The 445167-nt window shown below is 51.7% G+C and overlaps 142 protein-coding genes across 160 annotated transcripts; 77 read left to right on the top strand and 65 right to left on the bottom strand.

Moving 5' to 3' along the window:
• Positions 1-793: 793 nt before the first annotated feature.
• On the top strand, positions 794-7390 carry AAFC00_001172 (uncharacterized protein; the record flags this gene model as incomplete). Its single annotated transcript, XM_069340331.1, has 1 exon — positions 794-7390. The coding sequence occupies one exon, from the start codon at positions 794-796 to the stop codon at positions 7388-7390; it is 6597 nt and encodes a 2198-aa protein (XP_069203798.1).
• Positions 7391-14916: 7526 nt separating this feature from the next.
• Positions 14917-16509, top strand: AAFC00_001173 (uncharacterized protein; the record flags this gene model as incomplete). The annotated part of the gene is made up of 2 exons (XM_069340332.1): positions 14917-15444; positions 15502-16509. The coding sequence occupies 2 exons, from the start codon at positions 14917-14919 to the stop codon at positions 16507-16509; spliced, it is 1536 nt and encodes a 511-aa protein (XP_069203799.1).
• A 406-nt stretch (positions 16510-16915) lies between these two features.
• On the top strand, positions 16916-18603 carry AAFC00_001174 (uncharacterized protein; the record flags this gene model as incomplete). Its single annotated transcript, XM_069340334.1, has 2 exons — positions 16916-17223; positions 17277-18603. The coding sequence occupies 2 exons, from the start codon at positions 16916-16918 to the stop codon at positions 18601-18603; spliced, it is 1635 nt and encodes a 544-aa protein (XP_069203800.1).
• A 453-nt stretch (positions 18604-19056) lies between these two features.
• Positions 19057-19931, top strand: AAFC00_001175 (uncharacterized protein; the record flags this gene model as incomplete). The annotated part of the gene is made up of 2 exons (XM_069340335.1): positions 19057-19602; positions 19653-19931. The coding sequence occupies 2 exons, from the start codon at positions 19057-19059 to the stop codon at positions 19929-19931; spliced, it is 825 nt and encodes a 274-aa protein (XP_069203801.1).
• Positions 19932-23097: 3166 nt separating this feature from the next.
• On the top strand, positions 23098-25084 carry AAFC00_001176 (uncharacterized protein; the record flags this gene model as incomplete). Of its 2 annotated transcripts, XM_069347899.1 has the most annotated exons (7): positions 23098-23518; positions 23571-23623; positions 23840-23872; positions 23951-24115; positions 24170-24221; positions 24280-24740; positions 24794-25084. In XM_069347899.1, 7 exons carry the CDS (start codon positions 23098-23100, stop codon positions 25082-25084), a joined length of 1476 nt encoding a protein of 491 aa, XP_069203802.1. The 2 variants fall into 2 exon arrangements, with proteins under 2 accessions (XP_069203802.1, XP_069203803.1); XM_069347900.1 differs by lacking the exons at positions 23098-23518; positions 23571-23623 and having other exon boundaries at positions 23846-23872.
• Positions 25085-25646: 562 nt separating this feature from the next.
• Positions 25647-26939, bottom strand: AAFC00_001177 (uncharacterized protein; the record flags this gene model as incomplete). The annotated part of the gene is made up of 3 exons (XM_069340336.1): positions 25647-25927; positions 25996-26156; positions 26320-26939. The coding sequence occupies 3 exons, from the start codon at positions 26937-26939 to the stop codon at positions 25647-25649; spliced, it is 1062 nt and encodes a 353-aa protein (XP_069203804.1).
• Positions 26940-27430: 491 nt separating this feature from the next.
• On the top strand, positions 27431-29422 carry AAFC00_001178 (uncharacterized protein; the record flags this gene model as incomplete). Its single annotated transcript, XM_069340337.1, has 1 exon — positions 27431-29422. One exon carries the CDS (start codon positions 27431-27433, stop codon positions 29420-29422), a length of 1992 nt encoding a protein of 663 aa, XP_069203805.1.
• A 1003-nt stretch (positions 29423-30425) lies between these two features.
• On the top strand, positions 30426-31934 carry AAFC00_001179 (uncharacterized protein; the record flags this gene model as incomplete). Of its 2 annotated transcripts, none has more annotated exons than XM_069340338.1 (2): positions 30426-30729; positions 30811-31934. In XM_069340338.1, 2 exons carry the CDS (start codon positions 30426-30428, stop codon positions 31932-31934), a joined length of 1428 nt encoding a protein of 475 aa, XP_069203806.1. The 2 variants fall into 2 exon arrangements, with proteins under 2 accessions (XP_069203806.1, XP_069203807.1); XM_069340339.1 differs by having other exon boundaries at positions 30444-30729.
• Positions 31935-32438: 504 nt separating this feature from the next.
• Positions 32439-33859, bottom strand: AAFC00_001180 (uncharacterized protein; the record flags this gene model as incomplete). The annotated part of the gene is made up of 3 exons (XM_069340340.1): positions 32439-33076; positions 33415-33655; positions 33761-33859. 3 exons carry the CDS (start codon positions 33857-33859, stop codon positions 32439-32441), a joined length of 978 nt encoding a protein of 325 aa, XP_069203808.1.
• Positions 33860-34861: 1002 nt separating this feature from the next.
• Positions 34862-38615, top strand: AAFC00_001181 (uncharacterized protein; the record flags this gene model as incomplete). 2 transcript variants are annotated; one of them, XM_069340341.1, is made up of 3 exons in its annotated part: positions 34862-35120; positions 35191-35232; positions 35287-38615. In XM_069340341.1, the coding sequence occupies 3 exons, from the start codon at positions 34862-34864 to the stop codon at positions 38613-38615; spliced, it is 3630 nt and encodes a 1209-aa protein (XP_069203809.1). The 2 variants fall into 2 exon arrangements, with proteins under 2 accessions (XP_069203809.1, XP_069203810.1); XM_069347901.1 differs by having other exon boundaries at positions 35191-38615.
• Positions 38616-38987: 372 nt separating this feature from the next.
• AAFC00_001182 (uncharacterized protein) lies at positions 38988-41867 on the top strand (the record flags this gene model as incomplete). Its single annotated transcript, XM_069340342.1, has 1 exon — positions 38988-41867. The coding sequence occupies one exon, from the start codon at positions 38988-38990 to the stop codon at positions 41865-41867; it is 2880 nt and encodes a 959-aa protein (XP_069203811.1).
• Positions 41868-43636: 1769 nt separating this feature from the next.
• On the bottom strand, positions 43637-44979 carry AAFC00_001183 (uncharacterized protein; the record flags this gene model as incomplete). Its single annotated transcript, XM_069340343.1, has 2 exons — positions 43637-44066; positions 44126-44979. The coding sequence occupies 2 exons, from the start codon at positions 44977-44979 to the stop codon at positions 43637-43639; spliced, it is 1284 nt and encodes a 427-aa protein (XP_069203812.1).
• A 1460-nt stretch (positions 44980-46439) lies between these two features.
• AAFC00_001184 (uncharacterized protein) lies at positions 46440-48267 on the top strand (the record flags this gene model as incomplete). The annotated part of the gene is made up of 5 exons (XM_069340344.1): positions 46440-46574; positions 46636-46692; positions 46758-46851; positions 46917-47054; positions 47120-48267. The coding sequence occupies 5 exons, from the start codon at positions 46440-46442 to the stop codon at positions 48265-48267; spliced, it is 1572 nt and encodes a 523-aa protein (XP_069203813.1).
• Positions 48268-50108: 1841 nt separating this feature from the next.
• AAFC00_001185 (uncharacterized protein) lies at positions 50109-51107 on the bottom strand (the record flags this gene model as incomplete). Its single annotated transcript, XM_069340346.1, has 1 exon — positions 50109-51107. One exon carries the CDS (start codon positions 51105-51107, stop codon positions 50109-50111), a length of 999 nt encoding a protein of 332 aa, XP_069203814.1.
• Positions 51108-51766: 659 nt separating this feature from the next.
• On the top strand, positions 51767-54238 carry AAFC00_001186 (uncharacterized protein; the record flags this gene model as incomplete). Its single annotated transcript, XM_069340347.1, has 3 exons — positions 51767-51788; positions 52382-53925; positions 53987-54238. 3 exons carry the CDS (start codon positions 51767-51769, stop codon positions 54236-54238), a joined length of 1818 nt encoding a protein of 605 aa, XP_069203815.1.
• A 405-nt stretch (positions 54239-54643) lies between these two features.
• AAFC00_001187 (uncharacterized protein) lies at positions 54644-55945 on the bottom strand (the record flags this gene model as incomplete). The annotated part of the gene is made up of 1 exon (XM_069340348.1): positions 54644-55945. One exon carries the CDS (start codon positions 55943-55945, stop codon positions 54644-54646), a length of 1302 nt encoding a protein of 433 aa, XP_069203816.1.
• Positions 55946-57990: 2045 nt separating this feature from the next.
• Positions 57991-62031, top strand: AAFC00_001188 (uncharacterized protein; the record flags this gene model as incomplete). Its single annotated transcript, XM_069340349.1, has 2 exons — positions 57991-61096; positions 61154-62031. The coding sequence occupies 2 exons, from the start codon at positions 57991-57993 to the stop codon at positions 62029-62031; spliced, it is 3984 nt and encodes a 1327-aa protein (XP_069203817.1).
• Positions 62032-69722: 7691 nt separating this feature from the next.
• Positions 69723-70385, bottom strand: AAFC00_001189 (uncharacterized protein; the record flags this gene model as incomplete). Its single annotated transcript, XM_069340350.1, has 4 exons — positions 69723-69823; positions 69906-70033; positions 70128-70208; positions 70345-70385. 4 exons carry the CDS (start codon positions 70383-70385, stop codon positions 69723-69725), a joined length of 351 nt encoding a protein of 116 aa, XP_069203818.1.
• Positions 70386-71493: 1108 nt separating this feature from the next.
• AAFC00_001190 (uncharacterized protein) lies at positions 71494-76793 on the top strand (the record flags this gene model as incomplete). The annotated part of the gene is made up of 2 exons (XM_069340351.1): positions 71494-75411; positions 75468-76793. The coding sequence occupies 2 exons, from the start codon at positions 71494-71496 to the stop codon at positions 76791-76793; spliced, it is 5244 nt and encodes a 1747-aa protein (XP_069203819.1).
• A 4456-nt stretch (positions 76794-81249) lies between these two features.
• On the bottom strand, positions 81250-84276 carry AAFC00_001191 (uncharacterized protein; the record flags this gene model as incomplete). The annotated part of the gene is made up of 2 exons (XM_069340352.1): positions 81250-83707; positions 83915-84276. 2 exons carry the CDS (start codon positions 84274-84276, stop codon positions 81250-81252), a joined length of 2820 nt encoding a protein of 939 aa, XP_069203820.1.
• A 3451-nt stretch (positions 84277-87727) lies between these two features.
• Positions 87728-88506, bottom strand: AAFC00_001192 (uncharacterized protein; the record flags this gene model as incomplete). Its single annotated transcript, XM_069340353.1, has 2 exons — positions 87728-87971; positions 88079-88506. 2 exons carry the CDS (start codon positions 88504-88506, stop codon positions 87728-87730), a joined length of 672 nt encoding a protein of 223 aa, XP_069203821.1.
• A 1143-nt stretch (positions 88507-89649) lies between these two features.
• On the bottom strand, positions 89650-90210 carry AAFC00_001193 (uncharacterized protein; the record flags this gene model as incomplete). The annotated part of the gene is made up of 2 exons (XM_069340355.1): positions 89650-90026; positions 90087-90210. 2 exons carry the CDS (start codon positions 90208-90210, stop codon positions 89650-89652), a joined length of 501 nt encoding a protein of 166 aa, XP_069203822.1.
• Positions 90211-90606: 396 nt separating this feature from the next.
• AAFC00_001194 (uncharacterized protein) lies at positions 90607-92334 on the bottom strand (the record flags this gene model as incomplete). Its single annotated transcript, XM_069340356.1, has 1 exon — positions 90607-92334. The coding sequence occupies one exon, from the start codon at positions 92332-92334 to the stop codon at positions 90607-90609; it is 1728 nt and encodes a 575-aa protein (XP_069203823.1).
• Positions 92335-93127: 793 nt separating this feature from the next.
• AAFC00_001195 (uncharacterized protein) lies at positions 93128-94931 on the top strand (the record flags this gene model as incomplete). The annotated part of the gene is made up of 5 exons (XM_069340357.1): positions 93128-93335; positions 93394-93537; positions 93594-94268; positions 94323-94622; positions 94687-94931. The coding sequence occupies 5 exons, from the start codon at positions 93128-93130 to the stop codon at positions 94929-94931; spliced, it is 1572 nt and encodes a 523-aa protein (XP_069203824.1).
• Positions 94932-95259: 328 nt separating this feature from the next.
• Positions 95260-96141, bottom strand: AAFC00_001196 (uncharacterized protein; the record flags this gene model as incomplete). Its single annotated transcript, XM_069340358.1, has 1 exon — positions 95260-96141. The coding sequence occupies one exon, from the start codon at positions 96139-96141 to the stop codon at positions 95260-95262; it is 882 nt and encodes a 293-aa protein (XP_069203825.1).
• An 883-nt stretch (positions 96142-97024) lies between these two features.
• Positions 97025-100090, bottom strand: AAFC00_001197 (uncharacterized protein; the record flags this gene model as incomplete). The annotated part of the gene is made up of 2 exons (XM_069340359.1): positions 97025-99839; positions 99945-100090. The coding sequence occupies 2 exons, from the start codon at positions 100088-100090 to the stop codon at positions 97025-97027; spliced, it is 2961 nt and encodes a 986-aa protein (XP_069203826.1).
• Positions 100091-100508: 418 nt separating this feature from the next.
• On the top strand, positions 100509-103772 carry AAFC00_001198 (uncharacterized protein; the record flags this gene model as incomplete). Its single annotated transcript, XM_069340360.1, has 1 exon — positions 100509-103772. One exon carries the CDS (start codon positions 100509-100511, stop codon positions 103770-103772), a length of 3264 nt encoding a protein of 1087 aa, XP_069203827.1.
• Positions 103773-104078: 306 nt separating this feature from the next.
• On the top strand, positions 104079-106088 carry AAFC00_001199 (uncharacterized protein; the record flags this gene model as incomplete). Its single annotated transcript, XM_069348540.1, has 3 exons — positions 104079-104098; positions 104211-104476; positions 104530-106088. 3 exons carry the CDS (start codon positions 104079-104081, stop codon positions 106086-106088), a joined length of 1845 nt encoding a protein of 614 aa, XP_069203828.1.
• Positions 106089-106896: 808 nt separating this feature from the next.
• AAFC00_001200 (uncharacterized protein) lies at positions 106897-109042 on the top strand (the record flags this gene model as incomplete). The annotated part of the gene is made up of 2 exons (XM_069340361.1): positions 106897-108784; positions 108840-109042. 2 exons carry the CDS (start codon positions 106897-106899, stop codon positions 109040-109042), a joined length of 2091 nt encoding a protein of 696 aa, XP_069203829.1.
• A 2133-nt stretch (positions 109043-111175) lies between these two features.
• On the top strand, positions 111176-113248 carry AAFC00_001201 (uncharacterized protein; the record flags this gene model as incomplete). The annotated part of the gene is made up of 3 exons (XM_069340362.1): positions 111176-111407; positions 111585-111671; positions 111723-113248. The coding sequence occupies 3 exons, from the start codon at positions 111176-111178 to the stop codon at positions 113246-113248; spliced, it is 1845 nt and encodes a 614-aa protein (XP_069203830.1).
• Positions 113249-115035: 1787 nt separating this feature from the next.
• AAFC00_001202 (uncharacterized protein) lies at positions 115036-116546 on the bottom strand (the record flags this gene model as incomplete). Its single annotated transcript, XM_069340364.1, has 3 exons — positions 115036-116067; positions 116124-116474; positions 116535-116546. The coding sequence occupies 3 exons, from the start codon at positions 116544-116546 to the stop codon at positions 115036-115038; spliced, it is 1395 nt and encodes a 464-aa protein (XP_069203831.1).
• A 1572-nt stretch (positions 116547-118118) lies between these two features.
• AAFC00_001203 (uncharacterized protein) lies at positions 118119-121112 on the bottom strand (the record flags this gene model as incomplete). Its single annotated transcript, XM_069340365.1, has 5 exons — positions 118119-119675; positions 119724-120048; positions 120100-120382; positions 120431-120617; positions 120669-121112. The coding sequence occupies 5 exons, from the start codon at positions 121110-121112 to the stop codon at positions 118119-118121; spliced, it is 2796 nt and encodes a 931-aa protein (XP_069203832.1).
• Positions 121113-122037: 925 nt separating this feature from the next.
• Positions 122038-122916, top strand: AAFC00_001204 (uncharacterized protein; the record flags this gene model as incomplete). Its single annotated transcript, XM_069340366.1, has 2 exons — positions 122038-122185; positions 122234-122916. 2 exons carry the CDS (start codon positions 122038-122040, stop codon positions 122914-122916), a joined length of 831 nt encoding a protein of 276 aa, XP_069203833.1.
• Positions 122917-124830: 1914 nt separating this feature from the next.
• AAFC00_001205 (uncharacterized protein) lies at positions 124831-125895 on the bottom strand (the record flags this gene model as incomplete). Its single annotated transcript, XM_069340367.1, has 1 exon — positions 124831-125895. The coding sequence occupies one exon, from the start codon at positions 125893-125895 to the stop codon at positions 124831-124833; it is 1065 nt and encodes a 354-aa protein (XP_069203834.1).
• Positions 125896-129331: 3436 nt separating this feature from the next.
• AAFC00_001206 (uncharacterized protein) lies at positions 129332-130435 on the top strand (the record flags this gene model as incomplete). The annotated part of the gene is made up of 1 exon (XM_069340368.1): positions 129332-130435. The coding sequence occupies one exon, from the start codon at positions 129332-129334 to the stop codon at positions 130433-130435; it is 1104 nt and encodes a 367-aa protein (XP_069203835.1).
• Positions 130436-131512: 1077 nt separating this feature from the next.
• Positions 131513-133376, bottom strand: AAFC00_001207 (uncharacterized protein; the record flags this gene model as incomplete). Its single annotated transcript, XM_069340369.1, has 2 exons — positions 131513-133060; positions 133113-133376. 2 exons carry the CDS (start codon positions 133374-133376, stop codon positions 131513-131515), a joined length of 1812 nt encoding a protein of 603 aa, XP_069203836.1.
• A 1853-nt stretch (positions 133377-135229) lies between these two features.
• On the top strand, positions 135230-138081 carry AAFC00_001208 (uncharacterized protein; the record flags this gene model as incomplete). The annotated part of the gene is made up of 2 exons (XM_069348541.1): positions 135230-137459; positions 137516-138081. The coding sequence occupies 2 exons, from the start codon at positions 135230-135232 to the stop codon at positions 138079-138081; spliced, it is 2796 nt and encodes a 931-aa protein (XP_069203837.1).
• Positions 138082-139245: 1164 nt separating this feature from the next.
• On the top strand, positions 139246-146394 carry AAFC00_001209 (uncharacterized protein; the record flags this gene model as incomplete). The annotated part of the gene is made up of 3 exons (XM_069340370.1): positions 139246-139368; positions 139505-146133; positions 146187-146394. The coding sequence occupies 3 exons, from the start codon at positions 139246-139248 to the stop codon at positions 146392-146394; spliced, it is 6960 nt and encodes a 2319-aa protein (XP_069203838.1).
• Positions 146395-149626: 3232 nt separating this feature from the next.
• On the top strand, positions 149627-150719 carry AAFC00_001210 (uncharacterized protein; the record flags this gene model as incomplete). The annotated part of the gene is made up of 4 exons (XM_069347902.1): positions 149627-149818; positions 149882-149969; positions 150101-150301; positions 150376-150719. The coding sequence occupies 4 exons, from the start codon at positions 149627-149629 to the stop codon at positions 150717-150719; spliced, it is 825 nt and encodes a 274-aa protein (XP_069203839.1).
• A 232-nt stretch (positions 150720-150951) lies between these two features.
• AAFC00_001211 (uncharacterized protein) lies at positions 150952-152556 on the bottom strand (the record flags this gene model as incomplete). Its single annotated transcript, XM_069340371.1, has 1 exon — positions 150952-152556. One exon carries the CDS (start codon positions 152554-152556, stop codon positions 150952-150954), a length of 1605 nt encoding a protein of 534 aa, XP_069203840.1.
• A 328-nt stretch (positions 152557-152884) lies between these two features.
• On the top strand, positions 152885-154085 carry AAFC00_001212 (uncharacterized protein; the record flags this gene model as incomplete). The annotated part of the gene is made up of 2 exons (XM_069340372.1): positions 152885-153076; positions 153135-154085. 2 exons carry the CDS (start codon positions 152885-152887, stop codon positions 154083-154085), a joined length of 1143 nt encoding a protein of 380 aa, XP_069203841.1.
• Positions 154086-154910: 825 nt separating this feature from the next.
• On the top strand, positions 154911-155579 carry AAFC00_001213 (uncharacterized protein; the record flags this gene model as incomplete). The annotated part of the gene is made up of 2 exons (XM_069340373.1): positions 154911-155380; positions 155483-155579. The coding sequence occupies 2 exons, from the start codon at positions 154911-154913 to the stop codon at positions 155577-155579; spliced, it is 567 nt and encodes a 188-aa protein (XP_069203842.1).
• A 555-nt stretch (positions 155580-156134) lies between these two features.
• On the bottom strand, positions 156135-157205 carry AAFC00_001214 (uncharacterized protein; the record flags this gene model as incomplete). The annotated part of the gene is made up of 3 exons (XM_069340374.1): positions 156135-156611; positions 156673-156963; positions 157083-157205. 3 exons carry the CDS (start codon positions 157203-157205, stop codon positions 156135-156137), a joined length of 891 nt encoding a protein of 296 aa, XP_069203843.1.
• Positions 157206-157744: 539 nt separating this feature from the next.
• Positions 157745-158568, bottom strand: AAFC00_001215 (mitochondrial 37S ribosomal protein bS18m; the record flags this gene model as incomplete). The annotated part of the gene is made up of 3 exons (XM_069340375.1): positions 157745-157924; positions 157996-158378; positions 158445-158568. The coding sequence occupies 3 exons, from the start codon at positions 158566-158568 to the stop codon at positions 157745-157747; spliced, it is 687 nt and encodes a 228-aa protein (XP_069203844.1).
• Positions 158569-159033: 465 nt separating this feature from the next.
• AAFC00_001216 (uncharacterized protein) lies at positions 159034-161492 on the top strand (the record flags this gene model as incomplete). The annotated part of the gene is made up of 2 exons (XM_069340376.1): positions 159034-161270; positions 161324-161492. The coding sequence occupies 2 exons, from the start codon at positions 159034-159036 to the stop codon at positions 161490-161492; spliced, it is 2406 nt and encodes an 801-aa protein (XP_069203845.1).
• A 1217-nt stretch (positions 161493-162709) lies between these two features.
• AAFC00_001217 (uncharacterized protein) lies at positions 162710-165809 on the top strand (the record flags this gene model as incomplete). Of its 2 annotated transcripts, none has more annotated exons than XM_069340377.1 (5): positions 162710-164528; positions 164583-164700; positions 164754-164820; positions 164873-165089; positions 165163-165809. In XM_069340377.1, 5 exons carry the CDS (start codon positions 162710-162712, stop codon positions 165807-165809), a joined length of 2868 nt encoding a protein of 955 aa, XP_069203846.1. The 2 variants fall into 2 exon arrangements, with proteins under 2 accessions (XP_069203846.1, XP_069203847.1); XM_069340378.1 differs by having other exon boundaries at positions 164873-165025; positions 165163-165171.
• Positions 165810-166240: 431 nt separating this feature from the next.
• Positions 166241-168749, bottom strand: AAFC00_001218 (uncharacterized protein; the record flags this gene model as incomplete). 2 transcript variants are annotated; one of them, XM_069340379.1, is made up of 4 exons in its annotated part: positions 166241-166960; positions 167017-167193; positions 167247-167815; positions 167882-168749. In XM_069340379.1, 4 exons carry the CDS (start codon positions 168747-168749, stop codon positions 166241-166243), a joined length of 2334 nt encoding a protein of 777 aa, XP_069203848.1. The 2 variants fall into 2 exon arrangements, with proteins under 2 accessions (XP_069203848.1, XP_069203849.1); XM_069340380.1 differs by having other exon boundaries at positions 167882-168716.
• A 485-nt stretch (positions 168750-169234) lies between these two features.
• AAFC00_001219 (uncharacterized protein) lies at positions 169235-169469 on the top strand (the record flags this gene model as incomplete). The annotated part of the gene is made up of 2 exons (XM_069348542.1): positions 169235-169321; positions 169377-169469. 2 exons carry the CDS (start codon positions 169235-169237, stop codon positions 169467-169469), a joined length of 180 nt encoding a protein of 59 aa, XP_069203850.1.
• Positions 169470-169643: 174 nt separating this feature from the next.
• AAFC00_001220 (uncharacterized protein) lies at positions 169644-170865 on the bottom strand (the record flags this gene model as incomplete). The annotated part of the gene is made up of 2 exons (XM_069340381.1): positions 169644-170618; positions 170680-170865. The coding sequence occupies 2 exons, from the start codon at positions 170863-170865 to the stop codon at positions 169644-169646; spliced, it is 1161 nt and encodes a 386-aa protein (XP_069203851.1).
• A 1166-nt stretch (positions 170866-172031) lies between these two features.
• Positions 172032-173736, top strand: AAFC00_001221 (uncharacterized protein; the record flags this gene model as incomplete). Its single annotated transcript, XM_069340382.1, has 3 exons — positions 172032-173082; positions 173140-173479; positions 173538-173736. 3 exons carry the CDS (start codon positions 172032-172034, stop codon positions 173734-173736), a joined length of 1590 nt encoding a protein of 529 aa, XP_069203852.1.
• A 626-nt stretch (positions 173737-174362) lies between these two features.
• Positions 174363-175296, top strand: AAFC00_001222 (mitochondrial 37S ribosomal protein uS17m; the record flags this gene model as incomplete). Its single annotated transcript, XM_069340383.1, has 2 exons — positions 174363-174701; positions 174793-175296. The coding sequence occupies 2 exons, from the start codon at positions 174363-174365 to the stop codon at positions 175294-175296; spliced, it is 843 nt and encodes a 280-aa protein (XP_069203853.1).
• A 542-nt stretch (positions 175297-175838) lies between these two features.
• Positions 175839-176836, top strand: AAFC00_001223 (uncharacterized protein; the record flags this gene model as incomplete). Its single annotated transcript, XM_069340385.1, has 2 exons — positions 175839-175890; positions 175944-176836. 2 exons carry the CDS (start codon positions 175839-175841, stop codon positions 176834-176836), a joined length of 945 nt encoding a protein of 314 aa, XP_069203854.1.
• Positions 176837-178081: 1245 nt separating this feature from the next.
• Positions 178082-198189, top strand: AAFC00_001224 (uncharacterized protein; the record flags this gene model as incomplete). Its single annotated transcript, XM_069340386.1, has 3 exons — positions 178082-185815; positions 185873-196543; positions 196612-198189. 3 exons carry the CDS (start codon positions 178082-178084, stop codon positions 198187-198189), a joined length of 19983 nt encoding a protein of 6660 aa, XP_069203855.1.
• A 480-nt stretch (positions 198190-198669) lies between these two features.
• AAFC00_001225 (uncharacterized protein) lies at positions 198670-200573 on the top strand (the record flags this gene model as incomplete). The annotated part of the gene is made up of 3 exons (XM_069340387.1): positions 198670-198926; positions 199398-200171; positions 200285-200573. 3 exons carry the CDS (start codon positions 198670-198672, stop codon positions 200571-200573), a joined length of 1320 nt encoding a protein of 439 aa, XP_069203856.1.
• Positions 200574-200896: 323 nt separating this feature from the next.
• AAFC00_001226 (uncharacterized protein) lies at positions 200897-202080 on the bottom strand (the record flags this gene model as incomplete). Its single annotated transcript, XM_069340388.1, has 3 exons — positions 200897-201541; positions 201598-202000; positions 202079-202080. Coding segments are annotated over 3 exons (1050 nt in total).
• Positions 202081-207949: 5869 nt separating this feature from the next.
• On the bottom strand, positions 207950-209645 carry AAFC00_001227 (uncharacterized protein; the record flags this gene model as incomplete). Its single annotated transcript, XM_069340389.1, has 5 exons — positions 207950-208287; positions 208377-209044; positions 209100-209309; positions 209361-209464; positions 209517-209645. 5 exons carry the CDS (start codon positions 209643-209645, stop codon positions 207950-207952), a joined length of 1449 nt encoding a protein of 482 aa, XP_069203858.1.
• A 547-nt stretch (positions 209646-210192) lies between these two features.
• AAFC00_001228 (uncharacterized protein) lies at positions 210193-212156 on the top strand (the record flags this gene model as incomplete). Its single annotated transcript, XM_069340390.1, has 8 exons — positions 210193-210480; positions 210536-210947; positions 210999-211287; positions 211340-211454; positions 211501-211705; positions 211757-211815; positions 211868-211997; positions 212047-212156. 8 exons carry the CDS (start codon positions 210193-210195, stop codon positions 212154-212156), a joined length of 1608 nt encoding a protein of 535 aa, XP_069203859.1.
• Positions 212157-212749: 593 nt separating this feature from the next.
• Positions 212750-215331, top strand: AAFC00_001229 (uncharacterized protein; the record flags this gene model as incomplete). Its single annotated transcript, XM_069340391.1, has 2 exons — positions 212750-212768; positions 212906-215331. 2 exons carry the CDS (start codon positions 212750-212752, stop codon positions 215329-215331), a joined length of 2445 nt encoding a protein of 814 aa, XP_069203860.1.
• A 1322-nt stretch (positions 215332-216653) lies between these two features.
• AAFC00_001230 (uncharacterized protein) lies at positions 216654-217847 on the top strand (the record flags this gene model as incomplete). The annotated part of the gene is made up of 1 exon (XM_069340392.1): positions 216654-217847. One exon carries the CDS (start codon positions 216654-216656, stop codon positions 217845-217847), a length of 1194 nt encoding a protein of 397 aa, XP_069203861.1.
• Positions 217848-219766: 1919 nt separating this feature from the next.
• AAFC00_001231 (uncharacterized protein) lies at positions 219767-223775 on the bottom strand (the record flags this gene model as incomplete). The annotated part of the gene is made up of 6 exons (XM_069340393.1): positions 219767-220009; positions 220070-220363; positions 220421-223146; positions 223207-223526; positions 223582-223631; positions 223743-223775. 6 exons carry the CDS (start codon positions 223773-223775, stop codon positions 219767-219769), a joined length of 3666 nt encoding a protein of 1221 aa, XP_069203862.1.
• Positions 223776-227143: 3368 nt separating this feature from the next.
• AAFC00_001232 (uncharacterized protein) lies at positions 227144-229520 on the bottom strand (the record flags this gene model as incomplete). The annotated part of the gene is made up of 2 exons (XM_069340395.1): positions 227144-228851; positions 228919-229520. The coding sequence occupies 2 exons, from the start codon at positions 229518-229520 to the stop codon at positions 227144-227146; spliced, it is 2310 nt and encodes a 769-aa protein (XP_069203863.1).
• Positions 229521-232353: 2833 nt separating this feature from the next.
• Positions 232354-235334, bottom strand: AAFC00_001233 (uncharacterized protein; the record flags this gene model as incomplete). Its single annotated transcript, XM_069340396.1, has 3 exons — positions 232354-232935; positions 232995-234641; positions 234702-235334. The coding sequence occupies 3 exons, from the start codon at positions 235332-235334 to the stop codon at positions 232354-232356; spliced, it is 2862 nt and encodes a 953-aa protein (XP_069203864.1).
• Positions 235335-236148: 814 nt separating this feature from the next.
• On the bottom strand, positions 236149-238480 carry AAFC00_001234 (uncharacterized protein; the record flags this gene model as incomplete). Its single annotated transcript, XM_069340397.1, has 2 exons — positions 236149-238133; positions 238192-238480. The coding sequence occupies 2 exons, from the start codon at positions 238478-238480 to the stop codon at positions 236149-236151; spliced, it is 2274 nt and encodes a 757-aa protein (XP_069203865.1).
• Positions 238481-239423: 943 nt separating this feature from the next.
• On the bottom strand, positions 239424-241558 carry AAFC00_001235 (uncharacterized protein; the record flags this gene model as incomplete). The annotated part of the gene is made up of 4 exons (XM_069340398.1): positions 239424-240546; positions 240606-241021; positions 241076-241319; positions 241395-241558. 4 exons carry the CDS (start codon positions 241556-241558, stop codon positions 239424-239426), a joined length of 1947 nt encoding a protein of 648 aa, XP_069203866.1.
• Positions 241559-242083: 525 nt separating this feature from the next.
• On the top strand, positions 242084-242714 carry AAFC00_001236 (uncharacterized protein; the record flags this gene model as incomplete). Its single annotated transcript, XM_069340399.1, has 2 exons — positions 242084-242358; positions 242417-242714. 2 exons carry the CDS (start codon positions 242084-242086, stop codon positions 242712-242714), a joined length of 573 nt encoding a protein of 190 aa, XP_069203867.1.
• A 704-nt stretch (positions 242715-243418) lies between these two features.
• AAFC00_001237 (uncharacterized protein) lies at positions 243419-244287 on the top strand (the record flags this gene model as incomplete). Its single annotated transcript, XM_069340400.1, has 3 exons — positions 243419-243503; positions 243554-243613; positions 243674-244287. 3 exons carry the CDS (start codon positions 243419-243421, stop codon positions 244285-244287), a joined length of 759 nt encoding a protein of 252 aa, XP_069203868.1.
• A 598-nt stretch (positions 244288-244885) lies between these two features.
• Positions 244886-247453, top strand: AAFC00_001238 (uncharacterized protein; the record flags this gene model as incomplete). The annotated part of the gene is made up of 3 exons (XM_069340401.1): positions 244886-244908; positions 244965-246677; positions 246733-247453. The coding sequence occupies 3 exons, from the start codon at positions 244886-244888 to the stop codon at positions 247451-247453; spliced, it is 2457 nt and encodes an 818-aa protein (XP_069203869.1).
• A 494-nt stretch (positions 247454-247947) lies between these two features.
• On the top strand, positions 247948-250458 carry AAFC00_001239 (uncharacterized protein; the record flags this gene model as incomplete). The annotated part of the gene is made up of 2 exons (XM_069340402.1): positions 247948-248047; positions 248105-250458. The coding sequence occupies 2 exons, from the start codon at positions 247948-247950 to the stop codon at positions 250456-250458; spliced, it is 2454 nt and encodes an 817-aa protein (XP_069203870.1).
• A 902-nt stretch (positions 250459-251360) lies between these two features.
• AAFC00_001240 (uncharacterized protein) lies at positions 251361-253298 on the bottom strand (the record flags this gene model as incomplete). The annotated part of the gene is made up of 5 exons (XM_069340403.1): positions 251361-252366; positions 252420-252765; positions 252816-253007; positions 253060-253166; positions 253219-253298. 5 exons carry the CDS (start codon positions 253296-253298, stop codon positions 251361-251363), a joined length of 1731 nt encoding a protein of 576 aa, XP_069203871.1.
• Positions 253299-254296: 998 nt separating this feature from the next.
• AAFC00_001241 (uncharacterized protein) lies at positions 254297-256577 on the top strand (the record flags this gene model as incomplete). The annotated part of the gene is made up of 2 exons (XM_069340404.1): positions 254297-254720; positions 254776-256577. The coding sequence occupies 2 exons, from the start codon at positions 254297-254299 to the stop codon at positions 256575-256577; spliced, it is 2226 nt and encodes a 741-aa protein (XP_069203872.1).
• Positions 256578-257025: 448 nt separating this feature from the next.
• On the top strand, positions 257026-259020 carry AAFC00_001242 (uncharacterized protein; the record flags this gene model as incomplete). Its single annotated transcript, XM_069340408.1, has 2 exons — positions 257026-257081; positions 257382-259020. The coding sequence occupies 2 exons, from the start codon at positions 257026-257028 to the stop codon at positions 259018-259020; spliced, it is 1695 nt and encodes a 564-aa protein (XP_069203873.1).
• A 250-nt stretch (positions 259021-259270) lies between these two features.
• On the bottom strand, positions 259271-260215 carry AAFC00_001243 (uncharacterized protein; the record flags this gene model as incomplete). The annotated part of the gene is made up of 1 exon (XM_069340409.1): positions 259271-260215. One exon carries the CDS (start codon positions 260213-260215, stop codon positions 259271-259273), a length of 945 nt encoding a protein of 314 aa, XP_069203874.1.
• A 314-nt stretch (positions 260216-260529) lies between these two features.
• AAFC00_001244 (uncharacterized protein) lies at positions 260530-262203 on the bottom strand (the record flags this gene model as incomplete). The annotated part of the gene is made up of 3 exons (XM_069340410.1): positions 260530-260922; positions 260974-262004; positions 262065-262203. 3 exons carry the CDS (start codon positions 262201-262203, stop codon positions 260530-260532), a joined length of 1563 nt encoding a protein of 520 aa, XP_069203875.1.
• A 924-nt stretch (positions 262204-263127) lies between these two features.
• On the top strand, positions 263128-264324 carry AAFC00_001245 (uncharacterized protein; the record flags this gene model as incomplete). Its single annotated transcript, XM_069340411.1, has 5 exons — positions 263128-263198; positions 263259-263365; positions 263447-263480; positions 263538-263928; positions 263992-264324. 5 exons carry the CDS (start codon positions 263128-263130, stop codon positions 264322-264324), a joined length of 936 nt encoding a protein of 311 aa, XP_069203876.1.
• A 637-nt stretch (positions 264325-264961) lies between these two features.
• AAFC00_001246 (uncharacterized protein) lies at positions 264962-267680 on the bottom strand (the record flags this gene model as incomplete). Of its 2 annotated transcripts, XM_069340412.1 has the most annotated exons (12): positions 264962-265153; positions 265247-265329; positions 265400-265861; positions 265918-266221; positions 266276-266306; positions 266371-266438; positions 266503-267226; positions 267285-267320; positions 267377-267408; positions 267469-267494; positions 267542-267563; positions 267621-267680. In XM_069340412.1, the coding sequence occupies 12 exons, from the start codon at positions 267678-267680 to the stop codon at positions 264962-264964; spliced, it is 2040 nt and encodes a 679-aa protein (XP_069203878.1). The 2 variants fall into 2 exon arrangements, with proteins under 2 accessions (XP_069203878.1, XP_069203877.1); XM_069347695.1 differs by lacking the exons at positions 267542-267563; positions 267621-267680 and having other exon boundaries at positions 267469-267489.
• A 538-nt stretch (positions 267681-268218) lies between these two features.
• On the top strand, positions 268219-270450 carry AAFC00_001247 (uncharacterized protein; the record flags this gene model as incomplete). 2 transcript variants are annotated; one of them, XM_069340413.1, is made up of 2 exons in its annotated part: positions 268219-269856; positions 269920-270450. In XM_069340413.1, the coding sequence occupies 2 exons, from the start codon at positions 268219-268221 to the stop codon at positions 270448-270450; spliced, it is 2169 nt and encodes a 722-aa protein (XP_069203879.1). The 2 variants fall into 2 exon arrangements, with proteins under 2 accessions (XP_069203879.1, XP_069203880.1); XM_069340414.1 differs by having other exon boundaries at positions 268219-270450.
• Positions 270451-270952: 502 nt separating this feature from the next.
• On the bottom strand, positions 270953-271964 carry AAFC00_001248 (uncharacterized protein; the record flags this gene model as incomplete). Its single annotated transcript, XM_069340415.1, has 5 exons — positions 270953-271092; positions 271260-271443; positions 271590-271619; positions 271761-271806; positions 271921-271964. 5 exons carry the CDS (start codon positions 271962-271964, stop codon positions 270953-270955), a joined length of 444 nt encoding a protein of 147 aa, XP_069203881.1.
• An 853-nt stretch (positions 271965-272817) lies between these two features.
• On the bottom strand, positions 272818-274262 carry AAFC00_001249 (uncharacterized protein; the record flags this gene model as incomplete). The annotated part of the gene is made up of 4 exons (XM_069340416.1): positions 272818-272864; positions 272919-273028; positions 273088-274003; positions 274055-274262. The coding sequence occupies 4 exons, from the start codon at positions 274260-274262 to the stop codon at positions 272818-272820; spliced, it is 1281 nt and encodes a 426-aa protein (XP_069203882.1).
• A 931-nt stretch (positions 274263-275193) lies between these two features.
• On the top strand, positions 275194-276267 carry AAFC00_001250 (uncharacterized protein; the record flags this gene model as incomplete). Its single annotated transcript, XM_069340417.1, has 1 exon — positions 275194-276267. The coding sequence occupies one exon, from the start codon at positions 275194-275196 to the stop codon at positions 276265-276267; it is 1074 nt and encodes a 357-aa protein (XP_069203883.1).
• Positions 276268-276611: 344 nt separating this feature from the next.
• Positions 276612-278068, bottom strand: AAFC00_001251 (uncharacterized protein; the record flags this gene model as incomplete). The annotated part of the gene is made up of 2 exons (XM_069340418.1): positions 276612-276739; positions 276853-278068. The coding sequence occupies 2 exons, from the start codon at positions 278066-278068 to the stop codon at positions 276612-276614; spliced, it is 1344 nt and encodes a 447-aa protein (XP_069203884.1).
• Positions 278069-278892: 824 nt separating this feature from the next.
• AAFC00_001252 (uncharacterized protein) lies at positions 278893-280571 on the top strand (the record flags this gene model as incomplete). The annotated part of the gene is made up of 3 exons (XM_069340420.1): positions 278893-278910; positions 278976-279059; positions 279111-280571. 3 exons carry the CDS (start codon positions 278893-278895, stop codon positions 280569-280571), a joined length of 1563 nt encoding a protein of 520 aa, XP_069203885.1.
• A 1371-nt stretch (positions 280572-281942) lies between these two features.
• AAFC00_001253 (uncharacterized protein) lies at positions 281943-282751 on the bottom strand (the record flags this gene model as incomplete). Its single annotated transcript, XM_069340421.1, has 3 exons — positions 281943-282115; positions 282171-282322; positions 282393-282751. The coding sequence occupies 3 exons, from the start codon at positions 282749-282751 to the stop codon at positions 281943-281945; spliced, it is 684 nt and encodes a 227-aa protein (XP_069203886.1).
• A 477-nt stretch (positions 282752-283228) lies between these two features.
• AAFC00_001254 (uncharacterized protein) lies at positions 283229-283893 on the top strand (the record flags this gene model as incomplete). Its single annotated transcript, XM_069340422.1, has 5 exons — positions 283229-283468; positions 283522-283602; positions 283667-283715; positions 283785-283823; positions 283886-283893. 5 exons carry the CDS (start codon positions 283229-283231, stop codon positions 283891-283893), a joined length of 417 nt encoding a protein of 138 aa, XP_069203887.1.
• Positions 283894-284679: 786 nt separating this feature from the next.
• On the top strand, positions 284680-285928 carry AAFC00_001255 (uncharacterized protein; the record flags this gene model as incomplete). Its single annotated transcript, XM_069340423.1, has 4 exons — positions 284680-284946; positions 285006-285252; positions 285319-285812; positions 285878-285928. The coding sequence occupies 4 exons, from the start codon at positions 284680-284682 to the stop codon at positions 285926-285928; spliced, it is 1059 nt and encodes a 352-aa protein (XP_069203888.1).
• A 1785-nt stretch (positions 285929-287713) lies between these two features.
• On the top strand, positions 287714-290333 carry AAFC00_001256 (uncharacterized protein; the record flags this gene model as incomplete). 2 transcript variants are annotated; one of them, XM_069340424.1, is made up of 3 exons in its annotated part: positions 287714-287989; positions 288062-289903; positions 289974-290333. In XM_069340424.1, 3 exons carry the CDS (start codon positions 287714-287716, stop codon positions 290331-290333), a joined length of 2478 nt encoding a protein of 825 aa, XP_069203889.1. The 2 variants fall into 2 exon arrangements, with proteins under 2 accessions (XP_069203889.1, XP_069203890.1); XM_069340425.1 differs by having other exon boundaries at positions 287714-289903.
• A 1570-nt stretch (positions 290334-291903) lies between these two features.
• On the bottom strand, positions 291904-295350 carry AAFC00_001257 (uncharacterized protein; the record flags this gene model as incomplete). The annotated part of the gene is made up of 6 exons (XM_069340426.1): positions 291904-292044; positions 292102-292300; positions 292358-292855; positions 292914-293245; positions 293401-293491; positions 293666-295350. The coding sequence occupies 6 exons, from the start codon at positions 295348-295350 to the stop codon at positions 291904-291906; spliced, it is 2946 nt and encodes a 981-aa protein (XP_069203891.1).
• Positions 295351-296207: 857 nt separating this feature from the next.
• On the bottom strand, positions 296208-297632 carry AAFC00_001258 (uncharacterized protein; the record flags this gene model as incomplete). The annotated part of the gene is made up of 5 exons (XM_069340427.1): positions 296208-296383; positions 296452-297363; positions 297417-297475; positions 297531-297555; positions 297608-297632. 5 exons carry the CDS (start codon positions 297630-297632, stop codon positions 296208-296210), a joined length of 1197 nt encoding a protein of 398 aa, XP_069203892.1.
• Positions 297633-299280: 1648 nt separating this feature from the next.
• On the top strand, positions 299281-302243 carry AAFC00_001259 (uncharacterized protein; the record flags this gene model as incomplete). 2 transcript variants are annotated; one of them, XM_069340428.1, is made up of 4 exons in its annotated part: positions 299281-299446; positions 299495-299697; positions 299749-301960; positions 302029-302243. In XM_069340428.1, the coding sequence occupies 4 exons, from the start codon at positions 299281-299283 to the stop codon at positions 302241-302243; spliced, it is 2796 nt and encodes a 931-aa protein (XP_069203893.1). The 2 variants fall into 2 exon arrangements, with proteins under 2 accessions (XP_069203893.1, XP_069203894.1); XM_069347903.1 differs by having other exon boundaries at positions 299281-299697.
• A 1170-nt stretch (positions 302244-303413) lies between these two features.
• Positions 303414-303686, top strand: AAFC00_001260 (uncharacterized protein; the record flags this gene model as incomplete). The annotated part of the gene is made up of 1 exon (XM_069340429.1): positions 303414-303686. One exon carries the CDS (start codon positions 303414-303416, stop codon positions 303684-303686), a length of 273 nt encoding a protein of 90 aa, XP_069203895.1.
• A 632-nt stretch (positions 303687-304318) lies between these two features.
• Positions 304319-305983, bottom strand: AAFC00_001261 (uncharacterized protein; the record flags this gene model as incomplete). The annotated part of the gene is made up of 1 exon (XM_069340430.1): positions 304319-305983. The coding sequence occupies one exon, from the start codon at positions 305981-305983 to the stop codon at positions 304319-304321; it is 1665 nt and encodes a 554-aa protein (XP_069203896.1).
• A 645-nt stretch (positions 305984-306628) lies between these two features.
• On the top strand, positions 306629-308492 carry AAFC00_001262 (uncharacterized protein; the record flags this gene model as incomplete). Its single annotated transcript, XM_069347904.1, has 5 exons — positions 306629-306656; positions 306707-306738; positions 306797-306960; positions 307029-307491; positions 307566-308492. 5 exons carry the CDS (start codon positions 306629-306631, stop codon positions 308490-308492), a joined length of 1614 nt encoding a protein of 537 aa, XP_069203897.1.
• Positions 308493-309123: 631 nt separating this feature from the next.
• Positions 309124-309766, top strand: AAFC00_001263 (uncharacterized protein; the record flags this gene model as incomplete). Its single annotated transcript, XM_069340432.1, has 4 exons — positions 309124-309201; positions 309293-309429; positions 309485-309586; positions 309646-309766. 4 exons carry the CDS (start codon positions 309124-309126, stop codon positions 309764-309766), a joined length of 438 nt encoding a protein of 145 aa, XP_069203898.1.
• A 3036-nt stretch (positions 309767-312802) lies between these two features.
• AAFC00_001264 (uncharacterized protein) lies at positions 312803-314254 on the top strand (the record flags this gene model as incomplete). The annotated part of the gene is made up of 1 exon (XM_069340433.1): positions 312803-314254. One exon carries the CDS (start codon positions 312803-312805, stop codon positions 314252-314254), a length of 1452 nt encoding a protein of 483 aa, XP_069203899.1.
• A 2879-nt stretch (positions 314255-317133) lies between these two features.
• Positions 317134-317565, top strand: AAFC00_001265 (uncharacterized protein; the record flags this gene model as incomplete). The annotated part of the gene is made up of 3 exons (XM_069340434.1): positions 317134-317226; positions 317336-317396; positions 317465-317565. The coding sequence occupies 3 exons, from the start codon at positions 317134-317136 to the stop codon at positions 317563-317565; spliced, it is 255 nt and encodes an 84-aa protein (XP_069203900.1).
• Positions 317566-317753: 188 nt separating this feature from the next.
• AAFC00_001266 (uncharacterized protein) lies at positions 317754-319105 on the bottom strand (the record flags this gene model as incomplete). The annotated part of the gene is made up of 3 exons (XM_069340435.1): positions 317754-318807; positions 318879-318967; positions 319031-319105. The coding sequence occupies 3 exons, from the start codon at positions 319103-319105 to the stop codon at positions 317754-317756; spliced, it is 1218 nt and encodes a 405-aa protein (XP_069203901.1).
• Positions 319106-319915: 810 nt separating this feature from the next.
• Positions 319916-322561, bottom strand: AAFC00_001267 (uncharacterized protein; the record flags this gene model as incomplete). Of its 3 annotated transcripts, none has more annotated exons than XM_069347905.1 (4): positions 319916-320167; positions 320220-321818; positions 321884-322177; positions 322235-322561. In XM_069347905.1, the coding sequence occupies 4 exons, from the start codon at positions 322559-322561 to the stop codon at positions 319916-319918; spliced, it is 2472 nt and encodes an 823-aa protein (XP_069203903.1). The 3 variants fall into 3 exon arrangements, with proteins under 3 accessions (XP_069203903.1, XP_069203902.1, XP_069203904.1); XM_069340436.1 differs by having other exon boundaries at positions 322235-322501; XM_069340437.1 differs by having other exon boundaries at positions 321884-322501.
• Positions 322562-326441: 3880 nt separating this feature from the next.
• On the top strand, positions 326442-328940 carry AAFC00_001268 (uncharacterized protein; the record flags this gene model as incomplete). Of its 3 annotated transcripts, none has more annotated exons than XM_069347906.1 (1): positions 326442-328940. In XM_069347906.1, one exon carries the CDS (start codon positions 326442-326444, stop codon positions 328938-328940), a length of 2499 nt encoding a protein of 832 aa, XP_069203905.1. The 3 variants fall into 3 exon arrangements, with proteins under 3 accessions (XP_069203905.1, XP_069203906.1, XP_069203907.1); XM_069340438.1 differs by having other exon boundaries at positions 327222-328940; XM_069347696.1 differs by having other exon boundaries at positions 328110-328940.
• A 684-nt stretch (positions 328941-329624) lies between these two features.
• AAFC00_001269 (uncharacterized protein) lies at positions 329625-332821 on the top strand (the record flags this gene model as incomplete). Of its 2 annotated transcripts, XM_069340439.1 has the most annotated exons (4): positions 329625-329772; positions 329827-331440; positions 331492-332672; positions 332729-332821. In XM_069340439.1, the coding sequence occupies 4 exons, from the start codon at positions 329625-329627 to the stop codon at positions 332819-332821; spliced, it is 3036 nt and encodes a 1011-aa protein (XP_069203908.1). The 2 variants fall into 2 exon arrangements, with proteins under 2 accessions (XP_069203908.1, XP_069203909.1); XM_069340440.1 differs by having other exon boundaries at positions 329625-331440.
• A 434-nt stretch (positions 332822-333255) lies between these two features.
• On the top strand, positions 333256-333923 carry AAFC00_001270 (60S ribosomal protein uL15; the record flags this gene model as incomplete). The annotated part of the gene is made up of 3 exons (XM_069340441.1): positions 333256-333287; positions 333438-333636; positions 333702-333923. The coding sequence occupies 3 exons, from the start codon at positions 333256-333258 to the stop codon at positions 333921-333923; spliced, it is 453 nt and encodes a 150-aa protein (XP_069203910.1).
• A 1787-nt stretch (positions 333924-335710) lies between these two features.
• Positions 335711-340479, bottom strand: AAFC00_001271 (uncharacterized protein; the record flags this gene model as incomplete). Its single annotated transcript, XM_069340442.1, has 5 exons — positions 335711-338683; positions 338740-339000; positions 339053-339887; positions 339942-340295; positions 340352-340479. 5 exons carry the CDS (start codon positions 340477-340479, stop codon positions 335711-335713), a joined length of 4551 nt encoding a protein of 1516 aa, XP_069203911.1.
• Positions 340480-340870: 391 nt separating this feature from the next.
• Positions 340871-343007, bottom strand: AAFC00_001272 (uncharacterized protein; the record flags this gene model as incomplete). Its single annotated transcript, XM_069340443.1, has 4 exons — positions 340871-341013; positions 341074-341709; positions 341763-342543; positions 342645-343007. The coding sequence occupies 4 exons, from the start codon at positions 343005-343007 to the stop codon at positions 340871-340873; spliced, it is 1923 nt and encodes a 640-aa protein (XP_069203912.1).
• A 424-nt stretch (positions 343008-343431) lies between these two features.
• AAFC00_001273 (uncharacterized protein) lies at positions 343432-344120 on the top strand (the record flags this gene model as incomplete). Its single annotated transcript, XM_069340445.1, has 3 exons — positions 343432-343635; positions 343708-343890; positions 343947-344120. The coding sequence occupies 3 exons, from the start codon at positions 343432-343434 to the stop codon at positions 344118-344120; spliced, it is 561 nt and encodes a 186-aa protein (XP_069203913.1).
• Positions 344121-344218: 98 nt separating this feature from the next.
• On the bottom strand, positions 344219-346118 carry AAFC00_001274 (uncharacterized protein; the record flags this gene model as incomplete). Its single annotated transcript, XM_069340446.1, has 2 exons — positions 344219-345507; positions 345563-346118. The coding sequence occupies 2 exons, from the start codon at positions 346116-346118 to the stop codon at positions 344219-344221; spliced, it is 1845 nt and encodes a 614-aa protein (XP_069203914.1).
• A 397-nt stretch (positions 346119-346515) lies between these two features.
• On the bottom strand, positions 346516-347573 carry AAFC00_001275 (60S ribosomal protein uL16; the record flags this gene model as incomplete). Its single annotated transcript, XM_069340447.1, has 4 exons — positions 346516-346751; positions 346811-347019; positions 347076-347258; positions 347545-347573. The coding sequence occupies 4 exons, from the start codon at positions 347571-347573 to the stop codon at positions 346516-346518; spliced, it is 657 nt and encodes a 218-aa protein (XP_069203915.1).
• Positions 347574-348104: 531 nt separating this feature from the next.
• Positions 348105-348620, bottom strand: AAFC00_001276 (60S ribosomal protein eL30; the record flags this gene model as incomplete). Its single annotated transcript, XM_069340448.1, has 3 exons — positions 348105-348203; positions 348332-348486; positions 348548-348620. The coding sequence occupies 3 exons, from the start codon at positions 348618-348620 to the stop codon at positions 348105-348107; spliced, it is 327 nt and encodes a 108-aa protein (XP_069203916.1).
• Positions 348621-349778: 1158 nt separating this feature from the next.
• AAFC00_001277 (uncharacterized protein) lies at positions 349779-351953 on the top strand (the record flags this gene model as incomplete). The annotated part of the gene is made up of 2 exons (XM_069340449.1): positions 349779-350460; positions 350545-351953. 2 exons carry the CDS (start codon positions 349779-349781, stop codon positions 351951-351953), a joined length of 2091 nt encoding a protein of 696 aa, XP_069203917.1.
• A 2085-nt stretch (positions 351954-354038) lies between these two features.
• Positions 354039-357025, bottom strand: AAFC00_001278 (uncharacterized protein; the record flags this gene model as incomplete). Its single annotated transcript, XM_069340450.1, has 6 exons — positions 354039-355603; positions 355656-355719; positions 355772-355901; positions 355958-355998; positions 356120-356942; positions 356997-357025. 6 exons carry the CDS (start codon positions 357023-357025, stop codon positions 354039-354041), a joined length of 2652 nt encoding a protein of 883 aa, XP_069203918.1.
• A 2703-nt stretch (positions 357026-359728) lies between these two features.
• On the bottom strand, positions 359729-360650 carry AAFC00_001279 (uncharacterized protein; the record flags this gene model as incomplete). The annotated part of the gene is made up of 4 exons (XM_069340451.1): positions 359729-359865; positions 359935-360015; positions 360087-360476; positions 360626-360650. The coding sequence occupies 4 exons, from the start codon at positions 360648-360650 to the stop codon at positions 359729-359731; spliced, it is 633 nt and encodes a 210-aa protein (XP_069203919.1).
• Positions 360651-361546: 896 nt separating this feature from the next.
• On the top strand, positions 361547-365568 carry AAFC00_001280 (uncharacterized protein; the record flags this gene model as incomplete). The annotated part of the gene is made up of 6 exons (XM_069347907.1): positions 361547-361751; positions 361807-361851; positions 361941-363677; positions 363734-364200; positions 364260-365310; positions 365366-365568. The coding sequence occupies 6 exons, from the start codon at positions 361547-361549 to the stop codon at positions 365566-365568; spliced, it is 3708 nt and encodes a 1235-aa protein (XP_069203920.1).
• Positions 365569-366472: 904 nt separating this feature from the next.
• AAFC00_001281 (uncharacterized protein) lies at positions 366473-368096 on the bottom strand (the record flags this gene model as incomplete). Its single annotated transcript, XM_069340452.1, has 4 exons — positions 366473-366522; positions 366608-367394; positions 367451-367753; positions 367824-368096. 4 exons carry the CDS (start codon positions 368094-368096, stop codon positions 366473-366475), a joined length of 1413 nt encoding a protein of 470 aa, XP_069203921.1.
• Positions 368097-368724: 628 nt separating this feature from the next.
• AAFC00_001282 (uncharacterized protein) lies at positions 368725-369387 on the top strand (the record flags this gene model as incomplete). Its single annotated transcript, XM_069340453.1, has 1 exon — positions 368725-369387. The coding sequence occupies one exon, from the start codon at positions 368725-368727 to the stop codon at positions 369385-369387; it is 663 nt and encodes a 220-aa protein (XP_069203922.1).
• Positions 369388-369770: 383 nt separating this feature from the next.
• On the bottom strand, positions 369771-373831 carry AAFC00_001283 (uncharacterized protein; the record flags this gene model as incomplete). Its single annotated transcript, XM_069340454.1, has 8 exons — positions 369771-370462; positions 370528-370572; positions 372653-372845; positions 372903-373219; positions 373289-373331; positions 373391-373476; positions 373583-373749; positions 373821-373831. The coding sequence occupies 8 exons, from the start codon at positions 373829-373831 to the stop codon at positions 369771-369773; spliced, it is 1554 nt and encodes a 517-aa protein (XP_069203923.1).
• Positions 373832-376282: 2451 nt separating this feature from the next.
• Positions 376283-376928, bottom strand: AAFC00_001284 (uncharacterized protein; the record flags this gene model as incomplete). The annotated part of the gene is made up of 2 exons (XM_069340457.1): positions 376283-376358; positions 376447-376928. The coding sequence occupies 2 exons, from the start codon at positions 376926-376928 to the stop codon at positions 376283-376285; spliced, it is 558 nt and encodes a 185-aa protein (XP_069203924.1).
• A 1176-nt stretch (positions 376929-378104) lies between these two features.
• Positions 378105-378793, top strand: AAFC00_001285 (uncharacterized protein; the record flags this gene model as incomplete). The annotated part of the gene is made up of 2 exons (XM_069348543.1): positions 378105-378347; positions 378416-378793. The coding sequence occupies 2 exons, from the start codon at positions 378105-378107 to the stop codon at positions 378791-378793; spliced, it is 621 nt and encodes a 206-aa protein (XP_069203925.1).
• A 2583-nt stretch (positions 378794-381376) lies between these two features.
• On the top strand, positions 381377-382169 carry AAFC00_001286 (uncharacterized protein; the record flags this gene model as incomplete). Its single annotated transcript, XM_069340458.1, has 2 exons — positions 381377-381929; positions 381994-382169. The coding sequence occupies 2 exons, from the start codon at positions 381377-381379 to the stop codon at positions 382167-382169; spliced, it is 729 nt and encodes a 242-aa protein (XP_069203926.1).
• A 6900-nt stretch (positions 382170-389069) lies between these two features.
• AAFC00_001287 (uncharacterized protein) lies at positions 389070-390479 on the top strand (the record flags this gene model as incomplete). The annotated part of the gene is made up of 1 exon (XM_069340459.1): positions 389070-390479. One exon carries the CDS (start codon positions 389070-389072, stop codon positions 390477-390479), a length of 1410 nt encoding a protein of 469 aa, XP_069203927.1.
• A 539-nt stretch (positions 390480-391018) lies between these two features.
• On the bottom strand, positions 391019-391694 carry AAFC00_001288 (uncharacterized protein; the record flags this gene model as incomplete). Its single annotated transcript, XM_069340460.1, has 3 exons — positions 391019-391082; positions 391143-391501; positions 391602-391694. The coding sequence occupies 3 exons, from the start codon at positions 391692-391694 to the stop codon at positions 391019-391021; spliced, it is 516 nt and encodes a 171-aa protein (XP_069203928.1).
• A 349-nt stretch (positions 391695-392043) lies between these two features.
• Positions 392044-392695, top strand: AAFC00_001289 (uncharacterized protein; the record flags this gene model as incomplete). The annotated part of the gene is made up of 2 exons (XM_069340461.1): positions 392044-392508; positions 392573-392695. The coding sequence occupies 2 exons, from the start codon at positions 392044-392046 to the stop codon at positions 392693-392695; spliced, it is 588 nt and encodes a 195-aa protein (XP_069203929.1).
• Positions 392696-392763: 68 nt separating this feature from the next.
• On the bottom strand, positions 392764-394411 carry AAFC00_001290 (uncharacterized protein; the record flags this gene model as incomplete). Its single annotated transcript, XM_069340462.1, has 5 exons — positions 392764-392964; positions 393018-393146; positions 393213-393417; positions 393488-393648; positions 393761-394411. The coding sequence occupies 5 exons, from the start codon at positions 394409-394411 to the stop codon at positions 392764-392766; spliced, it is 1347 nt and encodes a 448-aa protein (XP_069203930.1).
• A 546-nt stretch (positions 394412-394957) lies between these two features.
• Positions 394958-397752, top strand: AAFC00_001291 (uncharacterized protein; the record flags this gene model as incomplete). 2 transcript variants are annotated; one of them, XM_069340463.1, is made up of 2 exons in its annotated part: positions 394958-396809; positions 396872-397752. In XM_069340463.1, the coding sequence occupies 2 exons, from the start codon at positions 394958-394960 to the stop codon at positions 397750-397752; spliced, it is 2733 nt and encodes a 910-aa protein (XP_069203931.1). The 2 variants fall into 2 exon arrangements, with proteins under 2 accessions (XP_069203931.1, XP_069203932.1); XM_069348544.1 differs by having other exon boundaries at positions 395003-396809.
• Positions 397753-398417: 665 nt separating this feature from the next.
• On the bottom strand, positions 398418-399347 carry AAFC00_001292 (uncharacterized protein; the record flags this gene model as incomplete). Its single annotated transcript, XM_069340465.1, has 3 exons — positions 398418-399077; positions 399144-399255; positions 399310-399347. The coding sequence occupies 3 exons, from the start codon at positions 399345-399347 to the stop codon at positions 398418-398420; spliced, it is 810 nt and encodes a 269-aa protein (XP_069203933.1).
• Positions 399348-399872: 525 nt separating this feature from the next.
• AAFC00_001293 (uncharacterized protein) lies at positions 399873-400332 on the top strand (the record flags this gene model as incomplete). The annotated part of the gene is made up of 2 exons (XM_069340466.1): positions 399873-400122; positions 400199-400332. 2 exons carry the CDS (start codon positions 399873-399875, stop codon positions 400330-400332), a joined length of 384 nt encoding a protein of 127 aa, XP_069203934.1.
• Positions 400333-400735: 403 nt separating this feature from the next.
• AAFC00_001294 (uncharacterized protein) lies at positions 400736-402611 on the bottom strand (the record flags this gene model as incomplete). The annotated part of the gene is made up of 2 exons (XM_069340467.1): positions 400736-402163; positions 402240-402611. The coding sequence occupies 2 exons, from the start codon at positions 402609-402611 to the stop codon at positions 400736-400738; spliced, it is 1800 nt and encodes a 599-aa protein (XP_069203935.1).
• Positions 402612-403066: 455 nt separating this feature from the next.
• On the top strand, positions 403067-404229 carry AAFC00_001295 (uncharacterized protein; the record flags this gene model as incomplete). Its single annotated transcript, XM_069340468.1, has 3 exons — positions 403067-403146; positions 403205-403948; positions 404007-404229. The coding sequence occupies 3 exons, from the start codon at positions 403067-403069 to the stop codon at positions 404227-404229; spliced, it is 1047 nt and encodes a 348-aa protein (XP_069203936.1).
• A 341-nt stretch (positions 404230-404570) lies between these two features.
• On the bottom strand, positions 404571-405654 carry AAFC00_001296 (uncharacterized protein; the record flags this gene model as incomplete). The annotated part of the gene is made up of 3 exons (XM_069340469.1): positions 404571-404908; positions 405057-405235; positions 405440-405654. The coding sequence occupies 3 exons, from the start codon at positions 405652-405654 to the stop codon at positions 404571-404573; spliced, it is 732 nt and encodes a 243-aa protein (XP_069203937.1).
• A 1289-nt stretch (positions 405655-406943) lies between these two features.
• Positions 406944-408986, bottom strand: AAFC00_001297 (uncharacterized protein; the record flags this gene model as incomplete). 2 transcript variants are annotated; one of them, XM_069340470.1, is made up of 2 exons in its annotated part: positions 406944-407144; positions 407196-408986. In XM_069340470.1, the coding sequence occupies 2 exons, from the start codon at positions 408984-408986 to the stop codon at positions 406944-406946; spliced, it is 1992 nt and encodes a 663-aa protein (XP_069203938.1). The 2 variants fall into 2 exon arrangements, with proteins under 2 accessions (XP_069203938.1, XP_069203939.1); XM_069347908.1 differs by having other exon boundaries at positions 407196-408929.
• Positions 408987-412569: 3583 nt separating this feature from the next.
• AAFC00_001298 (uncharacterized protein) lies at positions 412570-413543 on the top strand (the record flags this gene model as incomplete). The annotated part of the gene is made up of 3 exons (XM_069340471.1): positions 412570-412596; positions 412705-412928; positions 412988-413543. The coding sequence occupies 3 exons, from the start codon at positions 412570-412572 to the stop codon at positions 413541-413543; spliced, it is 807 nt and encodes a 268-aa protein (XP_069203940.1).
• A 455-nt stretch (positions 413544-413998) lies between these two features.
• Positions 413999-415302, bottom strand: AAFC00_001299 (uncharacterized protein; the record flags this gene model as incomplete). Its single annotated transcript, XM_069340472.1, has 2 exons — positions 413999-415115; positions 415190-415302. The coding sequence occupies 2 exons, from the start codon at positions 415300-415302 to the stop codon at positions 413999-414001; spliced, it is 1230 nt and encodes a 409-aa protein (XP_069203941.1).
• A 450-nt stretch (positions 415303-415752) lies between these two features.
• Positions 415753-416888, top strand: AAFC00_001300 (uncharacterized protein; the record flags this gene model as incomplete). The annotated part of the gene is made up of 2 exons (XM_069340473.1): positions 415753-415970; positions 416075-416888. 2 exons carry the CDS (start codon positions 415753-415755, stop codon positions 416886-416888), a joined length of 1032 nt encoding a protein of 343 aa, XP_069203942.1.
• Positions 416889-418110: 1222 nt separating this feature from the next.
• On the top strand, positions 418111-419571 carry AAFC00_001301 (uncharacterized protein; the record flags this gene model as incomplete). Its single annotated transcript, XM_069340475.1, has 1 exon — positions 418111-419571. One exon carries the CDS (start codon positions 418111-418113, stop codon positions 419569-419571), a length of 1461 nt encoding a protein of 486 aa, XP_069203943.1.
• A 1261-nt stretch (positions 419572-420832) lies between these two features.
• AAFC00_001302 (uncharacterized protein) lies at positions 420833-421701 on the bottom strand (the record flags this gene model as incomplete). The annotated part of the gene is made up of 2 exons (XM_069340476.1): positions 420833-421512; positions 421569-421701. The coding sequence occupies 2 exons, from the start codon at positions 421699-421701 to the stop codon at positions 420833-420835; spliced, it is 813 nt and encodes a 270-aa protein (XP_069203944.1).
• Positions 421702-422593: 892 nt separating this feature from the next.
• Positions 422594-424762, bottom strand: AAFC00_001303 (uncharacterized protein; the record flags this gene model as incomplete). The annotated part of the gene is made up of 1 exon (XM_069340477.1): positions 422594-424762. One exon carries the CDS (start codon positions 424760-424762, stop codon positions 422594-422596), a length of 2169 nt encoding a protein of 722 aa, XP_069203945.1.
• Positions 424763-425600: 838 nt separating this feature from the next.
• AAFC00_001304 (uncharacterized protein) lies at positions 425601-426044 on the bottom strand (the record flags this gene model as incomplete). The annotated part of the gene is made up of 2 exons (XM_069347909.1): positions 425601-425902; positions 425954-426044. 2 exons carry the CDS (start codon positions 426042-426044, stop codon positions 425601-425603), a joined length of 393 nt encoding a protein of 130 aa, XP_069203946.1.
• Positions 426045-426148: 104 nt separating this feature from the next.
• On the bottom strand, positions 426149-426951 carry AAFC00_001305 (uncharacterized protein; the record flags this gene model as incomplete). The annotated part of the gene is made up of 3 exons (XM_069340478.1): positions 426149-426300; positions 426350-426599; positions 426661-426951. 3 exons carry the CDS (start codon positions 426949-426951, stop codon positions 426149-426151), a joined length of 693 nt encoding a protein of 230 aa, XP_069203947.1.
• A 681-nt stretch (positions 426952-427632) lies between these two features.
• AAFC00_001306 (uncharacterized protein) lies at positions 427633-429475 on the top strand (the record flags this gene model as incomplete). The annotated part of the gene is made up of 7 exons (XM_069340479.1): positions 427633-427657; positions 427776-427816; positions 427918-427944; positions 428009-428084; positions 428170-428700; positions 428765-429188; positions 429247-429475. The coding sequence occupies 7 exons, from the start codon at positions 427633-427635 to the stop codon at positions 429473-429475; spliced, it is 1353 nt and encodes a 450-aa protein (XP_069203948.1).
• Positions 429476-430615: 1140 nt separating this feature from the next.
• AAFC00_001307 (uncharacterized protein) lies at positions 430616-432083 on the top strand (the record flags this gene model as incomplete). Of its 2 annotated transcripts, none has more annotated exons than XM_069340480.1 (5): positions 430616-430668; positions 430740-430760; positions 430832-431039; positions 431102-431410; positions 431478-432083. In XM_069340480.1, the coding sequence occupies 5 exons, from the start codon at positions 430616-430618 to the stop codon at positions 432081-432083; spliced, it is 1197 nt and encodes a 398-aa protein (XP_069203949.1). The 2 variants fall into 2 exon arrangements, with proteins under 2 accessions (XP_069203949.1, XP_069203950.1); XM_069340481.1 differs by having other exon boundaries at positions 431481-432083.
• Positions 432084-432706: 623 nt separating this feature from the next.
• On the top strand, positions 432707-433664 carry AAFC00_001308 (uncharacterized protein; the record flags this gene model as incomplete). Of its 2 annotated transcripts, XM_069340482.1 has the most annotated exons (5): positions 432707-432717; positions 432886-433009; positions 433075-433122; positions 433192-433419; positions 433470-433664. In XM_069340482.1, 5 exons carry the CDS (start codon positions 432707-432709, stop codon positions 433662-433664), a joined length of 606 nt encoding a protein of 201 aa, XP_069203951.1. The 2 variants fall into 2 exon arrangements, with proteins under 2 accessions (XP_069203951.1, XP_069203952.1); XM_069347910.1 differs by lacking the exon at positions 432707-432717 and having other exon boundaries at positions 432800-433009.
• A 1262-nt stretch (positions 433665-434926) lies between these two features.
• On the bottom strand, positions 434927-436344 carry AAFC00_001309 (uncharacterized protein; the record flags this gene model as incomplete). The annotated part of the gene is made up of 2 exons (XM_069340483.1): positions 434927-436079; positions 436229-436344. The coding sequence occupies 2 exons, from the start codon at positions 436342-436344 to the stop codon at positions 434927-434929; spliced, it is 1269 nt and encodes a 422-aa protein (XP_069203953.1).
• A 356-nt stretch (positions 436345-436700) lies between these two features.
• Positions 436701-438164, top strand: AAFC00_001310 (uncharacterized protein; the record flags this gene model as incomplete). The annotated part of the gene is made up of 3 exons (XM_069340484.1): positions 436701-436799; positions 436851-437673; positions 437725-438164. The coding sequence occupies 3 exons, from the start codon at positions 436701-436703 to the stop codon at positions 438162-438164; spliced, it is 1362 nt and encodes a 453-aa protein (XP_069203954.1).
• A 633-nt stretch (positions 438165-438797) lies between these two features.
• On the top strand, positions 438798-440048 carry AAFC00_001311 (uncharacterized protein; the record flags this gene model as incomplete). Its single annotated transcript, XM_069340486.1, has 5 exons — positions 438798-438860; positions 438958-439118; positions 439187-439306; positions 439414-439648; positions 439737-440048. The coding sequence occupies 5 exons, from the start codon at positions 438798-438800 to the stop codon at positions 440046-440048; spliced, it is 891 nt and encodes a 296-aa protein (XP_069203955.1).
• A 446-nt stretch (positions 440049-440494) lies between these two features.
• Positions 440495-441867, bottom strand: AAFC00_001312 (uncharacterized protein; the record flags this gene model as incomplete). The annotated part of the gene is made up of 4 exons (XM_069340487.1): positions 440495-441222; positions 441323-441419; positions 441489-441532; positions 441777-441867. 4 exons carry the CDS (start codon positions 441865-441867, stop codon positions 440495-440497), a joined length of 960 nt encoding a protein of 319 aa, XP_069203956.1.
• Positions 441868-443028: 1161 nt separating this feature from the next.
• AAFC00_001313 (uncharacterized protein) lies at positions 443029-444812 on the bottom strand (the record flags this gene model as incomplete). The annotated part of the gene is made up of 7 exons (XM_069340488.1): positions 443029-443217; positions 443280-444136; positions 444208-444268; positions 444330-444377; positions 444430-444514; positions 444579-444643; positions 444711-444812. The coding sequence occupies 7 exons, from the start codon at positions 444810-444812 to the stop codon at positions 443029-443031; spliced, it is 1407 nt and encodes a 468-aa protein (XP_069203957.1).
• Positions 444813-445167: the final 355 nt, after the last annotated feature.

The following is a 445167-nucleotide window of genomic DNA, read 5'->3' on the forward strand; positions in this document are numbered from 1 at the left end:
CTCGAGGGCAAGAGGCTTACGAGTTGGAGCTCAACATATGGTCTCAAGGCACGACAGATGACAAAACATCACATGAACCGAAGCTCGATCATTACAAAGCAGTGTGTGACATTGTCAAGACCGAAGACTTTGTGACTTCGTACCATTCGTTTTCCTGCACCTTGAGCGTGAACGCGTGAGGCAGTACAGTACTGTACCTTGAGGTATCCAATTCAGTGTAGAAGGTATACGTCACCGCCTGCCTATAACAGACTCCGGCGGAGGTTGAGGCCCGAGCATTTGCAAGAAGCATGTGGCGTGCTTGTGATTTGTGGTCGAGTAGAACGCACGAGTCGCACGAGCAGAGAAGCGATCAGAAATCACCATCGTAAGCAGGGCGTGCAGCATCGAGTTTCGAAAAGAGTCAAGCGGATCAAGTCTACTACTGTACCGTATGTGGCACGACAGCCGGTGCCCATTCCCCGCCATCTGATCATTCGTCGTCAGCGCTTTCGTACACAGCTGCCTGTACTTCAGCGTACTATAATGACTAGGTATATCTTGAGGGTGTATATAGCACATGTGATATAGTCCCGATAACTGCACCTTCCGTACACTCCAGATCGTGTCGCCTTTGACTGCTACCTCCGACAAAAGCAGCAGCGGCGAGCACGTCCTGATGTCATTCGCATAGGATTCTCGATCCTCAATTCTCACATCCACATCAATCATACCTTACCCTAGCTAGGTCTGGGACAACCCCCGGACAAGCAGGTCACACACACCTACACTTTCTCCAAACCACACCTGCAGCATGCCCGTCTCACCAGCAGAGAGGGAGCTGGGCATTTTCCTGCGCGATCTGCCCCGCGAATATAACCACAGATACACAGAGGAGGCCGAGAATAAAGTACGGGAAACCCTCTTCCGCTCCCTGGCCGGCAACGACAATCACACCCTCCGCCTTCTTTTCCCCTCTGGTCCACCACCGACGGGACAGCCCTGGAGGCTACGTGATGCTCAGGGAGCAGTGGATGGGGCAGAATACACAGCGGCGGCAAAAGGTCATCCTTGCGGACACATCTTCAAGGCGGGCGAATCGACATACCACTGCAAGACATGCGCGGCAGACGACACTTGTGTGCTGTGCGCAAAGTGCTTCACCGAGAGCGACCATGAAGGCCACATGGTGTACATAAGCGTCAGTCCCGGAAATAGTGGATGCTGCGACTGCGCCGACGACGAGGCTTGGGTCAGACCCGTCCACTGCTCCATCCATTCCGCCGACACCGACCCCGCCACGCAAGACAAGGGCAAGACGAGTCAACCCTCTGCTCTGCCGGACGAGCTGCTCGAACTCGTTCGTATGACCATCGGCAAGGCTTTCGACTATCTCTGCGATGTCTTCTCCTGCTCGCCCGAACAATTGCGTTTATCCAAGACGGAAGAAAGTGTAAAGTCCGATGAGCTGCTGTCGAGGCTCACCTCCGACCGCTACGGTGGCCCCGAGGTCATGGAGTCGGATGAAGAGTATGCCTTGATTCTGTGGAATGACGAGAAGCACACGGTCACAGATGTGCGGGACCAGGTTGCAAAAGCGTGCAAGCAGAGGAAAACATTCGGCTTCGAGAAAGCCATGGAGGTCAACGACACAGGACGCAGCATCATACACTACTCGAAAGACATCAAAGAGCTGCTGGCCATGGCTGCAATCATAGAACAACTCAAGGTGTCGGTGACGGTGAGATCTGCCAGGGACACCTTCCGGGAGCAAATGTGTGGGACTGTGGTAGACTGGATATCAGACATCTCTGGCTGCAGCTACGCTTCCGATCCTCATATCCTGCGCAACACTGTGTGCCAGCAGCTTCTCCAGCCTTGGCGCATGGGAAGCGAGGCCACGAACGAGAGTGTTGGCCAGAAGGGCATCGACGATCACGAACACGAAGATAACGTACGAGAGCGACGTGCGAACGCTAGATGGTTTAGACCCATGGCTGGCATCAACATCGTGAGGGTCGATATCGAGCCCGACGACGACGGCGCCGATGATGATGAGGATGATGACGATGACGAGGGCGATGACGAGGACGGCGAAGAAGCCTTTATATTGGAGGAAGAGCTGGACGAAGCAATGGACGACGGTGACGAGCAAGAAGCCATGGAAGTCGACGACGACCAAGGTCATTTCGTTGTTCTTCCCGAGAACGATCTGGATCTGGAGATGGACACCGAGGGGCCTGGCGAGATATTTGAAGCCACTCATGCTGGCTATCCGCCTCCGCCCGCGCCGCCTGGTGGAAGAACCCGACGGACAAGAGCGGCCACAAATGAGGAATCCGACGAGAGCGAAGCCCAACAATCCACTCAATCCGTCGCTCCTTTCTCCAACCTACCCAAGACGCCCAAACACAAGGTGAGGCCTCCGAGGCCGCCCAGACCTGCCAAATACTGGCTCGAAGTTCCGGACGAGTACAAATCGCGATCTGCGAACTCACCAGAGGAGGACCTGTGGCAAAGGGTCCGCCTTGACTATCTAATTCTCTACGATCTCAGGCTATGGAAGACTCTGCGTATAGACTTGCGCCATCTCTACATTAGCACTGTCGTTACTGTGCCACAGTTCAAGCGGATATTGGGTCTGCGCTTTGCCGGCTTGTACACGATGCTTGCCCAGCTCTACCTTATTGCGGACCGTGAGCCGGACCACTCGATTATCAATCTGTCCGTTCAGATGCTCACAACGCCCTCCATCACCGCCGAGGTTGTCGAGCGCGGCAACTTTCTGACCAACCTAATGGCAATCCTATACACTTTCCTGACGACTCGCCAGGTTGGCTTCCCGTCCGACGTCAACCCCACCGCGACCCTTGCATTTGACCAAGGAGCTGTCACCAACAGGCGCATGTTTCATTTCTTCATTGACACACGATACATGTTCCAGTCCGCATTTGTGCAGGAGAAGGTACGCACCGAACAACGCTATCTTCTACAATTCTTGGATCTCGTCAAGCTTCACCAAGGCATATGTCCCAACGTCCGTGCTGTTGGTGAGCATGTGGAGTATGAAGCAGATGCTTGGATAAGTGCATCTATGATCATCAAGGAGGTGAACAGGCTCTGCCGACAAGTTGCCGAATCTTTCAAGACTGTCGAGCATTCCGACTTTGCACCGATCCAACGCGCTATCCGTCACACTGCCCAAGCAACATTCATCAACGCCATCGGCACCGAACGAAGTAGATTCACCGGGGCGGAAACCAAACATGCCGAGAAATTCCATTGCTTCCATCACGCCAGGACGCTGAAGGTGGATCCAGAGGTAGACCGAAGTCAGTTTGCACACGTCTATCCGACGTCGGACGCCATCCAGGGCGGTCGCGACTACAGCATACCATCCTTTGAAGTAGCGAACGGAGCTATGAGCTTCCATCACCCATTACATTATCTGCTGTCATGGCTGCTCGAAGCAGGGAAGAGTATGACAAGAACAGAAATGCTCCGAGTCCTTCACTTCGATCAAGCCGATCAAAGGGATCCATGGACGCCTAATTGGAAGCCCGCCCCTTCGAACGGTCCTTTCAAACCCGATGAGGTCGTGTCCATGCTTTTCGAACATCCTCTACGCGTGTGTACGTGGCTAGCTCAGATGCGTGCTGGAATGTGGGTTCGCAACGGTATTACCTTGCGCCATCAGATGCACACTTACCGCGGTACGTCCCAGCGCGACGTATCCTTTCAGCGAGACATCTTGCTGCTGCAAGCTGGTCTTGTTCTCTGCGGTAGTGAGGAGGAACCTCTGGGCGTGCGATTTCTTGCGCAGATCATCGACCGCTTCAACCTCAATGACTGGGTGTGCGGCGTATACGATCCACCAGAGGAGTACGATGAGCAACAGCGTCTTGACGTCGTGGAAGAGTTCTATCATCTGCTCATCGTGCTGTTGAGTGAGAGACAGAACCTGATCCCAGGTGCAGACAATGCCGACTCGCATGTCAAGGCTATTCAGCGGGATATTGCTCACGTCTTGTGCTTCAAGCCGCTGTCATTCTCTGACATTTCTGCACGACTGACCGACAGGGTTGCGGACTCGGAAGAGTTTGACAGCATCCTAGAAGACATGACCACATTCCGCTCTCCTGAAGGCCTTAACGATTCCGGCACCTTCGAGCTACATCCCGAGTTCATCGAACTGGTGGATCCTTACTACGCGTATTATAACCGCAATCAGCGCGAAGAATCCGAGAGTATTCACAGGCAACATATTGCTAAGCTGACCGGCAAGGCTGCTGCGGATGTTGTCTACGAGCCCAGGCTTCCTGCGATAACCTCTGGCCTTTTCCGAGACTTGAGTGCTTTTACCCAGTCTCCACTCTTCGAAGATGTCGTCTTTTTCGGACTCGCATTCCCGTTGAAGATTCTCGAGAAAGACCCCCAGTGCTCGTTCTTCACGAAACTCGAGGGGTTGACGCACGTGATTCTACATCTCACACTGATAGCAGTCATGGAAGACAAGGGTCCAATTGACAGTGCCGAAACGCAAGAAAGCTTCATAAGGCTTGCGATTGGCACGTCTGCCTTGACACCATCACCAGGCACCATCTTCGAACTATTGTACAAATACCTAGCTACGCAAGAGTTCGCTTCGTGCGCGCCAAAGATCCGTCTTATTCTAGACAAGATGTCACAGAAGTGGCCTGAGGCGTTCGCTGATGCGGTAGCTGTAGTGAGACCGAGCGGCAGACCTGTCGCCGATCCGGCTTCTAGTGGAAATGAAGATGCCAAAGCACTCAAGAAAAAACAGGCACTCGAGCGACAAGCCAAGGTCATGGCTTCATTCAAGGCCCAGCAGAATTCATTCATGGCAAACCAGGGTCTGGATATCGAAGATGAGGATTTCAGTGACATGGATGAAGACGCAGAGCAATCCACACATACAGCACCAGAGGAAAGAGCCTGGGAGTTCCCCACTGGCTCATGTATGCTCTGTCAGGAAGAGACCGACGACAAGCGATTATATGGAACTTTCGCCTTCATCGGGCCTAGCAGGATACTTCGACAGACGCCAGTCAATGATGAGGACTTTGTCAAAGAAGTACTCGAAACACCTCCGAGTCTGGATCGCTCCGCAGAAGATATCAGACCTTTCGGAGTCGCTAAAGGCGCGGAAGAGACATTTCAGAAGATCAATGCAGACGGCTCTGTGTCGGTGCAGAAGCGACAAGGTCTTTCCAAGGGTTTCCCAAAAAGTGAGAACATCGAAGGGCCGGTTGTAACAAGCTGTGGACATTTGATGCACTACAACTGTTTCGAGACCTACATGGTTGCTACCGAAAGAAGACACGCGACCCAGATTGCTCGTAATCATCCAGAGCGGGCTGATTCGAAAGAATTTCTCTGCCCGCTCTGCAAAGCTCTGGGCAACACTTTCCTACCGATTTTATGGAAGGACAAGCGTTTTGGTTTTCCAGGAGCATTGGCTAAAGTGGATCAGACGATCGATTATGACAACTGGTTGAAGCATACAGGTCCTCACGAGCTGCTGGAAACAGCGCAGCTTCCTCTTGTCTTCAACTCATGGCGACAAGGACACCTTGACTACTTGCAGACAGCTCTGAACCCTACTCTGGCTACCACACTGCCGCAGCTAAGACAGTCGTCTCCTGCACCTGCTGAGGCGTCTGGGACCGACTACATGTCAGACGACTTTCCTCCTCCGGAGCCTACTCCACTGGAGCGCTCTCGTTCTGCTCTACCTGAGCTCGTTCAAAGAGCAGCAATCGAGCTTGGTCTAGTATCTCGTCCTACAAACTCCGAGCCACAGAGCCCTCCTCCGGCCGAAGAGCTCCGACACGCCTTCACTCGTATTGAGACGAGCATGCGTCCGAATAAAGTCATCAGCTCGGAGAGTACCTATCTAGAACCAGGAACCCAAAGCTCCAGTGTGCAGACCTCGGAAGCGCTTGCCAACGCACTTGCATTCACGATTTCGAGTGTTGAGATTGCTCATCGTGGCGTAGCTCCAGCCGACGGTATTGTGAATACCACAGTACTAGACGCTGTGCCTGAGCAGACAATGACCACATTGAAGATTCTCTCGGAAACCCTCACATCTATCACAGCGCAGGCAGCAACCAGACCGTTGCCTATTGCCGGTGCCGATTCAAGGGTGCACCGGTCCTGGTATAGCCAACTTGGACATTTACTCGGCCAGAGTGTCCTTGATAGTACATTGTTTTCGAGTCATTCTCTTCTCGAAAATGATCTGTTCATCTTCTTTGCCACGTGCACTGTAAACGAACTCCCGATGGGCGACGATATGCACCACGTTCTTCGCCTCTGTTTTTCTGCAGAAGTGATCAAAGTCCTTCTCGTCTTTTTTGGCAGGCAGTCTTTGGGCGGACAGAAGTTGGACCCGGCTACCAAGCGATGGGAGCACCCCATCGACGAGCCTGTTTCTTATTTCCAACAGTGGATCACTTCCAACCACGAGTGGCTGACCAGCCACAAGGAAGATGGGTCGGGCTTTCCATGCGCAACAGCACTCCGTCTAGCGACTCGGAACGACTATCATGACGAAATCGACATCGCCGACGGGACTCCATGGCCCGAGCTGCTTCTGCAAGGCGACATGGCGGCTGCGTTGGAGACTTTGATAGACAGATACGCCCTCGTCTTTCTGCGGAAAGTTCTCATCCTTCTACACGTACGTTTTGGTATCGACTTCTCCCTCTCGGATGAGTTCATCGACCCCAACACTACCGAACTCGCACGGCTCGCACGTCTCCTCCGTCTACCTCAGCCCTCGGAGATCTTCCAACAACTAGGCTCCGCCACAGCCTCAGGAGAAGCCTTGCGCAGACTCGCATGCAAATGGGCACTGGCAGCGTCATCGAGCCTTCCATTCCACGTGCTCCGCCCGAAAGCCCAATCCCTCTCCCACCCATCCATCTTCGAACTAGTAGGCCTGCCCAAGAACTACGACACGCTGACCGAAGAAGCAATCAAACGGCGATGCCCAACAACAGGCAAGGAAATCACCGACCCAGCAATATGTCTTTTCTGCAGCGAGATCTTCTGCTCGCAAGCCGGCTGCTGCATGCGCGACCGCAGCAAAGGCGGCTGCTACCAGCACCGAGCCAAATGCGGCGGCGCCATCGGCGTGTTCATCTCTATCCGCAAATGCATGGTGCTGTTCTTGCATAATAGCCACGGCAGCTGGTTCCACGCCCCGTATCTGGACAGGCACGGTGAAGTGGATCCGACGCTCAGGAGACACCACCAGTTGTTTCTGAATCAGAAGAGGTACGATCGCTTGATCAGGGAGGCGTGGCTCAGCGGGGGCGTGCAGAGCGTCATCAGTAGACGGTTGGAGGGCGATATGAATACTGGGGGCTGGGAGACGCTGTAGTTGGTCAGAAAGTCTGTTGCTTCTTGGATATTTTTCGTCCCGTCCTGATGGCAGATTTTCACCAGCTCCCCCTTTATTGCAGCAGATGAACAAGGAGTCGCGAGGAAAGGACTAGATGGCAAAAGGCGCCTGCGAAGGACAGAAATGCACAACTAGGCAGAAAAGATGATTAAGTTCAAATAGCTATACATACATATTACATATTCACATATTGCATGAAACCCCCCTTCTCAACCCTTTCTTTCCACGAACCCTGGTCTTGAGTGCTTCCTTCTTCGTCAATTGTATTCGACGACTTTCCTCCCGGCCCCTCAAGGCTGTTTACTGTCCTGAATTTACTTGCCTGTCTTGAACGGGAAAATGCTACAAGATGTGTGTGGGCCATTTGACTACAGGAGATATTTCGTTGGGAGACAAATGGATCGAGTAGTGATATAAGGAGAGAAGAGGAGACTGGAGCACGAGGTAGAGCAGTGCCAGTAAGCATGTCAGATGTCTGAATGCCGCTGATCGAGAGTGATAAGTGGAGACGGCGGTGCTTGCGGTGAATAATCCTACTCTCGGAGGAAAACACAGTCAGGCCAACGTCATATATCATCCTTCGTGGTCACTCTGTGGTTTCATGGCCGAGGACATTAGATGACAAGTATCACCAGAGCCAAGAGGTCATCCCAAGGACGCCTGACGTGAACACTGCCATCCTTCAGAACGCCTAGGGGCAAGACAGGCAACAATCATTGAACCTTGCGCTCGTTTACCTTTGCCTCTGCTGAGGTGAAGTAGGACTATTTCGCTCCAGTGTGCTACAGTTGCTCGTACAGTACATCACAATGTCGCTCGGGAACAGAAATCGACCGAGACGGTAGAGCCCTGTCGTCGAGTGCGAGCTTTTGGGTGACGCCGCAAGACACCAAGGGAGAAGCTCGAGATTTCCGTCCGCAGGATTTCTTTGACCGTGGATATGCGAGAAAGAATCTCGATGGAGCGTAAACGAGATGCTCGTATCGGCGGCGATCGATGATCTCCCAATACACCAGAAGCCTATTCCGGTACATTACACGACGTATCTGATCCATGCGTTGGAAGCATGAACCCAAAGGCGCGAGAACAATGCGATCAGATTGAAATGGAACGATGTTGATAGCATGGAGCCTGCAGGATGGATGAGCATAAGGGGGGCTTGCATGAATGTTCGTGGTAAAAACCTGGTGTACATACTCCGGAGTAGTCGCCGCGAGGAGAAGGTTGAGATAGTCACGGTTTTGTAGGCTCGCTAAAACCCGGCAAATGACGAAATGTGAAGTAGCGTGTAGCAATGGCAAGGACCCTTTGACTCGTAACTTAAGGGTAGATTAATCTTTGGCTCCTGCGATAGGAAAATGCTCCGATGCCAATATTGTGATCCGAGAAGGCGATGCTCCACGTTCCAAACTCATATCGAGATGTCCGACAATCTCGTGTCCAAGGGCAAGGGTCCTCGCTACCTTGGCTGACGTCCTTTCTTTTGTTCATCCTTCTTTGTGTTCGGACCTGGCCCCGGTCTCTGAGTAAGTATAGGTATGGAAAGTGTTCGTTTCGAACGACATGCAGCAACTGGAGGTCAAGCTGAATTTCGACGAGCGAATCAGGTGCGCCTTGCATGATTAGACGTCGTCTGAACAATCCTGCTGTGCATCAGGATAGTGTCAGTGCTGCGTCATGATGCCGGAGACGAGCAGGCTTGGAAGCGTTCCGCCGACTGTTCGACCTAGAGGAAGGCCCACTGGCCTGTACAGTAAAGTAATCGGCTGCCTTCGGTACGGAGGCGGCTCCAGGATACAAGGCTGCAGCAACATGTACAGAGGCCGTTTTGACCTCAGCTTCCTTGATCACGCTCGCCAGTTGCAGTGGTACTTGCTTACCTTAACTTTACCGGTGTACTGTACGGTATGTAAGCTGCCTTCATTGCTTCACACAAGCGACACCCGTTGCGGTGTACAAAGGTACGGAGTACAGTCCGGGCGGAACCGGTCCGTTAAACTTAGAAACGAGGCGGAAACCCCGGATCTATGAATAAGGTACTATACTTCGCTACTTGTATCTATCCGTAAATCCTTCTATGCCTTCAAGGTGTCCAGCCTCTTTATGCGGGCGATTAGTACCGAAATACCAGCACTGATCACCGCATAGCAGCCAGCGTGACGGCTCACAGGCTCGTACAACATTCAAATAAGCTCCGGCTACGGGTAATTGTACAAATGTCGTGACTAGAACACATGTTCGTTGTGTGTTTAGGTTCCTTCATTCATGCGCTCTAGGAGACGGTTCTCTTACTAACACAAAATTGACGGCTCATGGTCCTGTCTACAGTTCTGACAAGCTTGTGTGGAAAAATACTACTCAAAATTGCCTTTCGTACTTCGCATTCAGCAGCCGTGCAGTGATGCAACTATGAGTCCACTTGCTAAGTGGGACTGACATGATAGACGCGAAGGTGTTTATTAATATTGTGACAGTGCCTAGCTCACAGTGGCATATAGTGAGCAGAAGCAGGTATTCCTCACGAGTGTCGCGACCAACAAAGTATTCTTATCTCCGTAGTAGCTTCGCCTCACCCTACGCGCATTAGAGACAGAAAAGTCGTGGTACAACTCCTATACGCGCGGAGGAGCGGGCTACAATATTCTCGGAGCCATTTGCTTGGCGATCCTATAAAGACTTTCTGACTTCAACTTTGTGAAATCCATACAGCAACGGAAACCGTGAGTTCCGAGATTTCATGTTCGATAGAAAGCGTGTGCGCCAGCCGCAATGGCGTATAGGGCCGTGTGGAACACTCTTCCTGAACGGGACAATAACTGACACATTAATCATATTCGAAGAAAGTGCCGGCTCCTCTAGTGTCCCGGTAGCTGAATGGACCGACAGGTTTCGGGAGATCACTCGTAAATGGCTTGACTGTGTTACAGGATAATACCATTTCGGTGCCGGTTCGCCATAGCAGGTGTCATAATGATCAGCAAACATCAGACAGGATTGCTTCGGAATTCATCTCCGAGATAATGAGCATGAATCAGGTATGCATAACCCGACTTGAACCAATAGGTACATGGAAGATCCCTGAATTGTATGGTGGCTACATGCCGTAGCACCTCGATTTGATATACGCACAGATATGGTGCGGTAGTACAAAGATGCCACGCGCGCGCCGCAGGTCGTGATATCTCAAGAGCCTTATTTATCATGTTTCAAGTAGTTCAACACAGCTGCACGGCAACGTGCAGAGTTCGGTTCTCGCACCATGGACAGCGCTGACTCAACAAGTGCAGTTGTCGTGTATCAATCACCAGCTTAAATTCACATGGAATCGGAATGCTTTCCATCATAGGGCAAGTCGAACCCGCTTCCTGTCGGCGATGTGCAGGGAGTGTAGCACTCTATTCCCTTCCTCGATGCATGTTCACCTCTGAAGACGGATTCCATTACTGACACATGATCAGTGCAATGCAAGTGTCAGTATCAGGAGGCGTCGGAGCTCGAGTCCCTCGGTGACCTTATCTTTCAATAAAATCGACGTTACAGCACCAATAATACAGCACTGAGGTCTGGACTTCCAGCAAGTCTTGTCCAAGCGGAATCAAACTCCGAAACAAAAGCCCTTGCACACGAATAAGTCGACGCGAACTGAGGTACCGTACAGAAAGTACTGCAAAGCGAGCCAAGCTAGGCGCTTTGCCGCACTTAGCATAAGAGCAGACATAAGCGATAACGTGTCAGTCGCCAAGCACGTTGTGTACACTATGCTCTATGCGGGTTCATCTTTCACAAACACATGATACCAATGGTCCAGATCGCATACTACCGTAGTTTTCTCCGCTCCATCGACGATGACAGTAAAGCGTTGCCCTAATCCTGTCGCGACCCATGCTAAACGCAATATTTGTTCATTTGCTCTGGTATTGCACGACTCATCATCTCGATGATCGCGAGAGGTGCTCCTTACTTCCCGGAGCATTTCACTCACGGTATCGAAAGCCCTCTTACGAACCTAGCTGCTACATCAGGACTATGCCGTACTAAAGTTCCAAGACTTCTCCATTGGCATTTGGTAGCCATTGGGCGAGGTTTCCGCGTTAGAATAGGAGAGCGCGATGTGATTCTGCCAGTCCATGTATCTGAGGTCCTCGACACAGAATGTAATGCCAAGCCACACAAGCTATGGTGAAGTCAATGTCTCTCGTCTCAGTTCTCCTGTACCAAAACTTGGAGGCTGAGGCCAGACCCTCATCGAGGCAGCTGTTCACACTAACCCGGCCCCCAATTGCATCCTAGTCAAAACATCCGTGTTGCCATGTTGAGATTCGGGCACCCGCCTCGATCAAAGGAGGTGACAGTTCGCCACGCCTAGCCATTGTACCGCTTAGCCGCTTGCGTACACCCCTCGCCCTTTTAGTAAGTATGATACAGTACCTTAGAGTCGATCATGAACGAAAGGGCCTACCTTACTTGTGTTGCTGTTTCTTCTCGGACACTTGCATCATTGAATGCTAGAGGCGGCCCATCATTGTGCGTGGAAGGCAATTGGCGAATTTTATCACTATATGTTGCTTTGCATGCTCCTGTCGATTGAGAAGCCATTCTCTAGTGCTGCACAGAAATCTTAAAAGATGGAGCGCAACTACCGGCCAATATTACCCACGAAGACATCGTCTGGTTCCGACACCCACTCGACGCCGCCCAACCATGACACTGGTATCGAAACTCGAAGGAAGCGACAGCAGATCATCGTTGCTTGTAATGCCTGCCGCAAGAGAAAAACAAAGGTATTTAGCTATGCTTGTCTCTCCTCTCGCTCCTTCATTTTCTTGTCCTCACCTTTCGCTCGTCTGCGGCCTTTTCGAACTCAAAGGCATTCCTGATTCGCTCCAGTGCGATGGACATAGGCCAGTGTGTTTATCATGCAGTCACAAGAAGACGACATGCTCCTGGACTGCAGATCCAGATGCTCCACCGATCGTTGCCTTGAAACGCAAATACGATGTATTGAAAGAGCAATCGCAACTTTCGCGTGATCTCATAGAGATGTTGAGGACCCGACCAGAAGGCGAAGCCTTGGAGATCTTGCGATGGCTCAGGCAAGAGCATAGCCTTAATTCAGCATTGGACTCGATCAGGGTCGGCAGAATGACCGAGGATACCGAGTCGTCAACAAATGATGATGACCATGGCGAGATGGAGCAGACTTATGTCTTGCCAACGATCAGTGCTTCTTCAACGTCTACTACGCTCAATACAGCCAATGTGTATGGATCCGGAGCCACACAGGATGGAGTATTGTCAAGAAAATTCACGAGTGTAGTTCTCACTTCTACTCTGCCAAGGAGGGTCTCGATCCAGGATCTCCTAAATGGAGCCTGAGTGGTTGCGATCGCACTCAACAGCGCAAGCCTACGAGCAGTCTCGTCGACTATCTGGGATAGGCATAATCCATCTTTTCTCCATACAACCCATTGCAGGAGGGACAAAAGTCGTGCTTTGCTATTTGGAGCTAAGCGGCGGAACGACTATGATCGGTCTTCCGCAAGAAGACCATGATACCAAGCTGTCAACAACGTGTTGGTCCCTCGGAATACTTCATCGCACCTAGGGAAACCAACAGCTTGGTATTCGGACTTGTCAGAGACACTTTCAGCATTGCGCAGTCTAAGTAGGCTCCCTTCATTACCGCCGATCGTCATCGTGACATTGACAAGCCATGGGTGCACTGTGTGAGTTCTCCAGGAAGTCATTCCATTTCCAGGCAACTGATGATCTAGACTCATAGCTTGCAAATCCGAAACTGCACCATCCTTCCGCTAGGAATGTCACCACCAGCGGTATCAGCCAGGAATGCATGTTGTCTCACTATTCAACCGTTTTCGGATGACAGAGTAGCTTCGATAGCTTGCACTGCAAGGTCTGGAGAAGATACCGGAATAGAGCGTACTTGGTCCCGAATGGCCTGTATCCCCGGAACAATTCTGACTGGCTTGATCGACCAGTCCTGCATCATCATCGCAACTCATTGGAATGGTTCTGCCCTGGTTCGTCCTGGCCCTATGCAATGCGATGGAGCCTGTAGAGCTCTGAAAGAGGGCGATACAAGCAAGGTCCCAACCGTAGATTTTGTCCCTGGGGATATGTACCTTTCTCGACATGACTGGTCTGCAGAAGTTGTGGTGTCGCGATGCCGCAAACACACCAAAAGTCCACAACTACTTACATCGCGCGTATTGTCACAAGCAGTATACCTGCATTCTTGTCGTGCAGAGAAGTCATATTCGGATCATACAGAGGACCATGCAATGCAATCATGGGTCACTTCAGACACAGTGAGTCGCGCACAGTTCCCTGGGTTTACTAGAATACTTTCGATAGTCACACATAAACATTGTACAGGAGAACTACCTAGCGTACCTACATAATCCATGATACAGACGTGGCGCACCGGTCATTTGCATCCTGTATCCTCGGTTAACTCCAGCCGATGCGCCCCCCCCTTTTATGCGCAGAGATGTGCTGAATGCTTCCGAATCTCTTACTCGATGATTACTCGATAAATATCGAGTAATTCTAATGCTAACGATGTGAACGCCGTACAAGGTTCAGGGTCTGCGTAAGTTTTCCTCGAAACACCGGAAACAGCCGGTGAGTGTTTGTAGAGCAAGAAGGAGCACGAAGACCTTCCCTTTCGGTGAACTATGTAGTGCTCTAATCGCTGTATAAGAGAGGTGATGCATACCTATCAAAATCAAGCCACAGCAGATCCCAGGCTACAACAATGACAGCAACTACCTAAGTTATACACAGTAGCATCAACACAACCGACCAAGGAGCTAATCTTATCAGGACTCGGCTGCAGACGACCGCCAAGAAGTGGATAAACCCTCTCTCCGGACCCGGCCGACCTCATCCCATCGTTTTCCTTATCAGTGGCCCCAATGATTCGTCCGCCTCGACACGTGTTGAACTCTCCGTGGTTTTGATCGAGTAATAAGTTCACCCTGGTCGTCAATTGACTGTGCAAGAGGAGCAATGTTCAGCTGGTCACGGCAAAGAGAGTGCTTGATGACGGCTACTTTCAACGACGCACAATGTCACTTCAGGACGTAGCAGTTATGTTGAGAAGGCTCTAGCAGCGTCAGGTATTGTTTCATTCTGTGCACCACTATGATCCCGGTGGATCTTCCGCGCTCAGATAAGGTAAGGACGGATACCCGATACCCCACGTTGTCAAGTGATGTCTGAGCGGTCTAGTGGGAATAATAATAGGGTGTTTTCTAAAGCCACTCATACCATAAGTCATTTCTCTTCCTTTTCCTCTTCTTCCTCACCTACACTATCCCTCCATAGTAGAGAACGACTCAGCTCTGGCTCCACAAGTATTTTATCCCCTGAAGATTTACCGCTGACAGAGAACATCCTCTGTGATCTCCTCATAACAGCATTACTTGACATCCGCAAGAGTGCCGGTTTTGTGTTTCTGGGATAAACAGTAAACGCACAATATGGTTCCTCATGCTACGGAGGGGTCGAGAGTTTCCTCGTCTACCGGGAACGACATCACCGTTCTTGCTTCATCTAGAGCCGTCGTCGGAAACAGGGAAAGCGCTGCAACCATTGTAATCTCTACCGTCACTGGCAAAATACAGTCCATATATCACTCGGTTTTGGACCCTTCGTTCTTCCCACCAGGCACACCATATGTCGACCATTCACCGCATATTCTCATCCCCGGACTTGTAGACGCACATGTTCACCTTAACGAGCCGGGAAGGACGGAATGGGAAGGATTTTGGACTGGAACAAGAGCTGCTGCATTTGGAGGTGTGACTACCGTTGTGGACATGCCCTTGAACGCCATTCCTCCAACCACCACACTGGCTGGCTTCGAGGAGAAAATCGCAGCTGCGCAAGGGAAGTGTTGGGTCGATGTGGGATTCTATGGTGGGATAGTGCCAGGGAACGCGGCAGAACTGAAGCCGTTGGTGAAGAAAGGTGTTAGAGGCTTCAAGGGGTTCCTTATCGACAGTGGTGTAAGTGTTTTTGTTAACAGGCCATGCTGGTTGCAACCTTGCTAATCCGGCCTCTAGGTCGATGAATTTCCCGCAGTTTCAGCAGACGATATCACAAAAGTCTTCGAAGAGCTAGCCGATGAGCCAACGACAGTCATGTTTCATGCAGAGATGATCCCTCCTGTCACACAATCCGTTGGCGACGATGTACAGTGGTCTTTACCGCCTCTTGAACCGACCGGACCTTTGGATGTCTATCAGACCTTCCTCGATTCCCGGCCCTCATCATTCGAGCTGTACGCGATCCTGGAAATTCTTAGCCTCGCACACCTAGCGCCGAACCTACCTCTTCACATTGTGCATCTGTCAGCCGTAGAAGCCATTCCCCTGCTACGAGAAGCTCGAGCCAAGGGTGTGCAAATCACGGCTGAGACGTGTTTCCATTACCTCTCACTCGCCGCTGAAGCGATCGAGAAAGGTGACACCAGGCACAAGTGCTGTCCACCTATCCGCAGCCAAAGCAACCAAGACGGTCTGTGGAAAGAGATGTGTCGTTCAGACAACAGTTGCATCAAGACCATCGTTTCAGACCACTCTCCTTGCACACCAAACCTGAAACTGCTACCAGCGCACGTTGCAGGTGCGGTGCCAGCGGCGGAGGCTAGCAAGGATGTGGACGGCGATTTCTTTGCTGCTTGGGGCGGCATCAGCAGTGTCGGACTAGGTCTCAGCATTCTTTGGACCGAAGCACAGTCGCAGTCACGGAACATTACGATAGAAGAGATCGTGCAGTGGTGCTGCAAGAACACCGCGATACAAGTTGGCCTCGAGGACCGGAAAGGAGAGCTCGGTGTAGGCTTTGATGCCGACATTGCCGTATTTGATGATACAGCCGAGTTTGTTGTTCAGCCTAGCACAATGCTCTTCCGCAACAAATGTAGTCCTTATCAAGGCAAGACCATGAAGGGCGTGGTCAAGGAGACCTGGCTTAGAGGCAGAAAGATACACACAAGGGCAGAGGGTTTCGTTGAAAAGACGGGTCCTCAAGGAGAACTGCTACTCGAACCTAGGGTGAAGATCCAATGATTCGGACCTGTATAACGCACATATTCACGTAGTACCCAAAAGACTGCGGTACGAACAGGCAGCAGCTTCGAAAGACCAAAAATAAAACGAGAGCATGATTACACGTCGTCAAGACTTTTGCCTTCTTCATATTATGTCGCCGTAATTTTGCTATGTTGCTTTGACCCCACCTTGTGAGCGCGGAATGGCTCCGTTCCTACCTTGTGCATCGAGCTCTCCCGTATCGTGATAAGCAAGAGTACCCCGGAATGGTGAATCCTACGGGACGAGGAGTCAAACTATAAAGATGCAGAGCAGCTTCGTGGGTCGCCCTTGGTATGTGATATTTCTGCCTCCTTTACTTCATGATAAGACAGCTCATCAGTATCCTTTCTTATTGTCATCTGATTGTGGTACGTGAGAAGCCATGTCGCGCACATCAATTGAGCTACATTCTATGCCCACGAAGGTTGACTCGGCACCCAAAAGCGTAGGAAGTCTGACATCTTTGGCGCCAATTGATCGGGAATCGCAGGCGCGGGATGGCGATGATGAGCAAGGAGCGGCAGCAGAGGCCTCGTTGCCAGCACCGGTGACTTCGAAGAGTGGAACTCTGATCATCATTCTCTCGACTACTCTTGTCACGGGTATCGGGTCCATGCTTAATGGCATGGTCACTGTGTCACTTCCTCAATTGACCATTGATCTAGAGATACCCGGAGCTTTGCAACTATGGTGAGCTTTTCTCGAAGCGCAGCAGTAATGCGATTAGTAATGACATAAGCCAGGCCTTCTTCCATCCAAGCATTGACATGTGGTTGCACGCTTCTGCTGTCTGGAAGTCTCGCAGATACACTTGGTAGCAGGTTGATGTACTTGACTGGCTGTGTCCTGCAAGCTGGCTTTGTGTTGGGCTGTGGCCTTTCGAAGACCGCGACGGACTTAATACTCTTCCGGGCTCTGTCTGGTGTATCGCTGTCGTTCTGTCTACCAAGCGCTGTGAGCATCATTACTGGATCATTCAGCGGAAGCAGGAGAAATGTAGCCTTTGCTACTATGGGAGGGGGTCAGCCTGTTGGCTTCGCGATTGGACTGACCCTTGGTGGTGTGCTGACAGAAACCATCGGTTGGAGGGTCGGATTCTATATTGCTGCAGCTATCAATGCAGTCATCTTCGCTATCGGTTTCTTTGGCTTGCCTAAAAACACTACACGACCTGACGGGCTGGCGCTCACATGGCACCAGAAGTGGGAGCGAGTGGCCCACGAGATTGATTGGGTGGGTGCTATTATCGCTAGCACCTCGCTCGCCATGCTTTCCTACGTCTTTGCCAGCATCACGGGAAGTACGAGCAATATACGAGAGCCGTCCAGTATCGCCTTGCTCAGTACGGCATTTGCACTCATACCTTGCTTCATCGTGTGGGTTGGTAGACAAGAACGCCTTGGCCGACCAGCTATCATTCCGAACTCACTCTGGCGCACGCGAACGTTTACAACCATCTGCCTCGCTGTGTTCATGACGTGGGGCGCGTTCAATGCTCAGGAGACCATTACGACATTCTTCTTCCAGCACGCACAGCATCTGACCCCAATCCAGGCGTCGATACGCTTCTTGCCAGCGCCTGTGACAGGAGTGGCTGCCAATGTGTTGATAGGCCTGCTGGTGTCGCGCGTAAGAGCAGACGTACTGGTTGCGGGAGCATGTTTCATCGCCTGTTTCTCTGCCGTTCCGTTGATCACTGCCAGCCCTGGGTCGAGCTATTGGAGTTCGGCTTTCATTGCCAACATACTCTTGCCAATAGCTCCGGATTCACTGTTCACAATTTCTAATCTTGTCATCACGTCTTCCTTCCCACCCAAGACTCAAGGATTGGCAGGGGGTGTCTTTAACACTATCAGCCAGATTGGTAAGAGCGTGGGCTTGGCATTGGTTGCTGTTATTGCCAGCTCGGTCACAAGGAAGTCGGACTATGCCGACAAGAAGGACGCAGAGGCGTTGATGGTAGGTTACAGGGCAGCGTACTGGTATTGCTTTGCCAGCAGTGTTGTGACATTACTTCTGGTATCATGGGGTCTTCGCCGGATAGGCAAGGTTGGACACAAGAGAGACTGAGGTGAGTCTTGCTGCTGCATCTATGGATTGGAAGAAGGGGTCAATCCTCTGCACGAGTCGAGAAGTCTGACCAGACATAGAAAAGTTGTATCAACAATTCAATGTAACACAAAGTGAGGCTCGAAGACTGAAGCAATTATAATTGTAGAGATTAAGAGATTAGATTGTGCAGTAAGCAAGAACATGCGGGTAGATCCGCCAGCAGCGAGGTCAGAGCGCGGATGGGGTTGGCTGCAGCGAGTACCTTCCGTAAGTAAGTCGTAGCTGCCCTGTGAGCCTGTGTCTGTCCGTACCTGAACTTGAACCGTCATCACACGCCTCCCAAACTTCATCAACACCACGCCTGCACCTTCACCACCGCATCTGATCCCACCCCATCAAATCTGCAGAACCACATCGACAGCAAGAACGTAACTAGATACACGACATATCCCACCCTCGACTGTAGATAAAATGGCGGAGAAGGAGGTTCAGCAGACGATCCAGCAGTTACACACTCTCTCACCACACAACCTCAGCAATGCATCATCACTGCTATCGCGTGCAAAATTGTCTCTCCTGAAGCTGAATGCGCTCGTGCCTTCTCCTGAGAATTCCACTCACCACCTCCAACTTGCACGCGAAGTGCTTGAGCTCGGTGCTCTCATCTCTATTCGACAGAAGGACCCTCAGGCATTCACCAGATACTTCCAGCAGCTCCAACCCTTCTACTCATTACCTGCCGAGCGATGGGGGAGCCATGACAAGGGTGGCAACAAGAGCAAGGTTACCGGTCTCCATCTCCTCTTGTTGCTCAGTCAAGGCGACTATGCAGGCTTTCACACTGTCATCGAGAGCTTGGATACGGCATACGGCGGCAAGAAGAAGCTGGATGAAGATGCATTCATTCAATACCCCATGAGACTCGAACAGGCTCTGATGGAGGGAAGCTACGATAGAGTGTGGGGTGAGACCAAGGGCGAGAGAGTACCCAGCGAAGAGTTCGCTGTTTTTTCGGAGGTGAGTGTCTGCACGCAGACCACGGCGGATCGCTTTCTAATCATCAACAGGTCCTTGTCAACACCATTCGCTCCGAGATTGCTTCGTGCAGCGAGCGCGCATACCCTTCGCTGCCAATCGCCAACGCCAAGAACCTGTTGTTCCTAGATTCAGAGGGCGCTGTCATTCAGTTCGCCCAATCGCGCGGCTGGGTGGCAAAGGAGGGCCGCATATACTTCCCCCAGCAAGCAGAGGAGATGGCCGAGGGCCAGAAAGACATCCTTGCTGCCAGTGGCCAGGTCATCGAAAACACCTTGGAGTACGCTAGAAAGCTAGAGACTATTGTCTAAGGGCAATGTTGCATTGCACAATACATGAGGAATTTTGCGTATGAGACGATCAGCATTACATCAGGGAGAAGGCGGCGACGTCTGCGTTCGAACAAGGACTGTGCCCCCCCAATTACATACCACAGGCCTGATCTCCGACGTGCTGATGAAGTGAAAGTAGCATGCTAAACTTTCACTCTTCCGCCCATGTACTTCTTTTCTCATACGTAATCCACGATATTCTTCTTGCAAAGAAGAAGAAGCTCTCTCATTGACCCTGTCTGGCAACAGAGACAAGTGGAGAGCTTACACAGGCTCACGAGGACCCCCAGCATATAATATTACAGAGGGCTACCTGATATGCGATAGCAACCACGCTTAGATAGCTTCTTCATATATATTACGTCTTCCGGGCTGCGTCCGATGGTGCCGAACGAATCATGCGACGTGTTTACCTAAGGTAGTTACAGTGCCGGGGCGCTCCCCTTCTATCACCCTAGATCGCAGTGCCTCAAGTATACTTGTAGTCTTTCTACACGGCTCTGCGCTCAAATCAATGTGAGCTCGCTTGCCTGCTGGCCGAGGTAGGTTCTGCCGTTCTTGCTTAATCAGGTAGCTTGGAAGGTCACGTCTGGAAGCTCATATCGAAGCACTTGGACGACCACTTCGTATACGTCTCGGACACAGATCAGCTACCACACTGCAGTCACGGCACTCTCGGAAGTGATTTACAGTGATTGCCGTAAGGGACAAGGTACCATGCAGCACATTCCGCATCTGCATGTAACTACGACTTGATCGTTGGGGGTATCATTACTGTAGAGTGATCATACTTGTTTGTACGAAGTGATGCGACAAGCCAAGGTAGCTAAAGTACACATATATCTCCACCGTGCATAGCCCCCAAGTGGCATGCTACTGCAACCACTTGCCGTCTTCACATTGGCAGGTGCCGACCTAGCCACAATAGCCCGAGCAGAGCAGTGGAATATTCTCACACCTTCACAGATCCGAGGAGGCATAAAGCACCAGAGCAAAGCGTATTTTTAAGCATCCTCTCGCGAAAAACGGCTTCTGATACACAGACACGAGATACCATGCTGGATCGACAGGAGCCCTTGAGAATGTCACGAAGAGGCATATAGTATAGACCTTCGTGATCGACATATTAGTCCTGTGTTATATAGCTTCGATCAAGCGCGAGTCGACGGCGGCTAAGGTGATTCAAGAACATCCTCATACTTGATTGACACTTGCTTGCGGTCGCGTCCACCAAGGTACCTTATCCACATGGGTGCTTTAGGTATTGCGTTGGGTAAGGTATTCGATGATCACAGTGGAATCATGTAGGTAGGTTCAGTTAAAGGAAGACTTGGCCAAAGCGTGTAGATTGTTGATGACGGGATCGGCGTCGATTGATTGGCCGGCCCCTCAGATTGCCAAGGCAGCTTCTCCTCCCACAGGCTTCAACCTCCGCAAAGGGACAGCTTCATCACAGTTCGATCACTAACCGTCCTTCTTTGGTCGATCCGATAATCGACCGCCTTACTCATCGTCTCGTTCACGCGAGGCAGATTGCTACTGTACCTTGCTTCTCAGACACCAAAGCTTCTACATAGCGCATACTTTGACACTAGGGTGATTGGAGCTTGTTGTGATTCTACAACGCCACATACTCACGATCAACAACTTGCGCGTCCAGCTGTCCCAAGCCAGCTATCCGAACGCGCGTGGATACTCGAGGTTAGTCTTCCATCACAGTCCCACTTCGAGCCATATATGCGCTTTGCGCATGTGCGCATATACGAATGCAGAGAGTGGGCAATTCGGGGGCCTCTGGATCAGATCGGCCATGGTCAGGAGAGCGCGAGAGACACAGAGAGAGATAAAGTGGGCAAATGGGCTGTACGGGATCTATGCGCCATGAATCAGTGGGCTCGAGGCATGCGCCGCAATCGGTCTTTGCAGTACCGCCACAAGTCATGGCGAGGATGAGAGCATGAAAGCACGAGGGCCGGTTCTGAGAGCGAGAACGAGACACTGTGATCATCGGCGATACTATTGCTGCAAGGCGTCCATCCGCGGCCCGCTCGAGGTGCGAGCTTGACTTTGGCCTCGAGGTCTCCTCTCGATGAGCCCGCAGACCCTGTGCAGCCGCGTTTCCCCCCTCAATACTCGAGTAGCGTCGTAGACAGCCCCTCAATTGCCCATACCTCAATTCACAAGCCCAGTTCTCTGCTCGTGACTGGCTGAAACTAGCTGCTCACGCGTGGATTAGGACGAGCCCACACCCTGGTCAATCTGAGCCTTCCCTCAGCTGTGGTGTTCGTGCACACGACGACCGCGCCTGCTTCTTCCGGCGACCTATTGCCGTTAAACAACCTCAACACCCCGATCTCACACTATGGGTATGATTCCAATTCTGCAGTTCCCTTTTCTTATCACGACCTGTCTTTTTGTTTGTGGTCGACTCTTGCCTTGATTTTGCCTCTGATAGCTCGACTGCTTGGAGACGTTTCCGCTTACTCTCGCCCGTCAATAGCAGATTCGGATTCCTATCGTCCGCGCGACAGCGTAAGTCACATAGAACCTTTCTTAATCTCCATCACTCCCCTATCGCACACAATTTTTCAAGCTCTGCGTGGGCAGAGCATTACGGGCCTGGATTGGAACGACCACCCTGGAACAAGAGCGAGGTATGGCTTCGCCGAACCACTACGGATCGCTGCAAGGACCTGGACTGGCTGGCAACACCGATCAAGAGAAATTGCTTTGACCTTGATATGTGGATCATACCGACATTGCTCAGGCAGTGCGTTGGTTGGCATTGACACGTGGGTCTGGGGGCTGAAGGATGGGTGACGGGACTTGCATTCGCGACCGAGGCGGATGTCAGTCCGCGCGAAGGACGCCCCAGAAATAGTTGCCAACAGCACCGCGACCCACTGTTTAGTCACACTGCAGTGATTGCGAGGCGCAGGACAGACGGTCACTTGTTGCGCTGCATCTCACTTCACTCGCGCGCAGCCCCGCATCCGAATTGATACGTCTATTGTTCTCTTAATTCACACCTCAGCTGCCATCATTGCGATTCCCAGGCAACCACTCGGCGCAAAGGAGTTGCGCATCACACTCGACCCTCGCTGCTTCATCACACTCTGGAAGCCACCTCACCTGCTCAACCCAGATGGAACTAGTCGAGCCTAGCGAAACGTGGAGCTTCACTGATATCTGGTTTGCTAACTCTTTCTTCCAGCGCGACAGATCCCACTCACGTCGCCGTTCTAGATCACCCGCACGCCGCGACCGCCGCCGCTCGTTTGACTCCAGATCCCGATCCCGCTCTCGCGGCGGTGACTACAGACACGAACGCAGGTCTCGCTCACCCATCAACGGTGCATCTGGTGGACCGAGTTACAATTCCTCTGCTTATCCAGAACGTGGCGGCGCAGGAGCAGCCCCTGCGAGAAATTTCGAGGATCGTGGAGCCAACAAAGATCAGATGATGCAGAACGTGCGTGAGCAGTCTCAACAGGACCGCCGTGTCTACGTCGGCAACCTATCCTACGATGTCAAGTGGCATCATCTCAAGGACTTCATGCGTCAAGGTAAGATTGCGGCTTCGTGACTTTGGTGTGACGACACTGACCTGTTCCACAGCTGGTGATGTGCTTTACGCAGATGTGTTGCTTCTTCCGAATGGAATGTCGAAGGTGGGCTCTTGATATTGGCTGGTTTCCCTGGCTTTCTTTTTGGTTTATGGATAATGGATTGACGGATTGGACTTTCGTCCGGGTGATTGTAGGGATGCGGGTAAGCTTGACCAAAGAAGATATTTGTTTGGTTCAATGACTAATGCACATCCTAGAATTGTGGAATATGCGACAAGAGATCAAGCACAGAATGCTGTCAACACACTATCCAACCAGAACTTGATGGGTAGACTTGTCTACGTGCGCGAGGTAAGTTGATTTCCAATATGTCCAGCTTCTTTCCGTGTTCTTGAGCAGGCAATGACTGACATGATGAAAATCTTCCAGGATCGCGAGTCAGAGCCTCGATTTTCCGGTGGCCCTACGGGTGGCATGGGTCGCGGTGGCTTTGACGGCGGAGCTCCTCGTGGTGGCTTCGGCGGCGGGTTCGGTGGAGGCATGGGAGGCGGCATGGGAGGTGGCATGCCCAGCTCTCAGATCTATGTCTCAAACGTTTGTTACCTGATGCTTAGCGATCATGTCGTACCTCGCTGACCCGGATCTTAGCTGCCATACACCGTCGGCTGGCAAGACCTGAAGGATCTATTCCGTCAAGCTGGTGAGGGTTCCACATCCGATGATGATACTTTCAGGAGTTGCTGACGTTATCATAATAGCTCATACTGGAACCGTCGTCCGCGCCGACGTTCACGTCACTCCTGATGGACGCATGAAGGGCTCTGGTATCGTAGCCTTCGATAACCCCGAGGATGCACAGAATGCGATTTCGCAGTTCAATGGGTACGAGTGGAACGGCCGTGCCCTCGAGGTCAGAGAGGATCGTTTTGCTGGCGCTCCCCGTGGTGGATTCGGTGGCCGTGGTGGCTTTGGCGCCATGGGAGGCCGCGGCGGATTCGGCGGTGGTCGTGGCGCTTTCATGGGAGGCCGCGGAGGTTACGGCGCTCCAGGTTTCGGAGGCGGCTTCGGCGGAGGCCGTGGCGGAATTGCTGGAGGTTATGGTGGGGGTGCACCCGGTGGTTTCAACGCCCCTGCACCCGCTGTTGCTTCCGCTCCTAACCCCTTTACCGATTTCGCTACGTCTGGAGGCGAGCCAGGCCCTCTTATCTACGTCCGCAACGTAAGTCATTTAGACGTGAATTACCGGGTTACAGCTTGCTAACCCATCAACAGTTGCCATGGTCTACCAGCAACGAGGATCTTGTTGAGCTCTTCACCACCATCGGAAAGGTCGAGCGCGCCGAGATTCAGTACGAGCCAAATGGCCGCTCTCGCGGTACCGGTGTTGTCGAGTTCGACAACCAAGACAACGCGGCTACTGCAATCGCCAAGTTTTCTGGCTACCAGTATGGCGGACGTCCTCTGGGTCTTACTTATGTCAAGTACGCCAACCAGCAAGCGCCCGCCGACCCTATGCAAGGTCAGGAAGCCACTGCCGGCCTCACTCAAGACCAGATCATGTAAATGGACGAAGGCAGGATGGACCTCTGAGGAGTCACGGTGCAGTGAATGCTGCCCTTCACTTTGCTGGAACATTTTTAAAGAAGCTCTGGGTTAGAGAACCAAGATGGTGCGGGAAAGAGGGAGGGGATCAGACAAGACTGTGTCGTAAAAGCTGCGAGACCACCAAAAAGAGGCATGGCTGGCGTAAAAGCCGTGCGTGTTACTTGTTTTTATCTGATCACAACGAATGCAAGAGGAAGTACATGTCTATTCTCTACGCCTTTGATTTCTTCCGTCTTCTTCGACAGGGAAAAGTGATGGTCCACGAGAGTCAAACATCTATATTTGAGGGTTAGATCCTTTTTTTGTTTCTTCTTCGTACCAAGAGTGACATATATACAGAAACCAAGTAATTGGCATGTCCTGTCCCTGTCGACAGGGCAGATGATCGTCTACATACTTGTCTATTTGCCAGGTTGTTTTCCGAGCCTCTAACCCCACTGCTTAATTGCATCGGTCACTGTTGCTACTGCTGCTGCTGCTGCCGCCACTACGGGTTGTACCATTGATATTGTCAGTGCCATTACTGCCGCACAGCAAACCAATGCATAACCCACTCATACACAGCCCACTGAACAGCATTGACGAAGAAAGCGCGCACGCTGCAGACGCCCAGACCTCGGAAAAACACTTTTGGGCCTTCTGTCTGGTAGGCTTGTTTGGCGATTTGATACGAGGAAAGCTTGGTCTGTTGTTGGGGGCTATTGTTGAGTAGTCGTGAGGTTTCCGAGGCGGCAGGATGTTGTGATTGTACTTGCTGGGCCGGGGTGATATCTTGGGTTTGCAGTCGGGTTTTGATCACGTCTGTTATTGGCGTCAGTCCCTCATGTACACGGTCGTGATATGGAGACGTAAGTAGGACTAGATCTTACCGAGAGGGAAAATCGAGGCCCACGTCACCACGCCTGCTATTCCTCCGCACAAGAGGACGGACATCCATTCTGGGGCTTCTTTTGTTGTTGGTGTTAATTTCGTGGGCTCGGAGAAGTGGTTGGTGATCAGGACGCGTTTGCTCAACTCGTAGGACCAGAAACTGTTTTTTTCCATGGACGATTGGTTGGTTTGTGGTCTTTGGATTTTATTTTCTTTGGGATTTATGTATAGTTTTCACTTGATGGAGAGGAGATGATGGAAAAGGAATGGAGAATGGGTAGACACATTGTTGCTTATGATGGAAAGAAGAAGTGGAGACGTACTAGAACCCATAGCCTACGCTATCCCTCACACTCGTGATTGCACCACCCCAATAGAGGCCCCTGATACCACCTTCTCTCCACAATTGCTTTGCGATGGCCCACGACGAAGAAGAAGAAGAAGAAGAAGAAGAAGAAGAAGAAGAAGATGCAGACGACAAAGATGAAGACAACGAAGACGATGGCAAGGAAGAAGAAGGAGGAGGGGCACTGTTGCTGACTTGAGCACGGCATTTGATCAGCTCCGTAGGCGCAGAAACAACAAACGTAGCTAGACCCGCAGCGGCGCCAGATATCCATGTCTTAGACAAAGAAGACGGGTGAGACGGATCTTGTGAGAGTGCGGCCATGCTGCGGTTGTAAGTCATGAACATCAGGGCGTTGAGAGCGCCATAGCCCAAGACAGGAGCTGCTGTGCCTTTGAGCAGGTTACGGATGGATGTGGGTAAATCATTGAATGTGAATGTCGGCTGGACAGTATTGACATCTCGGAGGACCGGTGCTAATGATGATGACAATGGTGGTGATTGTCGTTGCAATTGAACCTTGACTATGTCGAGGGGATTCCCTATTATGATTCCTGCTGCTCCGGAAACATAGCCAGCCCAGAAGTCGGCGGACATTTTACTGCTATGACTCTGCGGTCCTCATCGGTGTTACACAATACCATCGATGTATCTGTACAGTACAGTATGTGGCGACTAAGGTACCTGCAGCATGTACCTTCGAGTCACGCACGGGCCAGTGTGGAGAATGCAGTCGGCGTCATGAGTCATGCATATGTGCCTCTCACTCGCAAGGCATTCACCATCAAGACACTTTTGCCTCCCACCTTCCTGTCCGAAACAACCAACATTATCCTTCCACTTCTTATACATAGCATGATTGGCATTGTGGATCATTTGATTCTCGTATCCTTCCGCAAGAAAGCTCTATAATTCCGTTGATTTCTCGTTAATCACCGTCTTTGGATTGTTGCAGCGTACATTCAGTGCCCCTCCACCGCCACTTCCCCACTCACAGACCAAACAACAGCTACCTTGCTTTCCATCACTTGCATCCTGTACAACCCCTCCAAGTATTCAACCCCCGCTCGTGGTGTCATCGACTCTAGATGACTACAACTACAACCGAGAAAGCCTGGGATTTTTCTCAGGTGCTCAAGCTCATCAACACCCTTGATGCCAATCCACCGTCGTCCAGTCCGGCCCAATCAATACCCGCCCATTCCGCTGCTGTGGCGGCTGCCGCTGCCGTCAATGACTTTGACTTCGGCGTCTCCCAGTCACTACCCAATCACTCTCCCTTTGGCGCTTTCGAAAGCACCTCGAACGGTGGTGTGCGTCTAGGAGACTTCGACAAGGTGTGGGAGTATCTGGGAGCACCACTCCAAGCTCCTATCCCCAAGTTCACCAATCCCACTTCGACCGCCTCTGAGAAAATCTCTCCAACACTCAGAGAGCGAGTTCCTGTCAAGACAGACTACACCAGTGACGGTGCAGTCTATCTGACTCCGAGCAAGAAGAGCATTCAATGGAGGGATGAGGCGAGCGCCGGTGGTCTTTTCGACGTCGCTCCATCGTCCTCACAAGAGCCGGTGAGGCTTACCAAGACGCAGAGGAAGAAGAAGAACAGGCAAGAGCGGAAGAAATTGGGCGCCGAGGCTCTTGTTTCTGCCAGCGACTTCGAATCGGAAGCCGATGATCACCCAAACCGCTTCACTCCAGCTCGCAAGGCTAGTGTTCACACTGTTGTTTCTGAGTCACCGACTCCGAGATACAACCTCAGATCATGTTCGGCCACTGCCGCTGCTGCTTCTGCCGCTGCTAAGAATGCAACGCCATCGAAATCAGAAAGTTCGCTCATCACTCCTGTGAAGAAGTCACCAGAGTCATTCTTCGAGAAGAGGGAGCGCTCTCGCTCTCCAACAAAACAACCTCATCGCTCCAAGAGTACTCAGGCCTCTGATGCCGCTCCTTCGACACCAGCACCGAAGACTCCCCTTGCAGCCAGTCGGAAACACTCTCAGCCTATCACCACCACACACAAGACACCAGCTACTGATGGCAAGAATAATCAACGCAAAGAGTGGCCGGTCGTCAATCTTCAGGACAAGCTTGCACAAATCAACAGGTCGCCTTCTTTCTTGCCTGCTTCTGTCAAGCCAACTCGTCATACGAACCTGACTCAGCCTACTCTTACGTCTGACGGTACCATCGAGAAACTCAGTGAATCACCGTCCAAGCACAGCAACAACCGCAACATCATCAAGCCCAAGATCGTTCGCACCGGCGAAGACCGCGACTTGGCTCTTCTTTTGAAACTTGTCTCCGATTTTTACGAAGATCGAGGTCACCTCGTCAAGCCAGCAAACTTGGCCAATCATTCAAACAATCCCAAAGGTATTCATGTCTTTGTGGATGCTTCTAACATTTTTATCGGTTTCCACGATCAACTCAAACGATCAAGAGATATTCCGCAACACTTTCATGTCCCACGTGTCAATTTGTCCTTTGGCGCATTAGCTCTTCTTATGGAACGTCGACGCCCTATTGCCAAGCGAGTCTTGGTGGGCTCGAAACCCAACCTACTTGCATTCGATACTGCCCGAGAGATCGGATACGAATGCAGTCTTCTGGACAAAGTATTAAAGGCTCGGGAGCTGACCGACCGCCAAAAATACTTCCAGGAGATGGAGCGCAAGAAGCGGGAGAAAGGGGGCCGATTTCGCTCTGGTAGCAACAGCGGAGGCGAAAGCGGTGGCAGTGGCTTGGAAACAACCTCGGGCCCCGTGTACGCACCCGAAGCATTCGTCGAGCAAGGTGTCGATGAAATCCTCCACCTGAAAATGATGGAGAGTATCGTCGATACTGAGGAGCCCTCCACGATGGTTCTAGCGACCGGAGACGCTGCTCAAGCCGAGTATTCGCAAGGATTTATGAAGATGACACAGAGAGCGCTCAAGGCCGGTTGGCGCGTCGAGCTGGTCAGTTGGAGTAAGAACATCAGTCAGGCCTACAAGAAGTCTGCATTCAGAAAGGAATGGGGTGACAAGTTCAAGATTGTCGAGCTGGATGACTATGCAGAAGAGCTGCTCGATATGTGATGCGAGAAACATGGACGATTCGGCGGTCTGAGTGCCGACGCACTACCTTTTTTTCCAGTCCTGTGTCTTGAGGGACTGGACCAGATGGTGAATGACTTTTTTTTCGATAGATCTTACATTCACTAAAGCAGCTCAAGCTGTTTCTACCAACCACATCAATCATTCTCACTCTTTTGCCAAACACTGTGCTAATATGGATGTTCCACTATCATGGATCACACAAGATCTCTACGTTGTGATATACTACTCGGACTCTATTCACTATGGCTGCTGCAAGGCTGAAGTCGATCTACCCTTGGCAAGACGATCCGGATCTGTAGTGAACCTATATTCTTCACAAATACTGCGAAAGGAGCCACAATTGGTAGATCCACGTTGCATGCGGTAAGGCTGATCGCATTTCATGTCAAGCAGACAGGCCGCAAATCATGAAGTGAATTGACCTTCGAAACTCTGTGTGGATGAAGGACATGAGGAAGGGAGAAAAACATCTCGGCCGAAGCAGCTCGGATGAAGCTCTCCCCAGATCCACTAGCGCCGCCCTGCAACGGGGTCCAAGTTTGGAGCAAGCCCGATTGTCTGTCCCCCCGTCGCCTCTACCATTCTCTCTGTGAATGACCGAACGGCCGAGCCGTTTCAGGCGACATGCAGTACTGCTGGAATGGTAGTTATCGCCAATATGTCGACAACGCCACAAGTAGTACCCTGTATAGCTAAGGTAGGTGGCTTCTCTGAGTAGTCTTGTATAAGATAAGTGTATGTCCTTTGTTTCTCGTTCTGCTCTTCTTCCATCGGCTTTTTCGTCCGTCGGATCCAGAAAGATATAAAAAGATCCCTTCATCGGAAGCTATACCTATCACGAGCCCCTTGCACTGTTTCAGCTGCACGTTAGAGGTAGCTAGTACGTAGCAAACCTCACTCTTGGGTCACTGCAAGAGACACATCACAGGTCGTCGCGATTTTTCTGTCTTTTTGTCTCCAAGTCAGCTCTGCAAACGCGGTGATGGCAGGACCTCAGAGCATGTCTTCGTCGACGGTCGCTACAGATTATTTTCGCAAGACAAGCGACGAACTCGAAAAGGACGATGGTCACCATGCGACCGAAGCGAAGTCTCTACCCTTGGTAGGTACTTCGTCAGGACGCGCCTCGTCCGCAAATGAACGAGGCGATGTCGAGAAAGGTGGTGTGAAGCTAGGAGGACCTCCAGCGTTCGACCCGAGACATAACCCCGATGGAGGACTCGAGGCTTGGTTGGTGTTGGTGGGAGGGTTTTGCTGTCTATTCTGTTCTTTTGGGTGGATCAACTGTATGTGTTTACCCCTTTACGCAGCCATTTCGTCGCTGTATCTTGTTATTTGCCGAGCACGCTGACACCGACGAACGATAGGTATAGGAGTTTTCCAGGAATACTATCAGACCCACCAGCTCAGATCCTACACATCGAGCACGATCGCCTGGATCCCCTCGTGCGAAGTGTTCTTCATGTTCGCGCTTGGCCCACTGATAGGCTACTTCTTCGACTCGTATGGACCGCGCTACATCCTCCTCCTCGGCACATTCTTGCATGTCTTTGGACTGATGATGACGAGTCTCTCGACCGAATACTACCAATTCCTGCTCGCGCAAGGCTTCTGCTCCGCCGCAGGAGCGAGCATGTGTTTCTATCCAGCGATATCAGTAATGCCCACATGGTTCTTCCGCCGACGCGCAGCAGCTTTCGGGGCCATGGCTGCAGGGTCCAGCATCGCAGGCGTCATCTTCCCCATCATGGTAGCGCAACTGATCCCCAAAGTCGGCTTCGCATGGACAATGCGCATCTGCGCGTTCCTGATCTTGTTCATGATGACCATCGCCAACATGACCATCAAAAGCCGGCTGACGCACCGGCGCAAGAAATTCGACATCCTGGACTTCCTCCGCCCCCTAAGAGAACCCCCTTTCGTCCTCATGACCCTCGCATCCCTTTTCTTCTGTTTCGGGCTTTTCCTACCCATCAACTACCTGCCCCTAGAAGCGATCTCCTTCGGCATGTCCCAGCGGCTATCAAGCTACCTGATCTCGATCCTCAACGCAGCCTCGCTGTTCGGGCGCGTGCTCCCAGGCATCATCGCCGACAAAATCGGCCGCTTCAACGCCATGGTCGTGCTCTCCTACTTCACAGGCATCATCGTCTTGGCGCTCTGGCTGCCCGCAACAGCCAACACACCTATCATTATCTTCGCGGCTCTGTATGGCTTCGGCAGCGGCGCATTCGTCAGTCTCGCGCCTGCGCTCACGGCCCAGATCACGCCTGATGTGCGACAGATTGGTGTTAGGACGGGAACGGTGTTTGCATTCATGGCGATCGCAGCGCTTTGTGGCAATCCGATCGGGGGTGCGATCATTGACGCTGATCAAGGCAGCTGGGTCGGGTTGCAGATTTGGTGTGGCGTCATGTGTATTGTGGGTGCGTCGGGGTTTTTGGCGGCCAGGGTGAAACTCGAGGGGTGGAGGGTGGGCGTCAAGGTTTGAGATTGAGAGTCGTGCGGCGTCACTGGGGGCTTCGTTTATATGGCTCAACTGGGCCGGTTTGGGGGCCGGATGGGGATGGACCTCTCCAGGGGTTTGTGGTTCATCAATTAATATAGGGTTTGGGGTGGGATACCAGACTCAAAAGATTGGGCCTTTCGTGCATGCGATGCATGGATGGGACTTTGGTTGTGGGCTTGACGACTGGTTTACGATGCGCGCTTATCTGGCCTTAATGTATTGTAGTGTATTACCTTGCTCATGAGTGTTAACGAGAATAAATCTGTGATGAATTATTTATGGGATTGAGCATTAATGATATATCAAATCATTCTGTATGTGTGATATTTTCGCCATGGAATTGTCATGGATGGAGAATGGATAATACATAGTCATTCCGTATATGTAATCCATGTATCAGATATCTAGTCTGCGAAATACGTTATCCTTCTTCGGACCATGCTCTATGACACTAGCCAACGCCCTCTATAAGAACAAATAAAGAATTCAAAACCCCTTTCCCAACCTGACAGTCTCTCCACCACTACCATACCACAACGCGCCCTGCCTGGAATCGAACCCCTTTTCCTCGCCCACAACCCAAGCCAGGCCCTTTTTCTTCCCTTCCTCGCCATCAACAGGCCAAAACTCCTCCTTCAACCACTGGTTGATACCTTCGATGACCTCGACCAACTCAGCTACTTTGCCACCGTCCACTTCCCCATCTGCCGTCTCAAAGTCTTTGCTCTCGATGAATCGCGCCACTGTCAAGTGAGCCGAGGGGACGACGTATCTACTTGCTACTTTGACGCCCGTGGCTGATGCCATGGAGAACAGGTCTCTGCGCAAGTGGTGGTAGGTGTACGTATCTGCCTCTGCTGTCCTCCGGCCCTCGCTAGCAGAAGCAGAAGGAAGATCTTCGCCCGCAGCAGGCAAAAACGACAGAGCAAGTGCCTGAGCGTCAAAGGACAGAGAAGGCTTGACCAGACGCGCTCGACACTGCGGATTCTCGTAGCTGTAGTCTGTTATCGCGGCCATGTGCGGTTCGATCTGGGACACTAGAGCGTTGATCTCGGGCGCGGTCAGGGAGTGGGTTATTTCTAGAGCTGTCATGTGGAGGGATGATTGTGGCATTGTCCAGAGATCTTTTTTGGGTGATAGTAGTGTTAGTGTTGCTTCGGCTAGGGGTCTTTGTGGCGACTTGAGTCAGGAAAGGTGTTGTAAGGGGGGGAGGTGGTCCGTGATCATGTCAAATGTGAGGATGGAAAAGCGATAGAAGCAATTATTGCCATATCCAGAAATGGACGCGTTCTTTGGCGTTCTCCTGGCGATACTTCGGCTTCGGCGCGTACCTGCCTGCCGGCTGTGGGACTTTGTACATTCCGTACTTGATTCTTGCCCAGCCAGTCGTCGCGCCTTTTTAATGCAAAGTAATGAGAGAGAAAGGAGACTCTGGAATTAAGAAAAGCTCAACACGACTTACTGGGAGCTACTGTTTTCAACCTCCGCTGGACCTCAGCTATCACTTCTTTGACCTCCTGAGGCGGACGAGCCCAGAAGACCAGGCAATGTCTCGGGTCTTTATAGTCAGGCTCCAGAGGGTCCTCGAGACGTTTGAGTATCTGATCGATGACTACGCCCTCGAATTCAGCAGACAGCAGCTTTTTCTTCTGCTGTTCCGTCCGCGCAGTTCGATGAGTATCATATCGTGACTGGATCTCTTTCTGGGGACTATCAGTCACTTTTCGCTCGTTCAGATGGTCGTTTCTACATGGCTTCTCTTCATTCTATGTGTGTTTCTGACTTGATCTTACTGGAAATTAACTTACGGGATCATTGTGGCAGGTTTCAATCAGCCCATCATAGGGATTATCCGAGAGCGAAGTCGCGGCGCCCGAATAGTCCTCGAAGGTATACGAGGCCGCCATGTTCCTTCTTGCTGGTTTGCCTGATTGATCTGGCCTGGTCGCAGAACACTCTACACTGATTGGTAAGATTCAAGATGAGACCTATGCTACTTTCACTTCTACTAATTGATCGCTGGCCTGAACGACTGGTCGGTACCCCTACTGAATCGACGGTGATGCGAGAAAGGTGATCAGTCGACTGACTCTGCTCGGTAAGTCACAATTCTTGGTTGATCGATCACGAATCGCACGAGTATGCGAAAGATGTTGTCAACATGAGATGAACCCCTGACGGGCGGTGGGTGGTCTTGTTGATATGCCCCAGAAGATGGGGGCCTTACTCAGGCCTCGGCCGATGACTCACAACACATGAGTCGTGGAAGCTACTTTCCTCGCCAATCTCCTCGGGGGAGCTCCTTCCGCCAAGGTGGTGATCACAAACACGAAGATATTCTCGAGGAGCAAGCAAGCAAGCCATCGTCTTGAAGATCTGTAACGAAGCCTGAATCTCTCCTCGATGATGGTCGCCGCTCTGGGTCCCAGACATGATCAACGGAACTCAGCCGGTGACACGGCCGGGTAGAATGTCAGATCCATATCCACCGAGGGATTCATCGCCGCGCCTCTACCGGAATGATGTCCAGATATATTCCTGTATATCAGAGGTATCGATTCAACTCACAGCGAATGAGGATTCCGTGGCTCATGTACAACGACATGTTCTCGAGGCCAACGGTATGGAGCAACTGCTCTCTACATCGCCGGTACCTGTGCAGTATGGTCAGTGATGCGGACTTTGCAGCACCACTAACGCCGCATCCCGCATGAAACGCGCCAAAACTCCACAGAAAATAAATACAGGGTCTGGGGTTTGCAACGCGGCGCGTCATCCCAAGCGCGTTTTCCCCAGCTGCTCCATGTTCACATAAACATCCAAAGTCTACTCAATTGACTCATGGTTGGACAAACATCAGTCTTCCCACAAGAGCTGGTTCAGTCTGGTAGAGCGGTTTCCTCGCTGCAATGGCCCGGAAACAGGCTCCGAAGAAGGCTGCTCCTCAGCAACGTGGACAACTGAGCATCACATCATGGACGACAGGCAGAACACTGCCTACACCTGCACAAAGCGTGTCAGACCCAGAATCAGATACAATCAGTGTCCTTCCCGCAGACCATGTCAATGTGGGACTCAGAGATAGAGACTCCGAGTCCCCTCAGATCGGTGTGCAAAGCGACGATCTTGACCAGCCAGATCCCTATATGAGAGTCATCTCTAGCGAAGGTCAGTTCAAACGAGGGCGCAGATGTACCTGGAGCGTATTCACAGATTGCTAACATGACTCCCTTCTTAGAATACCCATTCAAGAAGAGACGTCTCCTTGTGGCTGTAGAGAGTGAGCCGCCTTCCCTCGATCACAAATCCCCCAATCATCTTACCCATAAGGCAGTTCCCTCGCCCGCGCCTAGTCATCAATCCTCCGAGGTTGCGCCTGAAAGCCACCATACCGTTCCTCACATCGATCAAGACATCACACCAAGAGCGGAGCAACCATCCGCCGGTCGAGCACGGCGCGGAAAGCGTATGAGTTATGCAGCAATGTTCAAACAAGATTCCGTTGCCGGCGACGGTGGTGAACAGGCATCGCCAGATTCCGAGGATGACAACTTTGCCCTCCCGGACGAGCCAGAGATGCCTTCGGAAGAAGAGGAGGAAGAAGAGGAGGAAGAAGAAGAAGAGCCAGATTCCGAGACCAATGATTCGTCTGTGGAAGAGGAGCAAGAGGCTAAACCTCGTCGCGACACAGCTTCGAAAAATGCAAACCGCAAGGGCAAAGCTCCGAGAAACGCTATCCCTCCACCTTTACTCAGTAGCATAGACAAGACAAACGACAAAGCCAAAGATCATATGAAGAGGCTGATCAAGCGTGCGAAAGATGGTGTAGACTTGAGCCTCCCTCCACTCTTCAACATCCGCGATATCTTCATACACATGACGGAAAAGGGTCTAAGGCTTAAGAATGGCTTTGCAGATACTCTCAAGGCGATAGAGTCGCGCCCGCTACGTGTGGCAACCATGTGCTCTGGTACAGAGAGCCCACTGCTTGCGCTCGAGAGTTTTAGAGAGTCATTGTCCGCTCTCAATCTTCCTGGCTTCAATATTGAGCATGTTTTCAGCGCCGAGATCGAGCCTTATAAACAAGCATACATCGAGAGGAATTTTCACCCACCGACAATATTCAGGGACATTGTCGAAATCACACATTCCGAAGATGGCTTCGCCACTACCGCGTATGGTGCTAGAGTCGCCATACCAACGGATGTGGATATTGTCATCGCTGGAACCGCTTGTGTTGATTTTTCGGGCCTCAATCGCAGGAAAAAGGGCCTTGACGACGGTGGTGAGTCTGGAGACACATTCACTGCAGTCTTGACATACGCGAAAAAGTACCGCCCCCGTCTGCTCATCCTTGAGAATGTTTTCAACGCGCCCTGGAATTCAATGCTTGCTCGCTATGAGGCCGCGGGCTACGCCGCGACCGGCGTTTTGGTTGACACTAAAGAATACTACCTGCCTCAAACCAGGCATCGCGGTTACATGATCTGTGTCGACAAGGAGAGTGCGACTCTAGCAGGAGCAAATGCTAGCCGTATAGTCGAGGCATGGTCTGAGCTGATGGAAAAGTTCAAGCGACCCGCAAGCTCGCCCGTGTCAGCCTTCTTGATGCCACACGACGATGGCAGTGTGATACTCTCCCGCGATCGTGTCAACCGACAGTCAGTCCTTGATTCTGTGCTGCGAGATGTCGACTGGTCCAGATGTGAAGAGCGCCACAAAGTCTATCGCTTGACCGCGAAACTCGGCAACGCCAAGCCTTATACCTCGTGGGAACCTAGTGGAGCCATAAAGCTCTACGACTATTGTGATCGCGCCTGGCATAACGCCCAGGTCGAACGTATCTGGGACTATGAAGACTGCTCTATGCTGCGCAAAGCTCGCGACTATGACATCCAATTCAAGACACGAGTCTGGGATACTTCGCAGAACATTGACAGATATATTGATACCTCTCCGTTCGGAGTGTCGTCCTGCCTGACACCATCTGGCAATTTCTACGTCACGGACCGTGGTGGCCCTTTGACATTTGCTGAAAGCCTAGGTTTGCAGGGCTTACCTGCCGAGAAGTTGATCTTCACCTCGGAGACCGAGAGGCAAATCCAAGATCTTGCTGGGAATGCGATGAGTTCGACCGTGGTAGGCGCTGCTCTGCTGTCGGCGATGATAGCCGCGAAGGACGTTCTGCATTTGGCTGCCGAGAAGAGAGAGCCTGTACGCTTACAAACCCAAGATCATTCAGCAAGCTCTCCACCGACCTTGCAGGGTAGCTTGGTCGCTAAGGAGCTAGGGTCTCGCGATCTCGCAATTGACTTCCAGCGATTGATAGAGCATGCTTCTTCGTCAGCCAGCAGGTGCTATTGCGAAGGTCAAATTTCCACCGCGGCAAAACCAATCCAGAGTTGCACGCTTTGCGGACATACCACTTGTCTCAGCTGTGGCGGCAAACCTACTCATGACTATGGGGTTCCAAGCCGCGAGGAGCGCAGAAGTCCTCAGAGTTTCGTTCAAGAGTGGCGACCCGGTTTCCCAATATGTCTAAGCTTTGATGATCCGCAACGTGTGGAAGACTTCATCTTGCAGATTATGGGCAAGAGAAGCGAACAGCCAGGACATAAAATCAACCAAGTCTTGAAAAAGTCCTACCCCTCGATCGTGAGGAACGCTGTCGCTGGTGAATTCAGACTCAGTCACTTCCGAAGAGCTTCTGTCTGGAAGGTCGTATACGAAGCCGCTGACGCTCGTCTGGTATTGACAATTGATCCGAAAGGCTTATATTGGGAACTATTCTGCTTACCTGCAGCGAACCTAGCTGGCAACGACGTTCATCGTCACTTTCTCGAAAAACCCGTCGCTAAGGCCATGGTAGGCGATTCCGGTTTACTGGGTGTTGCTTGGCAATGGCGCATTCCCGAAGATATCAAGTTTGGTCTCAAAGTAGCCACAGGGGGCGAAATGGTACCTTCCTGGACTGCGAGATTGAAATTACCTGGCGAGGAGAACATGAGACTCTCACAGCTGCTCAAGATAACGTATGCCACGGGTCAGAACAGTGACTTGCAAGAAGACATCTCCGGCACTTATGAACATCTGAGATACTGTGGAACTGCTTCTGAAGCGTTGTATCGCAGGACCAAACCCGACGACGATCAATTATACCTTTTCCTTGATCCCGCACGTCTAGGTGATGGTAAAGGGGACAAGTTCGTCTTCTCGGATAATCCTGAGCGCTTGCAATACGATGAGACTCGGAACGTCATCGCTTCTATCGGCTGCGACTGGAGACCATGGAACAGCGACGTATCGTCAGCTATTGGCATGACTGACAGTTACTGGGTTACCGAAGCTAAGACCTCACTGCTTGCTACAGAACCGAAGCTCGAGGTATACGCTCATTCAGATCTGAATCACTTCTCTGGGCAACATACTTGTTCATATGCTCATTGCATCGTCCGCTGCGATTTCCAGGTCGATGAAGCCCTGCCCACCTTATACCAGGGTTCAAAGCAGATCAAGCCAGATGACAAGGCGTTCTTCCGAGCGTTTGCTTGGGCGCTCACTCCAGTCCAACAACACCTTAAATATGGCGAAGAGTTCACTATAACCTCAGATCACTTCGCCTCCTGTCCGACCTGCGCGCCCGCGTTACCCCAGATAAACTAGACTCTCAGCCAAAATAATGGAAAGTCATTTATGCGACCATTCGAGGAGCCAAAGTCTGCAACAGACTACGAGGTTTTATTGAAGACCCGCCCTGACATCTTCACGACCAGAAGCTCAATAGATGGCAATCGTGGTACAATTGACATAGGATTCAATAGCCTCGCACTTGCCCACCGGGCGCTTTCCAGATTACACAGATTGACTGCCAAGGGGTATATTTCCACCAGCTGGAAATTCGACGCAAGTTTCTCCGATATGCCTCTGTCACTTCCTGACTTCCATCTTAGAAGCAATGACCCAAACTGTCCTTTGCATATTGCCCTGCCCGCATCTGTAAAACTTTGGGAGAAACAAGAACAATCTCTAGCTTGGATGAGAAGCCAGGAAGCCGGTAATGGCAGGGAGGTCATACTCGAGGCAGCCGAGGAAGCCATCTTGCCTCATCTTGGCTGGCGTGCAGAGGCTAGATCGAAGGCTTCATTATGCATCAAAGGTGGTATACTGGCCGATCATCCTGGCTTTGGAAAGACCATAACCTCGCTTAGCTTGATCTATGCAGATTTCGTTGACCACGCAAATGCACCAGATCTGCACAAGGCTATTACAGAACGAATGAGCCCTCTTTCCGTCGATGCAAGCCAAAGCCCCATCAAGATTGCTGCAACGCTCGTTATCTTGCCCAAGACGATTACAAAGCAGTGGTACGAAGAAGTGGGACACGTACTCGGCCGAGAATATCAGAAGAAGACTCTTTTGATCGAAGACATGAAGGACCTGAACAAGTACAGCGTCCAACACTTCCGCGATGCACGAATCATCCTCCTGAATCGTGGAATCATTGGCCGAGAGAGCTATTTGCAACGTGTCGCTAAGTTTGCAGGTCTCCCTGAGTATGGACCAGCGACCAAAAAGCGAGACTTCAAAACCTGGCTTGAACTCGCTGTACCAAAGGTCGCCGAGCATGCCAATATCCTGACGAGCAAGGGATCTAGTGTTCTGTCGAAGACCATCAAGGAAGAGACAAAGGAGAGACTTTGCAATAGGACAGTCCGTACCTTTGCCAGTAAGCGTCTGAAGGGCCAAGCCTATGTAGAGAAAGGACAAAACAAATCTCGCCATGCTGAGAAGGAGGCGGACCTCGAGCGCACTATCTCGACGCCTAGTGCCAGGGAGTTGAGCGGCTGCGTTCTTTTCGAGATGTTCCATTACAATCGAATCATCGTAGATGAGTTCTCATATTTGCTCGACAATGAAGGAGGATCCATGACCTCGATGACCACATTGAGCGCAGACAAGCGTTGGGCGTTGTCTGCTACACCGCCCTTGAAAGATGCGTATGATGTCGCGCAGCTCGCCCGGGTGATAGGAATACCGCTCTCACGGGGGTTCTCTATGCCTGGGCTTCTTTCAGCAAAGAACTTAGCCGCGCTCCAAGAAGACATGACCAACGTGGAATTGTTCGAGATGTTCTCTGAGGCTCCTTCGTACATCATGTTAGGTCGCATCCACGAGTTGGCGCAGAAGTTTCTTGACGCCTTTGTTCGTCAGAATATACTGCAATTCGCCGACTTCCGATATGATGATCACATCGTTCCGGTGCACCTGAACTTGGATCATAGAATTGTATACAACGAGCTGTCTCAGCAACTCAACTCACAGGATATGAGGATCAAGCGCTCGAGCAAGAAGTCCGTCGAAGGTCAAGATCGTGAAGAACATATTCATGACTCTGTACGTGGACTCAAGCTTGCTGAACAGGCTCTATCTAATCGCGCGACTTTCTTTTCTTCTATCGAGCTCGGCCACAAACATGGTGGCATCCATGCGCTGCTCGAGAAACGTAGAGAACAATGTGATATCCACAAGAGCGAGATCAGACACGCAATCGATGTGAACCGCTTGTTGAGTTCCAAGTTGAGGGGTGAGGAACGCCCGTTCGAGGAGTGGCAGAAGACAAATTTGGACAGTGACGAGATCGGAGATCAGGGAGTCTCCGACACAATCAAGACCATGATCGCCGCAGCCCGGCCTGTCACCAAAGCGCTAGAGGTATCAGATGAAGAGCGCTCCGAAGACGAGACATCTGACGACGGTGGCAAGTCAAAGAAAAAGAAGAAGTCGAAGGAATCGAGACCTGTTCTGGACCAGGCTAGGGCAAAGCGTGCGAAGTTGAACTTCCTTGTCAAGAAGCTATTGGCGGTCACGCGATCCATCCGTTTTGTCGAAAATGCGCGGCGCTTGCATGGTGCACAGGAAGAAGGCAAAGAAGTCGACCGTTGTGATTTTCAGGATTGTGCTGGCAATAGAGCCTTTTCTCAGCTCTCGGCGGCCTCTGTGTGTGGTCACATAGTCTGTGATGCATGTTATCAGAAGTCGCAGTTGCTAGTCGGCAACTGCGGTGCTCCAGGCTGCAGAAATACCCTCCAAGAGTTCCAACTTCTGAAAGCCAAAAAGCTGGTCTCGGTCAACGAGGCATCGGCGAATCCTCAGGATCAGAGCCAAAAGATCGCTGCCGTGATTGAGATCCTTCGGCGAATCCAGGAAGTCCGCCAGCAAGCGATTCTTTTTGTGCGTCAACACGAGCACATCGAGACTGTACAGGCGGCACTCGAAACAAATGGCATCAGAAGCGAAGCCATCAACAAAGAAACCGCCAAACGCATCGAAGACTTTCAGAGAACTCAGGCCGTCGACAAGAAGACAGTCATCATAATAAATGCCGACGACGAGTCCGCAGCAGGCACTAACCTCACCAACGCCAATCATGTGATCTTCCTTTCGCCACTGCTAAAACTTGATCAATACGGGTACGAGTCTCAAATGGCGCAGGCAATCGGTCGTGTGCGTCGACCAGGCCAGAAGAACGACATCTTCGTCTACCGCATGGCTTCACTATACACAATCGACATCGACGTCCTCGAGCACCGCGAACGCCGCGACAGGATCCTCATGGAGAAGAAACCAAACGAAGTCTGTGGCAGCAAAGACCCAGCATCACGCGAGGACATCGACATGGACGCCGTTGATACTATCACCGCACCCTTCACTGCAGAAGAGACCTCGCAGACCGCCGAGCGCACTCAGTTGATCAAAGACTGCGATGGCCGTTTCAAGCTCGTCCCCAAGAGTCTTCTTTTGCGCAGACCCGAGAGCGAGGGAACCGTGGACATCCAAGGTCGCGCGCGAGTCAAAGGTTTCGAAGAATATATCGCCTTGATCAAGTTCTCGAAGGCTTACAACGCCGACGACTAGAGGGGAGATGAGGGTGTATGTGAAAGAGTGACAGTGAAGGGTTTCTTGTTCATTCTGGATCGATCAACCATCGAAAGGAAACTGTTACCTACTCGCTTCACCACTTTCTAACTTTCTTCGAAGTTTCTCGCATTTGTACCCAACCGATTAGCCAGGCACTTGCACTCGAATTGCATTACCAAGGCAGACATTGTATAGAGTAATAAACTACTGCAAATCTTATCTTACTATACTGTACATTCGAAGCCCTTCGCGCTCGAACAGAAACAGATAGAGAAGGAGAAAAGGAAATGTGGACAGATCCTAAATCGAGGTGTCGTCCTGCTTTGTATAGAGTATATAGCTTAGAAAAGCAAACCAGAATAATAACCAAAAAAGTTGTACAAGTAAATGGAGAGCTCAGCGTCATCTTACCTGTGCGCGAGGTATGTGAAGATGTGAAGATACACAGATATGAAGACACAAAGATTCGAAAACATGATATCTTGCAGCCGTGATCATGTCAAGATATGGAAATGTGGATGAGGGCGTGGCATTTCGGATCTTTTTGTGTCCCGTACTTGTCCCGTATTGTGTTGTCTTGTCGTTGCGTGCCGTGTCTCTGCTTGATTTCTGCTTGGGTCTTGTGTCGTGAGACTCGCCTGTAATGGATCCATTGATGGATGCAAAGCAGTATTTATCTCTAGTGGTTTTCCAGCGACGATGGCCAAACAGCAGCACCAGCAAAGAAGCATCCATCACTAGCACCAGCACCAGCAGAGCAGCAACAGCACAGTATCGAGTGGCCTCTGCATTTGCCACAGACAGCTCTATGAGAGCAAGCAAGGTACATTAAGTAAGCAGTCACGTTCTAACCGCGCTCACACTCCTGATGGTCAGTCCTGCAACACAGCAAAGGCACGATGATGATTTGCATTCCGGATCATAGACGGCTAGTTGATCTTGAATTCAGAATAAGATCTGTAATCAAAAGTTTTCTTTAAAATGATATAGCATGACTAGGTAGAGTAAGGTAAGTAAGTACCGAGAGGCCCCATGTAGGCCCGTAGGGTACTGAAGTGCAGAGGAAAGAAGAAAAAAAGCCGAAAAGAATCTTGTCTGTGTCTTTGTCTGGAGAAGAAGAAAAAAGACACCCAGTTGCATTGGTGGGAGTACCATGCACGTAATGAAGATCCGAAAAAGAGAAGGGGGAAAAGTGTATGGTGAAATGTAACCGGCTCTTATTCCGCCTGCGGTCGTAGTGAGAAGTGAAGTAAAGAAGAAAGAAAAAGAAAAGAAAAGGCATTACGCATTCGAGCAGCCTGGGACTGCTGATTGCTTCCGCGTTGCTTGTGGTTGTAGAAAATGCTCATTGTGCCCCCCCGCCCCTTGGTTCGAAGTCTGTCATTATTTGAATAATTCTGTGGCGAAGTACGGGTAAGGATACTTGCATAAGATCCTAGGCGCCCGCTGATCCTTTATACTCGTCGCGAGCGCCAGTGCTGTAGGTTGTCGTGAAGATCGACTGAAAGCATGGTGTATACCCATTTGCTAATCGATCATGCTTGAGGGTGGTGAAGACTGTAAAATGCTTGATGAGGTCGGACTTCTGAGCCGCCGTTTAGAGATATATCGATGCTTGATGATCTTGTCGGCTAGCATAATGCTGGAGATCGCTCTTTCATCATAATAGTCAAGTGCGAAACTGTTTCGATTTGCGCTTTTGTGGGACGCGAGGTGGCGTGAGCCCATCTACGAGTGGATGTATAGGTGGCAAGTTCGACGGGTTTTCAGACCTTGCCTTTCTGAGAGGATTTGCCTTCAGAAGTGTACATTGGGACGGCTCGGACCATCTGTTCGGTAAGCTCCTTCTCTGCAAGCTTTGGAGTTCTGGATTCTGCGTTGTAGTAGTGATCAGGCCAGTCGATGAAGGCAACGCTGTCCGCTTTGATGCGGACAAGGTAGGACGAGAAGCGGTCTTCATCGGCCATGAAGAACCAACGCCTACCTTGGAACGAGAGTTTCAGAGTCTGTAGGCGAGCACTATCTCCCAGTAGACGTAGCGCTGCATATAGATCTTCGTTACTTGTGAAGCGACGATCGTCAATGCTCTTCAGACGAGGATTCAGCGATGGAACGAGATCCTCGAAGATGAAGATTATGTGACGTATCAAGCCAACGTTAGTAGGCCCGAGAGCAGAGAGGAAGTAGCGGATGTCCCTACATGTATGTTAGCACAGCAGACACAAGCGTTCGATCGAGAGCAGCAGTGCACTGACTTGTACGCAATCTGGTAAGCTCCAGATTCGAAGCGACGAGTGCGTGTCTCTCTTGAAGCTTGGAAATAGAACGTATTCTCGGAGTACAGAATGCTCTTTCCTTCCTCATGGACCTGTTTGCAGGTCCTGAGAAAGTGTGATGAGCGGCCAAAATTACGAGGATGACCAAAGTCGAGCTTGTCAGGAGTGACGAAGAGGAGACGATAGACCTGGTTCCTCAACTCGGGGGGAAGACTCAAGAAACCCGCCTTTCCTGTGCGTTTCGGACTGCTGTGAGTGAACAACTTGCGAGATGAATTCGATTCAGACGAAGATCTGGATTTGCTGGCATAACCTGAATCGGCCAACGAAGGCGTGTGCGGAGCACTCTGCAAGGATGACTTCGTCGACATGGCGTTTGGTAAATTGGCCAGAAGGTTGGCATCAAGATTCACCACAAATGGTCCAGAGTAGCCGGGAGGTATGTGGAAGGTAAACGAGACCGGATGAGTCGAATCGTGAAGGCTGTTGGATTCGCGAGAAGCAACGACCTCATCAAGAGGTTCCGTGTCGTCGATCAGCCGACGGGGAGTCATTGGAGGAGTCGGTGAGCGCTTCCGCTTTTTCGCCACACGGACATTGTCGTCGAAATCATCAACGAAGACGTCCTCGTCTTCGTCACTCATGGCATCGTCTGGGTTAACGTAACTGGGCTGCAGTGACTTGCGACCTGCACTCCTGCGGATTGGTCGGCCAGTACGAGGGTTGTAGTCCGTAGGCAATTTGACATCGTCAATAATTTGTTTGCTACTGATCGGATCTACCAGATTTGCAGTTTTCGTCTTTCGCTTGTTGCTCTTCCTGGTGGGCGCCATTGTGGAAGAGATGTCGAGGAAGGCTTGAATTTGCAGAATGTCCTTTCCGGAAATTCAATTCACTTGGTGTTACAGCCTTCTCAGCGCGCGACCAAGAGCGACGGCGTTCTGACGGACAATCCGAGAGAGATTCCTGATAGGCTGCGATTGGCCTCGACGACGCCGGTCAGGAGTGGCTTTAGGCAGATGAGATGAGTTGATGACTTTGTTTGTCTGCGATGATGAAGAGGAGAAGGCACGCTTTGAAAGGAATGTGAGGTTGTGTTTCTGGACCCCGCGCTAATTGTTGGCAAGATGCACGGCCTTCGGACGCTAAAAGGAGACAATTGATGCCAAGATGAGTGTTATAGGTGTGGAATCTGGAGTTTTTGGTGTAATAAAGCTCGCGGCGCGTATGAGCATCGCCCATTTTACACGCTCAACAACATAACATGGAGCTGCAATTACAGACGCACATGTTGCACGTATTGTCGCTGCAGAGATGGGCTGACGACAGCCGAGGGCCTAGAGCCTGAGCGCAGTACCTCTGCGCTCACGACTCAGGGTTCGTCGGTATATCGGTCATAGGGTGTTCGCATGCCGGTTGGGCCTTCTTGGTCCTGGGTTTTTGTTGTCTCGGCACAGGCTGAGCTTTAGCAATGTGCATCACAGCTGCAATGAAGTAGTAGTAGTGGTAATAACAATTGGACAAAAAGAGACGTGTATACCTGACCTACTGTACCTGTCCGAAAATACTATCTTCTGTGCAGCAAATACTCATGCTCTATTCTCAGAGGTTCAGCATAGAGACCCGAAGAGATACCGATGAGCGGGAATTGACTTGGTTCGTGGGACAAACTCAGCTTGTATTGTGTTATGGCTAGGCTATATATAAAAACTCGAGTAACAGTCCCCCTGCAACACATGTGTCTTTCGCCATAGCTGCAATGTGACCAGATGTGGTTGCTGCATGATGCCGCTTCGCGGTGTAGGACACAACACTTCCAGTCAGGAGGTTCAATCGCCTGTCAAAATGGTGGTTGGGAACCCCAGGCGTGTCAGATCAGCTACCACGTCGACCAGCGTGAGCCGGACGAGTGAAAGGTCTGCCGTGGAATAGAGGTCATCTCATCATCCTGGAATTAGTTGTGTACTGGGAGGAAGAGGTTCGAGGCGCGACGCGTTTTTGACATTCGCGCCAAGACATGGAAAGATGGTGTTCGGCGAGCTTGGCAGACTAATCCGCAAAGAGCCGCATACCGATGACGGCTGCCGATGGGCGAAGAATGAAGTCCGGCGGCCGAGTTCGCGCGAGAGAGAGAGAGAGTGGGCCAGAGTTGTTAGAGGTGCTCGAGGTGATAAGCGTGAGGTGCTCTGGCTCCCGCTTTGAGAATCTGGAGAGGATGTTTGTGGGAGGCGACCCGGCAGCTATATAATCACTAGAGTGGCGCAACTTCTCTCCTCTGTCCATACACGCAAACATGTCTTCTGTCAGGACAGCATTGAGGGCTTCGAGCCTTGTGAATGCTCGTATTTCGAGCAGGCCCGTCCTTGGAGGTCAGCAGTCAATTCGCGCCTCAGCATGGCGGGGCATGTCGACAGAGGCACAGCACAAAGTATGAATTGCTCGTTCTGCATGAAGGAAGGGAGAATCGCACTCATGCTGACTCTGTATAGCTGCTCTCTGCAAACCTTGAACAGGCAGATCCGACTGTGTACGACATCATCCAGAAGGTAAATATTCGAAGAATGAAGTTAGAAACCGGCCCTGGAAGTCCAACAAAATTAACTTGTTGTAGGAAAAAAGACGACAGAAGCATTTCATCAACCTCATTCCTTCCGAGAACTTCACATCTCAGGCAGTGTTGGATGCGCTTGGAAGCCCCATGCAAAGTGAGCAACGCCACCAGAAGCGGAATCGCATTTGGCATTGGAGCGGTGCATCTGACGTGACGCAGACAAATACTCAGAGGGATACCCTGGCGCACGCTACTACGGAGGCAACGAGCACATTGATGAGGCCGAGACGCTATGTCAGCAAAGAGCACTCCAGGCCTTTGGTCTGAACCCAGAGGACTGGGGAGTCAACGTGCAGCGTAAGAATTGTCGCATCAAGCATCAACCATCGTCCGCTCTAATTATGCTGACACCAATCGTCCAGCTCTCTCTGGATCCCCCGCCAACCTCCAGGCCTACTCTGCCCTCCTCAACACTCACGACCGCATCATGGGTCTCGATCTGCCCCACGGCGGTCATCTCTCGCATGGTTACCAGACCCCCACAAGAAAGATTTCGGCCATCTCCAAATACTTTGAGACACTTCCATACAGACTGAACGAGAAGACCGGTTTGATCGACTACGACAAGCTGCAGGATCTCGCCACTCTTTACCGACCAAAGATCATCATTGCAGGCACATCTGCGTACAGCAGGCTGATCGAGTACGAGCGCATGCGTGCCATCGCTGACGATGTCGGTGCCTACCTTCTCTCCGACATGGCCCATATCTCGGGTCTCGTCGCCGCTGGCGTCATCCCCTCGCCGTTCCAATACTCCGACGTGGTCACCACGACGACACACAAGTCCCTTCGTGGACCTCGCGGTGCCATGATTTTCTTCCGCAAGGGTGTCAGGCGGACGGATAAGAAGGGCGTTGAGGTCATGTACGACCTAGAGAACCCCATCAACGCCTCGGTGTTCCCTGGACATCAAGGTGGACCCCACAACCACACCATTACTGCCTTGGCTGTAGCTCTGCAACAGGCTCAGACCCCCGAGTTCAAGGACTACCAGCAAACCGTGCTAGAAAATGCCAAGGCTTTTGCAGCACGCCTGGGCGATTCCAAGGAGAAGGGCGGCCTCGGATACTCCATTGTGTCTGGAGGTACTGACAATCACCTTGTGCTGATTGACCTCAAGGACAAGGGTATCGATGGTGCACGTGTCGAGCGCATCTTGGAGCTCGTCGGCGTTGCTGCCAACAAGAACACTGTCCCTGGAGATTTGTCCGCTATGAAGCCCGGCGGTCTCCGCATGGGTACACCAGCCATGACTTCGCGCGGTTTCCAACCCGACGACTTCGAGAGAGTCGCAGATGTTGTTCACCGAGCAGTCGAGATCACCAGAAGACTGGCCGGCACGGCAAAGGAGGCCATGACGAAAGCTGGTCGCAAGAACCCAGGCAGCGTCAACGCTTTCAAGGAGCACGTTGGCGAGGGCGAGGAGATTACCGAGATCGTGCAGCTGAGGAAGGAGGTCGAGGATTGGGTTGGTACCTTTTCACTTCCCTGGGAGAAGAACGGATCATAGGCAGAGTGTCTATAGCCTGTGGCTCGTGATCCCTTCCTCAGTGTCTCGTCCGTATCGCGATGTAGACATTCATAGCATATGCCTGAGCGAGGATCAGCACTGTGATTCTGGCGTAACACAGTTCTGGCCCAACACGACGGGCTCGGCGTAAATCGGCGTCGTTGAGCTTTGAAAGGTTTGATGTATCATCAAGACAGTGGTTGGTATCAATTTCCTCAAGAAAAGAACAATCACAAATTCCAAAGGTTTAATAAGGTATCAAAAATGCATCACATTGTGCCTGCAATCCACTTGCGGTACAACTCTCTGCAACGTGTCCGATAATGGCAGGGGCCTAGGTATATCCAATGGTTGTCATGTCTGAGAGGATCATATTGTTCTCGCGCATGTATATAGATGTGGCGGATCTGGCAGTTGCGTCAGACCTTGCACCTTCTTCGTCTACGCACCCTTCGATATTCAAGGCCTATTCCTTCTTCGCTGTCCTAGAGTTGCACGTCGTACAGAAAGACAAGTCTCTGCTGAGCTCGCCTCACATGCGTGTACCTTGTCCCAATTCCTGTGGACCACAAGGCTTGCCAGATCTGCTTCTTCACCTGACCTTCGCCTGCTTCGTTCATTCAACCAACCACCCGTCTCCGTCGGAATTGCCAAACCTATACGGAAGAACATCGTCAATAACCTCTCAATAAGAAGATCACTTGTCTGATACCACCATATCTCACCTATTGAGTACCCAATCGAGCGCAAAGGAGACAGTCGACAAATCACCACTAGCAGGATGTATATACCTCTAGTGGCCAACCCTCCTTCATCGCCCTCTTCTTCACTACCAAAGGCCGCATCAGCATTGCTCAGCAACAGCAGCCATCTTCTCGCCAGAGAGCATTATCTTCCTCCTTCCACTGCACCAGTGCTCAATGGCCAGCCCTTCAATCCAGCCCCTTCTCCAAGTCCCAATGCTCCTTCTCAAACCGGCCCTCAGCAACCCTTTTGGTCCGGGAACAGCACTTGGATGGGACCTGTTTGTTGGGCTCTCGTTTTCTACTGTGTTCTGAGTCTCTTGCTGCTGGCGACGATGTACGGACAGGGGCTTTTGGATTCGAAGCTGAATGTAAGTTGATGCTTTTCTCGCTATTCATCCATTGAATACTCTATTCTTCTCTTTCTTGTGAGCTTCGCGCTGATGAGAAGTCCGAGAGTAGTATGTCCGCTCTCCGCGACACGATCCCAGCGCCAGTCATGCCCATTCCCAAAGTCTCGATGACGTTACTTATGCTCATTGGCGTCGAAGCGACGATGAGTCTCGTAGTCATGAATCTCCTGACGGTCCACAAGACACAAACGATCGTAGTGCCGGCGACATTGAACACGGCACAAATCAGATCGACGAAGACGGCACGGCTCAGCTGGAATTGATGCAGGAGCTGCGGTTGGACATGAGACTGGTATTGTTGTTGCATCGGCAAGATGAGGAGGAGCGAATGCGAGGGCAGACGGCGCATGGAAATAGCGCAACGGATAGGCAGGCATTGGCTGACGGCGTCGGGACCGAGCTGACGCAGAATGTGTCTGATCGTTTGGAAGCCGTGAAGGTGGAGAGAGCACTGCTTGCTGCTGGAGTCATATAGGCCAGGCGAGGGGCACGGTGCCTCGTACTACCTGTATAAAGACAGTGCTTGCACCATTGATCGAGAATCAGCTGGCAGGAGACGAGTATCTTGGGTCTGGAACCCTGCACCTCTCACTTTTGGTCGTATGAATTTGAATCTGAATTTTTCGACTTCTCTATCTGCTATCTTCTTCGCTATGAACATAGTTTTTGTGCTCCTCTTTCTGTCCTACTTTTTCTCGGCCTTGTAGACAATACTGTTCTGCTTCCTCAGATCGGTGGTGACGGCAATGATGTCCCTGCTCAACTGCTCCAACTTCTGCGCAGCCTGCTGATCGTTGTCGTTGATGATACGGGCGAACTCCTCAGCCTCCTCCTGCAAGTTCAATTCCACCTTGGGTCCAGCGAGCTCTTGCGTCTGCTTGGTCTTGCGATTCGTGAACTTGATGCTGTCGATGTCCGTCGTGGCGTTCAGCGCAATCGTTCCGTTCTCGCCATAGATCTCCGAGGGCGCCGACGAAGAATAGCACTTGCTCTGGTTGATCTGGACTCCGAAGTCACCGTAGTTGAGCGTCACGAAGCCGCCTGCGTCGACGCCCGTGGCGCAGATGTAGGGAGCGTAGGTCTGGCTCTTGGGCTTGCCGAAGAGCGCGACGGCGAAAGCGATGGGGTAGACTCCAATGTCGACGAGGCAGCCGCCCGAGAAGTCGAGGCTGAAGACGTTGGGCACTTCGCCTGCCAGCACGTTGTTGTAGCGTGACGAGTACGAGGCGTAGGTGAAGCTTGCGCCGAAAATGGTGCCGAGTTTCTTCTCCTTCAGAAGCACGTCGCGCAGCAGGTGGAAGTTACATTCTTGGATGTGGCGGAATGCTTCGATTAGGTAGACTTTGTTCTCCTTCGCTAGGGAGAAGAGGTGGTCTAGTTCTGCCACCGTCGATGTTGCTGGCTTCTCGATGATGACGTGCTTCTTGGCCTTGAGCAGGCTGACGGCGTGCTCATAGTGGTGCGAGTTGGGAGAGGCGATGTAGACGGCTTGGATGTTGGAGTCACTTGTTAGACTCTCGATCGTCGTGTGTAACGTCTTGACCGAGTATTTGTCTGCGAAGGTGCGGGCGGCCTCTTCAGTGCGGGAGTAGACTGCGGCGAGCTTCCACTTTCCACTTGCCTGAGCGGACTGGATGAATGAATCCGTGATCCAGTTGGTGCCGATAATACCGAAGTTGAGCATGATGGAGGAGGAATGAGATTCGATGACTGGTAAGAAGTTAAGATTTCCGAGCTCTGCTGACGAAGGTGACAAAAGTGAATATATGTTTATCAAAAGTGGCAGTTGCGCCTACGTTATAGGTCGAGGAAAGACTAAACAAGAAGGAAGCCACACCACCACCCCACCTGCCTCCCGCGAAGCTAATTCCGCGCTTCCACCATCCCACCTCGTCATCCCACCTCAGAGCGTCGCTCCATCCCACTTCCCGCAGGCCCAAATCCCCTCCCGAAGATCCACCGACAGCCGTATTGGCGGGCCGTGACTGCTGGACCTTCCCTTTTTCGACGCCTCGTTCGGCTTCGTCACTGCTGCCAAGCCCCGGTTTTCTTGAATCCTCGAGAAAGTCATAGTTGTGTCCGAGGCAAAAAGCAGAGGCCGATTGCAGATTCGTCTCAAGTCACAGTCTGAGTCCTGTCTCAAAGCGGAGCACAATCTATCCCAACCTCCAAGTGTGTGCGAAACCCCCTCGCAAAAGGCGATAGTCGGTAAGAAGGCCATCTAGCCTTTCTTGTCTTTCTCTTATCGCTTCTTCTCATCCGCCACTTCCCTTCCTGCCCTCTATTACTGCTATATACGGTATACGGTGATATTTGGATCCTGACTTCGCTTCTTGGACGGATATGTTCACGGGCATTGGTGCTGGTAGGTCGCAACATCTCATCTACGCCTCTCTCTCTCGCACTTCCTCTCGACCATGCTGTTTCGTAACTCTTCTGTGTGGTTGTTCATGCGTTGCACCTCGAGTATCTTGTGTGGCTTTGGGATCGAGGCACGTCATTGGCCTTTGTGATGTCTGCTCGCTAGAGACTTACATTCACATTGCTCTGGCCTTGACGCAATCGCACAGGAGACTACCTCAAACCACACTGCGTGGCGCATACGCATGACATGATTACTTGGAAAATCCGCAAGATTCTGTGGTATAGGGTCATAAACTGGCTTTGTGACGCAGACTTCAGAAGAGGCTGCGGGGCGTCAGTCGTCTTGAGACTGCTCAAACCATGCCTGCTCTCTCGGGTTAGCAACTTCCTTGCGAACCTTGCCACCTCAGTTGCGTAGAGTATGTCGACACATGCCCGTTCCAGGCTACTGCAATTGTCAAGACCGATGACACTTCGGCGCACTATGAGTCTCCTTTCGCTGTCTCCGCGGTTATCGTAACACAGATAGACTTACATTGCACTTCTTCGTTCAGCCTTGGCTGCTGCCGAAGTATGTACTAATATCGAACCCAGTTTCCCTTGCCAGCTACGTTGATCCAACGAAACCAAGACTACGACCTGAGCCACCTACAAGTGTTGATTTGCCCAACTACTCTCTTGTTGCAGGCAATGGCACCAAAGAATGGAACTCTGAGACTGCAAGGCCTGACTTCAGGCGCAGATACGTTCAGCTGAAGAAACCCTCGGACATCAATGGCCAACTTCTACAAGACTTCAACTTCCAGATCCAAAAGCCTGCTCCGGTCAACGATCTAGTACCGCGGGATCGTGATGGCCGGAATTATCTTCCCTACTCTCAGGACTCGACGACCGCGCCGCTTGCCGAGTCTGCCCAGAAGCACCTTGCCGCATGGGAGGCCCGTGATCAGGAGCTCAAGCTCGACAACGACATAGCCTACCGAATAGTATGCCGAGCGAAGCTTCCCGAGGGACTCGAACGCGTACGTCTGGCCAGCTTCAGAAACTTCTTCAGTGCTCTGGAGGGCATGAGCGAACATTGGGAGACGGATCTGGATCACTACTTTATTGCAGGTGAAGACAATTACCAGGAAGCCTCCTTCCCGCCTGGTAGCCCGGGTCTCGATTCCATTTCCGAGAACGAAGAACCGAAGAGCCCGTCTGTGCGTAGCGATGGCTCTGGAGACGCCATTATGACGAATGGTGGTGCTCCCAAGACTATGCTCAATGGATTCAGATCAGACGGTTCGCAGTTCATCTTCTCCTCCTCGGACAAGGATACTATGGCAAATGCGCAGAATTCAGAAGAGCTTCCCATCTCACCCACTTCTCTCACGGGAGCTCTGAACTCGAATGGGGATTTCCCGTTCCGCCCGCCTCCGGTACGCTCGTCCTCGATGGACTCGAATTCGTCGTCCGAGGCAGATATCCCAATGCCCATGTACAAAGGGCGACGCATATCTTCTGGTATCAAGATGCCCGGCCTCTATCGCACGGAAACAGTCAAAGGTTTCCTCGAAGCTGCCATTTTCAACTTCAACTGCAAACTCATTCCTCCTCGTGCGCCTGCTATCCTGACCGTCTCTGGCGTTCGAGTGCCCATAAGGCATCAGACTTTCCTTGTCCAACGTATCCCCGCGGATCGCACCGTTGCCAAACAGGGCATTGCCGAGGGACCTGTGATGGGCGCCTTTGTACGCCAGGACATCGAAGCCTATAGTGCAGGCGGAGTCGCTCAGCGTACCGAACGTCTGCGTTTGGACCTCCTGAAGGAGATGGGATGTCTTTTACATCTGGCTCAGGAGCGCCGTCGCGAGGGTCGTGAGGAGCGAACATGGGATAAGCCTAGTCCGACGAAAGGCGGACATTGGTTCAGCGAAATGGCAAGCGACAACAGCAGGCCCGAAGACTCTCCGTCGGAACTGCAGACGGAGGAAGAGAGAGTGGCAGCTATAGAAGCTGCGGCAGAGAGACGTCGGAATAAGAAGGTCAAGACCAAGTACGACGTGTGGAAGGAGATGTTGCCGCAACGCCGGCTGTGGGATCCCAGGATCAAGTATACGGCTATAGGCAAGGAGCCAGGTAGTGATTGGGACGAGGTATGGAGGCCCCTGCACACTGTTCGTTTCTCACTCTTGGACTAACTATGGATTTCACTAGGTCTACATGCTTTCCAGTATGTATCACCACGTTTCAGTGGTGAAGTTGAGAGTCCATGGCGCATACATTGACTACATCACGGACGGCAGGATGCCAGAGTCATTACCGGAGGACCCCGAGTGGTGTCGTCCGGTCATGCAGCGATCGGAGTGGTTCGATCTGTTCAACAGAACGCAGCGTGTCGAGGCATTCAGATGTCTGTGGGGTGCTCTGTGTTATCTGAACAGACAACCACCTACCACGACAGCGTAGATTCCGATTGCGATAGCAGTCTGCAAGAGACGTATGGCGGTTGACGACGGCGTCGATGAGATAGATAGATGAGAATTGCATAGAATCCTGTTCGTGCCCGAATCGAAAAAAATCAACCTTTTGGCGAAGCAGTCATGCAGGAAGTTAAGTTTCGTGAGAGCGGACAAATATCCCGAGGTCCAATGCTGTCAGTGTTCTACCGAACACAGCTGAGGTCGGATACTTTGGAGGTGCTGAATGTCAGATGGCATGAATGACTGTTTGTCCTTCTCATACGGACATCGGCCTTTTCGCCGCACGTGCATGATGGAAGATGGCTTTTTTTCATTGTCTCGTCACTTCCTTTTTTCCCCCTCTTCTATCGACAAAGCAGTCCTCTTGAGCGAGAATCACCCTTTCCATTCCTCACCTCGTCGAGGGAGCGATCCTTTTATAATCCTGGATCCACTTCTCCGCCTTGTTCTTAGGCAGCACATGAATCCTCAGCAAGCCATCTACAACCTCGACTTTCCCGCTAGCCAGGACCCTTAAGAGGGCCATCTTCTTACCGACCTTGACCAGACCTCCAGAAATACTCTCGACGTAACACTCGACGCCCTCGGGACTATACTCGTGCTCGACGTCCCACGGCAGAGGGAAAATATACGTCAAATGCTGGCCAACAGACTCGTCCTCTCGGAAGGCCTTGATCAGGTCCGTCTGGTGCTGTAGGGGATACAGCAGCATGGCAGGCACAGACAGCGTCGACGCTGCGTTCATCGGGTCCTCGAGCGAGATGACGGCGTCTTCCATGTCGGGGATCTTGTCCGTGTTCCGCGTGCGTATGTTTCGCGCCTTGAGCGCGTGTGCGATGGTGGCGTTTTCCCGGCGTAGACGTTCTTCGCGTTTACGGCGCGCGGCTTCGAGGACTGCGAGGTGGGTCTGTCGTGCTTCGATGCGGGTTTTGAGGGAGAGGAGGGGGGCGTTGGTCGGGTCGATGCTCAGGCCCATGGTGCTGCTGTCTAAGGCTTCGGGGATCTTGTCGAGGGCCAGACAGGCGGCGCTGCTGCGGTAGTAGGCTTTGATGTTTTTGGGGTTCAGACGCAGCGAGGCGGCGCAGTCACGGTTGCAAGAGCCGTAGTTCTTCAGCTCCAAATTGCAGAGCGCGCGGTTCGTCAAACACGCCTCTTCGATTTCTTTTTCTTTGCGCGCCTCTTCCTCCTGGTCCAGCTCGACAAGTTCCATGTCCGGCGCGCCCTCCTCTGCATCCTGAGGCTTCTGAGGCAGCTTCAAGGCAGCGAGAGCCTTGTCGTAGAACTCGCGCGCGTCCTTCCATTTCTTCATCTTGGCCAGCTCGTTTCCTTGTTCTCGGAAGTTGCCTGCGTTCTCCGCCCGAGTGCCTTCGTAGGCCAACGCCTTGATGGCCTCGAGCGCAATGTTCTCGCCGCCGTCCTCGCCCGTCTCGTCCAGCGTCGTCATGAACAGAGGCATCTTGTTCATCATGGCTAGGATCTCGTCGGCGCTTTGCTGCTTCACCGACTCCATCGCCGGTGGCATTGCCGGGCCCGTTCCGTGGTCTTGTCTTGAGGCTTTCTTCATGGGGAAGGCTGCGCCCGCGGCATTCAGCATGCTGTCTAGGGATGCGCCTTTTGCGGCCTCGGGCGGGTTGTTCAGGTCGAGCTTCTCGTCGAAGTCGTCGGGGAGCTCTTCGACCCGCGAGGAAGACATCTTGGTGCTGTTGTTGGTTGTGTAGTCGTTACGGGAAGATATGCCTGATAGGCCGATGTGTATGCTCGAAGTGATCCGGTATCCCTTGGGGATATGGTGGCTTTTGTCTGAAATGATCAACGAATCTAATTGTTTGTATCATGATTTCTTCGTCATCGGGCAAAAAATCCCCCAGTCTTGGCACGACATTTTGTTGTGTAGACGCGATAAGATAAAGGAAACAGAGCTTCTATCATCTACGGTTACTTGTATAGTGACTGTATCATTCTCCCTGTCTCTCATCTCCGAACCCTTGTCCCGTGCTCTCTCTCTCTCTCTCTCTCTCTCTCTCTCTCTCGTAGTTGCGCTGCAAGGGCAGTGTACAACCAAGTCACAGTAGCGATCAGAACCTGTACTGTACTGTACCTGAAGCAGTCCCGGGTCTTCATCACATCGGTTCACCTGCCGAGAAAGCATAAGGTACCTTAATACAGACAGCTGCAGGGCTAAAAGCCGTAAACGCCACCAAATGAAAGTCTAAAAAGCCCGTCACATCGTGAGCCATCTATACCTACTTTAGGTAGTCTCCAGACGACCCTTGCGCAGTGCAATCTCCCTCAAGCGTCTCGTGCCGAGTGTCACACTCTCCTAGACAGCCTGTCAGATTCTGTCAAATGTCATTCTATCACACGGCTGTCAGGTGCGATAGCCGATTGGCGCTACAGTGCTAGCTGGTGGTCGCGACAGAACACCCAATATCGGGTCAATCTGAGCATCGTTGACCCGTGTCAAGCGCTCTCTCTTTCCTCTCCTCTCTCTGATGAGCTTAGCTGCCATGTCATTGTCTACCAACCAGAACCTCGAGAACGATAAGTGATTCCCAAGCACAAAGCCACATCACACACTTGGCGCCTCGATACATCTCGTGATATTTAGCCGAGTCATGAGAGTGCGTCGTCTGCAATCCTTCAGTGTCATTGGCCCAGCATTCGCGACTCCCCATGTCGTTTCACACTTCTTGCCAAACCAATGCTCATCAACTACCCGTGTTGGAGCTTTATAGCACCCTTGCCTTTCCTCTGCTCATTCCACCCCACATGACACCAGGTCTCAGCTTTGAAGCACATCGGTCGGGAGATGGACAATCGCGCTTTGCTGACGACTTCTAAATCTGTGCTCTAGACTTTTCTCACACTGATTGTCCACAGAGTAGGGAACGACTTGCAGTATGAGCGTTTCGCAATGGCGGACACTGGTGCTCTCTTTCTTGGTCAAGATCGTCCGCGGGCTCGAGCGCAAAGGACGCCTACCGCCACTGGCGAACCGTGCTTGTCAATCCTCCTCAAAAGCAGCAATGTGCAATTCGAAACACCTCAGCCCGTGTGCTGTAGATGGGTTCCGTTCTGTCGGTTCACCTCTCCGTCCAGCTCATTTTTGTCGAAATGCCTCCGACCAATACACCTCGCATTCGCCTCGCATCTGCCTGTTTCCTACATTACTCATAGTTCAAGAGGTAAGCTACCTCGCTGTCTTACATTAGCGGGCCTCAGCTTGTTTCAAAGGCGACTCAGTCTTCTCCAGCAGGAGGAGTGCCGGTCGTCCCTTCTCTTGACCTGAAGTCAAATACACAATAAGTATCTTATGTAGATTAATTCTCTCTCACCCTATCACATTTCATCGATCATGATCACCGGAGCTTGCACACTTTATTTTCTCCTGATCGACGGGCTAGATTAATTGCTCGAATTGCTTCACCTGCGCCTCTCTATACAGGGTAACAACCACACTCGTGTCTGTCTAACTCTACCGAGTGCGCACCCTCCCTTGTTCGGCCCTGCATCAACCTCTTCCTAATCCATGGGCACGCCGTGTCGGCGCATGGCCAATATCATTCCCTGAACTTACTCCCTGTATCCTGACTCTGATACCTTGCCGCAAGGTTATGCCCCCAATTGTCTCAGCACACAACTAACGCATGCGACCCACATCTTCCCAAATTGCACAACATACACGCATCCGCCTGCTTGATAGATGGTTCACGGGGCCATCCCCATCATCATCCCAAAATGACCACCGACTACTTCAGCGACTACCGGTCGGTCACATCCTCCAGATCATTGACCTCCTCTGCCGACACCCCGTATGAGACCTCACCTTTACCTCGATCACGACGATCCATGCGTAGATCCGTGTCTCGCGAGAGCTCGAGCTCACCTCCTCCTTTGCCGTCTGACGCGCGCGGCAGTGATGCAGGCGTCTTTAAGATGGACCCTAAGAGATTCACGCCCACCCTTCATGCCTCCCTCGTGTCGGAAATCCTGACTCTTCGCCGAGAGCTCGAGTCGAAGCACCGCTTCATTGACAACCTGGAGGTCAACCTCGACTCGGTGAAGACGGAGAATGAGTCGCTCTCCGAGAAATTGGCCCAGAGTGCCAAAGATGCGCGGTTGGCTGATCAGAGATTCAAGACGCTGGAGGACGGGACTCTGGACGCCGTTGAAGACCTAGCAAGAGAAAGAGATGCTGCGAAGCAGATGAACCGCGATCTCAAGTCGAGGATTGAAACCCTGAACCGGACGATCAAATCGCAAGAAGAGCAATCGGTCAAGTCCCAACAGTCATGGCAGAAAGAAAAGCAGAGTTGGGAGAACGAGAGGCGCCAATTGGAAACGAGGATACATGTCACAGAAGGCAGACTGCGTACTGTTGTCGAGGAAATGACCTCTCAGCGAACCGCCGCTGAAGAGGATCTTTCGGATCGCGCAAGCGAGCGAGGATCGAGCACCTTCAAAGATAGCGGACTGGGCAACGACAGCGACACTGGCAGCGTGAGCTCACACAAAACAATCAGACACGGAAGAAACCCTAGCAATTTCAGTATCGCGAGTGTCGCGCCCTCTCTTGATAGTCCCAAGAAGAGCATCGTGTCAACGAGTCTTGCGGATGAGCTGGGTTTCGACGAAGAAGACGATGATTACGACTTGGATGAGTCTGACCATGATGACGATGAGCTGCTTTCTGACATTCGGCTCGGCGCTTCTCCTGGACATCGATCAATGGTGATGGCTGGGTCGAAAGCCAAGAAGATTCTTGGTCTCACGAACGAGTCGCGAGATAAACGCACAAGCGGCGAATTCAAACGTAGAACCATAGCGGATGTGTTTCGATCGTCTACCACAAGCTTATCCTCCTTGTCTGGATCAACGTCGGGGTCAACGATCTACAGGGACCGCAGAAGCAGTCCTAGCCCTACGCGCTACGTCGACAGTGCCGTGCAGTCCTCGAGACCATCAAGTCTGTTGGATTTCCCAGTGCAGACCGATCATAGCACTTCTTCCATGCCAAAATCGCAGAATCAATCTCCTGCAAAGCGTACCCTCACCGAAATTGAGTCCACCGACAGCTTGCGCTATGATGCTCCGGATGTCGAGAAGCGTGCATCTCTATCAGATAAAATGTTTCGGCAGAACATTGCCCCTCTCAGCCCTCCAGAGACCCCGATCTTGCAACGAGATCCTGCACACGATGATAACGACACACCTCGAGGGACCACAGTCTCGCAGCGAGATCCTGCACACGATTCAAAGGACACTCCTCGAAGCACTCCGACTTACACATGCACTTCGACTCAAACGGACTATGTCATACCAACGCCCTTCGCGAATCCCTTAGCACTACGACGCAACGCCCCAGTGGAAGATTTACCTATCCCTTCCATCTCCATCCATCCCCCGTTGTCTACACCGACCTCCCCCAGTCAGCCTGTCTTACCGCCTGGTATGGTCAATGCATCGGCACAGACTGAGCCAGCTGCCGTCGCTAGCACCTCTGATGCTGCAGTGCAGACAGAAGGAATAAGGATCGATACGAGACCTGTCAAACTCGCGCCCCATCTTCTGCCCAGCACTCTAGACACTGCAATGCAGATCGTTGCAGAGGAGATTGCAGCCAGCAAGAGACCCGAGATCAGAGGACCGCCAAGTCTCGCCGAAGGTACTCCTCGTCGGAACATGGAGAAGCTGCGTCTCAAAGCGCTCGATCTGCCTCGACCTGTCTTGCTACCTGTTGAGATAGATGATCAGAAGTTCCGCGAAGATCCTACAGCTTACAGCGACGGCTCCGTCTTTACAAAGTACAAGCACTCACGCGAGTCGTCGGACGGGAACTTCACCTCGTGGCGCGATTCTCTTCCTGCGCCGGAGCGCAATGCGAGTGATGTCGAAGCAGAAGACGACGCAGCAATGCCTCCAGTGCTGGCCCGATACTCATCTCGCACCGGCTTGAATAGCCTCCCGAAGACTGTGCCGGAAGATCGGGAGATCTCCCCTAATCACGCCCAATTCGCTTCGGTCACAACAGGCCGTTCGAACAATCATCCAAGAAGGGGATCGGATGGCAGCTCTTACGGTTCACGCCCAATGAGTTCCAGAGGTCGATCCAGCTCAACGCTGTCCTCTCGTAGCAAGTTTGGTTTACCGTCACGTAGTCCAAGCCCTACTCGAGGCTCGACTAGCAATGGCGCGAGTACTCATTCCGGCGGGACCCAGCCGCCACCGTTTCCGATCCCATCGAGGTCCAGCTCGCGTGCCAGAGCGAGCACAAGCCCTAACAGTCCTACACCTCACGAAACGCGTGCTTCAAGTTTGCGGCAATCAGATCATGAAGGATCTCTTGTGAGGAGTAAGTCATTGCGAAAAGCGCACTCTTCAAACACCTTGAGGTCAAGCGTGAGGGTATCGCCGATACGAAGAAGGCGCAGAAATCCCCAGCTTACTCCTATTCAATCCATGGCATTCGATAGCACCCCAGATTTCAATATTCCAGATAATCACACCGCACCATCAGAGACCATGATCTATTCTCCAGTGACGGAAGAAGAGAGGACAGAGGCAATGGATGGTCCAGACCGTGAATCTGTATCCGATGAGAACGATCAGGAAGGTGCTATCGTGGATGCCATTGCCGCCACAATGGTGGGTGAATGGCTGTGGAAATATGTGCGAAGACGAAAGTCGTTTGTCCTTGGCGACACAACTCCTGGTGATGATGGTACACATGGAGTCACAAGGCACAAGAGATGGGTGTGGCTTTCACCGTATGAACGCACGATCATGTGGAGCACGAAGCAGCCCAACTCGGGAAGTGCTCTGATGGGTAAGAACGGACGCAAATGTAAGACACCATATTCAAGTTTTTTTTGAATATCAATCTCTCTGACCTGTGCGACAGTAACGATCAAGTCTGTGCTTGATGTGAAGGACGAAAAGCCACTTTCAAAGACGTCCGCCTCAGACGTTGTCTTTGATCGATCGATACTGATTCTCACGCCGGAACGAGCACTGAAGTTCACTGCGCCCAACAGTGACCGACATTACTTATGGCTCACAGCATTGTCTTTCCTGGCCCAGTCTGGTCGTGGACCTCCTGGAGTGCCTCGATTACCACCGCCAGAGCTTGCAGAGAGTCTACCCCCAAAGCCGCGACGGCCGACGATGGCCCCTAGCAAGAGACGAGATTCTGAAGCGCGAAACGCGCAAGCGGCGGACCCTACTGCTGCCACACTACAGATTACACCCGTCCTCGGGGAGCCTTTCCAACCACGTCCCAGCCACCATGCTATACCGCCGCCGACGCCGAAAGATGCGGCAGAAGCGCCAGTGATTCCTCGTATGGAAATTCATCGACTACAACATCAACGCAAGCGCAGCAATTCTAATCCGATCCAAACTGCCCCTTTCGTCCAGCCCAGCATGAGAAGTTTCTCTTCGAACCATATCATGTCTCCGACGGGTTCGGACTTGGCTCGTGTATCGACAACAACATCAAGCATTAACCAATTATCATCTGGGCGCTCAGGTAGTCGACGTCCGTCCGCCAGCCCTGAGGGGCCGAATTTCTTCGAAGCGGTAGATACAGTACGCATGGATGCCTTTGTCGATGCAAACTATCACGAAGGGGTGCTGTATTTGCCTACACCACCTGCACCGGTTCTGGCACGAGCAAAACGCAGAGGCGGTAGTGTCGCCAGCACCTCTGTCTCGCCGGAAGAAAGTGCCTCGCATGATGGTTCGAATGGAGCCGGCAAGGATCCCTTCCTTGGGTTCTAGAGCATTGTTTTGGTGTAAGTTTACCGTTCGTGCTCACGGCTGCACGACATGTGTACCGCATCTGCAAGGGTGAATTGAGTGCGTCAAAGAGCACGATGTCACCTGTTGTTGAAAGCCTAGACGGAGCCAGACGATGATAGCTGGGAATTGGATGCTGGCCATGACTTTGGCACCCTCTACTATCCCACAAACATGCGTACGAGATAAAGAAGAGAGGTCAACAGAAATCGAGGCGGTGAAGACTTGTGGCCAAGGTCTAGCTATACCTCGTTTCCAGGAAAGTATGCCTTCGTATACAATATATATATATATAGTGTGTAACATGGATAATCAGGAAATAATCGAGAACATCGATTGCTTGACGAGAAACGTGCAATCTGAGAGCTTGCGTATTACTTGTACGAAGGTGTTCGTTCTTGGTCGCATCCATCTGCTTCGAACATTCAAAGTGCCTTTTCCTTGACTGCCTGTCGAGAGACCGACCCTGTCCGTCTTCGCGACGAACTTGAGGACTTACTATTCCAGCCGTTCCCTTCTTGCGATGGGGATGTTGTGCCAGACCACTTGTAAAGTAGGGTTTGTATTATATACAATACAGATAACAATACTATGAATCGCATATATCTAACACCAATTACCCACACGCTCGTCTCCTGCGCTGCGTACGACGCTATAGATCCCCAATCATCACTCCTAACAGAAAAAGACGACGACGGCGACGGCGACGAGAAAAGATAACCAAACGCACCCGAAGTAACGAATATACTCACCAAGGACCCAGAGCAAGGACTGGAAAACCCAAGACCTGGAAGGCAGAAAGATACATGAAATGTGTGAGAGGACATTTGCAGCCATGTTTAGTATACTGGATTTGGCAATTCAATATTCATTTCCAAAGGAGTGGAATTTAGAGAGGTTAGAGAGGTTGGAGAGAGGTTGGAGAGGTCCTTTGTGCAGCTTGTGGTCTACTTCTTCTCTTTTCGCTGAGGCATGGGAGACGTTTAGGGTTTCTGATCTGCTTTTTTTTTATCTTGGTGGGAGAGGGGGCGCTTGTGGTCCTTTCTATCGTTATCTCCTTCCTTTACTTGTTCTGTCTTTCGTGCCATCGAGGCTCAGGTCGAGGTCGGGAGGAAGTGGTGTGCACGTTGACGTATCCACGCTCGTAACAGAGACGCTCATAAAGGAGGTATGGGAGTGTTTCCAGTCCGTCTGTCGAGGATCGAAAGTCTCTTGCTCCTCTTTCTCCTCCTCCTCCTCCTCCTCCTCCTCCTCCTCTAATGGCTTGGAAACAAGTAGCGTAATTGAATATTGCATTCGCGTACGACTTACATGGAGACAGGGAGAGTTTTAGTCCATTTATTTGTTTTCACAGAACCAGCAGAGGAACTACGACATGTGCACAGAGAGATGAAAAGGACTATTCATCTCTCCTATCTTCATAAGCCTAGTCAGCGGGACATGAGAAGAGTGTGACAAGGCCAAAAGGTGATATCGCAGAGATAATCGTGTAATGGACTCATATTTACCCCTGCGCTGACTCACCCATTCACTCACGCTCTCGAGCGTATGAATTGTAGTAGCGACAGCGACTCCCTAGAGTCGAGTCGAGTCGAGTGGATACACACGCAGCTAGACAGCATCGTGCTCTACATTACCCCCGGCATGGGGTAGACCGCTCTCTGACCTACCTGATATTGAACCGCCTCTGCATCACGTTCTAGAAACAAAAAACTTCAAAGACGGGAACAGTACATGAAACAGACAGAGTTCGATGGAAGGGACATTACCTACGTGACGTACATACTTACCTACGCCTAACTTCTCTCGGCTCCACACAGCAACAGGCGTCAAAAATAATGATCCTGAAGCGAGTAAGACAAGCAAAGAGAGGATATGGACAAGGATTCTCCCTTCAGAACCGCAAAGAACCCAGAATAAGAGAAGAAGGAAAGGTAAGGAAGAAAGAATTGTTGAGTGTAGATCAACGGCTGCTTGTTTGAGATAGATATACACGATACAGGTACGGTACAAAGGAGAAGAAGAAGAAGAAGAAGAAGAAGATGGATGTTATTTCTCGGCCATATTCATCATCGGCTCACGTGGTCGATGTCTGCGTCATCATCCTTGTGCGAGGTCCTTTTCCCAGGTATTGATTTTGCGCGAAGTAGAAGGCGAATTGGGATTGTCAAGATGAAAAAGAGATGAGGAGTGTGGAGTGAGCCTCCCATCTACTTGTTCGTGCACAGGGTTTCAGGCGAGCATCTCGCGTTTCATGGTCGACGAATCGTCGTTACAGACATGACTCGAAGCTTTCCTCTCCTCTACTCACACTAATACATAGAACGTCAAGAATGAAGTATAAGAAGAAGTATGGCAATGTTCAGCTCAATAAACACAAAGCTGGTCGTCGAGAGAGGGAGACAAACAAAACCTACTATCTTCCGGCCCCTCCATCTCCATCTACCATTTCCCGGACCTGCATGCATGCATATACAGTAAAGCCAAAATTCAAATAAGCCGACGCCTGCGGCCCTACCTAAAGTCAGGTAGGTACTGTAGTACAATAGTACCTCTTTCCTGCAGTCGATCGCATACAGCAACATCCATGTACCTGTAACTATCTTACAAGCATCATTGCCCCCCAACACACACGGCACTATTATTTCGCCTTTCACCATGGTTTTTACTGAGTCACCCCACCCCGCGTGGCTGCTAGGCTTCTCACCAACATGGGCACATTTGTGAAGAGAAAACAGGGATGATCCTTTACTACATCCTCGCGAAAAGAGCCATCCAGACGTCCAGACTAGAGCACGAGGTAAAAGTATGGTAGTCCGTCACTCCATCCCAGTTCGGGTATTCATTGCCATATTCACATTAGCTGGGCTGCTGCTGTTCTCTGCAGCCCAAGGCAGGAGTGTCTAGTGCGCCCGGCACTTGTTTTTCGCACAGAAAGAAAGGTACACCATAAAGCAGAACAGTAAATACGGTGGGGATCTGCTACCGCTTGTACATCTTTGGGAAAATCATTGATTGTGGGCATTACGCGGCTGTTTTGCTACATGGACGAGAAGATCATGAGAGCCTGAAATTGGATTATGGTTTCTTATCTCGCGCTGCGTGTTTTACTGTCTAGTGAAAATGCAGATATGCGTGTGTGCGATCGAAAGAAACACGACTGCTGTACTATGATATGTGACTGAAGGAGAGCAGTAAGCAGAACTAAGCTAGGCAGTTGCTCGGGTTCGCCGATGGAACTGATGTTTTGGACCCTTGTCCCCTCAAGTCCTCCGGGCTGTTCCCAACCAACGTCATGTCGTGGCTGCGCTGCTGCTGCTGCTGCTGCTGCTGCACGCACAGTAAGCTCCGTCCGAGATGCTGTGCAACAGACTATATTGTCCGAGATATTGCATTGTCTGCGCTCCTTCTTCCATCGCGAAAGTCTGGAAGGAAATCATGGACTCGTTCAGGATATATTGCTTTGTACTTACACAGCTTTCGGTAACGTGAGTGCTCCATTTATAGAGTCATTCGGCTGTACACTGTACTTCGACGTATCGCATCCCATTCCTCTTCGATATCCAGCTGCTTTAGTTTACACTGTTCAGTGGCTAAGTGAAATGTCTTCGTTGCCTTCTCCGAGTCCGAATAGACCATGTGTGTAGCAAGTCTGTTCACCATGTGCGACATTTGCCCCCATATTCACCATTGCGAAATGCACGACCGCAGTCATCCGCCGTCTGTTAGACCAGGCCAAGAACCGATGTCGAAAGAAGCAAGGATTTGCCTTTTCGACCGTCACACGTTCCAGTCGAACCTGAAGAAACGTGTTTGGTGTTTCAGAACAGTAGCAGATCATGCCACTGCCGATCAGCAAGCAAAGAGAAATAAAAAGATAACAACGCCGACGTTTTGAGTCCATCTTCGCGTAAATCCATCTTGCGTATCATTGTGCTTGCTGTCGACTGTTTCAAACGAGCCCTCGCGCATCGGGCGAGTGAAATGCAACGCAAGACAAGGCACAGCAGAGACAGGACCATTTGACAAGGGCGGGATTACCCCGTATCACTGACGTCTTGTCTTACCCTTGCTGATTGGACGGTCCATATTGTGCATGCCTTGTCTGAGCCACAGAAAATGCGGCGAAATTGCGCGGTAGGAATTGTGAGAACTCAAACGCGACAGATAGAGCTGGCAGCCTTTGGTGTCCTCGCTCGGCATATTATGCAGCCACCCCATTCATGTGATTCAGCTTACTACGTGGTACTATAGAGTCGACTAATCGCATGATTTCCCTGACCGGGACCCCTGCGTCCATGTGTCCGTTTTAGACAACTTCTGGCTGTGTCAGAGTGATAGATACCTACCTTACCCTTACATGTGATATGATGCCGATAGCGGCACACCTCTTTCGCGTGTGTCTGGTCTGGGGTTCATTCATCTGTCGCATACTACTAGAAGATCGACACCAAACGTGAAGAAAAAGATGCAGTCGTAACGCGAAAGGCAATCTAGAAATTACACGTCTGGAGCAAAGGACCGGGTACCATGTCTAGTGTGTGGGGATAGAAGGGAGAAGAAAAGACAGGCCATTGCGAGTGGTTGAACTCGACGGTCAAGGATGGGCCACACAGTGGGTCATGGCAACGAGAAAGAAGCTCAAGGGTCCACAAAACAGCCTGCTTCGATCGTACCCGCTTTTTCTTTCCCTTGTGCTATCAGTTCGAGTAATACATGCATGCCTGGATTGTTTATACTACTCCCGTAGATGATTGCACTATCAGCTTTTTTTTTCTCGATCTGATCCCTGCTCAACACAGCAGATGGGAGGCCGCGACAGCGCCTCTTGGCTCTTCGAACACCTTCTTCCCGTCCCGCCTGATGTCGTCGTCTTGTCGCCGCCGAGTTCGATTGGTGGTTTTAGACTTCCGCTCATCAACATGGTTTGGACAACGATGGGCGAAGAGGCCCCGGCCATCTTGGGAAGTGCGACATCTCTTTCCTTCGTCATCTATGAGAGACTATGGCTTGTGTGATCTGATCATGGGAAGTGTAACCTTTTCTCATCCCGCCTATCCCTGTATACGCGTTTGTGGAGTGCTTTATGGAACATGTGGTAATAAAGTGGACGAGACGAGCAAACGGGTGGGAAATAGATCAAGGGCTAGAGGTGACGACGAAGCTCGCCTCGAAAGACGATCATCTCAAGGCAAGGGAGTCCGATATCGATGCTAGTAGGTTGAGATGGTGCCGAGCCACATGAGAGTTGGGTTGGGGCTGCTGCGGCGGTGGTGGAGGTGGTGGCCACCTCATACAGGTAGTATTGAAAAGGCAGGCCTTATCTCTCCCTTCGCCTCTTGGTTTTCCGAACCGTTTCTATTTCCATTCTTTTACTTTCGTCACGACAATCCTCACACAGGCTGTGCTGGTTTCTTTCTGCCCATCGGCTCCATTGCTTTCCACATTCACTTATCAAAGACAACTTCAACGTCTCTCCCCCCCAATCCCGCTGCCGACGCTACTCATCCACTCTCACCTCTCACTGTCTTGCCGTACTCCACATTTATCTTCGTTGAAAAAACACTCCTGCCATCTTCCCGCCTTTCTACTTGCTTAAGTCTGATCGTTGTATCCTTGCATCATCGGTCTTGTAAGCTGAATACGGTCGTTTCTCGTCCCCTCAAAGTCCGATAGACAAAAACAGCCGCACTACCCACACACGGCCAGGAGCCTCTTCATCCTTCATCTCAACTTTCATCTCTCTCACGGGAAATCATCTTATCAAATAACAATCATATCAACCCGATAAGATTCTTCACAACATGTCTTCAACCATGACTCTCAAGACTCTCCTCACGACTCTTCTCCTCATCAACACTGCCTTCGCCTTGCCGTTCGGCTCGTGGTTCAAGAAGCCCTACGGCTTCAACAACGACACCCTCCCCGCTGTCCCTACCGGAGGCTTCCCTACCGCCTCGGGAGGATTCTGGCCCTTTCCTACCGGCACTGGTTTCCCTCACCACGACCGCCACGCCGGCCACCCTCCCTTCCCCACTGGAGGTTTCCCGATGCCCACCGGTGGCTTCCCTGCTCCGACTGGTTTCTTCCCTGCTCCCACCGGCTTCGTCAAGCGTGCCGAGAACGTACAGGAGGCCGCTCTTGTCGAGAAGCGTGAAGCTGCCGTCGAGCACAAGCGCTTTGAGGGTGCCCGCCGCGCAGTCGTTCAGAATGAGAAGAGAGGCTGGATCCCCTGGGCCCACGGCAAGGAGCCTTTCCCTACCGGCTTCCCCACTGGCACCGGTTTCGCTACCGGAACCGGCACCGGTGGTGTTGGCCCTACTGCTTACCCTACTGGCTGGTAAAGGGAGCTGTGTTCGAAGGGGATCTTGAGAACAGGCAGGGCACTGTGCAACAGCAGCAGCGATGCTGAGATCTGAACAAGGCTGGTTTGCTTTTGTCTCCAGTCCTCATGTTTCCTCATTTGTTTTGCTTTTCTTCGCGCAACCAATAGACCACTTGGAGGAAGGAATTTCATGTATACGAAGGAGATCAGAGAAATTGACGGAACGCAGAGAACGGAAGAGGAAAAGGTAGAGATATGATGGTGCGTTGTTTTGTTTGACTGCTTTTAGATCGCAAGGCTCACCTACCTTCATACTCAATCTTACCCTTTTGTTTCTGTTTTCCGTAGACTCCGAGCAAGAAAGACGAGGAACGAGGATCGTAGACGTAGATGTATCATTTGTGTTATTGCTGGCAATTTCACCTCATCTGGAAAGCTCCTTGTTGTCCTGTATGTTTCTTGCCTTGGTGAAAATTGCGTACCTTACTTGGAACAGGTAGTGTGAAGTGAAGTGGCGCGTGTTCGGGTTGACATGTCTTTTCCGACAAGAATTGATGGATATCAGATCAGTGCTTGCGTAAGGTAAGTGAGGCACGGTAAGGTGAGGTAGGTCAAGGTGCCGTACTTCAAGTCTCTTGTCTGTACCTTGCTCTGCCAACCTGAGTCATGCTGGTGATGGCGTGACAAGAAGCTCTGCGTACTTACCTCAGCTTACCTAGGTAGCTGAGCAGCTGGTCGTGCCTGCCAGATTGGGCAAGAACGTGAAAGTCTCGATACAGGATAATACGAAGGTCGAAGAGAATTTCAGTCACAGAGTACGTCGACGCTTGATCACTCTACCGAAAGAATGGGGAAAATTGGACAAGGAAAACTGCAATCTGCATTTCCTGGCAGAGCACAAACGGATGGTTGTCCGCCATGCTCGATGCCGATGATTATAGAAGTCGTCGTGGAAAAAACCCGATAGTCCCCCTGCAAGCTCTTCCGAGATAGAAAAGCAAATAAATCAACAGAGAGGAGAAAACCAAAATAAAAGGGAGCAGCACCTCAAATAGTATATGTGGTGGATGATTCAACCTTCCATACGCCATAACCCCTTGATCTTCCCAATAAAGCTCGTTTCTTTCGTCTGAGGGTGTGGAGACATCTTCTCCAGATGAGTGTGCCGGGTCGAGGAGGGGTTGTTAACGGGCACGTAGCGCACGCCGCGCTTGGGAGACACAACAGGTGACACATGGCCAGCAGCGGAGGTTGTGGCATCAGGACCAGCACTTGGCCTGATTGGAGTCGGGAGTGAAGTGGAGGGTTTTGCTGGATCGTGTCGGCCTTGCTGGGCTCCCGCGTGGCGCTATTCGATGCCGTGCTCGCGCTTGAGCTTTTCTAATTGTTCTTGACGCTCGGCCAGGTTCTGTTGTTGCTTGGCCATCTTCTCAGGCTGGTGGTAGAGGACTGTGATGAGACGGAACATGGTCAGATGAGATGAGAGAGAGAGAGAGAGAGAGAGAGAGAGAGATGACTGAAGTTGTCGTACCGACTAAGTAGCGGTTCTGGAAGTTGTAACCATTTAGCTTCTCACAAGCTTGCTTCGCATCCATGACATCTTCGTAGACGACGAAGGCGGTACCCTTGGTGTTGTTTGCAATTCCCTGACGAATTTGACTACAGCGCGTGTCAGTAGAGCGGACACTTGGATGGCTTGATGATGCGGAAGCAGCGGAGTGCGCCCGCGGCAAGTCAGATGGTGGAAACATACCGGACAGGACCGTATTTGCCAAAGAGGTCGAAGAGGTCCTCGGGGGTGACGTTGTAGCTCAAGTTCTTGACGAAAAGCGCGCTACACAAGAAGATGCGTCAGTGGATGTTACACTATGAGCGGCGCGGGCGCGGGCGCAGCGCATGAAGACAGGACTGCTGGAAGGAGGGACAGAGAGGGAGGGCGACAGCAAACGACGCATGAGGAAGAGAGATACCGATTAATGTCAGGTGCGAGTTTACCACCGCTACGACTCATAGCTTGGCTAGGATTGACTGCTGTGTGTAAAAGCGGAGGTTGATATTGGTTTGATGGAAACGACGGGATGGGTATATCTGATGGATGGAAGGATAAGGTATACAGCAGTAGTACCGAAGAACATACCAAGACTGCTCCTTCCAGTTTACCGCAGAGTTACAGGCGAGCGAGACTCAGGCTCGGGGCAAGCAACCGCACCTCGCAAGGCAGCCACGGCCCGTGCGCTTCTATACTCGTACGCTGATAGCGAACACCCCCTCGACCCCCTACCACTTGCGCTATGCTGTGCTGTGCTGTGCTGTGCTGTGCTGTGCTGTGCTGTGCTGTGCCGTGCTGTGCTGTGATATACGGCTGGCTATACTCATTTATGCAGAGTAGAGCAAAGGAAGACACCGGCTGCACGGTTCGTCTTGTGAGCAAACATGCTCTGCGCAGCTAACCTAACTCGGTCGGAGGTTCACGTCCAATTGGTGCCGAGGAATGCGTAGGGAATCTGGACGAGGCAGCAGCTACTCAGTCACTCCATCGATTATCGCAGTGCATTCGGTGTTTCCTCGACTGTATATCGATGGCCGTTTACATATGACGTCTACTGAATGCGCCAGTGTGTCGTACCTAATCATACCATACTGCTTTCGCTGATCTCGCATTCTCTGTGTGTCTATACTGTACATGGAACCGGCTGATCGGTCTCTCTGCCTGAATGCCCTCGAGCGTGCTCCTTCTCCACAACCCTTGGCTCTTTCCTGTTTGATTCACATTCACCCCCACCACGGCCCTGAGCCCGCAGGAGCCTGAGCCTGAACCTGAGCGGAGCGTACCACCAACTGCCAACTGCCGCCGCTCTTCCCCTTCCACAATCAGTCACTAATCACCGCGCAACTCCTCCTTCTGCTGTCTTCTCATCGTCAATCGAATTAGCCTTCATTCCTGGAATGCATGATACGCCATCTCCTATTTGTTTTCCGTCTCTGAAGACAAGGCCTGTCGAGGAGTGACGAGGGCGCTGCTGCGCGTCACCGCCCATCTCCGCACCACTCCCGTGTCTCTTCCGCAACCGCAACCGCAACCGCAACCGCAGTCGCAACATTACAATTGTCAATCCACAATGCCACCACTCACACCGCCGCCGCCGTCGCAAGCGTCGTCGACGTCTTCGCAATTCATCCCCTCGTCCACTTTCAAGAGGCCTGCCCTCCACCTCTCCGCTCGCTTCAGACCTTCCTCGCCCGTCGCTCCTTCCTTTGAGCCCTTGTCACCCCCTCCCCTGGCTGGTCGGAGCCTCGACTACACCACCGCTGTGCCATCGCAGCAATCTCCACAGCATGGCTCGCTGCCGCTCGCTCAGACCGACGGTCCTGCCGATGTCCGGCCACCACCGTCCAGCAATGCTCCTCGCGGTCGCAAGCATCAGCGCACACCCTCAACCATCCAAGATCTCGCTGACGCCGCCCTATTGACGAACAAACCGCAATCTTCCCCTGAGCCTCAACCACGTCCACAACCACAAGTGAGGAAGTCGTCTTCGGTCAGCTACCATGTCCAGCACTCGCCGCCTCGGTATGCTGTGCAGCCCGCCTGCTATTCCCCACACGCCTACAGAGAGCCCGCCGTCAAGAGAGCTCGCTCAGAAGTCGGACCCTCTCCTCACGCCTACGCTTTCACAGCCCGCCCCTCGACAAGTCATATGCCTCCCAATGGCGTCGCCTGTGCGCACAATGTCGAGCAAAACATAGATCGCGCTGTGAGGCGCCAGTCCGTCAACGCCATCCCTTCGGAAGATGCTGAGCTGCTCCTCAACTTCGCCAGTCGCGTGCAGCCAAGGCCCGTCAAGATGCCGAGTCCGGTCCGCGAGTCTTCTGCTCGACCACCTCCTTCACTTGCGCCGTCAGTACCCTCCCCACCTACTCTACCTGCGCTACCTGCTCCTGTGACGACTACCTCGGCAACTGAACTTGTCCAAGGCCCCAGCCAGCACGACCCTTCGGCTTCGCTGCCTTCTCCACAAGACACCAACGCGAATGAGGAAGAGCAAGGGAATGCATCCGATAAAGTGGTTGTCCAAGTCCCGGTGCAGTCAGACTCGCGCCGACCTTCTCCGGAAGATGTCATGGTGCTCGACCGAGGACAAGAGCCCTCTCTACCTCTCGCGCCGCAACAAACCCGGACCCCACCAGAGGAAGATCTGCAGGCGCCAGACGCCGATGCATCGTCACTGCTGGTCCCGCTACCTGACACCACACCTCAAGACGTGGCGGCGGCAGCGGCCAGGCAACCGAGCCAGGTCGAGTCTCTTTCTGCTGACACCGCTGGCGAGACGGATTCACCAAAGTCCAGACCGCGCAGAGGATGGCCCAAGGGAAAGCCGAGAGGACCTCGCAACAAGGCCAGCAGCACGACCAAACCACGCTCCTCTGTACGCAGATCACGAGCATCGGCCAAAACAAACGGTGAAAATGGCAGTACGAGCTCTGGGGATGATGTGCCATACTCTAATCGAATGAGACGGAAATCCGAGACCGACTTAGCCACATCGACTGCCTTCGATGCATTCACTTCGGCCCACCCGGTCCATCGGCAATCATCAGTACCGCCCCACTTCAAGTACGAGAAGATACCCGTACGCCCGAGATCTGGTGCGGGACGCAGAGCGTCGAAAAAGGTGGCAGAGGACATCATCTGTAGCGGGTGTGCCCAGACGCGCGAGTCCAGTCACGGCGAGCTGGACCAGTGGATCGGCTGCAATGGCTGCAAGGGTTGGTTCCACTACGACTGCGCCGGATTCAAGAACGAGCGCGACGTCAGAGACGTGGACAAGTTCTTCTGCGAGCCGTGCGAAGCGCAGCACGGAGCCACGACCTATGTCCGCAAGTCTTCTCGCACTCATACAAACGTCGACTATGCTGGTCTGAATCAGGGCATCCTCAAGACATCTGACGAGGACCCTGAACATCACTATATTCAGCCCATAAAGGATGGTACCTTCACTTTCGACCCCGAGACATTCCTTCGCGTACGCCCCGAGCTCGTCACGGCCGAATATTTCGAAACGTGCGCCTCCTTCAACGAGCCCATCCTGATACCCGCCGAATGGAATCCTAAGCGAAAGGCTGATCTTCGACCATCTGCCGATGTGGACATGCCTGATGCCGACGAGGCTGTTGTGGATGCTGCTACTTTCCAGTCTGCCGAAGAGGAGGATGTCATGACAAAAGAAATGGAATACGAGACCATTTTCGACGACGGCCAGGACAAGCTGGGCATGGTCATACCTCAAGGGCTCACTGTTAGACATGTCGCCAACATCATCGGTCCGGACGAGCCGCTCGATGTCATCGATGTCAAGACTCAGGGCACCCACGGTCGATGGAACATTGCCAGATTCGCGGATTATTACGAATCAGAGGGCGACAAGCCAGTGCGTAATGTCATTAGTCTGGAAGTCTCTCACACCAAGCTGGGAAAGCTGCTCCAGCGACCGAAGCTTGTCCGCCAGCTCGACCTGCAGGATTCGGTCTGGCCTGCCGAGGAGTCGGCCAAGGGGAACTATCCCAAGGTTCAGTATTACTGCTTGATGTCTGTGGCAGACAGCTTCACCGACTTTCACATAGATTTCGGTGGGTCTTCTGTCTACTACCACATCCTCCGCGGCAGGAAGACCTTCTTCTTCATTCCCCCCAAGCCGAGTCATCTCAAGGCCTACGAGGACTGGAACAACTCACCTGAGCAGAACTTCACCTGGCTCCCCACCAAGACCAAGGAATGCTATCGTGTTGATCTGTACGAGGGTGACACCATGCTTATTCCTTCTGGCTGGATTCACGCTGTGTGGACCCCGACTAACAGTCTAGTCATCGGCGGAAACTTCCTCACACGTCTGCACTACTCTACTCAATTCAAGGTTGTAGACATAGAGAAAGCCAACAAGACGCCAATGAAGTTCAGGTATCCTCAATTCCAAAGAGTCATGTGGTACACTGTCATCAAATATCTCGATGCGGATCCTCTACCGGCAGCTGTTGCACAAGCCTTCAATGATGGCTCCCAGTATCCTCGGGAGCATCCCATCTGGCAGGACTTCTCTGATGATGTTTCCGCCCCGAGTGGTGTGCCTAACACGCCTGAGTACAACGCACGGTACTATTCACAGGCCGAGCTTGACGGCCTTCCGGAGCTTGTCAACTTCATCTTCCGCACCGTCATGATCTCGCTCGGCCGGATCGAGGGCGTGTCAGAAGACACTCGCAAGAAGGTGGTCCGGTCCATCCCCAAGGGCCACGGCGATCCGCTCGATGTAGCAAGAGCTTTCGCTCTGTGGGTTGCTTGGAAGCGTGGCGATGAAGATCCTCCAGCATGGGCGCATCCTGAAGCTGATCTGCCCGACAAGGAATCCGCTGAGCCGAAGAAGCTCAGTGCTCGTGCTCTGAAGCAATTGCAAAGGCAGGAAGCCATCAACGCTTACCGTATCGCCGGTCCTGACAGACAGTCCTCACGCATCCAAGCTCCGAAGGGGTCGGTCTCAGTGTCCGCTACCTCACCTGCTCCCAGCGCCCCGAGTGTGCAGCACCAGGTTGTAGAGGGACCTGTATCGCTCGCTCAATTCACAAGCACCCCAAAGACCTCGGTCCTGGGGCCAAAACGAGTCGCCTGCGATGCTTGCAGAAAACGAAGGATCAGATGCAAGCACAAAGAGCACGTTACCCAGACGACCCCAGCATCTATGCCGTCCATGCCATCCATGCCTTCCCTGACCTCTACTAGCAACCCTTTCGACGGCATGGTCCTCGGCCAGCAGTCCTTTCAACAAACGCCCGAGCAGCATCAATTCATCGGTTACATGGATGATACTCCGCCTGCTGTGGCTAAAGTGGAGCCGATGCAGTCTCTGGGAGGTGTCGCTCCTCAGGCGCCCATGACTGCTCCTGACGCCGCAGGTCCTGCGCTTGTGCCAGGTAATGCCCTCTTGGCCGATCCAAACAGCAAGCGTGGGAGAAGCAAAGCTTGTTTTGACTGTCGTAAGAGCAAGGTAAGTCGTAGCTAACAATCATCTGCTGTGCTGGCTTTGCTGACCGGTCATGATAGCGGAGATGCGTACACGACGAAAATGGAAAACTGGATCCTGTCAAGGCAGAACAGATCCCCGTGCCCCGTGGCTCGGGCGGGAAGAAGCGCAAGGCGAGCACGAATGGTGGAAGCCCATCGGGGAGAAAGTCGTCGCAACCATTGGCCTTTGCCAACAACTCTGCTTCGTCCAGCCATGTCGCCCCGACTATGCCTTACCCAATGGGTAATGGATACCAGTCTGGCACGCCTTCGCAGCAATTCCAACAGCCCTCGCCATACCCAGAGCAGTCTGTTCAACCCCAGTGGCAGCATTCGACATATGTGTACCCCGATCCTATCAATGGGGACCCTGTTGGTTCCAGCAATGGCCCCTATCATCAAACACAAGACAGCCACATTCCGTACAACCAGCAGTCTCTAGAACAACTCGCCAATGATGTGTTGGACTCAAGATATGTCAACAATGATGAAGACGGCGGATACACTGTGCCTCAACACAGCGGTGCAGTACAGCCGTCCGCTTACCCAATGCAGCAAGCTGTCCAGTCTCACCACACAGTGCAGACACACCACAGCAGTGACAGCGGCGTGGTTTTGCCAGAAGGACAGCCTACCATGGGAGGTCCCGTGCAGGATGTCAGGCCTGCCACAGAAGCCACCAAGTCGAAACCGCTCACGGAGCACACTGATGGTATCGCGCCGGAAGTCCCCTATCCGATTGAGGTAAATGGCACCGGTGTCAGCAAGACCAGCCCCCAGAAGTCTGATGTACAGCCGAACACATTGGCTATACAGCAACCTATCGTTGGCACTGCAAGCCAAAGTGTCCAATCTGTACCGGAAACGTCTAGAAAATCTGAAGCCCCGGAGGCCAACGAAGCTGTGAAGAGCCCGGATACGACACACAGCGTCACGCACAGCAATGACACTACTAGTGACCAATCATCAGTGAAGCCGGCAGCTACTATAGTCTCGCCTCAGCTTGCGAGACCCGGGCTCAGCAATATACCTTTGTACGAACCACCAAGCTCGCTAAAAGAGCGTCGATTGTCGAAAGCATCACAGCCTTTGGAGGACATAATGGCTCTCATCGAAGGACCTGAACCTTTGCAGCGCGACAATCGTCCCAGAAGTGCTAGCAAGACCCCGGCTCCGATGGGACCACCTAAGTCGCAAGGTTCTCCCAGCAGTGTCAGGAAAAGAAAGGTTGATCACATTTTCGCCAGTCCCACCGGGACGAAGAAGGCGAAGTTCGAGGAAGAGGACGAAGAGAGTGTAAGACTTGCTAAAGAACTGCAAGGTCAAGATTGGGGCTTGCGAAGGCGTAGTCGTGAAGCTATATAGATATGACTACTACGTGATACGGAGTTTTTGCTTACATGGTATGGTTTTTCAGGGCAGACCATTGGTCACAGGATATTGGCGTTATGATTAGGAAGCTTGATCGGCTGCTGTGGGACGGTTTACTTGATAGGGGGGGGGGGGGAAAGCATGTGTGCAAACATGCAGCGAGGCGCAATAGGATTATCGGGGATTGACTATCATATCTGTAATTCGTTCTTGATCAGTTATCAGATGGCAGGACGAAGTGTGCCACTGCAATAAAATCAAATATATATCTGCATACAAGCATCGTAGTTTTTGTTCTGGTGAAGGTGCAGCAAGCGCTGGTCCGGGAAGATTTGCTCCTTCATTGGCTTGCTTACTGTACTCATCTTTCTACCGTACTGTGACCTTGTTTATCGTGCAGAACCTTCAGTCCTTTGTCATCTTGCGTCTAGATCAGCTCAGGTTTGCCGCCACACTCTCGACCATCGCATCTTCGTATGAATTCAGTGATGTGACTCAGGTCGGAGTCGCTCTCGACCAGCGCTTTTGACATAGCGCGCTGTTGTAGAGGAAGCATAGGGACCCCAGCACTTCACCACCTTCACCCGAGTATACGAGTATACGTGTGAGACTTTCCTGTCCACGATCACAATGGTTTCGTAGTGGTATGCGATCCGAGGCGATGGACACAAAGAAAACTGTAAAATAACTTTCATCTATCTTCCTGCTGGTCGTATCAACCCACGTTGCTAGATCTCACTGGGCGGCAATCTGAAACATTGGGACAGAGTCGTGTACCGAATAGTTTTACTCGACATTACCAAGTCAAGAAGTCCCAAACATAAGCGCCGCAGATTTGGATCAAACACTGGGAGACACAAAAACATGCTTCGGGCCTCGTGGCGTGCATGTGCATGTAGGTCAATGACAGACGGGTCGTGAATGTCACAAGTCTTGTTCGCTGTCCTACCATGTGCATTCTGGCTACAGAGTTCGCGCTTCTGATCCTGTGCTGAAACTCTGCTCTTGTCCTTTTCCTTGATCTCTGTCGCAGTATGCGCTTGCTCTTTTCTTCGTAAGTATGAAGTGTAAGGATGTGACGATGAAGTAGAGCTTCGACGACACTTCTATCACTTCTATCACTTCTATCACTTTGCCACACCGGCCAACAACGCTGCATCTTGTAAACAGGTAGTTCAGGCTGGTCCTGAAAAGATGCACTTATGGTATTATATGCTTATATGGCATGACTTACCGAAGCTTAAACTGACACTGATAGACGCGGGATATACAAATGCACAGCCTGGATGCTGTGACATCGTATGAATACATAACTGTTTGTTACTCGACCAGCACTGTCTATACTACGGTACCTTATAAGACACATGCGACTTTGAATGTCTTGCCTGGAAGTGTCTCATCGGACTCTCTCTCTTTGAGCGCCACATCTTCGAGCAAGAACGCATCGTATATCTGGGGTGGCCCGAGTAGAATAGGATCTACCGACACGTCTTCTTTATCCTTGCCAACCATGGTCACTTCACACACGACCTCAACCACGACCATCAAACGCACTGTATTCACGACTTCGACAACCACGATCACGCCCCTCACTTCGAGCAGGCTCGAAACAGCAGAGACAATCTCCGCGTCTGTGACGTCCTCTACTATAGCATTCTCTACGTCCTTTTCAGCAGGGCTGCTAGGCGGTCTCCCTACTGAGCCAAGCTACCACGAACCGGTCCAACAACAGCAGCCTAGTCAAGAAATTGGACGAGGTCCTGTATCGCGACGTAGAGCAGGTGCAGTTGCAGGAGGTGTTACTGGTGCTGTAGCAGGTCTCGCTGTCATTTTCCTTTTGTTTCTATTTCTTCTTCGCCGTCGAAGAAGCCGTGAGAATGAAGCAGGTACAGATGAGAAAGGCGGTCGCTCCTTGCAAGCTCAGCGAGGCTCGACAAATGCTCGCACAGTCTCTCAAAGACTAGCTTTGCCCTGGCCGCAGAGGGACTCGGAAGCTCAGCAAAACCAGCAGCACGTTGATGGTCTTGGGATATCAGATGAAGCGTCAAGGAGAAGCACACCTCAGATACCATCGATACGTTCAGTCTCGTCTATGCCGGTCATAGAAGACGGACTGATACGTATGAGTCTGAATCACTGGGATAGACCGTACTCGTTATATAATCAGGACCCCCGATCCCTGCACCCGAGTCTGCTTCCCATGCCTCTAAGGGTCATGAATCCCGATGCTGCTCGCACTTCTACTTCGCGACCCCGGACGCCGATTGCAAGACTCGATAGTGCGAACTTGGTGATAGCAGCCGCTGCTGCTCACGATGATACAGCAAGATCACCGCCATTGGGTCAAGGCAAACGCAAGAAACCTTTTGGTGCTGCGATCGCAAAGATGAAGAGGACGTTTTCTGGTGACGTTGTACCACGCAGCAGGGTTGTAGCGACTGATGCAAAGCGCGATGAAGCTGCTGTTCAGATCAATGTGAATGACGATCATTTACAACCTCCTGCGCGAGCAGCACTAATGGAACACCCGCTTTACATGCGCTCGTCGGTGATCTTGGCTGGAGGAACGACAATGTTCAAGACACCGCGGCCTGCTCCTTCACCGCTACGAGGTGTATACACGCCTTCGACACAATCAGGAGACGAAGGAGAAAGGGGTAACGCTGCTTCTGCGACTCGTTCTTCTGCAGACACATCTTGGGATCTCGTCACGCAACAGGCTCCTGAAGACCCATTTGTCACACCATCTCCACCTCGGGTATCACCTCTTTCTCACAGCTCGCCTCAGGAGGAGCAGCGCTCTGTGTCGCCACTGACCGCAGACGAAAGTATGTACTTTGGAAATAGTTCCATCATGCCGACCCCGGAGGACAAACAGCGTCCCCTGCAAGGATGGAAAAGCTATTCGGAAAAGCAATTACCACCTGCTCCGATCTCTTCACGGATAGGCGAGTGCGCGAATAACAAAGTCAAAGGGAGGGAGCCCCCGCCGATACCGCCTCTGCCGTATCCTGCTGCTGCTGCTGCTGCTGTAGTACCTTCGTCGTCTCGAAACAAGCAATCATTCTCTCGACCGTTCCCACTTCCTTTGCCTCTGCCTTTGACTAGACCCCCGGCATTGACATCGTACCCAGAAGGCTATACCACGATCAAGACTCCAAACAGCAGCCACCACAAGGAAGATTACGATGGCGACAAGTCGACGCCGAATTATGTTACCTATGACAACGACAGCTCTTCGTATCACCAACCGAAGCAGCGCTATTCCCCTCTTTCACGATCCACCTCACCTCGCACTAACAGCACTAGAGATGGCCCTGCTTCGTCACCACCAGTACAGCCATATTCGACAACGAGACAAAGACATCCCTCTTCAAACGAACGCACATATCTGACTCCGGAGCCCTGGCACATTCACACCCGACGTGGCCCCAACCAAGGAGACGAAGACAGCTCGGAAGGAGAAACACCGACGACAATAAATTCCCCATCCGCATCATCATCATCATCATCATCATCCCCTCATTCTCTCTCCTCAGCGCACGAAGACAAAAACCACATGCCTCCCTCCCCCCCGCGCCAACCCCCAAGCCCGACTCAAACCCAATCCTCAGACCAGCTCCACCTCCCGCGCCACAGAGCCCGACGACCCAACAACCCCATCCCCATCCCTCCCAGCAACAGCAGCGACACAACCTCTACAAAATCAGGCAAAAGCGGCCCATTCGATCTCGCGACGGCTAGTTTTCTGAGGATCTCGAGCTCGTCGTGCGCAGAGCGAGACGCGAGCGACGCAGACGCAGCCCGAAGGAAAGGTGATGGCGGGAATAGTGGCGACGATACCGTCATCATCAGGAGATCGAAACGCAGAAGAGAAGAAAGAGAAGAAGCAGAAGAAGGCGGGCGGCATAATTGCTGGAGCACCAACGCCAGCGCCAGCAGTGATTGTATATACGATCAAGATAGCAGCAGCGATGACAGCACTATCAGCCACGAGCGAGCTCGACGGGGCAGAAGGCAGAGGGAAGAACAGAGCGAAGCAAGGAGGAGAGGCGAAACCGACGCTTTTGCATCTCCGAATTGGAGGGCGGTGTTGGGCGTGTATGAAGGGACTTGAGAGCATGGAGACTTGTACTACTATATTTGAAGAATATCATCACTTTTGTTTGCCTGTCAAGAATGAACACGAGGGGAGTGTTTTGTTCTGACTGCGCTATTGGACGTTGTGAGACGGAATATTGTAAGAAGAAAAAGGATTTATTACGGTATCGTTTTTCGTATAGTATCTCTATACTCTGTCCCTTCCGAGACTCTCTCGAGAAAGATGGAGAATGAAGAAGTCCGTGTGAAGAAGAAAAGGGCTATTGAACACAGGCTTCCAGGTACGATGATCCCTGATGAGAAGAAGAAGAAGAAGAAGAAGAAGAAGCAGTGATCAGAAGATAGAAAACTACTCCAACTTCTTCGCCACAATCTTCAACACCTCCTCGACGCTCTTGCCCGCATTCTCCGGCGCCTTGGCGACCCCCTGCCAGACCTCTCCGTGCTTGGGCTCGTTGAGCACACACTTACTCACGACGTCGTCCTGTTTCTCCGGCGTGCCGTGCTGCAGTAAGAACTTATACCACCAGGCCCACGTGTCGCCCTGATCGGGGTCCAGCACGGCGGCTTTGGCGAACCAAGTCGCGGCCTTGTCGAGGCGGCGCTCGCCCCAGAAGATGCGCGCTACTGTCACAAACAGAATAGGGTCGTTGTCGACTTTTCGGATCGCCTCGAGACTGCGTGGTTTGCGCTGTGTGCGCGTCTCCAGGTGCCAGATCTTCTCCGACCAGAGCAGACCGCTGGTGGGGCATTCTTGGAGGGCTTGCGCCATTTTCTGCTGGGCTGCGGAGGGGTTGTTGGGCGAGGCGCGCAGTTCGAGACGGACGGATTCGCACCATAGCTGGGGGTTCTTGGGCACGGCGAGGCGGGCGCGGTCGAGGATACTACGTGCTTTGACGAGGATGCCGGCTTTTTCCTCGAGGCGAGATGCGAGAAGCCATAGCGGGACTGAGGTCGGTACGGCGCGTGTGCCGCTGTTGTAGGACTCTCGCGCTTGCGGCAGCATGCCTTTTGATTCGTAGATTTGTCCTTTTTGCATGTATAATTTGGGGCATTTCGGGAACAGAGAAAGTCCTTGGGTTGCGAGATCTAGTGCTGCTTCTCGGTCTCCTTGGGTTCGCTCGAATGCGACAGACTTGATCCACACGCGGTCGGTTCCCGCTTCTTCTCGTGCTGTCGTCAGAAGTTCGCGCGCTTGTTGTGTCTGGCCGTTGTCGGCTTCGAGTTTCACGGCTGCTAGCCAGATATCTTCGTTGTTGGGGTTCTGCTGGAATGCGGTACCTAGCACGCGACGGGCCTCGTCAATGTCGCCTGCTGACCATTTCTCTCGTGCAAGTTGCATCCAGAGGACTTCGTTGGTCGGGCAGGCTTGTACAGATCGGGCGAGGAGTTCGGAAAGTGATTCTTTGGTGCCGTGATTGCGTTCCATGTCTGCCGCTGCTAGCCAGAGTGCACTACTGTTGGTGAACACCCGGATTGCATATGCATATATTGAACGAGCGGTCTGGTAACGGCCACGTGCTATTGATGATTTGGCGTCGTCTTGCCAGATCTTCTTGCGGTCATCGTCTTCGTCCAGGCCCCATCCCAGCGTCTGCTCAATGATGGCTTGACAAGTGAGGTTGGCGCCTTCTTCTTCGCACAGTTCGGCCTCGGAGATCCACTGCTCGCGAGAAAGCATGGCAGACTCGCGAGCCAACATCTTGACCGCACGTTCCATGATCTTGGGGATGAGCTTGGTGTTGTTTGTTTGTTCTTGCAGGCGTGCGGCGGCGATCCAGATCTCGTGTGACGTGGGGATAGCTTTGCCAGCTTTGTTCAGGACGACCTTTGCGTTCTCTGGCGTCTCGAGCCTGGCCAAGGCAAGCCATAATTCCACGGACAAAGGGATGATTTCGGTAGCCTTGGCCAGCAATAGACGAGCATCGGCGGCATCTTCTTCCAGGTTGACGGCTTCCTTCCACAGCGCCACCGACTGAGGCACGTGGTCCAAAGCCTGTCGCAACACTCTCTTGCGCGCTGAAGGGAGATGCTCGAGCTTCATGGCCTCGACCCAGATGCGCACGGAGCGACTGTTCTCCTTGATGGCTTTGGCGGCGATGATCTTGGCATTGGCGCTGTCGTGAAGGCGGATGGCCTCCAGCCACACATCTTCACTCTTGGGACAGTACTCGCAGCCTCGCATTATGACATTCCGAGCAGCGACAGTTTTGCCGGCGAATTCCTCCAGTCTTGCAGCAGCGATCCATCCAGGGCCGTGGCGCATGTTGGTTTTGATGACGGATTCCAGCAGTGTCCTCGCTCGCGCAATGTCCGCCACAGGGATCTCTCCTGCTTTCATCTCGGTTTTTGACAATGAAGTCAGATAGCCCTTGGGGTCGATGCTGGTCGAGGTGCCTGACACGGAAGCCTCACCCCCGGCCGAGCCTTCAGCTGCCTGATCCAGGCGCACCTGCAGGACCTTGTCTCTGGCAGCTCCAATGTCGGCGAAATTCGTCATGGTCCCTTCTGCAGCATCCGCTCTCCCTCCAGCAGGTCCGTCCGTGCTTCCGTCATCGTTGATTGTCGTGTCCAGCTGTCCAGCATCTCTTGCGCCGGCTAGAACACTGTCGGGTACAGCATAGAAGCGTTGTCGTAGATTCTGCTTGTTCCTCCTGTTCTTGCCCGTCAAGTCGCCAACCTCGGGGATGCTGGCCCACTCGTCGTCCGTCACACTTCCCAGTGCTCGTTTCAGATCGGCGAATTGCTGCTGGATCTTGGGGTTGTTCCGTTCGTATTCTTCTCGCTCTTGCTTTTCACGGGCTTCCCTGTTGGTGACGAGGACTCACGTCGGTAATCTGTGCAGCCAAGATCTTTGAAGATGATGAACATGTGCTTGCTTTGTACGGAATAGAGGTGGTGTTGCGAGAGGCTTGGGGGGGGGGGGGGGGGCTTGGAGGGAAGGAAGGGCGAGGGTCGAATATGGTCAAGGGAAGGAAAAAAAAAAAAGAAAAAAGAAACAAGAGAAAACTAACCTCCGTATCTTGCGTCGCCTATCCATTTTGGCATCAACCTCATCATAAATCCTGTCTGCCTCATCGTCGTCGCGATCATAGTTGCCGCCGGCGAACAGCCCACTCTCATTATCGGGATCCTGGAATCGTTCGTCGTCATCGTCGTCCTCCTTCTCTTTGCCACTGACACCATAGGCGGTCGGAGGAGCGTTTCCCAACTGTGCAGCTCGCTTGGCGAGAGCTTCCTTGATTTGTTCCTCGCTGGGTCCTTCTCTCGCCGGGCCCAGATCTGATCGCGTCGTGAATCCTGTCGCGCCTCGGCCCAGACCTGCCACGTAATTTTCTGGCGCCGGTTGGCTCAAGAAGTCCTTGCGCCCGGACATAGTGTCGCGGGTTGTGTTATCAGTTGGTTAGTGATGAAACACAGATTAATCAATAAAGATGTCTACTGCATGTGATTGACATGATGGTATATGCCAAGCCCGAGAGGCAAACCAAGCAAACTTCACATAAATGTCTCGCAAATAGTCTTGTAGCCTGACATGCAGAGAGACTCGTTCAGGAACAAAATCTACAGTTGCATTCCATTCATTGCAACTGGTTGACCGCGACAGAGCATCGCTTGACTCACCACTGCTTTGCTCGTTTGCCTGCAACATCTTTTTGGGCCTGGGGACGGCGGCACAGGATAAACAAATCAGAATAGAAAGAAGAAAAATCGATAATTGCCCCCGTCGCTCAGTAGATGGCGACGGATAAAGGGCACGACGTCAAAGGGCGTTTTGATTCTTCCTTCTCTTCTCCTGTCTCTAATCTTGAACACAATAATAAAAACAAACATGATCTCCCATCGCTTTGTTGGATGCCGGAGTCTGGGATATTGTTGAATCATCACCAAACGCCGACGCTAGATGCAACCCGTATTCTTTTCCCGGCCACCCGAGTCTATGTTTGTTGAATACACTGCAAGCTCCACACATTGTCTCAGGCGTGGCCGCCCTTTTTATAATCTAAAGGGGTATTTTGTATCTTGTTCCTCATTCATCTTTTTTTCCCATGTATCAACGCCGAAAACTGAAAACACCCTGAGCCAAGGGCTTAAATGGCATGCGTCATGATATCCTCTTTAAAACTTGAGGGTCTTGGGCTTCTCCCAGGTGAAGTCAGGGTTGGAGAAGTGGCCGTTCTTGGCCGTCTGGCAGTAGATGGGCTTGATGAGGTCAAGTTCCTTGACAATGACACCAGGGCGGAGATCGAAGTTGTTGAGGATGATCTCCACGAGCTCGTCAGAAGACTTGTCCGAAGTACCGTAGGTCTCGACGAAAATCGAGAGGGGCTCGGCGACACCGATGGCGTACGAGAACTGCACAAGAGCACGGCGAGCGAGGCCAGCAGTGACAAGGGACTTGGCGACCCAACGGGCGAGGTAGGCAGCGGAACGGTCGACCTTGGAGTAGTCCTTTCCGGAGAAAGCACCACCACCGTGGGCACCCCAACCACCGTAGGTATCGACGATGATCTTGCGGCCAGTGAGACCAGCGTCACCTTGGGGACCACCGATGATGAAGAGGCCGGAAGGTTGAATCTGCAATCACGCGTTAGTGGAAGACAAACCAGATGCACAAGCAGCAAAACTTACGTGGTAGACGGTCTTCTCGTCAAGGTACTTGGCGGGGATGACCTTCTTGATGATCTTCTCGAGAATCTCCTTGCGGAGCTCCTCGGTGGTGATGTCAGGAGAGTGCTGGGCAGAGACGACAACGGTGTCGACACGCTTGGGGATGACGGCACCGCCATCGTGCTCGTACTCGACGGTGACCTGGGTCTTGGTGTCGGGCCTCAACCAGGGAGAGAGCCGTCGTTTCTGGCGGCCTTCATGGCAGCGTTGAGTCTGTGAGAGAGCTGGATGGTGAGAGGGAGGAGCTCGGGGGTCTCGTCGGTGGCATAACCGAACATGATCCCCTGGTCACCGGCGCCGAGCTTCTCGAGAGCCTCCTCGTAGTGGAGACCCTGAGCAATGTCGGGGGACTGCTCCTCAATGGCGACGAGTACGTTGCAGGTCTTGTAGTCGAAGCCCTTGCTGGAGTCGTCGTAGCCAATGTCCTTGATGGTCTGACGGATGATCTTCTGGTAGTCGAGACGAGCCTTGGTGGTGATCTCGCCGAAAACCATGATCATACCGGTCTTGGTGGCAGTCTCACAGGCGACCTTGGAGAGGGGGTCCTCCTTAAGGCAGGCATCGAGGATTGCATCAGAGACCTGATCGGCGATCTTGTCGGGGTGACCCTGTAGCACAGTGTGAGTCTTGCTGTGTGCACAACACAAGCAGAGTGATGAGTTCACGTACCTCACCGACAGACTCGGAGGTGAAAAGGAAGGAGTTGGAGCTCTTGCCAGCGATGCCGTTTGCGGAGACCATCTTTGCTGATGTGGTGGTTTTTTTCGCGTGGGGGCGGGGTATCTAAGATGAAAAAGAGAAGGAAAAAAGTCCGCGATGAGACTCAGTGGTCAATTAAATTCAAGAGGGCGACGAGAGCACACAAGGACCAATAGATCGAAGGAGAGATAGATGGGAGAGTGTCTGAGAAAGAAAAGAGAGAGAGAGGGACGAAGGTGGAGAGTTTAAAGTGAAGAAAAGCGGATGAATGACTGGGGTGGGGAACGGACGCCTGGAGAGGGAATGTTTGATTGATTGGATTGCACGCGGCGTCGACTTTGTTCCTTAATTCTGCTCTGGTCTTTTTGATCTCGTCAGACCCGTCTGCCTCTTTTCTCGCTTTGCAGGGCACCTCTTACTGTAGCTAAATGCCGAAAAACGAAACTTTTTGCTTGTCGACGCGATGTCGCAATACCGGCTAATTTCCGGAAAGTGGAGCTTCACCTCGAAGGTTGCCCTCCACTTTATCTCAAGATGCACATTCAATGATCGTATCATATTTCATCAGCATCAGCACTAATAAAGATGCCTACTTGTATCAGATCAGTTGAAAACCCCGAGCCGTCCTCCGTCCTCCGATCTGGACTTAACCTCCGGTGGGGCAAGGCGTATGATCTTGGAATCAATTGAATAACTCCGAGGGACGAAATGTTTCCAGTATCGTTGAATTAGGTAGGTTTGACCACAAGAACAATAGCAGTGATACACCTCTCTCTGTCTTTGTAGTTATCTTTGATTATGTATGAGTATGCGCAAAGAATAAACCCCCAAATAGAAAAAGAAAAAAAACCTCCGTAGCTATGTTTTAAGTTCGGTGTCCTTACCAGCTGTCCTGTTGGCGCAGACAAAATAAGAGTTGGCCCGGCATTAATCAAACACTAATGATTACAAGAACAACTGGTGGGGTGGACATGCTTCAAGTCAGCCTGGACCCTGTCGCCGTCAAGTTCGTCTACGAGTCAGATCTACCTTAGACAACAACAACCTTATTTTTTGCCGAACATGTCATGTAAGAGATGACCATACAGCATACTTGCACTTCAATTGGTTCAAAATGCTATTGGAAGGTCATGAGTGTGTGAGCAGCGTGCATGTACGCCGATTAGCTTCAGATACTTCAGAAGGGCCATGAGAAAACAGACAAGCATGCTTGTACGCCGGTTAGCTTGACAAGCTTTGACTGGGCCATGAGTAGATAGTGAACAACAAGAGCAGTCCTAGAGAAGGACTTCAGGAGTCAAGGATTTTCAGACAAGCTCAAGATGTGCCAGATGCGCGTTGCTGCAACGCGTGTCGTCATGGCGAAACCACACTTCACTCTCCAATGGGTTGGAGAAACGAGTTGCTCTCATGGGTCGTCTATATTCCAGAACAGGCCCCTTCCACCACTCAGCCTCTCAAGTCTCCTTGTGTGCTCTTCTAGCAACACTCTCCTCCGTCTCCAACAGCGACGCCGATGCTGCCCCTTCCTTCTCGTCGTCCTCGGGAGCAAAGACAAAAGTGCGGAACTCGTCGTTGATCCACCATGGAGTCGTTTGCTCGCCCTTTTCGTCGACGTCGCCTGTCAGGTAGTGGGCAAAATTGCCGTGGCTGACCAGTACAACTTCCTTTTCCGGACGATCTTTTACCCAGTTCCGCAGACTATTTTTTTTTTGGCTGAGTTAGTATCTTGCAGTGGGATAGGGGATAGAAGTGATGACGACGAGCGTTCATTGAGAGCCATCACTGTGGACTTGCACAAGACTTACCGTCTAGCTCTCTCCATAGTGACAGCGACCTCGACACCATACAAACTTCCCCTCTTGCCATTCCACCCATCCTTGACCAACCCCACATCGACTTTATCACCGAACCACCCCTCAATCACTTCCTTCTCGCTTCCTGTATCGCACGCTTCGGCGGTCGCTTCCTGGGCGTCAGGCACACAAACAACCTTGAGGTTCTTAGGCGCCAATGTGGCTGGCTCAAACGCCACCAATGCAGTCTCGATGGCCCGACGCAGAGGCGAGGCAAGCAATAAATCAACACTGTGATGCGAAGGGAATTGGCTACGCAAGAGCAGTGAGTTCTCGATTCCGAGAGGTGTGATCTGAGGATCGTGGATCGAGTGGCCATTGGGCGTTATTTCATGGTAACCCTGCGCGTGCCGGACTATGTGCAGCTTCTTTTGTGTCATTTTCGCTCTTGAGTCTAGATTTTGTTCAACTCCTGGCAATACTTTCATAGATTGTTAGCTCTGAATGGCGTGTTATATACGAACAGCGAAGACCATCTCGTTGGTCACGAAGGAGATATATGCACGAGTTCGCAAACTAGTCTGGAACCAAACAAGGCGCGACTCCGGAGCCCTCGTCTTCTTGAGACGTCGACACATGGAATTGCATATGCAACGCAATGCATTGGGGAGACCACAAGTCAATGCTCGTTCTGCGTTCATCATTGGTCTCACTCCCCAAATTACAAGCAAGACCAAGTTGAGAAGAGTACGTATGCATACGACTGTGATACACACCGCTTGAGACGCCGTAACGAGAACAGGGTCCCCGTCTAGACCGCAAGAGTGAATCCAGCTTTCCATCTCTTTTTGTGTTCACAACCGACGAGAGAAGACAATTCGAAGGTAATACTAACCTGCTATAGACCAAAGAAATAGCTGACCCCTCCTCGATATAAATACTAGGAAAAAGCGACAGATAATCGACCGTGTTTATATCAGGAATTGCGAAAAGAGCATGAAACGTGGTTAGAAATCGCAGAGAGATCGACCTCAGATCTTGGGGAATTTCTCTTGTGAGATAAACGAGGGCGGGCGGCTTAGGGAGGCAACAAAGGAAGTGGGTTGATAGGTCGCTTTAGATCGAGGGACAAAGGCGCTTTAAACGTGGAAGCGTCCGCACTTGAGATGCTTCTAACGTTCTAGTGTTTAGGTATCACTGGAAGCTGCTTGAGAGTTCCCCGCGGAAAGCCGCGCGCTTTGGTTTAGATCTAATTAGCATATGTACTATGGCATAAAGCATAAAGAGCGATTTTGCTTATTCTTCATGCGCAGCTTTGCTTGAGTCCAATGAAGCTAGATTGTGTGCTCAGAATGCTAACCAATTCGACACGTTCGTGGTCAATACCCGCGGATATATCTTATGATACGCTTAACATATAACCTCGCAGACATACTTTGTGGTTCAGCTGAAGATGCTTGGATACGCATAGCGTTTGCATCAATATACAGCGCAGCTACGGACAGAAAGGACAGCCATTAAGATTTCGACTCCATCCATTCCCTTGCGCCTATTTTTAAGAAAACAGTACCATGTTTGCACACTCATAGTTTCGGACCCTCTCTCCCCTTCGATCGTCCAACCCACTCCTCCAGAGCATTCACTCCAGCCTTAGCGACCTCCTCATCCTGCGCCGGCGTTCCCGTACTGACTCCAATAGCACCCACCACCGCCCCATCAAGCGCAATAGGCAGACCTCCTCCGATCAACGTGAATCGCCCACCATTGGTATTGTGAATACCGTAAGCGGGACCACCTGGCAAGAAGACTTTGTTGCCTGCATAATTCGATGTGGGCGCGCGGTGGCCGGCTGCTGTGAAGGCTTTGTCGATGGATGTTTGGATACTGGTGAGTTTGGCGTTGGGCATGCGGGTGAAGTGCACTAAATGCAGGGTGCTGTCTACCAAGGCGATGTTGAAGTCTTTTGTGTCACAGAGTTTAGCTACGTCTTCCTCTTCATCTTCTTCAGTGAGTTACTCACCTATGCCCATCTCTCTCGCCTTCTGTTGTGCAGCGGCAGACACAATCTCTGCTGCTCGCAATGAGAGGACAGGAAGTGCGCGCGTTGCTGCAGCATCCGCGTTCGAGGAATTCGAGGATGCCATGGTTTTCGTAGTATTGGGGTGAGTAAGATCTGGAAGTAAACCAGAAGTCTTCCTTGCTATATCCTAGACAAGTGAAATTGTCTTGGGACAATGTACTGATGTTTACAAGCTCTGAAGAGCGACGGGAGTTTGTATATTATCTATGACTACCTTACCTTATCGTGGACGAGAGGAAGCTCGGTACAAAGAACAAAATGAAGTCATCGGGAACACTCGGTTTCGGCATTACCCCACAACATACGACTTATCCCCGGTCTATCGAATATCGCGAAAGCATATCGATCCATCATGGCTTCGTAACCGCGTAATATGATACGAAGGGTGCCCGATCATCTGAGTACACAGAGGGTGGCATGTCTGTACTTCAGTATGTAGGATGAGTCAAGAGTCGGCGGTCTACTTGTTGCTTTCCTTTCTTCTCTCTAGCACTCCAAGGACGTCCGCAGCACTGTTCTTGTCGCCCTTCCTCTTCCTTGATCTCTTCTTCTTACCACCGCCTCCGCCCTCGTGTCCCCCGTCATCATCGTCGTCGTCACCAGTGGCCCCAGATCCTTTCCACTGTGACAGCTTGATCTTGCTGCCCCCTTCTGCGGCATCTTCATCGTCACCACCCCTCGACGAGCCGAATCCGAGATCCATATCCTCGAAATCCCGGTCATTATTTGCGAGCATGGCAGCGCGTTTCTTGAGCCTGGCTTCCTTTGCAGCTTCATCCTCTTCACCGTCCTCGTCCTTTGAATCACCTCCGAGAGAGAAAGCGACGTTGGAAAGGGCACTGGCCTTCTTGATCGCAGCAAGAAAGTTGGAGTCATTGAAGGGATTCTGAGGCGCCTCTTCCGTTGGCTCAGGTGCTGCTGATCTGAAATAGTTGCGTGTCGTGGCTGCGATTGGTTTTTTTTGTATCTGTACTGGCAATGGAGGAGGGGGCATTGACTTTGTTTCCGAGTCTGCTTCAACAGACGACGAGACAGATCGTGGTGACCTTGAAGTCCTGACCTCCTCTTTGCTTGCATTCGTTCGTCGAGCTGCAATCTCTCCTTCTTCGCCCGAGTCAGAAGAGTCGTCATCATCATCGTCGCTATCGTCAGCCTCGCCAAGTGGATTATAGTCGGTTCCCACGTCGCCAAAGATATCACCTTCATCTTCAGATTCCTCTTTGGGCACTTCCTTCTTCTGCTCCTTAAGCGTTGGTATTGTAATGCCCTCATCAAGGAACTTGATAGGCTTCTCTGCAGCTTGCTCGGGATCATTGATTTCGTTCCCGGGTTGCACTTTGCGCACTTTCTTCTTGACGTTTCCGTGCTCGTCGACTGTGATCATCACCTCCCTGCCCTTGTCATCCCGCTCGATGCGGGTGCCCGAGTGCTGCTTGGAAGCAATATCCCGAAATGCTGCGCCGAGTTCTGGTCGCGCAGCATTCCTGGCTTCTGCTGCTGCCTTTCTCTGTGCTTTCAGATCTGCCAAGATCTGATCTCGAGTACGTTTGGCTCCAGCAACAGAGCGCGGTTGCTTAGCAACTTCTCCTTTCTTTTGTGTCTTTTCCCGCTCCAGTCGCGCAACCTCTTTTTCTTCTAGTCGATCGAGTTCCTCATCAATGTCTTCCTCGGCCTCCTTTGTGCCGCCTCCAATAACATCTTCACCCCTCCTCACGCGCTCCAACAGTTTGCGGTCAAGACCTTTCACCAAGTGAGTAGTAGAAACGTTGCCACCGGTGATCTGATCTCGCAATGCTTCAAAAGTGGCCTGGTCTAGCTGACCGAGTTTCATCTGTTCTTCAAGGGCCTTGATTCTTGCACCCTTCTCGTCGTCTTCGTAGTCTTTCCGTTCCAGAGTACGATCCTGGTATCCAGCGGCCAGCTTCGATCCCTTTGGAGCAGCAGAAGACTTCCACCTCTTTCCCTGCTGGCCAGAGGCCGCTGCATTTCTTTCCTGAACCTGGCGCGCAAAGTCGACGCCAGCTGCGCCCTTGACTGTGCGCGGAGTCATGGGCATGAAGGAGGCCTTTCTGGTGCCCAGCGCTGCTGTGCGCGGTTTCGCGCTGGGGCCTGGAGGACTTGCGCTTGATCCATTCTTGCTCGCAGCCTCCTTCTCCAGGAGCAGCCGGCGGAACTGCTCGTTATTCATCGCAAAAGTTTATGGTGTTTCTGTTGTCATGTGAAGACAACGAGAGGAAAGTTGCTTGAGAAGCCCCATCGGTCGTAGTTGAACCGAGGTCACACTTATCGATAAGGGCAGATTGCCAAGTCCGACAAGCCTTATGCTTAGCCCTCTTGATTGGACCACCGGCATACCTTATACGGCAAATGGACATCTGAGCCGTTCATACAGCACCAGCAAATGTGGCAAACGTCAGTCTACTATATCGTGCAGTGGACTAAACAGCGACTAAACACAAATAAGCATTCTCCACATCCTGTTGGTCGCCATAGCCCGGGGTTGTTCACATGTTCAACCAAGAACAAAGACGGCTTGTTGCTAGACCTCACTCCCTCTACATGCAGTACCTCCGAGGAATCATTCTCCAGAGTACTAGTATCATGAAGGGGGCCAACCACCCCACTCGAATATGCAGCGGACCCACTGATCATCAGATCGTTTCCAGTTTCGCAGCCCCTGCTACTGCACTCAAAGCTTGTGCCCGATATTTTGTGCGGAGAAGATCAGCGTGGAGACGAAAGCATCTCGCATGACGACTCCGTGATCGCACGCCGATGAATGGTCTTGGGTTTTGGTATTTAATCGTTGCATTTGATGGCTCTGAACTTCTTGAAATGTAAACCACTCACGCTTGATTGTGTCCTGTCCCCTCGTTGCGCCGTTCAATAGGACTCACGAAGATCTACTTGCAGTTGTTCGACTTTACCTATGACCACTGTCTTGGCGTCGCTCACACGAAAAGATAAAGGTCGCAAACACGATGGGCATCTTCACAAAGAGTGGTAGCGATGAGAAGCCTGCGGCGGCTTGTCTCGAAAACAAGGATCTGGAAAGCAACGAAAAGACCGCCACATCTCAATACGGCGATGCGACAGAAGACCTCCCATTTGACAGCATTGATCCTGTCATTGAAGCTAGGTTGAAGCGAAAGCTGGACTTTAACCTTTTGCCGCTCGTCTTCTTCTTGTGTTCGTATCTAAATGACCATCGTGATTCACTCCCTTGACTTGGCTGACTTTATCAAAGACCTACTGGCATCACTCGACCGATCAAATATCGGAAATGCTAGAATTGCTGGCATGGAAGATGATTTAGACCTGGTAGGCGACCGTTACAGCTGGCTGTTGAACATCTTCTACATCAGCTATATCTTGTTCGAGTTCCAGATCTGTAAGTACATACCTTACGAGCCGCACATGCACCATCGGACGCTCATACTATACCAGTGGCTTGGAAGTGCTTCAAGCCTCACCAATGGGCTGCGTTTGTAGTCTTTGGATGGGGAGTGGTGTCCACTTGTCAGGCGGCGGTCCAGAGCTGGGCAGGAGAGATGGTGTTGCGCTTCTTCTTGGGAGTGTGCGAAGCTGGCTATGGCACAGGCATTCCGTTCTTTCTCTCCTTTTTCTATCTCCGACATGAAGTTGGTTTCAGACAAGGCATGTTTGTCTCCGCAGCACCTCTCGCAACATGCTTTGCGGGTGCATTGGCTTATGGGATCACGTCTGGACCCGCCGCCATTGCGAGTTGGAGAGTCCTGTTTCTTGCAGAGGGACTACCGACCATTGCCATGGCACCCGTCGTCTGGTTCTGCATGCCCGACAGCCCACAAAAGGCTCGATTCCTTGACGAGGACGAGAAACGCGTCGCCCTCGTACGGACTATCCGTCAAGTAGGACCTCAATCGATCGAACGAAAAGGGGCCATCTCTCTCCGCAACGTGTTGGCTGGGCTGGCTGACTTCAAACCGTGGGTCACTTCGCTCATGTACTTTAGCTGCAATGTCTCCTTTGCGAGCCTGCCTGTCTTCCTACCTACGATTCTGGAAGAGATGGGGTTCGAGTCGGTGACTGCGCAGGGCTTGACAGCACCGCCATACTTTCTTGCCTTTCTGGTGACTGTCGGTAAGCTTACTTTGACATGACCCGGACAAGAACAAGAACTGACGAGAAATGCAGGGACAACGTGGTTGGCAGACAGGACACAACAGCGAGGTCTCATGATCGTATGCCTTTCGTTGATAGGGGGTGTCGGCTACATCATGCTCGCGACGACCAAATCCACAGGTCCACGCTACGCAGGAGTCTTCCTTGCCGCGTCAGGTGTTTTCCCTTGTATCGGCAACATTTTGCCCTGGGTATCCAACAATCAGGGCAACGATGACAGAAGAGGCGTCGCATATGTCATGCTGAATGTCATCGGACAATGCGGTTCTGTCTTGGCCTCGAACATTTACCCCAAGTCAGAAGGACCCTATTGTAAGTGTTTTTCTTCTACATATGCCTCGTCGTGAAGGCTATTGAGACTGATTGTTGCCCGCAGATACCAAAGGCGTCTCCATATGCGCGGCATTCATGTTCTTCACCACTTTTCTGGCCATCACTCTGCGCACGCTGTTGGCGCGGGAAAATCGCAAGCTGGACAGGGAGTATGGGACTGTCGCCGAGCAGGAAGCTCGCGATGAGGCAGCCATTGCAGCGGCGGGCGCGGCGGGCGATAAGAACGCCGTGATCCAAGCGGCGTCTGGGGTCGAGAATTACGGTCCGCGGTATCGTTATGTGTTATGAGTGCTGAATATACCCCGGGGGTTTTCCTTGTAGGATTTTTGCTTGTTTGTGATCCGTTTCAAGGGATCTTTGATTATGATTATTTGTCATGTAAGCATAGACAGTTGCAGTAGTACCAATCCCGAAGCCGAGTCAGCTGTGTGAATGCCGAGTTATATCCCCCGTCCTCACTCTCATCCCTTTTCACGATCAGAACAGAAGAAATACTCCCTATTTACTCTACTCCGCCACCCCTCCCCCCGAACAACCACCCATTATCTCCACTAACAATCACTCAAATCCCAAATCTGCTTGGCCCGTCGAGTCCCCAGAAGATGAAAATGAATCACTAGAGCCGATGCAAAACAACCCAAACAGGCGGCCTACTTCCTCCCCTAGAAGCATCCCACCCGACCTCACCCAACGTCTTCATCCCCTGCCCCTGCTCCTGCCCATCCTCAGACTCTACAGAGAAGCAAACAGCATCTCTGCCCCACCTCCCATCCCCAAGTTCAATAACCTCCGTCAAGCACCACTTGTGCACTTCCGCGGCGGGCTTATGCAGTTCGTCGACGATCAGGTACGTCAGGAGGTCCCTGAGGGCAAGAGAGGTCGGGGCGCGGAAGACGCGGAGAGATAGCGTTGGGGAATCATTTTTCGTGGATGATGACGACGAGGTCGAAGGATTAGATGCTGGGGATGAAGATGACGATGCAGAGGTTGATGCAGAGGACGCAGAACACGCAGGAGGTAGTTCCCAGACTTTCGTCCCTTTGACGACGTGCAGGATCGTGTGCTGCGGCGGCGGGATGTATTTTATGCCTTTCCTGGCGCTCAGGTCTTTGCTGTGAGTCGGTGGTGTGTCTTTCTTCCCGTCGCTTTTGGCTGCCTTGTCGTCGTTATCGGCGGCGGCTGCCTTACACGTGCCCTTGGTCTTGGAGTCTTTCTCTTTCGTCTCGGATTTGGCCTTTTCCTTCCTTTCTCTGCTCTCTTTGGTTTCTTTAGTCTTGCACTCTTTGACGTCTTTTGCCTCGTTGGTTTCTTTCGTCTTGGCTCTCGCTGACGTGTGAGAGCTACTGCTGCAGGAGGCTTTGACGAGTGCACTCTGGGGACAGGAACGAGCAGGGCTGATGGCCACGAGAGGAAAGAGCGGGTAGCTGATGTATGCGACTGCTGGGCAGGCAGATGGTGGGATTAGAGAGGTTGGTTGTATCGCTGTTTGGCATATCATTGTGGGTGGCGATAATAGGATTGGTTGTGCTTGTGGTTGTAGTTGTAGGTCTTGCACTGTAGGCTGGGAACGGAAATGAAGTAGCATTCTTTTCGTTCTGCTGCTTGAAAGACTAAATGGAGATCAACTCGTTGGCCAAGTCTTCGTCTTCAGGATGACCTACGTGCTCGGGTTTTGTAAAGGTGGTTCGTAAGAAGTTTGGAAGTGTTACTTCCCAAGCAGCGACGATACCGACTTGCAGTGCGAAGTAGAGAAAAAATTGCAAAAAAGGAAAAGGTGGACTACACATGCATCTACTTATACTCTTTTCTCTCGCTCAGCTCACGGATCATGACTGTAGATTGCCATGATCAAGTGTAATGCTAACAATTCATTGTCCCCCAAGTTACAGAACATGTGATTTCATGGGTGTGGGAATGGGCATATATGACTGTATTTCGTGTTTACATGGTAGTGTATTAGATACCGCAGACAGGGTGTGCTGGACAGGACAGCAGGGAAGAATGCAGACGAGCGAAGGAGGGTAAGCAGTATTTGGCATGAGGATGTCTACATGAGTGTGGGCAGAGGGACCCTCCGGACTGAGCACGTTAGGTCGTCGGACATACAGTAGGAGTCGTGCAGGTAAATCGGGCTCGAAACATGTTCTGTACCATGTCATGGTCATGTGGCAAGTAGAAGGTCAGGTGACAAGAAACGAGGAACGAAGAGTAATGAGGGATGTGTTTGTTCATGGCGTCGATGTGGAGAATTGTACACAGCCACAGAGCCTTTTGCTACCTGTGCGAAGAGAAAAGAGGCTAGGAACTGGCTAGCTGGGGTTATCGTTGATGAACGATCATCATTCGAACGTGAGTACAGAAGGCTTGTGAAGCAAAGAGACTCAACTTCCTGCAATGACCGCCAATCCCTCATAAATCTTCCTCTTGACGGCAAAGAAGGAACTTTCCTGCGCCCTCGCACCATAACCTCCAGCTCCGAATCCACCACCACTACCGCTGCCTTCGACCTCGATTCTGCCAGTGGCGGCTTTGCGCACCACGACAGTCCCGTCAACAAGCAGAGTGCCTTCGCCTCTGAACTCGGCTCGGTGGCCGGATGCTTGCATCAGTCTGCGTAGATCGGCGAGACGCAAGTCGCCTACGTGCAGGGGTTGAGTGGTAATTTGTGCGTTTGAGGCTGCCGACATCAAGGGATTCGTGGGCAAGATGTCCAGAACAGGTTCCGAGTCTTGTTCTTCTGTTACGCTCGTCTTTGTTTTGGAGTCCGATGACTGGTCCTCCTCTATAAGCTTCTGCTTCTTCGCGGCGCTTTCTTCGCTGCTGTCGCCATTCATGGCATGGTGGATGGTCTCTATGCGGCCTGTGATGGTCACGATGCCCAGTCCCTTGACATTCTGCCATGTCAATTTCTTGACCAAAGCGCGACTGAGCTTCAGTGTCCAAGCATTGGTCTCCACGCTTGCGTCGACCGTTTCCCCAATCACTGGAGTCAAGATGTCTAGGTTGCTCTCATCGCCTGAGCCGAGGAAGCCTTTGCAGTCTGCTGCTAGAGAAAGGGTCTCTGCTTGTTCTCCGGCAACCAGGATCAGCTTCCTAGGTCTGATGAGCGGGATCAGCATCTGTAGATCGCGCTTCTCGTGCAAGCCGGAGAAATCAATGTATGCAATCTTGAGTTGAAGATGGAGTGTGTGCGTGCTGAACACTGCTTTCTGGGGTCCTTCTTGGGCGGACTCTCCGGGCTCGTAATCCGATTCCTCTGACTCCGAAGTTTCCGAGTCATTGTTGTTGCCATCCATCTGAGTATCGCCGTTTGTTTCGTCCCTGGGATCTCCATTCTCCATCTTTGATCGCTTCGATGCGCCTCCTCGTTGGTGGGAATGATGCTTTTGTCCAGACTTGTTTCCGGGAACTGCTTCATCCCATTTACGTTTCTGACCAACCGCGGTCTCGGCTTTCGTTTTTGTGGGATCAGTGGTAAGTTCGTTTGTGTCTAGATCATCGCGTTCTTCGGCGCGCAAGTACTCCTCGGGTCGGATTATGTCTCCAAACTCATCGTTGCGGGTTCGCTTGGCAACGAAGGGAAAGACCTTCTCCCGACCACGTTTGCCTCGCACGTCGTAATCGTATACATTCTTCTTCCGTAAGAGCACGTTGACGCCCAATTCCTCGTCGGTGAGGCCGATTTTTCGTCGAGAATGTGTCAGAGTAGCAGAAATATTGAGGGTTCTGCCCTGGTGTTCGTGTTCAGACTCTTCCGAACTTTCCGAGGAAGTCGAAGAGTTGTCATCAGCTATGGCTTGGTCGGTTTCTTTTGTCAGGGCGTTGTCGCCTTGTAGTGTGCTGTGCATCTGGCGTCGTCGAGCAAGGTATTGCTGGTATGTCAGGCTCTCTTCACCTTCCAGTCGGGCGATTTCAGTGCTCTTGACTTCGACTTCTGCACCAGCGGACTCGATGACGTTTCCGTTCTCGCCTTCTTCGCCAGCTTGGTTCTGCTGTTTCCAGAGGTCCCACATGAAGCGCCCGATGCCGCTTTCGTCGGGCCGCGGTTTTGCGACGCGTTCTGTCAGGACAACAACATTGCGCGAATCACCGAATATCTTCTGCAAGGTGTGTCGGGAGAATCCCCACTCTAATGACTTGTCGCTGGCCAAAATGACAGCGGGTTTCCCCGAATTCAGCACGCGATCGAGCTTCGACTTGCGCTCTAGAAGTTTCATATGGCGAAAATCGAAGGGGGTTTGATCTTGACCGCTCTTGTCTCCATTGGTATTCGAGCGGTTCTGGGCTTTTTCGCGACCGATGGAAGCTTCCATCTCGCGGACTATGCCTTCGTCCATCCATTCAATCATACTGCGAGCATATCGGAGAGTGGCATTTGCGGATTTGCCGGCCAGTCCTAGCCTCGTCTTCCTGTATAATTGCGCAGCGGCACCCGTAGACTCGGTGCGCCAGTGATGCTCAAGAATGTACGCCAGCTCCAACATGCGCGCGCTCGAGTCAGTCGGGATCAAAACGGTGCCTCCTTGGGAAATAGTCTGCTTGACGAGATGCAGCAGAGCGTCGTCTCGTTTCCGTCTTCCTCCAGCGAGATGTGATCTTTCGGCTCCTTTACTGCTGCAGATCAAGGCAGTGGGTCTGCGCAACTGCTCGATGACTTCGGCACCTCCTCCACCAGCTCCAAGCCAAGCAGCTCCCGACAGAACATTCTCCTTTGCCTGGTTCCAGTCGACAGCGTAGACGATGGATTCGAGACCGTGCTGTATGTGCCAAATGGTTCCTCCGAGCGTGTGTCCGGCATTGTAAGCGGTGATTGTGAGTCCATTAAGCGGCGGCGAGAAGGGCGAAGGACTCGGCTGATGTGGCTGCGAATATTTCAGAGGATTGATCAACGAGAAGTAGCCAGCAATTTCTTCGACGGTGGGAGGTTGGAGAAGAATGTTCGGATGGGCGCCTGGTTTGGAGAAAGTGGCAGAATACAGAGACTCGGCGAGGGCTGTCGCCGGGATAATGGAAGCAGCAAGGGGAGAAGAAGCATAAAGATCGTGAATGAGAGTCCTTCCCAGAGAGATGACGGGGGTTGTCGCGTAGACGGGGATCTTGGTGAAGAGAGGGAAATGCTTGCAGCAGTGGGCGTAAGCACCCAGATGATCGAGAGTAGGATGAGTCAAGAGAGTGAGAGAGATTGTAGAGACATGCCTGTGTATGCAGAAATGTAAGATGTCAATTCATGTTGCTTCATATAGAGAGAGGTTGTATAGCAGATATACAGATGGACAATGGACTGGACCCAGATTGACGCACTTTTCTAGAGCAAGTAACTTTTCGGCATCAAAAACTTCATCCCAGCCAACATCAATCAGGATCTTGATACCACCGTCGAGTTCCAACAACGACTGAGATGCAGGCGAGTCCGACTGCGCTCCCAGAAGGGGAGTGAACGAGAACATGTCAAGCTAATGTCAAGCTACCGCGACGACGTTGTACCACACAGCAGCAAGCCTCTTCCTGTCCTGCACAATCTATACGCCGTAGCGAGGTTTGTCAGTGATGGCGATGGGGAGAGCAGGGCATCGTGTGAGCACTAGCAGGTGCTGTTATTGCGGAATCATATAGTTGTGTATGGGTCATGATAATGATGATGATAATAAATGAATACAGTAGTTGATACCTGCACCTGTGCACGCGAGTCGTGAAACGCGGAGTCTCGGCGATGGATTGAGTCTGTTGCTAGTCATGCAGATGGACATACGATGCATCCATGATTCATGTAGCCACTTCCACAGAGCAGCAGCCCTACATCATCCTCAGTCCTCAAGTAATTACCTCATGCTGTATACAATTCCACGAGGCAGCACAGTCGCCAACATGGACCTGCGAACATTCATCTCGGACAAGCTGATCGAGCTGGTCGGCGGGTCCGACCGCATGATGGTCGACTTTGTGCAGCAGACGGCGAGCTCGGTGAAGACATCCTCGCAGCTTCACGACAAGCTGTCCACCATGATCGATGCCTCCGAGGCTGACCTCAAGCACTTTAGCGATGATCTGTACGGCCGCCTGCCCCGATCTGCGAATCCTGCAAAGTCGTCCTCCAAGAAAGATGCTCCTGCCAAAGAGAGCAAGAAGAAGTACGCCCTGCTGGACATGGCCGAGGATCTCGCTCCACCTGCGCCACCGCCTCCTTCATCACGTCCCGAAAAGAAGAGCAGCAGACGTGCAAGAGACGGCGAAAGATCACCGAGTAGAGAGCGCCGCCACAGAAAGGACCGCGATGACCGGAAGAGAATACGACGTCGGGACCAAGGCGACTTCGAAGACCGCTGGGGCGACGACTATGAAGCCGAGGAAGAGGAAGAGCCCGAGATGTCTGCGCCAAAACGCGCTCGCATGCAAGATGGCTCCGCCAGTCCACGATCCGCCAACGGCACCGATGCGCCCTCCGAGGACGAAGAAGAGAGGGACAGGAAAGAGCGTCAGGCTTTCGAAAAGAGACTGAAAGAGAAGGACGATCGCTCCTCGAAAAAAAACACAGAGTCATTCAAAGACACGCAGGATCTGGAACGAAGGCGCGCCCTGGCCGATGATCCCAAGAAACGTGAAGCCGAACTCAAGGACATCAGACTGCGGTCGCGCCAGGACTACCTCAAGAAGCGAGAGGCCCAAGAGTTGGCTCTGCTGCGGAAGCAGGTCGCCGAGGAGCAACAAGAAGTGCGGGAGAATCCTCTGTTGACCGAGGAAGAGAAGGCTGAGTTTGCGAGGAATCTCGAGACTTTGCGCATCGCCGAGGAGAGACTGCGCATCGATGACCACCTGGAGGGATACGCCTTGCCGGACGACTATATTACCGAGAAGGGCAAAATCAGCAGGAAAGCAAAGCAGGATGCTCTCTACAGCCGCCATGTCGACAGGGATGAATTTGGACGAGAGCGCTTTGTGACCGAGCACGAAGAATGGGAGAGGGAACAACTTGCCAAAACAAATGCCCAGATCACCGTCGCCGAAAGAGTCAACGAGGGCGACTATGGCTATGTTTTCGATGAAGCACAACAGATCCAGTGGGTCACGGATAACGCCATGACTGGCGGCCTTAACAAGATGCAGTCGCAGGAAGAACGTCAGATGGCCCAAGCACTCATGGCGGCAGAGCGAAAAGCCATCACCATGGAAGAGAAGAGAAAGTCTCTACCGGTCTATCAATACCGAGACCAATTCCTGCAGGCTATCGATCAGTACCAGATTCTCATCGTGGTTGGAGAGACCGGTTCTGGAAAGACCACCCAACTACCGCAATACCTCCACGAGCACGGATACACGAAAGATGGCAAGATTGTCGGCTGCACCCAACCGCGAAGAGTCGCTGCCATGTCAGTCGCCGCCAGAGTTGCTGAAGAGACGGGCACCAAGCTAGGCAACGAGGTTGGCTATGCCATTCGATTCGAGGACTGCACAAGCGACAAAACTGTGCTGAAGTACATGACTGATGGTATGCTGTTGAGAGAATTCCTTACCGAACCGGATCTCGGGAATTACTCTGCCCTTATGATTGACGAGGCCCACGAACGTACTTTACACACCGATATCTTGTTTGGATTGGTCAAGGACATTGCAAGAGGAAGACCGGACCTCAAGCTTTTGATTTCCTCGGCCACCCTCGACGCACAAAAGTTCTCCGCTTTCTTCGACGATGCCCCTATCCTGAATATTCCCGGCCGTACTTTCGACGTCGAGATGAATTACTCGATGCAACCAGAAGCCAACTATCTGTCCGCTGCCATCACCACTGTCTTCCAGATCCATTTATCTCAGCCTATGCCGGGTGACATCTTGGTCTTCTTGACCGGCCAAGACGAGATCGAGCAAGCGGAAGCGTCTTTGCAAGAGACCGCGCGCAAACTCGGTGCAGCGGCGCCAGAACTAATGATATGTCCCATCTATGCCAGCTTGCCTACTGATCTGCAGAACCGCATTTTCGAACCCACGCCTCCCAAGGTCCGCAAGGTGGTCTTGGCTACCAACATTGCGGAAACGAGTCTGACAATCGACAACATTGTTTACGTTATTGATCCAGGTTACGTCAAGGAGAATCGATATACGCCAGCCACAAACATGGAGAGTCTGGTAGCTGTGCCTATCTCTCGTGCGTCCGCCAACCAACGTGCGGGACGAGCTGGTCGTACGCAGCCAGGAAAGTGTTTCCGCTTGTACACGAAATGGGCTTTCTACAACGATCTTCCGGAGAGTACTACCCCCGAGATCCAAAGGACTAACCTCACTAGCGTCGTGTTATTGCTCAAGTCACTAGGGATCAACGACTTGATCGGCTTTGATTTCATGGACCCGCCCTCGCCGGACATGCTTATTCGATCGCTCGAACAACTGTATGCACTAGGTGCGCTGAACGACAAGGGAGAGCTTACCAAAATTGGACGACAAATGGCAGAATTCCCGACGGACCCCATGTTGGCCAAGGCGGTCCTTGCAGCGGACCAAGAAGGCTGCGTCGAAGAAGTTTTGTCCATTATCGCCATGCTCAGTGAAGCCTCTGCTCTGTTCTATCGTCCAAAGGACAAGAAGCTGCAAGCCGATGCAGCCAGAGCTCGATTCACCGTCAAGGAAGGAGGCGATCACATGACTTACCTCAACATCTGGAACCAATGGGTCGACAGTGACTTTAGCTATGTTTGGGCCAAGGAGAATTTCATGCAACAGCGTAGTCTGACCCGCGCTCGCGATATTCGCGATCAACTGGCCAAGCTATGCGATCGCGTAGAAGTCACTCTGAGCTCGTGCGGGGCTAGCAATCTTCCACCGATACTGAAAGCGCTAGCAGCAGGCTTCTTCTCGAATGCGGCACGTCTGCAGCGCGGCGGAGACTCTTACCGTACGGTCAAGAACAACATGACCGTCTTCTTGCACCCGTCCTCGGTGTTGATCGAATCGAGGCCGAAGTGGATCATCTATTACGAACTGGTATTGACGTCCAAAGAGTTCTGTCGCAGCTGCTTCCCGTTGCAGCCTGAATGGTTGACCGAAGTGGCCCCTCACTTCTACAAACAGAAGGACCTGGAAAGCTTGGGGGTGGACAAGAAAATGCCAAAGGGACAAGGAGCGGCCCCTAGCAGGCTTTAATTATAGAAAGGAACAAACATGACAGCGCGGTCAGCTTGAGGTTGTTGATCTGCCATCTACCATGACGATTATATATCTATTATGCCTGGCTTCTGGCTGAACGACACTTGAAACACGCTTAAGGTATTGTAGCAGCACCCCTCGCCCCACCGCCAAGCCATGACGCAGCTCCGGGGAACAGTTGGCTGGCAGCTAAGGTACCGTAGTTGCGTGTTTATCTTGAGATACCTTACTTTACTTATACCTTGAGGTATCCTTGTGTCTTGACCACTCCACCGCTTTCGTAGGATCATATAACAACACAAGATGTCGATCAAGCCAGGTTGGTATCACGATAAATACAACCACGTTATCTCGACAGCGACTGACACCATTGAACAGATGGCATCTGGGCCGCAGGTTCGAGCTACCCAACTATACACCCATCCGCCCCCATAGTACTCACAACACGACAGCGCCGACTACAACTAGAGGCTCGTCAACTCCTCTGTCTTCCGACGCGAAAGGAGAGCGTATAGCTTATGCATCCAACAAGTCCATCTTCGTCCGCTCCATCGACAACCCAGAGGTCGCCACGCAGTATACTGCTCACACGGCTCAAACCACAGTAGCCCGCTTCTCGCCTTCGGGCTTCTACATTGCTAGTGGAGATGTCACTGGAAGCGTAAGAGTCTGGGATTGTGTTGGAGAGGGTGCCACCAGAGGTACGGTCATGCATAGTGGTGGATCCAGAGACATGGAATTGACAGAAAGTCAGGAGAATACCACATCATCGCCGGCCGCATCAACGATATTGCTTGGGATGGTGATTCTCAGCGCATCATCGCTGTCGGCGACGGCAAGGAACGCTTCGGTCACTGTATCACAGCGGACAGCGGAAACAGCGTAGGCGAAATCTCCGGCCACAGCTCTCAGATCAATTGCGTGTCCATTAGGCAGCAGCGTCCCCTCCGCGCCGCAACCGGATCTGATGACACTAGCATGGTCTTCTATCACGGTGCACCTTTCAAGTTCAACACGAGCTTGCGAGGAAAGCACGACAAGTTCATCTATGGCACCGCCTTCAGCCCCGATGGAGCTCATCTGGTCAGTGTAGGAAGTGACCGGCGCATTTGGTTGTACGACGGTAAGACCGGCGAAGCAACGACTCAGATCGGCGAGCGCGAGCACAAGGGCAGCATCTTCGGAGTAGCATGGGCAAAGGACTCGAAACGATTCGTCACTGCCAGCGCAGATCAGACTGTCAAGATCTGGGATGTGGATTCTGGCAAGTGCGTTCAGAGCTGGCGCATGGGAGAAGAAGGAGTTGTGAGCATTCCCAACCAACAGGTGGGCGTGACCTGGCCTCATGGGCGTGACGATGGTCTTATCATCAGTATTGATCTGGACGGCAATCTCAATTACCTCATGGAGGGCAAGGACAAGCCCGTCAGAGTCGTCAGGGGTCATCAGAGGGCTATCACTGCTGCAGGGTTCAGCGAGAGCAACAAGACTCTCTGGACAGGAAGCTATGACGGTCGTGTCTCTGCTTGGGACATATCTGCAGGGTCTGCCGATCAGGTGGACGGCGAATCGCCCAAGAACTACATTAGCGGCTTCGCTACATCGGAGTCGGATGGTCGCATTCACACTGTGTCTTGGGATGACACTCTGCGCACGATTGATGCATCTACCAAGTCCTTTACAGGCTCCCTAGCGAAGACAGAGGGCCAGCCTAAAGCAGTCGCAGTAGCGTCGACCGGCAAACCAATCACGCTCGTCGCCACTCCATCCGCCATCATTATCTATGGCGATGGCGAGCAAGTGGGCTCTGAAGCTGTCAGGTTCACGCCGGCATGTATCGCTGCAAAGGAGAACGTCGTTGCTGTGGGTGGTGAGGACAAGATCGTCCGAATCTACACCATCTCAGGGTCAACGCTCTCACTCGCAAGTGAGATCACGGACCCCACAGCTGCCGTCTCTACCCTTGCCTTCTCTGCTAAGAGCGGGCGGCTGGCAGTCGGTCTTAGCAACGGCAAGATCTTTGTTTACACTTCATCTTCGCCTTCTGAGTGGACATTGACGACCAATCGATGGTCTGCTCACACCGCACGTGTAACATGCATCTCCTGGAGTCCCGACGGCGAGAAGGCTGCAAGTGGTGGTCTCGACACCAACGTCTTCGTGTGGAGTATCACTGACCCAGGAAAGCGGATCAAGGTGCTGAACGCCCACAAGGATGGCGTCGGCGGTATTGTTTGGGCCGAGGAGACCAAGGTCATCAGTTGCGGTGCCGATGCTGCGGTAAAGTGCTGGAAAGTAGAGGGAGTGCAATAGATGTCGAATTTGGTATGCTACAGCGATGCGATTTCACATGAACAGCAAAGGTGATGGTCGCCTTCTCCTCCTCGTACCTTAGTAAGGTTCGACTTACCAGCGACCCTGCGAGTGCACACACAACACAAGGGTGATGATACAGGTATTGGACGCTCTTATCGTGTGTGTCCGAGTACCTACTGTAAGCTGCCCGTAACGTACCGAATTCATTACCTCAGGCTGAGTCTTTCGCCTGTACTTTCCCCATTCGGAAGGTGGCGATAATGTGACACGGCGGGGCATGTTGGTCTATCCCCATACTTAGCACTGGGGGTTACCTCAGGCAATTGGTTCAATCATGACTCGGTTTAGAGTCGTGTTCGTGGTGAGCTGCCCACTTGACTATCTTAGCAGTTGGACAGAAATCTCCGCCGGAGAGTTCCAATCTGGAAGCTTGATGCGAAGATATAGTGTGTGCCAAACACGCGTTGGCCGTATATCGTACTCCATGCTCCAATGTGGTAATCCAGAACGATCATCGTTGAGGGATCCATGCTCGCCATCGCCATCCCACTTCGCCTCGGCTTATCAATCCGATAAAGCCATGATAAAGCTATACAACAGGAAATAAAGTTCATCACATGTGTATCAAGGGTTCGCCGACCGGCGCATTTGTCTTACCGTAGGTAATCGTTATTCGAGTAAGATAAAACATACGCAGCGTGCACCTGCTTCTGATTCCGTCTTGTTTTATCTCTTTCTCATACACTATCTGCTTACTTTCCTCCCTCGATTCTGCACTGTTGCTGATCTGAGTTGCCCCTTCACAATGTCCCTCCAATCCTCTTCCCTACCAGTCCGGACTGGCAAGACTACAGTTTCACACCCGTTTGCGCCGCTGTCGCGAGAGGAGATCTCGGCTGCTGCTGCATTGGTCCAGAGCCAATGGCCTGCAAACACCGAGCTGCAGTACAAGGCTGTGACTCTAGATGAGCCTGCAAAGGCAGAGGCTGTGCCCTACTTGACTGCCACCCGCCGGGGAGAGACGCCGAAGAGCATAGACAGGAAGGCCTTTGTCAATTACTACATCCGCAAGACCAACAAGTTCCACGAGGCGGTCGTCAACCTCTCCGCTCAGACAGTCGAACGCAACGTGCGATTGGGAGCCAATGTCCACTCTCCGGGAGACGGTGAAGAGATTCTGGAAATCGAGAAGCTTGCGTTGGAGGACCCCGAGGTAGCAGCAGAGATCAAGAAGTTACAACTCCCAGAGGGATCCGTGGTCATCTGCGATCCTTGGATCTACGGATCTGACGGTGTTGGTGACGATGACCGTATGTACCAGTGCTTCCTCTACATGCGTGATCCCGCAAACCCCACTGAGGCCGACTCGAACCACTACGCCCATCCTCTCGCCATCTCGCCCGTCATCAGCGCCGACAGTCTGAAGCTCGTCCGCATCGATCTTCTCCCTACTGGCAAGGACCTCACCGTCAAGCCCACCCAGGCATACAAGGCATACCCAGCGAACGAATATATCCCTGAGGCCCACAAGCTACGTACAGACCTTAAGCCGCTGCAGGTTGTCCAGCCAGAGGGTGCTAGTTTCAAGATCACCACCAAGGATGGTCTCAGTCTTGTGCAATGGCAGAAGTTCGAGTTCAAGGTCGGCTTCAACCAGCGTGAAGGAATGGTGCTCTACGACGTTCACTACGACAACCGCAGCTTGTTCTACCGACTCAGTCTTTCTGACATGAACATCCCCTACGCTGATCCCCGACATCCCTACCACAAGAAGGCTGCCTTCGATCTCGGCGATGTTGGTGCAGGAGTCATGGCAAATGACCTCAAGCTTGGCTGCGACTGTCTAGGATCCATTCAATACCTTTCAGGCCTTGTGCCCAACGACAAGGGCGAGCCCGTCGAGATGCCCAACTGCATCTGTGTCCATGAGCAGGACGCAGGCATCGGTTGGAAGCACACAAACTACCGAACCGGCAGAGCTGCAGTCGTGCGAAGCCGCGAGCTGGTGCTTCAGTCCATCATCACTGTGGCCAACTACGAGTACATTTTGGCATTCATGTTCAACCAAGCTGGAGAGGTCATCTACGAGGTTCGCGCCACTGGCATCCTGTCTACACAACCCATTGACGAGGGACTCGACGTTCCTTGGGGCACTGTGGTGCACCCGGGTGTGCTGGCAGCTCACCATCAGCACATCTTCTCGCTTCGTGTTGATCCCGCTCTTGAAGGCCATGAGAACCGTCTCGTGTACGACGAGGCACTCCCCATGCCCCGTAGCGAATTCAACCCACACGGAACCGGATATTACACCGAGGAGACCGTCGTGGCACAATCTGGTGGCTACGACTTGGACTTTGACAAGAACAGAACCTTCAAGATTCAAAATGTCAATGTTCGCAACCCCATCAACGGCAAGCCGGTCGCCTACAAGATCCACGCGCCACCTTTCCAGAAGGGTCTCGCAGACAAGGACAGCTTTACACACAAGCGTGCAGAGTTCTCCGACCGCAACATTTACGCTGTCAAGCACAGAGATGGTGAGCTGTATGCTGGCGGCAGATACACCAACCAATCTAGAGGTAACGCGGGTGTCAGAACTTGGTCGGAGAGGAAGGAGAAGATTGTCGACGATGATCTTGTTGTCTATGTCCAATTTGGTATCAACCACGTCCCTCGTATCGAGGACTTCCCAGGTAAGTGACCCGAAAGCTCGTGTCTTGCAAACATCTCTAACCTTGCTCGCTGTAGTCATGCCTTGTGAGATCATCAAGGTCTCCATGAAGCCGGTCAACTTCTTCGACAAGAACCCTGCGCTCGACGTTCCTCCCAGCACACAGGAATTCAACAAGAGCACGCTGATCAGCGAGACGCATCATCAATCTAGTGTCGAGGGTGTCGTCAGCAGTTCGGGGGACGTCTGCTGCAACACCACGCCGTCTAGCAAGCTATAGAAACAAAAGAGAGGATTAGATTACCAAGCCTGGGCATACTCCACTATTTTGATGGACAAAATGGCCGAGATTGTATTCCCGAATGGGAAACCCGGGAAACGTTGCGTGCATTTCATTACTGTACGTGGCTCGGACTGCCGCGTGTAAAATGCGCCCCTTGCAAGATAAGCAGGACCATGGATGGAAGATTTCATGTATGTAGAGTGAACATATTTAGACCGAGAAGGAATCCATATTGACGATATTTGTCTTTATGTAGAGAGCTACCATCAATGACGATTAATGCCCAAAAGATCTCGAGCGCGCAATGACCTTCACAAGGTATATGCTTCATGTACGAGCAATAAGGAAGCTGCTCCTTTGCACGACGACACTGCAACTTTGGTCTTGATCCTGTGATCGAATGACAAAGATGCATAACTACCTTATCTGACTTGCTTTGCTTTGGTCGAGTCAATGGCTTTGCTTCCTGTTCTGCCCGATCCCAGTTCTTTTAATCTATACCACAGCCAGAATCCCAGTGGCTTGCCTTGTTCTTCTTCTAGCATGCGCCTCGTCCAAGCCATCATGCAGTGTCTCAGAGGATTGTCGTCCTGGGCTGCTACAGCACTCAGCAGCAGCCTACCGCCTACCCTCGCCACCCTTGGCCACCAACCGATGGGGCCAATGAATGACTCGTTGGCTTTTCTTTGCATTTCATTTTCAGCTATACATGCATCTGCTTAAAATCGATTCTATCATGAGAACAACGACTTTCTACTGGCCAGTGCACCATCAATCTCACACGGGTCATGCCTGGCGTGTCTTTTCCGGCCGAAGGAAAAACCCCACGGCGGAGGTACTTCCATCTGCAAGCGACCGTAACCCAAGATTTCGCAACCGCATACGAGCTTAACCCTGGTTTATGCACAGATTTGAGCGGGTGAGGGCAATCTCGAGGCCCTTTCATTTTCAGCAAGCCATTTGTTGACTGCATCGCTGACCGCGTAGGTGATCTCTCGATGGATACTGACGAGTCATTGACTCGATTCGATATATGCGCGTGCAGTTCAACTGTCTGCACACCTGTTTCGGGAATTGTCACAGTCGGGAGAGAGCCATATCCAGAAAAGCTTATGCAGGCCCCCGATATCCGAATACCAGAAAAGCTCCACCTTTTGACATGCACTTGTAGAAAACAAGCCACTATCACCACATTGCATTGGGCGAGAGATGTTGTAGCAAGACCCATGTTTCATCTGTCTCCTACACACCGGTCTATACCCGGAACCACGGTAGCGACGGCGATGCAGTGAGTCGTGCTCATAGTCGTCCAGATTACGACACGATCAATGCAGGGCAAGCCACCGTGGCGGCAACCTGCTTGTCTGACACACGGTCTATTGTAAACCACGGCACGCTCGCATGAGCTGAGTCTTAGCCATTCCCGGCGACCTGGTACAGTTGTCATACACGGGGTAAGCCTGGTTCTTCATTATTCACATTCCTGGTTCACGAGTATACAAGCCATGGGCAACGATAAGATTCATCGACCGAGCGCACAGCCTTCCTACTCGTTGATGTCGCAATCGCTTGAGTGGGATTGACATCCAGGGCACCATGCTGCCCAATTGATGCGCACACACACCACACACTTTCGCCAACACTGGTCTTGATAGTTTACGAGCTGTCCTCCTGCATTACCGCTTCGAAAAAACTCACAAGAGGATTAGTCTCCTGGACTTTGGTCCGCACGTTGCAATTTGTCGGGTTATTGTCTCGTCATCTGAACACTCTTTCCTGCCCTATTATCTCTTCACTACGATAAGCACAGATCTACAGCGCCGCCTCTATCCAAGATGGTCGGGAACGGGGGCGGAAAGGGGGGCATGGCAAATACGTGCTCCGTCTGCCTGGACCACGTGTGTATGCGCCTTCGATCCAGCAACATGGACTCGGTGCACGCTTGTGTCTTCTACCATGATCATATATATGTTCGGCTAGCATGCACCGAATCTGTGCTGATTGGGGTCTGCTGTTTGCATTTCGAGTACCCAAGAGTCCTCCATCAAATCATAATTTACGCGCCACGTATCCGGCAGATCTGTGTATATAACAGTGTCGAGTTAGTCCTTCTCGACGCCAAAACAAAGGATGACTATACTGAAGGCTGAGACCGCGAGCATCATGAAAAACGGAGGGTCTGATGGTGTATCCCCCTCAGGGAGTACCGTTACAGCATCTGGCACATCAGACCAGTCATCTCCAGGTCGGACCAAGTCGTCACAGAACAAGCGTACCGTGCGGACGTCTCAGTGTCGCTCTAAAACTGGATGCCTGACTTGCAGGAGGAGAAAGAAGAAGTGCGATGAGCGTAAGCCCAGCTGTGAGTTTACACTGCCGAGGAGGTGATCAAACAAGTACTAGATTAGTCGGCCTTGTGAGCATTGCCTTCCTTTGGAGCACCCAGAGCTTCGATTGTCTCCGGGTCTAGTCTGTTGGTCACAGCCGCACCATACCTTACAATGCAGCTGCCGCTAAGGACTCTCACTGACCAGTGCAGGCTGGAATTGTACAAAGAACAACGTATACTGTCTAGGTTATGAGGAACGGCGAGACTGGGGGAGCAAAGCACAGCATTCAAAAAGCAGTCAGTCCAGGATTGAGTTGTCTCACGAGCATCTGCTGAATAGAAGCATAGTACGACCAACCCCTCCGCTCCCTCAAATGATAGCAGCAGTCGACAACGCATTAGACCAACAGCTGCTCTCCTTCTACATGTCAGATCTGAGTCACAGTCTGAACATCTACAACAGTCACCACAACCCTTTCACTCACCTTGTCGTACCGTTGGCATTGAGAGATGCCGGACTGATGCATTCGGTTTTGAGTCTCTCGAGTTCATGTCTTATAGCTCGGCAAGAACGACCGAGCTGTGAGTTGCTAGTCCGACAAAGCCACCACTTTGGTCTAGCAATAGTCGATCTGAGGCAGCATCTTAACGTGTCGAGTGTGAATACTAGTGTGGGTAGCACCACCGACTGCACTATGATCAGGACAATCCTCCATTGTCTAGAGTCGAGCAACGCCGGCAATAGCAATGGAGAATACAGGTGTCACTTGCAAGCGACCCAGCGTCTCGTGCTCGACTACTCTCAGTCTTCCTCTGCAGAAGTCCATGACTTTGGCCGCCGATTCGTCAACTACCAGAACATTGCCAACAGCATCATGTCTTTGAGGCCTGTCCACCACCCTCCCTTTGTGGTCCCTCCCGGGCTGGCCGGCTCTCTCGAACAGCCTACGTTGATGTCCTCGCACGAGGCCCCGCCATTCCAGAGTCTCCTCACACCCATCGAGTCTCTGCTGGAGACCTTTATTTCCCTCCGCCACCTACGAGACGGTATCCGCACATATCGCTCCTCGGGCACATCATGGTTCTCCAACGCCCATCTGCTCCATCTCATCTTTGCCATCGATGAGTCTCTGCAGTCGTGGAAATGTCCATCTGTCAACGACACAAGTCAGTATCACGCAGCCCTGCTGTACAGACAATGCGCGTGGATCTATCTCTTCCGAACGATCCGACCCTCGGTACCAAGCGCAGAGCTCGAAGCCGCCGTCAATGAAGGGATCAGACACGTCTATGGTGTCCTGCGCGATGCAGACATAGCCATACCCACCACGTCTCACAGCGTCAACACTTCGTCAGCGGCAACAGGAGAAGTATTGCAGACAGAGAAGAAGACTACTGGCAGCAGTAAAGACACCCAGCAACAAGCCAGACTGCAGATCATTCTGCCCTTCCTCGTCGTACTAGGCTGTGCGGCATTCGGATCTCGTCAGCGCGAGATGATCAGGCCTTGCTTCCAGGTCCTGCGCGAGAGGTGTCTGGTCGGCAACATCCAAGTCGCGAGGAGCGTCGTGGAGGGCATGTGGGGGATCATGGATACCTCTGCTTCTGCTGCAGCTGCAGCTACATATACTACTACAACGGCGACGACGACAGATATCTTCGCCGGCGGTAGAAGTCACTACGATGAGATGATTGGCGTCGGCGTCGGAGCCGTCGGTTGTTTCGATTGGACTACTAATATAAATGAAGAGTATGGCTTAGGCGGATGCAGTAATGAGCAACAGCGACAGCAGCAACTACAACGAGATGAAGACGACGCTTGGGATTGGGAACAGTGCATGTCGGATATGGGGTTTGATGTTTTGATCTCTTAGATGTTCGAGGAGAATGGTTGATTATTGTTCGGATATCTAGTCGTCTGTCAGGAAGTGCAGCAGTGCTACCTACCTACTTTATGCATTATACAAGAGCAGTACCTACCCAGCTAGCTAGCTATAGTGAGGGTACGACCTTTGCTCCATAAAACATGTCTGCATGCTTGCTGAAGACATGCCATCTTCAGCGACGTTATAGAAGTCTTGCCTGCCTGGTCAGCTACGAGATGTGTTACATGTCCTCGCTCAGTGAGCGAGCAAATCTAGTGCTTTTGTTCAGATTCGACTTCGAACTCAACAGCAACAACAGCAACAGGAATAGAGAGATAGGTTCCTGGGTTGAGTTGTAGAATAGCTCTTTACACCCAAAACCACTGTGTGAGTCAATCATGCTGTAATATGGTTCGACCAGCGATACTTCCAATTAAGGTATAGTGCTACCACAAAGCTGCCGGCCTTTAACCACCCTTTTTTTTGGTAATCGAATCGCTCTGATTGGTCAGTGCCCGTATTCTGCTGACCCAAAAAGAAAGCTACAACGACTCGAGTCTTTTTCGAGCTTAGGCTCTCACCCCCCTCTCTCTTGTACAGCAAGGTATGTACCTGCCCGCCAGCCAGCGGGAAGATAGAATGCGGGGCAAGAGCAAGCTTTGGGCTCTCTAAAGTTCAGGTAAGGAGGGAGTGATCAGGAGTGAGTGACTGACACTGATTAATCGACCAATCACCCCACCTTGGTAGTGCGGTCTGTTTGTTTCCTTCTTCTTTTTCTAGCAAGCAACCCTCTCCCATCCCCCAAGTTCAGGCTTCCCACACAATACAAAAGAGAAAAGAAAAGAAAAAATCCAGTAAACAACCCCCCCCCGACCACCACAAAACCACCTTCCCCCCCAACCCGACCAAAGACCCCCCCAAAATGGCCGCCTCCTCCTCCGCTCAAGTCTGCCCCATAGTAGGCACAACAAACACGATCCTGCCCCCAACCCACCCCGACTTCGACCTCAGCCTCCCGGGCCAAACCTGCCCGATCACAAACGCGACCACAGACCACCACCACAACCTGTCCAAGCACCCAGTCGTGCCCAACGCCAACGCTAACAACGCGTCCGCCTGCCCAGCGCTCAAAAACGTCCTCTCGGAGCCGCAGAACGAAGCCCTCGACGAGGGCGTCTGTCCCGTTGTGGGACCGGTTTCGACCATCCTGCCGCCTGATCATCCGTCTACTGCCGCTAATAAGCAAGGCGATGTTTGTCCGGTTACGAAGGCGTCGCTGGGCCATCATGTGGGTAAAGTCCATGAGCATCCTAACGTTGAGGGCGCGGCGGAGGGCGCGGTTTGTCCTGTTGTTGGGAGGAGGTCGTAGGGTGGCGACGGGGTTGTAAGGGGGGTTAATTGTTTGGCTTATGCGAGTGGGTTGTTGGTTTCTTTCTTTTTTTTCGCTGAAGGCGCCTGGGGTGTGGGCTTTCGGTACGGGCAAGCAGAACTAAGAGGGAAGGAGGGGTATCTGGAGGTTATTTCGTCGTTACTCGTGAGATATCCTGTACGTAGAGATGATCTTGTCTGATTCTCATCATGCACTTTTGATTTTCTCCATGTGCACGAGTGCAAGCGGGCATGCCATCGAGCTATGTGTCTGACAACAGTCACTTGAATGGGCATGTGAGCTTGATATAGTAAGTTTTACATTAATCGTTAAAATGAACATGAAAGAAAAATTAAAGAAACTGTTTCCAACTCTGCAATCCTTCATTGCCTCATTATAGTCAAACTTTCATGAAGCGACAAAGGAATCAAACACCGCTGCTAGCGGTCCTCGAGAACCTATTCCTAGGCTCGTTCTCAGGATGCACCAAGCCCCCGAGCGCCTCATTGGGCTCATGCGCCAACGGTGCATAGATCTCATCATGAGTAGCAGGAGCAGGCGAGTCCATGCGTTCGCCAGCCTGGACCTGAGCTACAGTGGCCTGCTGCTGATCAGGGCGATAGCTCGCTCTGCGGGCTGCATCACGCAAGTACCCCAGCCGACCCATCGACGAGCCCGAAGTCACGGCCTGAGGTCTCTGCGGCAGTCTCTGCGTTGTTGAGGGCTGAGGAACAGCCGTCTCGTCGCTTGAAGATGTGCGCGAGTTGGCGCGGAAGTTGGACCCGTACATGCCGGTCGGATCGGCTTCCATTGATTTTCTGCCCTGGCCGTTGGCCATGACGCCGCCGTCCATGCCTCCCGCCGCAGCCTGGGAAGTGGCGAGGTCGTGGGCGACGACTTCTGCTTCGGCGTGAGGCAGACCGGCGGCCATGAGGAGCTGGCGCTTCTTCTCCACTTTGGCCGCGTGGTCCATGTCCTGGCCGGGGTTGGCCGTCTCGTACTCGAGCACTTTGATGAATTTGTAAAAGCCTGCTGCCACGAGACTGCCGAGCATGGGTCCCAACCAGTAGATCCAGTGGTAGCCTGAGAACTCGGCGTTGACGACTGCGGGGCCGAGACTGCGCGCTGGGTTCAGACTGCCTCCTGTGAAGAAGACGCCGGTGAGCTCGGCGATGAAGAGCGAGAGACCGATGCCGACGGGCGCGATGAAGGTGCCTTTGTGCTTCTCTGCGGCTAACATGAAGATTGTAAAGACCAGCTGGGCAGTCAGGAACATCTCGATGAAGAGGCCTTGGACGATGGTTGTGCCGCCTCCGAGGGTAGTGCGGACGTTGAGCTCGCCAGGGAACATGCAGCTGACGAGGGCTGACGCTACAATGCCTCCAATAAGTTGTGTGACGAATAGTAGAGCTCCTCTGAACCAGGGTAGAGCGCCAATCAGGCACATTCCCACGGTGACCTGAATCGATCCCGTCAGTAAGATGAGAATCTGGCTCCAGAAAGAATACCACTTACAGCTGGGTTGAAGAGTCCACCGGAAATGCGGAAGAACACCCATGCATTCACGGCGAGCGAGAAACCAAAGCAAAGTGCAATGTACTGGAGTTGCTGAGGGTTACTGCCAGTCTCGGCAACACTCAGGCCTGCTGAACTGTTGATGCTGTTCGCGACCTGTGCTCCGGAGAGTGCAAAGTACAAAAACAGAACTGTGCCCACGAATTCACCACACATGGCGATGAAATGGTTGCGGACATTGTCTGGAAGTCGATTGACTATCGGAAGACGGTAATCAGAATCCGTGAGTTCAGCATTTGGGTTCGCTGCCTTTGTAAAAGGGAGAGCGAAGAGCTTTCCGCCGACGGGTTGCTAGGGACTGCGTCAGTTTCTACACAAAATTTCTGTCCAATTTCGGGTGGAGCTCCTTACATTGATATTCATGATTTCGGTGGTGTCGTTCCTTGGAAGCAGCCAAACCCCTTATAAAATCCCCAGTATGGGATCAAGGGCAAAATATACTCAAACACAAGATCAACTGACGGAGAATAAAAAGTCGAAAGAGGAGTGATATAAAGAGAAATGAGCCACCTGCCTAGCCACAGATGCAGGCACGAGTATCTATAGCATGTCGGCCTGCCTTGGGGTGACCACATCCCATACAAAACCAAACCAAACCTTCTCACAGACGGTGATGGTGAGCCATCGTCATCGAAGCCGGCTCACCCTCCCACCATCATCAAATCTCCATTTTCCAGCGTCCCGTACGGGAATCCACAGCCATCTACGCACTCAACCCCATGAGATCCAGAGCCGTTGCAAGGTTCCAGCTGCCTTCACTTTCCAGGCCGTGTTCCCCCACGGACTCGATCTGCTTAATCGAAAGCTTGTCTGCGCATGATCTGCGCGGATCCGCTGACGGTGCTTCGCAAAGACGGCAGCGGCTGACTTGGAAAGGAAACTCTCTTTGGTAGTCTACCTCGATTGAGCGAAATCGCTCGAACGGACTTGGTTTTTGTTCGAATGTTGTTACGTTGGGTCGTGGAAATTGCACGTGGAGGTTGTGGCGCTTCGAAACTTTGATTCGAGGCTATGACGATATCGAAGTGTGGCTAGAACTCACAAGTGGCTATTGGACCCACGGCTCGACCTCTTGAGGCTTTGCTCTCGACCACTACACTACTCGACCAGTTGTTCGACGATGAAACAGACGGGCAACGATATTTACATCCGAAAGCGAGATTTGACCTTGATCCTATCTTTTGAAACGGCATCGTGTTCTGATTGACAATCAACACAAGGTGTCAACAGCGTTTTGACAATGACCGAAGATGCTGTCCGTAGGGTCATAGATGAGGTCGTCAGGTCCACATCATAGGATCCAACCTTCCTACCCCTTGACTCAGCGCTTTACTGGTGTCCGAGAAGTCTGTTCGTACGCGTTGCGTTGCCCATTGCAAGTCGCTAGGGCTTAATCTAGAGAAGTCAAGACAGAAAGGCCGTCTATAGTTGTCGAACAAGTCGATGTTGACGCACAAGCAAAAGCAAGATGTCTGTGGCTGTTTATTCGCAACATAATACCTCTGCTTACTAGACTGCTAGCGAGGTTTTGCTGCTAATTTATACTTCATTCTGATCCTTCGCGTGGACTTGCTCATGTCTGCCACAAGCGTGGCGCAGGTCTAGAAGACGAAAAGCCACATTAGATTTGTCCATCTACATCATCCAACGTGGCACATGATAACAAGGAAAGGTTGTTGTGCTGATATGACCCTGATAATTATGTTTATTTTGACTAGAGATGAGAGCTAATTCCAAGAAAAACGTCGTCCTGACCAAATACCTGCTTCAATTTCTCAAGCCCAATGTATTGCGCATAATATTACCTGTAACACGCCGCATCGCATAAACCGAAAGATGATGCCCCTGTATCAACGCAGGATCGTTCCAGCAGTGATTGCGCCAGCGCCTCACTGTTCAGCATCCTCCAACTTTCAACTTCCGTGTCATGGATCATCAATCATGCTTTTCATAGATCAAAGCTTTGTCGGGGTCAGCGCTCGACTGCCCTTCCACTGCAGACTTCTCGGGGTCAAGGTCCAAATGCTGCAGCATTGGTAGGGATTGATCCTTGGACTTCTCCTCTGTGGCACCGGTGTCCCCTGTATCGACAAAGGCTGGTGAAGAGAGGCCCTTCGATTCCACCTGCTCTTGTCCAGGCAAATTCTTAGGTGCATCCGAGTCACCTTCCGACTCGAGCGGCGTAAGCGCACCCCTCTTTTCAGTGTCTTCCCCTGATGAACCTTCCTCGGAGCTATTTTGGCCGTCATTGTGTTCTTTACTTACAACACCGGCTCTGTTCTCGACTTGCCCGTCTTCGGGTATCTTCTTGCTTTCTGGTTGGTGATTCTCTTCCTTTGTCGTTACCTCGACCCCCGCATCGGTTGCCCCATCATATGGCTTCGTATTTTCGATGATATCGACCTCGTCGTTGGGTTGATAAGTTCCTTCGACGACCTTGATGTGTGCATCTCCGTACTTCAAGTAGGCCCTGAGCCCCAGCACACATACTGCACTCCACGGGTCATCAGAATATATATCATCCTCGTCATCCGAGCTGTCTGAAGTACTGCTGACGCTATCGTCAATTTCTGGATCCCATTCGAAGTCGTCGTTGACGATGTCATCTTCGGCGTCGTAGATCTTGGCTATGGCTTTGTCTGTCATGTTGTCGATTGGAGATCCTGCATTGGTTGGCATACTGCCGTCCGGTGCGAATAGCGCGGGAGGCAGATAATCCGGCGGTGGTGGTGAGACTGATGGAGTGCCACAACAGTCCGCAGGAAAGTGGACGCCTTTACTTGCGGCCTTCTCACGAACTTCGCGCCAGAAGTTGCGTTCCTTCCTTCTAGCCTTCTCCTTTTCGATACGCTCTCGCCTTTTCATATCTCTTCGCTTGGCTTCTTGTCTTACTTTCCGCGACTTGGCATTTCTCTCTGTGCGACGCCTCTTGAGTTCTTCTTCCTCTTTCTCTCTGTTTTCTCTTTCCTTGTCTCGACGTCGACCTTTTGCATGTGCGAGGTCGAAATTGCGGCCTGTCTGCAGTAGCTTTTCACGGCGTGAGCTATACGATGCAACGACGCTACTGGCAGACACACGCGAAGTGTATCGCTCAGCAGTGATCTTGAGCACGACTGAGTAGGTCCCAGCTGGAAGATCAAGATCTGCCGTCACAGAGCGAAGGCCACGTGGGGTACATCCGCTTCCAAGCATAGAGCGAGCTATGTAAGTACTCGATGTTGTGACGGGACATGGGTAGATACGGAAGTGAAGCGAGAACTCATACCGGCCCTCCAACCCGCGGAAATAGCGCGTGTCGGGCTGGCAAAGTACCAGGACTACGGGGCCCGGTTGCGAAATGGTAAGGATGAACTGAGTGTCTAGATAGTCGGCAACCGGCGGCACATTGACAGATGTCCATTGCTGTATTGCTCTCCATTCGTCAGTGAAGAGACGGGTCCGATCAATGATGTAGAAGTGCCGAAGAAAGTTCTCGTACGTCATCCAGAACACCTGCGATCTGTCAATATTCGGAACGATTTCTCGATGACCTATACTTACACCAGGATCTTTGAAGTTGTAGCCGAGTCTATCGACAAGCTCAGAGGACCACTCTGTGAACTTGTGCATCCAAGGTCCATCGTCCTGATGTCTGCCCCATGGATCGCGGAGTTTCAGCAATTTTAGTTCCTTGTGATCCAGCACCTGGAGCACTGCGTATGCGTGTTGAGAAGTCTTCCCACCGCGTTCATAGTGCTTCGCCCCACCAGCGAAGAGATATGTGTCATTCGCTGTGCTGAGCTCCTCCCAGAAGCGTTGCTTATCGAGAATCTGTGACGGCTTGAGAGACACGGACACGCCTCCAGTGAGATCTTCGATGCCTTCACTACAGCCAGAAGTTATTTAAGTCCTGAAAGCTAAATAAGGGCCTGCATACCTGGTATCGCCCCCCTCAACAGAGCCATAATCTCCATGAGACTTGGCGTAGGCTTTCTCGATCAGTGGAAGCCATGTGTCTGAGTTGTTCTTGCAGCGGGCGAAGAATAAGGCCTCGCCGCCCTTCTGAAGATTCTCGCGCAGCTTGCTGATATCATAAGACGTGGTGCTAACCTCTTGCTTGCGGTGGCCAGATTCCACATATCTACCAACGAAAAGATCCTCACCGTCCGACACATGCAAGAAGAGTCTATCATCTATGACTTCTGGTACCCAAGCGCCGTCTAAAACTGGGGTCAGCCAAGATCACATATCCATGCTCTTTGACTTACCTCGGAAGAACACAAATCCATATACACCGACTTGTTCGTCGCGGTCAACGCATAGACGTTTTATCAAGCCAGGTTTGGCCGCCAGACTCATGAGTGCGGCTAGTAGCCAACAGTCCCCGAGTTGGCCTTGTATGACATCGGACGCACTGGCACGGTTCTCATTGAACTGTGGATTTTCGAAGATATCCTATACCTTATGAGTAAGCTGCTTGGTGCATTTGCTCTTTCTCGTGCCTACCTCAATACGTTTCACGGCGGAAGGTCTCGCATTGTCTTCATCATAACTCGAATTGCCAAGCGGGAAGATGCAATCATGCTCTTGATTCTCTAGATCGAAGTGGCGATCGACATATTTCTGGTTCAGTCGTCTGCACTCTGCAACGATGGCACGGACTTTCGCTGTGCACTCAGCTTTGGCTTCTTCGTACGAGCTTGTGGGACTCTCGTGCGTATTCAGCCCATTGTCGCCTTTATCAGCAGCTACTGCTGTCTCAGCAACACGTCTCGCCAGCGATGAACTGGCAGCTGCTCGACTCGGCGACTTGGCAATGAACTTGTCCCAGGAAGTGTAGAAATCATCATCTGGGTTCGTATCATCGCTACTGCTGGATCCAGGATAGAACTTGGGACCTTCCTGCACCACTTTGATGGAAACAGGCGGTCCGTGATGTCTCGTATCCATGTGCGGCGTTCTGTGTTTCTTTTCAAGGTGATATGTATATAGTTATTTCCACGATGTTGATGAAGTGATAGTATAAAATTTGAAATACGGTGGTGTTTTTTCGGTTCACATACTGAAGACAAAAGTAGGATGAAATGAGAGCCAAACCCATACAAGACTGGACATCGAATATTATTATACTGTCAACTTAAGTGAGACCGAGACGTAACACCGCTGCGACTGTTTGCCTTAATTCTGGCATCCTCGAAAATCGGTTGGATAGCGGCGCGGAAGAGTCACGACACCGGTGTAGGCAATGCATCTGACCGACGCAGCAGGGCAGCCACGTAAGACCGTGCAGCATGGTTCACCACACTCCTGCTGCATGCAACAGCTGTATGTAGATTCACGATATGCAGAACACCAATACTAGAATATGCAGCCATTCGCTATCGAGCGGGTATTGGTGTTACCGCTAGCCTATGGTGGCGGAGGGAAGTGTTGACGCGACAGGATCAAAAGTTCGTGACTGGCCCAAAACCTGACAATAGCGATGTGAGCTTCTTGAGAGCAGTAAGTGGAGGTACCGAGTAACGGGTTGATGCACAATGTCAACACAAGGCGAGACAGTCACAAGGTATCGTATGGTGTTGATGTCTGATATCTTCTCAAGACAGCTACAGTACTGTACCTTATAGCCTGTCATTTCTGAGCAAATCGAGGATTCAAGACGATAACGGGACCAGATCCGATAGACGACAGGTCACGCACGGGCCTGTGAGGCTTCAAATGCGACACTTCATCACTTCCAGCTCTCTCTACCATATCGCAAGAGAGGGTGCTTTGACAACACATACCTTAGCTCTTCGCGAGAATAGATAACAGAGGACGAGTGATATTGCACAGCAATACTGAATCAGAAGCTCGGGATTATTGGTGCAACAAGATGCTCAGCGTTTTCCAAACCCGCTACGCGCGGATGGAGCAGGCGCTCAATGCCTTGATTGAGTCGATCGTAGCATATAATCCCTCACTGAATGCTGCAGATGAGCTTGTAGCAGCTGATGACGAGGTCAACGAGGCCTTAGAGCAGTGTATGTAGGTATTCATCGTCACCTAGGCCCGTCTTACTAATCCTATAGTGGCCATCCACCAAGCAAATTACGCGCAAATACTTTCTTTACGTCAGACTGCAGATGCTTTGGACAGCAATATCAAATCAACCATGAGGATGCTTGCCGACACGCGAAGAGAACTACTCAACATACCCGGTAGACAGGACACGGCTGTCATTCGCGAGGTCCCCGTCGAGGAGCTGTTGTCATATGCCAAGTTCATCAGTAAAACGACAGTACCTCCCACATTCAGAGGACACATTCCAAAGGAAATCAATGCAACCCAGCAGTCAACAGAGCAAGCACCGACCCAGATTGCCAATGGTATGGCTACCCCGGCAGGTACAGGTGCAGACGGTGGTCTGCCACAACAGCAAGGTGAAGGTATTGGTGTGTCTAAGCTCAACGAAGAGACAAAGGACATGCTCGATCCTCTAGCGAAGCTGCCCTTCTACCCTTGGCCTTCTCCAGATCTCATCAGAGTGGGTGCTCTGTCAAGTATTCAGGTCATGCTGGAGGATGGCAGAGACCCTTCAACGGTACTAAGTAGGGAGGAGCAAGAGGCGGAGGATAAGCGTAAGGCTGACAAAGAAGAAAGAAAGCGGCAAGAGGAAGAAGAGCTGGAGCGTAAACGCTTGGAGAGCTATGCTATGCGCGGTTCTGGACGACAACAAGAAACTGAGGCTGTCTTCGACCCAGATGAATTGTGAGCAATGGCAAGTCAATTTATGTTGTTTTTGACATTGCTTCTTTACCAAGCAAGCATAATCACGACCATTCTAGGAGAGCTTAGCTGCTTCAGCATAAGCTGTAACATAACTTGACTCTAGTCTGTCATTCCAGCGCAACCTTGACTCCCATCAGACGTTTGTGTTACACTTGAAAGCAATAAAGATCCTCCGGCTATTTATATAAAGCATGAGAACTATGCCCCCATTCCACATATGCGCTTGTCGAGCCTTAGCAAAAGTCTGCACATGTCATATGGTATGAGCTGGGTTCGGATATCCCCTCCTCCAAGACCATGAAGGGACCGGGCCTTTACTTCGCTCATACCATTGGTCACGTGGCTTCCCTCACGTTGTACCGAAATACACTCAACAACGTGGTAAACATACACAGAGTTCACCTTATAGTATATCAACTCCTACCATATTGTCTTATTATATCTTCACCATTGCTTGAGAATCTGGCCCCTCCCTGCATTCATTTTTCGTCTCTTCGCCTTTAAGCACTCAACAAGATGTCAAGGTAAGTTCGTATTTTTTTTACACGTTGACCAATCCAATTTCGGGTGTCGCTTGCTACGTAAATGGCATGAGACCAGCATTATAGTGCAGTCTTGTAGGGACCTGTCTTTGGCCGTGTCTCTATCGATGCAGGTCGCGGACTTCCTATCAACTACACTCCCCTGCCGGGTAGACAAGCATCAGTATCACTGTGCTCAATTTTAATATCCCTCTATGCATATAGCAGGTTCTAACGACTAATATAGAAGAAAAATGACAGAGGCCAGGCACAGAGTTCGCCAGCGACGAGTGTATACATAGCTCAGGTGGAACGGCTGGAACTCGAACTCGAGAACACTGCAGAGAAAGAAGATCAGCTCGATAGCATTGTAGAAGACCTCGGCTGGCTACAGACAACAGGGACTTATCCAGCGTGGGCCAGAGAAATCATCGAGCCCCAAACCCACATTCCATCGCGTCTATGGCGAACAGGCTGGATCTTTGAGCTGGAAGGCGAGCCCCAGAAGCGCACTTGGTCGCCAGTAGGCGACACCTACTCGAAAGACGACATCCAATATATAATCGCCAAAGTAACGTGGGTGCGCACGCCTGTGCTCGACCACGAGGAGGTCCAAATCCGACGCCCGATCATCGCTTCGACGGCAATGTCTACTATTCGCGCACAATTTGAGGACCAACGAGAACGACCAAAGAGGTATGAAATCATGCATGATTTCTACGCAGACGAAGTCGAACAAAGCAGTAATAGAGGTAAAGTCAGGGGCGGCAGGCGTCAGCAACCACGCCTAAGCATCTACCACGACTACAATGGCAATCGTCCACTTACAGCAGAGGAGAGGGGAGTGAAGAAATGCTTTGACTGGAGTGAGAATGGGTCGTTACTCGTTGCTGAGCCATATGCTCAAGGGCTTGAATAGTGATATGAAGTCGATGGAGGGGGTGACGTTGGGCGTCGGACAGGGTTCTCCTCGGGATTCGATGGCGGTAACGACTACGAATATGCAGTCTGACAACACTGAGGGGAGCTGGGGGATTCTGACGAGTGCCATCGGGGTCTATTGGCTGAAAGTAGGTCGTACTTTGACGCGTGAATCAGGATAGCGAGGGTACTACAGCGGATGTTGTCTAATGGCGCATGACCTCCCATCACATCACTTGTGCACAAATAGGGTAAGATTGAACCAAAGGTCAATGTCTCAATCGAGCGACAAGTGAATGCAGATTGATTTGTCCTTCCCATATAAAGTTGACTATGAACAATTGCCATTTAAGACGGTGGAGATATACACATATACAAAACTTCGAAACCTGCCAACGCCAGCTCGACCAACGCCAAAAGACAAACAGGAACCACAAACATTGAGCAGTCCCTCCCTAATAGCTGACTCTATACCGCTTAGCGGTCGATGCCCAGTAGAAGTGAGTAGCAGAAAGTAGATATAGAGCCTCAGCGGACTCCTTCTCCACACTATCATCAGGCCTGGACGCGATAGCCTTACGCAGCCGCTTGGCCAATTGCAAACGCTCGTTGTGGTGGATCACCAGATGCGCGACGCCTTCTCTCACCTTCTGTCGACCGTCTTCTGTCATGACATCGGACGACGTGAGGTTGATGCCCGAGTCGACTACAACGAAGTTCATCACTTCACCCTCACGCAAGTCCTTCTCAAGGCCGAGGACGTCGTTTTGTAAGCCTACGACGCCATAGATCTCTTTTTCTAGGGCGCGCAGTGCAGAAGACTTGGCGTGGTTTTGAGGTAAGGTTTCGCTCTCGACAAGCATCGCGAGCGGCGCGATACCAATGGTTCGAACTCGGATCTTCATGTATTCATCCATGTTGGCTGGAGCGATACCTGTGGCTCTGATGGGCGATTCCGCCATGATCCCGCCAAAGACATCGCTGGCAGCCAAAATCACTCGACGGTACGTGAACTCCGACAGAAGTGTCTGGAGGTGTCTGCAGAAAGCATATGTGATGTGAATGATGCGTTCAGCAGGCGTGTCCTCGACGCTCATGTGGTTTTTGAGTGGGCCATATGGCATTTTCATGATCTTGATGCTTTCTTGAAGTACCTGTTGGGCTTCGCCGGGATCCATAGCCTCGACAAGATCATCAATCGTGCACAAATACGAGAACCATGCTGTCATAGCAAGAATCGTTTCGCGGTGGCGAAGTGCCGGGAATGTGATGTTAGTGAATTTGAAGTCGTTTTCGCTTCTCGAAAGCAGCTTCGTCCTGTTGTTCCACATCCATGGTTCACATGCCAAACGGAAGTCGAAGTGTTCATTCATATGATCCATGTAAGAGTAGCTGTGATCCTGGGCTTCAGCCAGTTCTGCAACGGTTATCGGCAGTTCCAGTCTGAGATCATCCCCAGAATATTGGCCCGGAACATTAAACGCCAGCACAGATGGCTTCTTTCTGATAGTTCGGCTCATGTTGACGTATCACACGATATGATCTTCGATAAGTATCTTCAGCAGGACTCGGTTGGACACCCGGTAGCACCGTGGTAGAGTTGAATTGATGGAGGATAAATGCCTTTGCACCATGGGAGGCCATGCTGGAGTTTATAGGATACTCTTAGCCTCCTTGACATGTGCAAGCCGAACTACCGGTGCGAGAAATCTCCTGTCAGAATTCAGGCATGGACGCCGAACACGCAACGGTCCTGCATCATGCCAAAGCTACAACAAAAATACACGAGAGAAGGATGACCGAGATGGCGCTACATTTCTGGAACACTAAGGTGCTGGGCGTCCTGGACACTGCATTAGCCCAGGAGCGGACATCGACGCTGTTCAGTTGAGCACATACTAGCTCATGATTCGTTCGTGGAAAACTTCTAGAACAGTTGTGCGTATCGAGCTCTAACGCAAGTACTATCTAAGCGTGTTGCTCCAAGAACGTGGCTATGCCGGCATCAGAGGTTTGTGCTAATACAGTCAGCGCATGACAACTCAGTGCAGGGTTGAATTTGAATCATTCACTACACCATCTCTGTTCCTATCATGCATGTGTTTGGAGTGGAGAAGCGCAATCCGCCACCCTAAAAAGTAATTGTCTTGTCTCGGACAGCGTGAGGATGTCCTTCGAGGCTACTACGAGCTCCGGCAGTCTGCACTTACTTGAAAACCGTTGTCCTTGCGCATATCTTTTGACAATAAACAAGATTTGTGTAGTGATGTTCTTGGCTTGATGTGCTCCATTGCCGGTGATGCCCGGAGATGCCTCTTACCTCCTACCTCGGGCTCGAACGAGTAGTACGCAGTTTGCATGTATCAAAGTGCTCACCAGGTACTGTATCGCAGTCCCATAGCAGGTTGCTAACAAGGCTATGGTGTTCATAAGCGGCTTAAGGACATAGTCTAGACCTTAGACTGCTGCGAGCCAGAACGTGGATCATGTCCTAATGCATCTTGCTCGATGTTCTTTTCTCGGCTTAAACGACGGTGATTTCATCACCAACGTATAAGCGACGAAATGGCACGTTGTAGACGTATGTTGCCTGCAATGGCCAGAGTAGGTAGGGGCGCTAGTGCGCACGAAGCCCTGGCCCTCCATAGGTCGACAGCCATGCTGCGTTACCATCCCTCTGGGATTTAGGATCCAATATCCAGTCGAATGAATTGAGACACAAGTGGATCCTTCGGATGGACAATCCAAATAGCATGATCGACTCTTTATGGTAAGGTATGCTCATCATGCTTGGATGTTACCACGACCGAGCGAACAAGCTGAGTTGTGGCATACATTCAGATTCCTGAGAGACGAGGTTCGTCGGATGAACGTTAGCAACGGCGTCCCGTTTCTCCACACAGCACTCCGAAGTGAGACGCGTTTTGTGTGTCGCACTGTGATACGCAAACCGTTTTCAAAGACGTTGCCAGACAAGAGCACAATATACTTCAATATCTCCTTGGCAGGTGGTCAATAGAGCTATCGGAGTTGAGAAGTTCGATGCTCAGTAACTCGCATCCTATCGTGGTTTGAGTGCGACAATCGAAGAATCCCAGACACTAGGAGACATTTCCGGATAGAAGATAAACAGCGGGCTGAACACGCGTAGGGACAGTGAGCTCAACGGCGTCTTGATGGTTTCCACGTAGGAGAAGCTAGAAAACTTAAACTCGCAGAACTCTGCTCGAAGTCTGACACCAGTATGTAACACGGATCTATCATTGGCTGTCACGTTACATTGGTTAGCATTGACATGCAGCTTGTCGGATAATGTGCTTTTACATGTCTAACGCTATTTCTTCTCTGCAGCGATAGCATGTGGGTTTCCTGAGTACGAGGTAGTAGCTTGTGGGTCAGAGCTCAAGGTCGACACTCATGCAGCTGTTCGAACAGAGACTGCTATGATGCTCGTATTGTGTTCGTCACATGTGCCATGTGGATCGCGTCGTTGGACTGCCATCATACTTGACGACCGACGCAGCTTACTTTATGCTAGTCGCTGTTGTTTTTGTCGCATCTCTTCGACTTTCCTGACTACAGTCTAACAGAAGTCGTCACCTGATATCATGCTAAAGATTGCGTGAATTTTTTCGCTGTAGGATCGATCCTTATGCTAGGGCAGAGCCGAAACAACAGCGATAAGGAGGAAGAGTAATCTTAAATGCAGTTCAAGGTATGGTCACGCACATATAGTCCTTACGACCACCATTTCACCACAAGCTCTACTAAGATCTCGAAGGTCCCAAGAGGCTATGGTGACATTATAGGCTTGCCTGGCACACCATATGGTCAAGATTGAAGAGAGACGGCGCATCAATATGCAGTGTTGCGCGAGAAAATAAAGATAGCATCTTATCGAGAACAACCACGCGAGGCGGACCTCACCCGTGTCCTGGGATATATACGCTTAATAGTCGACTTTCCAACACAAACCTCCAGAGTGCTACTAGGCAACATATATCAGACTATCCGGGAGCAGGATGTTGCCGCGATTTTGATCGTTACCTTAATCGCCCGCCACAGTTGATGCCTCAGGCCAACATTACTCGATGACAAGAACACCCGGACCAGGGCTTTACCGGGATCCGTTCTAATCAACCAAGAGCTCATCACTACTCTACCTTCCGTCTCAACGCATCAGCGAACAGCTGCAAGATCGTAAAGAAACTCACTTAGGGCATGGAATTTCGTTCGCAAGCCATCATGGTACGGATGCTTTTGTTCCGTCTCATGCCGTTTCACACAGACTACCTGATCAGCAGGGCGAATGTTTCGGGAAATTTGTTGCCGAGATGTAGGGCACAGCCCTGAAGCCCTGAAGAGAACGAACCTAATGCATAGAAGGAAGCTTCTTGGAGATCTGCGCATCCGTGCAAAGCAATTTCGATGCCGGTCCCAACTCCAAGAAGTGCCTATAGACGACTGGACGACCAAGGAGATGAGTCTCTGAGTTGGAGAAACCCGTAGACACGCGCGGACAAGTACGGCAAGACCCCCCAAAAATACAGCAGATGCATACTTGAAGGGTGCAGGGAGGTGCTCCTATTCAAGACCATCATCGAAGTAACAAATACATCTTTCAATCCTGAGGATGGGTTCGAAGCAATGGTGTGAACAGGATACAGTATCGGCACATCGCCAGCAACATGTCCAAACCCTAAGCTTGCTAAGGATCGACGACAACCTTCTCTCGAGAAGCCCTACCTGACAAGATCCAATGTAGGGCAGTGCCGCCAATACGATGCTGGTATGTGTCAATCTATAGAATAGATACGATCTAAGGTAAAGTTAAGTCAGTGGCTCGAGAGCAATGCCGGGACTTGGTGAGTATAAGAATGGAAGAAGCACCCACGTAGGTTCTGTCTATCATCACCATAATTTCTTTCTTCTCTTATCTAGCCTCAGAACTACAAGATGCACATTCCCACTCTTTCCGTAGCATCTACGGTTGTCACAGTTGCAGCAGCAAAGAGCAATCTCTGGGTAGACCGCGCTCCCAACCATGTCCGACCATACGTTATCGAACACTATGCTCCTGCACAGGCTGTTTCTGTCGGGGCCCAAGTCTACCGCTTTCCAGTGACTGGGCCTGCTTCTGGCGGCAAGTTCTCTCTACTCAGCACGTCCAGCCCTGCATCGGACGCTCTAGGCGTCCTCCCCCATCTACATCAAACGCATTTTGAGAACTTCTTCGCTCTCAAAGGCAGATTCCAGCTCTGGACCGAAAAAGAGGGCGAGGAGAGCTCGCGTCTCCTCACTGTCGGTGATTATGGCGCGTGTCCACGCAACACCACACACACCTTCCAGATCATGGATCCGGACACTGAGATGGTCGGGGTAATTTCACCAGGAGGCTTCGAGGAACTGTTCTTTTTCCTCGCAAACAGCAATTACTCCTCTTCTACCGATAGCCCTTTTGTGCCCGCTGCAAGCACAAACTCCGCCGGCGGTGGCTCTTCGGCCGATATCATAACCACACTCGAGTCTCTCGATGTCTACGCCCAGCTGTCTTACAACCCTCGTCGCGATATCGTGAACGGCTCCGCGCCCAGCTCGAACTGGCACACTGGCTCTAACTCACTCGCAAACAATTCCCACACTCCCTATTATATCGCCAAGGACTTTGGTCCCAAGTACATCCACAACGGCACTTTCTACCAGATCGTCCAGCCATTCGTCACCAACCTCCAGAGCGCAGACACAAACTTCACCGAAGGCACAATCACCATGTCACGCCTGCGTGGTGGAGCAAGCTCCCGCGCGGTCACCACTACTATACTTGCCGACCACCATGCGTTCGAAGTCCTCGAGGGGGTCATGAAGTTGACTATGAGTGGCGAGACAGTGACCCTCATCACTGGCGACGTTGCCTTTATCCCTGGTGGAACACAATTCAAGTACTGGTCCGAGGTCGCTTTCACGAAAGTGCTATATGTCGGCGCGGGCACTCAGACGCTGGATAGGACACTCATGGCTAACGCGAGCAGCTGGGATTATGCTGTGTTCCCCACCGCATAGATGGAAACCAGCGAGCGAGGTAGTAGTTCGAAGCTGCGTTTCCCTCTCCGATGTTCATACTGTATTTTCTTGTTTATATGATCCATATCGAAAAGCGAAGCTCAAAACGCGGACTGTTTCATACAATATAGCTTCATGTATATACTGTGTCATACGAAAGAACGAATCTTTTCAAGTAAATCTGCGAGAAATGAATCTTAGCCCCTCTCACAGATCATACAGTACTCAAAAATAAAGTACCATGATTTCTAGCCCTAGTTAGAGACTACACCTTCCGTAAGATACCCCTCGTGTTATCACTCAAACTATGCCTCGGTCTTCGGTCTCCCCGCTAGATGATACTATCGCTGCCGCCATAAACCCTCGGAGCTGGCAACGGATGAATCAACCTTGACCTGATAGCCTACTGTACTGTACCTTATATTGCCTTGTGTAGCCTTTGGTCCAGCCCTTGTGTAGGCTCTTGTTAGGTCCTTACTCAGACTTCGTTAAGCCTTCCCTTGCCCAGAGCTGGGTACCTTTCAGGGTTATGAGGAAGGGTTCAAGTAGGGCAGGAAGAGATGTTACCTTGGAAGCGAGAATTACTGTAATAGCCCTACCTTGCCTAGCAACTGAAGTGAGGTGAGCCATCTCAAGCTACGGATGGTACTGTACTGTTCAAATTATCGGATGGATATAGCATACCTAATTTACTCACTTCAGTCAAGGGAATAGCATATCACACCGTATCTGAAAAGTGGGTTTCCAACGTTCTCTGGTTCTGTAACAAGCAGCTTGTCGAGCAATATCGATAGCAAAGAGCATGCAGCAGCCACCACCGGCGGATATCAAAAGGGTATGAATTTCGATGCTAAGCAAGAAACCGAATTCACAAATCGAAGGCGGCGGAAGGAAAGGGCCAGCCTCCAAAAAAGCACCAAAAAGCCAAGAAGAAACAACAAAAAAATCCGATCCTGCTCCTGCCATCCGTGAACGGTCGGGACGTTGACGCCAGAAACTCCTGTTGTCGACGCCGGACACCGCCTATACCTTTCTGAGCATCCAACGTGATATGATAAATTCAGCTTGTGAATCTGATTATGCGGTGACGGCGACATCACCAGCAGTGCGCTGAGTCTGGCTCTCGAGACCGCCTGATGCGCCCATCTCTGCCCAGTCGCCCCAGAGACCTCGCTTGCCTCTGATACGCATGGGTCCACCGATCTGATCTGTCGGTTGATCGACCTTGATCGCGTCCTTGGTGCCGAGAACGAGCATCTCGAAGAACATTTTGGTGGCGTCTTGCTTGGTTGTGCGTGCCTCTGGACAGATGTCTGTGAAAAGTACGCTTTGTTGTGCGCGGTCAACGTCTGCTGGGGGTTGGCCGTCCTCGTCGGAAAAGCGCTCGCGGAGGATGTGAACGGCGTGCTTGGTACCCAAGGAGACAGGTCCAGAATCTGCAGGGTGGAGAACGGGCATCGTAGTCTCATCGAACGCAGGTCCGGGAGATATCGGGCCCTCGTCTTGCTCCTCTCCGGCAAATTCCTCTTCTGGGCCAAGTGGTGCGAAGTCGTCGCCTCCCAGAGTAGGGTCTGCACCGAATCCGGCATCCTCTATCTCTGGCACGGTGGTCGACGGTCCAGCCGCGAGATGCTCCTCCTCAACAACAGTCTCAGGTAACCCTCTGTCGCGCTTGCGCTTGAGTTCACCAGTGTTGCGCACTACCTCGAGTGAAAGGATTCCTCTCAATTCTGGCGCCCATCCCAAACTACGGCCGTCGCCCAGAATACCAGACACAAAACCACCGTTCTTCTGCATCTCCATAAGCGTCAAAAGCATGGGGTCACGAGGCAAGAAAGTAGGAGCCCGGAGAATCCTGCTGCGATCTTCTTGCTGAGCCTTGATTTGCGAGTTTGCGAGCTCAGTGGTGACGTCTGCTTGCAAGACCTTGCGACGCTTTGCGCGCTGCTGCGCTTGAACCATGGTCTCATCTTCTTCTTCCATGGGCTCCTGCTCGAGTCGGAATGAACGCTCGTATTCTTGCTGAAGGTCGCGTTCGGCACTAGCACGAATGTCCGACAAGGGCGAAGCACTGTCGCGTTGTCGTCCAGCGCGCTCGAGAGCTGACAGGTTGCTTTCCTCAATGCCGAGGTCAAGGCCGGTCATACCTCCCATCTCAACGTCGTCATCGAATGCCAAGGCTGGCACATCCTCAGGAACTATCGTTGGTTCATCTTTGTCGTCAAGTCCAAGATCAATGCCAAGATCTTCACCGTAAAGCATGCTTTCGTCCCTCAGCTCAGGTCTCGCAGACTCGGCACGTCTGCCGACTTCGATGGTGCGGTCCTCAGGCGGGGGCGACGCGATGTCGTCGCCGAGATCAATGCCCAGATCGTCATCCTCTAGTTGAATGGTCTCCTCGGCCTGGCGGGTGTCCATGCTCTGAGGCATTATTTGGGAAGTGCCCCAGTCGAGCAAAGTAGGATCCTGACCAGGTGCGCGAACGTCGTCTTGCAGTAGCTCATCCAGATCCGGCATGGGTGCGAACAAGTCGAGCTCTGTGATGGTATCTGGAAGAACAAGGGCCGCAGGGTTGGCTGTATGAGATTGGTTAGAAGGCAGGTCTACGTTTCCTGGGCGAAAAGCCTAGGCTCAGTCAGCATACACGATGCGCAATGTTTTTCTTGTTCCTACATACAAGCTTGATCTTCATAAGGGCCTCATTGCAGTCATCTAGCAGATAGCGTGCCTTTCGGCTGTAGATACGAACGACACCAAGCAGCAATTGACCGCTCAAACGAAGCGCGATTGGGGCCTGGTTAGTGTCGATGATGGTATGAACACTGCTCTCGATATTCGATTGCAGAATATTCTGTTTAGTGAGCTTGCGCTCAATGTTGGCGGCGAGCCAGACACGCGCGAGCGGGCCTGTCTTGGCCAGGAGAGTCTCCGAGTAGAACATGACGGATTAATGCTGGGCGGTATCTAGCGACTCAGAACAGAAAGAAAGAAAAGACAAGATACGGCACGCCACGACTGGCGGCAGCAGCTCTATTTGGGGATGGGAAGTATTGTTGACGCAGCGTGACGCGACTTGAAAAAGACGCGTTCAAGCGGGCGCAAAGGATCCCTCGGGCTTTGCGGAAAAACACGATGCGCGATTAATGTATCGAAAAAATAATATCGTGATAATGTGGACTTGAACAAGTTGGAGTCAAAAATGCGCAGAGGCAGAATATCGGTGTAAGAAGAATAATAGATTATGGATGACGGATTATGGATGATAGATGGATACCTGAGCGTTTTGCGAAAGTCGGGTGGCTGGAGAGAAGACCGCTGCGCGACTGTCGATATGCCAAGAGAATTCATGCTCATTGAGTCGGCGTCGTAGGGCTGAGTGTCGGTGGCTCGCCCCCAAGATACTTTTACCTTCACACTTCAGTACGGCTCCTATTATTGTTTCCGTTCTTGGGCGAGACATCGCCAATGATGTGTGCTTCTGGTGTCGAACTTGTATGGAATATTCTGCGAAAGACAAACAGGGTTGTCTGAATATCTTTGACATTTGATTCGCTTCTCAAATTCCATCGAGAACTCACAGACTGGGCCGCATCGGCACAATGGTATATGCTCGAGTCGTGGTTGCTCTCTCTATCGTGAACAGCGTCTCATAGCATTGACAGCTGCATTGCCTTGTTCCAGCCAAGGCATGTTTGCATATTCCCGAGTTACTGAACTGGTCGAGATTCACCAAAGATTCTCGACATACACATACAAGTGTAAGGTAGCGCTTACGAAGCAGCAGCAGTGAAGCAGCAGGTGCAGGAACAGGCTGGGGTAGACAAGGTAGTTCTTACAGTAGTTCATCAACAGATAAAGTAAGGTGTTGGTCACTACCGTACCAAAGATTCAAGTAAAGACCTTCCAAAGCTTTCCCCACGTTTGACAAGTCAGCACAAGGTAAAGATATGCTAGTAATTAAGGCATGGTGTACTAGCAATCACTCCGATGCTACTCTAAGATTCCCGTGCCGTAGTTGCGCTTAGGGTTATTTCTGTGTACTGTACTGTACTGCACTGTACTGTACCATACTTGTCAACTACAAGCTGGGACTAGGCTTTCGTCGTCTTCCTCAAGTCTTTGACCTTTGTTGTCTACTTTGATTTCTTTGTTCTCGCCTTCCCTGACAGCATCCAAAGCGCGTCGCATTAATGAGCTTTTTCTGAGTACAGCTTCCTTTCATTCTGATTCTTGCTCATCAACGTCTGCGCCATACGGTCCTCGACATCGGTGTTAAGAAACAGCCATCTGTGTACTGCCAGCTTCTCCTTTTCGTAGCATAGGTCAAACAGCAGCGACACAAGGCCATTGATGGCCACCCACGGCTGTCCATGTCTAGATCCTCCACCCCGGCTCTGCCACTCTACAGGAACAACAATGCAACTCGCGAGCCTGCGCCATCACTACTCATTCCATCCCAGCCACTCACACCATTGAACCCCCACCCGCAGTCGGCGCATTCTGTAATTACCCCTTTCTCTTGTCTAGACTATCAGACGAGTGTCAGCGACTAACTAGTTGCAGCAATCAGTGTCATCGACATACTCAATCCTAACGCCTGAAGAAACAGTCACACGCCTCTTCACTTCGCTTACACATGGACTCCAGCCAGGAGAAGCATCCTCACGCTTACACACTGATGGCCCAAACGAATTACCGCACGAGGAAGAGGAGCCGCTATGGAAGCGATTCCTGAAACAGTTTCAAGAAACCCTGATCCTCTTGCTGCTCGCCTCGGCCGCCATCTCTGCACTCATGGGAAAATTCGAAGATGCTATCAGTATCGGGCTCGCCGTTACCATTGTCGTCACGGTCGCTTTTGTGCAGGAGTACAGGTCGGAGAAGTCAATGGAAGCTCTTAATCATCTTGTGCCACATTCGGCACATGTCATTCGCGGCGAGGAGCCAGCCATTGCCAACGGTAGTGTCGATGGCAGAGATCAGGACTCCTTTGCGAAGATAGCAGCTGCCGAAAGAGTCTCGAGGACCGTCCCAGCCGCATCGCTGGTTGCCGGCGATCTGGTGCTCTTCCACACTGGCGATCGCATCCCCGCAGATATCAGAATCACCAAGGCTATCGACCTCTCCATCGACGAGTCCAACCTCACAGGCGAGAATGAGCCGGTCCACAAAGTCGCCGTATCGCTGGAAAGCAAGCTTACGGAGCAGAAAGCATCAGCTATCCCAGGAACCCCCACCTACGCATCTGAAGCTTCAGGTACGGTCGGTGTTGATCTCCGCCTGAATGAACAGAAAAATATTGCTTTCATGGGAACGCTGGTCAGATCAGGCTATGGACAGGGCATTGTGATTGGTACTGGCGGCAACACCGAATTCGGTGCCATCTCAGCATCTCTTCAAGAAATCGAGAGCCCTCGAACACCTCTGCAGCTTTCTATGGACCGTCTTGGCAAGGACCTGAGCTACATGTCATTCGGCATCATCGCTTTCATCATGGTCATCGGTTTCCTACGCGGACGACCTTTCATGGAGCTCTTCCAAATCGGCGTCTCGCTTGCCGTCGCTGCGATCCCAGAGGGCTTGCCCATCATCGTGACCGTCACCCTGGCGCTTGGCGTGCTTCGCATGTCTAGACGAAACGCAATCGTTCGCAGACTTCCCAGCGTTGAGACACTGGGATCGGTAAACGTCATCTGCAGCGACAAGACAGGCACACTCACCATGAACCACATGACCGTCACCAAGATGTGGCACTTCGATGATGCAGCCCCTGTCGATATCACCAAGATAAGTTCTTCAGAACCACCAGATGCCGCAACCCGAACAATCCTCAGAGTAGGCAATCTTGTCAACAATGGACGCATGGGCTCCGACCCCGGCTCTCGTACTACAGCTGCATCTGCGGCGATTCTTTCAACCATGGGTGGAGATGATGCGGCCAGCGCGAAGAGCCGATGGACTGGCCAACCTACCGATGTTGCTCTTCTCGATTTATTGGATGCTTTCGGTGAGGAAGACAGGCGCGATCATGCTGGACATCGGCGCAACGAAACTCCTTTCAGCTCTGAACGGAAATGGATGGGCGTCGTACTGCAAAGCCCATCAGATGGTAACGGAAGCGACATAGCCTACATCAAGGGTGCCTTGGAGCAAGTGCTTAGACGATGCGATACCTACATTACATCCAACGGCAGCGAGATAGTGCTTGACGACCAGAGGAGGCAAGAAGTCTCCAAGGCTGCGGATGACATGGCGAGAGAAGGCCTTCGCGTTCTCGGATTTGCGAGTGGAACTGTACGCGACACCGAGAAGGCGACCCGCAGCTCTAGGAGCGCAACTCCCTCCGAGAAGGCGTCGACCACAGGCAGCACTTTGGTAGAGGATGAGCATTTATACCAAGGCTTGGTCTTCGCTGGCTTGGTAGGCATGAGTGATCCTCCACGTAAGGGTGTAGACAAGTCAATCCGGAAACTCATGGCTGGAGGAGTCAAGGTCATCATGATCACTGGTGACGCCGAAACCACCGCTTTGGCTATCGCCAGCAAGCTTGGCATGCCGGTGAACATGAACTCGGCAGTCGGATCGCCCGTGCTTCGTGGAGACGAGCTTGATCGCATGAGCGAAGAAGATCTGGCCCAAGCCATTGTGAGGACCTCCGTCTTTGCACGTACCAGTCCCGATCACAAGATGAAGATCATTAGGGCGCTCCAGTCTCGTGGCGACGTTGTTGCGATGACTGGCGACGGGGTTAATGATGCTCCTGCGTTGAAGAAGGCAGATATCGGCATAGCCATGGGCAAGCTCGGCACCGATGTAGCAAAAGAAGCTGCCGACATGATCCTCACTGACGACAATTTCAGCACCATCCTCGGTGCCATCGAGGAGGGCAAGGGAATCTTCCACAACATACAGAACTTTCTGACATTCCAGCTCAGCACATCAGCTGCTGCGCTGGGTTTGGTCATGCTCAGTAGTGCGTTTGGCTACAAGAATCCGCTGAATGCCATGCAGATTCTCTGGATCAGTAAGTCGACTATCTGTCTGTACATGTTCACATGGATTATCTAACAAGAGAAATAGACATTCTTATGGATGGCCCTCCCGCTCAATCCCTTGGTGTTGAGCCTGTCGATAAAAGCCTTCTCACCATGCCGCCGCGCCCTCGCCATGCGCGAGCTCTGACCCCTCGACTTATCCGCCGCGTTCTTCAGTCGGCTGTGGTGATAGTCGCGGGAACTCTTTACACGTACATCAGTAATCTCACCGAGGCCGACCTTGCTGCTCATGAAGTTTCATCCCGAGACACAACTCTCACTTTTACAGCTTTCGTGCTGTTTGATATGTTCAATGCGCTTACTTGCCGTTCGGCTACTAAATCTGTACTGAATGGTGAGCTACGATTCTTAGGCGACAAAGCGAACAGTATGTTCAATTACGCAGTCGCTGGGAGTCTCCTCGGCCAGGCACTGGTCATTTACTTCCCACCCTTACAGGGCATCTTCCAGACGGAAGCGCTTGGGTTCCGGGACATTGTTGGGTTGACTGTGCTGGCCAGTACAGTGTTCTGGGTCGACGAAGGCAGGAAATGGTATGAACGAAGCAGGGGTGGCGCTGGGGGTTATGTTGGATACAGTTCCAGGGTCTAGAGAGGGATGAAGCCACCATGCATCCTGCACAGCTCGCTTGTACGCATAAGCTTTTGTTTTTTGGTTTGGCATAGAAACGAAGCACTTGGATCTGCGTTTTAGCGAAACCCCCTTTCCCATCGACACTGAAATAGTTATAGCTTAAAGTACAGCACTTATCTTTGATGTTCAAATCACCAAAAGTGCATCCGCCAGATTTTATGCACAGCAGCGACACCCGCATGAGGCACAGTAGATCGCTCGAAGCTCGCTCTAAGGTACGGTATCTTAGTGCATTGACCATGCACGATGATGCGGTGGCCGGACCTCGATCCGTCATCCCGCTCGTGTCGTGACGGTTTCAAGGACGCTCCGGGCTGAACTTAGCAAATGAAATCCCCCTCTCTGATCCTCGACCTAAAATGAAGCATTGACGAGATTCATGGTCTGGTTCGCGCCAAGGCACAAATTGTATACCGTCATGGCGAAGTGGTCAGCAACAGCAGAGGAGTGATAAGGTACAGAGCTTGTGCAGCAGAGATTTCGAGCTCACATGGTACTTGTATGTAGTTCCTGAGGAATGACTCAAGGGGTCGTCGCTGTTTGAGAACGAGGAAAACGAACCGACGACTATCGTCGCACGATGGTAAGACTAAAGGGATCGATCCATGTTCCGGTGTGCGCTGCTCCTGCTGGCTGGCTGCTGGCCGCTGCTGTTGCTGCACAGCTTGCATCGAACGTGTTGGCTTTAGTGGGATAAGCTTTGACCTGTGGAGAGAACCACAGACCCAAATCGATCGTTTTGCTGGAGGATTAAGCCGAGACCAGCTTGGTGGATGGGATCGATCTGTCATCATAAACGCGGCTCTTGTGAGCCTCAATCCTTAATCCCCAGACCTGCAGAGTGCTGTACGTCAAGGTACGAGATATCGGGCTCTCGCTCCTGCTGTACTGTACTTTATGTGTGTGTGAGTGAGTGTCGAAGGAGCCGTCAGACTGCCAACCCTTTTCCTTTCAGATCTGCAGCTCTAGAAGCGTCGTAGCGTCCCTCATTCTCTCTCGCGAGACAGGGTCTGTTCTCGACACATTTGTTATTGCATGTGTTTTACCCGTCTTGTTCTCTGTCGGTCAATGGTCTGGTAGATCCGTCTCGATCAACGCGCTTTCCGCGCTTCTTTAGAAATCATGCCCGAGGGGAGGCAGAGATCAGAGCAGGACACACAGGTCTTTCTCTCACGATTATTTGAACGATTGAAGACAGACACGCCTGGATATGAATGGGATGAGAAGCATCTGCCGTTCCACTCGGTAAGAGAGTACCACCCCCGCCGGGATACATTATCATTCAAGACCACCATCATCATCTTCTTCATCATCACCAACCCCATCGCTGCAGTTCGTTCTGAAGCAAGACCATACACTGACCGCGACTCACTGTCCACAGTCCTACGACAACTGGCACACGTTTGGTGTGTTGAAGGCGGCGAATAAGATCTATCCAGGAACCCGAAGACAGAGCAAGGACTCATTGAAGAGCGCCGACAGCAGAAGCAAGGCGACTCCAGAAAACAAAGCTGTGTCGGAACGAGGTGGACGAGATGGCATTCCTGTCGTGGCGCGCATATCGCGACACATTGTGCGCCTTGAGAGAGAGTACAAACTGGCAGAAAAACTCAAGGCTGAAGTGGATCCGCAATGCGACCATTTTGTAGAGCCCATCCAGTTCTTGCGCCTGCCTGCCCGGCTTCCTGGCGAGTCCACACTGGTGGCATTTATAGTTCGTGCACCTGGGCCGAATTATCTCAAAGAGCTGGTTGAGTTTGGTCCGAATGTCTATCGAGGATCAGTCGATCACACCCCTGCCACTCCCACTCTTACTCCCACTCCCACTGCGCCGGTCGACCACCACTACCTGCAGCGCGCTCCGGATACATTCGAGAAGATACCTATGCACTTATTCATGGACTTTGCCATCGGCGCTGCTGAATGTTGTGAGATACTGCATCACGGAAAAGAACTCGTACACGGCGAGCTACGTGCGGATGCCTTCCACTTCGAATGCAAGTCTGGCCGAGTCAGGCTTATCAATTTTGGCTCGGGCGCTCGCTCATTCGAGAATGGCTTGACGTCGGCTGGATGGAGTTCGATTACTTCAGAGGTGGGGATAGAGCACAAGCTGCAATTCATCGCACCGGAGCAGACTGGCCGAATGCCTGCCGAACCCGACACCAGAACAGACATCTACAGCTTGGGCATCCTCTTCTGGACCATGCTCACGGGTGAACCAGCATACAGAGGCAGTTCTCCCCTCGAGATCATGCAGGCTCTGCTCAGCAAGCGAGTGCCTGCGGTTGACAGCATACGGCTGGATGTTCCCCATGTCTTGTCGAATGTCATTCACAAAATGACCCAGAAGACCATGGATGATCGTTACCAGTCATCAGCAGGCCTGAAGTACGACCTACAGGAGATCAAGAGGCTCCTGGGCGAGGGCGATATCACCGCCATCGATACTTTCGTGCTTGGCTCCAAGGATGTCTCTTGCTTCTTCCACCTGCCAAGCGAGCAGATCGGGAGGCAAGAACAACGGCAAGCGCTGATCTCTGTCATCGAGAACACTGCTGCGCATGCTGCTCAGACCCTACCCATCTCAAAGCGCGGCTTATACAGCCTGAGCTCTCACACCTCCACCACGCTCTCCGGCGACCGCGCTGATACCACGCTGATGGATGAGAACTTGTCCGTGAGCTCGGCTTCTGGCGGCGATCGGGATGGCCGGCACAGCTCTATGATCGAGTCGAACCCGCCAGAGACACTCAGAATGCTGCGCGAACACACGTCTCAAGACAGCGTGGTGTCCAGTACGGAAGGCGCCCCTCTTGAGCAGAATCCCTCCAGTGAAAGCAGGACTTCTACGGGCAATAACGAGGGTACTTCGTCTAAGCCATCTTTCACCAACACTGGGTCGTTAAATGCTGGCTCGGATGGCTCGCTTCTCCGAACCGCACAGAGACTAAAAAAGCGTGGCAAGACCGTCACAGTATCTATCTCTGGTAGTGCTGGGCTGGGCAAGAGCTCCTTACTTCGAACGGCTCAGAACACCGCTAGGAAACATGGCTACTACGCTTCGGCCAAGTTTGATCAGATCAAGAGGGCGCCATTCGAACCTGTCTTGCGAGTGATGAGCTCCATATTTCGCCAGATTTTCTCCGAGAATGACGTAAATACCGACTTCCACAACAATATCCGATCATACATCAAACCATACTGGCCAACACTATCCGATTACCTCGATCTCCCGCCATGGCTGCTGTCCCAGTTCATGCCCGGCACTTCTCATTATTCTGCGTCGAGTACACCAACACCACGCCAGAAATGCGGTGCTCAGGGCAATACAGCTGCTGACTGGCTTCGCGCTGGTGGCTCAAATTCGAGCAAGAGCAACCGCTTTGTCCAGACATATATCGAAGTACTACGTCTGCTTGCGCTGCAGAACTTCTTCGTCCTATGTTTCGACGATCTGCAATTTGCTGATGCCGAGAGTCTAGACCTTCTCTGCAACGTCGTCAAGGCCAACATCCCAATCGTGCTGATACTCACCTTCCGCGACGAGAGTTCTTTGCCGCCAACCGTTCAGCCACTTCTCGAGAAAGCAACCAAGATTGATTTGATGCCCTTCAGCGAAGACGAGACTGCAGAGTACGTAGCAAACACGTTGCATCGTCCTGCGGGAGTGGTCGCGACCCTGGCCGCTGTTGTACAACAAGCCACGCGCGGCAATCCTTTCTTCATACGAGAGATGCTGGATGTCTGCTATCGAAAAGGCTGCATCTATTACTCCTGGCGTACATCTCAATGGGAGTTTGATCTAGACAAGGTCTTCGCCGAATTCTCCTCGCCGAATGCTGATGATTTCTCGTCGAACAATTTCCTTCACCGACGTCTTCAAGAGCTTCCGCGCACTTCCAAGTGTGTGCTTCGCTGGGCGTGCCTGATCGGCAACAGCTTTTCTTTCAATCTCGTAAAACAAGCGATGAGCTGCGACTGCTCCAGATCTGTTCCACGCGAGCTACTTCCGCCTGACTCGGGCGATCCAGTGTCGGGACTTCAGGGTGCAATCTCAGCATATATTCTGGTTGCAACGGATTTGGAGGATCGTTTCCGCTTTTCTCACGATCGCTATCTACAAGCCGCGGAGATGCTCTGCGAGGAGTTCGACAAGGCCGAGATGCATTATGTTATTGCCATCGCCATGATGAAACACACGCCTTACGACAGGATAAACACAAGTTCAAAGGCCCTCTTCGATCAAGCACGTCACATATGCAACGCAATCGAGGTCATCAAGAAGAGAAGGACAGGTTCTGTTGCGCCATTCCGTGATCTGCTATACCAAGCTGCTGAGACTGCTCGCGAGCAGGGAGCGCGGTCCATCTCACTTTTCTTCTTCCAGCACTGCCTGCTTCTCCTTCCGGACGATCCTTGGGACTCCACGTTGCCAGATGTGTCTTATCAAGAGACATTGACGCTGCTCACTAACTCAGCGGCCGCATATTGGTATCTGGGCTACTTTGACGAGTCTGGCACCATCCTACAGGAAATCTTCCGTCATGCTAGAAGTCCTGCAGACAAGACACCAGGATTCATCATCCAAAGCCGAATGTACGCTCAGCAAGGTGACAGCAGAACAGCGTTCTTGAGTATGAAACGAGCACTGTTGGACCTAGGAATCTCAATTTCAGATACTACATGGGAGGAGTGTGATCAAGAGTTCCGCGAACTGCTGCCACTCATCAACGTCACCGACCGGGAACTTTTTGAAGTGCAAGAGTCGGAGATCGATCAGGACATGATCACCATCGGTGCAGTCATGGTCGAGATGCTGAGCGCAGCATATTGGTCGGACGGACTTCTTTTGTACTATCTCACCTTGAAGATTGTACGCTTATATCTGGAACGCGGGTTGTTTCCACAGCTCTCTGTTGGCTTTGTGTTCTTGGCAGCTATTGCAGCCACACGATTCGACATGATTGAGGAAGCTGTAGAACTAGGCAACACTGTATTGAAGCTTCTCGACTGCTTTGATACAGATTCGTACACTTTAGGGAGAGGCCTGACTCTTCACGCTCTGTTCCTTGCGCACTTCACAACTGACATCAAGGACCAGCTACCGGCATTAGAGAGAGGCATGGAGGCCACAGTCTTGGCAGGAGATCGAATATTACACCTGCTGAATTTGGGTGTAATGGCAGCTTACCAGCTATGGAGCTCTCACGACTACCAGGAGATCGGGGCCTTCATCTCTTATCAGTATGAGGCCTTTCCAAATTGGCCCAAGGACCTCCGTGGGGGTGTCATCCTTCTATCTGTGCAGCAATACATACACGCCATGCAGGGCAAAACTGGTTGGCGATCAGCGGATACGATACTCGATGACGAAAACCACAACGGCAAGGAGTACGTCAACTACATCGCATCAAATGCAACAGCACCCGCTAGACCACGCTTCTTCTACGACAGTTACAGGATTGCTGCTCTCTTCCGATTCGGTCATTATAATGCTGCCCTCAAACTGGCGGACAGCGTCTGCGAGAACATTGACGACGTCTACTCGTTAAGACATCATTATTACGATTTGTTCTACGTAGCTATGTCGTTGATTGCCAAGATAAGGGAAGACACTACTGCGCCAGATGTCCAGAAACACCTTGCTCGTGTGCGCAAGTGTCACGCTAAGATCCAGCGGGCTGCTAGTATCCGGAGCATCAACTTCGATAATTGGCTGGACCTGCTTGCTGCCGAAATAGCAGAGCTGGAAGAACGGTTCTCAGACGCAGTCCTGCTGTACGAAGCTGCCATTGACGGTGCTGTAGTTCGCGGCACAATGTCAGAAGAAGCGCTCGCCTGCGAGTTGTATGGCGAATTTCTCTCCCGCAGAGGATCCACCCGACCAGCCCGCAGCCTGATCAACGATGCCATTGCTGTCTACCATAGACTGAGTGCATTGGGGAAAGCAGAGCATGTCACAGAGAAGCACGCTTTTCTTCTTCATGGCACGAAAAGCCTCATCACTGCGGACGCGGGCACACAGACGACCGAAAATGAAGACATCTCATACAATCTCGCGCATAACGAAGCCAACCTTGCCGCCGAGACACCCGCCGATCGGACGCACAACTACCTGACACGACAGGAGAAGGTACCACAGCACAGCCTTGAGAGCGATTTCGAATCATTCGCGGCAGTTGGGCTAGACATGATAGATCTTGCAAGCATTCTTGACTCCTCTCAGCTGCTGTCCTCGGAGCTGAAAGTCGAGAACCTTCTTTCCAAGTTGACCAACATAATCGTTGACTCGACAGGTGCAGGCTTGTGTGCCATTGCTATCAAGGAAGAAGATGTAGGATGGATTGTTGCCGCAGTCAGTGGTCCTGATAGTATTGCTGCCTTTCAGCAAAACGTCGGTCAGCCGGTCGAAAAGGCGAATGATCCAGTCGCGAAACAAGTCACGTTGTACGTGTTGCGTTTTCGAGAGGAGGTTTTCTGCCAGAACGTTCTCGATGACGAGCGGTTTGGCAATGTACCCGAGGAATGGCGGCGAGCGTATCCCGAGGGCAAAGCCATGATTGCACTTCCTATCTTTCATGGCAACGAGAGCACCATGCTCGGCTCCCTTTACATCGAGGGTCTGCCAAACTCGTTCACACAGCGAAATCTCACCGTTCTTCGTCTACTCGTAAACCAAATTGCCATCTCGATTGCCAATGCTCTGCTGTTCAAGCGGCTCGAGAAGGTGTCTGCTTCGAACATATCAATGCTTGAGATCCAAAAGCAGGCACTTGCCCAGGCGCGGGACTCGGAGCGCAAAGCCAAGATCGCAGAGGCCAAGGCTATGGAGATGGTGAGACTGAAGGAGGAGGCGGCCAAAGCAAAGTCAATGTTCCTGGCGAATGTGTCGCACGAGCTTCGCACACCTTTGAATGGCGTGATAGGCATGTCGGAGTTGCTCAAGGGGACCACACTCAATAGCGAGCAAGCCGGGTTTGCAGACAGCATCCGCGTCTGCGCCGATACCTTGCTGTCCGTCATCAACGATATACTAGACTTCAGTAAGCTTGAAGCTGGCAAGATGCAGATGTTCAACGTCCAATTGTCGCTTGTGCAGACGATATCCGAGGTCGTCCGGGCGCTGAGCTATACGAATATGGAACGCAACCTGAAGACTTTGGAGCAGATCGAGATCGATCCCGGTCAATTGGTCATGGGCGATCCAGTTCGCTTACACCAGATTTTGATGAACCTGCTGAGCAATGCGTACAAGTTCACTGCCAAGGGCACTGTGACGATCAAGGCTGTCATTGATGAAGAAGACGATGACGGCGTACTTGTGACATGCAGTGTGATTGACACAGGCATCGGCATATCAGAAGAACAGAGAAAGAAGCTGTTTCAGCCGTTCAGTCAGGCCGATAGTAGCACCGCTCGAAGCTACGGTGGTACAGGCCTGGGTCTCTCGATTTGTAAAGCTATCATCGAGAATGTACTTGGCGGCCGGATCTGGCTCGAGAGCAATCCGGGCGTGGGTACTACAGTGTCTTTCCAACTTCGTTTCCAAAAGGTCAAGAAGAGTGCCGAAGTCACCACACAGGGCATGGCGGATCCCATGGCGATGTTTGGCTCGGGCACATCGTCACACACTGCTGGGGTGAATCTGACAAACATACCCAGAGAGTCACTAAGAATCTGTATCGCAGAAGACAACCCAATCAACCAAAAAATTGCAATCAGCTTCGTGCAAAAGCTGGGTTTCAAGTGCGAAGCCTACGGAGACGGCCAACAGGCAGTGGATGCCCTGCTCAAAGCTAGCAAGGCAGGAGACCCCTTTCATCTTGTGCTCATGGATGTTCAGATGCCTGTACTAGATGGATACCATGCTACACGCGAGATTCGTCGGCAGACGGATCCGGTGGTCCGTGACGTACTTGTGATTGCAATGACTGCGTCTGCCATCCGCGGCGACCGGGAAAAGTGTCTCGAAGCAGGCATGAACAATTACCTCGCCAAGCCCGTCCGGTATGTATCATGTAAGGTCTTTCAATGTACGACTAAGCTAACAGTGCTACCAGCGCCCATGTACTCAAGCAAATGCTCGAGGGATACCTCAATCAATTTCCAAAGGCGATGCCTGACCTTCAGCAAAAGGCAAACCAGCTCGCCAAGGAAATCATCAACGAGGTGAACGTACCTGATGGGACAGCAACATCGGCGACGACCACAATGACGACAACGAACACGACAACGAACACGACACCGGCCAGAGCGCCGGGGTTATAGGGGTCGTGCTGTAATCGACGATGGGCTCACATGATGTAAAATAAAAGAAAAGCATCATACAAGGAGTAGTAGTAGTCTTTTTGTTTTTGTATCTGTCATGATGATGGATGATGATTGTTTGGTTTTTTTGTTTCTTTCCTACTGTTCAACATACCACAGGACAGGACACTCTGTTATACCAGGCGTTCACAAAGGATGTTTCGTTTTCGAAGGACTCGGGGTGGGGTTTGGCATAGAGAGCTTTTTTGTGTGTATGTGGTCACCAGCATCGGACACCTTTCAGCGAGAAGAGTGGGTTTTTTTCCGAGGGAATATTTACTGTCTATACTGAGGGAAGGGCGTGTTTCATGAAAGCTAGCCCAGATACCAAATAAATTGATGGTGTTGTTGCTGTCATTCGTCAGTGTTGTTAGATATCCCCCACTCAACCAGAACCGTTTTTGTATCCATACAGCTGGAAAACTCAAGCACTCTTCTTTCTGCTTCTCCCTTAAGTGAAAAGAAAGCCTGCTATCTTGATCACAGTACGATATCGTCTCATGTACCCTGGTATACGTGGATGGGAAACACATCGTCCACAAGCCACATACCACGCAAATTTAAGTCTCACTCGACTCGAAACGTTTACAATGACGCCTGAATACAGGTCACGACAACGATTGCCAAGGCGCCTGACAAACATGTTCTACCTGAGCAGCGTAGATGTTCTTGAGTCGTGTAAGCCCCGAGGCTGAGTAGAGACCGAGCAAAGCAGATGTTTCTCGTCGAATACAGTAGGTATTTTCCAAGTTTGTTCCGGCGTCGAAAAGCTCGAGGGAGACCCTGGTCAGGAGGAATCATGTTCATTTTCTGGTATTCGTTTCTGTAGCAGCATAGATATAGGGACTGTACATATATATACGCCTTAGAATCGAACCACCATCGCTCGGTGCAGTAAAGTCAGTGAGGTTTCTTGTTCTGATGTGTGGACTACTTCGACCACCCGGACTAGCTTTTGCAGGCGTGACATGGTGGTATGGTACACGGCCATTCGCACCAGCCAACAGAAACGTGTCTTCCTATCCTGATATCCTTGCACTAGTCCAAAGTCGATCAAGACAAGCCAACCAGCCACACCTTGACAGACCAGCCAGTATTGCAGCAAGGCGATAGATACCAAGTACCCCAATGACCTCTCTGCCCGCACAAGAAACGGAACCCTAGCATTGAGTGTCAAATCCTTACACACGGGTTCCTGCATCGATGGTCCATACTTGGTGTTCTGCATACATACATACTTGTGTCCTGTTCTGCATACTTTACCGTCTGGTGGTCACCGTACCCACTTACTTGCATAGCCTAGTCGTCCCCTTGTGGATGTTCGTACATGTCTCTGTATCGCATCGGATTGATTGTGCAGGCTACAAGTCTTCTGGTTCTTGGACTTTCTGTTCTGGGATCGAGCTGGAATGTCGAGATGGCTTATACATGTCGGCATCTGGACTTTTGGCCTAAGGGAGGTGGGTTCAGGGAAAGGGGGTTCGTGGTTCTGATACAGGATTTGTGAATTCTTGTATTAATCGGTAAGGAAAGCATCGTGCATATCGGTGTGCCTTATTCCTGCGGCGTTCCGTTGCTTTGTTGTTACCCTTTGCATCCATTATGTTTGCGTCTAATCAAGGAAGAGAGAGAGAGATGAGGTAGGTAAGTAGGTAGATATAACGACAGGTACGTGATTTCTCGTCACCGCTATATATGTTCCTGTCCTTACCGGTATATTTTTGCTCAGTCTTGACAGAGAGTTCATAAGGAGTGGTGACTACAGGCTCCTGACCCTCATGGAAATCTTCTTTCTTAGACTGCTATTCTGTCGTTCTTAGTAGAAGGGAAAGAAAGGAAGGAATAGACGTGACGTGACGTGTATTCCACTTCGCTTTCAATCGCTCAGTTCTGTGTATGTGAATGTGTATGTGTATGTGTATCTCTATTTCTATGTGTCAATGTGGCGTACCTTAAGGAAGACACGCTGTATACACAGTGTATCTGTGTACCTTACCGCAAATACCTAAATGCCCCTGTGCTACACCACACATCCTTCACACATGCTCTAACACACTCGACACAAAGAATGTCGCAGTGCGAAACCACGCTGTGATCGTTTTCCCTCTACTCTGTACCATCTCCTCATGAGCAACAACAGGAAGAACAAACCAAGATCAAGGACTGCTTAAGGGATCTGTCGGCAGTCTGGACATCCTCGCCCCTTCTTTAAGAAGCACTTGATTACTGTACACAAAGCAGGCAAACCTTGACACAACTCGATGAGACCCAACCAGATTTCTTCGGAGAAAGTCCTCTGTCCTCTGGCCTCTCGAAAGTCATGTCACTTGTCTTGACTCGACCAGGTATATGGATCCTGTAACAGAAGACGAAACCCAGAACGGCGATCGCTCGATTAGCAAGACTCTAGTCACCATGTCCCCTTGATTTGGTCCAAAGTAGTACAGTAGTTCAGAATCAAAGAAAAACCGGATAAGAGGGTCCAAGACATCGAGTTCGTTCATTCACCGACCATTCATTTGGTCTCTGTACCTGGATCCTGAACGCATCTGCTATGTCGTCTTGGAAGTGCGAGTCTGGCGGCTTTGGCGGTGTGTGAGAGACAGGGACATATAGCATCTCGTCGTCGCGCAGAGGAGATGACAAATACCGCCTGATGTTGCCTTGTCTGGCTGTCGAGAAGGCAGCTCCCTATCCTCCTTATGCCTGATTCTGGTGCACCAAGGACATGCCGAACGACGAAAAAGGGTCATGTTACGATGGCTTGAGCGGAACGGCCAGGAGAAAGTGGTGTGTAGCCGTAGCAGTGACAGTATCAAATCGGTAAATAAATGGATGGATCATTTGTGCAGATGACTTTGTCCAGTGGAGGAACATAAAAGACGAGGGGGATGCCTGCTCGAACTCCCTGTTTTTGGCTACTGTATGCTTCTTGGATGTGGCATATTGGGTTCTGTGCATGCGCGATTTTTGCCAAAGACATCGAGTTAACAGAAAACATCACCTCGCACGCATCAACCTCGACTGTTCCTCTCATCGTTGCCTCCCTCCTCTGCCTGCAGTGGAACGTCCGAGTACTTGTTCAATCCGTCATCTGTGACCTCTCTTGTCTCTCTGTCCTCGATCGATCGAGAGGCCCAAGTCATACCATACTTCCGTACCACAAGCGTAACCACAAGAAGCCGCCTCAACCATGCGTCCTCCTCGCTCGTCCCAGACCATCGCCGCCATCACAACAGCTCTTCTTGTCCTGCTGCCGCGTCTCGTCTCCAGTGTAGACATCACCCGCGACCCCGAGCTCGTTGCGAAACTCCGGGCATCGGCCAGTAACCTCGACAGGAGAGCTTTGCTGGCCAATGATAGCGATTGGCTTTATGATTTTACGGTCTGTCTTTCCTTCTCCTGGCCGTGAAGTGAGGGATTTCGAGTAGCTGACTCAAAGGTCTAGCTTCAACGGACTTATACCTTTGCGCCTGGCGGCGTGTCGAATGCAAATGCTGCTACGTTTCCCGCGACGGTTGGGCAGGGCATGACCAGTAAGTTTTCTTCTTTGCTTGTTACACTTACGGGAAACACCGGCCTACCTCTCACATGTTCACTGTCCCTCTCCGAAAAAAATCAGGTAGTTGTCGTACCCATATTATCAGACTTACCCCAAGAGAAAAAGTGGCCGTTCTGAACCTTGGACCCTGTTCCATGCTCCCAATGCACTGGCACCCTCGAGGCAGCAACTACGTCTACGCCGTGCACGGCACGACAGCAACCTACATGATCAACGAGAACTCATTCGGGGTCGTCAAGCAGGTTTTGACGCCTGGCAAGATGACGGTTTTTCCACAGGCTAGTTTGCATATGATGATGAATATTGGTTTGTCTTTTGCTCTTTCTTCATCTCCTGTCAAGCTGAAATGGAACGAAGGAGAGAACTAACAAAGCTGTCAGGTTGCACGAACGCGCAACTCGTCTCGGCGCTCAATACAGAAGACACGGGCACGACAAACCTGGCCACCGCATTGGCGCTGCTGTCTCCTGACCTCGTAAATGCCGCGTTGGGGTATCAGGACTTCCTTGGTGCTAGTGGCGGCAGTGGCAATTCGAGCGCGACGGCCAAGATATGGCCTGTGGGTACGGGTTCGAATTGGGGACCGGAGGCTTGTAGGAAGGTTTGTGCTGGGAAGCAGAAGGTCGAGGATCAGACGGGGAGTTGTGGACCGCCTGCTCCTTCGGGTGACCGCGATAGTAGTGCGAATGACGAGAGCGAGTGGCTCTATACGTCAGAGTGGTGAGGCTCTTGTTTTATCTTTGTTGGATCTATTCTGGGACGTGGTTGATTCTTCGTCTGGAGATCCTAAGCAGAGAGGGAGGGACGGAAAGAAGAGGCGAACGATGCAAGAGTGCTTCGTGACCATGTATCGGGGGTATCTCGCTGGACATGTTTTTGAAGATTCAAGCTTCATTCCTTCTCAGTGTATGCGTGGTTGTGGCCCATCGTCTTCCACAGTGGATTCGCTCTATTCGTTAGTCTAAATCACTGAGCTCCGACTCTTCATCACTCGTCTCCTGCTTCTTCTTCCCGCCCTTTTTGCCTGCCTTTGCCTTGGCCCCGGCTTTGACTTTCTGCTTTTTCTCCTCCCTGCTATCAACCTGTTTCTGAATCCTCTCGCGTTCTGGCCGTCCTCTTTTTGACAACTTCTCTTCCAGCTCGGTAAACTCGTCGCTCGTGACATCGGTCCCCACAAGACCCTCAAGCATCTCGATCTCACCAGCCCAGATACCCCTGTCTTCTCGGTCTTTGCCCTTTTCGTCTTTGAGAATGTTGCCGTCGTCGTCGCGCACGTCTATGGGCGTTTCCAAGACCATTGGGAGATTGTGAAAGCGGGAGTCGTTGACGATGGCGTGGAATGCTCTCAGACCCAGAAAGCCAGTACCGATGTTGGCGTGTAAGTCTCGATTACTGGAAAATGGAGCTTTACTGTCGTTGAGATGCACAGCACGAAGATAGTTGAGGCCGACAATATCATCGAATTCAGAGAGGGTCTTGTCGAGGGCGGCGGGAGTGCGCAAATCGTAGCCACCAGCAAAGGCATGGCATGTGTCAAGACAGACGCCGACGCGAGACTTGTCTTGGACATGAGCAATGATATCACGGAGATCTTCAAAGGTAGATCCCAGGACATTTCCGCCCGCGGCCATGTTTTCGAGGAGGGTGATTACGGTGGACGTTTCCTTGTGGGCGCGATTGAGGTTGCTGGCCAGATGTGCAATAGCTTCAGCTCGGTCTGTTGTAAGACAATTACCCGGGTGAAAATTGTAAAGACGAATCCCTAGTTTCTCGCAGCGCTTTATGTCGTCGAGGAATGAATCATAGGCTTGCTTTGTGCGATCTTTGTCCGTATGAGCGAGATTGACCAGATAGGAGCCGTGGGGTACGACGTTCTTGTTTTGTTGGTAATCATGTTTCTTGCATTTATCCAAGAATATCGAGGCCACGCTATCTTCTAGCGGAGGGTTGGCCCATTTGCGCTGAGACTTCAAGAACAATGCAAAAGCGTTTGCACCAATATGAAGAGAGTTTGTGACGGCGTTTCCTACGCCTCCTGCAGCACTGACGTGAGCTCCGATGATGACTTTGCAGAGAGGGTTTCTGCCTCGTAGAGGTTGCATTTCGGCTTCCTTTTCTTCCTTTGTCTTGCGTTTCTTGGGTGTCTTTTTTTCTGTGGCCGTCGTCGAGGGCTCTGCCTCCTCTTCTTTGACTACCTGTTCTTTCTTTGGTGCGGGGGCTTTTCTGGCCTTTTTCGCAGGAAGGATCTCTTCTTCTTCTCCTTCTTGTTCTGCAGCCTGAGGATCCGGATCCTTCCTGGCTCGTCGACTGCGCTTGGGTGAAGGTAGCTCCTGGGTCACCGACTCTTCTTTCACCTGGGCTCCCTTGGTAACAGCAGTACCATTCTTGGCGCTGGCTATGACTGTCTTGTCCCGGGTCACGCGCTTGCGTTTTGTGCCTCTGCTGGCAGGAGCAGACACTGCAGTTTCTCCCTGGTCTGATTCTCGAATCACGGATGGCGGAGCAGAAGACAGATCGGACGAGTCTTGTCGAGAGGGTTTCTTGGGGATCCTGGGAGGCATCGCACAGTGTTTTGATGAGTATAAGGCTTGATCAGGACGTTGGGAGATGAGCAGCGTAAGAGAGTAATAAGAAGGTGGGTTCTTTCCGTTATTGGAAGTTGTAGAATACCTTAGGTAAATGGAAGGTATGACGTTGAGATGCCAGGGACGAGTGAAATGACGGGGAATCTGCCTCCGACCCCGACTCCGAAAAGCTTATCTCTGCATTGATTCTTATCGATAAGACTGGCGGGCACTTTACAGTAGATTATTCTGTCCAGTCGTCTACTTTTTTTTCTTCCTTTTCAAAGCAATACTCAGACACACAAGACAACTACCAGAAAGAGCCATGCCCAAATCAGCGAGGAAGAACAGCGCTGCTGTGTCAAAAGCCGATCCTTACGCCGGAGCAGCGTCGCGCAAAAAGGGACATGCGGCGAATAATGTCTTCAAATTCAACACGGATCTGGGTCAACATATCCTCAAGAACCCGGGTGTTGCCCAGGCCATTGTCGACAAGGCAGACTTGAAGCAATCAGATGTACGACTCTGTCTTTTTTCCCCAAAGCCGCGAGACATGCACTGAGAATACAAAACAGATAGTCCTAGAAGTCGGACCTGGAACCGGCAACCTGACAGCCAAAATCCTCGAAAAAGCCAGAAAAGTCATCGCGTGCGAGGCCGACCCCCGAATGGCGGCAGAAGTAACAAAGCGTTTCCAAGGCACGCCGGCCGCGAACCGCCTCGAAGTCATCCTGGGCGACGTGCTCAAGCACCCTCAGCTGCCTTATTTCGACGTCTGCATATCCAACACGCCCTACCAGATTTCCTCACCCCTGACCTTTCGCCTGCTGGCTCTTTCACCTTCACCTCGCTCCTGCGTGCTCATGTTTCAGCGCGAGTTCGCCATGCGACTATTCGCCAAGCCGGGCGAGAAGCTTTACTCGCGACTGTCCGTCAACGCGCAAATGTGGGCCAAGATCTCGCACGTCATGAAGGTGGGAAAGAACAACTTCAACCCGCCGCCGCAGGTCGAGTCCAACGTCGTCAAGATCGTGCCCAAGGTGCCGCGGCCATCCATCAGCTACGATGAATGGGACGGTCTGTTGCGCATCTGCTTCGTGCGCAAGAATAGGACGCTCAGGAGTTCCTTCCTCGCCACCACGAGCGTCATGGACATGCTGGTGTCCAACTACAAGACGTGGTGCGCGCAGAATGATATCCTCATCGACGACACCCCTCTTTCCGCCGAGGAGACAACCAACGAAATGGGCATGGAAGACGACGAACCAGCGGACATGGACGTTGATGAAGAAGAAAACGACGACGACATCCCCGACTTCTTCAAGGACGAATCGAAAAAGGCGGCGCCAAAAAACAACCCGAACCGCAAGAAGAAATCCCGCGTCACAGAACTCGTGCGCGCGAAAGTGCAAAAGGTGCTGGAAAAAGACACCGAGCTAGGCGAGAGGAGAGCGCGCCTGTGCGACGAGGGCGATTTCTTGAAGTTGCTGTTTTGCTTCAACTCGGAAGGCATTCATTTCAATTAGGTTTCTTGCTCAACTTCTCCTCGCTTTGGGTTCCTTGCCTGACCCCAGGACTCTGGACGTGGGAAAACAGGAAAGAGTAACGGAATTGTGGCATTGCCCTGGACGATTATCGTCGGGGGGTTTTCTTTCATCGCGGTGATTTATTGGCGTTTCTTGTTCGGAGCATGGCGTGGGTCGGAGTTATGTCGAGTCGCTGCAGTGACCAGGTAAAATTACCTCAGTAAAGCTGAACAGAGGAAACGAAAAGGAACGGCGGAGATGGGCAGGGATTTCGCAGATACGAGCATGTCTTCTATGTATATCCCAGAAAAGCCATCGTTCATGCTGAATAGAGATGAATCTTTTCCTCCGCATGTTCGTGCACTTAGGTCTGAGTAATCGACTAGACCATTTCCATATGACCTTTTCTTCTCTCCTCTCCTTGATTATGGCCTCAACCACCCTCAACTTGTACCTCTTGTTCAACAACCTATCTTTCTCTTACTTCTCCTCGATTTGTCTAACAGTCCACCTAGCTCCGTGAAATCTCTCGCGCCTAACTCGACTTGCGAGAAAGATGTCTATATATGAATCATGCGCTACCTCGTATCAAGCGTGACTGACTCGCTTATCGGAGATTGATCGATTTCTGACCACCAAAACCCCATCGACTTTATCCTCGACCCTGGGAACTTTTTGTCCCATCAAGACTGATTTCTCGCATTCGATCCGCCACAAAGTCCCATCAACGCCCGAGGCCGACGCCTTCGTCCCACTCACCCACACTCTCTCCAGCCAACCCGAACAAAGAGCACACCGCCGAGAACAGAACAAGAACCCGCGAAAATGGTGCGCAAACTAAAGCACCACGAGCAGAAGCTGCTGCGCAAAGTCGACTTCACAAGCTACCCCTCGGACTCGAACCACCGCCAATCAGCCATCGTACGGCGGTACTCGGTATCCAACCCCTCGGACTACACGTCGTACAACCGCCTATGCGGCCAGCTGCGCCAGCTAGCTCACAAACTGACCCTGCTGCCGCCGGAGTCCGCCTTCCGCCGCAAGCAAGAAGACCTGCTGCTGGGCAAACTCTTCGATATGGGCATTCTGGGCACGGGCGGCAAGAGCGGCTTGGGGAAACTCAGTCATGTCGAGCATAAAGTCACCGTGTCGGCGTTTTGCAGGCGGCGCTTGGGCGTGGTTATGACGCGACTTCGTATGGCGGAGAACGTCACTGCTGCGAATAAGTTTATCGAGCAGGGCCATGTCCGGGTTGGCACCGAGGTTGTTACTGATTCGGCGTTCTTGGTCTCGAGGTTAGTGTCCTCTGATGCTGATGCTGCTGCTGCTGCTGCTGTTCTTTTGACAAGGGCATGCATGCGAAAGAACGAGAGTGCTAATGTGTTACCGAGCAACAGGAATCTAGAGGACTTTGTCACCTGGGTCGACTCGTCCAAGATCAAGAGGAACATCATGAAGTACCGCGACAAGCTCGACGACTTCGATCTGTTGTAAGCGGTGGCAAGGCAAGGGTGTTCATCTTTTCTTGCTCTGCACTAGGCTGTCGACAACAGATGGCAAGAGGAAGCGTGTGTGTCATTCGGAATACATTGCATCGAGTGTCCCTCTTTTCTTTCTCTGGGGCCGGACCATCAAAAACCACATTCTGGGTTTCTTTTCTTTAGCGTGGCGTTAGCGGGTGGAATAGAAGGGAGGACTATCAAGAACAACAAGAAAAAGGGCATGCGACTGGAACTATCGAGGTCGAGGGTGGAGAAGATCACAGGCGCGATATAGAATCAAGAGAAAGACTATCAAGAACACAGCTCTTGTATCACATTGGGTTTGTCAGGATTGGAATCTCCATGAATCCAATTGAGCCGGCGAAGAGCGTTTCACCACACCAAGTCCTGTTTTACCTCTGGTAACTCACAAGTGAAAAACGATCAAGGATGAGAGATGTTCAAAAAAGGAAAAAAAAGTGCAATTTCGGGGGCTGGTTGTGGATGAATGCATGCACGATACTGTACATTATAGAGAACAAAGAACACAGCTCCTCCGTAGTTATGTCTAAAAGGCACCGTCGGTCCTCATCTTCTGCTCACTCGTCCACGGCTCGCTCGTCAAACTGGTGGGCTTGTGTGCGGGCTCGCAGCTGACTCTGCCGCTCAGAGGACCAGGCGTCGGCAGCTTGACACCCTGTGCGCTGTAGCTTCGTCCCTGGCTCGCGATCTCGGCTCCCGAGCCTGCCTGGCCCGCCGAGGCCTCCTTTCCTGCCTCGCCGGCGAGCCCGGGGGCCTGGCCGCTCGCGCCCGTCGCCTTTGCTGCCTGTGCTAGCGCTGTGAGCAGAGACTTTGTGGTCTCCGGGGTCAGGTCCTCGTAGTAGTCGTCGTTGATCTGCACCATGGGGGCGTTGGCGCATGCGCCCAGGCACTCGACCTCGGTGAATGTGAAGAGGCCGTCCTTGGTGGTCTCGCCGTGGTGGATGCCGAGGTTCTCCTCGATGGCCTTCATGATTCCGTCTGAGCCTCTGAGCTGGCAAGGGGTCTATTATCTTCAAGTCAGCACCTGCGCAGGCTTTTTAGGTCTCTGGTGGTCAAGTTCGTACAGTTGTGCAGCATTGGACGTGGAATTTCCCGACAGGACTCCGGTTGTACATGGTGTAGAAAGTGGCAACCTCATAAACACGCATGGGAGGCATCTCGAGCAGTCTGGCGACCTCGTTCATGACGCTGATGCTGGTGAATCCGTGTTGTCGCTGGCCGAGATCGAGCAGGGGCATGACTGCGGCCTTCTTGTATTGTGGAGGGTATCGGGCAAGCACCTCTTGCATGAGCTTCTCGTTGATCGCATTGAATTTGAAGGGGACGTCGGGGTTGTTTTCCGGCGAGTCGCGATGCTGCAGGAGAACGACATGGTCAGTCAAGCTTGTCTTTCGATCAAGTCTAGCCGTATCGCTGGACAAGGACGAGCGCAACGGCAGAATGCAGAATGGTGAAGAAGGCAGTGATGACATACGACCATGAGAGAATCGCTTCGGACGGCGGGAGTCGAGACAAAAGACCGGCGCGGCTGCTTGAATGCTGCCCGCAGCACTCTGCTGCCACTTCGGAAGGCCATTGGGGTGAATTTGGTAGCCATTGTGAGGGTGGTGGTGTATAGCGAATGCGAATGTATCGTCTTTCTCGTGCAGGTCGACTTGACTTGACTTGACTTGACTTGACTTGACTTGACTTGGATGCTGGAGAGGCAGGCACGAAGCTCAGCCAATGACATGTCGCCCATTGACATTTGGTGCACAGACTCTTTTCCCTCCAATCACAGACTCCGACCTCGAGTGATTCTGACCTCGACACAATTTAGGCATGTCTTTATGCAGAAATCACCAATTATGCAACATCAATCAATTGCGCAAGGTTCGCTGTAGTCGAATTGTCTCCAAATCATGACTGTAGAGTAATCTCTCGACTGCCTCACTATACCGTTCAAGCAGGAATGATTACCACTACCTCGTGGGAACAACTTGAGTGCAGAGATACGTGTTTCCATACCATGTCAAGGAAATACAACTTATTCGTGTCACCATGGGTCATTGACACGAGTGAGAGTGGTCTGATATGTACAGAATCCAGATATCGTACAGTCCCAGTCACTCAATCCATAGAGGAACATGACACAGTCTACCTCCTCTGCATATCGAGAATCTCGGGGTGCTTGTGCACACTGGGCATGAGACCCAGTCCGATTGCGCGTCGCACTGCTTTGGCTAGTCTCCTCTGGTTGACGGGTCGTAGACCGGTGTCTCTGGAGTGCTTTATTCTTCCAGTCTCGGTCATGTACTCGGACATCATTGCAAAGTTCTGTAAGAGCGTGACTTGTCAGTTCATCGTGCGCATACAACCCGTGTGAAGAGACAGGCGTGAAGTCGTACCTTGTAGTGGTCCATGGGGTTGATCTGCAGCAGATCAAACACATCTCTCTTTGGTCTTCCCTTGGGCTGTGACTGTCTCCATTTGCTCATCTCGACACCGCTCAGATCGTGAGGGGCGTACACGTCTCCGCTCTTCCATCTGCGCGTGAGTTGTCGCTCGAGGTCCTGACGATCATTGGCGCGCTGAATGTCTGCGAGTGACTCCTTTCTCTTGTTCGCAGCACCGATTTTCTGTAGCGAGTCTTCCATGACGGCAAACAGCGATGAGTTTGGACGATCCGCCCGTTTCGGCTGGTTGAACTGTGGGCGAGCGCGGACCTGGGTGGTGTTGCGAGGTCGCGGGTTCTGAGTGTTCTGCTCGGCTTTCATATTGGCCATCAACGCTGCGACATCATCAGCATCATGTCACAGATCATCGAGCATTGCGCTCCCAAGTGGTGCCGACACACCTGTCCACGGGTTTCCCTCTGCGCCCTCGCTGCACCTGGCCGACGAGCTGAAAAGCCGCAAAGATTTTGTGTAGGCCTGCGTGGGCCGCCTGGCCGCAGCCAGTGTGGTGTTGTACAATGACATGTCGTTTGTATGTGTCGACAAGAAGACTAGACCTTGGTGGTGGTGGAGGCGTACAAGTCAAGCAGTATATAATATTGTTCCATTTCCAGCTCACTCACCACCCAAAACCGCCGGCGCTTCGGGGAAGAGCAGATGTTCTCCGACCTCAAAAAGTCTTGGCAGACAACTTTTGGAACTGCCAGTCCATTGAATGTGATCGGCGACAATACTACAGTATACTATGCAAACAACTGTGTATGTTGACTTTTCGTGATTAATACCTCTGCTGCACTGTCATGGGAAAAACACCTGTTTCCGGACTGTAGACAGCAATTGACGAATGGACTCGTGACAATGTGTCCGACACTACGCCGCGTATAAAACACCCAGTTGTACTCTCCAAAGTACACATCCAGAAACATAAGACATCAGAGACGACAAGCCGACCGAGCTGCTGCTTCGATACACTTTGCCGCTCAGTCCGATATGCCCTCCCAGCTCTCCCGGGTCGTCTTCCGGAATCTGCTCACCAATGAGCCCATTGTATATCCAGGATGTCTGCGCCGTCCCTCGAGGTTACGTCCAGCACTGCAACCGCGGAGGTGTCTTCAGCGGCCGCAAAGACGTGGCTTCTTCAATATATTCAGTCCGCCGCCGACACGAGAGGCTCTAGGAGCAAGCATTGATCCGGGTCTGGAGAAGTTGATGGAGCTGGCCAAGATGGAGAGACTCAACGCGAGACTTCCACCGCCGGAACAGGTCGCGCAAGCCTTCGTCAAATTCTTCGAATACAAACGCGATAGGAAGGAAGCCCTCGAGGATGTACAGGCCCAGTATGCCTTGCAAGCACTGAGTTATCTACAAGCACAGCACGACGAGTTTCTCGCCCTACCCTCCCTCAGACACGCTCTGTCTGTCCTGGAAACGCGACCACGGCAGCCTTCCGGCGTACATGCCCAATTGGCCATCGCTCTATACGATGCTCTTAGCGCCAGCAACGTCCGCAGAGACGAGAAAAAGTTTGACATGGCCTTCCTCGAATCTTTGACCAAAGCACTATCGAGGGCTGGTTCGCCCGGTGTAGCGAGAGACCATCTCCTAGCGTCTTTGCAGAAGACCGATGTTTCTGATGCAAACAGCACAGGCAAATCCTCCACTACAAGTATACCGCTGGCTTGCTGGAAAGAAATCCTCAAGGCTTTCAAGGATCAAGGGAACACATCCGAGTTTCACCAAACCATCGCCCTTATGGAAGAGCATCGTGTCCCAATGACAATGTCCACGGTAATCTTCATGGCTGAACTCAGTGCTTCGGCCGATGACATCGAGGGAGCAAGGCAGTGGTATCAGCGTAGCATGCAACCCGATGTCATGCACAAAGGACTCAAAAGTACAGCGCAGCTGCAAGAAATCTTGGTACACCTTTGTATAAGGACGTCGCAAGTCGCATTTGGCCAATCAATCATCAAGGACATGATGTCGGGCACTCTCACGAAATTGCAGTGGGATTTGATCTTCGTGTGGGCAGCGGGCATCGGCAAGGGCGTCGACGAGATCAACCGTATGATGGGAGTCATGGAGAAAGCCAATCAAGACATAGAAGATGAGAAGCTACGCTGTTATCCGGACGCCTCAACTATCAATCGTTTGGTAGAGCTAGCGATATCCCGGAATGACCCTTACACTGCAGAGCGGTACATTACACTTGGAGAGAAGCGCCAAATACAGCCGAATGCTCGTACCTTTACATTGCAAATCGACTACCGATTGTCTGTCAACGATGTGGATGGTGCTCTCGTCGCATACAAGCACCTACAGGCTCAAGACGTGTCAGACGATGAAGACTTGCCGTCTGTCAATCGCCTCATATGCGCAATGTGTGCCTCTGGACGACAAGATTTCGACTCCATCATGAACGTCGCAGCAGACCTGTCTGACCGCCGCGCTAAATTCGAGGCACCCACTGTTTCCGCGCTCTCTCTTCTCCACTTGTCAAGAGGAGAGTTCGAAGACGTGGCTGACCTGCTGAATACGCATGTCTTCCACTTGTCTGGCTCCGATAAGGCGTCTGTGCGAGACGTCCTTGTGAAATTCTGTACAGACACGACGACATCAACTACGAAAGCCTGGAACACGTATGCTATCCTTAAGAAAATATTCGATGAGACATCACGGGAACAGCGCTCGCTCTTGATGAACGACTTCTTCCGCCGAGGCCGCGCGGATATGGCGGTTCATGTCTTCAACCACATGAGAATTCATACACGAGAGGATGTCTTGCCGACCATTGATACCTACGTGTCTTGCTTGGCGGGTATCGCAAATGTACAGGATGCTGAGAGTCTCGAGGTTGTCCACAACCAACTAAAGCTTGACGACAGCATCGAGCCGAATACGCGCCTGCTCAATGCCTTGATATTGGCATACACAGCTTGTGGCGTCCCCAGACGCGCGCTGAGCTTCTGGGATGAGATTATACAGAGTCGTGAGGGACCGACACTCAACAGCATTCATCTGGCTCTCCGGGCGTGTGAGGATGCTCCTTGGGGCGACGAGAAGGCACGAACAATATGGGCTAGACTCAAGCTGACGGGTCTGGATCTTGATCAGTCTCTCTGGGCGAGCTATGCCGGTGGCTTGGTCGGCAACGGCAAGGTGGACAGCGCAATAAATGACCTCGAAGAAGCACACGATGCGAACCAGCTAGAAATGAGTGCATTCATGTAAGTGTTGCTATATGAGAGAAGGTATGATCGCAAGCTGATAGCATCAACAGACTAGGATCGTTGTTCAACGCAGCTCCTGGGCAGTCGAAGCAGACAGATGTCGAAGAGTGGGCCAAGCAACGCTTCCCTGCGCTCTGGCGCGAACTGGAAGACATCGGCATGCGCGTGTCGTCGGACGGTATGCGACACTTCCGAATTGATCGACATGTCGATCCGTGATCAAGAGCGATGACCCCAGCGAAGAGTATTTTGTTGATAAACGTGTACTGCACACAACGGCTGCATCTGTGTATCTATCGCATGCAGCGACACCTCAGCCAAGGGCCACGATTGGCCTTGCATCGAACATGTTACACAGAGCATGTTCGACCGGTCAGTGCTGTAAAATCCAAGGACTACTATTGTATATAAAACACAAGGCGAGGGAGGATACCTCAGGAAGGATTTCCCGGTCCGCAACAATTGGTTACTTCAGCCACAGCCGCTTCACCGGTAATGGATGTTGTAAGATATGGCTACTCAGCCTTATTCTAAATATTCTGAGGACACACTCTGTACGTGTAGCATCAATCATAACAGGCAGTGGAGATTTATCATCTCGACTGTACTAGAAGACTCGAATGCCGGAAAGCGATGGATGAAGATGTCAAGGCTTGCATTACGTCAATGTGCATGAGGGCAATCATAGTGGACCAGGTGCAGGTGGATGTGGAGGTGATGTGACGAGAGAAAAGGTAGGGTATCCTTAAAGGAGAGGTTGGGCTGGCTGGACGGGCCGTGGCCTTGATTTTACCTTTTATCTCCAAGGCTCCGTACTTGTACCTTGCCTAATTACCTTCCCTTGAGATACTCGCTTGCTGGCCGATCTTGTTCGGGCAACTTCACTATTATCAACTTGCGAGAGCCACTTTTTGTTGTCATCGTTTCCTCGCTTTCCGTAAATACCTTACTCACGCTTGCGCCATCTCTATACCCGAACTTTGTTCATCTTCCTGCCTGTGCATTTCTGAAGCCCAAACATCATCACCATCGTAACCTCACCATCCCCAGATCCGCGTCCGTGCGTGCCACCTCTCCCACGTCACGCGCAGGCACAAGTCAGCAGCGATCACGACGGGGACACACTAAAGTAAACTGGTTGCCTGGATCTGTGTGTGTGTATTCCTCGTGTCTGCGCCAGTGTTCGTCGGTGGACCCGCTCACTTCTTCCATTCTGCTTCTGCAGCAAAGTAATCTAAATTTATACAAACCCCATCATCTCTCTGGCCCCGCCTGACAGATCATAACAAGAAACACCCCGCCTCTTATCGCTGCGCGGCTCTTGTCCTTGTGACAGCGCAGATCATCGCGACCAACCAACTGCTGTCACTCCGACTTAAGGCGAACGTTCTCATCTCTGCTTCTGTTCGACAGTAACAGTAGGGGCGGGACCCATCATGTCCGTCCTGTACAGAGATCGCGATGAACCCAGGTACACGACTGTGCGTCGCTACAAGGTCCCGGATCGCGCATTCGAAGACGACGACGTCGTCGAAGACAGGAAGCTTGTCATCAGAGAACGAGACAGTGGACGACGAGATGTCGACTATCGCGTCATCGAGAGAGAACGAGAAATAGAACGTCCACCGACGCGCGAACGACGTGAGATTCGCTACGAACGGGACGTTATTGAACGTCCGCCTTCCCCGCCTTCTCCGCCGCGAGTGCGAGAGTATCGCTTCGAGCGAGACATTGGACGTCACAACGACCCTTATGAACTCGAGAAGATCACCAGGACTACCGACTACTATCGCGAGCCTCCCCCACCCATCATTATCCGACAGGACCCTCAACCCATCATCATCAAGGAAGCTCCGCGCCAGGCTCTGGTGCTGAAGCGCGATGAGTCGCAGTATGACATTATCGACCGCGACGAAGTTAGGGACGATCGCCAGCTGGTGCGCAGAGAAGACACAAGGAGAAGAGACGATGAAGACTACTATTATGAGCGCACCACCCGCGAGATAGACCGAGGACCCAAGCGAGGCGGCGGTGGCGAGGAGTTTTATGATGAGCGCGACTACCGTCGTGATGTCGGCCCCCGAGATTCAGCTTCCCTATATGCAGGCGACCACTGGAGCGAAGAAGATGATGTCGTGATTGTGCGCAAAGAACGTGGCGGCTCCCGTGGAGGTTCTCCTCACCACAGAAGACATCTCGCCGAAGGAGCGATCGCAGGTATTGGCGCCGCTGAGCTCATGCGCCATCATCGCAGGAAGCAAGGCGAAGATGCTGGACACAGAGGTCGTCAGCTTATCGGAGGTGCCGCTGTTGGCGCCTTGGGGGCTGAAGCGTTGAGCCGCGCAAGGAGTCACTTCCGGGGTTCACGATCAAGATCACGCTCGAGCTCTCATTCTCATCGATCCAGACGGAGACGAAGACACCGAAGCAGAAGCAGAAGTCACTCGCGAGCGCGCACCTTGGCCGGACTCGGCACTGTCGCTGTCGTCGGCGCACTTGCCGGATACGCTTTGCGCAACCGTAACAACAACAACAACAACAACAACAACAAAGAGACCGTGATTGTCAACGAGCGCCGCAGTCGATCGAGGCGCCGTCGAAGTTCTGTTGGCAGTGCGCCGGCAGCCATCGAGGAACGTCCAAGGAGCGAGAGCAGACACCTGGACCCAGAACACCGCAACAGACGCATTGCGCAGGCCGGTCTGGCTTCGGCCGCTGCCGCAGGTATCTGGGAACGGATCCGCAGTCGTTCTAGAGGCGGAAAGTCTCGTTCTCGGAGTAAGTTACGCACCGGAGTTCCAATTGCTGCCGCAGGTCTCGGTGGCGCAGCTATCGCTGGGCTGTATGAGCGCAATAAAGCTCGCAAGGAGGGTAAAGATGAGGAAGTGCGCGAGCGCTCCATGTCGCGATCAAGGTCGCGCAGCCGTTCCATACCTTGCCCTGATGATGGAAGGAAGCTGCGACGAAGCACTAGTGATCCCGCCCTCATCGAGTACGGTGGCGATCCCATCTACCCTTCTGGCCGACGTGATGCGTATGATGAGCCACCCGCCGAGTATCGCCGGAGACGTCGGGGTAGCTCTGCCTCGTCGAGTCCAGAGCGTAGAAGACATAGCAGTAGACATCAATCCCGGAGCAGAAGCAGAAGCAGGAGTAGAGGCCTTGCTGAGGCTGCCGCTGCCGCCGGAGTCGCCGGAGTCGCTGCTCACGAGCTCGGTAAGAGGAATGGCCGAAAGGAAGAAAGACAGAGACGACGTAAGCTTGTAATGTGACTATGTGCAAGACCAGAGCTGATTTTCTCTCTTGTAGGTCGCGATGACTCCGAAGATGATCGCTACCCATCAGGACCGCCGTATCCACCACCTATGGGCCCGAATGCCAATGCGTACGATCCTGCAACCCAGCAGCGCGATTATTACCCAGCAACGTGAGTCGCGGATCTTGGCTTTGTGGTACTATCAGACTTACGAAACATCACAGTAATGCGTTCCCTCCGCCGCCAGTCGAGGACTACCATGCAGCCGAGCATCCTGAATATCGACCATACGTAAGTCATTTTTTTACTTTTCTATAGACTACACGCTGACGTAGAGAATCAGAATCCGGCAGACTATCCCCCGCCTACTGGAGGTGTTCCGCAACCTCGTCACGATCCTTATGACGACAACTTGGGATATCCCACTGGAGGTGACACGTTTGCGGGAGACAACCGCTACAACGCTGAACGTCGCGGTAGGGGCGGTCCCGATGATGTGAGTGTGAATGCGAACCTTGCTGCCCCCAATGCTGTTGTTGATGGGCACGAACCTACTTCCGGTGGGTGGTGTGCTCTTTTAATCTCTTCGTCCTTTTGTGTTTGCTTTACTGAGCCATAGCTGATGTTTTACAGATAGCCTAGACACGTCCCGCCCTAAGAGCGTGCAATTTGACGTTCCACCGAAGGAAGAAGAGGAATCAGGGTCAGCTGCGCACCGGAGAGATAGAAGCAGAGACCGAGACCTGCATGACGACGATGACGAAGATGAATATGACGACCGAAAGAGAACCCGCTCCAACCGAGACGGTGATGAGTACAAAGGACACGAACGAAGACGCCATCATTCAGACTATTACGACGGCACGGCCTCAGACGACGAACAAGGCCGACGACAACATCGACGAAGACGCCACCGCCATAGGAGCGATCAAGACGAACGAGCGACCGAAAGCGACGGCGGTGGAGGCGTCGACAGCCGCCGTCGTCGCCGTCGCAAGACTCATGGCGATCGAGGTAGCGAGAGCCAAGCAGGAGGAGCACCGCGAGACCACCGCTCCGCGGACGACAGGTCTTCATCCGACGAAACAGAGGAACTGCCGCCGCGCTTCGACCAAGACGGTAGAAGAATGCCCGAGCGAGGCGAAGACCCCCTCGCGGACAAGATCCAGGATCTGTTGAGCGGAAAGGGGCTCGCGGGCGGTATTTTCAAGAGGATCGCTTCGGACTTTACGGGCGAGCCTGCTGGTGCAGGGGGTAGTGGTGGAAGAAGAAGACGATGAGACATGGCCTTTTTTCCAACCCCTCTGATTCTTTTCTTTTTTTCTCTTCTGCAGAAATGTCGTTTTTTCATAACGCGCTGATGTTCTTCACGCTTCAATGTTTTGCTTTTTCTCTATCTGACTTGAAACACATTAATAATGAATCAACGAGATCGCATGTACTCGGCTTTTTTGATTTCGTCTCGATGCTCCCTTCTGCTTTCTATGCTTATGCTTCTGTTTTACATGTCTTTCTTGCCCTTTTTTTCCTTTTCTTTATGATATAGATGAACACAAAAAAAAAGAAACATGAACGTGCTTAATCGATTTCATGCTATACCGTGTCTGTTACCCTGTATTACTAAGCAGTGCTATAGACCGAGAGAAAAGCAAGGAGAAGAAAAATGGGAAAATGGGAGATGCATACACACGAGGAAGGTTTATTCTTCTATCTAGAACAGACCGAGTAAATCCTCGTTGGTCTTTTTACCCCCTGCTCCTGTTGCTACTGCTGCTGCTGCTGCCGCTGCCGCTGGTGCTGCACTACTACCAGAAGGAAGAGGAGCACCACCGCCGCCGTTCATGTCCATGGTGGCGAATGCGTTCATGAGATCGTTGTTGTTTCCACTGCCGCCGCCGGGTACTTGTTGTTGTTGTGGCTGATCACCACCTCCTCCTCCTCCTCCTCCTCCTCCTCCGAAAACACCCAGTAGATCCTCCATGCCGCTGCCGCCTCCCAGCACACCAGCACTCGCAGACGTAGGGCTGGTGATGGGACTAGCGACGCGCATCGGCGTGCCCGCGAGACCTTCGAGACCGGACATGCCGGGCTGCACCGCTTTCTGATTGCTGGAAGCCGGAGCGGCGCCGTCGAAGTCGATGTCGAGCAGGTTCTCGGCCGTGGCTTGCACGGCGCTGCCGTTGCCGCCGGAGACTGCTGCTGCGGCTGCGGCGGCGGCGATGGGGTTCTCGCGCGCGTTTTGCGCCGCTTCCTCGATGGCCGCTTGTTGCAGGGCGTTGGCGCTGCTGCGGCCGTGGCCGAGGAAGGCCGAGGGCGGTTTGTGGTAGACGGATGCCAGGGTCGAGAGATTGGGGAGGAGAGCGTCGAGGAGAGGGGTCGGCAGGGATGTGATGGTTGTTGTTATCTGCGGTCGCTTGGCTAGGACGACGCTCTGGGGTTCGGGCTGTCAGTATTGGAGATGAGAAGAAAAATGAATTGAGCGCATACCTTTGCTATTTGGGGATCGCTGGACAATAAACGCCAGTAGACATATGCTCGATCACGGGTATCTGGGTTGTCACATTCTGCTGTTGCCATTTGTAGCACTTTTTGCACTAGACCTTGGGCTTGTTCGGGTTTCTTGAGGAACAGCTTGACCACGGCTGTGAGGATTTGTAGTTGCGTCTGTGATGATCACGTCAGCTGCTTTAATTTGTTAGATGCAGAGACTTTCTTACCTGGGTGAATTCTTCAGTGAAGCCGTCGACAAAGCCAGAAAGAATATCGCCGGCATTGCTGATCTTCTCGGCGTACTCTCCCACAATCCAGATCAAGCTACCTCTGGCATTGGGTTCGTCGAGGTCGTCGATGCATTGACATAGCTGAGGGATGATCCCCTCGTAGCCAGGATACTTTCTGAATACATCCTTGATGACAATAATAACCTCCTGCACGACATACGATACCTTGGTGTTGATGAGGTCGAGCAGCACATTGACGGCCTTTTCGCACGCATTCTCGATCTTGATGGCTACCTGTCCGATGGCTTTGATCGCTCTCCTGACAAAATCCATGTCCACCTCCATTGCGTATTCTTTCAATTCGGCGAGCAGTTGGTCCACGTTTTGATCGTTGGCTATTCGCACCATGATCTCGAGCTTGGTGAATTTGAGGTAGGTCGGGTCGTTGTACTTGCAGAAAAAGACGCGCATTTCCTTTGACAGGATTGAGGGCTGCTTTTGCAGCAAGAGATCGATGTTGCGGAGGGCGACGTACTGTACTTCGGGCGCGGACGACACTAGAGTGACTGTAAAAGTGGATTAGCTCTCTCGTTCAGTGCTACCAAGCAACGCCCGCGCTCAATGAAACTAACCGAGAGGAGGTGCCATCTTCTTGAGATATGTCTGCATCAAGTCGGGGCCGATGTGCTGCATGTGTAGGAAAACAGCCTTGACGGCGGCGAGCACGACACTCGGGTTGACATGTTGAAACTGAGGAACGACCCTTTCGCAAATGTGCTCTGATTCCTTCTGGTCCACCGCCTTGTAGTCGGCCAGAGTGGAGAGAATGGTGATACGTCCCCACTCGGTGCACTCATTGAGGGCCAGGAGCAGCTTCTTGAGAGTGTGCGAAGTCACCACCAGCGCCTTTGTCTCCGGAGCAGCCTCGGTGATCTCGGCCAGCGCGGTGACCGAGTTCGCAACGACCATGGGATTCGAGTCTCCGATCATCTCCTGCAGCGTCTCCAAGAAGCCGTTCTCCAGGCAGACGTCGGGTTTCAGGTCGAACAGCTTGGCGACACAGAGCGCCGCCGTCTTTCGCACATATGGACTCTCATCTCGCAACGTCTTCCGTAATGGCTCTTCCATGTAGTCGACCATCTTGTCCACTCTGATCATGCCCATTGTCCTGATAGCCAATGCTCTGACAAGCGGATTGGGGTCTTCCGAGTCCTGGACGAATGTGTTGACCGCCAGAATGCACAGGTCGGGATGACTTTTGGCGTAATTCATGAGATACAGATAGACGAGCTTCTTCTGGTCCAGGTCTCCGGTGGCGATGTTCTTCAAGACATCGGGGAAAAGAGCGGACACATCCTTGCCCAATGTCATGGACATGATGGTCCTCTGGATGGCTTCCTTGCGCTCCCATGCATATTGCGACACGAGGCCGGAGCGCAACTCGTACGTCTCACCCTTGCGGGGCATTGCGAGCGCGCTTCTCAGCCTGTTTACCGCCATCTTGCCAGCCTCTTGAGGGATCGTGCAATGCTGTGGTCGAGTGGCATCCAGCGAGGGGATAGTCTTGTTGTCGGCGACCCTTGCTGTGTTGAAAGCTGTCCTTCAACTATGCAACAAAAAGACAGAGACTCGGACACTCGATGAGCACGGAAGAGATATGTCGAGTGGAGCGGGGGATGGCGGGGTCGAGGGGTTGTATGGGAAGTGTAATGTTTGGGACCCAAGGTTGACAATAAAGGTGTAATTCGGGGGTGTAGTATAGCTTCCCCGTGCATATCCTGCATAACCTCTTCATAAGCCGTGCACAAATATCACCACAAGTACCGCATCGAGTACCTTTGTACTGTACACACTCACTTTACTCTACCATCGGCGCATACTAATATAAACACAACACCATCGTGTCCTAGATATTTCCGACTTCTCCGTAGCCATGGTATGCCGTATAACATGTCTAGAACTCGCTTTCTGCCTGACTAACACTGATGAAGCCGTCCAACCTGCCCAATCTCCGGCGACTGTTTGTCGAGGCACGCACCGAAGCCGAAGAGAGCGCCTACTCTCGCAATGCTGTAAGTAATAGGAATTACACGTCACTACATTTACGGTCGTGCTGACCTTTGCAAGTTCTACAACCTGGTTCTCTTCATGTCTTCGGTCGCTGTCTTCAGTATTGTTGCTCAGCGTATGAGTGGTCAGCGTGGCTTGATCATGTCGTGAACACAAAGTATCACCATGCCATTGTTATGATCAAGTGATATCCGTACGTCGTTCAGCGGTTCGACGAGACCATCTCGAGCTACGGAAATGGGTATCATACTTTTCTTTGGTCACCACCTAACTCCGGCGAACCGAGTCATCGAATCCTACTCAAGGTCCGCCTCTACGCTTGCTCTATTCACTCTCCTCTCCGCTGTCACCAAAGTCGACGAACCGTGCCGAAGCCGCTGCTCTACGCTTTGGCCTGGCTTCAGGCTCAGACTCCCCGTCTTCGTCATCGTCTTCGTCTCCCTCGTTGCCCCATTTCTTGGCCCCTTCCTGGACTGCCTCGAGGTCTGCTGCAAGCTCTCTCGCCTCCTTGATCGCACTTGCTTTCTCATTCGAATAGCGACCGTCCATGCCAGCGTCTTTTAGCATGTCCTTCAGGTGCTTGATCTTGGCCTTGGGCGTGTCGTAAGGGGCTAGATACCTCGACCACACCTTTCGTATGCCGCATTTGACGAGCCAACCTTGAAGGCGCTTGATCTCCACTTCGTCAGCACTCAGGTCTTTGTTCGCTGCTGCCGAAGTCTTGGTGGCTTTGGTGGCTTTGGCTGGCTTTGCCTTGGTTTTCGACTCTGCGCTGGCACTCTTCTGCCGTCGCTTCTTTGGTGGTTCGTCCAACACCTCCGAAAGCTCACTTTCAGACTCCTCGTCGGCCTTGTCTACTTTTTCTGCCGATTTCTGCTCGGATGGTTCCTGGTCGGCTTCCGATCCACTCGCTACATCGGCTTTCGGGCCTGATTCCTCGGCTTCTGATTCACTCTCCTCCACCTTGGTCTTTCCTCGACGCCCAGCCGCTGGAGCAGCCTTTTTCTTTGCGGGCTTTGGCGACTCTTCTTCACTGAGATCGGACAGCTCATCCTCGTCACTCTCCTGTGGTGTAGAGACGACATCGGAAAGTTCGGATTCCGAGTCCGGCTCAGACTCGGTGGGTACCCTCTTCTGTCGCTTGCTCGATTTGGCTACTCCCTCGTTGGAAGTTCTCTTGTTCACAGCTTTTGCAGGCGGCTTCGCAATTGGTTTTGGGGCCGGCTTGGGAGCAGACTTCTTGGCCTTTGTGTTTTCTGTGGGAGCAGGAGCTCGCTTTTGCGGTGATTGTTCTTCGTCCTACCACACCATGATCAGCACAAATGCACAGGCCGATTATATACACAATTGCGCAACATACCAAGGCATCCGTGATGATGTCTTTGCTTCTTGCCTTCCATGCATCGCCCTTCAGGAAGCCTTGATCAAGGCCAAGTTTCTCTTCAGCAGCTGTACGGGCTTCATTGACGGTGAATGGCTGCTCTGACTGCCCCAATTCCCCCACGACTTCGCGTAATGTTTGCTCTATCTCCTTATCCTTGGCCATCGTGGCGGCTCACGCTACACACTATAGTCGCTGTTACAACTATACGGACATATGAACAAGACCTACCTGCGCGTCCGCGCTCGCTCGCGTATCGGACCCGCGTTCGCTATTGCTGCTGTTGTTTCAGGATGCGGGGGATGGTAAAGCTCGGACGCAGGCTGCTGTCCTGTAACTGTGGTATGACGCAAGAGGGCACCTACTGTGAAAATGGAAGTAGGTAAGGTATCTCTTGTACAAGGAAACATGGTCGAATATCTTTGGTCAAAGGCTTGGGCCAAGTAGAAAGTTCTAAACGATCAGCAGGGCCAATGCCTTGGGTTCTGCAAAAGTCAGTCGTACTGTAGTACCTTAACTTCATTCTCGCCAACGAGAAAGTTGGTTGAAGAAACTTGGCCCGCGATCCGCAGCCATCCTCCGAAAGTACTGTGAGGTGAGGTACCTTACCTCAACTGTACGGAGGACCTTCCCAATCGCCCTCTTCTTGTACAATAATGCTGCTTCACCTGACCTCAACTTGACTGATTTGCTAGATTATTGCAATCGTTGATTTTGTACACACGGTACGACCCATAAAACCCAGGTGATTGGACAGTACCGCTAAGTCTGCCGTACTCGTGTTCCGGCATTCTGACCTCTTGTCAAAAAGACCTGAAGCCGTCGTCACTGTGTCACGTCAATTGTGCGTAAGGTCATTTCTCTGAAAGCCCCGACCACCAGTCCCGACGCCAACCAACTTCTTCTGAACATTCCACCAACATCGATGAGTCCGATAATAAGGAGCTATACTTAGCTTGCTATCTTTCTTTTCGTTTTCTCCTGTCCGATACTGACTCTTGACTGCTTCGTCAAAGCTATTGCGACCTTTCTCGTACTTTCTTCCACCGCCAAGCTTTAGTTCATCCGTTTCGCTGGCAGCCCTGATATACCTTGCGGCGAGTATTCCCGACCCCCGCCTCACCCTACAAACATATCATTGCACAAGCCCGCTCTGCAAGTAAGCCTCACATTCTCTGTTGTTGCTGCTTTTCTTATCACCAAGGATCGGCCGTGTTGGGACCACCATCGGTGTGCGATCGTGATATTTTACTTGCATACGCTGCATTGATCAATACACCGCTGTGCATCACGCACGTTTCCAATCCCTAGCTGACTTTCTCAAAGTCACCATGTCCACCCCTGCAGATGCGAACACGAATGGCAAGGGCCGCTTGCTTCTTGTTTCAAATCGACTACCAATCACAATCAAGCGCTCCGAAGATGGCTCATATGACTTCTCGATGTCTTCCGGCGGACTCGTCAGTGGTCTCTCCGGTCTAACCAAGACGACAAAGTTCCAGTGGTACGGATGGCCTGGCATGCAGGTTCCGGAGAACGAGGTTGGCCTCGTCAAGGACCGCTTATGGAAAGAGTACAGCGCAGTGCCAATCTTCATGGACGATGAGCTTGCGGACAGACATTACAACGGCTTCTCAAATTCAATCCTATGGCCGCTTTTCCACTACCACCCTGGTGAGATCACCTTTGACGAATCCGCCTGGAATGCGTACCGCGAGGCCAACCGCCTCTTCGCCAAGGCCATTGCAAAGGACGTGCAAGACAACGATCTTGTGTGGATTCACGACTATCACCTGATGTTGCTCCCTGCCATGTTGCGAGAGGAGATTGGCGACTCGAAGCGCAATGTGAAGCTGGGTTTCTTCCTTCACACTCCCTTCCCCAGTAGTGAGATCTACCGTATCCTGCCCGTTCGCGATGAGATCCTTATTGGCGTCCTCCACTGTGACCTTATCGGATTCCACACTTATGACTATGCTCGCCACTTCCTCAGCAGTTGTTCGAGGATCTTACAATTACCTACCACTCCCAACACCGTTGAGTTCCAGGGCAAGGTCATCACCGTTGGCGCCTTCCCCATCGGCATCGATCCCGAAAAGTTTGAGGAGGGTCTGAAGAAGCCCAAGGTTGTCGAGCGCATTGCATCACTGGAGCGCAAGTTCCAGGGTGTCAAGTTGATCGTCGGAGTCGATCGTCTCGATTACATCAAGGGTGTTCCCCAGAAGCTGCATGCCCTCGAGGTCTTTCTCACGGAACACCCCGAGTGGATCGGAAAGGTTGTTCTGGTCCAAGTCGCTGTCCCTTCAAGACAAGATGTCGAGGAGTACCAGAACCTGCGTGCGGTCGTCAATGAACTTGTAGGAAGAATCAACGGAAAGTTTGGTAGGTTTCACGTGCTTATTGTGACAATGTGAGCTTGACCATACTGACTTGTTACAGGTACTATTGAGTTCATGCCTATCCACTTCATGCACAAGTCGGTGTCCTTCGATGAGTTGATCGCGTTGTATGCCGTTAGCGACGTCTGCTTGGTTACATCGACCAGAGACGGCATGAACCTTGTGTCCTACGAGTACATTGCGACCCAGCAGAAGCGTCACGGCTCCATGATCCTGTCTGAGTTTGCCGGCGCGGCTCAGAGTCTGAACGGAAGCATTATCATCAACCCTTGGAACACGGAGGAGACTGCCGAGGCCATCCATGACGCCGTGACCATGGGCGAAGAGCAGCGAGCCATAAACTACCAGAAGTTGGCCAAGTACGTCAACAAGTACACCAGGTAAGTTTGACTATTCGCTTGGAACATCGATCATGACATGTACTGACATGACATACAGTGCTTGGTGGGGCGAGTCGTTTGTCAACGAGCTCACGCGCATCGCAGAAGTGGCCGAGAGCAAACTCCATGTTCGACGTGAGTCAACATTTGAGAGGTCTGTCGAGAACGGACGCAAACTCTCAATAGATGCCAGCAAGCCAGGTGTAAAGCTCCCAGAGAGACCTGCGCCTGATGCTCAATCAAAGACAACCGTTTAAGGTGGCATGTTACAGTCTGTCGGGAGAAATCGAGGGAAAATGATAGAGCATGCGAAATCAGCATACGATGGCGCACGAGGAGTCATGGTTTTTTAAGGTCACTGGGGGCCCGGCGAATATCGATTAGATAATCATTCCGGGTGCGATATCGCATGTGGACAACAATCATAAGAGCATTCGTCTTGCTGGTTCAGTACTAGTGTCTAGATATGCCTGCAGTGATATTCACGAAAACATGTTCCATTAAAACTCTGATGTTTTATGTAGTGTTTTGTTAGGGTCTCAAGCCTTGCAAGGTCATACTTGACCAAGTTTGATTGTCACTGCAAGGCCAAGACGACACCTTCACTATACGTGTGCATAGCTGCCGAGACATGATCGAGTCCGAAGTACTTACAAGCAGCGTGCAAGCAAGGTTGTCTCAAGCAAATACAACCTGCACAAAGACATTGACGTGACGGTCAATCCGCCTGTGCACTTTCGTCGATAGGGCAACCCTGTCCAAACCCCGACATCTTGGCACTGGCGTCCGTGCGTCAAAAGTTCGTGAATCTCAAGATCTACCGGGGACAGCGAACATGCGAGCGCCCATCTCTGTATATCTATACAAGACCCACACACAGAAAATGCGTCGAACAAGCCTCCTCAACCCTTTGCGGACATTCATCTGCCCGAGACCTGCCATTCAGGCCTGGAGGAGCGCGCGATGCTTCGCGACAGAGGTCTCGCCAGCATCCCCGTCGACAACCACGGCTCAGATTCCTGCCTTCACAACCGCCAACACTTCTGCGTCGGGCCACTCGTCTAGCATCATCGGTCAATCGGGAGTGCTATCTGGTAGCCATGCGTCAGAATCATCGAGTGTCAGGAAGGGACCGGTCGGCGTTGTCGTGAGCGCAGGGAAGATGCAGAAGACTGTCAAAGTCAGGATACCGGGTCAGAAATACAACAAGCACTTGAGAAAGGTACGTAAGACCGAAAGTAGTCACCAAGAGTGGCCTACCGCAATTGCGCTGCTTGGGACTATTTGCTGATTTTGGACTCGGGCGAAAACAGTACTTCAGAGAGGACACCAACCACCTCGTGCATGACCCCAACTCATCGCTGAACATCGGCGACGTCGTGTCGCTAAGCCCACACCGTGCATCCAAGCATGTCCACCACATCGTCCAGGAGATCCTCGTGCCATTCGGAACACCAATCGCCGACAGACCCGCGGTGCCCACGGAGGAGGAAAGAAAAGCAGAGTACGAGAGCAAGCGCGCGGTCAAGGTCGAACGCCGCACGCTACGACGAGCTGCAGCTCAGGGCTCAGAGCGTGCGATTGAGCAATTGAAGACTATGGGGCTGGACCCCGGGCACGGAGCTGTTGCGGGCGTGGGCGAGAAGAATGTCAAGAAGCAGCAGATGGGCAACAAGGGGCACAAGCTGCCCGAGGGCGTGCTACCCGGTGGACTCCACGCTGTCGGCAAGATCGGAGACAGGGCCAAGAGCAACAAGGAGAAGACGATGAAGAGACAGGAGAAGGCAGAGGAGAACATCTTGGAGGCGCGAAGCTAGATGCGACGGAGACTCGGCAATTGTGTGAAGCAAAGGCATTCAAAGGCAAGGTGCAGCGGAGCCACTGTCATGGATGCTGACACATTGAACCTTGCCGTCCTGTACAAATATATATCTCAAGATAAGAATAAACCGAAATGTAACATAGCACTGAGCACTGCCGAGGGGCAATCGAACCAGGGAAGTGTGCGTATTCTCTGTGGACAGCAGAGGTTCTACACCACTGAAGTACTAATCTGTTTTTGACCATGAACTATTCCATATCCAAGCGCTTGATCCGTCCTTCCCTTATACTATAGGTACGGTTGTAGAAGTGAGAAACGGCTAAACTCCGGCTTTTTGGTGGCTAGAAGTGAAGCTTCCCTAGGTAGTCCCGCGTCACCTTTCATTCGTTCTCCAATACACAATTGCGCCTCACTGTCTCCGACAACAATCATCACCTCGATCCTTTCTACCATATATCTCGTCGCACTGTACTACCGAGACATACGCGATCTGAATTCTGGATCCAAATCCATACACTCGACTGGAGCAGCGCGACCATGGCGCCTGACAAAAATGGAAGAGTTGTCTTCATTGGAAACATTCCATACGGTAAGTGTCATGGCTAGGCGACAAGCTATCTCTCAATCTGACAATCTCGACAGGCGTGAGCGAAGAGCAAATCGTGGACACATTTGGTAGAGTCGGGCAGGTCAACAACTTCCGCTTGGTGCACGACAAGGAAACGGGAAGACCAAAGGGTTTCGGATTTCTGGAGTACGCCGACCCAGATGCCGCCGCGTCGGCAGTGCGCAACCTCAATGACCACGAAATCATGGGGAGGAAATTACGGGTGGATTGGTCGAACGACAACAGCAGTGGCAGCAGTGGCAACAGAAATGATGGATCCGGTGGACCTACAGATGGCGCGCAGATGAACCCCATGGGCGGAGATGTTGCACCCTCACAAGCACCATTATTGCCCACTCTACCGCCAGGCACAGACGTACCCATTGGATTGACTTGTCCGGACGCCATCTCTAAGACGCTGGCTTCATTGCCTGCTCCGCAGCTTCTCGACATCATCTCCCAATTGAAAGGTTTAGTCATGTCAGATCCTGCCCAGGCAACAGAGCTTCTCCGTCAAGCTCCTCAGCTTGCCTATGCAGTCTTCCAGGCCCTGCTTTTACTCGGATTAGTCGACACATCCATGCTGGGCAGCATTGTCCAGGCAGCGGGTCCCCAGGCGCCCGCTTACGCTCCTCCTCCCCAGCCCGCTGCGGTAATGCCTCCGGTGCCGCCTCAGAACCCTTACGCAGCGACTCCTCAGCCAGGATATCCCGCATACCCCCCTCAGCAGTTCCAACAACCGCCGGCGCCCACGCCTCCTGTACAGCAGCCAGCTTACCAACCTCCGCCGCAGCCTCAAGCCCAGCCCAATCAGCAAGAACTGCTGGCCCAGGTCATGGCTATGACGCGAGAACAGGTCTACGCCCTTGAACCTTCCGCAAGGCAGCAGATTATTGCTCTGCGATCTCAGCTCGGTGCCCCTGTCTGATGCGCCGACATTGCAACAATAACAGCACAAGCAATCGATGCGATCACGCATCAAGTCAGTTCCACACTTTGGCGGTAGTGTAATCGTCCAAGGGGATTGGCAGTGCAGATACCTTCGATCAAGAGACGTCACCAGCATAGATCATGAACTTACACAGCGACAACTCGTTCCGTGCATCAAGGTCTACAACGTCGACTACGACTACACGGGGATGAACCAGGTATCGCAACCGATGTGGCTCGGCAGTGCCCTGTATCTACCAGTTGCAAGCAGTGTGACCCATCAGTCAATGACTGTAGTAATGAGACCGCATGCTGAAACAGCCAAGGGACTCCGAGGATGAGTCGAGGAGATATTGCCACGAGAGAGTGGCGCCGTCGCCTACCTCACCAGATTATCTTCCTACTAGATAGCATATCCATAGTAATCTCGACATAGAGAAGGCTTGCTCCAGGTTGCACTCGTCGGTAGTTCGATGTACACCTTGAATACAAATACTGGTACTGCACTCACATGGAACGGACAGCTCCGCTTCTAGCGGCAGCACTGAACCGCTGGTAAAGCACCGTTTTTTCTCCAGACTTTGCGGGAAGCTTGAATCACTCCCGAAGCTAGGGTGTAAACAAATAACGTCGTCCTAACGTCGTTTGATCAGTCCGAAACGATTATCTGAGATTATGTTATATGTTCTTAGATAGACTGTGATGCCTGTACCGGAGACGTGTGAGTAAAAGCAGAGTGCTAGTCGTCCAAGTCGACTCGCTACTTGCACCTCGCCTGGCCTTACTCCATAGCATGATCGCTGAGGAAACCGGGGAGGCTGGGAAGGTCGGGCACCAAGCTGAATCGAGGGTAGCTTCCACCCATGATCTGCAAGTATCGGGCAGGTATTATATTATTCGCTACTGTGGTGTTGCTGCACACTGTATGTCCGCGCCCCAGTGTCGACAACTCACGTTCTTGCTCACCACACCATCGCCTACTCGGTCCTCTCGTGAACGTATGAACGACTGTTGCTTTGCATGCGCGCAGATTTTGCCCTCTTTCCACCGCACATAGCATTATGATTCATGACTTTATGACCTGAATATCTCTCACGTCCAGTGCAACGGCCTTACGACAGTACACGTAATTGATTTAAGCTTGACGAATCTCACAATCGGATCATACCACATTCAGCGGTGAAGCAGATACATACATACACCGCGCGCATCTCTGCCACCACTTGTCATCAGCACTCTACAAATGTTTCGATTCGGCAGCAAGAGCAATAGCTCTTCCGGCCATCGTAAGAAAAGCGACAAACCATCGTCTTCCTCGTCGTCTCGCCGGCGTGAGCGTGCCGAATCAGTCACTTCTGCCTCGTCCAGTCGCAAGCCGTCGCGCAGGGAGGACCGCCATAGTACGGCTGCGAGCGAGAGCGCCTCATACTATCGCCCTGTCTCTTCCGTACCTGATGCCCCACCAAGTCTGTCATCGTATGCCACCGCGCCAGATACTTATCGTGCCGCGGGTCGACACGAAGGCGCGCCCTCTGTTCGATCTCAGTCTCTGACAGAAAGCGCCATTGAAACATTGACTGCGTACGATGATGAATGGGAAGACCTCGAGACTCGTAGTGAGCGTCGCGGAAAGCGATCTCCGAGTGAGGAGAGGGCAAGAAGGAGGCAACAGAGGCATGGCTCAAGCAGCGCCTCTTTCGACCAGAGCACGAGGAGGGAGGCGCCCGAAAGACCAGAGAGGATGAGCGAGAAGAGTCGCGGGAAGCAGAGACTTGACGATTCAGCATCTGCTTCTCCCGAACATTCTATTGATCTTCCCAGAGAGTCTACCCGCGGCTATGATACTTTTGATACCCAGCTTGATACTCCCGCCTTCAATCAGTTTCCAGGTCAATATCAGCAGTCTTACACAGGTCCCGAGACCCCACATTATCCTCCCTCGCTGTCCGCACACGTCGAAGATCAGTTTCCAGGACAGAACCCGCATGAGTATTCCGGCCCTGCCCAGCATGCTTCCCAGGGCGCTTACGGCTTGGCCGCCGACTACTATGGCGACCAAGGTCAGTCTGTTTCGACGCAGCCTGGGATCCGACCCGAATCCGACACCATCATCCACGGCGCACAGCCTCATCTCATGTCTGCATCCGCGATTCCGAATCCGCCTCAAGAGACTGGCTATGGCGCCGCGGCAGAATTCTATGGCGGAAGCTCGCCTCAACCAGTCCCATCGTCCGCCCCGCCATCGAAGCCCTTTGTCCACGCTTCATCTGTCGGCAACCCTCCTAGGCCCTCCAAATCTACGAATTCGTCTGCCAGCAGCTCATCTAGTAAGCCCAATAAGCCAGGCAAAGTCAGTCGGCCATCCACCGCTGCAATAGCGACTTCAGCTGCCATGGGAACTGCTGGACTTGGTCACGCCTCCAGTGCTCTCCACCAAAACTCGCAGTCGTATCCCGGCCCTGGCGGTGGTACCTACCAACAGCAGTCATTCGTGGAATCTCCGGCCCCCGTGGATCCTGATTACCTTCCATATAACCCAAGTGCTGATAAATACTCACACCAACACGCCAATTCGATGCCTGAAGTTCCTCCAAGTGATTCGTACTATGCCCCTCCCTTGTCCACCCGCCCCCCGAAGCCAGGTAAGCAATCCTCCCCTACTAATGTTCCACTTTACGCAGCAGGGGCGGCTGGGGCAATGGCGGGTGCATATGCGATGCACGAGCACACTCAGCACAATCATTCGCAATCCTTCCAAGGTTACGACAATTCGCACTCAAATCAGGGACACAATCATTCAGCCTCCCTTGGCGCAACCCCATCGCATCATGGTCAATCTGCACTTCCTCAATTTGCCTCTGGTGGACTGGCTATGCAGCACAAACATAGAGGTCCCATCAGTAGATTGGTGGACTGGTGGAAAGACTACGAAGATGTTCGCAAAATGGAAGAATACACCGAGTACATCGGTGTCTGCAAGTATTGCTTTGATCCTAGGACCAGCGTGGAAGATGCCCCTCGCAAACATCATTACGACAAACGCCGCCAGGGGGACACCTCACCCAGACGTTCAAGCGACTCGCTCAGGCGCATGAATACGCAAGGCAGTGGCCATGGCCGAATCGACAAAGACTCTCGCTATCACTCCCCTGACAGCGAACGTCGGAAGAAAAAGAAAAAAGCCTCGTGGATAGGTGCTGGCCTCGCGGGATATGGTCTTGGAAAATTCTGGGAAAGCAATCGCGATTTCGACACCAACAGCGTCAAGTCCGGTCGTCGCAGCCGGTCCTCCAGATATCCGGAAGACCACCGTGGCGAATCCATCGAGCGAGGCGTTATTGCGGATGGAAAATCCAGTCGTGGCCCTGTATATGTTCGCCATAAAGACGGTAGTGTCACGAAAGAATCGTCGTCCTCCGGCAAGCACCATTCAGACTTCAAAGAGCGTGAGGAGAGAACCTTCAATAAAGGTGCTGCTGGCGGTCTGGGAGCATCTGGCACTTATGCCGGTGGCAACAATGGAAAGTCCAAGAGTGCTGCTTCTGTCCACCACTCCTATAGCAGCCGCGAGCATTCTCCTCGTGGCGCTTATAGGCAGTACAGGCAGCGAAGTAGATCAAGAAGCCATAGCCCCGGCCTAGGCGAAATCTTAGGATTCACAAGCTCGGCCTCTCGCCGTAGCAGACGAGGATCACCTACGTCTTTCACTACTTCACGTAGCTCAGATCATGAGAGAGGCAGGATCTTTGACGGAGCTTCCTCCCGACCGAGCAAAGTACGTGGAGACCACAGAAAAAAAAACAAGAAGGGCTTCTTCTCCTTTTCCAATTCTTCTTCTTCGTCTGCAAATTCCGACCTGGCTTTCGGCGGCAGTACCGTTTCTGCACCTCACTCAAAATCCAAGGCAAGTAGGAAACAGACATCTGACGAACGTCTGAATGCTACACTGCTAGGCATCGGTGCTACAGCTGCTGCAATAGCTGCCGCCAAACATGGCTCCAAGCAAAGCCGACGCAAGTCGGAAGGTGGCAGCGTCAGAGATCTGAAGACGCAAACGCAGAAGAGGAATAGGATGTCAGCTCGTGACAATCACTCGGACGAGCAGGGCGAGTGGGAGGATGAGTCCGAATACCACGAGTCTGACAGCGCTCAGTCCGCACTAGCGTTTGGCGACTTCAACGCCATGGGTAGGAGTCCTGCGCGCCGCTCGAGTGGTGGATCGATCTCATCCCGATCTTCCGGCAACAGCAAGTGGGGATGGGCATGGGGGAGCAAGAAGCGTAGATCACCTACTCCTCCAGAGCAGCCCCCTAGACCTTCATATATCCCTGCTCAGGTCTCGGATAGGACCACGAGCATCCCACCAAGCACGAAAAGTAATGGGAGAGTACCTTCACGCGATGAGAGTGTCGTGAGCGGTATGGGCAACGGAACATCCTTGCCTCCTATGCAGTATGTTCATCCCGTGTCAACGTCAGACCCGACTGCTTTCGACGCAATCAGCGCGTCAATGCCAGGCGCATTTCCGGACCAATCGATAACTTCAGGTAGACCAGGACCTGCTCCTCTCCAACAGCCGCAGCCAATCGCGCCCATCCAACCGAACATATTCAATTCTCCCAGTGCTACTCAACCCGCATACACCAACGGCTCAAGCCCATCTGTGTTCGCCTCCGAAAAGCCTTCGGCTCTACGCCGGACGCAGTCCAGTCCAATCACCAGCCACTATGCCCGCGACGCCGCCGCTATCACGGGAGGTGCTGCGGCTATGACCGCGAGCATCTTGTCGAACGGTAGAGCCAGGACACCAAGAGATGAAGGTTCAGCAGGCGTACGTTTCGAGTTGACCAGGAAGCAAGCCGAAAAAGCGGAACGCGAGCACCAGCGTGAGCAAGAGCGTGATGAGGAGAAGAGACGCTCGGATGAAGACCGGCGACGGTCTGATGAAGCAAGAGCTTTTGAGGAGGAGGCTGCTCGGCATGCTGAGGAAAACCTCAGACGTGAACACGAGGAAAAGTTGAGACGCGAACGCGAAGAAAACATAAGGCGCGAACATGAGGAAGACTTGAGACGTGAACGCGAAGGACAAGTACGGCGAGAACGCGAAGAGCATCTGAGGCGCGAGCGTGAAGAAGCCGAACGCTATCGCTTGGCTGAAGAGTTCAAGAGAGCGGAAGAGCAGCGTCGCGAAGAAAGAGAACGAGCCGAAGCTGCTGCCTGGTACCAATCTCAGCTCGAGAAGCAGACCAGAGAACGCGAAGACGAGGAGAGAAAGCGAGAGATGGCTGCTGCCGAAGCCGCTGTTCTCGAAGACGAGCAAAGACGAGCCGAAGAGACCTACCGTCAAGAACGAGAGAGGTACGAGCGAGAACGCGAATTGGACCGAGAAGAGGAACAGCATAGGCAACACGAGGCGGACTTCGACCGAAGCAGAAAGAAAATCGAGTATCGCAGGCCTGAATCAAGTGTCTCTCATGTCCCATGGACAGCGCCGATCGCTGCTGCTCTAGCTGGGGCTGCTATCGGAGCATCTGCCAGATCATCAAACATCGACGACAAGTCTACCAACGATAAAGCGTATGCCACACGTACTTACGAGCCGAAATCAAGACGAAACGGCCGGCCTTTGATGGCTGACGACGACTACGACCCGGAATATCATAGACGCAGACGCAGTCCAAGCGAAGTAAGACGTGAAGCCGAGATCCCTCATGAAACTGCCGAAAGTGTCGTGACAGATCTCGAGGACCGATACAAACAACCTGCGCCATCACAAGCTGCTTTTTTTGCCCCGAAAGAGCTTTGCGAACCCGCCAAGGGGAAGACTGCTGTCCCCGACCCCATCGGTGATAACAATGTGTGGGTGTATCACATGCCGAACATTGATCCTGACCATCCACCACATGAGCCGCCCCCTCCATACCAGCCTTCACCGCACTTTGGTCCCAACGCAGACTTCAAATTGAAGGGCGTCCCGGGCGGCATTCCCAAGCTGAACATCATCGCGCCTACTCCTCCGATTAGCATTTCTGGATCGATCAGGGATGAAAAGTCGCCGGACAGGGCTGTCGCAAGTCCAGTCGAGGCTTCGAACGACGACCAAGACGAAACACAGACTAGCGCGGACAGGAGGAAGGCAAACAGAGTCAGCTGGGGTCAAGACCAAACTCGAATCTACGAGGTTCATACGCCTGACTCTTCTCGCGACTCGCGCGAATTCATCTCGAACCAGGACTTGAACGATCATGCTGCTTCGCTGCCAATGAGAATGACCGTGGTAGACGATCCCGAAGATGACGCTTCTAGCGCAAGCACCAACAGGATGCAGGATTATTCACCTGCGGATAGGCAGCACTCGAAGTCTAAGTCTGATATCGAACCGAGTGAGGAGATAGCACGGGAAGCTGAGACGTCGTCGACGTTCGAGGGCGCGTATAGATCACCAGTGGTAAATCTGGCCAATCTGAACTATGGCCTAGACTCTCCTGGGACCGAAGGAGCCCCACCTGTCCAAGGTTTCGTAGAAGGCGAAGTAAACGAGCCAACGCCGGCATCGGAAAGACCACCTCATATCCCTGGTGAATTCGAGGTGGAGGAGCCTCAGCAATCTCAGGAGATTCAGGAAGACTACGCGTTCCCTCTCAGCAGAAAAGAGAAAAAGAAGAGAGACAAGGCTGCCTCAAGAGCGAGTACTGAAGAAGTTCCGTCTTCAGTATCTGAAGAGCTTGCGATCTCTCAATTGCCACAGCCTGAGACAAAATCGACATTTGAGCTTCCCCTGAGCAAGAAGGACAAGAAGAAGAGGGATAAGGCTGCTTCCCGTTCATTGATCAAAGATCCCTTCCCTTCGGCTGTGGAGGTAGTATCGACATTGCAAAGTGTCACAGATGAGGTTGAAGCGCCTTTATCGAGCAAAGAGCAGAAAAAGCGTGATAAGGCTAGCAGGAGCGAAGCTGATGATTCGTCATACCTGCCTAATCTCGAGTCTGCATCTCAGTATGATGCACCCGACCCACCTACAGTTCCAGAGGAGGATTATTTCTTTGGCAAGAGGAACGCGAAGGCACAAGATGAGACTATCCTTGACAAGTCGAATGAATGTCCTACACCTTCATATGAGGTGCATACGGTCGAGAAAGTGGCTCCTTCTGTGACAGATCCTGCAGAGGAGATTTCCCTCAGCTCCAGGGAGAAAAGAGAACGGGACAAAGCGGCCAAGAAGGCTGCCCAGGAGGCAAGATCTCTCTCCCCCACGCCAGTCACGGAAACGCCTACACGCTCCGAGTCCCGAGACGACTTTGAACTTCCCTTTAACAACGAAGATAAGAAGAGGCAAGAGAAGCTTGCTAAATGGAATGCCCTGAATGATATGGACACGTCGAGCACTTTCAGCGAGCATTCCTTGCATTCCAGACGAGCTGAAGAGCCGAAACAGAACTCTAGCAAGGCTCAGAGTGATTTCGACTTTCCTTTGACCGAGAAAGAGAAGGAGAAGGAGAGGAATGCGAAACGTAACAAAGAATCTAGGCGAGATATCGTCGAAGACGTAAGCACAGCAGCTTTACTTGCTGGTGGAATCGCAGCCGCCGTGTCGCATCGTGATAAGTCACCACCGAAGCCCGACAAACATGCCGTGCGCGATGAGAAGCGTGTCGCCGAACCAGAGATGCCCACTTGGGATGCCCCGGAGATGAAGCCACTGCCAATCTCTCCGACCGAGGAGCGCAAGGCTTATGCACCCAGCAATTCTCACCATGACGCCGACGACTGGTCAGAAGCCAGAGCGAAAAGCAAAGCAAAGAGAACCAGCGCTCAATTTTACTCTCCAAGTGCTGCGTCGCCTCTGCGTTCCGAGCTCGTCTGGGACGACTACACGGGACGCGAACCCGAACGATCTGACCGTAGACATGCTGACGGAGAACGCCGCTCGCATTCGCGCAGTCAGTCCAGGCATCGCGCTAGGTCGGAGAGTGTCGACGTCCGAAGACGCATGAGTCTGCCATCGCCTGAGGAAGAGCGGGACGCAAGATCAGTAGTCTCCGCCCCTGTGGAACCAGAAGAGGATGGCAGCAGACATAGACATCGGAGATCGCGCCACGAAGACAACGACCACGACTCTGCTAGAAGAAGCCACTCGGTAGCTGCATCTGAGCCGACCAGCGATAGCTCGAGGAAACATCGCAGAAGAAAACACGACAGTGCTGATGTGGACGATACTGCGTCTGTGCACTCTTCCCGCTCCCACCGTGACGACGACGATGCTAGCAGCAAGAAAGAGAAGAAGTCTGGTGGCATCTTGAGTCTGTTCCGCCGCAAATCCTTAGATAGTGCACCAAAGGCTAGGGAATTGGAAGATGAGGAGGGTCACAATGGCGAGAAGAAACATAGACATCATCGTCGAAGGAGCTCCGAACGCAGTGCCATAGGTGACGAAAGGAGTAGAGCGGACTTGGAACCTCATTCACGACATAGAGATGAGTCGAGACATTCCAATGTCTCTAGGCATCGTAGTGTGTCTAGGCACAGAAGCAGCAAGGATGAAAGCATCACTGCTGATGCTCTAGATGACGCATCGGAGTCTCGAAGACGACACAGACATCATCGCGATGAGTCCACACATTCGAGCGCGTCGCGACATCGAAGTAGCCATGCTGATGATGTTGACGATGGGGCTGGATCTACGCGACACAGACATCATCATCATCGCGACGAGTCGAGGCACTCCAGCGCTTCGAGACACCGCAGTAGTAAGGACGACACTGCCAAAGCAGACGACGTCGACGATGCTCGCTCATCTGAGTCAGGGAGGAGACGTAAGCATCGACACAGAGACGAGGGCGAGGGAGATGGCCGCTCTCACACTGGCGATGTTGACATCGATGACACCCTTTCGCAGACCTCTGAGTCGAGAAGGAGGCATAAAAGTCGGCACAGAGATCGCGACGAGTCGGTTGATACACGTCTTTCGGATAGCAGGGTCAGTCACTTGACATAGTTCGTCTCTTAACAAATTTGCTAGCTAACGCAGTAACAGTCACGTAACGTAGAGGATCCGTACTACAAGGAACGTGACCAGTCTTTTTTAGGGCAGCGGGTAGAGGCTGAGGAGCTTCCACCTCTACCCGCGAGCTCTCCTTCTTCGCCGACTTCAGCTCCAAAGTCGACGGAATTTTCTTCTTTCGGTGAACCTAATACCGTCACACTTGAGCATCCGGGATCCACAGTACCAGATTCCACTATTTCACCACATAATCTTGAACAATCTGAAGAACGGACAGCATCCAGGGATGTACCTAATGAGCAATTGACATCGCTTGAGGGAGCCTCTGTACCTCTGCCTGTCAGCCGACCTCCTTCGCCAGGCGATGAGGAAGCACTGCCGGAGTCACTACCACTTCCAAGATCTCGTTCTGGATCACCGGCATTGACAGTCCGTACCCCTACCAGGCCGTTCATACCCCTCAAACCTAGTTCATCGACATCAATCCCCCTTCGTTTCAAGCGTCCACCGCTGTCGCCTCTTGAACAGCGGGAACGTTCAAGCAGCTTCAGCTCGCCCCAGTCAGAGCCCCCAGAGTCACCTAGCACGCCACGAGTGAGACAAGGAAGACCGCACTCGACAGAATTCAAACAGTCTACAGAATTCAGACCACTATACCTTGTCGAGCGCAATAGTAAGGCCGAGACAGGACAAACGGAGGAGGCACTCCCAAGCCTACCATCAAGTCGGAACACAAGTCGGTCATCGAGTTATCAGGGAAGCGAAGAGTGGGAGTCCGCAGTTGAAGAGATTTCGTCCAGCCCAGAAGGACGCGATATCGTCAGCCACGACGTTGAGCACCAGTATCATAATGAGGACATGCTCGGGTCTCAGCAGACAACTCCTAAAGCAAGCGAGTTCCCGGCCAATGTCCTGGAGGCTCGCCCTCATGGCGAGCCTGAGTACTATTCATGGAGTGACGTTGAGCGCGAGGAGAGGATTCACGAGAAAGACTCCCTAGAAGCTATGCAGTCCTTAAGCCACAATGCTAGAGCAACGCATCTCGAAGAAGCCGTAGTCGCGGCCCTCGCTGGTTTCGCTGTAGGTGAGGTAGCGGGCGCGCCCGCCCAGATCAACGAAGACCCGATGGCTTCTGATATCTGGGGCGACGAAAGCGACAGAGACGATCAGAAGCCCTTCGAGGCCTCGCAAAGTGCTGTGCCAGATCAAGTAGACGATTTCATTGGTTCTGCTCCAGCATCACCAGTGTCTCGATCTCCCTCACTCAAGAAGGGCAAAAAGGGCAAGAAGGGAAAGCAGCTCAAGCTTGGTACAGCGTCCAATTCCGAACCGATCGCAGAGGTTTCAGCGGAGGAATTAAAAGGCAGAAGAAGAAATGATACCCAAATGATGGTCGATTCTTGGTTCCAACCCGAGTCCGATGCGAGTCAAGAAAATGAGCTTGTAGAGCAAATTCAGATGCCCGCTAAGATCTCTCCTGAAGACGTAGAGCCCGATGCTGCAATCGAGGGACACGCGATTGATGCCCAACAAGATGCCAGCGCAACTGCTATATCAGATGCATCAATAACAAACGCCGCATCGGCTCCCACCGAGACCACCGAGCCGTCCAAAGACGACGATGCGGACTCCACAATATCTACGCCTTCCAATGTTGCATCCCTGCTTCTCGCCCGCAAGAAATCGAAAAAGGACAAGAAAAAGCAAAAGAAGTCTGGAGGCACTTCCGTCGTCTCTGATCCTCAGTCTGATGACTCGGTTACTACCTGCGACGTGAGTTCTGAGCCTGTTGTGGCTAGAGATGAAGATCTGTCTAAGGGTGGGGATGATTCGTTGTCTTCTTTAAACGACGATGCTGCTTCTGTGCCTTTGCCAGCTGGTGCTGTTGTCGCTCCTGAGTTTCTTCCGGGACATTCGCCCGAAGATGCTTTCGCACGACCTGAGGGGATATCTGGAGAGATTGCCGCTCTGTCTGAGCCTTCGCCTGGAGTCCTCACTTCAGTGATCGAGTCGCCCCTCGAAGAAACCAATGCAATACGCGAGCTTGCCTCAGAGGCCATCAATGAAGGCATAGTAGACAAATCAGAAGAATCCGTGTCAGACAAATTTGCAGAGCCTACAACAGGCGAGCCAGAGACACCCACGACCCCCCTCTCGAAAGCAGAGCGCAAAAAGAAGAAGAAAAAGAGCAAGAAAACAGATAGCTGGGTCGATGAGCCTCAGGTTGATACCACTTTGGCACCTGAGACTCCGGGGGAGAATGCTGTTGAAGATCCGATAGCCGCTGTCGCAGATGAGTCCACCAATGAGGCAGGAGTTGAGGCTCAGTCGACCGCTCTTGAGGTGGAAGATCCTCTTACTGAGGTCTCGGGTGAACTCGAGCCGTCACAACGCGATGAGATGATTACCTCCTCCGCAGTAGGCGTTGGTGAACTACTGTCAGTGACTGTACAAGACGATGTCGTATCAACTCTATTTGAAGTCGAGAGAGGCGTTTCCGATGGCCCCGAGGCAATTGCTCTGCCTACAACGACCAAGGCTGCGACACATCCAAGCGAAGAACAAGATCATCAAGAAGACGCATCAGAAGTTCAACCACTTGCGGACGTCTCAGAAACGCCGGCTGAAAGCGACGACGCCGGTGTCCAATCACGGTTGCCGAGCAAGAAAAAGAAGAAGGGCAAGAAAGGCAAGGCAAACTCAATCGTAGCTGAGCCGACTGAAGAAATCATCGCGCCAGTCGAGGAAAATGCGGATACTACTACAACTGACACAGTTAGAGATGTCCCCATTCTAACGGAAGAGCCATCTCAGACGAACGAACCTCTCGCCAACACCGCAACTCCAGCTGCGCCAGAGCAAGCACCGTCGTCATGGGCAGACGAAATGGACGAGCACGAAACGGTGAACTCCCCAATCGCTGAGCTTACCGAAACGTCGAACTTGGTCGAAGCTCCCACTGAAGCGCAGACACAGCCTGCAGAGGATGACGATTGGGCTCTCCCAGCTAAGAAGAGCAAAAAAGACAAGAAGAAGAAAAAGAAGAGCTCCGTGTTCGAAGATTTAGAGCCTGAACCGCAGGCTGCTGAAGCATCTTCTGCACAAGTAGACGGACCGGAGTCTGCTGAACCCTCTCCTGCACAAGTAGAAGGACCGGAAACCCTAGCAGTTGACGACACTGCTGTTCTCGAACCAAGCATCCCAGAAGTCATACTCCCAGGAGCTATAGAAGTCAAGGCCGATGATGAGTGGGCTCAGCCTGCAAAGAAAGGGAAGAAGGGGAGGAAGGGTAGGAAGAGCGTGGTTTCGGAGCCTTCTACACCGCTGGAGGAGGAGACAAACCCCTCGACTGAGACTGAGGCAATTGAATTGTCGTCCTTGCCTGTCGGAGTGGATGCAAGAGAAGTCAACAACGATGAAGCACCTGGTGCTAAGATATCTGAACCTGATAAATCTGGGGCCGAGGAATCTATCCATGAAACTACTGCACTCGGAGGACCTATGGCAGAGGCAACCACAGTCGAAACGCCTGCAGCCGAAGAGTCTGCGCTTGAGTCAAGCATAGTACCTGAGACAGTGGCCGAGGACGAATGGGCATACACTCCATCAAAGAAGAGCAAGAAGGGTAAGAAGGGCAAGAAGGATTCCGTCACCGCTGAGTCACCACCAGACGACGCGGGTGCAAGTCCTGAGGAAGATCAGAAGTCTAGAAACCAAGACGATCTTGTCGCAACTAATACACCAATCACGAACACTGCAGACGACAATTTTGACGCGCCAGCTCACCTCCAGACAACAGATGATGCGCGACCCTCGGCGGATCTGTCTGAGACTTTACCCGAAAACATCGCGCTGCCTGGGGACGAGCTCACAGGTACTTCTGTTCAAGAAGAGGGTACATCAACAGAAGCTCAAGAGCCGATCGAAGAAGTTTCTCAGAGCGCCGCAAATACTCAACAACAGTCCGACGTCGCTCCTGCTACATCTGAGGAGCTCACGAAAGACAAGATTACCGATACTGGACTCCAGCAGAGTGAAGGCGTTGCAGGTACAGCTGCAATTTTGATACCAGAAGGAGACGCAGCAGCGATAGTAGACCCTCTGGAGACTGCGGACAACAATGTCACCAAGACTGAACCCAAAGAAAACGAGGGGTTCGAGAAGGCTATCACGCCCGAAGTACAAACCGCCGAAGACGAGTGGGCCACGCCGACTTTTAATAAAACTAAAAAGAACAAGAAGAAAAGGAAGTCTGGCATTGAGACACCACCAGTGCAAATGCCTGCCGTTGGAGAGACCAACGAGCCCTCGCCCACAGACAACAACGTGAACGTCGACACTTCTGCTGAGCTAGTGACAGATAACCACGACGCAAGTACTACAGAACTCAACGAAGTGCCGCGTGAAGCACCAGCTACGGAAGTGTCAGAGGATATTTGGGCGTCTCCCGTGTCGAAGAAAGGGAAGAAAGGCAAGAAAGGCAAGAGGAGCTCGGTTGTAACCTCTACTGAGTCCCAAGAGCCTCAAACTCGCGCAGTTCCTGAGGAAGTCGTCGCTGATGATTCTCTGCCCAATGTCGACGCGTCTGCAGCTGGTGGTCAGCTTGAGGAAAAAGATACTATGCAAACTTTTGTGCAGGAGGACAAGACCAAGGCAATTGACGTGTCAATTGCCCCGTCTATAGACATCAACGACTTTACGCCTCAAGAAACACCTGCAGACGAAATATTCTCTACTCCCCTCGAGCCCAGTTCTACTGCTGAGCCGAACTACTTTGGTGCAAGTACCAATCATTCTTTGCAGACCTCAGATGTGCCAGAGTTTCAAGACAAGGATGAGGTCAAGCCTCGGAACAATGAGTCTTATGAAGAACTTGACGACTGGGACGATCTGACAATGAATATCAACGAGCAATTGAACGAGAAGCACATCCTATTCGAGACACCTGCCGATCAATTCTTCTCCACGCCCTTCGAGGCTGTCGCTCTTCCAGGCAGTGATTACTTCACCTCCAGCGCCTCAATCGAGCATCCACAGATCCCTATAATTGCAGCCACGGACGAGACAACCACAGCACCAAGTCTAGATAAGAACGATAGAGACACCAACAACGACCCTGAATATAAAATCATATCCCCGCACGACCAAGGCCAACCAGAGGAACAAGACTGGGACGACCTTACCATGAATATCAATGAGCGTGAGTCCCGAAGCTACGAACCGGAAAAGCCCGTGATTGTCAAAGTAGCTGAAACCAACGAGGGTTCTTCTGAACCCGGTGTGCCAGGGATGAAATTTTATGAGGATGTCTCGTCTCCGGCTGTCGTTGCATTCGATGCCGAGGCGGAAGATGCTACGCAGCAGAAGGAGGCGGTGATTGAGGGGGTGGTTGTCGATCCAAAGGATGTACCTTTGCCTGCATTGCACGAGGAGGAGCTATCTGGAGACTTGGTTGAGAGTGCTGTCGACAATACATTTGGTTCTAGCAATGACAATGAAGGACATCTCGACAGCAAGACAGCGATGGAGAGTCCTACGCCCCCTGCAGATGACGATGCCGAGGACGTGGTCACTTTGCCAAAGCTTTACAAGAAGGACAAGAAAAAAGCTAAGAAGGCAGAAGCGCGAGAGTCAACCCCGTCGATCTCTATGCCTCAGGAAGATGAATCCCTGACTCCCCTTGTCGACAACGATACGTACCAAAACTCTGCACATCAGCCTTCGCTGGACGGGAGCATTCCTGATGGAAATGCACTGCATGAGCGGGCGCAACAGGACACGGAGGCAGCTGTCAATATTCCTACCGAGGAGCCCATGCACGCTGATCCCGTCAAGCAATCTTCAGAAGACAATGAGACAGACAAGACGCTGCAGGATCTGGATCAGGAACCAACGACTACACCAGAGCAAGCTGTCGAGACAAGCGAGACACCAGCTCATGCCGCGGACGTTGCTGCCCATGGCACAGAGGCATTGGCTGACGCCTTACTGGGATCCACGACAAACACAGCATCGAATGCTGCCGCGCAGGAAATTCCCCAGGACGTCAATTCCAGCTCCACAGAAGTTGTCGATAGTATTCCTCGGGACCTAGATACTGCTACAGAAGACGCCCTTAGTGTGCCTGCGAATCTTTCCAAGAAAGACAAGAAAAAGGCCAAGAAGAAGGCTACAGCAGCACAGGAAGAACCTCCTTCGGATACAACTCTGGGGCCATCTGCGGAGGAGCAGGTGACCAGTGCCGATCCTTCAAAGAAAGCAGACTTGAAGCAGTCGCAGGATCCACAGTCCACAAGGGCAGATCTTGGTGATGATTTTGCTCGTGCTTTCGAAGCACCTATCGGCTTTGATGCATCTGGTGATCAGGAAGAGGCCAAACCGGCCATATTTCGTGACACTCCAGAGAAAGGTCTATCGCTGGCAAGTGAAGATGTTGACGACAACAATCAGCAGAGCCTAGGCAAGATTGTCGATGAGGAGCCAGAAGTCATCCCTGAGAGAGCCGCAGAAATGGAGGAAGAGCAAGAGACGCCAGGCTTCGAGACTCCAAAGAAACTCTCCAAGAAGGACAAGAAACAGGCAAAGAAAACAAAAGCTCTCGACTGCGGACCCGAAGAGACCAGTCAACAACCCCTACCTGACAGCCTCGCTAACGAATTCCAATCTGAACTAGCACCAGTGAATTCGATCTTCCCGAGTGAGGTTTCTGCACTTGATACCCCTGCAGACAACAAAGTCAAGGATTCACCACAATTAAAATCTCGATCAGCTCCCTACGAGCCAGAACCCGAGTGGGACATTCCACAGAACATTTCGAAAAAGGAGAGAAGAAAGAAGCAGAGAACCGGCGAGACCAAGATCTGGGAAGACGAGCCTCTCGTTGCTGCTGACCCTGAGGTGAAAAGCTTCATCACCCCTGCTGCTCAGGGTCAGACGGATTTTGAACCTCCCAGCGAAGGAATCGAGAGTTTCAACCCACATGTCCCTGAGACTATGGCGGTTGATGCGACTGGTAGCAGAGGAGAAGATGTGCTTGAAGCTGCTAATGTACCGTTGCCCGAGACACCAGGTGCGGAATCAATCGAACTACCTGAAGAGGACGTGCCTGCGGCTCAGATAGCTCTCCCTGCAATACCAGCTGCAGAGCCCACTGAGGCACTGGATGAAGCTAGCCATGCTGCCACTGTACCTGTTTCCCAGACACAAGATTCCGAACAGGAACAGTCGATCTCGACTGAAAATGTTACGTCTGGTGATCCTACAGTCGAAGCCCCTGCAGATGTTCAAGACATTGAAAGCCCACCCACCAACGATAACACCGATATTGTTACAGCAGAAGACCCTAGCGCTATAGCCGATATCTCGCAAGCCACAGAGGATCTCATATCTGAGCCGACCTCCGAGTCCACCGGGGACGTCCCCCAGAAGCTCTCGAAGAAAGACAAGAAAAAGGCGAAAAAGGCAAAAGCAAGAGGACAGGAGCTGGATACTAAAGATCTCGAAGTTGAAGTGCAGCAAATGTCTGAGCCTGTGATTGAGATGCCGTCTATTGAGACTCCAGGCCTCAAACTAACAAAAGAGCTTGAGCAACCTCAGGGTGAGATGAATGCTTCTGATGTTCCACTGCCGGAGACTCCGGGCCCCAACAAATCAGAAGAGCTTGAGTCCTCGAAAGGCGAGATCGATCCGTCTGATGTCCCGATTCAAGAAACATTAAGCGAACCAGCTCTTGAAAGTCTTCATGAGTCCAGAGCAGAATCTGAAGCTGAGCCGGTCCAAAAGCTTTCCAAGAAGGACAAGAAAAAGGCCAAGAAGAACAAGAAGAACAAGAAGAACGTCGAGACACCAGTGGAAGAGCCTCAGCCTGAGATTGTCCCGGATGATGGCAAGGATCAGGTCGGAGAAGAACCGATACCCACCAATGACGCGGAGAGAGGAGCTGTTTCAATGGATGTTTCCGAGGCTGCTTCCACGCCTGTGCCAGAGACGCCAGCGGGAGAAGTACAGCAAGACTTTACCCTCGATACTCATGATACAGAGATTGCGGATCCCCTGCCGAAAGGAATTGAATCTATCTCACCCAATGACGCCTCTGAAGCACTGAATGTAGAACCGACTCAACGTCAGGAAGATGACTTCGCTCCAGTTCCACAAACCAAGAAGAGCAAGAAAGACAAGAAGAAGGCAAAGAAGGCGATGCTTTCTAGCGAACCCGAGTCACTTATCCAGCAGACTCCAGAGACTCCCACGGATGGCGACGTCGACGCTAGAGATTTACAAGATCTAGCCGTGGAAGGTGAGAACCAAGTAAATGTAGAAGATCGCTTTATGTCGTCCAAAGAGACCTCGGTAGAAGTCGCACTCGGTGAGCGTGCCGATGCCAGTGGACAAGACAAAGAAACTCAATTGTCGTTGCCGATTGCTACGGAAGAACAAGTAGTCGAACCTGATGGCGAGTCAAAGAACGCCATCGGCTCACCTACAACGACAATGACAGAGCCGAATACCGGCGACATGAATTCAAGATCAGACCAAGATTCGCTTTCTACCAACCAAGGACCTGCCCGAACAGAGGACACAAACCGCGATATAGACTTTGCTGCCACTCTCGCAGCCGGACTCCAGGATTCAGGCTTCGACCCTAATCTTGTAGTCGATGACCCGGTCTTCCACAGACGAATCTCTCCTCCTGGAGCACCTGAAGCCGATCCAGAAGAGATGTTCTCAATTACATCGAAGAAAAAGAAGGGCAAGAAAGGAAGGAAAAGCGAAGTAATCGCCGAGCAAGATAGTCTTGAAACTGGCGTTGACAAGTCCTCATCGAATGTGGCTACCATTGCACCTACAGCCAAGGATCCTGCAGAAGTAGATGATTTCGCAGCCGCTCTGAGCGCTGGACTTGCTGCCTCGGGATTTGCCTCTGATATACTCGACAATCACCCGTCTAGTCAGGTTATACCTGATGATGAGCCAGAGGCGATATCGTTCGCGGTATCAAAGCGGAAGAAGGGTAAGAAGAGCAAGAAACAGCAGCCTCTCACACCTGATGCCCTGAAATTGACTGGCGAACATGTCAAAGAGGGACAAAGTCGAGGCCTTCCTGCTATAACCAAGCCAGAGCTAGCGCAGTCTAACGAGAACAATATCGTACAATTACACCATCACGAGCCTCAGATTCAAGATAAGAAGCCCCAAGACCTTACCCATGAAAGGAAGCTATCCCCAATCACCGATGTTCCTACGCGTACTCTAAGTCCCGGCAGCAGAATTGCGAACATCTTTCCCGATCTTCCTCGCGTGAAGAGACGAACTCACTCTGCTGCCTCGCAGGAACCTTGGGTGGCGGACCTCCTCGATTCGACTAAGGCTACGAATCAGACAACGGAGGATCTCTCAAGGCCAGACGATGACAAGGCCAAGCCAACACACAATGTTTCCACAGCTTCTACGGACAATCCTCCATATCTTGCCTCAGACGGTTCTGACACAGCTATTGACAAAAAGTCTGTCGAAGATCCGACGGCCCCGCAGGACGACAAGAAAGCTCAGGAACCAACTGCTGGAGACTATACACATGATGACGATCGGTCTATTGCCCAACCAGCATCCTGGTCGTTTGCCAGCTTGGGTGACACTGGAGTGACGAGCGAAGATCCACATACACCCATTGACCAAGGACTGACTGACGAGGAATCTACAACCCGTGACCGACATGAACGGGATACCGATCAAGGATCTCGCGACGATCCCTTGCGAATTGCGATTGAGCTCAACCCAGACTGGAGCCTACCTGTCCCAAAGCAACGTCGCAAAGGACAGTCTGACCCTGACACTACACTTAATGTCGCCGACCAGCCCGAAGGCGGACGAGTCCCGTCTCCTGTGGAATCCACCACAAAAGAACGAACGTCGTATCTATTCCAGTCACCCCCTGCTGCTTACCGCGACGCAATTGCCGCCCTGGAAGGCACTACTGAACCACCTACATCGCACCCGATGGAACAGACGCCAATACGTCGCACTGCCAACAGCGCTCCTCGTTCGATTCCAGGCGAGGAGAACACGGACCAAAGTGCCAATTTCGCAGTGCCGCCATCAATCAATGCACAAGACGACAATATCCGCTATGTACCTCACGGATCGCCTGAACTGAAGAAAAGTCATTCTGTCACAGATGTTGAGTTCCCGGAGCAAGACATCAAAGCCCCAAGACGCGATGGCACGCCTTTGCAGGAATCGCGTGAGAGAATGTCTTCTACTGCCGATGATGAAGACCCATTCACTGGCCCCTCTCAACGACCTCTGAGCTCAAAATCAAATGACTCGAAATCTTTCTGGAACAATCTGAACGAGAGACCCTCTGACAGAAACCTAAGGTCAAGGCGTGGCATGGACGATCTGCGATCCATCAGCGGTACGAGCGACATGTCAGTAGGAAGTGACACTCGTCTGGCGACACCCTTGGACCAACAACCATCGCGAGCGTCAAGCGCGCATAGCAACCCATCAGGCGGGCCCGGCCTCAGACGCATTGACCGCAGTCGGTCGGGTGATCTACGGGGAGCGGCCAGACAACGTGGGGGAACGCTTGGACCAAAAACAATCACCATTGAACCTCCGCCGACTCCTCCACTACAAGAAGACGAAGAGAACGCTTTCAACGGTCTCGGCAGCGCCCGTGCTGCGGACATGGCAAATGTCTATGTAAGTAATCTTGTCCATCAATGCAGTCACAATGATGGAAACTGAACGTTGCTAATGGCTAAACGCAGGAGGGCTGGGGCGATGTCCATGGGTCGTCGTCAATGTCGCCGACGCGGCCGCCAAGCGTGCGCAAACGTCAGAGCATGCACATAGTTGATCTACAGACTCGACTAGATCAACTTGTCGCCGAAAATGAGCAATTACAGAACGCAAAATCTATTGCAGAGCAGTCGCAGCAGGCGGCTTCTTTCGAAAATAATTCTGGCGGTCAAGCATTCAAGGAAGCATTGCAAGCACGTGAATCCGAAATAGCTGAGAAGGATGGTCAGATCCATCAACTTCGCGCGGTCCTTGGGCCTTTACAACAAGAAGTCGCGAGGTTGACAGAACTGAATGGCGGACTGCTAGAACAAAACAGAAATCTTGTCGATGACACTAACCATCGCTATGCGACTTTGCAAGCCGAGAGCGCCCAGGCTCATTCACAATGGGAGCAATCAATGATGGAACTTGATAGGTTGAGACAAGAACATGCCCAACTATCAGGTGGCATGGAGACCATTGTCCGAGAAGAGATTGCTCGATCTCTCGAAGATAAGAACATAGAGATCAGCAGACTGAAGCAGGACCTTGCCACCGCGACCGAGCAGATTAGACATCTCCAAGCCCAGATCCTGGACACCAAGCATGACGACTGGCTTCTATACCGCGACGAAGACTATTTTGACAATGCGTGTCAAAAGCTCTGTCAGCACGCCCAGCAGTGGGTCTTGCGTTTCTCAAAGTACAGTGACAACAAAAGGTGCAATTTGACCTCTGATCTGCATGATGAGAGAATCGAAGCCAGGCTTGACAACGCCATCTTGGATGGTACAGACGTAGACAAATTACTCGCCGATCGTATTCGCAGACGTGATATTTTCATGTCACTCGTCATGAGCATGATCTGGGAATACGTCTTCACCCGTTATCTGTTCGGCATGGACCGCGAACAGCGTCAGAAGCTCAAGGCATTGGAAAAGACTCTTGCCGACGTCGGACCTCCACGCGCAGTCGCACAATGGCGCGCAACGACTTTGACTCTTTTATCGCGCCGTCCGGCGTTTGCGACGCAACGCAATCTCGACACAGAAGCCGTGGCGCAAGAGATTTTCTCTGTGCTATCGACTTTGTTGCCTCCGCCTGAGCATCTCGAGGCTCAAATCTTAGCTTCGCTGCGCAATGTACTCAGAACCGCAGTTGACCTATCCATCGAGATGCGCACCCAACGCGCAGAATACATCATGCTCCCACCATTGCAACCAGAGTGGGACCCATCGAACGGCGACTTGGTGCGCAAAGTCCACTTCAATTCCGCACTGATGAACGAGCGATCAGGTGAGTACGCATCCAACGACGAACTGCATCGCGCGCAGGCAGAGGTCAAGATAGTGCTTTTCCCGCTCGTCGTCAAAAAAGGCAACGACGACGGTGACGGCGAGGACGAGATTGTCGTGTGTCCTGCTCAGGTACTTGTTGCGGGACAGAGACAGGGGAAGAAGGTGGTGAGGGTGTTGAGTGGAGCGATGGAGATTGATGATCTGGGCAGGAATAACAGGAGTAAGCAGAGTTTGGTGTCTCAATTGGAGAGTAACAATGCGTTTTAGGTTATGGGATCACTGTTATCACAATAGTGTTGTTGGAGGACGGAATATGAGGGCATGATGAAACGAGAAATCCATGAGAACATGAGGCTGGATGATTCAAGAGAGTACAGCATGGGCTGAGACAGTCGAGATAGCCAAAGGAGGAGGGAAAAGGTCGCATGACTAACGATTTGGACATTCTGTGCAACGGCGATTCCCAATATAGTTTCTATAGACATACATAATATTCATTTCACATTCAAGACAACACTTTTACATGACCATTGTCCCACTCGCTAACAAGCATCCACCCAGCCATCTTCGAAAACGCGACTTTTAGTATCAGAAACGCACAGACCAAGCCCAAAATCCATAAGACCATATCAAATTTCCAATGCCATATACCATTTTTTGACCCTCTCCCGCCACAAAATATATCCTTCTCCTCAATTATTACGAGACCTCATATTTATTCTTAGAGAAGGAGAGAAACAAAAGAAGATGACACTAATCCCCCCCATAAAGTCTTTAGTGATAGACCTCCCACCAAGCTGTATAGAGTTCTGCCTCGCTGCGCCGGAGTGTTTCGTTATCGGGACTTATTTTCTCGAGAAGAAGGATGATGATCTCGTTGACCAATCCAAGGATAAGGCTGTTGAGAGCGGAGAGGATGGGGTGAGTAGATCTGAGGGAGGAGAGGAAGAGTATCAAACGCGAACGGGCAGTTTGCTGGTTTATCGATTGGTGGGCGATGAGATGTGGGTTTTCATTTCTGCTTATCTTCGTGTTTTTCACTTCTTTTTTTGTTCTTTTGGTGTATCGTCTATCTTTTTCCTTCTTCCCTGCCTTGTCTTGCTGGCTTTATAATAGATAGGGTTTGGTCCGTTTGCTTTTTCCAATCCCTACAACTTCTTTGCGGAAAGAGCTGGTGTTGTTCCATGTCCTTGCGGGCTCATTTGAGTGGGGTTTCGGGTCTGTCTGGAAGTTGGTGGCTTCAGGCTGTCTATGGTGTGTGGTTGTTGAGATGTGTTTTGTTTTAGGTATCCAGTGAGCTTGGATGGACTTGGGACAGCGAGATTCATGGAGCATTGTGTCCTCTTTTATCTGTTTTCATTTCTCTATTCTTTCTTTTTCTCCCCTCGAGTCCAAATAATTCCCAGTCACTTCGACAGCCACGTCAATATCAACAAGAAACAACCCATTCTTACAATTTCCTTTTCTTGTTCTAGTCAAATACAACAAACTCTCCCAACACCCTACGCGATCCTAGACCTCCACTTCTCGCCGCACGACCCCAACCTCCTAGCAGTAGCAGGCTCGACCGGCGTCCTCGAACTTTTCGTTTTCGCCCCCTCTAACAACCAGCTGAACCCTTATTCCCGACATCAGCTCTTCGACCCCTCGGTCTTGGTTTTGTCGCTAGCGTGGCACACAACTCGGAGCGATGCTGTCGGAGTGACTGCGTCTGACGGCGGGGTTTATACAGCTTTTGTTTCGTCTGCTTCGTCTTCGTCGAGTAGCGAGAAGACAGGGGTGAGAAGCGTGCGACAGATCCACTGCCACGAGCTAGAAGCGTGGACGCTAGCGTTCGAGCAACAAGCAGACGAAGACGAGACGACAGAGCGCAGCTGCGCGGTGTTCTCTGGCGGCGACGACGCTGTGTTGCGCTTTACTTGGCCTGTTGCACTACCCTTACCCCCTTCTGCCTCATCACAAGTCAAACCTCTCGAAACAAATTCCGACAACGAATCTGACGAAAACCAAGAGGACGAAAACCCGAAAATGCAATATATAGACCGCCGCATTCACAACGCAGGCGTCACGGCCATTCTGCCCCTACCGGGCCGGAAACAGACCCACATAACCATCACAGGCAGCTACGACGACCATATCCGCGTCGTGCACACTCCGGTCGTGGGGCGCAAGGTCATTCTCGCAGAGGAGAATCTCGGGGGAGGGGTTTGGAGACTTAAGATGTTGGAGCAACGGATTGAGGAGGGAAGGTCGGTTTTTTATTCTTTTCCTTTTACCCTATCTCTTCTTTTTCTTCTTTCCTAAGAAGAGCCAAGATATGTTTCGATGTGGACAAAGGCGATAGAAGCTAATAATCCTACAGATTCATCATCCTAGCCAGTTGCATGCACGCGGGCACCCGCATCGTCGAGATCACAAGACCGAGTAGAACTCCAGAAGGATGCGAGCAGGACGACGAATGGACGATCCAAGTGCTGGCTCGATTCGAGGAACACAAGAGTATGAACTACGGCAGCGACGTGCAACCACTTTCTTCTTCGTCTGCTTCTTCGCGGGCTATAGAGAATGGGGGTAGAGATGTCAGGACGATCGTGTCGACGAGTTTCTATGACAGGCTGGTTTGTTTGTGGAAGTATCCAATCTCGCTATAGCGAATCCTCTTGGGACGATATCTGGGCGTGTGGACTTGTCAGGAAAATCAAGAGTTCTGGATGGAGATGTGAGATAGGGCGAAGCGAGGTTTTAGAAGTTTTGATTATTGCATTACTAGACGTTGACGTCGTACTTGAAACAAAACAGACAAGCAAGGAAACGGGATATCAAGGGCAGCTAACAAAACAAAAGCAAGTAGCAGCATCGTCAGCATCGTTTCAGATTCAATCACCCTCTCAGCCAGCCACGCAGTACTGTCTTCCTTCCACGTTCAACAAGTCATTGAATCAGCGAGGAAGGATCCACTAGTTCAGCCACACTTCTAGTATGTGGAGCTTGCGGCGACTCTCTCCTCTTCGTGCACAGGGTAAGGAGGCTCGGCAGTGGAAGGAGCGGTGGAGCTAGGGATGGTCTCGAGCTGAGAGTGCTGCGGTTGGTACTCCGAGGTCTCCTCGACGTGAGTGGTAGGGGCATGCGCATGCTCAGTGGTGGTATATGTGGGCTCCTGAGTGGTATAGGTCTGTGCTGCACTATCGGGAGAGTATCTCTCAGTGCCGTTCCCGCTAATAGGCATGGCGTTGGAGCCGAGAGCACCAGCCGAGCTATGGATGGGCTCGACGTTGGGCTGCCAGGCCCTCAATTCCTCCTCGGCCATGTTGAGGATCTCTCTGCCGGCTACCTCATTCTCATAAGGAGGGTGAGCATCACCGGGCACGACTGGGGTGTCGTCGAGGAGGTTCAGAATCTTCCTTGCGTTCTTGGCAAGGAGGATCTGCTTCTCGGCGCGCTCGATGTAGGCGGCTGTCAGGATGTCGAAGGACTCCTTGATCTTCTGACGGGTGATGTTGGTCAGTTGGGCCTCGGCTACGAGGGACTGAGCCTCGGCGCGGACGAGCTCCTGCTCGAGAGTGACAATCTTGGTAGAGCTGGGCTCCTTGTACTTGAGCTTCTGGATTTCGTCTTGGATCTGATAACAAGATTAGCATATGTTGATCACGATCGTCAAGTTCACAAAAAACGAACCTTGGCCTTGTGATCTCTCGAGGGCTGGACAGAGCTCTCAGTGTTACGGATCTGCTTGAGCACGCCTCTGCCTTCCTCGAGTCCCGACGCTAAGCCATCCTCCTGCTCTGCGATCTCAGACAACAAAACGCCGAGCTTGTCGGAAATGTCAGAGATGGCGTCGTCGCCGGTATCCTCACCCCATTCACTAAGTTGCGTGGCAATGGATGCCTGCTGCTTGGCGGCATTCTCGTACGCGCTGATGGCGTGGTTTTCCGACTTGATCAGCTTGTACAGCTTCTTGGACATCTCTGGCTGATTGATGCCGCGGAGACTGGACATGGTGAAGCGGTGCTTGGGCGCCGACTTCTCGGCATGGCCTGAGGAGCCCTCGCGATGAGAGCGTACTGAAAGAGCTCGATGCCTGAGTGAGGCATTAGCTATGCTGTAACCAACGGTGTGGCCGCTTGACGCCCGAAGGCTACGCGATATGCCGACTCACATTGTTTATATATTTCAGGATCAAGGATATGATACTTGAGCTACTTGATGTGAAACTCGAGAGTGAAGAGTAGGTATGCGAAAGAAAAGAGGAATGATCTTTTTTTTTTCTTAGAAAGAGAGATAGAGGTGTGTATAAGGACGCGACAACGGAATGGCCGCTACGTCATTGCTCACATCCGCCTGCCACCCGCCGCCTTTTGGCTTCCATTGAATCCATCGAATCCATGGATGTTTAAGCATTCCACCAGATATTCTACTGTTGCCAAGATGAACACTAGTTCGCTCCATCAGATCGCATCAGTAGAGACAAATATAGACAAATGTATTGGAAACGTCCATGTTCGTAGTGTTACCCATTATCGCCTTTGGTTGCCCTGACAAGAACTTTACATGCTTTACAGATTCAGACTCCGACTCCAGCAGAATCGCCAACACCTGATTAGAAGTCTTGTTCCTTTGACAATGTAGCTTGAGATCTGTAAAATGCTTCGGGCCCCAATGATGTATTACTGCTCCACATACACAACGCGGCTGGAGCGGCGATATGCAATATCCCTGGGTTGACTCTCCCGACTCTCCCGATACACATAGCGAAGATCCGGCCCGCTCTGCCGGTAATGGTCTCCACTGTGATGGTGTTGACTTCTAGACTGCGGGATTGGAGATGTGCGACGTCTAGTTTCTCTGACCGGGCCAGCATGATATCTGGAGACGCGTCTAGGCGGTTCGTCGTAGTCTCGACCCGCTCTCTCGTCGCGAGCTGTGATGAGGCACATGGCTTTGAGCTGTCTGCTTGCAGTAGGTGGGGTGCGGGGCTGCTGTCGCAAATACAGTAGAATGGCTGAGTATAGTTCTTTATATGTTATATATGGGCTGTCAACGCTTTCTGCTTGATCGCGCAATCGGGGTAAGGATGTATTGAGATGAAATACGAATTGAAAGATATCAAGTAACTAACTAATCTTGCGCAGTGTGCCTTAAGACTGCACCTCGGGACAAACTTTGTCCAAAGGAATAGCAGGCTGCGGCTCACTCGCAAACAATGACGTCGGCCAATGCTGTGCCAGATTCAGAGGAGGTGCCTTCTGTGTCGCGGCTGGCCTTACTTATCAAAGTAAAGCTACAGTAAGGTACCTTACAGTATGACTGCAAGAAGATACGTCTCTCGAGTATGGCATAAGCCACCGTCAGATACATTGAGACCCATCTGAGAAGCCACCACTCTTGCCGATGCTGGTTACCAGAGGCCAGCCAATCGATTGCTGCAGAGAGTTTCTGCCTTGTATCAATCTTCCTCGCTGTCCTCAGAGGCCACCAAGACCCGTCCTTTGCAGACGACGACCGTCGACTCCTACTGAATCGTCAGCAAATAAGTCCACACAGATTACATCCGGCTGTCGCTGCTAACCTCGCCATAGTCATGCTCAACATATTTGAGGAGGACTGGGAAGAGCGAACCGATTAGAACAGCATCTTCGGGCTCGAGAGTTGTATCCTCCATGTATTCTCGTTCGAAAGGTTGCTCGGCGCCTGTACTCCCCGGGTCGATCATAAATGCTTCATACGACCCAACTCGGTGATATAGTTGCTCCATCACGTCTAAGCCTGGTTCTATGGCTTTCGTCAAACCGCCACGCGCTGAGTCACTGATATCTGTTAAGAACAACGTTGACAGGTTTGTTTCGATGATCGCCTGGATGGCCGCTGTCGCAGTAGCTCTGATACCCTCGAAAGGTCTGATATCCTTGTCGAGGAGAAACTCCTCCGTTTGCAACAGCCAATGCGCTGCCTTCTGGCGATCTGCTATCGTGTCGTAGTCTCTGAAACGTCAATCATATGCGGCTCCAAGTCTGCAGCGACTCTTACCAGCTTTAACTCCAGGGTAGAGTGAGTAAATGGGTTTGACCATCGGGTCCTTGGACCAGCTCAAGACATATCCTGGCTTAAACATTTTTGTCAACATGTCCCCCACCCACATAACAACGATATGATGTTCGTTGATCATGCTTTCGTCGGTTCTGAAATTAGGCAAGTATTGCTTTGTAATATCACCGATGACTCCATCGGTATTGTGCATGCCTATATCAAATCAGCTTTCTATGAAGTGAGATGATGGTGGTATCTCTCGTCTTTAGCTTCCCGCTCACCTGGTCTAACATGCGCGAAAAGCGACATCGCCCTATCGCGTACAAGATGGAAGCAATCACGCAGCCTTGCTTCGATGGCTGCGTCCGATACTTGTCTTCTAATGTTCGCATTAGATGCGATGTGCTGCTTGAGTCGTGAGACCGTGTTCTGCAGACTTATTGCGTTGTCATTTCTTTTGCTAATCTCTCGCTGCAGATGTTCAATACGACAGTCACTCTCCTGTAGCTCCTGGTTCAGAACAGTCGTTAGGCCCTCAATTATGATGGCTCTCTTTCGAGATATGTAAGTAGCCTCGCGGATAGGTCTTTCTCTCTTGACATCCCTTGTAGGCTCTATAGCACCGCTTTCCTGCGACTGCATTTTCTGTTCACTGACCACTGCGAAACTGAGTCAAAGGCAGATTGTTGATAATGATCAGGACTTAGGATGATGGTTGACTGTATATAGCTCGAAGATATATTCTTGTGTTGCGCTTTTAGTGTGAGTATATGTTCAAAGAATCATGGAAGTAATGCCGTTCAGCTGATTGCTATGGGCCTTGAGTGATTGTCGCGGATACTTGCAGATGTGGACCTTGACGATGCCCATCCGAAGTACTGACCGTTCACAAAAGCCGCAACTGGAATGTACTTGTTGTCGGTTACTTTGGCTATGTAAGTGTTGCTGCAGACAACTGACAGTTGTCCTCAATTGGCTCTCGCCTCGCTCGAGCTTCACTTGTTGTTGCCATCATTCTTAATGACCTTCACCCTCGAGATTTCTCCTTGCACCGTGGTATAGATCATCCCTCTTCTTTGACCACATAAAGCCCTTCATCGTCAACATCTTCTTGTGGACTACTTCCATCGGCAACGAGTTTCCGTTCTCAGGAGTGGCCATCTCACAATCTGTACGCTGACCCTGGAAACATAAGCCAGTTACGAACCAGATGGCTTCATCAAATCCTCCTGATCGCATTGTGGTTGGCGTGGATTTCGGAACGACCTATTCAGGGTAAGTCATCGTATCATGCCTTCAATCTGAAGACATTAATTCAAAGAGTCAGTGTGGCTTTCGCGTATTCCGGAAAGCCGGATGCACCTGATGACATCTCAGCAGTGAGGAAGTAAGTCATTCCTCAATTCATCCACGGAGCTAGACTGATCTCCTGTGTAGTTGGCCCGGATCGAATGGCTCTACATGTGACAAGGTTCCTTCCGCGATACACTACAATGAAGGAAATACAATTAACGCCTCATCCAGTGCCGGCAGGAAGCGTAATTCGTCCGGCCATGTCATCCACACCGCTCGGTCTGAAAGACCAGAGATATCTTGGGGTTACATGGTTGAGCCTGAGCAAGGTGGATTTCTTTGCTTGAAGCTTTTGCTCGATCCGGCACAGGAATTGCCCAGCTATGTATCACCAACGGACATTCAATCTCAGTTCAGGAAGCTGAACAAAACAGCACTGACTGTTCCTTCTGACTATCTGTCTAAACTTCACCATACAGCCAAGCAGGCTTTAGCCAGGCACTACGGACAGATCATGAGAGATAGCACTGAAGTTGAGTTCGTCATGACTGTTCCCGCCGTATGGTCTGATACGGCCGAAGATGCTACGCTCAGTGCTGCGAAGGCTGCTGGGTTCGGCCCGAATATCTCTATGGTTTCTGAACCAGAGGCTGCTGCGATATATGCCTTAAAGTCCATTGAACATCATGCTCTCAGTTTAGGGGACAGCTTCATCGTTTGCGATGCAGGTGGAGGTACAATCGACCTCATCTCTTATGAGATCAAGTCATTAGCACCACTCCAGCTCGTTGAAGCGGTACCAGGAATAGGCGCGGTAGCCGGGAGCATATTCTTGAACATGCGATTCGAACAGCTGGTGAGAAATCGTATGGGAGACGAGCTGTTCGATAAAGTTGTCAAGAAAAGTCCAAGATCATGGGCAAGCGCTCTCGGCCATTTCGACAATCACGTCAAACGTTCGTTTAACCCCTCTGATGATCCTGAGGTAGTTGACAACACCAAATTCTATCTCCCATTGCCAGATGTGCGGAACATTCAACAGCCGGCATCAAATCTGGGTTCCTGGACTTGTCAATCGCAGAGATCGCAGAGAATTTCCGTCCCATCGTCGAAATTATTGTTGAGTGTATAGAACGTCAGAGGAACGCACTCATAATAAGTGGAGAGAGGACTAAAGGTCTCATCCTAGTTGGAGGTCTGGGTCAGTCAGACCATGTTTTCAAGAAACTCAAATCTCGATTCGCCAATGATGACCCACCACCACCTTACAGCGAAGAAGAGCCTGACCTTCATGCTCCGGATGCGGATCCTTCAAGGTTCATCATCATGCAACCCCTCAACGCATGGACCGCTGTTGCCAGAGGCGCTGTCATCAGTGGTATCAATGGTGTCCAGCTCGTTGAAAGTCGCATGGCTCGTCGACACTACGGAGTATTGTGCAGTAAGATTTACGATCCTTCCTGTCATTCTGAACACAACAAGTATTGGTGTGATATGCAAGAGCATTATCGAGCCAATGATCTCGAATGGCACGTTAAGAGGGGAAAGACCGTTGTATCCGGAGACCCGATCCTACTTGACATGGCACATGCACAGCGTGATCCGTCCTTGAAAACGAACACGAAGTGGAGTATCATAGTGAGCGATGAGGAGGTAGCTCCTGATGAGTCCACCAAGACTAGCCTCACTCGCGTACTTTGCAAACTCTCTTACAATATCTCTTCGATACCACAGAGTAGCTGGGTCACAAAAGTAGCTGCCAGTGGCAGAAAATTTTATCACCGCCCTATGAAGGTTGGCATGACATTCCAGAGCGGAGGAATCCACTTCGACTGCAGAATTGACGGCAAGGTCATGGGCACCGTCCGCGCAAACTACGAGTGATAAATCGGCAGAGCAGCAGGATCGAGGCCTTCTAGCGAGATGCATCCCTCAGCGGTACTCAATCGACAGCTATCAACTTTGGCAACGTCGACAGAGGCCATCTTCTTGCACACATCGGGCGTTGATCCCCCTCTTTCTATCATTTTTCCTGCTTTTCCAAGGATCCGAGCAGTGAGGACATTATCAAGTTTGCACACTACAATAGCAGGCTTCCTAGATCATCACCGACTAGGATCACTACAGCCAGCTTTGTTTTTGACTTCCATAGGATACATAAGTAGTCTCCAATAAAAGCGATATAAACCCAACATGTTCCAATAAGTGTAGACAAGCCTCTAATGAAGACCGTATATATACGGTATTCACACGACGAGTGGTGGGTTTTCGTGTGAGTGCGGTACTTGTATAGTCCGTCCCCTTTTCTGGTCTTCTCTGCCTTTAGCACGAAGCAGCCGCTTTCACACTACTAGTCATCGTGGTCTACACTAGCCAGGCAAAGTGCGGAAAGTAATGATAGTGAAGTGTATGTAAGCTATTGATTCACCACCCACACGAATTGAGCAGTGCTCAATGGCATTCTTGTCGCGCATGGTATTGTGGTATACACAGAGTCGGTATCTGAGTACCATAGGTGGATCACCCGGCCTTACAATACTCTGGCCACAACTGCAAGATTCCCACCCTGCATTCAGGAATGCCTTGAGCCAATATTTACAATATCCCTTAGTCTGCAAAACTCCTCGCTCTCCGACATTTCCAACCTTCACATAATGGTAAGAAAAAAACACATCGCGAAACGAAAACCATGTAGCTCCAGAAGAGAAAATCAAGACTTGGTCCTCTCGACCCCCCTCTCAACAGACTTGCCATCCTCCTCATCCCCAAATCCCACACTATCGACTCCATTCACCAGCCTGATCTTCTCCGCGCGCACAGTGAACCACGTCAAGCCTCCGCTCCAGAAGATAAGCGCGATACTGCACCCGATCATGGCCCACATGCCCTTTGTGAAGTCCGGGGCGTCGTCGGCGGAGTAGAAGATGATGCTCCACCAGGCGTTTACGGCGCCGCTGAAGGCGTTCATGGACGCGATCACAACCGCGCGGAAGGTGTCCTGTTCGTATCGGAGGGCATCGTTGGCCCAGGCGAAGAAGGTCGCTTGGCCTTGGGTTGTGTTATTTGGATGTGATTGAGCATGGGGAGAGGAGGGAATGCGAGGGGGTGGTCAAGGCAGGGGGAGAGGAAATACTTACAGGCGTATACTGATCCGGCCCAGTAGTATGCAGCGAAGGTAGAAGCTTTTGTCGCGCTAGGAGCCAGGATCATAGCCGACGTTATGATACCCGTGATGCCAATCCAGTAGCCGACTAGATAACGTTTGCCGCCGAGGAAGTCGGTCAATGTTGCCCAGAATAGTGTGGATATGATACCGACTGCGGGAACACCGGTCGGATAGTTGTTGAGGTCGGATATGGTGTAGTTTTGGTCTTTTTGATGCGCTTTCATGTACAAGGATAGCAGCGAGTTCGAGGAAAAAGACTCGGTTTCTCCAGCAATTACCCAGAGCATCACGAAGCCGTACCAGTACCATGATCCGAGGACGTGCTTGAGGAAGCCGAGGGTGAATGGCGAACGCTCGACTACGGGCGGTACACGCGAGATTGCGAGATCGCGCTCTGCTTGAGATAGATAGGGCACCTTTGTTGTGGATGGAGTGTCGGGGAATAGCGTCCATCCGTAGATGGCAACTGGAACGCAGAGGAGACCATCGATAATGAAGAGCCATCTCCATCCCGAAAGACCTTGTAGACCATCCATTGAGGAGTGAATTCCTGTCTGGATGAACCCACCAATCATCGTACCAGCAAGACCGGATGCTGTGAAGATACCACTACGTTTTCCCAGCTCCCGTTCGGTGTACCTGATTCGGACTTAGATAAAAGTCGAGGTGATATGGGAAATCAAAGGTAGCTCACCAAGATCCCAGAATGTAATGGGTTCCAACAAAAGTACTCGACTCCGCGAGACCGAGCAGGAAACGAATCGCCATTATGGCCTGCGGGCTGTGTGCTGCCGCAGTACACATCGTGAGGCAACCCCACGTGAAGAGCATACTAGGAAAGAAGATCCTGGGGCTGAGATAGGTCGTGGCTATTATATTCGACGGTATCATTCCAATGATGTACCTGTAACATGGTCAGTCGAGATCTATATAATGATGCGTCATACTATCTTACCCGCAAGTGAAAATGGTATTGATTTGAGTGAGCTGATTGCCCTTGAAATTCAGGTCTTCTTTCATGCCGGAGACATATGCATTCGTTAGATTGCTTCGATCAAGCTAGAAAGTCATTAGTATCCGGTATCTAAGCTCTTGTGGTGGAGGTCCGCACATAATTCAAGAAATACATCAAACAGCAGAAGGTCAAGATGAAGAAATCGAGTTTCTGCACAAGCGCTCTTTCACCAGGAGCACCCTCTCCCGGACGCAGATAGTCCCTCAATCTCGTCCTGAAAGTCATGGTTGATCTCCTTGCAGTAGATGAACGTTATGCTGAAAAAGCAGGGTATGCTGAATGTAAGTGCACAACCGGCGTTCACATGCTTCTTGTAGACATTCAATGACCACAGTCAACCACTATCTCATACGAAGACTCGTGAGATAGGTGCGGCCAAAACGAAGAGATGATAGGCAGCCTCGGATTGTAATGTTCTATGCAGATATCAGATGTCTGCCAATCAAGCATATCACTACCAAGTTTTGACACCAAGATTAGCATTTAGATACGCCGGACCGGCATCATGGTAGCAGCGCGCAAGTCAGGTAGAGAACTAATCGATCTGCCGCATAAATTCGCCCGACGCTTGAGCGATAAGCGCGCCGTGGGGCACTGATAGGGTGAGGACAGAATATGGGGTATTTACGCCGACCATATAAGGTGGAACGGCATACCTAGTGCAAAGGTTAATCTGAATAGACAGACCATTATACATTGAACCACTGTCCGCCATAGTCTACAATCTGTCCTGCTCCTCTTTTAATATACATAGACAGTCGCCAGCACCATCATGGCTATCGGGAATCCCCCACAATGGGAGTCTATTGCACAAGCCAAGAGAGCAGCTTTACTCCAGTCCATACCTCCGGATTGGATCATATCTGATGATCTGCTTCCTCCCGACGATCAACTTGATGTTACTTCGTTTCCGAAGACTAGTGGATTCTTCACCGAGCGCGAGCTTGAAATCACGTCCACTCGCATCCCGCAGTTACTCGAGAAGATACACACGCAGCTCTTGACATCGGAGGAGGTTACAAAGGCATTCTGCAAGCGAGCTGCAGTGGCGCACCAACTGGTGAGTCGATACTGACTGCATAGCTAGCATTTTCCGAGGTTAATAGTGGCAATAGACGAACTGCCTGTCGGAAACACTGTTTCCCGAGGCGTTGGCTTCTGCGAAAGCTCTTGATGAGCATCTACAAAAGACTGGAGAGACAGTAGGACCTCTTCACGGGCTGCCAATCTCGCTCAAAGACCACTTCAATATCGCTGGGAAGGACTCGACTGTCGGGTTTGTATCATGGGTTGGCAAGCCAGCAACTTACGACTCAGCTCTTGTCGAGATCCTGAAGAAGGCCGGTGCTGTACTTTACGTCAAGACAAATGTCCCAACGGCAATGATGATTGCTGAATCCGTCAACAACACTTTCGGTCGTACAGTCAACCCGCTGAACCGTAAACTGACTTCGGGCGGAAGTTCTGGTGGAGAAAGCGCTTTGATAGCTTTTGGGGGTAGTCTGATTGGAGTAGGATCTGACATAGGTATGAACATTTTACCATGTTTCTAGGCCAATGCTGATGTGATGGGGAAAGGTGGATCTCTACGCATCCCTGCAGCATGTACCGGCATCTTTACCTTGAAGCCGTCTTCGGGACGATTTCCTACTGGAGGATGTGTATCAGGTCTTGCAGGCCAGGAAGCTGTGTCAAGTATCAACGGGCCAATGGCAAAATACCTTGATGACATCGAGTTCTACGCCAAGACGGTGGTAGGCGCAGAACCATGGAAGTCAGACCCGAAGTGTCTACCGATACCTTGGAGATCAGTATCAGTGAAGCCCAAGCTCAAGTTGGGAGTGATGTGGAACGATGGCAATGTTAGGTATCGAATCCAATGCCTCGATTGACAACATCGCGAGATTGACAGAATATAGGCCAACGCCTCCGGTGCAGAGAGCGCTTCGAGAGACAGTCGAAAAGCTGAAGGCTGCAGGTCACGAGGTCATTGATTGGGAACCTACACTTCATCTAGAGGCACAAGAACTGCTTGTAAGTGTACAAAGCCCGGATGCGGGAGCCTGCTAATATGCCACAGAGCGGCTTTTTCCTCGCAGATGGTGGAAAAACAGTTCGTGAGATTCTCGACGAAGTTCAGGAACCATTCCGGCCAGAGATGAAGGGCTATGCCGACGCATCAGAGATTGGGGCGAATGAGCTGTGGAAGCGTCACCTCCAGCGCACTCAACTTTGCAAGGACTACCTAGATCGCTGGACCAAGGCAGGCGTTGATGCCATAATCTGTAAATGAGGTACACCTGTAGCCACGAGATATATCTGACTCATATGGCCAGGTCCGACAACTCCTTACACCAGCGTGGAGCACGGTAAATTCAAATACGTGGGATACACCGTAAGTGAAATTCAGTGAGCCAAAGCGGTATCGAAACTGACAGGTGCTCAAGGGAGTTTTCAACATTGTCGACTACTCGGCCGTGTCCTGGCCAAGTGGGATGTATGCCGACAAGTCACTTGACCAGCCAAAGATTGACGCCGAACCCTTTTCGGCATTGGATGCAGAAATTCAGCAAGATTGTGAGTACGAGCAGACGCTGGTAGTAATCTAGACTAACAGTCGATGCAGATGACGCCGAGGTGGTCCATGGAATGCCGATAAGTCTTCAACTAGTGGCACAAAGATTGGAGGACGAGAAAGCGATTGCAATGACCAGACTTGTACTGGAAGCACTCTGAAAGTAGTGTATGAGATCTGATGCTGCTGTGGTGTTGCCAGCCCATGACGTTTTTATGTATATAGTGCCCTGATAGGTGACATGCATGTGCGTCTGAGACCAAGAAATCCAAAGCTAGAGTTATCGCATAAATCCTGATCAGACCTTTTCTTTATCTGGCTACAATGTTAAGCCTTAACAGTAGCAGCAGATGACATAGCGATGATTATACAAGAGGGAGACCAAGGTACCTAGGCAAGGTAACTGAGGTAAATACTTGGTAGTTGGAACTTCCAGTGGCTCATGTGGCTTGTGACAGGGTCCGTGCACAAGACTTTACCGTTTCAGGTGGCGGTCAGCGACACATGATGAATATTACCTTAGTGTGGACAAGCACATCTCACACGAGTAATACTGCCATTTACATACGTTTTGTCTGTTTGTTCATATGATTTCTTTGGGGTCAGCTGCAATAGGCATCAACTCACGCCGGGTAATGACTGTTCGTTATTTGGCATCTGGAATCTAAGGTCATATCAGTGGCAAACATTGGTATTTGTGAACAACGACATCTCACACCAGAGAATTAGGCAGCAGCGACCGCAGCAAAGAATCATGTTTGCCTTACGATCTCGTGAGTCGTTCCTTCCTCGTCTCCCCGCCAACAACCTCCATCATTGCCCCTCATTGGCACCCCCCGCCTACCATCATTTTCCTTTTCACATTTCAAGAACCCATCGTCGCTGACAAGTACTCTTATCCATCTTACAGTGACCAAGTATCTCTTCGGAGACGCAAATAAAGAATCCATCATCGAACTGCCGCAAGGCCAACTCTACATTGTCCGACCCCGCTCGCCCAAGGGCTACTCTGAGCTTATCTTCAAGGACGCCGCTGCCTCGATCAAAAGGACTGGTCAGGAGTTCCAGTATCAGCTAGTGATCCAACGTGCCTACGAAGAAGGCGAGGCCGAACTTCTAGAAGAGGACGGAGGGGACGAGCGAGCCACAGACGGTCCGCTTTCAGACAAGGACGAAAAGACCTTCCTGCTCGACGAGAGCCTGCGATTCAGGGCAGACATAAGAGAGAGCGGCGAAATCACGCTTGCCTGGCTCGACCTCAGCGGAGATCCTGGCGACCTGTTCGAATTCGTCTGCGACCCCTCGACACAACCCGAGACCGCGACCTCTTTCGCCCTTGTAGCTGCACAGTGCCAGTACGAGCGTAAGCACCGCCAGAGCAGAGAGAACGCCACCGAGGCCGATCTAGACGAATTCACCTTTGAAGAGGAAGAGCCTTTGCCCATAGCGAGTCCCTTGGCAAGTCCCATCCTATCGCCCGCCATCTCGCCATCTCCCACTCCCATTCGTACATTCAGTAGCGCAGCCACCACACCCATCAAGCACGATCCAGACATGGTCAGAGAAACTCCCAAGAAGATCAGGGCTCCCCTGCGTCCCCACGAAGAGAAGCCCACCCAAGCTCCAGCTGCCGCCAAACAACCCGAGACTCGTGAAGTCCTGTGCAATCAAGATGTAGAGCTGCATCTCTTCGACTTTCAGTCAGGAACTTTCGTTCTCCAGGACTCCAGTGTCAACGCTACAGTCTCCGAGGTCGGCAACTGGAAGTACTGGCTCCAAATCACTGGCAAGGAGAAGGCCTGGCTAGGTTCTGAAGTCAAGCCCGAACTCAATCCCGTCTTCAACTTCGAGTATCTCTCCTTCATTTTCAACTGCTACACGGAAGATGGCTCCGCCTTCTCCTGGCTTCTCAAGTTCAAGGCTCGTGAGGACGAGGAAGCCTTCCAGGAAGGCCTCATGCAGGCTCTGTGGGAGCACTTGAACGAGATGAAGTGGGCAAAGGCAAAGGACACCGACAGGGACTACGTACTTGACGCTTTCAATGATTTGGTCCTTGAAGATGCCGACGACGCACGGGAAGCGGCAGCTGCCGAAGAAGATGAGCTGGCTGCTGAGGAAGAGGAGGAAGAGTATGAATCCGATGACGGCCAGCGCAGCGAACACTACGACAGTGACGAGTCTGAAGATGATCTCGAAACAAAGGACAGCGATGGCAACGTCAACTCGCAGCTTGCCGTTGGCTACAAGCATGATCGATCTTTTGTGGTCAGAGGCTCTAAGATTGGCGTCTTCAAGCACACTCCGGACAACCACCTACAGTTCTCTACCAACATCTCCAGGGTTGAGACCCCCAAGGGAAAGCTCTTCAGCCCGAAGAAGATCATGCTGCACGCCGAAGACAGGAACATGATTCTGCAGAACCCCGATGACCCCAATTCCTTGTACAAGATGGACCTGGAGTACGGCAAGATTGTTGATGAATGGAAGGTCCATGATGACATCCCCGTCAGCACCTTCGCTCCTGAATCGAAATTCAGCCAGATGACTGGAGAACAAACCTTCCTGGGATTGTCTAACAACGCCTTGTACCGCATCGATCCTCGTCTTTCTGGCAACAAGCTGGTGGACTCGGAACTCAAGCAGTATGCCACCAAGAACGGCTTTAGCGCTGCTGCTACCACCGAGAAAGGATACATCGCCGTTGCCTCGAGCAAAGGTGATATCCGTATGTTCGACCGTCTTGGTATCAACGCCAAAACCCACATCCCTGCTCTTGGTGACCCTATCATCGGTCTTGATACCTCTGCCGACGGTCGCTGGGTCCTCGCTACTACTAAGACCTACCTGCTGTTGATCGACGCTTTACAGAAAGACGGCAAGAATGAGGGCAAACTCGGTTTCGAAAAGTCGTTTGCCAAGGACTCCAAACCCCAACCACGTCGTCTGGCACTTACCCCAAGTCACGTTGCACAGTTCCAACATGAGACAAAGGCACCAACGTCTTTCACACCCGCTCGCTTCAACACTGGACCCGACAGCGAGGAGACCACCATCATTACCGCTACGGGACCGTTCATCATTACCTGGTCACTCAAGAAGGTATTGGCTGGTCGCAAGGACCCATACAGCATCAAGCGATATGCTGAGGATGTCAAGGCGGACAACTTCCGCTTTGGTAGCGATAAGAATATCGTGGTCGCACTCCCGAACGAGGTCAATATGGTCGCTAAGAGAGCCTTGCAAAGGCCTACGCGCGAGAGTATCATGGCCACACCGAGAAAGGGCGGGAGGGGCAGCTATCTCAGCAGAAATGACATTGTCAACAGTCCATACTAGACATGGATCACTGGACATGTGTGCGTGCTGCCCGTGGTGGCTTTGCCGAGAAGTTCGTTTTGACTTTGCAGGGGTTGGAGGGGTTATCATTACTATTGTTGCGTACGATACCACATTACTTAGCAGCCTCAGAGGCTGGGCTCACAGGCGTTCGCTACGAGGTAGATAGCTAGCACTGCTTGCACAAATGGAATTCAATCATGTTTTTATCGAAGCATACCGAGTCTTGCTATCGAGCCGGTGATGGAACATATCCAAGGCCTCTAAAGTCGGGTATGCTGGCCAATGCTGGTGCGCAGACCTGAGGCGGCGAAATCCGCGCGCGCCCTGTTTCGGAAATGCGCATACATCTAGCGTCCAAAGTCCCACTTCATCTTTCTCTCTTCTCCATCAGTTACAATGCAGCAGCCGTTCCACGTCGATGCGGGCGAATGCTTGTCTTGAAGTCGTTTGCCTGCATAGATTGCCGGCTCTTTTGGGCTTGAGCTTCTGTTGGGCATGTTTACTTCTGCCATTTCCTATTGTCATGGCATGGGTCATCGTTCAACGGTCATAGGATTCCTCAGCTCGAGTCATCCTAGCCATATACACGCCTCGGGACCGAGCAAGAGGAGCAGATATAGGTGGATAGCAAAGTGTGACGATGGCAAGTACTGAGACTGATGTCTGTCTATTGGGGACAAAGTATTCTGTGATTAGGATTGCCACATAATGAGAAAATCACAGCAAGCATGTTTCGTGAACTTCAGAGAACCATGTCCGACGTGGCACAGCAGCACATGAAACTTTCTTTGTCTTTTTGGTCAGTACAAATCTCCATAGCTAAACCAAGTCACAGGAATGTTTCTCGCGGGAGCCGGGGGAAACTTTTAGTCATTTGGACTAAGACTTTTGAAACAAACAGTCAGGCAAGGCGTGCGTTTCCTTCCTGATGGGATTGAGCAAAGCCAAGGTCCCCCCTATCAAGCATCACGTGCGATAGCAGCTTTCATCAACATGCTCGATTGTCAATATCCCATGGTTGCTACCTTGGCTTTCAATCTTTCTTTCCTTGTGTTTCTCGTTCCAGCAGCAGTGAATTGCCGGTAGGAGTTAGACCGCCGAGGGCGACAGCAGATCAATATAGGTGTTGATGACATCGTTGCTCTGCGTTTGCGCGGGTCCGCTCAGTGCTCCATCGCTGCCTATAAACCTTCTCGCACTGCGCCTGACCTGCATCTCCGACGAGTATAGACCTGTCTCCCGAGTTCTATCCATCTTGTCCATCCCCCAGGCTGCTATATTCGCTGTATCCCGAGAATACATCTGGCAATCATCAAAGCATGGATCTGTACTCGCAGAACCGCCTCCCTGGAGGTTATCCAGCTGATCCCCCTGCTTGGGAAAGATTCATCTTGGGACAGCAGGATAATTGCCAGGAGCCTTATCGTGGGTCGAGACGTTTCACTGTTGAAGGCATCCCATCCTTCGAGAGTTTCCAAGCACGCCATGACGGACCTCACGATAGAAGCGTGAGTGGATTCAGCTCTGGTAATTGTTCCACCAGATCGATGTCAAGCAGTCCAGAACCCTCGGTGTTCGACATGACCGACCTCAGAGATGATCTGCCCGGCAGCAAGCGCGGTTCTCAAGCGTCATCGATGACTGCTAATCGAGCAAGACACGGTTATGGCTCCTTTCGCGGCTCGCCACTCCTTGCCTCTCCACGTAACAGTCCGCTCAACTCGCCTAAAAGAGCACGTCGTTTCAAGCGCGAGAGCTCTCGCCATCGTCATCAACCGCGTGGATCGACGTCGTCCTTTGAAGATGGCGTTCGCCGCGACAAGGCTCGATTCTTCGCCCAACAGCAGCAGGACCAGTACCGTAACCATCGCACCGGAAAACAGAGCAGGTACTCTGCCATGCCCAGACGTGAGCAATTCCTCAACGTTCCACAGCAGCCGTACCACCAGAAGCGCCCATCGAGCCTGCATCCTCGCTCATCCATGAGTCTGTATCATGAGTGGCGTCAGGCCTGCGACGAGCAGCTACGTGAGAAGTCCACCATGGATTTCATTCCTGCGCCTCCTATTGCTGCTTGTGGCAGATGCCAGCACCTGATGCTTTTTGACAGGACTGAGCATCCACCTACCTGCATCCACAGCCTGGAGACTCTTTTCCGCGGTGCCACATTGGACGCCCGCGTCGATCCTACCACTGCTCCAACCACTGCTGCCACCCCCGTCATTTTCGCCGACGACAAGATGACGTACTTGAGGATCCTGAAGGACGAACGTAACAGATGGCACACTGACCGCTTTGGTGCGTGCAAAGCCGAGGCCAAGCCAGCTATTGAGTACAAGGCCAAACACCTGTTCGTCCTTACCAACGAGCTCTTCGAGCGTGAGAAGAAGAGACTTGACGACAAGGCGGAGATGCAAGCTGCTGGAGCGTGCACTCACTACCCGACCGACACTCCAGCTGCCCAGCCCAACGATGACTTCTTCTCAGGTGGCGCGGAGCCAACAGCATGGTAGTTGGACACAAGGAGCAGGGCCCTTGTCATGGCGGGGAGGTCTGAGGATGGGACAGACAGTATATGGACACTGCCGCTGTGGCCCATTGGATTTGTTCTCTATTTTCCCTACTTCATGGGATTCCGGAATTGATGCACTTAACGAGAGATGAACTGGGGGCGTTGCGGGTTCTTTCCAGGCTTCTACAGGAAGCCAACCCAAAAGCGGGAACAATTTTGATTTTCTTTTCTTGTTATTTGTTATTGCAAACACCTTTCCGAGCAAGCATGGGAAGCGACACCCACCCTTCTTTGAGATTAACATGCGACAAGCTGAAGCCCACGACAAAACAAATCGATAACCCAAAAAAACACAAGGTCCGACCTTTTTTACTTTTCTTTAGGACATGCACTACTGCGATAGACCAAGATGGACCGTGCAAACACCAGGATAAAGCACAAAAACATACACACATACACACACAGACGACGATCATTAGTGAACCCAAACAGGATGACAGCAACTTCATTTCAAACTTTTCTTCACTTCTATCTCCACTGGCTAGAGGAGCAGCGAGACTTTGGTAATCGAGGGCGGATCAGAAACTGGGGCCGTAAATAAAGGCACTAGAAAACGTGTCGAAAAAAAGAAATGGAGGGGAAGGAAGCACGAAGGAGGAAGACAGTACTGAAGCCCAACTTGGAAGCTCGAGTCTATAGACAATCAAAGTGTCCCCCTATTGATTAGAGGTCAAGAGCGATGAAAAGAGTGGTGGCATAGATTTGAAGACTACAAAAATCACAAAAAAAAGTTAGAAATAAGTATGCAGAATGGCCTAGAGGAAGGATTCCCCTGCACTTCCGTTTATACGTTGCCTTTCCTTCCAGTGAATAGTATGACGACGATGACCTTGACTATACACAAAAGTGAGATGAGTCAGGCTAGAAGCAAAATACGAAGGCGACAGCACGAATGGACAACACGGACCGACCTTAGTTCTGGAAGTCGACAAAAACGCCGAGAAACCCGCTCCAGAAAGCAATAGATACCCTCTGCGCCTCCCTCGCCAGCCCCCTCCCCTCCAAGAAAGGCCGTACAGACTAGGTAAGGTAAGGTAAGGTAGGTAAGGTAGGTACTCTACCTCATCCCCAACGTCATAATCCTCGAAAACAAGAAATCCCATAGCCCCAAGAACCGAAGGGCACAAGAACCTACCTAGGTACCTTGAGGGTACAAGAAACAAACCTATCTACCTTAGATATTGCTCCTGCCCCCTTTTCTCCTGCGACACCAGACCGGACCGTGGAAAACCAGACCGTGGAAACCCCAACCAAGGAAATCAGACCAAGGAAACCAGACCAAGGAAACCACTGATATCCAAAACCATCAAAGGCAAGTCAAATCAGGTGCTAAAAGCCCAACTAGCTGTGCTATAGCGGATTCACAGATGGCTGGTAATCAACTATGCATCCAATTTATTTCAAGGTTCAGAATATGCTCCTGGTCTTACCGTGTCGTGGAGTATTGATCATTGAGATTCGTTTGGCGTCTATTGAGCAATGAGATTCTTTTGGCTTCTGTTGGGATTTTTTTTCGAGAGAAATGGGGAATAAATGGGGCGTGTATGGTTTGGTTCTTCCGTTTCTGTGTCGTTAGAGTGCTTGGTCGCGGAATCGAGGTGTGGGGGATCTGGCCACGATTTTCTTACTCTCCCTTGTGTTACTGATGAACATCTGGCGTAGCTGACTGTTTACTGCCGCTCTATACTGCCTCGAAGGGAGCAGAGGAGGACAGGATATACGGCAAGACAGACATGCGTACATGGGAGGCAGAAGTCGATGGCAGCAGACAAGAGACAGATGAGAAAAGAGGCATATAGACATTTTTGGGGTTAAAGGCTATACCTAACAGAACATGGAAAAAGAAAAAGAAAAATTCGTCTACACCATCAACCTAATGCCACTGCCAGGGGCACCGATGGCGCACACTTGGCACACCTTGCACACGATTCCCTTGTACTGCGTGTGGTATTTCGTTCCGTCAAAGGGACAGGCCACGCTCTGCTCGCCGGCGTAGATGGGAGTGTATGACGCGGCGCAAATGTCGAACTCAGCGAAAGAGTCAAACTCGACTTCGGTGGCGTCGCCGGGTTGGCGCTCGCAGATTGCCTTGATCTTCTTGGCCTATAGGAAATCGAGTGTCAGTGATTTGTGGGGTTGTGATAACCAGGAGGAAAAACTTACGCTCTCCTTGAATCGGGCATTTGTCCCCTTCTCAATCAGAGTGTTGGCAAAGCCGAGGGCGCTGCTGAGTTGTCTGTTCTTGTTCGCAAAGTTCATCGCAGAGAACAGAGCGAGGGTCTGATGTTGAGGCTCAATGGCAGGCACGGTAAAGTATGCCGACAGCTCGAGCGCTCGCTTCTTGTCGTCGTCGGAGAAAGCAGCAAGATCCGTGTTGGATCCGACAAGTGATCTCCGTGAAAGCTCAATCGACATGGCGAGTACGTATTGTCCGGCTGTGTGAATGAGTTGCTTGGCCTGCGAGTTTTGTGGTCAGTAAGGAGTGAAGCATAGAACGAGACAGGACGAACACACCTCCTCAAGTTGCGATTGCGACGTCACGGCGTTGACGAGCATCAAGTGCAGAATCTTCCTGAAAGTCTGTAAACCTTCCTCCAATTTGTTCTTCTGCATGTGCTGCTTGCCGAGCACCAAATCGGAGCTTGTGATGGACTCCAGGTCTCTCGGGATGAGTGGCAACAACTTCCGTGACTCCGTCTCCTTCAGAGTGCGGCGCACGTGGTTGACCAGCGGCGGCAGGCCAGGGTTTGCGGGAAGGAAAGTTCGTGACGCAGAGTAAATCTCCTCGAATCTCGCCTCGAGAGGCTTGAAGTTAACGGCACCGACTTGTCTGTTCAACAGGTTCATCGCGGACTCATAAGATCCAGCAGCGACATGGTCGGCAGCGACCGGTGAGTTGCGCATCCACGCATCTGCCTCGCTGCTGCCGGCACCGGTGTCAGCGCTCTCGACATTGACAAAGTCTTCCTCGACTTCGGGAATGCTCTCGTCGCCCATGTCCCAGCCTTCGGCATCCTCGTCGTCCTCTCCCTCTTCGACAGCAGCACTGCCTCCAGCGCCGGTCTCGGCCTCGTAAAAGTCGTCGTCAGTGTTAGCGTTCGTCGCCGTGGGGAGCTCCTCTTCGCCGCCTTCTGCGAGCAGTGCCTTCTCGAACGAGGAAGCACCCGAGGACTTGACCGGCCAGTTGGACCGATACGTCGGGGCAACAGCGGCAGGTCTGGAGATGGGAGCGCCCGTGGTCGGTAGGCTGATCTCGTCTTCGGTCAGACCGACAGCCTCGAGAATGCTGCGACACTCTTCCTCCATGCCGTTCGCCTTGGCGGTGAGGTAGGCCAAGGGGTACTGGTCAATCTCCTTGAACATGTCGATGCGAGTCTGGACATGCCCGAGGTAGAGCGAGTTCTGGAAGCGAGAGGTCATGTCTCCACGGTGCTCTGCAATCTTGGCCATACGCTGGAGCTTGGCGTCATCGCCGGTGGTGAGATAGAGGAAGGAGAGCTTGTCGAAGTTGCGAAGCTTCTGGTAGGTCATCTCGACGACCTGGTGGTTGCCGTGGGCCAGGGCCTCGGTGCTGAGTCTCTGCCACAGCTTGGGTCGGTCGAGCTGCTTGGCCATGTCGACGGCGACATCGAGGTTGCCGCACTCGATGGCGAGCTCGAAGCGGGTCTGGGGATCCTGCACGAACTGCAGGGCGATCTCGGGGTAGCCCTTCTTTTGGAGGTAGGAGATGATGCTCTGGCCGACCAGGCTGGACGTCTTGATGATGTTGAGCATCTCGTCGTAGTGTCGCTTGACGAGAGCCATCTTGAAGCGGTACTCGGTCGGGTCGATGGTGATGACCTTGGGCTTGGCGGCACGGTCGAGGCAGTAGACGCTGGTTCCCTTGACTCTGACGAGGTAGACGGTCTGGTCGAGAGTGCGCACGATGCCGTTGTCGCCGTTCATGAGCGTGTACTTGATGTGGTTGAGGGTCGAGTAGAGGAGGACTCCGGTGTCGTCCCAAACGGCGCTCTTGATGCGAATGGTCTCGTGGAGGGTGCTCACCTGCTCGAGGGACTTTGTCACGACGGTGACGTTGTGCTTGCTGAGCAGGGCGGCGTGGAGGCCATCGGTGGACCAGACGACATACTTGACGCCGGTGACGGCGAGCTCGGCGAGCTGCTTCTTCTGCTGGATGTCGTAGAGGACGACCGAGGTGGCGGTGATGAGGAGCAGACAGCCGGTGCCGCCGAAGTAGACGTCGACGGTGCCGTGGGGCGGCTTGATGGTCTTTGTGGTCGAGTTGGAGAGATCCTTGATGTCGATCTGCTGGCTGGCCTGGTTGAAGACGGCGAAGCGGTTGCGCGCCACAAAGACGGCCGAGGTGCCTGGACCGCGCAGGGTGTTGGTGGGCTCGACAGCACCAGAGGCGTCGCGTGGAAGGCTGACGAGCTCGTAGCAGCCGCCGTCGGCGGGCGAAGTGACGAGGATGGCTCGCTCGGCGGGGTTGTAGGACATGGAGCGCAGAGGAAGCCAGGGGGGACCGAGCTTCTTGAGAGACAGCATCGAGGGAGTCTCGGTGTTCTTTGTGAGGTCGTAGGCGCGCACGTGCTTGTCCTTGGTCATGTAGAACAGGTTGTTCTGGTAGACGGCCGAGGCGGGTCTCTCGCGCTCGAACTTGAAGACCATGACTCCGTTGTCGTGACCGGCGGCGAAGAGGTTGATCTCGGGGTGGGCGGCAATGACCCAGAAGCGGTCGTTCTCGCGCTTGAAGGACTGCACAGAGGTGCGCTTGTTGAGATCCCACATCCTCAGCGTCTTGTCCTCGCCGACGGAGAGGATCAGGTCCTGGTGGGGGTGGAACAGACAGCCCGAGGCGTTCTGGAAGTGGCCGCGGCAGGTGTCGACCTCCCAGGCCTTGGTCTCGCTCATCCTCCACAACTTGATCAAGCGGTCGTCACCGGCCGAGACGATCAGAGGAAGGGTCGGGTGGAAGGAGACCCAGTTGACCCCGCGGTCGTGGCCCTCGAGGACGAATTTGACGACGGCGTCGGTGTTGCCGAACATGTCGGCCTGGTTGGCATTGGCGCGGGCCATCTGGTCCTCGAAGGTCATCGAGGTGGGCGCCGAGTGCTTCTTGCGCAGACCTGAAATGTCCCAGACTCTTACTGACTGATCGAGGGATGCGGACACGACGAGGTCCTCCTTGGGGTGGAACTGGGCGCACATGGCGTAGTGGTTGTGGCCGGTCATGGTGCAGACTGGAAGAGGAGCAGAGAGTCAGCAGAGCAGGCAACAATGGGAGATGGGAAACGATGTACTCAGCGATCTGTTCTGCCAATTCCATATCCTGATGGTCTGGTCGTCCGAGGCGGAGATGATCCAGGGCAGCTCATGGTGGAAGAAGACGGTGCGCACATAGTCGAGATGGCCATTGAGGGTGAAGAGACACCTCCTGGTCTGCAATGACCAGACCTTGATCTTGTAGTCGTCGCCTCCGGATACGAACAATGGCTGTGTCTTGTGGAAGTCGACGCCGCGGACGGGGCCGTCGTGCTCTTCGAAGCGGTCGATCAGGGTTCCCATGCGGTAGTCCCACAGCTGGATAGTGGATGAGTGCAGCGACACGAGGATCCATGGTCTGGACTTGACGGTCAATTTGACTGTGACAATGGCAGGGTTGGGGTGATGCGAACCGCTTGGGGTGGAAGGCCAGGCCTTTGGCTCGCGAGGACTTGGACTCGAACTGTCATGACAGATGATCAGCCATCTGATCTTTCAGCAGCACGTGATAGTGCAGCTCGCTCTAGTGCATTGGTATAGAGACAGAGGAGGGAAAAGGTTGGCTGGAGGATACCTTTGTGAGCATTGTGGGATAGGAGGTGGTCATGTTGTTGGTCTGTTACGAAGCCGTAGCTTCACGCATCAAGGGTGTTGTGCGCAGTGGATCAGACGCGCAGGTCTGATTTCTTTTTGTTGTTTGACGAGAGACAGACAAGTGATTTCTTGATGGGAGAATGGAGAAAGGGGTGGATGAATGTCGATGTGTTGTGCAGTAACAAGTACAGACAGCAGTTAGAGAGATGCAGCTGTCGCGCTCCTTCCCCCAATAAACTGCCTTAAAGGTAACAAGTGGAAGTCTACGTCTACGTCTTGGTCTTAGTCCTGGCCCTGACTCGTGGCTTTTGTCTCTCGGTGCATTTCTGCCCCTTGACTTGACTCGTTTGGGGTTTTCGGCCTGGACCGTTTATTCGCAATGCCAAGTTGACGGACGGCCGCTTGTCTCGATTAACCCAAGGGTCTTACTTTTATAACTAAAGCTGGTTCATCAGATCTCGATCACAGATATACAGTGTGTTTCGATACTATACATCTAGAACAAGATGAACATCATTCGGATTATGTCATTCACTCCTCTGTCAGTCATTAGACAGCAGTAGCAATGCATACTTTGATATGTGGATTCTCACAGCGATAGTATCATCAAGTGTAATCTATCGCTGCCTCTCTGCTTTCCAAACGCTGATCTATCTGTGTCTGATATCTGCCTTTCGACCATCGTCTCTGACCTTCTGCGTCATACTGTACCATTTCACAATCACCAATCAACTCTTCCTTTACTGTGCCCCACCCGTTCTACCTACCCCATTTACATAGACACTTAGTCGCAATCCTGCTCGGCGATTGCTCTCAAATGGTTTCTTATTTATTACCGTGAGACTTGCACTCGACCATCAGGTTATGGCACAAGTCGCCACATGGACCGGACTTTGCCCAGCATCACCAACCTCGACCACTTCATTCGGTCTGGAGTCAGTGAAGTCGTCGACCAATTCATTTTCAAATCCTTTATCCTCGGCGCACAATGCACCCTCGAATAATGTGGCTACAGTCCCCGATAACAACAATGACGACACCTTCCACGTCGAGGAACTCCCGGACGGATATTCCTACCCCGACCCTGCCAATCTAGAGATCCTCCGTCCAGACGAGACAGAAGAGTATCCGAGCGACGACTCCGACTCTGACAACGACTATGGCTACAACGAAGACGACGACGACATTGACGGCAGCGACACCGAGACGGAAGACTCGAGGTCGCGCACTAACAACTACTCGTACGACTCGACGACGGATGCAGATGGCTCACAGCTGGACTACTCCTCGTCTTCGGACACGGCGACCTCGACCACTTCTCTCTCTCGTCGCTTGCGTCATCTCCGGCCCTTGAACCACCCTCCCAGCGCCGACCTGCACAAGTCCAACAACAGCAGCAGCAATAACGCCATCCTTCGCGAGCGCCGTCTCTACCGACTTCCGCGCGCCCACAACCAAGCCGCAGGACAGAAGAGAAACCTCAGCCATGTCCTGAGCTCCAGCGCAAGCGCAAGCGCCAGCACGAGCACAAGCACGACATCCGACACAGACAGTGCGGGCAGCACACCGCTCACCTTCGGGCCAGTCGGGCAACAAGCAGGAAGAACAAGAGGAAGCGCTGCTCCGAGCCAGGACTCGCTGCCGCCCGCCAGGAAGATTCGGCGAAGACTACACGCGCCGAGGGACACCGATCGGTCTAACGTCAGTCTCCAAGCTGCGACTGCTGGAACAGAGCCGGAAGAGACAATGTCCGACGTCGACGCCGCCGCGGCTACAGACGAACGAGACGAAGACGAAGAGCAACAAGTCGCCAAGACGCATTTCTCCTCCTCCTCCTCCTCCTCCTTGTCAGTCAATGGGAACTTGAGCCCAGACTCGGAAGCTATGGATGTAGATTCGAATCCTCCCACGACAAACACCTAGGTCGAACAGTGTACGAGAGATCCACACCACGGCCTGCTACTTTGCTTTCTTCCATCAATTGATGGAGCATGTCCTCCAGCGCATCGGCGACACAGAAGCACTCGCACCTGGCCATTCACACCAGTCTTGCCCTTGCCCATTTCCTTCCATAACCTCCAAAGAGATGATTTCTTTCCAGTATTTCAAGCGTGATACCCAACCTTTCCATATTGTCTTCTTGATGTTTCACTCATCTCTACACCACCGCGCCAAGATCCACACCATCTTTTTGTCTGCTTTCTGCTGGGACTTTTGTTCTGATGTCTATATTCGCGCACTGTTTGCTGTTTCTGTTTCTTTTTTTGATGTTTACTTTCTTCTGGGAGATGGAGCAAGAGAGAGAGAGAGAGGGAGAGAGAGAGAAAGAGAGCGTGGACACGACACATAGGACAGAAAGACATGAAAACACATACCCCAATCAAACCGACTAGCCCAGCCCCTCAAATCAAGAAACGTGCAAAAGGAGATTTTAAAAGGTATTACAAGGAAAGGTCCAGTCACCCACTCAGTCACTTCGTTACCTAGTCAGGCTAACAATGACTTCAAAACATCATACTCAATTGAGTATTTACCAAAGGACAGCAGTGCACCAAACCCCTTGGAAGAGAGAGAGAGAAGATTCAATACCATGACTGTTCTGTGGTAGGTATCACTGTAATATAGAATAGCTTAAAACGCACGCATGCATCATCTTGTACACAAAAAAGAAGTTGGGAAGAAATCGTCAAGTGGCATTTCGAGCGGCAGCAGTAGCCGTAGTAGTCGAGGTTGGAAATTCGAGTATGGAGGATATAACAAAAAAAAAGAGCAAGGGCACGAGAGAGCCCGCAACGGTTACTATCTTCGTGCGTCCGTATGCTGTGTCTTTCCCTAACCGACCGATAATCGTCCTCCCTGCAAGCAAGCAAGCTAAACAAAAGACCAGAGAGGAAAAAACCTTCGCTGTGATACAAAAACAAGACGAGAGGGGGGGATAATATCATACGACGAAAAGGAAAAAGACTGGAAATGTCAAGTCAAGCGACCGCCTTGAAGAGGGACAATGTTCAAGATGGAGAAGAAAAAACAGGTATAGTGAAGATTTGGAATCGTAAAATGGCATCAAAGAGGCGGTGGAAAGAACGCTAAGTAATAAACAAAAGAGAGAAATGGAAAAAAAGAGATTAAAACATATTGCAAATCCGATAAAATTAGAAACAAAAACCGACAAATCAAAAAAAAACCCCCCATAAAAAGAACGCAAAAAGGTATTTCATCAATTCATCGTCAAATCGTGCATCGTTCGCTCTCCGTGGTAATTCGGTATTCGTCCTTCGTCATCTCATATGTTGATGTTTAGGTATTGTAATAGTGAGCTTGAGTTGAGCTCCGGTAAACCCCTTTGTCAAGGGAAAGAGTTCTTAAAGTCAGAAAAAAGCCTCAACCTCTGTGCTCAACTGCCCGATTCTCGCTCGTGGCTACCGCTACCAAAGCTTCGAGTCTCCCCATATCGTTGTTAGACCGCGGGGTGGCTTCGTGATACTCGTGTTGCGTCTGAGCGTCATGTCCACTATGCATAACGTATGTGGTGGGCATCTGACCAGCTGGGTGGGGATATGCGTGGAAGCCGGAATCTGCACGGATGGGCTCAGGTTTGTACTGGTAGTGGCCCTGCATCATACGATGTTGCTCCTCAGCCGTCATCGAGTTGGGCGCGGAACTACGAGGCTGCATTTCTATCATTCCGTTGGCGTGGCGGATCGCTGGGTGCATTTCTCTGCCCTGCGAGGTCGACGGTGTAGGCACCCCATCACTGCTGATCGACTCGGGCGAAGTTCTGTGGCCGATCGGGATCGGCTGGCTACCCTGCTGAAGCCCTGGACCAGACGCTCCATACCATGCGTGTCTCTTGTGCATAGAATCTCTTCGGATCGGTTGCGCTTCGTACGAGGGTTGTCTGATCTCCGCCGGTGCTTGCAGAGCTGGTGGCGCAGCCTGCTGGTAGGTTTGCTGCGGGTAGCCGAGATGAGGTGCAGTCGTCGGCCTGATGTACGACAAAGATTTCGAGTGTTGGTGCCAGCTTCCTCGAGGTGGCGCACTCGGGCCGATCTCGAGTCTGTTGAGGTTCTGCTGCAATCCAGCCTCCCACGCAGATGGTCGACGCTCCTCTTGCCCCACGCTTTCTCCAACACTGGCGTAAGAGAGTGAGCGGCTATGACTGACGCCCTGCGGTGGGCTTGTGGCACTGTTCTTGGGAGCTGCTCCTGGAGGAGGAGGAGCATGGTCGAAGCTCTCGATACCCGGAAGTCTTGTGACCTGGCTGGCGGCCGGCTGAGATGACATGGCGGGAGCCGCGTCGTCGGGCGTCTGATGATAAGACAGCCCACTCGTGGCCGGTCGAGGCGCGTAATTCGGGTTCGTCCCTGGGTGCCAGGTCCTCCTTCGCCATTCCAACTCGGCATCAGACTCCCGACGACCGTGAGAAAACACACTACTCGTCGGGCTGGCTACCACATTTGCGTGAGAGAAGCCTGGTACGCTGGACGAAGCAGGGAGTTGACCATAATATGGGGGCGGATATGTCGCCCCATGGCTCGATTGCTGATACATACTCGAACCGGAAGGGACTGAGAGGCGGCGCGACGGAGTACGGGTACCGTTGTAAAAGGACGACCGAGACAAAGTCGAGGGTGGGGAGGGCATGCCAGACGAGAACTGCGGGCTGCTAGCTCCGGCAGAGAAGGTTGTAGAAGTAGGAGTGCTGTAGCCGCTGGGCGGTTGTTGGTAAACAGCGTACTGTGTCGAAGTGGCAGCGGGACCCATAGCAGGGTTGAAGGTCTCCATGCTGAGTCGGCCGTGAGTGCCCTCTTGCGAGATGGCCAACGGTGCCGGTCTCGGTCTCGTGTCTTCCATCAGACCCACGCTCGAAGTGGTGGAGCCTATGCTAGAGGCTGAGAGATTCCTGCTGTGACCGCGGCTATGCGTTCCATGACTGTGCCCCCCATGACTGCTTGCTGTTGACGCTCGCGGACGAGTATTCGGGGGGCGCACGCGGTCGGTTCTGATTTGGCGCTGAAACCTCGTACCCGTCGCGGCTAGCGAATCTCCAGGGATGTCTTCGTTGACATGTACGGTCTGAGCATGTTGTCTGTATTGGACACGTAATTAGTTTTGCACTTATGTACGCAATATGAGTGAAAAGCGTGGCGACCAACCGTAGGTTATCAAGTCTCGAGAAGCGTCGAGAGCAATGACATTGAAAGGGACGCTCGCCAGTGTGTTTCCGTATGTGGCGGGCAAGGTGCTCGCTGCGCGTGAAACTCAGCTGGCAAGGCGGGTAGTCGGTGCAGAAGAACCTCTGGCCCTTCTTCTTTTTCTTATGCGGCGGGTTCTGAGAGTCGCTGTTGACGCTCTCGTTGTCCGACCGGTCGTGTCCATCCTGGCCTTCATCGTCGTCTGCCATGTCGACGTCCTGCGAGTCGTTCGACTGCCCCGAGCGCACGGAATGTTTCGAGTCTTCCCGACTCAATTCCCGGATCGCCGCAGTAGATGTCTCGGACATCTTGGAGGGGGAGAACGGGTCGAGTGGTAAGGGTCGTTGACCCTGTATCGAGGATGATGAGAAGTCCTTCTTGGTCGGGGTGTTTGATGTTGACTGTGCCGACAACACAGCAGATGATTCCTTTAGGGGACGGTCAAGAAAACGAGCGGTCTGTCTCGGTGTCGTTGGCGTATTGTCCCCAGCGACGCTCATACTTCCGCTCCGTTTCCTGCCAGCAACGGAAGGTGTCGGCTTGTCGGAGTCCTTGTCCGACATGGCTGCGTGTGCACGCAGAGGGAGGGAAGAGAGGCAATAATCAAAAAATGATGAGAGTGATTACCCAGGACGAGGATATCCGCCGAGGGGTCGCTGATGTAGTACTTGGATCCTCCCCGAAAGACTCACAGACGACGGAGGGGCTGGTCGCTTCGCGGCAAGTAAGCGGTGACGGTTAGCGGGGGTGCGACTCTATCAGAGCGAGTGGCCGCGTCCCAGAAAAGACATGGGAAAAATGTAGAGTAGAGGGTCCGGTCGCAACAAACATCAGATTTTCAATAAGACATGTGCAAGGGAAGTAAAAGAGATATTAATGTAGATGATGTTGTGAATCTAGCAGTAGTAGAGATCATCGAGAGGCGTGAGAGAAAGAGGAAAGACATAAGACATGGGGCCCTCGTCTCCAAGGCTAGCAACTGTACAGTAAGGAGAGGCAACGATGGGCAAGGCGGAGCAAAGCAAAGCAACCTAAGCAAAGCAACCTAAGCAAAGCAACCTAAGCAAAGCAGCTGCTGGTCAGAGAGTCGAGGATAATCTAGGCTTATCGCGCGCAGCAAAGCAAGAGACAAGAGAAGGCTGTGGCGGGGGTTGGCTTCTGAACGTCGATGATCCTGACGTCTCGCCGTCTCAAGGGCTGATTCGTCCGACACGGTACCTTGGGTATCCTAGCGCAACGGTAGACGCAATGTACTCCTAGACAGATGCCATCGCCAAGGCGGCTAGAGTCCTAACACAGGTACGGTTTGAACAAATGGCGACCTCAGGAACAGGGTAGGAGCGCGGCCTGGTCAGCGGCAGGGGGATGGGGGAAAAGTTACGGTACCTCACCGAGCAATAGTGCATCCAATGCGTGCAGTGATGGGAATCTCAGAGCGTGGAAAGAGGATGACGCTTCACACAGCTTTCTTTCCATGCCAGTGTGCATGGACGGCATCACAGGCATATACTTGTACAGTAATTAAGGTACCTTACCTTACTGTACCATAAGATACTTTTCACTCGACAGAGATGCGCCCTCCGAAGATCTCGTAGATCCCAAAGGGCTCACGGTTTTTTTTTGTGTTCGGAACGCCTCTCGCCAAAAGGTCCGAGTGAGGTCAGGTAGCAGCTGTGCAGTTCCAACAGTCGATCGGATGTAGGAACATGGCCCCTACACGCGCATCGTCCCAATTCCCACACACCGCTGAATGCGCATGTGCCGAGCAACCAACGACCAAACCCCCGATTGAGGGATTGCTCAGACACACCCTCGTCATTGTTCGACACCTGAAGGACCCACCTTTGATTCAGACCTATGCGTTTATCAGACCTCTCACAACGTCTTCGGCGTCTCTTCACAGTAAAAGTACAACATTCAGTAAGGCCAGCCTCACGAGACCATCCGCGGGCGTAGCCGGCACTTTAACGGGCGCAACGCTGCAAGTCTTCTGCGGGTAGTTGATGTGGTTCCCGCTATTGCATATACTATAACACCGATCGATATTGTGCACATGTCTTATCGCGCCGCCGACGACGCACATGTATATAGCACTATGATAGTTCATAACGGACATATTTCGTGATCCCGTTCCTGTTCATACACTATGAAAAAAATCGATCGACCTCCGCTCAATCGATCAACCCACTTCGTTCCAACTTTACATGCTAAGCAAGTAAGAATAGTAGCAATACGACATTTTGCGAGGCCGGCTGTTCCGCCGTGGCGTCATGTCTAGCCCCAAGCTCGAACCGCAGCGGTGAAGGAGGGAGGGCCAAAGAGAGGGGGGAAAAGACAGACGACTTGAGGATGATGGTACAGGGCGTGCGCAATGTCGTGGTCACTATAAAGTATGCCGTACAGGTACCAGTCGTGGTCGCACGAATGAGAGGGTACAAGTAGCTTTTTCCTTGACAAGCACCAGCCCCGGATGTGATGCCGTGAGCTGGGTAGGCGGACTTGCCCCTTGGTGATGTGCCTCTTTGCCAAAACGCTCTGCCAGCTGCCAGATGCCGAGCTCAAACGCTGGCGCTACGCACTTGTTATATGCATGCTACTGTGCTGCTACTGCTATCTTGATGCACCGCACGCACTCACCTGCATAAAAAACCCCACGCACTTCTGCACCTCCAATGTACTTCTAACACACTGTTTCCATTTTGACTTTTGATGCTGTAGGTATTCGTACGTGTGTTGGTTGCTGTCAAACCTTCCGGGAGAGCGAAGAGCGGCGCGTGCTCACTGTAGCTCGGAAGGTTAAACGGCCCAATGTAGAGAGGATCAGCCCCGAGTAGCCAAAGTATCTACTGTACAGTACCTGAAAGCAGGTAGCGTACTGTGGTTGTAGGCAGGGAAGCACTGCATTATTAGATCACCATTTGCTCTCCTCTCCCCTGTCGGAATCGTGGCTTTCACACCAAGTATCAGGTACCGGTGGGGGCCCTTCACGTGCGATTCGCCAGGTCCCACTCCGGTGTGGTGGAAGGTTGCCTGGCTTCAGACACCACCATCTGCAAGGGCGAATACAGCCTTATCTTGTGAACCCTTTTCCCCGGGGTTCTAGCCCACGACACCAATCACAATCGGACCTGAGACAATATAGCAAACAATGGGAGTTTCGGAATCTGTACGTTACACGAGGGGAATTTGAAACTGTTTTCTTATGGGTGCATTGAAGAACTGTGCAACTATCTGTATGAAAGTCAAGCTTTAAATCTACACTTTGTATCGGGCCATCTCCAAATTTTATCGTGTTTCCTCCAAGCGTCTGGTGACAACGGAGGTGCTTCTGAATGAGAAATGTACATCGGTTGCACGACCTGGGACGGGAGAGTCTTCACCACATCAAGATCTTGCTCATGAAATCACCTTCTCGCGGAGCATGCCAATGAATTGGGTTGCGCTAACGCCTTGGTCTGCGCGGTCCTCGACAAGCAGTGTCTGCGCCCAGAGCCTGAGGCTGGGTTCGCCGTCCTCGCGCACCAGATACAGCGAAGGCACAATGATGCTTCCGCATCCCTTGGCGCGATGGTCTCTGCTCTTGTCGATGACAGCTCGGACACGCTCGTTCATCTCGCTGTCCAAAACAGGTACACTGGTCTTGCCCTGCTTCAGGGCGTTCTTGTCGTCTGAGCCAAAGACATCCAAAAGCAGCGCGGGTACAGCGTCGCGTCCGAGCCAGAGGAACTGCGTCTGACCGTCGTCGATGAGATAAAGACCGAATGACACAATGTTGGCCGATGTGAGGTTGAGAGGCGCGGGCATAACGATAGAGCCCGTCTGAGGGTCTGGCAGACCCGCAGCGTCTGGCATGTCGTGTAACGAGTACATGCGCGGGTAGATGTACTGGATCATTAATGGTAGAGGCAAAGTCGACAGCAGACATAGCGCCGCTGATCGCAGATCACTGGGGATCTGCGCAGACTTTCGGAGACCGAGCTAGAGATTTATTGGTGTCAGTGGATGATTGAAGTATATGCACAGTTGTAGACACTCACGTTCTTGATCAGACCAAGGAAAAGGATAGGCAGGCCTCTCAGATTGGCGGGGAATTGCAGGCCACCGCCACCCATGTTACCACCAGCAAGCTCCTTCTTGTAAGTCTGAAGAAGCTCGATGACCTTGGCCTGCAGGGCATCCCTTGCAGCATCAAGACCACTCGATAGGGCACGTTCAACAGCCTTGTGACTGAAGTACGCGGTAATGGCTTGCTGATCTGCACTCGCGTACACATCCGCAAGGTTTTGCGTGGTCGGTATCGATAGCGTCATGACACGAATGCGACGCTCGCCGTTGCAAGTGGTGTGTAGAACACCGGCCTGCAGACAGACGTATTGCTTGGTGATGGACTCGTCGATGGCGATTTCAACGACATAGGCTTGGTCACGGGGGAAGGCAGGGAATGCACAAAGATCCGAGCTGCGGTTGAAGAAGTTGCCGTAGAAGGTGCTTGGGCGAAGGCCGGTGGTGGCGCGAACTCGGAGAACGGCCTCGAGTCCGATTTCTGAGGAAAGGTAATCGCTGAACTCTGTAGCAAACTTGATGGCGTCCTCTGTCCGTGCCGCGTTCCAAGCTGGGTAGAAGTAAGTCTGACCACCTGTGTACCTCGGTAGGTTGCTCAATGAAGCGACATCCTGGTATTGGGAAGAGAAGAGGAACATGTCAATGGATACTTGAGTCTTGGAACATTCGACCGCAAAGCTCTTGTAGAAAGCATTGGCCGTCTGGAGCAGTGAACTTTCCTTGCTTGTTCCCAGCAATTTTTTATCTTCCCTCATCTCTAGCTTGCCGTAGCCAATGTTAGGCAGGCTAGCGGAGAGAACGACCATCTTACCGCCAACATGCGAGATCATCTTGTGACCAGCGCGGAGTGCAGAGCCCATGGCGGAGAAGCCGTTCTGAGTGTTCTGGAACATGGCTTGAAGCTTGCTGAGGAAGTTCTCGATATTGGAACGGCATTCGGCCAAGCTGACAAGAAGACCGTCAGGAAGGGGCATGAAGGGCTCGTCCAAGTCGCTCACGACGAGCATGTTGGCATCAGTCTGGCCGCTGTCATCACGAGGAATCGAGAAGTAGTTGAGGCTTGAGTCTACGGCCATGAAGCCAAGCTTGGTCCTCCTGTCGGCATTCGGGATTCTGTCGAGACTTTCGGAGATGCATCTCGCCGCTGTCGCAAGGAGTCCGGTGCTGACACTAGCGACACTGACATCGAACAGGAAGAGGTAGACAAGGGGCTGCGGCGCTCTGACCATGTACTCTTGCGGGGCCACGAATTCCATCACAGAGTAGTTGAGCTCCGGGCGTTGCCATCGGTCGACAGCCTGTTGCTTGACATTGTCCCAGTCGAAAGCCTGAGGGACATCGTTGGTCAGGTTACACATGTTGCATCTCCATCTGTGGCTGTGGTCCAGGAAAGTGGCGAAAGGGTTGATGTAGGTACGACATCTCCTGCATCTCGCAATGACTTGATCTGTCTGGACGGGGACGTTGTCCTCGGCGTCGTGTAAGGTCGCGTATGGCTGGATCACAAGCGCGAAAGGAAGCTTGGACTTTTTGAGCAGAGAGTGCGTCGAAGGAATGGCGTTCAAGGTGGAGCGAATATACTTTGGTGGGCAGTTGGCATCTGGCGAAGGCGTCACACTCGACTAGACAGAGATTAGTGAAGGTACGACGGTGGTTGTGCACAAGAGGAGCTGGGCACATACGTTTGGTGGCAGAATGATAGGTGGCGGAGCCAAGTCCAGATCGGCGACGTGGAAAGGCTGTCCTTGAAGACTGAGATCGACTGGCTGCAATGGGTTCAGTCTCTGGACTGCCTGGGCAGGCTGCGCTGCAGGCTGTGCGGGTTGCTGGCCCATTGCCATCTGCGAGAATTGTTGAGTAACACCTGCCACGCCGCCCTGCATCATTGGAGATGCGCCGGGAGCAGCGTAGCCGGCGTTGGGTGCCTGGTAACCCGCTGCCGGGTCTGGGTAGCCGGGCTGGCCGTATTGGCCTTGAGGCTGTTGCATGGCGCCAGCACCGTAGGCAGGTTGCTGGTAGCCCATGGCCTGAGGCTGCTGTGCAGGCATTCCATAGCCAGTGGCGGGTGATGCGCCGGGATAGACGGCGGCTACAGGAGTGGCGGCGGCGGCTTGCTGGCCAGCATTGGGTCCTGAGCCGAATTCGAATGCCTGACCAGCGTATGCGCGCTTCTTCTTACCGCCAGCGTGTGCGTGAGCTGCCTGCTGGTCATATCCAGGTTGTGCTGCACCGTCATAGGGTTGTGCTCCATCTTGGCCATACTGTGCCTGATCTTGGTATCCCTGAGGAGGGTATCCAGGTTGGTTGCTTGCCATGTTCAGTGCTGTACGCGTGCCAGACCGCGGTCTATTGTGGTCGCTGGGGCGTTGATATAGGGAGGTGGATCTGACAAGAGATGCGTCGGATAGACTGCTATGCGAGCTCTATGTCCCGAATTAAGTCGAGGATGCTGCAGGCAGACAGACAATTGGTTGTCGCCTTTGTTGATGCCCTGCTGAGTTCCTATGTGTGAGCTTCACTAATTGCTACACTGCAAGGACCGTCAATTGAGAAGTGGCTGGATGAGCTGGAAAAGCCTTGTGGTGAGGCTGCCTTGTACGGAGTGTCAGTTCGACACGTATGACGATAACAACAGAATGACAAGGAGAAATAGGTCGCTCCTTGTTTCCCACAAGTATATCGTCTATACCCCATACAAGTAGTCGAAGACGGAGGTCCAGGCTTTATTGTGCCAGCTGTTGTGCTTCGACCAATCACAGACGTCCGTGTGCCGCATCCCACCCTGCACGTCATGTGGAGAGGGTCGGTCGAAGACTCGCATCTTGCTACACAGCTACATGAGAGATACCTTACCTTATCTCGCCTTGCTGTATGTCACATATCAGGTAGAATCACAAAATTAAGCACGAGAGCGAGACAGCGCGGAAAGTTCTGCTGCACAGCAGTTTCCTAAACGAGTATTTTGTCGACCACTTTGCAGAAATATGCTTGAGCATTGTCCTAGCTGAGGTACTGTACCTAGTTTCTGTGTCCCACCAACGCCACGCTATGCAATGAAAGGAGCGAACAACAAGCCCATCTGGGCCATCGCTTTGGTCTTTACCTCTACCACTTCCCATCGTCCCTGATCTATACCGCCAGACGCATACGCTCTACTCCCTTGACCCCCACACCTTTCAGTCGGCCCAGTTGATCAAGATCCCGGATGACACCTGCCCGTCCTTTTTCTCCTGACTCTTGCTCCGCATCTTCCTCCATCTCGCAAAGACAGTTCACTATCATCTCTGCCTTCTTTGCTCCAACACCGCGCAATAACTTGATCTGCGCGATGTCTCTAGTGTTGATGATTTTTAGAATGTGCTGTGACCGTGGCGTCTGTTGTGTGCTCCCAGCAGTCTCTGCATACTCATCACCCGACTCAAGTGCGTCGACGGAGCCCCTCTGCTCTGCCACTGCATCGTCCCGGAAAACTCCTAGCTGGCGTCGGGGCTTTCGAGCTTTTGTATGTTGACGACGATAGGCTTCTTCCGCCCCATCCTCCTCGTATGCCTCGGAATCGTGCTGGTATTCGCCATCGTCACCGTCGTCGTCCTTTGTGTGCCTCGCTCTGGACGATCGCTCGTACTGCTCGTGATCGTCCGTCTCACCAAGGTCAGGCAACCTCACACCCCCAGCGGATGCCGACAAACGGCTCTCCTGTGCCTTGCGATTGATCTTGCTCTGCACCTTCAGCATCTTCTGAGCTAATTTCTCGTTTCCGGGAAAGAAAGGCAACGCCAGCTGATACATTTTCAAGGCGCTGCTATCTTCGCCTCGAACCGTGTGCTGCTTCGCCATGAGAAGATACTGCAGTCCCTCTGCCCTCTCACTTTCCTTGTCGCCGATACGTTTTTCCAGAGCGTCCAGTCGTGCTTGTACATCCGCAGGAATCTCGGCGCTTGCACTTTGAGGAAGCTTCATATTCAGAGCATTTTCAGCCAACTTCTCCGAGACTTTACGCTCGATGAGCTCTTCAATCGATTGCTGAGTCATGGCTGTCGGAGCTGAACGAACAAGCTTGCTAGCCGTTTCACTGGGTCGCATGAGCTTGCTAGGGCGGCTCAGCGTTGGGACTGCTTCGCTGCTGCTGCGTTTCTGGGAGTCAGGGAGGACGCGAGGATGACCTTGTCCTGCCAGATGTCCTGGGCGGCTGACCGTGGGGCCCTTGTCAGCATAGACAGAGAAGGCCTTGATGGGCTTCTCGATTTTGGCCGGTGGCTCTTTGGCAATGACATTGTGTGAAACAGCTTTAGGACGTAATGGCTGACGGTTCACAGCAGGTGCCTGGAGAGATGAAACTGTGGCCGCTTTCTCCTGCTTCGAGCCTGGACGGAAGAAGGGCTTGTTTTCGACTTCGTTGACCTCAATCTTCTTTGTGCGATTCGCGAAGTTGAGAGAACTCAGAGTATCCAGATGGTAGCTGCGAACTGGCGCAAGGTTCAAGATCATAACAGTAAAGCCATCATTTTGGCCCAAGGACAAGATGCGGGTCATCTTGCTCTCACGGTATGGGATGCGGGACTGTTTCTTGCTGATAGCCTCGACGCATTGTGCGAGCACGAAGAGCGACTTGTTGATGCTTGCAGATTCTACCATTCTCTCCTTGCCGTTTTCCGTTCGCCGGTTGTCCTCGGAACCTGCCAGGTCAATCGCAGAGGCAGTACTGATCTTGACATGATCACCAGTGGTTTGGACGACTTTGACACACAAAACAGCATGCGAGCGACTTGAGCTTGCATTCAATTTGGTCGCCGAAGTGGATCGATTGAGATTAGCTTGATCATAAAGCTGCTCGAACTCCTTGAGAGTCGCACATGGCTTCTCAGTCAAGCCAACCACTACGGTCTTGCCACCATTGTCGCGGATCGGCAGTCCAGCAGGTGACCTCTTGTCGTCGAACAGATCAAACACCTTGTCGCAGTATATCTCATAGTAACTCATGGTGACTTCGACTTGTGTGTTTCCTTCAGTATCCTTCTCGACCTTTCGACTACGACGGTACACTGCGCTGAGTAGTCTCGGGATCACACCCCGATCTGCAAGAGCCTTTCCACCCTTCATGGTGTGTGTTTTACCTGATCGTTGTAATTCAGTCAGTATGTGTATTTCATGCTGGACGTCGTCAATGCTGACCTGTTCCAGTAACGCCATATGCAAATATCGTGACATCGAAGCCTTTGAATAGGTGCTTGACCGTGGGTGCAATCTCATGGTCAAAGATCTGTTGCTGAGTGGTCTGCTGGTCGTATACACTGTTGAAGACGAAAGAATACGCCTCGGCCTCATTCTTTGGGTTCGGAATGCGAACAATCGTCGGATCAGCTCCCGAATCAGCAGAGGCAGCGACAGCCTCTACTATCGTGTCCTTCTCCAACTCATTCTCGAGCAGTGGTCGAAGACGCGCAACCACGCGAACACTCATCGCGATGAAAGAATGCGGGATGTGGTTGAACTAAAGAGTTTGTCGAATGGAAAAGAGCATGCCCAGAGGAGGGAATTAAATATATATGTACCTAATGACAAGAAACTCCCAGCTCGGTCGTAGGAACGAGAAATGCTCGATAGAGCGACCACTGCTTGACGGGAGAAAGAGGTAGTGGTCCTGGTTAAAACCGACCTACGTCGATCCCGCACACACACGTCGCGGGTCTCGTAAAGTCCACAAAGCTGGAGCGTTTTGGTTGTTTTCTCGTGACAACAAAGGGGGGTCCGAGTTGACTTTCGGCCCGAGAAAGCCGGGGTTTGCATCTACAAGTACATATCGAGCGAAATCTCTTGGCGGCTACGTTGGCCCCTGGTCACCGTTGAGATCGTCCGAGGGGCAGAAACGCTGGAAGATTAGATCTACACAGTCAAATAATGTCACATCGCAGAACTAGTATAAGCACACTTCATGGGGTGATTCCTTCCTCTCAAGCAAGATGGGAATGAAACCTCGTCGTCGATTCTTGCTGATCAGGGACTCGTGTTCCAATTTCTTCAGCTAGCTGGCTCGTCCACGGGATCGTTCCAGTAGTTTGAGGTTCTTTTGATCTTGCCCTTTCTCACCGACTTCTCCTATTCGGCTGGTGGGGACGCTTTCCTGGAGGGCGACCCTGTTCGTATGTCACAGCTGAGCGAAATATCTCGGATGTCTGGCTCGCAATACGTAGACTGGCCTGTGACGACCTATATCCTATACAGGCGTAAGATGTGTTCGTTTTAGTAGATTACTTGTGCCGTTGTCTACGCAGTGTATTTCTCGACGTTTGTGAAAAGGACCCATCGCATGACTTCGAGAAAGTGACTTGACAACACTGAATGATTCATTCATGCATCGCTATATTTAATAGATATCGTCGACCATCATACGGTCCAACTCGCATCTACTTCTTCGCTTTAGCAGCAGCAGCAGCAGCCGTCTTGGTCGCCGTCGGTTTCGACGAGCTCGAAGGCTTGGTAGTGGACTTTGGCGCCCCCTTTGTACCATTCACGCCGACCGTCGATGAAGGCTTCTTAGTCGCTGGCTGCTCGTTGACGGGTGGTCCCTTCTTGAGTCCATTCGCAGGCTGTTGAGGCTTCTTGCTTGCTGCTCCTGCTGCAGCTTGTTGGACTTTCTGCGTTGCCCTCTGCATGGCAAGGGTAGATAGAGGCCTCGTCACAATTGTTTCCATAGGCGCCATCGGAATCGCTTTCCTGACGTCCGGTCGTGACCCTTTCGTTGGCCCTGGCTGCATGGTCTTCAGTAATCTTTGTCGCGTTTCTTCGTGGACGTTCTCGATGATGTTCTGTACTGCTGGGTCTAATTGTTTGCCTTGAGTGGGACTGGGTGTCTTGGGTAGACCGTTCTTTGTCATCGCTTCTAACATCTCCTGTTGATGCTGAGCGGCATTCTTTGTGATCTTGTCGATCGTTGAACCTGGGATTGGTTGTCCTGCCGCCTTGGCCTTGGAAGCTCTTGTTAATGCCTCCCGAAGCATCTCTTGAGACTTGGTTGCTTTCGGAGCCGATCCAGTCTTCAAGAGGTTCAGTTGCTGCTGTTGAGCCACTTTGTTCAGTAGCGCGTCGAAATCGATGTTCTCTGGGTTCAGTTGTCCACTCGACAGCGCTGTTGCCGCAGCACTTATCGGGGCGAAAATGGCAAGGAATTCCTCAATCCCGCCGGCTTTGACTTCAGTGGTGATGAACTTGGCCGTCTTCACCACAGGCTGAATGACCTTCATCTTCTCGCCATTCTTGTTCGCATTGGCAAGTTTCAATAAGGCTGCTTCTGTCTTCATGGCCTTGACAGGGTCTCCCTCCGGGAAAGCTCCATGTCGGACGAAATGCTCGAGCAAGTAGTCTTTCTCCGTCCAACGATTCTTCAGCCACATAGAAAAAGCAGCCTCGTTGTCAATTGGGATGTCACTTATCCGAAACCTTCGCCAGTACATATTGACAGATTTTGGTGGGCGTCCCTCGAAGAATGACGACTTCAATGTGAAAATGTCTTGACCGTATTGTCCAGTACTGTAGCAGGTTAGTCGGCTAGAGCGGGCTCTTGTAGATCTGTAGTGGAGTAGGCCTACCTTACACCCTCGTATGCGATTGTACAGTCATATAGCCAATTAGTTGATTGCTTGAGCTCCTGCAGACAAAATTGCAATCCTGTGCTGCGTGGAAGCAGCTGGTGCTTCATGTCAGCAACACCTTGTTTGTCCGCCCAGGCTTTGCTTTTCTCTCGAGTCACTGCGCTGAGGTTGGTGCCTTCAGGGAAGATGAGAAGCCACATGGGATCTCTCGGATTACTGAGCTGCTTTAGATGTCTTCGGAAGCGCGGCTTGTCGGTCTCCCATTTGCGTGCAAGAAAGATGAAGTTGTAAAACTGTGCACTCCAACCGAGAATAGGAATATTCTTTAGAGATTCCTTCAAAATGATATAAATTCGACCGTGCATCTTGTTGGTATAGGCGATCCACCATAGATACAGCCAGTCGGTATAAAGCTAAAACTGTTAGTATCCCATCGATTATTTTGCTATCCTAGACACAAGATATACCTGATGGTTTGCCATCATGACCAGGCGATGAGGAAAGTTGCACTTCAGACTCCCGTCATCCATCTGGTACAATTGATCTTTCATGCTTTCATCTCCAGTAACTCTAACCACGGTCGGCGCCCACCATTGAGTCATGGTGGAAACCAAAACCGCAAAAGACTCCTTGGTCCATGCCATATACCCATCGTAGAATTTAGGATCGATCAGCTTCAATGGTGCACCTATGAACTGTGAGGCAGATATCCTATCGAGATGTAAATATGGTGCGTTTGATGGACATTAAAGATAAAATGCGACCAAAGCTGAGAGATAGACTCACGCTAAAACACCCGAGAGGAACGTCGAAGCGGCGGAGAAAGCACGTTCGGCTTGTCCGACAGCACCGTGCTGTACGGGACCTGCTGGATGTCCATCGTCGACTTTGCCATTCACCGTACTTAGACCAACACCAGCATCAGACTTGGACTGTTTAGACACGGACATGATCTCTGGATTATCAGAATGGTCGCAGCGCTGAGCAGCGGCGCGCAATTTTCTAGTTCTGGACCAGATGTGAACGAGCCACCCGACGCACTTTACGTCGCCACGAACATCTTTGGATAGACCCCTGTTCTTCTACACTTGCACCGTATAGCGTACCACACATGTACCACTGTACGATGAGGCAATGTGGATCAATATGATGAGGTTGACCCGATTCGAGCCATACTCCAGCCACGACTTGCACAGATCCCTGCTTTCTGCCCTGATTTTCTGCTGTGTGGCCCCGCATGCGCTTATGACGTTGAACCTTGAAATGCAGTGTCACCTTGCCTCACCTGCCGGAACTCGACGTCCGCATCTTTCAAACATTTGATAATATTTTGGTTCTTGACACCTCAAGCTAGCTCTTCAGATCCCTCAAGTCGAAACAACCGGACAATCTACCTCTTTCTACGACTCCACGATCGCACCTCAACGTAAGAAGACATCGTCGAGCATTATCATTGCTATCTGATCCCACATACTATGGCTGCTGTCCCATCTTCTTCTGCGCGTACCAACGGAGTCCAACGCACAAACGGAGCCGCCAGACCAAACGGAGCACATCGCGCGAACGGAGCCACAGCTGCTAAGCCTCGCCCGACTCCCAGTCGTGCTCCTGCGCCCCGAGCACCCAAAGCCCATTCAGTCTCCGGAGGTGAAGTGCAAGCAAACGGCGTCACTTCAGCATACGCTATCATGGCCAATCGCATTGCCAACCGCGTCGCCGAGATGGCGGAAAGCATCACATTTGTAGAGAGGTAACGAAACCTTCCTCGAGTGAATCACGGTCTATACACAATACTGACATGCTTCCAGACCCAAGACGCAACAACCCCTCAACGATAATGAACCTGCAGAGAAGAAGCGACCGCGCAAGCTCGAAATGCGCCTGGACAACACCGCATCCGACGGCGTCGCTTTCAGCGCACCGTTCCTTGACAACACTCTTCAGAAGATGCTACACTTGCAGAACCGTATGCTCAAGAGCACCGCTGAGCTTTCAAAGACCGAGGGCGTCGACGAGCGCATAGTCAAGGAAAACGCTGCACAAAGTGCCGAACTCAGCAGAATAATTGCGCTCATCTGTGCCGAGAAAGCACGACAGGGAGCTTAGAACCGCTTCCGACTCTTCCTTCGACTGTTATCGAAAATTTCATGAGTGGATGATATGGTTTGGGTTGGTTCAGGGGACGGTACGGGATGTTTCAGAGCTACAATCTTTTGCGTTACGGGACAGTTTTGTATCACTATATACCTTATTTTGGCGCTTGTTTATGCCTTTACGTGGTCAAGTTTAGGCAACGAAATTATTTTTTATGTTCGGAAGAAACGTCGTGCATCTTCAAAGTGTCTGCTCACTTGTGTCTGCCACAATCTATGTGGTACCTTGCGCCCACCTGGACAGGCAGTCTAATGCCCCGTGTGCTTTGTCCTGGATAAGTCAAGCTTCCCCCAGGTCTTGCTGAATGTCGATTTGCCGCCCGCCTGGGGTTGCACGCGCTGCTCATTGCCGATCGTCTAGCTACGTCATGAGGACCCGTTTTATCAGCCTCATGCGCCTCCTCGAATTGCGGCTCGATGTCACGAAACTGCAATCCAGACCGGTTTTCGAGCTCGCTCGTGTGATGATCAGCCCTTGGTGTCTGCTCTGTGATGCTTCTGCTGCAGCACCGTGGTCTTGGCATCGATGGAAGTGTGGGCCTCATTGACCTCTTCTCTCCATTCCAATTGCGATATCGAGCGTCTTTTACGTGAAAATTAACAATCGACCTGTGGCATTAGACACTTCAAATTCAATTTATACACGTGAGCGCTATTATGACTGGATTCATCACGAACTACATCCAAAGCACTGCCACCAACCTCTTGGCCACTGGTATCAGTGCTGCTGGGACTGTCGCAGGTATGTCTTCATGCACGGTCAACCGGCTGCGTAAATACTGAGAACTATAGGCAATGCTGTCGGCGGCGTTGGCTCCTTGATTGAGAACAGCGGTCGTAATGTCGGAGATGGTATGTTTCGCTTCTCTGCATGGTTCCGTCTCGAGGATTGCGAATATTGATTCATTACAGGTGTGGCGAATGGCATCAAGTCGTGGGGCGATTATATCAACTCATATGGCGACAAAGTGACGGGGGCTACAGCAGCTTCGTCCGGAACTGCTGTCGCGAAGAAGACCGCCGTAAAGCCCGCGACAGGTCCAACTGCAGTCAAAAAATCGTTACCTGCATCTACTGCACCCAAGGCTTTTCCTTCAACTGCTCAGAAGGCTTTGCCGCCTGCAGGTGGCAAGCCAAAGGCTCTCCCGGCGCCGCAGTCAACCAACGGCAAGAAATCAATCTCAGCTGCGTCGAAGCCAAAGCCGATGGGTGTTTCGAATGACACTTTGAAGAAGACTCCTGCTGCCCCCTCTGTGTATGCTGCCAGCACCCCGGCCAGCCCGACTCCGTCAGCATCTTCAAAGACTACCTCATCAGGCAAGAAAACCATCTCGGCAGCATCCAAACCTAAGCCTGCTGGAGTGTCAGGACTACCCAAACCTCCCACGGGACCGAGTCTGAACAGTGTGCCCAGGCCACCGACTGGCCCCACTCCTCCTAGTGATCCTTTTAAGAGCAACAAGACGTCTTCTGGAAAAGTCAAGATCAGTGCCGCGAGTCGGCCGAAGCCTGCCATCAAGGTATAGGTGATGGATGCAGAACCTGGGATGAGAACATGAGGAAACGAGCAATCTTGTGGGAACGAATAATTTCTGTTTGTTAGCGTATGTATCACTGTTAGGACTTCTTGTTTCAGAGGCGTAGGAAAATCAAATCTCGTATTGTTCTTAGTCTTTGGTGGCTCCAAGATGCAAATAGGTTTATCTGCGTTCGCTATCACAATGTGTCTTGAGGTACCGTGTGAAAAGCTTCGAAACCCTCCCAATGTCAAATTCGTCTAGGTAAGGTGCTTGACTCATGTCAGCACATTAGTGTCGTGGCTTATCAAGACCGAACCACATTGATATTCGCCTTTCCAACGAGTCACCACTGACAAGCCATTGACAGGCTCTTACTCGAAGTTGACACACGGACATTTCATCGTCCACGTGAGATCGTGTCGACTTATCGCGGCGATGGCTGAAAGAAGCTTATTTGCGACGCACTGACCCTTCTCCAGGCATCAGGCGCGTCGACGCGTCTTCCTCTTCGAGTACTTGATATTGTAAATGTCAATGCTTTCGCCTCTCTCTACATAAGGTATCCATCGAGACAACATCAGCAACCTCTGTTATTTATTGTTCTATGACGGATACCACTGTCGTGATGTATGTATAATCGACGTTGCTGCTGATTCACAGATCACAGTGCTCACTCATGATAGGGGAGCCATTGCAGAAAAGGAAAACCTCGCCCCGACGCCAATTGCCACTCAAAAGCGTGGACGACTTTACGGAGGAACACCGAACTCAATTGATAGACTCAGCAAGCCTTTCAGATGTCCTGGATCCGCTATAGCTGCTCGTTCGTCAGAGAAGCCATCTCGTAAACGCAGAAAGGTCAATTATGCCGATGCGGATGGCAATCCAGAGGAAGGTGACAAGCCATATTGCAACGATGACAGACTTGCCTTGGCGACGCGAGACGTCAATCGATTTCCGGTCTTCGAAGTCAAGGATAAAGAGACGACCATCCGTAGAAGATTTGCTGTGCCATTGATAAACAAGGATGTCGGCGGCTACAATTCTGCTCGTCCTCCGCCATTGCTGGGCTTGCGGCAGGGCGCTGTATTTGTGGCCAAGCCGCTGCACGACCCTAGTGGTGAGTTTGCAATCGTGTTGTACGATCCAACAGTCGAAGACAAGCCGGCGGTGACGGAAGGCGAGGATCCGGAAGCAAAAACCGAGGACCCTGCACCCCAGCAACTTCAGGAACCTTTGATGCACAAGAGCCTAGCAGAGATACTAGGGTTGAAGAAGAAAGTAGAAGTACGACCAAGAGTTCCAGTCGTCATAGACCCCAGACTGGCAAAAGTACTGCGTCCTCATCAGGTCGAAGGTGTCAGATTCCTATACCGCGCGACGACGGGCTTGATCGATCCGAACGCCCAAGGATGTATCATGGCAGACGAGATGGGGCTGGGCAAAACACTACAGTGCATTGCGTTGATGTGGACTTTGCTCAAGCAATCTCCAAACGCAGGAAAGTCAACTATACAAAAGGCGGTCATTGCATGTCCTTCGAGTTTAGTCCGCAACTGGGCAAATGAGTTGGTGAAATGGTTAGGTAAGGACGCCATCCACCCTTTTGCCGTTGACGGAAAAGCCACAAAGGACGAACTCATCCAGCAACTACGGCAATGGTCCATCTCCAGCGGCCGATCCGTGGTGCGTCCTGTACTAATCGTCTCCTACGACACTCTTCGTCTTTACGCGGATGAGCTCAAAGACACCAAGATTGGCCTGCTTCTCTGCGACGAAGGCCACAAGCTCAAAAACTCTGACAGTCAGACTTTCGTCGCGTTGAATAGCCTAAACGTTCAGAAGCGCGTGATCCTATCTGGAACGCCAATCCAGAACGATCTCACAGAATACTTCTCCTTACTTAACTTTGCAAATCCCAACTATCTTGGTACGCGTAACGATTTCAGAAAGCGCTTCGAGCTGCCGATTTTACGAGGCCGTGATGCTGCAGGAACTGAAGCGGACCAAAAGAAGGGTAATGAGCGACTGGCAGAATTGCTCACATTGGTCAACAAATTCATCATACGTCGCACCAACGACATCCTGTCCAAGTACCTGCCCGTCAAGTACGAACACGTTGTTTTCTGCAACATGGCGCCTTTCCAGAAGGATCTATACAACCACTTCATCCAGTCACCAGAGATTCAGAAGTTGCTGCGTGGAAAGGGCAGTCAGCCGCTCAAGGCTATCGGTATGCTGAAGAAGCTTTGCAATCATCCTGATTTACTGGATCTTGCCGAAGACCTACCTGGTTCAGAAGCATTCTTCCCGCCAGATTACGTGCCTAAAGATGCTCGCGGCAGGGATAGAGACGTCAAGACATGGTACTCTGGCAAAATGGTGGTGCTTGATCGGTATGCAATACGACGATTCTATCAGAGGAGCATGACGACTAACAGTGAGATACAGCATGCTTGCCCGCATCCGCGCGGATACGAATGACAAGATTGTGCTTATTTCCAACTACACGCAGACATTGGACATGTTCGACAAGCTCTGTCGGGCTCGAAACTATGGGTCCCTCCGTCTCGACGGTACAATGACAGTCAACAAGCGGCAAAAGCTTGTCGATAAATTCAACGACCCTGAAGGCAGTGAATTTGTTTTCCTTCTGTCCTCCAAGGCTGGAGGATGTGGTCTCAATCTCATCGGGGCCAACCGACTGGTACTCTTCGACCCTGACTGGAACCCTGCAGCTGATCAGCAAGCACTGGCTCGTGTCTGGCGTGACGGACAGAAGAAGGACTGTTTCGTGTATCGATTCATCGCGACCGGTACGATCGAAGAGAAGATCTTCCAGAGACAATCACACAAGCAGTCACTATCGTCATGTGTTGTAGACTCAGCGGAAGACGTGGAGCGGCACTTCTCACTGGATAGTCTGCGAGAGTTGTTCCAATTCCGACCCAACACGACGAGCGATACGCACGAGACCCTCAAGTGCAAGAGATGCAAGGACGGTAGACAATTCATCAAGGCGCCGGCGATGCTGTATGGTGACACGAGTTCTTGGAATCACTTTACGAACGACGGAGAGAAAGGACCGATGGGCAAGATACAGGATTTGCTACTGCGGCAGGAGACGAGCGAACCAGATGTCAGTGCAGTGTTCCAGTACATCAGTCACTGAAGTAGTGTGGCTAGAGGAACGGGTCTGCTCTCCCAAAGCATGCAGATATTGGACGTGGCGGCATGAGTTCCGCGAGACGGAGAAGTCGAATGGGGTGATGATCATCTTTCGCCGTACATTATATGGAAGACCCTAATGAATTACATGGCATAGAGCAGGAATTGAACACTAAGGTACCATGCAGTACAAGAGAGTGTCTACCCTCTATACCTCAGGTGAGGATAGTGGTGGTGACCGCCAAGGAGTGAAATTGTGGGGTTTCGGAGGAAGTCGAGGTTCACAGTTTCAGGACTGGGTTCGGTCTTTCCTTTTGTATTTTGTATCTTTCCATAGTCGGCTGCTGCTTCTCCTGCGCCGCTTCCTCTGTTATGCTCTACTTTTGTCGTCTGTAGCATTTCTTTCTTTCCACCGCCTCTTATCTTTTCTCAGCACCTCCAAACCCACACAAAAGCATCTCGCCCGTCGTTTGCAGGTCGCGAACAGTTTGTAGGAGGATGACCTCGATGGGCAACACATCGTCGCAGCTTGCGCCCGAATTGGGGACGCAGAGCGAAGGTGCAGCTGCCACTGGTCCAGACTCTAGTCTTCCCCAAGGTGATTATTCCTTCCACCATTTCATGTTACAAACAGCCTGACTGACCACCTGCTAAGCTATTGATCAATTGATTTTTCACGCGACGCAAGACGACGAGAGCGCCACCCCTGCTGCAACACCTCGCAACAACAAACCCCGGAACGATGGACGCGGCGCTCGTAAATTGAAGATCTATTCCGCCAAGAAGAAGCGTTCTAGTGCTAGCAAAGCGAAAGCTGCTGAGGACAATGAGAACGACGACGATGATGATGCTGCCGTTGATGGCCAAGATCAAGTTGTAGACTCCACACCTGTCGCTGGAGCTGGAGCAGAAGCAGAGGTGGAGCCAGAAGCCGAAGGAAGCGCGTCTCAGGCCAAGAGCCGCAGAGAGCGCGTCACGCGCAACAAGGCCTTTCTGGAATCCATACGCAGCAGTCAATCGACAACTCGCAAGACTCAGACAAAAGCTCGACGATCCAAGGGCGCAGATGCCGACGCAGGCCCTGTCGCTTCTTCACAGCAGGCGCTTGCCGAAGGAGAGAATGAGGAAGGGCTGCCGACTCCTCCGTACCACGAGCAGATTCCCGACGAACTCAAGGTGTCGACGTGGTTGACATCCCGTGGTGGAAGCGCCAAGGAAGTACAAGAAGCACAAAACGGCGAAGCAAACAAATCTACTAATGGCTACGGCGCTCTCCTCCATAATGTCAATGGACACCCAGATGGAGCCGACGCGCCTGAGGAAGACGAAGACGAAGACGAAGACGAAGACGAGGCAGAAGATGATGTGAACGACTACGAAGTGCCTTCCGACTCAGGCGACGAGTTTGCGCCAGAGCCTGAGCCAGTCAAAGCAGCAAAGACCAAAGCCAGACGCGCATCCAAAACCACCAGCAAACGCAAAAGAGAGGAGACACCAGAACCCCGAGCCCCGTCACCCCCAAAGAAGCGCAAGAGAAATTCGGAAGTGCTTGCCCCGGCGGCTATCGAGGCCGCAAGGGCAGAAGCCGACGACAACCCAGCCAACTTCCCCAGCGCGGGTAATTTCACCGCCACAGAGATTAAGCTCGTCGACGCCGCTTTCGACGCCGCACAAGAGGCCAATAATTTCTCACGCGACCAAATGATTGACAAGATCCAAGCGAGCGCCGCCGAAGCTCAGTCTCTACTCACCGCCATCTTGACAGACATCTTGCCCAATCGCAACCGGAAAGCCCTCCAGCGCTTTTGTCGCCGCCATTTCAACAACACTCAGCGCGGAAAGTGGACTAAGGAGCAGGATGCCTTGTTAAGTGCTGCGCAGGCCGAGAAGCCCAACAAATGGGTCTGGATTGGATCAAGAGTAGGCAGATGGCCCGAGGACTGTCGTGATCGTTGGAGAAACTTCCTTGCCTTGGGCGAGGCTCGTCACACAGACATCTGGACCCGCGACGAAGAGGTCGCCCTTGCAAAAGCAATCTCGGAATCCCTTGCTGCCATTCGAGAAAGACTCGACAGAGACCTCACAGCGGCCGAAGAAGACGAGTACATTGCCTGGCCTGTGATCATTCAGAAAATGGGCGGCATGCGCAACAGACTCCAGTGTGCCAACAAGTGGAAGAAGATTCGTCAACAGGCCAGCAAAGAGAAGAACGGTCTACCCCTTCCAGACCCTCTGTCTCCTCAGCAACATCAACGAGAGAAAGCAGCCGCCAAAGCTCGGTTCAAGGCTATGAAGTTCGGAGACTTGCACGCCATGCTCAAGGAAATGGAATACGGCAACTTTATCGGGCAGATTGATCACGGTAACTCATTCTGGTCAGCCGTCACTCGCATGCACCCGACCTCGCCCTACAACACACAAGATCGTAAGATGGTCTACAAGAAACTGAGAAGCCAGATCGACGACGCGGATGATTTCCATGAAAACGTCAGTCGCATGATTACACTCATCGAGACGAACTTCAGCGATCTCATGCACGAGAGATTGCATCACGAAGACGAGGCGGGAGATTCCGGCGATAAGAAGAGCAGGAAGAACGCCAAGCCCAAGGGCGGAAGTTCGCGAATGTCTGCCGGTCGCGACTTTACATCCGCGGAACGTGTCGAGGAGAGCGACTCGGATGATGCACACGATGATGTCGACGAGCAGACGACGCAGCCAGCGCATCAAGTTGCGGGTGGTGCGGAGATGGAAGAAGAAGATGAACACATGGCGGACGACCCGGCTATACCCGAGAGCGAAGATGAACAGCAAGAAGACGACGACGACGATGAGGCTGATGACACCACACTCTTGCCCAAGGACAACAAGAACTCTCGCATAGTCTCTATCGATAGCAAAGCCAACAAGAAGGAGATTGCACAAGAGAAAATCGACAACGAGACCGAGCAGCAAGACGAAGAAGACGACAACGAGGCCCCTTTTTCTGAGGCGTCGCAGGAACTTTAAGCTTATTGTTTCTCGTGTAGAGTTTCTTATTGGTCCCCTCGCCTTCTATACACATATATATTAAACCTTGTATATGTGTAAATGTGGTCTTGCGGACATGGTCGGCTGCACTCAATTCATTGTCACTACCCGTGGGTTTTCGTCTTTGGTTCTATAGTGGTCCTGCTCGAATCGTGTGTGCAGAGGAAGACATTGAGCAAGACTTGCCATCAAGTACAGAGGCTAGATAGTAAACCATGAGAAGAAAGAAAAAAACCCTACTACCGACTGTCACTGAGTAATAGCATGTATGTAATCAAACCCTGTAAACTATACAGGATCATAAACTCACGGATATCAGATCACAAAAAGAACCGAGCCGAGGAAGAGGACGAAGGAGAAGCTGCTATGATCTATTGTATACCATGTTCTATTAGGGTATGATACCAGAGGCAATAGGAAAAAGAGAAAAGAAAACCCCCTTTCCCACATAATCAAAGAAGAAGAACAAAAAGCGGCCCCTCATTCCGAAGAACAAGTTTAAAAACAACTGGAGAGAAAGGACTCATGAAGAATAGCGACGAGAAAGAAAAACGTCTGGCTCGTCCTTTTTCTGTTACACTTCTTCTTCTTTTTCTCTCTCCTTTTTCCGCTTTTGAGGTTTTTCGCATGTCATATCATCCATCAATCATCTAAGAGAGACGAAAAACGCGAGGACGCGGAAAGTGCAGATAGGCAGACAGGCAGACAAGCAGACGAGGTAACGATGATGCGATGCAATGCTAGGAGAATGATAAACAGGAGGTTCGCGTGATGAAGGGAGGCGAAAGAAGAGAGAAAGAGGAGTAAAGCGACACGACCGCCAGGGCCGAACAACATAGTCCTGATTTTCTTTTTCTTCAGGTGTGACGTTCGAATGTCATCTAAAGCCTGGAGACAGAGGAGGCGAGAGACTTGATCTCGGCGTCAATGTGCTCGCCCTCCTTGAAGGGGTCGTACATTCTGCTGCGGACAAACTCCTCGAGTTGGGGCTCGTCGAGGTGACGCAGCGACAGCTCGCGATCGACCTTGTCTGCCTGGGCGGCGCGGATGACTCCGCATGTGACGGTGACGGAGACGTCGCGGATGCGACGAATGTCGGGGTAGAGCCATAGATCGTCGCGCTCGGCCTGGGTAAGTGAGGTGGAGAGGGCTTCGGCGGATGCGTAGATCATGTTCTGCGTCACGTTGACCGCCTTGCACAGGATCGCGCCCAGCCCGATGCCGGGGAACACGTACATGTTGTTGCCTTGGCCGGGCTCGAGCGTCTTGCCGTCGCGCTCGATGGCGGGGAAGGGCGAGCCTGAGGCGAACAGGCAGGTGCCGTTCGTGTGCTCGATGGCCTCCTCGAAGGTGCACTCTGACTTGCTTGAAGGGTTGGAGAGGGGGAAGATGATGGGGTGCTTGTTTAGCTCCGCCATCTTCTTGAGGATGCTGGGGGTGAAGGCTCCGCCGATTGTGCTGAGACCCATGAGGATGGTAGGCTTGACGTGCTCGACAATCTCGTCGAGAGTCTTGTATTGCTTGCCTTCGTTGTCGTCACGAGAGAAGTAGAGCTTGTGCTCGGCGAGCTTGTCGCCACGGTCGTTGGTCACAAGTCCTCGCGAGTCGACGAGCCAGAAGCATCGTCTGGCTTGGTCTTCTGTGAGGCCCTCCTTGATGAAGAACTGGACAATCTGCTTGGCAACACCAACACCGGCGGAACCAGCACCGAAGAAAACAGCCCGCTGCTCGTTGGTGGGAACGCCAGATTGCTTCACAGCGTTGATGACACCTGCCAAGATGACGGCACCAGTGCCTTGAATGTCATCGTTGAACATGCTGTAAACGGTCTGGTAACGCTCCAGAGCCGGGAAGGGGTTCTTGAAGTCCTCGTATTGGATGACGATGCTGTAATCAAAGGTCAGAAATGTTCTTTGAACAAAACAAGAGGGGAGACTTACGAAGGCCATCTCTCAGTCAACGCCGCCATGAGCTCGTCAAGGAACTCGCGCTCCTCCTCTGCGGTGATCTTCTCGCGTCTGCTACCCATGTAGAACGGGTCCTCGATGAGGGCCTTGTTCGAAGTACCCAGGTCGATGGTGAGAGGCAAAGTAGCCTCTGGGCGGATACCAGCACAAGCAGTGTAGAGTGCAAGCTTGCCAACTGGGATACCCATACCGTTTATACCAAGATCACCAAGACCGAGAATACGAGAGCCATCAGTGATCACAGTAATCTCAACCTTGTGAGGCCAGTTTTGCAAGATTGATGCAATGTTGCCCTTGTCAGAGTATGAGATATACATGCCTTTTAGACGTTAAAATCACGATTACAAAGCAAAATGAGCATGAGCTTACCTTCAGGCTGGGTGTAGATCTCAGACCATCTTTGGCATGCCTCACCAACGGTGGGTGTGTAGATGAGAGGGGTCAATTCCTTGACGTAGTCCGCCATCAAGCGGTAGAAAAGGTGCACATTGCTTGATCGCAGGTACGAAAGATACATGTACTTGTCGATAGGAGTTTGCTTCATTGCTAGAATGTTGAGACCTGCACTGTGTTAGAATTTGCTGCCAGACATGCTCTGTACGTGGCCACTCACTTCTCTTTGCTTGGAGCTCAAAAGACTCTACAGCGGGGGGAGTGAGGCCATATGTTCTCAGGAATCTCCTCGCCTCAATTGAATTTGAAGTGTCGTAGTCTCCACTCCTAATTGAACAGGTCAGATACGACTTGACCATACCAACAAGCCTAGACTTACGATGTAGGTGTTAGGTGCTTCGAGGGGCGGAGGCGATGACCGCCTGAGACAGGTTTAGGGGCTGGGTCTGAGTGAGGCATTCTTGGGGATTGATGCAAGAAGCGTGTCAATGGTGTGTTTGAGGGTTTGTATGATTTAGAAAAAGAACAAGATACAGAAACGAAACGGGGATTCACAGACTTCATATGTACAAGTGGAGTGCGAGTAATGCGAAGGCGATTATCGTGATTATAAACGAGTGATTCACCAACGGAAGCGATATATCAGGATAGTCCGAACCCCAACGTACACCAACACAAATTTGGAGGGGACCCGGCACGGCGGCGAGTACGCGAGCAGATTGCCCGCAGGGTTCGAATCTAGGCTAATGCTTGATTTCACGATAACTGTTGCAACAGCTGCTTTTTTCTACGCGGTTGATTATCGTCTGGTGGTTGAATTTGGTTAACGGAGTGTTACGTGTGGAGTCCTACATCGGGTACCTTCGGCGGGCTGTTGAAAACCAATGGCCTAATCGCTGGGACGTGCATCTGCGCCACACGAGTGCGGAAAATCACTCACTCCTGATTGGCCTAGAACACAGGAATCTCTAGGCTGAATGCATCTATCCGTGCTAAGGAGTACCAGACGTTCCTTTTAAGAAGTTTTATTTTTTTCTTCACTTAATCTCTCACCCTGCACTAGAAAACACAACGCTGCCCTCTGCCGTTCAGAAGTCGCATAGGCCGCCATTTGGCGAACTCGTTGTTGAGGGTAAATGGCATAAGGTTTCGCGATGTTTAGTCATAAATCCATCGTACTCGGCTCAATCCTGACACAAGTGATAAAAGGTGACCATTCGGTGAGCACGCTTGGGGAACCCCGCATGACGCCAGACGCCAGACCGTCCTCGGTCGTAAGTCGCGTCGTCACTTTGACATGGTGATGTTGTAGTTTACCTGTTCCTGCCTTGGAACAAGGTAGGTGTGTGATATCAGGTCAAGCTGCCATTCTACCTCCATTACTTCACAGAAATCAACATCACAAGGAACCGAGAGTAATTCTTCTCTGATCTGACATTTCCTATCCGATCTTTGCAATGTCTTCATGCTTTGGGTTCCGTAAATCCAAGGGTGATGATCGGGAGCCTTTGCTGCCGCAGTATCGCCATGATACCACTTTACAGCGTGAGCTTCATCAGAAGCTCCACTCATATCAGATGATTCGGGCCATCTCAGATGGATACATGCCATCCAACGAACAGCTGATAATTAATCTCCGGTCCTTGCTATCAGCAGATATACTCAATCCTCAAAACCAGGAATTGAGTGATTCAGGCAGGCTGCTGATCAAACACACCAAAAGATGGTTGCAGGATTTTATTGAGCTATTGAATAACAAGAACAGCGAGGATCAGATTCAGGACTTCCTTTGGTACCTGTCCAAGTCTAGGATCTCCGTTGACGTCGATGATATTGCACATCGGGCCGTCAAGGCTAAGTCCAAGGCAGACAGTGCGGCTGGTATGTATTGCAATTGGCATTCAGCTCATAATGGTAACACTCTAATTTCATATAGCCTATCGAAGCTTGCAGACTGTGGGATCACTATTGCTGACCAACTCCGATTTTCGGATATTCCTTTCGGACCTGAATGTTGTCGGCCGGGAAGTGTTCAAGGATGCAGCTTTCTCACTCTCCAATGTTGCAGAAGAGGCGGGCAAGCAGATTGAACCTACTCCAACAGAGCAGGGGAAGCTTCAAGAGCCTGGGGCTGACGCCGGACCTCCGCCTTCGGCTAAAGAGCTTGGCGACGATGTAGCCGACATCACCAAAGTTGTGGCTAACGGGGCTGCTGATGTTGTGCATGATACTGAACAAAGCGTTGAAGCCAAGTTGACCGGTGATGAAGGTCAAGTAATGCTCAGCCGCCTGAAGCAGGCTGTACTAAAGTTGAGAAAGAGACCTGACTACTCCGACTCAGTCTCAACACTTTCGTTACTACTCAAGAGATATGCTTTGGTGTACTCGAGAGCGATACAGGAAACAGTCGATACTCTAGACGATGATGTTCACGAAAATGCTGCTCTCGACAAGGCAGTCAAAAATCTCTGGACTTTTATCAAGTCTTTTGGAGATCGAAATGCGTGGGAGAAGACCGAGGAGAAGTTTGGCCAGGTCATGTCTCACAAGGAGAACGATCCAGAGTTCGAGAACTTGATGGTCGAAGTTGGAAACTCGCTGCAGGCTCTGTTGACCGATCCAGACTTCTTCGATCACGCACAGGAGAAATTCGAGGAATTGCGCGAGAAATCGCGCCGCATCGGCACCGAGTCATCTTTACGTACCGACGTTGATGCGCTTCTAGCACAGCTTCAGGAGACCGCCAGTTCTGTCCTCCATGACAAGGACGTCCTTCGTCTGTTACACGGGGGGATGCAGATCTTCCGCATCCTGTCTCCTCTACATGCGACTGCCAATGGTGAACTTATCACGGATGCGATCAATGTTTTCATCCCCCTGCTGATCGCTGCCGTGCAATACGTGCCTATCCCAAGACTAGAGGTCAGCACACCTGATGTTGACCTTCTCCTAGAGAACCTCATCATCGAGCCAGGTCATACTGTGAACCATACCTCGTTCCTCCCGTACAAACTTCGAATTGAGACGTACAATGACCTCGAAATCCGAAAGGCCAAGTTCAGAACGACATCAACGTCATCTCATCTAGTGACCATCAAGGTTGATGGTATATCTGCTCGAGCCGATGAGATGGGTTTCTGGATGCGCGCCCATTCAGGTCTGTTCCGCCTTGCCGACGAAGGTATTGCATCTTTTGCCTTGGATGAGCGCGGACTTGATATTCACATGGATGTCGAAATTGCCAAGGACAGGATGGAGAGCATCCTTAGCCTCAAGGCTGTTCGAGTTCACGTGCATAAATTGAATTACCAGCTACGAAAGAGCAAATTCTCTTGGATTGCGTGGCTGGTAAAACCCTTCCTGCGTCCTATCGTGCGCAAAGTCATGGAAAAGCAGCTCGCCAACGCCATTTCTGATGCGCTGCACGCTGCAAACCGCGAGCTACTCTACGCCCGTGAGCGCCTTAGAGCGACACGCATTGCAGACCCTGATGATCTTATGACCTTCTTCCGCGCTATTGCAGCGAGACTCACTCCAGAAGAGGACCCTGACCTGTACACTCGCGTGGGAGTGGCACAGCCAGGCAAGGGAGTTTTCAAGGGAGTATACGCACCCGGCAGCGTCGTCAAGGTTTGGAACGAGGAGGCCGCACAGGCGCAGGAGAGAATCGACGAAGGTTCAGAGACAAGGGGCTGGAGAAACGAGATATTCGATCTGCACACTCGCAACCTGTCCTGAGGCTGTCATAGTCACCACACTCGACTGCGAACAGCAAACACTACATGCGTTGGCACACGTATGTGTATTTTTATGCCGCATTGACAAATAGCAGGATTAGCTGCAAATCTTCTACTCCAGGTAACCTAGCCGTGTATGCTTTTTATTCATTCCATAGTACTTGTAATGATGTATTCAAACTATTACTATGCGTTATCATAATATAGCGAGGATCGATGTTGACATTGAGTTGAGATTTCGTATGCGGCTATACGCAGCTTCCCGTGATTCTGCAGCCCAACGATCTTGGACGTGAAGTAATTAGTCCCGACCCGTTTGCTGTAGATAAAACACCATTTTTGACCTACCATTAACAATACGGATAAACTTCCGTGCAAGTAATCTGGCTTCAAGGAACTGCTGGGGTCTACGTTCGCGTCTGATTACTTGTCACCGACAAACACGAAAGATGGGTGGCTCAATAACCGATGGAGAGCACCTTCACGGTTTGGTGGACATGGGTAGGTGAGTGCCAGATTTTTATTCTATTCATTCGTCGCGTTGTTCTCCCAATTTTGTACAGTTTGACAAAGCGATCCTTGGGACCAGGAGGGATATATGTTGCCGTCGAGAAAAATATGCACGTTTTGTTCTGTCCGTTGACGGGTTCTTCTCTTATCATTTCATGTTTTCAAAACCCAATTGAAGCAATCAACCCACGAACATAAAAGTCGAATTCTAGACTTGATGTCTAAAATAAAGCATTCAAAAATGGGCAATGAACAACGTCCTCTCCAACTAACCACACCTTGTCAAATCAAACAGCAATGGCGTCCGCTTCTCCATATCTGATCTATCACCACCAACCACGCGCATTCTACCCACTCTATACACATCTCGCGCAGGAATATCCCTATATGATGCCCAGTACTCTCCGAGCGGAGAGCGCGTCGCCATTCCCGAGAAGATCATCAAGGCCGTGACCAACGAACTCGAACAATTCAAGCGCACATGCGCAGACTTCGGAGTGCCAGCGGCAAACGTGACTGTTTTGGCGACGGAAGCCACGCGTACAGCGATCAACTCCGGGGACTTTCGTCAGCGCATCAAGGACGTCACCGGGTGGGAAGTCAGCATGCTGGCCAAGGAGGAAGAGGGACGAGTGGGTGCTCTGGGTGTGGCGACTTCGCTTGGTGTCGTGCGGGGTCTAGTCATGGATTTGGGGGGAGGTAGTACGCAACTAACATGGTTGACAACCACGCCCGAAGGCGCGATCCAAATGCCAGCCCGTGGAGCAGTGAGCATGCCCTTCGGCGCCGCAGCGCTGACCAGACGGCTCGGCGAAGCAGAACGAGCCGGAGGAAACGCCAGAGATGTCTTCGCAGACGAAGTCAAAACGACCATCAAGAACGCGTACGAGAGTCTCGAGGTGCCAGCCGAACTCCACCATTTAGCCAAAGCCGAAGGAGGATTCGCTCTCTATCTCTCCGGGGGTGGCTTCAGAGGATGGGGCTTCGTCCTCATGTCCCAACATGCAGTGCAACCGTACCCGATCCCAGTGATCAACGGACTCGTCGTGCAACGGTCCGACTTCCTAGACACCGTAGGCGTGCAGGCGACACTGCAAGAAGACATGGACAACGACGATGCCATCTTCCGCGTCTCGCAACGAAGAGCAAGCCAAGTGCCCGCGGTGGCCTTCCTCGTGCGCGCGCTGAGCGAAGCACTGCCCCAGATCAAACAAGTGCGTTTCTGCCAGGGCGGAGTCAGAGAAGGCTTTCTCTTCTCGCGACTGATAGACGATGTGCGCATGCAACGGCCCGTCACAGTCGCCACGCAACCACTGGCTGCCCCCGGCGCCTCGCACTACGCAAGTCTCCTCGCAGCATCACTACCCGCCTCGCCATCCTCTTTCACCGACAGACAAGCAGGCTCAGAAGCGACGTTCACCCCAGCCCTGCTCGCCGCTCTAGGGAACATGCTGAATTACTACTCGACGCACCCAAAGGACATCCGTGCGGCGTCTGCGCTGCGTTCGACGACGACGGGTGTTCTGGCATCCGCGCATGGCCTCGCACACGAAGAGAGAGCCATCCTGGCACTTACATTGTGCGAGCGCTGGGGCGGCGCTTCGGACCTGCCGCCTGCGGATCTGCCGTTCTTCAGGTCGATGCAGGCGTTGGCGGGCGCTTGGTCGGCGTGGTGGGCTCGTTATCTGGGTCGTGTGGCGGCGCTGGTCGGAGAGGTGTATCCTTCGGGCAGGGGCCGAGAGGTGCTCGCTTTGTCTGCGAGGTGGGGTGCCACGGGTAAAGGAAACAATCAGATCGTGCTGCAGGCTAGGACGAAAGACGGTCGTGTGCGGGAGCTGTTTGGAGATGAACTGGCTCAGATTGGCAAGGCGGGTAAGAAGAAGCATTGGATTGGTGGCAAGGATGGTTGTGGTCATAGAGTAGAGGTTGCGTGACGGGCTCGCTTTGTTTGTAGTGGATTCCATTGATACCCGGTCAGTCTATCAAAGCTATCTCCCAAGCCATGACTCCTATCTTACAAGCATTTCGCAGTCCTGTGTTTCTACTGAAAACTATGAAACTTTCACCTCAGATACATCTAGGTAGCGAAGTCAGGGTGCCTCAATCCTAGTGATGAACTGTTGTCTGCATCAATAACTACCCCCGGTCTTATGTGCCCTGTACTCCACACTCCATGTCCGGCTCTCAATTCTCAGGCGGGCCCTTCCATGCGCGTAGAGTCTCGCCCCTCCATCCATATACCTGCCTCAAGGCTCTGCCAGTGAGCAAAGGCCATCCGATAAGGTTGTCACGTCCCAATCTTGGGCCGTTGAAGTGCTCCATTTCATCTGGTTCGGTCACGGGGCTGATTCTGACCATGTGTGTTCCCGCAATGAGACATTCTTCCTCGTGGTGTATAGCTTCTTGGACGTCTTCGAAGTCGTCTGCGACATATCCGAGTTGTATGAGGCAGTCCTCGTCTTGTTCCCATTCAGGGTTCAGTGTTTGGACGAGGTAGGAGCGAAGACCGTACTCCATGTATCCATAGATGGTGACGTGAGGAATGGGCAGCTGTAAGTTGACGATGGCGGTAACGATAGCCTTTTCTCCAGTGACGTGAAGATTGACTTGGTCCGAACCGATAGCACGTCTCTGGTACTTTGTGACGTTGCCTTCGCCGTTTGGGAGAAGTTGCTCGATCTTTCTGGAATCTTTCTTGTAGTCTTGCTCTAAAACATCTGCTCCACCGCATTCGGACGCAAAGTCTTCTGTGTAGCCAAAGGAGGCCATGTCGTACAGAAGCGGCTTGATGTAGTTGGAGCGGGTAAAGAGGTTAGCGCCTTTGACGACAATAGTGAGGTGGGTAAGACGTTGGCTTAAAGGTGCATAAGCGCGTAACATAGTGGACCAGGTGTCATCTTCATCGTCGAAGAAGGTATCACTATCAATGATTAAAGACAGGTGAGTTATCTGTTTGATCTCCTCGCTACCGCCAGTGATAATCCTCACGTAGAACACCTCTGCGTCATCCTTGAATTCGATGGTTTCGAATTTGTCTCCGTAATTATCGTCAATGTCAGAACCATTATCGCTTTCGGTCATCTGCTCGTCCTGCAATTGTACAGAACTTTCAGAGCCACGTCCGTCCATGACGAGGAAGGTAAGCTAAGGCTATACTGGTACTGTGAGTCGCCGTAAGGACGTTGACTGGAGTTGATGGACACAGCCGTGCCGTTGATAGGCGACGCTCAGTGAAAGTGAGAATGTGTTATGTCGAATTGTCGGCAAAGTAGCTTAGTGGGTTTCGCGTTCAAACGGTGTCAAAGAGCAAACTTGTTGGCGGATGCGCCGCGAAAGAAGCTGTACGCTATTGTTGACACACAAAGCAATGCGCACTAGCACACGTGAGTACCATATAGTTTTCGACTTTCGCTTCAGAAGACTCGCTATCTTAGGCGTTCCACTCAAGTACGTTCATAGGCCCGCCACCACAAGGCCATATTAGCAGCCACAGTCAGGTCCAGCATTTTCAATCCTGTTTCGTCAACGATAAGTTTTCCAAGCTTGGCGCGTTTACCGTGGAAACCTCCTCCAGCGCGCTCTTGTCCCAAGGTGAGATTGACATTGCCATTCTCGTCAAAGTAATTAGACAGCTCATCGGTCATGTCATCGTCCCATTGGCTCTCAGACGCTGTATGCCTATGTGTACGTAGGTGTGGAGTAAAGGAGGCACGTTTTGAGACTCGTTCTGCAGACCCTCCAGAAGCAGAGGACGACGAACCCGCTGCAGGGAGATTGAAACGCAGCTCACTGACTTCAGCATGCGGACCCCCAGATCCTTCAGGGTAGTGTTTACACTGGCGGTAGTATTAGCATATGGTACTTGATGAAAACACGCATCGGCTCACCTTCAACGATCGTCCAGCTACACCAGTTGCGAATTCACACTTTCCTCCCCAAGGACTTCGGAAGCTGTAACCTCTGCTCCGACGGTCGACGACTGCTCGAGATGAGACATGGAAGTCTGAGGCGCTCAACTGGAGAGATCTGCGGGAAATGCGATGGCCGTCGGCTGATGATAGTCTCTTCTGTGTATATGAGTGATCGGCAAATCTTGAACCGTCCATCCAAATCCTCCGGCGGAAGACGCCGTCAGTCTGTCCGTCAGATCCAACAGACGAGCTCTCGTTGCTGTTCCTCGACACTGGTCGCATACTATCAAAGTGGATGAACTTTGAGTAGCCAGGATTACAGATATCAACGAAGAGAGGTGCACCAGCTCTTTTCGCCCTGATTACCCCTGAGTCTGCAAGTGAAGCAGAGGACACCTCCTCGACTGGCGGGTCATATATTTTCGCAACATTCCACTGCGCACCTGATGTTGGATCTCGTCGGATAAGGGTCAAGGATATGGGAGCATCAACCTGTCTGGACCGGTCTTCGAAGGGCGAACGCCGATTGTAACGAGGTTCATCCTGATTCTGGCCCTCCGGATCTGGACTGCGGCCTGGAGAGGCGGGTAACGCTCGAGGGTTTGCTCGAGCTTGAAGACCAAAGGAGCTATCAAAGCTCTTCATCGGCCTGTGAGAAGGTCTGGGCGGGATTGGGGGCAGATCCAGCTCGCCATTGTTAGAGACATTACGTTGCACAGGTTTTCTCCTCGGCACATCGGCACCAAACGGCGGATGTCGTTGCGAGAAAGTGGCCATACCATCGTCTATAGGAGATAAGGGTGGAGTGGGCAGGGGTTTGCGAGCAATATATGCGCTGTCATAGCCGCCTGGATATTGGACCTGGGGAGACAAGAATGACTGGCTGTCCTGGACAGGGACGAGTGCCGTATCTTCCGGCTCATCCACGTGCAGATAGTAGAGTGAGCTCTGCACGTCTTCGGCGCTGACAACCTTTTCTCGAGGTTTCAAGGGAGTCAGGAAGACATCTATACCAAAGGTCAGTCAATTCTCCGCAATAAAGAGACTTGTACAATTTTTGGAGCTACCTTTACTACCAGGCACGCGAACAATGTATAGTACTATCGGTCCATGTGAGGCATGTGTAGGATTATGTGGATAGAGAGGTGGATCAGCAGCCAGCTTAGTCAAGAGGCCTAGTGAACGAGCTTCTACAATTTGTGTCATTGCGAGGAAGTTGTGGCGGGTGTGCGAGTATTGCAATTCATCTATGGGTCAAGGATTCGAGTAAGATGGCAGGCCCAAGTCGACGATCATGTAAACTTGTCTATAGGTGAAAGGTTGCCCTGAATCGAAGAGAGGGAATCGTTACAAGACAAATAGATTCCTTCTGCTTTAACTGAGTGCCTAGATATCGTGGCGCTAAGCAGGCAGTGATGTCGTGGCAGGCAGTAGCATTCGATTAATGAAGATGGCTGTCGTCAGAAGGTGGCTGAGCACAGTCCTTTTATAACAGCAGGAACAGAAAGCGCTCGAGTCTTGTGAAAGCGTGGAGTGGATGAATTATTCATGTCAACTCTCGAGACTCTTTCCACAGAGATCCGGGGGGCGTATATAAAATACCTGAATAGAACATTGAGGGGAGGTGACTATATTTACGGAACACCTGCATGTAGTTGATAGAGCAACGCGGATACTTTGAAGCCTACAAGTCAAAAGTCGTCACAGCCCCAGACATTGTAATCTGTTTGATGCTGCACAGGTATCATGGTCCGTACGCTTTTTGATCACCTAAGACATCAAAAGACCAGCATTGACGTGGCGTGCTATCTACGTTGGTTATTTCATGAATCAGTGATCAGGCAGCGAGTGAGAAGCAGCAGACAACGGTCATGCCGTTTAGTAGAGAGCAGGTTTCCGAAAGAAGTGTGAATGGTGGCCATATATCAAGGTGCCGGGGGCCGAGGGTTGATCTTTGACCCGCCAAATGGGGATTCGAAAGGTCTTGGCACCTTCCATACTGTACGGAGACGGCGTCACCATCGCTGTGATATCGTGCAGTTACCTTATTGTAAGCTCGAGATCGCCTCCATATCGCTTCATTCCACGCCACACCATTTTAACTCCGTCGTCTCATACACTCAGCACATCATGTCGGACCCACGGGAGATGTGGAAGCAGCTTCAGAACAACCTGCAAAAGGCGCAGCAACAGGGAGCAAAGTACGCCAGACTGCAAATATAAGCCACTCACAGTGCAGAAGCTAAGGCAAATCCATCTAGATTCGGCGCAGGCGGTGCCCCCAACCCGCGAGGAGCATTAGGAGGAATTGCCCTTCTGGGTCTCGGTGTAGGAGGTGTTTGGTTGTTCAACAATGCCTTGTTCAACGGTATGCCGTGTCTTCTTGTCCTATGTTGCCGAGGCGGCGAAAGTCGGTTGGAGAGCTGAATAAATGCTGATATATCACTAGTCGACGGAGGTTGTCGCGCTGTCAAGTACAGCCGGTACGATACGAAACATCGGCCTTTGATGCATTGAGAGGATACTGATACCCGCCGCAGTGTAGGTGGTGTTAAGCCCGACATCTACCCCGAAGGAACCCACATCAAGATTCCCTGGTTCGAGACGCCCATCGTCTACGACGTGCGAGCAAGACCGAGAAACGTCGCCTCCCTGACCGGAACCAAGGACTTGCAGATGGTTAACATCACCTGCCGTGTTCTTTCCCGACCGCGAGTGGACGCTCTGCCCCAGATCTACCGCACACTCGGCACCGACTACGACGAGAGAGTCTTGCCCAGCATTGTCAACGAGGTCCTCAAGAGTGTCGTGGCTCAATTCAATGCATCTCAGCTCATCACGCAAAGAGAGAACGTCTCAAGACTGGTCAGAGACAACCTGGTCAGACGAGCAGCAAGATTCAACATCCTTCTTGACGATGTCTCAGTGACGGTACGTCCATTCACAACTTCCTACAATTGACAGCACAACATAGAGACTGACATGAAAAAACAGCATCTCGCCTTCTCTCCTGAGTTCACCGCAGCAGTAGAAGCCAAGCAAGTCGCCCAGCAAGAAGCCCAGCGCGCCGCCTTCGTAGTCGACAAGGCCAGACAAGAGAAGCAGGCCGCCATTGTGCGCGCACAGGGTGAGGCACGTTCCGCCGAGCTCATCGGTGACGCCATCAAGAAGAGCAACAGCTACATCAACCTGCGTGAGTTTGAGAACGCCAGGAACATTGCTTCCATCCTCGAGAAGAGCAACAACAAGGTCTACCTCGACACCGAGGGTCTCGGACTCAACATCTCTCAGACCGCCAGCGACAAGGCTGCCAGAAAGGAGAGGTAAACGCTCCGCCTTTTCGAATGTGGCAGGGATTTGAGTGAAAGCAATTTCTGAGGGGAAGAAGGCTGCTTCTAGTGAGGAAGAAAAAAAGAGAAGAAAGAGAACCAACGAAAGACACTCCCGACAAGGGGGTTGGAAAGACCGCAACGGGTAGCATCTCACAGGCGTTCATTTCTGACGAAATACGGGAAGGGGAAAAAGGGGGTGGGTGGTCACAGAAAGGCGAATTGTCGTCGTGTCCGCTGTCGCTGTCTGTTTGAATATAAAAATAAGGAACCAGGAGAGGAGGAAAGAACAGATGGACACTCATTTCCTTGCACTCGTATTATACTCCACTTCGACTCTTTCCTTTTTCTTCTATACATGCCTTACCTCGCCTCTCACTCCTCTTTTGCTGTCGAGGCTCTGAAAAAGGACACGAATGGACGACACGTCGGCTTCCAGTATTCATCTACCTCTTTCCACGCAAGAAAGTTCGTAAGACCTCGTAAAGCACTTTTGTTGTAGTTTGCTTTCGAGCATGGATGGTACTGTACGAAGCCAGTATGACGAAAACAACCACGCAACAAAGTGACAAGAACATGAAAAAGGAAAACCAATTCAATGCACGACAAAATCTTCTCCATGACATTATATTAGATTACATACCCCCACTACCACCAGTGACGCGATCGAGGTTGAACGCCGCACTGATGAGCGCCAGATGACTGAACGCCTGGGGTGTATTGCCCAACTGCTCGCCGCTGCGGGCGATTTCCTCGGAGAACATGTTGACGTGGTTGGAGAAGGAGAGCATGTTTTCGAAGATGTTGATTGCTTTGACGAGGTATTTCTTTTTTGTTTTTCACTCGTCAGATTATGTTTGGATGCATGGGGAACGGAGAAATTGTGGATAGGGTCAGGGTTAGAGAAAGGAAAGACTTACTTTGTCGTAGGCGCCTGCTCGGGTCAAGGCTTCGACAAGCCAGAATGTACACATTGAGAAGGCTCCCTCGCGGCCGCCGACACCTGTTGTAGGGAGTACTGTCAGTCGAGGGAAGTCTCCATATAATGGAAGAGTGAGAAAGAAGTGGATTACCGTCATCGCTCTTCAGAGTGTTGTAGCGGTACACCAAGCCTGTGCTCGTGAGCCCTCCCTTCTCAGGCGGCTTGAGGATCTGGTCCAGAGTGTTGGTAAATCGTGGGTCGTTCGGCGTGATGAAGAAGACCAGAGGCGCGATCAACACTGCGCTGTCGAGCACGTCATACGCCTCGTAGGACTGGATGAAACAGTTCATCTCCTTGTTGAATCCTTTCTCCATGACTTGTTCGTATATGGTGTCTCTGGTCTCGATCCATTTGGTCCTATTGGGGCAAGGGAGGTTGCTGCGTTTCTCTGCTAGACGAAGAGATCGGTCCAGTGCGACCCACAGCAGCATCTTGCTGTACACGAATTGCTGGATTTGGCCGCGCACTTCCCAGATCGACATGTCTCTCTCTTGCCACACGTCGCAGACATGGTCCGCGAGAGATCGTATAGCTATCCATTCGTCGTAGCTCACTGGGTGGAGTCAGAAAGTACGACCTGGTTGACAGGAGACAGTAATTTTGACTTACCGGGTTGGCAATACTTGTTGTAGAGATACCAAGCATCGAGAAGCTCTCCGATAGTATCGAGCTGTTTATGGAATGCAGCTCCGTTACCGATACGAACCGGCCTACTTCCACGATGACCGTCAAGATGCGCCAACTCAATCTCTGGCAAGTCTGTTTCGCCGCGGATAGAGAACATGATGGGCAAGCTACCATCTTTGGTACGTGAGTATTTCATGCGATCACTCATGAACGCCATGTAAGCCTTGGCTTCGTCGGTGAAGCCCATCCTCAGAAGGATATAGACGGTGAAGGATGCGTCACGCACCTGGAGGCTGGTGATTAGTGTCGTACCATGAATTCTAAATCAAACACAACTCACCCAACAAAATCGATAATCCCAGTTTCGGCCTCTGTTCAAAAGGTCAGTACACGGAGGCCTCAAAAAGCAAGTACCATGGTCATCGATCAACATACCCACCGAAATCCTCGGGCAGAGAGAAAGTAGGGGCTGCTACGATCGCACCCGTCGGTTCGAATGTCAACTGGACACACTATCAGTACAAAAGACATCGTGCGACAATATAATCGAAGCGAGTATGACGATACCATTTTCAGGAGCATCAGACTCCTTGCGACGACTTCACGCCAACGACCTTTGTATTTGGATCTAGAAATCCAATTGAACCAAAAGGTGGTAGTGTCCCGCTGGACCTGATCGACCAACGCAGTAGTAATGTTCTCGTCATTCTTGTCGTCATAATCTTTGAGGACGAAGGAGATGGCTTGGCCCTCTTGCAAGCTCACGCGTGCTGTCACACCCTCACCAAGATACGACTCATTGGTCTTCTTCTGGAAAGACATGGATGGACAAGATCCGTCAGGCTGTTCGCCACAGTCTACGGTAGCGTAGAGCTCCAATGACAAGGACTTGGACTTGAAGACAACACTTTCGTGGCACTCGCGTTCTTCGCATCCTCTCTTCTTGATGTCCGTGGTGTGGTCATCCCGGGCGTAGTTAAAGGCCGGGAACACTTCAATGTCAAGCTCAACTTCACCTCTGATGCATTCGACTCTACGAACAAGCCATTTCTTCAGGGGCGCACTGGGTGCTTGGACAGGTCTAGGCTTGTCACTGGCTTTGTCAAGAACGGCCGACAACTTTTCTGGACTTGCAGGGCGGGGAAAAAAGTCGAGCAGATTGGCCACACCGTCTTCGTGCATAAATCTAGTCTGTAGGATGTTGTTGCTCGGAAGATACTGCTGCTTGGTGGTGAGGTTGTCGGTTTGCACAGGACTGATGGAGAAGTGACCTCCTTTGTCTTTGTCAAGCCTAGTGCAACGAGGGTGAGTTGAGATACTTGGTCAAGTGTTTACAAGGATTGTCATACATGCGCGCAAACACAGATGGAGAATCAAAGTCCGGCCTTCGGTGGTCAGTCATAGTATCCGTGAATATGGACAGAGTACGAGTCGGCTTTACCAGCACATGAAGTCGACACCTCCGTCAATGGCCTATGGCATGTTCAATAGACTACTCGCCGAGGGCTTTGTGAACATAGCATCGAGACTCACTGCGTAAGCCGCGGTGTTCATGTTTCCTATGGCAGTCAGAGTTGTTGCATCGTCCGATGGCTCCGCAACTCACCGATGAGGCCATAATGTTCAATCTGTGTTTAGCACGTAAGACGGACGTTCACTCGTCATGGTCGATGGCATTGACTTACAGGCATGTAACCAGTAGTGCGTCTGTATCCCGTAGGGTCAGAGACATTCTTCGAGGACATACTTTACTATTACAAAAGAAAACACGGGTGACAAGATATCCAATGTACTAGATATGCAGAGACTCGGAGAGCTCGAGCTCCTCGGATGGTATGGCAGAGACCCAGAAGAGCATTACGTCAGGTCAGCATCAACAAAAACGATTACGCCCATGAGGGGTTCAGGGGAGATGGAGGGGCTCCATTGTTCTTTCGGAGACTATTATGCGAGGTGGCACAATCCAGATCGACCTACAGTCCAGTCTATTCATCATGTGTAATTGAGATGTCTGATGTTCGGCAAGATGCAATGCATGATGCACATACGCGAGCATCGCTCAATCAATTAATTCCACAGAAGCGGACGTGGGGACAGACTCTCGGATGATCAACGCGGAGATGCAATTGACCATACCTGATTCATCCAGTAACAGTAAAGATGCAAACGCAGCAAACAGCAATATCATTTCCTCAATGAGCTACCCACCTTCAGTGATTATATGGCGAGAAACAAGCGACAGAGTGCAAGGGCGGCAAAGAGCACCAGCAATCAGCAACTGACATGCCATGCCAAACGCCACTCTCGGGCGTCCTTGATGGCTGGACGGCGAGACAAGTCAGACTGAGTGCGAGAAATGTGAGACGATTCGGGACACAACCGCGCAGGCTCAACAGCAACAGCGACAGCGACATATCTCGTCGTGAATTCGACACCCCCGAGCAGCGCAGAAAGCAGCAGGAGCAAGACCTGCAGCGTCTGGATCGCGCCGTGGATCATCACGACCTCGACAACACTCTGGAAGCCCATCGAGAATCCAATCTTGCCTCCGTCATACGGCCCATATACACGAACGGCCCCGTATCTACCGACTTTCGGCGGCCTAGCTTTTTGAAGGATGTGCCGAACCCGAAACTAGCCAGATCTTCCAAGAGCCGGCCGCCTCGCCGGCCTCTGCATCAGGATCGAGAGAACTACGAAGGAAGCAATGTGAAGTTGCCCGCCAGCGACATGCTCAACAAGATGTTCGGCATTGCCAAACAATCCTCTGCCGACCTTCAAAAGGCTGCGCCGAACAGGAATGTCCCCTCGACGACGAAGCCCACCTTCCAAGTGGAGACATGGGAAACGCTCAATGTCGACCGGCCGCAGGGACACATCGTGGAGGAGACAAGACGAGCCTTCCTGCGGAAACACGAAGACCCTCTCCTTCCATTCAGCGAGATCCGAAACCGAGCAGCCTATCTCGACAGCATGAGAAGAGTGAGATGGACTTTGGCCAAGTTGGCACGAGAGACGAATGCATACAGATCAAATCCTCCGGGGCTGATAATGGGCATTCCGGACATCTCTGAAGACATCCTCGAGTACGTGGGTCAGGCTGTGCCTCTGACCGCATCCGATCTCGACCCCACCGCGTCAGAGCCCTGGGCGTATCGTCCACAGACGGAGGACTACACACCCGAACAACAACTGCAGTTCGAGATTGACCTATTCATGCAATGGTTGGCGCCCACGCTCGGCGAAGCAGCCGGTCGAAGAGCAGTATACCTCGAGATGGAGGACCTCCTGCGAGAAGCCGTCCCGATCGTCAAAACCAAGACCTTCGGCTCCGAGACGGTAGATCTAGTGACGCCCATGTCCGACCTCGACATTCGCATCTTCCGCGCCGACGAAAGCCAATACAGCGGCATCGACAGAGCCAAGAACATGAAAGCAAGCATGGACACCATCTACGAGGCGCTCGAGAAGAGCCCTGCGTGGACGAACATCGTGAGACACCGAGGTCGCTTCCCCTTGCTAGGCGCCACCCACGTGGCCAGCGGTCTCCCCGTGCAACTCGTCGCCCACTCAGGCACCACCGTCACGGCATCACAGAGATCGCAACTGCAATACCTAGCCGAGTTCCCGACGCTCAAACCTCTCTATCTCCTCGTCCGCACAATCTTTCACATGCGCCGCCTGACAGACGTCTGGGACGGCGGCATGGCGTCCTACAGCATCTTCATGATGACGGTCGCGAGCCTCAAGCACCAGAAAAACGCCCACGACCCTTTGGTCAAGCAACTCGTCGCCTTCATGGATTTCTTCGCCAGCTTCGACGTCTACAAGGCCGGGCTCAGCATCGAGCCACCCATGCTCTTCGTCAAGAAATGGCGAGACGTGCCGCAGACGCCTACCCAGAGCCCTGAGCGCTGGAAGGTGAGTTATTATTCTTCCTCTTCTCCTACTCCCCTCCCTTCTAAGCTAGCCCCCGTCTCTAAGGTCGGCCACGGCCAATTCATCCTGCAAGCCCGCCCCTACTACCAACGCTACCTCTTGTGCCTGCAAGACCCCTCGGACCCCTACAATGACCTCGGCAAGAAGTCTTTCGCTATAAAAGACATACAAGTGACGCTCGCAACTCTACGCGACGACCTGCGCGGCCGGCTGCACGAGCAAAAGGGCGCGCTGAGCTTCACGTCTGCGCCGATTCTGAGACGCCTCGTCGGCAGGTGCGATCAGATTTTCGATCAGAGAAGGTTGAAGCTGGAAATTAATGGGGAGGAGGCTTTCGAGGGGTTGGTTGCAAGGGGGTGGATGGTCAGGAGGTCGCGGGAGAGGGATGATGTGGAGAAGCGGGATTCGACGACGAAGATGACCGAGGACGGTGGAGAGGAAGGAGAGGAAGATGAAGTCGAGCATGAATATATCTTGCTCCCGCAACAAAGTACAAAGGGGAAGCAACGCGACGCAGATCGTTTTGGAGACAAGGATAGCAAGAGTGACTTGGCCGACGAGGCAGCAAAGGAATAGACATCAAGAAGGACCGTTTACATGTAAAATGCAAATCGTCACGAGTCCTACCATTGTCATTCCGATCGCATGGTCCACTACATTGTCATTCATCTTACTCTCTCGACCGCAGCCACGTCCCGGGTCAGGCCAATTAATCATCATGGGAAACCGTCTCGATTGCATGATATTATGCCTATCTATTGATCCCAAGAAAAAAAGAAAAGGAAAACGCCCCAACGCTCGTATCACTGTGAAGAAGCAAAGGGCAAAAGTTGGGAGACTGATAGTTTGTGTGCATGAACATCCATTCGCAGCGCCGAAACAGGGAGATTGCCAATGCATTTTCTCAAGGGCTAATTTATGCCGTAGCAACACTGCGCGGCCCGAGGCTGAGCCAATGAATCGCTCTCCTCGAGGGCAAAATAGCCACCCATCATACGAAACCGCCGCCGTGCGGGGAGGCAAAAAGCACCATGCATCGGACGTCGCGTGGGCCGTTAATTCGTGCATACGCATTCGCTTAAATAGCGTACTTCCTGGTCCACTCGCGGGCAGTAGCCTCGTAACGGGAACGGTCCGTCTTGTAGACGTGTGCAATCTCGGGAACGAGAGGATCGTCAGGGTTGGGGTCGGTCAACATGGAGCAGATAGACAGAAGAACTAAGGGAGAAAAACGTTAGTTCATGTTACTTTGATGGGTCTTGCTGCCTGAATGTGATATGATTGTGTCGCCCTCCTATTGGGGGGTTCTTTGTTTTTCTCTTTGCATGGCTGAGTAGCGGGGTAGGTGGGGGTGGGGCACGCATCGAGTCGCGGTTTTGACTCACCTTTCGAGATGGTCAGAGCAGGGCTCCATTGATCCCTGAGGATATCCAGACAGATGCTTCCGTTGCTGTTGATGTTGGGGTGGTAGATGCGAGTGGTGAAGTTGACCTTTGGGGGCTTGAAGGGGTAGTCTGTGGGGAAATGGATGGCGAGGAAGAAGACGCCTCCTGAGTATGGCGAGTCACCCTGAGTAAGACAGTCAGTTGATTGCCGCTCGCCTCGGTCGGAAGAATGGTATGAAACATGATGCTGCGCGGATGATTTGATGCAAGCGATCAAACATGGAGATGGAGATGGTGGTAACGTGGGCGGTAATGGAAGGTGTCACTCACAGGACCCATGATGGTTGCTTGCCAGTGGAACTAGAGATAGCCAAAGTCAGCGAAACCACGCTTGCAGATTAGAAATGCGACATGTGCGAAAATCAGTCCCGTTGTCGATATTGGATGGACAAGTCGGTGCTGCAGCATGTCACATGTCGGGAGGTGGTGGAGGAATCATACCAGATCATCTCCGATGGGACCGGCAGAACACGACGAAGGAGGGTCGCTGTACACCATGTTAGCAACGATTTTCTCTTTGATATCAAACGCATTCCTGCTGGCTGCTGAGGACGCGCGAGATAGAAATGCGAAAGTTATTGGTCATGGCAACCCAACGTACCGGCCGAGATCTGTGAGTTCCTTGTTGATTCTCTTCAACGCCATTTTGGATGGATGTGTAATGTGATGTGAACAGGAATCTAGATTGTATCTAGGATCAACGACACAAGGGTCTGAAAAGGGAAGTTCTGATGTTTGCGCGGGGTTGTGTTGGATATGCGGTGTGGTAGTGGTAGAGGGAGTGTTTGTTCTGAAGAGAGAAGTCGTTAGTGCCCTGAAGAGGCTTCGGTCAGGGCGGAGGGGCGGCCCAACGTCATTAGATTCTTTCGCATTTCACCAAACCGCAACACCACAACAATGCAACAGCAGTCGTTGTTATTAGGAGATGACTTACATTTATATTTCTAATCAATTAGCATGCATTGCTGTCGAAGAGGGAAAGCAAGACTCTTGTGGTCGTGAATCAACCATTCATACAGCACACTGTGGCCAAGCCAACTGCGGACGACAAGTGGCGATACGTAAGCAAAGGCGCTCAGCTGCACACTGTTTTCTCCTAATTGTCACGGGGGCTGACTGCTGCTGCCAGGACCAAAATGTCTTGCACGACTGATCAATAAAAACAGCGGTGCATTGGCTTTGTAACCGCCATCTACCTTGCCATACGGGTAGACTCCATAATTGTGCATACCAGTAGTCAGACTTGCAGCGCCTGGCTTGGAACTTGCGTCTATATTTACATGACATCGACCACACGTGCTATATTACAGTACAGATGAACACTTCCCTGCATACATTTGACAACGCACCATGTCAAGCTTCCCTTGCTTCAGTGCTCGCATGATGCTCTGCTGCTCATCCTGCCCGAAGCGAGACTTATGTGTATGACCGCATTCGTTCTTTGCTTCAAAAGTCTTCTAGAGGCGTGTGATCACCCACCAATGCAGCTCTTCTACTCTCAGCAGAAAGCTTGAAGACCAGTTATAGCTCTTCCAAGAATAAGCGCTGTGCTGAAATTAGTAAGTCGTCCAAATGGATTTGCACTTTCCAGCAACTTACCGTGAATATCACTCTGGCCTTCGTATGTTTGTGTCACAAAGAGATTCGATACGTGTCGGCCAATGTGGTACTCGTCGCTGACGGCGTTTCCTCCAAACACCTCTTGCAGACTGTTGTATCATTAGCGCTTGACTTCATTTTTCCTCGACAGCAAATCAAATCGTCTTACATTCTAGCATTCACGAGCGCGCGGTCGCAATTCTGTCGCTTGATCATCGAGATCATCTCCGGCGCCGCCATTCCTTCGTCCTTGAGTCGACCGACTTGCACAGCGGCAAGTATGCCGAATGCAGCGTCCGTTGTTGCATCAGCGAGCTTCTTCTGCACCAATTGATACTTGGCGATCGGGTTTCCCTTGAACTGCTTGCGCTCGAGGGCATACTCTCTAGTTCTAGCAATGCAGTCTTCGAGAGCGCCCATTGTGCCCCAAGCGATGCCGTATCGTGCTCCGTTCAAGCAGCTGAAAGGGCCTCTTAGACCTTCAATGTCTGGGAACATGTTCGCCTCAGGCACTGGACAGTCATCTAGCTGAATCATTCCTGTGATAGATGCGCGGAGTCCGTTCTTGTTCTTGATGGCTGGCGTCTCCAGAGTGCCAGGAGGACATTGGTCCCGTTCCACGAGGAAGCCCCTGATTTTGCCAGTCTCTTGTAACTTTGCCCACACCAGGAAGACGTCTGAGATAGGCGAGTTTGTGATCCACGTCTTCGCACCGCTCAGGCTGAAATAGCCTTTCTTTGTGGGATGCGGCTTAGCAGTAGTCTCCATGCTGCCCGGATCACTGCCGTGGTTGGGTTCGGTCAAGCCGAAGCAGCCCAACATCTTGCCCTTGGCCAGCTGGGGTAGGAACTTTTCCTTCTGCTCCTGAGTGCCGAATTCGTCGATGCCTCCCATAACGAGAGACGATTGTACAGACATGCCGGATCGGTAGCCGGAATCTACTCGCTCGACTGCTCTGGTGATCAATCCCGAAGCGACACTGCTGACACCGGCGCATTCGTAGCCTTCGATTGTGGCACCAAGTAGGCCCAGTTCTCCCATCTCTTCCAGGATTTTCTTGTCATAGGTCTCAGTGCGATATGCATCTACATCGAATTAGTCTGTGGCGAATCCTGTACATGACTGATACAGCATACCTAGAACTCGAGGCAGCATTCTTTCCTGACAGTATGATTCGGCAGTCTCGGCAATGGCCAATTCTTCTTCCGTAAACAGATTGTTCGAACCTAAGGGGTCTTTCCAATCGAAAGAAGACGGTGCATGTGCGTAACGACGACTGCATACTGTTGCCGCATTATGCGATCTGAGTTGCCTTGAGGTCTGACGGGCAATGGATTTGAGCATCTTGTTGACACGAAGTGACACAACTAGATCAATCACAAGAGTAATTGGAAATTGCGGAGAAGAAGGATTGGAAAAGATATAATATATATGAGGCGAAATGTACTTTTAGTATATAAAGTATATACAATGGGATATGGTCATGGTCGGCTTGAGTGCCGATTAACCAGACCCCGCCTGTCTCTAATAGTCTGGAGATGCCGAGGCTCGAGCCCTTGCTGCTTCGTAGATGGGCCAAAAGTAGAAAGTGAGCTCCGAAGTATTCATTTTGACCCTTGGAGACTCATCGTTCTCGTTTATTATGGCCGAGGGTAGCGGGCAAACTCGCAACTTTTGATGGAATGGATATTCTTCGATCCTTGTTGTTGAAGTTGGGGAGTCCTTCAGCTTGGTCAATGCTAATGTGTCCGACTGTCCAGAGATGTAGAAGACGCGAGATCAATTATATGTCTTCTTTAGGCAGTAGCGCACTGACGTCAGGAACGCGTTCTGACGCGCGACTTCCTCCTCCAGGGTTCAATAATTGACATACAACATCTCACCTGCAGATAACTTTCTTACCTAGTTTACTGAATATTGCTCATTTCTACCATCGTGGCCTGTCTGTAGCCTCGAATCTGGATAGTTGGGTCAATATCCACAAGCGCAGCCGACATGGGTATTAAACGTGAGTTATAAGAGCGTCCTATTATCGGAGGGCAAGTATCTCATATTTCTTACAGAGCTGTACAAGCTCATTGATGAGCATTGTCCCGAAGCAGTGAAGACGGGAGAAATCAAGAATCAATTCGGTCGCAAAGTTGCCATTGTAAGTAGCCTCGATGCATGTTACTTGGTTTTCAGGCAAAACTTGATACTAACCATGCGCAGGACGCGTAAGAAAGATTATACCATGGATACTAGCTTTTCAATCTGACTTATTCTTTCTAGTTCCATGTCACTTTACTCTTTCCTCGTAGCCGTTCGGTCCGATGGTCAACAACTCATGAACGAGTCTGGTGAAACGACGTCTCACTTGATGGGCATGTTCTACCGCACCCTTCGCATTGTTGAGAATGGCATCAAGCCTCTCTACGTCTTCGATGGAGCCCCACCGAAGCTCAAGTCTGGAGAGCTGGCGAAACGATTCCAGCGCAAGTCCGAAGCCCAAGAAGCTCACGAGGAGGCCAAGGAGACGGGTACCGCAGAAGAGATTGAAAAGTTCAGTCGTCGTACTGTCAGAGTCACGAGGGAACACAACGCCGAGGCGCAACGGCTGCTCAAACTCATGGGTGTGCCGTACATCATCGCCCCCACCGAAGCAGAAGCACAGTGCGCTGTCCTCGCACGAGCTGGCAAAGTCTACGCCGCAGCGAGTGAGGATATGGACACACTCACATTCAACAGTCCTGTCCTGCTGCGCCATCTGACGTTCAGCGAACAGCGCAAAGAGCCCATCCAGGAGATCCATCTCGACAAAGTCCTGGAGGGCTTCGGTATGGAGATGCCACAATTCATCGATCTCTGTATCCTGCTGGGCTGTGACTACGTGGATCCGGTCAAGGGAATCGGCCCAAAAGTAGCCTTCAATCTGATCAAGGAACACAAGACTTTGGACAAGGTAGTCGAGCACATCAAGACAACGAACAAATTCACATTGCCAGATGACTGGCCCTTCGAGGACGCGAGAATGCTGTTCATCGAACCCGATGTGCGCTCAGCAGACGATCCAGAGTGCGACTTCAAGTGGGAAGCGCCAGACACCGAGGGACTCGTTAAGTTCCTGGTTGAAGAGAAAGGATTCAGCGAGGACAGAGTGCGCTCAGCGGCAGTGAGACTATCCAAGAACCTCAAGTCAGCACAACAAAGCCGGCTGGAGGGCTTCTTCAAGCCAGTGGCCAAGACGGATGAGGAGAAGCAGAGTCTGAAGCGGAAGAACGAGGCCAAGATTGAGGAGAAGAAGAAAAAGGCCAAGACTGCTGCGGCTGAGAAGAAGGCTGCCAAAGCGAAGCCAAGGGGAGGTGCTTGAGCGGTAATATCTTTTGCTTCTTGTGTCTGATGGAGAAGCAAAAGGAGTTTTCCTTGGTGGTCAGTGGCAGGACGGGTCGGATGTTGCTTTTCTCCCCCTTATGATACCCCTTCATGTCTCTCTTTTTACATCGAGGAGAATGGACTACAAAGGCGGGAAGTTTCTTTCTGGGGTTTTAATTCTTCGAGGCGTTGCTCAGTATCAAGGAAGATAAGGTATGTATACATATACAAGTAGTCTTAAGTCAAAATGAAACCGAGATGAAAAAGAGAATGATTTAATATTGTAATAGATCTACACTACAATGAAGAAAGAAGCTCATCTTCTGGGAAATACACTTTACTTTACAGATACTTCTTGGGAGCATTGTCTCTGCGCTTCTTGTAGACCACGTAGGCGCCGATCAACATGACCTGGACGGCGACGACGACAAAGACAAACATGCCCATGCGGGGAGCCGATGTCGAGATCACTGTTCGAGATAATCAGTGATGCGACTTCCCTTGACAGGGGCGAAGAAGAAGAAGATAACACGAGGGATGAAGACAAAAAAGCAAAGGGCAAAAAGAAAGAAAAAAAACTCACTCTTGGTGATGTGGTCAGGCAACTGATCGGTGACACCGCCCCTGACGCCCTCGACGGCCTGCTGCAGGTTCTTGAGAGACTCTCTATAGTCCTTGCCCTCGACGTCTCTCTTGATATCCTGCACCGCGCGCTCGATGGTCTCCAGCCGTCTGCTCAGAGCGGCCAGAGCATCGTTGTTGTTATTGTTGTTGATTCCTCCCTGTTGTTGCGACTGCTGCGACGAAATACGCTCGAGGAGAGTCTTCTGCTGCGCGTCCATGTTGGCGGCGAGTTTGCCGAACTCGGCGAAGATGTTGGCAAATTGGTGAGACATGCCTTGTAGCCTGTTGTGCAGGTCGGCGAATTGCTCTTCTTGTTTCTGGATCGCGCTCGCGTCGACGTCGGGCAGTTGTTCGGGCGAGGAGGGGAATTTGTCGAGCTTTTCTAAGTGGGGAGGTTGCTGCTGCTGCTGCTGCTGCTGTTGGGGCTGTTTGTTGGGCTCTTCGCGGGTGATTGAGGTCGTGGTCGAGACGACGAATTTGTTGACCTCGAACGAGTCCGGGTTGTCTGCCGTGGCGGCGGTGACTCCGAAAAAGTAGTTTGGCGGCAGGTTCACGTTGTCGCTGGCGAAACAGGTGCGGTCGTCGATGTTGACCCTGAGGCCATTGTGGCCGTTCTCGATGCGCAGCTTGCTGGGACGGCCGAGGTTGCGGTACGAGTAGTCGCAGTGGGCGAAGGCGAGACTGTCCGGGTTGTGGTGGTCTTTGAAGTTGGCGCTGCCGTCGTTGAGGAAGCCCCTGATGGAGCCGCCGCCGTTGCCGTACTGATCGATGACCAGAGCGAAGCCGTCGAAGTTGCCGATGGTGTAGATGCTCGATTGGCCGACCGCTCTGCGTCCGTCTTTGACGAACCAGATGTTCATGTTGCCGCTTCCTCTTTCCGGTCCCGAGGCACGGAAGTCGATCTCGGCCGACCATTCTGGGTGCAGGATGGCTTGGTCTGCCCACACGGCTCCACGTGCAGAGCCTGGCGCTGGAGGAGTGACGATGACGCGATCAGACAGAAGCTGTGGAATGTGGTTCTCGCCAGACAGATGCCAGCCCGGGATGCCTCGTCCATTGGGCGAGATTGGTGTCTGGTGGCCGAAAGAGACCGAGTCTATGACATATTGCGCCGAGGCAGCAGAGGCCAGGAACAGCGTGTAGAGCGCAGCGGCGGTGGTGGTGCTCGAGATCATTTTTATGTCGTTTATATTCATCGAGTGACGGCACTATCCTTGGAGAAAGCTGATCGGGTGGTCTTGATGGCAGTGACAGCAATCCAGGAGACGGCAAGGACAAGGACCAGCTTGTTTAATTCCTTGATGGCATTGACGACGTTGACGGAACAGTCGAAAGAATGATTTATACCAAGACTGCCTGCGTGTTGGACACTGAACTGCTCCATGCTACTGTACCTTTTGTTACAACATATAATATATACGGAGATCACCAGCGGCAGATTATGTGGCCTCTTCCGACAAGATATAGAGCTTCTGCCACTAATTAGGTCCCGTTTCTGGTACTGGTTCTGGTTCTTACTGTACCCTAACAAGAGCAAAGACCATCTCTGACTAGCAGGCCCGTCATTGATTTTATCTAGTTTGTGTGCAAAGTACCTCTTGTTTCATCGCGGGTATCTCAAGGTTCCGGAAGTTCTCTGTGTTTGTGAAAAAAGTTCTTACAGATAGGTCTGCCGTTGTACTACACAGTAATTATGCTGTACATGTTTCTATCTGTAATTACATGACAATCATTATGGAATAAACGGAAGGTGACCCGTGCATCTGGACAAACTCGCGCCTTCCCCTCCCCAGGGTGTGCGGTATTGTAATTAAGGAAGCAAGTAACTAAAACTAAACCTAAAAGAAGGGCTCTTTCTGCCAAGATTTCGAACCCTCTCTTCTTCCACTCGTGAAAGTTTCAGAGAAGTTCTGGTTGAGAGAGAAATAATCTATCCATTTTGCCATCATTCTGTCATTTCCTTTTATTGAATTGCATCTTCTTGAAAGAGACCGTAATCATGGCTGACGATCTAGAGGTATTTCCCAACACACTATTGTTTCTCTGATTTTCTCCCGAATCTGACACGTCCAAAAAATAAAGGCGAGACTGGAGAGCCACGCTCAGGCATTCGAAGGACTTCTTTCCCTCATCCCCGCAAAAGATTACTATGGCCAGGACAACAGTGTATGTTTGCAGCCACCTCTTCCCTCCAGCGCCGTCGTCTGACTGTCCCAGGATCAATGGACGAGGAAGAAGCAGACCAAAGAGCAGAAGCGCGCCGCCAAGCGAGCAAAGCTGAACCCCGAGAACCAAAAGACGGCAAAGGACGTCATGGATGAGAACGAAAAGAAGAGAAAGAGGGAGCTCGGCATCGACTCTGACAGCGAAGACGAATCAACACCCGCCACAGCCATTCCCGAACCAGAGTCAACAGGCGACGAATTACGGAAAAACAAGAAGCAAAAGGTAGACGGCAAACCAGAGACTTCCGAGGAAAAGGAAGCCGCGAAGAAGGCTGCCGCCGCCGATAAGCGAAAGGAGAAGCGTCAAGCAAAGAAGGAAAAGGCCGAGAAAGTCAAGCAAAAGCAGGATGCCAAAAAGTCCAAGAAGCAGGACAAGGATCTCGACGAACTCGCCGCAGAAAAGACCAACGCCGATGACGCCGACTCAGACGACGATCAAGACATGGAAGACGCTCCTCAATCCGACCATGTCGATGCCATGGACTTCTCCGGCCTGGTAGACGAAGACGACCACTCCATCCCCACAAGCCCTGAACGCGACTCGTCCGTTTTCGACACCTCAAATCAGCAGTCTGCCGCTTCTTCGTCATCTTCAATAGTCCCGCCCGCCGAAGCTCCCACATCAAATGCAACCGAGACCAAAGAGAAGAAAGAAAGGGCACTCAAACTACCCGAGGTCGACGCAGAAGAGCTCCAGAATCGACTAAGGGCACGCATCGAGGAACTCCGCGCACGACGGAAAGCAGATGGACCCACGGGTCAAGCGAGAAGCAGACAAGAGCTCCTCGAAACCCGCCGCAAAAAGGAGGAAGCACGCAAAGCGCACAAGAAGGAGCTCCGTCTCAAGTCCAAGCAGGCAGAGGAAGTCAAAAACAACGAGCGACTCCGCGGCAGCGGCAGCCCTCTGAGCACCGACATCTTCTCACCTCGCGTCGAAGAAAACAACTTCTCCTTTGGCCGTGTGGCATTTGAGGATGGAGTCGAGGCCGACGCCACTCTTTCCTCACTAAACGAGCACAAGAAGCGCAAGGGACCGCAGGACACGCGCTCGGCGCTTCAAGCCGCCGAGAAGAAAGCCCAGCGTCTCGCGGGCCTAGATGTCGAAAAGCGCGCCGACATTGAGGAAAAAGACCTGTGGCTGAACGCCAAGAAGAAAGCACACGGCGAGAAGTTGCGCGACGACCAGAGCCTGCTGAGAAAGGCACTCAAGCGCAAAGAAAAGATCAAGACCAAGAGCGCGACCGAGTGGAACGAACGTCTTGACAACGTGAGGAAGGGCAAGGAGATGAAGGACGAGAGACGCGAGAGGAATCTGGCCAAGAGGAGGGAGGACAAGGGATCCAAGAAGGGAGGCAAGAAGGGTGGCGCGAAGGGTGGTGCCAAGGGAGGGTCCAAGGGCTCGTCTGGCGGCAAGAAGGGAAGACCTGGTTTCGAGGGTAGATTCAAGGCTTGAGAGAGGTATAGTAGGAGTGACACCCAGAAATGAAGGATACATACCTTTTATCAAAAGCGAGGTAACCCTGGTCACTGCTTGAACAAAAAACGGGTCGAATGACTTTTCCGTTTCCAATACGCGTCTCACCTGCCTTTTCATCTCTGATCGTTCTGACATGACAAGCGACCATCGCTTGTGTCTTGTTCAGTCCTATGACCTGACTTACAAGTCATTTTCTCTTTCCTCTCCTTTATGGATGAGAGCGGATTCTTGAATTTTGTTCTCCACCACATCAATGTGCTGCCTTATCAGCCATTTACCCCAAAAGTATACTCACCTATTCAAATTTTACCTCAGAGTAAGGTACTGTATACCCACCTTTTCGGCCAAGGTGTCTGTCCCAGCTACCGCAAAGATACGCACCTTCCCATCCATCCTTCCAGTCCTTCCAAAGGCCAACACCCCTCTTCCTCTCCAAGCGATTCCACCAAGTCATCGAATCTTCTCGATATGGGTTATCCCGCTTCGTTTCTCTAGCTCTCGTCTCCTGTTGCTCGAGTTTTGAATTTTTTTTTCTTTTCTCTGTTTTTCGCTCTCTATCTTTCTGCTAGACTGATCGGTCTCTATTTTCCATCGTCTGTCTAGCGTGCATTCTGATTCTTATACTTCCATGAACTTAGTAGCTAGCGTGGCGTAGCATGACTTTTGAAAATCACAAAACAGAAGCAAGGGCAAGAAGAGGAGAGGAGAGGAGAGCGGGAAAGAAACAGATGAGAAGGGATATCACTCAAAGACATACATTCTGAGTGGACCTGTAACTCTGCAGTTGCCCGACTCGAGACTGAGATAATAGGATATAGACGCAGGATTCGATCTCGGATATCCATCCCACTTGATCCTGATTAGCTTTTCTATCGGCAGGTTAGGAACGGACTCGACTGTTTGGTGGGATATGTCACTCATAAACGATGATAGATCAACAGGTGGTAGAAATGGGAGATCGGGGAGAGATGTCCATGAAAGATCAAGGTCAAATGACACAAGCGCGGAGAGCCAGAGGGAAACCAGGCGCATGGAACAGGAGATGCATGAATGGTTTTTTTTTCGAAACAAGAAGAGGGAAAAAGTTGTTTATCTGTACAAAGAGGGTACAAAAAGACAAGCGAGGATATATATATGAGTGGGATGTGACTTGTGTGTCTTTCGACCCGAGAGATGCTCTGAGCACAAGCAGCGGCGGAAAGAAGAAATGCGCGCTTTCCTATCGTTTGCCCCTAGCCATGCTAATTCTCAAGTCTTTTGATTTCTCGTTTTCATATCTCCTCGGCTCCCAGCACGCCTCTGTCCACAATGCTCGGTTGATAGGAGAAAGAGAAGAAAAAAAGAGGTTTAACGATAAGGAGCATCTGCGCGCGCGACGGCGGCAATCTCGGGCTCCCACTTGTCTCCGTTGGCCAGAAGCTTCTCCTTGTTGTACAGAAGCTCCTCACGGGTCTCGGTGGCGTACTCTGCGTTGGGGGTCTCGACAATGGCGTCCACGGGGCAGGACTCCTGGCAGAAACCTGGACATCAAATCAGTATATTTGTGTGGCGCATGACAGAGACAACAGCACTCACCGCAGTAGATGCACTTGGTCATGTCGATGTCGTATCTCGTCGTCCTTCGGGATCCGTCCTCGCGCTCCTCGGCTTCAATGGTGATGGCTTGGGCCGGGCAGATGGCCTCGCACAACTTGCAGGCAATGCATCGCTCCTCTCCGGTGGGGTATCTGGAGCAGAGGCAAGTCAGCCATTTCTGTTGCCCTCGACGGCGCAAGCTTTGTGCTTCTTCTCTCTCACCTTCTCAATGCGTGCTCTCCTCTGAACCGGGGACTGATGGGACCCTTCTCGAAGGGGTAGTAGATGGTGTAGGGTGGTCGGAAGTATTGCTCGAGGACAACGTACATTCCTCGCATCATCTCGGTGAGGAGGAAGTAGTTGCCGACACGGTCGACGGTGGACTCGGTCTGCTCATTCCACTTCTTGGGCGCTTCGAGACGGTAGCCCTTGGGAGGAGGGCCGGCGGGGGTGGCGGGCCGTGACGTGGTGGTGGAGAAGAGGGCGGCTGTTGTTCTCTGTTGAAAAGGTCTGGCGGCGGAAAGAGAGGAGGCGACGGGTCTGCTACGCAGCAGAGCAGAGATGGGTCGAGCACTTGCCATTGCGCAAGATTGTGTATGAAAAAGTGGTGAGAAGGTGATGATCTCGGCGAGTGTGTGTAGTGCTACTGTAGTGTCGCCTGCTGCTCTACTGTGTGTAGAGTGTCTGGCTCTGGCTGTGGCTCTGGCTGTGGCTCTGGCTCTGTGTGTCTCCGATGCTTGGGACTATTCCTCTTACTCTCGTCCAATCACAGTCCTTCATTTACAAAGCCCGGGTCATCAAGCTTTATCTTTATACTGGGGTTTGGGACTCACTCAATGGCCCGTTACGGCAGTCTTGCGCTCGATGACGGAGCACACCGGCTTGGCACTGGCGAATCCGAAGTAGAGACAAGTTCACTTCGTCAAGTCGAGTTGCAACAGCTCGAGAAAGCAGAAGTCAGATTTACTGCCGTTGTATTCCCTCCTCCTCCTCCTCCTCCTCCTGCTCCATCAATCCCAACACCTTTCTCCCACAACACCCTCCGTCTCGTCGCAGCCATGTTCCGCACCGCTATCCTCCGATCTGCCAGATGTCTCGCACAGGCTGCTCCCAGGGCCCAGGCTCCCGTCGCCCGCAGAGTTATCCAGACCTCTTTCCAGTCCCGAACTGTCGCCCCTTCGACCATCCTTCCCGCCATCAGATTCTATTCCGCACACGCCGGTCTGTCGCAAGACGAGGTGCAAGGCCGCATCCTTGATCTCCTCAAGAACTTCGACAAGGTCACCGACGCCTCCAAGGTACATGACTTGAACAACATCCGCCCGCCCAAATGCTCACCCTCCGCGCTTAGCTCTCTCCCACCGCACACTTCACCAACGATCTCGGACTCGACAGCTTGGACACCGTCGAGGTTGTGATGGCCATTGAGGAGGTTGGTTTTCAATCATGTCTTTTGCCTCGGCTCCGAGTGGCGCGTGTCTGACAGAGAGGTACAGGAGTTCAGCATTGAGATCCCCGACAAGGACGCCGATGCCATCCACAGCGGTACGTGGTCACTCACTTTTACCATTTTTTTGTCTTGCGAGAGAACAACATTACTGACTTGCAGTGCAGTGAACCAAGCGGTTGAGTACATCACCAGCCAGCCCGATGGTCAGTCATATTTGCCCTACATTCATGCTCAATCCTCGAACCAATTACTGAATCAACAACAGCTCACTAAACGTATCGAAAATAAACACAAGTGCATGGCGGGTGGATGGACGAGTGGATGGATGGCGGCTGTCTACATTTCTCGAGGAACGAGCATCGCGACGCCGTCGGAGTTCTAGCACCTTTATACACCTGCAGCTGTAGAGGTACTGCGCTTAGCAATCTCGGTCAAGGGACCGCTGTACTATGAAATGTTTCTTCTTGCCCGTAAAGCAGTCTTTTCGAAGCCGTGTAGCTCAAGCGCAAGGCCGAGGCCATGCGAGTGTAGAGGCGTGTAAAGTACACTATGCTGATACAGAGTACAAAGTACAGGAGAGGAGGGTCTAGGAGGAAGGTCTAAGCGGAAGGGAATTGGTTCCAATTGTTGTTTTTGCGAGATGCGACGCTTCAGCCTTTAATTCCTTCTGGACTGCTTCTGCTTCTGCTTCGCTTCACTGCTTGTTCAAATCCCGCCGCCAGACAGGACCACTACGCGCTTGATCGAGTCGTGTTACCGCCCACTCTTGACACTACTGCCCCAATTGCCAGTTGCACGCCGCACCCACATAGACCCTCTAGCCAGTCTACTGTGTCACAAGTGTGCAATACCACGTCTAACCAACATATTTGTTACCCCACACTCCCCTCGATTGCACCTCCGTGTCTGCGAAGCCAATCTCACCCAACAACGCCAGCTCCCCGTCTCTCCTTGCTTTGTTGTGCTTCACACCCCAGATTCGTAGCCAACAACACACACGCACATACCGCCCTCGCTGCCTGAGCCCCTCTCTCCCTCTTCTAACTCTCACCTTTCGACATGGCCTCTACCTCGGGCTTGACTCGGAGGAGAGGAGGCGCAGGACCGACCGACGACGGAGACGGCAGCAGGGTCAGCTCTCCCGCGCCCACCAACAAGCGAACAGAAGACAGCAGGTCCGGCCCAGAGACGTCCTACGAGAGCTCCGAAAATGGACACAAGATCGCATTCGACCCGCGCGACATCAGCGAGAGCGCCGAGCGGAGCAAGCAGCCAAAGCTCACATTGATGGAGGAGATCCTATTGATGGGCCTGAAGGACAAGCAGGTAATTTGCGACACACCACCACTGACCCCTGTGCGCTGTTATCTCACACTCCATTCCAGGGCTATCTCTCTTTCTGGAACGACAACATCTCGTACGCCCTACGGGGCTGCATCGTCATAGAGCTGGCTTTCCGCGGGCGGATAAGCATGCAAAAGGACTCGGCCAGGCGACGATACCCCCTTTCCGACAGACTCATCGAGGTCATAGACGATACTCTGACTGGAGAGGTGCTGCTGGACGAGGCCCTGAAGATGATGAAGACCAGCGAGAAGATGAGCGTGGCCTCGTGGATAGATCTTATGAGTGGTACAAATACATGTCCCCGCCCGGAATGGGTTTCGATCATCTGCCAATGCTAACTTCTCTCGCCAGGTGAGACGTGGAACCTTATGAAAATAGGCTATCAACTCAAGCAAGTGCGAGAACGCTTGGCCAAGGGGCTTGTGGACAAGGGCATCCTTCGCACCGAGAAGCGCAACTTCCTGCTCTTCGACATGGCCACCCACCCCGTCGCCGATGGAGGTGCCAAAGACGAGATCCGCCGTCGCGTCCGAACCTTACTCACCAACCGCACCGTTGTTCTTCCCGCCAGCCAATTCCTCCCAGACGAGCTGGAATTCCGATATCTACGCACCATCACCATGGTCTGCGCTGCATACGCCGCCAACGTGCTGGAGAACGCCCTCACCACCCTCGGCCACGAGTCACGTGAACGAGCCTTTGCTCAAGTGGACGAGTTGCTAGCAGAATACTCACAATGGCCATTTGGCAAGCGAACAGGTGGTCCTGGAACTATCGGTGCAAACTTGGGACAGGTCGTTGCCGACGAAGTGAATGGTTCCAAAGACAAGGAACTTCAGCTGGAGGTAAGCCCATACAAGCCCTCCCTGTCTACCTCGCACAACACATTATACTGACCACATGACCACAGGTCGTCGCTGCATGTTTGAGTGTCTTTACCAGATTGGACTCGCTGCTGTAATGAATTTGACGGTGATTATAGAAAAATGTAATGGGAGTGTTGCAGAACTGGGAGAGGCAGAGCGAATGTCCCAGACGATGGAAAATTATATGCACGGTGAAAGTTTCGGTTACCAAAAAAAAATAAGATAGGACTGGACTCAAGTATGTTCGAGCGCTACCGGAAAGGTGTTTTCCGCTTGACGACCTTGATAAAAACAATTACCCCCGTCTTAGGTGGGAGAAGAGCGAGTGGCACCCTCCAGCGATGGCGCTGCTGCCCTGACATATGGGGATTGGAGATGCAGCGCGCTGAAGGCATGCCACCGTAAGATCTTGCACTTCTACAACCACAACGATGCACAATTTCCCCTTCTACCACAGATCGCGATCTTTTACTACAAGTGAATTATAATCATACAATGCGAATAGGGTCCCACATGGTGGTCTCGGCTATTGCGGTCGCCATTATACTTGTATCTCGAAGCACGTGGTTTAGAATGTCAACATGTCAAGCGACACGTGACATGACCATCATAGAGCAGTACGATAGGTGTGATTCGTGAATCAAGTCGCCTTATGCCCTGCTGTGTTGTCGAGCAGACACAAAGTAAAGGGCAGATAAATCGACTGTGATATCTGACACGTAGCACAACAAAAGCGAGTCATTTTACGTGTAGACCGACTGTCTTCGGCGAGGTACAAGTAATAGTCAACAAATGTGTTGCTGATTATAAGGGCAAAGCTGCAGGCAAGGGTTGATCAGGGCTAGAGCGGGCATCATCTGCCCATTTTCCAACGTACAGTACGAGTGACCGCCAATTACCAGGCTTTGCCTCACGATAGTCCCGGATTCGCCGCACAGCTCTCGAGTCTCTCGGATACAGCCAGCAGCAGCAGCAGCAGCAGCAGCAGCCATCGGCGGAACCGTCTAGAGAAGCAGTGTCAGGGCTCCCGTAAAGTGGTACCGGTCTCGAACCCGAGGGGTCAGAAATAATTCACGCTTTCAAACACACGCCCTCAATCTCCGCGCCCGCCCAAAGGGCCCGACGGACGGTGACGCAGACCAAACCCAGGCCAGGTCGGTCACATTAGCTGCCTTACCTTGTCCCTTCTGGCATGCTCTCTGGAAAGGTATGTGCATCACTTTCTCTTGTCGTTTTCCCCTCGTTCTGATTTGATTGCCTGTCTTGTCCCTGGAAAAAGGTACTACTGTTGTTGTCACCTTGATTGTTGCAGCTGCTGCTTCCATCTCATCATCCCGTATCGTGAGGACATGCGCACAATTACATTTACACACACACATACCCTCTATCAGTTCCCTTTTTACCCTTTACCTTTTACCTTGCCAGATCATACTTTGGCTCAAGGCCTGAACAAAGCCCTACCTACTGTACACCAGAGGCAGTCTTAGCCTACCCTGCCCTTTTCCCCACGTCTTCCCTCAGTCTCTCTCTTCACCTAAGAACAGACGGCACAAGCAAAAGAACGCCAAGTCGGCTCGTCTTGTCATGGCTTCGTCGTTGCATCCCCGTCCCTCGCTCGCGCTTCTTTGCTCACCTGGACCCGCACGGCCGCCCAATTGGCGACGACGCGTCCATGCTCCATCCTTGTCGCTGACCATCTGTTGCTCGTAGCCCGTTTTCGGCCCTGCTTGTTATTGTTGCTTTGCTTGATTGATTGATGAATGATAGTCTCTGAAGCGCGTCATTGTTGGATGAGCGCGTCGCGCTATCACGAGAGCTGTGTGTCTTGAACCATCATCATTAAACCTCCACCCTCACCCTCCCCCCATCTCCGATTTATCATGCAATCTCCCTCCATCAACTCACCTGCGCCGCCCTTTCAGACCAATGGCCAGGCATTCAATCTGTCGCAACCCCCCGCTGGACGAAATGCCTCGGCCCAGCCTGCCTCACCAGCTGTCAACAACTCTGCTTTCTCCTCCCCGGCGGCCACTGCTTCGGCTCAACAAGAAGCATCGTCCTCGTCCGACACTGGCGATGCCATCCGCAACGGCAAGCAACGCGCAAAGGACGTCATGGCCGCCTCTGGGATAGATGTGCCTTCGCCATCCCCCGCTGTAGGTGGTGGTAGTGGTGCTGGTGCGGGTGCTGCGTCCTCCAATGGACCTTCGACTCCCAACGACAGCCAGTCATATGGCGCCCAGATGAGCAGGAAGCGCTCACGTTCCGGCACGCGGAAATCAATAAATACCCCTTCGGCCGTGGATGGCCCGTCGTCTCCTCCAGCCTCGCACGACGAGATAATCTTGAATCGCTACATACAGCGCGATTCTCTCCATGCTGCTACAATGAACGATCAGGCTGACAGGTCGCGCACTCTCCTTCGCGCCAAAGAGCAGGAAAAGGAGTGGTACATGCACGAGGTCGGGCGGATAAGGGCGCAGAACCCCGGAGCAGTATTCGGCATGGGATATGCTGGCTACGGCAATGGCCGTACAGACGACCGAGCTCATATTGAATATCCAATGCATCGCAGGCCGCCTGCCGGGAGACGCTCGCGTCCGCTATATCTCCCGAGGAAAGACCTCGCTCAGCAAGCCGAATATCTGGAAGAGCTGGTGCCTGTGCGCCTTGATATCGAATTGGAAAAACTGCGGCTGCGTGACACATTTACTTGGAACCTCAACGACAGACTCATCGACCCGCAACAGTTCGCCGAGACTCTGGTCGAAGATCTCAAACTGCCCCAGGATTCAAGCCCCATGATTGCGCGTCAGGTCCACCAAGAACTCATGGAGCAGCTGCAGAACTACTTCCCCCACATTTACCCTTCAGGCGTGCCTGCCGAGCCTGATCTGCCCTACGGTGCCCACAAGAACGACGACATGCGAATAATGATCAAGCTCAACATTACCATTGGACACATCACTTTAGTTGACCAGTTCGAGTGGGACACTAACAATCCCCTCAACTCCCCCGAAGACTTTGCGCGCCAGATGGCTCTGGACCTTTCTCTTAGTGGCGAATTTGCTACTGCCATCGCGCACTCCATACGGGAGCAGTCGCAGCTCTACACCAGGAGTTTGTTCTTGACCAACCATGGCTTCGATGGAAGACCGATAGAAGACCCAGACATTCGCGATAATATGCTACCCACACCTCTACCTTCCATATTCAGGCCGCACCAAGCACAGAAAGATTGGACACCATACATGTACGAGCTCAGCGAGATGGAGTTGGAGAAGACCGAGCTCTCCATGTTGCGAGAACAGCGTGCGCAGAAACGGCAACTCAACCGGCGTGGCGGACCCGCCCTTCCAGATCTCAAGGAGCGACAGAGAACGGTGCGCTCGCTCGTGGTGTCATCGGTCATCCCTGGAGCTGCCGAAACCCTCGAAGCTAGCGGTATCTTCAAGATCCGTCGCGCGGCTTCCGGCAGAGGTCGTAGGCCTGGCGCGCGTCTTGACGAAGGAAGCGACTCGGAAGATCTCGAAGCAGATGAGTCGGGTGCTGAATCGCCTGCTCCATCGCAACTGGTGGGAGGCACTGCACGTACTAGAGGTATGCGCGGTGCAGCTTCTGCAGCAACTGCAGCGATGCGCGCAAACTATGGTAGATCAGCGACACCCGATATCATGGCGTTCAGCGAATCGCGGACCTCACGTCGCACAACTGCGGGGCTAGATACCCGTGAGGACACAGCCGAACCGACTTCCCTGCTCGTCAAGCTGAAGATCAGCCCTGCGAGATTCAGGCAATGGTTGTCCAAACGCAAGTTCGGCCGCGCAGCAGCACCGCCGCTCTCTGGTTTCCCGACCTCTTTCCCGCAAGCTTCAGCAGCACAGGCTCCGAAGCAGGCACCTTCAACGCCAGCGATGCAGAACAAGTCTTTACCGGCATCGCAACGCAACTCTGCCACTCCAGCCCGTACGCTGCCTCAGGCTGGGGATTCATCTGTTCCTAAAGATATAGAGTATGACTCTCAAGGCCGTGTAGATGCGCCACGCACGCCCATGCCAAACGACTCAACAGTACGACTCTCTCGTTCCTCTCTCGCTCTTTTGCATCTAATGAACAGTGTACTAACGATGCTTTTTGCAGCCTCCTATACCCCCTTGGTTGACCACCGCCCTCGACCAACTCCGCACCCGTCACCCACGATCAAAATTCAGCGGTCTCATGCGCTTCGCCGCCATCGACGCCGACAATGGCACCGCAGCCCGCTTCGATCCCAAAACGCTACCCCAGGGGTCGTCCCCACCTCCGCCCATCGATCTACCTGATTCTTCACGTCAGCAACGCATCAAGTTCATGTGGGTGCCCCGCATCAAGTGCTTTGACTGTCCGCAGAAGCTCTATACCGCGGTGCCCGAGGACACGGCAGCCAAATTCGAAGTGCATCTGATGAACAGCAAGCACAAGGCTGCCGTCAAGGAAAGATTAGAAGGGAGCGGAAAGTAAGAAAAAGAGAGTTTCATTCGGAGAGGAAGGGACGACGACGAAGCAGAGGTGAATGACAGGCGCTTAGTCTCAACCATCTGACCCGAGCCCCGACCTCTTCTTCCGTTCCTCGGGTATCTCATGCGGGCCGGTGAATACAAGCAGAAGAAGCAAGGGAAGGGAACGGAGATTGAAGGTCAAACGAGGACTCGGAACGAAGAAAAGATAGGAAACACATACTAGAATGCAAAACCAGAAATCTGTACCAATAATGTCTCCTCCCTTTCCTTCTCCGTGTGCCCATCTACACAAAGGCAAAGAAACCCCCGAAGAGAGTATCGGGTATCGAAAAGCCATCTAGATTGTGAATCAAAGACACGGCGAAACCTTCTTCTTCTTCTTCTTCTTCTTCTTCTTCTTCTTCTTCTTCTTCTTCTTCTTCTTCTTCTTCTTCTTCTTCTTCTTCTTCTTCTTCTTCTTCTTCTTCTTCTTCTTCTCAAGTCTTACTATTCGTAAATGGCGCGGATGAACAGGAACAGATGAACAAACGTGTAACAGGCAGAGACCAAACGCAAGGAGCAGAAAAGCAGGAAACACGACAATTAGCCTGGCTTAGGCAAGCAAGCAGGCAAGCAGGCAAGCAGGCAAGCAGGAAGGCAGGCAGGATCCGACATGGCTTACATACACGAAAACAACAAAGTCTTCCCCAGCGCCCTCGATGCCATTTTCGCCTCTCGTTTCCTTCATACGGCTATATCGAGTCGACCACGCACGCGAATCAGCGGAATAACTCTAGAGGCCGACATGAGAACAAGGGAATCGTAGAAAAGATGTCTGTCCCTTCTTGTCCCCTCGTCTTGTTGATTGCGCGATGAACGGGATCGGAAGGAATGGATGGTGTGGAAATGGGATGATGCGGAAAAGGTATAGATAATGGTACAAATTACTGGATTTCTCGTTCGTGGGGGTTCTTTGTTAGGCTGCCTTGCTCTGCTCTGCTCTGCTCTCTGCTCTGCCTCTCTGCTCTGGTGGAAATGCTAGTGCTACAACTGCTACTACCTCGTCTCTTCTGCTTTGTCCTTTTTTTTTTTTGGTGCCCTTCTTCTTTTTCTGATTCTTCTGTATGTATGCAACTCTTCTCGTATGCTTGGGGGATGGCTGTGCGCTAGTCGTTGGGCTTTCGCTTTTTCTTTTCCTTTCTTTTCCTGTCGTGGGATCGGTAGTTGATGACAATATGATGATACCGTTGTCGTGATGGTGGTGACGGTAGCTGTAGCGGTACCGCTGTTTTTTGTGAACAAAAGGGGGGAAAAATCATCGCCAGGAATATCGACCTGTCGTCTCTTGCAGGCCAGGCAGGTATAGCGGCGCGATGTTGTACCTCTCTCTGCCTTTCAGATGATCGTCGACTCTGTATCGTATCCGTTCCTTCAAGGTCATGCAGATTCGCGCCTCTTCGTTTCCGTGGCATCTTGCGAAACCCTTCACCAGCCTCCCTTTCAACAGTCTCTGTTCTATTTCACCTCGCTGATCATGCTCTCTCCTACGCATCACCCTACCACAACGTCTTTCCCAAGAATTCGAGTCTGGTCTATTCGGCAATCAATTCGAGTTGTTTTTCGATCAGCGATCGAAGCATCTCCAGTTTCTCACGCTTCTCTTCGGATTCTTTTGCTCTGGTCTCCTTTTCGGCTTCCAGCATCTTCTCGACAACCTCTTCTGGGGCCTCAGCCTATTGTTGTCTGTCAGTGAATGAAAACGCGTGTGAGACTTCTGATGGGGTTCTTACAATCACGGTACCAAGTAGAGTCTCGACTTTATCGCCGCTGAGGTTCAATTCGTTCTCCTGGTGTGCGAATTGTACAAGAGATAGAGCAATCTTTTGTTCAAGGAATGAGTGTCGGATGAACTCAGGCCTGCTCAGTTGCGGTGGCAGAGCGGGTGGCGCAGCGGGCTGTACCGCGTTCAAGTCATCCATGCTCCTAGTCCTGTAACAAAAATGATTAGTTGATGCTGCACGGACAGAACTTTAAAGCAGCACTTGCTTGTGAACGTGATCGATAAAGTCGAGCTTGATACCCTTCTCGGGCAGGCGATAAACAACTCCCGACACTTCTTCTTCATAAAAGTCTGACTCTTCTTCACTCTCGTCGTTGATAACTTCAATAACACCATTGTTGATAAATCCCCGATTAAGAGATGTGTCGATAACTTTGGCGTTTCGAGGCCTGCGCATGAAAACCTTTCTGTCTCTCTCGAGCTGATGAGCCGCGAGGCGTGCCAAGTCCATCTCACGAAGTTCATGTTCGACATGAAGAGGACATAGCCAGTCGCGAAACTTCTTTCCCCACGAGTCACGGAAGGGTGGATTTGCGAGGGGCGGGTCCAGACAATCAAGATGCCAGTGCGCACTGCATTGGTCGCAGGTGACAATCTCCCGACGACCCATGGATGATCGGTTGCATTGATAGCAGAGAATAGACTGTCCCTTGGCGTCTTTTGTTTTGAAGTTGTCCGGAAGCTCGTCATAGCCAGCGCGGCTCCTGATAGTAGATTAGCTTCTGCATAGCGGGCGGTGCCTCACAGTCGCGGGTGGCAAACCTTGTCTTGTTATTCGAAGCTTCGAGGAAGCGACCATCCTTGCCAGTAGCGACTCCATCGAAATAGTCTCTGATGTCTGCCGGCAAGCTGAATATCGATGGATTTCGCTTGTCCAGATCGGTCAGAAGCGTGGAAAAGAGCCCACGTGAGTGCTTCTGCGGTTGCCCGCGTTTCGCCACACACTTGAAGCAGAACCACGGTTCCTGGAGCTCATTTGATTCTTGTGTCATCGGCGGATCGAGACAAGCAAAATGGAATGCTCGATCGCAGCCGTCGCAACATAGGAGGTAACCACTGGTGCGACACGAGGAGCAGTAGTCATCGTTATCGGACTGTACACAATGTGTCAATATATGTCGATCCCGAAACTTCCCCATCAGGCTCGGGATGTGTGACGTGTGGCATTTGTCAAGCAAACGATGTGTATAGGGTGCAGATGGGAAGAATGGAGGTTGGTGAGGGCTGATGCTTTCTGGGGAAATCGTACCTCTGCATTGTCATCGTAGCCGAGGGGGCTTTCTCTCCCGCCACTGCCGTTAATTCCTCCACCATTGCCCGTTGTTTGTTTCTTCGTCGGCCTGTATGACAAGAGAGTATTAGCAGACAGCACTCATAGATGAAGAAAAGAAAATCCGACAGTCATCAAGTCAGTCTTGCGAGGTGTGGTGCAGACTGTAACACGTGGCCTTCCACATGACCGAGTCTTGGCAGACGATTGGCTTTACAGTAGCATAGAATGAGTGGTGACTTACGATTGCTTGGTCTTTGCCTTTTTCTTCGTGTTCTTGATGGATGCTGCTCCGGACGGAGGCGTGGCTCGTCTAAGCGGAGGCGATGACATGTCGGTGAGCGGAGAGCCTGCACCAGGAGAGTCTGGTTCCTGGCCCTTGGAGTCATCGTCCCATCCGTTCGCCGTGAGGCGCACAGGAGGATTGACAGGCTTGCCGTTCGTCAGGGTTGGAGCGGAGGACTCAGTCCGCTCAGCGCGCTCGTAGCTAGGGCGACTTCTATCCACACGATCTATCGTTTGGCTGAGCTTTTGCTTCTTCGTGGCGAGTAAGCCCTCGCGATCTTCAATGTCAGCATCTGCAGATGAACGCTTCAATGACGCGTGTCCATTAGCTTGCGCGGTCAGCAGGCCATCAGCCTTAGGAATGCCACCCGAAGTAGGGAGTTGAGCCAGTGAATCGTCGTCGGTGTCTACGTCCATGGCATCTTCTTCGAAAGATGTGAGGGAAGACAACGAAGACGAGCTTGATGCGCTTCCAGACCGTTTGCGAGGAGTCATGACTGTGCTCTCCTGTTGCTCTTGTTGTTGTTGTTGTTGTTGTTGTTGTTGTTGTTGAGCCTTTGCCTGGGCGGCCGCCGACGTCTTTTTGGAGACGTTCACACGAATCGAGATCTTCGGCCGAGGTAGAGCAGCCGGCGCCTCGATGGATTGGCGCGGGACTGACTCTAGCGGAGGAGCAGAATTTGACGACGTGCTACCGTTCTTACGAGAAGGCGATTTCTTAGACTTACGAGGGAGTTCTTCTTTAGCTTTGATATCCTTCTTGACACGATTGAGGTGGCCGCGAAATTGATTCACTTGGTCTGGCGTAGCCGTTTGATCAAGGATGACGGCAAGCAGGTCCATCATACTCTGGTCCAAAAGACTCTCGTTGTAAATCTCGCGGAGGCATAAACCAAGGGTAGGGTTGTTGACTTCTCGCGATTTTCTGACTGCTGCGTCGATGATTTCCGGCAGGTTTGGTCGAGCGATCTTGACCTGCTGAACGGTGGGTTTTGGAGTGGTGGATTTTCGCGGGGCACGCTTTGACGCAGGAGTCGCAGATGCAGGCTTTGCAATTGTTGAAGGTGTGGCCGCGTTGCGAGTGCGCCCAGAGGCTTCCGAAGGCGATTTACGTGGTGCGATGACAGGAGTTGACTGAGCCGGGGTAGATGCAATTGCAGGAGACGAAGCAACAGTTCTGGCCAAACTGCTCCTGGAAGTCTTTCCTTTGCCCGTCTTTTTGGCCTTACGAGGCATGTAGTCTTGATCCTTTTCGTCGTCGAAGATGACTAAAGGCGGCTCTTGTGTCATGGCAGCATCCTCAGGGAGCGCAGGGAGGTCGAGCGAGGGAGTCATCTCAGGAGTGTCCTGGGTGTCTGAGAGAACGCCGCCAGCACTGCTCTTGCCTGATACGTTCTTCTTCGGCGCTGGATCTCCGCGCACCCTTGATCTCACTTTGGCATTAGGAGCCTGGCCTAATGGCAACATGTCTTCCAACACTCCGAAAGCTGCGCCTCCGTGGTCTTCATAACTCGCTTTGGGGTTTTCCAGGGGCGGCTCTATCCACCCCGTGCTTTCGTCATCTTTTTTCTCCTTTGGCACTGACTGCGATGCTCGCGCGTGACTACTCGAATGTCTTGATCTGCCGTTATTCGTTCCAGGCATGACTTCCGGATACCGCCTTGGGGTTGTGTGGTTTCCGTACACTTAAGTGGTTCCTGCCTCACAAAGTCGAGCCCGGTTCCCGTGTGACGCCTCTGCACATGTTAGCGATTGCCTATTCTTCCGCTACGGGATCATCCTCCTACCCAGGGCTGTCCAATTGCGGGCGGACCTTTCAGTAAATCAGAAGATTCTATACGTTCTATCACGTCTCGGCGCGTCGTGGCGTCAATATTTGGTTGAAATAACGCGATGCGTTGATGCAGTGCACGAAGTTCGGAGGTCAGCGAAGTGCACCACCGATCTAACTGGGCTTCTAACAACTCTATTGTTGCTATGCCTGGATTGTTGCTGTACGGATAGGGGCAAATTTTCCCAGCCACTCCACTGGGTGTATATCAAGACGAATGCTCTGTTGAATAGATGTGAGAAATTCACGTGATGTAACATATATCCGTAGCTGCCTCGTTCGAAAATTATTGGGTTTCGTGTTACACAGCAAGGTCAGAGGCAAGACCAGCATTAGCATTAGGCTGCTACACTGCTTTGTTCAACCGAATGCATATGACACTCCTTCACCTGCACACTCTAATGGATCTCTGCAATGCGCTGCACAATGCTTGTCTTTCAATACAGTCGAAATATACTCTACTGTACTTCATATTGTGTCCCAAGTGTCCCATGCGTCAACTTTTTTTCCTATATCTTTGTGCTTCGTGGCCATTTCCCAAGACTAGGCCCGAGGGCGCTGCATGTATCTGCTATATGCGTCACGAGGAAATGGCGTATTCGCATAGTAGCCAAGCTTGTGTGGCCGCTCATGCGTGATTCAGCTCTGCCTTTGGGTAGAGATGTTTCTTCTACGCCTCTGTCTTGGCAGCGGGCTTCTTCTTGTTCTTGCTCTTTGTCGCCTTAGCGAGAGGCTCTTCGAGGATCTTGAGGATCTCCTCATCGGTGATCTTCTTGTCCGTCTTGTACTTCTCGAGATCTAGTGCAGGAGGAGCACTCAATCTAGTGAGGCCGTTCTTGGTAATGGCTGAGTTTGGGAATTAGCTTTGCGCACACCAAGACAATTGCTGAATCTCGAAGTCTTTGTGAACTTACCAACAGTGCTGAAGACACGGGAGACGGCCTCGTTGTCCTTGTCACCGATGACCTCGTACTGGCGAATGACGCCACCGCGGACGCACTCAACAACACCGACCTTGGCGGCACGCTCATCGTCGAGTTGACGGAGAGAGAAGGGGAAGGTTCCGAACTTCTTGACAACCTCCGAAAGGGTGGCTCTTGAGCTGGGGCGCTTGAGACCGTAGGTGGTGGTGGTGCGACGGTGCAGGGTAGGGCGGTTGCTAAGAGTCTTGACCTTGCCGGTACCAACACTGACACCAACTTCTACACCCCAAACCTCGCCAACCTCGGGAAGTCCCTCTCCGCGGACACCCTCGCCGGGCTCCAGGATGATCTTCTTCTTGCCCTCGATTTCATTTCGCTCGAATTGCCAGCAGGTGGTGTTCTCGACCAAGTTGCAGCCGTAGCTCTTGACAACCTTCTCCAACAGCTGCGTAATTCTGCCTTGGCTGTACGGCTTCTGGGACTGGGCCTTGGCCTTCTCCTCTTCGCTGCCCGTGGCAAGGAGACCTGGGGGCACCATCAATCGCAAGAGCAACTCGTTGGCGTAGTGTGTAGCAAGAAGAAGGTTGGCCTCCTGTTCCTGGACCTCCTTGGAAGCCTCTCCGGCAACGATGATGGTGTCGCAAACAATGGATCCGAAACCGTCGATCTGTGCTCCGAGCTGGATCTTCACAGCCTCTGCGGCCTTGAGAGTGGTGGCAGCCTCCTCGGCATCGGCCTTGAGAGGAGTGTAGGGAGTGACGTATGAGCTAGGAGACACGGTGGTAGGGTGTGCGATACCCTTGGAGATCTTCTTGCCCTTGTAGACCTTGGCGACCTCCTCCTCGAGCAGCTTGTCGCCTCTCTCGCAAAGATCAACGATGCTGGCGCCCTCCTTGCACCATCCTAGAGCAGGTCAATTGGGGTGATTCGACATGTGACCGATCATGCGAGTGTACCTGAAACTGTCTCGAGGACTTTGTGGGAAATCTGAGCGGCAGTCTTGTACTTGGTAAGGCTGTTTCCATGTTAAAATTGAGGCAGGTGACCTTTGCACAATCTATGATTCATACGTATCGGGGTTGTTCAGAGAGTAATCTGAGAGATGGATTCAGTAATTTTTCACATATCCAGTAAGCGGCTGACTTACCGATCTCAACCTTTTCTTCGGCCATGATGGGCAATAGTGGATTAGTGGTGTATAGTGGGGATGTGATATAATGTGATGTGAGTGGAAGAAGGCCAAGAGAGCTTTGCGTCTTCCGCACATGGATTTCACTCCAGCTCCCAAATAGGTGGGGTTTGTCTTGTCTTGTGCTTTGTCGAGAGCCCCACGCATGACGATGCATCACACATCCCGCCTTCGGCCCAATGACCAGACCTTGGCTGCATTTTGTATCAAGGCATTGGTTTACAGTGGATACAGTGATCATCACCACAACATAAGTGATAACGGCGGACTCAGGCTGGATGAGAACGCAACCTCGAAGACTCTCCTACGTCTGTCGCATTTGACTGCCCTTTCGAACCACGACCGCTACGATACGTCCATTCTACGAGCTTCGAGCCATCATTGAGCCATCCTAAGTCAACAGCTCAAGACCGATATCGTATCCAAGGACTTGACTTTTCCAACCCTCGAAGCTGCAATACCTTGGCTGCAATACTGTAAATAAATCATGGAATGGTGTAGCGTGACATAGAAGAAACAGAAGTTTTGCGAATGTAAGGCTAATAGAGTAATTAATAATTGAGCCATGAACTTGAATGCTATCCTGTAGACCGCTTAATATTATGGATATCAGAATCTAGAATACAACTGACTGAGCCATTCGAAAGGCTGGAATCGAAAGAATCGTAGCCGTGCCGCGCCTCGTATACTTCACGTACGTCGAAGAATGACCCGCGTTACATCACTTTGGTGTACGAGAGACACAAAGCGTGGCCGGCCTCGACCAGGCTTCACAGCTCGAAAAGGAGGACGCTCAGACTGGGAATTGTGCATGATCTCTACTGGGGGTATAAATCATACGACAGTCATGATTCAAGATCAACGTATCTGAGGAGATTGATTGCGGTGATCTTGGCATAACATCTGGCCTCCGCGCTAGATGCCCCAGAGGTCAGCCAGGGGATGGTCATCAATCCGATACTTGACTGTATGTAGACACAGGTCCTGTACGACCAGCCGAACAAATATAGCTACTTGGGAAAAGTTCAAGCTCGGTCCGTCATTATTATTGTAGAATTACTCGTTAGATATATTGGACGCTTGCGAACAGGAAACCGTTGAGAGGTTTACTACCATGGTGGGATCCAGGCGCACGACAGATCGAGTCTGCCACAAGTCTTGGTCTGTGTTGGTTCGAGCTCACCAGCCCAGCGCCCGCTTGTTCTGCCCCGTCCGCTTGCAAGTTCACACGTCACAGCGGCGCGGCCACTCGGGAAACTTCTGGATGTGTTCCTGAAACCCGCTCTTTCCATGTTCAAGGATCGACTCTCTAAAAGATATTGAACCTCCTCACTGCCTACCTTCACTTGTCAAGCTTCTCATTCTTCATTGTGGTCCGTGTTTCTTGTGGTCGTGTTTCTTGTGGTCGTGGTTCCAGTAGCTAGCAAAGACCAACTGAGCAGGAGGCTCCCAAAATTGAGTGACTGGTAGTTCTCACCCCTCTGCTACTATCATAACAATCAAGGTATGACATGTCTGTGACCTCAACGAACGTCGAACCGAATTCTCAATTATTTCTTCGACATTTTGCACAAAGTCTCAATTGCTGAACGCACTACAGGAAGTCACTGTATCAGCGGGCATTTTTCATAATGTCGAACCAACGCCCCCTCATGGATCGTAATATCTCTATCAACCCAGCTCTGGCCCCTGAGAACACAAATATACCCGTCACACCAGCAGGTGATGCCTCTGGACAATCAGCCTACTTTGACTCAAGACAACAAACTCCAAGTGAAGCTCAGGTCAATAGCTTAGGTATGGTCAGCTTACCTGCGTTCGTGAACATTGCTAACGAGCCCGTAGATTTCAAGAACCAACAAGCTACCAATTCTACTGGCGAGCAGTCGGTGCCAAGATCGGCTTCCATTGGAGAGCAGCCGCAGCAACCTGATTCTGCCGATGTTGATCCTAGAGACGCTCACCCGGGTCTTCATTTGAGTGGCAATGTGATAAGCGCAAGCTTCTGCGTCCCATACGATATCACGCACGCATCTGAGGGCGAATGGGTAGGTAATCTCTTGTGGCCAAATTTTTACAATTGCACTGACACGGCGTAGATTTTAACTTCTCGACGCGGCACGTCTGCTTTGTTCGATTCATTTGCTTATCTGTCTTCTCCAGAGTCACCATGGAATCATACCCTGATTGGCTGGACTGGGGAGATCAAGAGATCCAGTATTGAACATCCGCATCAAAAAGCTAACATGACGTCGATGGACATTGCTCCCCTGAACAAAGCGTCGGCTCCTATACCTGTACCTGGGCATGCTCAAACATCCCAAGCGGCACAGCACGAAGGGTTGAGAATAAGCGAGGCGGATCGCCTGAGCCTTAACAAGCAACTCGAGCGTGACCAAGGCGGCAAAATCATTCCCGTATGGCTGCCCGACGAAATGGACGGTGATGTGATGATCCTTAAGGAACAGAACAAGTGGCGCCGCTACGCTGAGCACGAGCTCTACACTTTGTTTCACTACAAGCAGAATGAGCCCACAGATGGACGATCGATACGCAAGTCTTGGGCAGATTACTTCCGTCTCAACAAGGCTTTCGCGGATAAGATCCTCGAGACCTATAAGCCAGGCGATGTGGTCTTGATCCATGATTACCACTTGCTGCTACTACCGAGCCTCCTCCGTCAAAGAGTCCCCAACATCTACATTGGCTTCTTTCTGCATGTGCCTTTCCCCAGTAGCGAATTTTACAGATGTCTTAGCCGACGGAAGGACGTCCTCGAAGGAGTACTAGGTGCCAACATGGTCGGGTTCCAATCTTTCAGCTACTCACGACACTTTTCGTCCTGCTCCACGAGAGTACTTGGGTTCGATTCTTCAGCAAGTGGCGTGGATGCATACGGCGCCCACGTTGCTGTTGAGGTATTCCCCATAGGCATAAATGCATCTGCCACCCATCTAATGGCATTCAACGATGCTGCTGTTGACGAAAAGATTGCTGGCATCAGGGCGTTGTATGCCGGTAAGAAGATCATTGTTGGCAGAGATCGTCTCGACTCTGTCCGCGGCGTAGCTCAAAAGCTTCAAGCTTTCGAGATCTTCCTTGAGAGACATCCTGAGTGGCACGACAAAGTTGTCCTCATCCAGGTGACGAGTCCTACCAGTGTCGAAGACAAGGATGAGAGCACCGATAAGACCGCGAACAAGATCTCTGACTTGGTCGCAAGAATCAACGGCAACTATGGTTCTCTCAGCTTTACCCCTGTGCAGCACTATCCACAGTATCTTTCGAAGGAGGAATATTTTGCGTTGCTCCGAGTGGCAGATGTCGGTCTGATCACTAGTGTCAGAGACGGTATGAACACGACGGCATTAGAATATGTCATTGCGCAGAAAGACAACCACGGACCTCTGATAATATCCGAGTTTTCGGGTACTGCAGCAAGTCTTGGTGACGCAATACATATCAACCCATGGGATTTGGGAGGCACCGCAGACGAGATCCACAAGGCTCTAGTTATGGAGCCCAAGCAAAAGCAAGTGATCCACGAAAAGCTATATCAGAGTGTAACGACAAACACAGTCCAGGCATGGATCAGCAACTACCTGAAGCGATTGCTCACCAACCTAGCCTCTTTCAACAACTCTTTTGCCACACCGGCACTGGACAAAATCAAGTTGCTCGCTCAGTATCGCAAATCGGAAAAGCGACTATTCATGTTTGACTACGATGGCACCCTCACGCCTATCGTTAAAGATCCTCAATCGGCTATCCCATCTGACCGAGTGGTTCGTACGCTCAAGACCCTCGCTTCGGATCCTCGTAATGCGGTCTGGATCATAAGTGGTCGCGACCAAGCCTTCCTCGATGAATGGTTGGGGCACATCACGGAGCTCGGACTCAGCGCTGAACACGGTAGCTTCTTGCGCAAACCCAAGCACGATATCTGGGAGAATCTCACCGAGAAGGAGGATATGTCTTGGCAGAAGAAGGTCATTGAGGTTTTCCAGCATTATACTGAGCGGACACAAGGTAGCTTCATCGAGCGCAAGAAGATTGCGGTGACATGGCATTACCGTCGTGCGGATCCCGAGTATGGTGCTTTTCAAGCTCGCGAGTGCCGCAAGGAACTAGAGAACACAGTTGGCAAGGAGTACGACGTCGAAGTCATGCCTGGCAAAGCCAATCTAGAAGTCCGACCCAGGTTTGTAAACAAAGGCGAGATCGCAAAGCGTCTCATCGAGGAGTATGGTGAAGAAGCTGGCGCTGCACCTGAGTTTGTGTTTTGCTCTGGTGATGATTTCACGGATGAGGGTGAGTCACAAATCCACTTGTCGCCACAACTGGCTTTGTTTTCGGCTATCGCTAATTCTTTTCTACAGACATGTTCAGGTCGCTACGCGATTCTAACCTCCCCAGGGAGCACATGTTTTCCGTGACGGTCGGTGCCAGTTCAAAGCAAACACTCGCAACTTGGCATCTGCTTGAGCCTGCCGACGTGATATCATCCATTGCCTTGCTTAACGGATCCACAGACGCTGGCAACAGTGGCCCAGCGTCAGTACTGGACGGCGTTGTGCCCGAGAAACGACCTTGAGAAGAGAAGATATCTCATGGAAACTAGAAACAAGCGTGCCTATATAGACAAGGTATGAAGGAATACTACAAGGTGCAAAGCATGAGTTTCAATTGCAAAACAAAGTAGCTTACTTTACCCGGTCAAGCGACAGAAAACTAGGACAACGCAAGCTCAGCTTCGTTTCAAGGTTACTTGTGCATGGCTGGCTGTCAATTAGAGCAGGGGCCGTGTGGCCCAGAATAATAACAACAGTTTACTTACAGAATACGAAGTGAGGTCACTTCAAGCTTCGCAACTCGCGTGGCACCTGCATGCGGCACATGTTGGGCCCTGAAACCTGCGCCCCAGCTCCAGCTTCACACCCGCCGATCACCAGTCACGAATTGCGTCGACACTCTCTTCACCTCCTGCATGCCGTGACCGCGTAATCGCCTCTGGTGGAGACGTGACCTCTCCCTCTCACGAGAGCTCACGTACAGCAACGTACCCGCGGTTTTTGCGGGACAATGGGTGCCAAGATGAAGCTGCGCGATAAATGATTTGCTCGGTCACGGACGGCTCCTGAGTCCACGGACCGCAACTTGATAATTGCTGCAGGACGCCAACCCACGCTTGCGGCAGGGCTCAGCATCAAATCAATTAACCCATCAGGAACACTCCCCCATTCCAACTGCAATGCTGCAGTGCCTTCGAACCGACCCTTTCTCTGCCTACCGCAAAGCCCCTCTTCAAAGTCCTTCCTTTTCTGTATATCTCTTATCTAGAAACTGTTCAGTTTATTTTTTCTCTTCGCCCTTTCCCGCGCGCGCGTGCCTTTTAACGAAACCCCCCAATTGTCGATCTCTCTATTCTCCTTCTCTCGCTCCTTTGTAGTCATCTTCGGGCATCGCTTGATATCCAATACGCGCATCACCCCACCAAAACCGTAACTTTCTCGAGTATCCCATAAAAGCCAGAGCTCGAGCTTGACTGTTGTAGACGTATCTGCGGTTTCAGACTCGGCATAAAATCAGCTGGACCACTCGAGATATACTTTCTCGAAACCACAGGGAGGGGGAAAGAACAAAACGTCGCCTACCACTACACTCCCTTAAGCTTGATATCGACCGCCTACAAGGTCCGATCCCTGATCACGCATACACAAGACGAACACACATACACACACGCACACACACACATATATCCACAATGGGGTTCATGGAACAGCTACGTGCCAAATATGAAATCTACCGCCTGGAGCAACGTTACACGCGGCGCGACAAGCGCAAGACGTACACGACCGGGGCGACCTATGTCGACGGAGAATACGTCTACGGAGACTCGCCCACGACGTCGACGACGACGACCAACAGTTCGGCGACGTGGGGGGAGAGCATGAACGGGCGGCTGGGCGCTAGCAAGAGGAATGCGGGCGTTAAAGTCAAGGACATCATGTCGTCGTCGAAGGGGACAAGGATATAAGAGCTTGGTTCTCTGTTTTCATCTCCCTCATGTCACGTATTTGTACGTTCGTCGTTGGGACATGGGCATGAAATAGTCTGGGAGAGGGGCATGGAATATATACCCCATGCAGATGTTATTCCTATCTTCTCTCTGTGGTCTCAGACGAGGGAGCCTGCGTGCGAAACCTCATTACAGGAGTTTCTATGATATGATTGATTTTTTTCAAAAGCACAGCGGCCCCCTAGCTCCAAACATGCGATGATCCAATGCTACACAGAAATTGGCAGGATCTCGGAGCTTGGATGGTCGCTGGTTGTTTTCTTTTCTTTTCTTCACCGTGCATCACACGGGTCCTCTTTCGCTTCTTGTCAATAGATCATTGAGCGAATTTCACTTCTCTCATTCTCCATTCGATGCCGTTGCAGAGATACTCGCGATGGGCTCTCGCGCGTGCAGGTAGTGAAAGCTTGGGTCTCGTTGCTGGGCTGGGTTGCGCTCTGTGCTCAATCGCCTGTTGACCTGAGTATGCGCATGATACGTGCATGTGGTCCTGGAGCCAAGAATGGATGGTACACCTTGCTAGGTGAGAGTCACATGGGACTGGTGAGTGAAAACGCAGCAATCATAATTGCCGTCCGACGGTAACGTTTTCAGTCCTCGACGAGCTGTAGATTTCTCATGAGATCGTAGTACAAGCGCACGGCTTCGACGTGAGCGCGCATGTCGATGCGTTCGTCAACCGTATGCACACCTTTCGTCGTTCCTGACCAGCGCGGAGAGAACCTGTATATGTTCCTTGACAGATTCCAGTAGTGGACTGTATCCGTGTTTCCTGTCATGATATCTCCGACGGGCACAACCATTGTGACTGTGGGATCTCTTTTCTCAAAGACGCTGCGGATAGTACCGGCGAACACCCGCCAATACGGTATGTCGCTTCCAGTCGGAGTGATGGGTGACGGAGGCAACTCGTCCTTTGTAGTGATATTGAGCACTCCGTTACCGGTATCGATATCTGTGTAGCCAAAGCCATTCACCCCGACCTTGAAATCATGTGCGATCGGGGCAAGAAAGTCTGCTATTGTCCGGAACATGTTGTCTGTATTGTCTGTAGGCAGTACACGATAGTTGACGACGACTTCGACACTTTCTGGTACAACATTGTCCGCCACACCGCCGCTGATGACATCCACAGACTGCGACGTTTGGAAGGCCCAGCGGACTGTGTCGCCTCGTGAGTCTATCAATCTCTCGGCCAGGTCCTTTCCGCTCCGGAGTTCTTTTGGAAGCCACGACTCGACACTGCCCGGCGAATATTGTGCTTGACATTCGAGGTAATTTCGGAAAGGGTTGTTCAAGTCGAGGTTGGGAGGCATAGGGTTTTCCTCAAGCTCCTGTATGAATAGGGACATGACGCCGATAGCTGTATGCGGCGGTGGGGCCGAGCTGTGCCCACCAGTCATCTGCAATTGTAGGACAAGATCCACGAAGCCCTTCTCTGCGACGCCGGGCCTTGCGTAAGCGATGTCGTTGATCTGCTCAATGCCCATGCCGCCTTCGTCCAAAATCATGGCGACGCTTTGAGACCCGTAGATTTTCTCTATGTGAGCAGCAAGACTCTTCGCACCGCGTTGCCCGCCAGTCTCTTCGTCGTACCCGAACGAAAGCATGATTGTGCGTTTGTTCAGGAAACCTTGCTGGAGCAGCTCTTCAAGAGCGCTAAGCAGGCCAACGAGGTTATTCTTGCAGTCAACTGATCCCCTACCCCAAAGCCATCTCCCGTCATAATGTCCGTCGAAAGGAGGATGGGTCCATGTGGACGGGTCAGTCACAGGAACGACGTCTTGATGGGCCATGAATATGATGGGTTGGAGGTCAGGAGAACTCCCTTTGAGTGTATACAATAATCCAAATGTGTTCACTTTTTCCAACTCAGTCTTCTCGTGGACTTTTGGGAATTTTGAGCGTAGAACATCATGTAGCTCTTTGAAGCTGGACCATCTTGCGTCGGCATCAGGGTCACCATTGTCATTATACGAGATGGTCGCCACCTTTACCGCGGCGGACAGTCGCTCGACCTGCTGGGCCAGGAATGTTTCATTCACAAAGCTTTCAGAAATGGCCATTCCATCGTCGGCTGCGATCAAAGGTTCCGGGATAGCGCACCATTCCGGCTCCTTCAGCAGTGAATCTTGACTTTCTAGATTCAATGGTTTATAGTGCTTGAAGACTGTTGATACAGCAGTCAGCAGTCCGAAGACGACTACCATGAACAATAGCAGCCTATGCCATGCCAAATTCTCGTGCCACGCCATGTTCAAGACGTCTTTCCGTTAGTTGGGTACATTGGTTATCATGGCAGGTTGATCGACCACAACTAAGGTGAATGCATCATGGAAGCTCGGACCAAGAACTCTGAGTACATAAGGTAAGGTACCTTAAAGTAAGGTGTGGTACCTCAAGGGACAGTAGGTGCGGTATTACGGCAGGAATATGCTGGTGCATTGTGATCGTTTACATTTCAATACACGGTACAGCAGGTAGTCGGGGGACTCGTCGGTGTCGGTCATCTAACCGATTTACATGTACTTGTACTGTGCATTGCGATCAATCAGTACTCACAAGGCAGGTATGTCTTTCATGGCATTGGCATAAGTACAGTATGGGTCAACGGACTGGACGGATGCTTTAAATCCGACGAAAATCTCGCAAGGATTGCCAGATCAGGCTAAGGTTGTGGGGAGTCAGCGCCTCAATTGATCCTCCACTTATTGGATCCCCGTATACAACCTTAGTGCTGCCTCACTGCTCCATTCACTTCATCAAAGTCCGTGAATGGTATGTGTAGCGAGGAACCCTAGAGTATGGGCAGTCCTAGCTGTAATCGGTTGATTATCGTATCATCCTCTAATCACAAGTCGTTGTGAGCGGCCTGCCTGCGTGGGGCGTTTCTTTGCATCATGGTCTATGGCGGAAGACCAAGCAGAGGTATAAGTCCCCGAAAACCTGCATCAGACTTGGACTAATGTGATCTGTAGGGTGTGAAACATGCAAGAAAAGGAAAATCAAGGTACAAGGCTTCCAAGATCGACGACCATTATGCCTGCTCACGGACTAATCGAGTGTAGTGCGATGAGAAGCGGCCAACATGTCTGCAATGCAAGAAAAGCTCGCGAACATGTCTGGGATATCCAGATGAAGCAGACTTGATATTCCGCAATCAAAACGACAAGATTGCTGGACGATCACAGAAGTCGAAAAAACCTAAAGACAGGCCATTGCCAGCTCCTGAGTAAGTATGCTAGACGTCGGTACATATCAACAGCGATAGTTCTCAACTGACCACTTCCGGCTCGCCAGTAGTACGCAAAGTGAATCTGGAAAGACTGCTTTGCAGCTACGCAGGAAACATGATCGTGCAGTCTTGCCGTCCTCAGCCGGTTATAGATTTGAAGATGTGCCACAAGAAGGCGCTACGTTCTCCCTGCATCCGCCTCCTACTGTTCCAATGGAGGAGCAAGTTGTCCAGGTGTACTTCAAAAACTTCAGGGCCTTGTATTACAATGAAGACACGATCCAAGGCTTTTTGCCCTACCTAGTGCCAATGTACCAGACTTCGAAACGAAATTCGGCTCTGAGAATTGCCACGCGCGCTACAGCGCTTTGTGCTATTTCTCAGCTTCCTGCACAACGACATCTGACCTATCATGCAACTGCAATGTACACTAGAGCGATCATAGCAGTCTCATCTGCGCTGCAAGATCCAGCGGAAGCAAGGTCAGATGAAACTCTACAGGCCACTTTGCTTCTCTGTCTTTATGAGGTATGTTCATCTCAATTTGTTTTGGTGCTAGTCTGTTGTGTCTGAGGATGACAACTTGCTCACACATATTTTAGTCGATAAGGGCTTCCGACAACACTATCACGGCGTGGTCTAATCATGTCGATGGTGCTACCGCGCTGGTTCGAGCGAGAGGAAGCAGTCAATTTGCCAACACGCAGAGCTTGTCGCTATTTCGCGCAGCTAGGACCCAGATGCTCACGAACTGCATTAGACAGGAGATTCCACCCCCTCCATTCCCTGGAGAACGGGGGTGGCTAGGCGATGGCGTCTACACTGGCGAGCTACAGGATCTCACACAATGTGCAATAGACTTGTCACATTTGTTATCGCAAGCCAAGGATCTGCTTAAACAAGAACGCAGCCCTCCAACAATGAGGACTATGTCAAACTTCATCGAGATAGCATACGCCCTCACTGTCAGAATGACGAAGATTGTTCCCAGTTTGCCTGATTCGTGGCAGCCAAGGACAATAGCCTATATCAACACAGAACCTGAGGATCCGGGGTCAGCCGAAGCATGGGTTGGCCCAGTGCATGCGTACACTGATGTCTACATCGCCAGTGTACTCAACAAGCTTCGATCTGTTTGCATGTTCTCCACGTGGATCGTCATGGATTGCATTGCCTGGCTTTTTCCAGATAGCCACGAGCTTGATGGACGGTGGCAACACAGTAAACATGTGGAGCAGACAATGATCGATGATATGTGCTCGAGCGTCCCATTCGTACTACGATGGCGATCAGAAGCAACAGCCAAGTCACTTGATCAGATGGAGACTATTGCCGATCTGATAGGAGGCCTCTCTTTGGTATGGCCATTAGGGGGCGCTGTGTTCTCGCCTCGGATTGACCCGGGACAGAAAGCGTGGATTTGGGGCAGACTGCGAAAGATTTCACAAGAAGGACTCGAACAGGCATCATTGCTGGAAACAGATGTTAAGAGAACACTTGATTCATTTCTAAATCGCCCATTATACTAGGTAGAAACAAGCTTCGCTGACCGCGGGTCGATCAGTAAGAAACAAGGTCAAGGTACAGGGTAACAGCATGTCAGGGCTGGCAGTGGTAGCTACCATCGTCAATCAATAAAGTTTTCGTCTCAGCTGCTGAAATTGTTCGATGTGATGAAGGAATGTCACACGATGCTCCGATAATCTTCATAGCACTCCACTAGGATATGACTATGAGGTATACTGTAGTCAGCCTTGTGCGTGTGCAAGACATTTTTAGATGATTGATTTGAACAAGCTTTCGCATAATTAGGTAGGTGGTTCATCTCCTCGATAGCGGAACAAATGAGCTTGGCTGTCTCCGAACTGCTTGAGAAGCATTCGCAATCGAAAGTGGACCACATCGATTAAGCTTGACTATCGGATCCGCGCCAAGTGCCCCGGATTCGTGTGTGACGCTGCTCAGGTGGGACTTGGGCGGCTGTGCAAAGCAAGCATGACATTGACAGTCTTGATTTCCGCCCACAATAACCAAGCAAACCAAGAAACCTTTCGTGTTTTAATCGTACACTTCCCACCCACTATAATTGACTCCGTATCCCTTTTGCTTTCGCAATCATCGTATAAGTCTTGTTCTGGTCTCATATTGATTACCGACGATATGGGTGCACTCGGCAAACTTCTCCCCCTTGTGGTTCTCCTAGTGATCGTCGGGATCGCTGCGTTCGTTGGATATCAGGTAAAGTACCACCATTGTATCATCCTGACTCGGAGGGTGATCCCTTGTGGTAACGAAATGTGGCTAATCATTCTTTGTTAATCACCTTCAGATCTATCTCTGGAGCAATGAGATGGCAGACCGCGGCAAGCGTCACATGGACAAGAAAAATGTATCTTTCTCCAAGGAAGGCATGAAGGTCGGCGTCAAGCAAGTGAATGATGAAGAATACGCGGACAAGACGCAAAGGTAAGCTTAACTTCGACGGCTTGGTCATGTTATCATCAGCTGATATCGCATACAGCTATCTGGTCAAAGTGTGGAATTACTCGTCCTTTCCGGCGTACAAGTCGCGCCTTGGTTGGAACTCTCAAGCAACACCTAGTGCTTCGAGCTCAGGCTCAACGTAAGTATGCTCCTAAAGCCGCTTCTCCACAGCCACAACCGTCTTGACGCAAATCACAGCAAACCGCCACAGAGTCGACCAATTTCTAAGTCCAGCTCGAGCGCGCCAGGGCTTAACGTTCCCAAAGAGACCATTATTGGGTCTCGCAAGTCTGTCAGCCCAGGTGCTTTCCCACAATGATGGGTTCTTTCTTATAGTGTTGGTGTGCTGAGATTGAAAACCATCGCCTCGCGAGGCTACTTGACTCGCTAGATATTACAAGACCTTATGCCACACTTTGACGATAAAGCCCCAGCTAGTGCTAATCTCCGCTGTCTTGTGGGCAGGCGAGCTAATGGAGCCATGAACTCGAGCGTAGCTTCTTCCACCTAGTATATTACACATCTTATGCTCTTCCTTACCAGCTATCACGCACTCAGAACGCTGGCTGTCTCAAGGCACTCCGCCTATGCAATAATGAAACCGCAATGCTATTCACTGGGGCGGAAATTGCGGGGGTTCGCCGCCCTTGCCCGGAGCTGAGCAGACAAAGCAACCATAGCTAAGGGCATCTTTAACCGCTCTAGGTGCTTGACCTCGGTACGAGTGGAAGAGTCTAAAGCTCGTATCTGACATGCCGGGTGGCCTCTACCGATACGCACGTAATTGGGACCAAATGTCAATCGTGCGAAAGGCCATGCAACCTTCGTAATACGATAATCATGGAGTGACTAAGCTGTGGTATACTGCACATACAGAACAACTTGAGAATTTCTACATGCTCATCGAAATCAACCCCCTTGGGCGGAGCAACACGCATGGACGTGATACAAATATTGGTCAAGGTGATGACACTCGGAGGGTAGCGCTAGAAAGATACGACTTGTTCTAGCGGGGCGATTGACGTCCGGCACGATCAGGCTTGCCCAATGTCTCACGTGGGTGCTGGACAAGGTATAATGAAGCGAGCTGAGCCTCAAATCTTCACCTTTAATTTCCTACCTTAACAGGGAAGCCAAATTCGACCTCAGGCCAAGGCTCTGTGCCCGTTGCGCGCGTGTCATGCAACATCGCTGGAGGCATTTGATTGTGGAGGATGCGAGATGATGGACATTAATGCCAATGCCCACCCATGGCTAAGACTCCTTGGCTGGAGTTACTAAGGACGGGGGGCAGCAGCCCGTAAAATGTGCAGAGTATTGCCTATGGCTGGGAGCAGGGGAACTCCACTAATAGCGATACGGTCTCACGACGGTCCCGAAGACACCATCTATGCGGAACAGAGGCACCATAGAACTGCTACGGAAATCGGGACCAAATCCTAGGAGTGCAGCTCAAGGGCTGCTGCTTGTGCTGACGTGGCCCACAAAAGTCGAATCAGGGTAAAAGTCCAAGAGCGCAGTGCCCCGATGACCTGTCGTTCATTACCCAAGAAAGGATAAGGTAGGCCAAGCCTGCGGCTTGCCATGCGTAATTCAAGCTTAAACTGTTTTGAATCAGCTGAGCCCACAACGCCATGACCTCGATTCGATGTGCACATCGGAGGAGCACACTTCGGCGTATCCTGGCGATTGATATACACGCGGACAAGCGACAATATTTCGTCCAAATGATAATTGGTTCATCTATGCATCCCCTGCCTGTCTGAACGATATTCCACAGGTGCAAGGTGCGGTACTGGACGCATGAGTCCGTCTCTTTCCGATGAGAGGATTGAGCGGCAAACACGATCTTGGCAGTCTTGGGCTAAGGCGAGCCCAGCCCTTGTGGGGCAACACGAATGCTTGGCCCGAGTAAGCATAGTGAGGGCGATAGAGTTGGAGGATCAAACGGCATCTAGTCTATCTCATGACATCGAAGACACAGAGGTCTCATATCGAAGGATCCAGTCTACCGTAGCCGCGCTGATTATCTCTGTCAGAGACTCAACGTTGCCAAAATCACGATCAGTGTGTGGGCAATGGGACAAGGAACGTTGGTCTATTGGGGCACCGAACAAGCGCCACTTCGCGTAGAGATGTAACATATGTGGGTGAGGGCACAGATAAAGTTATGCTTAACAATTAGGCGTGACCCGCTCAAGACCAGGCAAGACATGGTGCCGCGTGAGCAAATGGGGGACCACGAACAGCCGCACGTCTGTGAAATCGCTGGGTTGTACAGAAGCTTCGGCGAATCATTGGGCAGAGATGACACATGACGAAAATCGAAGCCCTGTGGACGACGATCTGGATGTGCTTACCACGTCGCACTATGCTCAGTGGCAGTGTCGTATATGTTCTATCCTCCAGGCGCCACTTCAGCCTGCGCATGCAGCTCTGCAGACTTCGACGAACTGGTGTTCGGTAGTCAACGAGGAGCCTCGATTATCTGCACGAGGAGTGGCTCCTCGGGTCTGTCGGCAGCAAAGGAGCAGACTATCAACGCTCCGTTATGTCCGGTAATTTCATCAGGTAATAATATGCAAGTGATGGAGATCACGTACTTAATGGTAGTCAGAAATTAGAGGCCATATTACTCACAGATCGTGGGTGGGGTGGGAGTGTGCGCTTAGGAAGAATTGGGGGGTGTCAGATAAGCAAATCGTAGCTTACCTTAAACCTCTCGTTCCAGCCACCAAGCTCAAAACGATGGGGAATCTGGGAAGGCAATGAGCGGCGCAAAGTATCTAGTAAATCTTGGCTCTCGGCTCGACCAGCGAAAGCGCGCGCAACACGGTAAGGCACATGTATTCGTATCATTCCTTTTCTTACCATAAACTCCTGTCTTTCCGTTCTTTCCCTCTTCTCGCCCGCTTTCCTTGTTTTGCCTATTACGAGTCACGGTCCGCTCACCATCGAACCGCCGGTCCGTCCCCCATAACTTCAACACGACAGCCGTATCTTCATACAATTCAGCACCGCTGCCTTGCCTATAGTCCAAGACTGGACTTTGTGATACGAGGGAGGCTGCTCTGATTCTTTCCAGCTACGTTGCGAGGACTGGTTCATCGCGTAGATCATAGCAAACATTGCCTGGTGACTGGCTGCAAGAGGTTTTCCTTTTCGACGCCTGTGAATTGCAATTAAGCATTGAACTGCCACACTTTTAAAGTCAAGTGCGCCTCCGCCTGACGTGTGTTGTTCCTGTCTGATCACGACTTCTTCGAGAAATCAGACAAGACCTTTCCAACTTTCATTTTCAATCATTCTCAGTCATCACCCGTAATTTGCGAATCAAGGATCAAAAGCAGAAGTCATGGAGACGTATCACGGACATGTTCGCACGCCTGCGGATGCCATCATCCTTTTCGAGGCGTGTCGCGTTGGCTTATTGCCCCGTGTGCAGCGTCGCTTGTCTGAGAAAGAGCGCCTGTCAATCAAGTCTGGATCCGTCTTTGTGTGGGACGAACGGGAGGCAGGCATGAGGCGCTGGACGGACGGCAAATCATGGAGCGCAAGTCGCGTGTCAGGCAGCTTCTTGACTTACCGAGAGATGGAGGGAAAGCGCGGAGGCAATGGCTTCGCTGCCCCAAGATCTAATAGAGATGGCCTGAAAGGCAGCGAGCATGAGTCTGCCGACGACGGTCCTGATGGCTATCGCTACAAGCCAGATGGGCTCATGAAGCAGTCCTTCAGCATCACCACATCAACTGGTCAGCACTTGCACCTCATCAGCTACTTTGCCCGTTCTTCGGCGGTCTCGCAGAACCTACAACAGCCGTCGAATGACTCACAGCTTCGTCACATCCGTCCGGAGAAGGGCATGTATCCCGAGTCAACTGTGCATGAGCAGAACACCATTCCCGCCGTCACACGTGGGCCAATGACGAGTCCGGCATTTGCTCCTTCTCCACATCAGCCTGCCAATATGGGTAATGGCTTGTCATATGCCAGACCACCACCTCACCCATCTCATTATCCGATGGGCTACGCACCTGGTTGGGCTCCACCGAGCCCGATGCACACCCCACCGCCATACTCCCCATATTATCACAATTCTCACCAGCAACATCCCCAGTCGATCGGCCATTCGCCGCACCCTTCAATTGGACACTCGCCGCTGCAACATATGCATCACGCCTACCCACCTCCTTCACATGCCTACGCACCGGTCCTTACTCCGTTCGATCGCGCTCCAGCTCCGCTCACCAACAGCAACACGTTGCCTCCACCGCCACCGCCGCCGTCGTCAACATCTCATCAACATATGCCACCTATGCATAATGGTCCCATGCCGCCTATGCACAACGGCCACTCGTCCCACCACTCATCGCATTCGCATTCGCATTCGCATACCCTCCCTGAAGTGTCGCCTCGTCCGGATGTCAGGCATGAGCAGCCATCTCACGCGCCGTCTAGATCTGCCAACATGGTCATAGATCCGAGTCTGACCGCATCAACAAACAATGATGCGAAGAGATATGAGAGTCACTCATCCTCGCATGCTTCGGCCGGAGCACAGAGGACTGATGATCACAAAGGCCACTCAGCTCAACCACCACCGAGCAGCGCGACTACGATTCCGAGTATCAGCGCCCTCATCAACGAGACCTCAGGCCCTGCTCCTCCAGTTCGATCAAGTAGCCGTAGTCCCAACGGGCCTCAGCAGCGCCATACACAGGATATTCCTCCTTACAAGATGGGCTATGATCCTGCAAGAGACGTCCAGGCGCTGCGTCACCTGGATAAGGCGACCCTGAGGTTTTAAGGGATATATGACAATGACTGGCCATTTTATTCATGCGCTGTTACACTATACTACTAGTCTTTCTTACATGTTACGAGCCTCACCCGACCACAGGTGCATGTTTTACTTATTTGGCGCAAAGGGAGGACGACGTTGTCGCATCACAGAGGCTTTCTTTGAGCGATTCATTCCAGGCAGGCGTTGGCCTTCACTTGTTGTAATTCTTCGACACGTAACATAGCTCGGCGCACGAGCGACACTTTGATCTGTATCTCGTGTCGCAATATCATACAGCGAGGGCGCAAGTTATGCGCTCTCACCGCCCGTTTTGTTCTCCTTGCATACTTCGCGACCTCTAGTTTAATGAATTGGCATCGCTATCTTTCTCCCATATCAGCGATGTCCAAGGTAGGGATCTTGCATTGGTCCTCTCGCTACAATGTGTACTTCCTTAGCTGTGCTTGTAGGGGGGCCTCATCTACGGCAACAATGTAGATATGCAGGGTGCAAGAATGGATGGTCAAGAGACCCGACAGAGATGGTGAAACACCCATGCGGGAGAGACCAGGGATGCGGAAAGGACTCGGGATACGCACGTCGTCGAACACGAACATGAAAATGAAGTGATGGCGTTTGGAGGAGGAGGCTCCCACGTGAGATTCTGTTGTCAAAACACAAGCTTGCTTGGTTTCGAGTGCGAGGTGTACTACAGTACAGTACATGAATGTTTGAGGTTCTATCCCTTCCTTGTTTCGCGAATCTGAAACATGGAGGATACCCGTCTGCAGTTCAAGGAGTCCTTATCTGCCTGGGCGTGAGTGTGTGTGTGACACGTATTTGGCTTGTCTGAATCGAGGCGTTCCACTGATCATCGGAACACAGGGTGCGTTGTTAGTTAAGGTACTTGTACTTGACACTGTGCGGTGTGAGATCTCGTGCGTGAAGCTTGTTCAACTGTTTCATCGTTACGGGTCACCTCGTCCTCGTGTCTGCATAGAGTATTATTGCAAGTAGCCTTTACATCTACTTCGTACTGCATGTGCCTAATATGATAAAGTCTTGTTCTTTCCTCCCATCCGGACGATCATCTACTAGAACGTCATGCTTTCCCTGACATGTGCCAAAAGTGTAAGGTACCTGCTTTTTACCTTTGCCTACCTTGCATGTACAAGCTACAGTCTTTGCATTACTGTAACCTTTCGCTCTGCGGCTGTCTTATGTGCATCAAAACTCCGCCTTTCGCGAAAGGTTCCAGGATTAAGGTTGACTATTCCTTGTCCTGCCCTGTTTTTCCACGTGCTCGATCGAATCGATGTTGTAGGTGCGGAATCCTGGCATTATTTGCTGCTTCCGAAAGCAAGTGTATTCGACCAGGTAGGTACCTGAGGTAGCTAGGTATGCACGCAAGCACGGGGCAAGAACGTGTGTTTGTCTTCGGTGCCCTTGTTCGAACCTATTATTGGGGGGGTTTGCCGTCTATAGGAGTTACCTTCTTTTGCCGCCGCCTGTCTTGTTACGCTCGTCCTCCCGAGCCGATGATCGACTCGGATATCGTCTCTCTCACATCTGAGTCGTCGGATCCGAAGTTTTATCGTTTGCGAGGAGGATCTAACACATGCGGCCCGTCTGCGAAACAAAGTCGATGTACTCGATATATATGGGAGCGGCGAGAAGGCCGTACAGGTTGTGGATATGCAAGGTACACTCGCTGACTTCCGCTGGTCCACCCATCAATCGCCTGTTGTATCTCTGGTGTGCTGGTCAAGTCAAGATAAGGTTATATGGGATATAATGTACGACACGTCGAGTAAAGTCGGAGTTTTGGTTCATTCGCTGGGCTGCGCAGCCCGTCTTCTCCTGGACTTGCATGTACGTTATGTTTTTGGAAGATACGGTACCATCTTTAGCACCTTGTCCTTTTGCAAGTACGGAGTATCTAGGAGAATCTCACTGTACCTTCCATGGATTGCACGATCGACGTTCGGTCGTCCCACATCTCTACCCCGCGTACGGTGCTCCAGCTTCGATGGATAGTCGTGGAGGCTGAGAGATCGTGGCGTTTTGTTTGCGAAGCTAGCAGCCTTGTAGCTGTCGTCGAAGAACGAATAAGATGACAAGGAAAAAGGCCCTATCTACAGTAGGTAGTATTTTGACTTCGGAGATGGCGCGGGGAGGCGGCCTCACAAACACTGTGTCTGCTGTGTAAGGTCAGTTAGCCACGCCTAATATTTCCACTGTTATTTCTATTAGCAAGAACAGGCCTAAGCCTGACCTACTTTTATCGTATGACCACAGCTCCTGCAACTTCATGCCACAAGGTCAAGTTACGGTGAGATCCTTCTGTACCTCGTCTCGATCTGCGAAATGTGCTTGCTTGCTTTTGCTGCTTGGCCCACGTTGTATTGCGTTTCAATTCGATTATCATTGCTAGCGCTATCGTTCCTCTTCTGGGTACACGTATAGCAACAAGGATGTTGGTCCTCCTCCTTCCTCTCTCCATTGAGCACTTAGGTAATGGTCCCCGAGCAGTCCTGGACCATGTAACATAACAAAAAAGAAACAACTGTTGTACTCATTACTAGACAATGATTTTGTATGTCTTCGCACGCGATACAGCGTCCGCACCATATCCAGCCAGCCGAGGTAGCTGTGGTTTATACTTGTATGTGTGATTATGCGGGGTTCTATATATTTACAGTAGGGTTCGTATAGCATCCATCTATCCATCCATCCCATACTATCCAATCACCGTCTCCTCATTAGTACTTCGCTACTACAACTACACCACCACCACCACCACCAACAACACCTTTGGCGCATAACAACCAATACCAGAATAAAACAAGGAGTTTTCAAGTATCATAGAGCAGAGAATTGAAAAAGAAGAAAAAGAAAAAGCAATGTCCAAATCCATATCCCCGTCCGAAGTCAAGGAACACGGCAGTGTTGAGAATGGACTGTACATCATCATAGACAATGGCGTGTACGAAATGGTGAGTTTTACTGTCTTCCTCACCTGAAGCAAAATGATTTCTTGTGCCGTCGATATACAGTGTTTCGACCCTTGAGTGATTCATTGTTGGCTGATCGAACACTCCAAAGGCTGGTTTCGTGGACGAGCACCCCGGCGGAGCCAAGATTCTTAAACGAGTGGGTGGTAAAGGTAAGCAAAAAATGCCATCTTCCACCGCGACTACAAGAGATATAGGCCGGTGACTAAACGGGGAATAGATGCGTCAAAGCAGTTCTGGAAATATCACAACGAGGGCGTGCTCAAGAAGTATCAGTCGAGATTAAAGATTGGGGAAGTCAAGGAGGAGGTGAAGTTGTGAGATGGACTAGAGGTCAGCAGTCCGTTAGCACGATTTATAGAAATACATGTGACATCTTCGAGCCAACGATAATTCAAATACAATGCATTGTGAAAGTAGCTCGTCGCAAAGGAAGGGGGTATTATATCATTGCTCTCTATTCTTTTTCCGCAAACCTCTATTGGGAAAGACAAGACAATGCCACGAGATCACAACTCATCGTGGGAAGCCGGAGCAGGACGTCCACTGTCCTTTCCCAGGTCGACTCTGCCTTTCCTATGCTTCTCCCACGTGTTCCAAAAGTCCTTCTCCATGCCCTTGTCCATCTGGTCGGGCAAGACGACGACGTATTCGACGTGAAGGTTGCCGTACTCGGGTCCGTCTTCGTGGTGGAATACGGGCATTCCCTGGCCCTCTAGCACCTCGACGCTACCCGGTTGCACCACTTGACCTCTCTTGCGGGTGAGTCGAACTTCGTGTCCGTCCAAGTGCGTCAGCACACGTGTCCAGTCACCCATCCATGCTTCGCGGAGACTGAGCGCTTCACGCCAGAACAGATCGTTGCCTTTGCGCCTGAAGAAAGTGCCGTCTGTGCGATCCAACTTGTCACTGCCAATGCGCGGTTCCGCCTCGACTACATGGACAATCAGGTCACCCGCGACATACTCTGGGCTCTCGTCTGCCTCGTTCTCGAATGTGATGCGGACTCCATTGGGCATGCCCTTTTCTATGTGTAGAGTATGCGACTCTTCCTCGCGGACATGTGTGGTTCCGCCGCACGTCTTGCATTTGTGTCGGATGGTCGTTCCCTTGCCGCCGCAAGCATCGCAGGGTCTTTGCATCTGTTGGAAGATCCCTGGCGCGAGTTGGACCTTTTGAATCATGATGCCCTGGCCGTTACATCGCCCACAAGGGTCGACTTTGTGGTCTTCGCTACCTGTACCCTCGCATGCACTACAGATTGCTTGTTTCTGAAGCGTGATCTCGTGCTCTGCGCCGTTATAGAAGTCGCGAAGGGGGATCTGGACCTTGACTTCCATGTTGGGGCCTCTGCGTTGATCGGGGGTGCCAAAGTGCCCGCCTCCTCCAAAGAAGCGGGAGAACAGATCGAATGGGTTCTGTTGGGGTCGCCCGCCGCCCTGCTTGTGTTGCTTGACACCTTCGTGGCCATATTGGTCGTAGATCTTGCGAGTCTCGGGTTCGTTCAGTACTTCATATGCTTCTGCGACCTCGACGAACTTTTTGGCTACTTGGTCATCGCCTCTATAGCACGAAGAAGGCGCAGTCAGCTTTGGAGGACAATTTCATTGGGATCTCCTGCAGTTCGCACTCACGGGTTCTTGTCTGGGTGATACTTCTTGCTCAGAGTGCGATATGCCTTTTTGAGTTCGCGCTCTGAAGCACCCTTATCTACTCCCAGTAGCTGTTTATATAGTCAGTCTGAATGATTTTCATGTTACGCTCCCATATGCCAACGGGCACACACCTGATAGTAGTCCTCGGCACATAGTGCTAGAAGAGGTAATAGACACAGGAGTGCCAAAGTATGAAATAACAACATCGAGGCGACACGAGCGCCAGACGTGGTAAAGTCCGAATGGGCTTTGTTTAACAGTCGAATTCTATAGTAGAACTATCATTCCGAGGCGTGAAGTTTGCCTGGCTGGGGCATATATAGGATATGTTCTGAGCGTAGTGTAGTCGAGACAGGGGACTCGAATAGCGGACAGCAACAACACTACTGAAGCTGTTTGAAATACGTAGACTGTCTCCAATGAGACCGAAGATATGCAATAATACCTTACTCAACCCTTACGCTCAGCGGCCTCGCCAGCTGGCATATCCGGACTTTAGGCTTGTCTCCGGGAGGGTTTTATCTCGATTTATTGGTATCTTCTGAACCCTTGCAAGTGCCGTCAACTTCACCTCGAGCCCCGACTTGCAGACACAATGGAGTTCGAGCCTTTGTCATAACATAGCAGCATATAAAGTGCTTCATAACTTGGGAGAGTTAGTCGACAAGTAAAACTGACAAGTCTGTGTACTTTGCACTGTCTCGTCTTATGCTTGATCTAAAAAGTGCCTTGCGCCTCGCAAAGATTTGTCCCTCGTTCCCAGGTCTGTGAACCTTCTTGCAGTGGTATCGTTCCGCCCTACAGCCATGTGTTTTCCCACAGTCCGCAAAAGCTCCTATTATCATATACATAGAAGGAAAGAATAAAAAACATAAAAAGAAAGAATTTTGTTTAAAAAAAAAAGCACTCGGCAGAAAAGGAATTAGAATGCAGATGCGTGAAAAGCCAATATCGTTACACATCCAGTGGAACCAGCTTCAACTCTTCTCCGTGATTGTAAAGCCAGTGACGTGGTATCAGTTCAGGCTCAGAACACCTCCCTGATGAGCGAAAGTCGTTTGGTACTCTCGCAAATCTGCCCAGTGACGCAGCTCCGCTTCTTCATCTTCGGGCTGGTCTGGGTCGCCGTTAGCGGGACTGACCCGTTCCAGCTTGACTAAGATATCTAAGAAGGCGGCGAGGTATTGCTCGGCCTGCTGGGCAACCATGCCCTTGCGGGACTTGGGAACATCGAGGAGTGTGCTCGCTACGGATCGAACCTTTGTTGTCTGCTCATATGTTAGATGATAAAATTCGTGAAAGGTCACTGACAAAACTTACGAAGCTGTCCGCATTGGGCTCCATGTTCACTCGATCAATGGTGCTGAGAACGACGAGAAGACCTTTGACGATTTCATCTCGCTCGCGCGTCATCTCGTCTCCCGTCTCCTGGGCACTCACGGCCGCTTGTGCAAGGAGACCATCAAGACCAACTCCCATCACGCCCGGTGATACTGGAGATGAGTTGGGTTGCTGAGACTTGACCTTCTCGTATGCTTCACAAAGGTTGAAGTACTTCTCCACGAGGTATGATCGTGTGGATAAGCTGCTCGCGTATATATTGGCCTTCTGGATCTCGTATTGTCTTCGTCGGCGATCTTCAGGTGTCGCGTCAACATCGTTGGGGTTCAGGGTCGCAGGATCGTGGGGCACAGAGAATTGGCCGATGTCGAAGCCAATCTGATTGCCGTTCTGCTGGTCTTGGAAGTTCGAAGCAGGCCAGACGATGAGTTCCTGAGGAAGGTTGTGGATGGCTGCTTTGCATTTATGCAAAGACTCGTGTAACACCTTCTTTTGCCTCTCCCAATCAATTACAGCATTGATGCCCCACGCTAGCTCCATGGTGGACAATGCATTGTATGACTTGTAGATGCGTACATTGGCATTGAACCCTGCAATCATTGGCAGCAGGCCGGGCGGCTGCGGTTCGATGTGGTGAGGGAATATGCAGAAGTCGTCAACCTCGGCAGGCAAGGGCGGGTAAGGGTCAGACGGGGTTTCTGGAGGAATGACCAGCTCGCTGAAGACGGAGCCCAATTGACGGATTGACTTGCAACTGACAAAGATGGTCCAAAAGATGCGGCGGCCCATCTCCAGCGTGATGTGGTCCACTGGCTGGTCTCTGTTGCCTTCAAAGTTGGGTCCATTGAAACCGAGGGCAGGGGGCAGGCTACCTAGCCGGTTGAAGCCTTGGTCGGTAGGCTTGTGAAGTCCCAAGGCCTTGAGAATAGACAGACTCTCTCCAAAGTAGAGGCGACCTTGGCGCCATCTGAAGGTGTACCAGCCTGTGAGGCCTAGGAAGTAACTCGTCGCCGCGTCGTGAACGCTGAGAGATTCGCTCTCCAGATAGCCTACTCCACGTGCTTCGGCACAGACCTTTTGGCACCTTTGCACAAGGGCCATATGATTGGGGAAGGCACGCTCCTTGCGTTGGGCTTTGAGATGCAGTCTCGGCTTGCGGGGGAAAGAGGCGACAAGTGCGGCCAACATAGAGGCCAAGAGTGCCAGGAAGGGTCTGTTGTTGTAGTCTTCTCTCCGCTTCCAAGCCTCACGAAAGCTCGGTTCATGTGGGAAAGGGCAGAGAGGATGAATGTATGTGAAGAAGTCATTGACCAGTAGATCTAATGTTTGAAAGTCGCAGATAGACTCGGCGGAGAGCGGCGGACTGGCAGGATGCGACGATAGCGCCGCAAGAGCCTGGGCAGCGTGAGTCGGAGATGAAGGGGTAGATTGGCCGGATAGGTGAGGAGATTCTAGACGTCGGCGCTTGATGGCTTCGGCATGTCGATTGGGAGGACCGCGGCGGCGGCTGGGACGCTCGAATGTGCAGGGGATATCGAGAGCTGCGCAAGCTCTGCAGGGAGGTCCAGACTCGTCACACTGTAATTCGTTAGCAATCCGATCCTTTGGGATGAATAGCGGACTCTGGTAAAAGTCGGACGTACCTTGACCTTGCGGATACTGCAGGAGTCGCACGCCTTCCGCAGGCGATTAGCCTTCTGCGGTTGATCGAGTTGCGATGGCGGCCCTGACTGCGGCTGGATGGGTGAATGCTGGTGCTGCTGTAGCTGCGCATGGGCTAGCTGATGCGGAGAGGGTTGTTGCGATAGTTGTTGCGGTTGCTGTTGCTGTTGCTGTTGCTGTTGCTGCTGCTGGTGATGCTGCTGCTGTTGTTGTTGTTGTTGTTGTTGTTGTTGCTGCTGCTGCTGCTGCTGCTGCTGCTGCTGCTGCTGTTGTTGCTGAGGCACCGGATGAGGCTGTGATAGCTGCTGATGTTGGGCGTGCTGAGGTTGGACCTGATGCTGTGATTGAGGCGGTAGAGACGCCGGTGGCTGCTGTTGCAACTGCTCGATTCTCTGCTCGATGTGATTCGGCGCATTGGGATCCAGAGGCTCACTCTCGACCTTGGGGTAGATGGATGAGGTCAGATGGGAAAAATTCAGCTGCTCCTGCTGCACGGGGTCCAGCAGCTGCTGCGCACCGGTGGTGGTGGGATAGAGAGGCGTGTAATGCTGCTGGTCCGGCTGCGGTGGCGGAGGATAGTTGGACATTTGTGCGTCCATCCACACCTGGAAATGATGGTTCTGTTGCATAAAGGGTAAGTTGTGGAAAAAGACCGGCATCGTGGTGCACATGGCGGACGAAAGAGGTAGTAGCTCCCTATGACAGAGGGGCTGACTAGGGTAGAGCGAGGTAGGGCAAAACGCGACACTGGGATCAATGTCCACTCGAGTCACGCGTCGAATGAGCCACAAACAATGCTGTCGAGAGGCTTATGATTTGCAGTGCGCAGAGACAATGAAACGTAACAGATTCCCCAAGGACGGTGCAGGTACCAGATGGGATCGCGTGTGCCAGCGTAGTATGTAATCAAGAAGGGCCAACGGACGTGAGAGCGAGACGGGGATCAGGGGAATAGGTATTAGGGGGGTGTGAACGAGATGGGGAGGGAGGGAGAGAGTAATGTCAAGGAGCCAAAAAGTGCGCCGGCACGCGTGGTTTTTGACTTACCCACAACGATGACTAGCAAGGTCTAGTGATCGGGAGAACGGATTGCAGTGGATTGGAGGCAACAGAAGGGTACTGTACTTCTGGGTGGAGGTTCATGGACCGTCTGTATGATGCGTTGCCATCGCCGCAGAGATGCGCAGAACAGTACGGCGTAGCGTAAGGTAAGAGCAGCAGAACAAGTCAAAGCACAAGCACAAAAGTACGCACGAGCGCCAGAGGCTCGTCGGAAGCCGCAAGCGCAAGCAAGCGTAAGCGCGTCCCTTTGGCTCCGCTTGGCTCCCTTTGGCTTCCTTAGGTTCGTTCCCTTAGGTTCGCTCCCTTTGGCTCCTTTGGCTCCTTTGGCTCATCATCCGCCCGCTTTGAACGCCGTGAAATCCCTCGTTCTGCTCGTTCCGGAGCCTAAACCTGCCGAAGCTTGCTTCCACACCTCGAACCTCCACAGCACATCTTACCATAAATTACCATAACTCAGCACATAAACTTCACCCTTTTGACTTCGTCCATCTATACCTGCACTATCTTTGTTCCTTTTTCATGTACTACCGGTACACTGTACCTGTCTGCGTTACGTGTCCGTTCCCGTACCACTCCTTGTGACGCCTTGCCTAGTGCGTGCGATCCTCCCCTGTATGGCGCATCTAAGACTCTGTGCAGGCAATACCTTCGAGACAAGTACGGATGGTGCACTGTCTTCTGCTAGTACCTCTGTACCTTCGGTACCTGACCTCACCATCGGCACACCCTGCGTACCGTCTTTAACGGCACTCGTTGCATCGATTTGTGTACAGGAGCCTCACCTTATTCTACAATGGGGCCTGGTCGTGCTTGCACCCCATTCCGCCCATGTGTTAAGCCTATTTCTGACTACCTCATCATTCCTCTTTCCGATACTTCCATGGGTACTACTGTACGATCCAAAGCTCGTGCACTTTGTACCTCTCGTGCATGCATCAGGACTGCGTCTTTGCCTCACATGTATTATTTACTGCTCTGTTTCAGCTTCTACTCCGGTATCTGAGGTTTCTCTGCCGTCAGTGCTGATCCCGTCCGTCCGGACAACGTCTATTTACTGCAGTACAGAGTATGTTCTTACGTGCTGTTCAAGATCTATTATTCTACAGGCAATGCGCATGTCGATCCCTGACTCGGATATGAATGTTGAGACCTTTACTCACCATGCCTGTATAGAACTGCGCTTTCCACGCACTAAGAAGCCACACCTGATACTCATCAACGTGCTTCTGATATCTTCATCTCCATTTGATCAAACGTGCCAATTCAGCATGAGAAGTCGGACTTCTCGCCATCCCCCATCTCTAACCCCGATGCCATGCTCTAGCGCTGCCATGATGCCAAGCCTCATTAGCCTCACGAGCTTGGCTTCAGCCTACTGTACTGTATTGTATGGGCATGCAGAATGATGCAACCAAAAGCAGGTAGGGCGTAGCGTGGGAAGACTACCCGCTTTCTATGCATGCAGAGAAGCTTCGGTTTTCCTTCTTTTGGATGCCATGCTTGGCCGCGGTGCGCCTTCTAGATTGCTAACTTTACTCTTCTTCATATTGCCGTGTTTCATGTCGCCACGAGCGGAGCTCTGTTTTTAGATCCAGCCAAACCTGCTGAAGCAGTGCACATTATACACCACCTGAATGCTGGTGCTAAGACGAACAGTAGCCTCACTTGCTTGCATTGCTCGCTGAAGCCTGTCACCACCGCTGGTCCGGAGGTCGAAGGTGGCCGATCGAGCAGTGGTACAGGTTGCCATGATTCACCTCATCCTTACCATTCCTTGCGCAACGTTCGATGTCTCCTGTCGGCCTTATTATATCAGCGTGTATACGCTAGTCTCCAGCGACTCTGCTCATAAAGTTTACTTCTGATGCGCTGGTAAGATCTCGCCATCTGCTCTGTGTTTATGGACCCGCTCATGAGCACATTCTGATCATGGTCTTACTGCTCTGCAAGATATTGTCATCCGCGTTTCTTTGTATTGGTCCATCGATGATCGAAATAATCTCATCCTCTTTAGCGTGTTCCTTTGACACCAAAATTGTTGCTGTCGCCCTCGACACTTCGAAAACTTTAAATTCGTAAGTCATGGTATGCGGAAGCGGAGTTTTGCACAATCAGCCGCACGCGTTGTGTTGTCCCAAAGCCGATAATTGGAATTTGCAAAGCCGACTACCAGCTCATCCGAAGCCGTACTGCACATGATCCCATTTCAATGTGGGAATGACTTGATTCCGTGATCACTCGTCTCTCTAATCCCTATGTAGTCCTCTGGCCTGTGCATTGACGATCGTGTGATGTTTATAGGCATACTGTACGAGAAAGGAAGCCGCCACATCTGACAGACACTGCTCGCTGTGACTCCCAACGTCAACTGCGAAGTTGATGTGGAACATGCATGCATGCTGAGCGTATACGAGACACGGCTGTATGAAACAACGAATGCTTTTGTCTGTGCCGCAAAAGTGTTGTCGAAGAAAAAGACGGGTTTCCCCCCCACCACTGTCATAGCCACGTGTATACATGCAAATTATACACCCTCGAGTCTACAGTAAATGCGGCGTCAGGCATTTTCAGCCTGTGGCACGTGCGCGACTCTACCTTACAAGGGCCTAAGACCTCTCTGGTTGGGCATTACAGATCTGTTTGTTGCAACGCCTAGTGTTCAGCTCACCCTTGCACCATATGAAAGTCATGTTATTGGGGGACTATGAGCGCTACCTTGATTCCTGATCGACACAAGATCAATCCGTGCGGTATGTATGTGCGCCAGGATCATGCGTATAATCACCATGACAATGGGTGTTGGGAGACGACTCGACCAAAAGGATACCTTAACAGTAAACTCTGCCTGGGCTCAGGACAACGCAGGCAGTATGCTAGGTCGCTAGATCGCGTCAAAGGGTCTAGATGGAGCTGATAAGCCCATCCATCTTTGTAGGCAGCTCAAACTCAAATCAACTGAATCGCAGACCTGCTGGGGCCATAGGCTCTGACGCTTTTCATTTTGTTGTGATATCAAAGAAACAGTAAGTAATTACTATGCGTCTGCCATGTCGGGACAATTCGAGATTCCTTGTAGCGTTTGAGGCTCCTAAACCTCTAGCGTAACTGCCGAGTCAAGATAAGGTACTAAACTCACGGGATCGAGCTAGTTTGTGGGGATGAGAGCGGCCTCTATCCCGCTTTGTCCGTGACCGAATCCCCAGCTCCTCACTCAATCTCCTAGACCCGACCGTTCATGTCGTCTCTCGAGTTTATTCCACCCCATCCTTCGTGTCGAGTGTCCTCAAGAAGCCAAGAAATCCTTTTGAACACAACTGCGGGCCGTTCTCCGAACATTGTCCATTTTGATAAGAGGCCAGAGTCAAAAACGACAAGAGCACAGACAGCTTGATTGGCAACCTCTCATCCATTGTTTTACGTACTGTACCACACGTAGAAGATATGCTATGCTAGGTTTAGTGTACCCTCTTGTTGCCCATGGCGGCTTCGGCGCGGCTGATCCTTGCAAATGCCGCATCAAATCCTAATTCCTCAATAACTTCTTTGTTACCAAACGGACCATGTAGTTATCGCAAGCTGGATGCTGGGCACCAAGCGCCCGTCTGTGGCTGTCAACAGTTCTGGCTCGATGAACCCCAGTTCCAGAGCAGTAGTAGCGATCGAGGGAATGCCAGGGCTTGGTGCTTCTGTGGGCACCATGCGTGCTTTCATTACCTGGGCTCCGAACACCATCCGACTGTTGGGTCCAGACTCCTCGACTCATGTGAGGCCATCGGTCAACAGCCATCGCAAGCATCTTATCTACCGTCTACAGCGCCGCCTAGTGTGGCTTCCCATATTGACACACGATCATTGCAGGATACATATGAGGGTCAGAGGGACGCATGGGGCCGCAATGCGGGCTTGACAGCTGCTCTCGATCGTGCTCAGACCCCTGAAGATGCGAATGGCAGTGCGACAGAAGTGAATACACCAAGTCCCCGGATTGAGATACAAACCAACGTGACACGCAGCTTCAGCATTCCTCAACCAGCTCGAGCCGATGCTTTGCCAGATTCGGTCCGAAATGGAGAGGGCGACTGTGAACTACATACTGGAAAAGAGGTACCAAGTCCTGTGATACTACCGCACCAGCAGCCTTCGTCCACGTGTATAAGCAAAAGCCTCCCGCACGAGCTAAGAAACATTATCCAGAGCTACGCTCGACGTCTTGATACCCTAGAGCATGCTTCCTTCTCTTTGGTACCTGTCGAAGACATGCAGGAAAAGCTCGAACTAGTGGACGGTCGATTGCTTGATTTGGAAGGATGGCGAGCTGACACGGAAGCCGCAGCGGGTGTGCAGGACCACTCCGATGCGGACTCCAGGAACTCCATTGATTCCAAGATCGAGGCAATCGAACGACTCAACGACATCGAGGCTAGGTTAGATGTATTGGAAAGTGTGCTGCCTTCATTCGCACATCCCTGGGAGCTCGAAGTTGTAATGCTACCTTGGGGGAAGGACTTACAAGGTATCTGGGTGTCGCCACCAAGATGCGATGAGAATGGTGAACACAACTTATCGAGGCGTTTTGGAACATTGGAATCTTGGAACAGAACGAGTTCGTCTGGTCCGAGGTCGTTCACAAATCAAGATGATGTGGACGATGATCATGTAGGATGGATGCCAACATGGTCCATGGTCGCCGAAGACGGACTGATACCAAAAGCTCCTGGACCTAACAGTGTCATCTTCCGAAGATTACAGAGTCGAGGTCTCGTTCGCAAAGTCAGCATAACAGACTGTGGTGCGAGTCACATTTGGGATGCAGTCATGGATGCCTTCCATGCATTCCTGGTTCAGAACGCTGCACAAAGCGACCGATTTACATCAATATTTGCCGACTCTCAGGGGGTGAAGCAACCGATCTTACCGCTCCGAAAGGTTCGTCGCTCTCCATACCTTCGATTCCTGGGATCGCATGAGATGCTCTCATCAGCGCTCTGGGATTTTGCCTTTCTCAAATCAGGCATACTCATGAAGGTCAATGGATCTTATCGGCTCTATGTGACCACTTCAGATGCATACGCACAGACAGACGTTTGTCATTGGTCTTGGTCATCCATTCGCGATCTCCCACGTGAACCTGATCAACACGGTCTTATGGGCTCAGAGCGGCCGAACGGCCGTAATTTTGACTATAGCGCAAGTGACGAACGGTGCTGGGGTCGTCACCCGATACTGGATCGAGTCCCTAGTTCCCAGCCATCGTCGCCATCGTCTGATGAGGAATCCGAGATTGGCACTACAAGGATGCGAGCGCCACGCTCTTTCGACGACAGGACTCCGTCACGGAGACTCTCATCGCCCATACCATCCATGGCAAACACCCAAGGCACGCGGCTTCAAAGCGTATCTGCCCGGGCTACCACAGAACGCACACCGATGCCATCGTCCTCGAAGAGAAGTTATGCCTCCTTCGAGGATTCTCGATTGCACCAAAAACGACGACGGACATCCAAATCAGCGGAGACGGAGCGGCGACTTTCGCGTCTGACGCCACGGTGGTCAAGCGAACCAGAATCACATGTCCTGCCGCCAATTGATGCACAGCACGACTCTGTTCACGAGATGGAGGATGGGGGCCCCCAATTCGCGTACGCTACACCGCACAGCAACAGTGTTGCCGCCTTCTACGTGGATGATGGGGGTGACACGGAGCGAGACTCTGACGTAGACGTCAGATTAAGATGTACCTTGCCATCTTCCTCGGATAGTGAAGCCGAATGGGAAGGGGTAGACGACGAAGAGCTCCCTACTGTGTCATCTGCCAGATTCAGCGATGGTGAGTCGGTCGTACAAAGCGTCGGCGGTGAAGGTGTCGCAGGCTCGAGTCTCAAGGGTCAGATGATGTCCTCTGGTGGCGAAGATAGCGATGACGACATGTACGATGATATAGATGAAGGCTTGACAATATACGACGCCCGACTATGAAATTGTACAAGGGTGATTCATGGGCGGATCGATTCCTGGATTTGGATTGTTCGGAAGAGTCTCCACACTACAAGCGGCAAGCCTGTAATATAGAGTACGGATGGTAAGGTACATAAACATAGATAAATATAAATCTTCACTCTGAGCAATAGCCTGCTTCTCACTCATCGCGCCGACCATCAGAACCCCTGACAGTGGCAAGGATGATAAGATCTGCAGACTAGACTTGCGGTGTTTGAGGTTTGGAGTGGCAGACCAGGCATCATCATATTTAGCGCAGGGGGTTGATGTGTAGGTTCTGTGCATACAAGTACTGTAGTCGTGCTATTCTTGGCAAAAACATAATTATGTGGGGGAGGGTCGAGGCTCTATTTACTGTACATGTGCTCCATACTCTAGAAGCAGCCATGTCTGTCTTAGTTGTCGAGTGTCACTTCCGGACCCACAACAACAGCCCTTGGATGGAGATTGCGTTTCGTAGTCACAAAACAGCTGAATTGACAGCTCTCGATAGCTCCAACTCAAGACGCAGCAGGAACATCTGAAAGAAGCAGCGCCGGCTCTGGCAGCGCCAACATACCACGTTTCCCTGAGCATGAACTATACTTAGTGCCTGTATGGTCCACAAATACATTCCAGTCTGCGCTCAACATCAACACACTTCTTTCTCGTATCTAGAGGCTAATGGCCGAGTTCTCTTTCACCGCGGGTGCTCTGGGTTCGCCAGCCAGGACACCGCTGGGAACACCTTCGGCTGATCCGAATGGCAACAAAGCGAATCGCTTCAGACCACCTGTCGCCCCCAGTCCTGGAGGCTACCAGCAAGGCAGCGGTACCCCTGGTGGAGCTACCTCTGCATACAATGCGCCAGGTGGTCAATCGGCAGCAGGAGGCTATTTCCCAGAGCAGCCAGCGGTGCCACAGCAATACTCTCAGCCACAGCAGCCATACCCAGCAGCCCCGATGCAGCATCCAGTCGCACAAGAGCAGGGAGATGTGGACGGTCTGGCAGGTCACATGGGAGCCATGGGTCTGGGGGGAGAGGTTCCTGTTGCTCCGCGTGCGCACAAGAAGAAGGACAGACATGCATACCATCAACTCGATACCCCTGCTGCTTCGGCTCCTTCTCCCGCCGCTGCACAGTCCCACTTCTTGAACACGAGCGGCACTCCCGCCGTACCAGGTGCGGGCAGTCCATATATGTCGACTTTCCCGGCTCCTGTCGCACCACACTTCAATTCGACATATGCTGCCCCTCCAGCAGGTACACACGGCGATCAATTACTTGGTGCACCTGCATCTTCTGCCCAAGGCCGTGTAGATCCAGACCAGATTCCCAGCGTCCCCAAGTCGCGAGACGGCCCTGCACGTTACTACCTCGAGCGCATCTATCCCACCATGGAGCTTCACCTTCCGCCACCCGCTGCGGTCCCCTTTGTCGCTTTCGACCAGGGCAACTGCTCGCCCAAGTTTGCGAGACTCACACTCAATTGTATTCCCACCACGGCGGACGCGCTGGCGAGCACTGGCTTGCCTCTCGGCCTGATACTTCAGCCACTCGCCCCTCTGCAGGAGGGTGAACAAGCCATTCCCGTGCTAGACTTTGGCGATGCGGGCCCGCCACGCTGCAGGCGCTGCAGAGCATATATCAATCCTTTCATGACTTTCAGGTCGGGCGGCAACAAGTTCGTCTGCAATATGTGCACGCATCCCAACGATGTGCCGCCAGAATACTTTGCGCCCACAGACCCATCCGGCATCAGAGTCGATCGCGCTCAGAGACCGGAATTGACCTTGGGCACTGTCGAATTCATGGTTCCCAAAGAATACTGGGCAAAGGAGCCGGTGCCCTTACACTGGCTGTTCGTGATAGATGTTACCATGGAGGCTTCCACCAGGGGGTTCCTCGAGGCTGTGTGCAAGGGCGTCCTCCGTGCCATATACGAAGATGTCGAGCCTGCAGACGGTGCCACCGAGGGTACGAAGAAGAGCAGACTGCCTCCCGGTGCCAAAGTGGGCATCATTACTTTTGATCGCGAAGTCCATTTCTACAACTTGAGCGCCGGCCTGGACCAAGCACAGATGATGGTTATGCCTGACGTCGAGGACCCCTTTGTTCCATTAGCCGAGGGCCTGTTCGTTGATCCGGAGGCATCAAAGCCGTCAATCGTGTCGTTGCTCGAGCGATTGCCACAAATGTTCGCCGCCACAACGAATCCAGAGCCAGCGTTGTTGCCCACACTTAATGCTGCACTCGCTGCGCTCGCCCCCACTGGCGGCAAGATCGTGTGCTCCGTCTCCACGCTACCGACATCTGGTCCGGGCCGACTATTCATGCGAGACAAGAACGAGGGTCGTGACACAGATGCCGAGAGGAAGCTGTACACAACAGAACACCCCGGCTGGAAGAAGACGGCTGCGAAGATGGTCGAGTCGGGCGTTGGTGTCGACTTCTTCATGGCGGCCCCAAGCGGCGGTTACCTCGACATAGCCACGATAGGTGAGTGCAATTACTGTCACACATTGATCATCTTCCACTAACACTGTGCAGGCCATTGCTGCGAGGTAACTGGCGGCGAAACTTATTATTATCCAAATTTCCACAACCCGAGGGACCTTCTCAAGCTCGAGAAGGAGATACAGCACACCGTCAATCGCGAAACGGGCTACCAGTCGCTGATGAAGGTGCGCTGCTCGAATGGTCTACAGATATCGGGTTATCACGGCAACTTTACGCAACACACGTTTGGTGCAGACCTCGAGTATGGTGTCATAGACGCGACCAAGGCGCTCGCGGTCCTGTTCAGCTACGACGGCAAGCTCGATGCCAAACTCGACGCGCACTTCCAGAGCGCACTCCTGTACACGACCGCGTCCGGCGAGCGTAGAGTGAGATGTAGCAACATTGTGGCGAGCGTCAGCGACGGAGCAATGGAGAGCATGAAGGTCGTGGACCAGGATGCTGTGGTGAGCGTCATCGCAAAAGAAGCAGCAGCACGAGCAACCGAGCGCACCCTGAAGGATGTCCGAAACGCTCTCGCCGAGAAGACCATTGACATTCTTGCTGGTTACCGAAAGAACTTTTCCGGATCGCATCCGCCGGGACAGCTCGTCCTTCCGGAGAATCTCAAGGAGTTCAGTATGTACATGTTGGGATTGATCAAATCCCGCGCGTTCAAGGGAGGTCGCGAACCCAGCGACCGAAGGGTACACGACATGCGCCTGATCAAGTCCATGGGCCCAATGGAGCTTTCACTTTACCTATACCCTCGCATCTACTCGATACATAATCTAGACCCCCAGGACGGCTTCGCAGACGAAAACGGTCGGCTGCGCATGCCCGCCGCCATCCGGGCATCATTCTCACAAATCGAAGAGGGTGGCGCATACCTCGTGGACAATGGACAGACGTGTCTTTTGTGGCTACATGCTCAAGTGTCACCCAATCTCATAGAGGATCTCTTCGGCCCCGGTTTGAATGAGCTACAGCAACTGGATCCGTTCTTGTCGAGCGTTCCGGTACTAGACACGCTCCTGAACGCCCAAGTCAGGAACATACTACAATACATGGAGATCAACAGGGGCTCCAAAGCGTTGACCATCCAGATGGCTCGCCAGGGCCTCGATGGTGCAGAATATGAGTTTGCACGACTGTTGTACGAGGATCGCAACGGCGAGGCACAGAGCTATGTCGACTGGCTTGTCCACGTGCACAGGCAGATACAGATGGAGGTAAGCCAAGTAGCATCACACTGGTTTTAGTCTATGCATGACTGACACGTCGACAGCTATCTGGGCAGCGCAAGAAGGATGAAGCATCCGGCGATCTCACAGCTTCTGTGGCTTCTACATTTGCAGGTTTGAGACCTCATTGGGGCTGATAGCACGACTGATTGTATCGGATGACGAGAACACGAACGCATCGCGAGGGATGAAGGGGGGGCGTCTTCTCTGCATAATAGCGTAGCGACGTATAGGTGCTAAAAGTGGCGGTCTTAGAGCTAGAAGCTAGCAGGAGTATCGAAAGACTTTGTGAGCGATACCATTATTTTATTGAAGGGTTGTGTTTGTCTCGATCGAAAACATGTATTGTACTGTGTATATGCAATTCACGACACGAGTCATGTTGGTGTCCACACTTGAATCAAGCTCAATACAGCTGTGGGCTGGGTGGAAGCAGTCCGCCAAGATTTCGTCTGCACGTGATGCGCACAAATCAGTGCCTTGGCGAATTCAATCTCCCACACTCAAGTTCGGATTTTCTTGAAGTTCGGTTTCTGAATCTGACTATCGACACGACAAGTACTTCGACAATATGCCTACCAGACTCAGCAACACCCGCAAGCAGTATGTCATCACTCTTGATTTCGAGCATCGCAAAGAAAGCAGTATCGCACATTTCCAAAATACCGGAGACATGCGAGAATTGCTGCGAGAGCCTTGAGAGGATCCTCCGAAATGGATGAAGAACACCAAATACTGACATGAGAAAAACAGCCGCGGTCACGTTTCGGCCGGTCACGGTCGCGTTGGCAAGCACAGAAAGCATCCCGGTGGTCGTGGTATGGCCGGTGGTCAGCACCACCACCGCACCAACATTGACAAGTACCATCCCGGTTACTTCGGAAAGGTTGGTATGCGCTACTTCCACAAGCTGCAAAACCAGTTCTGGAAGCCCGTCATCAACCTCGACAAGGTATGTGTTTTGCCCTTTTTTCGGATTCAAAACATCTCGAGCAAGGTCTGACTTTTCATCTTCAGCTCTGGTCCCTCGTCCCTGCTGAGCAGCGCGAGAAGTACCTCGCTGGCAAGGGCTCCGCTGAGACCGCCCCTGTCCTCGACCTCCTTCCCCTCGGTTACTCCAAGGTCCTCGGAAAGGGTCGTCTCCCCGAGGTCCCCCTCATTGTCCGCGCCCGCTACTTCTCCAAGGATGCCGAGCGCAAGATCAAGGAGGCCGGCGGTGTCGTCCAGCTCGTCGCATAAGCGCGTCACCTCCAACCACCACAAAAAAAGTCGTGTTTTCGAGATACCCATACTTTCATCTTGGCTGATGGGTTAGCTGGGGACAAAACCAAAGAGAAACTGGCAAGGCATTTTTATTAGGGTTTTTTCTTTCTGTTCTGAAAAGAAAGAAACAAAAACTCTTTCAGCGTGGTGGCTGAGGGATGCAAGATCATTCACGTAGCTTAGCTGCAATGAAATCGAAAGCTCCCTGAACAAACCAAACCTCTTGAGTGGGCAGAGGTGCCGGCCTTTTTTTTTTCTGCGAAAGGCCACCCTCTTGCTTTTCTTCTGTGCAAGTGATGTGACGTCGCGACGCTTTGATTGTGTGACCATATGACATGCTACTAACATGTGCCGGCAACAGGCGCGATACAACCATCTGATCTTTATGTGCTCAACTGTATATCCAAGTACTCATGAGGTATAGGTGAGCTTTGCTTCTACATCAAATTCGACATTCAACGTTCAGTAGCCCATATTCCGTAGACTTGTGTAAGAAGAATCTTTATCAGACAATAAACGAAACATCCCAAATACCACCCCAAAAAAAACCCCCACTTCTTGTACCTGCCCTCTGGTGACATCTTCAATCAGCATAAAAAAACACCCTTTTGCCACTGCTGCTGCTGCTGCTGCTTAAGTGAAAAACAGATATTGCTCACACCAAATGATGAACATCGCATCTATGCTAGGTCTTCATTTTATGTATCAAATACGCTCTGGAAATCCATAAGTTTTCCTCTCATCTTACTCCTCTTTCCCTGCATCTCCCCTGCGCCACCGACGCGTTTAGAGAGCTCGCTGGCAAGCGTGTGTGGGATCAGTCATTCAGTCAGTCATTCGGTCAGCCATTCAGTAAGTCAATCAGTGAGTAAGTCGTCCAAAGCAGAAAGAGAGCAGAAAGATGACCACGACCACAGATTACGTCAGCGCTCTGGCCGGCCAGGAGGGGGAGGAGGAGGAGGGGGTGATGTGAACGGACAGGACAGGGTCGCCCTCTCCTCTGTTTGCTTCAGTATACCTTCCACACCTCATACTTTCATATATAAGAGAAAGAAATAGAAAGGGGATATTTAGACGATATGCAATAGCATCTCTTCTTGCCCTGGGAGGTCCCTGAGGGGCGTTATTCGTCTCTCAGATAGACTTGGACCTCTGTCTGGATCTGGGATTGGGCTTGGGTGTTTGGTATATACCTTGTCTGGTCTAGTCTGGTCTAGACAAATGCTTCCATGTAGGGTTTTGCTGCTTTCGTCTTTCGTCTTTCGTCTTTCCTCTTGACTCTGGTATATAGTGTATAGTGTATGGTGTATGGTGTATGGTGTATGGTGTATGGTGCATGCTGCATGGGCGAGTAGATTGGAACGTGAAAAGAGCTGGACTGGATGGATATGTCTCTATTCACAAAAAAACAATACTCTGGATCGTCGTTGGGGGTATCTCAGGTACTCCTCTTCTTTGCATCTTATATGTTGCTGTGTGTACATTATGTGTAGTTTGAATGGTTTGACGGTGTACCTCTCATTGTCTATTTCTTGTTCTTATGTCTGTTTCTGGGGGGTGATATAGCGAGTACGAGAAGAGAATGACTGGGCAGTAATCCGCGTGGCTTCTATAGTACATCTTTCATGTGTCCATTTCTCGATTTTGATATAGCGAGTACGAGAAACGGAAGACTGGGCAGGATTCGGATGGGAAAAGTCTATGGTTTCGCTATACTGTTCGAGAAGTGCAGAAAATGACACTTCTACTACTACTAGTCTTCATTATAGCTCATCGTGAGCACTCTTCGCCTTCGCCGCCGCCGCAGCAGCCTCCTCAGCATCCTTCTTCTGCATCTCAGCCTGCAGCGAAGCACCCTGCCCGGCACCGCCCACGACCGCCAAGTTCTCCAGCGCCTTCCGCTTGGCCACCTCTGCGATCTCCGCATCATAGATGCCCCACTCGGGCACCTGGCGTCTGGCTCTGTCGAGCTTGGGCTCTTTCGTCAGCGGGTTGTTGCACAGGTCAATAGTCCTGGCGACGCCGAGACTCTCATCGCTGCACCACGTTTCGCACCAGAGCCATTCCTGCGGCAGGCTGTGGATGGGCAGCACGTGTTGCATGTGGTTCGGCAGGTCTTGATCCAAATTGCTCAGACTCGCGGGGTCGGCCGAGAGTTGGTGGTATTGCTGTCGCAGACGGTCGCCTGCTGCGATCTGGCGGAAGCGGACGAGATCGACCACGTATAGTGCTGAGATGTGGTAGGGGAGGCCGCGCAGGAAGTTTTTCCAGTAGCCTTGTTTCCAGAAGCGGAAGCCCTCCATCTCGGTGCGTGAGTCGCACATGGGTGTGAAGCCGTATGGGGCGCCCTTGAGGTCGTATTGCACGAGTTCATACATGTCTGTTCGCACGATCTGATCTGCATCGACGAAGATGACTTTGTCGAGGTCGAGAGGGAAAAGAACGTCAAGGAACAAAATCTTGTATCCCCAGATCTCGCGTTGCTTTTCCTTTTGTGAGCGTAGCCAGTGTGGCCATTTGTAAGTCACCATCTCGTAGCGGAAGCCGTATTCTTCGGCCAGAGTCGGCAAGAAGGCCTTGAACGACGGCGACAAGAACTGCTCGATGAACCAGAACTTCACTGTGTGAGAGGTGTGTTTCATGACCGACAACATCATAATGTTGAGCATTCGCTCGTAAAGATGACCGGAGGCAACAGAGAAAATGTTAATGTCTGCATGAGGCAGGGTCTGAACATCAGTAGTGCTGCTGTACTTTCCTGACAGGAGATTGTTGCCGAGTTTCTGGGCTTTGGATAATAGATCGCCTGACTTGACGTTACCAAGTCCCACTTTCGACAGTAGAGCGTCTGTCTTTCGTGCCACCTCATCAACAGCTGTCTTGGTTGCTTCCAGCACATCCTCGTCTTCCATGCCTGGCTTCCTCGACAACATCGGGAACAAGGTATTGCCACGGAACGTCGTTAGGGCAATCTGGGTCGTCGGCTCACCCTTTTGTTCCTGAGCCCCTACGCTGTCAATGTGGAAGATCTCCTCGCTACGTCCTTGCTGCAGGGTTAGGTTATAGTATCCTGGGTTCGCTTTGAACTGGAAGTAGCCTAGATTAGACATGATGATCGTGTCGGCGGAGTGAGGATTCTTTGCAGTGCCTAGGACCAGTTGGGCTCCTCTAGGTGCTGAACCCACAGTCACATCGCGGGAGTGTCCTTCAATGAGAATATACTGAAGCCCATAGATGGCGTTGATGTCAGCGCCGTCCTTGACTGAGCTCAGCTTGATGTTGTCAAGGTCGTGAATACTGTCTATCGGTGCGACAACCCACGAGGGAGGTACATCCATTGCCATGGTGAGCAAAGCATCCGCAGGTAGTCCATCGAAATGCGCAGCCAGGGCCTTTAGACTGCCGGCCTCATCGAATGAGGGCTTCGACTCCAGGACATGTCTATAGAAGCGTTTGACAGGCAGTTCTTCGAGTCTGTCTTTTGGATTCACGAAGATCCGTGTATGAATTCCCTGCATCTCAGTGAGAACTTTGATGATGGGGACCCATCGCTGAGCCACCTCAGATGCAGGATCTATGGACGCCACAACTTGTATGCTTGCTGTGCTAATATCGCCAATCTCGATGGCGGTGAAGTCAGAACTCCATTTTTCAAAGACTGCGGTTCGTGCAGGAGGGACCGAGTCGAAGACACCTTCAGGTACGTCCGAAGATGACGAAAGGGCAATCAGATTAGTGAGCTTAGCAAAGGCCAATGGCGTGTTGGTCCTGCTTTCCAAGCCTAATTCCTGAATTGCCGCTGCGGCTGGAATCAGATGCTTTTTCCTCTCATATGCAAAGAGAGTATCGAAGGCTTCGCTGGTGAATTCGACATCTGCAGGCAAAGGACCAACAACACGACCGTTGAGCAGGATGGTGCTATCGCCAGGCTTGATGTTTGCAATCTCTAACAAGGGTGCTGCAGCTGTCCAACTGGACTGAGTACGAGCAGTGTCAGACTGTTCGTGTTCTCCAGTTTTGGCCAGTAAGTGTTCGATGCTCTCAATGCTGACATCTGCCGCTCCAGAAAGATGTTGGTAGAGGTCTTCTGAAAAGCCCACAGACTCTGCGTTGGCAGTTGGGCTGTGGACGAAGATGAGCTCTACATTGTCATACTCTTTGCGGAATGCCAAAGCCTGCGAGACGAGATTCTTGCCAGCATCAGAGTCCAAGTCGGAGACGACGATCATGTGAGCCAGCTCGGACTCGATTGTATTCTCATTCGCAGGGATGCTTTTCAATTGCCCCAAGAACTCGCCAGCTGCTGCATAAATTTCAGACAGACTGACATGACGAATGTCTGCTTCATTCTCGGGAATGATGACAGGGTTACGGCGGGATGACGAGCCTGTGAGAAAGAGGCTGGGGACATAATCATCGTCGCCGATGACCTCTTCATAGACAGCCTTCTGGATTACTCGGGAGTCAAGCGTGACTCTGTTGCTCATCTCCTGTAGCCAGTCGTCTGTCCTCTGGATGGTGACCCCGTTTGCGAAATACGGAGGCGCACTTCCCGTCGCTCCAAGTCGTTGCAGATATTTCTGTGCTGATGCTAGTTGGCCTTGTGATTCTTCGTTCTGAAGTACCTGTTCCATGGACAGAGCTTTTCGGTCCTTTCTCAGCTTGCGGTCTTTGACTGATCCGTCGAATACGGCCTGGGCGGGTGCCAGCGCTTTTCTGCCGTGCTTGAGCGAGATCTATGTATCTCCAGTCAATTCATCATCATCTCAAATTGAACAGCAGCTGTACGCACCTTTTCGAGATAATCCATGACCGCACTGGGGCCATATGTCCGGAGCAAGTGGTAGACAATCTGAGCCTGCGCGGAGGAAGCGTCCGAATCCGTTCGTGGAACAAGACCGAATCGTATGGGAACCTTGCGCACTACAAAGTTCTGCAAGTTCTCCACCACGAGCTGAACATCCTTATGGTCGGCGAAATCGATTGGTAGGATCAGAGTGTGAGCTTCCTTGCGGACCGGAGGCAATTGTCCTGGGAATGTTCGTTGAAGGAACTGGAAAGGTTAGCAAGGAGGAGAGTCGCTGTCTTCAGTCAAGTGAACTTACAGCTCTGACGACGGATGTCCACTCTGCATATCTTTTGTCGTGTTCTATATCATTGAGCCACATGATCACATTGCCTCCTTCCAGCTCGTCCTGCCAGTTGTAGCGTTGAGGCTCTTGCTGGGATGCTTCTTGAGCAATAGAGGGGTGAGACAAGAGCTGGATGGCCTCGTTGCCAGAGAGCCCCAGCTCGCCAGCACTGCCAATGAGCTTTCTTTCCTTTCGTAAAAGTTCAAGGACAAAGTAGGCGTCAAAGTCACGAGCAAGCACTTGAACACCGTTGATCCAGAGGATATTGAAACCCGGAGGCAGGAAGATGTCCCGGTTGGAACTGTGTTCCTTCTTGAAGTCGACGGAGATGTTGTTGGCGGCCATGGCCTGGGAGTGTTTCGGGAAGTCCTGAACCAGCCTGTGAAGAGTGTCGAGAGGGTCTGCACTCGCCATGACGAAACTGGCGGCCTTCAGATCGAGTCCGCGAAGCTCGGAAGCCGAAAGAGGCTTCAGGTCTGCCACTTCTGTGTCCTTCAGAGTAGCCTCCGGGGCAACGGTTTCTTCGGTAGCCTCATCGTTCTCTGACTGGCGATCATCGATGACAATGTAGTCGGTTCTCTTCAAGGCCAATTCAACACCATAGCCGCTCACTGACAGCGGGAGTCTTGGTGCAGCAGATGACGGCTTGTAGCGCACTCTGTAAGACGTCTTTCCGGCTTTGGCTGTCGCGCTCACAGTCTGGTGAAATCGACGGAACTGCGGCGACATCAGGTCTGCGTAGAGAATCGACGGTGTCTTGCTGGCTGAATCTCCAAGGATACGGTCGAAAGGCAGATCACTCAGGTCACTGTGAGCGGTCAGCTCGTGTAAATCTTACAGCTGTGATGCAGCAACAACATACCCTTCCTTGACAGCGGCCCCGGACGTGGCAGCGAGGTCTGGAGTGCAGTACTGCCGTCCATTGAAGTGCATCCAGCTCTCGCAGCCATCCCCCTCTCCGTTCTGTATTGAAGGCAGCACAGAAGTGTTGTAGAACTGATAGTGTGCCTCGATCCTCGGAGCAGTAGAGTGGATAGAAAGAGCGAACTGGAAAGACGATAGAGACACGGCATCAGCAATGTGACCATCGTCTTGTAGTGTGTGCAGGAATAGATCATAGAGGTCGGCGTCGGTCTTCACATGGTCGAAATGGCCTTCCGCAATGCGATCCAAAAGTGGGAAATAAGATGTGGCATTCTCATCCGCCGCTGTCTCTCTATGGGAAGCGTCAGTTGGAGGTAGAGTAATGATCAGAAGGGTGAGTTGGATTACAATAGTTCGACGAGAAAGGGTGCCGAGTCAAAGGATGCATGCAATGCTACATTGATCGCTGGACTCGCATACACACCCACAGTACAACTTCCAAGAAGCGCCAACAGTGGTGCTCTGTTGAGTATCATGGTCAATAGTGTGCAATGATCGGTTGATAGAGTGCAAGAGTAAAAGAGGATTTGAATTGCATGTGATTATAGTCACTTCGCGGTCAAATCAGCGCACTAGACTCGCATGCTGGAAAACAGGCATCTGGAACACAAGTGATGCTCCTTGAATTGTATATAGCAAGGTATGAAACCACACAGACAACCTTATAAGATATAGAGGATTATATCATGTTGCTGTTTCAAAATGGCCAAAGACACATGTCATCTGGGGTAAAACGCGTATTGTTTGACGTGTTTGTCGACGAGACGGACATAAGAAACTCGTGTATCCGAGGGACCACTGGTTGTTCGTAGAAGCCATTACATTATTCTGATTCCTTCTTATCTATCGTGTCTCCATCATCGTGGTTTAGTCGTCCTCTATCTTTACCTTGTCCGCATACTCGAGAATGTTGGAAACAACGGTGTTTTCGATCAGATGCCCTTTGCCTCCAGCAACCCGGAGGATGAGATCATTCAGCGATGATCTGCCTAGGATATCGACATGGTCGCCTGCAATTCTTATATTAGCCAACCTGGACTCGTATGTTTTCGCGTAGTGGCTTGACTCACCTGTATTTGGGCCGCCTCTAGGTGAGAATCGATCGGGCTCGTGAGGCATCTCGAAAGTCGTGATTTTGGCACCCGCTGGGTTGTACCTCTTCATCTTCCATCCCTTGTTGCACATGTACCCTGTGCTGAGCAGGTTCACCGTGCCATCACCTTCGCCCATGACCACACCGTGATCGACGCCTGGATCTGGGAAGGTGGCTGCTGTGTCGAGTGTAACGTCATTGCGGCCCTCGGCTTCACTGTCTTCTCGGTAGAAGTAGGCTCTCTCGGTGGGTTTGCCGATACCATAGAAGCAATAGATCTTCAAGCTCGGCGCAAGAGGGAGACGAGTCTCGAGTGGGTTCGTCCATTTGGCCGGGATCTTTTGGTTAGCTTCAACTTCTTTCGTGCTGTGTGCTACTCCAAACGAATAAGCGTCAAGCACCGCTTTCTTGTACCATTCCTCGGAATGTTTGAAGAGGAAAGGAAGCGCCTCTTCTACCGTCAGGTTCTTCGAAGCGGCCAAGGTGGAGTTCTTAGGAGCTCTGAAGTTGAGGAAGCGACCATAAGTGACGTTCTGGCCAGGCATATCGTCGGGGGCTCCGGTTTCGTCACCCCAGACTGCATTGCCTCCCATGGGAAGCATACTCGAAATACCTGATGTCCTGCATTAGCAATTGACAATAAAAAGCGACTGCAATGATTGTTACCTGGCATCGCGCGGAAGATCTCCGCCCTCTCGTGTCTACTGAGAAACTTCTCGAGACCGTATACAGCAAAAGCATTGAGCTGAGCAGTGTCTTTCATTTCACCAGATAGCACGGCAGGCATACCCTTCAATGCGCCCAGCATACAGCCAGAAATATTGATCCACGAATCCACGTGCTTCTCGACCCAGTCGTGGCCACCGTTTCCATGCTCGTTTGACTCGACCCAGTGGAAGAAGTAGTAGAGCACCTGCGATCCCATGGAATGGCTGAGAAGGACAACCTTTTTGTCGGAGATGAGCTTTGCCAACTCGATGTGCGTCTTTAAGCGTGTGAAATATTGATCTCTTTTCTCGTAATTCATGTAGCTCATTCTCCAGTCGTAGGCGGCCGTGAATGCATTAGACGGGTCATAGCCGATGGTGGCCAGGTTCTCCAAGATCTTGTTCCAGATCCAGTAGCCAGTGATGAAGAAATCAGTGGCGTCGAATCCCTGAGCCGCTCTGAGCTTGATGCCCGGTGGATCCATTCCAGTGTTCTTGTCGAGCATGATGTGCCGTTTCCATCCTGCCTTGTCGAGGACCAGAGCGCGCATCATGCTCCAACTGCCCCACAGCCTCTTTCTGAAATACTGTCGCGACGAGTCGTCTGTACCCCAACTCTCCAGACCGGTCGAGATGACTCCAGGGATCATGATGACGGGATGGCTGGCTCTGATGCCCTGCGATTGCGCATGCAGACCGACGGAGAAGGAATCGTAGTTGACGGCATCGCGCTCATGTCTCTAACAAACAGCATCACAAGAGTTAGTCTTCAGTCGCATCGAGAGGGAAATATGATGTAGGTAAGTAAAGGCGACAGCAGTAACAACAACATGAGACCAACCTGCAAGTCACGCGCATCATTGATCAGACCAGCCGGCAACACATCGAAGATGGAGTCGAGATTCAAGCCTTCGAGGGAGACCAGATCCATCAGATCATTACTGCTTGCAAAGAAGCCCGCCAGCACGAGACCGAAGAGGCCTCCGAGGCCAAAAACCCAGGCATTGCGCCTCTTGCTTCCTTTTGATTTCTTGGATTTCGTCGAATCGATGTCGTCGGCTTTACTCGCAGGCACGACCTTGTAGTCTCTGGCATCTGCTGCGGACGACGGACTGCCTTCTCTCGATGCCTCCTGGGACGACGGCGCGAGAGCAGGCGAGTCTCCTCTGCTGACGCCAAAGATGCGCCTACGGAGCTCTGACATGGACCCAGAAAGGCCGTGAGTGGTTTTGATGGGCGGGTGGCGGTGGAATTATGTATACAGTATATCTATATTTATTTCTGGGCGGCGCGGCGAGCTAAGATGACACCAGCAATAATATATGTAAGTGATCGCTGCGGCGGCTATGGCGCATTAGTTACTGTCAAGTTACCCTTGACCTTTAACCGTGTCTGTGTACCTTTTGACCAACCCCATCGCTAAAAGAAAGACAAGACTCATCGGGCATAAAAGTAACCTAATTCCAACCAGCAGGTCGGGGGAAGTGGAATCTGCCAGACAACGTCATTGCGAACACGGCCGCCCCGCGCTGAGCTGTACTGTAATTACTGTCCCTTGCACTGAAGTGGAAACCCGCGTTTGCATCCATCGACCAACAGCTGTTGTATGATCATTCTCCTTGGATGTTATGAGCAGTCACGCGCCCGCGGACAATCCCACCGTCACTACTGAGGATGGTGCAGCAGCACTTCGGTACATCCAGTATGATGCGCAAAAGGAGAACGAGCATCTGCCTGCCATCCGAGACTTGATCTCCAAGGATCTTTCCGAGCCGTACAGCATTTATGTCTATCGATATTTTTTATATCAGTGGGGAGACCTCTGTTATATGGTGTGTTTTGTGGCAACAGAGATCTTGTTGATGTTCATGCAGATACTCATGATTTGCTTACTATTTTTCTAGACTCAAGACCAGAATGGAAAATTGATTGGAGTCGTCGTCTGCAAACTTGAGCCTCACCGTGGCGGCCCCTTACGGGGTTACATTGCAATGCTTGCAGTGGAGACCACGCATAGAGGCAAAGGCATTGCTACCAAGCTTGTTTGCATGGCTATCGATGCCATGATTGCAAAGGGTGCAGACGAGGTTCGACCCTCACTGAACCTTGACCAATCCAGGTACTTTTGCTGACCGACTCGCAGATTGCTCTGGAGACCGAAACCGACAACATTGCTTCTTTGAAGCTATATGAACGACTGGGATTCCTTCGAACGAAGCGGTTGCATCGCTACTACCTCAATGGCAATCCTGCCTACCGACTGATCTTGTACATCACCCCTGGAACAGGACTGAAGCCTACAGTCCCACCGTTCTGATCTAGGACACATGGGACCTTGCATCCTTTATTTTTTATTTTTTTGTAGCAACGTGTAGAATACCCATATAGTTCAAGTAACCGCAGTCTTGTGTAATATCATGACTGCAAAAGCTCCTCAATTACCTCTCTCGCCTTCTCTGCCTCCACAGTACCCTCCTCGGCGGTCCTGACAACTTGACCGACGAACCACATGATCTTTCCCTTCTGCCCCTTTTCTCGCACCGCCTTGACCATGTCTGGGTTCTCGTCCATGATCGAAGTGACGAGTGACACGAGCGCCGGCCGGTCCATTGGTCGTAGACGAAGATTACCTTCATCGATTCGTGCATCTACAGTCTTGCTGTCGTCCGGGTTGTCGTACAGCTGTTGGAGAAGCTGCTTGGCGACCCGGCCCGTAATTTGCTTGCGGAGCAAGTTGGTCAAGATGGCGGCTAGATCCTCTGTCGTGACTGGCATTTCTGACCATTCTCGATCATCGGATGTGAGTAAACCTCCGATCTCATGTATGGCCCAGTTACCCGCAAGTCTGCCGACCTTGGAGATGTCGTTTGACGCATCCGTTTCGAGGGCAGCGAGGTTGCGTGATACCTTGGTGACAGTCTCTGCACAGTATTCGAGGCGTTCCCCGTCATCGAAAGCCAGTAACGTTTTGGCATCCTTCAAGGTCAGGCCAAAGTCCGAGACTGCTCGGGAAAGAGTGCTGTCCGGTAGCTCAGGCATTGTGGATCTTAGATGGTTGACCAGCTCCTCAGAGATGAACACTGGCTTCAGGTCCGGGTCAGGCATATATCGGTAGTCTACTTCTCCCTCCTTGCTTCGAAGTATCGTTGTCTCGGTGCTGCCAATTGTCCAACCTCGAGTCTCGCTCTCCACGACGCCACCGCTTTCGAGTACTTTGATTTGCCGATCTCTTTCTGCCTTTACTGCGTCCTCGACGGCTTTGAACGAACTCAAATTCTTGATCTCCGTCCTGGTCCCGAGCCCCTTGACTCCAGAGTATTCGTTGTTGTTGCCTTGTGACCCTCTTTTCTTGACACTGACGTTGACGTCGGCGCGGAGACCTCCCATCTCCATACCAGCTACACATGCGTCTACCGATCGCAGTAGCGATTGGATCTTGCGCACCGTCGCGGCAGCCGTGGCTGGTGAGTGAATGTGGGGTAAGGTGATGATCTCGATCAATGGATGGGATACCCGATTGAAGTCCAAGAGATGCGTGGCAGGAGGCTGTAATGTACTCTTCGCGGTATCCTGCTCCATCTGAAGCTGCTTGATGCCGATAATTAGACTCGGCACAGAGGATGTATTTGGCGCTCCTTTCAGGTCATTCGGATCGATGCCATCTTCTAGTAGCAAAGTCAAGGATCCATCGCGAGCAAAGGGTTCTGAAGTGCCTGATCAGCCTCCGAGACGTCATGTCACAGTAGTGAACTGCCATACCATAGTATTGAGTGATCTGGTAGCCATTAGGCTGATCCTGGTAGAAGTAATGCTTGCGATCCCAACTGCACCGCGGCTGGATCTGGCAATTGAGAGCCAGCGCCGCACGTAAGGCAGGGATCAGTGTGGCCTTTTGGAACAACGGTTGAGCTCCAGGGAGAGCGGCATCAAAGCGAGCAACGTGTGTATTCGGCTCTGCGTTTGTCGAGGTACACGCCTCGGAGAACAACTTGTGCGCCGTGTTCAGCTCGGCATGCACTTCGATGCCGACGGTCAATTCCCAGGCGCTTGCTGGATCCGCGGCTTCGGATGTCTGTGTGTTTGTCGCTGATGATGCTTTGGCGAGCTTCTTTTTCCTCTTAGCTTCGTCTTTCAGCTGCTTGCGAAGAGGCGTCGCATCAGACGCAGGCGGTGCATGGTTGCGGCGGCATGTGGACGAGATGGAGCGCACAAAGGGAGCTGCACATGATCTCGCTTCTCTCAATGCATTTTGTCTAGCATATTGCACGATGAGCCTCCCGTAGTTGGAGCTCTGCGGGCGCACGTGTAGTGGCATTGAAGCATGATGCGTCGCAGAGGACGGATTTACGAATGGAGATGCATAAGATACTTTCGGATGCAGTACATGGTCCCGAGCCGCCGAACCACAATTTGGCTGATCGATACTATATCGAGTCCTAATGACAAGGTATCAAGAGTTGTCCTCATGGTGCTAGATGTACAAACATAGACATATTGATGTACAGACATAGACATGTTGTCACTGATTTGACTTTCAGTCGAAACCAAACATCCCCGGTTCACATGGTCAAAACCACAGCGGCAAGGTGAGAACAGGTTATCTCTGAAGAGCATGTCTCATTGATAAGAGGTGGTTATCTAAGCACCCAGAATACGCCCAATTTGACCAAGAAACCCATTAACACGAGAAGCAATCATTCCAGACCTAGCATTTAAGCAGAGGTCTCGAAAGCGTCGGGGAAACGACGGACGTTGTACTCGAGGGGTCCCTTGTTGCGGAGGAACTGGACGTAGGCACCGTCGACACGGACGCGGCCCTCCTGGCGCTTGGCGACGTACTCCTCACGGCGAAGAGGGGTGAAACCCCAGTTCTTGGAAATGATGATCTTTTGGCGACCAGGGAACTTGTACTGGGAGCGGCGGAGAGCCTCGAGGGCGGTGGCCTTGTCTGCAAGCGGCGGATCAGTCTCTGCCGTCAACTACATCATTTGGAGCGGTATAACTTACTGGAGTCACGGGTGCGGACGGACAGGAGGACCTGGCCAATGTTGACACGGGCAACGAGACCGTTGGGCTTTCCGAAAGCACCACGCATACCGGTTTGCAGTCTATCGGCACCAGCGCAAGACAACATCTTGTTGATACGGACGACGTGGTAAGGGTGGGCACGGACACGGAGATGGAAAGACTCCTTTCCTCCGACCTTGACGAGGTACCTTTTGTGCTTGTCAGTCTCTGGCTTTCGTCTCTTTCTAGGGTGGCGCAGGCTCACTTGTTGGCGCAAATACGGGCGGCTTCGAGAGCCTCAGAGCTCAACTGCTCGTACTCGTTGGAGACGAGATGGATGCAGAGGGGGAACTCATCGACGTTGGCGCGCTTACGGCCAAGATCGAAGATTCTGATCTTTGCATCGGGCACACCGCGGTTGAATCTGCTCTTGGGGTAGGGCTTGTTCCTTTGCGAGAGAATCAATGTTAGTCAGGTCCGAGTAGTCATTTGTCGAAGTCTCTCATGGAACGCTTTTGGACTCTGGAGAAGTCCGTTTCGCTTCGAGCTGTTTCGGAGGGAAAAGGTGTTTTCTTACTTGCAGTAGCTAGAGAAATGTTAGTAGAGGCTCAGATGTGATTTCGAGGAGGTTTGCGTAGCAGAAGGCTCGAAACTCGGACTGTGACGCTGTTTCAAGCGCAAACCGCATCTACAGTCCAAACAACTCCTCTGCTTCGTCCAGGATGATAACATACCGGTAGCAACGAGCTGGACGACGGGCCATTTTGTCGGTTTGTCGGGGTTGTCGATGGGTGTCGTTGGGTGGTGGTGACGAATTCCAAGTGAAATCGGCGTCGTCAAAATTGACAGGATGTCGTGGGGGATTTCTGATTGCAAATCACAAGTCACGTGCCGAAGTCTTGGCGCCGCCACCTCTCGGTGCATCACTTTACAGTGGGCAGCCTGCTTGATTTATCATGATGGATTTCCAAGCAAGGTGGCTGCCCTGAAATTATGACATGCACCATGTCGGCTGTATGACATCTGCGTTCATCAGGTATAGCCGACCACTCACATGCGACTGTGTCCGTCTACTATATTCGTACGGCTTATTCACAAACGGGAATGCTCCAGACTGCGCCAGCATACATTGCGACTATATCACTTGTCGAAGATTGTCACATCACAGCTTGATCTACACAAGAAAGAAGAAAGAAAAGTTTCAGGCGAGTTGGCAAAATGGGGTATCTTTTTATTTTTGAAGTCTACCTTCACACTATCACCAACCCGTCCGGCGTCACACTGAGCGATTGACCTAAGCAGTGGACTGGGAGAGGATGTCGGAGTCACCAGCATCAATGATGGCCATGGTGGAGCAACGGAAGAGCTTACCGCAGGCGGTACCGAGCTCAATCTACAACATATGTGGTCAGCCAAAGGTGTGCTCTCCAAAGCCCGGGCTGAGGCTTCTTCGCAGAGCGAGTAAGTAGCCCTACTCGCCCGGAGGCCAGTCGCTGGGCTATATTCAAAATGGGGTCTTACGTTGTTGCCGTTGAAGTGGTGGACGGCAGTCTTGGCGAGCATGGAGTAGTACTCGAGCTCAGACTTGCGGAGAGGAGGGGTGTTGCCAGCAATGATGATGAGCTTGGCCTTGCCGCTACGGAGAGACTTGAGGGTAGACTTGTATCCGAGGGTGACTGTGCTATGTGTCAACGACTTGGGCGCTTCGCGAGATGTGCGATTATCCAGCTTTCGTACCCTTTCCGGACTTCATAACAAGCGCGAGGCGCGAGTTGATGGAGTCGGAGGTCTTGGTCTTCTTGGGGGCCATCTCTGCGGTAATTGACTTGAGTGCTGGGTCGTAGTGGGTTCCGCTCCGGTCTGTCGTTGCTGAAGATGGGAAACAAAAGAAAGTCTTGAGAGGAAAGTGTTGATGAAGATTCAATGTGTGGAGTGGAAGTCTGTGCGCCCGAACCCGCCTCAAGCGAAAAGAAACCGCAGGGTAAAAAGCTTGGCAGGTCCCGATCGTCCATGGAAACCTAAAGGAGAGCGAACCCCTTTAGGGTTTGGCATAAAATAAATGGATTAACGAACAATCACCGCTTCACCGACAATACGATAACAACAACCGCGAGACATGCCGTGAGCATGAAGAGACTCGGTGAGGCTTGACTGAAGACTCAAGGTCTATGGGAGGCCACTAGATTGGAGTTATAGATACCTTAGAGACTTGTATGGTGGAAGCTGTACAAGTACAGTAGATGCGAAGCCTGACTTGAGGCTCTTTTAAACGAAACAATATCTCACCTTTATTGAGTATCAACAATACTTTACTGCAGTAATCCAGCTGTGTGATTGTTCTCTACTTACTCTACCGTATCTCTTCTGGTACATGGCCTAGCTACTTACAGTACACGCACATGCTCAGAAGCTCGGTGCATCTGCTCTTAGCTCACCCTTGGTCGTTGGCTCCCGTCAGATAATAACAATAATAATAACAATAATCTTTAAGAGGGTAGTACCGAAACATAAACTCCACTACCGGCCCCTCGCAATCATACGAGGTTTCACTCTGTCAGATCCCGAGTGCAGTCCATGTTACCCCTCGCTGTCACTGTCAACATGCACCTTACTCGATAGTGATAGACTAATATTACCACTACCGCTTTACCATTACCACTATCGCCTTACCACCACCACCACCACCACCACCACCACCACCACCCACTACCCACTACCGCCGCGCCCAGAACGTGTCAGCTTGACGTGGCAGTGGTGTCTGTCTTCAGCCTTGATTCTCACCTCACCTCTACTCCTGCCGTCTCTGCCTGAGGTGTTGTACATTGCTGTTGTTGTCTCCGTTCGAGAATCATAAGTGTGCCGCCAACATTGTTGTCTCCACTCATTCGCTACCTACGAGTATTATAATTCCAGGAGTATTGATCAACAACAACGTTAACAAGGTCATTCAATTCGTCTCTCTCCTGTCATGTCGACACCCACGAAGGCTTCCACGCCAACGTCTGGCGCGAATCGTCGTCCACCCCTTGCTCCTACAAAAGCCTCTAGCACACCGCCGAGAACACCGTCTCGGCTGACGACTCCCACTGCTGCAAGTTCTGCTGCAAACACCTCGGCCAAGGCTCGAACCGTCCGAACTGGGGCAGGTGCAGGTGCAGGTACGGGCACGACGACCCCTGCACCTTCTGCTCGTGCGGCTGCTCGAAAGTCGGTGTCTCACATATCCAAGACAGCAGGCCCAGATGCCCAGGCAGAGAGTGATGCAAGGGCAGAGGCTGCCGCTGCCTTTGAGGATCTGCGTGAACGTCTTCAGAAGGCAGAAGCTGCCGCCGAGGAACACATGAAGCAGGCCGCTACCCTGCAGGCTCGTCTGGACGATGCCACGAAGGAGCAAAGCAAGTTGGAAGAGTCCGTCCACGAGCAGCAAGAGCGAATGGAGGAGCTGGAGAATGAGAAAAAAGAGAGCGTCAGGAAGCGGCGTGAGATCGAGAACATCTATGAGACCGAGTCGGCTGCCGCCATAAAGGAACGCGAAGAAGCACAGGCTCGAGAGGAGGAACTTCGCAACACTGTCCAGAGACTGAAGGAGACTCTTGCTCAGAAGGACCAGCGCGTCGAGGAAGAAAAGAGACCCGACACGTCCAGATCCTGTATGCAACTTACCTCTCTTCTCCACGCGCAGGGCTGTGGACAGTCTGCTCTACCGTAGCACAACGCTGACTCTTTGTTTCTAGCAAGCTTCCGAAGCAACGCTTCTCCCCGTCCGGACGCCTCTCAATTCGCCCCTCCCTCATCCCTGGAGCGTAGTGATTCCCGCAGCTCTTCCAGACTTCTGTTGCAGAAAGACAAGATCATCGAGTCTCTCAGGCTCGAGCTTGCCGAAATCCAGATAAAAATTGCAGAGCTAGAGAACATGGGAGGAGGACGAGTGCACGAACTGGAAAAGGCATTGTTGGAGGCAAAGGTGGCCAACGGCAGACTGATGGAAGACAACGAGAGCTTTCAGCTGCTCCTCGCTGAAAAGACACTACACGGTGATTTGCCTGCTTTTCTCAAACCTCCTTCTGATTACGGCTCTCGTCCACCCTCGCGGGACCGACCCACCACATCCACTCTGGCTGACGAGCTTAACGACGATGCTTCCATGATCTCCCGCGTACCCTCGCAATCCGGTGAGATTGATCCCGCCGAGCACCGACGACTGCTTTCTGAATTATCTACCCTCAAGGACCAAAACAAGGCTCTCAACTTGTACATCACCAACATTATCTCTCGCCTGCTGCAGCACAAGGAGTTCGAAAACATCCTCGACCGCACGCCTAACGCAAACCCTGCCCCGGCGGCGCCAAAGGAACAGTCTGCGACTCCTGCGGATGTCGACAAAGACCTGCCCCCTCCACCGCCGCCAAAGGATGCGCCTGCTCCGTCTTTCCTGCAGAGGGCCACATCCGTAGTGCGTGGAAGGCCACGCCCAGCACCCCTGGATGAATCATCCTCACAACAGCAAGACAAGTTCGTGCCCCCGACACCGGGAGTGACCGAAGATCCGGCGACCGCACCTAGAGTACCGCTGGGACGACCGCTGGGAACGCGCCAATTGAGCGGTGGCCACCGTCGTGCCAACTCGGAATGGACACACGCAAGTGTAGTGAGCAACATGTACCGAGGACCATCTCCCGGCTCAGGCCAGAGAAGCCCGGGAGTCGCACCCCAGAGAGCCAGCACATTCTTCGGGCCAAACCACCCAGCTGCAGTCGCCAGAATGCCATCTACAGGCTCGGTGCCACGTTTCACAGAGACCATAAGCGAGAGCCGACGAGCCAGTATGCAGCAGGCTCCCACCCCACCGTCTGGTTCCAACCGAGACAGCAAGATAGGAAGCAGCCGCAACAGTATTATCAGCGACTCGGGCATCGACGCCGGCAACGATCCCTCCCCGCCCCCTAGCACCACCAGTGGATCAGACAAGCCATCTGGCGCCATCATCGGCGGTAACAAGATGCGTCCGCTGCGTCTCGTGCAAGAAGCCAATGAGGAACAGGAGGCGCAAAAGAAGGCCAATAGAAGTAGCTGGATGGGCTGGTTCAACAAAGGCGCCAACGCTCCCAAACCTGGTGTCATAGAACCTCCTCTCAAGGAATAGAGCTAACCGCATGTGGTCCCCTTTTGTTCACTCACTTCCTTACTAACGACCTCCCCCGCTGTTCTCGACTTAGATGACCTGTTTATTGTTGTTGGCTGTCGCCTTTTCTGTTTGTTGGGGAAAAGAGGCCCGCGATGCAATTTGTACAAGTCATATACCCCTTCCCACGTCCTCTTACCGATTTCCCTCTGATCTTGTAAGATGTATGCCATCCATATGTATATAGATGACGCAAGCAGCCCCCGACCTGTACGGATATTCAATCACGCACTAGACCGCCTATAATGGAAGTCATGCATTCATGAACTATCTGAGCCCTCACTGAGAACCTTCCCCGTTGCCTACACATATGTGAATACACTCGCCGCCGAGTCGTTACCACACCTCATCGACTCAACAACAACGAGCCGTGTCTTCCAGAATCATCATCACTCCCGGCCGCCCACGGCGATAAGAAAAGGCTCTACTCAAAGTAAAACTTAACGACATGAACATCACAGCTTCTCACGTATAACTTCGACCCCCCAAGTCAACACTGCGTAGGTGACCAGTTCACTACAGTGAAGGACAGGTAGGTTACAGCAAGTGGACTAATAAACATGAATTTGTTCCATCTCCTCCATCCCAGCCTCAATCAAGTTTCTGTCACCAATCCAAGATCAGAGATGATGATAAAAGTGAAGATACCTATGTAGGTCAGCAATTCTTCCGGCAGTGGCGTACTGTAGTCGGATTCCGTCTGCTCTATGGAGGCAGGCACAGGGGACAATTTGTCAATATGAAAACGTATCTCACAGCATCAGGCACCGCGCCAGAAGACGAGCCCTGGACCCGGTGGCATACAAGGAGCCCACTCCCCCGCTTCGTGCGCCTCTCCTTCGAGAGAGGTTGGCATGTCTCATCCAAGGGTCTGCTTTGCTAGAGCCTTATACCCTCCGCTGGCGTAGCTAGCTCGGTCCGAGCTCGGTTTTTGCTGCTCGAGACTATCTTCACAATCATTTTTCACGTATGTAGCTATGCCGCTACGGATAGTTACTTTAAGCATATCCTTCCTTAACCCCGAGACGCCGCCCTCCTCGAACCCCTCTGTTCTCACCTCACTAACCTCGAGCAGGTCCGTGGCAACCTTACTCTCTCCCCCGCCCAGGCGAACGCTGTGGCCGCCTTACGCCCGAGGAAGAGCAAGAGTAGGAGCGCAGGCTGACACAGGAACTGATATCTCGAAATATGACATCTCCCTCATAATAGGCTGAGAAGCAAGGCATGATGTATTATGATACCCACGTACAGTCTATGAGATGCTGATCTGGAGCGTGTGCCTGCCTGTTGCTTGTTCGGTCTGGCCATAAGTTCACCGTAGGTGGGGTTCGTGTACCATTCAGGTACTTTCAATGTGGCGAAGGTAAAGCACATGTCCTCTAGAATGGCTATAGCACCGTCTTCGTCGACCGTTACCAAGCGCTATGAACAGAGGAAGGATACGGTATGCAAAGGAACTCGTACTGAGTCATCAACCCTAGCCATTGAGGTGTCATGGAAGACTCAACGACCATTGACCGGGGAGTCATTAATTAAAATTGCGCTCCTTTGCACACAACTCGGTATCATGTTAGACTCACCAAGAAGATATATAAATGATTCCAGATATCCAGCATACATGAATAACAGCCCTCTTAGCTCAGTTGGTAGAGCGCGGCACTAGTATCACTGCTATGCAATGCCGAGGTCGCCAGTTCGACTCTGTCAGAGGGCATCTCAACTTTTTGTCTGTTAGGACCCCTCCGTCCACTATAGTCACATAATCGTTTTTTATGTGTCTGGATGGTTCATTGCGTCGCATTTCTTCGTTTTGGACATGTCAGTGCTGTTTGCAAGATCGATGTGTTCAAGTTCTCTTTCTTAGGTGGTGGTCCAAAGATTGGTTACTTCTTTCACTGCTTCTACACATTCTTACCACTATGCTTCACAATACTGTCATGTAAGTAGGATAGAAGTGCTTGCAGATGAGAATACACTCGATTGACAATGAATTCTCGAACTGTCTACAACTGTTTCTCTTATGCTGGAACGCCATCTAGTCTACCACTAACCCAAGTAACCATGAGCAGATAGCCATTCCCTGATGATGTCAAGATCGTTCTCTCTGTACCTCGCACTTCCCTTGATAGTGTCACCGACGACTGCGAGTCCACGATCGTAACCGGTATTGTCCTTGTCGCCGAAGAATGCCTCAATGTCCTTTTCCACCTCGTAGCTGGCGAACTTGTTCAAGCTCATGCGTAGGTATCTCTCGAGCACAACCATGTTGCCGCCCAGTCTCTCGCGAAGCATTGGCCAGTTCGACTTGATAAATTCCCACACGACAGGCCTTACCTTTGAGTTGAGTGCGACGGCACGAGCAGGGCTGTGGACATCCTGAGTGGCAACAGCGCCTGAGAGAGACCATTCGAGATACTCCTTGGCAAGCTCTTTGTCTTGGACCCTGCCCATTGCTTGCAAAGCGATTTCTTTGCTGTCCACAGACGAGCCGTGCAGGTATTCGTTCTTGACGGCTTCGTAGGCTTCTTTGCCGCTCTCCTTGACAGCGATCTTGAACGTTGGGAGACGGAGAGACGGATGGATTGCTTTCTTGTCGCCGTCCTTTGTGTAGGCCGCAAATCGCTTCTTAGCCTCGTCAATGACGCCTTGATGACCTGCCATGCCAGCAGATGTAATAAGAAGAGCTCGGAGCTGACCAGTAAGGAAGTCGTCCTTGGCGTCGAACTCCCAACCAATCTTGTCAGTTGCATCGGAGACAAGCTTCAGCACAAAGCGGCGCAGACCCTCGGAGACTTGCGCATCCTCGGAGAAAATAGAGCGCACATTGCCCAAGCTGGAGAGCACCTCAGACCATACGAGGTAGTTCGTCTCCTTGTTGAACCCTTCCAGGAAGCTGAGGACACCAGCTGTTGTTGCATCACCAGACACAGCCAAAGCAGCAGCATCACCGATCAAACCGATCTTGTCCTGGACAGACAGCTTGTCAAGCTGGCCACCGAGGGAGGTCAGGCGCGCTGGTGGCAAGTTTGTACGGTAGAAGCCAGTCTGATCAGCATTGAGCTTATAGAACTCAACGTCGCTGCCCACGGCCTTGAGAGTCTCCTGCTTGCCCTCCAGAGAAACATGGGTGACATCAGTAGCTTGCGAACCTGCCTTCAGTCCAAGAGGGATCCACCACGTGGTCTCGTCCTCTTCAGGCTTTACGTTACCACCACTGAGGAAGCGCGATTGCTTGACTCCTATTTGTCCAGGCTCTTCGGCAACAGTGACGACGGGAAAGCCAATCTTCTTGATCCAAGGATTCATGAAAGTGTCAACGTCCTTGCCAGAGGCCTCGCTCAGAGCAAACCACAAATCGGTCGTCTTTGCGTTGCTGTATTTGTGTGCTTTCAGGTAGTTAGATACACCCAGGAGGAAGGTCTCAACGCCAAGATGAGCGGCAAGCATGCGGATAACAGAACTGCCCTTGAGGTAGCTGATGTGGTCAAAGATCTGGTCAACCTCGAGGGCATTCTTCACAGGAACCTCGATAGGGTGGGACGTTCTGAGTGAATCAAGTTGGAAAGCCATTTGCATGGAGTCGGTAACAAACTGGCCCCAAACGTCCCAATCTGTTTTTGTTTGTTAGAATTGCTTATCGCAAGCATCTTGATAGTGACATACCGGGGTGCAGATGATCGACGGCAAACCAGCCAACCCAGGTAGCGAAACCCTCGTTAAGCCAGAGCTACTACATGTCAGTGTCTGTTTCGCTACTTGTATGAAGACCACAATCGTACCTCATTCCACCAGTCCATTGTCACGAGGTTGCCGAACCACTGATGAGCCAGCTCGTGGGCCACCACGTAGACAACACGGTTTTTGTACTTCTGATCCGAGGCCTTCTCATCGAAAAGGACGGCAGTTGTTCTACAAGCAAGCGGTTAGTGCCGGTGAATGCGCGAGGCGATGCACGGAAGACTCACCTGTACGTAATGAGACCCCAGTTCTCCATAGCGCCGTGAGACTAGAAATGTCAGCAGAAGAACACACACAAATGGCGGAGGAGAGACATATGATAGCCTTGCCGGGTCAGAACGAGTTCGACATGGGCAGAAGACTTGAGCAGGAGGAAACGTAAGACTCACAAATTCATGAACAGCCAGCAGATCAACCTTTGGCAGAGGATAGTCGATGCGGAAAATCTCCGAGAAGTAGTCGACGACCTGGTGTGCGCTCTCCAATGCAAGCATGCCCTGGTCCTTGAGACCCTTGGTGGTGTATACTCGCACTGGCAGACTCTTGCCATTGTACTTTCTTCTCGTGAAATCCTCCACGTACTCGAAGTCGCCGAATGCCCAGGCAAGCAAGTAGGTACTCATGACCGGTGTCTTGTCGAAGCTGACGACCTTGGTACCAGCCTTCTTGCCCTTCTTGACCTCTTTCTCCGGCATGTTGGACAGAGCGACCTGATCCTCGGGAATCTCAATCTCAAAATCAAAAGTGGCCTTGAGGTTGGGCTCGTCGAAACAAGGGAAAGCGCGGCGGGCATCCGATGACTCAAATTGTGTGGAAAGCATGTAGTGGTACTCGGAGTCTCTAGGCACAGAGGCAGCGGCGGGAGCAGCAGGCTTGTACTTGGAGCGGTAGAAACCAGCCATGTCATTGTTCATGACACCGCTGAAGCTGATAGAAAGCACAGCTTTATGCGATTGGGGAATCTCCTGGTCGAAAGTGAAGGTGGTGCGCTGGTTCTTCTCATCGTAGCTGATGTTACTAGCCCTGACGGCTTCCTGTGTCTTTCCCTGGCTGGTGCTGATCTCGGCGCCATGGATCTTGAGCTGGTGTGTATTGAGGACAGCTTCACTGGTGTTTTCCTTGATCTCGACCTCGATGTCGACTTTGCCTTGATAGGTCCATGATTCGAATTCGAGATCGAAAAGGGAGAGGTTGTAGTTTATAGGCTTGAGACTATGGATCATCAGTCTCAATGGACTCGTCTATAGGCCCGAGTGATAGACCTACGTGTTGGGAAGAACATCTCTGTCCGACATGGTTTTGATAAGAGAGCTAGAAGCACTACTTGAGCAGTGCCTGATGGAGGTAGTTCTGGTGAATTCAGAGCTTGCTGGAGAGCAAGGAGGCAAGAATCGACTCTTGAGCTCTGTGGAATAAGCACGAGATGACTTCTTAGATTGACTCGATGGTGTCGCAAAAGATGAATGAGTAACAATTTGGGAAAAGTCACTGCTGGACAGACAGCGAAACGATTGCTTGAAATCGCTCCTGCCTGTCCTGGATGCCCCTCCCCCGCATTGACGCAGCCCTTGCCTAATGAGGGAGGTATTGACCCTCATTTGAGGCAGCTACCAATTGTCAAACACGACACCTTGTGGTTCGATCTCCGCTATAGAACCAGCGTGAATTCTTTAGCTCAACTCGAGCACTTCTACACACTGGTGTGAGCGGCTACAGTCGGCGTAGGCCACTAATCTGCGAAGCCCTAAAGTATGGGGTGATCATCTTCAGAACTACCAGTCAGACAACCAGAGGCCCATTCGGACAAGGTCGTAATTAGAGAGGATCTGTCAATCAACCTCTCTCGTACAAGTCATCTTGCGTGGACGTCGATGAAGGGATTGGACGTTTGACACAGCACCGCAGGGAGAAAGGTTGCTGCAATTTTGGTTTGTCTACTCGTCCTAAATCGTGTGTCACGAATAAATCCTGAACCCCTTATATCCATGCTGTTCCGGTCCATCGTGAAGTCCAAATGTATGAAACCGCCAACTCCAATAGATGCTTCGTTGCAGAAAAGGCGCATTGCATGTTCTTCCTGGAAATAATACAAACTTGATCATATCTACCTTCTATCTTTATTGCACTTCACTAAAGGCGGATAGCAATGTCGAGGCAGGATATCCGCCATTCCTTTTTCCCAACAATCTCTCTAAACCACTCAGCTGCACTTATCGAAGGCTGTACATCCAAACTCGATTTCTTTCTGACCGCATCAACTGCGCCCTTCACCACCGATCCAGCTGTAGAATTGAGGACGGAAGCGGCAAGTGATGCGCTTTCTATGGCCGCATGTTGTAACATAGTTTTGGTCTGGGGTTCTGAAGTCTCATAATCGAGCGGTGGCAATGATCCGGGCTGTGACTCAAACCAGTCGCTGTGGAAGTCGTAGAGACAGAAAACGAGGATCGTGAGGAGGAGAGAGCAGTAAATGCATGGTCGATTGAGGTAATATGTTGCGCCGACGAAGAGGACAAAGTATAGAGGGGAGACATTAGAGCTGCTTACAATGTTAATACGTGAGTTCTTTGATCATGGTATAGCATGCCAATACATGAAGAAGAGCACCGGTATCCATGTTCGTAGACAGAACATTGTGGCCGCAGCGGCTCGTTGTGGGCGGCTTGATACTTTGAGCAGCCTCAGTATTGCGCGCGACGATTACTCCCTAGCAAGGTAGCAAGGGATGCGCTCTATACAATATATGTGCAGGAACTCCGATGAAGGAGTGCTCAGGCTTGGGCAAAAAGGTGCTGTGATTACCCCGGATGATGACCTTCAGATTACTAGAGCGCCAAGAGTAGCAACTTGATCTGATAAGCGAATGACGTCTGTCCAGATCAATAAGATATCGTCAGGTAAGGGGCCCAATGTAAATGCTCCCATTATTCCAATGACTAACCCAGCAGCTCGTACACGCATTCATACAGGCATCGGCTGTATATATGATCTAGCACACTTTGCTGGTCATGATTGACTAGAATATGGAGCATTAGATGCGCACAACGTCTAATGGAAGGCCATCAGACTGCTTGGCGTGCATGAACTTCCTATACTCATCGGAGGCATCAGATGTCAGATGACCCAGGTCACTGAAAAGAGTCGTTCCCCATAATCTCGTAACAGTGTTCTGGGTCATGACAGCAGAGGCTTATTCATATATTCGATAGTCCGTGGTGAACAATGATGGGTAGAACTGTGTACGAATGTGAATTTACCAATATGAAACGGGAAAGGCCATAATAATAATCGAATCTCACGACGAAAACAAAATCCCGATACAAAGATGTCGAGGACATGGGAAAAGTACAGTGGAGCCCCCGATGCATGTCAAGCCCGTCAGCACCTAGCGGGTGTGGCGGAGATGATAGGAGAAAGAGGATTGTGCGTAGTGTTTGTATCATATAAAGGAGAAAAGACGACCCAAAAAGGTCAACAAGCAGCAAAGACAGAAAACAGACAAAGCACATGAATTTTCCTTGCTCTGTGGGGTGATGATGGTGGTGATTGTCGTTGTTGCTGTAGTTGCGTGTAAAGTGTGCATGTATTGATTCTTGCGCCTCCAACGCCGTCATTCCGGGATTTGATGGTCCCATTCGTGCCTTCCTTCCTTTCTTTCCCTCGTTGCTCCCGCGCCTGACATTCCTTGAAGGGTGATAAGTCTGTCCCGCCTCATTCCCGAGAGCTTTCGCTTCAATATTAAGAGAGGTAAGTCTTCTCCCAACTCTTGTCCATTCTCTTTCGCCAGCTCGTGTCTTGAAACTTGATATCCTACCGGTCTCTGCGATGTGTATGCTTGCCAGAGAATTTTACAGCAGCCGATCGATCACATACTTCCTCTCTACCTATAGCAGCACACGCGGAAGAAGTCGGCAACGGCTTTTGAATGCTCATCTAACCATCTTCGTCACGTGTATTGCATAGGGGACAAAAGGCTTGCATTGGAACGAACACCCAATTTAACAACATTGTCCGCTCTTCTGGGCTCCGCCTGGGGGAGTAGTGGCAGGGAGGTTGATGGTAGAGCCAGCGCCTGGGCCGTCGTCTTTACCGCCTTCGGTCAATTGCGCCTTGCTTGAGACAATGCGGTAGATTTCTGATAAAAGGGTATTCCGTCAGACAGACGTTCCACCGAATCACGGATTATATGTGGTTTGGCACTTACCTGTCAGGATGTTTTGGAAGGCAAGCTCAACGTTGCTAGCGTCAAGGGCGGACGTCTCGATGAAAGAAAGGTTGTTCTCGCCTGGAAATGAATTGTCAGCTGGTTGTTTTTCGGCTTGTAACATATGTGCAAGGGGGACGGGGTGTTCATACTGGCAAATTGTTTGGCCTCCTCGGTAGGCACGGCTCGGAGGTGCCTCAAATCGCTCTTGTTTCCGACCAGCATAATGACAATGTTGCTGTCAGCATGGTCTCTGAGCTCCTTTAGCCACCTCGTGACATTCTCGTATGTCTGGTGCTTGCTGATGTCGTAGACGAGAAGAGCGCCAACAGCGCCACGGTAGTATGCAGAAGTAATGGCGCGGTAGCGCTCCTGACCAGCGGTATCCCAGATCTGGGCCTTGATGGTTTTGGCGTCGACTTGAATGCTACGGGTGGCGAACTCAACACCGATGGTCGACTTGCTGTCGAGGTTGAATTCGTTGCGAGTGAAACGCGAGAGCAGGTTGGATTTTCCAACGCCGCTGTCTCCTATCAGGACCACTGGATGAGGGGTGAATCGTTAGCTCGTCGGGTTTCTTGATGTAGTATGTAAGCAGAAGGGCAAGAGAATGGTATAGTATACCTTTGAAGAGAAACTGCGATGCGCATTAGCTTTTGTTCCTGAAGCGGAAGGGGCATCGTGGGCGCACTTACATCGTACTCGTCGTTGGCCATGTTGCCTTCGGGAATGTTTAACTGACTGGAAGAGGGGTGTCGCGCGAGCGGTGTAGATGTGGGTATATGAGCGGCTTGTCCGGCGAAATGCAGGCAGGGAAAGACGGCAAGCAAAAGTATCTGTTGTGTTGTGTAGTATTAGATAGAAAGCGATATGTGTGCCGGGGAGAGGGGGAAGGAAATGAAGCTCAATCGGGGGTGAATTGGCCTGGGGTAAGGAAAGGGTGTTGTTAAGCTGTAACCTGTGAAATGGGCGTGTTTAGGGCATTACTACGGAACACCTTTGCTGCCCCAGCATGCAGCGCATTATTACTCGCACTACTCGCGCCCTCCTCTGAGCTGCGCTGCCAACCAAACAACCATTCAGCCTTGAGGGTCGCTGCTTGATGCCAAGACATCTAGGGGTCTTTTGTCTCTCTTACCTCGTAATCTTATCTACAGTACTCTCTGCCGTTACATTAGTCAAATACAGTAGCTGCTTAGTACCTTGCAGCATATTTTATGGTGTTGTAAAGATAGAGTATCCTTTCACTGTAGAGTACTCCGGTGTTGTCGTCCTCTTCACCTATAAAATAACCTGCGGCATGCAACGAGGTGCACGTACCATGTATCCCCAAGAGTGATGGGCATGATTCTGGCGATAAGTGAAATCGCGTTAGCAACAACCATGTGTTGATTAAATCAATCGACCATCTTCTGAGTCTACTCTTGTCATTCATAACCTTGCTGCTCGCTATGCTACGCACCCTGGAGTCGCAAGGAAAACATCTCGGCCATTTGATAACAGTAGATTTCCAGTACCGCAACAAACGACTGCGCAGTAACTAGTGTTTAGCCAAATAAGCTTCTCCACGGTCAAACGTACCCCCAGAGTGGCACATCTGGTAACGGTCAACATGGACCGAGACTCAGATGGTCGTCTATTCATCCGAAGGGATGACGATGATGACAACGACTCGAATATCAGCCTTACCTCTACAGTGTCCGATTCATCACAAAGCGAGTATGGTGTAGATAGAATCCTGGCCGAAGCCAAGTTGTCACCGGAAGATGGATACGGGGAAGTGCTTGAAGATGAAGAACCACAGATGCAATATCTAGGTTTGTAGCTACTAGATCAAATTGCCGAGAAAAATGTCGACTAATTCTCATGCAGTAAAATGGACTGGCTATCCCCTGTATAGATCCACTTGGGAACCTGGTAAGTCAGCTATAACATCGTTTACCGAACACATCGATGTTCTGGTACACATCGAGTTATTTACAAGTCACCATCCTAACTTCTATCAGCGGAGAACTTCTTGGATCCAGTGACCCTACAGGAATGGGCGACTCGGAAACTGAAGGAGGAGCAAGGTCTGGAACCCTGCTATAACCTCGAGGTACATGAGAAGAAATGCAAATTATTCGAGGAAAGGAGAGCTCGTCGCAAAGCCAAACGTAACAAGCTGCGAGAACTCAGAAGATTAGGAGAGGAAGCCTCTCACAAGTCAAGAATCCAAGCATCACCTCCCACTAACATCTCCGGTACTATCAAAACAGCCACTCTGCTAGGCCCCAGCCTATTTGCCTCATCGTCTAGGAGACCTTTACTTGAGGCGAAGCCAATAGACAAAGGAGATGGTCCTCCAGCTCTTTCCACTACTGGCTCCTCGCTCTCTCCGAGTCGGCCAAATTTAGCTGAGCAGAGTACGAACTCAGGGGCAGATGAATTTGGCGACCAGGCTCGAAGAGATCGAGCAAGTCAAGCGCAGGTAGCACACGTAGATGGTATGCATAGCATTGTGGACAAAGGCCATGCCCAGACGAAAGATGCCTTGGTGACACAGAAAGTCGTCCATGACACAAAGTCGTTGAAGAAGAAAGGCACTGCAGTGCTTAAGAAGAACAATGACGATGCCGCTGAAATGGCGTCTTCATTGCATCCGACCAAACAGCAAGCTAGCTTAAAGCGCAAGCGTAGTCCATCAAAGGTTAGGTCCACCTCTGTTTCGTCGAAAGCAATACCGATTGTACGCAGGCAGTCTTTGGACTCGCTCTTCGACTCGACGCCTAGCGAGGTTGAAGACAATATCCCTGAGCCATCTCGAGAACAAACTTCGACATCTTCTGCGGGAAGATGTACGGACAACGCGCCGCGTGAGACATCGGCGTTGACGACGAATCCGGAATCCGTCACAGCTAAAAAGACGGTATCATTCAAACAAGCTCTCGAGGTTGCAAGGAGCAAAGCTGCAAATGTACCGAATTCAAGCATGAGGCTCATCAAGAGTGCTGTGACAAAAGCCAGCACGATACCTACGAGCACGAAAGTTGAACCAGTACCAAAGACTCAATCGAAGCCGTCAGATACCACACTGGCTCGTGTGGGGAAGAGTATATTTAGTGATTGGAATGAACCTAAAGCTCGCAACATACGCAAACAACGACTCGACACCTCTACCGGCTTTGCACCAAAGGATGCTCAATTTGGCAAGCTTTCACAGCAAAATGCGATACAAAAATGGGCCAGCCGTGAACTGCCACCCGATCCGCGCGCTTTACAGTACATCGATCCTCGCACTGGGAAATTAGAGAATCCAGTAGATCAGGATCACACTTTGGTTGAGCGAGCCTCATCAAGCGCAAACGATCAACCTGATAGACCCACCTCTTCGAGAGCTCAGCGAAGTTCTGAACGCCCACCGCAGGAGCCGGGAAGCATTGTCGACCATGTGCAGAACTCTGCTGAGCCACGTTCATCCATAAAACCCAGTCAAGCATACATCAGCACAACTTGCAGGTACTGGATGAAGGGACATTGTGGTAAAGGAGCATACTGTAGCTTTGCTCATACAGATACAGGGCATTACCCACCCAAGAAACCGATGATGTGTCAATTCTGGGCCAAGGGCTGGTGCAGATTCTCTACTGTACAATGCGAGTTTTACCACGAAAACATAAATGCATTGAATGCGCCAGCATCTTACTTTGAACGCCATTACGGCCGGCGTGAGGACACCCCTGATGTCACTGGCGTACGACAGGGTGAGTCTCGCTGACTTTGGTTAATGTGTACTGACTTGACTAATCCGGCGTACTAGATGATGTAGACCGCTTGAGAGAGCGAAAAAAGGCTTCAATCGATGTCTCACCCCCGATCAATACCATTGATGCAGATTCAACTGATCAAAATCGTTCTACTGTTTCACAGCCCTGTCGGCCATTGCGGGCAGCCATATCACCGGAAGCTACCATGGCCTGCGATGATTTCATCGGGCCAGAGTCTCTCCGAGACAATTCCAGCACCTTTAATGATCAATCACTAATTGTCAGTCGTGTTGCTGACCCAGGTGATACTAACCACAATTTAAGCACTGAAGCACTCAGGGCCTCTATCAATCTGCACGTTGCGCCTCAAGGTGGCAATGCCAGCATAAGAATGCAAGTATATCTAAATTTTGATCCCTCACCGGCTCGAAGGGAAAATTCAGATCGTATCAAAGACGGCTCTACCCTTGAGGTGCAGCACTTTTGCCTTGCAAGGGATTTTAAGAACTTTGATTTCAAGGTAAGAACGTATCCTAAGGTCCTCCAATTCCAGGTGTGAGTAAGACTTACTCTGTTCAGGCCGATAGCTCCTGCTATACTGGCGATATTGTGCACGCGGAAGCGGATGCTGCATTCAAAAGTTTTGCCAACTACATGTTGATCAATTCCACGGGAGCGGTTATACAACACCACGACTGTCTCGTAATTGTTCACCCTATGAACTATGATGACTGGGACTTCATCGGACCACAAGTGAATACAAGTTCTGGGCTGCGCTTCCTTGTGCAGCCTATGACGACCCCCATATACAGGATCTCCAATCTCGCAAGCGAGGAATCCTTGACTCCTTTACAACGTATCTGCCTGCAGCAATTTGACCTTGATCAGCGTCGTTTATTCCAACGCTTTGATCAGAAGCTCGAGAAGAATGTTTTCTTGATGTTTCCGTCCAGACAGACGGTTGAGGTTCAACTGATCACTGCTTGTCTACTTGAGATGGGCGCCTCGGTCTACAATGCAGGTGTCCACGCGTCATGGGATCAATTTAGATGTGATCAAAAGGAATTTGCAAGATCAGGTGTCGTACTCTTTCACCCGACAATCACTCAGTATCACCAGATTCCGGCATTCAATTGGGTGCTGTTTACGACGCACTACAATCTCTTCCAATTGGGAGTCGACTCGACACTGAGATGCCATCCTGAGGCGGCTACGAAGTATTCGTGCGTCAGACTGTTCCCACAGGGCGCAGTTACGCTCATTACCGATGATGTCTTTGAGTACCACCCCCACTTGGCGGTGGAGGTACTCAGAATTTTCGACCAAGAGTTGAATGTCAAATCCACAGTACGGAAGAATGATTGTCTATTGACACGGCCGGACGTGGTAGAATGGCTGGTAGACCTGGTTGACAAATACGCGGCGGAGGATGATCCTGAACGTCACAAGAACCGACTTGAGCTTCTGCACATTGTCTTGGGGCTGCTTCCTGACAAGACCATCGACCCTTTTATATCTCCCGAGCCGCCTCGTCTCATATCTCCTCCATCAGCGGAGATGCCCGACTATATCGGAAAATGGGATTACGACGAAGAGAGCGCGACTAATTGGCTTGTCGAGTGGTTGGCAGGTAAGTCCTATCTCACCGACTTCCTACTGAGCTGTGCTAATGTTTTTACTCATAGGTTGGTGCATCTCAGAGCGGGAATCATTCCGCCGATTCACAGTCGTCCACGAACAGTGTCGCAAGCCAGAGCAGACTCCTGGGTTTTCAGCCATCAAGGATCCCAGGGGCTGGTCGAAGAAGTTCTCTCATATCAAAGTCATCAACGTAAGACTTTTCAAACAGCTGCGCGGGATCGGTCACAAGGATACTCGCGCGAAATGATGGAATGATGGCATGAAGCACACTATGACATGACGGTTCAGAGGGGTTCATCTCGTATTGGACTGAGAGCATGCATTGTCGGCGCATAGTACTATACCCACGATTTTCTCCATTTTGTTTTCTTTACAAAGTCTGTAGGTTTTATTCTACTTTCAGTGCAGCGAGCTGTGAGTAAGGTCGCAGCGATTCGTAGCCAGGAAGGCTTTGTGTTTTTTTTCAACTTCACGACACTCGCAGCACTCATGAAAGGTGACTGGACGAGTCGTCCAATCCCTAGATAGATTAAACACCACGGAATGACAATGAGATGACACACATTACACGACATGTGCAAGAAGATGACTTCGAACTCATAACTCGAGGTGAACTCATCACTAGAACTGGACTCATCTCGTACTCAAGGACTTATCATGATCATCACTATTCCCAGACAAATCGTGTCTGACTTGACATCACGTCCCATGTACTTGAGAGACAAGTGACTAGACTCGTACCGGGAAGTAAGTCCCACGGCTGCGTTGCTTGTGGAGTAGATGGAGCGTACACGTTTGCTTCCATCAGTAGGTCAGGTAGGTTGTTAGAGAGTCACTTATCTGTTGTGATATCGAAAAAGCAAGGAAGGGTGATTCGTTAATGTACATTTTGTGTTATTATAGATATTGGGATCTTGGCGTATGTAGTATCGTTTCTCCTAAAGTAAGAGGCATATATACACGAGTCTTTTTTCCCGTACTAATCGTACAATCATCGTTGTTAACAGATAGCCCAGGATTCATTGCTTTTGATTGTTCTGTTTCGTTGCTTGCGAGCTTTTTGGATGTAGGTCTTCTACTAATGAAGATGGTACATTGAACCGAATCTAATCGTGGTTTGATACGAAGTTGGTTGCTTCTCGACTCGTTACTTATGTTCGCTCGGCATCGGAGGCGTGGCCTGTGGGGCCTTGTGTTGTATCTGTAATTTGAAATTAGAATTGTGTTACGAGAAGTGAACATGGGACGAGTGAAAATGAATGAGCGAGGGAACGGAAGGCACTCACAATCAACCGTGACGAAAGCTCTGTCAACCTCATTCAGTCCTTCACAGCAGTACTGTAGAGTCTCGGCAATGTCATGAGATTTGTGTAGCTTGGTGTCGTCTTTGAGCAGAATGTCAATCTCGACCCAAACACCGTCGCCAGCGTGGTATGCAGTGATACTCTTGAAGCCCTCGACGACGGGACTGAAGCGGTAGCAGAGATACATGACTTTCTTCTGGAGATCAGTGTCGGCAGCCTGGCCGGAGAGACGAGTGATGTTTTCGAAACAGGTGCCTGCCCAATCATAAATAATGAAAAGAGACAGGAAACCGGCGCCGACGGGATCCAGCCACCAAGTACCGGTTTTGACTCCGATGAAAGGGAACAGCAAAGACAGAGTGTTGAAATAGACATCGGTCTTGCAATCCTGGGCAAGCGCCTGCACCTGCGTAGTCTTGATCTTGACACAACCGAGTCCAATAATGCCCTTGATTATGATCGTGGCCAGCATGGCGCCGATGGCAACAGCAGGCAGCTCCGCAGTTTCATGCGGCGCGTCTGGCATTAGCTTTGTGACCGACTCTTGAAGGATCTGGATGAATGAGATGACCATGATGATGGAGAAGACGAGGATGCCTAGAGGTTCAAGACGACGTCGTCCTACAGGGAAACGCTTGTTGAGAGCCTTCAGGCGCCACTGCACGAGACGATTGGTGGACCAGACGATGAGCGTGCAGAGCAGATCGAGAGCAGAATCAACTAGAGATGCGATCAGAGATAATGAAGACGAGAAAAATGCAGCCACGACCTATGGATGAGATTAGTTGTAAATCCAGCACTAGAGAACATCCGGGATGCACATACCTTTGCAATCAATAGCAAGATGTTGGCAAGAACGTTGATGTTGATAGCCCATCGAGCCTTTTTCTCCGCTTGCAACCTGTCCTTCTTGACGTCCTCAGGCAGGAACTCCCAGATGTTGCCGTCCTGCAATAGAATACCTCGCTCTCTTTCTCGGAGTCCATCACCGTCGGCGTCTGGATTGAAGGAATCAAGGACATCATCGGCGAGATGCCTTACCAAGGCGTCTACCTCGGCCCAGTCATTCAGACGATTATTTTGGTCTTCATAGAAACTTCTGACTTTCTTGTTCTTGATGTCTTTGAGCTAAAGATACAATGCCATATTAGTAACAACTCATAAGTTCAAGAGATTACGCATGATACTCAAAACGTACATCTTGCTCACTTTTCCTGAACCTCTCCAGATCAACCTGTTTCAGACCAAAGAGCAACTGCTTCTTCAAGTCCTCTCTACGGCTGTCCTCGAGTGCCGTAGCAGCTGCATCTCTGAACTTGAATAGCTTCGGAGGTGAGCCACTACCATTCGCGGGTGCAGGACCACTCTCGAGGTCGTCGCTGTTTCCATCCCCATTGCCATTGGCATTGCTGCCACTAGTAGTAGCTTGTGATTTGGTGGAGCGATATGACAGCGCTCTTTTGCCTACCATCTTCGCAGATCAGATAGTAGATAACCGCCTGTCTTGGCCTCGTGATCGACAGCCTGGCGTGGTGCTTTGGTGCCTGTGGAATTAGATATGATGACGTAGTGCCGAGCAAAGCGAGCCGTGAACCACTGGAGTAGGATGCAGAAGCGCGGGAAACAAGACTTTAGGCAAGCAATAGCGACGGGAGGACAAGGTATAGAAGAGCGGATATGTGTGCTACCAACTTTCTTATACTGTCCTTGTTGAGAGCCGCGAAATATGCGGTAGAAGGACGAGTGGGGACAACCGAGTAAGAAACCTGTTGTTCTGCTGCACCATTCCGGCTCAACCTTGGAGTCCCCAGGGCTCCTCAGGGTTGCTGTGGCCCCGAGGATCGAATGACGCACTGCTTGTGGTGGTACACAAATTGCATTTAGCTCCGCATCAATATGGATCACTCCCGCTCAATAGATGATGCGTACAAGTTGCATACGGAGCTTAAAGTCACTAAACGGTTGTGACACGGGTTAGCAGTGGAAAAGGCGATGCCATGTCCAGCAATGTAGTCGCGGGGGACCAGAATGTACAGTATGCTTGAATCGTCTGAGTGATGTTTAGAGACGCAATATATCACCACCAATTGAAAAACGAAATGTCCAGCAGCGTGTACTCAGCCAACTCGTCCGAGTCCTTCGACTCAATCTGCGACCGCCTAAAGACGTTCCCCACTCCGCTATTGCCGCCAGGGAAGAGCTACGATGGCACGCTCACGGACAAGATATCCTCACTATACTGTCACCCTGCCTTAGAAGCTCTGCTGCACATCCTCAATCTCGACTTACCTTCTGCACATTTCCTGTGCAGGAAAATGCAGTCCGCGCCCGCATATGAAGGCATGTATATTCATGGCCTGCTGCACAGGATCGAGGGTGATTTAGACAACACCCGCGCCTGGTACGCCGATGTGCAGGACAGCGATTGCTTCATCTCGGTTTGGGGGGAGGCTACACATGAAGAGAGAAAAGAGGCGGATAGCATTAAAGATCAGTACCGAGTAGGCAAGGCGCCTGCCCAGAAGCGTACGAGAGACTTTCTGGATGCTGTCGAGAACCTGCAGAAACATAAGCAGGGTGATAGAGAGGCACTGGAGAAAGAAAGCCGCCGGGAGATCAATGAGCTGTTGCGGTGGTGCAAGGACAAGTTCGGGGCTGGCAAGTGGGAGGATGCTAAGAAAGTTTGGGTCGGCAACAGCGAGGAAATCAAAAACATGAGCCAGGACATGACTACTGGCGACAAGGGTCATAGACATTTTTAGATGAACTTATTCTCAATGTTGTCGCTTTGTGGTATGTTGGGTTTATTAGAACCAACATTGTAGTTGGTATCATTCACGTGCGGCGCTGTCACTGAATGATTAATTTCACATCGAGCGCGGCAACCAGTCATCCGTGTGTGCACCAAAGAAATTGGACAGAGCAAAAGTTCTTCTAGAGTACACAAAGCTTTCGCGATAAGAAAATCCAAGACCTCTCCTCCGTCTCACCCACATCATGATGAAACCATGCGAAACTCCCCATTTTTTCAGTTCTGTACAAAATGTCGCTGGCTCCGCGGGCGGTGGAAGAGAGAATCAGGGTATTGTAACATCGAGAAAAGCTCCCTTCATCCCCTCATCTCCCTTTCTCAAACGCACGTAATCTATGACTTCTCAAGGTCTGCGAGAATCTTCTCACCCTTGGCACGGGCGGACTCGATGTCACCGACCATGTAGAAAGCACCCTCAGGAAGGTCATCGGCCTCACCGTTCATGATGGCCTTGAAAGATCTGATGGTGTCCTTGAGGTCGACGAGCTTACCCTCGATACCAGTGAAGACCTGGGCAACGGTGAAAGGCTGGGACAGGAAACGCTGGAGCTTACGGGCACGCTCGACGGTAAGCTTGTCGGCCTCGGAAAGTTCGTCCATACCGAGAATGGCAATGATATCCTGGAGGGACTTGTACTCCTGGAGCATCTGCTGGACCTTGGAGGCGGTGTCGTAGTGGTCCTGACCGACGATACGGGGGTCAAGCATACGGGACTTGGAGTCGAGAGGGTCGACAGCGGGGTAGATACCCAACTCGGAGATACCACGGGACAAGACAGTGGTGGCGTCCAAATGGGCGAAGGTGGTGGCGGGGGCAGGGTCAGTCAAATCGTCAGCGGGCACGTAGACGGCCTGGACGGAAGTGATGGAACCCTTCTGGGTGGTGGTGATACGCTCCTGCATCAGACCCATGTCGACGGCGAGAGTGGGCTGGTAACCGACGGCAGAGGGGATACGTCCGAGAAGGGCGGACACCTCGGAACCGGCCTGGGTGAAACGGAAAATGTTGTCGATGAAGAGGAGCACTGTTCCAACATCAGTTTTTGCACCACAAAGTCGCCTTTTTCAGCTGAGCATATTCTGAACTCACCATCCTGTCCCTCCTGATCGCGAAAAAATTCAGCTACAGTAAGGCCTACATTGCAGAGTGTTAGCATGACTGTTCAGGGTTGTTCGATGTTGTGTGACGTTGTGTGATGAAGCAAGAAAGAAAAAAACTACCAGAACAAAAAATAAATAAAAAAAAACCAGAAACGCCAGACGCCAGAAGTCCAGAGGCCAAGAAAGGGGGGCCGGCTCATTCGAGGTCGAGGTCGTCTTCGTCTTCATCGTCGTCTTCGTAATCGTCATCATCTTCGTCTTCGTCTTCGTCGGCGGCCTCAGCTTCGGCCTCGGCTTTGGTGGCCGCCCGTAGCACCTTTTTGGCGTGACTGGCGGCGGTCTCATGCCTCTTGAGGCTGCAGGCGTGGTCGAAACCTTTCTCGCACGGAGTGCACCAGAATTTCTTGTTGGCCCTATCCCGGGCCCGCTTGGCGGCGACGGCGACGGCACTTTTTGACGGCGGCGGCTTGATCTTGCCAGCCACTCTGTCCCTGTGGTCTGGTGGTGAGGTGGCGTTTCAGGGCCACGGCCGACTGCATGTTTCTGTCACAATCTTCGCAATGAAACCGTCCCCCTTCGATGTTGCGGGTACGAACACGCCCCGCAGTAGCGTTGATTTGCGGTCGGCGATCCACCGACCAGGCATTCTTGTCCCGGCGAACCTTTTCCCTGTACGCCTCTGGATCTAGGGCGCGCATAAGAGCGCGGTGCCTTTGGGAGCCCGCAAGCGCCCGTTCGGCAGCCGTTTCCTTACGGAAGGCGGCCACAGCGTCCGCCTGGGCAGGGGAGAGAGTGAGGTTGCCACGAATCGGCCCGAGGATCGGGAGGTGAGAACAGAGGGGTTCGAGGAGGGCGGCGTCCCGGGGCCAGGGAAGGATATGCTCGAAGTAACCATCCGTAGCGGCATAGCTACATGCGTGGAAAATGATCGTGAAGATAGTCTCGAGCAGCAAGAATCGAGCTCGGACCGAGCCAGCCACGCCAGCGGAGGGTATAGGGCTCCAGCAAAGTAGACCCTTGGAAGAGACATGCCAACCTCTCTCGAAAGAGAGGCGCACGAAGCGGGGGAGCGGGTGGCCATCCGGGCGATAAACTCTCAGCCTGGAGGCGACGCCGCCAGCGGCGTCTGTGCCACTGCCAATGTACAGAATGGGCGTCTCGCCCGTCTTCTTCATCACCACCGCGTAAATTGCCCACAGCTTCTCACCAGCGGCGGGCAGCGGCAGGTCCTCAAAAAAGGCTGGCGGAGGGGGAGTGTCTGTGCACAAGACATCGCCAAGTCCTTCTGCCCAGGTCATTGGCGCCAGGGCCGTGATAGCATCGAAGGCGGAGCGGGTGGCCATAAGTTGACCGTAGGTAGGGTTCAGGTACCACTCGGGTACTTTTAATGTTGCGAAGGTAAAGCACATGTCTTCTAGTATGGCTATAGCACCGTCTTCGTCGACTGTTACCCCGGACGTACCGGTGTTGCGGGTGGTGGTGGTGTTGCTGGTGTCCTCGCTGGTGCTGGTGCAGGTGCTGGTGTTGCTGCGGCTGTTGCTGTTGCTGTTGATGCTGCTGCGGGGAGGGGCATCGACCATGACGACATCGTCGTCGTCGTCTTCCTCCTCGTCTTTGGTCTTCACGACCTTGGAGAGGGGAGTGGGGGCAGCAGGGCGGGCGGAGGCAGCAGCGGAGGGCAAAAGAGGGGCGGAGGGAGAGAAGTAGGAGGTGAGTTTGTTGCCATTTTTCAGGCCCGCCTTCGCAAGATCGGTCTTCTTGCCAGCCTTCTTCTTCTCGACTCTTGCGGGTGGTGCCATCGTGATGGCCGTGGGTAAAAGAAAAGTGGAGTGCCGAAGCCAAAAAAAAGTTCCGAGAGAAATCGTCGAGAAAAAGACGAAAAAACGACGAGAAGACTAACGGCTGGCTAACCAAAAATCCAGAAGACGACGGCCGAGGGCGTGTATGATACTCCATGATATCCAGGTAATGGTCCAATGGCAAGGGCGTTCCCAACAGATTGGCAATAGGAAAGCGCGAAGGAGATAACATTTACAACGAGCAATGGGTGAGGGGAGACATGAACGACAAGCAATGGGAAGGTGCGAAGGGCAAACGCTGAGTATGGGACTTACCAGTAAGTGCAACACGGGCACGAGCACCCGGAGGCTCGTTCATCTGGCCGAAGACAAGAGCGACCTTGGACTCGCCGTCGAGTTGAATGACACCCGTCTCCTGCATTTCGTGGTACAAGTCGTTGCCCTCGCGGGTACGTTCGCCGACACCAGTAAATACGGAGTAGCCTCCGTGGGCCTTGGCAATGTTGTTCTGGTATCATCGTTAGATTGTGTGGGTGATGGCCGAGTCCGTCGAAGCAAAACATACGATAAGTTCCTGGATGAACACAGTCTTTCCAACACCGGCACCTCCGAAAAGACCGATTTTACCACCACGAGAGTAAGGGGCGAGCAGGTCGACGACCTTGATACCGGTGACGAGAACCTCAGCAGCAGTGGACTGCTCGGTGAACAATGGGGGGTCGGCGTGGATGGGAGCCATCTTGACAGCCTTGATGGGACCACGCTCATCGATAGGGTCACCAGTGACGTTCATGATGCGACCAAGGCAACCAGGACCAACGGGAATCATGATCGGGTTGCCAGTGTCGAGAGCGGAAGCACCACGGACGAGACCCTCAGTACCTGTTGGAATGCATCAGACAACCTTTTACTATGAACCGAACATCTCGAAGACAAGATTTGCCAACTTACCGTCCATGGCGATGCAACGAACGATGTTCTCACCCAAGTGTTGCTATCAGAAATGTTAGTTCTACCATCTGCGAGTGTTTCCGCTATCTTCCTGGGTCTTACCGCGACTTCGAGCACGAGCTTCTGGCCACCGTTCTCGGTAGTCAGAGCATTGAGAATAGCGGGAAGCTTCTCGGAGTCGAACTTGACTGTACCATTGCGTCAGCGACCACTTGTCCGTCTCTTGGAGCTCGCTGGAGTTCGCTGGAGCTCTGTGCGGCTTGCCGGAGCCCGCCAAGGAAAAGTTTTTCATACCGTCAACGACGGCACCAATGACCTGATGAATCTTTCCACCGGTTGCAGTCTCGGTGCTAGCGAATCTCTGGCCAAAGGCAGGGGCGAAAGCAGGCTTCAGAGGTTGAAAGGCGCGCTGGAGGCGTGCCGGGCGGAAAGCATTTGCCCTCACCGCGCGGGAGAGTCCACTGTTGAGCGGCGCGTCAGTACAGTCGTCCAGAGCATACGGCTGCCACCACATCTCGATCGTTTGGCATACCTCTTGAACATTGTGACGGTGATTAAGGGAGTTTGAATGGTTTGAGAAGGATGGAGATGTCGGTCGTGCAAGAGACGTGGTCGAGGAGGAGAGCAGAGGCGAGCAAAACCGGAGGTCGCTGGTCATGGTCAATGCTCCAACCTTGGCACGACGGCATTTCCACTTTCACCCGAGATATATTCGAGGTGTTGCCCCATTAGCGCCATCGCCAGTTTGCTAACTCCGTGTCTCTGCGAAGAAGCGTAGCAGACTGGACGATCAAGCGTACTCGAAGATCACACGACACTCGACACTTTACGGATGGCTTCCAATAGCTTCATGACTCCACACCCGGCAGTGTAACAACCTACACACACCACGTCAAACTATCTACAGTCTGTATCGGTCGTTGCAAGACGTAAAGGAGATCCGCGTACAGAGTTGACTTAGATGCGGAACAGGGCGGACCTAGGCAACACGGGAGAGGCAGGCAGCATCGAGTCCAGGCTCGCGCAAAGCTAGCCTCTCAATATATGGAATGTAACCTCTGATGGGCTGTGAAGCAAGGCATAGAGGGCTTACAATGACATGTATACCATGAGATGCACTTGTCCTTGGTCGTGTGCCTGTTGATCGTCTTCTGCCTCTCGCAGTCGTTACAGAACCTTCGCTGCCGCAATATCCTAGTATCTGCGCCCGGTCTCCTCAAAGCTTGAGAGTTTCTTCCGCTCGCACGGCGGCAGCTTGTTTGTTGAGGAGGAAGAAGAAGAAGAAGAAGAAGAAGAAGATGATGATGAAGAAGAAGAAGATGATGAAGAAGAGAGGAGCTCTCCACGAGGGAACCATTTATACCTCTCCATTATACAGATTCACTTCCGAGACAGCACACGTCCTGCAGCACCTACACGTTGTTGGCTCACGTCTTTGACAATACTTTCTTCGTACCTCTTGCTACAAGTACCTCATGGAGCGGATGTAGAGGAAGAAAAGAGAAGCTTCATTAAGGTTGCTCATATACTCCTTCGACACTAACGAGCCCGAAGGCCTGACAAACCAGGATGTGGCATCGCTGTCTAAATGACAGCTATAGTCGAAAGCCTCGATAGGCCTCCTGGGGCCCTGTAGCTCTAGCGCAAATCGGCAGCACCAAACACTTTCATCATACCACTGATTTTGAATTGCAGCGGTACCGCACCGTTGGACGAGCCATGCGGCGATCCGACCCTGGGATGATCAACAAGCGAATAAGGGATAGTAGTACCAAGATAAGAGGCCAGGGTTGCACGAATCTTGGTATCTCCGATCACCTCATCCTCGCTCGCGATGGCACCGTTTACGAGGAATAGGATTGTACCAAAGACAACAAATAAGAAGAGGACGTAGGCTGTGGCGAACCAGAAAGTGTTGGTCCTGACAGTAGCGGCCCAGCCTGTAGGAGGCTCGTCGTCGGGTCTGTAATGCAAAATCTCATGGAAAGCATCCGCGGGGTATGTCTGACCAAACTTCATTTGCGATAGTGCATTCTCGCCCCAGTGCGGGTTGTTGCCAGTGCCCAAGAGTTGTTCGACCTCCCTCTGCTTCTTTCCAAGAAGATTTGCGCTCCATCGCAAGTAGCTGTGCGTGGTCCTAACGAATTCGAGACGAGGAGTGAAAGAATCAGCAATATCTGGATTCTGGGTCTTCACTTCGATAATGTCCTCTTGGATGCTCTGAGCAATACTTTTCAGGGCGTTGGTGTCCTTGTTACTGAGCTTCTGATGGCGGACCATATGCGCGATAATCTGTGTGATGCTCAGTGCATATCCTTCCCATTGAAGACGCCAACGTCTACGTTCGCGCTGAAGACTACCAATACCCTCATCGAAAGGAAGATGAGGGGCGAGATCTTGCAGGAGAGGCGGCATCAAGGAGGGCTTGCGTAGATTCTCCCATGGGGGTCTGCCTTCGGGAGTGAGCTTGGTATTGTCGCTCTTGGGATTGCCCTTTCCTTTGCGGGCGATTTTGATAGTGCCGTTGTCGGTCGTTGTGACTTCGTGGCCTTCAGGCACATGTGTACCAGCAGGAAGTTTGCTTAGAGCGACATTACTTCCATTTCCTCCTTCGGTGTTTCCAGCACCGATCTCTTCGAGATCTGGGAAGGGAGTGCTAGCGGTGCTCATAATTGCTGTAGTCAAAGATAAGAAATTGTGTTTTCGGGTTGGTAGAGGTGAATCAGAAAGGATGCAGGAGAAGAGGGTGCTTTTTATCTTCATCGGGTTCTTTGTTCGACGTCCTCACTTCCGCACACGGACATCGAGTCTGTTCGGGTTCGACCATATAGATGTATCAGTGATGTGTTCGAGATGAGACAAAGGATTCCACATGCGGTCCATAGTAAGTGGTCAATGACTTGAGATAGAGCTCCTCCGTGGGCAATACCTAGGATTGCTGCAACATTTTAACGGCCATCGTGCCCGGAGATCCCATTCAAATGACTACAGTAGTTACGTGTCCTTGATGTCGTTACGATAGACATCAACATCGAAGAAGGTTTTCACTGCCCAAGAATGTCCAGTGACCCTGTAACAAATGTGTACTTAGCTTTGCAACATACAACAAAAACCAAGAGAGGTACTTTGACGCAGCACCGTGAGGAAAGAAAACTCACCAAATAGGTCCGCCCCTCCAAGGCGACAACACGTTCGCCCTCCCAATCCTCCGTCTCTCGACCAACTTCTCCATGATCTCGCCCTTTTGGAACAACCGCACATCCCGCCCACTTACCCTGCCCTGCGAATCTGCAGCAAGCGCCCATACGCCAAACGCATCAAGCTTAGATATCGCGCCATTGACGGCCCCTACGAGCTCAAGCGCACCATATCTCCTGTCCTCATCAATGCGAAAAGCACCCGGTCCACCGAGCAACTTGCGGGTTGAACGCACCGTCGGTACGTGGATGCTGAAGTAGCCCGAGTTGCGGAAGACAATGTGACGGATCAAAGCCAGCGCGAGTGCGAAGGGAAAATTCAAGCCCACGGACAGGTCGCCACGCAGGGAGTCCAGGAAAGTGATCGTGGTTGTGTTTGGGTGGGCGGAGCGGACTGCGAAGAAGGAGAGTAGACGATGGAAGGCTGGGTTTGAAGATGTCATGTTTGTAGCGCTGTTGTTTTCTTTGTTGTAAAATCAGGAATGTAAAGTAAATATATATATTGTCGAGGCACATGCAATTTGAATGAGATATACAACCGTCTTTGCAAATGTACCTTACCTACATTGGTTTCTTTTCCTATCCAATATTATGGGTGCTAGCACGAAGACGAATTTAAGGTACCTTACCTTAGCGTTGTCACTGAGTGTAACGATGATTCGGTCGTTAAAGTCTCCCCAAATAGTGACCTCATTGATTTTTCTTAGTGTTGTGTCCAACTCCGCGTACAAGTCGATTTAGATGCGGAACAGGGCAAACCTACCTGGTATTGAGGTTTAAGGCTGCCGCGAGGCTTAAGATTCCAAACCTAAGGACTTTCGCAATTACTTACTTCAATTATCACCTATACGCCTGTACTCGAGACATTCCGAATGGGAAGTTCAGGGAGCTCTTCACCCATCATCGTCTGCTCAAGGCTGCCGCGAGGCTCAAGATCCCAAACCTGAGGACTTTCGCATACCTGGTACCTTACCTTAGGCAACGCAGGAGAAGCAGGCACAACACCACCACAACGAGCGCAGGCTCAAATAACGCCGGTTCCCCAGGGGTAAGTCATAACAGCTTATACAGTGGTATATAATCCCTGAGATGTGACCGAGTTTGGGTGTGTGCCTGCTAATCGTCCTCTGCCCCGCGCAATGTTGCAGTATCGCTCTCGCAAGATCATGGTATCTGCGCCCGGTCTCCTCAAAGCTTACGAGTTTCTTCCGCTCGCGCGGCGGCCGCTTGCTTGTTGAGGAAAAAGAAGAGATGAGCTTCCACGAAAGAATTATGTATACCTACTCCGTAAGACGGGGTCACGTGATCGTCCATGAGGCTATCCGTAAATTTCTTGCACTTGCATCGTATGTATGTGTACAAAGTATACCACCACTTGGGCAACGAGACGGTCTCTGGTGACATGTCGTGTGGTGGGGGATGACGCCCAAGCTTAAATCGTGACATGATTCGCTTCGCCGCAGACTGGAGTCATGATGGGACGATCGACTGGACCCTTTGCTCCGGCCTGAGGTCGAGCTCCTTCCCACATGTTATATTTTATATCGCAACTACACCACTTGTGCCTTTATTTCTTCTCCGGCTAGTGCACTCTTCTGAAGGCATTGACATACAGCACAATGAACACATCCCCTCTCATTTCGGCACTTCGCCGCTCAGCACAATCCACACGAACATCTACTTTGAGCAGGACCGTTCGTCTTCGGGATGTGAGATTGAACAAGACTCAAGCCCGCTGGATAGGTGACCATGGGGGACGACCACCGCATCCTCCGGGAGCACAAGAACCGAGCAGAGTCATTGCCCCCAAGACGCGCATTGCAGTGGGCATCGTCTTCGTGGGATCTCTCATCTACTCGATGGTCCGTAATAACATCTCTTCCAAACCCGAGCTGAAAGCAATAGAGAGACATTACTGATCCAAACCCAGGCAACTGGCAATGTCGAGCACACCGAGGCACCATCCATCGCAGAGCGCGATCAACTAAGTAAGCGCGAATCCGGTGTGACCCAAGCCTCTCCCATGCGTCTGCGAATGGAGAAGTTTATAAAAGAAAAGCAGGAGGAGATCGTCCGCGCTCTTGAAGAAGTCGACGGCACCCGCTTCACCATCGACAAGTGGGATCGCCCCAATGGCGGAGGTGGCATCACCTGTGTGCTACAAGATGGAAAGGTCTTTGAGAAGGGGGAGTCAACACATCAATTGTCTACGGTACGCTACCGCGAGCGGCAATCACTAAAATGCGAGTCAATCACAAGGCGTTGGATCCCGATGTCGAGAGTTTGGAGTTTTTTGCTGCCGGCTTGAGCATGGTCCTACACCCCTCCAACCCCATGGCACCGACCGTCCATCTGAACTACCGCTACTTTGAGACGGCCAACGCAGATGGCTCGTCAAACGCATGGTGGTTTGGCGGTGGTACCGATCTGACTCCTAGCTACCTCTTTGACGAGGACGCCATTCATTTCCACAAGACCATTAAGGAGGCTTGCGACAAGCACGACAAGAGCTACTACCCGAAATTTAAGGAGTGGTGCGACAAGTACTTTTACATCCCCCACAGAGGCGAATCAAGAGGTATCGGTGGCATATTCTTCGATGATCTGGACGAGTCGGAGAAGGACCAGGAGGACTTGTTTGCATTCTGCCAGTCCTGTCTCAACGCCTTCTTGCCATCATACATCCCCATCATCGAAAAGAGAAAGGTCATGCCCTTTACCGAGAAGGAAAAAGCATGGCAGCAGTTGCGACGAGGACGCTATGTGGAATTCAACCTTGTTCACGACCGCGGCACCGCGTTTGGCTTGAACACCCCTGGCTCAAGAGTCGAGAGCATCCTCATGAGTCTTCCGTTGACCGCCAGATGGCAGTACATGCACGCACCTGAAAAGGGTGGCAGAGAGCAGAGGCTCATGGATGTGCTAAAGCAGCCTAAGGAATGGGTGTAAATAAAGAGAACAAGTCCGGCGCTTGATCGATAGATGTACCAATAATCAATACTCCTGTACGATATCAACCTCCTACATATGTTCATCTGCCTACAAGTGCTTTATCCCATCAGCTTGGAACTGCACCTATCGACCCTCACTAACGAACTAAGAGGAGTAATTAAGCATTCATGGTGATTGTTCTGGTACAGCACAGCAACACTCGAATGGTCAATTGTAAGTCCTGCAGCTAACATTGAGTTACCTTACCTTTTCTAGTTCAGTATACCTTACATGAAGTGCAAAGCTCAAGACCTCACTCATGCGAAAAGCCAAGACAGGTGATCATATCTAGGCAGCAGTAATCGAATATACTGGAAGATCATTTGGTCAAGACGTATATTTTTCTCTATGGAAGGAACGATGAACCATGTACTTGGTGCTGTAGCCTTCCAAGTTCTCTCTCTACTCAGTCAGATGAAGCTTCTCTTCCTCTCCTGATCATACTTTTCACTTCAAGCCACAATGATCGTCAATCTATCTGCCCCAGATGATATATCAATCCCGACTTCAGATCCTTCATGGGGGATCATCCCTATTCAAAACACTGAGTGCAGAGTCCAGACACAATTGTTCGAACAGAGCGTTCGGCTTCTACGATTTCCTGCGTATTGCGATCGAGACACTAGACCAAGACTACTTACTGACGATGGTTGTCGCCTGATTGCCCATAAGTGCGGTCTGAACATCGTAGAGCTCTTACTCGATGATGATTTCACTGCTTTGCTGGAAGAACTCCCCGACTTTACTGTCGTGCTTCTCCAGTCATGCTTCTCCAGGCAGTCGTTGAAATCTACGACCCAGAACCATTCTCGGCTGAGTTCAGAGCCAAGCACGACGCTCCTCCTATGACATAAGATCCCATACCACTCGGAGAATTACCTGACTTCACTGTCATGTGAGACGTTCAGGGCGCTCTTCACTCATCGTCTGCTTCCTTACACCATACATCTAGAAGGCGTTTAGATTCATGACATTCCTTTCCTTCCTGCACTTCTTTAGGATTCTTCACAATTCTATAATGCGCGGGCACTGATACAATTTGTCACCTTTCTTAAGCTCATCTTGACTAACAGACCTTCTCTTCTACAACACTTGAGGATTATTCGTTATTTCGCTGAGCACTTTGAAATGTCAAATACTTCAATTTTGTTCCGCCTCATCGGCGTGTTGGCGCTGTGCGCATAATACATCGTGCCTTGCTTCACAGCCTATTCCGAGTGAGCTATCATATCTTGAGATATCAGTTCTGTCGTTAGCCTGCTTGTATGGCCCTGTCCCGCAGCCTGTTCGAACAATTGTGTCTGGACTCAATTGCGAAAGTCCTCAGGTTTGGAATCTTAAGCCTCGCAGCAGTCTTGAGCAGACGATGGTGGGTGAAGAGCGCCCTGAATCTGTTCGAACAATTGTGTCTGCTGAGCGAAAAGAGAGAAGACTCGACGAGATGGCTGTATATACCTACTTCATAAGACAGCTTTACTCGTGACGGTACAACGTTCCTGCCATAGCAACAACGATGTCAAAGGTCAAGCGAGTGATAGCCACTGTGGTAGCGGAATACGATAATTGTCTTACACCTCACTTTTCATTTCCAAATGTCCACAATCACTGTGTGATTATTAGATCTCGACATGATTCGCTCTATTTCACTGAGGTTGTCCTTTAGCATTGTAAAATACCTACCTCAGTTGTTGCTCGATTTGAGCGGTCGCTCCCTCCTACAGTACATTAGGACAATTCCAATATATTCGTCCTCGCTGTACTGTACCTTAGGTAGTTACTGTAAGGCTTGAAGCTTGGGCCATGATGTGTGAAGCAACGCTTGACGGCATCCAAAGTCTACACGACTGCATGCTTCACTTGATCGAGTGAACAACTAATTAACCACCAAGAAAACGTAATAATGCAATTCACGACCGCTTTACAAGCAGCTCTCCTGGGCTTTTGCGCCGTGTCTGAAGCGGCGAAACTCGTCGTCTCCATCCCGTCGTCACCACCGCTCCTCCCAAACCCAGCAGCTCTCCCAGCATCCACACATGCAACACTGCTGGGCGCTGCTGGCCAGCACTACGATGCACGTCTCACCCGATCAAACACTCTTCTCTTCGACGACCTCACGCCAGGTTCTTACCTCCTAGACGTCCACACGCGCGACTTTTCGTTCCCATCGCTCAGGGTAGAGGTATCCGTCAGCCAAGCCGACGGCGACGAGACCGATGCGCAAGAGCTCATCCAAGGCTGGCAAACCTTCTTGGGCAATGAGTGGAACAACCGCGGTGCAAGCTATGGAGAGCAAAAGGGGGAGCTGCTGATCACCCTGTCGCCAAACCAATATAAGCAGTACTACCAGAAGCGTGAGGGGTTCAATATCATGGGTCTCTTCAAGAATCCCATGATTCTAATGGGTCTTTTCTCCGCCGTTTTGATCTTCGGCATGCCATATCTCATGGATAACAGTAAGTTGCATATCAGGAGACCCAGTCAAAATACAGACTGGTTGCTAACTCTTATTGCTTATAGTGGACGAAGAGACCAAGGCCGAGTTCGAGGAGATGCAGAAGAGCAGCCCCATCAGCGGTTCTCAAGGTGCCGCTGCTCAAATCCAGAATTTCGATCTTGCATCATGGATGGCTGGCAAATCGGGCGACTCGGGCGCGAGTAGCAAAGCACCCAGCGCGAAGGTCAAAGCAAAGTAGAGTTAGAAGCAGTGAATAAAGCACACATGTACTAATGAAAATGACCTTTCTTGTACAGCGTATACTTCAGGCATGATAAATATTACACAAGCACAAATCTCGCGGTCACCGATACAGTAAGACTCCACTGATGAACGTCATATGGAAGAGACCTGGACAGGGTATTTCTCTGGCATTGCTCGTGCAGAGGAAACGCGCAAGCTTGCTGTCAAGAAAGCAATTCAAGATACCGAGCGCGGATGCCAGGATATTGCGCGAGCGAAGGTGCTGCAACGACTGCGAGAGGCAGAATACAGGCACCCGACCAAATTCATTTGCATGTCGTGGAACGCATGTCATTATGAACCTCTACTTATTTCTTCATAGCCCATCAGAAATGACGTTCCACATCTTGAGATGAAGGAAAGATATGACAGGCTGCTACTGTTTATGGCAGGCCATCCTAATGTTATCTCGATGTTGAGCAACTACATTACAGCGGTTGCGAAACCAGCATCGAGTAATACGCGTATTGAAATGGGCTGAACCGGGATGATAATTGCTCGAGGAGACCGATCGATACGATGTACATATGATCTTCATATCTTGAAAGCCGCCCTTTCATTACGCTCTGTTCGAGAGCTCCTTAGGCGCCCCTCTTCTATTCTCCTGCGGATGGCGAGTTGTCTGCGAGTATATTACTACAGCTTACCTGTAAACTTAGGCGCTAAGATCGCATATACTTCATAGACTCTGAGTCACATTGCCTTCACTATGCCAACTATCTCTAGATCGGACATCTATTAGGACCTGCTTGACATTGCACTGCTGATAGGCAAGGCAGGAAGGCACCGTAATTGAATGAAGAAAGTCTAAGTGAAGTCTAGCTCTGTCCCATGAACGACAATTGAGATGATATCAATAACAGCTGCGACACTGAGATACTGTAGCTGTAGTTGTGGCTGTGGCTGTGCTGTGGCTGGGGCTATAGCACGTACAGTACGGCAGTCATCACAGTGAGTGACAGAATACATGACTGCTGACATCGGAAATGGCTCACTGTAGCTTGCCCTCACCGAACTCACATAGAAGATGTTAAGAATGAGCATTGGAAGATGGTCTCGTGTAGTAACATTTGAGGTCATGGTCCTTGTCAATCACTATGTATGGTTGTGAGTGAGGTCGTATCTGCGCGTGTATACGAGATTATGCCAAAGTGAAATCCACCGTCCGCTTACGATTGACTGAAGGACAAGCTTTGAGCGAGCGTCTACTATACACATAGGTGCCTCTCAATTCCTCAAGTTTATAGCGGATGGCGAAAACAGCGGTTACTAGGTAGGCTATATCGAAGCCGAGGTAGCGGTACCAAATCTACCACTAGAAGTGAATTTCTATGAATACAAGAGCAAAAAGAACCATCCGTAAGAAGAGGTAGATAGGGACTTGAGTGTACCACATCAGCAAATGAATGTGGTCGAGGAGTGCACCATTCGTGGCATCATGTATAATGAGCCATCCGTAAGAGGACTGAAACATCCGTACGAGGTAGCGACACATAAGTAAGGCTTAGAGAGACGTAGAGACCTGGGTAGCAGTAAGAGCCATCCGTAAGAAGCGGTGCAGAGGCACTTAAGCACAACACTTTAGTAAAGAAGTGTAGGAGAGGTACAGGACGAGTGTAGCGACAGGAACTCTAAGAAGTAAGGCCTAGAGGAAGATAAAACAATTCAGAAGCAATAAGAGCCATCCGTAAGAATTAATATAACGGCATTCAAGTATGGTACATGAGTGGAGAGCAGTGAGGATGAGCATCGGCGAAGAGCAGTAAGGATGCGAAGAGCAGTAAGGAGGAGCATCGGAGAGGAATATTACATTTATTAAGAATGTCCATACATTCGCCTAAAGGATAGTTCAGATAAATGACTACTATTGGTAACCACCCGTTGTTGTATATAAATGGCTAAGCCTGAAGTACTTAGAACTTGGCAAAGATACTAAATGAAGCTTAGGTCGACTTACCACCCGTTAGGGTCATAACCTTTGCGTATAGAACTCAAGTAAGAAGACCTACATAACTGCAAAACAGCTCAAGCAGTTATCATATGGAGAACAGTCCGAGGGCGAAGAAATTATACACTGACCCAATTTTGCTATAGCCCGACAACCTGCTGGCCATCATGAAGGGTTATTTACGGATGGCTAGATTGTTTCTGGTAAGGAGAGCTTAGTATGACCGAGACTTAAGGAAAAAACCGCACGGACAAAAATACTAATAGTACGCGACGAACCTGGGGTAGTTCGCAAGCATCCCAATAGACCTGCGATGCTCTAGGTACTGTACCCACAGTAGGTACCTTAGCTAACAGGCGGCGACTGTACTTGTGAACAAGGCGGCATACTTACGGGTGGCATTTCGCCAGTAGGGATTCCTTAGGTACTAGCGATTATCCCCTGGCTCTGAGCCCGCGATGCTCTAGCTACAGTAGCGAGCGAGACCGAGACCGAAACAGAGAATGTACTCGCTCAAGGAAGCGGCATACTTACGGGTGGCTATCATCCACCAGGTCTGCCAAAGTCCCCGCCATTAGGTACTGGTAATTCTTACTGAGCTTACGAGGGGCCGGATGTTCCTTTCATAAGATTGAAGACGACAGGCAACATTCCCTGCCGTTACTCGATAAGCCCTCCGATCCTTGGGACGCCGATACTGACACCCACTGTGGACCGAGAAGAGACGTGGTTGAAAGTAAAGTGTCTTTCTAGGTCAACATTTTAGCCGTGAGCGTGGGCTCTCGGGTAATTGTGGGTGCTTCATTCTTGGACGAGATAAGTAGATGACCGTGGCATTGAGAACACATTGCGCAGCAGACGAGCTGGAACATTGACCTACTACTGATATCGAGCAAGGACTAGACTTGGCCTCTGATCGGAGCTGCCATCCGTTGGCGCAGATACGAACATTCTATCGAAAATACGTCTAGGAGAAGTATGGCTACGAACAAGACATTCTAGACTTACATAGCGGGCATTCATATTTGATTCATTACTAGATACTCTGCAGATGGACGATGATTATGCACTCTAATGACCAAGTATGGCAATTCAATCATATGCTCCTTGCTTCACTTCGGCTTGACCAGTACAATCCCACAGCTTACGGGTGGACAAGTTCGCGCCCTACAACGCTGGGTGGCGCGATGTGCTACTACTTCTAGGCCACACTCTGATCATTCACTTGTATAGCAGTTTGGCAGCAATCGCTCACTCTCAGAACATGTGTGGCACAGCGCGGTGCGTTCTCTCGTGTTTGGTTGACTTGCTCGTCAGTACGCCGATTGATCACTTCCATGTCATAGAGCTGATGTTTTATGCATCGGGAAAGAGCAGGACGACCTCAAAACAAACTCTACTGGGACATACAGATCTCTTCTTCCTCTTCTTCGTACCACATCTCTTCCTCCTCCTCCTCCTCCTCCTCCTCCTCCTCCTCTTCTTCTTCATACCACATCTCTTCTTGTTGCTCCCGCTTTCTTCTCACAACACATACTGCTATCCAACATGAGCGTCGATCGAGCGGACCTTGAGGCCGCATTCCCTGGCCTCGATGAATCGCTGTACGAAGTGCCAAATGTTGACCCGGTTTTCCCTGACGTCGACCGATTCATCAATCCTACGGGTGGCAACGTTAAAGTTACCATGCGATTTATCACACACATGCAGACAACCTGTGGCATCTACTCACTAGCCACCTTCAAGCAAGTCTTCGGCAAGATCGGTTTGACCAGTGCGGAGATGGACATGGCCGTACTGTTGCAACGCATGATGGAGGGCATGTGTGCGTACTGGAAGGGTGACAAGCAGAAATGGCAGCAAGCTCCCCTGCCTTTGAAGAATGTTACCCAGTTGGCTGCACAGTGCTGGATCGTAGACAGTGCCGACATCTGGAGGGAAACACGAATGAAACTCGCTGGCATGGTCGACCAGCTTACGGATGGCAGATTCGGAAGTGTCATCAAAGGTCTGGAGGTCAGCAACAACCCAAAGCTAGCGGCTGCGTTGAAGAAGAGGCCATCACTCCCAAGTCTTGCCACATTGGTCTCAAAGAACCCAAACGTTGCTACAAGCGATTAAAATGAAGAAGGCGAGGGTGCAGCGGATGGCCACAGCGGAGTCGAGCACGCAGAGAAAGGAGCGTACAGGAGGAGAAGAGCAGACTAGTAAGAACGAGCACAGTATAGCAAAGCACTCCAAAGGAGCGAAGCAGCGCGCTGCAGCGCCGCAGAGCAAAGGGAAGGGCAAAGCATCCGCTGCTAAGAAGCCTACATCCGCTAATAAGGGAGCCCGCAAGAGTGCTACTAACTCTGCTAGCACGGGTGCTGCGAAGAATCGTAGCACTCCTGATGATGCTAACGACGACGATGACGACGGGCAAACCTCTGATGACGCTGCGATTAGCCCCAAAACCAAAGATGTCGAGAAGATCTGGCCTAAGATCTTGGACATCATTCGCACTACTCACCCTAAAAGGGCTCGCAATAAGCATGAGGAATGGTTCGACTCTAGAGGCCGTTTGCATCGTCGCTATTGGACCTTCGCCTTTCAACCCGATCCACAAAACCTTACCGACACGAGGCTCCCTGCTGCGTTATACTCAGGAGTGGTTATTGCAAAGCAAAAGAAATACTTCCAAAACAAGAACCGGTTTAACAGAAATGGCGGAACAAGACAACGCGCCGTAAATCAATTTGAGCAGCCGGTTTACAAGGGAACTGGCAAGTTTGCAAAGGCCCGCCATGAGACGGAGGCACTTACAGAACCGGGTCGCGCGGACGTAGTGCAAAACCTTCTGCGCCTCGCTTTTGAGGACGAACAGATACCAGTGAAGAAGCCAGGGAAGCAATTGACCCAGTCGCGCAAGGAAATGGACAAGGCCAATGAGCTTTCTCTTCAGAGGACATTGGCAGCAAGCCAGTACACCGCAGCAGCTGACGTCAAGCTGAGGCGTGCTCACAATTTGTTCCGCAACCTTAACGGCCGCGAATGGGACAGTGATGTGTCCGACGAAGACACGCGCCCTCGTAAGAAGGCCAAAACTACCAAGGACCGCAACAAGGAAGACAAGAGTGGCTCTGCGGATGGCGAGAAGGACAAGCCACCAGGTGCAGGTGGCGAGGAGGACAAGAGTGGCTCTGCGGATGGCGAGAATGAAACCCCATGAGCTTCTACTTGAGGTGACATTACAGACACTATGCAGGATGTCATCTAAGTCAATATCCCGAGGGAAATGGATTCTTATGGATGGTGGCATTGGCTAAATTGAACATGGAGGGCACGGCGACATGCTTTGCGGAGGGTCAACTACGAGAATAGGGCGAATTCGAACATGGATGATATAGTGATTTGAATCACGGAGGAATTTATGCGGAGTTCATCTTTCCGGGCGAAGAGACATTTATGGTAGATAGTGCCTCTCTTAGCCATTGAAAACTGTCCTTACTTGTCAAGTGTTGTGTGTTCTTCGAGTTCACTTGGACGTCCAGTGCTACTACGCTTGTGTATGCAAATATCGGGAATCCTTCTGCAGGAACCCATCGAAGTCAAAAACGTACAGTATCCCAGTAATTAGTGCGCGTACAGATACTTCCTGTCCTGTGATGTCCTTCAGCCCCACGGGACATGTACAGTACAGTCAGCCACCGGTGAGACTGTGTCTCTTGGCATATAGGAACTACTTGTTCAACTGCAGCCAGTGGAGAGTTTTAAACAAGTACGCAAGCAGGGAAGATGCTTTTCAGAGTTTGTCTCACGTCTTCTGGTGGCGGCCCAGAAGCAGCCGTGAACCTACAGGACAACTCACAAACCTAATCTGACAGGGGAAGTCTGTACTCGCACGAAATCTTCGCCAGGAAGAAGAACTCGATCATAGGGTATAATAGGTCGCGCACCTCAGGTTCCAGCCCCATAGCCCGCCGCGGAAGTTCGGTCAGCGGGTCCTGTGTTCCGCCTGTGCTCGCTGATAGCACCTCATGGACAACAGCCGCCGATAAAGTATGTACTTGTACAAGTAGAGTCAGGAAGATCTAATCCTTGCACTTTACGCATGTGCGAGCGATCGCCCTCCAGGGACGGGCTGGGGAGCAGGGGTGGCAGCGCAAAAATTCGGACGACCATATGCATCGGCGGCACGAGAACCTCTGGGAGTACATCTGAAAAAGCGCTCCAACCCCTTCGTCGTAGTTCGACCTCTGTATCATATGTCGGTCTTCCTTGTTCTCTTCATTTTATTTTTATATCATCTTGTAATTTGCCAAGGCACCAGACACTCATTTTCCCGAGGAATAGAGCGCCGTCTATCCTGTGATTCACCTCCTAGACGGATCTGAGCCACATTTAGAAAAAGCTTAGCATTCGTCACTGGCCAACGCAATCTACGGGTACTACTCTTCAAACCCTTCCTGTCATCATACGACTGCTCCTGTCTGTTGGTAAGCGGTGCGGCATAAAACAAAGCAAGGCTTTGCTCTCATCCGCGGAGGCCTGCTTTCGATTTGACGTTCTTTCGGCGTGGAGAAGCACCTGTTTGACCGTTTCCCGGATCTTATTCCTATTCAATCTGTCATCGCCACACAGCCATCTGCCACTTCCCCCAGGCCCGAGCGTACGTCATTCGGAACCGACGGCTTGTGCACTTGCTTGGAAGAGGACTTAAGAAAAGTGTGTGACGCGTATTGGCGAGCTTGGCCTGCCATCTCGAGTCTTCATATAGAAACATACTTGTTGTTGATCCTGTCTGGTTTTTTTTGATTTTCTGCCTATACCATCATTAGCGTTTCGTAATCGTTCTATAACGCTTTTTGTATATTCTCTTTTTTCTTCTGTTTCTTTCGAAGGTCAAAGTACACATCGAATATTTGCAAAATGAGGGGTCTTACTACTGCTTTGGCTCTTGCCGCCACTGTAGCCACTTCTGAGGCCATCAATCTCGCAAAGCGTTCAGACGCTCCTCCTAGAGTCGTGCAACATGACATACAAAGAAAGGAGACCACTATGAACCCTGTCCTAAGGGATAGTTTACGCAAAAAGAGATCCCTTTCCCGCAGGGCCACGATCACCCAAACCCTTGACAATGAGGAAACACTTTACTTTGCGAATGTCAGCATGGGAACGCCGGAACAAACACTCAGATTACACTTGGATACCGGAAGTAGCGATCTCTGGGTCAATGTTCAGGACTCTACTTGGTGTACCTCAAAGGAGAATGACTGCGTCGGTGGATATTATTCCCCTAACAAGTCCAGTACATATGAGTATGTTAACAGCTTGTTCAACATTTCTTACGTCGATGGATCTGGCTCGGCTGGTGACTACGCAACTGATGTACTCCACATCGGAGGAGCCACTCTGGAACAGCTGCAGTTCGGAATCGGTTACACGTCCAGCTCGGATGAGGGTATCATGGGCATCGGATATCGAACCAATGAGGCTATAGTCGAGTCCAGCCCTACGACCTACGCCAACGTCCCGGCAAAGATGGTCCAGGACGGATTGATCAGCAGCAATGCGTACAGTCTTTGGCTGAATGACCTCGATGCTTCCACTGGTTCCATCCTCTTTGGTGGTGTCAACAGTGACAAGTATGTCGGCTCGCTACAGACCGTTCCCATCCTCAAGGAGGGCAATATCTATGCCGAGTTCATCATCGCTCTCACTGCAGTGGGAATGAATGGCAAGACTGGCTCTGTTGCCAACAACATCCAAACTTCGGCTCTCCTCGACTCCGGTTCAAGTCTGATGTACTTGCCCGACTCCATCGCCACGGACATTTTCGATGCCACTGGTGCCGTTTATGATGAACGCCAAGGTGCAGCCTTCATCGACTGCGATGCTGCTTACAACGACACCACTCTTGACCTCACCTTCTCGTCGCCGACCATTTCCATCAGCATGTCTGAGCTTGTCATCGTCGCTGGCTACGCCGGAAACATGCCACTCTGCATTCTCGGAATCGCACCTGCAGGAGAGTCGACTCCTGTGCTGGGTGACACGTTCCTCCGTAGTGCATACGTCGTCTACGACTTGAACAACAACGAGATCTCGCTCGCTCAGACCAACTTCAATAGCACGTCAGACAATATCCTTGAGATCACCAACGGCAGTGTGCCTGATGCCACCGGTGTTGCTTCTGCCGTGTCGTCGGTCCCATCTGCCACCGGTGGTGGTCGTATCGAGGGACCTACCGTGTCATCGAGCGGTGGTGCTTCATTCATGACTGCTGCACCCATGCTCGGCGCCGGAGCCATGGCGGCTCTCGGCTTCCTCGCTCTTTAACGATTTTGCACGGCATCAGCTTCCATCATAATATTGTCTTTCCTCTCTTTCTTTCTCTCTCTTCTTTTCGACTTATGAGTTACGACAGCCATCTCGGAACATATAAAATGTACATATTTGCATAGAACTCGGGCGTATAATCTTTTCCTGTTGTTGTAGTCAATGTCATGTTTTTGGATTTACTAGCAGCATATATATACTCTCACGATCATTATCAAGCTTTCTGACATGGTGAGCATGTCAAAGGCCGACTGTATATAGGATCCTTCACCAAGCTGTTTCAAAGCTCACAAGTTGAGTCAACTCCCATGCTATACGACTGTACCATAGGGTATATCTTGACTTCAATCTACAACCATTGTTCTTCTATAGCGGCACTTCATCTGTGAACGTCGATCTTGACAAGTACGAGCTTGCGCGATGTATCTGAATGGTTTATAGTGACGCTAAAACAGGTACATAAAGCTGCTGGACCAACCGAGGGATAATCAGCAATAAGAATGTCGTTCTGAGCCCAAACACCAGTCTCTCTCTTTCTACTATAGCTGGAGATTGTAAGTGTAGTCGTCCTCCATATTCTGCGAGACCCAGAGCACGACCGAGCTGCGAAACCAAGTCAGTCGCATTCTACGGGCAGACAGAACGAGCAAGCACAAAACATACCTCAGCGAAATCAGCGCATTAGCAATGACGTTCGCAACGCCAAACCAAAGCGTAGGGAACGGATACTCGGGCACGACATATTTCAGCACCATGACGACCACACCGCCGGCGAGCCCACCAGCCATGGCCGCGAAGCCCATGAACAGCACGACTCTGGCCTTCCACGCGACGCCGTCGCCGCGGTACGAGAAATTGTCGGCCGACAGGCGCGACTTGTCGATGCTGTTGATTATCAGCATGCCCAGGGCGCTGAAGATGCCGGGGATCCAGTCGACAAAGGTCATGTGCACTTCGGAGCCGTTCAGGGTGGATTTGGAGAAGACGGCTGCGTCGATGAAGGTGAAAAGGGCGATGGAGAACTATGGTTGGTGAGTCATGTCAGTATTTCTGGCTCTATTCAACATAGTTTGGCTCAAGATGATGCGTCAGGTAATGGAGCAGGCGGGGGTCGTTTCGTACCAGTGCTCCGGCAAAGTAGACGCCAGCGGTGCGCGAGTTGGCGCTGTTGAGCCACTGCGGCTTTGGAAAGCGGAAGAGACGTTCGCCCGACATGATGGTGTGTGTATTCGTGGACAGGTTGTGGGCAAGATTGTGGTCGGTACAGCTGGTATAGCTGGAGCCTCGCGGAGCGATGGAGTGAGGTCAGCGCAACTGCCTTCTCCAAACCGATAGCAAAGTCTTGGCAACAACTCGACGATTGCAGCCCGCGAGAGACTTGGACCCTGCCTTTGACAGTCGCCGATCTCCGTCCTCCGTCTTCCGTCCGCCGCTCCTCCGCTCCTCCGCTCCTCCGCGTTCAGAAGCTCGAAATCTTGGCTCGAAATTATTCCTGCTTCCAGTAAATTATTTGGTCTCAGAAGTCACTCTACTTTCCCTGCTCCACTCACAGCACACACACACAATGGCACCTACGAAAGGGTCCTCTTCCAAAGGCGGCTCGTCCAAGGGTGGCGCACCGTCCAAAGGCGGCAACAAGAAAAGCAGCAGCAGCGGCGGTCCTCCCAAATCTGCCTCGTCGTCAAAAGTCAAAAAGTCCTCTGCACCCATCAAAACTGTGCAGCAGAAGTCCAAAGCTCCCAAGCACGGCCCTCAGAGAAAGAAGAAGAGAGTCTACACCGAGAAGGAATTGGGCATCCCCAAGCTGAACAGCATCGTCCCTGCCGGCATCCAGAAGCCTCATGGCGTCAAGAAGGGCAAGACCTTTGTCGATGACAAGGAGAGCATGATGACTATCCTGGCAATGGTCCAGGCTGAGAAGGAGGGTAACATTGAGAGCAAGATGATGAGGGCCAGGCAGATGGAGGAGATCCGAGCGGCGAGAAAGGCTGAGATGGAGAAGAAGGAGGACTTCAGGAAACAGAAGCTTGTAAGTGGAATCCTCTCTGTCGTCGCACGATGTACGCTCGATCAAGTACTAATTTGCATCGCAGGAAGCCACCAAAGATGAGATCAGACAACGCAAGAAGAGCAACAAGCGCGGAGACATCACCGCTGCTGAGCCCGCCCCAGAATCAGAGAACAAGCCGAAGAAGAAGAGAGTTTCTTTCGGATGAGGGATTGTCTTGAATCCATCACTCTAAAGTCTATGGGAGCATCTGACATCTATCGCACTCTGCCGCTCTTACATCTCCAATGCTGCGTTGGTCTTGACACTATCGCGGTAGTCCAGGCGCAGCTTACGCCGCACCGGCTCATACACGAACGGACTTTTATATCCAGTCGCGTTCTCCGCCACAGCCGCCCTTGGAGCCATCGTACCCTTCGGTCCATCAATCTTGCCGACATCGATATCGTCTGCCATCTTTTGCAGAAAGTTTGCCGCCTAGTCTCGATTGTCAGTCTTCCCCCAAGAGAACATCGGATCTCAGAACTTACCGGCTTGGAAAACCACCTGGTTCCACCAATCTCAAACCAGCTCAGATGTCCGCCCAGAGACGTCGTGCACAAAACCGTATATGGGTTTTGTTTTATCTCTTCGTAAGGGATTGCCTCATGGACGGCGATCTGCATCGCAATGTCAGTCAACTCGGTATTGCATAAAGCAAAGAGCAGCCGGGAGGGAAAACTTACGGGATCGTCTTCGGCGTTGATGATAAACACGGGAATCCTGATCTTGTCGACGAGATCGACGGACGAAGCATCGCGGTAGTAAGCACCTTCAGTAGGGTAACCCCAGGTCGGGCCTTGGATCTCTCGATCGAATTCATGCAGATACTTTATCCTGCGTATCTTTTCCTCATCAATGTTGCCGTTCTCCATGATCATCTTTGCGTGTCTGTTGTTGTGATGTGAGCATACTGTCCTCTGCCTTGGTCAAGTGACAACGTCTTGTGGAATTCTCATACCTGTCGAACAGCTTCCTCATACTGTTCGCCATCGTCTTCGAGTAGACGTTCATGCCCAGCCATGTTCTCTGCAGCGCTAGAGCAGCCACTTCGAGATTCCAGGGACTAGCCACCACGACGGCGGCATTGACCACACAGTTTTCGCCTTCTTCACCAAGATACTATAGCTCAACACCAAGAAAAGACATATCAGAAAACGAACAGAACACTTTTTTGCTTTTCAAATTGGGACCTGCAACTTCGCAACCTAGCAGCAGCAGTAGTAGTACGTACATTGGTCAATATGTTTGCGCCGAGCGAGTACCCGATAGCATACAGCGGTCTGTTGGGGAACTTCTTCCTGCACCACTCGACCGTCTGCCGCATGTCCCACGTCGCGCGCGCATTGTACAAGATCCCCGTCGTGATTTCGCTCATCGCGCACCCGCGCGAGTTGACGACCACAGCCTCCCACTTGCCGTCGCGCACCAAAGGCGCCAGCACCTGGCGCAGGTAGATTTCGTGAGAGCCGCCCGACAGACCGTGCAGGGTGATGAGCATGGGCTTGTCGTCGTCTGAGCCGGCTTCTAGCTCTGCCAGCTCCGTCTCAGAGTAGTACGTCGTTCGCGGCGGGAGGGTCTCGTCGTCGACTTCAGCGGGAGTGTGCGTTACGAAATCTACCGTGTAGATGCCTGCGAACCGGGGGTCGTAGGACTCGAAGATCTTGCGTTTGTAGATGATTCGGGGCCCTTCTGACTTCATTGCTGTCCAGGCGGTCTGCAGGTGGCCGTTGAACAGCAGAGGGTTGAGGTAACATGGCGGTGTCACTTCTTTGCAGATGGCTTCGAGACTTGTCTTCTCGCCTGATTTGGTGGGCAGCACAACGGTCTTTTTGGCATGGTGGAATGCCACCCGCGCATGTCCGTAGATCCAGGACAGGTCCATTGTCGGTTCACTTTTGTCAGATGTAGCAGGAGAGGCGGTCTGTTTTTTATAAGCACGCTAAACCTGTGCTGTTATTCACTTGCTTTCTTCCGACATGTGATAGCCGGAACAGAAAGATGCCGGGATCAAGTAAGTCCAACTATTATCTACGCACGTACACCTTTTTCCTCGAGGTTCTCTATCACATGTACACAATTTGGGCGAAGTGGTTATCAGTGTTGGTGGATCTAGTTATGAAAAGTGATCTGATATTTATTAAATCGTCCGGCTTGCCTCGGTATCTTTATATCAATACTTGGCAGGGTGATTCCTTTCACCTGCATGGTGCAGATTTACTGTGGCACAGTGGTTGACAGCAGGTGGCCGACGCCCCGACGCGGCTTCTTTCCGGATCTAGCGCGTCGCGTCTGGAAGTGGTGCACGTCTACCTGCGAGCCGGATATGGAAAGCAGTGATGAAGGACGAATATGGAATGATATGATCAGGCCACGAGGGGACTGCAGAAAGTAGTTATCGAGACAAAAAATAGACTTGCCCAGCCGAGACATGGCCTCGAATAATAATTTCGGTCGGGGATATGGCAACTTCCAAATGCCCCAATATCCACCTCCTGGATATCCCACTCAACCCATGGTCGTGATCCCGGTAGCCGGTCCTGTGTATAGTGCTCAGCAAACATATCAGATGCCAAGTCAGCAAATGCCCCCCATGCAGGGCTACGCTCAGTCGTCTGCAGCAATGCCATTGCAGATGGCACAACCATACCCGGGATATCATCCTCAGACCTTGCCACCACAACAGCAGCAGGTGCAGCAGCAACAGCAGCAGCAAATGCAGTATCAGCGGCAACAACAACAACAACAGCAACAGTACCAGCAGCAATATATCCAACAGCAGCAACAGTATCAGCAGATGATGAGTCAGTCAAATATCCAAATTAATCGGATGCAACCAACGAGTTCATTACCTATGGCCCAATATGATGGACCAACACCTTCCAACGATGTGCCAAGACCTCGAAAGAAATCCAACTCGGGCAGGCAGGAGCCCCGGATGGCACCTAATGGGCCTGGACGACCTTCTGGTCATCAATTCAACGATTCTCCATCGCAATTCCAGAGACCGAATCAATTCCATCAATCACCAGTGATGACCCCCGGAAATGTGCAAATGAGACCTCCTTCGACAGGACCAAGACAGGTTTCGGACGGATCCAGGCAACCGGTGGACGACGTGAGAAGAAGTCGTCCGCTGAAACCCAAAGCACAGCCGTCCATGCCAGCATCATCTGCTCCATCCAGACCAGTGTCAGTGACACCTCGTCGGCCAGAGATGCCTGTGGATTATCAGCTTTTACTCCTTGCTCTCGCGGATGAGTACATCGCAAAGGCGCATGGGATGACGGCATCGCTCGTCAAGAACATGCACAAAGCCGACGTTGAGGAATACCACAAGCTGATAGCATTGGCTTTGACCTGTATGGAATCCGTGATTAAAAACTTCAAATTTCCAGATCCGCGCATGGAGGCACGGCTGGCGCATCGGTATTGCAGTTTGTTGCTTGAAGAAACAGAAAACGAAGATGCGGCGCAAGCGCTGCTTAGCAGAACAGTCAAGATGTGTGAAAGGCATAAGCTGGTCGATCTACGGTATAGTCTGATTCATCTTCAATTGCGATTCCACTTCAGAAGCCGGCCGACAGCAGCGTTAAAAATGCTGGATCAACTATTGCCTATCATAGAGGCCTACAAGCAGACATCTTGGAACTACGCCATGCGATTCTTACGAGTTGCGTTATCGCTACAATTACCACAGCCCGACACATCAGCCGCTCTGCAACAGCTACGGCGAATTATGTCCATCGCCGAAAGCAATCGCCACGTCCCGATATGCGCAACGAGCGCCGCGCTCGAGGCACTAGTTCACCTAAGGAGTGACAATTCGGAAGCAGTTCAATCAGCTCACAGAGCACTCGCCCAGGCCCGAATGCACCAGCTGGACCCGTCGCTGCAGAGTATAACCCAACTCGCAGCATTGCTGGACTGTCTTGACCTTTGCTGTGACTTGGTCAACCTTTCTCCAGAGCAAGCAGTCTTGAAGATGAAGCAGATGCAAAAGGCCATGGACGACGCGAGCACAGATAAGTCCTGGCGACCTGATGGGTCGTTCTGTATTCCAGTTGGCGAAATTGTGGATGCGAGTTCGAATATCGTCGCAGACACGGGAGGCGTGTTTGAGAGGCTGGCAGATGGACAAAAGGCGTTGACGTTCATGTGGATCCGTCGGAGTGAATTGTACTCTTTGGGGTATCTGTTCAGTGGGATCGCCACCGCACATAAGAACAGCGTGGACCGTAGAGCTGAGCGGTATCTGGAGGAAGGGGCGAAACTCTGTACTGGTAGGTCTCGTCGTCTGTGTTGCGAAACAGCGAGCAATCTTACTGACGCTGACGATTGATAGAAAAGTACAATCCCACAGACGAACGAGGGCCACAATCACTAAACGACGCCTGTGCAGCCACTGATCGACGGAACCACTCTCATCAATCAATGCTGCTCCATCTAGTCCTTGTGCGATGCAATCGCTCGGACTGGATGGCAGCAAGACAAGCCCTTCAGCCATTCGTGCAAAGACTGAGTCCAACAGCTCGACAAGGCACAAGGGACCCCCTAGAGCAACTGACGATCTACCTCTCTGGCCTCATCAAGCAAGGAACAGGCGATCTCGCAGGCGCACTGGCCGAGTACCAATCACCACTTCTCACTCTGCCTATCAAGAACCAGCCAGCAACAGCCACGCCGATAAGCAGTAGTAGTGGAAGCGGCGGCATGCTCCAAGATCTGCGCATCCTCTCCACCCTCAACACGATCATGATCCTAGGCTCAGACCCCTCCAACACACCCTACATCCAACAAACCCTTCTCCCCGCCCTCTCGAAGCTCTGTCTAAACCACCCCGACAAGTCCTTCACAGCAGCCTACGACCTCGCAACCGTAACCACAACGCCATCCCTCCCCATCATAAAGACCAAAACCCTGCTGTCAGCATCCATGTCGACGGCGAAAAAAGTGTCAAACGCGCACCTGATCAGCATAACAATGAACCTGGTGAACGCGACCTTCTTCCGCGACATCGTCGGCGACCAGGCCTTCAAGTCTGCCAAGGTGGGCCAGACGCTCGCCAGGCGGTGTGGCAATCCGCTGTGGTTGGCGATTAGCTGTGGGCTACTGGGCAGGACGAGCGAGGTGTGTGGAAACAAAGAGGAGATGCTTGAGGCCAAGGGCGAGGGCGTCAGGGCCATGGGCATGTTGCACGAGGGGTTGAGGGATGTTTTCCACTGATTTTTCTTTTTCTTCGTCGGCTTTCCTGGATGGTCTTATGTGGCCATGTATGGAAAAGGGTCGAGGCTCTGAACTTCCAGTGGTTTTTTTTTCTTTTTCTTCTTCAACTTCCTTGTTTTCTTCCCTTTCTTCGAAGAGCGATATACCTGGATTCATGTACCGAAATCAAAGCACGGGAACGATCAACGGCACTGTAAATGAGATCCGACATGAGAACGAAAATCGACAAACGAGCATGAAAATGAGAACGGAGAGAAAATCTTGAGAAGACTTGGTACTGATATATTTGTACTTTGTATCTGATATTCTCGAGGTTTGGGTTTTCCTTCCTACCTAAGGTATCTATAGAGTCCCCCTTCCCCCTCTGTTCTCTTTTTCTTTTGGGGTTTGATGTGTAATGCTTTACTTTGGACGTTCGACTACTAGCGAGACAGAACATGAAGGTATTTGTATTCTTTCTTGTTATCTCTCTCATGCCATAAAGCCAGTAGATGTGCAGTGGCTGGTGAAGAAAAGAGAAAAGGTATTACTACAGAGTTGGAGCGGCCCATGATGCATGTCTAGAGGGGTTTTATGTGGACGAGGTGAATTTCGGCCCGAAAAGAGGGAGAAAAAAAGAAGTCGTTGATCCCGTTATATCAAACTCCTAAGACTTTCTCGCTCTCTCATGCATCGACATCCATACCCTCTGCTGTGCCTGCTGCAGGCGCTGCGGCATCACCGCCTGCCTCGTCGTCGTCGTCGTCGTCCTCTGGCTTGTTCTCGAAAGTGGCATCAAGGTACTGGGCGACGTCCTGGCCCTCGTAGAGATGGAAGTTCTCGCCGATACCGCTGACGCCCAGACTCGTGTTGTCGACGGTCAACTCCTTGTCCTGACTCAGACTCTCCTTCAGGGCTCGGAGGGCGTGCTTGATGAGTTCTTCTCTGCTGCTGCCGTCGAACTCGTCCAGGTTGCGCTCGAGATAGGTCCTGGCCATCTGGGAGCGGGCGCCGATGCCGCAGGCGGTCATCTCCTGAGTGATTCCCGAGGGCTGGAACTCGAAAAGGTGGGGGCCCTTTGCGTCGACGCCTGCGATCAGCAGACCGACACCGTAGGGTCGCTTGCCGTAGTGCTGGGTGTTTGTCTGGGCGCGGTCGCCTATCCGTGAAGTGATCTCGCCGAGGAGGATGGGGCGGTCGTAGGTCAGGCGTGAGGACAGGGATTGCTGCTTCATGAAGTTGGAGAGGACGCGAGCATCAGATGCGAGACCGGCGAGAGCAATGCCGAAGTGGCTGTCGATCGGTATCACTTTCTTTTGGTATGATGAGAGTTCCTCGGCATTTCTCTGGAGAAAGAGGACACGAGGTCAGTGATTGGCCACAAACAAGAGCAGCTCGAGATGGAGTTTTACCTTGAGAGCAGCGAGCACGGCATGGGTTTTGCTGACAATTCCCACCACGACGGAACCTTGCTTGACAGCTTCTTGTGCGTATTCGACCTGGAAGATGCGTCCTTGCGGAGAGCTGGGGGAAGATGGTCAGTTTCTTAGTGATGGCGCGATTGTGGTCATTTCTTACAATGTGACGGAATCGTTGTCGTAGTTGTTTCTGAACATGATGGCGAATGTGAGATGTGTGAGGAGACGGACAAGTCTGCGTCTTTTTCTCTACTTGATAATCAAAGTCCAGAGAAATTGTGCTCAATGTGAAGAGCAAGATTGAAAGAAGGAGGAGGGATGTCTTGTCGATGGAATATGATGATTAGTGGTGGTGATGATGATGATGATGATGATGTATTGTGTATTCTATATCTCTCCATCTCCCTCCAGGCGGCCGTTGACAGACGCGGTCGCCATTCGGACTGCACGCGGCCCAAGCTCCTCTTCTTGAATCATGTAGCATCACCAGCTGGGTAGTCATGACTCGGATGGCCCAAGTCACCGGGACCTTGACGTCCATCTCACACTACTGCAGCACTGCACTGCACCTCTATCTATCTGCCTACTCCGACTCACTCTCCGTACGACGGACGATATACACACATCTCTGCGCACGACCACTTTCCAAAGGCTTCTCTGTTCACCATACCCTAAACACAAAAAACAGGCACCGCAAGAGAGATCCATCCCCAGCCACCAGCCATGGCCGGCCTAAAGACCATCATCGCTCTATCATTCGTCCTAGCAATCGGCTTCCTGCTCGTCATCCTGTCTTCGGCACTATGGAAAAACTACTTCCCCCTGCTGGTCGTGGCGACATATGTGGTTGCACCTCTACCGAATTGGATATGCGGGCGCGCGGCGAACCCAGACGATTTCATGGACCATGGAGCTAGCGGCATCGTCGAGCTGGGCAGGTTCTTGACTGGGTTCTTGGTCGTTATGGGTATCGGTATGATTTCTTCTTTCTTTTTGGTTTGTTGGGAGAGAAGAAGGGGGTATTGGCTGACATGGCACAACAACGACAGCTCTCCCCGTCGTGCTCGCTCATTGCGCCATTATCCAGATCCCCGCCATGATCATGTCTATAGTCGGCGGCTTGCTCATTTACGGCACTATCATCAGCTTCACCATGTTCTTTCAAGAAGAAGAGGAGTTTTGAGAGGAGATGGGACAGGGTGAGGAAAGAGCGCGAGGGAGAGAGAGACACACACAGAAGAGAGAAGGATGTGGCATATCATATTAGGGTGCGACAATAACAACCATGACTATGACTTGCTGCCGGGTCTTGTGTTTTCTGACCATGAGAGAAGTGCTCTGGATGGCTTCATCTACATTCTTACATCAATGCTTACTCGATTGACAGGCACCCTGGTGGCTGTACATTACATGTGTGTACATGTGCGCGCGTGCATGTGTAATTAATGACCAGTGTGTATAACTTATCATCAATTTTACTCCTTTGAGCGGAAAGGAAAGAGAGTGCTTCTCGAGCCACATGCGACGAGCACTTCCATCCCTCGTAATTACTAATGATACCGATTGTCCTCGACCATCATGGCCGACTAGCCCACCCTCGGCTTCGGCACCTTGAAAGGATGCGCCTCCGTATTCAGCACATAATCGTCCAAACTAATAACCTCTGGCTCGCTGAACACAAGATAGAAATACTTCAGCGTCTCCGCCAGCCAGAAACTCTCCATCGAGTCCACCACGGTCACCTTGCCGTCCTTGCGTGTAATGTCCGCGAGAGCCCCGTTGGCCAGATCCGTCTTGGTGTTCTCCTGGATCGCATTGAACATGTCCCACGCCGACGCCAGAAGGTCTTCGCGTCCCGTTATCCGGTACATGACAAACACACTTTCGATGGCTTCCGGCCGTAGCACGTAGCGTCTGTCTCCGATTGCCGTAAACGCCTTTGGGAGACGGTCCGTCTCGATGACCATGTCTGCTGTGGCCCCCCCTTGTGTCGCCTTTCGCCCCTTACGATTGAGCACGCGTTCCTTCCAGTAGGTTTCATTCCATGCGCAAGGTGCATTGGTCGGACACTCGGTAATAGAAAAAACCTCGGGCATGATTCCGAGTGGGAGCGCCCTGTAAGTCCAGATGCAGCCATCCGTTAGCCTGCGAGCGATATCGAGATGTTTGTCGTCTTTGAACAATTTGCCTCCCAACCCGAACATTCCTCCCGCAAAACAAACCAAGTGCTGTCCGGAAAAATCCAGTCCACCAGTCATGTCCTCGTTGACGTTCGCCGTGCCAGCAATCAGAATATCCGCGCTGTCCGGTGTCATTGGCCTGAAGATGGTATATTGTATGGATGCAGCCATTGCATCGTGATATAACTTCTCGTACATGGGCTCGAGGCCGCCGAGTAGCGCATGCATCTTCGGTAGGTACTCGTATAGACTGTCTGCCATGGCTCCGAGGGCAAAGCTGCCGTGCCAGGTAAAGTTCATGGATTTCGCGTTGACCAAGATGGGCCACATGCCTGGCAGGCGCGTTTGACCCTGCTGCGCTTCGAAGACTTCCATGATACGGTAAGTGGCATCGTACCACCTCGAGTCGTTCGTGATCTGCGAGAGACGAGTGAACTCCATGGTAAGAGAGCCAATCTCGGCCAGCAGGGATACTTCGTGTGCTTCCTGCGCATATCTTTTCCGGGCATCGTTGACTCGCCATCGTGTCACAGGCATACGGTTCGGAGTGTCGAATGCAACTAACAGCATCTCACCGAGTTCTTTCGCTTTGATCAAAAGCCTCTCGTCGCCACTGAGATCGTAAGCCGAGAGGAAGCCGCCAAGGTATCTGATCGTCGTCTCAAAGACATTGATCTCCTCCATGGTGGTTCCACTGAAGTCTATCGAGACGGCAGCCGCAACAGCTTCGGCAAACTCATCTTTCAGATCCATGATCCATAGAGTGTCTAAAGCATCAACAAGGGTAGCAGCCCAGCCGCCAAAGTGGTCTTTGCTGCGTCCTGATATCGGAGCCTACATCCGAGATCCTGTCTTAGCTCCAGGTCTGCATATCATCGAGGCCTAGTGAAGAAAGAAAGGCAGGACTTACAAGCTCATCGGCCATCCAGGCATGTTTCTTATAGGACTCCCAGCCCCGTACAAAAGCATCGCGAACTGCATCTCTGCGCTGTTCCCTGACTTGCTTGTCCTTGGGAGATTCCTGTGGAAATGTGTGTTGCACTTTTGGCAGTCTCAAGGGCTCTCCGGTGGGCACCGGATGTAACGAAGAGACTGGATGGCGAATGGGCAATTTACTCCAATCAAAATGGCCATCGGGTCCGATAGCAGCATTGCTGTTGAATCCCTGAAGACTGTAGAATGATCCCTCTGAGATGCGGTCGCGATACGTGTAGAGTACAAGAGTAAAGACTGCGACTATCACGAGAAAGCGAGTATACCTTGCTCTCGTACCGAATACCATGCTGTAGTGTTTGCGTACCCGAGAAGACTTTACAGACGATGAAGGTGCAGCAGTATACTTTTCGACCGCCTCAAGCAGTTCAGCTCACACAAGTGAACATCAAATGTTGTACAATGGGAAGAGCGAGATGTGGGACTCAGGACACGACACGCATACGATTGGAGTACTTGGACACAAATATAAGGTAGTCATTGAGCTTCTCAGGTCACAAGCGAAAGTAAAGGTGCTGCAAGGTGCAGGAGCACATCCAGATAAGGCAATGTGAGTGGTTCTTGGCGGTTTACCATGTAATCGCAATTTCCTCTTCTGGACGCGTCAAGTCGCGTTCTTTCCCCGCGCATCATCAATCAATCAATTGTCGCATCTCAGTCAGTGACCAAGATTGAGTTACCCAAAACCCCCTCTGTCTTACGTTGAACCAGTCCGAAAAAATACCCCATACCTAAGCACACACCATGGTATCTGCGGAATCATCTACGGCGGCTCAGAATGGCACACGCCCTGCTGGGGCCCCGTCACACTACGAATTGCCCTGGTACGTCTGGACGTAGAGTATACAGTATGAACATGTGCTGACAGACATCTGCATCAAGGGTGGAAAAGTACAGGCCAGTCTTTCTAGACGACATCGTCGGCAATACAGAGACCATCGAGCGCCTGAAGATCATTGCAAAAGATGGCAACATGCCCCACGTCATCATCTCTGGAATGCCTGGAATCGGCAAAACAACGTCCATCCTCTGCTTAGCCCGTCAAATGCTGGGAGACACGTATAAGGAAGCTGTGTTAGAGCTCAACGCCTCAGACGAGCGTGGTATCGATGTGGTCCGAAATCGCATCAAGGGTTTTGCTCAAAAGAAGGTCACCCTACCCAATGGCCGACAGAAGCTCGTCATCCTCGACGAGGCAGATAGCATGACATCGGGTGCACAACAGGCTTTGAGGAGAACAATGGAGATCTATTCGGGAACCACGAGATTCGCTTTCGCATGCAACCAGTCCAACAAAATCATCGAGCCTCTACAGTCCCGTTGTGCTATCTTGAGATACTCGCGCCTGACTGATGGTCAGATTGTCAAGAGATTACTCCAGATCTGCGAGGCTGAGAAGGTCGAATACACCGATGACGGACTAGCTGCTCTGGTATTCAGCGCGGAAGGAGATATGCGACAAGCAATCAACAACTTGCAGAGTACGTCGGCGGGCTTCGGCCTTGTAGACGGCGACAATGTGTTCCGTGTTGTCGACCAGCCGCATCCCATCAAAGTCCAGGTCATGATCAAGAACTGTTACGAGCAGAGGATCGATGAGGCCCTGACATCGTTGAAGGAGTTATGGTATGTCTTCCACCACCCTCACATTTGCGAGAAGCGTAGCTAACAACTTCTACCACAGGGACCTGGGTTACTCTTGCCACGACATCATTAGTACCATGTTCAAGGTTACAAAGACGATCCCTTCCTTGTCGGAACATGCCAAACTCGAATTCATTAGGGAAATTGGCTTCACCCACATGAGGATACTCGAGGGTGTTCAGACATACCTGCAGCTGTCCGGCTGTATTGCCAAGTTGTGCAAAATCAACATGCCACCTCGCCTTTTTGTCCTGCCCAAGTAAGAGAGCACATAGAGTCTTGTGCTTGCTTTCAATTTAGCGATGGCGTTCTGTTTTTCTTGTTTCGGTTGGCTGGGAAAAAGGAATGAATGCATAGCAATAGAGATGAATATGGTGGCAAATGTTAAATCATGACATGTGACTACTTCTCGAGTCTAATGAGATGGGAGAGGAAAGCGAGAAGGCAATACAGAATCACAGATAGATGATGAGAGGTTACGTGTCGGCACAAACGATTGAAGTCTAGAAACTTGTCGTAATGCTATCATTGTTCACATCCGGGCAACCTATATACAGTCGGCATATGGCCCACGTGATTCTCCCTCCGAACACAGAAGCAGACTTTAATGCAAGTACTCGGTGAACCAAGAGCAAACAACATTCTTAGCTCTCTCGACACCCATCTTCTGAGCAGGGTCGGAGGGGTCACCGCGCACGGCGAAACCGTGAGACAAGCCCGTGAAGTACTGGTAGTCGTAGTCGACGCCCAGCTGAGGGATCTTGGAGTTGGTGTAGTCCTTGAGCTCCTGCGTGTACATGAAGTCGTTCTCAGGCGACAGGATCTGGCAGGGCACCGCGAGGGCGTCGACTTCCTCGGGCTTCAGCAGACTGGGGTGCGCGGTCGAGATGGCATCGACGAGGTTGTTGCCCTTTGCGCCGAGTTGGAAGACTGCCCAGCCGCCTGTTTGAGGGGGTTCGTCAGTTTTGTTCTGTTTTGCCATCCTGCCCTTCTGCTTTATTTGTGCATGCTAGCCATCACACTATCATGCTCCAGACTCGGGGAGAAAGATCAAGGACGGAAGAAGGAAAAGAAATGTTCCAAGACTCACCCCAGCAGAAACCAATAGCGCCGACCTTCTTGTACTGACCCTTGAGAGCCTGGGCGCATGACTTGATCTCAGGGAATCGCTTCTCCTTGCTGTTGCGGCCTAGGAAGGCCATCAGGTCGAACTTGGCCTTCTTCTCGGGGTCCGACATGGCGTCGGGGTCGACGACCTCGCCACCGAAGCTGTATGTTTTGTCAGTTCTTCTGTTCTGGCTCTTGTTCTTCTTGTCGCTGCTTCTGGCTCGTCTGCACACATGTACACATACCCGCTCCGCCAATTGGGGCCTCTGATCTCTGGCGAACGGATAACATCCACAACCTCCATTCATACCGCTTCTTTGGCGGAGACAGAGCAAGGAAGCAGAATCGAAAGAGCAATTCACTCACAAGTCGGGAATGTAGACAGTAGCATTGGCCTCCTTTGCGTAGTGGTCGGCGAGAACACGCACGTTGGGCAGAGTCCAGCCAAAGACGTCGTGGACAATCATGATGGCGGCATCCGGGTTGCTACCAGTGACGTATGCATTGTTGCTTCCGAGCTTGGTCTCCTTGCCCGAGGGAGAGGCATCCCACTTGTATCCAGACTTGCAGCAATCAGACATTTTTGCGAATTGGTTGTGTATATGAAAGTGCAAAAGGTTCAACAGCGTAGTGGAAGTTCAAAGAGGGAGACAAAGAGGGCGGGGTGGGTTCCGATAAGGTAGCGGTAGTAGTAGTGCTTTGCGGTATAGGTCGAAACGTAAACACTTCCGAAGCTTGCTTGCAGAAGAGTGATTTGACCACAAGGTAAAAAGGACGGGCCCTTTGCTGTTATTTATATGTGAATAGTAACCAGACGATCGTCTTCTCTTATGCAGCTTTTCCCAGGACCAAAATCAGACACTCACCCCCCGAGCCAGGAGAAACCGATGGATCTTCGGCCTGGTTTTCCATTACTAAACCCTGCTATGGTTCACAATTACCCTTCCATGGTGGGGCACTTTCTGCCCGTCTCAAGCAAGACAGCATTACACAATTGATGCGCGCGCCAGTGCACATACCATCGTAGCTCACACTCACATTACTGCCCCCTCCTCCCCGCCGGTACCGGCAAATTGTGTGACAAGAGCCGACAGCAGTCGGACAAGTCTAGCGCCGAGTGATGCCGACGAGCGGCTCGCGCACTCCCCTTTGACCGTCTGGGAATAAAAGCTGTCTGGGACCGACTGTAAGGATACTGCGACTTTTCCATAATCGGAACTTAATATGGAGTGTCATACAGTATGGTCCAATCGCAGGGCAGAACAGTACTGTAGTTTCCGGGTGCCTGATGTCGCCGCCTTGCGTCCGAAACAGATTTGTAACGAACACGTCAGTTATTTCCGGGCGTGGAGCGGAGGATCAGGATCGGTTAACGCCCTGAGTTGAGCGGTTCGGTACAGTACTGTACCTCATTCACGGTGCAGTACCATTGCATATACAGTATTATCCATCCTGATATCGAAGAGCAGCACATACAGTGCAGTAACGGTGACATTTGTCATATAGATGCAATCTTTCGATAATCCTGCCGCACATTGCGCACCCCAGTCAGTAAGTCCGAATACTACACTCTCAAAGTATGTCGACTCTCGCAACTAGGCATCCACTTGAGAGGATGGATCTGCCTCAACCACAACATGTGCTTGCGTAGAAGCCAATTTCTGAGGAACATCTCCTAAATTTCTGCCTATAGAAGACACCATTCCGGCCAATGTCATCTGAGACAATCGTCTGAAGATTCGTTTGACAGTAAGACTTTACCGAGAAGTTACCATACTGTACCTGGCAGGTAGAACAGTGCACAGGATGTTGTACGCGGCATTGACAATCTCGTTACTGACAGCCTCGGGCGGAGTGTCGGTCAAGCAGACTAAGAACTGCAAGAGCACTGCATGGCTCTGCTGAATCTGGGCACATCTCCGCAGAACCTCTCCTCCTCTTCCTTGTTCCAGCCCCATTCTTCTTCGAATGGATTTAGAGCCATCTTCATGATGTTGTCAATGATCTCCCGTTCCCCCTTTTCTTCCACACGAGTGATCAGCTCATCAAGAATCCATGAGCGAGGTATGAACTATAGTTTTCGTTAGTGAATGGCGACAAAAAGACAGAGCGTGTGCATTACCTTTGGGTTCACTTTCTTCATGGCGGTTTGACGTTCAGCATCCTTGTCCGCTCCCCAATCTTCAAGGACCCTCTCTCTCCAATGTCCCAGCCACTTGGCAATTCTTGCCCTCGCGTCATCTTCGTTTCCTGCCAGACCAGTCAAGCCCTCATGATGGAAGAAGACGCCTGCTTTGTCTTTTCTCTTTTCCTCGGTATCAATCTCGCTCATGGTCATATGGCTTAGCTTTCTGAAGGTGTGGTGGAAGTCCAGCTCCAAAGCCTCGAGAGTATCCAGCAATTCGGAGAAGAGCACTTCGAAATCAGATTCCTTGTGAACCTTCAGCCCTAGCCGGGCAGTCATGAGGCGCTTGTACTCGGCCAGGAACACAGCCTTGTACTCATCGCCGGTGCGATCGATGATGTTCTCGGCACGTTGTATGAGCTCGTCAGTCCACTCCTTGCCAACTCCCTCGATGACAAATTCCTCTTCGTCACACCGTGCGCCAGCTCCAATGATTTCACCAACGGCTTCGCCCAATCTGACGAGGTTCCACCAGATTATACTTGGCTGATTACGATAGCTATACCTCAGCATGCCGTCGTCGTGATTAGGTGTGTAGTTCGGGTCAAAATTGTCCAAGAAAGCAAATGGACCAAAATCGATGCTTAGACCGTAGATAGAGGTGTTGTCGGTGTTCAGTACACCATTAGTGAAGGCGTATGCTTGCCAGTACGCGACTGTTTTGGCGTTGCGGCGGGCAATTTCGCGGTATATGCGAGCGAAGCGATTTTCTTCTGCATCTCCCTCGCCTTGTACGACATTCGAGCCTACACCTCGTCCAGGGTCGATTGCCATCTCGTTCACGTCACCAGCTCGTAGCTGAGATGGCAAATTCTCCCAGCCGCCGAAGACGTGCTCTGCCACATAAGTACATAGTTCGCGGATTAGCTTTCGGTCGCCACGTGTACGCATAAGATCGAATGTGCCGAATCGTAGCCAACTTTGAGCGAATCTGGCGACGATGGCACCTGGTTCCATGCGCTCTCTTCGTACTTTATCCTCGGAGGTAAGTGTTAGGCTGAGCGCTCTTGTGGTCGGAATACCCAGCGCATGTAGAGATTCACTGACGACGAACTCTCTGATCGAACTTCGCAAGACAGCTTTGCCATCTGCGAATCTACTGTATGGTGTTTTTCCAGCACCCTTGAGTTGGACCTCGTATCTTACTCCGGATGATGGATTTGTAGTCTCGAAAAGCGATATAGCTCTTCCATCACCGAGTTGACCAGCCCACTGGCCGAACTGGTAGCCTCCGTAGCATTGAGCCCAAGGGTATAATTGCTCTTTTCGCTGCTCTTCTGCAGGTTTATCCCTGCTATCCATCGCTTCATCTTCCGACCAGGTCAGGATCTTGTTTCCTGCTACTACATCCTTGAACTCTTCAGTCTGCACCGTTGAAGGATCAATAGCTAGTGAGCTAAGGGCCGCTGGGGAGACGGCTAGAAGCTCTGATGTCTTTGGTGGATGAGGCCGGACATATGTATAGAGTGCATTCCTGACCATGCGAGGACCGAGAGCTTTGCGGTCAGCAGTGTGCGATACCAGTGGCGTCGTGTACTCAGTGTCGGGTGGTAGAGTCGTCGTGAAGACGTTCGATTTGGGCAAGTCCCTTAGGGAAAAGGTTTTGTCATTCTGCGTGTGACTGTCATACATGCCGGGCAAGTCGCCCTTGCTACTAAGTTGCGCGGCCATTAGTGCTAATCGAGACCTTGCAGGACTTTGGCGCAATGGCAGTCTTTTGGAGAGCATATACGTTCTGCTTGAAAGGTGAAAGCATGCACTAAAGCGTGTGGACGTTCTAGAGCTTTGTATGAGAGGAACCTGGTTCGAAAGGGTCTATATCAAGAATGTGGCAACAAGTTCTGTATGATTATTGGTCACAAAGACTTTGTGATCACATCAAGTTACCTAGTATCACATACAAGTCCAACTCACAATGACGTTTTGGCCCTCGGTACTTGCATTCTCAAACACAGATACCTTATCGCTATGCGGGGTGGAGTGGCGTTAACGACTAACTTCCGAAGACTTCTCGACTTCACCTGGTCTTCTTCCATCGCCCAGAAGGTACGTACTATGTCCCCAATGGCCACATTCCGTATGCAATACATCCCATCTTCCTCTATAAGTAGTTCGCAGGTAGGATCTTAGTCTGAGGTAGGGGTTGATGGAGTACCAAAGGTGCCGAGATGTCAGTTCTGGTGATACGTAAGGTACCTCCATGGTCAGGTCGCTCTTTCCTTGACATCCACGCACGTAGTTGGTCTCACCATCTCAGAACAGTATACACTAGTAGCGTAGGTCAGATATGTATACACACATTGGACTCTATAGTTGGAATTATTGCGACGCGCCCATATATTACCTTCACCTCTCGAGGAAGAATACACGTCTTTCACTCTTTCACCACAAATCGTTACCGGAATCAAGGCAAGGACAGGATTGCCTCGAAGGACATCAGATCCTTGCAACTAGGACGAGCACATTGGCCATGTTACCATCCACTTGTACGGAACCTCCTGTCCTAGACAGACTACCGTCACTCATTACTTTCTATCCTCACCTTGCTCGGCTTGTAGCGACTCATTTAGGTGCGCCTGACCTCATTCAGCTCACCAAGGTTTCAAGGCCGCTCCGCAATGCCATCCATGGGCAGCTCTTCGATCTTGAACGTAAACTACTGCAATTCGTCCACCGGCCGCAGAGATTCAGGCAGGCTCTTCGTGAATCATCTGCGATCATCTCAGGAGGTTTTGCTCGGCGGTTCTTTGAGCATGTTCACCGCTGCGGAATGATGCTTGGCATATATGTTGCCGAGGGCAAAGATGCCCAAATGATGCAAGACTACATACTCAATCAGGAGAAATACCGACTTGTGACAGAAGGACCAGGGCTGGGCGATGCCGAAAGGTCGTTTAACAAAGTAAGAACAAGGCTATCAAGTTCGGGCCACCTGGGCTGATGTCGAGTAAAGATTAGCGTATACACTCGCAAGACCGCAAAATACAACAGAGTTGCCGTTCGGATCCACGAGACCAAGCAAACACCCCTACAAGGCCTGCTCAATCATACATATACCACCACGGCCCTCAACTTGACCTCCTTCGACAAGGCGTATTGCATCTTCCCTTCTGCTACGTTCACCCAACGTAAATTATATATGCTACGCCCGTTGGATGAGCACATGGCATCTGTCTTGAGGGAACACAGAGATGAAGGTTAGAAGCTTGAAGACATGATCAGACCTCTTGGTAATAGACACAATCCAATATCCGATGCCTACGGCCCTGAACTACCTGGGTGCATGAGAGGGGATCGAAGACTTGGGGACTGGCACTGTTGGACGTTGAAGTTGAGGCCATTACCAGAGCCCATGTCAAGAGACACGACCCAGCCTTACATCGAGGCGCATTCATTCCGCATCTCCCCAAGGCTAGGTAGGGAAAATTACTTCACACCATTCTTTCCGCTCGAGTCATATACATTCGGGCATTGCATGCTCCGCTTTCGCTATATTTTCAGCCGACTCGAGTGGGTTTACGCTCTGATAAACCGTCTCGACGAGATGCTGGTGTTACAGCTTGCCACTCTCGAAAAGTCAAAGCGACTAAAACGGTCGCTAACAGAGCTCTCTTATCCAAACACACCTCCCGAAGACTGCGCTGAGCTCGCTTTGCACGAAGATCTGCTTCGCGGAATGTACACAGCACAGACAGGGTTGGTGAGCACACTGGATGGTGTTTACACAACTCTCGATCATCACTCGGACGTTGGGGGATATGCGGATCAAATATTGCAGACTTGGTTCGAGGACTTCATTTCCCAGACTTGTCACTGTGATCCCCTCGAACGAGATGTTCACTATCACAGAGTCTATCTCCATCATTAGACTATCTTTTAGACTTGCAATAATCATGATTGCGAAGAATTGACTTGGTTGTGTACATGTAAGCAATCGATCTTTTCATGGACCCATCAACTTGCTCAATAGAGTTGCTTTGACCTTCAAATGCTACCGTCCTGGGGAATGAGTAAGAACGTGGCGTATGAAATGCAATATGTCCAGATTGACACGTGATGGTCTTGTACTGTAAATTGGAAGGTTGCTTCAGTGCACGGGCTAGTTGTACAGCAGATAAGCTTGCATTTAGAAAGCCGTGGGCCACAGTATGTTGAGATTAGCTTTACGGCATGAATAGGCGTTCACCAGGTTTACTGCAGTGCTGTATAATTGAGTTCCTGACCTTACATTGATATCCTTTTCTCTTAGGTAGGCTTGTGAGGGCGTTTGGCTCGACGCTTCAAAACACACCTCATGTTCCTTGTAGATCTTATCACGACATCTGACGTCACATGAGTACATTTCCACACTTTGGACAGACAACAACACATGGAGTGCAGAACATCAGCTGGGACGCAAAAACTTGCCTAAGTGGGAAGCATGCAGAGACCTGGAAACGCTAACCGATCATCAGGGCGCTTGGCTGGCAGCCGACAAATCTAGGGTCTTATGATCAACGGTCCTCGCAGGGGCGAGAAGCAAGGGGTCGGATTGTATGTGTAAGGTACGGTAAGAAAAAACAGGGTAAAGTAAGGTAGTACAATAGCAGAAAGCCAGGAATGCGAAACCACCTGCCGCAAGATAAACACAAGACTATCTTACCTGTGGTTGCCACAAGCTATATTACGGTCGCTGCGCCGGCAAAGAAGACCATTCTATCACATCCCTGCGTTTATTAAGTAGACCTGTAGAGAGATAGCGACGTTGACGTTTTTTCTTCTTCTTCCGCGTTTAGTGTATGGCCGCGAAGTGACAGCGTAACATGATTGAGAGCCGCAATTGTCTGCATGACGATCTTTGTCATCTCTTGACTTGCAGTTCGGATATAGAAAATCTCTGCACCAAGGGCCTCGACCTTGATGCTAGTGCGACAGACAGGTACTCAACCGAGTCTGGCGAATATATTGAACGGGATTCCATGGAAGATTGTTAATATTAGCAGGCCTAGTGTCGTAGCAACCAATCAACAAGGTTAGGTTAACCTCTTTACAAAGCACGACACAACGGGCTACATAATCCTTCGGAATAGAGCCGTGAGGTGCGCATAAGCGTGATTGGGCGAGATAGAGCATCAAAAGCAAGCAAATTAATCCGATTATGTGCGACGTTTCGAAGACTCCGACCCACTTTCCCCCAACTTCGATCGAAGGCTGGCTTGGTCATAGCTCGCGTTGATATATCACCTCGTTTCTCCCCTACTACGGATCAGCTCACCCCGTCCATTTGATACCCCTTGCTCCACAAGTAGTCCATCAAAAAAATCCATTCAAAATGGCTCCCAAGATCGCCATTGTCTATGTAAGTCGTGCCTGCCCGTGAATCCGACTCTGGAGTCTTTTTGATTCTTCCCAAATGCTGTACTTGGAGCTATATGGAAGACCACGCGTGCTGATATGGCCATTGTAGTATTCCATGTACGGCCATGTCGCCCAGCTCGCTGAGGCTGAGGCCGCTGGTATCAAGGAAGCTGGTGGTTTCTGCGACATTTTCCAGGTTGACGAGACTCTTCCTGAGGACGTTCTTGCCAAGATGCATGCGCCTCCCAAGCCTTCTCACATCCAGACCCTCACCGACCCCAGCGTCCTTGAGCAGTACGATGGTTTCCTCTTCGGAATCCCTACCAGATTCGGGTATGTCTGAGCCTTTGTTGCCTCAGCCATTGGCCATGATGGGCTAACATTGACTGTAGTAACTTCCCTGCTCAATTCAAGTCTTTCTGGGACAAGACCGGTGGGCAGTGGCAGACCGGTGCCTTCTGGGGCAAGTACGCTGGTGTCTTCGTCAGCACTGCCACCGCCGGTGGTGGTCAGGAGACCACTGTCATCAGCACCATGGGCACTCTTGCTCACCACGGTATAATCTACGTTCCTCTCGGTTACAAAACCGTCTTTGGCACCCTTGCCGACCTCACCGAGGTTCGCGGTGGCTCTCCCTGGGGTGCCGGTACCTTCGCTGCTGGTGACGGTTCCCGCCAGCCTTCCGCAAAGGAGATCTCGCTCGCCACCGAGCAGGGCAAGGCTTTCTACAACCACCTCGCCAAGGTCAACTTCGGCTCTGCCCCGGCTGCCGTCGGCAAGGAGGCCGTTGCGACCGACGCCGCCGCCGCCGCCGCCGCACCTTCCACCGCCACACAATCGAAGCCCACCACAGCTGCTGCACAGGAGACAACGACACAACCGCAGCACAAGGAGGAGCACGACAAGTCCGGACCTTGCGGCCTTCCGGTCAAGTGCGTCATCTCCTAGAGGAAGAGACTGTACGATGACAACAGCAACCATGACAACAAACCCTTTTTCCTCACTCCTACCTCCTCCAATAATTATATACCCCACTTTTTATTGCGCAAGCATTCGCGGCTAGGTTGCGTGAGCTCCGTTCCTATACGGTTGTTGGCCGTGCGCCACCGCTTCTTGTATTATTTCGGGAAGCTTGACGATGAATTTATACATCGCGAGCTCGCTTTAATATAGTCATTACAAAACACGATGAATTTCACCAGCAAAGAGTCTGTCAAAGCTCGTCGTCCATCTCTTTTGTGAGGCCACCACATGTGGACATACATGCTCTCTGCCACAGTGATCCGGTAAGTATCAAGATCTAGAATCAAGGTGACTTTGAAATCTTGATATTTCCTATTTGCATTACAACACCTTTGTTTAATCTATCCTTGTCATGCATTGTAAACCTGATCTATTCATCTTTATTTCCCTGCCAATGCACCAGCGACCTGCAGACTAAAGTCAAGGATGGTCAAGTGCTCATCACTGCCGTCGACGAGCCTCTTGTCGGTCTCGGAAAAGGTCATGACGATCCTGTTCTTCTTGATATTCTCAATCGACTCGTCGTTCAAGAGCTTGTCGTACAGTTGCGTCAGTACCTGGGTAGCGCTCCAGCCCTCGGCAATGAGATCCGTCACGACTTCCCCGACGGCACTGGAGCTCGCGCAGCGGACCCTGGCTGCATACCTGTGCGGATCTAACGTGCTAGGTTGGACAGCAGTCATGAGACGGGCGATGGTGGCATCAGGCACGACGCCCGCAATCTCCTCCACACTACGGACAGTGACGGCTCGGGAGTCTGTGCTGGTGGTCTTGTTGTCGTCGTCGACGTCCATTTCGTCTTGGCTCGACGTGGTACCTGGTATTGATTTCGTCGAACTCGAAGATGCTGCCAGTCTCGCGGCGCTCTGAAGGAATGTGATTGCCTTTCTCAAGTCGCCCTCGGCGCATTTGATCAGAGTGTCCACGACGCCTGCCTCCAGGGGCACTTTCTCCAGCGCGGCGATGTCTTCGAGTCGCTTTCGCGCGTTTCCTCCGTCTAGGCTCTTGAATCTGAATTTACTGCATCTTGACGCCAAGGGATCGATGATGCGCGTAACGTAGTTGCAGATGAGACAGAAGCGAGTGATTTTGGAATATGTTTCCATCGTTCTTCGGAGTGCACTCTGTGCGTCTTGGGTCATCGAGTCCGCCTCGTCGAGAATAATGATTTTATACGGAGGACAAGGGTATTTCTTCTTGTATTCGACGCCCGCAGGACCAGCGGGTGGATTTGACAGCTGCATGCGGGCGAAGTCCTTGACTTTCTCGCGCACGATGCTGATACCTCGTTCGTCCGAGGCATTGAGCTCGAGCACGCGCGTCTTGATGAGTTCGGGGCCGTAGAGTTGTTTTGCAAGCGCTAGCACCGTCGACGTCTTTCCGGTTCCAGGGGGTCCGTAGAAGAGCATGTGTGGAAGATTCGCGGATTGGAGGTTGCGGCGCAGGACCGTCACCGTATGGTCTTGTGAGGCGACTTCATCGAGAGATTTCGGTCGACTGTATCAGCGAGAAAGATTTGGTCAGCAATACTATCAATATACGGAGTCACACTAAACAAAGGGCTTTATTACTATTTCTCAACCCAAGGTTGTTGCCGGTCATCTTGTGTCTTGGAGGTTGATTTTGAGGGCCCTGCAGCAGCAGCCGCCGCCTGACGTGCTTTGATATCGAAGAAGCTTGCCATGGCGCTGTGAAGTGCGCGTCAACGTCTGATAGAGAGGTGACTTGGATGGCAATGGTGGATACAGTATTACCAATTGGAAAGTGTCTTGTCAAAATGCAGGTGCACGCGGCGAAACGCGCGACGCGGAAAGAGCAAGTCATCAAGTTTCCATTTCGGGCGATGCCAAGCCCAGCCTGAACAGCTCATGGTGGACAAGGATCGTTATTGGTGCAGATACTAGTAACCTCCTACTCCTCCCTGATATCGTGACCCTCGTCTGTTTGTGATCCTGTGATACAGACACAAATTCTCTCACGAACCCTTGCCTAGACTATCGTTATGGCTTCGTGTATGTGAGATTATCGACCTCTGCGTGTTTTGGGACTGCGACATCGGAAGTGGTGTGTTGTACAGTACCTTGTACCCCCTCTATGACTGCCATGCGATACGACCTTCGACCACTGTCCGGAAATGAACCATGAGCCTCAAAATTCCGCAACGACCACAAGAGACGATGGTGGCGAGAACGTTCTTTCGGGAGACTCTCACATGTCTGCAAGGACAACGCGCGAGAGGAGGAAGAAGAACAGGCTGCTGTTCAACAAGAAGCGAGCCCATTTCTTGAAGGATCATCTCAGGAATCTCGATCTTCTGATCTATGCTGAATTGGCTGCTATCTATTACATGGAGTATGTTCACCGAGAGAAAAAAAAATCCCGAATTTATCCTTCATCTCTTCTTCCACTCACGATCGGCATGTGCTGTTATACCCCAGAGCTGACACGGCGCGCAGCTGCTCCTTTACGCGGTTCATCATACGCACCGTTGTGCAGTTCATGTTCCTTACCCCAAAACCTTCTTTCCTACCAGAGCCTCCGCACAACAGACCTTATCTAGGCGCGGTCGTCGGATCGAACATGTTTTGTCTATTTCTGCATGTCATCTATGACCGCCCAGCTGCGACTGAAGCCACAAGAGGCTACCTCCATGGGGGATTGGCAATGGACTTTATCGGCCAAAAGGGACCCACTTCCAAGATCCACCTGGTCGCACTGGACATTCTGCTGCTCTTACTCCAGCTTGTTGCTCTGGGAACTCATATGACACACGTCAAGGTCAAGCACCAGATTGACAATCCTGCGGCGCCAGCGAGGCAATCAGCAGTAACAACAACAGCAACCCCTGCAGCCTCCGCACCGACTGAGACTGCGCAAGACTTGGAACACGAGGAACAAGGACTGCTTAGGTCTGATCATCATCCGGTAGACATCGAGCTGGAAACCCTTAATTCTGTCGGTAGACGATCTTCCAATGGCCCAAACACCTCCGCTGAAGTACAGGATCAAGAGGACAATGATCGTGAAGCCTTGCTAGCCTCAAGTATGCAACCGCGCTCGGACTCGCACATATTTGACGCATTCAACAGTGGAGAAATCATGATCTTGGATATGGACATTGTGAACCTTGTTCGCACGCAGCTGAAGGAGAGCACAACTAGTTCAAATGGCATCTCCGCAGGCCCCTCTGGTCAGGTGTTCTACGAAAGACTTGCTCGCGGCGGCTTGGGGACCCGGTTCAGGATAGGCCAACGCACGTTCGGGGTGTGATTTCATCTTTGCGCACATATTCCATCGGCAAGCGAGGCGTCTGGGCGTTATTGGGTGTTGGGATATGATTACTCCTCTTTTACAACATGATCCGATCTACCTGGTTCGATTCTCCATGATCATAGGCTTTCGTGGCTCCACTGGTTCATCCAATACTGTGCGCGTGTGATTGCGACCCACCTCTGACCCCGCCTTCTGGGAGGTTTTCTGGGGGTAACAGAAACTACGAAGCTGGTAAAGGACAGGCAACGGCTACCGCTTATACACGGATCTGTTGATAATATGCTGCAGGATCCCGTACCATTGATGGCGCCAGCTTCCTCTTGGAGACTTTGCAAGAACACAAGCTGCAATTCGCGATCGTCATCGCAATGCAACGTGTGCACTAAATCTCGAACTGCTATCCATACATGGTCTGAGACCAGTGCCCCGAGCCCAGATCCCTCTCTCTGAAGCCCGGCTTACACAGAGTACCTTAATCTTACTCGAGTCACTGCTTGCCAAGACAATCTGCCAAGGCGGATCTGGCGTCGACATCTCGCCGACTTCGTCTTCTGATCCTACGCTTTCCGCTGTAGCCACGCGTGAGAGGACGGTATCTGCGCATCAGTCATTTTGCCTCCTCGCATAAATACAGGAGGCACGGCATTATGACACCACCAGCGCCCGAGATACAGTCACTCATGACAAGCGTCACGAGGTATGAGAATTGTACGGTTACCACAGTATTCCTTTCAGTTGTCTCGTCATATTTACTCCGCATGTCGTTGGATCGCATGCTCGAATGTGGGGTAGGACTCGGCAGCTTTCCATTTCCATTACCCCCATTTTTCCCAGCTACTGCAATCCATTACCCCCGAGAAATTCTCAAAACAGACTGAATATGTCGAAACCTTGTACCGCCGGCCAACGCCGAGCAAACCGTCGCCATGGCTCTCCTTCCATTTCCGCCGTGAGTCAGCGTAATGAGCGTCTTCGGAGGTGGAGTCGCTTCAGATTTTACGCCTTGCAAAATTTCTACCTTGCAACCCGTTGGAGGGTATATATACATGTAGTCGCCTCCTCCCACGGGAGGACTTGTCCGATGTAAGAATCATAGAAAACTGGTTAGTCTCTCGTATCTGCAATCTTCATCACGCTTTTCTTGCATCACTACATAGCTTTTCTATTAGCATCTTTCATCTTTTCTCAAACATATCCATCTTCACACGGCAGACATCCCATGAACATTAACGTACTCCCTCACGAAATCCTCTCCTCTATCCTTGAGGCAGCTGTTGCGATCAATGCGAAAGAAGGCGTGACTTACACCTATGGTCTGAGTCAGGCACCCCTGCCCGCCCAGAAGGCAAAGTTGAATCGTTATCTACGCGGTCCCGTCTGTCCCGATGATCTATTGTGGGATGCAACCGCTTCGATTCGCCAAGTGTGTTCCAGATGGCACGACTGGGCTCTATCTCACTCGCTGAAGCAACTGTGGGTCAGAAGGTGGCGAGGCTCTGAGCGATGGGCTGAATTGTCCATGAGACGCCAACTGTACGATGTCTACGAGCTCATCGAGAAGCCGTCTGGATATCATGTCTATCGTGACCCGTTCGGCTCTCTCAAGCACACCGAGGAACTCTTTGCCGCGTTTCCCAATCTCGCAAAGCACGCGCGTCGGCTGTGGTTTAATGGTTTCTATACAGCAAGCACTGATCGCCTGATTCTCTCGGTATTGCGCTCTTGCCGTAAGCTCACTTCCGTCAGCATCCCATGGGCGCTTCTTCGCCACGGCACGGCCGACGAGTGGGCCCATCTCCTCGGCGTTGCTGTACCGGAGGACCCGGCTCTGCAAACCCTCGAGCTGCAAGCCATCGACCTCTCTGCGGTCCAGGAACGTGATTACAACGAGTTGACAATCACAAAACCATTACTCGACCCGCGCGTTGACTTTTCGAACATCAAGCGACTCAAGCTCGTCGGAGACACTACCTGGATGCCCATCACCGATGTCGACCTCATTGCCATGGCATGTACCGCAACAAACCTCGAGGAGCTTCTCGTGACAAACATGTCGACTGTCACCATCGAGGGTGTCATGGCTTTGATCAAAGCCTCTCAGTCGAGCATTCGCATAATTGAGCATTCGCCACTCAGCAACGACGGCTTCTTCCGCCCCCACCCAGGTGTTACCGCCTCAGGCGAACACATCTGTGAGACTTTGACTCAGAGTCCCAAACTTCGGGATCTGTCTATCAGCGTCCCCAGTGCCTGTGAATGTCTCTTTGCACACGAAGATGTCGCTTGGGAAGGTGAATGCCAAGTGCGTGCCTCCGCACTCTGCGGCACCCCCTGCGAACGACCCAACAGCGCAGAGACCCAACGTGCCAGAGCTGCTGCCCTGCGCGATATGCTTGATCGCGGTCGCTCTCTCATTTCTGGTCGTGCTCGTCAACGACGTGCACTCGACATTGAGTTCTTCTTTGCCGAGTGCATCTTCGACCTGCGCGATTGCGTTGTCCACGGCGACTTTGCGCTTGCCGAGATCTCGTCTGGTGGCAGATGGCCACTTCTCAAGACCTCGTCCCCCAAAGGGCCCTACGGAACCACTGGTCTCTACGGCAAGGACGAAGGCACCTGGGACATCATTTCCGAGGCCGAGTTCTTCACTGCAGTCGAGAAGGGCTGGTTGAGGATTTGATGTCGCCTATCTGGCTGCACTCAATCCTCAATGCTCGCTCTTGCTCAGTCCTCGGCGCTACCTGCTATTTCCTTCTTTCTTTCTATGTTTAATCTCAACGAACAACGACCCACAACGCCGTCGACGGAAGAAAGATTTTCTTCTTTTGCCCGTCCAACAGACGACGGCTAACGACAAAAAGCTGTACTCATTATACGAAACACACATGACTGCACCAACATCATCTTCCTAGCGTTCAAGCATTTCTTGAGAAGATTTCAGCGAATGGGGAGGACACATTTGATCCATACAAAAAAAAGTCGAGCTTTTTCTTTGGTCTTGCTGCATCTGCATCTGCTGCTTGCAGCTCCGATACCTTTTTTTCCTGCTTGTCTTTTTCTGATTACTCGTTTCCATGCATCTGTATTATGCTCCCAGTCATCGTATCTGTTGCTGTTGCTTCTTGTTCTTTTCTCCTCCTTTTTCAAGCGCGGATATCCCAGCGACGGAGAATCATTTTACGGAGCCCTTTTCTTTCTATCATCTGGTTGCTATTATTGTGATTGTTATCATCTCTCATCTCTTGTTTCTTGCTTTGCTCACTGTTAATGCATGGCGTTCTTGGAGGGGATGATTCTCGTGCGAGCTTGATCCCCTGTATGTTTGTTTCTTGTCATTTTCTGGGTTATTGTCCTGCGCGTTCTTTTGTCGCTGCTACTTTGCGTGTGTAGCTAGCTGTTCAGCAGGAGGAAGGGGTTTTCCAATCTTTGCCTATGCAGCGCTAGGCATGCAGATACAGACTCGGCCCCTTTCGGTCAGAAACGAAAATATCACAAGATTTGAAAAACAAACAAGACGATTCGTGAGACTCATGTGGAGATGATCTCGAGTTTCTTTTCTCGTGGTGAATGTGATGGTTTTCATGTCATGTGGTAGGTGGCTATGAGTTCTGCGCCATCGCTGGCTTGCTTGGTCTGCTACTGCTTTTAGGATTGGTCTTGAGGATATAAATTTGCATCAATCAATGTACGTGGATACTCTTTTTCCTGCTTTGTCCTTGCTGTTATCTCATATTATGGGTATGCTTTCCTTTTTCTTTTTCTTTTTCTCGTTTTGTTCTATGGAGCGAGCTCGTTGGATTCCAAAATGACATGCTCGGGATCTGTATAATGCTCTCGTGATAAGAGCCATTCGTCCAGAAGCCCAGAAATGACAACATCTCTCTTGCTCCCCAAATCGACAGCCAAATCCAGCTGAAGGTTGGAATTGCTTTGATGAAAAATCAAGTCTCCTTCTTAGCAGCAGCCAAATGCCACTCAAAGACCTTCCTGAAGATGCCCTTGCCACCCTGCTCTATGACCTCTCCATGGCAAGGGATCAAACGATCAAAGTCCCAAGCGTCGATTCTGGCAATACTCTTGTTGAAGGCAGCTCTATCGCCCGAACTGACACCATACCACAAGAAGCGCTTCTGCCACGTCGCGCTGCCCTGCGTGCTGCCGATGGCATTGAACATCTTCGTCAAGAAGCCCGTGGTAGGCGACTCGTCCGTCTTGGACATTTGCTCGTGCGCAGGCAGATTGAACAGCAGATCGGCCTCGATCAGCGTGCGCGAAGGGCGGTGATTAAACACCAGCTCCTTGTTCTGATGCGCATGGACGTACTCTGCGTCGAACTCGTTGTCGAAGGCGTCGTCGATTTCCAGGCTTGCGGCATCGTTCGTCTTGAACAGGTTCGTCCACGGCAGCGGTTTGCCTTGCTTTTCGCGCTTGGCTTTGAGCTCCTCGGGTCCGATGAGTCGCGCTTCAGGGAACGCCTTGTGCCAGTCATCCATGAAGATGTGGTGTTCGGCGTCGTTGGCGCATATGTATTTCACCGTGCCCATTGCTGAGATGGTCTTGTGCACCTCTGGGGTCAGGGCCACGGGCGAGAAGCACGCTACTGTTCCGTTTTGGAGGCGCACTGTGGATTGATGGTCAGTAGATGATGGTGATGCGGAGGTGGGTTTCTCGTCTTACCCAATGTCGCTCTTCCTCCAAACTTGATCCTGCCGAATCGCAGAAAGGGCACTGATAGAGTGACAATCTCAGGTGTCACATTGCGAATTACCATGACCTTGTCAGGGTTCGCGGGGATGAGTTTCGACGACATGTCTTCGTCTTGATCGTTGAGCTTAGCGTTTCGATCGAGTGGATGTCCAGAAAACAAAAAGCGATAAAAGCAACCGTGTGGAAGTTGAGTTGTCAAAGTTATTGGCAGCAGGCAGCATATATAGCTGTGGTGATGACGTCGATAAGCGTTTCCCCCTCACCAGACTATTTCGCATGGGACAAGGCAAGGTACAGGTATATACAGTAAGCCAATAATTCGACCGTGACCTTCAGACTCTATGAAAGATTGCAACGTTATTTCGGCAACTCGGAATGCCGTGACTAGACAGGACACCGAAGGGCTATCCTCGAAAGGGTCCCTCCGACTTCGAAACAAACACACGTCTCCAGTATTTGTAATCGCATTCTCTCACACTCTCACAGTACAGCACTTCGCAAGCTCTACCAGAAATAATAAAAGCATCCGACCCTTGAAAAGCGCGCTAAGGCTGATCTGACGGGCACTAAAATCTGCTCACGATTCATGGCTTTCCCCAGATATTACTGTATCTCGCAATCCAGAATATTCGGGGATTGGCTTGCGAGCAATAATCATATCACAAAGCTTCGAAGGAGCATTAATTCGGAAGTCATTGCATCCGAGCCCGGTAGCAGAGGTCATGGTTTCTCGCGGAGACATGGCGGATTTCACTTTTGATCTGTGTGGATAGATGGTACTAACAATGGCACTAATGGCGTGCTTCCAGCTTCTTAGCATTTGCAACATAAATCTGCGACTGATCTATGCTGCGATTTGCGACCATATATGGCATATCCTAGCTTGGTGGCATCGGTACCGAATCTCTGCGCACGCGTTCCTGATGTCCTGTATCAACAGCCTTGCAAGGCGCATGGCTGTACACCGCTGTGCAGTGTATCTTCAATCTCATCAATCAAGACATGACAGCGACCGGGGCTATATTTTCCTTCGTGCTAGCCCGACAACTGCGACATCGCCATCCGGGCTTTCGTTTCGACAGCCCCATGCATTGAAGATGAAATTCACTACGAGGGCAGTTGATGTTGGCACAATAGATGATCGCTCTGGCTACGGTGCAAGGCTTGCCGCATATACATAGGCCAACGCGTAGGCGGGACGGCTGGGGCGCTCCAGCAGCCCTTTTCTTGCTTTCGCTTGTAGCACTGTTACGAGGACCTTGCGGTGCTCTTGCCTGCTCTGTAATTCTTGTATCTTGAAATGTACCATCTGAATGAAGCAGGGTGTCTTCAGACAATAGATTCAGCATGACCACACATTTGTTCTTCCATTCCGATGAGATTTGACCACCGAGTTCCAAATGATGCAGCTTGGTCTCGAAAGCTGCACGCATGTCTGGTCGACAGAGAACATTGGCACGCTTGCGAATGAAGCGCACGATTGCGTGAGGCAGGTAGCGATCTCCGAGGGGAACCTCCGACTTCATGTGTGCATTATACATCAGCATGATGCGCCTGGCAGCGGTAGATCCGAGTGACATAGGTCGATTGGCAATTCGCCGATCGAGCCAGGAGTCGTCGATGTCGTCGTCGCTCTCCTCGAGCATCTCGTCGGGCTCAACGTATCTTTTTGATGATGCCCGGAAGAATGTCACACCTGGAACGTCTGGTACTTTGAAAGCCTTTCTGCGCTTCACTGGCAGATCTGGGACATGAAGGGTCAGCTCGGCCACATCGATCGGCATAGGAGTCGTGGACGCGTCTGGTGTTGGGTATAAGTCAGCGGCGCTAGCATCATCCTGCGAGGGCTCTGGACTCGGCTTTTTCGGCACTAGCGACGTGGTCTTGACCCATGATCTATTTCCCTCATCCAGATATTTTCTCATATCAAAGGGATTTGTCGGTGCGATCCATTCGAATTCTTGCTCATCCAAGAACTGGTCCTGCTTCTGCTCGGCTGAAGGATCCGCAACGTCAATCTTAATGACCTTCTGGATCATGCCATCCGTCTGCGGAACCCCATGCATGACAGTGTAATGAAAATGTTCATGATGTGTGAGATAGTGAAAGCGTAGATGGTCGAACGATGACAGAGGATAGGTGGATTGGCAGAAAGTGCATCTGAAACCGCGCTCGGTCTTGCTTCTCATCTGAGAGGTGTCGCCCGTGTAAATATAGTTGATTGAATATCCTGGTTCGATCCCTGTAGTCGACTCTGACTTGTCGTCCACTTCCATGCTTGATTCATTGTTAACAGGATCTGTTGCTCCATGGACTCGCTGTAGTGCACTCAGGACTGGTAAGGACCAGAAAAAGTCCGCTCGGAGTCTCCATTTCTCGAGAGGCTGACGGTCACGACCTCTGCAAAACGACACGTTCATAAGGTAGTCGACATCAGGACAGTCTGGCAGCTTCTTCCACGTCGCACATAGCTCGAGGTGGTTTAATTGTGGGCGGGAAGTGTCATCGCCGTCCCTGATTTCGGCTTCGAACTCCTCAGCGTGCTCTATTTTGTCGAAGGTATATGTGAGCTCAAGCACGTTAGCCGCGAAATCGCCATCCTTCCGCTTCCTGCCCGCATAGAACTTGTCCGCGTCGAAATGGAATGGGGCATCAATATACGACTCGAACCTCACTTGGCCCTCAATGTCGATTATTCTTGTCAATTTGCCATCATGTGTTCTCTGGTAAGGCATGAATTCTTCACTTCGCTCGGTTGAATAGATCCTACAATTCACCGAGCAAGGAAACACTGTTCTTCCAGGCACTGGTAGCCATTTCGGATCTGGAACTTCAACAACCCCCTCGGCTGCATAGCTAACGTCTCTCCTCTCCAAGGCTTTCGGTAGGACTTCTAGACGTATAGGAGCTGATTGCTCAATGGCTTTCTCGAGCTGCCCCTCGTCCGGCGCGTTGAAGGTCGATCGCCGCCTCCGTCGCGTTCCCGATGCTGGAAGCGAAGGTCTCCGGGAACCTTCCGTGGTTATTTCCTGCAGATAGCTTGCATGGCTGTCAAGGGCTTGTCGAATATTCCTTTGCAAGAACGAGACGCGCCCATTGTCGCGGATGGACTTGTAGAGCGATATTGAGTCGGCGTAGCGTCGGAAATCATCCGGTGAGTTCATGTTATCCAAAGACCCCGTTGTCTTATTCAAGTGAGTTACAATCGCTCAGCGATGATGAAACATGCATGTAGTTCTCACTGCTGACAGAGCCTCAAATTCATGGTTGCACTTGATTTTGATCTTTCAAGACAACCGACACATTAGAATTAGACTCCTTGCGACAGCAGCACTATAACCATGACGTCTGGCAGGCCGCCGTCTTACGTGTGATGTCTCTATCGTAAGATATAAAGTCAATACCTCGCAGATGTTTTGCCGTGTAGACGCACACTACCCATGGGAATCACCTGCACTACGATCTCGACTGTATACACGTTGAATAGTCCTAGGTAAGGTAAGCGACGCGTAGTGAACGCGACATGAATATGTGGTCTGTGCACAAAAATATTTTGACCAAATACAGTACAGCACCAACAGTATTGCACTAGGCAAGGTACGCTGTATAATGCAGTAAATCCATTCCTTATCATGGTCTCTATGATCCGAACTAAGGACGAATCACATATCATGCGCGAGTGTTTGACTAGGATGACTTGTTTCATGATGTAGTATATTGGAATATTTCAGCTAGTTTTGACTGTACTAGTGAAATATATGGAAGCATAGAAAGTGCTGCACTTCTTCTGTACTGTCAAAGGAGATAGGCACTCGATCACTAGTCGTCGCCACAAGCCCTGAATCGAAAGGACGAGAAGCCACATCTGTATGATACGTTCTGAGTACTCTTATGCCTGGACTTTCCCACCCTCATGATCGATACAAACCATCAGAGGATAAGTTGTCTACATGAGTTACGCTTGTTGCGTCGTGAATCGTATATACAGTCCAGTGAGAATACTCAGCTTGCGCCCGTATCGATTGATCGTCTCAATTGGTAAACAGTCTCAGGCGTCAAGGGAGGGGCAATGCCCTGTCGTGTCATGTGCTGGTAATTCGCCATGACGAAGTTCATCAGATCGATCGGCTGGAAACAGCGAAGTATTTGCAGATTGATTTCTGGTGGAAATGGCAGAAGCTGAAAGTGTGTCGGTATTCTCGTTTGTCTCACGAGATAGGAGATCCGGGCCGACGACAGCGTCGGCGCCAGGCCGTATGCACGAAGAAGCGGATAATTCGCGAAGACAAAGTTGATGAAAGCGTCTGTACCAAGGTTAGCACGGTGTGCGAAAGGGTACGACATGATTCAGCTACCTGGAGGCAACATATCAACAATGTCAAGAACTAACTCGGCAGGTAAGGTGTAGAAGGGATGGAGAAACACCTGTACGTCAGGTCCGCTCATGTTCTCATCTGCCAGATCACGATGGTAATGGCAAGATGAGACTTTGTAGAACACGCCTAAGACAGCGCTGTCGGGGGCGTATCGATGCACAAGCAGAAATGGTCTCACTCGATGTGCTTCTTGCGCTGAGAGACGCCTTCCAAGATTCTCCAGATGTATTGGGATATGAGCGAAGCGCCTACGGCTAGTACGGCTATATAGCCTGCCGTAGGTAGGAGTGATTGGGGGAAGATGTTGAAAAGATAGGGATCCAAGACTAGCGAGAGATTAGTCGGTGACCAGTCATTATCGTCCGAGTATCTTACTGATATCGACTTTCACGGGAGGAGGGTTCTGCATCAATTGTTGATCGGCAGCGTAAAAGTCGGCAGCAGACCAGACACGAAGGAGCAGAGCTGATTGCGTGGTAGCGGAATCTTGCACGGCCGGATCCGAGGCTCTGCTCAGTAGATCCTCTTGACGGTCTTCTACGTATGCGGCGAGATCTTGCAGCAGAGACGGAGTCTCAAGAACATGAATGATACTATATGTCTCTAGCCAGAATTCGGTAGGTGACTAAGAATGCATCAGCGGAGCATCAAAGAAGAGCATCGGGCAGGGAATGCAACAAACTTACAGTAGCAGGCCAGCATACGCGGACTTCGTACCGTTGCCCTTCCTGTAGTGATTGAAGTAGATACCACGATTGTGGACCACGGGGGTTCTCATCGGTAGGAAAGGCTACGGGTAGCAGAACTTGCTGAACAAGGTGCGTCGGAGTGATTGTATCAAGTGACAGATCTAGCAGGCCAGGACGGGCATCTCCCAGAGTGATATTCCGGGGAGCAGTGAAGATGACTTTCTCTGTGTTTGCTGTGGCGGATGCTGACAAGAAAGCAATGGCTAGCAGACATGTGCGTAGAAGCATCATCGACAGGTGTGTTGGTTCATCAGATCAAGAAGGTTGCTCTTCACGTAAATCACATGCTTGACCAGGTGGTGGGAGTTGAAGATTGAGGTTGGACTGGAAGAATTAGAACCAGTGAGGATTACTTGTACCACACGGCGGACAACAAGGTATCTAGACTGGCGATCATGCAAGGGACATACAGAAGTGATGGACAGACTTGCGGCACATGAGAATTGAAGACTACAGTCGTGTGCTTGTGCACGGTATTACTGTACAGTATACTAAGATACTGTAGTATCTAGAGTGCAGCAAGGTAAGGTAGGTAGGCTTGCTTGGCGTTGGTCTATTATGATTAGCCGGCCTGGCCCTAGCCTTATTGTTGTTGTGAAGTGGAGGGGCAAAGCGAGAGCAAAGCAGCTGTGCAGCACAGAAATCAGACAATCAAACAATCAAACAATCAAACAATCAAACAGGGGCAAGCGCAGACAACGCCAAGAGCGCGAGCACAGGCCGTCTAAACAACAGGCCCACACTTGCAAACAACAAGCGTGAAGCCCATCTTCGCTCCCTTCCTTGACCCAGCAGAGACCGTTTCGATTCGACAATCAGGCCGACCTGTTACCACCGACTCTCTAATTGATCCGTCTTCTCCTTCTCTTCTATTACAGAAAGCATATCTCGGTTCCAGGTCCATTCAAGATGCGTGAAGTCATTAGTTTGAACGGTATGTTAACCTGTCCACGGCCATGTTGATGTGTGCTCGACGCGCTTGACCGCTGCCGTCCCCCTTCATGCGCAATCATTTGTTGACAGCATCGAATGCTGACATTTCACGCGTACAGTCGGTCAGGCCGGTTGCCAGATCGCCAACTCGTGCTGGGAGGTGAGCAATACCACATGGAAAAGAGCTTGACCAGCGGCAGTCTGCTATCCTGCTGCCTCGGGGAAAGCTTTAAGGGGCTAGACTGACATTTCGAGCTATAGCTCTACTGCCTCGAGCACGGCATCCAGGTAAGTCAATGGCAACCCTCTGTCATATATGATCCAGTAATTCTCTTCTGACACGACCCCACAGCCCGATGGATACCTCACCGAGGAGCGCAAGAACGCAGACGATGACCATGGATTCTCCACTTTCTTCTCCGAGACTGGTACGATGACCCCAGGCCGACTCATCCATCCATCCCCTTTCGCTCACTGTCTCTCGCCTTGCTAACCTGCTGTGCCAACCATCAGGCAACGGCAAGTACGTGCCCCGCACCATCTACGCCGATCTCGAGCCCAACGTCGTCGACGAGGTCCGCACCGGTGCCTACCGCAGCCTTTTCCACCCCGAGCAGATGATCACTGGCAAGGAGGATGCCTCAAACAACTATGCTCGTGGCCACTACACCGTCGGCAAGGAGCTCATCGACCAGGTCCTTGACAAGGTCCGGAGAGTCGCAGACAACTGCTCCGGTCTCCAGGGGTTCCTCGTCTTCCACTCCTTCGGTGGTGGTACCGGTTCTGGATTCGGTGCCCTTCTCATGGAGCGCCTCTCCGTCGACTACGGCAAGAAGAGCAAGCTTGAGTTCTGTGTCTACCCTGCTCCTCAGGTCGCCACCTCCGTCGTCGAGCCTTACAACTCCATCCTCACCACCCACACCACCCTCGAGCACTCCGACTGCTCCTTCATGGTCGACAACGAGGCCATCTACGACATCTGCCGCCGCAACCTCGGCATCGAGAGACCCAACTACGAGAACTTGAACAGACTCATCGCCCAGGGTATGTACTGATCCCGGCCCTGGACGGCTTGACAAGCATGTTACTGTACTGACAATTTCCGCAGTCGTCTCTTCCATCACTGCATCTCTCCGTTTCGATGGTTCCCTCAACGTCGATCTCAACGAGTTCCAGACCAACCTCGTGCCTTACCCCCGTATCCACTTCCCTCTCGTCGCATACGCTCCCGTTGTGTCAGCCGCCAAGTCTGCACACGAGGCCAACTCGGTCCAGGAGATCACCATGTCGTGCTTCGAGCCTAACAACCAGATGGTCAAGTGTGACCCCCGCAACGGCAAGTACATGGCCACTTGCCTGCTCTACCGCGGTGACGTCGTCCCCAAGGACGTCCACAGCGCCGTCGCCACCCTCAAGACCAAGCGTACCATCCAATTCGTCGACTGGTGCCCTACTGGTTTCAAGATTGGTATCTGCTACCAGCCTCCCCAGAACGTGCCCAACGGAGATCTCGCCAAGGTCAACCGTGCCGTGTAAGTCTTTGATTGTCGTACCGAAAGTCTTTGGAACACTGCTAATTCTCTGGTCCAGCTGCATGCTCTCAAACACCACCGCCATCGCCGAGGCATGGTCTGCTCTTAGTCACAAGTTCGACCTCATGTACTCCAAGCGCGCTTTCGTCCACTGGTATGTTGGTGAGGGTATGGAGGAGGGTGAGTTCTCTGAGGCTCGCGAGGACCTTGCTGCCCTCGAGCGCGACTACGAGGAGGTCGCCGCCGACTCGGTCGAGGGCGAGGAGGGCATCGAGGCCGAGTACTAAGCGGTCTGAGGCGTATTGGCCGATTCGGGGCCGGGCAGTGGCTGCCGCCTTTTCGTATTGTCTTCTGAACGTCACAGCGGTCTTGAGGACCTTTTCTTCTCCCAAGACTTGTCAGACCATTAGAGCCGACCGCTCATGCCGAAATGCTTGTGTCTTTGATGAGCGTTCCAAAGCTATGCTTTTTATTGGGGAGTAATTCAAACGTGTTTTTGTTCTTGTTCAATATTTCTACGACACTGCGGGTTTTCCACTTGTGAGAGCATGTTTTGAGTCATGTTTCGAGAAGTAAGAGTTGCTCGTAGTGGCACGCTTTGTAGTATATTTTGATGTAAAGCACTGCACTGCGAGAGTGTCGTGTAGACGTGACCGTTTGAAGAACGGCGACTACCACCTCCTGAAACTCGAGGACACTACAAACACTCGTTGCCCCAATGAGACGCATCCTTGAGAGTTGTACAACGGCAATCCACGCACAGCTGCGGTACGTACCCGCATAGTCCCAGCTACTGTACCTTACCTTACTGTGTGGTGAGGCACTGCACGAGGTGTGCTACGGTAGGGTATGGTACGGTATCACAGCCTGATCAACCCGAGTTGAAGAGTAAGGTAAGTGTGGGCCGCCGACTTTGTTGCCCGAGTCAGCGCGGGCAACACCCGTACACGTATATAGTACACGGTGACAGCAGCGCCAGCGAGAAGGCGATACGTCACTGCACGAGTGGGCTTTTGTGATGGCGCAGCGACATGACCTGAAGCAGCAAAGCCACAACGTGAGGCATCGGTGAAAGCAGGTGACTAAAAGCACTAACGGTATGGTCGTCTTTGGATATCAACTGTTACAAGTACTCGGTGAAGGGTCCCAGCTCCTTGGTCTCTAGTTCTTTGTTCTTTTTCTTAATCACATGTAACTGTACACCACATCTTCTCTCGAGGAATATTGTACCTCACCGCACGCTCAGCCTCCTTCTTCCCCCCACTCCAACAAAGCTGACGGCACTGCTATTTCGCCGTTCACTGCGTGAATCCGCCGAGCACTCTCTTCTACCTTCGGTCTCGGGCTCATTCGTATACCTGACAAGCTCAAATCACAACCGCCCAAGAGCAGAGAGTCCTGTCTTGTACTGATCTCGAAGCGCAATAATGGAACCAGACGCAGGACCGGACAAGTCACCCCCTAGCCTGCCAACAGGATGGTACGCCTCCTTGAAACCACTCCCCAAAATTATACTTATTCAGCGGCTTGGCATTGACGCATCGGATTCAGGATAGCACAGTGGGATGCAAGGTATGACGATGCCTCTTGTCACCACAAACGGCCCGTCAAGGTTCCAACTGACCAACATCTCTCTCCTCAAGTTCACGTAAATACTACTTTGTCCAGATCAGCACCGGAGTGTCAACTTGGGAAACCCCTACAGAGCCAGCACCCACAGTCCCAACCCCGGGAAGTACACCAGCACAGCCTCAAGGACCTTTTGCGACGCCAATGTCGGGCAATCACAACCAAGACGAGGGCACGAGAGGCATGAACGGTGATGGTCAGGAAGGCGAGCGTGGACTCGGTGTAAGCTTATTCTCTGAGAGTTGTCTGTTGTGGACAGAGAGCGGCTAACAAACGCGATGCAGAGCATGGCCCTGAACGCCATGATGAGCGGCAACAAGCCCCAACAGCAAGGTCATCAATCCGGACTTGCTGGCCTGGCCTCGAGTTTCCTCGGCGGCGGTTCCAGCCATGGCAACAGCTCGGGTTCACACAACAGCAGCGGTGGCGGCGGCGGCGGCGGTGGCGGTCTTGTCGGCCAGCTCGCCGGTAGCCTCCTGGGGGGAGGATCACACAACAAGCCGCAACACCAGCAGCAATCGACAACCTCCTCGTCCGGCTCTGGTGGCCTGGGTGGCATGGTCGGCAGTCTTTTGGGCGGCGGACACGGCTCGGTCAGTCAAAAAGCAAAAATGGCGAACGTCAACGTCTAGCGGCCACTCGAGCTAACACATGCTATAGCAGGGCCAGCACCAGCAATCAGGATATGGCTACAGCTCTAACGGCGGACAGAGTCAGGGAGGCACCTACACGGGACAGCCACCCCCATCGTCTTATTCCGGAGCGCAAGCTCAACACTCGTCAACACACACGGCACACTCGACGCCTAGCTCGTACGGTCCATCAAGCGGTGCTTATAACCCTCAGTATGGCGCGCACCAGCAACCAAGCCCTTCATACGGTTCCACACCGGCGGGGGGATACGGCGGTCAGTCGACCCATACACCAGGCGGATACGGCCAACACGACCAATACTCCCAGCATCAACACAACCAGTACGGCAGCCCTTCACACGCACCCGTGCAAGACCAGTACAGCCAAAACCAGCACGGGGCCTATCCCGGTGGTCAGGGACCCCCAAGTGGTCACGCAGGAGGTTATGGTCAATACCCTTCACCACCTGGCATGGGCGCGCATGGCGGCTCGCAATACGGACAACCTCCATCATTCGGCGGTCCCCCACAAGACCAATACAATCAGCACCAACACAATCAATATGGTGGAGCATCGCATCACGGCGCAGGCGGTGGCGGTGGCTACAATGGACCTCCTCCGGCATGGCGCTGAGCGCGTTGGTCTGAATACAGACGTGGCACGAGAAATCCGAATAGAACGTGGATGGGAACTGCGGTTGCAGGGCGGGGTTCATATGTTATCTACTCTTATTGCATATAGCGCGCGTGTGGATTGAATGCAGCACCTGGTCAGGATACCTTATGCACTTGCAGTTTGTAACTTCTAAACTCGAGCCTTTTTTCCCCTGTGATTCTCGGTATGTATCGCAGATATACACCTCTACCTTCTTTATCGCATACATTCCTGATCAAGTGTCTCACTTCAGAGACCAGGACAGTTAGCTTGAAGGATGGTCGAGCAGCAGACCAAGTCACGTGCGAGATTTTGCCAAGGCGGTGTAGGTGACCCTGAGCCAACTGGGCGGGCCCCCGTCGTCACCTGCGGACTGCACCTGAGGAACCACGTTGAAAGACAACACGCTGATATCCAATCCACCCATTTCTGTCCATCGCTGCTGGCTTCTTATCTCTGCCCAGTGATTCCGCCTCTTCATCTCGTCTCTTCTTCACAATCTCTGCCCTTCCTCTGATCATCGTCGAGTAACAGAAGCTCTCTGCAACCTTCGATACCGCTCCAATACACAATCGGCGCAGGTCGACCTTCACATATCCAAGATGAACCCAGAGTAGTATGTGCATCGATAATGCATTGTGCACGAGGAGCCGTTGTCGATAGCAGTGCTGACAGGGACCTTTGCAGAGTCATACATGTCTACACGGGACACTTTTTCCCATTACAAGGACCCCTATACAAGTCGGAATGATGAAACTCACACAACATGCCTGTTATACAGATACGACTACCTCTTCAAGCTGTTGCTGATCGGTGACTCCGGTGTCGGGAAGTCATGTCTTTTGCTGCGATTCGCCGATGACACCTACACTGAATCTTACATTTCCACCATTGGTGTCGACTTTGTAGGTCCATTCGCCTTCTTATCCGGCCAATCAGGCACCAGCCGCGCTGACACAGATCTCCCTAGAAAATCAGAACTATCGAGCTCGACGGTAAGACGGTGAAGCTTCAAATTGTAAGTCGTTGGCATGATTGTTGTTTCACGGATCATGGCTGATTCGGGTGTCGTCGTGAAAAAAAATAGTGGGATACCGCCGGACAAGAGCGCTTCCGTACCATCACCTCATCCTACTACCGTGGAGCTCACGGCATCTGCGTCGTCTACGATGTCACCGATATGGACAGTTTCAACAATGTCAAGCAGTGGCTGCAGGAAATTGACCGCTACGCAACCGAGGGCGTCAACAAGCTTCTGGTCGGCAACAAGAGCGATATGACGGACAAGAAGGTCGTCGAGTACACTGTGGCGAAGGTATCTGGGTCTCGCGTGCTAGCTGTGATACATTCGACTGACAAACACAGGAATTCGCCGATTCCCTCGGCATTCCATTCCTCGAGACCTCGGCCAAGAACGCCTCCAATGTCGAGCAAGCTTTCTTGACCATGGCCCGCCAAATCAAGGAGCGCATGGGCAACACCACTGTCAACAACAAACCCACCGTCAACGTAGGACAGGGACAGAGCGTCAACCAGGGCAGCGCAGGCGGCTGCTGTTAAGAGACAAGAGAGAGAAAGAGATTGAGCGCGCTGCAACGCAAAACCACAAGAGATTCCCCCTAATCAACCAACCAACCGACCCCCTTCCGTTCCGAGCCTTGTTTTTTTTCCTCCTCCCAACCTCTTTGGCTCCTTTTATTTCCCGTTTTCTGGTCCTTTTTCCATTTCCTTTTCATTCCGACTCTTTATAGCAGAAAGGCGGGTTAATGATGCGAAATCCGTTTGTTTTTGCTCGCATGGATTGGAGACGAAAACGCCACTTCATAAGGGGAGGTTTTTGTTGTCCATTCGACTACTCTATGCATGCATGGCAAACGTGTTGTTGAGAAATCCAATGGGCTGGGGGGGTTTTTGGTGGCAAAGAGAGACGAGAGAGAAACCGAACCGAACCGAACCCTTAGTCCATTCCGAAGACCAAATGAAATTCTGCATCTTCCTCCACATTTGATCGATATATGAATTTGATCTATGTATGTTTGGTGTTGGCGCTCATAGCCAAGTTCTTGCTCCCGTGGCCTTGAATCTTGCCTTGCTTTACATTACTTCACCTTGGCCTGCTTTGCAGTACCCTGCCTTGCCCTGCCTACTCTATCCATGAACATAGATATGTACACGAGTACGGATACACGCGTATCGATCGACTCCTTCAAAGTCAAGGAAAGACGAGTGTCTTCTATCCTGCTCTGAGAGCCACTCATGCTCTCGGTACACGTGCTCTGAGAGACCAGATAGAAGGCAGAAAATAATCAAAGAACAAAGCGTCGAGGAACTTGGCAGAGTTGTGAACACTGCAATTATGATCCGAGTTCGATCTTTGATTGAGACTTTTGCTGGATTTCATGTTATGTTATCGATTGCATGGTACCTTTGATGTTTGTTCCGTTGTTGTGGAATACTCGGTTGGAGAAAAATAGGCAGAAAAAAAAAGAAGAAAAAAGAGAAGCGTGGTCGTCATGGCTGTTGAAAAGTGGTATAATGCCATGCTGCTGCCTGCTCATGCTTCTTCATAGTACTCCTGCCCCCATGCTGATGCGCCTGCTCGTTCTTATATATATCCCATCCGTGGTTTGAACAAAAATCAGAAGACGCCCGATCGATGCAACCGTTTCCCCCTTCGCATAACGCCCTGTCCATATCCCATACCCATTGTCCATTGCCATTACGCCGTCGCCGTCCCAAATGCAAAGCTCCACAACCCGAGATGACTACCTAAGCTCATCGGATTGCAAACCGTTAGTAATGGTCCTTTCTCCTTGTCTCCCTCATACAGCCAGATCTTCGTCGAACAGAGGCTCTGCTTCTTCATCGTCTTCTGATTCGCGCACCTCCCAACACAGCAGTTTCCAGTTCAGCTCTGGACGCCAAAACAGCCCGTAGCCGAGTCCGTCGTCAGCCACCATGGCACCGGTCTTGGGCATGCGCTGACCGAAAATGCAACGGGCGAAGCGCGAGTGGAGAATGGCCATGGAACACATCATGCACGGCTCGTGTGTAAGGTAAACCTCTAGTTCGACACAGAGGTAGCCATTTGCAACGATGTTGTCTTGCTCAAAGGCATTGCTCTCGAGTGGAGTCAGAGGATAGTCTAGTAGTGCCTCGGGGACACTCTTGGGCGCATCTGGTGCAGGCGCTTTCGCAGGCTTGTTCAGGTCCAGAGCAGCCATATTATCGTCCAGCTCTTCGGGCTTCTTGGCCGCGATTCGGACTCGCTTGCGGGCGACCATTCCGATTGCACGCATGACGGCGTGAGACATGACATTCGGATGGACATAATCGGCGCCGTTTGGTGCTTTATACCTGGCATCTCCAGCCACAGCGACGATTTCGGGCGCCTTGCCGGCAGGGCGCTCAATAATTATACATCCCATCTGTTCTCCGCATCCTATGGCTTTGGTCTCGGCAGCAACTCGCTTAGCAAGACCCATAGCACGAGGGATATTATCGCTGGCTTTGAGCTCTTCTTCGGCTTTACTGACAATCGAAGGATGAGGTCCGAAAGGATTGGTCTTGCGATACATGGTGGGCCAGTATTTCTGAGACCAGAGTTCCGACTGCTCGGGAGAAGTAGGCGCCAGCAAGGGAACTTCGACCTCCCTCAGGACGAGAGGATAGGTAGCCTCCCAGAACGGAGAGACTTCTTCCAGCAGTTTGCTCAGCTGAGGTTTGTCGATGAATCGTGTAGGACAGATGAGCATGTGAAGCGTCGCGGGTCCACTATTCCTGCGACGGCGGTTTGATCTCGACCTTGAAGACGCCGTTGTCTGGGGAGCGTCGCCATTGTTTCCTCCAGTACTTGGACTTCGAGACTGGGAGCGTTCTGGAAGCAGATGGGCAGGCAGAAAGCGAGCCTTTGCAAAGCGACGAAGATGCTGGAGGTCAATTGAGTCCTGGTCCTTGATGTTCTCCTTGAGGAAACTGCGCATCACGTGTTAGCGAACCTGCATTTCACCTCTCGATTTAATGTTCCATCTTCTCTGCATCTTGTTGGTAGCGATACGAAATCCACATTGCGCCAGAAAGATGAAGTGGAAAAGAAGAAGACCGATCAATCCAGAGATACATACTTCAGCGCATGGTTGGCCGCCTTCGCTGGGAGTTCGAGCGTCCACACTTGGATAGTATCCGTTTGCGCACGATTCTCTGCCCTCGTCTTCAGATGGAGTAAGCCCGCGGGCGGCATCGTTGCATGGGATGGATGATTGTCATGGGGTGATGGGACCGAAGTCTTCTCACCCCGAGGAGAACGAGATCTGCCTCTGCTTTCCATTATTGCATGCTTTGGTCTCGCAGAAGGAAGTTGCTCGGTCGGTCTCTGTGTTGCGACTTCCCCAAGTAAAGAAACAACGATGATGCATCCGTCAGGTACAAATGTTTACATCAAAAAAGTTATAATTATGCACAATTTACCGTCTGCCTGCTTTAACCCCACGTTCCGGCGCGCATAAGTCCCTTGGCGTGCATCAAGCGCGTAGCATCGCATTCGCCAGGACCCTGACATTCGTTTTGTATATCAACAATGTCCTCTTCGCGATCGCAATGGGTTTACCAGTTTCTGCGATTGGCAGCTCAATGAACCTTGGCGAGAAATGGCCCTGTAGAGACTCTCAGATCCGTCGAGTATCGGCTCTGCTTTCTGTATGTTGAATTCCTGTCTTGCAATAAAGGCTACGGACTGATCAGACCAAGCCCACTTTGCCCAGTCCTCCGACTGTAGTCTGCCATGGCCCAGAAGCTACCGGCAAGACTGGTTTGTTGAGTGCATATCTTCAAGGCTCGGGTATAAAACATGCACGCATCTCGTGTGTGGAGTGCATCACTGGTCGTTATCTTCTCGAACGCACTCTGGCAGCATGTAGCGATGCTGTTCATTCGTCCCAAGATGCAAATTCAGAAAGCACGGTGCCAACGAAATGTGAAAGTATAAGCTCGCTGGCGAGCGCTTTGGAGCAGCTGTTCGACGGTCTAGATAAATTCGTCCTTGTTCTAGATGGCATCGACGAGCAGAGGGAGGCCCCTCCTACCATGCTACCTGCCTTGACTCGTCTGGGCATGATGATACCGGCACTCACAATTGTCCTGGTAGTCACACATCCACATCCGCGACTTCTGCATTCTCCTGGGCTGCCTCACGTGTACTTTTCGTCCTACAATCGAGAGGAGTCTGTGCAGATTCTTGCTATTGAGCCACGCAAGATCTTCCTGGAACCTCCGTCCATGGAGAGGTATACAGAGGAGCAGCAAGCAGAAGACGATGTCTGGGTCTGGACGCGTTTCTGTGCTGCCGTATGGGACTCACTCGCCGGTGGAGCGGCTCGAGATCTCGTGAGCTTCAGATCAATTGCAGACAAGCTATGGCGACCTTTTGTGCAGCCCATTGTCGATGGCAACTACGGTACCAGAGACTTCAGTAAGCTGCTAGTCTCGCAACGGAGGCTCTTCCAAAGCGAGAACGTACTGCTCGACAATGTCATTGAAGACTCGGTCGACGATGATGCAACCATTCAGGACGGTATGTTGACTATAGTTCTGACAAAAAAATGCTTGCCACTGACACACTTAGCTACACATGAACTACCACTGTGCTCAAAATGGCTTCTTTGCGCCGCCTATTTGGCTTCGTTCAATCCTGCCCGTCAGGACCCCGTTCACTTTATGAAGATGAGTGAACGGAAACGAAGAAAGAGGGGCGGCGGTACGGCTGTGCGAAGGGAAAGCAAAGCAAGGAAAATCCCTCGTCACTTGTTGTCAGCCACTCCCTTCCCAATCGACCGTCTGTTTGCGATTCTACATGCAATATTACCGCACGACCTTATACCGACTATCGATGTCTACACTCAACTTGCCACTCTGAACTCGCTGCGATTACTTCTCCGGACTGCAATCATCGGCGGCAATATACTTGAACCGGGAGGCAAGTGGAAGGTCAACTTCGGGCGTGATTATGTGGTGAAGCTGGCTAGGGATGTTGGACTAGATCTTCTGGATTACGAGGCTGAGTAGAGCACCTCGAGCCCTTGATAGATAGAGCATGGCTTATGAACATTAATATTATGAACGATCAACGCAAGCAATCAAACGGAGAAACATCAGGAGTATTGACCAGACCCAATGGACAGGGTCACTATGCAAGCGTCGCGAGATATGACGTGCGACGGATAAGGGTAACAGAACACATCCGAAAGCCACCTTGATGAAGCTGTTGGTGCACAAGCTCCAGCTGCACAGGTGGAACGAATGCATGCTCTCCTCACAAGCCATGCTCGTATGACAGAAGTGAATCTCGATACCTGACAAGCATCAAGTCACCTAGTAACACGGAAGATCTGTGAATGCTCCAATTGCGAGCTGTGAAATTGAGAAGATGTGCTCGTATTGGCCCGACAGAGAAACATCACTAAGCACACAATGCAGCTGTGCCCCGCCAATCCTGCCGTATCGTGACCATCAATTTGCACTACAGAGTGGTCCATGGTCCCGCTTCTCGAACCCCCACCTTTGTGTTTGTCATCAGTGAAAAGAACACCCTTGCCTTGTCAAGTCTTGTTCTTGTTCTCCTGTCACAGAAAGTTCCTTGAGCTTTCATCCTAGATATCACATTTATCGAATAGTCGAACAAAGCAAAAGAAAGCAATCATGGCAAACATCCACACCCCGATTCCCAACCTCAAGCTGAGAGATGGCAACTCGATTCCTATGGTACGGAGTCACTTATGCTGCCAATTCATACCCGAGACCTACCTATGCAAGGCTCTTCTGGATAGTCAGTGACTGACAAGTAATCAATGTGAAACAGCTGGGTTACGGTACCGGCACCGCATGGTACAAGACTGGCGACGAGAGCCAGATCGACCAAACATGCATTGACGCCACCAAGATGGCCGTGGGACTCGGCTACCACCTCCTCGATGGAGCAGAGGTGTACAAGACCGAGCCCGAGCTAGGCACTGCTATCAAGTACGAACCCTCTTCCGGATTGGGATGTTTAATGTTGTTGCAAGGGATCTCGGACTGACTTGTCATAGGGAGTGCGGCGTCGATCGCTCGAAGCTGTTCGTCACTACCAAAGTCATGCTCAACATGAGTGATATCAAAGGGTCGTTGCAGTCGAGCTTGAAGAAGCTACAGCTCGACTATGTCGATCTGTGAGTTCCATTAATCCTTCGTCTCCCTGATCAAGCAACAGCAACAACCGCTGCAGCAGCCATATATATCCGCACATGTACAAGACTAACCAAACACCACCTAAAAGCTACCTGATCCACTCCCCATTCTTCGCCACGACCCCAGCCGAGCACCAAAAGGCATGGAAGGAAATGGAAGAGATCAAAGCCGCGGGTCTGGCCAAGTCGATCGGCGTGTCCAACTACCTGCCCGAAGACCTCAAGTCGATTCTCGCCACGGCACAGGACCCGCCAGCGATCAACCAGATCGAGTTCCACGCCTACCTACAGCATCCCGACTTGCTCAAGTTCCACAAGGAGAACGTAAGTGGTTCCCTGTCCATACTAACAGCTGAACCCCAACATCAAAAGAAAGAAAAGAAAAGAATACTGACGATGAACAAACACGCAGAACATCGCAACTCAAGCCTACTCGCCCCTGACACCCATAACCAAGGGCTCGCCCGGCCCCGTCGACGACTACCTCGCCGCGCTGAGCAAGAAGTATGCCGTGAGCCCCGGCGAGATCCTGCTGCGCTGGTGCGTGGACCAGGACGTGGCCGTCGTGACGACAAGCAGCAAGGAGCAGCGTCTGAGCGACTACCTGCGCGCCATGACGTTCAAGCTGACGCCCAAGGAAATCAGCGAGATCAACGAGCTGGGCTCGCAGAAGCATTATCGCCAGTACTGGACTGACAAGTATGATGCTAGCGATAGACGCTAGATTGTTCTTTTCTTCATATGCGAGAAGAGAAAGGAGAGAGTTGGGGGAATGTAAAAGCCAGACCTACTCTTTTGCTAGGGTACGAAGTCAAAATGAAACACATATTACTTGGCTCCTGGTCAAGACAAGACATACATATGAATCGTCAACAAAGGGTGATGAAACGCAACCTCGAACATAAGCTGTATATTCTGATTCTCTTCTTTCCTCTGCTTTCTCTCTCTCTCTCTCTCTCTATCTCTCTCTCTCTCTCTCTCTCTCTCTCTCTCTCTCTCTCTCTCTCTCTCTCTCTCTCTCTCTCTCTCTCTAAAAAGGGGTCATCATGAGGACGTTATATATAAGCTCCCAGCATGCCGCTGCGCCTTAGTATCAATCAAAGATAACAAAAACAAAGCGAGACAAAAAGTAAAGCACACAAACGCCTGACCTGAACCCCCCTTGGCCCTTTAATGCTTAGCGGTGACCTTCTCGCCAGTGGCCTTCTCGACCCACTCCTTGGCGATGTCACCGAGGGCAACCATGCAGACCGTCTGCCAAACCCCCAACCCAATGCGGGGAGTGACACCCCTGTAAAGACCCTTGACTCCGTTGTTTTGATAAATGTACTTGAAAGCCGAGCTCACAGTCATGTTCTTGGGACGGTTGGGGTCGACCGTCTTGCTCTGCATCTCGACGCGAACGACCTCGATGGGCTGGTTCCAAGCAGACAGTCCACCACCGAGAGCAGATGCTGTGATCTTCTCCACGACGCTGAGGCTCTCGCCGTGCTCCTTGTTGGTCATCCTACGGATGCCAGTCTCGGCGACACGGGAGAGACCGAAGCGGGAACCCCAGTTGGTGACCTGACGGACAGCAACGGCGTTGACACCCTTGTTGATGCCACGGATGCCCTCCTTGCGGTAGATGTCCATGAAGGTCGCCATGGTGCCTGGAGGCTTGATCCCCGCTGCCGCCACCTTGTGTTTGGTGATCTCGACCGTCTTCATGCAGGTGCAGAAGCCCATCGTCGCGTAAGCCTGGGCGAGGCCGCCGACCATACCGCCAGTGATTCCACTGACGAAGTTGGGTGCGCCAGCCGCGCGGGCGTAGAACTCGGCTTCGGATGCGACGAAGAGGAGAACGGCTCCCTTGGTGGAGGCTTCGATCCAAGCCCAGGGGATGAGACCTTGGTAGACTGCGTAGATTGCTAAAGTCAGTTCCAGGGCACTTCACAGGCGGCTCATGCTCTCGCTCGTCGAGGTCGAGACACGGGATATACGGTAGAAGTTACTTACAGCCAAGGGCACCACCACGACCCCAAATGCGGGAGATGGCACCAGCCATACCGTCGCTACGGTTGGCTGCCATGGTCGTTTTGACGACCTCAAGAGGCTACGTTACACGGTCAGTACAACTGCGAAAGTGGCTTTGCAACAGAGACAATCATGAGATGTTGCTTACCTGACCAAGAGTAGTGACCTCGAACAAGTTCAAGCCAGCGCCCACTGTGAAGCTCGAGTCAGCAAACGTAGCCACTATAGTATTCATGCGCCAAAGAGGACCACTGTGTCTCTGAAGTGATCCCGCTCGTATAATTGAGCGCGTGACCGTACATGTTCTCTCCTTTTGACACGCAACTACCGTGCTTGTCGCGTGCCTTCCCCATTGTGTGGGAGCGACGCACGCATACAAGTTTCTCCCTATCTTTCTACCCTCGCTATATGCCAGAAACAAACAGAAGACGCTTACACAAAAGGTTGCTGAACTTGACAGGCTTCTTCTCGAGCTTAGGGGGACTCGCGGTTCCAGCCATAGCGGCGGCAGGCGTGGTGGTGCTCATGCTTCTTACAGTGGTGGTAACGGGGAAAAGGCCTGACCAAGGCAATAGGGCGCTTCTTCGCTGGGGATAGAAGGCAAGGAAGGCTCTCGAGGGAGTTGTACTAACAGTGTTGGGAGAGAGAGAAGAGAGAAGGGGGAAAGATGGTTGGAAGGATTCTTGTAGAGAAGCAGGGGAAACCAGCTGGTCAGTAATAAATGGTAAGAGGTAAATGGCTAAACGCGAGGGTAGGGTGCAGTTAGGGTGAGCTCGGAGGCCGTTGAGCACGGCTGCGTTTGCTGAGAGCTTTCCCCGGACAATTGAATTGTAGGTTCATTTCCATGTTTTTTTGTTGGATTCCTACCGTACCTCTTTAATTACGTGTCTAGGTTGTCCTTGTACAGTACATGGATCTTCATAGTTCAGTCATTGAATGTCCGAAGACCTCGAGTGTATAATTAGACACGTGTAGCAAAGTCTGAAAGGCATACAGTGAGGAATGGAAGGGACAGATCGAATGACAACATTCACGGTTACGGCAGGAGCTCATTGCTACCACCAAACAGTCGTTCCCTCGGACTTCCCACCCGAGTCATTCAATATCCGATCGGACTCGTGCTGACCACACATCTTACCCGTATCGGGGAAATAAGAGTCTAGTCTCTTTCTCGCCGACTCTGACCCTGAGGCACAATAAAGTGGTACAGTAAAGTGCCTACTGCACATCACTGTAATGTCAGCTCAGCAAGGTAAGGGTATTGCGAACGGACCGTGCATACACACAAGAAGCCGACCGAGGGAACGTCCGAGAACTGGGGGCTTTTGTTGTCCAAAATTGGAGAACAGCGAACCATCATCTCGTTGGGGATCCGACGTCTTGTATGACCTGCCACACTTCCGGCAGACCAAGTCCTCATCTGCATAATTTCTGAAACCGGGTAAGGCTGGTTACCTGCCTTAGGCAACCGCGGGCGCTCGACTTCTAGTAGGACCATAATTCACTCTCATCAAAACATCACAAATGCACAAGACACAGTAACCGCGAATTTTCAGGTGAAGAGTCTCGTAACATTGATCACTCCCAAGCCTGGGGCATGGTATTGCAAAAACGACGCCGCTGCCCTTAATGTACAAATGAAGAGCCCCCCGAATCCTGCGCCTCTACACATTTTAACATCGACTGATTTACAACTTGGCTCCAACAATCTTGGCCCAGGCCTCGGTGGAGAAGGACTTAGGGCGCTCGATGGGGGCACCGACGGCGCGGTCAATGATGAGCTGGGGAAGCACACCAATGGCACGGGACACACCGAAGAGGACGGTGTAGAAGTTCTGTTCCGTGAGGCCGTAGTATTGGAGGAGGACACCGGAGTGCTGTTTGGTCTTTTGTTAGCCTGCCTTTCTCGTGATAAGTTTGCATTACTGATTATACGTACGGCGTCGACATTGGGGTAGGGGTTCTTGGTCTTTCCGTGCTCGGTAAGAACGCCAGGGGCGATCTTATAGACCTGGCTGACGAGCTTGAACATGGGGTCGTCAGGAAGGTGACGCTGAGCGAACTCGCGCTGGGAGATGTAGCGAGGGTCGGTCTTGCGGAGGACGGCGTGGCCGTAACCGGGAACGACACGACCAGCCTTGAGGGTGGACCAAAGGTAGGACTTGATGTTCTCGTCGCTGAGGTCAGAGCCGACCTCGGCCTTCATCTCCTGGAGCCACTTAAGCACCTCCTGGTTGGCAAGACCGTGAAGAGGACCGGCGAGACCGTTGAGACCGGCAGCGAGCGAAAGGAAAGGCGAGCTGAGGGCGGAACCGACAAGGTGAGTAGTGTGGGCAGAGACGTTGCCACCCTCGTGGTCGGTGTGGATGGTGAGGTAGAGTCTCATGAGCTCAACGAAGTCGCTGTTCTCGGAGAAACCGAGCTGGTTGGCCAAGTTCCATGAGTAGTCCTTGTCCTTCTGGACAGCGGGGACCTTGCCGTCCTTAAAGACGTTGCGGTAGATGCGAGCGGCAATGGTGGGAAGCTTTGCAATGAGGTCCATGGAGTCCTCGAAAGTGTGCTCCCAGTACTCGGCCTTCTTCATGCCCTTGGCGTAAGCCTTAGCGAAGGCAGACTCGTGCTCAAGAGCGGTGACGGCAAGAGAGAATTGAGCCATAGGGTGGAGGTCGGTGGGGCAGCGGTCGATGAGCTCCTCAACGAATTTGGGGAGGTCGGAGCGGGCAGCCCACTCAGCGGAGAGGTCGCGGACCTGCTGCTCGGAGGGAACCTCACCAGTGAGGAGAAGCCAGAAGAGACCTAAAGCAGGAGTCAGTCTCTGTCAATCGTGATTTCGCTGTGTCCGGATCTTGATGGGTGTCTTGTCTTACCCTCAGGAAGAGGCTCCTCACCACCAGGGGCCTTGGGAAGGACCTGCTGGCACTCGGGGATCTGTGAGGTTGTAAGTCAAAGCTGTTCGCCTCGAATAGTTGTCAGTTCTGTGAATGCTTACGGTCTTGCCACGGAAACGGATACCCTCCTCAGCATCGAGGACTGAACCCTGTTTTTATGTGAGCGCGGATCTCAACGCATCGGACCCAGTGTGCGCATACCTCCCAGACAAGGGACTTGATACCACGGGCACCACCGTAGACCTGGTCAAGAGTGACCTCGCCGACGACCGTGGAGCCGTAGTCCCTGTGATGCAAATGTAAGCTGCATGTTTCACCTTTTTCGTCACAGCAATAGAGGCACGACTGACTTGCGGAGCTTCTTGATCTTCTCAACCTCGCGGGGGATCTGAGCAGCGAAGGTCTCCTTGAGCGACTATATTACAAGCATTGTAAGTAAGTGACCATAAACATTGGCAAAGGCGCGCGCCGATGTCACTTACGGCAGACTTGGAAGAGTATGCACGGGCAGCCTGCTTGAGCGAGGCCGAGGCGTTCATTGACGCGCGCAGCGCAGAGCTGCTGACTCTAAGAGAAGAGGCCATTGTGTGTAATGGAAAGGTATGAAGATGAATGGGAGGAGGGAAAGTGGGTATGTGGAGATGGGAGAGAAGAAGGGAATAACAAGGTGGAAAAAGCAGAAGAGAGAGAGACCGAGAGCGATACGGAGCTTCAGTGCTTGTTGCTTCGACGCTACGCTATCCACACTTCCACACACACACACACACACACACACAAGACTCGCTCTCTCTCTCTCTTCCACCACTTCTGTGCTTCTTCTCTTCCTCTGCCCGCACGCCGCATGCCGCTTCACATCCGTGACGTCTGTGCGTGAAGCTCTCATCTCTCTTGGTGCTAGTCCTCTCTAGTCCTGCCTAGTCCCACACTCCAGGGCTTTGC

Source organism: Neodothiora populina, assembly GCF_041146345.1.
Source record: "Neodothiora populina strain CPC 39397 chromosome Unknown canker_contig_12, whole genome shotgun sequence".
NCBI lineage: Eukaryota > Fungi > Ascomycota > Dothideomycetes > Dothideales > Dothioraceae > Neodothiora > Neodothiora populina.